The sequence below is a fragment of the Trichosurus vulpecula genome, chromosome 6 (genome assembly GCF_011100635.1).
Source record: "Trichosurus vulpecula isolate mTriVul1 chromosome 6, mTriVul1.pri, whole genome shotgun sequence".
Lineage (NCBI taxonomy): Eukaryota > Metazoa > Chordata > Mammalia > Diprotodontia > Phalangeridae > Trichosurus > Trichosurus vulpecula.
Window position 1 is genome coordinate 101,052,249 of NC_050578.1, and position 488,958 is coordinate 101,541,206.

Sequence of the window (488,958 nt, forward strand, 5' to 3'; positions counted from 1 at the left end):
TCCAGAGAGAGGGAGGTGAGTGCATGCTTTTAGAAAGAGATAGCATCAGCCCTGCTGATATGCCAGCATATTTTTTCAGGCCTGGTGATGCTACAACCTACAGAAAGAGAGAGCTTTAAAGTTTGCAAAGAAACATATGTGCATTCTCTTATTTTCTCCTCATGTTAGCCCTATAAGACAGGTTCTATGGGTATTAGACTCCCCATTTTACAGAAGAGAAATCAGAGGCTCATTGACAGTAGGTGACTGGCCTGGGATCACACAGCCCTATGTATTATCCCCACTTTATGTGTAAGGACAATGTAGCTCACACAGGTTAAATAACTAACTCAGAGTCATACAACTAGTCAGTGCCAGTGACTCTAAAGTCAGCCTTCTACCCATGACCACATGGATGCTGTTGAATTTTTTTTTCCCTAAGATGTGCCTTCTTAAAGGACTCAAGTGAAGAACAGGCTTCCCAACACCAACCAGGATGGAATATTTGTAATGGCTAGGGAAGGCACACGTCTTAAAAGGTGTTTTGCCTCACAGGCACAACTGTCCTATCCCCTAATTTTGAGAGCTCTCTCATGAGCCAGCTTCTGGTCCCAAGAAGTTTATTTTTAAAGCTGTGGCAGCAGCTGCCCTAGTTCTTTGGAGAAAAAGGATTGCTAAGCAGGGAGGGAATAATTACTTTAATTCGATCAAATGCACAAGTCGTTTTTTTCCTAATTTAGAGCAGCTTTCCTCTCCTGAAGCCCTGCTCTGGTACCTTGCTGGGATGCAGAGGTGACACTGGGTATGAGAAGCGATACCAGCAGAGAAGCTCTAACAGGTCCTACCAAAATGGAAAAATGGTACCCACTGCCAGAGTTTCAGCTTAGCCAGATTCAGAGAGGTTCATCATGAGAAGGCTGAATTTGTGATAAAAATATTTTATTGATACTTTTTTTACATCCCAATGACTCCCCTCCCCAATACGTGTGTGCTCACATGCACACACATGCACACACACACATTTATAGCCATGCACACACACCCACCATAAAATACATAAGCAAAACAAATGAATATACTGGCCGTATCTGGTACTGCATGCCTTATTCTGCACCTACCCCCACCTCTCTGACCAAAGGCAAGGGACATTGTACCATCAGTCCTCTGAAGCAACCATTAGACACTTTGTGGATCAAAATTTAGATGTCTTTCGGTGCTATTTTCATTTATGTTACTGTAAACTATTCTCCTGGTCTTTCATATTTTTCTTGGTCAGTTTATGCAAGTCTGCCGATGAATCCCTTGTATTCATGATTTCTTACGGCACAATAGTATGGATAATTTTTTAAAAAGCTACAGGGAAGAAAGAAGGCCACATATCAAGTCTGATCTACATCCTAGGAGGCCCTCTCCCAACCCCCATGAAACTGTGGACCCTTTAAGTATTGACCTAAGTGTAGTGTTGTGGGCTCCGAACTGGCATGCAGCAGCAACATGGGAGAGCAAACTAAGATAGCGTGAGCCTAGAGCTTGGGTCCACCTATTCTTCAGGTTGCTGACTGGAGCATTGTTGCAAAAAATGTGGCGGCATAAGGCCATGAGAAATGGCAAATATGAAGAATTCAGAGAAACACAGTAAGGACTATGCAGAGGGCGAAAGCAGACCCAACAGAACGCCGTGATCACAGCAATGGAAATAACACTAAGAAAGGCCAGACCCCAGCCAGGGATCCAATACCTACAGGGCTCCTTGATTTAGAGCCAGAAGGAACCGTAGATGGCATCTAGTCCAACTCCCCTGTTTTTCAGTTAAGGAAATTGAGCTTAGGGAAAGAGAGCAAGGGGCAGAAATGGAGTTTGCACCCAGGTTCTCAAACCCCAAAGTTTCCACCATGCCATGGTGCCTCATCTACTCTCGTTTTACAGATGTAGAAACGGAGGCAAAGAGGGGTTGGTTTGTTCAAGGTCACCTAGGTGACTAGAGACAGGATTCAAATCCACAGCCCCCAACCCCCAAACCAGTATTCTTTCCACAAATACCCTACTGTCATGTGACATACTCCTTTCTCAGACCGGAAGTGGAATTACAAGTGAGAAATGTGCTATAGATACTGTCAGATGGCGTCACTGTATTTATTGATTTTGCTATTTTTTTTAATAAGGAAGAATTCATGGGGGGCGTGTAGAAGGGGAAACAACTGTGATATAAAAACAAAAGGTGAAAATAAAATAAAATGAGGAGGCTGGAACAGACAATATCAGAGTCTCTTCCAACCTCTAGATTTTATGATCTCATGTGTCCAAAAGCAAATTGAAGTCTGGGCATTCTCAGTCTGTTTAAGCCAGGAAGAACTACCAAGGAGGGGGTCCAACAGAAAACCCCCAGCAGGAGACTGAGAAGCTGTCACCCACCCTTCCCTCCCTCTTCATTTAAAGGTGTATCTGAGAAGAGTAGGATTTGCTGGAATTGGTTTTTAACTCTCCTGGGAGATTCAGATGAATTTTCTGGCTAAACAGAGCAGAAGGTGATAAATACCTTTATGGGAGGCCTTGGCAGGGAAATGAGATGCCCATAAAGCTAATTGGTGAATGTGAGGGTGGAAAGAATTGAGCAAAAGGTGACTATGACTGCATGAACATGCCCTCCTCCTGCTGCTCTGATTTATGGTGATTAATTAATTAAGGATTCTGGAAGGCCATTGTTGGGTGGCGGATGGTCTTTCTTCATTGCCTAAACAGGGATGATGTCAGATGATAGGATGACAGAGTTGGAACTCTGCAGCCCTCAGGAGGATTCCAAAAGCCTTTTTAGCTGTCTGGAGGCTATGGGCCAATACTCTGAGAACTGAATCCCATTTGAATCATATGGATCCCAGGTTGACATCCTATGCCATCAATATTCTTTTCATTCACTATAAAAGTGCTCTTGCATAAAGGGGAATGTGGAGGAGAGTGGGGGGGCAGAGGACTACAAAATGACTTTTAAACATCTCTCTGTCTCTGTCTCTCTCTGTGTCTCTCTCTCTGCATCTTTCTGTCTGTCGTGGTCTGTCTTTGTCTGTCTCTGTCTGTCTCTATCTGTCTCTCTCTGTCTCTGTCTGTCTCTGTCTCTCTTTCTCTCTCTCTCTTTCCAGACATGTGGCCTGAGATCTTCCAGAAATTTGCTCCATTTCTCTCTTCTCTTGAGTATTTATAGAGAAAAATGTAACTGAGAATCAACTCCCTTCCCCTCCCTAGTTGACAGCTGGGATTTCTTTTGCCCCCCCTGTCTCTTCCCTCCCCCAGAAGGCAGGTGGTATCTCTAGCCCCTCTGTGCCTTTGTTTGCACTGGCTGTGCCTGGGATACCCTCCCTCCTCATTTCTGCCTCTTGAAATCCTTGGTTACTTCAAGGTTTAGCTCAAGCACCAACTTTTGCATGAGGCCCTTTCTGATCTGCCAGCTGGTAGTGCCTTTCCCACCCTCCCCAAATCTCATACCTGTTTGTGTATATGTATATCATTTGCATACATATGTATGCAAATTACACACACATATACATATATGCACAAATACACACAAAGTGTTTGTAAGCTCCGCCCTAGACTGTAAGCTCCTTGAAGGGCAGGAATTGTTCTCACTTTTGTCTTCCTATCCCCAGTGCCTGCAGATATAGTTCCTGGTACACAGTAGGTACCTAATAAATGCATATCGATTGATTAGTTGATTGATTGATTAAAGAGTTATTAGAAAACATGGGACCTGATCCCATTAGCCAGAAGTGGGGTACTGTCAGTCACTCACATTTGGAAGACATTCTGGGTACATTTTAAAGTTCAGAGGACACTTCTTAAAGTATAATAGCAAGTCGCCACTGTGGTATGATTGGCAGGGTCCTGTGAAACAATCAGTCAATTAACAAGCACTTATTAAATGCTTGCTACACACCGGGTACTGTGGCAAGCACTGGAGATACAAATACAATGAAGGAATCAATCCCTGGTCACAGAGACAAATTACTCTGGGCTATACAGACCCTAGGCTTCATCACACAGCCATCCTTTGGGATGAAGGCACTCTTCCTGTTATAATGAAAATGCCCTGGACGCTTCGGTCACTTGGGAGTCTCTTTCCCTGTATCACCCATCATGATGAAGGGTTTTCGTATCTCACTACAAGCTTGTGCTAGAGATCTATTAAAGTGACTAAACCTTTTCCCCCATCTGAATATTCCAAGTCTGGAAGGCCATTGTTGGGTGGCAGATGGTCTTTCTTCATTGCCTAAACAGGGATGATGTCCGTTGATAAGATGACAGAGTTGGAACTCTGCAGCCCTCAGGAGGATTCCAAGAGCCTTTTTAGCCCTCTGAAGGCTACCGGCTGTATTGGGGATCGGGTCGGGCTCTTAGCACTTGTTCGGCCAAGTGCCCTTGAAGAGTTTGGCCTTTGGTTCCTCTGATTAATTCAGTGTCTTTGATTGAGTCTTACTAGGTGCTAAGCCTATGTGGGTGTGAATTGGTAACTAAGGTGGGGCTCCAGGTGGGGCTAATGAAGGGAGGTGCTAACACCAGAACCAAAGGAGCCCAAGTTCTGGTTGCTCAGATGACATTTGATGCCATCTGAAACTGTATAAAAAGACAATGGAAGAGTGGCACGGGACTCTAGGCAAGCCGTTGTAACTGCCCCCCGACTCTGGCTTTACTAACCCAGATGTTGGTTTGTATTTGTATGTTTGTAATTTATTTGTATTTGTTCTGAAGTTCAGGGTGCTGGCTTTTCCTCCTGGACTAAGTGAGTTATATTTGTATATTTGATTAAAGTATTGTTAACCCCTTAACGTTGCTTTCCTTAGTAAAGCAGATCAAAAGCAATACTCTGGGACTCCTATTTGAATCATATGCATCCCAGGTTAATATCCCATGCTATAAATATTCTTTCTTATGTTAATATTTCAACAATCTTTGATTTCACACACAATCATATACATGCAATCTCCATCTTGTAGCCACACCCTCCAGTGATGAGCCTCTCTCAGCTGACCTAGGCTGGTCCTCAGGACATATATTCTATCACAAAACCAAGATAGCACATTGGGGGATGGAGAGCTAAGTACAAGGGGAGACTAGAGCTGTAACCAGGAAGGAGTTACTCCTCCAAGAAGAGCCAGACTGTGGAGGATGAGCTTCCCTTCCCTTGACAGGGTCTCCTCACCTTGGCTTTCTCTGCCAGACCTGGGCATGTTGTACGGCAATCTGCCCCTGCTCCCTCACCTGGCCCCTGCCCGCTACTCTCACATAGCCTCCTTACTTCAGCACCGCTTTCCTAGGGTCTCCTTTCTTCCAACCCTGTGGTGCAAGGTCACTTCTGTAGGAAGGAAAGAAGGAAACAAGTAGTTCTTAAGCTCCTACTATGTGCCTGGCACTGTGCCGAATGCTTTTTTTTTTTTTTTACAAATATTCTCTCATTTGATCCTCACAAAGACCCTGGGAGACAGATGCTATTATTATCCCCATCTTACAGCAGAGGAAACTAAAGCAGAGAAAGGTTAAGTGATTTTTCCAGGCTTACCTAGCCTATACATATTAGTACCAGGACACAAAGCCAGGTCTTCCTGACCCTGAGGCCAACTCTTTATCCACTATGTCACACTTATCTTAGGAATCTAATTGTACCACATGATAGAAAGAATTACAAAATACAAGGAAGTCATAGTAACTTGGGGTGAACTACATGAACTGATGCAAAGTGAAGAAAAGTGAACCATGAGAAAAATATACAAAATGACTGATTATTCTAGAGCAAATGAAAGCAATGCTAATAGTCATTGGGAGAGACAGCATCATGTAGTAGGTAGAGGGCCAGCTGTGCAGACAGGAAGACCTACATTTATGTGCTTTCACTAATACATGTTAGCTGTGAGAGTAATTTGGTTAACCCCTCAGTGCCTCAGGACAGCTCTCTAAAACTATACATCTTACACAAGTTGCTGATCTGTACCAATAGAGTGATTTTTCACACTGGAAGGTCCTGGTAAGGAATTTACTTTACCCATATAGAATGGCACTTTCTCTGCAACTTGCAGTCTTGTCAAGTTGGCTGGGGTGCTATTCATTACAACACATTGCCTCTTTCCATTTTTCATTGCATATCAATGTTTTTATAGCATTGTAATGAGTCAAAGGCACGTGTCCTGATAGAGGCTCAGAGACACCAGTAAACCATAATGTACATAGATCAAAATTTTCAATGGCAAAGGAATACAACTTTCTTGCCTTCCCATGGGATTTTCAATCCTTCCTGGCCCTCTTCTGTTTACTCATTTTGTGAGATCCAGTCACAAGATCATGCATGATCCTGCAATCAGGAAAGACTTCATTGTATTTATACCTTCTTACCCTGTCTGGATTTTGTCCATGTTCCTTCCATAAATTCTCAATACTGAGTCTGTCCAATATGTTAGGTGTTTTGATGGTCTATTGATATCAGTATGACACTCAGGCTATCCATCCCAGTGCTATTGAAGCAGGTCTAAGTAAGGACCAATTACGCATGTTATTCAGGCTTAGGAATATTCCCAGTACTTGACCCCAGGATGGAGAAAATACTCTGTGGGAGAGGCATAGATTGAGCTCCAGTCAAGTCCCCTTTGCATGTGATTCTTTGCTGAGAGACCCTATTTAACACAAAGCAAAACAACTCTGAGGCGCTATCACACCTATCAGACTGGCTAACACGACAAAACAGGAAAGTGATAAATGTTGGGGAACATGTGGGAAAATTGGAACACTAATGCATTGTTAGTGGAGTTGTGAACTGATCTAACCATTCTAGAGAGCTATTTGGAATCCAAAGGGCTATAAAATTGTGCATACCCTTTGGCCCAGCAAAGCACTTCTAGGCTTGTATCCCAAAGAGATCATAAAAATGGGCAAAGGACCCATGTGTATAAAAAATGTTTATAGCAGCTCTTTTTGTGGTGGCAAAGAATTGGAAATTGAGGGGATGTCCATCAATCGGGGAATGTAATGGAATACTATTGTGCTATAAGAAATGATGAGCAGGTGGACTTCAGAAAAACCTGCAAAGACTTATATGAACTGATGCTGCATGAGGGGAGCAGAACCAGGAGAACATTGTACACAGTTATAGCCACATTGTGCAATGGCTAACTTTGATAGACTTGGCTCTTCTCAGCAATTTAAGGTTCTAAGACAACTCCAAAAGACTCACGATGGAAAATACTATCCACATCCAGAGAAAGAATTGTGGAGTCTGAGTGCAGATGGAAGCATATTTTTTGCTCTCCTTTTCTTTTGTTGTTTTGTTTTGTTTCTTCTTTCTTATGGTTCCTCCCATTAGTTCTAATTCTTCTTTACATCATGACTAATGTGAAAATATGTTTGTTATGAACGTGTAAGTAGAGCCTACATTAGATTGCATGCCATCTTGGGGAGGGGGGGTAGGAGGGAAGGGGAGAAAATTTAAAACTCAAAATCTTATGGAAGTGAATGCTGAAAACTAAAAACAATAAATTAATTAGACAGATAGATAGAGAGAGAGAGAGAGAGAGAGAGAGAGAGAGAGAGAGAGAGAGAGAGAGACAGAGACTGACTCTATTTAAGTGAAAATCCTCCATTTAAGTGAAAATCCTCCACCCCAAAGGATGGGTCCTACAACTCTAATAGAAATCCCAATCTATCTGGAGCAGACTGCTACCACTGGTTATTGCGTTCCTGGTTTGGAGTGCTTCCAGGGCAGAGGACTGTATGGAGCAGTCATGACTGCTTGGGGGCATCAAGAAACTTTTAAGTTCTCTATATTTCTGTATATCATTTTAAAAAGCCTATGCAAACAAGTCTACTATGAATATTATCTTTATGTTGGACCATGGGAATTCTTTGAAGCCAGTAGCTCAGACCAGGGTACTCCTCCTTACTAAGTGACTCCTTTTTTCCAATATTACACCGATGATCTGTTTTACATCATTTCTAGTGGGAGAGTCATTGTTGATGATATGCTGCAAGTGACTTACTCTCATGATGCATCCCTATGGATCACATGCAATTTTAATTATTCAAAAACTGGGGTGCTCTATGATTTGCAGCCATATAGCATTACTAGAAGTATTTTGTCACTAAAAAGACATGCTTATGTGTCAACAGATGCATTGGAATCATTGCAATTGCTATACAAATGTGACCTTTGATGCCCCCGATCAATTATCTAACTACATACTGTTGAGTCAGAAATTATTCCCACATCACTGGCCCTGTGTTTCCTGTCTATTTGCACATAGTCAATACTGCTTTTTGTAATACTGATTGGTACCTTCTACATCCAAAACCAAACCACTTTCACCATATTGTATTGACATAGAATTTCTCTAAGACTTTGACACCTTTTATTTCTTAATCCTGGACTGTATTTTCTGTATGTTAAAACCATTATAACTTATTCCCCAACTTCTTAATTGATAGGCATCCCATCAATTTCTAATTCTTTGCCACTGCAAACAGAGCTGTTATAAATAATTTTATGCACATTGGTCTTTTTCCTTTTTCTTTTTAATTTGTTTGGGGATAGAGACCTAGCAATGTCCTCACTGGATCAAAATGCATTTATAGATTAATAACTCTTGCAGCATAGTTTCAAACCACTTTCCAGACTGGCTGGATCCTCCAGCATTTGCTATTTTCCATTTTTTGGTCAGTTTCGCTAATCTGATGGTTGACAAAAGGAATCAGTAAGATATATTTTCACAAATCCTATCGAAGTTTCTGCAAAAGACAGTAAAATTTTCTCCAGAATGACATTACAGTTTCTTAATAAATTTACTTAATGAACCATTCAGCACAGTGAGGTGGAAGGAGAACTGGATTATTAGTCAAAAGGCTTGGGTTGTAGTTCCGACCCTACTATTACAGGGATTTCTGGTAAGTTACTTAACCTTTCTCTGTTTCGGTTTCCTTATTTTAAAATGAAAGAGATGATAGCAGCTAACATTTATATAGAATTTTAAAATTTTCAAAATATTTTTCAAATATTATTTTATTTCATCCTCACAACTACTCTGAGAGATAAATGCTATTATATTATCTTGGTAACCTCGTTTCTACAAATGAGGAAACTGAGACAGCAAAGGTTAAATGACTTGTCCAGGATCACATAACTAGTGTCTGAGCACTTCTCACCTCTAGGTCTTGCACCCTATCCACTGCAAATTGAGAAATCTATTGAGAAACTATTCAGTCAGACTAGGCATTATCTCTGTCTCCTCCCCTTCAGAACCATAATATCTGTCCCCTGAGTCTCCCATATAGGATACATGAGCTTTTGCCTTATCTTTCTGGGGTCCAGGCCTCCACCACATTTCCTGATCATCTCTAACTAGAATAAAAGCTCTTTAAGGACAAAGACCAACACTTATCACAGTGCCTGGCACTTAGTAAGCACTTCATAGGTGCTGTATCTCTCTCTCTCTCTCTGACAAAAAAGAAAGGAACCCAGTTTTCTGTACCCAGCATGTGACTGATGTTCTTCTTTGGCCTAGACTTGTGATTTCAGCAGTGTAGGGAACTAAGACGCTCCATTGCCCTGAGCAGAACAGCCACTCATCTGTATGTAACATGGTTTTGTACAGAGCACGCTCCAGAATTCCCCCGGAAACTTCTGGGGTCTCCAAAGTCAAGGTGACTCATCACTTGGGTCTTTCGTGATGACAAACTTCCTGGCTGCTCCTGGCCATCTGGTGGCTCAATGCTAGAAAGGACTTGTCATTCTAGGATGACTTGAAGGTACCTGAGTGGTTCCTTTCTTGTTTCTACCCCACCTACCTCCTATGACAAGAGCAATTGGGAAGGGAGCCTTACTAACATAAAAAAAGAGAGAGAAAGATAGTTTCCACTTGGCTTTCTTTGGGCTGCAGTTTCCAAATGATAATATGTCATTCTAGCAAGGAGTGGAAAAGGAGGATCCTTCTATACCCCAATATAATGTTGACTCTACCACTATACCCCAGCTTGTACCAGGTGCCCCTGGCTGTGATCGCCTCTGTTTCCTATCATTTAGCACATAACCTCGAGAGTTTCAAAAGGTATTTAAGGGGTTGCAGCAGTGTCTACAGGACCAGTTGTGGTTGCAGTAGCTGAAGAAGCTGAGGAGGCATCTGCATCAGAAAGAGTGTTGGCCGCCAGCAAAGGGGCCAAGCTTGGCCCGTTTCACCAGCAGGCTTCTAGGGGAATTGATCAGTGTGAAATGTACAATGGTAAATTAGTAATCTTACAAAAACTTTTTATGTCCCTATGAAGCTTAACAACTAGCCTCCCAAAAGACTGTTATAGTAGTTATGTTAGTTACTGAATTCCACTCTAATCATTCTATTAAGGTGTACTACGAATCTCTTAGGCTTAGCATTGCTTTCTGTGCATGTGTTAATAATACAGCCCATACCTGATTCATAGTGTAACCTGAGTACTCTTTGTTCCTTCCCTCACTTTAGGGAAAACTTAGACCAGAACCAAAAAGCAGCATTGTACTTGGGTTGGCAGAGTTGGGGCAGGGTTGATGATCCAATAAGTTTGGGAATTGGAAAGCAGATTTCTCTCCTAATGAGGGGTCAGGCTTCTCAATGAAAGAACTTGGAGAAAACAGGAGTGCTTGGGTGTAGGACAGGGAGTGACAACCCTAGTGAGCCCCAGCCCAGCCCTTTGATGCAACATCTTTTTAAGACAGAAAATCAGTAACTGTTTTTTATGCTCCCCTCTATGTTCAATGCAATTTGTAGGTGCCTAAGGGCACCAAGGGTTAAATTGACTTGACCCAATATCATTTAGCCAGTATATGTCAGAGGCAGATAGTCTCCCTGACTCTCAGACCAATTTTTTATTTCTATTCATTTGCCTTTTGGGCAAATGAATATGAAAATTTGCAAAATATGTTCATGAACACTTCCCACAGTTTTATGACACTTCGTGCTTCTGAGGCTTCCCCTCAAATTTATGCAAAAGCTGGTAAAAATTTTTAGCGTAGGCATTCCCTTGAGTGTTCTTTTTCTAGACTCTCAATCCATATCTTTCTCCTCCTATTCCTTTGTTTGCCTTCCTCCTTTATATTTCTTTTACATGGCTTTTTACAAGACTGGTCCCTTTGTAGAATAATTCTCATTCATGTACTCCTAAGCTTCCCAACTTTCACTTAACGAACTCCCTTCCTGATGCCTTTATGTGTGGCTTTTTCAGCTTTCCCTCCCCTCCCGTACACTCCTTTAGCAAAAAAATACAAATAAAAATCTCCTGCAGCCTCTTGGGTTTTTGCTCTTAAAGATGACCAGTCCTGCTAAGAATTGAAGAATTGACCATAGTCACAACCAGCAAATTGACAATAACAAAAAAAACCCAATAGTCAATGTTGGAGGGCAAGTGTAGCATGTTAGACACACTAATGCTTTGTTGTTGCTGTGGATTGACGCAACCGTTGTAGAAAGTAATTTGGAATTATGCAAACAAAGTGGACAAGATGTCCATACTCTTTGACCCAGAGATTCCACTGCTAGGCATATATCTCAAGGAGGTCATTGATAAAGAGAAAAGCCTCATATACACCAAAATATTAACAGCAGCAAGGAACTGGAAACAAAGCGGACGCCTTTTGATCGAGGAATGGCAAAACGAATTGTGGTACATGAGTGTAATGAAATTTTACTGTGCCATAAGAAACTATGAATGTGGAAAAATATGTAAAGACTTACTTGAAAAGACACAAAATAAAATAAGTAAAGCCAAGAACACAAAATACATATAAAATGTGTGTTGTTCCTATAACATGTTTATATCCACATGGATTTTCAAAATGTGGTCAAGAGGCGGCAAGGATTATCTCTGGAATTTTACCTATCCCTCACCAAGAGAAACTGATTCTTGCCCTGAAAGGAGCAAGAGAAGAGTTCCCAATACTCTCTGCTCTGTTCTTTTTTGAGAGAGGGGTACTAGACTTGAAATAAATGTGCTCTCTCTCTCTCCATATATATGTATATATATGTAACATTATATGTGTATTATATATACATATGCATATAGATAATGTAAATAGGCATATATCTGCCCCCTTCAATATTGCTGGTCTAGAGGCATGATTATTTTCAGGTTGAAGTGCTTTCTCACTCTTTTTTTAAAGGGGAAAGGGTAATCCCAAGCTTATGCCTGCAGGCTTGATTCCATGCCAATGGCTAGTTACACAAAATATTGCAAATAGTAAATAGCTCATAAACACATTTATTCAAGCAGATGGAAAACAGGAACCAGAGAAATGATCCATGCAGAATATGTCAGATAATACACAGAGTGAATAAGCTGTCCCACTGGGAGTGATATATCTCAGCTCAACCCCCTGAGAAGCCCCATCTCCCCCAAAGAGAAAATTTCCAAAGGAAAACTGTGCATCTGGAGCATGTTGAGGTACCAGCTTCTTTCCATTTCTCCCACTTTCCAAAGGCTTTTCTTTTTTTAATATAAATTTATTTATTTTCAGTTTTCAACATTCACTTCCACAAGATTCTGAATTCCAAATTTTCTCCCCATCTCTCCCCTCCCCCGCCCCAGTACAGCCTGAATTTTGATTACCCCTTCCTCCAATCTGCCCTCCCTTCTATTACCCCCACCCCCTTTTCTTATCCCCTTCTCTTCTATTTTCCTGTAGGGCAAGTTAGATTTCTATACCCCATTGCCTGAATATCTTATTTCCCAGTTGCATGTAAAAACAATTTTCAACATTCATTTTTAAAGCCTTGAGTTCCACATTCTCTCCAAAGGCTTTTCTCTCTCTCTCCACAGCTATCTCCCTGAAGAGATTCTGAAGCTACACGTTTCCCTCTTGAAATAAGGAAAAAAATCTTTCTTCTCCAAAATTCTTATACCAACTGTGGTCCTTGTGCAGTCACAGAGGGTCGTCAGCATTCTCTGTGCCAATCCAGAATCGAGGGTCACAGGGAGCAAGCACAAAGCAGCCCAGGGCTGCCCGTCTCCGCCCAGCTTGGTGTATTGGGGATCTGGATGAGCTTTTAGCACTTGTGCGGCCAAGTGCCCTTGAAGAGTTTGGCCTTTGGTTCCTTTGATTAATTCAGTGTCTTCGATTGCGTCTTACTAGGTGCTAAGCCCTAGGCCTAAACCCCTGTCTATTAGGTGCTAAGCCTACGTGGGTGTGAATTGGTAACTAAGGTGGGGCCCCAGGTGGGGCCAATGAATGGAGGTGCTAACACCAAAGCCAGTCATAGAAGCCTAAATTCTGGTTGCTCAGATGACGTTTGATGACGTCTGAAACTGTATAAAAAGAGATCTCTTAGCTCTCCACGTGTCTGCCCGAAGGAAGAGAGGAGGAGGAGGTAGTAGCAGAAGCAGCAGCAGCAGAAGTTGGAGCAAGCGGGCCAGATCCCCGCCCTGACGACCCCGACCCAGCCCCGGCCCCGCCCCGAGCGCCCCCACCGCCGCCGCCATGGCGATGCAAGCGGCCAAACGCGCGAACATTCGGCTCCCTCCTGAGGTGAACCGCATCCTCTACATCCGCAACCTGCCCTACAAGATCACGGCCGAGGAGATGTATGACATCTTCGGTAAGTACGGGCCCATCCGTCAGATCCGCGTGGGGAACACCCCGGAAACCCGCGGCACGGCCTATGTGGTCTACGAGGACATCTTCGACGCCAAGAACGCCTGCGACCATCTGTCGGGCTTCAACGTGTGCAACCGCTACCTGGTGGTGCTCTACTACAACGCCAACCGGGCCTTCCTGAAGATGGACACGAAGAAGAAGGAGGAGCAGCTCAAGCTGCTCAAGGAGAAATACGGCATCAACACGGACCCGCCCAAGTGAGGGGCTCCTTCCCCCTTGAGGGGGGCCCCCCAGGCTGCCTCACCACGAACCCGAAGCCCGACCCTCCCCAGCCCACGGGGCCCATTGTCTCCCTTTGGACACAGTAGCCAGGCTGCAGCCGGCAGTGGGTCAGCGACTGGGCCCCAAGGCTGCAGAACCTTTGTCTGGGAGACTCTACTGGTCTTTCCCGAAGTTGCTCTTTGTGCCTAGGCTGAGGGCATCGAGCCCTCTGCAGAACGAGGGTTGGCAAATAAAGGTTCTAGCTCGGGTCTGTGACTTGGTCTCCGCTTGCTCCACCTGCGACGCCCCCACACACACACACCCTGCCCTGAGCCTCCTCCTCTCCCGATGGGCCAGACTGGAAGCCAGGAGGACCCAGCCTCAGACACACCTGCCCCAGGACGCTAGACCCTGAGTCAGTTTGCTCCTTTGTGAAATGGGGAGATGTTCCTGGGCACATTCCAGACGCAGAGTTTCTAATTCCACATACCCCCCCCCAGAGGTGTTTAGGGGGCAACAGAGGGCACCAAGCATTGGGCCTGGAGTCAGGAATACCTCAGTTCAAATCCAGCCTCAGACATTTCCTAGCAGTGGAACCATGGACAAGTTAATGAACCTCTGCCTCCATTTCCTCCTCTGTAAATGGGGACAGTAACAGTGCTTACCCCCCCCCCCCACAAGATCAGTCCCTTGTTTGAGTCCTGCATTGTCCTCCCAACCCCTCACCCTACCTAGCAAATAGTAAGTGGCTAATAAGCACTCTTTAATAAAGGTCTGTCCCACCCCCCCAAAAAAAGAAAATGAATGTTGCAGAATTATATGAACAAGCTTGGCCACAAAGAAGAGATAGGGGAAGGTAACTACCCCTCTGCTCCTTTGCAGAGGTGGAAGGTCCATGGCTGTGTAACATTGTATGTATTGTTAGATTATTATTATTATTATTTAATATCTTCATCTGTTTTGCTGATTTTTTTCTCTCTTTTTAAAAAAATTCTTTGTTATATTTGATGCTTCATTGTGAGGGAGAGGGGCACAGGAAATAATGTACAAACAAAACATAACAATAAAAAGTTTTTTAAGAAAGAAAATACTGTATTACTATATTTATATATGTATATACTGAACTTCCTTTCACTTCCTTTTCTCCTCCTTTAACACCCACCAACTCTTCCCCTCCCCCCACCTGCCCCGCTATCCCTGGGAAGTTGTTTTATAGGTCAATTGCTTCTGGTACTTAGAATAATATTTCCTCTGACTGAAGTCTGGCACCCTACTATGAAACTGGAATTCCCTCTGGACTGCAGTATTAGCAGTGGCTGAGTCTCTGAAGGTTTGGTAAAGATCAATGGAGGTTGTGTTCTCATAGATCCAGAGACGTTGACATCTGGAAAGGACCTTAGAGATCATCATATGCAGTGGATTTTTACAGATAAGGAAACTGAGGTACAGAAAGCTTAAAGTGATAGACCCAGTCATGCACAGTTATTAAGGGAAATATTGGATTTTTACTGTAAGATCATAAATTTGGAGCTCTATGCTATTTTTCTTGGTAATCCCATCAACTCCCATGGATTCAATTATCATCTTTATACAAATGATTTTTGGATCCATTTATCCATCTCTAACCTCTGTCCTGGGCAGGAGAGGCACTACCTAACTGGTGCAATAAATAGTGGGCCAAGTCCATGGGCAGGTAAGTGGTGCCAGAGATATAGGGCCAGGTCTGGAGTCAGGAAGACCCGACTTCAAATCTGGCCTCAGACACTAACTGACTGTGTGATCCTGGACAAGTCACTTAGCCCCATCGGTCTCAGTTTCTTCATCTGTAAAATGAGCGGGAGAAGGAAATGACAAACCATTCTAGTATCTTTGACAAGAAAATCCCTAATGGGGTCATAAAGAGTTGGATACAACTGAAATGACTGACCAACAACAAAAACCTCTCTACTGACATTCAGTCTCTTTAATTGCCTATTGGGCATCTCAACTGGACATGCCATGGATTCAGTGATGAACATATTATTCTTGCTCTTTTTTAAGCATAAAAATGAAATACCAGTTCAGAAGCCCTTGCTCTTTTTGTTTCTGCTTAAGTCAAAGATTCCTCAATTCCTAACACTCTTTAGTAGCAGTTTTTTAAACCAACTTTTTCTTAGTTGCCATGACACCCACAACATGTAGAAGATGGTATGCTAAGATCAGAAAACAGTGAAGGCACATTAGAGTTAGGACAAGTTGTCAAGTGTCCATTGCAACCAAAGGCTTTTTTCGAGGCTATGTTCTTGTCCAGAAATATCTTTAAGCACCCTGTTCAGTAGACCTCATCTCATCCCTTACAGAGCTGCTAGATTGAGACTACATGGCAAATGCTTATTCAGATCATTTCTTAAAGGTTTTCAATGTGTCTCTACACAAGACATTCTTCTGGCAATAAAAGAAAGTATAAAGGCAACCTTTTGGGCAGCAATAACAGATTTCTTAACACAAGAACACAGACTGTGATATCGGTGAGCTGTCCCAAATCACCCTAGGAGTGCCAACCCTGCCTGTATTCCGCTCTCAAGTGGTGTGATCTTGGAGACAATAGAGGCCTTCCCTTCTTAGGGCTGAGGTCAGCTGGGCGTGACTTTGAAGGACTGGGGATATCCCAGTCTTGTTGAACCCAACCTACTAGAAGGAATGAAATCAATTATATAAGAAAAGATTAATAATAACAATGTGTTGTTATTATTAATAATTAATATTTGTTTAATGCTCGCTATGTGCTTGCTAGGCAGTGTACTAAGCATGTTACAATTATGATCTCATTTGAGTATCACAACAGCCCTTGGAGGTAGTAGGTGTTATCTTTGTCCCCACTTTACAGATAAGGAAACTTAGACAAACAAAGGTTAAATGACTTGCCCAGAGTCATACTAGTAAGTGTCCTATGCCAAATTTGCACTCGGATCTTTCTGACTCCAGACTCAGCCCTCTATCCATTGTATCACCTAGCTTTTAGTGACAACGATAGTATTTGTTTAGTGTTTTATGGTTTGCAAAGTGCTACACATATTATTTCATTTGATCCCCACAACAACCCCGGGAGATAGCTGCTATTATTATCATCCCTCATTTTACAGATGCAGAAACTGAGCCACAAAAAAGTTAAGTGATTTGCCCAGGGTTGCACAACTAGTAGGTGTCTGAGGCAGAATTTGAACTCAGGCCTTTGGTAACCCAGGGGAATGAATCACAGTCAAGAAACTTATCTTTTATTCTGGGAGGAAACAAAGGAAATGAAAAACTCAGCATAATCAATAATGAAAACGTTTGCCAATGTCCAATTTCAATGTCTTTTCATGACTAATTCCAGAGATGGCCTTTGGATCCCTCTATCCCTCCTCAGATTAGCATGTATATATGTTGTACTGCCCCAGTTCAATGTCAGCTTCCCAAGGGTAAGTAAAGTTTTTAACTGAATCTTCGTACGTTTGTTGGATTGGAAGTGATGCTATTTTCAACGTGTGGGGTGCCGATGGCTGGATTTTGCAGAACAGATTGTAGAAAAGAGAGCATGGCTTATGAAAAGCTACACTAAAACCTACAATAAGTAAGTTGGAAAGAGGCAACATGGCAAAGTCGTTAGAGGAAGCCGGCCTTGCACTCAGGAAGAAATGGCTTCCTATCCTGTCTTTGACACAAGCCAGGTGACATTGGGCAAAACCCAGAATCTCTTGGCGCTCCAAGTGATTGTCTAAACTGAAAATTAATAAACACTTATGAAGGGCCTACTGTGTGCCACACATTGCGCCAGGCCCTGGAAATAAAAAGCTTACATTATACTGGGGGTCAAACCATTCCAGTATCTTTGTCAAGAAAACCCCAGCTGAAATGACTCAACAACAACATGGGCATAAATAAGCATTGCACGGCTGTTGGAGTTATTTTTCTAACTCACACTGGCATGCTGGGGCTCTAGCTGGCCACTACTGCAGCCCCCCAGAGCTCCAGCGCTACTCTGAGGGAGCTAGGGCATGTATTTCAAATGCTATAGCTCTCCAGCCCCCACCAGCGTACCATAATCATCAACTGAATATTCCTTTAGTCAGCCAGACACTACCAAAAGCTATTGCTATCATGAGACAGACTAGGAAGCTAATGGGAAGCTCAAAATCTACCAGCCTCTGAATTTCAAAAGATCCTGCTCTGGTCAGTACAAGGGGAGGGGGAGGTGCACTCTTCTCTCTCCCAAAGTGATTCCTCCTCAGGGGCTTGGCTGGGTCAGCTTCTACTATCAAGCAGTCATAAGCTCAAATGTGTATTCCAAATTAGCATGATGATTTTATACAATCTCTGCAATGCCAGACCAAGAGCCTCAATCAATCTGAACAGACTTCCTGTTGAATCCAGTTGAAATTCTTTAGATTGAATTGTCTTTTATTCATTGAAGATATCTAGGCCTTGGTCACACATCATTCACACCTCTGGTTGAGTTTAACTCAAGGTGTGTTCTCCCCTGATAAAGGTATGGGCCTAAGTGGGATAGGATAATTAATGGATTGACTCCATTGACCTAGTTAGATAATTATATACAAAATAAAGTCAAGGTTAACATATAGATGAGTTGCCTACTATGTTAGTGAAGCAATTTCTACAACCAGAATTACTTACGTTGATAAAATCACAGGTTCAAACAAAACAGAAGAAGAAGGAGGAAGAGGAGGAAAAAAATATTACCTAAACAGAAGGAAAGCACTGAAAATGAACCCAAATCAGGAAATGGATAGAATGCATTTGTGCATAGTACGTCAGAAATTTTAAAAAGTAGCAACCTGGCAGGACAACCTTTAAAGGAAAAAGGAAAAGGACTTATGTGGCTCCTGGTCTGAAGCAACTGCCCTGGCAGAAACAGAGGCAGGTAGGAGATGCCTGAGAAAAGACTGTCTCCTGTTCCTTGGAGGAAGAGAAAGGATTGGTCCTGGAACATGAGAAGGGAGGTATGGAAAGATAAGGAAGACAGTACATAAATCTCTGCAAAGGAGGCAGGATGTCTGCTCCCATGAAATTCCAAAGGCCCAGAAGAGACTCCATTGCCCCCAAGGAATAGAAATCAATTCATGATGCCCAAAGAATATTTCGGCTTTGGAGGAGAAAGGGACATAAAAGTATCATCCTCCAAAACTTCTGTCTTAGCTGTGGGACCTTGGAGAGGTCCAGGCAGTGCAGCAGAATGGAAAGAACACTAGATTTAGATGTAAGCTCGACACCCTGCTCAGCTATCCATGAGCTGTGTGTGACCTTCAGCCAGTCTCCAGCTCTTGCTGTAATCTGTAAAACAGGGATAATACTTCTCATATTTTGAGAGGACAGAGCAGCAACATTATATACCGGTGCATTCCACTTAGACTGCCTTTGCATTTTGTAGGGGGTGATCTTATCTTCAAATGTGAGTACATCATTCTATACCTAGTGCGAGACTAAGACTCTGAGTCAATCATTTGCATATGAAAAGGCCAGCTGAGACAATGAACTTGTCCCCAGGTCAGAGATTGTCTCTGTGCCTTTCCACAAAACAGTCATTTGTGAGAACCTTAAAGTTTAAAAATAAAAGCCAGAGAACTCTGAACCCTAGAACTTTTGGGTGATTATTGAGCAAATGGCCATTGCCTAGTTATGGCTTAGCCTACAAAGATGGAGACTGGGGAAAACATGTCTTACATGCTCACTACAAGGTAGGGTGATTCTCTCTCTCTCTGAGAGGACCTAGCCCTGAACCAGGAAGAACTTTTGAAAGTAAAGGCTTAACCGCCGTTCTTTTCCTGCCTCATAGTTGAGATACTGAGGGAGCAGAACTGAAGAGGCTTCTGCAAATCTTAAGCTAAGGGACTCTGTCCTTCCTAGAAATACACAGCAGTACCCCAGCTGAGGGGTACTGAAAAAAGCGAACAGAAAAAGCATTTATTAAGTACCAAGCACAAGTTAAATGATGTCGTTTGATCCTCACAACAATCATAGGAGGTAGATGCTATTATTATCTTCATTTAACAGTGGAGGAAACTGAGGCAGACAGAAGTTAAGTGATTTGCCCAGGGTCAATCCAGTTAGTATCTGAGGTTGGATTTGAACTTAGGTCTTTGTGACTTCAGGATTAGTGCACTATCTATTGTGCCACCTAGCTACCCCCACCTAGCTACCTTTAGCCACAAAAAAGTGATACCCATTATTGCACATGGAAAGATCCTAATGAAGATCTGGTAGTTTTTTTCAGTCACATCTGACTCTTCAGGACTCCATTTGGGGTTTTCTTGGTAAAGACATGTATTGGGGATCGGGATGGGCTCTTAGCACTTGTTCGGGCCAAGTACCCTTGAAGAGGCTGGCCTTTGTTTCCTTTGATTAACTCAGTGGCTTTGATTGAGTCTTACCAGGTGCTTAAACCCCAGGCCCAACCCCCTATCAATTAGGTGCTAAGCCTATGTGGATGTGAATTGGTAACTAAGGTGGGGCTCCAGGTGGGGCCAATGAAGGGAGGTGCTAACACCAGAGCCAATCAAAGGAGCCCAAGTTCTGGTCACTCAGATGAATTGTATTTGGTCTGTTGATGTTTGTAATTTGTTTGTATTTGCTCTGAAGTTCATGGTGCTGGCTTTTTCCCCTGAACTAAGTGAATGATATTTGTATGCTGGATTAAAGTAACCTTGTTAACCCCTTAAGGTTGCTTTCCTTAGTAAAGCAGATCAAAAGGACCATGCTTCGGCAGCATTATGTGACCTGGTTGTTGTTGGTTTTACACCCCCCCACAGCAGCTGCTAGCTGGATTGTTGAAACCAGACACCAGATTGCTTTGCCATTTCCTTCTCCAGCTCATTTTACAGATGAGGAACCAAGGTAAACAGGGTTAAGTGACTTGTCCAAGGTCACACAGCCGGTAAATGTCCGAGAGTGGATCTGAACCCAGAAAGATGAGTCTCCCTGACTTCAGGCCCACCACTCCACCCACTGCATCACCCAACTGTCTAAGAAAGCTCTAGGGAGGAAGAAAATTCTCCCTTCTCAGATAGAAGGGAGGGAGAGGAGTGAGATGTCCTCATTTGCTTGCCTGTGTAGCCAATGGGGAAAAGTCCACCCTGACTGTGATTGCTGCGTAATGTTGCTGTTCTGGTGCTGCTGCCCAGACTGCCGGTAGTGGACTTTGCACTCCCTTGAACAGTCTTTTTCCTGTCTTTCTCTCTGCCTGTCTCCTGGTGTACCTACCCCAAACTTCAGCACCTGGCTACAGATTTCATTCTCTCACCCCGAAATCTCCAATTCTATCCCCTCAGGGAAAGATCTGAAGCTTGCAGGAGCTACAATTTACTGAGGAAACTAATAATAGTTTACATTTATATAGCATTGACCACATGCTAGGCACTATACTATACTAAGTGCTTTACAATTATTCTCTCACAACCCTGGGAGACAGGTGCGAATACTATTCCCGTTTTACTGATTGGGAAACTGAAGTAAATGAGGTTTCTTTTTTAAGTGACCTACAAAGGGTCATATAGCAAGTAAGTGTCTAAGGCCAGATTTGAACTTGAGTCGTACTAACCCGGTGCTGGATCTAATGCACCAACTAGCTCCCTTAAGAATTCCTTATCGGCATTCTCTGGATGTCTGCTCCCCACTTCAACCCAACCTCTTCTTACCTAGCAGAAGATATGACAGTTAGGATATGTAAGTGCTTTGCTTGGAAGTATCCCTTTACCAGTTTTTGTTTGTGTGCCTGGACTTTAAAGCTATGTTTATTTATTGTTTTATTTAACCTTTATTTATTGTTTTCTCTTATCGTGCTTCTATGAACATAATTGCCACAAATCTAATTCTGCTATTTCATTGCTGCTTGAGTGTATCATCCAGTGAACTATGGATAAATTGCAGTGATGTCATTGCTTAAAATCTAAGGCAACTTTAAACTGGGTTAGCCAAGGAAAGAAATAGCCCAGCGTGACATGCTGTTTATTCTGGAGTTCTATGCACTAATCTTTCATTCTATTCACTAGGTCATGATAATATAATGGATTCATTTCAAGATAACAATCCTAATCTTTAGGATTCTCAATAGACTAGCATTTTAAAAGCCTTGAATTTCTATGGAAATGTACACTATTATTTGATTATTATTTATCCTTTTTAAGCCTTTGTTTTCTTACCCATAAAACAGGAAAAATGCTACTTGTGCAACCTAACAGTGTTATGAGTCAGAAAGGGACTGATGTTCTGTTCATTTCCAGTTGACCTCCCAAATTTGTATGGCAAGAACTTGAATTCTCCAAAAAGCATCTTTTTGGACAATTTCAAAAGCCGTAATGTGGGGACAGGTTATTTAAGGATATATTTAGTTTTTTTTCCTTTCCTTTTTAAAATTATTGCTTAACTTTTTTTTTTTACAATTATCAAGCATTTTTTTCCTTTCCACTTTACCTCCTCCACTCATCTTTACTGGCAAAAAGAAAAAAAAAGGAAACAGAAAACTCTTATGACGATATAGTTAAGCAAAACAAATGCCTACATTGGACACAGCCAAAACCATGTGTCTAATTCCGCATGAGCTAATAGTCCATCGCCTCTCTTTCTTGTGGTGGCAAGCACTGTTCATCATCTGTCCTCTGGAATCACGGTTGATTATTGTGTTTTTCAGAGTTCTTTAGTCTTTCAGAATGTTGATGTTACAATACAAATTACTCTTCTGGTTCTGCTCACTTCATTCAACATCAAATCTTCCCAGGTTTCTCTGAAATCATCTTCATTTCTTACAGCTCAATTGTATTCCATTACATTCATATGCATAACTTGTTCAACTATTTCCCAATTGATGGACACCATCTTAGTTTCCAGTTGTTGGTTTTTTTTACACTCTCTAGACGTTCAGAAGATTTCTAAACTTCTCCAGACTTTGAAACTTTTTCCTCTTCAACCCAAATGAGAGTAAGGTTCCGACATTACCAGCCCTACAGCTCCTAACTATGTCACTCTTCTTGGGACTCCATTCTCAAGTGTATTTTAAAAGTCAACACTCATCCAGGTACCTTGATGCAGCACAAAAACTCTTGAGTTTGGCCATCTTAGAATACCAGGATTAAACCAAGGACTTCATATTTAGAGTGGAAAGAGATCTTCTAGCCCGGGGGTTCTTAACCTTTTTGGTGTCATGTCCCCACCTCCAGGAGTCTGGGGAGGCTTGGTGACCCCTTATCAGGATGTTTTTGAATGCATAAAATAAAATACACAGGGTTATAAAGGAAACCAATCACATCGAATAAAGATGTAAATTTTCCCATCCAAGTTTACAGACCCCCTGAAATCTATCCATGGATCCCAGGTTAAGACCCTTGCTCCAGTACATCCACCTAATTTTATAGATGAGGATACTGAAGCCAATGACAGTGAAGTGACTCCCCCAAGGCAGCACAAGTAGCAGAAACTATCTATGCCCAGTCAGCGTCATTGCTTTTTAAGGCTCATGTACAAGTTTTTTCTGACTGAGGCTTTAGCAATTGTGTGAATTCACATAGTTGCTATTGCCTCATTAGCCCCAAATTGAAATTAGAGGTAACATGGCCCACTTTAGGATGCTTCTGGGCTGCTTATTCATTATGTGAATCATCTCAACCTTCCCCCCCACCCCCACTTCTGTTCTGTCTTGCCCACTTCATTGATCTTTGCCTTCTCCATCAGAAAATTAATGGGACGCAGGCAGAGAAAGGAGCGAAGACCTCTCTTTTCTAATTGGAACTCTGTTTATGGCTTTAGTAAGAGGTTTGGTGGGTTGCAGCATTGGGTTTGAGCTTAATTTTTGGACTGTCTGTATATTTCCTTTATAATTATTCTTCCTGTAAAGGCAGCTATAGACACAGTGGCTAGAGGGCTGGGCCTGGAGTCAGAAAGATCTGATGTCAAATATGATCTCAGACAGTTATCTGTGTGATCCTGGGCAAGTCATTTAACCTATGTCTACCTCAGTTTCCCCAATGGTAAAATGGGAATAATAATAATAGCACTTGTCTCTTAGAGTTGCTATGATGGTCAAATGAAATGATATTTGTGAGGGCAGCTAGGTGGCGCAGTGAGTAGAGCATCCAGCCCTGGAGTCAGGAGGACCTGAGTTCAAATCTGGTCTCAGACACTTGACACACTATCTGTGTGACCTTGGGCAAGTCACTTAACCTCCATTGCCCTGCCTTCCCCCCTCCAAAAAAAACCCGGAAATGATATTTGTAAAGCACTTATCACAGAGCCTGGCACAAAATAGGTGCCTGACAAATGCTTGTTTCCTTCCTTCCTTCCCTTTTCTTATTTTCTACTTTCTGAACCAACTTCCTGGCCTCCTCAGCCCAGTTACAATAGATAATTAATATTTGCTATTGTGAAAGCAGGGGAACTCCTTCCATTTACCTGAAATCTCACTACCATTTGAAATCTTGGTCTAGCTCAAATGCTACTTACTTCATTGGTACAACAGAAAAAGCCTTGGATCTGGAGTCATAGGAAGGACCTGGGTTCAAATTATAGCTCTATAACTTACTACCTGTGTGATTTTAAGCAAGTCACTTAATCTCTCTGGCTTCCTTTTCACCCCTATAAAATTGTTGGGGTGAGGGGGAATGGACTAGATGAGACCAAAAATACCTTTCAGGTCTAAATCTCTGATCCTACAGCTTTTCTTGATTTCCCAGCTAAAAGAGACCCCTTCCTACTGTGTGAATGAACAGTCAATGCTTTGTTTGTATGTTTTTTATGGAATTCACACTTCTGCTTTGCTATATAATTATCTGCTGAATGCTTTCTATCCCAGACTGTAAGCTTCTTGAGAGCAGAGCCTGTGTCTTACTCATCTTTGAATTTGTCCTTCCTAGAGGCTAGCCCAATGACTTGCATGTGATAGATACTTAATGCATGTTTGTTGAATTAAACTGAATTGGTTCAAATAAAAATGGGTTGCTTTTCCCCTTATTTGTCTTTTTTTAAGCACAATCCGATTAGCCAAATAAGTTCATTATTTGAAAAAGCTTTTGTTTTCCTCCTTGAATTATTACCTAACTGAGGTCTCTGTTCAGAAATATTAAGCCTCCTTCTGACCCTGAGCACCTTCTCTATGGAAGCCCTTGTGTTACTGGTTGGACCATGGTACCTTGTTGGAGGAGGTATTTCTATTCTTGAGAAATTGAACAATAAGCTACTGTATGCTTGAGCTGCAAAGTTCATTTCTTTATGTTTTCATTAGTTTTATTCATAAGATTCTATTAGAGTCAATTGTTAAGGTTCTGGAAAAGTCCCCAACAAGGGACAAAAAGGTCCTTCTATAAAACCAGAGCAGCCCATCCCCTGCCCAGACTTGAAAGGATTGTAAATTAGTGCAATAAATTGCAGAATTTAATGGGTAACCTTTCTGCTGTCTTAGGGGGTTGGTAGTGAGTGGTGAGTTCATGTCTGAAATCAGGTCAGCAGTATAAGCTCACAACTGTCTCCAGATCAGAATACATTGCTCTAAAAAGCTAGTCCCAAATCATTAGCTTCTAACATGTTTATAGAAGAAGAACCTTTTAAATCTCAAATGATGTCTTTAGCCTACAATAGTGTGTGTTTTAATAAATATTGGTTATAATATCTAAATTCATTTGAGGCACTTATCTTTACAAACTATGATACTTGTTCCTTTCTTTCTTTTCTTCCTTCCTTCCTTCCTTCCCTCCTTCCTTCCTTCTTTTCTTCCTTCCTTCCTTCCTTTGTTTCTTTCTTTCTTTCTTTCCTTCTTTCTTTTTCCTTCTTTCCTTCCTTCTTTCTTTCTTTCTTTCTTTCTTTCTTTCTTTCTTTCTTTCTTTCTTTCTTTCTCACACTCTCTCACCTTTTCTCTCTCTCTCCTCTCCCCTTTTCTCTCTTCTTCATCTTCTTCCTTCCTTTTTTTTTTTTCTAAAACCCACCTTCTCCCTCTTTAGTCAGTGCCAAATCTACCCTGGAGATTTCTTTTATTTAAAGCAAATCCAATACAGATGTACATTTTCCCTAAGACTTTAATGGTTTAAAAATAAAAGGCATTAGGTCCTTTTTATTTTCCCGCTGTATCTAAAAGGGTATATTTTCCTAAGAATGAACTGATTTTGGTTGATTAATCAAAAAATATAACAAAATTATATGAGATTTGTGATTCTGTTCCATTTTCTTCCTCCCCCTCTGTGCCCACCTCCCTTTTCTTTTCCATCCTCCTTTCATCTGTTTTCCTGTTAGATCGTTGTTTGCAGCAGCAGAAAATCATGTCAATTCCGTGAGTCCAAATTCACAATATATAGTTAGTGATGAGATTGATTTTGTATGCTGTGTACTCACAATGTTGTTCTTGTGTTTTTCCTTCGTTCTCAAAGAGGACCATGATATCAGGGAAATGATGACATGACATGCAGTTGACTCTGATTCAAATGAGTGAGGGATATGCAAGATCAACAGCCTCACTTTCTCCTCCAGAGCCATCTGGGTCCAGTGGCCTGATACTCACCAGGACAACTGGAGATGGCCCAGAATGCATGGGGAGACCCAGGCCCTTACAGGCTAAGGTCTTTTCAGGTTCTCACTCTGAGTGAGGTAACACCCATTCAGTGGACAGGTCTCTTTAAGAAGTTAATCAAGGGATGGCTCTTTTAATAAAAAAAAATTAAAAAAAATCAAACTGGGAGGGGAAGACTCTTAGGGTACCTGGCCAAAAGAGAAACAGTTACTATTTAGTATTTACATAAATAGTACATACTGACAATGTTAGTTGCCCTCCAGGGGCTTAGGATCCAAGAGACCTAGAGTTAGAAGGGACTTGAGAGATCATCTAATCCAGCCTGCTCATTTTATAGCTCCAGAAACTGTCAAGCCAAGAAAGATTAAGTGACTTGTCTAAGGTCAAACAAATATTAAGAGTCAAAGGTAGAATTTGAACCCAGGTCCTCTGACTCCAGAACTACTGTTCTGCCCATTATACTCTCAATATGAGAATTCTGTACCTTGCATCAGGTTAAACCATAAATTCTTATGAATTATAAAAATGTAAATAAAAACTAGTCATAATAGAGAACCCATGTGATATCAAGAGAATTAAAGAAATGCTTCCCTCTACTCACGAACCAAAACCGCACAGGATTAGAGGGTATGAGGATATTGTCATATGAAAGACTGGAGTTAATTCTCACATGAGTGAAATTAATGAAATTCCATAGAAGAAATAAAATAAAAATGAGAATGAAGGTAAAATTCTGAAATGGCAACACACTGACGCACAAAAATTCTTCCAACAATAATAAATAATAATATTCTCTATTTTAGCAAAATCTGAAAACAGTAAGGTAGAAATTAGAGAAACAAGTGTTGCTAAAATTTTTTTTCAAAGAATAGTGGAAGGATGTTTATAACTCGATGCCTTAAGGATCAGTGATTACATTGGAAACCCTTCCACTAATGCAGGCCATGCCCCTGTTTAGTAGATGGTCTTTGAGAGCTGCTCAGGCTGGAAGAATTCATCACTGTGCAGCCGAGCTGGTTGCGGCTATTTAGTGTATTTTAAATTGGATCGTCCTCAAGTTCCCACCCTTTTACCATGGTGCTACTGCCACCCATGACCTGGTACTGACACCTATCTCATTCTCAAACTCGAAAATCAAGGATTCCAAAGGTATTAATGAAGAAGGATCTACTTAAAATTGTTCATTGTCGAGTTTTACTAAAAAAAGTTTAACCATATATAATTTTCTATTATATTTTAAAGTTACTGTTTTTTCATTTCCCTATAGGGAGTCACAAATTGTATAATAACATAATAAATGTATTTAACTATTAACTATTTCTAAGAAATAGTTGTAAACATTGTGGCCTCCAAGCGCAGGTTTTTGTGAAGAGTTTCAAAGTTATGGAGTTGCAAAGTTTCAAAATAAGATGCCAATTAAAGCAATCTTAATGTACTACCTAACACCCATAAGGCTAGAAATAAGGGGAAGGCAACCCGTGTGGTCTCAGAATGAGAAGAGCCTAGAGGGGAGTTCGTGAGGAGGGGGAGGGGAAGGATTGAAAAGGGGGGAGGAGTCCCTGCTTTGGTGGTGGGTGGGGGTTCCACTGAGGAATGCTCCTGTGGAGAGATATGGGGACCTTGTACTGGGCATAGCCTGGGAGATTTGAGGCTTATAAAGTCTATTCATACTAGGTTGGTTGGGGGAGTTGGAACTCCTGGAGGCAGTTGACACCTGGAGGAGTGGGAGGGCATGGACCTAGGGAGGAGATCTGATGGGAAGTGGGGGGAGGGGTATAAGGTAAACAGGGGAGGGTATAGATCAGTGACAGGTTGCATAAATAGGCATATGGTGGGGGAGGGACCCTGACATGAGGGAGTGTTCTCTCTGATACCTACAATAATTGGTATTGCTCTGGGAGTGGGATACAATAAAGAGGTAATCCATGAGACAAGTTCTACAAAGAAGTGGCAGAAACTGCCTAAGGACAGAAGCCTGGAATGGATAAGTTGAAAACTTTGCACAAGGAATAGGGAGAAAAGAGAGAGGCCAGATAATTAAAAGAGTTATGAATCAGATAATAAAGGTCTGGAGTGGACAGAGAAAGAGGGTGGACAATGAAGAGAGTGAGAGATATCCTTTTTGGAAAGGGGTATAAAAATGAAAATTTGAAACTAATGAACAGAACTAGTTGAAGGAGAGGAGAGGAAAGGGGAATCTATTTGACTTACTGAGAGGAAAAAAAGGGGTGAAGAATTATATAATCAGATAAAATCAGGAGGAAAAAAGGAACTAATAAATAAAACTCCAAAGGAAAGGGAGTAACAAACCAGAGATGGGGGTCTGGGGCAAGGGAAGAGAGCCAGTGGGAACAGTCACTTCAAAAAGGATTAAGGTAAAGTAACCGAAGGAACATAGTGCTGTGTTTATAGCAGAAGAGGGGCAAAATCAAAATTTGAAAAAAAAATTTAATATTAGAAACAGATGGAGGGAAAGATAAACCTAACTCATTACAGTGAGTGTGAATGGCTTAAAGAAACTAATACAATGAAAAAAGAGCAACAGATTGGCTAAGAAAGCAAAATCCTACAATCTGTTGCTTACAAGAAACACATTTTAAAAAATAGGCATATACAAAATAAAACTGAAGCTGTGGAAAAAAAATTTACTCTGCATCAAGGGGATCCAAAAAAGTAAGAGCTTCAATCATGCTATCTGACAAAGCAAAAAACAAACATTTAAAAATAAAAAGTGACAAATAGGAGACCATATTATGTTGAGAGGAACTATAAATAATAACGTATTATCAGTAATAAATGCTCCAAATGCTTTGGCATCCAAATGTATAAAGTTCAGTAACATAAGAGGGATAGGAGACTTCAATATCCCTCTCCCAGTTTTGGATAAGTCTAATAAAAAAAAGGTGGGGGCAGCTAGGTGGTGCAGTGGATAGAGCACCAGGTCTGGAGTCAGGAAGACCTAGTTTCAAGTCTACCCTCAGACATTTACTAAGTGTGTGATCCTGGGCAAGTCATTTAACCCTGTTTGTCTCAGTTTTCTCATCTGTAAAATGAGCTGGAGCAGGAAGTGGTAAGCCACTCCAGTATCTTTTGCCAAGAAAACCCAAAATGGGGTCACAGAGCATTGGGCATGACTGAAAACAACTGAACAACAACAACAAAAAGATAAGGAAAAGGGAAAATATGGAACTGAACAAATTGCTGAAGAAATTAGAGTTAAAAGACTTATAGTGTCTTCTAAATAGGATAGCAAAAGAATATACATATTTCTCAGCACTACATGGAACTTTTGCAAAAATTGACCATGTATTGGCGCACAGAGACATTGCAAACAAATGTAAAAGGGTAGAAGTAGTTAATATATCTTCTACAGACCCCTTTCATGGAGGTCCACAAGTGTTACACATTGCACATATTTTCAGAGTTTTTCAATATAATGATCAATTGTGTTGATTTTTTTCTCTCTGAAAAAATACTATTTGTTATGTGGGATGGTTGTCTAGGAAGGGAGAGAAGGGGAGCAGGGATACTTGAGATAACTATAATGTTGTGAGAAACAGAAGATAACCCTAAAAAGTTATTTTAAAAAAAGAAATTGCATCCAGAATAACCAGGTAAGTTTTGCTCTCTTTTGCAGATAAAAGTTGATTAAGGATTCCAGAATGCTATTTTGGACAATATACACAATCTATTGTATTGTTTCCCCCACTTGTGTCATTTGTGGAAATCCATATAGCTTTCTGTTATTTAAAGTCTCCCTTTAACAGAACTAGTCCATGATTCATAACTTCTTGCCGTATTTGGTCAGGACAGTCAACCATGTTTGACATGGTCCATTCAGCCTCCTTCTGTATATGGGTTTAGGGGTAAATAAGCAAATTAGGAAAGATAGCAAGTCTTTTGGTTTTGCTCCTCATTTGGTTATTAATTGAGTTTATTTATCTGCCAGTAATGATATTTCTTATAACCCTTAAGGAAAGAGTCACTACTGGCAATGCATCAGATTTTTCACCCCTTGTAGGACAGCTCCATTTTTGACAACCACTTTGATGTGGTCATTTAAGCCACCCATGAGATAGGAAATGGTCAAAAAGGTATCTTCCAGAACATCTGGATCATCAGGATATGAGCTAAAGTAATATAGAAGGAATGTGCTTCATAGCTTCTACAGGGAAAACAGGATTTTTGATGTGACAAAGATTTGAAGTGTCCAGGAAATATTTCTAAAGTAATCATATGCTAATGATGATACATCAGGAAATGCAAGCAGAGCTGGAAGAAGGGCTATTATGGCATAATTGATTACCAAGTCTCTGTAGGCTGAACCATCACCTGCATACAACCTATTTGGGATGTGAATCTGGAGAGAGGTCAATAGAGCAGCAAATGCACACATAGCATCTCTGTCTACCACAGCCTTGGTAGATAAGACTGATGGTCTGATGTCCCAGGGGCAATGTTGTTAAGTGCCCAGATTCATATTTCTTTTGGGAAGGAAAAGTACCATCATCAGGAAAGGTGCTGACATTTCTTCTTTTAAGCAACTAGTCATCTTATTTAGTTTTCCTGTTCTAGATTCACCTCAAAACACCAGGAAACTCATTTTTGATTTTCTTTCCCTTTGTTCTTGAATCCATTCAACCAGGCAGCTGGTGAATTATCATTTTCATTTGTAAGTGAGATTATATTCAATACAGGGAGAAAAGCAAGGTGGGAAAATGCAAAAGGATGCCCAGTCCCAGAGGGGAATCAGGAGTTTGGGGCTGTGTCATGTACAGCCACTATAGCTCAGTCTTGAAATTAGTTTCCTACCCATGGTTTTTCATCCTGTGACTCCTATCCATATTCTCCTATAGATGCCCCAGAGAGAAGCTACCCAACACTTGGGAGGCCTTCCTTTTCCTTTGAATTTTCTGGGTACCAGGATAGCATTCAGGTTGTCTATTATCTCACAAGAAGACATCTAGATAGCTCAGTGAATAGAGCACTGGACCTGGAGTCAGGAAGAACTGAATTCAAATCTGAACTCAGACACTTACTAGCCATGTGACCGTGGGCAAGTCACTTAATCTCTATGCCTTAATCTAGTGGAGAAGGAAATGGCAAACCACTCCAGCATCTTTACCAAGAAAACCCTATGGACAAAGCTCATGGGGTCACATAGAGTTGGATATGACTGAATGACCAAATAATGATGTTTGAGAAAACTAGACTCTGGAAGAAACCAGTACCAACTTCTGGAAGCAGAAGGCAGTGACCACGACAAGAAGGTACTGTGATTCAAGCAGACTGGCAGTGGAGTAGTGGGCACCCTCCAGGATCAAAGAGCCAATCTTGGCATCTCCTCCCTTTCTAGAAACCTGCTCATGGTGGTTGTTGTTGTTGTTGTTGTTGATCCTTCATTTTCAAAGAGGTGCCACTATGAGCAGTGGTCTTTGGGATGGGGGAAAGGGAAAAAGAGCATTTTTTGAACTCTCTATGGCCATGGATATGAGCCCTTTCATTTTCTTTCACCATGTAAGTAAACATGTTCTATGTCTGACAGTTTGTGATTTTTAGTTATTATAAATAGAGGTTGTGCTGCCAACAAGGTAGTGACAGATATCAAGACTCCTAGGCTCTATCTTGGTGGAGGAAAATGAACCAGAAAAGAGAGAGGTCCCCAAAGTATGCTAAGGGAAGAGGGACTCTGGGGAAAAAATTATAGAAATGAAGGAGAAACTTCCCTTTTCTTCACTTGTGTTTCTACTGGAGTTTTTTCCCCATGACTGATTCTACTTTGGCACACACAGTGTTGAACTCTCTTTTCCAATATCATGTGTGAAAAAATTGGAACACTAATGCACTGTTGGTGGAGTTGTGGACTGATCCAACCATTCTGGAGAGCAATTTGGAACTGTGCCCAAAGAGCAATCAAACTGTGCATACCTATTGAACCAGCACTACCACTACTAGGTCTGTATCCCAAAGAGATCATAAAAAAGGGAAAGGAACCTACATGTACAAAAATGCATGTACAAAAATAGCAACTCTTTTTGTGGTGGCAAAGAATTGGAAATTGAGGGGATGCCCATCAATTGGGGAATGGTTGAACAAGGTATGGTATATGATTGTGATGGAATACTATTATGCTATAAGAAATGACACCAGGATGATTTCAGAAAAACCTGGAAAGACTGACATGTACTGATGCAAAGTGAAATAAGCAGAATGGGGAGAACATTGTACACAGCAACAGCAGCATTATGTGATGATCAACTTTGAATAACTTGGCTCTTCTCAGCAACAGAATGATCCAGGACAATTCCAAAGGAAAATACTATCCATATCCAGAGAAAGCACTGATGTAGTCTGAACACAGATCAAAGCATACTATTTTCACTTTATTTGTGTGTGTGTGTGTGTGTGTGTGTGTGTGTGTGTGTGTGTGTGTGTCCCTTTTGGTCTGTTTCTTCTCTCACAACATGACTAATAAGGAAATCTGTTTTACATGCTTGCACATATATAACAGATCAAACTGCTCACCGTTTTAGGGAAGGGGGAGAGAAGGGAGGGAGGGAGAAAATTTGGAACTCAAAATCTTTTAAAAATGAATGTGAAAAATTGTCTTTACACGTAATTGGAAAAAATACAATAGTACTCATTTTTAAAAAGCCAAGCTTACATTCTAATATTCTCAGTTACAAAAAGTATTCATTTTATCCACTCATCTAATAGTCCTCAGAACATTAAATATAAATGAGTAGTGCCAGGATGGTAACCTGTCCTCAGACTGCTTATATCTGAATCCCATAAAAAGTGATGCGATAGCAACAAAGATAATGTGCCCCAATACTTATTTCAAACATAAAAAGCAATTATTTTATCTATCTGTGCAATAATATGCAGAACACTAAATATAAAAATACCAACCAGATAACTGCTTATCTTAGGATAAATGATGTCTAAATTGCATTAAAAAGATGAGCAGAATGGGATGAACAATGAATAAGAAAGGTGAGACAGAAGGAGGAGGCGATCACATTAATGGAAATTACAAGTAGGACTATTTATACACATTTTAGAAAACTTCCCTCACCACAACCCATGAGAGAGTTCTCTATTCCCTTTTACACATAAAGGAACTGAAGCCGTGATTTACTCATACTCACAGAGTTACAAATATCAGAGCTGGAACTTTAATATAGATTTTCTGACTGCATAAATATTTGATATCTGATACTCAGATATGAAAGGGCTTCGGCTCATCCTGTACTCCTTTACTAGAAAGACTGAATGATGAAAAAATACCAATCATAGAACTTGCATCCTACACGCAGACAGAAGCCATATGTCAAATACTTCTAACAAAGCAACAAAAGAAACATGCAATGGAGTGAGTTATTCTCAGAGCCAGATTTCTGGCTAACTATTATATGTTTTACTTTAATATGATTTTATTTAGAGATTCATGAGACTCTATTTATTGTAAGTGGGAGACAAAGTACACTATGATATAAAGCCCAATTAAATCTCTGATTAACCCACTAGAACAATGATAATCCAAGGACATCCCACTTGTTGCTCAATACTTTTATTGTTATTAAGATTTTAATTAAAATGCTAAAGCTGCAAAACAGGTCTGCCAAAATCATTATTAAAGCACAAAACATTCAAATGCCTGGGAAGAGATAGTGCCTTTCATCCCCAATGGAGGATCCGGTCTTCAGTGCAATGGTAAGAATATAGGGAACTACCTACAGCTTGCTTCATTTTAGACCAATAATCCACAGCCATTTCTGATGGAATCCTCTTTTCTACTTTCAAGGTAGGGAAAAGAGGAGAGGATGAATTTAGTTATTGGGGTGGATGACCATTGATAGGAAAATGTCTTACAAAAGGGAGAACCATCTAAAACAATAGCTTTTTTGTTTCAGTGAGCCATAAAACAATAGTCATACCTCAGACTACTTTGTGGTCCATTTTTATGAATAGCAGATGACTGAAGTTCTGCTTTAGGGAGAGAAATCTCAAAAGCAATCTTTTTTTTTAAAGGAAAACCCAACCTAGGTTAATACAACATTATTGTTGTTGACATAACACTTGGAAATATTTTCCCCCTTAAAATTAGTTATGTATTTTTATAAGGATTTATTTTCTCTCCATCCTACTCTACCCTCTGTTGAATGATAAAAACAAAAAACAAAGTCCTCATAACAAACGCGCATAGTTCAGCAAAACAAATTCCCACATTGACCATGTCTAAAAAATGCATGCCTTTTTCTGCATTTTAATTCCATCACCTGTCTGGCAGGGGCTGCATAGTAAGATAGTATGAGTTATCTTCAGACCACTGGACTTGTGCTTTATCAGTGCATTGATCAGAGTTCTAAGGTCTCTTGAAGTTGTTTTTTTCTGGATTATGTCATTGTGTAAATTGTTCTCCCACTTCTGTTCTCTTCAATTTGCATTCATTTGTAAAGGCTTTCTGAGTTTCCTCTGAAAGCATATGACTCATCGTTTCTTATGGAACAATCTACTAATTCCTATACTATTTGTTTAGCCATTCTTCGGTAGGTGAGCAACCCCTTAGTTTAGAAACATAAATTAAGCATAAATCAACAAAAGCAAATTAACCCTAACTATGTGAACTGAGAGCTGAGTACCCCAGAACAAATGGTTGATTTTGATATGTGTGGCAAGGGTAGGCTTTGACTCAATAAGTGTGGATTGTCCTATAGAAACATGGTAGAACGCTGGGAAAAAAAGGGGCTTAGTGGCCACAAATCAGGACCCATGAAACAAGGATAAAGATAGGATGAGCCTGAATTTGGCACATACTTATATGTGCTAGGTGGTACTATGAAACTTATACAAAAATTTCTAAATTAAAAAAAATCCCCTAAAAAGTCAAATTCCCTCTATCTGCCAAGACAAATGATTTACTTAAAAAAATAGTTCTGCATGTTTCTCAAGTAATTAAACTCATTTTCTCATTTTTAAAATGAGGGGGTTAGAAGTCCCAGCCAACAGTTCTCAGAAACTCTTTATACTCTTAAATTATTGTGGACTCCTCAAAGAGCTTTCGTTTATGTGGGTTACAACCATTAATATTTACTACATTGGAAATTAAAACATCTTAGTATTATCATGAAAATAATTTTGATTTTACAGACTCCCTTGAAAGGGTCTTGGACCGCACTTTGAGAATCACTGCTATAAACCATAAAATGTGAAATGATAGTCATTTGGAGAACCTCATTTTTAGGCCCAAATCCTTATTAGTTCATACAATCTTACTGAAATGGTTTGTTCTAAAGCTCAGAATCTTGTATCATCAATGTGATTCCTGGGAGAAGGCTCCAGCTCCTGTAAACGAACTGGTATTTGCTTCCCCTTCTCATGCTGCAGTTGTGAGCTTTTCAGAGAAAAGGTAGTAGTAACTTAAACTGCTGTTCCTCCAGTAGCCAATACCTCTCTGATGGGGTGTGTAGCACTTTCTGTCATATGGCTTTCTGCCCGAGTGAAGGTTTCCATTGTCTATCCGATGGCCAATTCTTCAACTACCAACAAGGACAACCCTGGAAAACCCAATGGCTCCTTAACTCTTGTGGGTGAAGTTGGTGTTAGTGAGGGGAAGCTACCACTGAAGCCTTGGAGAGACTGATGCCCTGCACCACACTTGTGTGGTGTGGTGAGAGGTAGCTAGAGAGTCCAAGAAGGGAGGAAAGTGGTTTCCATGTCTCTATGTCTGGTATGCATGTACTCATTAAAGGGTCACTGCACCCACAGCTCTCCACCCTCTGGAGCCTTAGCCCTTGTAGTCCAGTTTTGCATCCTTCACTCTCAGAAGTATTAGGCACACAGAAGTAGAATTGGAAATTAAGTTTTAAAAACAAAATACCACACAGCATATGCTTAAAGATTTTATCTTTTGCTAAAAGTTTACCTTTCCTCTAATGCTTATAGAGATAAGAAGCTGCCACTTTCCAAACTCTAAATTGTCTAAGCATCTAACTTCCAAGATTTCTTCTGCAGGAAGGAACAAGGAGACTGGACAAGATAAGCTGCCAATTTCTCTTCCAGGTCTAATGCATACATGATCTTCATTTGGGGAATGAATTATGGGGAAGGGCAAAACTCCATTATCAATAGCTATGCTCCTTGTATGTGACACTCTGCTATGTGCTACATGAAGAAAATCACATACATTTAGTTCCATTCTTTCAGACACATGATGTAACAGACTCATTTGACTATATATTTTCTGGGCTAAGAGTGGGTCTGGCACAGAACATGTTGCCTATATTTTCTCTCATTCTCGTCTGTGTCCTTAGGCCAAAGGGACCAGATTGAGGAATAGGAAGAAGGCCATTCCTCATGTACACTTGACTATATATTTTAGGCCATTTAAAGTGCCTGACATAGCTCTAAAAGTGACCTAGACAGAGGGGAGCCAATAACTGAATGAATGAAGATAGATTTGAAAAATTAGATTCACATACAAGGAAGGTCATAAACTAGGGCTCGGAAATTATTGTAATGTTAGTTGTAACAGGATTTGACTAGTATATTCATAGCCTTTTGTGGGAATTTTTTTTCTTTTCTGATTTTTTTTAACTCTGGGAACTGTGTTCAATATCAGTAATAGAGACTAAATTCCATTGGAAGAAAAAACTCTAATTAACCTATTATTAAGTACTAAGATAAGAATGAGAAAATATACATTGCTTATGGAATGGTTAGCGAAATGAACTAAAGAATGTCTGGCAAGCTGGAGACAAATATTCAGAAAGGCCTGCTGCTGATCCGATGAGAGATAAAGCTCATTGATGTTGATCCAAGTTAGAATGACTGATGCACGTGACAAGTAACTTTGTATTTTCAATGTAATGATAGAAAATGGCAAGGACTTTTATTGATGTTGAATATGTTCTTAGAAGCACATAGATTTTGCAGCAAGAAATACAGCATAAAAAAGGGAGAGGATTTTACAAACCCTCTAAATGTGGATCGTGCAATTGCTTCTTTTATGACCCTTTTGGACTTCAAGGAAAATTTCACAGCCTAGAACTGGTAACATTTGAACATATGCTATATAATTGGTGTATCGCTATCAATTTGCTGCCAGATCTCTCTCTGTCTCTGTCTCTCTCTCTCTCTCTCTCTCTCTCCGTCTCTCCCCCCCTCTTTCCCACCCCCTATCTTTCCCTCTCTCTCTCTCTCTCTCTCTCTCTCTCTCTCTCTCTCTCTCTCTCTTCCCCCCTCTCTAAACAATACTGTCTTAGTCAAGTGCCTATTAAATTATAATTTTTGAATTTTACAGTGTTGTACTTTGGATACCCTATTACATCCAACATAAAAAGAACCTGTATTACTGAGCAAACATACACTAATCTATCTTAAAATAAATTATAATTCCATCATGGCCATTGCTTGCCATTAGTGGCATCCGTTACCTTTGCCCAAACTACTTATTTATTTTTCACTTTCATGCGCCTTTCTTTCTTCTGTTCCAATTTCATTTAATGTTTTTCTGAACTCTCCCAATTGTGCTTGACTGAATCAATTGATGGGCACATTTTTCATTGTGCGATTCATTTCGGTTTCTTCTTTTCTCTTCGCCCCTTCACATGTTTCTAGACATTTTGCAGTACTCCTTTTCACACACTCTATGTTCCAGAGGTGCCCTGAATTTGCCATTGCCCATGTAAGAAAAGATAGTATGGTATCTGGTTTTCCTCCCACAGAAGCTATCCATATAGCTGAGTTAAAGTTTACTTACCAAGACAATGGCCATCCTGGTGTCAGCGAGGCTAGAGAGGTTAAACTGGTTGAACCAGTTCAAGCTTATTATGTCAGTTCAAGGGTCAAGTCCTGGTCAAGTGTCCAGGTCTACTAATTTGCATAATTTACATGTTAAACAGGGAAGGTAGGGAAATAAAGAATATAGACTAATCCTAACTCAGACAAGAAAGACAGAACTAATTAACTTCACTTTTGCTTCTAAGTCCTTACTATCCTATGTATATAAACTATATAAGTTAAGAAAAGTATGGAGAAAAGTAAAGAATGTAACCTAACCCTGACTCAAACAACATTGGAGGAACTGGTTACCCTCACTCCTTCTTCTGTATCAGCATGAGTGTTCCTAGTGAGTATTGTACCCACTCTCTTGTGAGGAGTGTAATAAATGCCTTCCTCTGCCCACTTTGGTCCTGAGTTCTTTGGGTGAAAATGGGCAAATCACATAGATCTTCCTAAGGTTATGCAACCAGGATAGCAATGATCTATGGAAGCACATCTTGGGTTTACTTCCTGACTCTGCCTTGGGGAGTTCTGTGATGCCCACAGTGGTGTTAAGGGGACTACCACTTGGGTCTTCCTCAGGGAGTCCTGTGGTCTGCACAGCCTTCTTAAGGGGCCATCAGTTGGGTCTTGGGAGCTCTGTGATCTTTACCACCATCCTAAGGGTCCATCACTTGGGCCTTCCTCAGGGTCTAACCCTGCCTAGGAAGCCCTGTGATCCCCACAGATTTAGGAAGGGCTACTACTTGGTCTTCCTCAGGGAGTCCTGTGGTCTGCACAGCCTTCCTTAGGGTTATCACTTGGGTCTTTCTCAGGGTCCCAAACCTAGGGAGGCCTGTGATCCCTACAACCACATTAAAGGGCTATCACTTGGGCCTTCCTCAGGGTCTAACGCTGCCTAGGGAGTCTTGTGATCTCCACAACTGTGTTTCTCACACCTGTAATTATATGAACTGTCTGACTATCTAGTATACACTCCTGCCTACTCTCTGTCTCTCAGAATCCTTATTTTCCTTTAATTCAAATCATTGAAAGTATATTAAGAATCTACTGTTTGGTAGGTACTATGATCCAAAGACAAAAAAATAGAATTGTCCCTGCCCTCAATGAGCTTATGTTTTAAAGGTTCAGCTCAGGTGCCACCTGCGGTAAGAAAGCCTTCCCTGATCACTTTTCCCTTCCTAAGTCCCTAGGATGAGATCTCTCTTCCTCCGCAAATTACTTAGTCTTTCTTTGTCTGTATACATGTGACTTTTTCCAGTAAAATATAAGCTCCCTGAGTATAGGGGTCATTTTGCTTTTGTCTTTGTATTCCCAGTATCTGCAGCCGTGTTTTGAATGTAGAAGGTGATTAACAAATGTGTATTGAATTGAATGGCTTTTCTGTCACTGGGCCTCCTGTTCACAGATTTACTAAAAAACTGCAGCTGTTGTGATTATCAAGTCATGCTTTGTACTTAAATAAGGCCTATTTCTGAGAAACTCAGTGCTCTTAGAAAATCTAACCAAATTCATTCTTATAATCTCATTGTATGGGACAGAGCAGGTGTTGTGGCAATGAAGTTGTTGAGGAAGAGAGTATTTATAAGATGCATATAAGTTGCTTCCTCTTCTCAGTACTTCAGCAACTGACTGCTTGACACTTCTCCACACATCTTATCATTGTGTTTGTATGAGGAGCCGAATCATTGTTCATGACAGGTCTTTCTACAATGGCCTTGACTTTCTCCATACACCCGTAATGTAATGCCCTCCTTAAATGGCACTCTTGCTATTTTTCCATTTAAAGTTGCTCTTTTAAAATATTTATTTTCAATTTTAAAAGGAAATGAAAATGTGAGTATTGTTAGGCATAAATATTTAACAGGAAGAAAAAAGCATGTATCATAAGAAATAAATTATGAACAAAAGTGTGGTGTACAATTACAATTTAATTAGCTGAGAATCACAGAGCTGGAAGGGATCTTGGAGATTATCTACTCCAGCTCACACCTGAAAAAAATAATTTCTACAGCATATATGATATATAGTCATTGAGCTTTTTCTTGCAGTCTACCAATGGGGAAGGGAAATCCCAGCCTCTTCCAAGAAGTTCTTCTCTGGAATCTCCATTCAAGGAAGTACCCAAGCCCACTATACTCTGCTTCTGACTCCCTGGATTTCTTCATCTTGACCATGATTTGCTCATTTCTCCATTCTTCTCAGCTCTCTTAGTGCTTTAAGTTTTGTAAAGCACTTTATATATGTTGACTCATTTGATCTTTGAAACAACTCTGTGAGGTAGGTGCTATTATCATCCCTATTTTACAGATGATGAAACTGAGAGCCAGAGAAGTTAATGACTTGCCCAGGGTCATGTAGCTAATAAATTAGTCTCTAATGAGATTAGAACTCAATTCTTCCTGACTGCAATTCCTGTGCTCTATCTACCTAGCACCATGTAGCTGCCTCACTGCCTATCTATGCCTCTATTTATATATTTCTCTTCTTTCCTTCCTTCCTTCCTTTCTGTCTTTCTAGCTATGTCTATCTATCCATCTCTGCCTGTCAATCTCCCCTCTCCTCCCTCTTTGTCTCTCTTTGTGTGTTTCTCTCTGTCTCTCTGTCTCCCTCTCTCTCTCTTTCTGTCTTTCTCTGTCTCTCTGTCTATCTCCTATATACCTTAGCTCATTCTATGTTTGGAGAGTTTCAACTGTCCAGAAGATTTTTCTCTTATATAAAGCTTAAATTTACCTCTTAGCAACTTCCATGTATTGCTCCAAGTTCTGGTTTCTAGGGTCAAGCAGAAAAAGTCCAATTCCTCACTCAAATGACAACCTTTCAGATAACTTCAGCTCTCTATCACTTCTCCCTCTAGCCTTCTCTTCTTTAGTTTCAACACGTCCACTTCCTTCAACCAGTCCTCATAAGGCTCGATCTCAAGGCCTTTAAACCATCCTGGTTTCCCTTCCCTTAGATATACTCCCCAGATTATCATTGTCATTCATAAAATGGGGTATCCATAGTGGAACACAATAATCTATATTTGGTCTGAGTATAGCATGATACAGCAGGACTTGTGCCTCATTTGTCTTGGATTATGCTTCTCAATGTAGCTTAAGATCACATTAGCTTTCTTGGGTGCTGTATCATACTGGGTGGACTCCAGAGCATACATTCCACTAAAACTGTCAAATCTTTCCCTATGTGAACTTTTGTTTATTAGTGTATACCCCCATCTTATACTTGGGAAGCTGATTGTTCAAGACCCAGGTGTATGACTATTTTTCCCTAATTAATTTCATCATTTTATATTCAGTTCAATGTGCTTGCTAATCAAGCTTGTTGGCCTTGTCATCCTATCTATTAGCTAATTCTCCTACTTTTTGAGTCACCTAAAAGTTTGTTAAGCATGTCACCTATGCCTTATTAAAGTTATTAATGAAAATGTTAAACAGCATATGGCAGGCAATGATGAGGAGGATGTGTATTGCTGGCAAGGGTGACAGCTTATATAAATGCGTGAGGCCTGCCACTAGAAACCTCCTTACAAGCTAACATCCCCCCAAACTATAGTACAGCTTATAGAGGGAAAACATGTACTTCTTGCTTCTACTTTTTAATCCCTCGGTCAATTGAAACTGTCCTCTTCAAGGTCACCAATGACCTTTTATTGCTAAAGTCGGTGGTCTTTTCTCAGTTCTCATCCTTTATGACATTGCTGCAGCATTTGACACCTTTGGCCATTCCATCTCTTTGGATATTCTCTCCTCCCTGGGTTTTGGTGACAGCATACTCTCTTGGTTCTCTACCTATTTGTCTGACAAATGCTCAATCTTCTTTTCAGGACCACCATCCATACCCTGCCCCTTATGTGTGACTGTACCCTTGGTCTTAATCCTGGGTCACCTTCTTTTCTTTATCTATATTTTATCTCAGTGATCATATTGTTTCTCATGTGGTCAACTATCATCTCTGTACAGACGACTTCCATACCTATATGCCAATCTCTCTTCTAGGCTCCATTTCTAATTGGATATCCCACGGGTGCCTCTAACTCAACATGTCCAAAACTGAACTCATTATCTTCTCCCCAAACCTACCTTTTTAGCATCTTTATTTCTTTAGAGGTTACCACTTCTAAATTGTGCCAAGTTCACAATCTCTTCCCTCTCACTAATGGTCTAGATCCAATCCCTTGCCAAGTCACCTTCGGCAACAATGTAGGTGCCCACTGACTAAGAAATAGCTAAACAAATCATGGTGTATGAATGTAACAGAATATAACTGAACCATAAGATTGATAGATATGAGGGATCAGAGAAGTGTGGGAAGACTTGTATGAAATGATGCAAAATGTACTGAGGAGGATCAGGAAAGCACTATGCCCATTACAACAATATGAGCAAAGAGAACAATAAAATAAAACTAAATGATGTGTGAACCAAAGAGTGTGTTTAGGTCTAGGGAATAGAAGAAAAATATACCTCCCTTCTTTTGCTGGAGAGGTGGAAGACTATGGGTGTAGAATGTTGTACATGCTGTGAGAGATGGTCAATAGTTGGTTGGTTTTGCTTGACTATCTTTTTTCCTTTGTTACAAGGAAAAGCTTACTGGGTAGAGGATGATGGAAATATATATTTATAAATGCCTGAAACAGAAAAAGGCATTATCAAAGCCTTAAAAATGAATTTAATACAAAAACTATGATCTGACATTGAGATATCAAGGTTTACAAAGTACTTTATGTCAATGATCTCATGTGATTAGATCCCAGTAAGAAAGATATCATAGATATATCTATTTTATACCTCTTGCAGAGGTGATGTGTTTATTAATGTAGTAATACAATCAATACATGTTAGATGTATCAATGTATCAAACCCAGGTTTCTCCTGACTCTAAATCCAAGATTCTGTTCTGTGGAGCTTTTCAGAGAAAGGAACACCACCATCTGTCATGAAAGGCAGCCCAATACAATGGAAAGAACACTGGAGTTAGAGTGAAAGGAATCTGGGTTCAAATCTCAGCACTGGCATTTACTATCTTTTGTGACCTTGGGTAGGTTTTTCCTCCTTTCTCATCCTGTTTCCTCATCAGTAACATGAGAGAGTAGGACAAGAAGACAGGTGAAGTCCCTTCTAGCTTCAAATGAATGACATGCTTAATCTTCCTAGTATTCAGGGGGCATTTAAAAATATAAGAATACATTTTAGAGTGAGAGACACAACTTGGTGTGGTGGCTAGAAAGCTTGTCTCATTCCATCCTTTCTAACCTGAAGATAAGTCAGGGTCCCATCTTTGACATAGGTTGCATTACCCTAAACAATTTGCTTCTCTCAGTGTCCCAGGTACCTCTCTGAGACTACACTTGAAAACTAGGTGACAATCTTCATTATAGAAGGATAATCTCACTAGAAGTTCTCACACCAATGAAATGACAGAAATTCTAGCATAGGAAAACTTGACAGATGTTAGTTTACTACTATACCTCAACTTACACTAAAAGGCAATCCAGGGGCAATGTAGTACTTCAATCTATGTGACAGCATAATACTTGTCCTCTCTGTTAAGCCCAGTTTACTTTTATATATGACTGAGATTTTTGTCCTTGTGTGAAATGTTTACTCTTATGGACCCCGACAAAAATTCCAATCATCCATTCATTTAACACCAAAAATGACATCATCAGATTATAATGAGTTCTAGCCAGCATTGATCAGTCACATTTGCAAAGGTGAGCTAAGTGTGAAAGGCTCTGAGGGCAATGATAAATCTTCTAAACACCCAGTATCTATTTTTTATTTATCATCGATTTTGAAAGGTTATGGGGTTGCCTCCTCTTCTTTCTTTTTTCTTTTCCCACTTTCCCCATTTTTTGTTGTTTAAAGTAACCATGAACTCCTATTTAGGGGCATCAGTACTGTCAGCAAATTCTTACTGCTAGCCTTTCTTACTGCTTTCCTTTGTGTTGTAAAGAATAATTTAAAATCTCTATTTCTTTTTTCCTTATCTTAAATTACATCTAAAGCTGTCTTTTGTATAAAGGGCCCCAATAATTCTACTTTCCTTAAATATTATATTTTTTTACCCCATAGGTGAGTTTCATCAGATAAAATTGGCCCATGATTTCAAACTAAATGATCTACTACTGAAAAACACCTGTGATGAAATGTAAACTCCACCTTGTTCATTAAATACAATGAGGCTTTTGAGAAGGAAATTCAAACTTTGGATCAAAAACTGGAGATCTTAGAGATAATTTAGTTTAGTCCGTTGATTACATAGCTAAAGAAATTGAAGCCTCAGAGAAGTTAAGTGATTTGAACAAGGTGACTCAATATCAGGTTGGCTTTAGGATGAAGAAATTTTTCAGGCACAGCAAATCTCCAAGACTGTCTACTAGACTGCACAGGTACAGTGATCTGCATTGGTAAAGAGAGTGTCTATGTGGTGATAATGATGATGATAATGATGCTGAGGAAGATGATGATGATGATGCCAGTGAGTTAAAATGGGAAAGATAATTCTATTCTCTGTCCTTCTAGACTGCAATGATTTTTCAGTGCTAATAGATGACAGGACCTAAGGCCATCCAAATGCCATTCTGTGAATTTAGAACCTAAGGAATTTTTAATATAAATAAAGCACTGTTTCTTGAGACCATCTAGAAAGAGAAGAAAAAATGTCACAAAGAATTATTCTTTGAAATGGTGTATATTATACTCAAATTTTGCTAGTATTAATGTCTTAATATTCTGCTAAGATATTTTTAGGAAATGGTCGCATTATGTAGCTGATAGCTTGTAATAGCATGTTGTACGGTATGATGTAATGTATAGTATGATGTAATGTTAAAGAATAGCAAGTGAAGCCAAGTCAGCAAGCATTTATTTAGCACCTAGTATGTTCTAGGGCCTGTGTTAAGTTCTCAGGATACAAAGAAAGGCAAAACACACTGGAGGAGACAACATGAAAACAACTAAGTACGAAAAAGTCTCCCAAGAGGACTTTCCCAGTCACCTTTAAAAATGCTAAAGCCTTCTCTTTGAGATACTAGAGTTAATCGACTAGGAGTTGGGGCAACCTGGTCAGATTTGTGCTTTCAAATCACTCTGAGAGTTGAGTGGAGGAAGGACTGTAGTGGAGAAAGGCCAAAAGCAAGGAGATTAACCAGCAGACTATTGCAACAGTCCAAGCCTGAGGTGATAAGAGCCTGCACTAAGGTGGCGCAGTATTAGAAATGTGAAAGGGCCACATGAGAGAGATGTTGTAAAGGTAGAATTGACAGGACTTGGCAGCAGATTGGCTATGGGGGCGGGGTGAGAGAGAGGGAAGGGTCAAGGATGATACCTAGGTTTTGAGCCCAAGATACTTGGAAAACAGTGTTACCCTCAATAGTAATAGGGAAGTGAGGAAGAAGAAAGGTTTGGGGTGGTGGTGGAAGGTGACATTTGTTGATTTTATGATAGCTATAGCATGTCTAGTGGAGATGTCAAACAGACATCAGGAGATGCAAGACTGGAGGTCAGGGGAGAGGTTAGGGCTGGATGAATAGATCATAGAGTCATCTGCATAGAAATGATAATTGAATCCATGGGGACTGATGAGAGCACCAAGCTAAGCTAAGTAGCATAGAGGGAGAAGGGAAGTGGGCTCAGGACAGAGCTTTGGGGAATACCTACAAGTTAGTGGGCATGATCCAGAAAAAACAGCTAGCAAAAAATGCTGAGCAGTGGTTAGATAGCTAGACAGAGAACCAGGAGTACAAAAAACTAGAGAGAAGAAAACATGAAGGAGAAGAGGGTGATCAGCAGTGTCAAAGGATGCAGAAAAGTCAAGAAGGATGAGGACTGAAAAAAAAAGGACATTAGATTTGGCAATTAAGATATCATTAATAGCTTTGGAGAGAGAAGTTTCAGGTGAATGAGGTAAAAGTAGGTGTTATCCTATAATAATGGAATGTCTTATTTTGGTCAAGACCAATTATTTATACATTGCTTAGTATAGAATCTGATTTTAAGCATCTTTCTTCCCAGTGCATATGCTCCACTATTAGGAGGTACATTGTCTGGCTTGTTACAGAGCATTTGATTTGATTGAAAATAATTTTATGAAGCAGAACCCATCATTAGAGAATTTACATCAATAATATTAATACTTTATGTCTACATCTGAGTTTCAATAAATATATCTAGGAATGATCATAACCACCTTTCAAAATAAAGAACTATAATATTAATTTCTAAGACAATACAGAAATAATGATAACATTTTCAAATTTAGCATAGTGCGTGGATAAAATGAAACTGGCAAATGGCAAAGGTGCCTTATGTCATGATAGAGTTCAACTAAATTAAAAGGAAAAGTAAAGCTTAGTGGAATTTGCCAAAATTATTAGAACCCATAAATATGAATCAGGACCATAACATTTTAGGAAACAAATTAAAACAGAATACTAAAGTCCTTAGGGGAGGAAATAACGTCCAACATAGTTTTCCCCCAAATTCATGAAGTCCTTTGGAAAATGAAAAAAAAATCTGTTTTAGGATCTAACTCAGGAAAGAAATTGCCTGACATACATGTACACATGCATGCACGCACACACATACATACACACACAGAGCAGGAAAGAGAACTGACATATATTGCTATAGTTAAGTAAACTTAAGGGGGAAATATCTCCATATACTTGAGAAAAATACCCTGAAAATGTTTTTACAATGTACGCTGCTCATAATACTTAAAAAGATAATACTTAAAAATACTTTAAAAACCATAATAAAGACAGCAGTAATTCCATTTTATTCTTTGATGGCTCAATAATACATGGCAACAGGAGGTACAGAACATGAAACAGATATAGTCCAGCCTTTGAGTAGCTTTACATCTCAAGAGAGGTAAATACATATTCAAATGCTTATTGTGAAAATAATATCTTTCTATAAATATGATAATGTAATAATACTATATGCTATTCAAAATAGGGAACCCAGGCACTTCCCAAATGGAGACAAATTTGGGGACCTTTTGGAGAGTAGTGTAAAAAATAAAGATAAAAGAATTTATGAAATGTTCAGTCATGAAGATTCAATAATAGGTCAGTCCTTTCATTTGCAAAATAGGAGGGTTAGACTGTATTTGGACTCTAAGGTCCCTTCTGGCTTTGACATTCTGTGGTTATGGAAATAATGCAAGAAATGCTATTAACCCAGATAAATGTGATAATTTGGATTTTCAAGAAAAAAATTTTAAAACTACCATGGGCTTGAAAATAGTATTCTAAGGACCAATCCTTGGGGATATTTAAAATATTGCTGAGGCAGTTGGCTGTAATTTGTTGGACATATAGGAAATATAAGTGCCATGGTAGAGTAGATAGAAGGTCAGTCTTGGAGTCAACAGGCTCTGAGTTAAAGTCCCAGCTTTGATGAATTCTAGATTTAAGATGAGTATTCTCTCTTCTAACTCACTTCTGAACCCCTTGCAGTCTGGCTACCAACCTCATCACTTAACTAAAACTGCTGTCTAAAGTTAGCATGAGCTCTAAATTGCCAAATGTGATGGCCTTTTCTCAATTTTCATACTTCTTGATTTCTTGGCAGCATTTAACTCATCTTGGATCGTCTTTTTTCTCTGGGTTTTCAAACACTGATGTCTCTTGGTTCTGCTTTTTGTCTGATCAGTTCTTCTCAGTATATTTTGTTGAATTATAATCTAGATTATTCTCCCTAAATGTATGTGAACTCCTGAGGCTCTCTCCTGGACCCCCTTCTGTTCTCTCCGCACACTCTCTTGATGACCTCATCAGCTCCTATGAGCTCACAGGATTACTGAATTACAGAATTTTCTATCTGAAAGAGACCTCAGTGACTATCTAGTAAAACCCCCATACAAAAAGAATCTATATTATAGAACACCCAAGGTTTTAATTTTCATCTCTACACAGATGACTCCCAGATATTCTTTCTCCTGAATTCCAATTCCATGTTGCCAATTACCTATTGGGCATTTTGAACTGGATTTCCTCAGGCAATTCGAACTAAACATGTGTACAGCAGAACTCATCTCCCTCCCTAAACTCACCCTTCTTCCACACTTTCCTCTTTCTGTTGAGAATATCACCATCCTTCTAGTCGTTCAAGTTCATAATCTGGGGGTAATCTCAGACTCCTTGCTCCTCTTCACTCCACATGTCTAATCTGTTGTCAAAGCTTGTTGATTCTTTATCCATAATGTCTCTCTTGTCTGTCTCTTTCAATTCACACAGCTACCCTCCATGTCACATCTCATCTATGCTACTGAAGCAGCCTCCTAATTTGCCCCTCTGTCTCATTTATTTCTCTCCTTCAATACATTCTTCACACAGATGCTGAAGTGATTTTTCTAAAGAACATGACTATGTCACTCCATTACTTAATAAACTTCTGTGGCTCCCTATTACTTCCAGGATCAAATCTAAACTCATCTGCTCGGCAATTGAAGTTCTATAGGATCTGGCTCCAATCTATCCTTCTAGACTTGTTATCTATTACTTCCCTTCATGCACTCTCCAATCCAGCTTAACTGGCCTGCTTCCTCCTCCCACACACTGTTCTATCTCTTGTCTCCCTGACTTTACATAGTCTATCCCCTCTTGGAACCCCTTTTCTCATTTTGCAGATAATAAAACTAAGGACTAAAGAGGTCAGTTGACTTGTCCAAGGACAGATAGGTCCAACATTTGATCTCTCAATCCAGTCTACTCCCTCTAGCTACTCCTCCTTTCCTCTCCCTTGCACTTAAAATTACTTTTATTTTGTATATATATATATATATATATATATATATATATATATATATATATATATATATGTATATATATCTAGACATAGAAGCTGACTCCTCTGATAGAATAGAATAGAATAGGATGTTGCTTGAAGGCAGAGATGGTTTCATTTTGTCTCCCTAATGGTTATAGGTGATTAATAAATGATTGTTAGTTGATTGACAGACTTTGGGCCAGGCACTTCATTTTTCAGTTGCCCAGACAACTTTCTAAGACTAAAAGTTACCACAGAGTTGCAGATCTATATCATTGCAGGACTTTCACACTGGGAGTTCCCTAAGCTAATTAAATCTCAGGTCTAGACTAATATTACATTCCCAAATATAGACATATTGATATGTGTCACTATATATCTAGTTATAGATTTATCTGAATAGATAAATGAATCATATTCCAAATATGGAAGAATGCCCTTATAAATATTCCTTGCTATATTGAAATCTAATACAGTATGCAGAATTTCACCCACACGGAACTGATAGGTCAGGGAATAAACTCTATGTCACCTAAAAATATACACTTATGACATTTTGAATTATTAGTGTATCTGTATTATAGTTGAACAACCTCTTCTTTCTAGACTAGTTTTTCTTCTTCCTAACAAGCTGTCTCACCACATCTCCTACTACCCTTCTTCTTTTCTAGAATCCGTTATATCTGGATCTTCTTTCTTTTGAAACTTCTAGGCCAGAAACTTTCAGATTCCTAGTTTTTGGGTACCTCTATGCTTGTGTCCTCAGAGTTGCAAACCCAATCAAACACATCTAAGTGGGACCCCACTCTGCCTACAAACCTTATGAATTATACTGATTCTGGAGCTGTCTGAACCAAGCCTAATGCATAGAATGAAAATAGACTTGAGATTCCTAGAAAGAGATTGGTGTAGTGATTTTCCACTTCCTAGGAGCAGACCCTCTCTTGACCATCATGGTCTCCTCCTCTCTCTCCTCCTAAAGACCATTATGTCTGGGGCAAATTCTTTTGTAATATCCCTTTCTTATCCTCAGTCCCATAGTGGAGGTATCAATTTCAGTCCCATGGTAATGGTAGAGGGGGTGGGACTGAAGGTGGCATTGTTCTCTTTCCTACCTCCCTCTCTGAGCACCTTTGAGTATCCCCTGTTAAGCTTCTCTTAAATAAGCCAAATAAGTAAAAAGGCTTCTTGCTTTCGGCATTGATGACTTCATCTAATTCTTCTGCAGAGACTGAACTGCTGAAATCCTCCCTGGTTACCTCCTATCTGGGTTAGAAAAAGTAGGAAGTATTCATACCACATGCAGATAGACTTGAGAATATGTGATTCTTTTTCTCTGTCCCTTCCCCACACTTTTCCTGTCTTATGCCTAGAGGTGGTATGCCAAAGCTGGCACATTCTGCTTGGTGAGAACACTATAGCTGCTGGTGCTGCTGTCACAAGGGAGTGCAGGGCCATGCTATTGTGTTCATGCCATTGAGGGAGCTTTTAGCAACATCAAGGATACAGGAGGGGCCAGAAGAACTGAAAGAGGAAGAGGCCAGGCTGCATGAGAACCCTTAGGATTCACAGGTCTGGTGGATACTGATGATGAAGACAAAAGCTCTTACACCATTGCCTCTGTCAGTGCCTTCCCCTGAACCACCATTGCCCTGACAGACCTCCGAGGAGCCACGAGCTCTCACCCAGATCCTGTTCCCTCAGCTACTAAGTTTTAGCTTCCGAGGAATTCCAGTAGTCAACATTTTCAGGAATGCATTTATCTGAGACATTCCACTTTTGTTCTTTAGTAAAACAGCCAGATGATTGGTGAGGTTTGAGGGCAGGGGTGAAGGGGACTAGGAGAGAGAAGAAGGTGAGGAAGTTCATTTTAAGAAGTTCTCTCTACAAGCCAAGATTTCCAGTCCTTATTCTTTTGGACTTCACTGTACCATTTGACTCTCTCTCTGTCCAGTCAATCATATCCGATTCTTTGTGACCCTATTTGGGATTTTCTTGGTAAAGATGCTGATATAGTTTTCCATTTCCTTCTCCAGCTCATTTTACAGATGAGGAAACTGATACAAACAGGGTTAAGTGACTTGCTCAGGGTCACACAGCTAGTAAGTGTCTGAAGCTGAATTTGAATTCAGGAAGATGAGTATTCCTGACTCCAGGCCCGGTGTTTTATCCAGTGGACCATGAAGCTGCATTTGACCACTCTGTCCTGAAAAATAGTCTCCCTGGGTTTTTGTGATGTTACTTTTTCTTCTTATACATGTTCGGCAGAGTTTTCTCAGTTTCCTTTGCTGAATAATCATTTAGGTCTTGGATCAAAGTAGGTATACCCTAAGGTTCTGTTCTAGGCCCCCTTCTCTACACTCTGACCTCTTGGTGATCTCATCAGCTCTATACAGTTCAGTGATCATCTTTGTGTTTAGGGAAGGGGGAAGGGAGAGAGTGAGGGAGAAAAATTTGGAACTCAAAATTTTTAAAAAATGAGTGTTAAAAATTGTCCTTACATGTAGTTGGAAAAAATAAAATACTGTTTTTAAAAAAATTATCATCTCTGTGCAGATGACTCCCAGATCTAGGTATCTTTCTTTAGTTGCCTTCCTGAGTTCAAATCCCTCCTCATCAGCTGCCTATTGGACATTTTCCAAAATAATACATTTTATTGATGCTTTTTGTCTTTATATGACAGTCATTTCCCACTTCCCAGTCAGATAGCAGCCAGTAAGGTGACTGCATCTGAAAATATACACAATATTCTTTCCTGGTAGTCTCACATCACTCTGCCATAAGGGAGGAAGTATCTTTCAATTTCTCTTCGGGACATTCATTGATGTCTTTTCCCCCCATTACTCAGAGTTCAACTCCCTCTTAGTAATCCTTTCATTTACATTTACATTTACACAATAGTGTTTCCATTAGATGTCTTATAGATATCTTAAACTTATGTGCAAAACAGAACTCATCTTTCTCATCAAATCCATTCCTCCTATTAATTTATATCTTACTAGTTACTCAGCTTCACATTCTTGAATCTTTACCTTTCCTCATTGCCCACCCCAGTCAGTTGACAAATCTGATGCAAAGTGAATATTTATCAATATTATAAAAATAAAAAAATTGGGGATTTCTATAATTGATGAAGAATAAAATAAGCAGAGCCAGGAGAACAATGTATATACTGATAGCAATGCTATAGAAATAACCTTGAAAGCTGTGAGAACTATGATCAATATACTGACCATTCATGATTCCAAAGGAACAAAGATGAAACATCCCATATATTACAGAGAGGTGATGGATTCAGGGGGCTGAATAATGTGTGTGTGGGTGTGTGTGTGTGTGTACACATACATACGCACACTCTTTGTATTCAGCCCTTGGAGGAATTTGTTTTGTTTGACTACAGATATTTCTTATAAGAATTTTTTTTCTTTTTTCCCTTTCCCTTTCCTTTTCTTTTTTTCAATGGATTGTAGGGAGGGGGACATTTCTGTCAATCAAAAATATAAGGTGGGGAGAGTGTTAGAGATGTGAAATGTCACATGAACTTTGAGCTGGGTTCACTCTCTTATTAGTTTTACTTAACTGTTGTACTTTGTTACAAAAGACCTCTTGTGAAATGGAAGTAATGAGTAAATGTTGTTGTTTGTCCTTTGTTTTTGAAGAGGACCGACGATATCATAGGGTGATGTCTTGACTCTCCAGTGAATTGGATTTAAGTGAGGCCTTACTCTCTCTTCCAGAGTCATCCAAGTCCAGTGGCAGGACAAAAGTCAAGGTGACTGGTGATAGCCTAGTGGATAACCTTGTTGTCTTCTGTGTCTGACCAAGCTCTAAGTGCTCCACAGCGCCTGCTTCAGCCACCTTCACAGCCACTGGAAAATTGTTCTCATCCACCCATTCCACTAGAAGTCTTTATGTGCTTGGGGTAGACATCCTCAAACTCACTGACAGGTTTGAGGCCCACTGGTTACTCTCAACCTAGTTTAACCTGCCTGCTGAGAGGGTTTTACCAGGATGTGGCTGATGTGGATGCTACAACTTCTAGGAGCCACAGGTAAGAGATGGGTGGACAAAAGTGGATGAGCAGCCCTGAAAATGGCATGGCAAGCCCTCACACCAAAGGTGCTAGTCTTCCTCGAACACTCCACGCACCATCGTCAATGTATATGATATAAAAAGAAATGCATCGGTACAACGGAAAGTGATTCTAGTATCTGTCATCTGTCTACTCACACAATCACCCCTTCCCCAGTTCAGGCCCTCCTCACCCATCCCCTGGACTATGGTAATAGCTTACTAACTGGTCTTCCCAACTCAAGTCTCCTCCTGGGATACTCTATCCTCCAAACAACTGGCCAAGCGACATTTTTAAAGTGCAACCCTGAACAAGTCACTGTCCTATTCAAAAATTCCAATGGCTCTCAATTACCTCTAGGACGAAATAAAAGATCCTCTGTTTAGCATTTAAAGCCCTTCATAACGTGGTTCTAACTTACCTTTCAAATCAGTCAATCAACTAACAAGTATTTATTGTGTCTACTAATGTCAAGAACTATACTAAGCCCCAGGATACAAAAATGAAAGCAAAATAGTCCTTGCCCTTAAGAACTTACATTCTAATTGGAGGACAATATGAACATATTTAAGTTATTACAAAACCAACAAAAGCAGAAACAACATGACCTTGGAGAAGAAGACAGTCAGTCAGCCGGCATTTATTAAGTTTTTACTACGTGTTAGGCACTGTGCAAAGCATTGAGGATACAAAAACAAAAGTGAAGCAGTTTCTTACATTCCAAAGAGGGCAATAAATGTGACTAAACAAATATATACACAATGCAAGATTTCCCAAAAGTGCCGTTTTGAGCTATTGAAGCTTTAAAATGCACTAAGAATTTTGGAACACCCTGTAACTACAAAATTAATATCAGGTGGTTTTTAGGATGCAGTAAACTCTTAGCTAGGAGTACGCAATGGGATGGGGGTGTGGATCAGGACAGGCTTCATGTAAAAGGCGGCACTGGAGCTGAATTTTGAAGGAAACTAGGGATTTCAAGCAGTGGAAGAGAGGGTTGAATGCATTCCAGGCCTGGGAGGATAGAAAGCTAGTATAAGATACTGCAGAAAGGTCAATAAGAATGATAAATGAGACTAGGCCATGAGATTTGGCATCTAAGAGATCATTGATAATTTTAGAGAGAGGACAGTTTCAGGTGAATAATGAAGTCAGAAGTCAGATTGAAGAGAGTTTAGAAGAGTGTGGGGAGAACTATAGGATAATAGCTAATATGTATGGTAGGATCTAGGGAGAATAATTTTTCCCCTTCCCATCTACTTCTTCTTTCTCCTCTCCTCCCCTCCACCCAGGCCGGATCAGCCTGGGAAAAGAAAAAGAACAAAAAAAAAACCCAAACCCATTGTAAAAGAAAGATTTAAGCACAGTCAAACAAAACACACTCCCAGATTGGCCATATCCTCTATTTTCTTGGTAAAGTATGAAGTAAGACCCTCATCTGAAATGGTGAGTGGAGGTACTGTAAGAGACTTGGGGAAAGGTTTGGAACAGCTGCTGTGGTATCAAATGTGAATAGAAATGGATCCACTAAACTATACATAATATCCCCACAGGGGCATGTTGATTTAGAAAACCATCTATTAATATTATCTATGTTCTGTTGTATTTTTATATATTTTGCTAACCATTTCCCAATTAGATTTTAATCTGGTTAAGGCCACATTCAGGAGGGAGTGTCACTGGCCACAGTGGCATTAGGAGGCATAAAAAGGATTTCCTTATTCAATGAGCGCCCAGTTGAGAACAAAAATTTTCGATGGACCCAGTCAGCAGTTTCATAACTTCCTCCAGCTCCATTCAGCACAAGAGTAGAAGCAAAGGAGGTAGATGGTGGGAGCAATTTAGGGTTAGTATTTGGCAAGGTGTGGAATGCAAGAGGATGGGGGTAAGGAATTGGAGAGTAAAAGATAGTATAGAATTGACTGGTTTACTAAGGCGTAGAGATTGAGAAGGGAGGAGAGTGTAGCCTTAGTAGGAGTGAGGGCCAGGATTCAGGTCTCTGAGGCAAAAGAATGAGTGGAATAATGCATAAGGAGAGATGGAATGATAGGAGATTATGACTGAGTAAAGGAATTTTTTGAGTTCTTCATCCTTTAAGTGGTACTCTTGTGGGTTGTGATTGGATCAATATTGACTAGGCTTCCTCCCACCTCCCCTGTCCAATACAGGTTAGGAAAAGGTGACAAAGTCAGAGCTTGATTGTCCCAATGTGGGGCAAGGTTAGAGCTCCTGCAATGTGGGGTTAAGAAAGTAATCGATGAAAAAAGAAAAAGTAATTGATGGCCAGCCCATGGGGATACTAGTAAAACTGTACAGAGAAATTCAGCACTAGGGTAGTAGAGGCAGTGGAGTAAGCTCCGCTCAAGCCTAAGGCACTTTTAAAAGCCCCTATATCTCGTAGATCATCCAGAGAAGGCTACAGATGAAAGAGCATGGAAGGAAGGAGCCTCATGGACTCTTGAGATATTTGTAAAGTGCTTAGTACAGTGCATAGCATATAGTAGGTGCTTAATAAATGCTTGTTCCCTGCCTCTTCTTTGGGAATCAGTATCTGTGCAGGCTCTTTCAGCCTATGTAGGTTATTGTGAGTAGGACCAAATTAAAACCCTTGGAATTGCTTGAACCATCCTATGTAGTTAACACCAAACAATAACAGGGCCCTTGTGTGTGTGTGTGTGTGTGTGTGTGTGTGTGCGCGCGCGCGTGACAGAGAGAGAGAGAGAGAGAAATATTTCTTCTTCACTGGTGCAGATGAAGGAAGTTAGAGTACTTCATACACCAAGCCTGTGTTGCACATTAAAAAGCTATGGCACCTGGCAGCTTATGAAAGACTTCAGGGAGCTGAGTAAAATCATCGTGCCCATCATTACAGCTGTTACTGATCTGACTATGATCTCTTATAGAGCAAGGTAGCCCAGCTCCACAGTGAGTGGTATGGGGTTATTGACCCAATATTTCTTTCCCTCCCTCTATTCCTGTAGCTGAGCCTAGTTAGAAGTTGGCTTTCACCTGGGAAGGAATTTAGTGTACTTTCACTGTCTTTCCCCATGATTATCTGAACTTTCCCTCTTGTTGCCACATCATCATGGGCAGAGACCTGAAAGGTGTTTCTTCTTGGGGATGTTGGTGTACATCAGTACATTGATGACATAATATGGCCTGGGGCAGATGAAGCCATAATGGCAGAGACCTTAGATTGGTTGGGACATATGAAGGATAAGGTGTGGGAAATGAATCCTTAGAAAATCTAGAATCCAGCCTTCTCAGTCAAGTATTAGAGAATATATTGGGAGGGAAAACCTAGAGGTTTCTGGGTAAAGCCCAGAACTAACTACTAACACTTGCTCCCCCACAATCTAAGAAGGAAGCCCAAAGACTTGTTAGATTTCAAGTTTTGGAGAATCCCCATTCCCCATCTGGACATCCTGATGGGCTCCATTTACCAAGTCATCTATAAATTCATCTCTCTCAAATAGGAGCCAGAACAAAATAGCCCAGAACAGGCTGTTCAGTAGTCTCTTCTTTTAGGCCCTTATTTCTGGAGGTCTCTGCCCAGAAATAGCAGGCTGAGTGGAACCTTTGGCAGGTGCCAAAGGGGTGGCCAGGGCAGCTAGGTGGTACAGTGGCTAGAGCTCGGGACTTAGAGTCAGGAAGACCTGAATTCAAATTTGCCCTCAGACACTTACTGGCTGTGTGACCCTGCATAAGACACTTAACCCTGTTCGCCTCAGTTTCCTCATCTGTTAAATGGGCTAGAGAAGAAAATGACAAACCCCTTCAGTATCTTTGGTGTCAAGAAGAGTCGGACATAACTGAAACGATTCGACAACAAAGGTATGGCAAGAATAAGCAACTATTGGGCTTCTGAAGATGCCAGTTCTCCAAAGGGGTGACTCACTATACCTCTTTATAAAACCAGTTAAAACCAGCCCTACCTGCTACTGAACAGATGATGCAGGATGATACAATCACTCTCTATCCACAATTGCCTCTTTAGTTGGGTGATACAAAATGGTCTTTCCAATAAGATGGGAAGGGCTTAGAAGGCTTCTGTCACTAAATGGCAATGGTACATTAAAAGTCATGTTTTCTTGAGTGCTTACAATTAGTGCCATTCACAAATAGGTGGCAACTAAGCCAGAGACTGAAGCCTCCAGTCCAGGTCCCGGAACACAGCCTCTTCTAGGCTCAATGAGATCTCACTTATACAGATCTAAGGGTTCCTGAGGAATGCTATTTTTGCCTGGTTTACCAATAGCTCCATCTGCTATTTTTTTTAAAGGCACATGCAAGTGGACTTTAGCAGCTTCTAAGCCAGTAACAAGGGATACTCTAGGTTAATCATGGTCTTGGGAAGTCCTCCTCAGCAGGCTGAGCTGAAAGCTGCATGACTGGCATGCAAGAACCTTGAGGGATGGAGTAGATCTTTGTTTACACTACAGGGCTGGCCAAGCGGCCAGAAAAACAAAGGCTAGTCTCCTTGGGCTTAAGACCAACGGAGATATTTTGCCGATGCCTCCGATTGAATTCAGTTGTTTGTGAGACATGTCAGCACCCATCAAAGACATCATACTGAACAAGCAGGTTGACTTTATTACAAGAACTTTCACTAAACAAGCAGGTTGACTTTATTACAAGAGTTTGGGGAATGGGTCCATTGCCAATATGGACATTAGGGAGGTTACATCTTATGCTGGATATACAATCATGTGATTCTCATAGGGACAAAGCAGCTATTTTTGACCTACTGGTCTTTGTGCCTTGTGAAGCACTAACATAACCTATGTGTCCCTTAATTTGTTTTCACTTATCAAAATGGTACTTTCATCTCAGAACAAAGAGGTTTACTCCTGCTAATTAAGAGCTGCATCATTATGCATCTGACTGCCTGGGTCAGGTGCCTAACCTTCCAGAAGCCATATCTGTGACAAATCAATGCCACTCTAGGAAGGGAAAGGGCTCTCTGATCCTCTGGTTTTTAGGATGCAGTCTCCAGGAAGGCTTTCTGGATGACCCTCTCCAGCCCTTCTTTATTCCTTCCTCAAGTAGTCTAGGTCCTTGCCCTTTTAGAAGGCCCTGGAGAAATAGCTCAGGTTCACCTAAGTTGGCAGGCTTCGTTTATTCTGGGATGGTTTGGGTGACTCCTTTCCAGAGTTTTAAACAGTAAACTAGATAAAAACAGCATTCCTCAGGAATCCCCAGATCCTTGTATGTAAGATCTTGTTGAGCAGAAGAGGTGGGGTTCCAGAAGAGGCCTTAGTCTCTGGACTACTATTTGTGAAAGGCATTAATACTCTTAAGTCCAAAGGGATGAGAGTCTTCATTTAGTCCCTCTCCTTAGAGGTAGAAGTGTCTAGGGGATCAAAGACCTGTCATTCACCTAATGAGGCTCTCAGGTGAGCTGGGGAATTCTAAGTGGGTGGCAGTATTGGGAGAGCCTCAATATCACCTTAGATCCCATGACAGGTTTTATGCAGCTAAAATCTCTTGGCCAATTTAATAGATGACTGGTTCATGATGAATCTGTGACTGTGCTGGAGGTATTGTCATCTGTGCTGTGTTCCTGATGTTCCTGGTACTGTGCTGACTCATCATCACCAACCTGCATTAGTCTTTGTGAATTTCAAGGATTAAGAATCTCATACCATATGGACCAGATCATTGAGATCCAAGACTCAGTCCTTCCAGATGGAAAGGTTTAGGATTTCTGGCTTTTGATCTTCACATTTTCCCCCTTTATGGTGATTCTTCATGGGGCATTTTTTTTTTTTTTTGCCTCTTAGAAACTGTCACACCTGTGCCAAGAGGATTGTTGAACAGAAGCTCTAAAAGCACTTAAATAGCAGAAAATCATCTAGATCCTTGAGATCTTGTTACCATGGGGGTGGTACATGACAGGACTAATAATTACCAGTGTTCCACTGTCCCACCGTCCACCTAAATCCCAGGTTAGGGAAAGGCAACGAAACCAGGACTAGACTGGCCCAGGGCTGATACAAGTCTCAGACTGTGCTCCTCATTCAATTAACTGGTGACCTCTGTCTTGTGTTAACCCAAGGGCACAAAAGGTCCCAGATAGACAAAAGTAGATCAGTAGGCCATGGGAATTAGGAAAACTGATCAACCAGGAGTTAGTAGACTTGAGGGAACAATAGCAGCCTCACAATACCTTATGCTTCAAGCACTTTACCAAAGCAAACTAGTCCTCTTGCTGTTCCTCATACACAACACTTCTTTTCCCCTGTGCTTTGCCCATGCTTAGAATGTATCTGCCTCTTTAGAATCCCCACCTCCCTTGAAAGTTCAGCTTAAATGCCACCCCCTTTACAAATTCTTTCTCAATTCCCCCAGCTTCTAGTGCTTTCAAACTATATTTAAATGGTACTTTTCAGTGTACATGTTGTTTCAAGGATAACAGGATCACAGACTGAGAGCAAGAAGGGACCTCAGAGGTTGTCTAATCCAATCCCCTCACTTTACAGGACAAGTTCGGTGAGGGTGACTTGTCCAGGGTCCCAGGTCCCACCAAACCATGAAATCCCCACCCTGTGATTATAGGTGAAGAAACTGAGGCCTAGAGAAGGCAAAAGGACTAGTCCAAAGCACAGTTACTGATGACAGAATGTGTGTTGCCTGATCACAACACCACTTTCTTTTTAAAATCTTTATTGATGAATTTGTTGTTACATTGACTGATTTCTTCTAGTACCCCTCTCCTTTCACAGGGGTCCCTCCATATAAAAAAGACTATTTTTTAAAGCAAAAAAGAATGAAGAGGGAGAAAAAAAACTCTCAACAAACTGCTAAGCAACAGATTTTGGGGTTCTGCTTTCTTATTCAATTGGAACTCTTTTGTTTTATTGGATTATTTAATCCATTCACATGTAATGTTATGAGTTAGGTTTCTATTTTTATCCTTGTCTCTAATATGGCTTTCTTTTTCTGAACTGGCATCCTCTTTAAAGATATCATTGTTTAAGTTATTTTAAGGAAACCCTCTTTCTGTAAGTTTTCCTCTCTTCACTCTTAAATTCCTCCCTCCATTCCTGATTGATAGTCAAAGGATATGAACAGGCAATTTTCAGAAGAAATCAAAGCTATCAATCAGATGAAAACATGCTCTAAATCACTACTGATTAGAGAAATGCAAATTAAGACAATTCTAAAGTACCACCTCACTTATCAGATTGGCTGATGTGACAGAAAAGGAAAATTATAAATGCTGGAGAGGATGTGGAAATATAGGGGTATGAATACATTGCTGGTGGAGTTTTGAACTGGTTCAGCCATTTTGGAGAACAATTTAGAACTATGCCCAAAGGACATACTCATTGACCTCACAATACCACTGGTCTGTATCCCAGAGATCAAGGAAAAAAGAAAAGGACCCATATGTACAAAAATATTTATAGCAGCTCTTTTTGTGGTGGCAAAGATTTGGAAATTTAGGGGATGCCCATTAATTGTGGAATGGCTGAACAAGTTGTGGTACATGATTGTGATAGAATACTATCATGCTATAAGAAATGACGAACAGGATGGTTTCAGAAAAACCTGGGAAGACATAAGCAAACTCATAAAAAGTGAAGTGAGCAAAACTAGCAGAATATTATACATACAAACAGCAATACTGTAATGATGGTCAACTATGAAAGACTTAGCTGCTCTGATCAATACAATGATCCAAGGTAACTCCAAAGGACTCATGATGAAAAACGCTATTTACCTCTGGAGACAGATGATGAACTGAGTGCAGTTTTTCATTTTCATTATTTTTCACTCTCCCCTTCCCCACCCTGGCCCCCCCGCCCCCCCAGCTAATACAGAAATGTTTTGAGTGATTTCACAGGTGTAATGGGTTATCATATTGCTTGCCTTCTCAATAGGCGGGGGAGAGAATCTGGAACTCAAAATATAAAAAAAGTAATGCTACACATAAATAAACAAACAAACAAACAAACAAATAAATAAATATTCTTCCATTCTCCCCACCCCCTCTGTTTTTCATTTTTTCCCTTAGTTTTTAGTTTATTCATTCTTTTTTCATTCTTCCCTTTACATGATTTGATTCTTTTTTTTCTCCATTAGTTGGCTAAAATCCTCCCTTCCTCTTCTCTCTTTTAACTTATTAGTTTTTTAATATTTTGTCTTCTTGTAAAAAGGATTTCTTAACTTTGTTATCTTCATCAATTCTCTTTTCTATTTTAAACTTTTATTCTTTCATTCATGGTCTTTAGACATCTTTATTTCTTCTTTATTCTGTGTTCCTCAAAGAATTAAAGCTTTTTCTCTTTTGCTTCTTTGGAGAGATTTGCTAAGGCAGATTCAAGTTTTTCAATTCTGTCAATTATTTCTCCTGTATAGGCCATACATTCTGCTTTGAAGATTCTTATTTCTCTCTTGTACCACTCAGGAACATCCTGCTGTGATTCCATACTCTCTTGAGAATCAAAACTTTTTGCTGCCTCATCACGTGTTGCTTCATTTTTCCTTGTCTTGTTATATTTACTCAGAGATTTCTGGGTTTCTTTAGATGCCATCTTCCCTTCTATTATTAACAGCGAAGCTGTTGATATTCCTGTGCACACTCAACTTTATAAACAGAATTTTCTTCTAGGATCTTTTGTAACGTCAGTCTTTTTTCTTTTACTCCCTTCTCATTCAGTTTCTGATTCTTTTTCTTTTGATGGCAGATCCCCTGAAGGTTGGAACTCAGAGGTGTCTCTGCCTCTTCCCACACCACACTGGGGAATTCACTTTTCACTAGCCTCAGTCCCTACACCAAGTGACTTCAGTGAGTACAGAACTGGTCCCAGCTAGATTCTAGCGTCCTTTCCTTTATGCTTGGTGTAGCACTCCACACTGGCACTCTGCTCCACTTCTCTCTGTTCTTTAGTTCAATGGCTGAGGTGTCCTAGGCTGAGCAAACTTCTGATTTCCTATAGCTCCACTTCCTCTGTGGCCATTAAACACCAGTCTCCCACAAAGCTATACTGCCACAGGATATCTAATTTGGAAGCAGGTCTCAGTGCCACTTGGGAAAACCCAATTTCATCTGGAAAAAAAAGTAAGAAACTATAATGTCTTATTGTTAAGTGGGTAAGTCAGTTGCATTTTGCTTGTACATGTGTTATTTTGTATTATGGTTTGTATGGTATATTATGTTTCCTGTCTTATCTTATGCTACTCTCAACAGTGTAGCCAAATTGGACTACTATGTATCCTTAACACCATGCCTTTGTTCATTATACCATTTCCTATGCCTGGAATGTCATCCTTCCCCCTCTTCATCCGTTAAATTCCTATACCCCTTTCAAAGCCCAATTCACATACCATTTGTTCCAAGAAGATTATCCTGTTTATTATTATTTATTACCCTGATATCCTATTTATTAGTATTATCCCTGATAATAATAATTTCTCTACTTGGATCTCACATAGCACTCTTTTGCACCTCTCTAATGTGCTTATATGATCTCATGCATTATAGTTTCATGTTTGTGTCTTAAATTCACAGTGGACTCAAATCTCCTAAAGGCAAGCACAATAGCTTATGTAATTTTGTATCGTTCCAGCCTCCAGTTCCCTCTCCTCCCTCTCCCCTCCCACCAGCAGAATGCCTTAAAGACAATTGTGGCTAAAGGGCTGCATTAAAATCTTAAAAAGAAAAAGATACATTTTGGACACAAATGCATTTTCCGGGAATCCAAAGGAATCCCCTCCCCCGAAAAATTACATTCCCCTCAAACAGTTTACTTATGTTAACAGCAAGGAGCAATGTGTCTCTTAACATTACGGTTTGCTACTGACATTGTTGCAATCCGACTAGCTTCGCTGCCTCTCGACCTAGACTTCATTTACACTGCGGTGGTCACGCTTTCTTCCGTAGTGACCTTGGGCAAGTGGAACTCCCTAGATGTTTCCGTGGCCTTCTTTTCCTCATCTATTAAATGAAAAGCCTCCTAAACCCCTACCTTCACCCCACCCCTCGCCGAGACTTCCCTCCCTCCGGCCCGGTCTCAATCTACTATCCTCTGGAGACGCAGAGCCTAGGTTCCCGCAGAGCCAGTGGTGCGTGACCTTGGGCAAGTCACTGCTCTCTGGGCCGCATTTAGAAAAGGTGGGGGCTGGCCAGGGGCTGAGAGCCACCCGCGAAATCCCGGATTCCTTTACGCATACCGTGACGTACGTCCCCTTAATCCCCCAACTGGGCGGCTGTCACTCACCCCTCCGGGAGGGTGGCAGCGGCTGGGCCTAGTGCTCCTCTCCGGGCAGATGAGACGCGGGCGAATCCCCCCGGGGCTCGGAGCTCCGAAACCCAGCCGATCGCTCTCACCTCCGGCCGCCGAGGCATCTGCGTGCGCGCACTACACGTGCGCGCGCGCTCCCGCGGCGGAGCGGGGCGGGGGAAGAGGCTCCTGTCCTTACAGTCTGCACACCCGGCGTCTCCCCCTCCCCCTTTCCCTCCCCCAGGGTGGAGGAACCCCAACCATCAACATCCAGCCTCCGCCACCTCTTCGAGGCCGGGGGTGGGACAAGAGGCAGCAACTGCAGTCGCCCCAACTCCTCCCCTTCCTCTCCCTCCTCCCTTTACGCGGCGGCGGCGGCAGTGGCGGCGGCCTGAGGCGCACCCACCTCCCCCTAGTCTCCCTCAGCCGCGACTTCCTCTTCCACCTCAGCATCATCAGCGGGCGCCCAAGTTGCTTGGGGGTGGGTAGATGGAAGGAGGAAAAAGGGCGGGGGGAGGGGGGGTAGGGAACGGCGAGAGAGAGGAGAGGAGGGAAGAACTGTTGCTAGGTGACTTGCGTCATCCGTGTGCGCCGCTCCCCTGTCGCCCCCCTCCCCTCTCTCTCGCTCTCTCTTTGGAGTGAGGCGAGAGAGTCCCGCACTGAGAGGGAGGGAGAGCGAGCGGAGCTCCCGGCGCCACCGCCGACAGAGAGGGAGGGAGGGAGCGAGCGAGCGAGCCGGACCGAGACCTTGCCACCTGGCTGAGCCCCGCGCTGAGCCCCGGCCCGCGGGAGCCGAGGCCGTCCTTCTCCACAGCGCCCCCCGCCCCCGACCTCGCTTCGCCGCCGCCGCCGCACACGCCGGGGCAGCAGCCGGAGCCGGAGCCGGCCCGGGAGGCGGGGAGCTGGGCGGCCGCGGCCGGGGGCGTGCCGGGTAGCTGTCCCGTGGAGAGCAGGGACCGTCTCCGGGAAGGGGGCTCCCCCGGGGTGCGGAGGGGGACACATGCTGGAGCCCGGAGCGAGGGCGGCGCCGAGCGGAGCCGGCTGGTCCCCCAGCCTCCTCGCCGCTGCCCGCCCGGGGCCGTAGCATCCCGCCCCGGGAGGGAGCGCATGAGCCGGGTCCGCGGCCAGAGCAGCCTCCCCAAGGCCGGGGGGGCAGGGAGCTCGATGTGAAGCGGCAGCCGAGGCGGCGGGCAGAGCAGGAAGCCGGGGGCTCGCCCCCCGACCCCGGCTCCGGGACCGGCCCCCTCTCCCGGCGTCCTTGCCTGGGCCCGGGGGAGAAGATTCCCTCCGCGCCCCCTCCCCCGCCCCAACCCCGAGGGCGGCGGGGCCGGGGGCACCCACGGGGGGGAGCGCCCGCACCCGACTTCTGCTTCTCTTCCTCCGCCCCGAGGAAACTTTTTATAAAAGCAAAACCGGGAGGCTCCCCAACGTGACTGTGCCCGGGGGAGCGGCCCCGGGCGGGCGGGGGCCGCAGCCCGAGCCGAAGCGGGGTGAGGAGCTGAGGAGGGAGCCGGGCTTGCAGCCTCCTCCCCGGCACAGGAAGAGGCACCGGCCGTCGCCTGCAAGAGGAGCCTCAGCATTCACCGCTTCTTCCACGGCAACGTGTTCGTGTCCTTGCTCTGCCCTGCTGCCACCGACTGAGGAAGGAGGGCGAGCAGGGAGGCAGACAGGCTACGCTCTTTCTCTGCGCTCCTGCCGGCCCTCCTGGATCCGAACGCGTGAGTGATCTTAGGGAAAGCACATTGGGAGGGAAGGAAGAGGTGGAAAGGTGCTGGGCGGTGTTAGGGGGTGCTTCCTGTCTCTCCCCCTCCCCACCCCCGGTGTTTTACAGCGGCTGTTGCTGGTGGTGGATGGCGTGGTGGTGGTGGGGGCAGTGAGAAGCGTGTCTTACTTCTCACAGTACAGGGAGACGAGGTTCCTTAAGTTTAGAATTTCCTAACTTTTTTTCAGGCCATGAAATACCTGTTAAATTCCCATCACGCCAATTATTCTAACATTTCTTTCCACCAGTCCTCCTGTTCAAAAATTGACATGTGGGGTGGTGGTGGTGGTGGTGGTGGTGGTGGAATTGAGGAAATCAAGAATATTTGGACCCACCGGTGGCAACTTGGTATAGTGGAAGGAATGCTGGATTTGGAGTCTAGGGACCCAAGTTCAAATCCTTTGTTGTGTATGCATGTCACCTTGGGCAAGTCACTAAACTTTTCTGAGTCTTTCTTCATCGGTAAAATAAAGGGTTTGGGTGAAACTTCTAAGGCTAAGGCCCCTTTAATTCTATGATCCTATTAGATCTCGGCTAAAAACCAGAGTGTTTCCACATACTGATTGGGATACAGTGCTGTAGCTCTTGTTCCAGAAAAGCATGAATAGATGGTGTCCAAGAGTGTGGGAGGTGGACTGCCCTTTAACATTGTTGCTGGCGATCACCTGAAAGTGAAATCTTTTCTTTTCTCTGTGCCCTGCCTCCTAATTTGTGCTGTTGCTGGATGTTAGCTCCCACATGCATGGTGGAGTTGGGCTTGTGTACACTAGGTAAGAGGGAGATACATTTAAAGCCGTATTTTTTTAATGGCTTATAGTTTTTGGATTCTGTAGGGTCTTATTCCTTCCCTCTTATTGTTTGTGTTAGACAACGGTATCATTTGTTGCAGTGGAATTTGAGTAGTTCAGTTGAAAAACACTTAAATTCTGAATCCTTATGAAGTCCTCTCATTAATAGGGAAGGCATTGTAGTGACTGTAGCATTTCACGGGCAGTTGTTGCCATTCCTCCTTAATCTAAAAGACTTAATATGACAAGTCCTCTTCCAAAAACCACTACTTTTTATATTTGGCCTAATGGCTTGACTCCAGTCCCCTCCTCCCTCCCTTCCCCCCAGGGTTTTTAAACACTTTATTTTGTGTTACTAGATGCTGAACCTTGACAAATTTTGTTTAAGTCAAGAATGCCCAAGATTTTATTCCTTTTATGAGTGACAATTCTTTTCAGATTGTTTCTCTATTTTAAAATAGTGTTTATAACATGGAAAATTTTGTATTGTGGAGTTCTCACCAGATATCCATATTAATAAATGCATTTTAATGTTATATAATTACCCAGTCTGTAAGAATCAGATTTTTGTTGCATGAGCCTTTATCTAGGGAATGTAACAGATGCCATACTGAACATTCAGATTGAATACAGAATAGTGGTCCATCAAGTCCAGTATCCTGTCTCTAATTTGTTTGGGTATACCATTACCCTGCATGTCTTCAAAAAGTTAAGTATTTACCCTGAACCTCATGAGCTCCCATTCACGATCATTCATTACTTTATCTAAAACAACAAATTTGTTTCTCTTGGTGTAATGAATTTCATTGTGTGCTATCCAAAGTGTAAAGCCTGCTCCTTTTGTTTTTCTAGAATCATCTTCAGATTTCAAGAGAGATGCTCTATTTTGAGATATGCCAAGCACGTTATTCTTCCTGCATGCTCTGATTTTAGGCTTTCAGTGCCTTTATCTTCCCAGGCGGAACATTCTGGTTTTAGTTTGTGTCCATTTTGCCATCCCCACTTGTTTGATCATCTTCTTCTCTAGAACTTTTCCAGCTCTGCATTTGTGTCTTTTTTGAGGTTCAACTTAAATAAAAATTTCATGCAATATTCTAGTTTTATTTAGTTTTTTAAAAGGTTCTAAATAGTTCTTTCTACAGTAGATGTGCTTCATGCTTCAGCAAGATCCTATTTTCTGTGTAGCTATACGTGGCACATCCAGGCTTGCAGCTAGGATGATTTGAGCAGTTTGTAAATATTAAGCATCTATTATGTGCAAGGCCCTGAACTTAATGTTCGGAATACAGAAGTAAAAAGCAACACAATCCCAGTCTACAAGAGCTTTCTGGTTAGGATAAATAAACAGTAAGACTTAGGAGCTTTGTTTTCTACAGTTTGAAAAATGGTAGTTAGTTTTAGTCCACATACAACTGGAAATTTCACTCTTCCCCTCCCAAGCAGGTTTAAATCAAAGGTTAATGTATACCTTAAATTTTTTTTTCTAAAATCTCATTTAGGCATACATCTTATTTTGGAGGGTAGCCTGTATTTGGATAATATATACATTCTGTCTAGAAGGGCATAATGTGAGTTCATTGTAGTTCATATAGTGAATTCATTGTAGGTTAGAATGAATTGTTCGCAATTTTGTTTTCACTATCATTTAAATGGTATTTCAGATTAGATGTATATTATGTTAAATATGATTTTTCTCATTTTCAGTTATTGTCAATCTATTTGTCAAAACATTAAAACTTTTTAAGAGGATGTGGTCCTGCCTCTTGACAAACATACATTTATTGAAACAATGAAAGACTACACAACAGAAATGCTTATCAAGTATATACCTAATTCTTAGTTCTAGCATATACAGAAGTAATCAATTACTCTTCTTCTTAAGAAGGTTCAATGGCTCCCTATTGCTTCTAGGATAAAATATAAACTTCTTTGTCATTTAGGGTTCTTCATGATCTTGCTCTGTCCATTCTTTTCAGGCTGATTACATTACTGACACTCATGAACTCTAAGCTTTAGCTAGACTCACCTGCTTGTTTCTGATACACAACGGTCCATTTACACTCTGCTTTTGTACCTGCTGCCTTCCCCGCCTGGAGTGCTCTTTTTCATTATATCTATTTCTTGGACTATTTAAGCTGTCTTCAAGACTCAGCTGAAGTGCCATCTCTTTCAAGAGACCTTTACTGATTTCCACATTGAGCTCCTTCAACTCCAATCATGGTGTAATTATTTTCTGTCCATTTATATGTGTCCATGTTGTTTTCTTCAATACAATGTAAACTCCTTGAGGGTCAGGACCGCATCATCTGTCTTTGTATCATCATCAACTGGTATAGTAGATACTTAATAAAACTTGCTGGTTGATTAAAAAGTCTTCACATTAGAAAAAAAAACACAAGCCAACCACACCTAATATTTTGAAGGAAAAAGAATACAGTCCATATAAATCTCACTTTCTGCAAAGAGGCCATTTCAAGATTGCTCCCCAAGGTTAATGCCTACCCTCTGAGATTATCTCTAATTTAATGTATATATTATATGCACACATTTGCTTTTTATCTTCCTCTGGAATGTGATCTACTTGAGGTCTGGGACTTTTTTTTGCCTTTCTGTCTCCTGTGGTTTAGCACAGTACTTGGCACAGAGTAAACATATAATAAATATTTATTGACTGAATATTTTCAGTGAAAAGATAGAAGGTTGTTTAGAGAAGGCTGAAAGAAGGAAAAAAAAAAGGCAGAGGTGGATATAGCAAATTATGTTGACTCAAAGGATCAGGTTAAATTAGGGAAGCACCGTAGCATTTATATAGCATTTACTATATGCCAGGCACTGTGCTAAGCACTTTGCAATTATTATCTCATTTGATAGATAGAAGAATGTTCAACTTATCCCAGATCCCTGCTTGTCATGGGGTGGGGAGGGGGGTTTGTTACTTGGGTTTTTTTCAGAAAAATCATCACAAATTGTAGACGTATACTTTTTTCTTTTTGACTGGGTATTTTTAAAATGTCAGGATAACTTAAAAAGTTTATAGCACCAAAAATTGTCCCTCAGTGGACACTGTTAAAGTGTCAAGCTCCCAATGCTTTAGAATTGAGCGTTTGCTTTCTGTTTTTGCTTGGAGGAAAAGATAGATGTGACTGGGAGGAAACCAGGAAGTACCTAGGTCAGATGTGCTCAGCTACTTCGAGGTTTTCTAGAGCAGAAGTGTTAAAACATGTGGCCCACAGCACTCATGAGTACTTCAGAACCAGGTTAAAATGTAATTGGGAAATATTTAACAAAATAAATAAAAATATAATATAAAGTATATATATATATATAATAAAACATAGATAAGATCATTCTGTAGACTTTGGTTCAACAACCTAAATTTGGAACCAGGGCCCTCTACAATCATTCATGTGGTCTTTGAAAACTGAAAGCTTCATCTGGTTCTTAAAATTGTGGGTTGGCTGTTAGATCCACAGCAAATTTGTTGTACTCTGCCTTAAAACCAATTACATGTAATGCTAAGAGATGAAAGCCTTTAGAAAAATCTGTTAGACTTTTGTCATGTTTGCTTCAAGAGGATAATTCTTTATATTGTTTAAGGTGATTGGAAAGGGTACATCCTGGAAGTTATTTCATGTGGTCATTAAGGTGTTGGTGGTCTGCATTAAAGGCATATATGGTTTTGGAAAAAGTTTAGATTTGTCATGGAGGGTGAAAGAGAATAGAATGGAAGATAAGCCCATGGTTTTAATATGGGGAGGACCTTTTTTGACATTTAATTTTAGGCACAGGTTGAATAAGATATTTCTTAAAACAGGTGCTTCCAGTGGACAGAAGACCAGTGGGGCTGGAAATAGATTTATATAGGTAATAATTGAAATCATTTGAGTTCCTGAAAGTGTATATAGGTAGCAGAGGTGGGAAACCTGTGGCCACAGCTTCCTCACCCCTGGTAGAGAATAAGAGACAAAGGCTGGGCAATGAACTTTGGTAGTAACATCCAGAATTAAAGCTAGCAAAGATAGGGAGCAGTCAAATGGAAAAAGCATGAAATGGGGCTTAAAGTTAGAAGGGTAGGTATATATTAGTGACAGGAAAAGAAGTCCTTTAAGATGAAAATGAAGAAAGCCCTTATGCCTCGTCATTTTTCTTTACTCTTACAGCTTTAGTGCCAAATCAGAAGGGTCTCAACTGCATGTTTGGTACTACTCAAAATATACATATTACATACACATACGATATATACATATATTACAGTGAAGATAAAATCTGTGATTGAGATTTCAAAGGTATGGAATTTATAAATAGGGTAATAAATGTTATGTAATACAAAAAAGTTTCAAAAATTAAAATATTAGAAGACTTAGCTACAGGCTCTATATTTTTTCTAAAATGTTAACTGTGTGATACTTGGGAACCATAAAATATGCTGCTGCAATGGAAGCAAAATAGTGTCACCAGCCTTCCAGTTGATCTTAGCAGAACTAAGATAAGTGAAATTTCTTTAGTGTTATCTCCATCTCAACACATTTTGATACCATTATGCTTTCTAGTTTGTTTCTCTTTAGCATACTGTGCCACTTCTAGCTTCCTGAGGCTTATTAATATCCTGTGTCTTCCATCTTTTCAAATTTGTTTTACTTCAGGCAGAGATCTTTTTTTTTTTTTTTTTTTTTGCCTCCCAGGTGACTGTTAATTAACTTATTTGTTTTTATGTGGAGTAGGTTAGATACCCTTCCTTCTCCCAGAACTGTATGTACATCTCATTAATGACCTTTTAGCCTTACTGCCCTAGCCTTCCTTATCTAGAATGTTTGGGGGCATTAGACTATAACGTGGGAATTTCAGGCCAGGTTAAAAAAGAAGGGCAAGGTTGTGTATATTTTTAGCTTGGTAGAAAAATGAGTTCAGGGCTTGGGACATGTCACATTATAGGCTTCACTTAGTCTGTGTCAAAGCTTTTTTATCCTGGTGCTCAATGAATGTTTGAATGGAATTGAAGGCCAGCTTTATAGGATTAAAATGAATATCAAGTGCAACTGGAAGGGTGGGTGTGTAAAAATAGGGAGGGGTAGTTTGCCCTAACCACTCTGCCTTAGTAGTGGTGGTGGTAATAGCACTTTTTCCCTTTTGACCAGACCTGCGATTTCATTGCTGTAAGGAGCTCTCAGGAACTTTCCACCAGTGCACATCTGCACCTGTTCTCAACTTAAAGTCTCCAGTGACTTGCTGCATCCATAAATCCACTATGTGGAGAGAGGTCAAGCTTGAACTCAGGTCTTCCTGACTCCAAGTCCTGCTCTATACATTTTGCTGCTGCTTCTGTGTGGTCAGTTGTATGCAGTGAATCTGAGGTCATAAACTTCATTTCCCCCAACCTTCTGACTCCTAGCTCACCCCTATGAATCAAGTCAGGTAATATTAAGGAACACTTTGGAGGTCTGTCCAAGCTCTGGAGAGTTTCTTCTCCTGTGATAAAGAGAGGGATGGCCCTTTGGGGATGGTGCTTTGGGATTTAGCTGCAGAAGTCAACCACAGCATTTCAACAGTTTTTCTTAGAGTAATAGCTCAGATTCACCTTATCACCAATTACCACCTCTGAATAGAGCCTTAATGTGTCCCTCATAACATACGGTGTAGGTAAGTGCCTGCACAGTGTCCTGCTCTCCCTTCCTCATAGAGTAGGCTCCATTGTCATTACAGAGTTCAGGGACTGGGGGTTTTAGCTGCTAGTTTTGCTGTTCAGTTGTTTTTCAGTCTTGTCCAACTCCATGACCCCATTTGAGGTTTTCCTGGCAAAGGTTCTGGAGTGGTTTGCAGTTTCCTTCTCCAGCTCATTCTACAGATGAGGAATTGAGGCAAACAGGGGTAAGTGACTTGCCCAGGGTCACAGAGCTCATAAGTATGTGAGTCCAGATTTGAACTCATGAAAGAGAATCGTCCTGATTCCAAGCCGACTGCGCCACCTAGCTGCGCCATTGATGTTAGTACTTTCTGCTTTTAGATATGGTGTAGTCATAGATGCTTATGTCTTAAAGTAGATCTGCATATGTGATGCAAAATATTGACTTGTACAGGTATCATAATGAAAATTTGTACATGCTGTTGCTTTTAATTAGTCGTCGTTGTTAGGTAGCATGGAACGAACAAGAGAATGTCTCCTGAAGATTGGAGATTATTGATCTATACTATAATGGAAATCTCAGTAAAGCATGTGTTCTGGGGCCAAGTTCGTTTGAAAAGAAGCTTTTAAATAATAATAGAAAGGATAAAATCACATAACATTCCAAACACATTAAAACTAAAGCAATTACCTTATTTCTAAAATTAGAAGTGTTAAAAGTGGGTTTGAAGCAAGTTAGTCAGTCACATAAGAAGATTAGGGCTTGATACTACCATGTCTTATTACTCAAATAATGATTACGGTTTCTGGAAACTTTATTTTAATGTTTTCTATATTTGGAATATTATATACATATTTTTATAACAAGTTTCATTTGCAAATATGCTTTAAAGTATGTTGAATTCTTAAGTATAATTTCATCATTTTGGGTGAGTTTTTCAGAATGCATCTCTAGTTCACTAGTGTGAAAATAAGGTTCATTATGCAGCATTTCACTTTAGAGACTATTTAAAAGTGTCAAAATATGTCAAAGATTTTTCTGTACTGGAAGTATCTTTCATTCTAGGTGTTTATATGTATTTTTTCAGGGCTTTCCTTTTATAGTTTACATTTTAAAAAAGGTTTCCTAAGACCTAACTTATATTAAGACAAAGAGTTTCTATTTTGAGATTCTAACCTGTGAGGTATATTTTGTCAAAAATTTAGTTTTCCACTTAGGTATCTGAGCTTTTTTCCTTTATTTTTTTTTTTTAAATCAGTCATTTTCCAGTATTGTCCTAGAGAAATAGAAGCAAAGCTATTTTGTCAGACTAGGGGACAATTTAACATAAAATATTTTTTACGTCTGAAAATTATTCAAGTAGGAATGCTCTATGTTTGTGATATGCTGGCTTATCTGAGAAGAAAAACCTGGAATTAATTTTTTTCCAGTTAATAGTAAATTACTGCAAATAGAAGATATTTCTGTTGAACTATTTTGTATTTTGTGGGGGGTATTTTTTTCTTTAAGGAGGTGATTTTTTTCCTTCTAGTGTAGGATCGCTCTACTTTATACTGAATTACTTATACTGAACTGACTATCTTCTTTCCAATAATGTTGCTTGATTATGGTACCTTTTACAATATGCTTTAATATAACAATATTAATAATGTAATCTGTTAATATAATTAGCAGTAATGTTGCTTGATTATGGTACCTTCTATAATATGCTTTATATCTACAGTTTAGTTTTAAAATGTGCTGGGACTGTTTTAGCAATGCTTATGATTCTGGTTAGCTTCACATAACTATTTTCCTCTATAGGTAAAAAATATAAAATTTTATTTCTGCTTCCCAGTTCTGAAAAACTTTGGGAATTGTTTGCATTTGTCAGTGTCCTTGTGATGAGTTGTTAGAAAAGATGTTTATTTCTTCAGCTATAATTAAGATACATATTATACATTTTAGGAAAAAGAATAGTATGTAGCACAAATTTCTCCCCAAGATGTTTGCCTACACTGTGATTTAGTATAGATACCAAGTAGATATTCTGAGTGAATCTACTTGCAATTTAATCCTTTTAAAGTAAGAGCTTGAAAAGTAACAGCAACAAAGCCCAGCTTAATTGTCTGATTCTCTTGCCTTTGGCTCTATGAAAGAAAGAAACTGATAGTTCTGCTTTAAGATTTAGAAAGTGCTTTATGTACATTGTTACATTTGATCCTCACAACAGTTCTGTGAAGTATTACAGATATCATTATCCCAATTTTTCAGATGGGAGGCAGCATGGGATAGTGGATGGAGAACTGGCTTCTGAGCCAGGAAAATCTGAGTTTGAGGCTCATTTCTGACACATGCTGGGTGTCACTTAACTTCTCAGTGCCCTAGACTACTCTTTGAGAACCATAAGTTGCAGAGAACTATATCAGTAGGGGGAATTAACTCATTTGAGAATTTCAATGAAATCACAAGTCCAGATCCCTATGTTACAGATAAAGGAAATTGAGGTTCAGAGAGTTTAAGAAGTTAAGTATCTGAATTGTAGGACTTAGTGTTCTACGTACTGTACGTGGAATCATAACTAAAGGAAAACTAATAATACTCTTCAGACGTACCATCCTCCTTTATAGCTGAAAAATCACTTAGAAATCCAGATTATCATAGAAAGGGGAATAGCATTTATTCTAGATAAATTTGCTGCCCCCTGTGGGTGACTTATCTAAAGCTTAGAAAATGTTAATGAAAGATTCTAAAAAGGATTTACCTGTACCTTTTCTAAAAAGCTTTTAGAAGTAGTATTGACAATTTTAGAAAGTGTTATTTTTGTTCACTCAACTCAGCAAGTTGTAACAATGCATGCTTGTCCATCAGACCCTGTACCTCAGCCTTTCTTTACCTCTAGCCAAGAAGGTTTTTTCTTTATTTAGTCTACTACATCCTGGTAGAGCCTGCCAATAAAAGTGTCAGTGCCAAATTCGAAGAAGTTTACAGGCATGATCTTACTAATGAGGAGTAATGGCAAGCTGCATTTTCTTTTTAGGTGGGCCTGTAAAATTCAGGATATTACTTCAGTATTTCAAAAGCTATGTTATTTCACTATATGGATTTTCCCATCACTGACATAGATCAAAACTCTTCCATACCCTTATTAAGTAGTTTCATAAAATGCCATGGCCAAAAAAGCCCTTTACCAGTTGACCAACTCATTACTTAGCTAGGATAATCCTTGAAGAATAGGAACTCTCTGACTGGACCCATACTTGGGAAGACTTTTCAGGTTACTTAGGACCTATGAGAATCTGAATTCTCTTTTGATAGCATTTGAAAATTCAGGATCCTATCTGTTCCATGTTAGTGGATTTTCAGGACTTTAGAAAAGGTAACTTTTATATGTAGTCCTAGTGGTCTCAAGTAGTTACTTCAAAGTTAAAATGACCAAATTGATTTTTTTTCTGTGAATTGACAGGATATAGGTAATCCATTAATAATTATAACTCCTAGGGACTGACAATTGAATATTAACTGACTGCTCATCTATATAACAAATATATGAGAGGCAGTGAGTTGTAGTGATTGGGTATCATCACACAGAATTCTGGACTTGTACTTGGAAAAATAAGGTTTTTAATCCAGCCTTATCATGTAATATCTGTGTGACTGTGTGGTCAAGCCACTTAGCTTTTCTCTAAGCCTCAGTTTCCTCTTCTTAATGTTCTTTACCCACTAAAACAACAGGTAAAATACCATAGAAAGTAAAAATGGCTAAAAAAATTTACACATAAAAATAAGCCAAAGCATAGAAAATAAGCAAAGCGAAGAAAAGTTCACATTAATAAATACAGTTTGAGAAACTGCTATGGAGCTACTGAAAAAGGTCAAGTACTAGAAAAAAACTCAGATAAAAAATAAGTACAAGAAAACCTCAGGGATGTTCTCAAGTACATACAGCATATTTAAAGCAATTAATCACAAATTAATGCGGGTGAGAAAATGATGAAACAAAAGAGCTTGTTAAAATTTAAAAAATCATGAGAGTCACTCAAGAATTAAGATGCTTAAACATTGGGAGTCACTCAAGAATTAAGATGTTTAAACATTGGGAAGATGGTAAACAATATTGAAAATATAATTGAAAATTTGAAAAACAATCAATAGAACTGTTAACATTCTATAGTGTCTCAGAGCAGAACTATTCAGAGAGTTGAACATGGAGAATCAAGTGACAGACCTGGAATAAAAATCAGGACAAGGCAATCTCAGGTTTACTGATAGACCTCAAAATTTAGAAATAAAAAAATCTGAACATGATATTTTAGGAAATCAGAGAAAACCTCTCATCATTAGTGAAAACTAGTATCAGTATACATATAGAAGGTACATAACTCAGATAACTATTTTGAGGACAGCCTAAATTTATTTATATTTTTACACATACTGTGTGTAATACATAAATATATATACATATATATGAAATGCATTATTTATATATATACTTTTATAGTAGTCTGTCTTAAATACGACTGAAAGAGATTCCCAAGGACAGGAAAAACATTTGTACATGTTATACTTACATATATTTTATGTATTAGATACGTATATGTCTTTTCCTCAAACTTTAGAAAGCTTTTCTGTATAATCAACCTGTTTTTAGTATTTTTTTCTTAGAGAAATATGACACTTTCAAACTATTTTTAAAATCAAGAATGAAAAACCTTACTTGTAGTATAATATAGACGTACTCAAAATGTATTTCAGTTATATATTATGGCTAGTTCAGAGGTATATTAAAGAGGAGATGGGACTTGTTTAGTGAAGAGAGAAGAATTCATAATTAAGAGATGAGGTGAGAAGAGGGTGGCCGCATTAGAGAGGTTGAGGATCACAACCTTCAACTTTAAGAGCCCAGATGGAGAGCTGCAAGAGTTCTCATAGGCCAGTTAGGCCAGCCTTCTTACTTTACAAATAAGGAAGCAGAGGCCCAGACAGGCTAAGGAATCTGTCCAAAGTTACACAGTTTGTGTGTTCAAATTGTTGACAGATAATTGTTAGGATTCCAGAGAAAGTTAGCAAAGTTCCCAGGAATTCTTGGGAATTCCCAGGATTATTAGTTATTCCATGTTTTTATAACAGTTTATTTATGTGTTTTTAAAATGATGATTGACCAGTAATAATGAGTAGTGCATCATTTTTCTGTGGTAAGATTGTGCTAAAAGTTTTAGAGGCTTTCTAAAAAAAAAAATAAAGCTGACAAAAACTCAACCTGATAAAATAATAAATGCATGATCTTATCATTATGAACTAGTATTTTGTGATAGTGATTTAAAATATCTGGCAATGAACTGACATTTCTTAAAGTTACCTTTCTTGAAATACTTTCAATATGCTTTATAGTTTAAAAATTGTTCCACAGATAATAAGTGTTGAGTTTAGTAGCATTTATAAAGAGTTGTAGCAAATATTCAAACACTAGAACAGTGTTTGAAAACCAGCAAACCTTATTGGGTAGTATTTAAATAGTAATAGAACATAATAGATCATATAGGTTAATATTACTACATACATACATACATATATATATATATATATATATATAAATTGTGTTGAAATTGCTAATTTAAGGATTTATTTACTTTGGAATACCACTCACAGGACTATATGATGCATATACATTTATTAACATTAATTTTAAGAATGACTCTCCATTGGAAGCAGACAGGGCCATGAACATACATTTATAATATGGAAACAGTTACAAGAAGACTGACTGATTAGATTATGAATGCTTTTCTCTGACATGCTCCTGTGAGTTCTCAGAAAAGGCTACTTAAACTTTGACTCTTCATGTCAGCATTTTCTGCTCTTGCTTTTGACTAGATGCCAGTTTATCACTTTGAACCAGCAACATATCTCTTATGTTGATCGTTAAACTTTAATTCTCACAGGGAGAATCATAACATTTTCTCCCAATTTCTTGACTTATTTTTCTTGTGATTTAGAAGAATATAGTATATAGTATATACTACTCTCTCACTCTCTCACTCCCTCCTCCCCACTTGAGAAGGAAAACAAAAAAAAAAAAAACCAAAACCTTTGTGATAAATTTTTATAGTCGAGCAAAACAAATCCCCACATCAGTCATGTCTAAAAATGTATGTCTCATTCTGTATCTTGAGTTCATTATCTCTGTCAGCTGGTAGATAACGTTCTTCTTCAGTCCTTTGAAATTGTGGCTCATCCTTACATTGATCAGAGTGGGGTCTTTCAAAGTTGGTCCTTTTTACAATATTGAATAAATTTGTACTTCATCTATCAGTTGGACTGGAACCAATGATGATTTTTACATAATTATAACTTTGAATAGTGTGAATTTGGATACATGCAACTATTTCATGGGTTCATTATTTCCAATAATTGAGACCTATCTGTAAATTGTTTTTCTGGTTCATCTCATTTCACTCTGTAACAGTTCATCTAAGTCTTCCTAGATTTCTTTGAAACTTTTCCCATTTGTCATTTCTTGTAGAACAATATTACAATAATCTATGATTTTTAAATTTTAATTTAACTTAATTTTTAAAAATTCTAAATATCACTGTAAAAATTCAATTTTATTTTGAGTTCCAAATTCTCTTTCTTCCCCAGCCATCCTTTACCCATTAAGAAAGGAAGAAATATAAAACAAACATGAAGTCATGCAAAATAAATTTCATGTTAGCCAATACCAAAAAAAAAAAAAAAATCAAAACCCAAACCCAAAAAAATAGAGAAAAAACTATTCTTCATTGTTCACTCTGAGTCCATCAGTTCCCCCTCTAGAGGTGGATAACATTTTTTCATCTTGAATCCTTTGGAACAGTTACTAAGTTATAGTTGATCATCTTCACAATATTGCTATTACTATGTAATTTATTCTTCTGATTCTGTCTACTTTATTTTGTATCAGTCCATATAAGTCTTCCCAGGTTTTTCTGAAACTATCTCTTTCATCATTTCTTATAGCACGGTAGCATTCCATCACATTCATACTTGTTCAGCTATTCCCCTACTGTCTTCAGTTTCTGATTCTTTCCACCACAAAAAGAGCTACTTAAATATTTTTGTACATGTGGGTCCTTTTCCTTTTTGTTTGATCACTTTAGGAATAGAAGCCTAGTAGTAATATTACTTGCTCAAAAGTTATGCATAGTTTAGTAACTCTTGGGATCAGTTTCATATTCTTTTCTAGAATGGCTGGACCAAGTTACATTTCCACCAACAGAGTATTAATGTGCCTGTTTTCCCCATAGTCCCTCCAATGTTTGCCCTTTTTTGGGGGTAACTTTGCCTATTTGGTGTGAAGTAGAACCTCAGAGTTACTTTAGTGATATGGAGAATTTTTTTATATAAATATTCATAGCTTGGATTTTTTTCCCTTGAAAACTGCTTATTCATATCCTTTGACCATATATCAGTTTGGGAAAGAGCCATGGTCAAAGCTCTGAGCTAACAGTTCTTCAGCTGTTCTAAGAGTTGAACCTTTAAGGGCTTCATTCTGAGGGGGATCACCAGGACACCTAACAAAATGGAAACCTTCCCTTTGAGGACATGAACAATATTGTTGCAGTGGCAAAATGAAATCTATTCATCCATTAGGGTCTGGAAATTTTCAATCCCACAGTTTAAGTAGGGAAAAAAAGGCATTTTGGCAACTGTGAGAGTTTTTGTTGAAATTTCCCAATGCTTTTGTTAAGAGGAAGGAATGTTTCTATGTTGGTGACACATCTAAATGTGTGTTATAAATAGTTCCTACATTGCATTCTTTTATTTCTAATTTAAAAGACAGAATTATCTATAATTTCTGACCTGTAGACAAACTAGGATGCATCTTCAGAATCCCTTCTAATTATGTTGTTTGATATATTGGCTCTAACCTGCTTTATTACTTCTCTCTCTTAGATTACACCAACTATCCAGCTATGTACAATATGCCTAAGTCTATGCTTTGTACTATTGTTGGAAAAAATTTCATTTGTAGTCTCCAGCTATAACTTGGTCTTAAGATAATCTGACATTCTTGTTAATTTAATCAGATAATCAAGCTTTTATAGAGAGCACAACTCAGAGTCAGATAGAATTGGGTTCAGGTTAGGACCTCCTTGTCACATAGTGACTAGCTATGTGATCCTGTGCAAGTCGCTTAAACTCATAGTGCCCTAGGAAGCTCTCTGTAAGTTAAGGAGTAGGTGCTGATCTGCTTTGGTAGAGGAAACTCTTTTCAGGGGTCTCCCAAAACTGATGAAATCACAGGTGTTGTTAAAAAAATGTGCCAGGCATTGTTAAGTGCTGTATATACAAATACTAGTGAAAGATAGTTTCAGCCCTCAAGTAGGTCATCTTTTACTAGGGAGATACAACAGATTTACAAGACATACAGACAATTAATACACTGATTTGTCAGGACAATCACTAAGAACTGCAGAAATCAGGAAAGGCTTATTGAAAGATAAAGAACTTGAGTTGAGCTTTGAAGAAGAGCTAGGGGGTTCTAGGAAGTGCAGGTAGTCAAGGTGAGCATTTTAGATTTAGAAGCACCCTGACAGAAGTACAAAGACAAGGAGGGCAATTTAGTTGAATTGGAAAGGTAGGCTGGAGCCAGATTATGCCAAACAGAGGACTTTATTGTTTACCCTAAAGGCAATAGGGAGCCACTGAAGCTTCTTGAGCAGGAGAGAGTTATGTGGTCCAATAAAAGCTTTAGGAATATCAATTTGGCAGCTGTGTGGAGGATAGGTTAGAGAGAGAAAGGACTGGATACAGGAAGACCAATTCAGAGGCTGTGATAGGACCATTATCTACTAGCCCCCCTCCCCACCCACCCTTTTTAAGCTACTTCCCCTCCCCTGAAAGGTGACAAAACCTTCCTTGGACTTATTTGACCTAGAAGCTTAAGTTTGAACTGGGCTTTTTTTTAAAGGTGCTTCCTGGTGTATCTTGGCTTGGCTATATTGATGTGGTTTCATGGTTACCTAAAGACAGAAAAAAGCCCACCCAAGTGGATGTCCTGAGGCCTTGTAAGTCACTATACCTCCCTGTCTGCCCAACTGATCAGATCTGCTTCTGTATATTGGAGGCTGAGGAATGTAACTCTAGGTAAATGTTACAGTTTCCTTGCTGAATCTTTTTTATTCCATGGCTATTCTCCATTTGTTAACTGCTGTTATGACCAAGAGACTCATTTTGGCTCAACATCAAACTTAAACTACAGGCTACCAGCCTGAGTAAGGTCCACCAATCTCTGAACCTATTGTGTGAAGAGAGAGATGAGGGCTGGATATGTAGATTTGTTCATCATTTGCATAGAGAAGATAGTTATATCTATGGGTGCTAATGCCAGCACTGAGAGACTATATTGAGAGAAACTGAATATTGGGAAAGTATAAAGAACCAGCTTGGTCAAAGACGAAATATGAAAAATCACTTCTTTTACTCCTTTGCAGAGGTGGGGGTCCACAGGTATGGAACTTGGTATGTAATGTCAGATTTTTCAATGTGTTGATTGGCTTTAATGATTTCTTTTCATTGTTGTTAAATTCTTTGTTATAAGTAACGCCTCTTCGAGAGGGAGAAAGACAAGGAATGGGGGAAATCTGTTATGTAAAAACAAAATTAATTAAAATCTTTAAAAAAAGAATGAAAGCCATCTGGTTGGGCAGGTTTGTAGGTAGCAAGGAAAAGAGTAACTGGGTAAAGAGAAGTTGAAAATTGGGGGAAAAGGAGATGTGATCAAGGGGCAGATTGCTAGAGGAGGGCTTGGCCTTGGCAATGAGGTAAACCATCTTCTCTAATACAGGAACAAAGGATAAAAAGATATGGAATGATGGTGATATGGTTTGAGTATGGAATTGGGTAACTCATGATAGATGGATGGCCTTAGTTTTAGGGTTGAAATATTAGGTGGGGACATCTGGGGGGGGAGAGTTGTAGTTCACAGCCTGTAAAGATAGCTTAATGCATACACACATACATATATACATACATAAGTGTGTGTGTCTGTCTGTCTGTCTATCTATGTACCTATCTACCTAAATAAATAAGTAAATGTCTTAATGGACAGTTCTATACCTTCAAGGGAGGAAAGGGAGTAAGGTACATACTATGTGCCAGGCACCACGTGTGCTAAGTGGGTTTTTAAAAAAATTTTAAATTTTTTCCCCAATTACATGTAAAAACAGTTTTTAAGATTCTTTGTTAAATTTTGAGTTCCAAATTGTATCCCTTCCTCTTTTCCCTCCTGAGACAGAAAGCAATCTGATATAGATTATACATGTATAATCATGTAAAACATTTCTACATAAGTCATTTTGTGGAAAAAACCTTAAACAAAACAAAAAATGAAAGAAAGTGAAAAATAGTATGCTTCAGTCTATATTCAGACATCATCAATTCTTTCTCTGGAGGTAGATAGCATTTTTCATCATGAGTCTTTTGGTATTGTTTTATATCATTGTGTTTCTGAGAACAGCTAAGTCATTCGTAGTTGTTCATTGTATAATATTGCTGTTACTGTGTACAGTGTTCTTCTGGTTCTGCTCACTACATTCTGTATCAGTTCATATAAATTTTTCCAGGTTTTTCTGAAATCATCTTGCTTGTTATTTCTTATGGCATAATAATATTCCATTATGACTGTAAACTACAACTTGTTCAGCCATTCCCCAACTGATGGGCATCCCCTCAATTTCAAGTGGTTTTTTTTAAACAAATAATATTATATTTAATCCTTACAGCAACTGTGTGAGGTAGGTGCTATTATTGTCCTCATTTCACAGTTGAGTAAACTGAGGCAAGCAGATTAAGTGATTTGCCCAAGGTTGCATGGCTAGTAAAGTCTGAGACTGCATCTGATCTCAGGTCTTCCTGACTCCAACTATCAACTGCTCCAGCAGCTGACTTCATCACAGTGCCAGCACATAGTAGGCTCTTAATAAATTTATTTACTATGTATTCAATGTTTTATAGTTTTCATTGCATTTTTCTCACAGTCTTGTGAGGTAGGTAGTTGAAGCATTAACTCTTTTTATAATGGGTAAGGAAGCTGAGACAGTGAGAGATGAAGTTACTTGGTCATGGTGCATTGCTAGTAAGAATTAGAACTGAAGTTTTAACCCAGATTTTCTGACTCCAAGTCCTATGCTCTTGCCATTAATCTTACTTCATACTGCTCACCTTTTGTTTGGTAGTCCTCATTTCTTATGCACAGTTAGTACTTTGTTATCTATAATTTACTCATTATTTAGTTGTTACATTTATCTTGTCTCTCACTAATTCAATTTTAAGGCCTTTGAGCATATGTACTATGTTCTCTATTTCTTATTTCTTCATACCTTGTGCGTATACAGTAGGTTCTTAGCAAATACGTGATGAAGTATTGAACTGAAGTTTACAGTTTAATTGAATAGTGACATGTGGAGCATATTATCATTTGCACGATTCCTGATAGAATTAAAAGCATGGATTTTCAAGCTCTCAGTCCATATTTGGGTATTGTGTATACATGCACTAATGCCGTGCAAAGTTTAATTAGTCACATGTAACATGAACAAGAGACAAGAATGGGTAAGTCATACTTTTTTTTTTAAATAGATAAACTTATAGTTGTCACTGTCTTTTCCTTTCAGTAGTATGGCATAGCAAATCAATCAGAGAGATGCAGAGAACTTTCTTGTTTAGAATGAGAAAACAGTTAAAAGAGATGTCTACTGATTTTCTTTTTAGTAGTAAGTTTTAAATAATTGTCTAATGTTGAAGATAGTGGCTCAAGATTACCAGAGACCAAACACACATTAAAATTAAACTAATTTATTGATTATACGTGGTTGATAGAAACAGCAGAAGATGTTTACGTCATTATTGTGCATGGTAATGTGATGGGGGATTTTTGCATGAGTAGCATTCAGTCGACTAGAATTTATGGGACACTTGTGGCATAGAAAAATGGTCTCTGGCTTCAGAGGACCAATGATGAAGAATGTTACCTACCTCCTCACAGAGGTGATGGAATAAATACTGTATGCAGAATGAGATAAATTCTTTTGGATAAGGCCATTGAGGGAATTTATTTTGTCTGACTGTGCATATGTTATAAAAGTTTTGTTTTTCCTTTTTCCTTTCTCAGTGGGGAGAGGGAGAGGTAAAAGGAGAGAAAATAAATGCTAGTTAACAAAAAAAAAGGATAAAAGAAAAAATCTCTGGCTCTTAAGGGCTTGAAAATTTGAAGAGGAAGTATGGAAGACATTTTTTCTAACTATTTTAAAGAGCAGCTCCTGGTTTTTAAGTTAATTCATTGATTTCTTTTTTGCTTTTAATTTTGTTAATATTACTTGCTTTTCCGACAATGTATTGCTAAATAACATTCAAATTTATATATTCAGATATGTATCTACTGATATTTTACTTTGGACTGAATATTGCAATTTGGGCAATATTCATTTTCCATCCATTTTGGTTTTTCAGTCTGGATGATTAGACTAATTTTTTTTCCCCACTAATATGAAGGAGGAGGCTTTTGTGGTGTTCTGGGGCTTGAAGCAATCAGTATGCTATTATTTGCAGTTAAGGCCATTTGGAGAATTTCTGTGTTGGTAGGAAATCCTACATGAGCTTCTACATAGTAATTTGTGCATACATCATAAATATATTTATAAATATATACTGTAAAGTGTCTGCTTTCAACTATGGCCATGGGTCATACCATGATGAGATTTGGGTTCCTGGAGCATAGCGTTTCTAGGGCTGTTGGACCAAGGACTCTAGGCAACTCTTACTCAGTGCCCTGGAGAAGCTTTCTTTGGCAACATAAATGTCTACTGACTTTGGTGTTTTACATATGTATACTAAGGCATACTATTTATGGAGAGCAATGCAGCAAAAAAAAAAAATACCTTTTCATGTTAAAAGGTTAAAATTATTCACTGTTGCCTTTTTTGGATCTTTTTAAATTGTGTTGGGTTGTGAAAAGAAAGGATTATATCTTTACTTCTTTGTTTTTAACACGTGGCAATGGAATGGGTTAAAATGAGAAGAGCCAGAACCTATAGTTTGCTTGCCCTTTTAAGGCCAGGCTCTTGCAAAGGAAATTTCTGGAGCAGAGATTCTCTTTCTTAAATCTTGACTTTCACTTACCCCATTTTTACTGTTAACTCTCCTGAGATTTTTGTAAGGGTTTTCAGTAAGAAATCATCAAGAATTATTTGTTGGTATATTACAGGTACCTTTTTTCTTCTTCTGGTGATTGGCTTGTTGGGAGTAGTCAGTCTGCAGCATTGGAGTTTTTGTGGGTTTTGGTGACCCCAGTTGGTGTTTAAAGGGTGTGTGGATTTCCAGTGTTTGGGTCTTCTTATTTTGGCTGCTAGTCCAAAGCTGATATTGAATACTTAACTTAAAACACAATTGGTATTAAAATAGAATCTTATTTGGCATTTTTAATAATTACTTCCAGGTTGAAGCATATTCCTCTGTGAAGAAAGGGTTTGCTAAGAAAATTCATCTTACAGATAAACATACTTTTTTGAGGAGGGAAGGAGTATGTAGCTAGATAGCACACTGTGTGCCCACCTTGTGCTAAGCTCAGTTCAAGAACGTTATATATAACTCAGTGTGTTCTGTGCCAGGTAGTGTGAAATGTACTAGAATTAGAAAGATGAAAAACAAAGTAGTCCCTCAAGGAGCTTCCATTCTGGGAGTGGGATTGGTTTATGATAAAAATAATTTCATCACAATGGTGTTTAATTTTTTTTGTATATTAGCACTTTAAACCGTATGCAGAGGGATCTTCATTATAAATTAGTTTAACCATTAATCTGAGTTGTATCAATAGGATTTTTTCTTGGGGAATCTTGGGGTTTGTGATCTAGTTGTGATGACATTGTTTGATGTTGACAGTTCTTCCAGCAGTAGATAACTGGTATGAGCAGAACTGAGGATCTTTTATTCCTTTGTTATCTTTGTTATCTTGAGGGCGCTGTGCATCTCTCCAGTCATCATCAGATCTTCTCTCCGCTCCAACCCCCACAGCCAATCAGTCCCTAAGTCCTGTAGCTTCTACACAACGTTGTGAGCGTCTGTCTCCTTCCTACTCACACAGCTATCAGCCCAACTGTGTTTTATGCCCCTGCCATGTGTTTCCTGAGGAGTCTCCTAACTTCAGTCCCATCCTTTTTCAGTCCATTTTTTAAACAGTCGCCAGAATATTCTTTCTAGGCCACAGATAAGATCTTGTTACTTCCCTGTTTAAAAACCTTCAGTGGCTCCATATTGCCTCTAGGGTGAATGATAAACTCCTTAGTTTAGCACTTCAAGCTTTCTGCAGATTCTCTCTAACTCAGCTTTGCTAGACTTTTCACATTACTACCTTCCAGTATTCTTCATTCTGGTTAGTGCTTTGTTTTTCAGACTTGACATTATACCTCCTTTATCTGTGCCTTCACACAAGCTGCCTTTCCAATCCCTAGAAGAGTGGGAGTTAAACCCAAATGGTAAGGGATCTCTGTAGGCTGTATTTTGACTTAGAAAACCAAAAAATAACATTATGTTATGTTGTATTTTTATTTATCTTGTTAAACATTTCCCAACTACATTTTAACCTAGTTCTGGCCATACTTTGGAGTTTTGGACCCATGGACTGTGATTTTGACATTTCTGCTTTAGAATATATTTCTTACCTTTGCTTTTTAGAATCCTTTCTTCCAGGCTCAGGTAAGATGCCAGTACCTATGTGAATGAAGCTTTTTCTGATCCATCATTCTTTAGTGCTGTCTTCTTCCATATGTTGTATTATGTCTATTTGAATTGATTATTAATTATGAAATTATGAGATGGAGGCAGGCATGCCAGGTTTTCTAGGCACTCACTAGGAGAGACCATGATTGGCAGGGGTGGGGTGGGGCAGAAACCAGGTTATGAGACAAAAAGCCCAGAAAGGCAGAAACAAAGCTGCAAAAAGTGATAGAGACAGATGGCACTGTGGAGACAGGGAATGGGATGGGGAAGGAAGGTAGGTGGATAGTCTTGGGAAGAGGGTGGGGAGGGAAAGAGGCAGAATATCACTTACCTAACCATGGGTTAGAGTTGGGAGTACTAGGCAGCATGGGCCCAATGGAGATGGAAGAGTGCTGGGGTGAGGGAGAGGAGAGGAGTTTGAGGTCTCATTTTTGTAGGTTTTTTTGGGGAAGAGGATGTGCCACCTTGGGCTTAGTTCATTAGCCTATCCAGGTCATCTCAAAATTATCAGTAAAACTTCTAAGTCGACATCTCATAGTTATCAGCACCTTTTTGATGTTTTGCTACTCTGGAGCTTTGGAGGTCTGGCTTTTGTCTGAAACTTACCTATCAGAGGACCAGAACCTTGACTAGTGATCAAATCCTTGATTTGGCACATATAACTACGATGTGAATTTTAGTTAGTAAATAATACAGTTTTTAAATTATGCTCCTGATCTTTGGGATAGTTTGTATGTGACTTCCAGGTTCCCCTTTGCAATCTTTTATCCTGCTATTGCTCCTTTATGCTGGCTACTTATAAACTTACTATATTGACTAGAAGGGGTGGGGTGGTCACGGGGACCAGAACAAGATACAGTTTTTAACACACTGCTTCTCTGTAGTTTCATGTGGAAATGGAGGCTCCTTGCAGTAGGGACCATTTTTCATTTTGCCTTTGTATTCCCAGCATATCGCAAATCCTCTACCACTTAGAACTTGATGTGATCTTGGATAACTCATTTCACTTTTCTGTGTCATGTATCATTCATCTAGAAAATGGAAGAGTTGGATGATCCTTTTTGGTGTTAAAATTCTATGTGCAAGGTACTGTGCTGAGCCAGGGTTGTCCTCCAGTGGCATAGTTTTGAGAACCCAGTGTCACTTGTAAAAACTATCTTCAGTTGCTGTTGAAAATTCAATTTAAGAATTTATTTCATTTAAGAAGTGAAAAGCTGACTTACAAAATGAAGTAATTCCTCAGGTTTTTTAGTGCAGCACTTAGCTGTATAACTGTCGGCAAATCCCTTAACCTCTTTATGCCTGGGTTCCCTCATCTATAGAATGGGAATGATAATACCTAGAGAATTACCTCAGTGGATTGTTTCAGGCTCAGATGAGGTGATGTATGTGAAATGACTTGCCAACCTCAAAGTGCTATATTTTATTTTTTTATCTATAAGACAAGAAAAAATTATAGGTACTTTTGAAATGTCCCGAAGCAGATTATCCTAGAGGATGTTAGTCAACTAGCATTTACTAAGTACCTACTATATGCCAGGCACTCTGCCATCAAAAATATGGTAGTACTTGAAAATGAATATTTTGTCATTCTTGGTGAGCATAATAGAAAATTTCAAAATCTGTGGCTGGCAGTAATCTCAGTGTTAGTGTCTTATGCATACAAATTATTCCAAAGCAAAAGGATATTCTGATAGAAATTTTTTTCTCAAATATGTATATTTGTGTCTGACAACTTATTTGTTATTACTCTCTCCCGCTTTTTGGGTTTTTCCTTGGTGTATCCATACAATGGATGGTATTCTATATAATATGTATTCCAATACATATTAGAGGAAAATTTTTTATCCTGGACACCTTTTACTTGGAATAATTTATATATATGAGACTAGCATTGAGGTTATTGCCAGCTATAAATTCTGAAACTTTCTTCATATGTTCACCAAGAATGAGCAAATACTTATTTTTGAGTTTTACCTACCATCTTTATGATGGCATCGTACCTAAAGTAGATGCATAATAAATACTAATTTGACCAACTGACATGTCTTAGGATTATCTCCTCTGATAGGATGACTTCTCCAGAACCTCAGGATGGTGCCTAGGCCAGCTATTCTTAATTTCTCACCAGGCTGCAGTTCCAACTCCTCTGTTATACCCCATTGTTGGATACCCTCCCACCCCCTTTTCAGCTTCTTTTTATGTATTATCTTCCCCCATTAGAATATAAGATGCTTACGGGCAGGGATTGTCTTTCATTTTGCTCATATTTGTATTCCCAGTCCTTAATGCCAGTGTCTGGCACATACTTATTAAATGCTTGTTGACTGACTGACTTATTGCTATGTAAATACAGCAGCAATAAATCTATTTCTCACATTTGTAAGAGTATCAACATCTAAACATAATTTCCTTGTTTATTAATTGATTAGAAATATCCTATTTCTGACCAGCACTTTTATAAAGGCTTACTTTCAAACCTAAAACAAAATATAACAAAAAGAAAACCCCAGAAATCCAATGAAGAAGAAAAAAAGAGGCTGAGTATGTTGACAACACAGTTTTCTACTGGCTTTTGGAAAGTTTTGTTTCCTGAAAATATCTCTCATTGGATTTATGAATTTTGAGATCTATAATTATAGTATGTATATACCTAAACTTTGACGCTATTGTTAGGTGTTTTCCTTTTAGATTTTGTTAAATTGTATCAAAAGTTAGTTTGTAATACATTGGGGAATGGTTAAACAAATTGTGGTGCATTCATGTAATGGAATATTGCAGTGCCATAAGATATAGCAAATGTGAGAAGCTTGGAAAAACTTACATAAACTAATTCAAAGTAAGGTGAGCAGACCCAGGAAAACAGCATACCCACTGGATTTATCAATGTAGGTAGAAAAAATAACCACAAAACACTTAGATTAATGTTGTAAAGTTATTAAAAAAAAAGCCTACTTCTTTATCCTTTGTGGTATAGAGGTAGAGGGCCAGAGGAAAAGTAGGTGTGGAGCATTGCTTATAAAATCAGATTTTTTGAAGTTTTGATTAGTTTTGCTGACCTACCCCCTCCCTTTTTTTTTTTAATTGTTGGTTTTAAGGGATGGCTTTCTAGGAATGGGAGAGGAGGAGATCATGGGGAAATCTAGGTGATAGAACAAAAGATGATAAAACTATTAACTTAAAAAAATCTAAAATAAGATCTATACCCCAAAGATGATAAATTTTGTAAACTTTTTTTTAAGTTAGTGCAGAGTTAGAATTCTGTAATACCAAACTTGCCATATACATAATATATACATAATACATATTTGGTGGTTTTTCCACAGTGGAGATACGTCAGCAATTCTGAATTTTAGCTTTTTTTTCCCCTTTTGGACCCTGTGGTGTGGCTACTTTTTTTTTGGATTTGTTATGAAATTCTGAAAAACAGTTAGTGAAATTTATTCATTTTAACTTAAAATGTAAATAAGCACCTTATAGCACTTTGGTAGAAAGTAAGAACTTTTAGTTGTTTTTTTTTTTTTAATATCAACCAAGACGAGATTGTCAAAACTCAAAAAAAGCCCTGCTTTAATTTTTAAATTCTTTTTTTATTGCCAACTTAAGAATCATGAATAAGCATAAACATTTCAACATATAAGGAACAAAAAGTATTTTACATGAAACCCTGGACTTTCATTAAATATTTTGTTTTAGAAAAGTGTATGTTAAATTTAACAAAGTGGTAACAATTTCTTGCAGTTTTTTTCTTCTGTGTGGTTTTAATGCTTTACTGATAACCTGTTTTTTGGGGTGGCACATCTTTCATTAAATATTAATTCACTTCCTCAGACCTCCTAGTATTCACCTTCTCCCTTCCAACAAATAAATATAGCTAGGCAAAACAAACATGCTGGCTAAGAATGTATCCTACCTCTTACACCTCTAGTCTTATCGGCTGTCTGCCAAGAGCCTAAACTTTGTTCCTATGGCGTTTTTTAGAGCTGCCACTACTGGCTCTTCCTTAATGTTCGGTAATAGTACACATCTTATCCTACTCAAGATGATGGCGTTTTATCAGGTTAAAAGTAAGAATTCACGTTGCAGTGTTCAATTTGTTTTTATTTTTATTTGCTTTCATTAAATGTTGACCAATAACTTCTTCAAATCTTTGCTTTGGTTATCAATTGCTGAAGGTAATCAAGGCTAAAATGAAGTAGTGGAGGAATAGAAATTGGTGGTAGAATTAGGTAGGCAATATTTTCGCTGAGAAATTTTTTTAAAGCATAATTTATGTGGTAGAGTATTGAGGACTGAGAAGGTAATTAAAAAAAAACACATTCCTTCTTCTAACTCCTCACCTCTCCCCCATTGCCCTGCCCCCACAGCCATCTAGGTATAAAATTTGTTTTTCAGTATTTCACTTGCAAAGTTGAACAGTATTCACTTATAGCTATGAGTCTGAATTTATAATGCTAAGTAAATTGTAACAAAGAGTGTTATAGAAATGTTTGATTAATAAAGTAAAGCTCAGTTAATCTTTTTTAAAGTGGCTTACCAAAAGTGTTCACTTATTTACTGTTAGATTTTATATGCTAGTAATACTTTTTTTTAATGTAAAGGTATTGTAATCTATCTTAATTGTCGTCATGTGTAAATGAAATGAGATTTTAAAAAAATGTTCCAGGACTTTCAGCCTTAAAGTAAAATAAAATGGAGATCTTGCTTTTAGATTTTAGAATCTTGCTTTTTGGGGTCTGGCCTGGAGAGTGGATTCTACCAAGAGTGTTGGAGTTTTGGACTCCTGTAAAAACTGCTTTTAGGGCAAGTTCTAAACAGAATGTTCTGTGGCTGAATTCTTCAACTCTGTCCATATAGGACCCTGAAATTCTGGCTGGCAGCTGAATTCTTCTATATCAGTTGCCTCCCATAGTTAGAATATGTACTTTTTAAGAGTGGGGACTGTCTTGCAGTTAGCTATGTGCCACAGTGGATAGCTTTCTGGACTTGGACTTAGGAAAACCAGTATTTACATCCTGCCTCAGACACTTCTTAGCAGTGTATTCATTTAAACTAGGGAATTGAATTCCATGACCTCTAAAGTCCCTTCCAGCTCTGATTCTAAATGCTTTGATTCTATTTGTATTCCTGCTGAACAGTTCTTGGCAAAATGGTAAGCACCTAAATGCTTTTCATTCTAATCTGTTCTTGCTATTCCTTACATAAAACATGCTGTTTTCTGTTTCCATGCTTTTACACAGGCTGTTTCCCATGTCTGCAGTGGACTTCTTTTATACCTCTGCAGCTTAGAATCTCTCATTTCCCTCAAAGTTCATCTCATTTGCATAAGGCTGTTCATGATTCCTCCCTCCTTCCTCCATTACTATATATATATATATATATATATATATATATATATATATATATATATATATATATATATATATATATATATACACATATGTGTGTGTGTGTGTGTGTGTGTGTGTGTGTGTGTATTTTTTTTTTTTGGGTATATATTTGCACATATCTCACCTTACAGAATATAAGCTCCTTGAAGGCCAGGACTATTTTGTTTGTCTTTGTATCCTCATTCTCTAGTACAGTGCCTGGCAACCTGGTAGATTTTCATAAATGTTTGTCAATTGGTTTTTTTCATAGTTATACCTGGAGGTTCTCAATTCATAATGATTTTTTTGGGGGGTAGGGGAGAAGTTTGTAAAACTTTTCTAACCCATCCCCCTTCCCAGGGCCATCTTGATTTACTTTCTTTTGGTTTGAATAAAGTATTGCAACAATCACATTTCCTGGAGGCAGGAAGAAATGGAGTTACAAAGCAAATTTTAACAAAGCTTGTATAGTAAAAAAGCTTATTGGCTATAGGTGAAAGTACCTGTGGCTAATCCCACATTGAAAAAAGAGGCATGCAAGATAACTTCTTGAAGTAATTGATATAATTGCTACATTTCTTTTTGTACCATTAATTGGATTAACATTACAAATGCGATTCACTTTTTTGTATGGCAGCATTTGTATATATTCCGTGGTTTGGCAACACTTAGGGTAGTGTCCACTTTTATTAGGTATCCACTGTTGGCATTTCAAAAACTGTATTTTTGGGGTTATTTTTCTTTTCACTCTATTTGAGATTAAAGACAACGGTATTATACTTAGTATTTGCATATAATTTAAAATTCATTAGTGTTGATATATGAATATAGAGTAAAGGAAAAATTAAGTTTGGGAGATAACCATTCTTTCGAAAATTGATCCTAAACTTTTTGTCCTAATATCATGGATTAGCTTTATTTCACAGATTTCATGAGAAAAATTTCTTCGAAATTGCTGTGAAATTGTAATAGTTTCTTGCATTTGCTTCCCTGTTAACATGCTGTCAGGTATTTTTTGTTACTCTTAAGTGAGAGACAATACAGTATTAATGGCTTGGGAACCAGCCTGGGAGCCAGGAAGATGTTGGCTTAAGTTGCATTTCTCACTTATATTGGCTTTGATTGACTTAACCAACCTTATTAGTACTCTAGGTTACAGAGAAGGTGCTGACCTGAATTAGTAGAAAGAATTTCCTCATCTGAGAATTCTCTGTACCGGTGAAATCACAGGTCTAGTCCCCATCCTTAATTCTAGATATTTTCAGTACTTGTAGTATATTGCAGAGGTTTTAGGGACCTCTTTGGCAATCTGTTGAACCCTGTGGACCTCTACTCTATGTAATTAATGTTTTCAGATGCATAAAATAAAATACTTAATGTTACAAAGGGAATCAACTGAATAGGAGTGCAGTAATAGTAAATAGTAAATAGAACAAATAGTAAATAGTAAAATAGTAAATAGTACAGTAGTAAAATAGTAAAAAGAACAAATTTGCCGGCCCAAGTAGTCAACTCTTACTAATTTTTGTCGTTGTTGCAATGTCCCTTTTTATTTCCGTGGTATCTGACCTTCATTATTTCTTTTACATTAATTTAATCAGTGTCCTTTGCTCTCTATGCTTTCAGCCTTTCCTCTCATTCCAGTTTTTCTCATGTTTTGCTGTGTTTAATTAAAATAAAAGTTTGTTGATACCTTTTTTTTCATACTGTACTCATTTGTGATGATAATCACATGCTCCAAGCCTTCTCTTGTTAAAAAGAAAAAAGCACTTAAGTAAAACTCACTGAAAAAGTGAATGACAATGCCTGTAACATTTTATATATGTAGTCCCTTACTTCTCCAATGGAAGGAAAGAGGTAAGTTTCCTTCCTTAACTGTTATCTGACTGCCATATTAATCTTCCTAAAGCTTGAATGGCAATCATCTCCCCTCCTCTCCCTTCCTTCTCTCATCATCAAAAGCCTATCAGCACTTCAAATTCAGCATTTTATCAATGGACAAACTTAAAAAAAATTTTTTTACATTCATTTTTTTAAACTTGAGTTCCAAATGCTTTCTTTTACCCCAGCCCCACCTCCTCCCATTGAGAAGGCAAGCAATATGCTACCCATTATACGTGTGAAGTCATACAAAACTTATTTCCATATTAGCTATGTTGCCAAGAAAAATAAAGTGAAAAAAGTATGTCTGAATGACACTCAGAGTTCATTAGTTCTCTCTCTGGAGGTAAATTGCATTTTTCATCATGAGTCCTTTGGAATTATCTTGGATATTTGTATTGATCAGAGTAGCTAGGTACAGGTGATTATTCTTATTGCTGTTAACAGTGTACAGTGTTCTCCTTGTTTGGCTCACTTCACTTTCCATCGGTTTATACAAGTCTTCCTGAGTTTTTATGAAACTGTTCACTTCATCATTTCTTACAGCACAATAGTATTCCATCACAATCATATACCAGCACTTGTTCAATCCTCAATTGATATGTATCTTTTCGAGTTCCAATTCTTTGCTGCCATATAAAGGGCTCCTGTTAATATTTTTATACATATAGATACTTTTCCTTTTTCCTGTGATCACTTTGGTATACAGACCTAGTAATTGTATTGCTGGATCAGAATAATCACAGTTTTGTAGTCCTTTGGGCATAGTTCCAAATTGTTCTCCAGAATGATTGGACCAGTTCACAATCCCACCAACAGTGCATTAGTGTCCCCATTTTTCCACATCCCCTCCAGCATTTGTCATTTTCCTTTTCTGTCATATTAGCCAATCTGATGGATGTAAGGTGATACTTCAGAATTGTTTTAATTTGCATTTCTCTAATTATTAATGGTTTAGAGCATTTTTTATGTGACTGTTGATAGCTTTGATTTTTTTCTTTTGAAAATTGACTTTTTTGTCCTTTTGTTAATTGGGAGATGGCTCTTATTTTTTATAAATTCAGCTCAATTCCGTATATATTTGAGAAATGAGGCCTTTATCAGAGAAACTTGCTGTTAAATTGTTTTCCCAGTTTCCTGCTTTCCTTCTAATCTTGGCTACATTGCTTTTGTTTGTGCAAAAGCTTTTAAATTTCATATTATCAAAATTAAGCAGTTTGGCACCCCCCCCCCCAATTTTTTTTGATAATAAACTTTTCTCTTATCCATAACACAAAGTGAGTTTGTCTATTTGACTTTGTATTTCTGTCAGTGGCAAAACTATTCACTTAGTGGGGGTGCAGCCAAGATGGCGGCTGGAAAGCAGGGACTTGCATGAGCTCCTCCCCAGGTCCCTCCAAAAACCTATAAAAATGGCCCTGAACAAATTCTAGAGCTGCAGAACCCACGGAATAGCAAAGGGAAGCAGGGCTCCAGCCCAGGACAGCCTGGATGGTCGCTGGGTAAGGTCTATCGCACGGAGCTGGGAGTGGAGTGGAGCAGAGACCAGTGTGGGCTGCGCCTGGACCAACCAGACCAGGAGCCGGGTGGAACAGGCCCTAGTGCCCTGCATCAGTGAGCTATGGCAGTCACTAAACTTCTCAACCCACAAACACTAAAGACAACAGAGAAGGTTAGTGGGAAAAGCTGTGGGGACAGAGTGAAAGGCATTCGCGGTTTGGCCACTGCCCCGGGGGCAGCGGAGGTGGTGCAGCTCTGAGGACAGAACTACAGCTGCAGTTGCTTCTGGCCCCAGGCCCACCTGCTGGGAGGAATTAAGTGGCAGATCAGAGCAGGAGTGCAGAGCCTGCTCAAGATCTGAGTCAGGTCCTGGTTGGCGGTTCTTGGGGGAGGAGGAGTACTGGTGTGGCAGAGCTTCCTTTGTAGAAATAGCTCTGAAAACAACAGCACAACCCCTCAAGCTTGGGACAAAGTACTCTCTACTCTACAAGCAGTCATACCCCGCTGAAAAACTCAAGGGTCAAGTAGTTGGCTGGGAACATGGCCAGGCAGCAAAAACAGATTCAGATTCAGACTCAGAATTTGGAATCTTTCTTTGGTGACAAAGAAGACCAAAACATACAGCCAGAAGAAGTCAACAAGGTCAAAGAGCCTACATCAAAAGCTTCCAAGAAAAACATGAACTGATCCCAGGCCATGGAAGAGCTCAAAAAGCATTTAGAAAAGCAAGTTAGAGAGGTAGAGTAAAAATTGGGGAAGAGAAATGAGAGTGATGCGAGAAAATCATGAAAAACAAGTCAATGACTTGCTAAAGGAGACCCCAAAATATACTGAAGAAAACAACAACTTAAAAAATAGACTAACTCAAATGGTAAAAGAGCTCCAAAAAGCCAATGAGGAGAAGAATACCTTGAAAGGCAGAATTAGCCAAATGGAAAAGGAGGTCCAAAAGTACACTGAAGAAAATACTACCTTAAAAATTAGACTGGAGCAAGTGGAAGCTAGTGACTTTATGAGAAATCAAGATATTATAAAACAGAACCAAAGGAATGAAAAAATTGAAGCAATGTGAAATATCTCCTTGGAAAAACCACTGACCTGGAAAATAGATCCAGGAGAGATAATTTAAAAATTATTGAACTACCTGAAAGCCATGATCAAAAAAAGAGCCTAGATATCATCTTTCAAGAAATTATCAAGGAGAACTGTCCTGATATTCTAGAGCCAGAGGGTAAAGAAGAAATTGAAACAATCCACCAATCACTTCCTGAAAAAGTTCCCAAAAGGAAATCTCCTAGGAATATTGTTGCCAAATTCCAGATTTCCCAGATCAAGGAGAAAATACTGCAAGCAGCCAGAAAGGAACAATTTGAGTATTGTGGAAACACAATCAGAATAATATAAGATCTAGCAGCTTCTACATTAAGGGATCAAAGGGCTTGGAATACAATATTCTGGAGGTGAATGGAGCTAGGATTAAAACCAAGAATCACCTACCCAGCAAAACTGAGTATCATGCTCCAAGGCAAAATATGGATTTTCAATAAAATAGAGGACTTTCAAGCTGTCTCAGTGAAAAGACCAGAGCTGAATAGAAAATTTGACTTTCAAACACAAGAATCAAGAGAAGCATGAAAAAGTAACTAAGAAAGAGAAATCAGAAGGGACTTACTAAAGCTGAACTGTTTTGTTTGCATTCCTGCATGGAAAGATGATGTGTATAATTCATGCGACCTCAGTATTAGGGTAGCTGAAGGGTGTGTGTAGGTATATCTATATCTATATCTATATGTCTATATCTCTATATATCTATATATCTCTATATCTATAGAGAGAGAGAGAGAGAGAGGGCACAGGGTGAGTTGAATATGGAGGGATGATATCTAAAAAAAATAAAATCAAATTAAGGGATGAGAGGAATATGTTGAGAGAGGGAGAAAAGAAGAGATAGAATGGGGTAAATTATCTCACATAAAAGTGGCAAGAAAAAGCAGTTCTGTTGGGAGGGAAGAGGGGGCAAATGAGGGGGAATGAGTGAATCTTGCTCTCATTGGATTTGACCTGAGGAGGGAATAACATACACTCAATTGTGTATCTTACCCCACAGGAAAGAAGGAGGAAGGAAATAAAAAAGGGGGGATGATAGAAGGGAGGGCAGATAGGGGGAGGAGGTAATCAAAAGCAAACACTTTTGAAAAGGGACAGGGTCAAGGGAGAAAATTGGGTAAAGGGGGATAGGATAGGAAGGAGCAAAATATAGTTAGTCTTTCACAACATGAATATTGTGGAAGGGTTTTGCATAATGATACACATGTGGCCTGTGTTGAATTGCTTGCCTTCTTAGGGAGGGTGGGTGGGGAGGGAAGAGGGGAGAGAATTTGGAACTCAAAGTTTTAAAAGGAGATCTTCAAAAAAAAAAGTTTTTGAATGCGACTAGGAAATAAGATACACAGGCAATGGTGCATAAAAATCTATTTTGCCTTACAAGAAAGTAAGGGAAAAGGGGATGGGGGGGAGTGGGGTGACAGAATGGAGGTTCGACTAGGGAAAGGGGCAATCAGAATATATGCCATCCTGGAGTTGGGGGGGGAGGGTAGAAATGGGGAGATAATTTGTAATTCAAACTCTTGTGAAAATTAATGCTGAAAACTAAAAATATTAAATAAATAAATAAATAGTGGTTCTAAAAAATAAAAAGAAAAGAATGTGAGCTCCTTGTGAAGTCTTTCCTGTTTATATGTCCAGTGCTTAGTTCAGAAGATGCTCTTAATAAATGCTTCATTCAGTCAAAAAAAAAAAAACAAACTTCACCTATTCTCTAGTGATAGAAATCTTATTGTAATAAGTAAATCTTGGTAGTTTAGAGCTGGAAATCATCTTAGAGAACTTCTGATTCTTATTCCCCATTTAAAAAATATTTGTCTTTTATACTTATGTCTTCTTCACTTTGTGTATATTTAATCATTTACCAAGTACTCTAGCTCCTGCCTCCGTGTATCATTTGTCTCTTCTTTGTTCTTACTTTTACCCCTGGAGTATGTAATAGGCCTTCTTTGCCACGTTGCTTGAACTATTGAAATTGCCTACTGTCCCATCTTCCCACTTCCTACCTTCCATTTTCCAAATTTTCTTTCATTCTGTTGCTAAGTGTATCTTTTGTTTACATTGATCCGGTTATATCATTCCTGTTCTAAATTTTTTAGTAATCTTTTTGTACTGGTTGCTTAAGAAGAACCATACTCTTTTACCTGACATTCCTGGTCTTTGACAATCTGGTTTTTAATTGGATCTTTGGGCAACATTTTCATATGTATAATGGTTAAAAAATGCTCTATGGATGTGAAGTTATTCCAGTGAAGGAAAGTAATATATTTAATTTGGTTTGTTTATTTAAAAAATCTTAATGTTTGTTTAAATTTAAACCTAGTTAATTTAATTTAAATTTAAGTGTACTTAATACATTTACTAATTACGCTTTCAAATAATTTAAATTCTTAATGGAAATTAAGCTACAAGTTGCTTAGCTTTGAGAAATCGAATATATTTTTACGGATCTTACATCACTTTTATTCATTTGAGAAGGTAGTAAAAACTTGTACAGGAAACATAGTAAATAACGTGATATATAAAATATATGTACACAAGTGTATGCACACATGTATGTGTATATGTGTATATATAGATTTACTGTAGTAGTTTCAGACAGTTACAGAAAGCACTTTTAAAATTAGAGAACAAAGATATTGAATGTAACTTTTGCCTTATGGAACAAAGACAAATTGAATATAATGTTTGCCTTGTGGAGCTTGATTTCTTCTTTCTACTTCTTCTAGTGTTTCAGTTTTGTAAGTTTTGCATTTTTTTGAAAACCAAAAGGTTGCCCAGATTGATCCAAATTTCTGTTTTTTCTTGTGTAGATATGTGCACATATTTATGGCTTTCCCCTTCATTGGAACACTTTTAGTGATGAAACTCCCCTGCAAATGCAGGTTCTTTTCTGCAACTTTTCTTTCAGAGTTTCTTGAGGTTTAAGGATTTTGTCCAGTCACATTGCTGGGTCTTCCAGACTTTGAGGCCTACTATCCACTATTCCAAGAGGCCTCTTTTTTGTATATATGATGCTTGATTTGCTATATTTTCAAACAGATAGTACCTCACTTGTTTAGGAAGATAAAGAATCTGAGGCAGATGAGAGAAGCAGGAGGCATCAGACGTTGCTGTGCATAGGCCTTGTCCTCATATCATAGAAGGAATGATATTGGCAGAACTCCAGAACATATTCCTTTGCTAAACACTAGAATTCTGCAACATTGAAAAACACTTTAGTGTAATAAAATCCTAAGTTATTGCTTATTTTGTATTCTAATCAAATGCATTTCTAATTCAATCATTATTTATATTTCTGCCTTTGTATCTTTTATCTGAAACTTAAGGAAGCATGAATTTCCTGACAAATTTTTTATCTTAATTTTTTACAAGTGGAATTATTATTAAATTATAAAGACAAATGATTTTATCTGGCTTTTTGGGTAAGAAATATCAAATTTAAACAGATACAGTAATTAACAAAAGGGGTTTTTGTTCGTTTGTTTTTAGTTTAGGATGTCAGTTGAATTCAGACATTCCTAACAAGTGTAATATTTATTACTGTGGTCTAAGAAATGGTAAGATGAATATAAAGTATGGAAAAAACTTAGATGAACTGATTCAAAGTCAGATAAGCACAACCAGGAAAACTGTGTGCATTGATTAGAACAATGTAAATGGAAAAAAATAGTAAAAACAAACAAAAATTGAAGCTGATTGTTGCACAATTATAGTGATCAAGCTTGTCTCCAAAGAAGAGATATGAAATGTACCCCATCGCCTCCCAACTTCTTGGCAGAAGTTGGTTATCATGGGAATAATGACTGCATATAACATCAGATTTCTTTGACATATTATTTAGTTTTTTGGAACTTTTTTCCCATTTGTTTAAAAAAATTCTTTAGGAATTAATAAAAAATGTGGATGGCATATACACAAAAGAAAATAAATCAATAAAAATTTAGTTAAAAACATATTCCTTAGGCTTGATGGCTCTTTTAAAACTAGAAAGGCTAGAATTTAAGAATCCATGGAAGGACCAAGTTGAGTCAATTGACAGTGCATTTTTTTTAGTGATAAGGCAAAGAAAACAGGTGAAAATTTTTATTTCCAAATTAAATTATTATAATAACATTTTTATACCAATTGATGTTAAATATTTTAAACTATTCTTTGTGAAGTATTTTTTTTTAGTGAAATACCTGTTGCCCCCTAATCCTATCCAGGTCTGTTACATATTTGTGTATCCCTTTTATTTCTTGTATCTTTTTCTTCTTGCTCATTCTCTTGAGGACAGCTGCAATATGAATATAGAACTGCAAAATCAAATGGACTCTGAGAAAGGAAAGGGACTTCAGAAGTCATCTCTTCAACATCTTGGACAAGTGTGGACAAAGATTATACTAGTATGAATTCCATTTGTTTTTCTGCAAATCTTTTATATAGTGTCAAGAAGCAGGTTTAGACCATAAGTAATATATTCTAGTGCAGTGATACATACATATTTATCTGTTGTGGCCTCTGTGCTTGTTTTCATGTGCTCACATCATTCTGCAAAACAAATAATTTCCTCCCTTATTCTTTATAGAATTACGTATTTTACAGCTGATCTACGTTGTGAGGGAGGTCTTCTCCTGTCTCCAGACTTTTTTTTTTTTTTTTTTTTACAAAAATCATTGAGGTATTATCAAGTTAGTGTTTTTTTGGGGAACAATTGCTCATCTATTTGATGAAAGTATTGCAAAACATAATGTGTCATTGAATGCTCCTTACCACAGATTTAATTTCCCATTTATATTCAGACTTTAAAAAAAGACTTAGTCAAAGGATTTCTGCTGGGCAAATGGTTTATTGGCCTTACTAATTTAAAAAACTTCCTTCTTCCTATGCATTTTCAGTTATTGATAGTTGGATTTTTGAATATTCTGGTCATGTAAAACTTATTTCTCTACCTTGCTCTTCAGGAACGTTGTTTGCAAATTAAACCAGTGAGTTTTGGGCCTGCACTTGTTTGCAATAGTTTTTTCCTTGAGGATGCTAGTTGGTCATTCCTTTGTGGTATGACTATTATAGAAATAGCATTAGGAGGAAAACTTATGAATGGAGAATACTAGAGCCATTTGTACTTTCTTTATCCTTGCCTCATGAAAAATTTTCCAGTGTCTGCAAGATCCTTCTTTTATATGTGGATATTTAATGATTTTGATACCATTGAAGATACATGTTTCATTTGGTAGCACTTGTAAATTATATGTTTTTTCTTTTCTCACAGTAAAATGGAATATAGGAATGCTTCCATATTTGTCTCCATCTTTTGGTGGGGGAGAAAACAAATGCTGTATGTGATCCCTTTTCTGTATTTTGGCATACTGTATTCCCTCCCTTACTTGTATCTCCTAGAATCCTTAGTTTCCTGCAAGGTCCACTTTAGGTGTCACCTTTTTTAAGTAGCCATTCCTTATTCCCCTAATTGTATTTTCTTCTTCCTCAAATTATTTTGTATTTTATTTGTCTATAAATGTATCTTTAGAGTAGAATGTATCTTCCTGAGATCTGGGATCATCTTTCCTTTTGTCTTTGTACTAAATTCTCATTGAACTGAATTTAGTACCTACTCAGAAGCATGTGCAAGTTCAGTAAAGGCATTTGCTTTCTAGCCTTGGAAAGCACACCTTACTGTTAAATTTAGGCATCTCTTTTTACCTTTGGCACCTGCTACTACATCTGGGTAGTAGGAATTCACTTATGATTTTTCACTCTGACTTAGAACTGTGGTCTAACCCTAATCAAGGAGTGCTGCTAAAAATATTTCATCACTTGGTCATGGCCAGACTTCTGGTAATGAGCTTTTCAAATATAGGTTCACCCTTAGGTGTTGAGTTTAGAGTCTGTTGCTAAGCTTTTAATCGAAGTCTTTACAGCTTGGTAGGATCTGCTAGTGCTTGTTCTCTCCTGACATAACCTTCAAAAATACACAATACTTTATATTTTGAGGCCTTTAGTGAAGTTGGATTCATAGGCATGAAAAAACTCCGATGTCACTTAAATGTAATTTTATATTATGTGTTAACTTAATTTCACCAAGACATTAAGCATCAACTACTGATGACTGATGTAACAAGTTGATAGATGAGACAGCAAGGGTGTAGGATAAAGGGCAGAAGTGGTGGAGGAATTAACTTTTGTAAGGGAAAGATCCTTTTGTTTTCAATCTTAAAATAAGGAAAGAATGGAGAAGGGATGCAGTTGAGGGAGTTTAGGGTGTCAGTCTCCTCACTAAAGTAGGAGACTTTTTTGAGTTGTGGTTTCTTCCTTTCACTTGCATTGTGGCCTAACTTCAGTTTTTTATGATTCTTCTTTTAGTAATCTCTTTTATACAATGTTGAAGGAAGATTCATTTTTAAATAATTTTTTTACTGATGCTCTTAAAAATTACTGTAATTTCACAATGACTCCTCCCCGAATAATTCTTTCTTGTAACAAAGAAGCATGGTCAAGTAAAACCATCAATTCTTTAGTCAGGCAGCTAGTGACACAGTGTATATAGAATGCTGGACCTTGAGTCAGGAAGATCTCAAATCTGGCCTCAGACACTAGCTCTGAGACTTAGCAAGTCACTTACCTCTATCTGCTTCAGTTTTTTAAACTGTAAAATGGAAATGATGGTAGTACCTACCTCTCAGGGTAGATGTGAGGATCAGATGAGTTAATATTTGTAAAAAACAAAAGTGCTTAGCACAGTGCCTAACTCATTGGTAGGCACTGTAGCAATACTTACTTTCTTCTCTTGATGGTATCTGATAAGATATGGCCTCATTATGCAGCTATAGTCCACTACTTGCATTGTAGACAGTACAAAGGCATAGATATGTACAGTTTGGTGATTTTTCTGGTGTAATTCCAAATTGTTTTCTAGAATTATTAGACAATTTAATAGCTCTACCAATGGTACATTATAGTATCTATCTTCCTACAGTTTTTCCAATATATAGCATTTTTTTCACTTCTGTTATCTTTTGTCAATTTGATGGAGTGAAGTGAAACCTCAGTTTTTATTTGTATTTCTCTCATTGATGTGGAACATTCTTTCATATAGTAGTTGATTGCATTTCTTTTGAAAATTGCATTTATATTCTTTGACTCTCTTTCCCTCCTCTCCTCCTCCCCTTTCTGTATACAGGAGTGGCTTTTTTTTCTTAAATATGTGTTATTTCCCTATATATCAGAGCTGTTAGACATTTTCCAGAGTTATTTGCTGTGAGGACTTTTTTCAATTGAAAAATTCCCTTCTTTTCTTGGCTACATAAATTTTCTGTGCAAAAATGTCTTTTAATTTTATGATATTGAAATTGTATATTTCATCCTTTGTGATCACCTCTTTCCCTTTTGTTCTAAAAAGAAAAAAAATGAACTTGTTTCTTTAGTTCACTTATCTATTTGGGACTCATTGTAGTTTATGCTGTAAAATGTTAATCTAAATTTGATTTTGGCCAGACTGCTTTCTTAGTTATGTCAGAAGTTCTTTCGAATGGTGTATCTTTACCCCAGTAGTTTGCATAGCATATTACTTATTTTATATCAAATTATGAGGTGCTAGGAGAACCTTCATATAATGAAGCTTTAGAAGCAGAAAAGTATAAATAGTATAAAGTCTAGATAGCTTTTATGCTTATAGTTCTATAAAGTTTAAATAGAATTTGTATAATTATTATATAATCCATGAAAACCAATATTTCTCTCACACTTTGGGTATTTTAGATAAAGGGGAAGGAAGCAAGTTTTTATTAAATACCTGTTATGTGCCAGATACTGTGCTAAGCTCTTTACAAATATCTCATTTATCCTCACATTAACTCTGTGAGGTAAGAGGTAAGATTGGCATTAGTTGTATTAGGTATTAGTTGAAGATGTTTCTCTTTGGTTATTTTAGGAATTATTAAATTAAAATTGGTAATATGTAGAAGTTGATATTGTATGTATATATATATTTGTTTAGTGAGGTTTTATATTTGGAAATATGGCTATGAAGGTATTAGTTTGAGATATTTCAGATTTTTGGGGTACATATCTTGGGGAATGAAAAATCAAACGTATTTCTAAGAATAATTGTTTGCGAACCTTACAGAATTATATAAACATCAAGTGTGTATCACGTAATCTATCACTGAATCCTCACACTATCCCTGTGAGATGGGTGATATGAGTACTATTAACCTCATTTGATAGATGAAGAAACTGAGAGTCAGAGACATTAAGTATTTTGTTAGGGTCATGTAGTGAGTTAGTGGAGCCTTAACTGAACTCAGGTCTTCTGCCTGCAGACGGTGTGCTTGTTGCCCTTTAGGACAGCTGTCACTTGATAGAAGAATTGTATCAGAGTTGCTTTGTGCCATTTCTTGTGGGAAAATGCTTTGCCTTTCTCTTGGATCCTCTGTTTGTTCTTGAAATGTCTACTATCTTAACAGTATTAAAATTTAGAATGAAGATTCTAAAATGAATCATGAAATTATTCAACAGGTACAATTTTTCTTCAGGTATCTTAATTTATAAAATAAAGGGCTTGGACAAGTTTGTCTTTAACATCCCTTTCATTTCTGACATCCTGTATCCTGTGGTATGAGTCAGAGAACTGGGTAGAAACTATCCAGCACTAAATAATTTGAGGCTGCTGTTTCTGTTCTAAAGAGGATGCAAATAATAAAGCACCATTGAAACTGGAGTGGGCGGAAAAATATTTTAAAAAAAGATTCCAGAAGTGTTCTTGGGCTCATCAGGAAAGAGAATGTTGTATGTTAACTGTCAATGTGTATTTACTAAGTTACCTAGAGCCCTTTGTTGGGGATATTCTTTTGTGGAACCATCAAACTTTAACTATAAAAGCATAATGCTTGTAGATTTTTTTTTAGTTTGGCAAAAGCAGGAAAAAAATTGTAATGGTCAATACAGTTTGTGAGGCTTTTGATGTTTCATAGAGTAACAAAAGGTTGCTTTATTAGTAGTATTAATGAACAAATCGCTTTACTGGCTTAGGCATACTGGTAGCTTTGTCGGTTCAGAGAGCTAAGAGTTCTTGTTTCAATTCATGATTGTGTTAAAGTAGAGAAGTGATAGCCATTGACCTTCTCTGAAGCACAAAATAAAAAGTTTTTTTGTATAGAGTAAAACATGTAATGAACACAGTAGTGTGGTTCTTGGCTATCTGGTCATTTGCAGAAAATGAGTTTGTGTTTTTTTATTCTTACAGACTCACATGACTCAGTAGCATGCAAAATCTCTCAAACCTGTATTCTTTCTTTTCTTTTAAAAAAAGTTTTTCATAGTATATATTTGAAGGGCAATAAATACACACATGCTTGTTAAAGATTAGAGATCCACTGAAATGTTAAGTTAAACTATTGCTTCTTCAAAGAATGTTAGTGGTAGTATGAAACTTTCAGTGCATGATGCATTATTGTTCTTCTCACCTGAGGAAGAGAAACTATAGAACTTTAGAGCTTTTGATTTAGTAGAGAGGACAGTCTCGCAGACTACTCCCCCAGATTACTTGGCAGCAGATTTACTTTCTCAACCTTAAAAAATTCTTTTTGGATTAACATAGTGAATTCTCCTTATTGGAATCAATTTGGAAAACAATAATTTAATTTTTGTTAACCCAGTGATTTAGTGAAAAGGACCCACCTGAGAGAAATTCTGTTTCTGTCACACCTCTTCAAAACTATACTGTAACCTCAGTGTTTAGCAGCTCAATGATAACTTCCAGTAATTAGCTTTTAAAATAAAGATTAACGAAACCACAGACTCCTGAAATACCTCCTTCCCCATTTTTGACAATATGTAAGCTCTATGAAAGTAGATGTTGTTTAATTTTTGTCTTTATATTCCTGGGACATAGCACAGTACCTGACACATAATAGGTACCTAATAAAGGCTTGTTGATTAATTGAAAGGGGCCTTTGATCTTTCTCTTTTAGACTTGTATTCAGATATTCAATGTGAAGGTTTTATGAAGATTTTGAGTAGAGTAACTAATATAGGCTAGGAAATCAGAGGACCTTGTATTGTATAGCCATACTGGTTCTATTAACTTTCCCTTTTTTGAATGAACAGAACTAGTGGTTTGTCCCATATTGGAAATAGTATCCTAGGTTTCCAACTTAAAATTATTATTTGATTATGAGTTAGTTGTATAGACAATGATTTTTTTTTTTGCTTTACTTTTCCCCATAATGGATCAAATATAAGCCAGTGATTCCATACATTCAAGTCCACTGAAAATAGTTAACTCACATATATAATAATTATAGTCTTGGTTTTAGAGTAGGTAGTATGCCCTTATGGCTAAGATACTAGACTTATGTCAGAAGACTTGGGTGTGAATCCTGATTCAGTTGCTTACTATGTGATTATGGGCAAATCATTTCATCTTTGAGCTTTATTTTCTTCATTTGTAAAATAGAGACTATCTCACTACTGTTATGATATGATGATCATATAAAATAACAACAATTTTAATGATAGTATTTATATTGCCCCTTGCCCCCACTTAATAGCATTTTATTTTTTCCAATTACATTTAAAGATAGTTTTCAACATTCATTTTTATAAGATTTTGAGTTCCAAATTTTTCTCCCTCCTTCCTGTTCTCCCTCCCTAAGATAGCAAGCAATCTGATATGAGTTATGCATGTACAATTATGTTAAACACATTTCCACATTAGTCATGTTGTAAAAGAAGAATCAGAACAAAAGGGAAAAACCACAAGAAAGAAAAAAACAACAAAACAAAAACAGTAAAAATATTGTGCTTTGATCTGCATTCAGACTCCATAGTTCTTTCTCTGGATGTGGATGGCATTTTCCATCATGAATCTTTTGGAATTGTTTTTGATCATTGTATTTCTGTGAAGAGCTAAGTCTATCGTAGTTGATAACACAGTGTCGCTGTTACTGTGTACAGTGTTCTCCTGGTTCTGCTCACTTCACTTAGCGTTAATTCATTTAAGTCTTTCCTGGTTTTTCTGAAATCCATCATGAAATGTCATTTCTTATAGCACAGTAGTATTTCATTACATTCATACACTACAACTTGTTCAGCCATTCCCCAATTGATGAATCTTTGCCACCACAAAAACAGCTGCTATAAATATCTTCATACATGTGAATCCTTTTCCCTTTTTTTAAGACTTCCTTGGGATACAGATTTAGCAATGGTGTTGCTGGATCAGAGGGTAATGCATAGTTTTATATTTGGGCATAGTTTCAAATTGTGCTCCAGAATGGTTGAATCAGTTCGCAACTCCACCAGCAATGCACTTAGGGTTTGGGTTTCCCCATATCTTTTCCAGCATTTATCATTTTCCTGTTTTGTCATATTAGCCAGTCTGTTAATAGGTGTGATGTGGTACCTCAAAATTGTTTTGATTAGCATTTCTCTAATCAATAGTGATTTAGAGCATTTTTTCATATACTGTAGATAGCTTTGATTTCTTCTTCTGAAAACTGCCTGTTCATGTTATTTGACCATTTATCAATTGGGGAATGACTTGCATCCTTATAAGTTTGACTCATTTCTATATATTTGAGAAATGAGGCCTTTATTACAGAAACTTGATGTAAAACTTTCCTTCTAATTGTATTCTGTTTTCCTCAAACTAAATTTACTGCTGACTACCATATTTTAGGAAGAATATCAGTAAGTTAAGAGTGTGGCCAAGGGAGAGCAACTGGAATGGTAAATGGATTAGAGAACATGCTGCATTAGGATCTGTTGAAGTAATTGAAGAAGATAGGATTTACATGGGGAGAGAGTGATAACAGCTTTTCATGTAAAAGAGAAATTAAACTTGTTCTATTTGGTCATAGAGGGCAAAGCTAAGAACCACGTGTGGAATTTATGGAAAAGAAGAAAATAGCTTGAAGTAACGAAAAGCCATTTAATAGGGCTGTCCAAAGGTAGAACGGACTGACTGCCGGTGGAGAACGCTGGTCTTTTTTGGTCACTGAAGGTCTTCAAGCACAGAAGTTAGTTTACTATCTGTTGGTATTCTTGCTTAGGTTTGGGTTTAAAGGGATAACTTTTGTGATCTCTTGCACATAATATGAGATTTTCTGAAAGTATAATGGATTAGAAATTCAAAGATGTAGGTCCTATTCTGGGCTATTTTTTAGTAGGTGACTTTAAGCATCTTAAAACCTTTTTCGATCTCAATTTGTTTGTGTATAGTAAGAGGACATTAGACTAGATGATCTCTTAGGTGTCTTCTAGCATAAACTTTCAATCGGTTATATAAAGAGCACTCTTTTGCTGAAAAATTATTGTTTTAATAATTATTATTACATAAGTATTTTAGAGAATTAGGTTGAGAGTAGACTGGTTAGAATTTGTAAAGTGCTTTGTGGATTTGATAGAAATATTTTAACTTTTAAAGCTGACTTTGCAACATGTAGCAAATAGGAATGAGTTTTCACTTGTTTAGGCAGTAATCATACAAGCTTAAAGAAGGCTACAGGGAAATTAGTGGAGGACAGTGTGGGAGATAAGACTTGAAAGGTACTTTTTGAAATACTCCCTTCATATCAAAGTTTCTTTCTATCCAATGAAACTAGAAGTTTTGTGTTGCAAAGTGCTAGAAATAAATAACAGACTTTCAGAAGCCTTTTTTTCTAAAGGTTTATTTGTAGTAATGTATGCTAGGTGCTGTATACCTACCAAAAATAATTTTCCAGTTAAATACTGTGAGGGATACAGAAGCTAGATTTTTAGATATAGAAGTTGGTTTGCACAATATGACTTATTGAGGTTAGGCCTTGGAATAATTAGTAATTTACTAGTTTTTCTTCTGTATGCTTCAGTTTGTTTTTTTCTTTTGCAGCCCCAGTTTTCATTTGGCAGATTCTACCAGGTTGAAAATGAAGTTCTGAATTTTCCAGTTGCTTCTCACAAAAACCTAAGTAAGAGTTGAAGATGAGAGCAAATTCAGAATTATTAACTAAAATGTGCTTCTAGAAGTCTAGAAGAAGCACTTTTTTAGAACATGCTAGCACATATCTGTTACTTCACTTTTCTTGGGATTGGAGTAAAGAAATATCTTAGCCTTTTCAATTAAAAACTTTTTTTTATTCTAAATGCAATAAACATCTTCCCACCCCAAATGAGAGGGAACATGCCCATATGCAAAATAAAACAGATTACGTGTGAAACCATGACTCTATTATGTACAGCTTGCTATTTTTAAGAAAGTATGTAATAAATTCATCTTTTTACTTTTGAAGTTGTCTTGCTTGTCTGTTTCTCTCTCAACTTAAGATAGTACTTCAATGACTTTTTTCCCCCTCCCTTTGATATCCTTAGATATAACTTAGTATACTAAAGAAAGGTTCACTTATGCAGTTTAGTGGTTTTAACAGAAATAGGTGTTGTATTTTGTCAAAAACTTTTTAAATCTGTTGATATGATAATATTATTTTATGTTATTAATATGATCTATCATCTTTATAGTTTTCCTAATATTGAACCAATGTTGTATTCTTGATATAAATCCTACCTGGTTATAAGGTGTAGTCTTTTCAATAAGTTGCTGTAGCCTCTTTTGCTAATTTAAAATTTTTGTGTTGATAGTTATTAGGAATATTGGTCTATAGTTTTCTTCTTGGAGTTTTTTTTTCCTAGGTTAGGTATCAATACCATATTTCTGTCATAGAAGGATTTTGATAGGGTTTCTTCTCTTCCTGTTTATGCAAACAGTTTATTTAATATTGAAATTAATTTTGTATATAAAACATCCTTTGAATGTTTTATAGAATTCACTTGTAAATCTTGTCCTAGGGTTTTTTCTTTAGGAGTCTGTAACTTTTGCAGTTTCTTTGAGATTAGGTTATGTTTGTTACCTGGATATTTTATATTTTCATACATATTCATCTGTTTTATTTATATTCTTAGTTTTGTTAGCATATAATTGAGCAAATTAATTTCTTATTTCCTTTATTCCTCCACTTGCTGTGAATCTTCACTTCCCCTATCTATCATCCTGCATCTCCCTTCCCTTTTGTGGCTAAACTGTTCAAGAAGGCTATGTACAATAGATGTCTCCTCTTCCCTTCTTCTCACTCTCTTCTTAACTCTCTACAAACTGGCTTCTGACTTCATCATTCAACTGAAATTACTCTCTTCAAAGCTACTAATGACCTCTTAATACCCACATTTAATGGCCTTTTCTCAGTCCCCCTCCTTTTTGACCTCTCTGCAACTCTCTGCTACCTACTTGTCTACCGCCCTTTTCTCCTTGATACTCTGTTTCTAGGTTTTTGTAACAGTGCCTACTGATCTGACCAATCCATCTCAATCTCCTCTGGAGGATCTTCAAATCATTTCTGCTAACTCTGCATGTTCCACAGGGCTTTTGACCTGGACACTCTTCTCTCACTCAATACTGTTTTACTTGGTGATCCTGTGGATTCAGTTATCTCTATGTGGATGTTTCTTAAATTGGCCTATCTAGCCTTAATCACTCTGCTGCCTTCTATTTTTGCATTTCTGACTGAATGTCCCTTAAAAGTCTTAATCTCAACCTGTCCAATGGCCTTTGAATTCATTGTTTTTCCTCCTACACCATCCCTCTTCCTAACTTTACTATTATTATTGAGGGTACTACCATCCTCTCAGCTTCCCATGCTGGAAACTAAAGCTTCATCACTCTCTCACCTTTCCACCCCACCGCTAAATACAATATGTTTCTAAGCCATGCCAGTTGTATCTCCACTACATCTTTTGCTCCCTTCTTTTCTCTGACAATGCCATCAACTTGGTGTATCCCTTTATCACTTCGTATCTGGTCTATTGCAATAATAGCCTGCTAGTTTATCTCCCTCCCACAAATCTCTGCTACTCTAGTGCATCCTTCATTTGTTGTCAAAGTGATCTTCCTAAAGCAAACACTGTACTATGTCAGCTTTCCCTTCCTCCCTCCCCACCACCAGTAGCATCCTGTTACCTCCAGGGTCAAATATAAAATCTTCTGTTTGTCATTCAAAGTCCTGGATAACCTAGCCCTCCCTATAGTTCCATTCTTCTTATACTTCCCCATTTTTTCCCTGCCCCTACCTCCTACAGCACCACAGTACTGTAATAGTTTCATAAACTTCTTGCAATTCTGCAAAACTAAGTATTGCATGTTCTTTGCTTCCTTATAGACTATCTTTATTTTTCCATTTAATCATCTGTTTAAGAATATATAACTTTTGGGGCAGCTATGCGGTACAGTGAGTAGAGTACCGGCCCTGGAGTCAGGAGGACCTAGGTTCAAATCTGGCCTCAGACACTTGACACACTTACTGGCTGTGTGACCTTGGGCAAGTCACTAAACCCAAATTGCCCTGCCTTCCCTCCTCCAAAAAAAACAAAACCGAAAAACCAAAAGAATATATAACTTTTAAAATCAAGTACAATTTGTCAAAATACAGTTTATGGTATATGTTACTCAAATGCCAAAACCAATTTTCAAAAACTTTACCCAACTTAGAGAGGTATTCATCAGAACTTTTCAGTGTGTATGGGCTTCATAAGGTTATGAAGTTTATCCCTTTAAAAATAAGGTATAGCAGATTTTATAAACTTCAGCGAAGTGATTTGAATGTTTTCCAGATGAAAACAGTTAAGAATAAAACCAAGGAGAAAAGTAAGATTCTGTAGGGAGTCTAGTTCATTCTCCATCTTTCTTATCTTTCCTTTCTTATCTTTTACCTAAAGAGAGAATCCTCAGTCATGTATATGATTCCTTATTGGAACAGCCATCAATCTCTCTGCCTTTCTTAAAGGAGCAACAGCACAGCAAAGAGATAGGACTTTATGAGCAACCACTATAGCCTATAGTATTTCACTGATTCCTAGAGGGATATGAAATTATATTTAGTCTAACTTTTAATGCTATAACTTTTTGTTTTCCACAAAAAGTATCCCAAAGTTTCTATAGTAGGCATGTACTACAAATTTGTTGTTTTTCAGATAATTTTGTTTCTCAAAGCCGTTCCCCCAGTAACCATGGATACCAATAACCTGCTATTGTTCCCTACCACTGGTTCCATAACATGCACAGTCACACTCTAAATCATGGCACTAATGATAACCAGCATCTCCCTCTTTCACTTCAGTCATACTCCAGAAGTCCAGATGATAGGAATCTTGGTGAGTCCAGAGTTAATAGTGGAAAGAGTGCTGGACTTGAAGTCAGGAAGACTTGGGTTTGATTCTTGCTTGACAGTTGCTAGATATATATTCAGAGGCAAGTCAGCCTCTCTGAGCCTCTGTTTTCTTTAAAAAAAATTTTTTTGGAGGTGGGAAGGCAGAGCAATTGGGGTTAAATGACTTGCCAAGGTCACACAGCTAGTAAGTGTGTCAAGTGTCTGAGGTCGGATTTGAACTCAGGTCCTCCTGACTCCAGGGCTGGTGCTCTACTCACTGTACCACCTAGTGCCCCTTGAGCCTCTGTTTTCTAATCTGTAAAACAGGGATAATGATACTGTAGCATCTTCCCTCACAGGGTTACTATGATTTGGGTAAAATAAATGTAGGTAAAACATTTTGCTGATTTTAAACAACCATGGAAAATGTCAGTTATTATTGTTTGTCTAGAGCAAATTACCCTACTTCCAAGAAAATCTCATAGGAAAGACTTACCAGAAGGAAACCTCAGAATCCTAAAATTACATCTAAATATCCCCATGGGGGAAAAACATGTGTAAGCCAGTCAGAAACTTTTATGAGACAGGTATGTTGATGCAGTGTTGGTGGAGATGAAAATTTGTTCAAACGTTCTAGGAAGAAATTTGTGACTTAAGTCACAATATTATTTGGGGCTTTAAAAGCCAAACAATGGATTTTGTATTTGATCCTGGAGGTAATAGGGAACTACTGGAGTTTATTGAATAGTGGGTGACATGATTAGATTTGATATGATCAGAAGATCACCTTTACAGCTAAGTAAAGGATGGATTGGAATGGGAGAGATTTGTGGCAGACTGATTGACCCGAAGTCTACTGCACAAGCTGGTGGCAGATAGTTTCAGCCCTCAAGTAGGTCATCTTTTACTAGGGAGATACAACAGATTTACAAGACATACAGACAATTAATACACTGATTTGTCAGGACAATCACTAAGAACTGCAGAAATCAGGAAAGGCTTATTGAAAGATAAAATGGAGTAGAAGATGATACCCAGATCTCTAGCCTGGGGACTGGGAGGATGATGGTGCCCTCATCAGTAATGGTAAGTTAAGAAGAGGAGAAGGCTCAGGGGGAAAAATGAGTTCAGTTTTGGACATGCGGAGTTTAAGATGTCAAAGGGATACTCAGTTAAAATTGTATAATAGGCAGTTGGAGATACAAGATTGGGTTCTAGAGAATGCTGGCACGTGATAAGTAGATTTGAGAATCATTAGCATAGTGATGATAATTAGAATTGATGAAATTAAAGAATTGAGGGAAACATGAGAAGATTTATGTAGGCTGATAGAATGAAATCAGTAGAACCAGGAAAAAAAAATTCACAATGACTGCAATGAGTGGAAAGAACAAAAAGCTAGGCCCATGATTGCGTAATTATAATGACCAAGCTTGGCTCCAGAGAAGAGTTGGAAAAATACACTTCTGTCTTTTCATTGCAGAGTATGAGCCATAGGGGTGGATACTGTATATTCTGTCAGATACCATTGTTGGCTGGTTTTGCTGAACTGCTTTTCTTCTGTTTCTTTTTTGTTCTTCGTTGTATGCTTTGTATGGGAAGGAAAAAGATATGTTTAGAATAAAGGTAATATAAAAACAATATACCAGTAATTTTTTTAAAGGTTGAAAGACTGTCAAAGTTGCTTACTTAAAAAAAATTAAACTCTCAAACCCACCAAACCTTTTAGTAGTATTGAGGTAGTCAGTTTTATTTAGCATCTTTGTATTCAGATTTTCAGCATCCTTTACTAGTGGTTCATTAGTTTAATGCTTTGAAGCCAACTCAGATCCTTTAATATAGGGAGAGCAACAATCAAGCTTGATTTAATTAAAGTAGGATTCATGCACTAGAGCTTTTGACCTCAAATACTCCCTGGTTTTAAAATACTTTCCTGGTGTTTTATGATATTTGGGAAATATCGAATAAGTGCAGTATTTCATTTACTATCAATTCCTTGTTTCTCTTTTGAGTTTTGATGAATAAGTAATTTTAAAGAGAGCCTGACTTGTTTGTTTTCTATTTGTGAAATAGTTATAGGATATTAAGTTGTTACATTGATTATAAAAAATTTTAAATTGTGAAGCTTTCCAAAAAAATTCATTTATCACCATATGATATTTCTTTTAATGGACTTCCCCATTTACTTATTGAGCTGTAAATAGTGGGCTTTTTTTTTTATGTTAGAGGCTCTGCTCTGCCATTAGTTAACTGTATTAGAAAATGAGGGCATTGTACTGAGACTTCATTTGAGACAAAAGTAGCAACAAATGTTTATATCTATGAATTCTGAAATTCCTTGTTGTTGTTGAAACTCTTTCCCTATGCCTTGTAACTCCCTAACCTTGTTCTTAATGGTCACTGCAAGATCCCTTCTTCCCTCAGTTCTTTCACAGCTATCACCCTTACACTGACTGTATTTTTTCTTCCCTCCTCATCTTTACTTTGTGGTAAACTAGTTCATGCTACACTGTCGTCTTCTCTCAAATCCTTTTCCCCCTGACACTCTTGAAGGTCTTGCTGTGCCCTGCCTCAGTCTTGGATTACTCCCACCATCTGCTGCCTTTACTTTTACATACACTTTGCTGAATGAAACTGGAGAAAATTATGAAACCGTGCTGACTAGGTCCACAAATTTATGTTACATAATCTCAACTGGGCCCTCACTGCAGCAAGGCAGTCCTATTTTCCTAATTGATTCATTAGCTTGAATTCATTCTGTTTTCCTAATTGATTAATTCACTACAACAGCTTTTACAAACCTTTTCATTCCTTCTAAACCTCCCCCTTCCTCTTCCCTCTCAGCTAAGAACCTATCCACATAGTTCACTGAGTGAATTGAGAGTATTTGCCAAGAGCTCTCTCTTCTTCCTCTTTTTGCCTTGCTGAGATGCCTTTCCTTACTATATCAGTCTTTTGCCCCATCTCACATTAAGAGTAGGCCCTTTTTGTCAAGGAAGAGGTAAACCCCTTTAGATGGACCAGCAGTCAATCCAATTCCATCCTGTCTTCTCCAGTAGATCGCCTCCATCCCCCCATTATCCCTACTCTCATTTAATCTTGTACTGACTGTTTCCCTGTTGCCTTCAGATGCATGCGCATGTCTTCCCCCATCCTCAAAAAAACCTTCACTTTATTCATCAAATCCCACTAACTATTGTTCTATATTTCTCCTCCTTTTTATGGCTAAACTCCTTGAAGCCAGTCTATGATAGCTGCCTCCACTTCTTTTCCTCTCATTAACTTTTTACAGTATGGCTTCCTATTCCATCATTCAACTGAAACTGCTCTATCCAAAATAGCCAATGCTCTCTTAGTAGCCATCATCTAATTGCCTCATCTTTCTTGACCTTTATAGCCTTTGATACTTTCTTTCATTCTTTTCTCCTTAATATTGTCTTCTCTTTAGGTTTTTGTTGATGCTACCCTATTCTGGTTCTCATTCTACCTGTCTGACTGCTCTTTCTTAGTATTCTTGTCTCGATCTTTAGGTCTTTCATGCTCACAGTGCGTTGCATCCTGGGCGCTCTTCTTTTCCACTTCTATCCTGTTTTTCTTTGTGATCTCTACAGCTCCTATGAATTCAGTTATCATCTCTATGCTGATGATTCTCAAATCTGTTTATCCAGTCTTAATTTCTCTCTTGATTTCCAGTCTCAAATCTTTAGCTGTCTATCGAACAACTCAAACTAGATGTCTTATAGACATCTTAAACTCAGCATGTCTGAAACTGAACTCATTCTTCCTTCTGCACTCTTCCCCTTTTCTGAACTTCCCTGTTATTATTGAGAATGCCATCATCTTCTCATTCACCAAGGCTTGCAAATCTAGTTGTCATCCTTGACTCCTTACTCTCACTCTCCATATTCAATCTGTTGCCAAGGTTTGTCTTCTTTATAACATCTCTTGTAAATCCTCTTCTTTCCCAAATTTGACACTACTACCACCCTGGTGCAGGCCTTTATCATCTCACACATGGACTATTGTAATAACTTGCCAGTTGATCTCCCTGACACAAGTCTTAACCCACTTCAGTCTATTTTCTACTGAGCTGTCAAGCTGATTTTCCTAAAGGGCAGTTTACCTCCCTATGTCACTTTCCTTTTCAACAAACTCCAGTGGATCCCTTTCACCTTCAGGATCATGTATAAAATGCTGTTTGAATTTTAAAGCTATTCCTCACTTGATTGTTTTCCATCCTTTAGTCTTCTTACTCCTTATTCTCTGCTTCATAATCTGTGATGCAGTTACACTGGCCTTTTACTGCTCTTTTCACAAGACACTCTATCATCTGACTGTTAGCCATCCCTGGAATACTTTCCCTCCTCATCTCTACCTCCTGGCTTCCCTGGCTTTCTTTGAGTCCCAGCTAAAAATTTCCTGATTCCCCTCATTGTTGGTGCCTTCCTGCTGTTGATTATCTCCCATTTATCTTGCATATATCATTTGTATGTAGTTGTTTTCAAATTGTCTCCCCCATTAGATTGAGCCCTTTTTATCCCAGCACTTAGAGGAGCACATAGTAGGTGTATAATAAATGTTATTTGTCTTGACTTGAAAATGGTGATAAAGTGCATTAGATGGTAATTGTAAATAAATTGGAAAGTAATAATGTGACTATAATGTGAATAACCAATACTGAATAATTGGTAGTGGACATTTACAAAGTACAGGGTAAGACTACTACTTTATTTGATACTTTGAAAAATACTTAGATAAATCAGTCATTAAGCATTTATTATGTACCTACTATGTGTTAGGTCAGTGCCTGCTATAATTACTAGATATTCAGATACAAAAATGAAAGTTTCTGCCCTCAAGGGGCTTATATTGTGGGAGACAAGTGGTATACATATGAATGTATACAGAATATATACAAAATAAATATAAGGTAATTTTACTAGTGATGGCACTAGCAATTGGGGGATCAAGGAAAGCTGAGTGTAGGAAGTGGCACTTATGCTGAGTTTGGAAGGAACAAGAGATTCTGAAATGTAGAAGGGAGAGTTTAGAGTTATGAATCTGAGAGACTGGAAGCACCATGGTGCTTTTGGCAAAATTAGGGAAGTTTAGAGTGGGGGGAAGGTTTGGTGTAGGAAAGATAGTGAGTTTGAACTGTCTCTGGCACATTTATTTTGAAATATCCAATGAGCAATTGATATTATGGGATTGAAACTCAGAGGAAGAGAGACTTAGTCTTTATAGATTCTTTTTTTTTACTTGTATGAAGTATTTGAGTGGTTTTTTTTATTTTGCTTTTAAAAATATTTTGTTTTTTCCAATTAACGCATAAAAACAATTTATTCTTTATTCTATAGATCTTTAAGAGGGAATGTCCAGTGTAAAGATGGTAATTATATTTATGGGAGTTGATATGTCACCAAGAGAGTACAGAAAGAGAGAAGTAGGGAACCTGGATCAGATTCTTGGGCAACTAGCACTTAGGGGGCATTGAGTTAGAGTAAATGAGCTTGAAGAGTCTTAGATAGGAGGATTACCAGTAGAGAGAGTGCCACAAAAAGCAAGAGAAGAGAAGGTGACCAGGAAGAAAGGGTGGTCAACATTGTCAAATGCAACAGTTAGGTGGAGGATGTTGGCTGAGAAAAGACTATTAAATCTGGCAATTAAGAGAGCACTGAATAACTCTGGAAAGAGCAGTTTGAGCTGAGGGATGAGATGGGAAGTGAGAATTCAAAGGGTTGAGAAGTACTAGGAAAATGGGCTCAATATAAATGTATAGTTATTGAACATTGATTGTTTCTCTCATCTTTTGATTTAGACCTCAATAGTTACTTATTTATCTAATCTTGTTTTTCAAGCTTGTTCTTACCTAACTTAAAAAAATTATAGATTATCAGCACTCTCAGTGTCTTCTTTTACATCTATTTGTCATACTTATGTTGTGTGATTTGAATCCTCCTGAAATATACATTATTTATTATTAATATGTACTTTCAAAAATAATTGGCAAAGTGGGTAGCTTTTGACCTGCAGGCTAATTGTCAATTTTGAGAGAGAGACATTGATATAAGTGATAAAGACTTGAGTGACGACCTCTTTTGGATGAGATCAAACACTTGATTTTAATTTAAATTCCACTTAAATTTTTTCTCTTATATATATATTTCTAATAACTATCACATTCCAACTTAACATATATGTATATATGTTGTGTCATAAAATGACACAACTGTTTCTAACTTCAACTAAATGCTTGTACATATGTTCAAGGGACGTGGATATATTATTTTCTGGAGTTTTTAAGACCTTTTTTTATTGGTAAGGTTAATATATGCTTATCTATGACTTAGAAATTTGGACATTTCTTCAAGAATGGATTGTTATTATAGAAAGCCTATTACACTTAAACTGGATTCCATATTGTTAGATACTTTTTTTTTTTTGACAAGTTATAATTTGTTGGCACTTTGTAGTTTGTATAAATTGTAGTTTCTGACACTCTGTAAACTTGTCAATTTTATTTTTAATTGCTTATATTTTTGTATTTTGTCTATCTTTTATGTTTCTATTTTAAAACAAATTCCTATTTTGGGATTCCATATATAACAACTACATAATATTATCAAGGAGGAAGGGAAGGGAAAAAGAATAAGCATTTCTATAGAACCTACTGTGTGTCACTCAACTGTGGTGTGTGTGTTTTTTTAACAAATCTTATCTCATTTGATTCTCACACAACCTTGTGAGGTAAGTCTTATGATTGTCTCCATTTTTTTTTTTTGGTTGAGGAAATTAAGAAAAACAGAGGTTAAGTAACAGTCAGTGGGTGTCTGAGGCTGGATTTGAATTTAAGTCTCCTGATGCCAGGCCCAGCACCCTATCCACTGTGCCACCAGCTGCCACCATCAAGGCATAGAGTTTTGATATGGATTCTTTTGAAAAACATTTCTATGTGTTACAGGTTTTATTATTGTATCTATATTATCCTTCACCTAACCAAAATATTGGGTAGCCTCAGCAGTTCATGATCAACCTACGCACAGGTGCCATCTGGATTGAACAAGCAGAAGGGAGATAACAATTTGTTAGCTTATATTCAGAACTCATTCAGATGAAAGTAGGTTGCTATATGGAGGGGTTTTACAATGCTTTAAAAAATTTGTACCTATGGGTTATTCACAGCACCAAACACATCACGGCAGATGGAGTATATGTAAAAAAGATACTTGATTTCAAAGTGGCACTGCCTGAATAGGCATCCATATTTCATCGGTCAGCAAACATTCATTAGGCTCTTCCAGTGTGCTAGGTACTGGACATAACATTACAAAAAATGACACAATTCCTGCTCTTAAGGAGCTTACATTCCACCAGAGGAGAACAACTGTGTGAATATAAGTGTAAACAGAATAAGTAGACAAGGAAGTTATAGGGAGTTCTTCAGCTGGCATTTGGGAGATTAGGAGAAGCTTTGTATAGAACTCAGTCTTGAAGGAAGTGAGTGATCCTATGAGGTGGAATGAAGAGGGAGTGCATTACATGGGAATAGAGAGTGCAGAGGGGTTGGGAGTGGGGTCTAGGAGCTGAGCTAGAGCCCTGTGGGGGAGAACAGATAGGGGATGATGCCTAAGGAGACTGGAAAGACATGTTGGCTCCAGCTTTAAAAAGCTGTTTGTATTGACTCCTGAAGTCAGTAGGCAGCTACTGGAGTTTGCTAAGTTAGGGGAGTAATGGGGTTGGTTTTTAAGGAAAATCACTTTGGCATTTGTCTGGAAGATGACCGGAGCAGGGAGAGGCATGAGGGATGCCAATTAGGAAACCATGTCAATAGTAGGTGGTGGTGGTTGTTTGTCCTTCATTCTCAAAGAGGACCATGGTGTCAGGAAGGTGATGCCATGACTTGCAGGTGAATCGGATTTAAGTGAGAGAGGACTGTGCAAAGTTACCAGCCTTACTTTCTCCTCTGGAGCCATCTGGGTCCAGATATAGGTCAGGACAACTGGAAACGTCCCCCAATAGTCTAGGTAAGAGGTGATGAAGGCCTCTGATGTTAGCTGCTTAAGTAAAAAGAGGAGGGATTACAGGTGAGAGATGTGGACATGTCAGGATTTGGTAACTGATTAAACATACAGGGTAAAGGAGAACAAGGGATTGAAGATTAACACTTGATTACAGGTAACGGCTTAGTTAATGAACCTAAATTAGTGGTACCTTTGAGAGACATAGGGAAGTTTGGGACTTTGTGGAAAGAGAAGTCTCCAGGTTATCCTTTTTGAAATGTTTAATGGGCAGTTGGTGACGTGGGCCTGGGGAGCTCAGGAAAAGAGATGCTGGGCTGGATATGTAGGTCTGTGAGTCATCTGCATAGATGTAATCATTTAACAAATGAGGGAGAATACAAAGAGAAAAGAGAAGCACTTGGGCTTCACCGATAGTTAGAGCATCTGCTGTGCAAGATGAAATTAAGGAGTGGTCAGATAGTAGGAAAACCAAGAGAGATTAGTTTTGGGAAAACCCATAGAGGAGATGGTAGTTAACAGTGTCAGATACTACTATAGAGATGTCAAGAGTGGTAGGAAGCAGTGCAGTAACCTTTGTCTACAAGCCTCTTCCAAACAGATCCAGAAAATATACCATACCAAATCCTGATGGGGACATTCAGAAAAAAGTCACAGTGTCCAGCCTAATATGGCATTAAAAGACAAGGGAAGTCTGTGGACTCTGGGGATAGCATCTGGCCAGGAGTACACCATGGATGTTGTTCTCTAGCTCCCAAGGAGAGGCTGTGCACTAGGTCAAGAGGACAGGGCACTGCAATAGGCACAGGTACAAATACTGGTAGCTTTTATTGCACCACCTTCTGGTTCCAGGTCACAGATCCAGGGTAGATTGAGGAAGGGATCTATGCATGGGAGTGGTGTTCTTGGATAGGAAAGCACTGGACCATGTACTGAGAAATGAAGAAGTTCAAAAGCCAGCAGTAGCATTGGTGGGGCTCATAACCCAGAAGTGCACAGACAGCAGAGGAATAACCAAGGCAGGAATTCCAGAGCAAAGGGGAGCATAGAATTCTACCACTCTGAACAATATAGCTTTCCAGCTGCCTGATAGGAACAGAGTCTAGCAGTAGCCTACTCTTACACAGGCCTAAATCCAGGTCAGAACTCACAGAGTTCAGACCAAAGGGGCAGCAAACAGACTTTGCCCTGGATCAAAACACCTTGGGAGCTCTGAAAACTTACAGGTCTCCAACCTGTTCCTGAGCTCTTGTAATGACATAACAGTCAACACCTCAAGAAAACAGCAGCAGTGCCAACCTAGAACTTCTCTCCAGAAGCACTGCAGAGCCCAGCCCTAACATCAAATCTGAAGTCAGGAAATGGACAAACAAAAAAGGAAACCGCATCACAATGAGCTATTATGGTAGCAGTGATGCTTAAGACAAAATTTCAGAAGAAGAGAATGATTCGAAAACACCTGCAAGCAAAACCTCAGAGAAAAGCACATCACATATAACTAGAATTCCTGGAAGAAATGAAGCAAGAGTTAAAAAAAAAAGTTGAAATTGTTTTTTCTGAAACTCAATGAGGGGTACCTGAAGAAAAAAATGGAAAAGAAATGAGAGTTATGAAGAAAAAATTGAAAAGCCTGGCATCGGAGCCTGGCATAAGAGATACAAAACCTTGTCCAAGCAACAAATTCCCTTAAAAGTTAAATGAGCCAAATAGAAGCCAGTGACTCCATGAGGTAACAAGCAATATTTAAAGAAAGTCAAAAGTTTGAAGAAAAATAGAAGAAAATTAATAGCAAAATCAATTGACCTGGAAAACAGATCAAGGAGAAAAGAAGTAAGACTCATTGGACTCTCTGAATGGCATGACCAAAAAGAATCCTAGACATTAAAAGAAAACTGCTCCGATCTCTTAGAACAAGAGGGCAAAATGGAAATAAAAAGAATCCACTAGTTAAAAGAAATTCCATATAAAAACTTCCAGGAACATCATAGTCAAAATCCAGAGCTTCAGGTCAAATTAAAAATATTGCAAACAATTAGAAAGAAAAGAATTCAGGTACGGAGGAACCAGTCAGAAACGCACATAATTTAGCAGCCACTACTATAAAGGAGCAGAGAACTTGAAAATATGATATTCCAAAATGCAAAAGATATTTAGGCTTATAGCCAAGAATAACTTATCTAGCAAAAGTGAATATAATGGTACAGGGTCTTCAATGAAATAGGAGACTTCCAAACATTCCTGATGAAAAGACTAGAGCTGCAGACAAACTTTGAAGTTCAAACACAGGAGTAAAGAGAAACAAAAAAAGAATGAACAATAATAAAGGACCAAATGAGAAAAAACTAATAACATCCAAATTTAGGTAGGTATGTGTCCATTATGAACTTAGGGTTCATAGAGGGAATCCATTTAGACTGTCTGAGAGTGACTCTGTTATGTCTTGACAATTTTAAGAAAAGAATGGAAAGAGAGGGTGGGAGGAATACATTTGGGAATGGGGATAGGAAAAGGAAGGGAATGTTAAGGAAAATTATCTCAGGTGATCAGAATGAACAAGCAGACAAATATACGAACAATGTGGAGAGGGTTGGAGGAATGGCTGACACTGGAACCTCATTTGAACTGGTTAAAAGAAAGAAAAATACAAACACAGAGTTGGGTACAGAAATACCTTTTTCTCAGTAGGGAAATAGGAGGACAAGAGATGCAGGGGTGGGGTGGGGAGAATTCAAGAAAGGTTAGATTAAGGGAGAAATTAGTCCTAAGCAAAATAAACTCTTAAGGATATTTAAAAAAAATGACTCTGAGGTGGCAAAGAAGGTAGTGTAGTTTCAAGCTTTACTACCTTATAATGAGCAGTTCAAGCAGTTTAAGCTTTAATAGCATGGAGAATGAATGCCAGAACCAAGATTCAAACTAAGGTCACCTGATTCCAAATCCATTACTCTTGTATATTAGCCGAAGGTTATTGAGCCACTTTTTCAATTATTATGTATGGTCTGAGTTTCTTGAATGGCTAGGAACATCCTTTGGATCCAGTTTTCTTGGTACAATTTATTTACTGCTTCCATAAAAACCTGGAGAAGAGACATTTATATTCCCTATCCCTGTAGTTTCCCATTGCAAGATAACTGATCAGAACTATGTTCACTTAAGGAAAGATAAAGAGACAGTGGTATAGTATCAACTTTAACATTAAGCTCCTCATTCTATTCTCTGCCTTTACCATACCAGCTACCTGTTTTTCTGCCTCTATTTCCTCTAAGCAAAAAACTTAGAAATATAACTATTTATGTATTCATAGGCTACTTAATAATGGTGACTTAGAATTTGAGAATCTGATAGTTATCAGAATAATTAGTTTCATATCACATTCACTATGTTGAATCAAAGAGAACTAGTCTTGAATCTCAAAAATCTTAGTGCAGTTTTAGCTATTAAAGATTAAACTGCTTGAACTGCTCATTACAAGTAGTAAAACTTAAAACTACACTAAGACTTTTGGGACACTGTATGTAAAGTGTTTTGCAAATCTTATATAATAACTCAGTGCTGTATATGTTATTGTTAGGATGGAGAGACTATATATTTCCTGAAACTTCTCTCTTGGAAGGGATTTTGAATCCTCAGACTAATGTTATATTCTGGCTTCAGTTCCTTCCTCTGATTTTATGTGTGGCATTTGGAAAGTCATTTTCCTCTGTCTCTTAAGTGTAAAATGAACTAGATAAAATCTAACTAGATAGCCTCTGAAGTCTCCTAGTTTTAGATCTGTGATCCTCTGAACTGATGGGTTGAGTTCACTTAAGTATCTCAGTGATTTTATCTTGTGATTGATCATCTCTAGGAACTGGTAGCTGACAAGAGCCTTGAAAAATTAGGACTATTTAATTTTATGTAAGTGTGAAGAAAACCAGAAAAAAAAGATCATATCTAGGTAATATAGATATGCTATGAAATAGCCTCAGATATCTTTGAAAGAGTTTTGCCTTCGGGCAATGCTGTCCTGGACAGTGCACCTCTTTTCAGGTGGTCTAAAAGTATCCTGCTGCTGAGTTGTCCTTTCATTCTCCCTTAGTATTTTTTCACTGAGACTGACCTTCTTGCCCTCCAGCAGGTGACTTGGATTGTCATATGCATCTTTCCTCACAAAGTTGGCCCAAGTATCGGTTTGACTCTAGAGTGGAATATACTTGTTGAAGTTTTTGGGTACTATCAATGAGAGGGTTGTGGTCAATTTAGTCTCTGATAATCTCTGATGTGGCTTAGATTAACTTGTCAGCCATTACATGCACCTAAACTAAGTGCGTAATAGGTAATTCAGAAAGTAATTGATATTATTTTGGACAGTTTGCTATTGTAGAATCCAGTCTCTACAAAATTACTCATTGTACTCCTCTTTCTTTCCTGAGCTATTTAGAACTCTGTCTTTATGTAGCATTCACCAGACTGAATGCCAACAGCTCAGAACCACACTCTGCCCCAAGTATGTTTGTATATGTATGTACTACCATGTTGCTTCTGTGAAAGGATACAGCGTAATTCTTTTGAACATCAATCCCATATAATAGATTCATTCATGTATTGCTTGCTACAATAAGGCGTTTACAGCATTTCAGATAAATATTTCGCCATGGACATCAAAATGTGAATGAACCTTTTGAATACGATTTCTTGTTCAAAAATTATTTGTAGTCATCTCAACTAAATAGTGCTACCTTGAGCTGTCACCCCAAAATGTTTAATTATATGGAACTGGATGTTGTGATGCTATTTTACCCTCTCTACCCCCCCCCTCCAAAAAAAATTAAAAGTTTTTTTTCAAACTAGCAACTGAATTGTTGAATTTGAAATTGGATCATGTGCTTTGGTCATCGTGGGTTCTTTGGGCTTTTTTTGTTCTTTGTATGTTTCATAGTCTGCTATTATTCTAAGCCTCTATTAATAATACAGATCCCTTATGCCTATTAAGAAAATGCAAGTTGGACTGTGGCATATTTGATAGAGGGCTAGCTTTGGAATCAGGATGGCCTAAGATCCAGTCCTAATTCTGACACATTGGCTGTCTGATCATGGAAAAATAATTTAACCTCTCAATGACTGGACCAACTTTCTAAGACTTTTAGTTACAGATGATTTGCTGATCCACATCAGTGGAGAGGGTTTTCATAGAGAGAATTCCCTACACCAAGGTAATCACAAGTCTAATATAAATTAATTAAAAAAATATAAAAAGAAACCACCATTTACAAAATGGCCCTAGAATATGTTAAGGAAAGAAATGTTAAGAAATTAAAGCATTAGCCAGGAATGACACAAGTCTAATACTTGAAGAAAACCTCTATTTAATTTTTTGTTTTGTCCTTTTCACTTCTCAAAGAAAAAATACTTCATTTGTGCCTAATTCTGAAAACCAGAAGAAATGCAATTATTAGAATTATAAGCCTTTGCAGAAGAATTAGCAGATATTACTTGGCATTGGAAAAGACATTGACCTTTTAAATTTGTTATGCCATAGTTTTAAGTAAAGCTGGCAGTAAACCGTATCTTGGAGAATATGAAGTGAGATCATGTAGATGCAGGTTCAGTTTGACAGTATGTTTGACATCTGACTTCAAGAATCACCACATATGGCCTTGAAGGACTACAAAATTATAGACTTAGAACTGGAAGGGACCTTGAGATCATCTAGTTCAACCACCTTTCTCATTTTATAGATGAGGAAACTGGGGCTGAAAGATGAAATAACCTGTCTGTGATCATGCAGGTAATCAATGGCAGCACCTCTTTTTCTCATGGCTTCTGGCTTGACTACCGGTTGTATACACTGCAACCAGGACATTCTTTATATATTCCTCTAAGTAGAAAGTTGTGAAATAAACTTCTGGGTCTTCTCCATCATTTTAAAGTTAATTTGCAATAGCAGTCACTCATAAGTAGAATAGCTCCCATTGTGTAGTTGTCAGAGTGCTCAAATTTGTGTTAGCGTGACCGTGGGTAAATCATTTGACCTCTATTCTTGCATCTCCACTGCCTAGCAGATGTCTCAAACTACATGTAGACATCTTAAACTTAGCATATCCAAAATTGAACTCATTATCTTCCCCCTCCCCCTTCCTAACTTTCCTATTACTGTTGAGAGTACTACTGTCCTCCCATTCATCCAGGCTTGTGACCTTGTTGTCATCTTTGACGCATCAGTTTCTTTCACCCTTAATATTCAACCTGTTGCCAAGACCTTTGCATCTTTGCAACATCTCTTGTGTATGACTTCTTTCCTGACACTGCCACCACCCTGCTGCAGCCCCTCAATCAGTTCACTCCTGGACTACTGCAATAGCCTGCTAATTGGTCTCCCTGCCTCAAGCCTTTCCCTGCTTCAATCCTTTTTGCTCACAGCTGTCAAATTGGTCTTCTAAAGCCTGTATTGGACCATGTCACCTCCCTGTTAAATAAATTCCAGTAGCTCTCTTTCATCTCCATGGTCAAATAAGGGCTAGGCAGTACAGTGGATAGAGCTCTGGGCCTGGACTCAGGAAGACCTGAATTCTGTGTGACTCTGGGCAAGTCACGTAATCACTGTTTGTCTTAGTTTCCTTCTTGTTAAAATAGGGATAGTAATACTTCCTACTTTGCAGGATTTTTGTGAAAATAAAATGAAATAATAATTATAAAGTGCTTAGCACAGTGCTTGGCACATAATGGGCTCTGTATAAATGTTAGCTAAAAATAAAATCTCCCTTTAAAGTTCTTTATAACCTGTCCCTTTTCCAAGCTTCTTATGCTTTAATTTCCCCTTTCCTCTTAACTTCATGCCTTTCCGTTGATTGTCCTCCATACTTGGGATTCTTTTTTCCTCATTTTTGTCTCTGTGCTTCCCTGACTTCCTTCAAGCCCTAGCTAAAAACCTTCCTTTCCAAATTTCTCTTAATGCTAGTGCCTTTTCTCTGTCACTATTTTCAATGTAACCCATATATATCTTGTTTATACATAGTTATTTTCATTTTGTCTCCCCTCTTAGACTCTGAGCTCTTTGAATTCAGGGGCTGCTTTTTGCCTTTGCGTCTATTTCCAGCACTTAGCCCAGTGGCACATAGTAGGCATTAGTAAATGCTGCTTGGCTTCTTGCATCAGATTCCTCATCTACACTGACAGTGAAGATGTTCTTAAGTCACAAAAATATTAAGTTTAGACAGCATAAGTGAAATGATAGTTCTAACTCTAAAGTGATGGTATTTTTTTCAGTGAAAAAGCTACCTCCTTATGTAAAGTCTTTTGATAGTTTAGTGGTACAGAAATGATAGAATTAAGTTAAAATATTGATGTCCAGTCTGTGGGCAGAAGAAATGGGCCTGTATATTTTTAGGAGTTTTTGCCACATTTTCCAATTTAGGATCTTAGGATCATAGATCTAGATCTGAAAAGAGTCCTTCCACTTCAACCCCCTCATTTTACAGATGAGGACACTGAAGTCCTGGAAGAGTAAGTCAGTTGGTAATAAACCATTATAGGAAGAATTTTAACTCTTGTCATCTATTTCCAGAGTCAGAGCACCTTCTACTGTGCTGCTTACTCCTTTTTACTTAAAAATACATTTTTTTTTGTTTTTTGTTTTTCATCTGTAAAGTTATACAGATGAAAATAGATTTATATTTAAGTATCTGGGAAGTGAGATTGGAAGGTCTTTCTGGAAGTGGATTTCAATAAAAGGTAAGATTATGCCTGTAGAACAATTTTACCGAATTTTATTCTACCTCTTCCATGTTGTTCCGTAAATTTTCCATAGTGAAATTATGCATTGTACTAGGTGCTTTTCTCTGGTTCCTTTAATATTTTATGGATACCACTTTAGCATTTAATCCAGTTATTGTCTCTCTCAGTTATAAGGCTTGCCTGCCTTTTTTTCTAGTCATATACTTCTTCTGTAATATCTTTTGCAGTATGCTTTGACCTTTCTGTTGTCCTGAGTCACTTGTAAGTTCAGGCTTACTTAAGGAAACCTGGTGCGACTTGAAGGTATACTTGCATCACTGGAGGAATGGTAGTATTAAGAAGGTGGGCTTCTGTGATGGTGAGCAATTTAGGGTTGTTGAAAACACTACATTTTCTTTAATGTGATCCAGTTCAATCTCATCTTTCTCTGTAGTTCTGGAACTAGCTCATTATTCACCTGCATTGCTTGTCTACACATACATACAAACAAATGCATGCATAGGCGCATATATACATTCATGCATATGTTTATTAGAGACAGTCCATCCAGTTGCATGGCACAGCAATCTAAGTAATATATGCTTTTTATTAATTTTTTTTTCAGTAGGAATATTCAGGTCTGTAAATTTCATTGTAGAGGCAGTATAGTGTTCTAGTATTTGTTGCAAACAAGTTTTGAATAGAAGAATTTTGCTGTTACAATATTGGTAGTTATGCATATTTCTCCCTATTTTTCCCCTCACCCCTCACTTGATATTGATACTACATTGGATTAAGAAAAAAATCTTTGTGATCCTATTGGTCATAGTATTTTGTGATTTTAACTTGTGTTGGAGACACTTTGAGAGGAAGTATGATGTAGTAGCTATGGCACTGGACTTTCCATTGAGAGATATCTATTATTGATTTTGAGATTGAGAGGTTCAAACGTCACTTGATTATATGTATGTGTGTACATATAGACACATACACATATACATACACATATATACATACAAAATTTTGGGTAAGTCACTTAATCTCTCATGGGGATAAACCATATCTGTTCTTTTTACTTCACAGGGTCTTTGTAAGGATCAAATGAAATAATGAATTTAAAACCCTTTAAAATTTTTAATTGTCATATAAATGTCAGTTATTATTTGAAAAGAGTTTTTAAGGGGCTGAATTTTGTTTTGCTAAGTCAAGTGTTTTTTCTTCTTTTAATCAACAAATATAGGACACAATGAAATCTTATTTTCTTTATACCAAAATGTGGTTTCTTGTTGAACATTATCTGCAAAAGCCTACCTTTTCGGTTCTCATGTTAACCAAGGATACCTTCTTTGCATGTGTAGAACTTTTTCAAATATTTTCATAGCAATGGAAAAATAGACACGTCATTCAGTACTTGTTGATGTATTCTTGGTAGGCCTTTTTGGGTAAAAGAACCGTCAGTGATCTTTTTCATTCTTTTGACATTGCCAGAATGCCAGTTTTGAGAGGTTTGGAAATATCCATCCTTGAATGCCTTCAAAATTGTCACCTCAAATACAGATCTCTTTTGTAGGTATTTGTTTAGGTCTAGACACTCATCCTAACTACTGTTATTTGTTTTAAACAAGACAAACTTTTTTTTGTTATTTTGAATTTGACAAAAATCAACGAACATGAACATCTACATGCATAAAGAATAGAAAAAGGCAATTTTATATGAAACTAAGTCCTGTTATGTACATCTTGTTTCCCTTGTAACAAATAAGCCAGTCAAGAAAAACAAATCTATATGCTGTCCAAATCTGAATATGTATTTCTCATTCTGTACTACTAGTCTATCAACTCTTTGTCAAGAGATGGGAATCATGATTCATCATCAGCCTTCTAGAGTTTGGTTGGTCATTCTTACCATTCCTTATTATTGGTATACACAAATATACCATTTTTTTTAGCCATTCCCCAGTTGATGGTCATATGCTTAGTCTCCAGTTCTTTGTTGCAATTAAAAGTACTTACGAATATTTGTGTAATTATGGATCCTTACCCTCAGCAAAAGTTTGAGCACTTTCACCATGTCCAACAACGTATGGAATATTTCACACACATTGACCCTCATCTTTGTGATGCAGAATGAGTTCAATTCTTCTTGAGGTCCAATCGTGGTCATTTTATTTACTTAGCATTCATTTTGTTCTTTTCATTTATGATATTGTAGGGTTGCGCGCGCGCGCGTGTGTGTGTGTGAGTGAGATATTTCATAATATCTGTATACCACATTTTGTTTAGCCATTTTCCAACTTACAGGCACCTACTCCAGTACTCCATCAAGAGATCTTTAAGGGATTTGTATGTGTATATCTAGTCTAAGTCATTCTCAACCAAAAAAAATAATTGCTATAGTTGTATGATTTAAAAACAGTAGCTTTAGAAATCTGTGCGACACTGTAATGGGCTTCTTAAAAAAAAGTTGAAGGTAAATCATTGCAATTCCTCTGCCATTTATTTGTCCTTGTTCTCCCTAGCCTTTATACAGCATTTGAAAATTTTGACCACTTCCTTCTTGATTTTATTTCTTCTTGTCTTCAGTTTTTCTGATACTGCCCTCTTCTGGTTCCTTTATTTTTATTTGTTTGATTTTTAGAGGGGTTTTGTGTGTGTGTGTGTGTGTCCTAATTCATCTTCTTCACTTCCTAAGTTTTAGTAGGTAAATAATTCCCTAAGCCTTTGGTTTTGTTGATTTCTCTCTCACTAAATTCTCTCACAGATCTCTTTCACAGTCACAGTTGTTCACTTGTGTCTGATTCTTTGTGACCAGATTTGGGATTTTCTTGGCAGAGATACTGGAGCGGTTTGCCATTTCCATCTCCAGCTCATTTTACAGATGAAGAAACTGAGACAAACAAGGTTAACTGACTTTCCCAGAATCACAGAGCTAGTAGGTTTCTGGATTTGAACTCAGGTCTTCCTGACTCCAGGCCTGGTACTCAATCTACTGTGTCACCAGCTGTACAAAAATCAACAGAGCCAACCCTTTGTGTCTTTCCTGACTTAATAGCTTCATAATTTTTCCTTGATATCTTTTCAGCTTCTCAAACTGAAGTTGTCCAAAAGAAATAATTACGTTCTTCCTCTTGTTATTCCTGAAAACAAAAACAGTCCCCTTCCCAACATAAAGGTCTTGAATATTACTGTATTTATATAGAACTTTAAGGTTAGCAAAACACATATATTTTATCATATAACCATTATAACAATATCTATTATAGCTTCCTGACATCATACAACTGAAACTGCTGCCTTCAAAGTTACCTTGTCCCCTAATTGCCAAATCTGATAGTGACTCAATTTTGGTGTCATTCTTTCCACATATTTACTATCCATTTCCAAATCTTTGCATCTCTTTTATCTAATAGGATCCTCTTCTCTTCTCACATAGCCACCACTTTTTTTAGGCCTTCATCACATTTGCCTGGATCATTGCAATTGCCTCCTCTTGGATTTCTGTGCCTCCAGTCTTTCCCCACTCCAATGTATCTTCCATTCAGCCGCCAAAATGATTTTCCTAAAGTGCAGGTTTCAGCCTCTCACCATGCCGTCTCCCAAATTGGTGATCTCCAGTGGCTCCCTAGCCCCTCTAAGATCAAGCACAAACTTGTATGTTGGGTATTTACAGTGCCTCAGTGCTCTGGTTCCTTCCTGTCTCATTTCTTATATGTCACTCCCCTTCTCAGTCCAAAGCCTAGTCCTGCAGGCCTACTTGCTGCTTTTTATTCCCAAACCTCATCTTCCATTCCCATGGCTTTGTGCTGACTATCTCCTGAGGGTGCCTGGAATACTCTCCCCCTTTGCCTCCTGTTCTTAGAATCCTTGGCTTTCTTCGACTCAGTTCCAGCATTTCATCTTTTCTACCCACTCGCCTGAGGCCTTTCCTGGTTTACCCAGTTGCTAGTGATATCCTCTATAAGGCTACTTTGTACCTATTCTTTGTATTTGCAAGTAACTGTCTGATGTAGTCTCCCTCTCTAAGAGCGTGAACTCTGCTTTTTCTTTGTCTCTAGCCATTAGCACAGTGCCCTGCATATGATTGTTGATAATACTTTGTGAGACTTTTACTCCCTTTATTCTAATCATATACCGTTGTACCTGAGTTTTGTCTTCTCTCTCCCTCTTCAATTATAAGTTCCTTTAAATGTAGAGGCAGAGACTACTTATTTTTGTAATTTTAGTGTCTTGCACATTAAGCACTTAATAAATGCTTGACAAATAGAAATGCCCCTGAAAACATTCAAGTAGAGACTCAATGACTACCTGTCAGGAATGTTTTTAGAAGGGATTTTACATTGGAAGGGAAGGTGGACTTTGGTTTCTCTAAGGTTTCTTTACAGGTCTATTTTCATGGCAGACTTTTAAAAACCAGAAATGACTACAGAGATCATCTTGTTCAACTTCCTTATTTTACGGACCAGAGAGGTGAATTTTCTGGCCTAAAAGTCACACAGATAGCTAGTGGCAAAGCTGGAACAAGGAACCCAATTCTTCTAGATTATGGCTTAGTACCATGCTCACCATTTGTTCTGTAGGGGTAAGATAGTGGTGGGGAGGGAGGGAGGGAGAGAGAAAAAGAGAGAGAGAGAGTGAGCGAGCTAGTGCAAGCACCCTCTGGCACATTGCAAACTCAACTTAATTTGAACTTAATTCATCCTTGTGGAGATTATTTTTTTATAATATTAAAGACTGGCAGTTTATCCTTTGCTTCATTCTGTCTTCTCTTTTTCACTACCCCCCTTAAGATGCAGATACATTTCTTTATAACCTTAAAGTCTATCATTTTTACAAAAGTGGTCCTGATTTGTATATACTTGAACCTATTGGGCCATAGTCCCAATACTATTAGTAAATAGACTATTAGTTTATTTACTGGTAGACTATTAGTAAAGATTTAGTTTACACCAAACTGTGCGTATCTTTTGGGCCAGCTATATGTGCCACTACTGGGCCTATACCCCAAAGAAATCAAAGGGAGAGGAAAAGAATCTGCATGAACAAAAATATATATATATAGCAGCTCTTTCTGTGATGGACAAAAATTGGAAACTAAGAGGATGTTCTATTGGGAATGGCTAAAGAAACTAGGAAGAGCTCAATGAACAGATACAGAGTAAAGTGAGTAGAAATAGACCAATTTATTCAATGATAGCAACATTGTAGAGAATAACAATTATGAACTCTAATTTGCCATAAATCGAAAAGAATGAAGATAAAATATGACATTCACTTCCTGGCAGGGAGGTGATGAACTTAAAAAGAGATGTGTATTTTTGGACATGCCTTATGTGGGTATTTGTTTTGTTGGACTGTGCAACTCTATATTGAGGGCTTTATTTTTTGTGTTTGCTTTTTATTTGCTCAGTGAAAACGGGAATAGGGTGAGGGTGGGGATAATGGGAGGTATGGATTAATTTTTTAAAATACTTCTTAATTGAAAAATAAAAATATTTTTCAAAACAGAATTTATACATGACTTGTCCTTGATGCATCCATTTGTCTGTTACACAAAATGAAGCATAGGTATACAAATATTTCCTTAATAATTTATTTTCAGAATTGTATAAATATTTTTTGGAAGTCTGTTAAATCTCTTGTCAGCTTATTAAATTAAAAAAAAATCTTTAAAAAAATCACTGTCATTGTCCAATAGCTCTCAGTCTCTATAGAGTCCTCCCTTGTAATAAAGAATCATGGAACTGCAATCACAGAATTTAGGCACTGGCAGGTACTTCAGCATCACTCTATTTCAAACCATGCCTGAAAGAAATCCCTGCTATAATATATTTGACAGAAGAAACAGTCAGCAAAACTAACACACTGAACATTTCTGAAAGTGTATGCTGCTTTTCATAACTGTAATCTCCTGCTTTATTGAAAGAAGAAATGTTCTGTCATCAGTGTTTATGGGATTGATTGGTGACTTAATCTGAATTTTTATGTCTCAGGGCTGTTTTCCTTTACATTATTACATTAAATGTCTTATGTCTTATTTTACATTATCCCATTAAAACAGTTGTTATCACCATAGAGTCAGGAAGGTGAAGGTTCAAATTTCTCTCTGACACACAATAGCCATGTGACTCTGAAGAAGTTGTTTAGCCTCTTAATGCTCTAGGTAACTTTTTAATGCTGTAAGTTGTGGACCTATGTTAGCAGGAGTTGCCTGTCTAGGCCCTATCCCTATCATCATACCTTCCTTAGTTTTTCCAAATCCCTTTATTTGTTGTTTATTATGGCCCAATATTATTACATTCCAATCACAGGATGCAGTTTGTTCAGTCCATTTTTTTCCTTCTACAAAACATTCAGCATCTTAAAAGAATACAGCTATCATGAAAACTGCAGTTGAGACATTTCAAATAACTTCTTCAGTTTTTTGGCTTATGTTAGGTTAAACATTATTGAGTTTCTGTTTGATTCTAGAGGCAATAGGGAGCCACTGGAGTTTAAATAGGGTAGTCACATGGTTATAGCTGCACTTAGGAAAATTACTTTGGCAACTCTGTAGAAGTATGGATTGAGATGAGGAGAGATTTATGGCTGGAAGACCAATTAAGGGGCTAATCCAGTTGTCTAGAGAAGTGATAAAAGGGCTGAAGTAGTGGCTATGAGTGCAGTGAAGGAGTTGAAAGTCAAATGGTGTAGAGGTAGAAATGGCAAGATTGGAATGTATGGACAAGTATGTGTGAACAGTTAAGTGTACTGTGGAGGTTCTCCTGTAAATAAATGCTTGAACATACGATTACAATTTTTATGCCATTTCTATTGAACAATTCTTAGCTGATAAAATGTATTACAGTCTACTTACATCTGCTGTGTGTTCATCCATTGTCCTTGGATCACCCTCAATTTTGATTTTTTAAAAAGTTGCATACCATGACTTAAAAGCATACAACAGTCCTGGAAAAAGAACATTATTAGAGAGGCAGGCCACCCTTGTAAGACAAAGAAACATCAGTAAGTCATCCAGCATTTATTAAGTGCCCACTTGTGCTAGACACTGTGCTAATAAGCACATGTATTTAATATTCCCTTGAATAGAACATTTAAATTTGGGTGTGCTTTCCAAGGGCCAGGATTTTTGCTATTTAGTTCTTCCTTATGTTTATAAATCTTTTTTTTTTTTAAAATATATCCTCTCATTGTAGTGTTTCTTTAAACTTATTGGACTCCATAGTTTGAACTGCTAGGTGCTATTTAGGGAAGTGGAATTTAGACAGCCATACTGGAGAAAAATGCTCATGTACATCAGTTTCTAGCAGACTTCCTGATTTATGAAAGCTGCTCTAAGGGCACAGTCAGCTTGCTGGTGCCAGAGTCAATAATTTCCCCACCTGATTTGTGGTAGTTTGCTCTCCTGGCTGTAGTAAGCATTATCTACCCGCTCTCTGATGATGTGAGTTGCTCCACTAGATCTCTAGTAATAAGTCTCAATTATTCATAGGACGGGGAAGTTATCTAAATGTACTGTATTTATCATGTTTCCATGTTTCAGAATGTGCTTTGTGTTTTAAAGTGCAATGCAGAAGACATTTTGTTCTTATGAACTGTAAATGATATTTTGGATTGTTAAATTTGAGTCAACTTTAAGTTTTTAAAAGTAATTTTCTGGATTTTTTATTATTTAGGAAAGATCTTAGACCATCAAAAGAACTTTGAAAAGGCTATCCAAATATTTGGTAAGTATATCTTTTTCACTACAGCATAATAAATGAGTATGTTCAACAAGGCATTATTTTATAATGCATCAGTAATTTATTTTAGCCTTTTTTGCTCAAAGAGTTTGCTTTATTTCTGATTTTATAACAGAGATTTTTACCTCATGTTCAGATAGCCTATCTACTATTAGCTGCTGCTACGTTTGGTTTTGTATTATTTATGCAGTCACAGCAGCTAGGTATAATATTCAGTTTGTATTTTCATATCAGAGGCAGTAATAATATGTTGCAAGTTTTAAACTTCTGATTGTATTTTCATTGTTTATGAAAATGCAAATTCAAGTCACTGGTTTAAAGTATATTGTTGTTAGGTACATTTGACAGTTCTTAAAACTCAGTCATACAGTTCCATTTTGATTTTCAATGATCCTTGTTGTTTTTGCTCCAGAGTAGTCTGATGGTTCATAAAAATTATTCCTGTAGACTAGATCTATATTATCATGTTAATTCATGTTTAACTAATTAATGTATGAGTCTATTTCACAATAATAGAATTCTTTGATTATTACATGTAGACAATAAATTACTTTCTTGGATCCCTAAGTAAAATATTACAAAAGTTGGTGTTCCTTTTCTGGGAAAAAATACTCTTTGTTAAATGATGTGCATTCATAGAAATATAGTGATCCCCTACAGTGATAGATATTCCTAATTTTCAACAAAATAAAATATGTACCTTCTGAATAATGTTCTTTCAATTCTTATTCTTTTAAACCTTTTAAAGAAAAGGTTTCCATACTATTTTCAAAAACATTTGAAATAATGTCTCCACGAGTATACATTTTATATACACAACATATACTCTTGAAAAAATATTTTTTTTATAGTAGAATGTAGATATCTTCATATTTTTATATTATTAAACTAAAACAGTTTCTATCAGTCTTTTTTATCTTATAAAGTCACTTGAAATTTATTAAGTCATATGAAATGATTTCTTTCTGTAAGTCCTTTGGTATTAGCATCTGTATTACGTAGTAAGAATCATATCCCCATGAGAAATACGAAGTTTTAAAATTTATATCTATACTCATGTTTAATATACATATATTATGTGTGTGTATATATATATCCAGTACTATTTTTTGAATACAATAATAAAGTTGGAGTTGTGTTCCTTAGGAAACTTCTTTTTACTTGAGATATCATAATTTCTTTCTTTGCGTGGATACCATGACCCCAGACTGTTTTCATATGTATAAGTTAATTTAGTAAAATATAAAAAATTTGAGATTCTAAAAGTTGATATCAGTCAAATATTAGCTTTATTCTCACAGATTTCGGCTGATCTATGTTGGGATAAGAATAGATTTTTTTCCTCCAACACTTGTATTGGTGGAATTATCTTCAACTTAGGTGTCCCCTTTATGCTTCATATCCTATTAATCATGAAATCTCCTGATCAGGTCTATTTAGTTCATCTTTCCAGTAACATTTGCCCTACTTCTGATCTTTATTCCTTAGATCTTTTTTCTGTACATAGCATCCTCTTGCTGTAGACTATCATGAACACACCTACCAAAATAATCTTTCTTCAGCAATATTTATCCTGTGATTCAGGAACATATCGTAGTGCCCCCCCCGCCCCCCTGCTTCATTTTGTACTGCCTAATTTCCCTTTAACATAGCGTTCCTTTTCTATTCTGACCATCTTCATCTTTTTATGATTCTTTGCATATATTATACTTTACCATTTTATGACTCCATTGTCCCTGCACATGCTTTGCCACCATCTTCCAGACATGGCTCTTTTTCCCTCTGAGATATCTTTGTTGATGTATTCTAATTGTTTCCTTATTTCATATCCTCTAACATTGATATATACGCAGATGCTAGGATATGTTTCTTTGTTATTTGTGTTATCATTATGTATAATATAAATACTATATCTTGCCATCCTCACAAGTTAAAAGCCTTTCAGCAACAAGGCCTGTAGTTTGTTCTTTGGGAAAATGTCTAGGATTGTATTGTATACTTAGTAGCGTACTTAAAATCCTCCTTAAGAGTAAGTGTAGTTGAATGAAACATTCTGCCCTGTTGGACTGTGTTTCCTTCTGAATCTCTATTTTAAAAAAAAAAGCACAACTGTTTCAAAGACTTTTTTTTGAGGGCCAGTGTCATTATTGTTAATCTCTCTTCTCCTCAACCCCATTAAAAACCAAGAGCAAGGAAAAAAAATCCTTCCAATATATAAGCACAGTCAAGTGAAAGGAATCTGTACATTGGCCATATCCAAAAATTTATGTCTCTGTACCTTGAGTCCTGTCACTTCTGGCAGGAGGTGGATAATATCCTTCATCATAGATTCTCTGGAGACGTGGTTCATCATTGAATCCGTCAGAGTCCACAAGTGTTTTGAAGTTCTTTTTTTTTTTTTTAAAGTGTTTGAGTTGACCTGCTTCTGCTCACTTCACTTTGCATCAATTTATGCTACTCATGATTCTTTGAAATTGTTTATTTTGTTGTTTTTTTTTCGTTGTTGTTCAGTCATGTACTTTATGTACTCCTAATGATCATAGAGTTTGGAAGAGATGTGTATTATCTCCACATTTTAGAATGTAAGTAGTTTACTCTTGTTTAATCTCATTTGATTGTTTACCACTTTATGTTTCTCTTTGATTCCAATATTTATATTTCAGATTTTGATTCATTTCTGGACTTTTCATCATTAATGCTTTGAAAGTCCTCTATTTTATTAAGGGTCTTTTTTTTTCTCTTGTAAGATTATACTTCGTTTGCCTGGGAAAGTTATTCTTGGATGTAAACATATATATCCTTTGACTTCTGGAATGTCATATGCCATGCTCTTCACTTCTTTGTGGTAGTGGCTGCTAAGTCACATGAAATCTAGATTGTATCTCTTCAGTACTTGAATTATTTTTCTTTCTGGCTGTTTATAGTATTTTTTTTTTTTAACCTGGAAGTTCTGGATTTTGAGTGTGATGATCCTGGGAGCTTTCATTTGGGGTGGATTGTTTCTGTTTCTATTTTGCCTTTTGTCTCTTAGAGTTCTAGGTGGTTTTCTTTTATGATTTCTTGAAATAGTCATTCAAGTCATTCAGATAGTCTGATGATTCTTACTTTTCTTTTCTCCATGATCTGTTTTCCAGATCAGTTATTTTTGTTGACTGTTTAGAAAGATTAGCCCTTCCTGGAGCATTGATGTTCAAAGCAGTGGCTCTTCCTCATTGGTGTATTTGGACAGAGCACTAGGCACTTTGTAGCCCCTGCATACTTCTAAGCATCATAATTTCTCTGGTCACCTCAGATTCCTGAAGCTTCAAAGGTACTCAACCCAGGACTTTCTGACCTCCTTGGGGCTTTCTTGGAGGGCCCTCCTCTCTCTTGTCTTCCTGACATGGAGTCCTGAAGTCTATGTTTGTTTCTCTGGCCCATCTTGGAATGATGGGCTTCTTGCCTAGGGTCATGCTGGCTTTGCCTTCTTTCCCATTATGGGCTTTTGGTTGCCTTTTTGTTCACTTCTAGAATAGAAGAAATCATTTAGTTTAGTTTCTTATTGCAGTTCTTGATTATTATTCTGTCTGGTGAGAATTTCAGATTTTTGCTAAAGGAGAAGCTGTGCAGTCTGCTTTTACATTTCTTTATTTATGCCTGGATTAGATTTTAATTACTAGATTGCTTTGAGGAACCCATAGTTCCTTAAATGGTATAAACCCATTATATATTATGAACAACAAATAGATAGCTTTGGTGAATCTAGTCCCGGAATTCTCAAGCATTCCCTCCCCACATGCTGCTCACTAGAATTGTTTCATTTGAGTCTATTTTCCTTAGTCATTCTTTGCTTTAAGATTCCTTCCTTTCACTTTATTGCTGCCACCTGGATAACCCCTCTCCACCTCTCCCCTCCATTTATTATAGCTCTGTCCTGTGGAATCTTCAATCCTTCAAAGTTATATTCTCCTTGCCTTTCTAAGGAACTTCATTGTAGTTGTGAGGCAAAGGCCCTCCATTTCTCACAAGAAAATCAATGCTGAAAACTAAATATATTAAATAAAATTTAAAAAAAGGTTAACAAGGGAAAGAAGTAGTTTCTTGGGAAAGTCCTTAAGATGCCCATAAGATCAAGATGAAAGACCATAAGATGCAGAGCTAGAAGAGATATTACAGATTATCAAGTTTAACATCTTCATTTTACAGATAACGAAAGGAAGCCCCTGAAGTTAACAAAAGTGCACAAGGTCATACATGTAGTACCAATGCCATCATTCAAGCCTATGTCCTCTGACTCCAAATCTAAACAACCTCACTGCCTTGATTATGGATGGTAATTACCAATCATGATCTAACTGGGGAATGAAGGCAGACACTCAGGGCAGTCAGGGGGAGAGAAACAACTAGGTGGCCAAGTGGATAGAGTGCTGGTCCTGGAATCAGGAAGACTCATCTTCACAAGAGTTTGAATTACAAAATTTCTTCCCATTTCTACCTTCCCCCTCACTCCAAGATGGCGTTTATTCTGGTTGCCCCATTCCCCAGTCAGCCCTCCCTTCTGTCACCCCACTCCCCTCCCATCCCCTTTTCCCTTCCTTTCTTGTAGGGCAAGATGAATTTCTACACCCCATTGCCTGTGTATCTTATTTCCTAGTTGCATGCAAAAACTTTTTTTTTTGAACATCTGTTTTTAAAACTTTGAGTTCCAAATTCTCTCCCCTCTTCCCTCCCCACCCACCCTCCCTAAGAAGGCAAGCAATTCAGCATAGGCCACATGTGTATCATTATGTAAAACCCTTCCACAATACTCATGTTGGGAAAGACTAACTATATCTTGCGCCTTCCTAACCTATCCCCCTTTCTTGACTTTTGTCCCTTGACCCTGTCCCTTTTCAAAAGGGTTTGTTTTTGATTACACCCTCCCCCTATCTGCCCTCCCTTCTATCATCCCCCCTTTTTTTATCTTCTTCCTCCTTCTTTCCTGTGGGGTAAGATACCCAATTGAGTGTGTATGGTATGCCCTCCTCAGGTCAAATCCAGTGAGAGCAAGATTCACTCATTCCCCTTTATCTGCCCCCTCTTCCCTTCCTACAGAACTGCTTTTTTCTTGCCACTTTTATGAGAGATAATTTACCCCATTCGATCTCTCCCTTTCTTCCTCTCTCAGTATATTCCTCTGTCATCCCTCGATTTGATTTTATTTTTTTAGATATCATCCCTTCGTATTCAACTCACCATGTGCCCTCTGTGTGCGTATACACACACACACACACACACATGCATACACACACGTATATACACATACATACACACACATATATACATACACGCACACACACACACACACACACACATGTATGCATATTCCCTTCAGCTACCCCAATACTGAGGTCTCATGAATCATACACATCATCTTTCCAAGTAGGAATATAAACAAAACAGTTCAACTTTAGTAAGTCCCTTGGGATTTCTCTTTCTTGTTTACCTTTTCATGCTTCTCTTGATTTTTGTGTTTGAAAGTCAAATTTTCTATTTAGCTTTGGTCTTTTCACCGAGAAAGCTTGAAAGTCCTCTATTTTGTTGAAAGTCCATATTTTGCCTTGGAGCATGATAGTCAGTTTTGCTGGGTAGGCGATTCTTGGTTTTAATTTTAGCTCCATTGACCTCCGGAATATCGTATTCCAAGCCCTTCGGTCCCTTAAGGTAGAAGCTGCTAGATCCTGTGTTGTTCTGATTGTGTTTCCACAATACTCAAATTGTTTCTTTCTGGCTGCTTGCAGTATTTTCTCCTTGATCTGGGAGCTCTAGAATTTGGCAACAATATTCCTAGGAGTTTTTTTTTGGGGATCTTTTTGAGGAGGTGATCAGTGGATTCTTTCAATTTCTATTTTTCCCTGTGGCTCTAGAATATCAGGGCAGTTCTCCTTGATAATTTCTTGAAAGATAATATCTAGGCTCTTTTTTTGATAATGGCTTTCAGGCAGTTCAATAATTTTTAAATTATCTCTCCTCATCTATTTTCCAGGTCAGTGGTTTTTCCAATGAGATATTTCACATTGTGTTCCACTTTTTCATTCCTTTGGTTCTGTTTTATAATATCTTGATTTCTCATCAAGTCACTAGCTTCCACTTGCTCCAATCTAATTTTTAAGTTAGTATTTTCTTCAATGGTCTTTTGGACCTCCTTTTCCATTTGGCTAATTCTGCCTTTCAAGGCATTCTTCTCCTCATTGGCTTTTTTGGAGCTCTTTTGCCATTTGAGTTAGTCTATTTTTTAAGTTATTTTCTTCAGTATTTTTTCAGTATTTTTTTGGTTCTCCTTTAGCAAGTCATTTACTCGTTTTTCATGGTTTTCTAACATCGTTCTCATTTCTCTTCCTAATTTTTCCTCTACTTCTCTTACTTGCTTTTACAAGTCCTTTTTGAGCTCTTCCATGGCCTGAGACCAGTTCATGTTTTTCTTGGAGGCTTTTGATGTAGGCTCTTTGACCTTGTTGGCTTCTTCTGGCAGTATGTTTTGGTCTTCCTTGTCATCAAAGAAAAATTCCAAAGTCGGAGACTGAATCTGAGTCCATTTTTGCTGCCTGGCCATGTTCCCAGCCAACTTACTTAACCCGAGCTTTTTGTTAGGGTAAGACTGCTTGTAGAGTAGAGAGCAATTTATTCCAAGCTTGAGGGGATGTGCTGTTGTTTTCAGAGCTATTTCTATACAGCTAGTTCTGCCACACCAGCACTCCTTCCCCAAGAACCGCCAACCAGGACCTGACTCAGATCTTAAGCAGGCTCTGCACTCCTGCTCTGATCTGCCACTTAATTCCTTCCAGAAGGTGGGCCTGGGGCCGGAAGCAACTGCAGCTCTAGTTCTGTAGCTTCACCACCTCCGCTGCCCCCGGGGGCAGTGGCCAAACCTTGAACTCCTTCCACTTGTTCCCCGGCAGCTTTTCCCACTAACCTCTGTTGTCTTTGGTGTTTGTGGGTTGAGAAGTCTGGTAACTGCCACAGCTCACTGATTCAGGGCGTTAGGGCTTGTTCTGCCTGGCTCCTGGTCTGGTTGGTCCTGCCGACGCCCACGCTGTGCTCCGCTCCCCTTCCACTCCAAGCTCCGTGCACGATAGTCCTCACCCAGTGACCATCCAAGTTGTCCTGGGATGGAGCCCTGCCTCTCTCTGCTCTTTTGTGGTTTCTGCAGTTCTAGAATTTGTTCAGAGCCATTTTTTATAGGTTTTTGGAGGAACCTGGCGGGGAGCTCACGCAAGTCCCTGCTTTCTGGCTGCCATCTTGGCTCTGCCCCCGATTATCTCCAACTGTGTTTTTTGATTGAATAAATATTAATCGTGTCTATGATGTGCAAAAGTACAATGTGCTTAGTAGACAGTGAGAATGGGATGTTGTTGTTCAGTTGTTTCAGTCATGTCCAACTCTTCTTGACCCCATTTGGGGTTTTCTTGGCAAAGATACTGGGGTGGTTTGACATTTCCTTCTTTAGCTCATTTTACAGATGAGGAAACTGAGGAAAATAGGGTTAAATGACTTGCCCAGGGTCACACATCCAGTAAAGTGTCTGAGGCTGAATTTGAACTCAGGTCTTTCTGAGTGCAGGCCTGGCACTCTATCCACTGCACTACTTAGAAGCCCCTGCTCAGAAGGAATTAAAAGTAATTAGATATGTACACATATAATACAAGTAAATTGTGAAAGTAATCAGAAATAATAAAGTACTGTAGAAGATCTTGGGAGGGAGAGATCATTTTTGTTTAGAAAAGGACAGGATAATCTGTTTGACAAAGATAGGATTTGATTTTTATTAGATTAGAAAAAAGTATAACCCTTTCCTATTGCTTTCCCTTATCCCTTTGGCCATATGATACATTTTTCTATTTTTAAGTTTTATTTTCAGTCTTTTTGCAAATGTCTCAAGAGAGTCTTTTAGGATGATAGGTTTCACCTCCTCCTCTATCAACATCTTTTGTTGTTCAGTAGTTTTTCAGTCACGTCTGACTCTTTTTGACCCCATTTGAGTTTTTTTTAGGCAAAGATGTTGGAGTGGTTTGCCGTTTTCGCCTCCAGCTCATTTTATAGATTAGGAAACTGAGGCAAACAGGGTAGGTGACTTGCTCAGGGTTGCACACTAGTAAATGTCTGAGGTATGGTTTGAGCTCAGGAAGATGAGTCTTCCTGATTCTAGGACCAGTACTCTATCCGCTTGGCCACCTAGCTGTTTCTCTCTCCCTGATTACCCTGAGTGTCTGCCTTCATTCCCCAGTTAGATCATGATTGGTAATTACCATCCGTAATCAAGGCAGTGAGGTTGTTTAGATTTGGAGTCAGAGGACATAGGCTTGAATGATGGCATTGGTACTACATGTATGACCTTGTGCACTTTTGTTAACTTCAGGGGCTTCCTTTCATTATCTGTAAAATGAAGATGTTAAACTTGATAATCTGTAATATCTCTTCTAGCTCTGCATCTTATGGTCTTTCATCTTGATCTTATGGGCATCTTAAGAACTTTCCCAAGAAACTACTTCTTTCCCAAGAACTACTTTCATCTTACTACTTTAGAACTGAATTTGCTATGCTTCCTGGTTAATAAATTGCTACTCTTAGGATGGTTGCGTTTGGATTTTAGAATCAGATTTTAGGTGAGTTTGATTTTTGTCCTTGTCAATGGTGGCTTCAATGCTTTTAGTTGTGGAGATTCCAATAGAGTTTCTTATCAATTTATTTTAATTGAATCCTAGGTAGGGGTCAAAGTTGTTTCCCTTTCCTCCCATCTTCTGGCTAGATCTGTAATAATATTGTTTGCCCAGGCTGAAGAACAGACAGTCCAGTCCTCAACCCTAGATGATCACAGAGGAAAGATGGAAAAAGTTTGCTAATACTGAGGGGTCAACTAACCAGCAAAGAAAAGCTGTCTAACAGAGATAGAAAAAACTGGAATAGTTTTTCCTTCACTAGTAGTATTAAAAAGAATCCAGCATGAATACCCATTGGGCTTGTTGTAGAGCAGGCAGGGCTTGTATTAGTTGACCTTAGAAGTCTTCTAAATCTTTTGTGTTCTCTTAAAACCTCTTCTTAAGGACTTTAAGTATTTTTGTTTGCAAAATATTTTTCCTTCTATGAATTTCAAGACACAGTTAATTTGTTGGGTAGGAAGGATTGTGAATAATTCATTTAAAAATTTGGTAAAATGTTTTTCTTTACTTCCTTATATCTAGGTACTTACTACTCACCTAATTAATAATTGCTGAAATCACATTTTTCCTAGCTAGAAGTCTGCTTGATGTATGGTTTTTTTTTTTTAAACTTTTGGTTTTAAGGGAAGTTTATTGGAGCTGGCAATACACATCCATTTTGTGTGTTCTTGTTTATAAATTAATTTTGCTTAGAGGATATTTTATAGTGTTCGAATCATAGGTTTAGAGGTAGAAGGGACCTCAGAGGCCATCTAGTCCAACCCCCTCATTTTACAGAAGAAACTGAGGCCCAGAAAGATTTCAGCTTCCTCAAGAGTACACAGAGTTGGAATCAAATGTGTATGCTCTTCTAACTTACTGTATACTGTTGAACATTTAAAAATTGAATGCAATGCAGAACTAATTTTCTGTGAAACTGCACAAAATGGGAAAGATAAAATGAAGTTTTAAAGGCAGAAGTACCCCTTCTACTTTTGAAAAGAATCCTCAAGGTTGTTCTGGAGCAGGGTGCGTGGTAGTGACATGACTGTGAATGATCATTGCCTTCCTTTACCCTTCCTTATTCTCAACAGTGAGGCAGTGATGCTGTGCTTTCTCTAAGATCAATGTTGGGCGCTCCAGTGTCGTGAGTAGCTTCTTGGCCCCTCTGAGCCTAGAGTTCTGGAATAGCCTCCATCCAAGAATCACCAAGGCAGAGCCACATTTTCTTAAGTGTTGCTGTTTCTCCCAATCCTGGATGTTCTTTTCACTTATGACCTCATGCCCCCACCCACCCCTCCCCACCCCGCCAGTCCCCTAGAATTATGACAGTTTTACTTGTGGAAGATCTTAGCATTCAGAGCTATAGGGAACTAGAGAGATTATTTAGTCTACCCTCTCATTTTACAGGTGAGTAAACGGAAGCCCAGAGTGGGTAAGTGACTTACCCATAGTCACACAGCTAACAAGAGGTAGAGCCATATTCTAGCCTTGTTTTCCTGACTTTCAAATCCAGTGAAATGAAGTGAATTAGAATCCCTAATGCATATTCCCATTTAAAGGCAATTTATACAGTAATTTATACATAAAAGTAGTCCTCTAGTTAGACTGTTATAAAATTCTACATTGGTTTTGCTGTACTTAAAACATATTGATTATACCACAGTGAAGAAATGCATACCAAAACAAAATAAAATCTTAATTTTAATGGTTATAAATATTTAAGCTTCAATTTTTTCCTCTAATTCCTTAACTTGGAATTACTACTTTTCTTTTGGGGATATTCAATTATTGACCAGTCAAGCCCAATAAAATTTCCCTTAATTCTTGAAGTCTGCTAGGTAAAATTGCTTGTGACAAAAACAAAGTTAGATCATAGAGCATAAGGAATGTTAGTAAACTCATATGCCACCATACACTTGTTCCGGTCATCTATTTTTGAATTTTGCTTCCTAACTTTGACAAAATTCCATTATTAGGGTATTTTAATATCATAGGATAATTTTTACAAAATTAATTTCATTAATCCCATAGATAGCTTTGTTTGAACTGTATGTTTCAATAAAAAGGATAGAGTATAGGAAGCTTTTTTAAAATAAAGTATCACTACTAATTAATTAGTAGTAACTAAAAGGAAGAAAATACATTGAGGGCCACAAACAATTAATATGCAAGTAATTTCAATTTTCTTTTGTCTCCTTAATTAGAAGCAAGGAAATTTTATTTTAAACAGCATGATATGAATTTAAATTTTAAAAATTATATGTATTGGTATTTGTATATATTTTCTCCAGTTAAGGAAGAAGACAAAGAGGATATATATATAGATATTTTATATCCATATCTATATATCTATATCTACATCTATATCTATATATATAAATCATAATCAAGGTATACTGACAGTGGGATGGGTCAGATTTTGCAGGCCGGTATCTGCAAAGGACCTAGAGCTCCATGTGCAGGGTAAGCAGCAGGGTAAAGTTGCAACAGTAGATTACAATAGGAGGAAATGTAGAGGGTATGCCTTCTGAACCAGTGAGATGTCTTAGAAGGTAATATTGATGTATGGGCAGAGCTCAGATAATCAATGAGGTTTGACAGTAAGCATTAAATGGATGTTTTGGGTATGTCAGAGAATGAACATCACCACCCTGTGGCATGCAGAAGTAGTGAAGTAAAATTAGGATCACTGGATAGTTTAGGATGGACAAAAAAGCACTTGAATCTTGGAGGAAACAGGGTGTTAGTATGGCACTTCAGCAGAATCATAGACTATTAAGTCTAATCCAGAGATGTTCTAGTCTACCTTGTATAAGATTCCTTCTCTACATCCTCATATGTGTGTCTTTTGTTTTAGCATAGTCATTTGTAGGATTGAAGATGCCTTTTCCCTGCTCTACAAAAACCCCATCATCCTTGTATACTTTTTATGAACCCAATTGGGTGATAATGAATTACTTTCTGATTATATTACTGTTGTGGCTTTGTTAGGATTTTGTTAGTAATTTTTTCATTACTATTCATTAGTGAAATTGGTCTGTAATTCTGTTTTGTCTCTCTCTGGTTTGAATATCAAAATTATGTTTGTCCTGTAAAAGAAGTTGTTAATTTCTCTTTTTGAGTATAATTTTTCTACCATAGGAATTGCTTTTCAGATGTTTGCTAGAATTCATTTAAAAACCTATCTAGCCCAGTTTTACCCTACCCCACTTTGGGAATTCTTTTGGTTTCACTTTCTGGGATTGGATTGGGATCTTTGTTTCTTGTTTTGTTAATTTTTTATTTTTGTAGAGATTCTTCTGTTTCATCTGAAGTCTCAGTTTTACTTGTTTTTTTTTTAATTTATTTTCAGTTTTCAACATTCACTTCCACAAGATTCTGAATTCCAAATTTTCTCCCCATCTCTCCACTCCCCCCACCCCAGGACAGCATGCATTTTGATTACCCCTTCCTCCGATCTGCCCTCCCTTCTATTACCCCCCTGCTACCCCACCCCCTTTTCTTATCCCTTTCCCTCCTATTTTCCTGTAGGGCAAGATAGATTTCTATACCCCATTGCCTGTATATCTTATTTCCCAGTCTCATGTAAAAAACAATTTTTAACATTGATCTTTAAAGCCTTGATTTCCATGTTCTCTCCCTTCCTCCCTCCCCACCCACCCTCATTGAGAAACCAAGCAATTCGATATAGGTTATACATGTGTAGTCATGCAAAACACTTCCATAAACAGTCTTGTTGTGAAAGACTAACTATATTACCCTCTATCCTGTCCCACCCTCCATTTCTTCTGTTCTCTCATTTGACCTGTCCTTCCACCAAAGTGTTTGCTTCTGATTGCACCTTCCGCCTGTCTGCTGTCCCTTCTATTATCTCCCCTCTTATCCCCTTCCCCCCTGCTTTCCTGTAGGGTAAGATTTCCATACCCAATTGAGTGTGTATGTTATTGCCTCCTCAAACCAAATCTGATGAGAGTAAGGCTCACTTATTTCCTCTCACCTCCCCCTTCTTCCCCGCCATTGTAAAAGCTCTTTCTTACCTCTTTTATGTGAGATGATTTACTACATTCTACCTCTCCCTTTCTCTTTATCCCAATACATTCCTCTCAACACTTAATTTTGTTTTTTTAGGTATCATCCCTTCATATTCAGCTTACCCTGTGCCCTCTGGCTACACACACACACACACACACACGTGTGCACACATACACATATGTACACACATATATACATACATACACATATTGTAACAACAATGTTGCTGCTTGCAGCTACTGTGGCTGTGCCAGGCCAATAATACTAGCACACAAGAGGGCAGTTAGCACAGTTTCTTTGATCTGCTTTTCTAAGGAAAACAACTTTAAGGGGTTTGCACTCTCACTTTAATTAAACCTACATATATCATTCACTTAGTTCAGGGGAAAAAGTCAGCACCCTGAACTTCAGAGCAAATACAAACAGAAATTACAAACAGAGAAAATATAAACAGATCAACGGACAGGCTTCTATAGTCTTATTCTTTTCCCCCTGTTTGCTCATTTTCCCCAGCCAGTTATTTGACTTTTGAGCTCTTTGTTAAGCGGAGGATGTACTGCCCCAAGTTTCAGAGGTTTTGTGCAGTTGTTTTCAGAGATATCTCTAGGGACCTGTAAATTCTCAGTTCTTCCAAAATGGTATGATCAAAAGAAAGGTGTTTACTCCTCTCCTGGCCTGTGTTTTGGTCTGTGAGCAATCACAAGCACTCTCTTCTGCCCTGGAACTGTGAGGGGGATTCCCTCTCCACAGCCACCACGCCAGAGTCCTCCTCACCCTAGGACTGCCACCCAGGACTGTGACCCAGATCAGCTGCTTGGTTCTCCCACCATCTGTAGGCCAAGAGTGGCAGTGGCTGCTGCCACCCTGGGGCTGGGGCTGAGGCTGTTGCTGTTGCTGGACCATACTCCCCTCTCACCTGGGTGAGAGAGCTTTCCCACTGATCTTTGAAACCATGTTTGGTATTTGTGAGTTGAGAAGTCTGGAAACAACCACAGCTGTCAATGATTCAGTGCACTGAGGCCTGCTTCAGTCTGGTCTGTGCCTGTGGGCTGGGCTGCGCTCTGCTCCAAGCATGGTGCCATAAACCCTTCCTGTTGGCCTTCCAAATTGTCTTGGGCTGGAAATCTGCTTTACTCTTTCATTTTGTGGCTTCTGCTGCTCTAGAATTTGTTTAGAATAATTTTTCACAGGTATTTGGAGGGATTTGGGAGGAGAGCTCAATTGGGTCCCTACTTCTACTCCACCATCTTGGCTCCACCTCAGTTTTTCCTGTTCATAATTGTGTATGGTCATTTGTAATAATTACTTTTATCTTCTCTTCCATTAATTTTTAATGTTCATTTTTTTTGGCTTTGTTTTCTGCAGCTTTTCTTTTTAAAAAATTATTTTATTTTTTTCAATGCTCAAGCATTCTTTTTTTTTCCCCTCCACCTCCACCTGTGCACTGAAAATAAATAAATACAAAACTCCTGTATCATAAATTCACGATCAAGTAAAACATTTCCTTATTGGTCACACCCAAAAATGAGTATCTTATTCTGCTTATTTAGTTCATTATCACTGTTTTATGAGGTTGGTAGCTTCTACTGAGTTTTCTAAATTTGCTGACATCTATTCTTAACGACACAATATTACTCTATTACATTCATGTATTACATTTTATTCTTGCATTCTTCAGCTGATGAGTATCCCCTTAGTTTACAGTTTTTTACCACCACAAAAAGAGCTGTTCTGAAGCACCTTTTCTTCTTTTGATCTCATTTGGTTTTAGACCCAGCATTGTTGTAGTTGGGTCATTGGGCACCTACTATTCAATAACTTTTTGTGTATAATTCCAAATTGCTTTCTGAAATGGTTGTACCCTTCTGCAGGTCCACTAACCGTGCATCAATATGTCTTTTTTCCCACAGACCCTTCCAGCATTTATCATTTTCCTTTTTTATTTGTCAGATTTGCAACTCTAATAGGTGTGTAAAATAGAACCTCAGAATTGCTTTAATTTGCATTTCTCTAATTATTTGTGTTTTGGAGCATTTTTTCTTTCATATGGCAACAGATTAGTTTACATCCTAATCCTAAAGAAGGGCAATGCGAAGGAATGTTCAAATCATTGAACAGTTGTACTTATTTCACATGCCAGCAAGGTTATGCTTAATATGCTGGAAGTTAGGCTTCAGCAATATGTGAACTGAGGATTACCAGAAGAGTAGGCTGGTTTTTGGAGAGGCAGAGGAATAAGAAATCAAATTGCCAATATTCACTGGATTATGGAGAAAGCAGGGGAAGTCCAGAAGAACGTCTACTTCTGCTTCATTGAGTATATGCTAAAGCCTTTGGCAGGGTGGATCACAACAAAATGTAGCAGGTGCTTAAAGAGAGGGGAGTACCAGATCATCTTACTTGCTTCCTGAGAAACCTGTATGCAGGCCAAGAAGCAACATTTAAACCAGTAAGTTCCGTGTTTGGTATGCGGCCCACCTGAGGTGTGGAAATTGACATAGATGCTTTAACTAAAGCATTTGTGTTGATTTCTGTGCTTGTGGTGGACACAGGCGAGCCTCATGGGGGCATACAGCCCATGTTTTGGACAGCCCTGATCTAGATCATCAGTACAACTACTTTGTCTGTTACCCTACCAAATTCCAAATTCTTTGAATTTTATTTGTTATTTTGTCCCTTACATTTCCCATTATTTTTGGCTCCTCAGGCAACCTCACTGAACATATCCAATGAGATGTTAGGTCTTGCAATTTCTATCTCCCCAACATATCCATCTCTTCTTTCCGTTCAGAGAGCCATCAGTTTTGTTCAGGTCTTTATCACTTCTCTAGTAAACTATTGTAATACTCTTTTAATTGATCTCCATGCCTCAACTTTGCCTCCTCTCCATTCTCTAGTACATTCTTCATAAAGCTGCCACAGTATAAGTATGACTGTGTCCCTCCCCTATTAATTCTCCTTGGATCAAATAAAACATTTCTCTTGGGCTTCTACAACCCCCAAATATTATTCCAGCCTTATACATTATTCCCCTTCCGGAACTCTATGGTCCAACCAGCGTGCTTTTCTGTGATTCCTTACCCGTGAAATACCTCATGCCCAGAAGATACACCTGCCTCACCTCTGCTGCTTAGAATCCCTTGTTTTCTTTAAAACATTGATCAGTTGCTATCTTCTAAGAGGAGAGTAGTGCCCCCCTCATGTATCTTCTGTGTATTTTGTATTTATTTTATATATACTATGTGCCTGGTATCTCTTCCAATAGACTATAAGCTCCTGAAGGTCAGAGACTGTTTTACTTTTACTCTTTGTACCCAAGGGGTAACACAGTGCTTATACAACGTAAGCACGTAATAAACATATGTTAATTGATTGATTGATTGACAGAGTCAGCTAGATGGTGAAGTGGACAGGGCATTGAACATAGAGTCAGGATTACCTGAGTTCATATTTGGCCTCCAACCGTGATAAGCTTTGTGACCCTGGGCAAGTCACTTTAGCCTCCATTTGCCTTAATTTCCTTCTCATAATAATAACACCTATCTCCTGGGGTTGTTTTGAGCATTAAATGAGATGATTGTAAAGTGCTTCAGGAACATAAACTCACTATAGAAATGCTGACTATTATTAGAGGCAGTGAAAAGCACTCATACCTTAAACCCACTGGTCTGGTTCTTATTCTTTGCCTTTCTTGCCATTACGTGTTCCTGTTGATGGCACATCTTCTTCCCTTTAAACTTTTAGTCCTTCCCTTTGAACCTATGACCTACAAAAATATGGAAACAGATCTCAAAAATTATTGATACTGAAGAGAAAGATGACTAAGAGAACACCAACAACTGCTGAATGATGTTACTTCTTTCCCATCTCTGTAGAATCTTTGATAATTGTCTACACACACACACACACACACACACACACACACACACACGAGAGAGACACAAACTGCTTTCTCAGTGACCAACATAAGCTTATGCAAGAAAAGTCAACAATGGACCACATCTTATACCATGTTGCAATTGACTGCAGGATGTAAGGAATATAAAACCTTTATAATTTGATTATGAAAAAGCATTTTATTTTTTAGAGCAAAATTTTGTTTTAAAAGCTGTCTTCCAACAAGGTATTTTCCATTCATAGATTAAAAACATTAGATGAACTTTGTTCATCTGGTACGAGAGAACAGGACTCCAGAGTAGAAGACAGTATAGAATTGTATTGGTTAGTTATAGGATCTAGATTGTGAAGGAAGGAAAGGAAAGTCAACTCAGGAGAAATGACCTGTGAAACTACTTGGGGATGGAGTGGTTAGAGGTCAAACTGAAGGTAAAGACTAGGTTGAGGAGGAGTAAAGTAAAGGGAGAAAGAGAATTATAGGAGGTTATGATATAGAGACATGTCCTGACTTTTTGATTATGGAAATAGAACACTTGTGTATCATGTTGAAATCTGAGGTGTTACCATCCATTTAAGTAACATCAAAATATGGATTATTCTAGGCTGCTGCAGTTTTCAGTGGCCTTGATTGGAAGAAATGGGTCATATTCAGGGAAATTTAACTATTTAATTCAACATATTGATATAACTCCTTGAGATTTGGTATTGTTTTAAGTTTTGTTTCTTTAACCCCATTGCCTAGCACCCTGATATATTGTAGGTTTTTAATAAATGCTTGTTTAATTGATTTGCATTAGGTGCCTACTTTGTGGCAGGTACTCTTTCAGAGGTCAGCAGCATGATATTTATCCTCATAACTTATACTCTAATAGGATTGTTAAGACATATACACAAGTAAATATTTAGGGCAGAATATAAATAGAACAAATCATTGGGCATAATGGTGTAATATATATATGTATATATATGTATATATATAAAAATGTGTTTATATGTAACACCTATATGATATAGGAAAGTGGTGTAAAAATGAGGAATCAAGAGTCATTTTTAGCAGCTTGGGCTCAAGGAATTCCTGAGGGAAGGCTTTATGATGGAGATACTCATCTTTGAAGAAAGAGATTTAAGTGGCAAAAATGTGGAGATAGTATGTTTCAGCCTCTGCACAGGGGAAAGCCTGTTGTAATGCTTAGAGGGAGGAGAAGTTATCAAGAGATTGGGGAAGAGCAGCTAGTTGTCCTGTTTGGTTGGAACTTATACTTTGTATAAAGGAGTCGAGAGTACCAAGTTAAAAAAAAATAGGGTAGAAGACCTTAAATGCCATAAATTTTGAGTTTTTTCCAGTAGGCAATGAGGACCCACTAAACGTTCCTAAACGTAGACCTGTTCCTTAGTAACATTAGTTAGTATTAATTAAATTCCTAGTGGTTAGTATTAAAAACTTAACTTGAAATGCCATAGCAAGATCTTATCATCCTTAACCTTATAGCCATCTGTTCCTTTTTGTTTTTTATACCTTTTGATTTTTCCCCAGTAATTTTAGGAATGGATGAAAGGAACTTAGTTAAAAGATCTGCCTTCAGTGTGGTTAAGATGTGGAATTTCAGTCAGGAGAGAATGCTTTAATAGTCATTTATTTCTAAAATCAGATATCTGAGTTTATATATTATCAACAAACTTCTCTTACAAGGAGGGGATGATGTCTTTTGTGGTACGCAATACAAAATGAAAATTATTGATCTAAATTGTAGTAGAAGTGACCTCAGAATATGTCTTCTCTGTTTGCAACAGTTTGACCTTTTTGAGAGGCTGAGAAGAAATCAATCATTTACGTTTAGGCATTCTGATGTTTTAGATTGGGTGATTTCTTTAGAGCATGAAAGGTATTGGAGACAGCCTTGTAAGGTGGTACAAATGTCATACTTAAACCTTATTTGTCTTTACTTTAAACAGTGAAGATGGTTCATGGTATTGATTTAAATGGAAACTAAAAATTAAGAATTGGTGGGGTAGGTTTTCCATTTAACTCCTCAGAATGATTTACTAGGCCAACCTATTTTACTGCTTTTGATATTTTTAAGAGTTGCTATTTTCATTTTGGTTAGTGCTAATTTGTTTTTATGCACTGGTTGTATTTTCCTGCAGACTGAAGGCTGGCTTATCATTTTTTAAGATCTTGGGAGTAAATCTGATATAGACTAAACATGTACAATCATATTAAACATATTTCTACATTAGTTATGTTGTGAAAGAAGAGTCAGAACAAAAAGGAAAAACCACAAGAAAGAAAAAAAAAAGGGAAAACAGCATGCTTCAATCTGCATATAGACTCCATGGTTCTTTCTCTGGGTGTGGATAGCATTTTCCATCATGAGTCGTTTGGAATTTTCTTGGATCATTGTATTGCTGAGAAGAGCTAAGTCTAACAAAGTCGGTCATCACACAGTGTTAGTGTTATACAATGTTATACAATACAGGAGTACAATGTTCTCCTGGTTCTGCTCACTTCACTCAGCAACAGTTCATACAGATCTTTCCAAGTTTTTCTGAAATCTGCCTGCTCACCATTTCTTGTGGAACAGTAGTATTCCATTACATTCATATACTACAGCTTGTTCAGCCATTCCCCACTTGATGGGCATCCCTCAATTTCCAGTTCTTTCATCACAAAAAGAGCTGCTATAAATATTTTTGTGCATGTGGGTTCTTTTCTCTTTTTTATGATCTCTTTGGGAAATAGATCTAGTAGTGGTATTGCTGGATCAAAGGGTATGCATATTTTTATAGCCCTTTAGGCAGAGCTCCAAATCATTTTCCAGAATGGTTGGATCAGTTTATAACTCCACCAGCAATGCATTAGTGTTCCAATTTTCCCATATCTTCTCCAACATTTATCATTTGCCTGTTTTGTCATGGTAGCCAGTCTGATAGATATGATATACCTCAGAGTTGTCTTAATTCGCATTTCTCTAATCGGTAATGATTTAGAGCATTTTTTCATATGACTATAGGTAGCTTTAATTTTTTCATCTGAAAACTGCCTGTTCATATCCTTTGATCATTTGTCAGTTGGGGGATGACTTTTTTTTTTAACTCAGTTCTCAACAATTTTACTCAGTTCTCAACATATTTTAGAAGTGAGGCCTTTCTCAGAGATGCTGGCTGTAAAACCTGTCTTCTTTCTTTCAAGACTCATTTCAAGGATCAACTTATTCATCAGACCTTTCCTTGTCCACTCAGTGGCCACTCTCTTCCTCACTGAGGTTATTTCTTGTTTTTATGTGTTCTACATATGTGTGTGTGTGTGTATGAGTAAATATGTGCATGTTGTTTGCATTCTCCATGTTGTGACTTTCTCTTTTGTTTTTGTATTTCCAGTGTTTACCATGGTGCTTCCTATATGGTATGTGCTTAATAAATGTTTGTGGATCATTTGGTTTTACTTCTACCACATCTCTGGTGTCTCTCTTCTCTCTACCCATAGGACTGTAAAGTCTCTTCATCACTTCTTTCCTGGACTATTGTAATAACCTCCTCATTGGTATCCATAGCCTCGCTGTCACCTCCTTGCTCAAGAACTTCAGTGACTTCCCTTTGCCTCTAGGAAAACCTATAAACTTACCTGCTTGTCCTTTACTGCCATTGACAATCTGGCTCTAGCATACTTTTCTAGGCTTATTACACAATATTTTCCTTAACACACTCTTTAGCCAAACTAGCCTACTTGTTGCTCCCCACACACAATATTCCATTTTCTACCTCTGTGCTTTTACAACCTACTATGTGCTATTACTGGGCTGCACCTCCTTCTTGCCTCCAACTCATAGAATCCTAGCTTCCTTGAGCTCAAGTGGCATCTCCTACTGGAGATCTATTCTTTTCTCATTTTTCTGCCTCCCCCTTTAATTTGTATTATTTGGTACTTATTTTATTTTTACATTTTTTTGTGTTGTGTTCTCCCAAGTGGAAGATAATCTCCTTGAGGGTGGGCATAGTTTTAAGTTTAGTTTCTATATTCTTAATGCCAAGCAGAGGCAGGATTCCTTGCATATGTTGAATAAATGCCCAAAACAAATATACTTGATCTCATGTGCTGTACCTTTTTTCCAAACTAACATAGTAGCAACACATATTTCTATAACAGTATGATACATATTTTATCATTGGCTACAGTTGACTGTCTTTATGGGAAAGCCATGATCCATTTATCATCTGTTCTAGTTCTGAAGGTCAGTTTCCCATGCATCTCTGCTTTGGTCATGCATGTTATATGGATGAGTCTTGGATGGGCATATGAATACAAGGGGATCTCTTTACTTTGTCACATGTTTACATGGCTTAGGTCCCTACTGTTCATATGTAGGGAGAGTTTAAGGAAGTTGAAAACCCATTATCATATCAATATCATCTTCCACTTTTCTACTTTGACTGATCTAAAATAATAGTCTTCTTTTGCCTGTCCCTGCTCACATTTCAATAATATTTTTATGTTAACAATCTTAAAGGATAAATTAAATGCATTTATTTTTAAACACTTAATACATACCTAGTGCTATGCCTTATAAGCATTGGGGATAGAAATTTTAGTTGGGACTTGAAGGAAGTGGGGGAAGCCAGTAGGCAGAGATGAGGAGGAAAAGCATTCCAGGCATCAGCGACAGCCAGGGAAAATATTCTAGGAAAAGCAAGGGGAGCAGTGTCATTAGATCAAGGAGTATGTGATGGGGACTAAAGGTGTAAGAAGACTGGAAAGGGGGTTATAATGTCTTCCTTTTTACCATTTCTTTCTTTTCTTTAGCTCCTTTTCAATTTATATGCCTTGGCTAAGTAATCTCACTTCACTTTGATGAGAAAATAAGAAGTATTAGATCGATCACTTAAATATAGAATTTATATTCTATTTTTTTATATTCTTGAATAAGCCTTAAGTTTTCAGTAGGCATAAGATAATGACTTCAAAAGCAAAATACCAGAGCTACATTGTCATCTCAAAGATGCAACCATTGCTTGAAATCTTTTTGAAATTCTGGTTTTAAATCATATCCTCAGGTATATCCTCAAAGGCTTCTATATATATTTGCGAGGCAGTTTAGTACAGTGGATAGAGTGATGGACTGTGAATAGGAAGATCTGCCTCAAGGACTTAGCACAGTGCCTGCCACATAGTAGGAATTTAATAAATGTTTATTGCTTGCTTGATTGATTACTTCAAGCATTTACTGGCTGTATGATCTAGGACAGGGACGGGGAATCTGTGACCTTCTAGACACTTAAGTGTGGCCTTTTGACTAAATCTAAATTTTACAGAACATGCTGTAAAATTTGGATTCAGTCAAAAGGCCTCATTTAAGGATCTAGAAGGCCACATATGGCCTCAAGGCCGCAGGTTCCACATCCCTGATCTAGGACACATCATTTAATCTTTCTCAACCTCAGTTTCCTCATCTGTAAAATTGGAATAATATAATATTGGGAGATTCAAACAGGATATATATTTATATATAGGGGTGTGTGCATGCAGTTCTTTGAAATAATAGCTAGGATTTGTATAGCACTTTAAAGTTTGCAAAGTGTCTTACAAGTATTATTTCATATTTGTCATCATAACAACCCTGGGAGATAGGTGCTGTTATTTCCTCCATTTTATAGATGAAGAAACTGAGGTAGACATAAGTTATGTGACTTGCTCAGAACCACACAGATTATAAATGAGGCTGGATTGGAACTCAAGACTTCTTGATCCCAAGATTTAGGCTTTATCTTCTATGCCATTTAGTTGCCCCTAAAGCCCTTAAAATGCTAAATGTTAGCTAGTGTTTTCTCATTTTAAAGTTAGAAGAGACCTTGGAAATCTTGCCATCTGGTCCCCTCATTTTGCTGGTGAGAAAAATGAACCAAGAAAGATATCTACCTTCCCTGACCTATCCTTTCTTCTTCCCCTTCCCAGGTCTTAGAACCTTTCTTCTTTTTCCCTTTCCCCTACCCCTGGGCTCAGACCCACTTTCTTCTGGTTGAATGAAAAGACAAGATAGACTAGCTGGATTTGACCATATAGGATTAAGATGTTAATTGTTATTATAAAAGAAATGACTGATTTGCTTTTGTGGCTTGTGAACAAGACTAACTTCTATGGATAACCAAAGAATTCTTCTTTATTTGAAGTAATTTTAAATTGCAAATTCATTTGGGAAGTGAAACTGAAGCTGAGAAATAATTTTGAATGATCAGAAGTCTACTTTTCTTGGTTTCCTCTTGGCTTGAGATATCATCAAATTGAATACACCAGCTTTTTTTTGGTGGCACAATGAGGGCTGGGGCTCTGGACTTTGGAATTTATAGGGAGTGCCCTAGTCAGTCCACAAATGACATAGGATGTCTTCAGCTCTATGAACCGTATTTTAGGAAGGACATTTATAAACTTGAGTGTATCTATAGAATAGAACTAATGCGCTTAGGGAGAGTAATAGAGAAATACCATATGGATGCTGGATGGTTGAATCTGGGATGTTTACCCTGGAGAAGCAAAGTGTGTGTGATGGGGGAGGGACATAGAAGCAAACAAAAACAAATATTTATTAAGTGCTTACTATGTTCCAGATACCCTCTCAGGGGATAAAAAAAAAGACAAAAAACGTAGTCTGTGCTCTCAAGGAGCTCATAGTCTAATGGGAAGAAAACATGTAAAATGCTGTATGTGTAAGATACACACACATAACACTGTGCAAATGGTGGAAGGTAATCTCAGAGCAAAGGCACTAGCAGCAGGGGAGACAGGAACAGGTTTGCAAGTATTTAAAAGGTCATTTGTGAAAGAAGGAATAGACATTTCTGGGTTGACCGTGGAACAATCAAATAAACATTTATCAAGCACCTACTCCATAGACTGTGCTAAGAACTAGGAATACAAAGGCAAAAGACAGTCCCTGCTCTCAAGGAGTTCACAGTTTAATGGAAGAACAACATACAGACAACTATGTACAAACGATACATACATGCATACGTATGTGTGTGTGATAAATTGAAAATAATCAGCAGAGGGAAAGAACTAGATTTAAGGTGAATCAAGAATGGCTTCCTGTAGAAGGTGGATTTTTAGCTGGGACTTGAAGGAAGTCAGGGAAGCCAAGAGGCAGAGATGAGAAACGAGAGAATTCCAAGCATAGGGGATAAGTTAATAAAAATGCCAGGAGTTTGGAGATGGAGTGTCTTATGTAAGGAATGGCAAGGAAGCTAGTGTTACTATCAGTTTTCTACAAACATACCAAATTTTTCAATATAAATGAACACTGCCAAAAATGTGAAAAGTAAAAAAAGTTTTCCAATGCAGTCAGGTAAATTAGTGCAGGTTTGTAAATTGAAAATGAAATAGAAATGATGACTGTCTGAGATGGAAAAGACCAGGTGCTATCCAAGGTCTCACTCCTGAAAGACTCATCTTTTTCTTTTTTTTTTTTTACAAGCTTGGTTGCTCCCCTTCCTTCCTGTTTGAGGCAGATGGGACTGGGATGCTAAAAGTGGAATAAGGCAGTGTCCTAAACGTCAACAAACAGCATGGAGATCTAGTGCCATTCTGATGGGGCCCCAGTATCCACTGAGGGAGGCAGGCTTATCTTTTTCACAGGGAGAGGGAAGAAGAGAACAGCTGTCCTTCCAGGGCTGAACCTTCAGTACAATGTTGAGTAGGAATGGGTGAAGCCAGTATTTAGCTCCCTGGGGGACTTAGAGCTGATCTGCCCAATAGAGAACAGGGTGGAAAGATGATGTGGCTGTTTTAGCCAGTGATTATGTGTGTGTGGGTGTAAGATATAAGAAGATTAGAAAGGAGCCAGGTTCAGAAGGACTTTATATTGGTCCCTGGCCATTGATAGGTAGGCATTGGAGTTTATCGAATAGGGGCAGGAGTGACATGGTCAGACCTGGTTTTTAGAAAGATCGTTTTAAACAGCTGAGTGGAGAATAAACTGGAGTGGAGAGAGACTTAAAGCAAAGAGAGACCAACCAGCAAGATTATTGTAATAGTTCATGTGTAAGATGATTAGGTTCTATACCATGGTGGGATGGCAGAAGGGCGTATATTTGAGAGATGCTACAAAGATAAATTCAACAGGCTTTGGAAACAGATTGGATATGGGAGGTTAGAGATAGTGATAAGTTGAGCTTGACACCTAGGTTTTTGATCTGGGGAACTGGGAATGTGGCTGTGCCCTCAACAGAAATAGTGAAATTAGGAAGAGGGGAGGATTTAGGGAGAAAGATAATTCATTTTGAGGCACGTTGACCTTAAACTCATTGAGAACTGTCAACATAGAGAGATGATAAGTAAATCAATAGGAACTGATGAGAGCACCAAATGAAATAGCACAGAAGAGGAGAAGAGGACCCAGGTAAAACTAGAGCAAATGAGAACAATTTTCATAAGATGGAAAAACTTGCTCAACAATTCCAGGAGTCCATGAGTAGAATGATTTTGTCTCAGGAAGTAGTGGGTTTTCCATCAATAGTCTGCAGAGGATGGTATCCACTTATGGAAGAATTCTTGATGAGCACATTCTCATTGAGGGACCAGATGCATCAAATGACCTCTTAGTACCCTTCAACTTTGAAATTTTGTAATCTTTATGTGAATGGAAAGATATGTTTAAACATATATCCAGAAAATTTGTTCACAGGACTTTTCTATTCACAGAACTTAAACACCACCACCACCAACACATTTTCCTTTTGGATTGGTTCTGTAAACATAGGGAACTTTTACCAAGGATGCTCCCTTTACAATCTTAGATGAGTTGTTCTGATACACTGACAGATTGTGACTTGCCCAAGGTTACAAGCTAGTAGTATGTAAGGCAAGATTTGAATCCAGCTCTCCTTGATTTGGAAGCTACTGTAAGTTGCCTCCGGGCACAAGAAATTGATTTTTCAATGTAAAGCTATGTATGTATTTCCTTTTTGAAGAGATCTCAGATTTGGGGCATGATCTATTTGTGTTAACCAATAGTATTAAATTAATGGCTCCCATAATCAAATTAAGACCCTTTTTTATGTTTCTGTTTTTTCATAAAACATTTTAACTTAACCTTTTCCCTCTTTTTTCTCTGTTTTTTTTCATCTTCTCAGAAAATTGGTCAATGTTCTAAAAGTTAGGGCACCCCAAAAGTAAAATGAGCCATATCAGGAAGTAGTGGATTCTCTGTCACTGGAAAGTAATGCTGTTTTTGTTTACTTTCCTCTAAAAATAGGAATTTAATTTATTTGCCTATAACAGTAGTTGAATGAATATAACTCTGTGCAAATATGTAGCATGTGTAATTTTTATATTTTAAAGTTAGTATTATTTTTTGATGTCTCTGAAATTAAGTACTTTGAAGTATGCTTAAAATTACAAAAATAACTTCCCTTCCCAAAGTTTTTAATCTTTGCCAGGATGAGATTGAAACAAACTAAATTACACATGCTTTGAGATTTCTAAATAATACAGTTCCCTCTTCTGTCTATTGTGGCATACTGCAGCATATAAAATATTTGAAATTCAGTTCAAGAAATCGTTACGTAGAAATGCCATAAAGTGTGGCCAATAGAGTACTAAATTGCTTTGTGACTCCCTGGAGCTCTCAAGAAGAAATCCAAACTTTGCTACCTAAATCTTAGATTTTTCATTGTTATTGGGATCAATCTACCTTGTAGTAGCAAAGTTTGGCATATACTAATGACTGGCATGTACTTCTGACTGGCACTTCCTAAATTGAATGCGTAAAAATTCCTGACTTCATTTATGAATAATGTGCCTCATCCATGTAAATAAGAAAAAGAATTTTGCTACTTATGTAAACCCATCATTATATTTTCTTCCTTGCTTTTTTTTTTTTAAATTGCTTCTGAATCCAGTCCCAGAGTTTACCAGGAATGGGAAAGGAAGGTTTTTAAAACCACAGCACATGCCCTTATGGAAGGAGATAGAAACATCGTTAGCTTTAGATTAAAACTTAAGTTCAGTTTCAGAAGTGATTCATAAGGAACTTAGGGCACCTTGGAAGCTAGCTCTAGGATGGCCGGGGTTAAGTATTCATAATTTGGATTATTATGTTTGAAGTATCATGAGTTATTAGAACATTATATAGTTCTTGTTTAAATATTTAATTCTTTTCTTTTTTCTTCCCTCCCATTGATTGTCCTGACCTCTACTGCCAGCTCTATCATTCCAGATGAGCTAAATAGGTCTCTCAGTATCTGTTCTTCATGCTTCCTGGGTCTGTTACCAGAAAAAAGTTGAAGCACTTGGACCTCCATGATGTGACCTTAATGGGGCAAACCGGGGCTATTGTCTTCCAGATCTAATTCTAACACTGTCTTCAGCCTTGGAGCACATTTGCATCTTCTGTTGGCCAAGAGTTAGCCTGTGAACTTTCATCCAACTAGACATGTTTTCTCTTTCCTTGAGTCTCTCTCAGGGCGTTGTACTTAATCATTTTGTAACTCTTTTTTTGGGGGAGGGATGTGAAGCAGTTGGGGTCAAGTGATTTGCCCAAGGCCATATAGCTAGTAAGTATCAGGTGTCTGAGGCCACATTTGAACTCAGGTCCTTCTGACTCCAGGGCCGGTGCTCTACCCACTGTGCCACTTAGCTGGCCCTATAACTCTTTTAAAAAAATTTTATTTAATTTAAATTTTTTTTTGGGCGGGGGGAAGGCAGGGTAATTGGGGTTAAGTGCCTTGCACAAGGTCACAGCTAGTAAGTGTGCCAAGTGTCTGAGGCCTGATTTGAACTCAGGTCCTCCTGACTCCAGGGCCCAGTGCTCTACTCACTGCACCACCTAGCTGCCCCGGGCCCTATAACTCTTAATATAGTTGTGTGCATCTTTCCTTTCTCATATTACCAATTGTATGCTCCTTCAAGGAAGGCATGTTCTATTTATCTTTGTTTCTGTAGTAAATGTTTTTTTGAATTGAATTCAGATAAACCTAAATATGAATTATAAGTTTTACTTTTGTTATCACTCCAGCATTGATATGGATGAATCTGTCAGTCATAATGGTTTAGCCATCCTTTCAATCTTTTTTCCACTTTGTTTCCCATAATCAAAAAAGCAGTGTTATATTTGTTTTTGTCTTAAGTTTGTCACTTTATTTAATCTCCCTGTTTGTACTGTTTCCACCCTAATTCATATTCCCATCATTCTACTCTCTGGATTGTTACATTTGTTTCCTAATTGGTACCTTGTTTCACTGTCTCCCTTTTTATATTTACACTGATGCAAGATTAATTTTCCTAAAATATTTATATGACTCCCCAGCTCAAAAGCTTCTTTGGCTCCTCTTTGCCAATAAAATAGTCTAAAATCCTTAACTTTTCATTCCCAGCCCTCTACAGTTTGGCCTCTCCTAACCACTTCCATATATCAACCCACAGCTCCAGCTAGTCTAGTCTGCTCCCTGTTTCTTGAACATGCCATATGTATTCCTGTGATTATAGTGCCATCCCCTCATTATCCTATTGTCAACTTATGCTACCTTTTCTTCAAAGTCTAGCTCAAATACCATCTGCTTCACAGATTCATACAATGGCCTCTCTCCTGAAATTATAAAGCTCTCTCCATCGCTTGTTTGGGACTTAGTTCTGTACTATTTTTTGGCACCTTTAGTATTTTTGTCCTGTGTCATTATTGAGAGAGAGAGAGAGAATGTCATCTAGTGAAGAAAGCAATATACTCTGAGACAAGCAGACCTGGATTCGAGTTATGCTTTTGCCACTTACTTGTGTGATTGTTTTTGGGTAGCTTCTTCTCAGAACCTGTTTCATCAACTATAAAATATAAGGGATTATAGCAACCCTACCTACCTAATAGCGCTCTTGTGAAAATGAAATGGGAGAAGAGCTAAGAAAGCACAGTTAAAGTGTTAATTAACTACTTAACTTTGAATGTATTTTTGTCTTCCTCTTTCCTTCCTCCATTCTAAATTTTCTTGAGCATAGGGTCATGTGTCAGGTGTGACTATAAAGTACTTAAAAGTATTCTACAAGCCCTGCCTCAGAATCAGATATTACTTTATATTCCCACCTCTTAGTCTACTTCTTTGTAAGCCCCTTGGACCTAGCAAGATATCATATAAATAAAAGATGATTAATACCTATTTTCAAATGAATAATTAAACTTTGGCTGTGTATGGACTGTATCCCACAGATTTAATCTGAGAATTTATAGCAAAAAATTAAAATTTGCCGTGTTAATGTAAAATGTGCCAAGAAAGTAGGGAACCTGAGGGGGAAAGGAGGAAGGTAAGGGATCTTTGCAATTTGTGATAGGAAGTTCTTATTTCTTTTGAGACTTATTTAACATTTAAATGTATCAACATTTGTAAATATATAAAGTATTCTATTTTTCTTATGGGACATAATTTTGTATTTCTTCTGTGTTTTCCAAAAGAGCTTTTAATATCATATTAAATTTTTCTTTATTTCTCAGGCAATTTTTTTTTCAAAATTTTTGTATAGCCAGAATGATTTTTCATTTTAATTTTTGGAAGTCGGCATTGAATTTTTCAGAACATGTACGGTGCTTTTATTTATCTATACATACATACGTACACACACATTTAACATAGAAGAGAAAAACTACTGAAAAATATATTTAGTATTTGCAATGAATGAGAGAATTGCTAAATTTAAAGGCATAATAAAACATGCAATTTAATTTATGATAGAAACATGTTACCTTTAGATTAAAAAAAAGGTGACTGCAGTCTTTCTTTAAACAGTATAAATCAGATAAAACAGTGATGAGGATTTTTATCTTCGTCAGTTTGGCTGATTTTGTCATCTTTTGGCAACACAGCATAACTTTTATAAAGTTGCTCACAACTTAAATATCTGTTTGGAAAGTACAAGCACAGGAGGATTTTCCTCCCCTTTAATGGAAATGAAATTATAAATTATATTTTAAAACACAAGGGAGACTTAAATCTGGTCTGATCTAATAGATCAATTTAGGATTGACTATTATTTGCTTTGTTCCAGATGAGCCATTATCAGTCTGTTATTTGCACATTTCTCAATACTTCTCTCCACTCGTTAAAGTATTTTCATTTTTCTCTAAAGAAGGTAAAATCATTTTAGTATTATTCTCTTTAAATTTTCTTACTTTCTTGTTTTCCCCTAAAGCTTTAAAAAAAATAATGGCATAAGTTTAAGTATCCAGTAATTTTTATACTTTGTTGGCGAATAATTATGTAGTTTAATTATATGGTAATTGAAGCGTTGTCATTCATTTACTTTTGTTTCACAGAGGAAACTAAAATTTTAGCAATAGCTCTACTATTTTTCTAAATAATCTTACACTTATTTTTGTGATGGTCTTTTTCATTTGTATATATGATCTTGTTGGTTTGCCTCTTGCCCCATCTATATGCATCTTGAGAATCAATAGTACATTAAATTAGCTGACATAAAGAGAAAAATCATAAATAATGAATAATAGCCTTTACTGCTCACATTTAATTCCTATTATAGCATACTCTAGGGTTTGAAAATCTGGATAGTCCACAAGTACTTAATGCTTCTGATTTCCTAATTATGCTGTTGCTTTATGTTTTTATTCTGAAAGTGTTTAAATTGTGTGGCTAAAAATGTTAATAGTTTTGTTAATATTAGTATGCATGAGAAGTTTTATGTAGACATACCTGTAATATACCAGAAACAATTATCTTCTAACCAATCCTATTAGTAAAATAGGATTTACTTACTGATAAATCTAAAAACGAATTATTATAGCTATTGTACCTCTGGAAGAGAGTATTGCAACACATATTTTACCTAGTTTTACTAGTAATGCCTTTGCACATTAACAATATAATAATTTTTGGATTCTCTCTCCAAGTCTCCATCCTACATGTTTTTAAAAGCATATCATCAAGAAGACCTTTTCTAATGTCTGACAGGCATCTAAAATGTGACAGGACAATCTATACCTGGGTTTTAGAAGTCTTTCTCCCTGCCCCCCAAACCAGCCCCCGCCCCCGGTATGAAAAATTTCAACAGATAGTTCTTTAAATTTTCCACATAATATGCTCTTTTGACGAATATCCATGTAGAAACAGCACAGAAAAAGCAGAGTCCTTGGCAATACCAGCTCAATTGCATCTGCAGATCTGGATTTAAAATTCTGTGCAGCAGGCAGTACTCCAGCAGGCGAGTAAAAGGTTACTGCATTATTTTGCTTGTTTGTATCCCTAGTCTTTATGCAGAAAGAAATCTTTTTAAAAAAATTCAATTTGAAGTCCATACCTTTATTTAGGTATTACTGGAAATTGATTTAACAGAAACGTGCATATGAAAAGGGCAATACAAGGTGAAGGAAGAAGCAATACTAGCTCATTTTAGTTTTAAGCCAAGGAAAGGGAGAGAGTCACAAATAAGGAACATTTCTTTCAGTGCAGTAGAACATGAGAAGTTTTTTCTTTATATATCTTAAATTAAGTAGTTCTACTTAAAATTTAAAGAGAAGTTTGTTGACAAAGTAGGCAATCGGTACTCAGGAGATGTGCTAATAAGTGAAAATTATTTGAAATAAAATTACTTTATAAATGTGCAGAATATTTTGTTAGCCTTGGATCCTGGAAACTGTAATGTGTCCTAAGTAGATGGTGGAAATGATTTTTTTTTTCCCATTACTGGCAAGGTAATAACATGTTAAAGTTTTTTTAGTTATAAAAGGGTATATAGAACGTTCTTACTACTTCTGTTAAATAATCTAGAACTATTTTTTTTCACTTTTTTTATCTTGACTGTTTAGATGAAGTTAAGACAGAATATTTAGTTTTACTAGTAATGATATTTACTACCTAGAACACTTGGCTCTGTTTGATAGTTATAATTACTATATGCCCAGCTATAGTTATGCATATCTTTTTTTTTCCTTTAAATACTTTTCTAACTATTTTGCTTCCTTTTGCAGTTCATTTCACATATTATTTGCATTGATATTTTATAGATTTCTTTCACTGTTCTTCTGTAGTTTAAAATATATGTATATTCAAAACAATTGTTTGCCAATTCCCCCTTCCCCATGGATAATTTTATATTGGCCACATTTCTTAGATGTATATAATTTTGTTTTCATTCCTATGTTTTAAGTTGTGGTAGGGTTAAAAAGATGGAGTAAGTTAATGTTGAGCCTAGTAATAAAATTAGTTTATCACTCTGAACACAGTCAAGTATCTGGCAGGTCTCTTGAAATGTAGAGTCATAAAAGGTCAGCAGCTCTGATTGGTAAGTTAAAGAATCCATCCAATAATTCACTGCCTGTTATTTTTGTAAGCAATGCAGCAAGCAGTTCTTTTCCAGGTATTGAGCTGTTCTTGAACAGTGTGTATATGGCAAGGGAGGGGTGAGGCTCATTCCTGTTGGTCGTGGAATTGTGTGCATTTACAGAGGGAACAGGTTGGATAGGCTGAGCTGAAGGAGTCAGCAAACAGATTTAAAGTGATGGAGGACAGAAGCAGTGGTTAGTGAAATTTTAGGGCATCTTATCATAAGTTTACTCTTTTATTAAGTACTTCAATTCTACTACAAAACACTTAGGAATTTCTAAGCAACTTACCTTTAAAAGAGGACTCTGGGAGACTGCTTTTCTTGAGTTTTCTTGGTGATGAGGTCGTAGCTGGTATCTGGAAGATCCCTGTTGTTTTTTCTGTCTAGCAGTGTTTATTTCAGCTAGGGAACTGCAGAATGAGGCAGTCAGCCAATTTCGAGTATATATGGGGCAGTACCAGTTCTGATTTCTTAAGGAGAAAACTCATCTGATGAGCAAGTCAATGTGTGGCTGTGGCTGCAGCATTATTTCTTCTTTCATGAAGAGGCTGGGCCGTTCGACCTGCTGCTCCGATCTGCTCTCTTGCAGCCATACATCAGACCAGTTACAGAGACTGTCCATCGAATGCCCCAGTCAACCAAAGGTAACTGTGTAGATTTATTTTAAATCAAAATATGCAGTTAAATCAGATGCATTATAATTTGGAACTAATGATAAAAGATAAATTAAGGACGTTCTTAGCAGTTTTCTTGACCTTGCAGTAGCTATCCAATATCATTTTGTCATCATCGGGTTGTGTAGCAATGGGAATGCGCTGCAGTAATTGATTTTGTAATAGGATCAGGTGATTTACTGGCTGCACTGACAACCACTTGCTTGCTCTGAACTGTGCAACACACTAATGGATGTTGTGATTTCAGCCTAGAGTTGATTCGAAACTGCTGGACACTTAAAGCCATAGCACTTCTTTTGAATCAGGATAGGATTTGTGTTTGGCATAAACCTAGTAGTATTACAATAGATTTACAGGCTTCTGTGGAAGGTTATAAATTATGTATTTTTTCCCTTTTTTATTCATAAAGTGTTGGTAGGTACTGGGTGTTATTGCTTGCCTTTGATATGATTGAATATAGTTTTTCATTCTTTCATTTCCCGTTACTTAGTAAACATTTGTATGAATACACTATATATCTTGAAAAATGAAAACACATCTATTCTCCTGGTTTGATATAGTACAACTCTTCTTAATGTCCTACAAAGATTTCCTAAATGAAACATATTGTTCATACTGCTTGGCTAATACTTAAAACTCATCACAAAACCAAACTATAGGTCAAGTTACACGTGATAGAATTCTATTATTATTATCATGATTGTCTTTGATTTAGTGTTATAACTTCCTACTAGGTGTCATGACAGTATCCTTTTATCCCTGATGACTTGATGTTTTCATGTGTAGAACAACTTTTCCAATATATTAACTTGTTAAACTTTTCTCAAAACATCTCTGTGGAATGTGTATCTCTTGCAGAATCCCGGGCCAAAACAAACAAAAAGAAATGTGGTTCAGAAGAATTTTATAAAAATGTTATACTTTTGACAATGAAAAATTTCTTGAAAAATTCTCATATACAATTCTTAACCGGAACTCATTAGATTTGTATTATGTGCTTGCGGCTTTTACCAGATAACCTCTTTTATCAATGATGTAATAGATATTTTATATTTAATTATAAGTAATACAGTATAGATAGTGCTTATGGTAATTAAGAAAAGTGCAAAATTAAGTTAGTTTAAAAATTTTTTAATTTGAAAATGATGACAGAAAATGTAGTAACAGATGAACTCATTTATCATCACATCGGCATGCTGGCTGATAAAAGTGGAGGATTTAGATAGTATGAGAATCTTGTTTGTGATCTAGGAGGAATAGGGGAGAGATCTAGAAAAGATATAGAAAACATGGATAATATATTAAAGATGTAGAAAATATAGAAAGAAGTATAGAAAAAGGTGAGTATAACAAAGACAAGCTTAACTCATTTTGAAATTTTGCTTAGAGCCTACCCTGTACCTGAAAAGTGGGACAAAATTCTTGTTTTTCCTCAGTTTTGTACCACATGGCTGCTTCTTCCAGGAACCAGAACTCAGACTAGTTTTACTAGCACCATAGTTCAGTTGCATTGTGGTTTAAATAGTCTTTTGTTTGCTGGCTTAGGAGTCTTAGCTAGCATTTGGAAATTGCATTTGGGGTTCTAAGCAGCTTTCTTACCCATTAATTTTTGATTTATACCTCATTAATAAATAAGGGACTACCTCTATCCATTTCTGTGGACTAATTTTATAAAAACAAAATCTCTATTAACTGAAACACTTGGCAATATTTTCCATAGGTGATTAAATTGTGAAGGCAAATTTTGGTTCATTCATATGTACACACTGCATATTATACTATTCTAGGCACTGAGGGAGATATGATGATATATGATAAATTCCTTGCCCTTAAGGAATTTTAATTCTAGTAGTGGAAATAAGATATCTATACTATAATTTGTAGATGGTCTTCAACCCCTTCAATGATTCAAATCACGACCCATCCATGACTTCTCATCCTATGCAATTCTGTAAATCTTCCCCAGGGGTCTTCCTCTAACTCTCTTGAATATTGTTTGAGATCAGTATATTTTGCTCTCAATATATGACCAGTGTACCTATTTGAGTTATTTGAGTTATACCAACTCTTCATTGGTAATATATTGCAAGCTGCTTGTGCCTGCTGTGTAACTATTGATTGATTTAAATTCTTCACAGGTTAGTATCCCTTGCTCTATATCTACATATCATTACCAGAAAATTTTTGCTGTTCAATGATGGAACTTTATTTCAGGAAAGGTCATTAAAAACACTATATCATTTCCCAAATGATCCCTAGGCTATATAGACTGTACCCAAGCTTCTTAAGCTTTTTTCACTCATGACCCCTTCAGTACTTCTTAAACTTTGGGTTGTGACCCCATATGGTGACCCACACTTTATGAAGCACTGATCTATGCAATAGTGTACATAAGCAATTATAGTTCAAAGTTGAATGAAAGTGTTATAAAGTGCTCTGGTGGTTCTGAGGGGGGAAAGACAGTCTCTAAATATGAAATAACCAAAGAAAGCTTCATAGAGGAGAAAGCATTTGAAGTTGGGCCTTAAACAATGGGTGGGAATTGAGTTGGCTGTGCTAGGGACTAGGACATTCCAAGGAAAGTTGTATTGAGGGAGGGTGTAGGAATCCATATTCCAGGCAAAGTTAAGAAAGGCACAGAGGTGGAAATGTACTGTGTTTAAGAAAAGTAGTTTGTTTTGACTATAACATGAGGTCTATAAAAATAACAAGATATGTGTAAAGAACAAATACTAGACAGCATAATCATGGGGGATGAGATTCGTGTTGGACCCCTAAAGGACCCCAAAGTCTCTGAACCAAGTCTATGGCATTTGCCTGAGGCATCTAGCCCATGCCAGTATAATCCTTTTAACTACCCTTTCATTGTGGCCCCCATTGTCTGCACCTGGCCCCACCCCAGGCTATTTCACCACTCCTTAATTTCATTTAAACCCTTTCTCTGTTACTTCCCACTTACTCCAATCTATTGGCCACTTACTCCTTGACCATATCCAGATATTCCCACAGTCTTTCTGTATATGTGTCCATCTTGCCCCCATTAAATTGCTCAGATTCTTAAAATCGGGCCTGCTTGTCAATATAAACATGACAAATGTGCGGATTCTTAAAAGCTCACCCACTCCAACTGGTGTTTTAATAAACCTTGTCTCTCATTGAAAGAAGGCTTGAGTTGAATTCTTTCAAGGCAGAACCCACATCTTTTGCCTTTGTATTTCGGGGTCATAGAATCCCTAGACCACAGCATGCATTAGACTTTGGGAGCTCTTTTGAGGTTTTTTTTGAACAGTGTAATGACATGATCATATCTGTTTTTTAATAAGATTATTCTGATAGCATTTCGTAGGATAGATTGTGGATGGGAGAAACTTTTGTTAAGGAAAACAGCTAAGAAGCTATCAGTAGTCTAGGAAAGATGAGGGCTGTAACTGTGGTGGCAGCAGTAGGAATGGGGAAGATGAACTGGAAAAATATTTTGTAAGAGCACAACTTAGGCATTGATTTATCATCATGGGAGAGAGGAGTTAAATGTAACTGCGTTCTCAAATCTGACAGATGAGGAAGATAATAAATTTCATTTAAAAATTCTCAAACTTTTTGTGTTTTAGTGCTTGCTTATGATAACATTTATGTTGTTATTGTTATTCGTCCTTTGTTCTTGAAGAGGACCAATGACACATGAGGGTGATGTCCTGTGTGAGACAGACCTTGGAATTTGTCAGCCTCACTCTCTCCTCTAGAGTCATTAAAGTCCAGTGGCAAGACAAAAGTCAGGATGACTGGCTCTGGCCTGATACTAGTGAATTACCTTGGCCTTTCTAAATGAAGGTCTTTCCCAGGCCTCATTATGTCTGAGGCAGTGCCCATTCAATGACTAAGGCTAGGTAGCAATTGAGACAAAAGATGACCTAATTTACCATCACAAAAATACCCTTCTGAGAGAGGAAGACCCTCAAAGTTTCTGGCCAGAACAGAAAACAATTGTTATTTATGCTCCTTCTAAACCCTCAGAACCTAAAACAATGAGCCATAGTGGCTTGGGCTGGAGGCTATTATTGGCCATTCAATGAAAGCCAGAGTGATTTGAGTTTTAAGGCTAGTCAAGTAGCTCCATTTGAAACACAATGGGCTGATCCAGAGAATCACTGGACTCTTTTAACACCATTATTTTTGCTTTAAAAGCCTGTTTTTTCAGAGCTTTATTTCAAGAAATCATACATGAAAACTGCACAGGACAAAAAGTAAATCGTCCCAGCTTTTAGAAAAAATCTAACCCCCAAACTTCAAGATAACATAAGCAACCAAAAATTGTATTCCCACAGGCTCACATGTAAGAATACAGAGCCCCAAGTGGATAAAGGGATCCCATGTGGTGAGGGACTGTAGTTATATGTGGCTGCAAGGGAGGCAGAACAGACATTTCTAGCCTCATCTTCCCCCATCCTTCTCTCAGAGAGACTTACATTTCTGCCAGGTGCTTCTTTTCAGAGCTAGTTCTGGGGATCTGTAAGCCTTCAGTTCCTCTAAGGTGGCATGATCCAAGGATAGGTATGGTCACTACTCTCCTGGCCTGTGCTCCTGTCTGGGAGCAACCACGAGCACATATACCCCATCTGTACCCCACCTATGAAATGTGGATAATAATAGCACCTAAGTCCCCAGGTTGGGACTGACGTGGCTGGGGCAATTAATACACCCTCCCCCCCACCAAGTATGTATATATATATCTATATCTATATATCTGTATGTTTATATTTTGAAAGTTAGATGATGTCGAGCTTAATTGAATTTTTCCATCATAACTAAGAGTCTTGCCATAGTATTTTGGGGGTCATTCTGCATACCAGTTGTTTTGAAAGTCAGTTATATTATAGCAAAACCTTAATTAACTAGACTCTAAGTAATTGGATTCCATCGACAACCAATTTTAATATATTTTACTTTTAGAAAAAATGTCAAATGACAAGAAAATAAGACCATAACGAGGGTGTGTTTGCACAGAACAAAATTGCTCGGATTTCTGCTGGGGTTAGCATAAGTAGATTCAGATGTTTTGGATAAGGCAGCACAGTGTAATGGACAGAAAGCTAGCCTTAAAGGCTGAAAGGCCCGCCTCTGACACACACTGACTCAGTGACCATGGGCAAAGCACAACTTCCCAGTGCCCTCTAGGCAACTTCAAAGACACTTTTTAAAAAAAGTTATATATTACTTTTTTCAATCAGTAAAAATTACTTTTTATACACACACACACACACACACACACACACACGTCTCCTACTAAGTGTTGCTCTTTGTTGGGAGGGAGATGGGTAGCATATTTCCGATTAGTCCTTTCATGAATTGTGGTTGGTCATTATGCAGATCATATTTCCTATGTCTTTTAAAGTTGTTTGTCTTTCCATCATTGTTACTGTATGAATTGCTGCTCTGGTTCTGTTCACTTGCATCTGCATTGTTTCATACAAGCTTTCTTAGGTTTCTCTAAAACCATTCCTTCATCCTTCTTTATAGCACAATAGTATTTGGTCACATTTGTTTTGCTATCTGCAGTTTTATGGATACCTTCTCAGATTTCCCTTCTTTCCCATCTCTAAAAGAACTGCTATAAATATTTTTGTTCATTCATAGAGATTGTTTTGCTTAGAACTGACCCAATCCTTTAATCCATCCTCCTAATCCCTCTTTTTCTTTTCTCCCTTCTGTTGTATTTCCCTGTTGCATGAAATGTTATTTTGCACTGAGCTCTATGTGTCAGTCAGCAAACTTTTATGAAGTGACTACTATGTGCAGACACTGTGCTAAGTGCTGGGGATACAAAAAGAGACAAAAGATAGTCCCTGGCCTTAAAGAGTTCACAATTTTGTGTGTGTGTGTGTGCGCGTGCACGCGCGCGTGCATGCATGCATGTCTGTATGTATGGGTTTTCTTCTCTGACCAGTTTAGAGAAGCATGAAGTTCAAGTGTCACACTGCCTAAACTCCTTCTCTTTGTTTGTATAGAATTATACCTGTCCCTAACTCCAGTGTATTACTCTTCTTCTTTCTTTCCATTGTTCTCTTAAGATCATCAAGACCTAATAGAACCAATCCCAGGTCTTTTATCTAATTAGACTTCATGCACAGGCTTCTTTGATATTAGAAGGCAGGCGGCTTACCTTTGTTTAGTCCCTTATGATCGTTCATTTCTGTTTACCTTTTTATGTTTCCTTTAATTCCTGTCTTTGAATTTCAAAGTTTCTTTGCAACTCTGGTCTTTTCATTAGGAATGCCTGCAAACCCTCTCTTTGATTAAAGGTCCATTTTAATCACAGTGTGGACTAATAATAATAACCTATCTTATGGGTTACAGTTATGCATGACTTATAAGAAAATGGATTATAAACTTTAGAAGACAGTGTAAGATTTAGTTTTCATGGTTCAAATGGCATCCAGGGTGTTTCTTGGTAGTGTTTTAAATATACTCACGTTTTCTAGGAATAAACAATACTTGTTGGGAAGCCAGGAAGGTTTTAATTATATTTTACATTTATTTGATCTGAATAAATGTGGATACATCCCGTGAACAGAATTAGAGGGAGTACAAGGACTCAGACTGACGCCAGTCTTTTTGTTGACTCCCAGTTCAAATCTCCCACCAGGCTCTTCATTGGCCAGATGTAAACCCCTGACTGCCTACGTCATGGTCTCCTCAAATGGCTTGTCAAGCATGTGTACAAGCTTCTGAACTTTCACTGGACCACTGCTAGATAACAGCTTTGATCAGAACTGGATCTAATCAGTCACCTGACTTATAATCTGCTAAAGCTGGAGGTCTGGCTGGGGAGATACTTTCAACTCTGTAGAAACAAAACTGCTCACTCCATTTCTAACGGTTTCCCCCTCTTTTTGTTTATTCAGTTTTTTTTTTCCCACATCTTTAATACTCCCTTGCTCTCTTTCTCATCTGAATTTTTCCCCTTAAGCATCATCCCTTTAAGCAAATATGGGAAGGGTTGATTGATGCATTGACAAATCAAAGGGGGCAGTCTCCTTTATAAATACAGAGAGAAAACAATACAAATGAGTAAAATACAATACAAAAGAATACAAAAGAAAACCATAATGCCGTTGTCCCTTTAAGCTTCAAAAGCTTTTCTCATATAGCTATCTGGCAGGGAACATCATCAATGAAGTCCTCTGGTCCTTGGTATTTGTTCCAGCCATCTCCAGTACAGTGTCTCAGCATCATCTTCTTCTTGTAGGAACTACTTTTGTCCATGTTCCTACAAAAGTGACCTTAGCACAATTTTTAAGTTACCATTTCTAATCCTTTTATATCCTTATTATTCTTACAAATTCATAATTGGAGCCTTGGCCAATTGTCATGTTTAAGAAATTCATATCACAACCCAGTTTCTTATACTTTACATTAATCCATTATTAATTTCCTCATCAGGAAGATGAGATTTCACTAAGGAATGAATAACAGGCTCCAGTACATACATAAATATTAAATAATCAATCTTTAACACAGTACATATAAAATCATAAAACAATCCCAACTCCTAGTCATGCCATGTTTCTTTTAAGGCATTTACAAAATAAACCACAAGCCATTCTTCTTTTAACATAACCAATTGTAAAAAAACAAACAAACAAAAAAACCCAAAAACTTTAGACGAGTATTATATCAACCAAATAACAATATAATATTCTCACAAGCCCTTGGCTTAATTGTCCCCATATTATTACAAAGAATTAAATGACACTAAATTATACAGGAACACATACATATACATAGTTGTAACAGATGTCAAGTCTAATCAGTGAGTTGTTTGGGCTAAAATCCTAAACCTGGTAACTCAGTCTTATAGTAACCTAAGATGTTCCATAATCAGTTATTCTAATAGATTTGTTACTGTACTTATGAAACCTTCTGATTATAGAAATTTGCCACTGGGGCAGCTGGGTGGCGCAGTGAGTAGAGCGTTGGCCCTGGAGTCAGGAGGACCTGAGTTCAAATCCAGCCTCAGACACTTGACACATGTACTGGCTGTGTGACCTTGGGCAAGTCACTTAACCCCAATAGCCCTGCCAAAAAACCAAAAAAAAAATTAAGAAATTTGCCACTAAGAGATTAGGGATTTAACTTATAGTAAGGGAACAATATTTCCCTATCTTCATGTCAACTCCAGGCAGAAGTTATGTCAAACTGCAAACTGTATTGAGCCAGGTTTAAAGTCTGCTATGTTTCAGTTAAGGAATCAAGTCAAGAGAGTCCCACCTCAGCACATGCGGAACAATTGCCCTCTCAACCTCCAATTCATATCCGTAGTTCATACTTGGCCCTCACAAGGCTGCTGGCATCATGGATCAGTGGCTCAGACAGCTTTACTTGATAGATATCCACACCTGGAGTCAAACTCAGAAAAATAGTCAGTTAACTGTCCCATTAGGTCTCTGAATAGCAAGTTCTGATAATCAGTTTAAGATATGACTACAATTTCACATTGCTTAAAGAACATCTTTAAAGTGAGCCTTAACTAGCTTGCAGGCACTTTTACCTTTGTTCATAAAATCTTCCCATTAAGATCATAAGTTATTGCTCTAACACATTTGCATCTGTTTCCCAGGCTTTTCTATTCTCCTCTCACTATGCCTGACCTGAAAGAATGAGATATACTTCAAGAATTGAACCATATAAATATGATAGGTTCAAACACTAATTTCATCTTATGTTTTAGATCATGGAATGAATTCATATCCAAACAGCCACATTCAGCTTTTCCCATCAATGCAAAAGTATTCTACAACTTATCTCTCTAAGAACCTTGCACTGATCTCAGCCTTAGTCTGTGGGATAATGATTCAACATTATATTTGTATCTTTATTTCACAAACTTCTGTTTCCCTTTGTCTAATTATTCCCATTAATATTTAGAAAGAATGTTATCTTTATCACAAAATGCCAAATTATCACAAAACCCTTCTGTACATAATTAACAAAAATTACAAGAGGAGATCTCACAAAGTCTTAGTTAACAATCTCACAAATGCTATAAGTGATAGCAAAACAATTTCAACTGAAACTTCCTTTTAAATAAAGACAAAAACTTGGAAGTTTATAATTTCAGCAATAATTTAATAACAGTTTTTAACCCATTCATCATTTTTCTCTATAGTAAAATTCTCTTTTTTTGCTCTTAACAATTATTTTATTATTTAATATTTTAGTTTTCAACATTGATTTCCACGAGATTTTGAGTTACAATTTTTCTCCCCATTTCTACCCTCCACCCCCACTCCAAGGTGGCATATATTCTGATTGCCCTGTAACCCCACTCCCCTCCCCCCCCGCCCCATCCCCTTTCCCCTTACTTTCTTGTAGGGCAGGATAGATTTCTATGCCCCATTCCCTATATATCTTATTTCTCAGTTGCTTGCAAAAACAACTCTTTTTTTTTTTGAGCATCTGCTTTTAAAACTTTGAGTTCCAAATTCTCTCCCCTCTTCCCTTCCCACCCACCCTCCCTAAGAAGGCAAGCAATTCAATATAGGCCACACATGTATCATTATGTAAAACACTTCCACAATACTCATGTTGTGAAAGACTAACTATATTTCCCTCCATCCTATCCTGTCCCCCTTTATTCAGTTTTCTCACTTGACCCTGTCCCTTTTCTTTTGATTACCTCCTCCCCCTAGCTGTCCTCCCTTCTTTCATTCCCCCCTTTTAATTCCCTTCCCACTACTTTCCTGTGGAGTAAGATACCCAATTGAGTGTGTATGTTATTCCCTCCTCAAGTCAAATACTATGAGAGGAAGATTTCACTCATTGCCCCTCACCTGCCCCCTGTTCCCTTCCAACGGAACTGCTGTTTCTTGCCACTTTTATGTGAGATAATTTGCCCCATTCTATCTCTGCCTTTCTCAACATATACCTCTCTCATCCTTTAACTTGATTTTATTTTTTTAGATATCATCCCTTCATATGCAACTGATACATACATACATATATATATATATATATATATATATATATATATATATATACTATATATATATGTATATATCTGTCCCCTCTCTCTCTCTATATGTATATTCCCTTCAACTACCTTAATTCTGAGAAACGTCTCATGAATTACACACATCATCTTTCCATGTAGGAATGTAAACACAACAGTTCAATTTTAGTAAGTCCTTTATGATTTCTCTTTCATGTTTACTTTTTCATGCTTCTCTTGATTCTTTTGTTTGAAAGTCACATTTTCTACTCAGCTCTGGTCTTTTCACTGAGAAAGCTTGAAAGTCCTCTATGTTATTGAAAGTCCCTATTTTGCCTTGGAGCATTATATTCAGTTTTGCTGGGGTGATTTTTGGTTTTAATCCTATCTCCTTTCACCTCCAAAATATCATATTCCAAGCCCTTTGATCCCTTAATGTAGAAGCTGTTAGATCTTGTATCATCCTGATTGTGTTTCCACAATACTCAAATTGTTTCTTTCTGTCTGCTTGCAGTATTTTCTCCTTGACCTGGGAGCTCTGGAATTTGGTGACAATATTCCTAGGAGTTTTCTTTTTGGGATCTTTTTCAGAAGGTGATCAGTGGATGCTTTCAATTTCTATTTTGCCCTCTGGCTCTAGAATATCAGGGCAGTTTTCCTTGATAATTTCTTAAAAGATGATGTTTGGCCCTTTTTTTGATCATGGCTTTCAGGTAGTCTAGTAATTTTTAAATTATCTCTCCTGGATCTATTCTTCAGGTCAGTGGTTTTTTCAGTGAGATATTTCACATTGCTTCTATTTTTTCATTCCTTTGGTTCTGTTTTATAATATCTTGATTTCTCATAAAGTCACTAGATTCCATTTGCTCCAATCTAATTTTTAAGGTAGTATTTTCTTCTGTGGTCTTTTGGACCTCTTTTTCCATTTGACTAATTCTGCCTTTTAAGGCATTCTTCTCCTCATTGGCTTTTTGGAGCTCTTTTGCCATTTGAGTTAGTCTATTTTTTAAGGTTTTATTTTCTTCAGTGTTTTTTGCGGTCTCCTTTTAGCAAGGTTTTGACTTATTTCTCATGGTTTTCTTGCATCACCCTCATTTCTCTTCTCAGTTTTTCCTCCACTTCTGTTACTTGCTTTTCCAAATCCTTTTTGAGCTCTTCCATGGCTTGAGACCAATTCATATTTTTCTTGGAGGCTTTTGATGTTGACTTCTTCTGGCTGTATGTTTTGATCTTCTTTGTCACCAGAAAAAGATTCTAGAGTCTAAGGCTGAGTCTGCATCCTTTCTTGCTGCCTGGCCATGTTCCCAGCCAGCTACTTGACCTTTGAGCTTTTTGTCAGGATATGACTACTTTGTCCCAAGCTTTAGGGGCTGTGCTGCTTTTTTCAGAGCTACTTCTACTCTACTGTCACCTCAAGCTCTGCCACAGCAGCACTCCTCCTCCCCCAAGAACCACCAACCAGGACTGTGACCCAGATCCAAGCAGGGCACAGCAAGCCCTGCACTCCTGCTCTGGTCTGCAGCTTGATTCCTCCCACCGTGTGAGCCAGGGACCCTGAAGCAGCTGATGCTAGAGCTCCAGAGCCCCACCACCTCTGACATCCCCAGGGCTGGTGCCTGACCACTCTCCAGCCCGATCTAGCAGTTTACCCACTAACCTGCTCCATGGTCTTGGGTGTTTGTGGGTTGAGAAGTTTGGTAACTGCCACAGCTCAGGGATTCATGGCCCTAAGGCCTGCTCAGCCCAACTCCTGGTCTGGTTGGTCCTGATGCAGCCCACGCTGGGCTGTGCTCCATTCCCAGCACTGGGCAATAGACTCTTCCTAGCAACCATACAGGCTGTCCTGGGCTGGAGATCTGTTTCTCTCTGCTATTTTGTGGATTCTGCAGCTCTAGAATTTGTTCAGAGCCATTTTTTACAGGTTTTTGGAGGGATTTGGGGGGGGAGCTTAAGCAAGTCTCTGCTTTCCTGCCGTCATCTTGGCCCTGCCTCCAAGTCATTCCCCAATTGATAAATGGTCAAAGGATATCAATAGGCAGTTTTCAGAGGAAGAAATGGCTGATGGTTTTAGATTGATACTACTTATCCTTTTAAGGAAAGCTCCATTTAATCCTATGCTTTCTAGTGTTTTTAATAGAAAAAGATGTATTTTGTCACAAGTCTTTTCTGTATCTACTGAGATAATCATATGATTACTTTTGGTTTTGTTGTTGATATGGTCAGTTATTCTGATATTTTTCCTAATAATTGAGCCAGCCTTTCATCCTTGTAATAAATTCTCTCCCTTCTTCCCCTTCCCCCTTTCCCAGTCATAGTATATGATCCTGGTGATATATTGCTGAAATCTCCTTGCTAGTATTTTATTTCAAATTTTTGCATCAGTATAGGCTAAGGAAATTGTTCTATATTTTTCTTTCTTTGTTTTGGCTCTTCCTGACGTAGGTATCAGCACTATTTTTGTGTCATGAAAGCAATTTGTAGGTCCTCCTTCTTTGCCTGTTTTTCCAAATAGTTAATATGGTATTGGAATTAAAGTTTGGTAGAATTCACTTTGGAATCTCTGGGGGAGTTTTTTTCTTGGGGAACTCATTGATGTCTTCAATCTCTTTTTCCTAAGATAGCATCATTTAAGCCTTCTATTTCCTCTTCTGGTGATCTGGACAATTTAGGTTTTAAAATATTCTTCCATTTCATTTAGATTATCAGATTTATTGACACACAATTAGACAAAATAGCTCCTAATAATTATTTTAATTTTATTTTTATTAATGGTGAATTTACCCTTTTCGTTTTTGATACTAGTAATTTGGTCTTCTTAAATTTTTTAATTATATAATTGTTTATCATTTTTTTCATAAAATCAACTTATAGTTTTATCTATTAATCTAATGTTTTTCTTATTTTCATTTTTATTAATTTCTGTTTTAAATTTCAGGATTTCCAATTTGGTGTTTAACTAGGGGTTTTATTTTGTTCTTTCTAGTTTTTTTTTTTAGTTGCATGCCCAAATCATTGATCTCCTCTTTATTAATTTATTGATGCAAGTGTTTAGAAATATAAATTTTTTCCTAAGCACTGCTTTGCTTGCATCCCATAAATTTTGGTATATTGTCTCATTGGTGTCATTCTCTTTAAGGAAATTATTGTTTCTATGATTGGTTCTTTGATCCACTCATTCTTTAGCATTGGATTATTTAGTTTAAATTAGTTTTTAATCTATCTTTCCATGAACCTTAATTGAACGTAATTTTTATTGTATTATGATCTGAAAAGGATGCATTTAATATTTCTGCTTTTTTGCATTTGGTTTTGAGGTTTTAAAGCCCTAATGCAGAGGTTCCCAAAGTTGGTGATACTGCCCCCCGGTGATCTGGGGTGATACTGAAGGTAGTAGCCTTCAGTGCAACTGGGGGGTGTTGAATAAAAATAAGGAGTTGGTAGAAGCATAAAGAGAGAAGAGAATGAAATTTTGAAAAACCCTTTGTGCATGTTTTTTTGTACATGCACATCTATTGTGTAACAGAGTTAAAGTCGTAGTGGTTACATTATTTTCCAAATAAACACGCAAAATGCAAGGTATAACTGATCAATGGCCAAGTCTGCCCACAGGTGTTAACAAGCATGTATTGGCAAGTGAGTGTGTCATGCACTGTTGGGAAGTTCAGCATGCATGGGCAGGAATATGTGCATGTAATGACTTGTTTACAAATGATACTCTATGGTTACCTGAAGCAATAGTGCTTCATCAAAATTTCAATGCAAGAAAAAACTCCACAAATTTACAATAAGTTAATAGATTTAAAATACATCATTTAAAAAATTATAATTTTTTAAATGATGCAGATTTTTAAAAATGTTAAAGAGTTAATTCCATGGGGGTGCTGAGTAATATATTTTTTTTAAGGGATCAAAAAGTTTGGGAATTTATGCCTTAATGCATGGTCAGTTTCTTTGTTGGTGCCATATGTTACCGAGAAAAGGGTACAATCCTTTCTATTCCCATTCATTTTTCTCCAGACATCTCTATCGGACTTTCCCAAAATTCCATTCATTTCCTTAACTTCTTGTTTAATTTTTGATTAGGTTTATTTAGTTGAATTTGGATGCTATATCGTTTGGTGTGTATGTTTCATATTGACATTACTTCATTGTCTATGGCACCTTTTAGCAAAATATAGTTTCCCTGCTTATCTCTTTTAATTAGATCTAGTTTTGCTTTTACTTCACCTAAGCATAGTGGTCTCCTCCAGCCCTTTACATTTACTCTGTGTCTGTGTCTCTACTTCAAGTGTGTTTCTTTTTATATATATATATGTATATATATATATATATATATATATATATATATATATATACATATATATATATATATACACACACACACACACACATATATAATGTCTATATGTGTATATAATATAGTAGGATTCTGGTTTTTCAACTGCTCTGCTATCAGCTTTCATTTTATGGGTGAGTTCTTTGCATTCACATCCACAGTTATGATCACTAACTTTAGTTCTCTCCATCCTGCTTTTCTCACGTTTTTATCCTTCTCTCCCTCTCTCCTTTCACCTGTCCCTACTTATAATTGTTTTTCTTCTGACCACCACCTCTCCCAATTTTCCCTCCCTTCTATCAGCACTCCCTTCTGTTATTCCCCTCCCCTTCCTACTTCTCTGTACTTCTGTCTTCCTACTTCTTCTATATCCAGTGGAATGTGTATATTATTCCCTTTCTGTTGAGAGTAAGATTCAGGCGTTGGCCACTGCTCCCCTTTTTCCCTTCCCATGTTAAAAGTCTTTCATGCCTCTTTTATGTGAGATAATTTTTCCATTCTTCTCTTCCTTCCCCAAGTTGATCCCTTTTTCCTCTTTCCTTAATTTTGTTGTTTTGGATATCATCTTATTCTAGTCAAATCCCAACCGTACTCTCTGTCTTGTATACTTCTTCCAGTTACCCTAGTAATGAAAAAGTTCTTAGGAATTACAAGTATCTTCTTCTCATTTAGGAGGTAAACAGTTTTATTCAATCCCTTATAATTTCTCTTCCCTCTTTATCTTGTTATGCTTCTCTTGAGTCTTGTGTTTGAATGTCATATTTTCTATTTAGTTCTGATCTTTTTTTATCAGGAATGCCTAAAGTCTTCTATCTTAATTAATATCCATTTTTTTCCCTTGAAAGATTATGCTCAGTTTTCCTGGGTAGGTGATTCTTTGTTGTAATCCTAGTTCCCTTTCCCTCTGGAATATCCGTATTCCAAGCTTTCTGATCTTTTAATGTAGAAACTTCTAAATTTTGTGCTATCTTTACAGTGGCCCTATGGTATTTGAATTGTTTCTTTCTGATTGCTTACAGTATTTCTTCTTGACCTGGGAGTTCGGGCTGTGATATTCCTGAGAGTTTTCATTTTGGAATCTCTTTGAGGACGTGATTGGTGGATTCTTTCAATTTCTATTTTACCCTCTGGTTGTAGGATATCAGGGCAGATTTCTTGATTATTTCTTGAAAGGTGATTTGTAGGCTTTCTTTTGGATCATGGTTTTCAGGTAGTCCAATAATTCTTAAATTGTCTCTCCTTGAAGTATTTTCCAGGTCTGTTTTTCTGGTAAGATATTTCAGTTTCTCTTCTATTTTTTCATGTTTTTGATTTTATTTTATTTCTTGATGTCTCATGGAATAAATAGCATCCACTTGCCTAATTCCAATTTTAAGAAATTATTTTCTTCATTGGCCTTTTTTACCCCCTGTTCCATCGGTCAATTCTGTTTTATAAGGAATTATTTTTTTCCTTCAGTGATTTTTTTTTTTTACTTTCCTTTCGGTGTTTGCTTTTTAAAATTCTTCTCTTCAGTTGATTTTTGTATCTGTTTTATTATTTGACCTATTCTGTTTTTTAAAGGTGTTATTCAGTTCTTTTTTTTTGGTGCCTCTTTTACTAGGTTGTCAACTCTTTCTTACATCACTTTCATTATTTTCCCCCACTTTTTCCTCTGCCTCTTTTATTTGATTTAAGAAATCTTTTTTGAGCTTTTCCTGGACTGGGATCAATATTTGTTCATTTTTCCAGCTTTTTTTTTTTTTAACTTTTAACTTCATTGCTAAAGTTGGGCTCTTCTGAGATGGAGGAAGCGCTACCCTAAGCTTCATTTTTTTTTTTTTTTTTGGTACTGTTGTGTTCAGAGCTAGTTCTGGGGGTTTGTAAGTTTCATTTCTTTCAAGACAGTATGTTCTAAGGAGAGGTGTAGTCACTGTTCTGCAAGCCTGTGCTCTGGCCTGTGAGTGACCACAAGTACTCTTTTCTGCCTTTGAACTGTTCAGGGTCCCTGCACCTACTAGTGTTCTTCCTCTTCCTCCCCTGGGACTGTGACCCAGAACCACATATGGGCAGTGCAATAGAGCCCTCCACCCAGTGCCAGCAAAGAGTCTCCTGACTAGTTTTCTGCCCCCCTTACCCTCTGTGGGCTGAGAGCTCCCAAAGCTGTTGCTGCTAATTCAGTCATCCCCAAAGCCTGTTCCCGTTTACTGGGGTGTTGCCTGCATAACCTGCATGGGACTACCCTCCACTCTCACCTTGGTGAGACAAACCTTTTTTTTTTTTTTTTTTTGGAGGGGGCAAGACAGGGCAGTTGGGGTTAAGTGACTAGCCCAAGGTCATACAGCTAGTAAGTGTGTCAAGTGTCTGAGGCCAGATTTGAACTCAGGTCCTCCTGACTCTGGGACCAGTGTTCTACTCACTGTGCCACCTAGGTGCCCTGAGACAGACCTTTCTTGATGATCTTCTATGTTGTCTTGGGCTGGAAAATTGTCTTACCTCTCCTTTTTTGGTTTTGCTGCTCCAGAATTCATTTTGAGGAGTTATTTTAATGTTGTTTCGAGGGGAATTTGGGAGGACTCAGGTGAGTACCTGCCTTTATTCTGCCCTCTAACATCAAAATTGTTGAAGGAAAAATTAAAATGAATTACAGGAGGAAATAGACATGTAAAACTATTCTGGTGTAGGACATCAATTTACTTTTCTCAGACCTAGACACATCTAACCTTAAATAAGAAAGGAATTAAGGAGGTGAATAAAATTTTAGGAAAGTTAGATATGATAAACCTTTAGAAAATATTGAAAGAAACATACATTTTTTCCAGTTGCATGTGGCACCTTCATAAAAGTTAAACATTTCTAAAAAACCTCATATACATGTATAAAAACCTCACAGACAAATGCAGAAATATTAAATATGCCTTTTTGAGACCATAATTCAATAAAAATTTCATTTGATAAAAGGTTATGGAAACTAAATAATTTAATTCTAAAGAACGAGTTTTTCAAAGATCAAATCATAGTGCCAGTTAATAATTTCATTGAAGGTAACAACGAGACAGTATATCAAAACTTGTGGGAAGCAGCCAAAGCAGTGGTTAACAGAAAATTTCTATCTTTAAATGCTTATATCAGTAAAAGAGGGAAAGAGCTGGTCAATGAATTGGGCATGCAACTTACACCAGTGAAGCCTCAGATCCTAAAGCAAAATACCAGAGGCAGTTACCTGGAACCTGGGCTACCCTGGGATGATCTTCAGGTCACAACGGGAGGAGGAGGTTGTGGTGGTGATCACCATTTGTCAACTGGGCCTATGCAACCTTTGATATTTTTTTTTGGTCATTCTATCTTAGATACCCTTACAATGAGAGAGTTAGTTCTTGTCGAACATTTCATTGTTCCTGGTTTCCTTCTTTACTGTTATATGAGGTCCACTTGGCTTTCTCAGTGATGGGCAAGTGGACTTTATGGAATACTTTTTGGTGGGCTGGTCTTGTTTTTAAGTTAATTCATCACTCCTTCATTCTTATATGGGTAGATGATACATACAGCTTTTCCAAACTTTATTATCAATAGGGGTCTTAGAAGGAATCTACTTAGACAATAGACCTGAGTCTTATATGGGTAGATGATACATACAGCTTTTCCAAACTTTATTATCAATAGGGGTCTTAGAAGGAATCTACTTAGACAATAGACCTGAGTATCATTCCATCATGTTAGGATGATTTAAAAAAGCATGGGAAAATGAGAAATAGGGATTCATCAGGAGTGCAAAAAGGAGAGGAAGAAGTAGGTAGATTTTCTCCCACAAATGAGTCATATGGGGAATAGTTTATGTAGTGGCGGGAGGGGAGGGAAGAGGGCAACACTGGAGTCTCACTCTCATCTAAACTGCTTCAAGGAGGGAAGAATAGCCATGTGCGCGCGCACACACACACACTCTGAGGTACAGTCATTCAGCTTACCCAACAAGTCTTCTTAATCCCACACAGGTGAGGAAAGGAAGGCTCAAAGAGGGTCAAAAAGAACATTGGATGATGAGTCAGAGGATGTTGGTTGAATCTTAGCTCTATCGGTAGGTCATGCTCCACTGGGCTTGATTTTCATTGTGTGTACGTAAGGGTGATGGAAGTTAGAAATATACAGGGAGGGCCTTTTCACTGTCTATCTTCTGACCTGGCCTTTAGTCATGTGGAGCAGGAATTCAAAAGCCACATCTCCTTACACTTAAGTCCAGAGTTCTTTTGTGTTATCTCATGCTGCTTCTCGCCACTCTATAATGTTATTGAAGAGGGCACTGGACTCTCTGTGTTTCAGACTTAGTGACTGAAAGTTACCTAAGCTTCATGTACTTCAGTTACCTTATCTGTGAAGTGAAGGTAATGTCTCTAGTACTGCCTCCTAAGGCTATTGCAAGCATCAGATAAAATAGTGTATGTAAAGTACTTTGTAAGCTTCATATAAATGTTAGCAGTTATTATTATTCTTGAAAGGATACTTAGATAAAGCTTATAGTGTGTAAAATATAAATTGACTGTTGTATAATGACAGTGAGGGGATACCTTATATGTGGTAAAATTCTAGAAAAGTGGAACATCCCAGAGAATCCATCTCAAGTGCTGTGTATAAATGTTATGTAAGATATATTTCCTAATCATGGAACTGATGGCTTGCTATTCCAGGAAAGTATTAGACTGATATTAATATAGTGATTAACATATTACCTAAAAGACATATTTGTGTAATTGTAGTTGTCTCTTATGAAAAGCAACAAAAGACTTGAGTACATCTCCTCAAGATTTCAGAAAGCTAATACCCAGTTACTTCTGCCCATATGAATCACATGCATCCACCAAGGCCCATCTCTTCTGCAAATTCCACTCTCACTCTTTACAGGCCCCCAGAAACCTCTCTCTTCTTAAATACTATAAAACTTATTTTCTACTTTTTGGACTTTTATTTTATATTTCATTATATTGTTATTTATTTTTCTTTGTACATACATTGTCTTTCCAACCAGGTTGTAAATTCTTTGAATAAAGTTGCTGTGTTTTAAGCTTCTTTATATACGCAATAACACCTTCACAATGTTACATGCCTCAATAAATTTGCCTCTTTATTAAAGTCCCTGGCAGTTGTCTCACTTTATATAATAGCATTATTCCTTTAAAGTTTATATATGAACATTTAAAAAAGTCATTTCCCATTGCTTTTCATTATAATTTCAGATAATATCCTCTCTCACAGTCATCTTCTATTTGCCATTATTTAATTTGAGTAGCTTTTCCTTATCCCAACCTGATTGAAGATGAATTTAAATGTATTATTGCTAAAATTGGTGATCATGATCCTTCATAACCCAACAGGTTTTTATCTATTATTTCTAACATCCAATCCAGTACTCTGTGTCAGCCAGAGAGCAATATACTTTTCTCATGACTAATTTTCGCTTGCTCATGATGTTTTGTAGTGACCTTCCTCTCCCCATTTCCCAAATTGAAAGTTCTTTAAGGTCCAATTGGATACTTTCTACCTTTGTGACCTTGAGACACTTCAATTTGCTGAACCTTAGTCTCTTCATTTATTTAATGAGAGTTGAACTGTATCTCTAAGGCTTTCTCCAATTTAGACCCTCTGAGGACAGGAATTCCTGAGAGCTTTTGCATTTGCTCCCACTATACCTAGCATTGTTTCATGTACCAAGTAGGCTTTTAAATGCTTGTTGATTGAATTAGGAAACTAGTGACATACTTCTAGGTGGGGGTGGACTTAGAGGTAGACTTATGGGCTCGAAGAGAATGGAAAATTTGGGTTGGACTAGATGACTCCTGAAGTCCTGACACTTTGAGATTCTGAGAAAATTCATGGAACAGCTTATTGTGAGGCATTGTGTGGGGTGTCCAAGGAGGACTAGCACATCTGGTGTGAGTTTGCTGAGCTCTTTCCAGGGCTGCTCATCTACTTTTGATTTCTACCTAGCAATCAACTCTCACTTGTGGTTCTAAGAAGCATGTCCAGTGGCCACACCCCAGCAAATTGTCTTGGTAGGTGGACTAAACCAGGTTGAGGGTAACCAGTGGGTCTCATATCTGTTGTTTGTTAGGGGCTGTTTACTCCAAGCTTGTGAAGACTTCTCTCAACACTGTGAATGGATGAAAACAAATTTTTCCCATAGCCATGAAGGTGGCTGAAGCAGGCACTGTGGTGCACTTAGAACTTGGTCAGGCATGGAAGATGCCAGGGCCATTCACTTTGAGTACTCTGGGAGGGGGTTAGGCTGATGGCTTTGTGCAAGTCTGCCTCATTTAAATCCAGTTCACCCGTCAGTCAACCTCCTGATGTCATTGATCCCCTTCAAAAACAAAGGACAAACAACAGCAAAACAATGGTGAAACTTCGATTTGAAAAAAAGACCAATAAAAGGTTTCTGGAGAGTACTGGGGGTCTGGCAAGTTGAAGTTATCATGAGTTTGTCGTGTGTCCAGTTGATTTTTTTTTCTCTTTTATTTCTTAAATAATAACTTGGATTTTGTTGGTTGTGGAGGATGGGCAAAGGATTGAGGGATTCTAGGATTCTAAAAATGTCTTTGAAAAGACTGCTAAACAGTGGTCCAGGCCACATGAAGAGGCAAAAGAGGGAGGGGAACAAATGGACTTTGTGGTCAGTCAGAAAAGAGAAATTTTAGGGTTTCTGTCTTTGAGGCAGAATCATGATAGGTGTATTTGTATGACCGAAATGGAGTAGAGATTATAAAGATTGTGGTTGAGGTCAAAGGTGAGGGTGAACTGTTTAGGGATAGGTTTTAATGGTTATTTTTTTTTAAGTTTCATACTATTTAGAACAGGAAGGAACATGAGAGAGCATCTTGCCAACTCCTTCATATTTTGGATAAGGAAACTGAGGCTTATAGAGGTTAAATGACTTGCCCCAGGTCACAGAAGTCAGAAGGTATTTGAACCCAGGTGATCTGATGTCAAATTCAGCATTCTTTCCACTGTGGTCTCATGACATGTGGCAGTTCTAGCTAAACTAATCTCACTTTTGCAGTAATTCCTGATTAAGTTCAGTTTTGGTGTTTCCTTCACCAATACAATTAATAACCTATCCATGTTTCATCCTGGGTGATTCTTGTTCCTGTTCTTCCATAAGTCATCCAAACCATCCATAACAAATTGCTAGAGGCCTTTTGGGGCTTCTTACGTGGTATAGTGCAATACTTGGGCTGTCAACCTATTGTGCTTCACATTTACCATACAAGTGCTTACAAGTTTCCTAAATGACATGCTGTAAGCCACTTCTTGCTCATAAGCTGGCCACTAGAATTAAATGTAGGGTTTCTTAGCTTGGGCTCTTCAGATCCTTAAGGGATCATGAAGAGATTTCAGAGGGTCCATGACCTTGGATGGAGGAAAAATAACTTTTATATCAATAAAAATAATTTTCTTTGTTATTTTATTTTATTCATTTAAAAACATTGAGGAGGGTTAAAATGTTCAATGTTAAAATGTTAAAAATATTTGAGAAGGGTTATCAGACTACCAGCCAAGAGGTGCATGTCACAAAAAAGTTGAATACCTCTTGCTTAATGAGTCCCATTTTGACCATTTTGTCTGTTCAGATATTGGTGATGATGAGCTCTTGATTATTTAAAAGGTTGTTAGGCAAGCTTTTCACTTGATCTAAGTTTTTTTTCTGTAGCATTTCTACTGTTGAATGAAGAATACTATATTTAATGTTTTATCAGCACTTTCATTCACATGCTTTTCTAGTATACTATAAAAATGTTCTTGAACTGGACCTAACAGTAAAGTATAACTGCTAGAAATAAATGTATTGTAAAGTCTCATTTTTAAAAGAATTTAATTTCTAATATTTCAGCATGTTCTTGAATCTTCACTTAACTGTAATTTTAATATATAAACAAGTCAAATACCTTATTTCCTTTCTTGAGTCCCCCAATTTTTTTTCACTTTTAAAATTATGAATGTTTTCAAGGTAGTGTTTTTGTAATTAAAATATTTTTTATTTGCTTACTACCTTTCTATTTGTGAGGCTTAGTTGGAGAATAACATGTCATGTTTCAATTTTAATGGAGAAAAATTTACCCGGGATATTGGTTTAAATTGGTTTAATTGGTTTAAGAATGTTAAGAATCAAAGTTCACAGAAAAAGGTGAAATATTACAAGATGACTTCCTATTCCTTGGTTCTAAACTGATATTTAGCCTAATTAAGACTTAAATAATTGTAGTTGTCATTAGTGGAATAGAAAATTTTTAATGGATTAGATGGCTTCTTCGACTTATTGCTTTCCAAATCAGAACTAGCTGAATAGTTCAGATTCTTAGAATCTCTCATCCTCCTGTTATAATGAGAACTCCAACATAATGTAGGACAGATTCTATTTGGTTTGGAGAATGTTGCCCTAGGGTATACTGTCAGATTTTTCTGTACTAAAAATTATGTTATCCTCTTTAGTGGTGCTCAGAAGTAGGACATAATCATAAAGAAGTATAAACAGAACTAAAATATTAGTTATTTCTAATAGCAGTATAGGATGGGCAAAGACCAAAGGTGTTAAACACTGGAGAGGTACTGTGAAATTTCATTTATAAATTGCAGGAGGAATAATTAAATTTACTGAAATATCTAAAATAGTCCTGGAACTTCAACCAGAAGTTAAAAAACGTCTTCCTCATGTTTTTGAGGACAATATTTTGCAGTTTTCCTCATAACTGCATAACAGTTAAATCCATAGACTTCTTCTCTAGTGAAAAGACTTTGCTGAAAGGTAACTGATACTTTGGAGACTTTCCGTGTTATAAAACTAGAAGAGTAGAAGGAGAAAGAAGCAATTTTGGTTTTTCTAAGGAAGGTTAACTAGCTTTCCACCAGTCGCATAAATTTGCAAATAACCTGCTCTTTTTAATCTGCTTATATAGTCAGGCGGAATTGAATTATAATAGTGCTCAAGTTGCAGTTTTTTCTTCCTCAAATTCTCCTCATTCTTTTATAAAACTTGAGATGTGGCACCCTGACTTGGAGTTACATCAGATCTAAGTCTGAAGGTCAGATAAATTCTGCTGTGGTACAAAAAAAAAAAAGGTGTAAGGTGACAAATTCCCTGAGCCCTAGTTTTCAAGCAAAGGTAAGGAGCCGTTTCAAATTTTCTCCCTTATGCGATGAAATTAGATCTCATTGGCATCTGTGCCCAAGGAAAATTTGTTTGGGTCAAGTTGAAGGTTTTCTTTTCTTTTTACTAGTAACATTATAATTTTGGTTTGCTTTTAGAACTCAGAGTAGAGATAAAGCAGGTATAAATGTTACCTTATTTTCTCAATAGGATATTGTGCTTGTCTTGTACCACAATAAGTCACAAATAAAAATTTCTTTATCATAATGTGTTATTTAGATACCTTAATTGTTCCCTCATTAAAAGGACTCTAGATTTTAAAATAGTGTCTTTAGGTCTAAAGCATGTGTTCAAATAGTATTGTTTATTCTACTAACCTCTACTACATGTTTATGTACCATGCTTGGTGCTGGCAGTAAAAAAGACAAACATGAAATAGTTCCTACTTTCAGGGAGCTTTTATTCTTTTGTGAGGTAAAGGCACATGTAAGTATATTCAGAATAAGTACAAGAGTATATTCAGAATAAGCACAAAAAAGTACAAAGTAAGATGGTTTAGGGATGGCTAACACTTTTGAGAGTGGAGGGAATCAAGAAAAATTTCATGTGCAAAGTAGCACTTGAATTGAGGTTGGAAGGAAGGAAGTGATTCTAAGAGGGGAAGGTGAGGAGGGATCCCCAAATAGCCTGATTTTTAAAAAGACATAAGAACGTGGACTGAGCAAGAGTGAAGCTTAGAGGTCCTCTAGTCTGTCTCCCTTTTTTTGTAGGCTAGGAAATTGAGATCCAGAAAGCAAAAATGACTTCTTGTGGTTACACAGATACAAGTGGTAGAGCTGGAATTTTAACAGTTTTTCTGATTCCAAATCCAAAGTACTTTACATGGAATCACAGGAAGGAGGTCTCCCTGCCTCCCATGTTCAATTTTTTTTCCCCCTTGGAATAAGAATAGGTCCTCTTCTGTCCTGTATCTTCCTGTCTTTGCCCTGGAATAAGGATGATGAAACTTTTTGCATTCTCATATAACACTGATAGTTGAACATAAACTGCCCCACAAACATTTCTTTCTAGTTATGCAGAAATAATTTGAAATATATCCCCATCCTCCCCCACCCCAATTCTCCCCCATCTTCCTTTGTCAATTTTCTGGTTCATGGTTCTTCAAGAGAAACTGGGATTTGCAATGGCGGATATGTTTTTGGAGTCATGAACAGTTTTAGACTGAATGAGATTACTTCAGGTTTTTTTTTTAATGCTTATAGATCTGAATGAGATTCATTTTGGTGTTGCCTCATTTTAAATGAAATGTAATATATTGAAGTGTAAGTCTAATTTTGCCTGGCTTTCAAACTAGGTTTAGGAAGCACTGGGCTGGAGGTGAATGAGTGCTGGCTTGGAGAATGGAAGACATGCTATGGACCTGGCTTCCAATAAATAGTTTCTTGACTTAGGGTGAGTTACTTTATCTCTTTAGACACAGTTTCTTCATCTGTAAAATGAAAGGGATTAGACCAGATGATGGGCACAGGAGCCCTGATAGTAGCACCGCTCTACAGACCGCTGGTCTTGCTTCCAACTCAGCCCTTCACAGCCAAGCCGTCATCCAGGTAAATAACCCTGGTGGAGAAGGAGTCCTTGCAGTTGTCATTCAGAGGCCTGTCTTCTGTGGAGAATGGGTCAGGAATCCTAAAGCCGGTGTAGCTGAGAGATGGTAGAGAAAGGAAGTAGGAGCCTGCGTCCAAGAGCCTTGAGAATAACAGTGATTCCAGTGTAGTGCCCTCAGCCAGCGCCTTGGAAGCAGTCCCTGTGGAGATGCTCCTGAGGTTCTGCAGCTACAGCTAGTGACAGAAAAAGCCGGAAAAGAAGGTTTTTGCCACTGAAGTCCTCAACACTGTCAATGGTTCAACATAAAAAACTAATATTTTATCAGTGAAAATAATATTACTAAAGAGGCATTAACATCTGGTTTGCCAGTGCACCTGGAGGATCCAGGTAACACCTTTCATATGCGTTAGCGCGTGAGCTTCTTGAAAGCAGGGACTCTGGCCTTTCCGTTTTCGGAGCTCAGTGCGGTTGTTTTTACATAGTAATAAATGCGTCCTTCATCCCTCTGTCCGTTCATGCAGCATAATGCCGTGCGCAAAGGGATGCATTTGTAGCGCCGCAATGCTTGCAGACCTTGTTTGAGTTTCACAGACCACCTTGTGAGTGGAGTACTTGTAGTATTCATTTTACTGATGAAGAGACTGAGGCTCAGAGGTTAAGGGACTTGTTCATGATCACCCCAGGTCTCTCCTAACCACTCTCTAATGGAAGAATAAGGCTTGGAGACAGGAGACCTAGGTTTGAATACATGTGGGCGGGTCATTTAACCCATAATTTCATTATATGAAAGAGGGAATAATGCTTGCCAGGGTTGTTTTGAGGAAAATGTTTTATAATCCTTTAAATTCTATATTCATATCTCTGTTGTTATTATGGAAAGGTTTCTTTTGAGAAGAAATAGAAAATAGCTTATATATAGGAATCTTTAAAACTCAACCAAAAAGAAATGACATTGGAAATTATTTCATGAATATTTTATTTTGTGTGAGGGAAGTTGTGTTGGAAGTTTTTTGTTACAGGGATACTGAGTGGGGTGTCTTAGTAATTGAGGAGTTTGGTATCCAAGTCATCACCACCTAAAAGTGCCTTTGTACACAGCAGGTGTAGGAAGTAATCAATGTTCTATTTACCAAGTCATTTCCTAATTTTGGATTCTTCCTCCTGTATGTCTTCTTTCTTTGTTGAATAAGTATGATTGTCTTTAGACTTTACAACCCAGAATTTTGACACTGATAGCATGTTTGATAATTCAGTGAATAAGTCTTTTATAGTCTCTTCCTTAATTCTGTATATTCATTTCAACTGAAATCTCTTATTGCTCATTATTACTGCTTATTTATACCTCTGTGAGGAGGAAAATTGGGGAAGTAGAAAAAGTAAAACTAAAATCTTTTAAATATTATTTGTTTAGAAGTTTATCAATATCAACTACGTATTATGATGGGCAAGCCAGCAATAACTTGCCTGAAATACACAAGCCATTTTACCAAGTCTGTTTATTGCAAAGCAAAAAAACAAAAGAACTTGAAGAAGACTTTCTTTTGAAATAACTATTATTATTTGATAGAGTCGTGGCCTAGGGGAAAGAACTCTGAGCTTGCATTGGGTTGAGTCTTACTTCTACCATTTATTTTGCTTTGAGACTTCCAGTGGAGTATAGGGAGGGGAAGATTGGTTCATTACTACTTACCCAAGGTCTCACAGATAACATGTAGGAGCCAAAATTTGAACCTGGGTCCTCTGATCAAAAACTCAATGCTCTTTCCACTGTATTATGTTGTCTTGTCCCCCCCCCCCCCCTCTCTCTCTGTAGGGGGGAAGGCAGGACAATTGGGGTTAAGTGACTTGCCCAAGGTCACACAGCTAGTAAGTGTGTCAGGTGTCTGAGGCCAGATTTGAACTCAGGTCTTCCTGACTCCAGAGCCGGTGCTCTACTGACTGTGCCACCTAGCTGCCCTTCTCTCCTCTCTTTTAGGAACTGTTCCTTTATATCTAGACTGTCTCCTTGAAACTTCCACTTACTGCTCCTAGTTTTGGCCTGTGGGAAACAGAACAAGTCCTTTCCTTTTTCCATACGAAAGCCATCTGTATATTTCACATATTATCAGTCAGTGCCAATGTCCTCATTCCCCTCATCTAATCCTCATATGGCATTATTAATAACCTTGGCCATCCCAGATGCCCACCTGAATTCTTTTAAGCTTCTCAGTCTCCTTCCTAAAAAGTGGTATGTAAAACTGAACAAAATACAGAACACAATACAGTAGGACTATTGGCTCTCTGGCTCTGGACACTGTGCTTCTCAATTCTGCCTAAGATTTCATTACTGTTTTTTATTTTTTGGTTGACATATTAAAACTGTTGTTTTTTGTTGAGCTAGCAGTTCAGTTCTACCCCCTTTGCTCCGTATGACCATCCTCCTTTCCATTTGCCATGTAATCTCCTTTCTGAGTTCATGGTCTCCCGTCCTTCTGGGTTACCAATTCCCCATTGGAGCTCTGGTTTACTTCCTCTTGAGGCAGGTTAAGACACATCACCAATTTTCCCCAATTCAAATCCGTAAAAAGGTCCCTATCTTCTGTCATAAACAAGATATGGAAGTTCTTTAATCAGAGGACCCTCTCCTCATTGGGTTATGAGCTTCCCTTTCATCTCCCCAGTTTGTCTTTTTTTTTTTGCCATCTCTCCTGTTCACTTCCTTACCAAGAGACTTTTAGGAGTCATTTTTCCTTAGCTGTTCACTCATAAACTTGATAGGAGCATATCACACATATCACTCTATCTTCTATATTCCCTGTCCGTATTTATACAATCATGAAGTACATTGATTAACCTGTAAAGGGCTTATTAGTGTTAGTCCATGATATTTCAGGCTTGCTTTTCTACCATTACTTTTCCATTTCTTTAAATTGTGCTTTTATTTTTATCATCATGGTGCTTTAAAAGAAATTCTCCTGATAATCTTTTTTTTAAACACTTATGTAAATCTTTTTTTTTTTTTTTAAGATAATCTCTAGGGATGGAATTATTTCCTGGGTGGTTGTACTTAATAGTTTTTTTTGTTTGCAAGTTAAATAATTTTTTGCATGCCACTTTTTTTTTTCTAATGGATCATCTCATAGTACTCTTTTATCTAGCTTTCACCTTTTTTCATTGATTATTGGGCCCAAGTTTGAAGAATATGTAATTTTGAGTTGTATCTTGAACTCTTTTACTCTGTGGAATAATATATTCTACTTCCTTCTGTGGCTTCTAGTGGGTACAGAATAATCTTGTATTATTCAGATTTCTTTTGCATTATGTTTTGTTTGAAGGTCTTTTTCTTGACTACTTGCAGAATTTATTATTTGCCATCAAAATTGTTAAATTATCCACTACATATCTTGGGGTTTAATGTGTGTGGTTTTATTCTGGATATGAGCTATGTTTTATTTTGGTTTTGACTTATATTTTGTTTTCTGGTTTTGAAAGTTCTTGGCAATTTTCTTTTGTTATTTCATATCATTTCCTGCATTTTGGAGTTTAGGTTTTTTGACATGTTTTGTTCTTTTTGGAGACCTATAATCCTTAACTTATCTCTTTACATCCTCTCTTTGAGGTCGGTGTTTTTTGCTTATGTAGGATCATGTGTTCTTTTAATATTTTTGCCACTTTCTTCTATATTACCCTTTCACTGGAAATTTTTCTAATCTGTTGATATTTCTGCCTTGAAGGCATTAATTTCTGAATCTTTTTTCTCGTCTGACTTCTCTTTTGTTTTTCATTTCTCTTTTGATGTAATCTGGAATATCTTGTTCTGTGAGCTTTTGGAATGCCATAGGTTTTTGTTTTTCACTAGACTTTGGCTCAGTTTCTTTTGTACTGTAATATTTGAGAGAACTTTGCTGTTTCTTGGGGAGTGCAGTACTTTATACTGGGGGATGTCTACTCTGAGCATGTGAAAACATTCCCTGGCAAAATGGGCAGATGAGAATATTTTTTTCCAACTGCCATGAAGGTGGTTGAAGTGGGCTCTGTAGAGCACTTAGTGCTTGGTTAGACATTGAAGATGCCAAGATCATCCATTGCGTCCTGGGACATCACCAGTACTGACTTTTGTCTTGTCACTGGACTTCAGTGACTCTGGAAGAGAGGGCAAGGCTGACAACTTTGTGCAACTCTGCCTCACTTAAATCTAATAAACATGCAAGTCCTGTGATGTCATTGGTCCTCTTCAAAAACAAGGGATAAACAGCAACAACTTTATACTCATCTTTCTTCCTAATTTTAGTATCCTCTCTTGATTTGTCAGCTTGTACTCAAGGTTTTTAGTTTAATTTCCTTCTTTTCTCATCTTTAATATTTTAGCCTTTTTTCTTATTCCTTTGGGGATAAACTTTAAAGCTGGTCCAAACTCCCACATTGGAAGATCTCCTTTTCACTGGCCTTGGATCTCTAAAAGGATAGGGCTGGTCTCAGTGTTTGTCCTCTCGCAGGCCTATTGTAGCCACTCATACTAGCCCTCTGCCCTAGTTTCTTCACTGGTTCATGTGCTTTATGTAGCCTTTTTTCTCCGAGTATTGAGGGAATTTTTTCTTTGGATCCCAGTACTTAGCAGAAAGTCTTTCATGTAGTCCTTAATAAATTTTGGAATTGAATAAAATATTTGAAAGTTTGTAGCTGCAGAATGCTTGGAAAAAATCACAGACCTCATGGATATCCTCCCTGCCACTTGGGGGAAAAAAAGAAAGAAGAAGGAAAAAGGTGATCAAGAAAACATGCTTCATTGGAATAGCTTTCAGAAAGCCAGAGTTACTTACCTCTGTTCTAGGACGAGGCATCAGAATAGACTTTAGTGGAGACGCCATATCATTACGAGAGCATTTAAAAAAGATTCAGACTTTCTCTCAGAAAATTTCCAAGAGTGCCTTCACTACTTACAGTCTTCTTATTCTGACAAAGATCTTGATTCCTTGACATCTAATAAATTTAGTAGTAGAATTTAAACTGGGGGGCTAATCTATTTATGCAACTTGCTAGCCATTCCTTTTGCTTCTTATGAAATTAGAAAAAAAGAGAAACCACCCAGTTGATCTAATTATATCATATTCTGAGAACAAAGCACAGAGGTAACTGTCTAATCTTCTGTGACCAAAAAAATCCTGTTTGTTGGTCATACCCTTGATCTTGCCATCACCCACAAGTGTTCGACTTCCATGTGCATGAATTTTGAAATTCTTTTATCTGATCATAATCTGTTGTCATCTCACCTTTCCTTTCCACCCTTCCTGTTCTTCATCTTCATTATGACTTCTAGTCCCCTTGCCCGTAAGTTCTTTCCCAGTCAGTAAGTTCCAACACCCTTGCATTGGTTACACTGATGCAAACCCCATCTGGATCCTTTGGTGAATTAATTCTACTCTAAACTGCTCTCTAGGTTTTCGTGATACTCGCCGTCTCCTGTGTCCTGGCTCTCCTATCAGTTTAACTATTTCTTTCTAATATCCTTTGCTGGATTTTCATTTAGATCATGCCTACAATCATTTGTCTCCCAAACTTCTGTCCTGGACTCTTCTCTTTTCCCTCTGTACTATTTCATTTGCTGAAATCAGCTCCCAGGGGTTCAGTTATCGTCTCTATGCTAATGATTCTCAGATCTATTTGTTTATCCCTAATCTCTTTCCTGATGTACAGTCTCACAACTCCAGCTGTTTATTGGACATATTGAACTATGCATTTCAAACTGAATGTCTCACTGACGTGTCCAACTGAACTCATTATCTTTCTCCCTAAACCTTCCTTTCTTCCTAAATTTCCTATAATTCCACTGTCTTTCCAGTTACCAGGATCACAATCTTAGTTTCATCCTTGAATCCTCATTTTCTCAAGGTTAGTATCATGCTAGGCAACGTAGCAGTAGTTTACTTTGTCTGGAATGTAAAATATGTTAAGAAGAGAAACATTAAGCAAGACTCGATCCAGATAGTAGAGATCATTTAACATCAAGCCTAACATTTTTATACTTTGTCCTTAGAGCAATAGGTGGGCCATTGAAATGTTTAAAATGTTATCAGACATGCTTTAAAAAAAGGGTTCTCCTCCCAGCTGTGAGAGAAAGACAATGCTGAGAGATCAGTTTGGTGACTATTGTAATACTACTGAGGTAGTAAGGGAGAGTTGGGATTGAGGTGCACAAGATACAGTGGAGAATTACAGACCAATTTCATTTATGACTATCAATGCACTGATATTAAATAAAATCTTAGCAAAAGACTAGCAATATATTAAAAAAATTATTCACAGTGACCCATATGAAGTTCTATCATGGTTCCAAAAATGGATCAACTAACTAGTTTAGTTTCCTACTTGTTAGAAGTTTGCTTCAAATGATTGAAGGAACTTAAATACAGTGATGAAGAGGGAAATTAGCAGAGCCAAGAAAACAATATACAGACTGACTATGACAATGTTAAAGGAAAGAATAACAACCACAAAACAACTGAAAATGAATTTACAGAATTACTCAGAAGATGCCCCAAAGAAGAAATGTGAGAAGATACTTTCTCTTTCCTTCCTTTGCAGAAATAGGAATTCCATGGGGGTAGAACATTGCATATATTTTGAGATTTTTTTCAATGCATTATTTTTTTCTGAATTTTTTCCTTTTTTCTCTGTTAAAAAATTATTGTATGGATGATTATTTGGGAGGTGGAAGGAGAAAGATAGTGAAAGAAATTTGGGAAATGTAAAAACAAAAGATAAGATAGGGGAAAATTCTCTGACCTTCAGTTTCCTCATCCATTGTTTGGACCAGATGATCTCTAAGGCCCTGAAATTCTTTTTGTTTTTATATACAGACATTTCTAAAATCCCAGAAATGAGCAAAAAAGAGCCCAGTCTGCCAAAACAGGTCACAAAGTTCATACATAAAATAGAATATGTATTCTATTCATAAGAAAGTCCATCAGGTCTCTTACTTGCCTTGCTTTAGCAGTAGACTATAAACCTACCCAACTTGTCTATATTTCAGCACCACAGCAGATTAGAAGAGGAAGGTATACTGCTAGAGGTGTGCACTGATAACATAAAGTGACAGCTAACAAGGAGATAGAACTTGAATTATAAGGAAGTGGACAGAAGCCAAAAAGGAGGAGTCTCATGCCATTTGGGCCACAGCATATCATTTCTATATTGATCTGGTACCATCAATAAAATTATTTTGTTATATAACACATTAGGATTAAGATAGAAATGGATACATAATTTTAGCAAAATTTTCAACTAAATTTGTGGAAATTATGTAAAGTTCATTTAGGAGTCAGTCTTCCATTATACAGAAATTTCTTGGTGCATCTATTGAAAACTTAATGCATTCCATCAAATGAGAAATTATTATATGGCAGAACTTCAAAGATACTCTGTAGTGAACTCTTGGTGTATTCTACTGAATTACAAAATGTTTATGGCTACCTGTACCTCTGCTTGGTTAGTGAACATACCTACTAAAAGATAATTAACAATAGTGCTACTTGCCTTCCAGAGAAAGGAGAGAACAGTGGGTGATCTTAGATCTTAGCAGGGAGTCACCAAAAAGGTAAGATTTAAGCTAGAATTTGAAGGACACGTCATATTTAGATGGACCATACGATCATAGATTTAGAGCTAGAAGGGCTCAGAAGCCGTTTAGGCCAATCATCTGATTTTTGCCAGTGAGGAAGCTGAGATTGAAGTATGTCAAATAATAACACTGAATAACCCCGAACTTCTGACTCTAAAACCAATACCCTTTCTGCATAGATTACACACACCTAGCTTTTTACTGCAGGCTACTTTTACAGCTGAGGTCACTGAATCCCAAAGAGATGTAATGACTTGCCCAAGTTGCTAATTTTCTAATTATTTACCCTGTTAAAATAGCTTTTATATAACACTTTTAAGGTTGGCAAAGCACTTTGTAAATATTCTCTCTTTTTATTCTCGCAACAGCCCTGGAGGTAGGTACTATTGGTATCCTTGTTTTATAAATGAGGAAACTGAGGTGACAGAGGTAAAGTGTTTTGCCCAACTTTACACAACTAAAAAGTGTCTAAGGCTGAATTTGAACTTAGATCTTGCACCCTATCCACTGTACTGTCCAGCTATTACTTATTACCTATAGATATGTCAACTTCTTAAGCAAGGATTCTTATATCCATTCCTCACACTATACTATTTTAATACCTTGTACACAGTAGATAATAAATGTTAGTTGACTGATTTATACATACTTATGATCATTTCGGGTTTCAAGAGACTACACCAAGAGTTAATTAGTCATATGTAATCTTTTAATTCAAAGTTTGTGTCTTAGTGACCAAGCAGTCTAGTTTAACGTCCACAAAGGAATCCTTGAATCAGTTATTTAAGGAGTGAATATGAAAGATATTAATTTTAAAATGCCTAACAATAGATCATCTCCAAACATTTATCTGGAGTTGCACAGCAGTTAGAGAAAACTTAATTGAAATTTACCTCTCCCATTTTCTCTTTCTTTAGTTTGTTTTACTATTTAGAATAAGAGTCTTAAGACTTCTGTTTGTATGTGAGAGATCAGTACATAAAAAGATGATCCGCTTGTGATTGAAAAATATCACTTATACTAAAGAATTCCTTTCTTTTTAAGTTTCAGGTCTGAGAACAAAACATCTTTGCCCAAAGTGAAGGATGTTTAGGCGATTGGATCAGCTTAAGCCCAGTTCTTCTGACATAGTTGTAGATACATAGAATGGGGTATAGTGGGGAGACTCTGAAACACCAATTGATGTAGGACAGGTTCAGAGATAGTGGGGGGAGGTGAAAGGCATCTTTGTGTTATGTAGTGTGAAGCAAATGGTAATTAGCTCTTCTGTAGCCACTTGTGAGCCACTGTGTATACTAACACTTTCGATTTTGTGTTTTTTTTTTTCCTTTCTCAAAATGTATATGTTCATTTTGCATGGAGAGATGGGAGATAATACCAATGGGAAGTCTGAATCAATAATCACTTTGAAAGCTTGAGTGTTTCATTTTAGGAGGTGGGAGGATGCTTAAAATTAAACTTAACAATTGTAGCCCTTCCAGATTAATACTGAATATGCCAGAATAACTAGTTCCTTTTTTGGTTACAGTTAATATGATTTTTCAAGCTATTTATACCTCTTGGGGGACTCATTTTTGTGAACCTTTTTTCCTTATATAGAAGACCCTAAAATTTATGGTATTCTATTTTGTAGAGATAGTCATTGCTTAATAAATCTGTATTTGGTAATCATTTATTTAGCACTTTATGCACAGTCAGATATTACGAGGGAAGTGTCCGTATGTCTAGAAAAATGTCCTATGCTTGGCAGTGTTTCTGAAAAGGTTCTCATAATGAATACATTAATAATTTTTTGAAAATATACCCAGCTATTTCAAACAAATTTAATAGCACGTATGATACTTGCATTTCTATATTCTTTGAGGTTTGCAAAACACTTTGTATGTTAACCCAATTGATTCTTATGACAACCTTGTAGGGTAGGTGCTGTTATTATCCTCACTTCTCAGGTGAGGAAACTGAGGCAGACATAAGTTAAAGTAACTTGCCTTGAGTCACACGGCTAGTGTCTGGGACATCATTCGAATTTGGTTCTGTCTGTTCTCAAGTCCTATGCTATATTTATTGTGCCTCTGAGTTGCCTAAGTTGTCAAATATTTGTAGGCATTTTTGGAGTTAAGATCATTATTCGTTTGGGACCTGTTTAAAGTGTCATAGATTTAGAGCTAGAATGAACTGTGAAAGTCATGTAGCCTAACCCCTTCATTTTTACAGATAAGGAAACAGCCACAGAGAAATAACTTCCAAGACTACAAAGGTAACATTCAGAATATGAACCAAAGAAGGTTCAATCTCATTTCCAGTTTAGTGCTTTTTCCACTCTGCCATACATCTGCCTACTTACTGTTTATGTAGACATGAGTGTAGTGTGTTAAATATTAGCATGGATCCCAAGTGAGGAAAAGTTGTGCTGAGATTATATGAGAGGAACTATTTTCTTTAATCATATCTGCCCCCAGTGATTTTTCATATAATCACCTTTGCAAATGTATTCAGAAATATCCTTCAGATATTTCCAATACTAACAAATTTTTCTTTTGAACAAATAATATTAAGTACCTACTATCTACAGATTACTTTATTGGGTGGTTAGGCTCATCAGTACAGCTAGGTGGCGCAGTGGATAGATTGCTGGACCTGGAGTCAGAAAGACTCATCTTCCAGAGTTCTAGCATGGCCTCAGATGCTTACCAGCTATGTGACCCTGGGAAAGTCACTTAACCCTATTTGCCTCAGTTTCCTCATCTGTAAAATGACCTGGAGATGGAAGTGGCAAACCACTGCAGTATCTTTGCCAAGAAAACCCCAAGTGGGGTCACAAAGAGTTGGACACAACTGAAATGACTGTACAACGAAGACTCATAGGAAGTCAAATAACTTGCCTTGAAATAGTCATGGTTGAAATAATGTGCATATAGTAATATCTGGGGTGGGAGTGGGGGGACAGAAGAATTTGGAGATGAAATTTGGAATCTTTTCTTTAACAGCCCCTTCTTTAGTTTTCTTTTCCTTAATAACTTTGAATTCAAGCTCTGACAATAGCTTATTCTTTAGAGCAGTGAAGATAATCCCGTAGATTTTCTATCCTTTCCCTAAGCTTAAGGCTAGCTTTGACAGTGCTGACAGTGCTTATCATTTATGTGTGAGTTTGTATTCCTGGACCAAAAAGTTATAGCTACAAGTCAGACGAGCCGTGGATGTCATCCCTACTTCACAATGGGTAGAAGATACAGAGAAGTAGATTTTAGCATAATGTGAATTTCTGCCTCAAACATAATGAATTTATCACCAATGGGAGCCTTTAAACAGGGACTGGATGATTGTTTCGACAAGAGCCTGCTAGGTGGTGTAGTAGGTGTGTGCTGGACTTGGCAGAGTCAGGAAGACTCCAGATCTCGCCTCCCACACTTACTGTGTAACCTGTGGCAAGTTACTTAAGCTCTGTCTGTTTCCTTATCTGTAAAAGGATGATAACAGTAGTTCCTACCTCTCAGGGTTGTTGTGAGGATAAAATGAGAGAATATTTGTAAAGTCTTTTCAGACTTAAAGTGCCATGTAAATGCTAGCTGTTGTTATTATTGTCATAATTATTGTTATTACCATGGTATTATAAAATAGCCATTTATATTGAAGGGTTCTATATAATTTTAGAGTAGAGATTAGTAGAGCAGCCATTAGTAATCCTTTAAGATATGAAGATTCCAACCTCTGCTGTTTGTTATTAGGATGGGCCGTGGGCATTGTGTGTTGTGTTTTCCAGGTCATCTTTTCCAAGAAATTTTGCTTTTACTACAGTTGGAAGAGATCTTAGAGACTATCTAGTGGAAAAAGTACTTTATAAGTATAACACACACACACACACACACACACACACACGCGCGCGCGCGCGCGCACGCATGCACGCACACACGCGCTCACTAATATATACTATATAAGAAGCAGAAGAAGTTTTAGCTACCCCCCACTACCTCCCTCCACTCCCCTTCCATAATACCAGTAAAGCCTAGCTCTGTTACCTTGGACATGCTACTCAACCTTTGGGGAGGATCACTTGTCTCATTTGTAAAAATATCTTGTCTGCTTAAAGGTAGTGTGATGAACTAGGTTGAAGGAACTTGGAGGAAAAGAAAGACTGGCTGAAATAATGCCTGAAGTAGTTGAAAGGCTGCCACCTGCAAGGATTAGACTGATTCTGCTTTGCCCTAGAGGGCTGAACTAGGAACAAAATGTGAAAGATATATACTTCAGGTAAAGAAAGTGTTCTTCCCGAGTAGACTGTTCCAAAAGCGAGATACTGTAGTCTGTTTCTGGGGGTTGTAACTTTTCTGTCATTGGAATTCTTATGTTTGATTGCCATTTACTGAACTAAATGTCATCTGAGTTTCCTTTTAGCTTATGAGGCTGAGAGCAGATGATCATTTGAGGGACTTTTTAGCACTAGAATCTATTACATATATATGCATACATATGTTTGTGTGTTTTATGGTGGGGAAATCACCAATATTGTTTCCTTTTGGAAGTGACTATGGTGCTTTGAAAAGGATGGTAGCAACCTTCATTTTAAAAAATTGTAATATCCACAAGAACTCTATATTAACTTATACATAGTTGTGGTAAATTAAATTCAGGCCATACCAAGAGTTAAAAGAAAAGAATTCTCACTAAGAGGAATACTTTTGAGAGGACTTGGCTGCATAATTAAGGGGTGTATTGTGTGTGTGTGTGCTCGCACACCACTCTCTTTCCCTCACTATACACACTCCATTTATTTCATTGAAATTATGACTTGAGGAGAAAAGTACTATTTGTTAAATGTCTAATTTGTCTCCATGATAGCTTATCTTTTTCTCCTCATCATTTTCAGTATTACTAAACTTAAGTCCATCTTTTCTGCTCTGTAAACTACCTTGAAGTTTTCCTGTAAAGTTTACATATTCTTTAGATGAAGTCATTTTTCATATCCTAGTTTGCTAAAAAATTTGTTTTATAATTCTATAAGTAGCTATAATTATGCAAATGAAGGAAAATGATCATTTTTCCTTTTTAAGTTGGGGGATACTTGGCACAGATATATTTGCCAGTTCAAGACTACAGTATACCCATGGTAGAACTGACAACTAGATCATGCTACTTTCTGTAATAGTCTCCCTATGTCTCCTATTGGAGTTAGAGTTGATTTTCTAATAAATACAAAATGTCGAAAAGTACCCTGTTAGCCTTTTAGCCAATTGATAAGCACTTAAAAGGAAGTGTTGTGGACATATTGGATTTTCAAGACAGCTCATTTACTAGAGAACTGATAAAATTGTCTGTGTCAAGTTGGAAGGAATAAATTTATTTTTCTGTACTTTTAGTTCTGTCCCATTGGAAAGAGATTGAAATAATTTTTGTTTCCTAGCCATTGGGGGTTGTACAGCTTAGGTAAATGTGATTCAGGAAAAGTTCAGATTGTACTATTTTAATTGTTAGCTGTGGGTCATCATGAAAGCCCTAGAGATGTTAAAAAAAAAGTAATATTTTAAGGCCTTTATAAATTTTACAAAAATTTATCTTTTCACCTTACTTTAATTTTTGAGTAATTTTCCCCCTTCCTATCCCAGAGGTTCACAGTTGAAGTCATTCTTTTCTGCTCATTTTGGCATATTTAACATATTGTTTATGTTATATAAAATTTCTAGTTTAATATTCTGGTTTGTGTATATTTATAGCTTTGTGGGGAAATTGAAATATTTTCTAGATTCTGGAATTATGTACTAGAAACATCAGAGCTATGATCTTACACAACTTACCTAAATTAATGTTACTTAGTAAAATACCATAGGAATTTTGTGATCCTTAATTGGTGATGTAAAAGTACTAGAAATGTATTGCCTCAGGACAGATGAAAGTTTTGTAATAATGATGTGACTGTTTTTTACCTACATTTTGTGAATGTGGAAATGTATTGTCTGTCTGTACGCATTGTCACATGCATTTTAAATTTTAGGCTATCATTCTGCTTTTAGTGCAGTATGTCCTCTTCTACATCTGATCCGGCACATTCACCCACCACCCCTTTGATCCCCCACTTATTGGCCATAATGCCCCTAGCTGCATGTCAGATAACTGTGGTTTGTCTATAGTGTCAAAGAAAAAGGATATGGCATCTAGGATGTGGAATTAATGAGTTCAGTATGTCCACTGGCCAAATTCATGTTCTTGCCGCTGAGAGGAGATAATACATAAACACAAAATCTCCTGAATTTCTGGGGTAAGCAAAAGGTGAGGAAAAGAGGGCAGTCAAGTTGATTGAGATGGCCAGCATCTATTTCAGGTATAGTAGCATTGTATAGCATAGCATAGCATAGCATAGCATAGCATAGCATAGCATAGCATAGCATGGCACAATTTGTATTTTAGTATTGTGGTATAGCATAGTAAAGCACAGTTCATTCTTCCAATCTTGTTCTTTTATCTGTGCAGTGTGGCCTACTGGATAGGGCATTCGACCTGAAGTCAGGAGATCTGTTCCTAATTCTTCCACTGATTTGCAGTTTGACTTTGGGCAAGTAAGTTTCTTTGGCTTTCTGTACCTATTTGCTCATGGATAGAATGGGTCTAACAATACCAGTTCATCCATTCCCCACCAACAGAACTTACGAGATTACATCTTCAAAATATTTGGAATCTGGAAAAGTGAATAGTATGCAAAATAATATTTCAAAAATACTTAAAGCAAATTGTTATTGTCATAAGAGAAGTATAGAAAAAATAATATGTCATAACCTTTTTAGTAAATGTGCTATCTATGAAAAGTTGAGCTTAATTTAAATTATCTAGCTCAAATCTTTACAAGTTAATATAGTTGATATTTGTAGGATCAAAACTCACATTTACAACAATATGTGGTAATAAAACCTTTTGTATTTGTTAAATTTTTGGTTATTTACATTATTCACCTAACATCCCAAATACTGAAAATTTTTAAGCTTTATTTTCTACACTGGCTACGGCATATAGATCATATTGAATAAAAATCAAATGGCACAAAATTTGTACATAAAAATGAAATAGAACGTTTTATTTTTTGATCAAGGGAAGTAATCTTTAGTTAGCTTTTCTGTTGTCAAAGTTTTTATGTTACATAACATTTTCTTATGTTGAAAATAAAAGTGAAGTGGAAGAACTCTTGAACTGCTCCAACTCTTCTGGAAAGGAATTTGGAATTTAACCCTGTCATTCTCAAACTATGCATTGACTCAGTGATACCACTGCTAGTCATATACCCCAAAAACATCAGAGAAGAAAAGGACTCATATATTAAAAAATTAAGCAGCACCTTTTATTGTAGCAAGAAATGGAAAACAATGTCTGTGGCCATCACTTAGGGAATGACTGAACAAATTGTGGTATTTCAAGGTAATGTAATGTTTTTGCACTATACAAAGTGGCCAAAGGGATGGATTAAAAAAAAGGGAAAATAACCTGCGAAAATTTGTGTGAACTGATAACTGAATGAAGTGAGCATGAATATAGAATGAGACACTTTCAGATCCTGCCAATGTGTTAAAAATTATCATCATCATCATCATCATTATTATTATTATTTTGCTTTACTTATTTGTTACAAGGGAAGGCTTTTTTGGGGGGGGAAGTTGTGGAGAAAAGTTGGAGGGTAGAAATGGTAATGTCAAAAACAAAAAGAAAAAGAACTTTTAAAAGTACACAAGTGAGAAGAAAGTTCAGAAGCATAGCAGAGTTGGTAATGCCATGCTAAATTTTTTTTTAATTTATTTTTTATTTTTTTATTTTTTAATTTAAATTTATTTATTTAACATATTTGGTTTTCAGCATTGATTTTCACAACAGTTTGAATTACAAATTTTCTCCCCATTTCTACCCTCCCCCCCACTCCAAGATGGCATATATTCTGGTTGCCCTGTTCCCCAGTCAGCCCTCCCCTCTATCACCCCCCCTCCCCTCTCATCCCCTTTTCCCTTCCTTTCTTGTAGGGCAAGATAAATTTCTACGCCCCATTGCCTGTGTATCTTATTTTTTAGTTGCATGCCAAAAACTTTTTTTTTTTGAACATCTGATTTTAAAACTTTGAGTTCCAAATTCTCTCCCCTCTTCCTTTCCCACCCACCCTCCCTAAGAAGTCGAGCAATTCAACCTAGGCTACACATGTATCATCATGTTGTGAAAGGCTAACTACATTTTGCTCCTTCCGAACCCATCCCGCTTTATTGAATTTTCTCCCTTGACCCTGTCCCCTTTCCAAAGTGTTTGTTTTGATTACCTCCACCCTCATCTGCCCTCCCCTCCATCATCCCCCCCCCCTTTTTTTTTTATCTTCCTCCCTCTTCTTTCCTGTGGGGTAAGATACCCAACTGAGTATGTATGGTATTCCCTCCTCAGGCCAAATCTGATGAGAGCAAGGTTCACTCATTCCCCCTCACCTGCCCTCTCCCCTCCTCCCACAGAACTGCTTCCTCTTGCCACCTTTATGCGAGATAATCCATCCCATTCTATCTCTCCCTATCTCCCTCTCTCAGTATGTTGCTCTCTCATCTCTTAATTTCATTTTATTTCTTTTAAATATCTTCCCTTCATCTTCAACTCACCCTGTGTCTGCTCTCTCTTTTACATATATATATATATATATACATACATATATATACACACACATACATACATATACACATAGATATATACATACATACACATTCACTTATATATATATATATACATAAACATATATATATACATATATGCATATTCCCTTCAACTACCCTAATACTGAGGTCTCATGAATCATATACATCATCTTTCCATGTAGGAATGTCAACAAAACAGTTCAACTTTAGTAAGTCTCTTGCAATTTCTGTTTCTTGATTACCTTTTCATGCTTCTCTTGATTCTTGTGTTTGAAAGTCAAATTTTCTATTCAGTTCTGGTTTTTTCACTGAGAAAGCTTGAAAGTCCTCTATTTTATTGAAAGACCATATTTTGCCTTGGAACATGATGGGTAGGTGATTCTAGGTTTTAATCCTAGCTCCATTGATGTCCGGAATATCGCATTCCATGCCCTTTGATCTCTTAATGTAGAAGCTGCCAGATCTTGGGTCATTCTGATTGGGTTTCCACAGTACTCAAATTGTTTCTTTCTGGTTGCTTGCAGTATTTTCTCCTTGATCTGGGAGCTCTGGAATTTGGCAACAATATTCCTAGGAGATTTCTTTTTGGGATCTATTTGAGGAGGCGATCGATGGATTCTTTCAATTTCTATTTTGCCCTGTGGCTCTAGACTATCAGGGCAGTTCTCCTTGATAATTTCTTGAAAGATGATATCTAGGCTCTTTTTTTGATCATGGCTTTCAGGTAATCCAATCATTTTTTAAATTCTCTCTCCTGGATCTATTTTCCAGGTCAGTGGTTTTTCCAAGGAGATATTTGACATTGTCTTCCATTTTTTCATTCCTTTGGTTCTGTTTTATAATATCCTGATTTCTCATAAAGTCACCAGCTTCCACTTGCTCCAATCTAATTTTTAAAGTAGTATTTTCTTCAGTGGTCTTTAGGACCTCCTTTTCCATTTGGCTAATTCTGCCTTTCAAGGCATTCTTCTCCTCATTGACTTTTTGGAGCTCTTTTGCCATTTGAGTTAGTCTGTTTTTTAAGGTGTTGTTTTCTTCAGTGTATTTTTCAGTATTTTTTTGGGTCTCCTTTAGCAAGTCATTGGCGTGTTTTTCATGGTTTTCTCGCATCCTTCTCATTTCTCTTCCCAATTTTTCCTCTACTTCTCTAACTTGCTTTTCCAAATCCTTTTTGAGCTCTTCTGTGACCTGGGACCAGTTCATGTTTTTCTTGGAGGCTTTTGGTGTGGGCTCTTGCACTTTGTTGACTTCTTTAGGCTGTATGTTTTGGTCTTCTTTGTCACCAAAGAAAGAATGCAAAGTCTGAGACTGTATCTGGGTGAGTTTTCATTGCCTGGCCATATTCCCAACCAACTAACTTGACCCTTGAGTTTTTCAGTGGGGTATGACTGCTTGTAGACTAACGGGTTCTATGTTCCACGTTTGGGGGGGAGGTGCCAGCTCTGTCAGACCCGCACTACTCCTTCCCCAAGATCCCCCAGCCTGGGCTGGGCTTAGATCTTCAGCAGGTTGTTGCACTCCTGCTCTGATCCGCCACTTAATTCCTCCCACCAGGTGGGCCTGGGGCCAGAAGCAGCAGCAACTGTAGCTGCCCCACCTCTGCTGCCCCCGGGGCTGGAAGCCGAACCTCGAACTCCTTCCACTCCTGCAGCTTTTCCCACTAACCTTCTCCGCAGTCTTTGGTGTTTGTGGGTTGAGGGGTCTGGTAACTGCCGCAGCTCACATATTCAGGGCGCTAGGGGCCCCATCCGCCCGACTCCAAGTTTGGTTCTTCCACGCCGCTCAGGCTGGGCTCTGCTTCACTCCGTTCCCAGCTCCCAGCTCCGTGTGGAATAGACCTCACCCAGAGACCATCCAGGCTGTCCTGGGCTGGAGCCCTGCTTCCCTCTGCTATTCTGTGGGTTCTGCCCATGCCATGTTAAATTTAATGTATAAGTTGTACGTAATATAGATGCACAGTTTCATGAAAATAAAATTTTGACTGAGTTATTTATCAAGGGAACTAACTGAAAGTGTTATGCAGTATATCGGTTAAACAAATTAAAAATATTTAGTATATAATCCTGTTTTCAAATCGGTTTAAAGACTCACAAGTTAAGTAAAATGTAAAATTGAACAAGAAAAAAGTTGAGTTAAAGTAACTGTTACTGTGTAAATGGGGTTTAATTTTGAAAGGTTGATTATATTTCTTCAGCAAACATGACTTATCTCTATCTATTCCACCCCTCCTTTCATCTGTTGATATTTTGTTAACCTTGCCCTATAAAATGTATAAGCTCAGTTACATTCCCTGTACTAGCGTTCTCTATTGTAGCTACCTTTTATTAATTAGACTGTGGCAGTTACATTTTAATGAAGTTATTATTCTTGTTATGAAATGGTCTATATTAAATCTTGTGATTAGACAAGATTCTCTGTCTGATTAAGGAAAATCCTAGACCTCAGACAGAATCTTATCTTAAACTTCAGTGGTAGATATCAGTTGACTCTGTCTTGTTTGCCACCAATCCTTGAAATGACTGTATAACTCTTCTCTCCATCACTAACTATACAAATGATGTGAACATGGAATGATTTTGAATCTCTGATCATTATATTCAGGTATAACCCTGGATATATTAGCTGAATTATTTTTTCTTCTTTAACTTATGACTAGGAAATCAGTTTGTTTTCTGGACTTGTTCCTTGAATCTCTACTCTCTTGCCTTGCTGGGGTTTTTTAAGATTGTGTGAAAAATGTACATTTCTGTTCTAGTATGCCCACTTTAGTTAATTATAAACTTGTCAGACCTAGAAAACTTGGGGTTCTAAGACATGATCAGTTAGTCAGTAATTGGCAATAGTTAAGAGAAGCCTCACATTACTTCAGCATCTATTATCTTAATGCTATAATTTCTAATTTCTTCTAGTCCCAAGATACAATATTGTTTGTTTTTATGTTTAAAGAGCTTATTTGAAGTAGATCTAGTACTTCCTGATGTTTAGGTATTTCTGGTAAAACTGCAGTTTTAGATTCTTGGTTAACCTCTTTTTGTGGGTAGTAGAGGAAATTCAGAGTACTACCACTTACTGCTTGAGTGGCCATTGAAGAAGTCATTTCATGTCTGTGTACCTCCATATCCTCTTCTGTAACATGAGAAGGTTGGCCTTCTCATTTTTATTTATAAATGCTAGACACTGGTTTGGCCCTGGGAATACAAAGTAAAAAATTCCAATCTTTTCCCTCAAAGAAATTATATTCTGACTGGATTTGGGGATAGCCAATATTGACATGTACAAGTAAATAAAAAATAAATAGGAGAGCTTGGCAGACTTGATAGAGTTAACGTCAGGAAGGCTTAGGCCCTAGGTTCAAGTCTAATCATGACTTAATACTTGCTCGGTGTGACCCTGGGCCAGTGACTTATCCCCTCCCTAGGAACTCTCTTAAAATTTAGTTGTAGGGTAGATGTGAGTCTGTATTTATAAGGGAATTTCCTCTCTTACACTTCCTTACACCAGTGACAGCACAGATCTCACCTTTTCTATTGACCTCATATATATTTGTAGAAAGTGGTTCATGAGAGTAGTATTTTGTAGCTATTTTTTTTTCTTGTACCATTCAACAAGTCTTTGAGTTGTGTCAGTTGACTGAATATTGGGGAAAAAAATTCACCTGTGAGGGCTCTTTAGTTATAATTTTAGTACTGCAGATCCATAGAGTATTTTGACCTTGGGGTAGTAGTTCCCTGGGGGATCCAATCTCTGAGCTCAACTTATGGTGGGGCAAGAGTTCCCAAAGGAGACACTACAGAAATATTGAATTCATAGAATTTAGAATCAAAAGGACATTTGAAGGGATATAATCTAATTTATTCGTTTTGTTGATGAGGAAAAGAGACCCCTGTACAAAGTATTCTAACAACCTGTAAATTTATACATGTAATATTATCACTTAGAATAACTTGCAGGTGGAAATTATTGGCACTTCAAGATTGTAGTATCTCGAAAATTTGATAATAAGCAAGTGCTTCAGCAAGTGCAATATGATTTTGTAAAATTGTAATAAATGGGGTAAATGGCATTGCTATCAGTTGTGTTAAATTAGTTTTGTTAAATCTGGGTTTTGCTGTATACTATCTTAATTTGGGAGATAGAGAACACTACTGGGAATCTTGAAGCTTATGTTCTAGTGCCTTTAGTTAAATATATTTACCCCTATTTAGTTATAATTTATATTAAATATTTAGGCATGCTCATATAGATGGAGATAATAGTTTGCCTTTGTGGATAGGAATAGTTTGTGTCATTTTTAGAGACTGTTGATCAAAATGGCCCACTTTGCTATTTCTCACTGGTGAGATCATTCTGGACCTTTCAGCCTTAAGATCAGTAGGCTCTTCTATCCCCCCTGCTGTTGAACCTGAACCCTCTTCCAATGAGAGTATGAGCTCCTTGTGAGCTCATATTGCCTTTCTTTTCTCTTTGCATCCTCAACTCCTAGGCAAATAGTGCTCAATAAGTGCTTTTTCATACATCTTCCTTGTATTTATAATTTTAAAAGCCCATGATTTAAATATACATTGCAAATTATTTTTCTCCAAGAAAATAATTTTCCATTTCAAATGCCCCACTGTGTGTGCATGTATCAAAAAATACTGTTGATAAAACAATGCATGTGGATTATTTTTAAGCCAGCTTAGGCTGTCTGGTCCTGTTTGCAACTTTTTCCTATTTTAACCTAATTTATGGGCAATGGTTTCTTAATTCCTACAGAGATTAGATAGTTATCATTTGTAGATTGCTTTTGTTAGCAACTAAATTCTTAAAAATTCCTTTTCTGCTTACCATATAATTTATAAATAATAGAAAACTAGTCAATTTTCCCCCCTTTTTACCTTGGACCTCTAATTTCATTGGTATAGATAACTCTTGAGTGAAGAAACTCCCTCTACCAGTTCATGTAAGAACCAGAGTAGTGTCAGTAGATTTGGAGTCAGCAAGATCTGAATTTAATCCTGCCTCAGACACTTCAAGCAGTGTGATCCTGGACAAATCACTTAATTTCTTCATCTGTAAGAATAGGGATTGGTCTCAATTATCTCCAAGGTTCCTTAAAGCACTGATGCTTTGAACATCTTCTCTGCAACTTACAGTCTTAGAGATTTCAAGGCATTGAGAAGTTAATTGATTTGCTTAGAGACACAGCTAGTATGTATCACTGGAGGTAGGGCTTGTGCTCCTGGGGTCTTTCTGGTTTCAGAATAGGTGCTCTGTTATACATACTACCTCACATGTTCCCCGTATTTCCAGGATTACAATAGGTAATACATACACACACACACACATATACACATGAATATTTTACTTTGAAAGATTTTATCTAAGTTGTCCCATTATCTCAAATGGTTTGTTCGTTGTAAATGAAATGGTATTTTCAACCTCTTCAAATAATGTCTTAAATTTCTTTGAACAAACTTGGTACATATTCAAAATTGTAAAGTCCTGTGATATAATTGATAAGGATATTCCCTCTCCACTTTCTTAGTAGGCAGCCTTTTAGTTGCTGTGACCCTTAGCAAGCCAGCCTTTGGTTTGGTGATGACTCTTTCTAATCATGGAAAGTCTGTCATACTTAGTGGATTTTGCAGTAAGCATTTTTTGAGCCCCTATTACATGCATAGTAGCATACTAGACACTGGGGTTGGGGGAAAAAAAAACCAGATAACCTAGTACCATCACATTGTAAGTAAAACATTTGCCATGTTGGTTCAAATAAAAACTGGACCATTTTCCTCATCCCCCATTTGGCCTGAATAAAACCATAGTGCTTTCATCATAAACAGGTTGTGGGGGGTTGCTAATGCACACAAACACCCTTTTAAATCTTATATTTGATGTGTCAGTGTTTAGACAAATAGGGTAATTTATTTTTCATGTGGATTAGCTTTTTTTCCTCTGTTGTGGATATATGAGTTGTTACCATAAATGCCCAAATCTCTTCTGAGTTTAACGGGAGAAGTATGGAATAGAGTTGGTGGTTTTTTTAAATTAATAATCTGTTTTGTTTTTTAAGTGAGCCTTTAGGAAAGACCATCTTTTATTTTACCATCCTTGTAGCATCAAACTGCTTCCTTTCCCAAGATTTACAAAAAATGGATCCTGTGTTGTGGAGGCCCCTGGTGTAGCTGTCTGGACCAGACAGCTGGAAGCCAAATTGGTCTGGATAGGAAGTTAGGAAGAAGTATCATTTCCAGCTGATGCTAAACATATATTCACCACCTGCTGGACATGGACCGTGCTGCTTAACTAACTATTTTTCCCCACTCTAATCCTAACCCTTATTATCTACCTCCTGAAACTTCAGATTGCTTTTTTTTATGACAGTTTGAACACTCCCTTCCGACACCATCTTCTCTTCCTTCTCTGTGAGGCTTCTCTAGGTGTTGGTTTCACGTATGTGTAGGATGGTGATGATGTTGATGACATTTGTATAGTGCTTACTATGCGCCAGGCACTGTGCTGAGCACGTTAAATTGTAATAGCATTTGATTTTCTCAACAACCCTGGGAGGCAGGTGCTATTCTTATGCCCGTTTTATATATGAGGGAGCCAAGGAAAGCAGTGGTTTAGTGACTTTCTCAGTGCCAAACAGTATCTGAGGCTGGATTTGAGCTCAGATCTTCTTGACTTCAGGCCATATGCTCTATCTTCTGCGTCACTTAGCTGCCATGTATATGGCTTTGTATATAGCTGTACGTATACATATACATATACATATGTAAAGGGAAGGTTAATTACCAAGTCCTTTTACAGAGCTCTGTGAATGATCCCAGGTAATTGTATCATTGGGTCAGTTTCATCCGGTTGAGGAGAATCTCAGCCCCTTTGGAGAGAGCCAGACTGAAATGTCATGGTGGGGTCTTATGTATAGAATATCAATATGAGTTGAAAAGTTGATGGTAAATTAAATTTTATATCAGTGTTATTTAAGACATGCTCTGGTTTAATTTTGTAGTGAAGTCTCCAGATACCAGTATCTTCTCGGAAATATCTCTCAGAGGTATAAGCTCTGTAGACATATCTTTCAGAGTCCTTTCCCAATCACCATAATTTTATGGGAATGTGATTATTGTTTTATTTTTCTTTTGGCCAATCAGCTGAGGGCTTCCTGTCCTCCTGCCTTCTTCTTCTATTACTAGAGCCCTCCCTTTTCGCACTCTTAATCTCCAGGTTTGGCAAGCGTGCCCAGGCTCTCTTGCCGGTCACTCTTTTCTGTCATTTACAGTATTGCAGTTAGTAACATTAGCTGCACCTTATGTCTAGTAATTGCAGTTGCTGATTGGTATTATAATCATACATGACAATTATTTTGTATACACTAAAATTCTCCTGAATGCTTAGAAAGAGGGATTGTTTTATATATGTAGAGGGTATATGCTTAAGAATTAACTTTGAAAGTTCTTGTAGACTAACATCTCTGAAAATCATAATATCTGATGTTTTTGTTTTTCCCTAAACAAGACATTAACTTTTAGAATAGAGTACTCTATTTTTAAAAGATTATTAATTACAACTAAGCAGAAATACATTTTTTTATTTTAAATTTATTTATTTAACATATTTAGTTTTCAGCATTGATTTTCACAAGAGTTTGAATTACAAATTTTCTCCCCATTTCTACCCTCCCCCCACTCCAAGAGGGCATATATTCTGGTTGCCCTGTTCCCCAGTCAGCCCTCCCTTCTGTCATCCCACTCCCCTCCCATCCCCTTTTCCCTTCCTTTCTTGTAGGGCAAGATAAATTTCTATGCCTCATTGCCTGTGTATCTTATTTTCTAGTTGCATGCAAAAACTTTTTTTTTGTTTGTTTTTGAACATCTGTTTTTAAAACTTTGAGTTCCAAATTCTCTCCCCTCTTCCCTTCCCACCCACCCTCCCTAAGAAGTCAAGCAATTCAACATAGGCCACATGTGTATCATTATGTATAATCCTTCCACAATATGCATGTTGTGTAAGACTACCTATATTTTGCGCCTTCTCAACCCATCCCCCTTTATTCAATTTTCTCCCTTGACCCTGTCCCCTTTCCAAAGTGTTTGTTTTTGATTACCTCTGCCCCCATCTGCCCTGCCCTTCATCATCATCCCCCCCCTTTTTTTATCTTCTTCCCTCTTCTTTCCTGTGGGGTAAGATACCCAATTGAGTATGTATGATATTCCCTCCTCAGGCCAAATTGGATGAGAGCAAGATTCACTCATTCCCCCCTCACCTGCTCTCTCCCCTCCTCCCACAGAGCTGCTTCCTCTTGCCACCTTTATGTGAGATAATCCACCCGATTCTATCTCCCTCTCTCAATATATTCCTTTCTCATCCCTTAATTTGATTTTATTTCTTTTAGATATCTTCCCTTCATCTTCAACTCACCCTGTGTCCTCTCTCTCTCTCTCTCTCTCTCGCTCTCTCTCTCTTTATATATATATATACACACACATACATATATACATACATACACATTCGCATATACGTATATATATATACACACACACACATAAACATATATACTTTAGTAAGTCCCTTGAAGTTTCTTTTTCTTGTTCTTTTTCTTGATTACCTTTTCATGCTTCTCTTGATTCTTGTGTTTGAAAGTCAAATTTTCTATTCAGCTCTGGTCTTTTCACTGAGAAAGCTTGAAAGTCCTCTATTTTATTGAAAGTCCATATTTTGCCTTGGAGCATGATACTCAGTTTTGCTGGGTAGGTGATTCTAGGTTTTGATCCTATCTCCATTGACCTCCGGAATATCGTATTCCAAGCCCTTCGATCTCTTAATGTAGAAGCTGCCAGATCTTGGGTTATTCTGATTGGGTTTCCACAATACTCAAGTTGCTTCTTTCTGGCTGCTTGCAGTATTTTCTCCTTGATCTGGGAGCTCTGGAATTCAGCAACAATATTCCTAGGAGATTTCTTTTTGGGATCTATTTGAGGAGGCGATCGATGGATTCTTTCAATTTCTATTTTGCCCTGTGGCTCTAGACTATCAGGGCAGTTATCCTTGATAATTTCTTGAAAGGTGGTATCTAGGCTCTTTTTTTGATCATGGCTTTCAGGTAGTCCAATAATTTTTAAATTCTCTCTCCTGGATCTATTTTCCAGGTCAGTGGTTTTTCCAATGAGATATTTCACATTGTCTTCCATTTTTTCATTCCTTTGGTTCTGTTTTATAATATCTTGATTTCTCATAAAGTCACTAGCTTCCACTTGCTCCAATCTAATTTTTAAGGTAGTATTTTCTTCAGTGGTCTTTAGGACCTCCTTTTCCATTTGGCTAATTCTGCCTTTCAAGGCATTCTTCTCCTCATTGACTTTTTGGAGCTCTTTTGCCATTTGAGTTAGTCTATTTTTTAAGGTGTTGTTTTCTTCAGTGTATTTTTCAGTATTTTTTTGGGTCTCCTTTAGCAAGTCATTGGCGTGTTTTTCATGGTTTTCTCGCATCCTTCTCATTTCTCTTCCCAATTTTTCCTCTACTTCTCTAACTTGCTTTTCCAAATCCTTTTTGAGCTCTTCTGTGACCTGGGACCAGTTCACGTTTTTCTTGGAGGCTTTTGGTGTGGGCTCTTGCACTTTGTTGACTTCTTTAGGCTGTATGTTTTGGTCTTCTTTGTCACCAAAGAAAGAATGCAAAGTCTGAGACTGTATCTGGGTGAGTTTTCACTGCCTGGCCATATTCCCAACCAACTAACTTGACCCTTGAGGTTTTCAATGGGGTATGACTGCTTGTAGACTAACGGGTTCTATGTTCCACGTTTGGGGGGAATGTACCAGCTCTGCCACACCAGCACTCCTCCTTCCCCAAGAACCCCCACGCCAGACTGGGCTTAGATCTTCAGCAGGCTGTTGCACTCCTGCTCTGAACCACCACTTAATTCCTCCCACCAGGTGGGCCTGGGGCCAGAAGCAGCAGCAACTGTAGCTGCCCCACCTCTGCTGCCCCCGGGGCTGGAAGCCGAACCTCGAACTCCTTCCACTCCTGCAGCTTTTCCCAGTCGAGGGGTCTGGTAACTGCTGCAGCTCACTGATTCAGGGCGCTAGGGCACACTCCGCCCGGCTCCTGGTCTGGTTGGTCCGAGCCGCTCACGCTGGGCTCTGCTCTGCTCCCAGCTCCGTGTGGGGTAGACCTCACCCAGAGACCATCCAGGCTGTCCTGGGCTGGAGCCCTGCTTCCCTCTGCTGTTTTGTGGGTTCTGCTGTTCTAGAACTGGTTCAGAGCCATTTTTTATAGGTTTTGGAGGGACTCAGCAGGGAGCTCACTCTAGTCCCTGCTTTCTAGCCCAAGCAGCAATACATTTTTACCATGTATGCAGAACTCATTCAGAATTAGGAAAACTCATAACAAAATAATATGCACAATGGATGAGAAAAAAACCCCAACAAAGCATGATTTAGATGGACACAAAAAATAAAATTTAGCAAATGTTCAGAAATAAAATTTATAATCTCTCTAAAAAAATTTAGTAGATGTTGGCATGAGTTGTTGTGGAAAAAAGTATTTACCACTTGATGGCTAACACTGGATACACTCTTCCTAATGTAACAACCACAAAAAGAAGCACTGGCTCTCAAAGACAGGCAGTGTGCCTTAAATCATCATATTTCATGTACTCAGACTCTTTTCTAGTCCATTTTTTTTTACAGCCTTGTTCGTCATGTTACATTGTCAGTGTACTGGGGCAAAGGGATGGGAGTGTGATGAGAGATGCAGTATGCTGCATATAGCTGTAAGAAGAGAATATTTATATTGTTTTAGCCCATTGACTTAGAGGTGCCTGGCATAGGGAAGAAAGCACTAGGCTTAAAGTCAGAAATATCTGAGTTTAAGTAGTGCTTCTAATAATGATTTTGGATTCACTTAAGATTCTTTGAGCCTGAATAACTCCCTAAACTTTATTAAGTTATAGTTAGCATTAATAGGTTTTGCCTTATGCTGGGCAGCTAGACAACATAGCAGACAGAGTGCTGGGCTTAGAGTCTCTAAGATTTTGGTTCTGGTCTAGTCTCATGACACTAACAGTGTGGCCTTGAGACAGTTCCTAAACCTCATCTGTAAAATGGTAATAGCACTGCACCCACCTCCCAGGATTATTGTGAAGATCATATGAAATGATTTTTGTAAGGTGTTTAGCATAGTGCCTGACACATAGTAGGTGCCTACTATATTCTTCCTTCACTATTTTTCTATGTATTAGATTATTCTGGTAATAATGGTAACAGTCTTCAGCAATATAATTAGAACATGGGGTTGGAGAAATGCTTATGGCATATGTGACAGGTAAAAACTTGACTTAAAATTTATAAGGAACTTAAAAAAAATTAATGGTAGTACATCCCCACATATAATAGAGAAGTGGTTTAATACTATGAACAGTTTTCAGAACAAGAAATATAAATCATTGTTAATTTCTTGAAAAACACTCAGAAAATTGCAAAATAAAACAACGTTTCACACATGAAATTTGCAAAAAACATTTGCTAAGTATTGAAACTCAATGTTTACAGGGTTATAGAGAAACAAGAACTCTTATTCATTGCTGGTATACTTGTAAAACTCATAGAATCTTTCTGGATACCATTTGGTGGCATATAGTAAACTTAAAAGATTTTCAAAGTAGTATTTGTAATTGCAAAAAACCAGAAGCAAACTAAATGCCTACCCATGAGACCATTTAAATTGTGGTACACATTGATGAAATGTAATATAAAACAATTAAAATTGATGAGTGTGAGGAAGGAAAAGAAATCTGCAAAGACCTTTATGAAATATTTGTAAGTGGGGGGCATGAAGAGCAGAGCTGTAAGAACAGATTACATACTAAGTATCACCACATGAGGAAATGTGAATCATAATGGATGGACAAAGAGTCCTGCCAGACTTAAAGAGAGTGACTTAAAACTTCCTGCCATCTTCAGTCTAGTAGGTATTACGTATGTATTTGGTGGCATCTCTGGATGCTATTTCCTTCTCATTTGGAAAATATCAGAAAAGAATGTCTTTTGTAAAGAGCTTTGTAGGGTCAGTATTGGAGGGGCCATGGAACAATAGTGGAGTTAGGAATTGATCCAGTGTTTCTTCAGGTCAATTTATAATTGTCCTACAAAAGAAAGTTGTACCCATGTGTTTGACTCATCCTACTACTAGGCATATTTTCTAATATTCAACAGCAAAGAACCAGAAACAAAGTCAATGACCATTAATTAGGAAAAGACTAAATGAATTGTGATTATATTAGGAAACTACTCTTTTTTAAATGAATCTAAAGAAATCAGAGAAGCATGGAAGGACATGAATTGATGAAGACTGACTAGCAGAAGGAGAAAAGACTGTACAATGACTGGGACAATGTAAATGAAAACAACAACAATAAAACCCAAACAACCAAAAAAAGAAAAGATCAAACTGGGTGACAGAGAAGAATTGAAATAAAAAATGCGTTTTTCTCCTTTCTTTGCCAAAGTAGAACTTTATGGGTTTGGACTATTATCAATATTGATAGACTTGTTTAATTTTGTTAAGCAGCTTCTTAACCAGCACTAACAACAAAAACAAATAGTATTTATATAATGCTCTAAGATTTAGGAATTGTTCTGTAAATATCTTGTCTTATTCTCACAACACCCCTGGAGGTAGGTGCTATTATTAAGTTGAAGTGACCTGCCCACAGTCCAGGTCTTGTGTTCTATCCATTGTGCCACCTACTTGCTTTTTTTCTCCTTTTTTAAAGTATTTGTTATTGTGTATAGTTTGCTGGGGAGGAGAGGGGAGGAGAGAGAAATTCAGAAATTAAGATGATGGAGATGCAAGTATTAGTAAAAAAAAAAATTAGATGGAAAAACAAGGTCTTTAGTAGTCTCACATTTTTGAGGGAATGGAACACTGACACTGATAGAATGATAGATCATTGTAATAATAATAGGTTTTTTAAAGTCTAAAAATGTAGTTTTAAACTTTTGTTTTTCTACACCTCTATTTCCAAATACTTAAAACTGCACAGACTTTTGGAATACCTTGTATATCTCTTCCTTCCTTCTCTTTCCAGGGAACCATCTCTTGTAACAAAGAATAAAAAAGAATGTAAGTAAGGATGAGTCAACTTGATCTACAACTATTTGCAGATTACCACAACCATAGTACACCAATTCTGCTAAAGAGGGAAGAAGGTTTCTTTTCTTTTTCTGATGTTGAGCTTGATAATTGTAATTGTAGTGTTAACTTCAGGATGTTGTTTTTGTTGTTGTTTTGTTTTGGGTGAGGTAGTGGTATCATTTATTTGATGTTTATATTATTTTCCTTATTCTGCATATTTCACTTTTCATCAGTTCATATTTGTAGTCTTCCTATGGTTCTCTGCACTTTTCTTATTTACTTTTTTTTTATTATGAGCTTAATATTTTGTTATACAGAGAACAAAAGAGGATTTTACATGAAATTGAAATTATGAAAAAGTATGTGTGTATATTCTTTGTGTTCTTCACATTCATTATTTCTTATTGAACAGTAATATCTCATTGCATTTATTTTGTTTAGTTATTCCATTGTTGATGGGCATCTATGATTTCAGCTTTTTTTTCTGATTTAAAAAAGGACTCATCCAAGGTGTGGGTTTTTTTTTCATGTATATGGGACTTTTCTTTGTGGCATATACCTAGGAGTGAGATCATTTTAGTTACTTAGCATAATTCCAAATTGCTTTACAGGATGTTCGGACTAATTCATGGTTATACTAATAATATATTATTATTCTTACCTTTACATAATGCCTGCAACATTGCCTCTTCTCATCTTTCGCCTTCTTTCCCAATTCGATGAAGATGAAGTGAAATCTGTTTGATTGGCAAGCATTGTTTAATTGGTTGCTATTAGTCTTCAATAATTCTTTCAGAACTATTTTTTAAAATATCCTTTAATGGTTTATCCATTGGGAGATGGCTCTTGGTCCTAGAGAATTGTCTTAGTTCTCTGTATGCCTCTTAGATATCAATCCTCAGCAGAAATATTTGATACAAAGATTTTCCTATTTGAAAGCTATTATAGCTACATTGATTTTTCTTTAATATAAAAGCTTCACATTTGCATAATCAATTACCTGTTATATCTTTTGTGATTTCTATCTCTTGTTTGATTAAGAATTCACCCCTCAACCATGGCTGAAAAGGTACTTCATCAGATTTTCTTTAAATGAAAAAAAAAAATGACCTGCAATATTCAGGTCTCATAACCATTTTGTGCTAATCATGATAAGATGCTGGTCTAAACTTAATTTCTACTAGTGAAAGTTTGTATATGTTTTGTTGTCACTTAAATATTTGCATTCATTTGACCTGAATATTTCAGCAACATCATTTATCAAAAATGAAGATGATAAAGTAATGAAAGAACTGTAATGAGTAGAGAAAGTAATTATTGGAAGTCAAAAGACTGTTGCCTCGTATCCTTAAGCAAGTAATTTCATATAACTTCTTTGGTGCTCGGTTTCTTTCCCTGTAAAAATGAGATTAGACTAAATAGGCTCTACCTAAAATCTCTTCCAAGTCAAAAATTCTATAATATTCATGACTTGGTTGTGGTTCTAATCTAATACTTTATATCCTGATAATGTAGTGTTTCTATGGATGGGGAAATGGCAACATTAAAAAGAGATTTATAAAGAGTTAGTGATATAAGATACTTTCTTGTGTTACTTAATGTTCTTGATTTTTGGTATGCTTGTAACATCGAATTTGGCACTGTGGTGTCTCCAGTCCTTTCCTTTCTTCTCCCACATCACCCTATTTATTTTGCATATATCCCGTGCTTTTCTGTAAATGTGTTATATACCTTCAATATCATGTAAAATCTTTGAAATCAGAGACTATCTTAATTTTGTATTTGTGTTCTCTAGTATATTGCCTTATAAAAAGTTTGTGCCTACTAAATGTTTCTTATTTTTTTATTTGAAATTCAAAGAAATGAAATTTTTATACCATATATGGTTTCTTGCCTTCTTTTTTATAAAAAGCAAAAATATATATATATATATATTAGTTCTTTCTAGAGTAGAAATTAGAAAGCTTTGTTATTTTTAATCTCCTTAGCTATAAAAAAGTTTTGTGTGTAGTAAATCTTCTTCTTTTGCTTGAGTAGACACACATATTCTTATTGTTCTATAAGTTAACTAATTCTTAAATTTATTTTCCCTTCAAAATGTACATTATTTCTTTAACTATGTGGAATGTTAATGATAGAATAAAAAGACATGAACTTTTAATGGAAGGAGATCCTTCTAATAATTATCTATTCCAATTTGTAGATGAAATACTATGTTAAACTTCTCAAAATGTATATGATGTTATTGCTCTTTGCCTTCATGAGGATTATATTAAAAAAATTTTCCTTCTTTTATGGGCAGACATGTTTATTAAATCAATATTGTGGTTGGCCTTGGAGATAAAATCTTAGACTAAGAGTGGGAAACCTGTGGCCTTGAGGCCACATGTGGCCCTCTAGGTCCTCAAGTGTGGCCCTTTGACCAAATACAAACCCCCTGCTTTGGACAACTCAGAAAAAAATAAAACCTTTGATAAAGTGATTCTAAAGAATAGGATTTACTCAGTGGATTTTTGAAATAATAGAAATAATTCTCTAAATATTACAGAGAAATAGATCAATTGTCATTGATTATGTATATATAACATTCCTATGGGGCCTTTAATGAAAATGTTCTGATGCCATTTTAGGAAGAAGCAGCAGTTAAGACAGCTTGTGACCATTGCATGGTTTAAGATCATTTTAGTTTATATAAAATTCCCTTAAAAGATTGTACAGGAAACTGTAGACTGGATGGGATCACCATCTAGTGGTGACAGATGGCAAAACTGAGGATTTTTTTTCCTCCTGGAGATTTTTGTAACTTTAGGATAACAGAAAGTTAATGCTAGCTGATTGAGAATACAAAGACCAAAGCAAGCATTTATATGCCAATTTATGTACATCATTTTCTGCATTTTTCTTTTTGTTTTGGTTAAAGGTATAATTTTTAGTCTGATCAGTAGGAAAAGTTATTGAAACCAGATTACTTTGGATGTGATATACCCATATTTCATATTTTCAACTATGATGTTCTCATACATTAAATTTTAATTCTCTTTTTTGTGTTAGTGTTTGAAGAGTCCTATACTAATTATTTTTTCTTAAAGTTAAGCATTCTGGTTTATAATTATGGAAAGTATGTTTTATTGTTAAAATAACCCAGACAAAATTACATGTATAAGTGCCAACAATTATGAGAGGAGAATAGAAAAAAAGTTCTTACTATGCTGAATATTTAAAATAGTTGTGAAATGATAATCTTAAGCACTATTATTCAAATGCCCTGGTAGGTAGAGAACATGCTGCCTTGATGGCCGCAAACAAGTATTACCTTCATAGCCTTTAAAGATGCTTTTGAGATATGACCAAGAACTTTTTGATTTGAGAATGAAAGAAAAATATATATGTATAAAGATACGTGATATTCTCTATTTTTGTTTTCATTTCCCTAACAGAATGTGAAAACCTTTGCATCTTCAGATAGTCTAGCCAAGGTCCAAGAAGTAGCAAGCTGGCTTTTGGAAATGAATCAAGAACTGCTGTCTGTGGGCAGCAAGAGGAGACGAACTGGAGGCTCTCTAAGAGGTAATTCTTCCTCAAGCCAGGTAGATGAGGATCAGATGAATCGTGTTGTGGAGGAGGAACAGCATCAGCAACAACATTTACGACAAGAGGAGGAACACATTGCAAGGAATGGGGAGATTATTGGTGCAGAACCCAGACATGGAGACCAAAATGATTCCCAGCAGGAACAATTAGAAGAAAATAACAATCGGTTTATTTCAGTAGATGAAGAATCCACAGGCGTCCAAGAAGAACCAGAGGATGATGAGGAACATGCTGGTGAACAAGATGAAGAGGATGAGGAGGAGGAGGAAATGGACCAGGAGAGTGATGATTTTGATCAATCTGATGACAGTAGCAGAGAAGATGAACACACAAATAGTAACAGTGTCACAAATTCCAATAGTATCATGGACTTGCCCATTCACCAACTTTCCTCCCCTTTCTATACAAAGACATCAAAAGTAAGTACATTATTTTTTAATCTGTGCTTTGGGTAACTGAAGGGAAAACCCATATTGTGTTGTCACGGATTATAACACATATCATCTTAAATTTTATTAATTAGTTTCAACCAGAGGACTAAAACCCAAGGGTATATGTATATTTGTCCACCAAATTAATTGCCACTTGCTAAGTTATGAAATAAAGCATTAACATTCATACAAGATATGATAAATTTCAGAGCATAATAGTGGTAGTTCAGCAGTCATCTTACAGATGAATGCAATTTGACAGATTCCTTTGAAAACCAGGAATTTAGAGAATTCTTTCCTTTGCTGCTTAATATGCTATGAACTATTTTGTGGTTTGTGACTTCAAAAAGTGTCCCCTCACACACCTGTTACTACAAACCATTTTGTTTGACATGTATAGTGATATAACATTTGTATAAATCATTTAGAATTTCCTTTCCCTTTACAGTACCATGTACATAGCAGGTATTACACATAAAATTATATTCTTTGGTTTTGATTTATAAATTGCTACAAATAGTCCAAAATTTTCTTGCTTATTAAGGTGATTAGAGCATAATTCTCTGTTTGAAAATAGTCCTCAGTACATAAGTAAATAGGCTATAACTTCAAATAGAATGTGTCTGAAGTATCAGCATGAAATGAGAGTTTTTAGAAGTATTTCAAATGTCAGTTACTGATGTATTGTTTACTCTCTAAAGTATTGTTTCCTTTTTCTTTTCATATAATCTTTGGTACTTTTGTTTTAACTCTTTTACTTAAAGTTTTTAATAAAACAATTGAGTACTCCCATTCCCATTAATAGTATGGACATTGTCTTCAAAAAGCATCTGTTCCCATACCTGTTCCTACAAAGCTATTTTGCTTGATCTGTAGCAGTGGATGATCGGGTACATTTTCTAACTTATAGAAAGCTCCTGCCATCAGTTCATTCTCTAATGGTAGCCGTGCTGTGCCTGACTTTGGCTCTCCTACAATTTGTGGGGGGCAGTCAGGCATTTATTGGAGCAGCATATGCTTTATCCTACTTTACCTAGTGACCATGTTAACCCAGAACTTTAATGACTGCTCCACTAGTGGTTTGGGAAGAATGGTTTTGCTGGTCAGATAAATACCTCTTACTAACGACCATCACTTTTCCTGTTGTAGAGATGAAAAGAAAAGAGGACAAGGAGAGATTACATGGAAAGAGGAGGGAAAGGGGGAATTCGCAGTAAAAGTGTAATGGGCAATGTGTACTTATACCTTTGAGCTCTCTTGTTCCCCACCCCTGAAAAAGCCTGCATTCATAGTTTCCTGGATCTTGTATCACCTAGAACTCTTGTGTTAAGCAAGAGTGAGAAAGTGAAAGAAGACCGGGAAGTATATGCTTGGTTAATCCTCACAACACTTCCTACATACTATGTTAGCTTCAACTCACAGCCACAGAGTTAGGAACTTGGGGGCAGAATTCTGCTAGATCTTGGCTTTATTGACTGGGACCTGAGTCAAATCAGTGCTGACCCTCATTCTGTATAATTTAAATTATGATCTTTGTACAGGAAACAATTGATCCATTAGGGCACTAGTATTTTGGATATGACTTAGAATGTTATTCTCAGAATATTAGGAGAAAAAAGGTATCAATTCTTTGCGGAATAATAGGGATGTAGCTACCTTATTAGGTATCATAGAATTAGGAAGTGAAAGAAAATTGATGTTTTTAGATTGAATAGAGAAAAGAGATCTTATAGATTTGCCTTTACCTTGTTTTCTCCAAATTTCTTTTTTGAGCATGTATATGCATGCACGTGTGTGTCCTGTTGGATTTTTTTTTTTAGATGAGAATAATGGATGTTTGAGGTAGCTAAGAACAGCTGAATAATTCTTTGCTAAACTAAAATGGGCAACCAGAGTTTTGTTTTACTTTGTCCCACACACAAAAACTATTTAAATCAATCATGATGAATTGAACTGCAGACAGACACAATAATGCTGTTATTTCAGTATAATCTTGAATGAGATTTCCTCTGAAGTTGGGAGCTTGTCCTCTAGAAGGTAAATTCTTCAGTCAGGAACTGTTATTTTCATCTTTGTCTTCCTGGAACCTAGCACACACCTTGCCCGCAGCAGATGCTTAGAAAATTTGAACTCTTTTAGACTTCGCTAGATTTTATTAGTGTAGGATATAGTATAGGATAGTATAGGAAAATCACTTAATATAGATTGGCATCTCTTCTGCGATTTATAAGGCTTTCTTCTCTGATGTTTGAATTGAATTTAGCCCTTTATTCATTGAAACGTGTTAAAACAAAAATATTTCTAAAATTTATTATTAATTTCCTACCTCTGAAATATACAAATGTGTAATTTCAAATTTTTTAAGTGTCTTCAAGATCATGTGTAGACATAAATTGTGTTACCACTAATAACAACAACGAATAGCGTTTATATAATGCTTTAAGGTTTGTGAAGTGCTTTACAAATATTATTTTATCTGATCCTCACAACAACCCTGGGAAATAGGTGATATTTTTATCTCCTTTTTACATTTGAGGAAACTGAGGCACACAGAAATTAAGTGACTTCCTTTCAGTCATACAGCTTATAAATGTCTGAGACTGGATTTGTACTTAAAGTCTTCCTGATTTTAGGCCCAGTGATCCATCTTTTGTGCCACCTAGGTGCCTCCAAAGAAAATTAATAATAAAATGTTATGGAAGGTTTGGAGGGGGAAATCATGTTCCAGAGACATCAGGGAAATTTGGAGGAAATGGCAGATAGACTGAGTCTTGAAGGATGGGCAGGACTGGAAAGTGGTTACACTAGTGAGAGAGAATTTCAAGGGCAAAGGCATGAGAGTGGAGAATCAGAAGGCATTCTGAGATAGGGCAAGTAATACCATTTAGCTAAGGTTCTTGTTTTACTTGCCCATTTCCCCAGCCTACTTCTTGACTTTAGATTTGATTTGGCCTGGACTATGCTATACTTTTGGAGTGAAGTTCTAGGCTGATTCTGTTGCTGGTTTCTTGGTGTGTACTTCAGAATCGCAGGAACAGGCTGGGTACTTGCAAGCTTTCAGTGCTCACAAAGAGATCTGATCTAGGGCAAAGTCTGTTTGCTGTCCTACTCATCTGAGCTCTACAAGTACCTAAGCTAGATTTGGATCTGAACAAATTATCCACATTGGCCAGCTGGAAAGCTTTGTTGGTTTAGAGTCACAATTGTAGGCATCTCTTTATTCTGGATTTCCTGCCTTGGTTATTCCTCTGCAGACTGGGTTAGATGTTGAAATGGAGATCCTGTTGAGATCTTGGAAACTGAGCCTTACCATTGATGCTTCTGGCTTCTGAACTTCGTTTTTTCTTGGTGCATCACCCAGAACCTCCCTCCCTGGGAAAGGAAATATGTAGACCCCAGGAGCACTCTGCTCAGGATTTGTGAACTGGGACTAGATAAGGGGCACCAAAGCTGCAAGTTGGAATCTGTTTCTATTAACAGTGTCCCTGTGTGGGTCTGGGTATGCTCCAAAGGAGGTCTGGGACTCTCTTTTGTGAGGGTATGCAGCCTTTCCCAGGGCACCACATGCTCCTGCTCTAACTCTGTCTCCAGGCTGTGCAGACCTCTCCATCTCCCTATGCTGACCTGGGTTAGGCAAAGGACTCACAGACTTTTTCTAGATTTCTCCATCAGTATTCTGTTTTGTGCATTTTCTAGTTGGAAGAGGTGTTGCTAGGAGTTCAGCTGCTTTCTTTCTTTCTGCTGTGCTATCTACGCTTCAAGTCGCCCTCCCCTCCCCCCCCCCCATTCATAAAATGTCTTTGAAGGCAACTTCAAAAGATATGTTTTGGAAATATAGTGAGCAATCATGTCATCATGGCACAAGGCTGTGGCTTCACAAGGTTACTGCTTTGATTGACAGTGAAATCATTGGATGTGTAAATTTTTATGCTCATTGAAACACCTTTCTCATTACCTTTTAATCACATCACTTATTTTCAGTGGTTGGTTCCTATTTTATTCTGACAAGCAAGAGGCCAATTTGGAAGGAAAATTGGTAAATTGAAGTCTAAACCATTGTCAAGTCCTCTTTAACATTTAAGGACTGAACGGATAAACAAAGTCTAGGCTTAGCATAAAGTCAGTGTCTACCCTAAACTTGAATAACTTCTTACACTTAAAATACAAAGAAATGATTAGTGGCATTAAAGGCAGTTTGAATGTTCTTATGGCTGGGATGGACTTCACTTTGCTACTTCCAGAGCATACTTTCTTCTCCTACAATTGCTAGTTTTAATTTTTCATATAATGTTTAGTAAGAATACCTGTTTTCCTGTCATGATGTTTAGTAAGAATACCTGTTTTCCTGTCATTGTGCAATGTAGTTTTTAACTTAAATTTGTCACTAAATTTTCAAGCGTACAGGAACTTTAGCGTATTCTTGTAAGCAGTTTTCAGACTTTGTTCTTAGGACTGCTTTATACTTTTAAAAATTATTAAGGACCTTCCCCTGTCCAGAGTTTTTGTTTATGTCGGTTTTATTTATCAATATTTACTATATTAGAAGTAAAAGTCTTAGTATTATTATGAAAGTGGTTCTGACCTTTGAAAGAGTCTTGGGCTCCCCCAGACAACACTTGAAAACTTCACTACTGTAAAAGATACAACCCCTATTAGATTGTGAAGTTCCTTAGGACAGAAAGTATGTTTTTTTAATCTCTTTTTCTTTCTCTGAAGCCTAACACGGTCTTCTTCGTATAGTAGTCACTTAATAAATGTTGACCAAAACAGTGCAGTATAAATTGTAAATCAGGGACCTTTCTGACAGTTGCTTGACTTGAGAATGACATCTGGAGGAGGATGGGCCAGCCCAGAAAAAGAGTTGGGTAAATCTATCTTCATTCTTTCAGAATAAATCAACCAATTAAAAGTTATGGATATGTTTTAACTTGTTTTGTTATTTTATTTTTCCTTGAGGATGACTAAATATTTCTGTTTTTATTTAACAGCCCATAATGAAAAGATTTTTTATGATTATTTATGATTCCAAAGTAAAAGGAAATGGAGCAATTTAAAATGTTAATTTTAGAGATCTTTAGAATAATAATTACCAATGTGTGTACTTTTAAAGTTGGCAACACTAGTTGGAAGCATTTATTTCATTTTCTTATCAACTCCTTTATCATGGTAATAAACATCATAAATCAAATCTGTGTATTAACCTTTTTTTCTTCCAATTGTCTGTGTTGTAATGTAAATACATCATTTATTCCATTTAATTTCCACTGTCTGTCACAATGGAAAAGTTGATGATGAGAAGATAGGAACCAAGAAAGGACAGGTAAAATTTTTAAAAATCCAAAGATGCTGTCTTCCTGATAATATATGCATGTATACATACTTACATACATACATATATATATATATATATATATATATTTAATTACTTTTTTATCTTATCAAGGCTCAAACTACAAAGTAAAAGGGTGATGATATATATAAGTTATGAATATGAGAACAACATTGAGAAATAAAAGAATATGACAGAAGCAGTTTATTGTATTAAAGAGTTTACAAATAATTTTCAATAGAGGACCATAGTAGAACAGTCCAATCCCAAAATATCATCAAGGGTTCAAATCTGTTTTAGAAATGGGAGGGCCCATAGAAGTCTGATTAATTAACTAAGGCCATATGCCATGTATTATTTCTACTGCCAGAGAAGCTCTCAGACAAGCTCAAGGGCCAGTCATACAAGTGAAAAAACTCATGACAGCCATGTTATACTTCGGCCCACCATTTCATTCACTCAGTAAACATTGATCACTTAGTATGTGCAATGTTCTACTGCTAGTAAAGGTTAGATAGCCACTTGCCAGCTATATTGTGTTCAGGTACCATCCAGACTAGATTTTCTGAATTCCTTTCAACTCAGAAATTCTCTGAATTCACTAAAACACATTATCTACTTTTTGGTTTTGTTTTGCATTGTTTATATTTACTTTGTTTTACTTATACTGTATATATTAAGTATTTGTTAAATTGTTGTTTTAAAAAATTAATAATTCTCATGATAATGGATAAGGCATTATGCTGGGGTAATGCCAATAATTATTTAGTGACTTTATCTTTAGCATTTACAGCATATATTGTAAGTTAGAAAACTAAACTTTTAAAATTGTGCTTGTCAAAGCCAAACTCCAGGGCTTCAGTATGCTATTGGATAATCTTCAAAAAGTATATGAGTGAGAATGACTTGAACTAAAATTTGAAGTGTGTGTATTTGGGGTGGGGGGATGTTTAAAAGAAAACATGGCTCTTTGGGATAGGACTTGTCACTGTGACTCTCCTTTAATTACGGAATTGGCCTTTATACTTTTACTCCTGTCAAGGAAAACATACATAGCCTCTTATTTCCTGAAATTTCCTGCTATCATGGGTGCATGGGATGGCAGAAAGGAGTAGATTAAAAACAAACAAATCAGGAATAAATTATAATGTAGTAGAAAGAACATTTGACCAGGAATTGGGAATTGCATCCTGTCACTAACTTACTCTTTAACATTACATAATTAAGTTTTTACTTCTCTAGTTTCTGCATCTTTAGAATAACATCAAAAATCATTTTCTGCTATAATGTTTTATGGCTCATAGGTTCATAGATCTAGAGCTGGAAGCAGTTAGATCACTAATATCCTTTTCATTGTTAAACACTAGAGGGCATAAATCTACACCATATTATATTTAGTGTTCAAAGTTAATGCATTTGATAAGTGCTCCTTTCCTTTTCTCATCTTCTGGCGCTCTGATGTAACATTTTTGGAGTTTTAACATATTTCTAAAGCAGATGTTGGAATAGAAAATAATACTGCTTTTGGCCCTACGTTTTGATGAGGAACTTAAGAAACTCCTATACTTAGCTTTATTTTGCTTTGATAAAGCAGACACTGATTAAAAGAAAGTTTTTGGAACATGTGTATGTATTGGGTCTAACTATTTTTGGCCATGGGAATATGAAGTCCACTGAAAAAGTGCCATTCAAAGCAGGTTAAGAGTCTGTTACCATCTGTTATATTGGACAACCCATTGCTCTTTGGTGGCCTACGTCCTTCATTAGAAGGTGGTTTAAAAATGGTATCCTACGGGTAAGCTTGTCTTCCTTAACTAATTTTTTCTTCTCATATCCCTGATACATCTGGTTATTGATTCTTTTAGTTCTTTTTTGGGAAAGTCCATATTCCTGGGGTTTGATGAGGTGAAATATGGTAAGCTATAGTTTTATTTATTTGCAGTATATTCTGTTCTTTTATGGTACTATATAAAATAATTTTTTCATGAATTATTCAAGTACAAATTATTTTAAAAGTGTTTGCTTACTGTATTTTATCATTTGTGTACTTCTTGATTTTATAGAAGGCAGGCTAACTACTGAGTTTAAGGACTGTTTAAACAAATAACTGTATCCCTTGGAGATTTGCTTGGGTCTCTATTAATTTGTAGGTCCCTTTGTTTCTTTTGGCTATTCAAATTGAAGTGACATGGAAAACAGTACATTTGCCCCAGGCCTGAAAGATGTCTAGGATCTAGATCAGTGGTGCTTAACCTTATTTATGTTATAGACCCCTTTGAAAGTCAGATAAAGCCTGTGAACTCTCTGTGAATAGTGTTTTTAAATACATAAAATAAAATGTGTGGAATTACAAAGGAAACCAGTTACATTGAATTATAATCCTAAAATATGTTTTTAAAATTTCATAGTCCAAAGGTTTAAGAACCCCTGATGTAACTGAAACTTTAAATTTTACTTTTGTCTTTGAAAAAATATTTTAAAGAAAGTCATTTTTTTGATAAAATTTTCTTAATATAAATTCCTCAGTCTCTACAGAATTTTTTCTTGTTTCCATTTTTTTTTAACATAGTTTATATGAGGTCTGGAAAAATAAATTAAGTTCATGTTCTTAAAATTCCAAAGATATATTGTGAATGGAGGGATAGATATGTAGATAGATAAATTGATAGAGAGAGAACATTTAAGTGCTTATGTGTGTCAGGCACTACACACAATGAGTTAGGAATACAAATACGAGGAATTAACATTGTAATGGAGAAAGACAACACATAATCTCCAGTTGGAGATGGGGGTGGGAGTGGTGCAAGGTGGAATCCTGATAATCAAGGAGGGAACATGGATAGCCTACCAGGGGTAGGGAACCTGCAGCCTTGAGGCCACATGTAGACTCTCTAGGTCCTCAAGTATGGCCCTTTGACTGAATTTGCAGGTTCCCTAGCTCTGCCAGACTCTTCGTGAAAATAGTGGGCCAAGCAGGGAATCACAAATCAGAGGAGGTCTCTAAGGAGAGAATGATGTTTGTGCAGAGATTTGGAAAATCAAGAGTAGAGCTGGGAAAGAAGGAAAAAGGAGAGTTCACTTAAGAAAATAAGTTGAGGATTAGTACTTTTAGATAGGAGTTTATTATTCCCTTTGTATCATTGGCCAGACTTAATCCCTTGAAGTTATTTTCTTTGCGGTTTAATAATCACTTCATAGTAAAGTGGAATTCTAGTCTCTTTATGATAACGGGATAACAGTCATTGCTTGTGCAGCTAAATTGCTGGCTAAAATCTCCAAAGTCATCCAGGTAGTGAAACAAAAATGCCAAGGCTTCTGTTCTTACAGAGGCATGGGGCTATGCTCCTGGGTTGCCTCTCTTGGAGAAGCCAGGGGTGGGACCGGGGTGGGGGGGAGATAAGTGTCAAAAAGTCAGAATTAATTGGTCCTTTCTTTGAGAGCATTATGACTTAATCTTCCCTGCATTTATTTGGAATCAGTTTATGCAATAAAAATAATGCCCTCACATTGAAATACTCAAGTATTTGTTCAGCACCAAAAGAAGTTAAAGAACCATGTGTTTACCTGGCAAAAAGATGAATTCTCTCTTTTGAAGACATGGTCAGAGCAGTTATATTTTTAGATGACTGCTTAAACCCAGGGTTCCTATGTGGTGAAGCATACTGGATTAGTGAAAATCCAGAAGGAGGATGCAGCTAGGTGGTATAGTGAATAAAACACTGGGCCTGGAGTCAGGAAGACCTGAATTCAAATCCAGCCTGAAGACTCTTATTAGCTGTGTAACCTTGATTGAGCAAACCATTCAACCTCTGTTTGCCTCAGTTTCCTCAACTGTGATGTGGGAATAATTATAGCACCTACCTCCCAAGCTGCTTGTGAAGTGCTTAGCACAATGCCTGGCATACAGTGTATAGTAGACACTATATAAATGCTGTGATGTTGGTGATAGTGATGATGATGATGATGGATGCATTGCCCTGGTTCAGAGAAAGAATAAACTTTTTGACATTTGATGCAAGACCACATTTAGTACCTTCATCAGGTGTATGAGATATGCTGAGCTGTTAGAGGGAAAGTACATTTAGCACTCTGATACAATGAGTAATGTTTGGCATTTTTTTTCTCTTTGTGAAGTTAATAGACATTTTTTGAGAATTAAACCCAGACAAACTTTGCCTCATTAGGTTGATACTATAATCAGCTTAGCTAACTTGCCCAGATCATGCCTACAAAGCCAAATAAAATCTCAAGGAATCATGTAGAGGTAAATTAAAATAATTTTAAGTAGCCTGTTTCCATCTAGCATATGCTTTTGACTCTTAGGATGTCCATCTGTTTGAAAGGCTAAACCATTCCAGTGAGGTGTTAAACTTATCACTGGCTGATAAAGAGGAACAAAATTTCAGCTAATTCACAACCACCTACTATACTCATACTATGTGATCCTGGAGAAGACACTTGACCTCCTTGGGCCTAGGCTTCCTCTTCTATAAAATGAGAGAGTTGGACTAGTTCCTTTAATCTCTGTGATATAATCATTTATTGTAAGTCTTATTCCTGCTGAACATGAAATTCATCCTATCTCTACCAATTTTAATTTGATTTCTGGTTGGCTGGTTATGCTTCACCTGGGAAAAATCTGAAAGAGGACTTAAACCCAAGACTTCTTAATCTGGAGATTTTGAATTGTCACATGAAAACATTTTCTGTAGCATCATTTTGTCTTAACCAAGCAGAAAAAGTAGATTTCTTCAGTTTTGATTTAGGGTGGCTTGAAAAATAAAGAAAGAGAGAATTTTCTGTACATTTTTTTAATGGATTATTAGAATCATTACTGGGTAAACAAATTATCCAGACATTTTCGTGGTATCTAATAGAGATGATTATAAGTAATGAAATATAATTGTTAACAATGGATATATCATTTCACTCTGGTTAATAGCATCTCCACTTAGATGCTAGGATAGAAGCACATTTATTCTTCCAAATAATGGATGGCTTATAAGCCATTTATGAAGTATAATTTTAACTTCAGGCTTTTTTCTGGTAATAAGAATTATTTGCAAGATAACATTACAAATAAAAATTTTAAGAACATTTAATTATATGAACTATAATTCTGTAAAGTAAAAATGATCATCACTTTCAGGGATCAAAAGGGTTAAGAACTATATGTTTGATTACTGTAACTTTTTAGATATTTGACAAATTTGTCGTATTTAAATATGTCATTCATCCTTCCACCAATTGCTTGTGAATATCAGGCTAAGCTTCTTCAGCCTAGAAACAAAAAGTACTTTTTGTGAATGTTGTTATTTTCAGAACTAAGAAGAATTTAATTTTTTTCTGTTTTGCCTTAAATTGCATTTGATTATGAAATTTCACGTAAAATGGAATGGACAACAGGAGTGGGAAGGAAGTAAAACTGTTACTGATAAGTTTTAGGAATCTGAACAGTATTTTACTTGTTAAATTGGTTTTGTATCTGTACTGTAAGTGAAACTCCTGGAAATAAGTGCACGCACTTTGCTGAATATACTGCCTTTTGCCTTCCTATTTAATGAATGTAAGATTGTTTAAAGTGATGAATACATCTTTTTTCCTGTGGGTTTTTTTTTTAATTCAGCTTATGGGCTTTTACGCATACTCTGACAACTAATTGCACTATATTAACTGATTCTGTGATAACAGAAAGCTTTCAGATGGAATGATTATTACATCTGTATTTTATTTTTATACAAATGCTTAATATAATTGATTTAAAGCTTGACAGAGCTTTAGCAGTCTTCTAGTTCACCCTCTCATTTTACAGATGAACTTAAGTGACATTTACACAGTGCTGTATAAAATGGCAAACCACTTTACATACATTCTCATTTGAACCTTACAACCGCCTTGTAAAGTAGGTACTACAAATATTGTCCCCATTTTATAAATGAGGAAAGTGATCTGACAGGTTGGTTATGTTACTTTTTTGGTAAGTTTTAGAGGTGAGAATCAAACCCAGGTCCCTCCTTTCAAGTCTACAACCCTATCCTCTGTGATACACAGATTCCATGTAACATATAAGTTGTAAGGCTCAAAGTTTAAAAAAAAAAGTTCCAAAAATTATTTTTGATGTTTATCACCTTTAATGGGTAGCAAATATTAGTTGATTAACCTAATACAAATACTACTTTCCTCTTTCTATACCTGCTGCCCAGTTTAAAGTTTCTCTTTCTCTTCATGGAATACTTACTTCTGAATTTTAAATTGGCTTTAATACTTAGATTTTTTTTTCCCATTCCCTCAGCAGAGAGCTATCCATTACAGAACTGTGCGAGAAAACTTTGCTAAATGATATTTTCCTGCATTTAACCAGCATGACAAACAAAATCCTCACTATTTACTTTCAGTGGGAGAAATGTGCTACTATGTAGTTAAATGCATTTTTCAGGAAACACTGCAACTGTAGTATGAAAATTTTAAAAGACTACCTGATGTGAAAGAAATCATGGTAAAGTGACTTTGCTGCATTTAAATAATTTGAGTACTACAAGAATAGTTTTCCATCCTGCTTAAAGGTATCATTGTATGACTGTTTAGTGAATGAAGTTAATTTCTCTTTTTTCAAAGCTTCTAAATTAAGTCCTAAATTTGTAGATAATTCATGTCACAGGATACTTGTTTACTTAAGTATCTGTAAAGAACTGGTTTCAAATGGTTTCAAAGACCTACCCACATTTTTATACTTACCAAAAAGTTTTATAGTTAATTCATAATTTTGGCAAACTTACGGGAAGACATGTACAAGAGTTTCACGGAATGGCTAGCTTGAATGTGTTGTCCTGCATCAATGGTGGGAACTCTCAAAATGATGAGATCCAGTACCCATAATTTATCAGTATCACCCTCTCATTTTAGATATTGGCAGTCTTCTCTAATGATACATCCATTTCATTAGGCCATGAGAACAAAAGTATTCACATCTCACTCATTAAAAACTAATTGCCCAAACCAAAGGAAACTACTTTAGAATATTCCATTCATATGTGCTGATGTTCTAATTTATTTGAAGTTTTAGATGTACCGTAATTTAGATAGCTGATTTATGTCCATGTGGTGTGTCTAGCATTTGAACTCTTTGTTAATCTCATCCACATTAGACTGTTAGCATCTTGAATAACCTCGTATTAATTAAAGCACTTGTTGTGGTATAGTGTGTATTGTCAAGAATATTTGAATATAAATGTGTCTTAGAAAGTATCAGGTGTATTTGTGCTTCTTGTTACAAACCCTTTCTTGTTACAAACACAAATCCCTATAGTCTCGTGTGTTAGCTGTGGAGTGTACCAGCTTTGGTTGGCACGGAGACTTTGGCTCTGTTGAATGCATTCCTACTACTTATAACTTGCAAAACCAGAAGACTATCCCACTTGGATTTTCTCTAATCCCAGAATGTATTAATGAGGGAAAGAAGCTAGAATGGGACTCTACATTTAGTGGGCAATTGTAATTATTTTTGTCTAATGAAGTGATAATCATATTTTTCCCTTTTGGGGGGTAGGTTCCACTTTACTCCCTTGACAGGAAGCTAAGAGAATGCCTATTCCTGTTTTGTCTACCTCCCATTCATGAAACCTCCACTATAGGTTCCCAGAAATGCAGGACACATTCTATTCATTTCAGTAAGCATTTGTTAAGCACCAATATACGTGAAGCACTGAGAAAACAAAGTTAAAAATCAAACCATGATATCCCTCTCAGAGATTACTTTCTAAATAGCAATAGTCTAGGCCAAGGTAGCTTCCAGATATGTAACTGTTGAAATGGGACATCTAAACAATGAGAATTTGTCAGAAATGAAATCACATTTCAGATGAGATCTTCTTAAATCGAATAATTCTCGTGACACATAAAATGGAATAAACTGTTCTCATCACCTTTTAAAGTTTTATTTCATAAAACTTCTTCAGATTACTGTTAGAAAAATAAATTCATAACGTTAAGATAATTTGCATGGCTGTCTTAGTATAAACGGAAAAAATGTTTGCTCAGGATCACACAGCTAGGTACCTTGAGGCAAAATTCAAACAAAGCTCAGTCTTACTGGTTAGCCCCAGTACTCTCTCTGGTGTGTCAGTCTGGTACAGCCTCAGTTAATTGAAGGCATTGCTTGTTGAACTGTTCAGTCTTTTTCATAGATTAGATGATTTCTCAAAATCAGGACATTTAACTCAAATTTAGATTTTATGGATAAAGTTTTTTGAGCATGCCATTTTAGAATGATTGCTGTCACCAAAAAAAAAAAAACCCAAAACCTAGGTTTATTCATAAAATATTGAATGTATTATTTTCTTTGACTTAAATAGAAATAGACTTAGGACTGTGTGACCCTAGGCAAGTTACTTAACCTGTTTGCCTTAGTTTCCTCATGTGTAAAATGAGGCATGCGCCTCCCCAGGGTTAGGATAAAATGCTATAATACTTGTAAAGTACTTTGCAAATTTTAAAGCACTTTGCAAACATTAACATTCAATAACAGAGAAAATATGAAATGTGTTTACTTTTTTTAAAAAATTTTTTCAACTATGTCAAAATAAGAAACTTCAAATAGTAAATTCTGCAGATAATTCAGCCTTTACCATTTTGGTCTTAGACTGTATTATACAGATAAACTTTTCTCTCATTCTCAAATGGTTTCTCAATTTTAAATAAGTTACTTTAAAGGAGGAAAAAAATTCCTTTCTGTATTTGCAAACTGCTGTGAAAAGCAGCCTCATTGGTCCTTGAGTCTGAGGATTGAAGTGACTTTCATCTGTTAACTGGGATAGCTTTATTCAAAATATCTTTAGCAAGCATATATTTCTCATATGGCTTACTCTTAACCTTAGTTGGTATTTTAGGAGTTTGACTTCTAAATGTACAAATCATTGTCAGGTCTGTGACTTATGTTTATACTAAGAATTGAGAAATAGAAATAAAATACTGAGCGGTTTTCATTTAATTTATAATTTTCCCAAAAGGTTGCAGAAGTAGCTATTTTAAATAGGATAATACTTTTTAGCTTTAGTAATTCTTGAAAGTATTTGTAAAGAACTTTGTAAACCTTAAAATCCTTTATAATTGTTAGCTATCGTTGAGTGTTCTAGATTATAATCTCCTTGATGGAAAATCTTGTTTTATTTTTCTGAGAGATAATGTTCATAGTGGGAGAAATGTGCTAGACCTTGAGTTGAGAAAACTTAGGTACAAATGACCATAGACCTGACCCTGACCATAGTAACTCTGTGACCATTTGCATCCCATGCACTCTCTAAGTCTCAATCTCCCTATTTGTATCTCCAGTACGCACCTTACAAGGTTGATGAGAAACCCAAAGCAAGAACATTTTGTAATATAATTCTCAAACCTTAAAGGGCTACAAATATGTCAGTTGTTATTAGGAAAAGCAGCAAAATGTAGTGAAACAACCATGGGATTTTGACTAGGAAGGACCTTGGTTTAAATCCTGCTTCTGAAACTCACCATGAGCATATCACTTAACCTCTCTGATCCCCAATTTCTTCATATGTAAAGTGAGATTAATAATACCAGTTGTTTATTTACCTCACAGGGTTGTTTTGAGAATCAGGTGTGATAATGTATACAAGATGCCCTGAAGTGCTTTAAAAGGGTAATTTGTTATTATTTATATTGCCTGTCACAAAGAATGGCCATCCCTAGAGGTCACTTTTCCCTTTAGCCTGGTCATTGCAATGTTTTCTTAAGCTGAGGGTTTTGCCATGCTCATCCCATTTGCTCTATTCTTCTGAATTTCTCTTGTATACCAAGTGTTCGATAATGAGTTCTAGAGCTGATGTTGCTTACTTAGGTGTTTGGGGATTTATACTTTATGATGAAAAGGGTATTGGAATGGAGTTTTTGAAGATTATAACTAATGAGCTTAGGATGCATGAATTTGGTAGCAAAACTATTTCCTAGAGCCTCTCTCCTAGAGCCTGTCTTTGGAAGCATCTTGGCAGAGAAGATAGCTGGTTTAGGAGTTGGGAAAACTTGCCTGTTCCATACACTGCTGGTGGGGCCCTCGTCAAGCCACTAAAGGTCTCAAAAAGGCTGCATTCTACTATTATCGGTAATGAAAGTTCTTTCCTAGAGCTCCCTGTAACGATGATATTATAGCTCTAATTTTTTTTTAATCCTCTCACTTAAATTGCAACAATTAACCTACTACTGGAGGAGGAAATAAGTCAAAGTTGACAAAATAAACACTTTTAAAAAGTTGTATTTATTTTCCATATATACTAAGACACCTAGAGATAGCCTCTACGTTGCAAAGGATAGCTGGGGTACTGTGTAATTCATAGTTAATTGAAGGGCAGAGGAGATTTAAAAAGTAAAGCAAAACTTTTGTTGTCAATCCGGAATTTAAGTTTATGCCAGAAGGCTAATGTTATTATAATGGGGTCGTAGTAGAAATAACAATACTCTTTCCCCCAAACAAATTCAAGGTTCACCCTCAAGATAACTCTGGAATAACTCAGGATGAAATAGCTTTCAGTAGGCAGTACTGGACTACTTTGGGACTGTCTTCAGGGGAACTTGGTCATACCTTTAAAATAACTACAGCTTTTAGCCATCCAATCTATTGATGGTTTAAAGGTTTATTGAGTTTTACAGCAGTTGTTCAAAACTGGTATTTATAATTCCAGTCAGAGTAGTATTTTAATCCTTATTCTGAGTTTGTTTGTTTTTTTGAGGGGCTGGAGCAGAATTTATTATGCCTTAGGCAAATTTTAAAAATGGAGGAGCAGCAATCATGATCTTAGACAAAGCAACAGGAAAAATAGACATGGTTAAATGAGATAAGCAGGGAGACCACACTATGCTTAAAGGCACCATAGATATTAAAATACATCAATACCTAATATATATGTACCAAATAGTATAGCATCAAAATACTTAAAGGGAAAATTAATTAAATTACAGGGAGAAATAGATAGCACATAAGATAGTTGGAGACTTCAACGTACCCCTTTCAGACCAAAAATACCGAACAACAAAATCTTTTAAAAAACAGCAATAAATAAAAAGAAGTTAAGGACCCGAATGGTTAGATATGATAAACCTCTGGTGATTGCTGAATGGGAACATAAAGGAACATACATATTTCTCCACTACTTATTCTGAGTTTTAGTTCATTTATTCCCTCTTCTGAAAGCCTGCTCACCTGTCTCTACCTATTCACCTGATGTATTTGTGACCATTTGTGATCATTTCATTTAACTTAAATCTCCATCTAACCTAGTCTTATCTCATCTGTAAACTTGCAGGGGGGAAAAAACCCTCAATTTTGTCTGCATAGCCTTGTTACCCAGAGATTCTCATTCTTTCTCTCTCTCTCTCTCTCTCTCTCTCTCTCTCTCTCTCTCTCTCTCTCTCTCGCTCTCTCGCTCTCTCTCACACACACACACACACACACACACACACACACACACACACACACACGACTCCAGTAATTGTAAAGCTTCTAGTAGATGAAAATAAATGGCCAGAAATGGTTCAGTTTAGTTTTGATTTTTGTTTCATGGGGTTGCAATGCTTCATTCTATCCAGTTGAGGGCAGTTGTTAACTAGTAAGTCTGATTTAAATTTGGTATTTGCCAAGATTAAGTTAATCTTATTCACCTCCCTTATGTCTGCTGAAACTTAAAAGTTGTAAACCTTTGCCCCTTTATATAGCACAGTGTATATCACACACATGCCTTATTTTTCATCTGCTCTTTGTTCCTATTTTTCTATGTAGCAATTCTTTGCAAATATAAAAACTAATTTTAAATTTAAACTACCTTTTTAGTGTGACCTGGTCTCAGGAAAATAGGTGATAAAAAGGCTTTTATTCCCAATTCTGTTTTTGCCACTTTGAGAACTCAGTTTATGATATATTTTTTTAAAAATTATCTCACATTTACTTTAAAAATATACTTGTCAAAGTAAAAAAAAAAAGGAATTTTAATATGTTATTGAAAAGTAAAATAATTCTGAAGAGGTTGGAAAACCTTGATATAAATGATCATGTAGCCACATTGGTCACATCACTATGTCCCTCTATATCATTTCTTTTCTTACAAAGGAATCTGCCATAAAAGTATCAGTTAATAATAACAGCTAATATTTACTATCTCATTTGAGTTTCATAACAACAACCCTTTGAAAGTAGGAGCTATCATATCTCCATTTTATAGATGAAGAAAAACTGAGGCTGAGAGAAGTTAAGTGATTGACCTATGGTTAGAGAGCTCTTAAGCATCTGAACAGGACTGGGACTCAGGTCTCTATAATTGTCAGCTTGAACCAGATTTAAGCAAAAAAAAAAAAAAAAGGACAATCTCTCTAGCATTTAGAAAGTGTTCAGAAATGGAATGGAGTGTCTTAGCAAATGGTATACTTGTCTCTGGGCATCATCAAGTCATCACTGAGGATATTATGAGGATAATTTTTGTTTAGGTACAGGTAAGAATAGTGGATTATAGACTTAGAACTGAAAAGGATGGAAAAAGCCATTTTACTGAGGAGGGAACTGAGTCCCAACAAGGTGAAGAGACTTTCCCAAGGTCACACAGGTACAAGTAACAGACAGGGTATTTGAGACTCTAGCTTCTACCTCCAAATCTACTTCTCTTCCACCAACCCACACCTCCCTATGACAAACAGTCACATTGGTTGTATGCAATGTAAACACATGTGTCTTTCACAGTATTGTAGTTTCTAGAGATCGAGGGGAAAGCACTGGCCTTAGAACTATGGTTTGAGTCCCAGGTCTAACTAGATGGATGTCTTCAGGTCACATTTCACCCGGACCTCAGTTTCTTCATCTATAACATGAGGGGCTTAGATGAGGTCATCTCAAGTCCTTTCCATCTCTAACATTCTGCAGTTCTGATACCATAGATATGAACTTGTTCAGTCTCCTTATTTTATAGCTGAGTCACTTGAAAACTCAGCTTTAGTTGAAAAATTTTTTTCCTTTTTATAGACCAGTATCCTACTGCTCAGAATTAGCAATTACTTTTTCATTAACCTCTCACCAGATGTATTTGAATAGTAAGAGCTCAGAATTATGTCATTTGTCTAATCAAAGGGCATAGCAGGCCTATTTAGCCCTATCATTTTTAGTTTTAGTTTAGTTTATGGTTTTCTGTATTGAAGTACCAAAAGAATGAAGGAGGGAGGGAGGAAGGAAGGAAGGAACAGAGGAGTGGAGGGCGGAAGGAAATTACTTGTTCAGTCCCTATTATTATTTCTTAAACTTTATCCTAAAATCCATTCCCCACCCCCATGCAACATACTGTACATACCAATGGAATGTACCAATGGAATGGCCTCAAAGGCAAGGATTTTTTTTTAGTTTGTCTTTGTATTCCCAGTGCCTGGCATAGTTACTGCATACTCTAGTATTGACAGCTCTTTTAGGAGACCTTTCTTGATTTCCCAGTGGTTAATGCTTCCACCTTCTCCCCTCAAATTACTTTGTATTTACTCTATTTTGTTATGCTTTCCTTCATCTTTATTGTTTTCCCCTAACAGAACTTAAATTCCTTGACTTTAGAAACTAATTTTTATTTTGGCTCCTCCCTAGTACCTGGCCACATAGTAGTTGCTCAGGAAATGCTTATTGAACCCATTTGAAGGCTGGGGAGGCTGTTAGAAGGTTTGAAGTGGATCTGGTGGTACCTTTTCTTTAGACATTTCCTCCTTCCTCAGCACAGTGTCGTTTTAGGTAGAAACACTTGAGTACTTCTAGGCTCTATGACTGTACTTCTGTGATCCCTCATTGTCACAAGCCTCCTCTTTGGCCCTGGCTAGATTCCAAGAGAGTCTTTCCCAGTTGATGGCTCCTTCCAGTGCTTGCACTTCTGCTGGCACGAGCTTCGAGAACCCAGGGTTGCCACAGTGAGTCCTTTGAATGGAAATCAAGTACAGAGAAATAGTTGCTGCATATATTAAATTCAGATATTTAAGTTTAAAATGCATGCATATATTTTGTGCACTTTGGTGATGCAGTGGATAGATCAGGAAGATTCATCTTCATGAGTTCAAGTCTGGCCTCAGACACTTACTACCTGTGTAACCCTGGGCAAATCATTTCACCCTGTTTGCCTCAGTTTCCTCATCAGTAAAATGATCTGGAGGAGGAAATGGCAAACCCCTCTAGTATCTCTGAGAGGCCAAGAAACCCCAAATGAGGTCATGAAGAGTTGGACACAACTGAAACGACTGAACAACAACAACAAAAACCTACGTTTTAGCTGCATGGTAAGTGTGTTTGAAAGGAAATTTTTTTTTCCTAAATAACATGAATGGGATTATAGGCATTTAGGTAGTGCAGTGCTGGACCTTGCATCAGGAGGATCACTTATTAATGTGACCTTGGGTAAATTATTGAACCCCTCTAGCCTCAGTTTCTTCACCTTAAAAATGGTGATAACACTAGAGCCTACCTCACAGGTTTTTTGTGAGACCCAAATGAGATAATATTTAAAGTGCCTTGCAAACCTTAAGTACTTTATAAATGCTATCTAATATATAATCTAGAAAGAAATTGAAAATTGCTATGTATGGAGAGAGAGTATATAAATATCAAATTTTTATATTCATTGGAGTGGGTTCAGTATCATAGAAGAGTGAAATGAATGTATTAAAAAAGGAAGAAATCTTTCAGTCATGCTCTAAACTGTAGATAATGATATTGTGACCTTTCACCTAAATTAACCTCATAAATTCATACATATTTACATATATATGTGTGTACATATATTAATAATACTGTACATTATAATGCTTTAGATTTTATGAAGAGCTCCTTTCATAACAATCCCATGACGTATAGGTAAGATGAGAGGCTTAGACAGGTCAAATTACTTATCCACAATCTTGGAGAGACTAAGTGCTGGTGCTCGGAGTGGAACTCAGATCTTTTAACATTAAATCTATCATTCCTTCTACTGACCATGTTTATATATGGAATTGTATTCTGTGTGTTTATTCAAGTAGAATCATTGACTTAGAACTGGACATTGGAGGTCATTCCATTCAGTTTCTTCATTTTGCAGATGAAGAAACTCAAGGCCAAAGATGTGAAATGATTTGCTTCATGTTCCCCAGGTAGGAAGTGCCAGAGCCAGGATTCAAACCCAGGTCCTCTGACTTCTGTCAGACCCATTGTCCACTGCACTGTCTTGTTAGTACACCTCTGATTAGTTTTAAAAGCATTCTTTAAATGTTTATCAATTTCAGTATAATTAGGTAGGGAAGACAATGGGAGATTCAGTGATGAGATAAATGGGTCAGTTTCCAGATGTTGGCAAAGAAAGGTTTTTCATTTTCTAAGAAACACTCTGGTTCATGGTTGTCATGTTAGAATGTGGACATGCAATTTAGCACAACTTTCAGTAGCGTGTGCTTTACTGACTTCGCATGGGAGGTCTACCAGCTGTTTGACTGGCAGGAGCAGACTGCTTTCACTTCAGTCGTTTATAATTCCTGGCTATTCTAGGATAGTTTGCACTTTACCAAGCAGCAGACAGGTCAGGACATTAGTAGGAGAGGTTTGAAAGACATAAGCAGCAGGCTTTGGGTTCTTAGCTTTTATTTTCATTTTGAAGAAATATTTTTATTTGGTCACTAGTGGACCTAGCAATGTGCTGGAGTTATATATAAAGTGATCAACAACCGTGAGTTTTTTTTTTAAAATGTCAAAACCAGGAAAAACTACTATAAACCATGGCTTGGTTCCTGTTGATCTCAAAAATGCAAAAGAGCCTCTACCTCACCAAACTGTGATGAAGATATTTAGCATTAGCATCATCGCCCAGGGCCTCCCCTTCTGCCGGAGACGGGTAAGTCTGGAAAGGCTGTAAAATATGAACAGGTAATGGTTTTTTAAAGAGACGTACATGCAAAGAAGTGGTTTAGCACACTATTACAGAATTTTAAAAATCAAAGTACTCAAGCATTTGAAACCGTATCTGATCATTTCATAATGTTGGGATTGTTTTGTTGTTAGGGTAAGAGGGGGTATATACTAATCCATATTTTTTTGTCTGTCTGTTTTTATGTAGTAAGGATCATATGCCTATACTGACTGCTAAGTGTACATTTTGAAATCTTGTGAAGTAAATAAAAGGAAACAAAAGAAAATATAAAACAAAAAGAAAATAAGTTCTTCAGTTTTCTTTTTGTAGGTCAAAAAGGATTTTAAGTGTTATTTTTACACATGGAAGCTACAGTTTTGGTGCCTAAAAAAGGTTTTCCAGGAATCAAATATTTGAAACTGTGTGCATTATTTTTTATTCCATTTTAAAAATTCAAACTTCAGCATATATATGTGTGTGTGTATATATATATATGTGTGTGTATATATATATGTATATATGTATATGCTGTTGCAGAAAATAAAACTAGCATATTACTCTGTGGAAGTTGCGATATAGTTTATATATAGGCAATCCTGGACAAAGTAGCTGCAGAATTGGATTTATGCTGTTTTGCGACTAGCCCTCATATTAAAATTCTTATCTATTTCTCTCTAAGTGTGATTTTAAAAAGCAATATAACAGTTTAATAATTAGTTCTTTGGAATCATAACTGGTATGTTGATTTTATTTCTATCTTGTTTCTTATCATGAGTTTTCTTTAGTATATAGTAGCTTATTAGGCCAAAATGTACTTACTCAGTAAACTTTTCAACATGTAAATAGCTTGGCTGTTTGCATATAATAACTGTAAGTTGTGCCCCTTTTGTTTCTTTAGTATTGAGAGTATAAGCTTAAAAGTGAATGAAAGAAAAACTTAATTGCTCTTTTATGTATTTAGAAATAAAACAAACTCATAAGGATCCTTTTTCTATTCTAATAAATTATTTCTTCAGTTTACCTATTTCTCGTGTGTGTGTGTGTGTGTGTGTGTGTGTGTGTGTGTGTGTGTGTGTGTGTTTCCCCCATCTACCTTATCCCAACCTTGTTTTCCCTAGTGGGAGCCGTGTTAGAACAAAGTTAAAATATTATGTACATATAGTTTGAAACATTTTAAATGGATTCAGATATTACGACTTTCTCTCACCACATTCCCCATTCTTCTCTGAAGATTTTGCTACTATCACAGAAGTTATTGGTATACTCTGTCTAGTAAATGAGTACCACTGCTGTGTTAAGCATAAAAGCTTCTCATAGTTTTCAGATTGTAATAAATTTATCACTTTGGTAGGTAAAACTTACAAAATTATCATGTTGAGTTAAGGAAATAAAAGATTGTTTTCTAGAGTTGAAATTCTGGCAAATTTGTTTTTTCCCCCCTTGCTAAGGATATTTTTAAAAGGCTATTATAATATATTGCAATACACTTCATTATTAAATGTTTTCTGACTTACTTTCTAAATTTGGGTGTGTTTATTGCTTTTATTATTAAAATATTTTGAAAGTATTTGATGAGACAAGATTCTTGACTCTTTAAATATATAATCTTTGCTAGTGCTGCCTCTTTAAAAAGCACCACAAATTATTATCCTTCATGTTGTACCAATTTAAGTTTAAAAGATGAGCGTTAAACTTGTTTTTCGAACATAGAAATTGTTTTAGATAGAACTAATCTTGTAATCCTAAGTATTTATGTGAGGACATTGCTATTGAAGTATCCCATTTAACTTTTCCCAGTACTACATAGATGATAATCTTGTTTCAGCAATATTATTGAGCTAACTCTAAGTAATAAAGCTGACATTTGAATATATAGACTATACTTTTGGTCTGCTTCCAGATTGATTACTGACTACTATGTTATTTCAAATCTGTGAGTATATTAGCATTATGACTTTGCTTTTGGTTATATCAAATTTTACATGGTTGAATAACTTTTTCTCTTGTTCAAGTTTTTTTTCCCTGTAAATTCTTCAAAGGAAAAAATCTCAAATGCATTTTGTGATACTTTGTATATCAAGACTTGTTATGAGAGCTGGCTAATCTGATATATTCAGTTTCTCTCAAGCAGTTTGCTATAAATGGTCACAGTGCACAAAGCATATTACCACCTGAAATTTGGAGGTTGTTTTGATGGTGGCCTTGTGTGGGGTGCTGCTGCTAAATTAGTGTGGTAGACTTAAAAACTAAGACTTCTTAGTGAGATTCTGGATTGTCTTGAACTATAACATATTTTGTTAGCATATTCTTTTATGGGTTGAATCAAATAATATTCGAAATGACTAGTGTAAAGGTTAAAATAATGTGACATTTTTAAAAATGCGCACACCAGACTATGACAACAACTGCAGTCTCAATTTCACTTCTAGAAATATTTTGATGAAATTTATAATCTGTGTCACACATACATGAGAAATTGATAGTAAAATATATAGGTGTATGCTCAGCTTGTTCCTTATATTTATTGCCAATATCATTGCATAAACTAGTATGTATTTACCTTTTGAAAGTAAAATTAGATTTTTTTACTTCATATTTAAGTATTCTAAATACTGTCTTAAAGTGTGTTATGAATCATTACTATGTTGAATAAAAATTGGTAAACACTGATTATTCCATATTTTTTTAAGGTAAAGGAATAGCCTACTGCCATAATTTATAGATGAATATTGCCCTTTAGTGCCTCATATGCCCTTGGATATGAATCATGTACTAAATGCGTAGTGGAGGCATCAGCATTGATCCCTGCCAACATGAGGAGGATGGCCAAGGAAGGTGGGTGGGGCGTACTGATCCCTCAGCAGGGGTTGGGAGTTTATTGGACCCTTCATCGTGTTGTCTGAACAGAGGCAGTGCAGAGAAGAACAGTGGGGAACTTGGGGGAATGGCAAAGAACTAAGTATATAGCTTTGTAGAGATCTTTGAGACTCAGCCAACTACTAAAAGTCTGGCCAGGGGCTCTTGAGCCAAGCAGGATGGCGAATGGTGTTGCCTCAAAGTGTATTTTTTCCAAGTTACGTTACTTAGTTTGTTTAAAAAAAAAAATTAACATCAAGTTACATGGAGATTATAAAACGTTCAGTCAAAAAAAATATTTGAACATCATTTGGAAGAATTTTGGGGTATACACCTGTGCAATTGAGGTTTACAGTCTGATTGTCATGATATACTTGATATATCTGAATAATAATAATAAATAATAAATCAGATAATCTGAAACTTCACTTTATCTAATATTCCTATGTTCCTCCAGAGCTATTTTTCTGAAATAATGTCTTTTCCCCTTGTTTATTTTTGATGGAGGTTCTAATAATGATTTTAAAATGATCAACAGCTGAACAAAGTGGCCAAAAAGAAAATTATGTGAACTAGATGATAGTTGACAATTACTTTAAAGGCAGTTTTAAAGGCCTTATATTGTTTGAAATATACACTATTTGTCATAAGGCATTCCCTAAGTAATGAACAGTTAACTTCTCAGTAGCCCAGTAAATGCTGCATACCCACTAATATCTAGGGACACACATGTATGTGAAATTTCTCAAACATAATGATTCAATTAAACATACATTGATTAAGGATATACTATGTTTAAGACACTATGCTAGGCACAGGAGATACAGAAATGGTTATGAAACATTCTGTTCTTAAAGTGACTACAATGTGTAGGGAGGAAATAGCATCCAGTGAAATAAATGAGTGCAAAGGAGATGAGAGTGAGACCGTGAGTTGTCATTTCAGAGAGTGACAGGTAGTGAAGGAAGGCCTAATGAAAGAAAGAGCAATGAATCTGTGCTTGGACCCCAGTTCCAATCTCAGCCTGCCTAAGGCTTTGATAAAGGGAGATCCATGACCAGAAAGTGTGGGGATATGCCAGATGTGGCCTGAGGGTTGTACAGAATATTCCTCCCTAACCACCACGTCCTTGTGTGTTGTTCTCTCTTATTAGAATATAATCAGCCTGGCTTTGTGGACTGCCGTGTTTGGTTTTCTTTTGTATCCCCCAACTTTATCACAATGCCCTGGCACATATTAAGCATTTAGATGTTTTTTGATTCATTCATCCATTCATTCATTTATTCATTCATTCATTCTGGAGGGAATAGAATGGAGTAGGTGGTACCAGTTAGAAAGATATCATAATGGCTAGGACTAGGTAAAAGGTAATGAGAGAGTCCCTGAACAGAAATGGTTGTAGTAAAACTGGAAAGCAGTCTATGGTTGTGACATGTCATGCAGGTAGAATGCAACTGATTGCCAGCAATTTTTGATGGCCAATAGAGGGAGGAAGTGACTGCTCTATCCCATTCCATACAAATACAGACCTTCAGGCCAGTTACCAAGTTTGAGCTTGGGCTAATGGCACTGCTTAATGACTCACTTAGGGAACTCAACTAGGAGCTACCACCTCTCTGTCCTCTCAGGCTCATACACATGCTATGTGCTCTCCACTCCTCCATCTTCCTCCCTTCCTCCCAGTCTTTAATTTCTCATAAAGAGTTATTTATGTACACCTCCCAAATTCTTGTCTAGATATCTCAGGAAACTTTTTCCTCTCCCACTTACAAGTCCAAATAGAAAGATTATGATTGGTAAATGGAGGTAACAACATGCTGGTATCAAGGAAAAAGCAGACTTGTAAAAGCACCCCCCCCCTTTATTTTAAGCATTCTTGTTACATTTTGAGTTACAAATTTTCTCTGTCCCCTCTCCCACCAACTGAAATGGCAAGCAACATGATATCAGTTATATATGTGAAATCATACAAAGCATATTTCCATATTTTTTTAAAAGCAAGAAAAGTAAAGAAAGTGAGAAAATTATACTTCAATTTACACTAAGAGTTCATTATTTCTCTCTCTGGAGATGGATAGCATTTTTTCACCATGAGTCCTTTGGAGGTGTCTTGGATCATTGTGTTGATCAGAATAGCAAACAGATGTTTTAAGTTTTGAAGCAAAATTACATATAATGGAAAGAATCAGTGTCATCAATTCAGCGTTTATCTATTCAAACCGACAAACATATATGAAGTACTTACTATGTGAAATGCCCTGTGAATATAAAGATATAAATAAAACAGCTCCTGCCCTCAAGGAATCTATGTTGCACCTCAAATCTTCAAAAGTGTCTCACAGTTAATCTTCAGAACCTTTACGCAGGTCTAGTTTCCCTGTTCTCCGTTAATAAAGCACTTGCGTGCGGCCCCCCCCCCCCCCCCCCCCCAGCATCAGGGTTCAAGATTAATAAAAGGCATTGTTTACTGATTTTGCTTGATCATTTTTACAGGTTGTTTGCGATTATTTTCATTGCAAATATTTGGTGCCTCAGATGTTATGCAGTTAAATAGCTCAAGAACCTCATGGTTATGCTTAATATTTCTCTTGAAGAGTATGTTCTGACCTTCCAACAATTGACTTAGAAAAGATATTTGGGAACAAAACCTATACCCATACATGTGTATAAGTTAGAGATTTCCTGTAAACATTATGCACTTAGAAAATTTTCTCCTGTGAGGGGTGAAATTTCATGCTTATATAAACTGTAGTTGTTTTCAAACTTGTGCCTGTTTGGGAGACCTTGGTGTTCATAAAGGAGTGATTTTTCAAGGGTTGTGTTATCTTTACCAGCTTTATACTGTGATAGCCCATACTCATCACATTGCTGGACTAGACCTAGACCTGCAAAGGACACTGGAGCCAATCAGGTCCAACCCTTTTGTGAATGACTTACCCAAGGTCACATGGCTAGTAAGTGTCTGAGGCAGAATTTGAACTTCCTGACTCCTAATACAGCACCCTACCTACTCTGCTATGCAAGTAGGGGTAGAAAAGCACAGCTAGAACTTTAATATAGAAAATTGGAAACAAACTTTGATTACTCAAGGCTTTCTTTTATACTGGTGTTGCAGTGAAATATTGGCAGTGTGCTTTTCAGTGAAATATTTGTTCATTATTGAAAAGTGGTTTACTTTGATGATCTTGGAGGAACTTACACTTTAAAAAACCCCAATTATGGTTTATTTTGTTCTAATTCTGTGATATCTGAATCCATTGTGCTTCTTTTTGGTCTGAAAATTCGTGTGCACATACCTCAATTTGAGAATATCCTAAGTTATCTTAAGAATATCTCTAGGCCTTTGACTTATGTTCCTTTAGTATCTTCCCAATAATTCAGCCTTCAGCCAACCAGCCCTTTGAATCCCAGTTCAGCAAAAGAACTGAAAGGATTTGATCACATTTCAGAAAGGAATTCTTCAAGTTACAGTATTTGAAAGTTTAGCCAGTACTGTCAGTATGTCCAAGAATGCATGCACTGTGGTCTAGTGGATAGTCAAGGGTCAGGGCGACTTGGTTCAAATTCTCTCTGTGGCACAGAATAGCTCTATGACCACTGGCAAGTTATTTAACCTCTCAGTGTCCCAGAATGTTCTTGTAGACTTCAGAATTACAGAAAACCTGCCGATCTGCATTGGTGGAGGGTGTTTTCACCCTGGAAATTCCCTTTAACAGTTTTGCCTCTGCAAAGTTAGTATAGACAGGAAAAGTCAACCATCAGTATCTCTGGTGAAATAAATTGTATATAGGGCATTAATCCCTTGGAAGATAATGGATGAAGGGGTAAGATTTATAGCAAAAACAATCCCTTGATGATGTTCAGAAAAAGAAAGTTATTGCTGTTTTTTTAGGAATGACAAATTCCATCACAACATTTTGTGTACTGTGTTTTCTTTTCATTTCCCTATATATAATTTTCTATATGGTCATGTAAAGAGATGTACGTAATTTGGAATATTTTTAGTCAGAGTACCATTGTTAGTAAATTCCTTTTAAAGAATAACATTATCCCTTTAAAGCAAACCAACTAACCAGTGGATTGTATTCTCTTTCGAACTGATACTCTTCTATGCATGGCTTTGCTATTTATCCTGAAAGAACTAAAATGTTGGTGTTGATTGCGGCTTTCATTAGTTCTCTATTTTTTGTACTTTAATCTCTGTTTCCATTGTCTTACTGCTTACTGGACTTCTGCATTTGGGAATGTTTAGTGCATTGTATGTACAGTGCAAATGGTAGCCTTTCTCTAAGCATGTTGCTATTAATAAACAGCACCATAAGATTACTTCTCACATTAACTGCAGCAGCTGACCGGAATGCTGGCATATTTCTTAGAGCACCATTGCATTCTATCTTAACATTTCTGTCATAGCTATGTCATTTAAGAAGAGTCATGTTTTAACTTTTTTTTTTTTGGTTTTGTATACTACAGCTAATGTATCCTCAACTTTATTATTTATTCACAACAAATTTATAGCATTGCAAATTGTCATGTATTAAGTGTACATTTCTATATCTTTATACATTTTTCAAATTGAAGTTTCCTTTTTTTTTTTGGCCCAGACATTTTGTAATTTATTAAAATCGTCAACACTGATTCTTCCTTTGTGTTTTGTTTTGCCTTCCTTCAATAGAACTCAATGAATATAAAGTACCTACTATGTGCTAGGCTCTCCTTCTTCCCTTCTCTTCTTCTCCCTACTTACTATCCCCAGTAATCTTTTACTTTGGACCTGGATAGGCCACTACAGATCATCTTATACAGCTTCCTAATTTTACAGATAAAGAAACTGAGGCCCACTGAAGGGAATTATGCAAGTTTGCACAGCTGGTTAGTGATGGTCAAGACTTGTTTTTCTATATGTGTATCATTCCATTACTAAGAAGGAATGAGACAATTTAGTAGGTTAAGTGTCAGAATCAGCTGTTAGATGGAACTGCATCATAATGCCACAGACTATAGTTGTCATTTTTTGTGGGTGTGAAACACCCCAGAAACAAATTGTGTGCTCAAAGACAGGAACCACAAGGTTAGTTTTTTCTGTTTAACAGGGCAGATAATTTTAACCTTTTTTTTTTTTTTTTTTTTTTTGTTAAGGACTCCTTTGGCAATGAAGCCCCCTTCTCAGAATGGTTTTTAAATATATAAAATACTTATGAGTATAAAAGAAAATAATTATTGAAATAGTTACTAAATATTTTTTTAAATGAGTTCATGGACCCCAAGTTAAGAATCCCTCCCTTAGAGCACGCCTAAATTCCAGTGGAATTAGAATTTCAGGGTTCAGGCCAAGAATGTCTCTGTCCAAATCAACACCAGGTGGCAGCAACAGCTTCCACTTTAGCTGCTACCTATTAATCTAGACAGTACAGAAATTCCAGGAATGAGACAACGATTGTCATTGTCACATTCCATAACTTTATCTTGACCCTGATTAGAGGCCTACGTGAATGCCTGGTTCAGCTTCACACAGTGACCGCTCTACTGGGTAGATTAATATAGTTTAAGCATATAAACCTTCTTAATGTAGGAGAGAAATCACTGCATCTTAGAGTTGGAAAGCCCATTGAAGCCATCTAGTTGGACATCAACCTGGACAAGAAACAAAGGAACTTTAATATAAAAAAAAATAAGGCCTTTGTTAATAATTTAGTCTGTTAAAGTATTTTTACCTCAGAAACTGAATCTAGGACTGGTTAGTTTTGCAGAACTGCTCCCCTGCTCCCTTTTTAAAAAATTTCTTTGTTATAAGATTTATCTCTTTGGTTAGGAGAAGGCTGTATTTAGAAATGAAAGTGTTATAAAATCAAAAGAGATCATACAAGTTAAACTGAACACAGATATTACATTAGAGAAGCTCTAAGTCCACTCAAATAATGTTACTTACGTTGGATTCTAATCTAATCCGACTTCACAGCTGCATGAACCAAAGTGAGCCTCAGTTTGCTCATTTGTAATATAGGGTAATAGTAACATTCACCTCACAGGGTTGGGAGAATCAGTCGAGATCATAGATGTAAAGTTCTGTATATTTCAAGTTATTGTTGTCATGGGGATCTGAGAACTGATTGCCATCCTTGGATTTGAAATTTGGATTGACAAGCATTTCCCGTGAGCTTTGGGAGATTTGGGGTCTGTTTCCATTTTGAGAAAGAAGGTGCACAAGTCAGTCCTGAGAGTTCTTAAAAGTGCACACAGTCTTTGAGATACAGACTGAGGGAAAGGAATGGGGGCTTCAAGAATCGAGCTGCTTCAGAAGAGGCAAGGTAGCATCCCCAGACCTGCCTAGACCTTAATGAGGTGAACCAGAAAGAGTTAACCTAGAAGGGTATGGGGAAACTGAAGGGATGAGAGCAGATGGAGTTTTGAGCAGCAGTGGAGAAGGGAAAAATAGTCGAGAACTGTCAGGCTCATATGGGATTTTTCGAGCAGAAAACTTGAGCTGAAGCTCTTGGTTGTACCCACCTATTCAGGTACTGAGGGAAGTTCAAAAAAAAAGGCCTGTTTTTTCTCCAACATACTCTTCCCCATGCCTCTTGTGTAACAGATCCTATAATACAAATTGCTCACCACATTTACCTAAACATTTCCTATATCCCAGTTTTTGCCTCAAATGTAAAGAGGCCAGGAGGTGCAGGGGTGGGGAATCTGCAGCCTCGAGGCCACATGTGGCCCTCTAGGTCCTCAAGTGTAGCCCTTTGACTGAGTCCAAGTTTTACAGATAAAATCCTTTTATTAAGGGGATTTGTTCTGTGAAGTTTGGTTTCAGTTAAAGAGCTGCACATGAGGACCTAGAGGGTCACATGTGGCCTCAAGGCCAAAGTTTCTCCACCCCTGAGCCAAGAGTTAGTTTGAGAGAAACAAAAAATTAACTAAAGACAAAGAGCCAAACTCTGCCTGGGATAGTAGGAATTTTCCTAAACTGGGTGCTCTGAACTATTGCAATAATATTATTTTTTTTGTCTTGGCTACCAGCGTCAGATAATTATTAGGATAATTATGTTAAGACGGAAATCTTCATCTGTGTATCAGAGGAAGACAGCAAGCATTATATTTTTGTTAATAATTGAAGAATAGAAGTTTTTGAGGCCTTAAGATATTTCTGCATATGAAATAGTGACTGAACATGGTCTTCCTGGTAAGGTATGGCTTGTGAAAATTTAAACTGCTCCACAAAGGATTTTTGTTTGTTTGTTTAATTCATTTCAGGTTCATTTAGTAATGATGTGTATTGGCCTATAATTAAAGCATAGCCCACAACCATTCTTCATATGTGCAAACCAAGAATAATTCATGAGTTTGCCAATGTTCCCTGCTGTAACTTCAGCAGATACTTAGTCTTTAGACTCTGTGTGTTTACACACGCTGAAGATTTCTGAGTACGGGAATGACATGGTTAGATCTATGTCAGCTATTTGAAAAATAGATTGGAAAAGGAAGGCCCTAGAGACGGGGGGGTGGGTGGTGAGCAGGAGGCTACTGCAACAGTACAGAAAGAAGTCAAGAAGTTCTGAATAATATGGTTGGCAAGATTTCCTCCAGGTCACAGAAGTATTCAAGAATCTTTAGAAACCTAACAAGATATTTGAAGAGAAGGCATGTGTAGTACAAGCAGGAAACTTTGTACTGTGTGTTAAATCAGAAAATCAGCATCGTTATTGAAGATTGTTTGGCAATCTGTGGAATACTATATAATAACATTAATAATAATAATAGCTATTTAAATATATGCTATTATGGAAATAGAATATAATAATATTTATAATAAGGTAATATGAATATTATTATTATCAATAACAGCTAACATTTATATAGTGCTTACTCTATTCCAGGCACAGTGCTAAGTGCTTTATAATTGTTATCTCATTTGATCCTCGCAGTAATGCTGGGAGATAGGTGCTATTATCACTCCCACTTTACAGATGAGGAAACTGAGGCATACAGAGGTTGTGGCTCACTAGGAAGTGTCTTAGCCCGGATTTGAATTCAGGTTTCCTTGACTTCAAGCCATATGCTCCATATCACTTAGCTGTCATTTGTGTAGCTGTCCCATCTATACAAAATTATACAGAAGCTATACAAAATTTATGCAGTTTTGCCCACTATATGCTGACAGTGTAATTATTTTGAAAATTTTATCTGCTTATTGTTTTTTTTCCCCATCAATACAGCTTACTCCTTGACACATACTCTTTGATCCAGTGACACTGGCCTCCTTATTGTTCCAAGAAGACACTCCATCTATCTGCGTGTGTGTGTGTGTGTGTGTGTGCGCGCACACACACACATGCACATATACATCTATCAGCATGCAAAGGAAAAAGTTGGAAACTAAGGGGGTACCCATGAATTGGAATGGTTAAACAAATTGTGGTATATTAATGGAGTGGAACAGTATTGTGCCATTAAGAAATGATGAGAGGGACAGTTTCAGAGAAACTCAAACAATCAGTTAACAGTTATTAAGTACCTACTATGTGCCAGGTACTGTGCTAAATGCTGTGTATGTGAGAAGAGGCTAAAGATAGTCCCTGCACTCAGGAGTTTACAATCTATTGGGGGAGACAACATGCAAACAAATATATGCAAAGCAAGCTATATACATTATAAATAAGAAATTATTAACAGAGAAGGGACTAGAATTAAAAGGAGTTGGGCAAGGCTTCCTGCAGAAGGTGGGATTTTAGTTGGGACTTGAAGGAAGTTAGGAAGGTCAGTAATCTGAGTTGAGGAGGGAGAGTGTTCCAAGTGGGGGACAGCTGGGGGAATGCCAGGAACTGAGAGATGGAGTGTCTTGTTCATAGAACAGCCAGGAGTGTCACCGGATCAAAGAGTATTTGTATATGAACTGATACAGGGTGAGGTGAAGAGAAGCGGAACACTTTATATGATAACAATAACGTTGTAATGGCAACAACTTTGATGAAATTAAAAATGCTGACCAGTACAATGACCAGTCGTTATTCCAGAAGATTGATGATGAACTATGCTACCCACCTCCTGAGGGAGAAGTGGCAGACTGAGGATACAGAACATGGACACGGGCAGTGTGGGAATTCTGAAGTAAGTGAAGTCAGGGATTCTTAACCTCTTTTTTATTGTGGACACCACCACCCTCTTACCTATTGGCAGTCTGTTGAAGTCCCTGGACCCCTTCTCAGAATTATTCTCTGAAGAATGCTTTCATATTCATCAAACAAACAAAAACCACATAGTTTTACACAGGGAAGCTATTATATTGAAATAGTTAACCTTTTTTTTTTTAACTTCATGGACCCCATATTAAGAACACTCTCTTCTAGATCCTTAGTAAGTATAAAAGCTATTTAGATGTAAATAGCATTAAGTTACTAATCTCTTAAAACTCCTTATTTTTATCCTGTCATAGTCCCCATTAAAAATCCTGATGCCTACAGGATGAAATTTAAGCAACTTAACCTGACCTTCAGGACCTTTTCTTCTGTAATCTCTTTTTATTTGTATTGGCTTCCCTTATAAAAACTCTCCAGTCTAGCAAAATTAGTTTATTTGGTGTGCCAGAAACATGCTTTGTCCTTCCTACCTCTGTGTCTTTTTTTTTTTCCAGTTGCCCCAGCTTAGAATGCCCTCCCTCCCTCCTCCTCTTTACCTAGCCAAACCATGTCCATTCCTAAAGGCCCAATTCAGATCTTTCCCTCTTTGACCATTCCAGCCACCATTGATCTGCCTTCTCTCTAAATTACTGTGGTGCCTTTTTTTCTATTCCATTTATCTTGATGCTGGTCATATCCTATCTTGCGTTGTTACTTACATGCTTTGGCTATATTAAAAGCTCCTAGAGTGTTAGGATATCCATGTGATTTCCTTTAGATTAGAAATTCAATTAGTAGTATGGAACCTCTATTAAACTGCAAAAAAATTGTTTTGAGAAGTTTCAAAAAAAATTTCAGTAAGAATATGGATCTTTTTTGTTTGTTTTTGAATATTTTCAAACCATTCTTCAGGTGGGATTCTGATTTTTTTTAAATGTTTTCATCTTTTCATTCAGACTGTTTTTTTTATAAATTTATTTTTTTATTTTTAGTTTACAACATTCAGTCCCATAGGTTTTTGAGTTCCAAATTTTCTCTCCCTCCATCTCCTCCCCCAACTCCCTGCCCCCCCCCCGCCATGGCATATAATCTAATGTAGGTTCTACATTTACCTTCACATTGAACTTATTTACATAATAGTCCAGTTGTAAAGAAGAATTATAACCAATGGAATGAATCACGAGAAGGGAGAAACAAAACCAAAAAAGACGGAAAAGAAAAGAAAAGAAAAAATAGTTTGCCTCAATCTGCATTCAGACTCTATAATTCTTTCCCTGGATGTGGATAGATTTTTCCCATTATGAATCTTTTGGAACTATCTTTGAACCTTGTATTGATGAGAGGAGTCAAGGCTAACTTTTTAGTCCTTACAGATACTGTGTGCCTGTAATCATGTATCTCCTGGTTCTACTCCGCTTACTCAGCATCAGTTCATAGAAGTCTTTCCATGTTGTAATGAAGTCTGTCTGTTCTTCATTTCTTATTGCACAATAGTATTCCATTATATTCTATACCACAATTTATTGATGTTGAATTTTTAAGATTATTATTTTGTAATTTGTACTTAGAAGTATGGGTTACTTGACTCAAGAAAAGTAAATGTACAATAATTTATTGGTTTTACTTCTAGGAGTATCAGAAAATTATTCTGTATCTGTTTTGGTGGGAAGGACAATCAATTTTAGAAGTAACTAACATAAAAAGATTTAAAAGGTTTGAGGGAAAATCCAAAAATTAATGCTCACCAAAAAGAATATAGTGCAGGTGAATTTATTTCCAAGAATTTTAGTCAGTTGTTGAAAGATCTCTTGGAAAAAAATAATTGAGAACTACAAATTTACTTTTCAAATCATCCTCTGTCTAATTATACTCATCATTTATGAGAAAATATTAGTCACAGAAGTTGATTTGTGAGGTTACTTAAAATCAAGGTTTCAATACCAGTATTCTCTTGGCAACTTTTTTTGTGTATCCTTTCCAGATTATTTGGTGTCATTGTGGTCCGAATTTCAGTTTTTACCACGCATTTTATCAACTAAGGAAACCCTGCTAGAAATTAGTGAGTATCATAAATTAATGTAAATAAATAAATGTACCTTGACTTCAAAAGCCATCTATCTAGTCAAACCTATAAATGAGGAAACCCAGGCCTAGGGAAAAGGTTAAATATATGAGGCAGGATTTGAACCTTAGTCATCTCGATTCCAGAGTCAGTGCCTTTCCTTTTCTACCATGCTCCTGCAATGTGTGCATGGTTGCATGTGTTCATATTTTTGTTTTTCCTCTTGACCGTCTCATACATTGACATTCTAGTAGTTATTAACCAAAATTGTTTTGAAATCTGTATATAGGGAAAAAGAAGAAGTGAACATGAAAATTACTTTGCCTTATTTTACCAAGGATTTTTATTGATCATGTTTTGGGTGATATTATTTTAACATAAATAATAAAATTTAATATTGAATATTAATAATAATTTAACATAAGTTCATAAACTCATAGGCTCATAGATGTAAACCTAGAAAGGATGGCAATCCGACTCTTGTTTTACAGATGGAAGAAGGTGAAGTCTAGAAGAGTTTAATGACCTGATCAAGGTTATATCCACAGCCACAGAGCCAAGGTCAAGGTCAAGACCTCCTCAGCATTCTTTCTACCATATCACACTTCCGCTCTGCTTTTTCCTGGCTGTTATAGACACAGAATTGATTAACTAATCTTACAACCAAGAATACAAAAGACTCAGTGATTTCATCAGTTTTTAGAGTAGGGAACTCCTTCCACCAAGATAGATCCCAACCAGTAACTTAGTAGTTACATCTCAGGAAGCTGCTCATGAGTGTCAGAGGTGGGATTTGGGAATCAGCTGCTCCTGACTCTATCCACTAAGCCATTCTATATGTCTTAAGAATTTTAGAAATTATTTACTTGTATAAAGAAAATGTTTGACTACTTGTAGTTTTTCTAAAATTTTTGTAGTTTTAAAAGATAATTGTAATAAAACAGCTATTTAAGATCAGTACATTCATTAATATTAGTACCTTCCAGTTAACAATCTCAGTTTTCTCATGCTATAAGAACTCAGTAGCCTAAATGCTTTGTTAATACAATGGCATTTAAAACTCTCAGATCTTGGTTCTCCCCACCACCAATGTGAATTACCTTTGCTATTGACTACCCATTTAGATTTTACTTTCAAATTCTTTAGAATATAGTTAAGCAAAGTTGATAATATAGGCTTAATAGACTTTTAAAACACAACAGCTATCTTTTTCTATCCAAGAAATGTGTGAAATAGGCTAGTTCAGGTCTTAATTATTCTAAGAGGCAATACAATTTTGGCCTGGAAAAAGGGAGTTTCACAGCATAATGGTGTGTGAAGGCAGGCGGACTTCCATATTCTGTCATGTATTATGCTTTCATTACTTTGAAATGCTTCCTACTTCTAGATCATCTGACCTACCTATATTTAAAGGGAGGGATTCTGCAAATTCTGACCTGCTCATAAATGAAATGTTAATTTTGAAATGAATGAATTGCAAAATGAAACATTTTGAAATTATCTTTCATGTTAAATTTTCTATGCTAGTCATTAGATAGTGTGGGAGGGAGAGGGTGGTAAACCAACATAAAATGTAGAGATATGTCTCAAATGAAGAAAAGGTCAGTTAACGTTATGACAGGCATTTCTAAAAATGCCTTCAACGTAAGTGATGTTTGTTGCTACAGATGTATTTGCTTATGTTTCCTTTGAAGAGCTCCTGGTAGAGAGAGCACTGGAAACTCAGGGAATTTGCCTTTAAATCCTGGCTTTACCATATATTTCTTAGGTGACCTTGGGCAAGTCATTTAACCTCTTAGGCCCAGTTTCCTCATCTGAAAAATAAGGGGTTAGATGAAATGAGCCAAGAGACCTTGCAGGTCTAAAGTCCAATGCTTAATAAACTGTGGGTCACAACTCCATGGGCTGGACTCACAGCTTAAGAAGCCCTGAAAGGGTCTAAACATACGGTGCTTTGATCCCTTTTTTGTTTTCTAAGCTTGCTTTAACTTTCTCTTGCTTGATCTTTTTGCATTTGACTTTAGTCATTTGACTTAGGGCCACATAGTGTGATCTCACTCTTAAGAAATATGACTATTGGACGGTGGCTGGAAAGCAGGGACTTGCTTAAGCTCTTCCCCCCAAATTCCCGCAAACACCTGTAAAAAATGGCTCTGAACAAATTCTAGAGCTGCAGAACTCATGAAATAGCAGAGGGAAGCAGGGCTCCAGTCCAGGACCACCTGGTTGGTTGCTGAGAAGGGTCTGTCTCACGGTGCTGGGAGTGGAGTGCAGCCAAGCAGACTGGGAGTTGGGTGGAGCAAGCCTGAGGGCCATGAATCATTGAGCTGTGTCAGTTACCAGACTTCTCAACCCACAAACCCCAAAGACTATGGAGCAGGTTAGTGGGAAAACTGCTGGATCAGGATGAGAGGGGTCCAGCCCCGGCCCTGGGGGTGGCGGAGGTGGCGTGGTGGTGGTGGCGGCAGCAGGAACCTCCTGCAGCTGCTTCCAGAGCTCCAATGTCAGCTGCTTCCGGAGTCCCTGGCTTACACAGTGGGAGGAATCAAGTGGCAGATCAGAGCAGGAGTGCAAGGAGTGCTTTGCTGATGCAGAGGCAGGTTTTTTTTGCTTTGCCCTGCTTGGGCCTGAGTTGCAATCCTTGTTGGCGGTTCTTGGGGGAGGAGGAGCACTGGTGTGGTAGAGCTTGCAGTGACAGTGGAGTAGAAGTAGCTCTGAAAACAGCAGTGCAGCCCCTAAAGCTTGTGGCAAAGTGCTTTCTACTCTACAAGCAGTCATACCCCCGACAAAAAGCTCAAGGGTCAAGTAGTTGGCTGGGAACATGAACAGGCAGCGAAAATGAACTCAGACTCAGACTCAGACTATAGAATCTTTTTTTTTGGTGACAAAGAAGATCAAAACATACAGCCAGAAGAAGTCAACAAAGTCAAAGAGCCTACATCAAAATGCTCCAAGAAAAATATGAATTGGTCTCAGGCCATGGAAGAGCTCAAAAAGGATTTGGAAAATCAAGTAAGAGAAGTAGAGGAAAAATTGGGATGAGAAATGAGAGTGATGCAAGAAAACCATGAAAAATAAGTCAAAACCTTGCTAAAGGAGACCCAAAAAAATACTGAAGAAAATAACAACTTAAAAAATAGATTAACCCAAATGTCAAAAGAGCTCCAAAAAGCCAATGAGGAGAAGAATGCCTTGAAAGGCAGAATTAGCCAAATGGAAAAGGAGGTCCAAAAGACCACTGAAGAAAACACCACCTTAAAAATTAGATTGGAGCAAGTGGAAGCTAGTGACTTTATAAGAAATTGAGAAATTATAACCAAAGGAATGAAAAAAAATGGAAGACAATGTGAAATATCTCATTGGAAAAACCACTGACATGGAAAATAGATCCATGAGACATAATTTAAAAATTGTTGGACTACCTGAAAGCCATGATCAAAAAAAAAAGCCTAGACATCATCTTTCAAGAAATTATCAAGGAAAACTACCCTGATATTCTAGAACCAGAGGGTAAAATAGAAATTAAAAGAATCCACTGATTGCCTCCTCACATAGATCCCCCAAAAAAACTCCTAGGAATATTGTAGCCAAATTCCAGAGTTCCCAGGTCAAGGAGAAAATACTGCAAGCAGCCAGAAAGAAACAATTTGGGTATTGTGGAAATACAATCAGGTTAACACAAGATCTAGCAACTTCTACATTAAGGGATCAAAGGGCTTGGAATATGGTATTCTGGAGGCCAAAGGAGCTAGGATTAAAACCAAGAATCACCTACCCAGCAAAACTGAGTATCATGCTCCAAGGCAAAATATGGATTTTCAATAAAATAGAGGACTTTCAAGCTTTCTCAGTGAAAAGACCAAAGCTGAATAGAAAACTTGACTTTCAAATACAAGAATCAAGAGAAACATGAAAAGGTAAAAAAGAAAGAGAAATCACAAGGGACTTACTAAAGTCAAACTGTTTTGTTTACATTTCTACATGGAAAGATGATATATGTAATTCATGAGATCTTTCTCAGTATTAGGGTAGATAGAGGGCATGGAGTGAGTTGAATATGAAGGGATGATATCTAAAAAAATTAAATTAAGTGGTGAGAGAGGAATATATTGAGAGAGGGAGAAAGGGAGAGATAGAATGGGGTAAATTGTCTCACATTAAAGTGGCAAGAAAAAGCAGTTCTATTGGAAGGGAAGAGGGGGCAGGTGAGGGAGAATGAGTGAATCTTGCTCTCATCAGATTTGACTTGAGGAGGGAATAACATACACATTCAATTGGATACCTTACCTCAGAGGAAGGTAGGGGGAAGGGGATAAGAGGGGGGGATGATAGAAGAGAGGGCAGATAGGGGAAGGAGGTAATCAAAAGCAAACACTTTTGAAAAGAGACAGGGGCAAGGGAGAAAATTGAATAAAGGGGGCCAGGATAGGATGGAGGGACATACAGTTAGTCTTTCACAACCTGATTATTGTGGAAGTGTTTTACATAATGATACATGTAGGAAGGGAAGAGGGGAGAGAATTTGGAACTCAAAGTTTTAAAAGCAGAAGGTCAAAAAAAAAAAAAGCTGTTTTTGCATGCAACTGGGAAATAAGATATATAGGGAATGGGGCATAGAAATCTATCTTGCCCTACAAGAACGTAAGGGGAGAAGGGGATAAGAGGGGAGTGGAGTGACAGAAGGGAGGGCTGACTGGGGAATTGGGCAATCAGAATGTATGCCATCTTGTAGTCGGTGGGGGGAAGGGTAATGGGAAATGGGAAGAAAATTTGTAACTCAAAATCTTGTGGAAATCAATGTTGAAAACTAACATTAATTAAGAAAATTTGAGAAAAGAAAAATTATGACTATTATAAGAAGCATAAAAACTTAAGCTCTCAGTTTCACACTTTAGCTTAGTATAATTGTAATTTCAGGAGATAAAGTAAAAAGTAATGTTGACAAAATTTTTTACATTCATGAAGTTTAGAATAAATGTAACTTGGTAACTCCTGGTAATGCCTGAATAAATCTACCAAAGCAGCATAGTCAGTATAATATTAAATGCTATGGTTTTGAGGTAAATAGCTTACATATGAACTCACTCAAAATTAAACATGAAATAGCTAGGTCTTTCCCTGCTGGGAAAAATGAGGCAACTTTGTAGCACATTACATAGAGCACTGGGCTTAGAGTCAGGAAAACCTGGGTTCAAATTTGTCTCGATACACTAATAGCCTTGTGACCATAGTCAAATCACTTCACATCTTCTTGCCTCAGTTTCCTCATCTATAAAATGAGATAACAATAGCTCCTACTTGTCAAGATTGTTGTGAGGTTCAAATGAGGTAATAATATAAAGTGCTTTGCAAACTGTAAAGCGTGATATAAATCCTAACCCTTAAATGATACATCCTAACCCATGACTTCATATTAGAATATGTTTTAATTAAATGCCACGATTTTCCCTTTTGTTGCTTATTAGTAATTTTTTATTTTAAGGTATTAGCTGTTTCAAATTATCAAGCTTCTGTTAAGTGCCTACTGTATGCTATACTGTGACAGACACTAGGGCTACAAATACCATAAATGAAATGATTTGAACTTACAAAGAGCTTATGGACAAGGACATGTATCAGTATAAAGAAAATAAGCACAATGGATTTAGGAGAGTGAAAACCATCAGTTGGAGTGGTGGGGGAGGAGAATCAGAAAGGCTTCATGGGCAAGGTCGTGCTTGAATTGTACCTGGAAGGAAGAGAGGAATTCTTTGAGGCAGGGTGAAGAGGGGATGCCTTCCAGGTATTTGAGGATGACTAGTGCAAATGCTCTAAGACAGGAGATGAAGATAGAGTGTCTATTATGAAAGAGAGAAGGCCAGTTTGTTTTCATTTTGGAAATGTAATAATGTTCAGTGAGGCTTCAAAGATAGGTTGGGACCAAGCTGTAAAGAAGTTGAAAAGCTGAACAGAGTTGGTTATATTTCATCTAGAAAGAAATAGAAGAACCAAGTCAGTTGATTGAGTTAGGGGAGAAACATGGTCAGCTATGTGCTTAAGGAAAATTGCTTTGGCAGCAGTATATAGTATAGACCAGAGTGGAGAGATACTTGAGATTGGAAGACTGGTCAGGCTTTTTAGTAAGTGAGAAGATGAATGCAATAGCTAAGGCAATGAAGGCAGAATTGGCAAGATTTGGCAACTTATTGGAAACGTGAGGTGAAGAAGCATGAGGACTTGAAGGTTGCACAGTTGCACACCTGGAAGACTGTGAAGGATAGTGGTGTCTTCAACAGAAATAGTCAAGTTTAAAAGAAAGCGAGGGTTTGGAAGGAAATAAGGAGTTTAGTTTTGAATGTTTCTTTCACACTTGGCTACACTCCCTCATGCCTCAGAAAGCTCTTCATCCTGTAAATCCCCTCAGCCCTGTAATTTGCTAACTCATACTCATAAGTTCCCTCTGGCCCTGGGGCCCCTTCCCCGGTTTGGAGAGTGGAGAGCTCCCCAGAATCCATTTAAGGAGGGTGGCCAGACCAAGCATCTCATCATTTCCTACTAGGCTGTGTTCATTTGATCTTTCTACTTTCCCCAGTCTAATTCAAGCACTCTTTGCTACTCTACAAATGGATCTCTGATCTCCTCAGTTTTGGTGAGATCACAGTGATGGTAGCTTATACATCCCTTCCATGCTCTTCTTCTTGTATGTCTCTGCCTTCTGAGCAAGAGGTCCAACCATTATGTTTGGGTGGGGTTGGGGGATAGCAGTGGGCCTTGTTTTCTCCAGAAAATTCTGAGGATAGCGGGAAAGCACTTGGCACTATCTTTTTCTCTTCTTGGCACAACTCGTTATCCATTTGCTCCGTGTATTTTGGTGGGGAGTGTTACATGTTTGTGTGTTTAACCTGGACTAGCATCTCTGGTGTGAGCTTGCCGAGCCCTTTTTAGGACTGCTTATCCACCTTTGGTGTCCACCTGCCACCAAACTGTCATCTGTGGCTCTAAGAAGCTGTAGCATGGGCAGTGGCCACACCAATGGTAAAATCAGCAAATGGGCTAAACCACGTTGAGGATAATTAATTGGCCTCAAACCCATCAGTGAGGTAGGGGGATATCTCCCCAAGCATATAAAGACTTTCTTGGTGGAATGGGTGGATGAGAACACCTTGTTCCAACAGCCATGAAGATGGCTGAAGCAGGCTCCATGGAGTGCTTAGAACTTGGTCAGTCATTGAAGATGCCAAGGTCATCCACTGCATCCCAGGCCATTGCTGGTTGTCCTGACTTTTGTCTTGCCACTGAACTTTAGATGACTCTGGAAGAGAGAATGAGGCTGATGACTTTATTCAGCTTTGCCTTATTTAAATCCAATTCATGTCCAAGTTAAGACATTACCCTGTGATGTCATTGGTTCTCTTCGAAATGAAGGATGAACAATATATATTACTCATGGACAAGCTCTATAGGTTCTCCATTCAAGTGTATGTTATAATCTGAGCAACAGAAATTGTTTACCCATTTAGTTTTTCCTGTGTGGATGGTTAAGACAAATTCATTTGAGTGGGTTTTGAATCTCTTTCAGTCTGCTCTGCAGTGTTCTAGAACAAGAAGGAACTAGTCTGTAATCTGAAGACATGCACACTGGATGGCTTCACCATCCATCTTCAAGCTCACTATCTTATGCTGAATTAAAAATACCAGATTTCAAGAAGAATAGAGTAGTTTTTTTTCTTAAAACCATTTTTAAAATCTATCTTTAAGCATTTTTCTTGGGTTCTATCACCGACTTGCTGTGGAAACTTGAGCAAGTTATTCGACTATTTGCTGTACATGTCATATACAAAATAGAAATAATGCCAGTTGCCAGTTTTCTTCCACTGGCTACTTTTCTGAGAGAAAAATTGTCCGACAGTAGATAACAGGACAATTGTGATAGAAAAATGATGCATCTTTATTATTAAGAAGTTAGTTTAGAGGGAGATGTTTTTTCATTGAAACCAATGCACTAAATTCTCCAATATAACATTTTTTTAGGATAGAAGTTTAAAATTTTTAAATTTTAAAACATTGTTCTGAAAAGCGATTTGTAGGTGTCAACAGATTCCCAAAGAGATCTGTGACCAAAAAAAAAAAAAGAGCCTCTGGTTTAGAATCATGAGAGATGACCAAATCTGTATGTTTCCCATACAATTAATAATAATCCGTTTCACAGGCGAAAGTAATGAGAGTTTATGCAATTGAAAATTTGTATCAAATTGTATTCCAAAACTTCTTTAGTGGAATATAAGCTTCTTGAAGGAATGGACTTTCAGTTTTTTTTTTTTTTTACTTTTATTTCCCTACTACCTGTCAAAGTGCCTGACATATAGTAGATAGTAAATAAATAAATGTTTGTTGAATTTTTTTTTCCTTAATGTGAGTATTCTTTCTAAAGATGCAGAATACAACCCCTCCATATGTACCCGTTTTATAAGCCTCCCATCTATGTCCTCCTCGTATATTCACCATAAAGGATATACTCATCATTATTCTGGGGGCCTTCCTTATGTTCTCCATATCACAAGGATACCAGTGGAACACGTAGAGCATCTATCAGCTATCCTCTCGCTGTGTGACTCATCAGGCTTCTTTTTATCATAATTTTTTTATTAGCTCCTTTACGTCCCTTCTCCTGTGTAAGTCCTCATTGGCAATGCAATAGGAATAAAATTCAGGGAAAAACTGCTATACTGTTACAACAGTGTTGGTAAAGCGTAACAAAAATCTGTTCTCTGATTACCATAATTCTACCTATTTATCATGATTGCAGATAGCATCCACGGATATTAGTATGTGTATTCTGGAGAAGGAACATTTTATCAAAAGTAAAAATTGCTCTTTCCCCCCTTCCCCTTTCTTTCAATTATTTGCCATGGCTAGTGAGCTGCAAAATAGCCATCATTTCTCATCTAGGGAACTGTTGCTTCTAAAGTACAAACTCTAGACTATACAAGCATTCTTTTCCTTGTTTTTCTTTTGAAGAAAGAACTGTCAAATGTTGTTAATTGGGGAAAATATTTCTCAGTACATATATGTCTGGTAGCATAGGTTTAGTACACTATGCATAATTTCTCTAAGACTATAGCAAATTTATTTAGTATTTTATTTAGTTAACAATTTGATTGTAACTTACACTAAAGTTTTCTGGAAAAATTCTTCCATAGCAGACAACTGACTATCTCCATGGATCCACTAAAATAGACAATGATTTTGACTTTCAGAAGCCTGTCTTTTATTTATTGGTTTAATTCTGTTATGCATCTCTCTTTATTACTATTCATAGGTACAGCCAAGATTATTGGATTATAGCAATATTTGTTCATGTAAGATCATCTTTCTAAGTAACTTACTTTTTTTGTTCTAAGTTTATCTGAATTTTGTCTTCTCTTGGATCTCCAAAAAGTTTCCACTATATCCACTTATGCCAAAAGGAAACAGTCTTCTTTACAGCTTCTTGGTAAATCTAATTCTGACCTTTTTGTCAGTTTTCCTTTTGCTAGCTACAATGTTGTTATGTCAATAAGTCTTAGAAATGAAAGTTAGGCATTGAATAATAGACTATTAAATATTTTTTATTTTGTTGCTTGAAAGGTGATCTGACCGTGTGTGTGTGTGTGTGTGTGTGTGTGTGTGTGTGTGTGTGTATGTCTGTAGTGTGAATTATTTGTACCTCTATTTAAAGATACAATTTAGTCATAAGGAAGTGAAAATGATCAAATCAAGAGAAATACATATATTTAAACTTAGGTCTCTCCATCAAAAAATCTGTGATTTCATTGCTGTAGGCATTCCCTCCACTGAGTCCATCAAAGTCAATAAACACTTTTTACATACTTACTCTGTGCCAGGCACTGTGCGTAAGTACTGGGGATACAAAGAAACGTAAAAGATGATCCCACTCTCAAGAAACTCACAGTTCAATGGCAGAAACAATGTGCAAGCAGCTATACAAACTCTACCCAAAGATGTTTAAAATGATCAACAGAAGGAGCATACTAGTGGAATTTTAGCTCGGACTCAGAGGAAGCCTTTGGAGATGAGAGAAAATTCCAGGCAGGGAAGATAGCAATGAAATGCCCTAGAATATTGAGACGGAGTGCCTTATGGAAGCAAAAGCGAGGAGGCCAATTGTCACTGGATCACCGTAGGGTACGACTGGAAAGATGGGTAGAGGGGGAGGTTATGAAGGACTTTGCCAAAGAGAGGAATTTATATTTGGCCCTGAAACTAATAGAGAGGCACGAGTTACTATGAGTAGGGAGGTGACATGGTCAGACCTGTGCTTTAGGGAGGTTTCTTGGACAACTAAGTAGAGAATGGAGAAGAATGAGGAGAGACTTGAAGTAGGCAGACCCCCACATCGCTGTTTCAGTGGTCTAGACATGAGGTGATGTGGGCCCACACCAGGGCGGTGGCTGTGTCAGAGGAAGGAAGAGGGCATATGTATGAGATGTTACTAAAGTAATATCAACAGGCTTTGGCAACAGACTTTATATGGAGGGTAAGAGATAATAAGGAGTTAAGAATGACACTTAAGTTGCAAGCCCATGAGACTGGGAGGATGGTGCTGCCCTCATCAGTAATAAGGACATTTGGAAGAGGGGAGGCCTTGGGGGCAAAGATGAGTGCTGAGCCATGTGGCCGTGTCTAGTGGGAGTGACCTGAATGAAGATCCATCAAAGGAGATTGAGAAGGATCAAGGAACTTCTCCATTCCTAGATATATATGACTTCCCCATTCCTTAATATATGATCTTCATGAGTATTTTGGTCAAAAAGTCTGGTGGCCAACCTGGTGATGGTGAAGCTATCCAAATTTGGATTGATCCTCGGGTACAGTACATATGTTCTGCAACTAAGCTTATATGCTTGTAGTCTCTCTTGTTTGTACTCAGTGGAGGATTAACCTTCTAGATGAGTGTTTTAAGGTTTGCAAAGTGCTTCACAAACATTCTCTAATTTTATACTTACAAAAACCCTGTGAAATAAATGGTATTATTATCCTCATTTTACAGATAGAGGAAGGCAGACAGAGGTTAAGTGACTTAGCCAGGGTCATCCAGTGTTAACGTCTGAGCAAGATTTGTACTTAGGTCTTCCTGACTTTAGGTCTAATCTTCTGTCCAATGTGGCAGCTAGTTACCCCATTTCAGAGACCTTAAACCCATGTAATGACAATCTAATTCAAGGTCAAAAACTAGTTGTAAAAATTAAGAGCCATTTGGGGGAATAATGTGCTATAAAAGGTCCAAGCTCTCTCATTTGAGAGATAAGGAAGCTGAGACTCAAAAGAGGTAAAATGACACACATTTATATTGTGGCAGGATTTAGATCTCATGACTTCAATCAAGCTCTCTGGCTCCACCCATTAGTTTATGTTTCTCATGAGCACTAGAAGATGAGGAAGCTCATTGGCATCTTGTTATTTGTTGATGGGTATTTTCAAAGAGAACTGTGATGGGAAATCAGAGCCAGAAACTTGAAGATTTTGTAGAGAAGACTATTTGCACATTATACTTTTTTAAAAAATAAAACTTATGTAGTCTTTTTGAAAATTAACTTTTGTTATTCTTGATCATTCATTAGGAAAAAATCCTTTTTATCCCTTGCCTAATATTGTATTATTGTTCTATGAGGGCAAATTAATATCATTCATATGTGAATACTTTTAGTTAAATGTCTAAATTCTACCATAATGTATTTTTATTACTATTTCAGGTGTTTAAAATTGCATTGTTACTTACTGGCATGAACATGTAGGGGCAGTATTGTACTATGTTCATACTACTTTGCTGAATATACATATATTTATATATATACACATATATACACAAAAGCTAGAAGTATTACTGACAAAAAAATCAAAGAAAATATAGACTTTAATACTTTAAAACTGAGCTGGATAGCTATTTTAATAGCCAAAAATGGTTTCAAATTTCAGTTTTTATACAGAATTTATAGTTGCTACCAACTACTAGACATGTTTGTCACATCATAGAAACTTTTTTCTGTCGTTTCTGCTTTTGATCAAAGAACACGTTAGTTTAGTGAGGAGAAAAATGAATATACAACAGTATATAAAATCCAAATGAGCTTCATATTTTTAAAATTCCATTTATAATAGTTTAATCAAAATGTGTCCCTCTCTTCTCCGTCTCCTTTTGAAAATTAGCAGAATCTTGCCCTCATTCATTGTATACCAGCTATTCAAAGCAAGGCATATATGTATAGTTTTTTTTTTATTCATTTAGTATAGTACTTTTCTATTTCCTGCCACTTACTATGCATCTAGTTGAACACAGCATTTAATTGACATAGACTGCCTTCACTTCTTTATTTGTGGTTTAAACCAAAAAATATATTGTCTTAGTAAGTAATAGAGCTACATTTCTATAACTAGACATTAAAAATAAAATTAATACTTAATAATCTCAATTTCTGTATTTTTATCTTTATTTTTGTAATTATTTCCAATTGATCTTGTCTTAGAAGATACTTTATTTAATAGATTAAAAAAAATTCAACTCATTCCTTAGGATACCTAAAATTGATCCTTTAAAATACATTTTAGACTTTTTCCATATACTGTTAATATAATCACTCTATAGGCGCCACTAATGAATTTGCTTAGCAAAATGAGAAAATAGTGCTCTATCATATTGAAAAAACAGAGTTTAGCTTTGACTGTATTTGGTGACTCTCTGATTTCATTAAAAAAGAAAACACATAGAATTAAACTTATGATTAATTGGTAATTATTATCAACTCTGTGATCATTTTGAGATTCTAGACATTTCCCTAGAATTCCAGAAGTTTGAATTTTTTCCCCAAATGTAGCAAGCAAAAAAGCCTTTAAGTAATAATCATGTGGAGAGTTTAATTAACTATTAAAAAATAATCACTTTTGCGTATCTATTTTGTGGGTATATTGTAAAAACTAGGGAGAGGAGGAAATTTCATGAATCTTAAATTTAGCTCCCATATTTATTCCTAGATGAAAAAGACAGCATAACTCCCTGCTATGTTATTGGACGTTCCAAGGATGGGTATTTATTTCTCTATATTTGGTTTGTTTCAGCATAAAAATTCTTAAATGTCACAATTTGTTAGTACGTAAAGTAAATTACTTATGAATTAATGTATGTTACTCAAACAGTGATTTTAAATGCTGAAACCTTTTCCCTTTCTACAGTTTCACAAATGAGTTGTAAATTAAGGAATGCAAGTATTCATGAACAACCTGCCTTCTTTGAAAACTTTACTGATCAATGTAGTCCATGACATATCATGAAACATATGAAATAAGAACCTAGAAAATCTAAAGAATTGGTTCATACATTTTAACAAAAGTATTTACAGTTTAGGCTTTTGCGTGTGTGTGTGTGTGTGTGTGTGTGTGTGTGTGCGTGCGTGCGCGTGTTTGTGTGGTGGTGGGGTGTTTGTGTTCCCTTTAGTCCTTTTCATTCTCTAGTTATCTGAAGACCCCTTAATTTAAACACAAACCTCACCTCTCTAACCCCCACCCCCGCCTCAGTTAATCTGCTAAATTTGAGCTGCAACTGCTTTATTGAGTAGAAGCGTTGTTCTGCCCATTTTGCACCAGCTTTGTTACTGAGCAGGATTTTTCAGCTGTTTGTGTGCATTACCATACAGCTGGTATGTAGAGGGGAGAAGGAAATAGGCAGAAGCTGCTCTGTCTGCAAGTCTAAGAAGCTCTTTTGCAAACAGGGTGCTAGCAGATGGGGCATGTGTTTGAACGGGTTTTACTGATAACGGAGTGCATTAAAAATCATTCTAAGGAAGTCGAAGGTCGGCCCCATGAATTCAAATCTTGAGAGGTATTCAGCCTTTTGAAAACCTTTATAGAATATTAATTAACCATGGTACATGAAAGTGATAAATGGCCTACGGGGTGAGGAGATACCATCCATATTGTTTCCTCTTCATTTTAATATTCTCTTATAATTTCTTAATAAATTTTGAAGGTATTCATATCTTTGGAGCTTTGTCTTCATCTTACAGTGGATTTCATACTCCTAGTTAGTTACATTTACTTAATTTTTTTTTACCTAAGAACATAGAGGCAAACTGTTTCAGCATAGGCTCTATAAAAGTATTAAAATAGGCCTAGACTTTGTTGTGTTCTATCGTCAGAAGGATAGCACATTTTAAAGGTGATTCATCCTTTCTTTTTAAAGATATTTCTACTCTAATTTTTAGCTCCATTATATGTTTTGGTAATTTGATATGTCTGCTTTGAAAATTAGATGTCAGTGGTATGTTTACTTTATATATGTGGTATTAAAAATACTCCCTCTATCTCATTGTTAAATAGGTACGTTGTGAGCATGATGTAGTGAGAAAAGTACTGGATCTGAAGTCAGAGAACCCAACGCTTTGTCATGTGGCCTTAAGCAAGTCATTTAACTTCTCTTTACCTCAGGTTCATTTGTAAAATGTGGGAATTTTAATAGATATCTTGTGCTCTCCCAGGTCTAAATGTATATAGTAATGCTTATAATGATTTATAGAAGATCAGTCTGCCAAAATTATAAGAGTTTTTCTAAGGGCCCCTAGTCCTTCTGACCCTTCTGTTCTGTATAATGTATGTTCTTATACATCTACTGCCATTTAGTAGTAGTAATTTTTGAAACTTATGAAAAATTTAAACTAGCCATTTTCAAAGTAAAAAATAATGTATTCAATGTCAGCATAGCCTACTAGTCTATTTCCTAAAACTGAAAGTCATGAGCCTTTTGTTATATTGTTAGAACAGAGCTCTTATCAATTTTACTGCCCTTGGTAAGTGCGAAAATGTTAGTTTTATCCTAAAGACAGTGGGGGAATCACTGAAACACTCAGTTGTCATGATCAACCTAGTATACTGATTAAATAGGCATGGATTGGCTCATAAATAACTGTATTGCCTAATCCCATGAAAACGAGTCATAGCAGTGATGGCATCTGCTTATTTTACATGTACACAGAGTGAAAGGGGACCACAGGCCATCTGTGTGTCTGTCTATATCTGTGTCTGTCTTTCTAAAATCAGCAGTGTTTACTTAAACACCATGTCAGACTATGGCAGGGACAAAAACATGTAGAGAGCTTGTTCACTGACGTTGTGGAGCTTACTGTTTGCTCGAGAAATTAAAATGTGAATTAATGAGAAAACCAGAAAATTATATAAGACATTGCATAATCACATAGTCATTATTTGGTAGTCTTTAATACTGTAAGAATTCTAAGAATGGAAACAGACTATGTGGGCTGGATTGTGGCAGAGTGACACTCCTAGATTCAAGTGCTTTGTCACAAAGCAGATAAATTCTCCAACGTTGCCCTTCTAGCGTCCTCTTTCATTTTCTTGCCTTTACTCAGATATCTGGAAGTGATTTCTCCCTCTTTTTATCTGAGAACACCTTGTTCTTTTATGCACTCGTGTTCTAAGTTATAGTATGCTTTTCTACATATTTGGTCTTCCCTTAATAGATTATAAGCCTCTTGAAGGCAGGAAACTTCATTTTTTTTTAACCTTAGTATCTCTATGACAGAATACAATGTATTGTAAATAATGAGATGCTTAATAAATCTTTCAGTTAATAAATTAAGTAAAGTTTTCTAGAGCAGTTGATGTACATTCAAAATTGAGTGCTAGTCAAATCAGATTTAAATACTAGGTACCAGGGTCAGAGATCTTCCTCCCCCAAATCTTTTTGTTGTTGTTGTTGTTGTATTTTTAAACTATGTTTTATAGGATCATAGGATTTAGGGCTAGAAGGGACCTTAAAGAGTAGATCACCTCATTGTACATGTGAAAAGAATGAGCCCTAGAGAGTTTGAGTGACTTGACCAAGGTCAAGCAAATAGCAGAATCAGAAATCCATCCACGTCCTTTGACTTCAAATCTACTCTTCTTTCCATACATAAACTATTGAGAAGTGAGTTTCCTGAATTAGGTGTATGCATGAGGTTAGTTTGTTTTTTTTTTCTTCCTAGGTCTTTTAGTGTACATTTAGTACCATTTGAAATATATTTATGTTTAACATGGCTCTAAAGAAAGAAATTATTTAAAATTATTACCATTTTCGGCCTCCATTATTTGGAAATGAAGCTCAAATTTTTTCTCTTTTTTATCATCCACTAAATTTGTCTTTTTATATTATATAACTCAGTAGTTTTTTAGCTGTAAATGATATTGATAATATTGTAATGGAATTTTGGTGGAAAGCTTACCATACACTGATTCTGAATGTTTGAATTAATTCATCTCATTTGTTAATTCATAATTTCATCAGAAAAATAGTTCTTTGCAGTGTTATGCTATGCACATACAACAGAATTTTTGTTTATTTCACAAAAGCAGCTTTTTAAACTGTATCGTTCTTGTGCACTACATCTTACCCCAGTAAATTCAGTTTTCTGCAATGTTTAGAAAAGTCCAGCCAAATGAAAATTCTTTTTAAAGTACCTTAAATTATTCTGTTTATGTTATGTATATTATATTAATAATTATTAGCACTTCTTCCCTTAACAGCTCTTGGAAATTATTTCCCTTGTTTAATCTAACAGAGTTTTTTCTTAATTTGTAAAGTATAATGTCATTCCTACTGAAAGCAGAACTTTGCAACGAAGATTCGGGGGGAAGCTGAAAACTGGGAGAGAAGTTTTACAGCCATTGTCTCTGATAAAGGCCTCATTTCTAACAAATATAGAGAACTGAGTCAAAGTTGTAAGAATACAAGTCATTCCCCAGTTGATAAATGGTCAAAGGATATGAACAGGCAGTTTTCAGAGGAAGAAATTAAAGATATCTATAGTTATATGAAACAGTGCTCTAAATCACTATTGATTAGAGAAATGCAAATCAAAAGAACTCTGTGGCACCACATCACACCTGTCAGATTGGCTAACATGACAAAACAGGAAATTTATAAATTCTGGAGAAGATATGGGAAAATTGGAACACTAACGCATTGTTGGAGTTGTGAACTGATCCAACCATTTTGGAGAGCAGTTTGGAACTGTGCCCAAAGGGCTAGAAAAATGTGCATACCCTGTGACCCAGCAATACCACTTACAGGTCTGTCTCCCAAAAAGATCATACAAATGGGAAAAGGACCCACATGGACAATAATATTTATAGCAGCTCTCTTTGTGGTGGCAAAGAACTGGAAGCTGAGGGGATGCCCATCAATTGGGGAATAGCTGAACAAGTTGTGCTATATGAATGTGATGAAATACTATTGTGCTATAAGAAATGATGAGCAGGTGGACTTCAGAAAAACCTGGAAAGATTTTTATAAACTGATGCTGAGTGAGAGGAGCAGAACCAGGAGAACATTGTGCGCAGTAGCAGCCACATTGTGTGATGACTGACTTTGATAGACTTGGCTGTTCTCAGCAATACAAAGTTCAAAGACAGCTCCAAAAGGCTCATGATGGAAAATGCTATCCACATCTAAGAGGAAGAATTATGGAGTCTGAGTGTAGATTGAAGCATGCTATTTGATTTCTCTCTCTTTTTTGTTTTGTTTTATTTCTCCTTTCTTGTGCTTCATTCCATTGGTTATAATTCTTCTTTGCAACATGACTAATGTGAAAATATGTTTAATATGAGTGTTTATGTAGAGCCTGTATCAGATTGCATGCCATCTTGGGGAGTGGGGAGGGAAAAGAGGGGGAGAAAATTTAAAATTCAAAAGCTTGTGGAACTGAATGTTGTAAACTAAAAATAAATAAATTAAAAAAAATATTTTTAAAAAAGAAAGTAGAACCTTGATGATAAAATCAAAAGGGTGTGTTCCTGAGAGAGGTGCATAAGAATATATTGCAAGTTTTAACAAAATATTTACTGTTGACATCAGAATTCTAAGAGCATTAGAAAAGATCAGAATTTCTTTGTATTGTCTTTGACTTTATACTCTTTTGTATACTTGAGCTATTCCTCATAGAAATTTGTTTTTTCTTATTGCACACCTTTTGAACTGGAATAGACTCATTAAAAAAGCTTGAAGTCAGCTTTAAAAAGTATCCTTCAAGTGAATAGCCGATGTAAAAAATGTACCGTATATTCATTTCAAAATTTTCAAGGATTTTAATTAAAATGCTGTGTCCCATATAAATGTAAGAACTTACACATTTTTATGTTAAAGGACATATGGCATAGTGGATAGAGAAATAATCTTGGAGACAGAAAAACCTAAGTCCTTTGTCTACCATGTCCCAGCTGTGTGACCTTGAGCAGGACCCTTAACCTTTCCATGCCTCCAGGACATTCTCTTGAGACCATAGTTGCAGAATAATTGCTTATCTGCCTTGCTAGAGGGAGTTTCTTACACCATTCAAATCATAAGTTCAGACCAAAAAATACACTTGATATGCTTATGCTGTCATTCTATTCTTTTTCTTCTTTGGGCGGGTAGGTGATATAGTAGATAGAGCACTGGGTCTGTTTTCAGAAAGATCTGAATTCAAATTTAGCCTTAGATACTTGTTGTATGACCTGGGAAAGGCACTTAACCTTTGTCTTCCTCAGTTTCCTCACCTGTAAAATGGAAATAATAATGGCACCCACCTCCCAGGCTTGTTATGAGAATCACATGAGGTAATAGTTGTAAAGTGCCTGACACATAGTAACATAATAATATTTATCATCATTATTAATATGTTTATTATTAATAAATGTTCCCTTTATTCCCTGTGGTTAAGAAATACAATATCTCTGTGTCCAGCACAGATAGGACTTTAGGACTGTGTCCATATCTTTTGACCCAGTGACTACTCTGTTAAGCACCCCAAGGACTTCAGTGATAAAATGAAAGGCTCAATATTCACAAAAATATTTATAGCAGCACCTTTTTTGCATTAGCAAAGAATTATAAACAAAGTAGATAGCCACTGGGGCTAAAGCAACCCAGGTTTGTCAAGTTGTAGTACATTAATATAATGGAATATTACTCTGTTATAGAAGAAATGATATACTGAATGCAGAAAAGCAAGTGGAGACTTAACATGAACTGATGCAAAAGTGAACTAAGCAGAACCAGGGAACAGTATTTGCAGTGATTACAATGTAAATGGAAGGAACAACTACGGCAACAAAACAATTGAAACTGCTATTAAATCATAATTACTAAACTTGGTCCCAAATAAGAAAGATGAGAAGATACCTCTCTTCTTTACAAAAATGGGGGACTATTGGGGTCTAACATTATTAATGATTTTGGACTTTATTTTATGTCTTGGTTGGTTCTGCTGAACTTTTCCGTCATCACCCCTTTATTCATTCTTTGTTATGAGGGATGGCTCTCTGAGAGAGTGATTATAGATACATTGCAAGATATAGATGGTATAAAACCAAAGGATTTCAGTAAAATTTATATTAAAAAAGAACCATACGTCAAGTACATAAGGCATGACTATAAATTTTTGAACTTTTTCTCCATTCATTTATAAGTAGTCATTAAAAAAAAAAACTTCAGTTTGCCAAAATATTTACACATTATTGTCTTTTAAAGAAAACATGCTTGAAAATCAAACCTCTCACCTACACAAAATACTGTATGAATAATTGAAATCCTTTCAACATGTCATTCCATTTCACTACTAATCAAAAGGGACAAATACAGATCAAATCCCTTCACAATAAATATAGTTATAATAGAAACATCCTTGTGAGAAAATGTTTAATAAGCCCTAGCCCATGGTCTACTCGTCAGTTGATAAACATTTATTAAGGGCCTATTCTGTGTCAGGCACAAAGTGCTGAGGATACAAAGAAAAGCAGACAACAGTCTCTTCTGTCAGAGATGGCAGTGTCAGGAGAAGAGGAGGCCTTTGCAAGAGATGTTATAAAGGTGAACTCAGCATATCTTGGCAATGGCTTGGACATGAGAGGTGAGAGCGATTGAGGAATCAAGGATAATACTAAAGTTGCACACCTGGGAGGGTTGCCGTGCCTTTTACAGTAATAGAAATTTGCAAGAGGAACAATTTGTTGAATTTAAGATGTTTATGGAACAATCAGTTCAAGATGTTCAGTAGGCAGTTGATGATGTCAGATTGTAGGTCAGCAGAGATGTTAGGGCTGGATAAGTGGATTTTGAGAATCATTAGTGAGGGGTGGTGGACACCCCAAAATATTGACGCACCGGGTCCTGCCGAAAGAATTCGACTCAAGCCTTCTCAGCCAAGGGAAAAGAGAAAGTTTATTAGGGATTCACCATAATGGGCTGTCTTAAGAAATGCTCCCCCCTCTTGTGACACCTGTTTCCACAAGCGGGCCAGATTCAACCTACTGAATTAGATTGAATCTGAGCACTTTCATGGAGGCAAGATGGAGATTATATACACAAAGACTGTAGGAGGGATTGAGGGGTGGTCTGGGGTGACTAGAGGAGGGGTTTAGGGAGGGTCTTGAGGGGAAGTCCAAGGAGGGCAAGGTGAGGTAATGGGATTAAGGGTGGGAAGTAGCTGAAACAACAAAGGGCCAGGCTAGGTAGTGATTTGGGCCTAATGATAATGTGAGGCTTGTGGCCTTAGGGGAAGGCCAGATCCAGTTGGAAGATTCAAGGACAGTTCAAGGGGGCTCCCAGAGACTGTATTCCAGATTCAAGGGGGTTCCCAGAGACTGTGCCCTCATCATTCCCCCCTCAAACAAATAGGACCCAAATTCTTTTGGAGTCAGGGACGAAGATCTCAGCTTCTGAAACTGCTTCCTACTGGCAAGGGGTGTAGATCTGTTCCCGGCTCGATGGGTCCAGTTTAAGGGGTCTCGATGGGTCCAGTTCAAGGGGTACACAGTCATCTGGAAGTTGATGGCTTGGAGTCTGGAGGAGACAAACTTGGCAAAGAGGTTAAGCAAACAAGCAGCAAACAGGCAGTATAGGAGTATAGAGAGAGGACAATATCCCTGGAGGTTATTAAAGATGACTATTTCATACCTAGCTCCCCTAATCACTTGTTCTGTGTACCACACTGCTTCGGGGTTCACGAGTGTGTAGCACATCCAAATTAGGTCCGGGGTATCTAAGAGCAAGGTTTGATATGTGGTGAGCCTGTGGTTAGCCAGCCACTGGTGGCCATCTGCTTCCAGGGTGCTCTGGCAAGTCAGAGCTTCTAGGGGCTGGTCTGCTAGAGGTTTAGAAGCTTCCTCAATTAGAGTGGCAGTAGCAGCCAGAGAATCTAATTGTTTTGAAAAACAGGCAGCTGGCTTGGGGTCAGAGGACTGGGTTAGGACTCCCAAGGCCTGTCCTCTCCTTTCATCAACATAGAGTGTGAAAGGTTTTTCTAGATTAGGTAAAGCTAATGCTGGAGTGGTGGTCAGTTTAGTTTTCAAAGTCCCAAAAGCTTGTGCTGGGTAGGGGCCCCACTCTAGAGGGAGTGAGTTGGGGCCTTGAGTGCCAATTAATGGTTGCAGTCCCTCCCAAGCCTTGGGCTTAATTGGATATTGAAAGCTATGAAGGGGAACTATGGCTGGGGTGGCAGAAGTAGCTTGCCTAGGAATTCCCTGATCCCAAACAATTGGCTCAACCCTCTCCCACACCTCTGAGGGAACATGGGGAGGTCTGGTAAACAGAGGGAAAAGGGAGTTAAGAGGTTTAACTATAGAAAATTGGCTTTCCAATTTCACCATCAGGTCCCTTCCCAACAAGGGGACGGGGCCAGAGAAGGAGTGTTCAGACAACAGATCCTTGATGCCCATGACCTGATGGGTCGAGGGCCAGGTGGGGCCAGAGCCATTAGTTAAAACAAGAGAACATAGCTGTGATAAAGTGGGTAACCTTACCTTCTGCCTCGATTTTGCCCAGGGCTCCATGAGAGAGGTGGAGAAAGTGGGAGCACAGCCAAGCCCCAGGCTTTCCCCTCCTTCCGAGTCTTGAGAAGACTGGAGGACAGGGTACTGGGAGGAGGCTCTACCACTTTTCCAACCTCGGGGACCTGCTGGGCATGGTCCTGGAGGTGTGGATCCTGGAGGTTTCTTCCAGGGGGGCGCCCTAGAGGGGCACTCCTTAGACCAGTGACCCTCCTTGTGGCATCGAAAGCAGGTTTCCCCACTGCCCAAGCCAATGGGCTTCCAAGGGGGCTCCCTGGAGGGGCCCTCCTTGGGTCTCTTCCTGGCCATGGCAGCAGCCAAGAATTGAGCGTGTTCTCTGTCTCTAGCTCTTTCCCTGCGTTTTCTTTCCTCTACTGCAACTAGGTCTCTATTGTTATACACTCCAAAGGCCAAGCCCAGTAATTGGGCCTGAGGTGTTTGGGGTCCCATTGCCAATTTCTGCAGTTTCCTCCTAATATCTGGGGCAGACTGATTAATGAAATACATGTTAAGTATTGCCGCCCCTTCAACAGAATCAGGATCCAAATTTGTATACTTCTTAATAGCTTCTACTAGCCGGGCCTGGAAAAGAGCAGGGTTTTCCTTTTCTCCCTGAGTAACTTCCCTGATTTTTTTAAAATTTATTTGCTTTTGAAATGCAGTTCTTAGGCCTTCTAACAGGCAAATTACCATATGGTCTCTCTTTTCTCTATCCTCACTCCTTTGATAATTCCATCCTGGGTCACTGGTGGGAACAGCAGCTGTACCTGGGGGATATTTTATGGGGTTATTGCTAGCCAAACGATCCCCAAATTTTTGGGCTTGTTCCCAAATTCTCCTCTTCTCCTCAGTGGCACAACAGGTAGAGAAAAGGATATGCAAATCACACCAAGAAAGTTCAAATTGCAGGGACAGATCCCTAAAACCCTCAGTAAACTTAGTGGGATCTTCTGAGTATCTCCCCAGTTTTTCTTTAATTTGGATGAGATCTGAAATGGAGAATGGAACATGCACTCTCCTTGTCCCAGCAGGGGAGGCAGGCATTTCCCTCAGGGGAAAAAGCCTTGAAGGTGCTGTGGGACCTGGAGCTTGGGGCTGAGGTATATAATAGGAAGTCCCCCTTCTGGTGAGGGAGGGGCTGGGAGCTGCCGACTGAGGTAGATTAGACTGCAAGTCCAGGGCATCTGGCTGGCAAGGGAGAAGATCAGCTAGTACCTGAGGAGGGGTAGGGGTCAGAGAGGGAGATACCAAAGAGACCTGAGTGGGAGCCACCTCAGAGAGAGGGGCCAGAGGAGGAGGTACTGCCGTGGGGGCAGGGCCCCAGGCTGGAACCTGAGTAGGAGTTGCCTCGGGGGTAGGGCCCATGGTGGTAGATACTGCAGGGCCTGAAATAGGGGCAGGCCGTGAGGCCAGAACCTGAGTAGGGGTCCCTTCAGGGGAAGGGGCCACAGAGGGAGGCACCTCAACAAGACCCTTGGCTGGGACCTGAGCAGGGGTCACCAAGGGGGCAGGGGCCATGGGAGGAGACGCAGGGTAGGAGACTTGGACCGTGAAGGAGGCAGGATAAGAGGAGGGTTGCACTACAGGAAACCAAGAGAAAGGGGATGGCCACGGAAGGGGGAGCACAGGAAACAAGGGTGCTCCGAGGAGGTTGGGGAGCAGGAGAAGGGGCTGGGGCTGAAGCCCTGGGGACCATAAGGAAGGGGTTATCCAAAATGTCCTGTTGACCCCCATTGCCCCTTTGTGGGGGTGCTCTAGCTATGAGCATCTTACAATCTTTTCTGAGAACGGGGTTCCGAGAGAGCTCCACGAAGGTCATTATGTAAGGAATTTCTGTCCATTTTCTTTCTCACTGACAATATAATTCTAACTGTAAAAGAGTATTATATTGTAAAGTCCCAAAATAAGGCCACTCTTCATGGTCTTCTAGGCGATATTGTGGCCAAGCGGTATTGCAAAGGTATATCAGCTTTTTCTTTTTAAGTTCTTTAGAGAACTTAAACTTTTTCCAATTTTGTAAAAGACAACCTAAGGGTGAATTTTTGGGGATTGAGGAGGTTTGACCCATTGTGTGCCCAGGGGGCTGGAAGTCCCTTCCTCTGCAAAGAGGATCTGGGAGTAAGCCTCAAAAAGGAACAAAGCAAGACAGGAAAAAACAAACACAAAAAGGTACCTGAGATTTTCCCATTCCCTAGCGCTAAGAGAATTGGGAAAATTGGGGGCGCACTTCCGGATAGGGCGTCCGTCCTTGTCCTCTATGCTTCAGAAGGTGTGCCCAGGTCCATGGCCTTGAACATAAACCACTGGACTGAACTGAGAGTGTCAGGCTGAGTCCAAGACAGCAAGCAGCTGTCTGACCTACTGGGACCTGGGAAGTCAGGCCCGAAAAGCACTTCCAAAGTGCTTGGAGAGCGAGAAAGGGTTTGGGTTAGGGAGAGGCTTACCTTCCAGTCTTGGCTGGAGAAAAACTTGAGATTAGCAGTCGTTCCCGGCTAACGCACCATAAAATGAAGAGGTTTTAGGGTGCGATAGAGATTATAATTGAATCCATGGGAGCTAATGAGATCACCAGTGAAATAACATAGAAGGAGAAGAGAAGAAGGCCCAGGACAGAGTTCCATGGGGTGCTCAGGGTTAGCAGGAGTAACATGGGTGAAGATCCAGCAAAGAAGACTAAGGGGAGGTCAGATAGGTAGGAGGAGAACCAGAATTGAAGAGTGTCACAGAAACCTAGAGAGAAAAGAATATTAAGGAGAAGGCTGCAGAGAAGGTTGAAGCTTGAGAAAAGGCCATTAGATGTGAAGAGATTGTTAAGTCACTTTGTAGAGAGCAGTTTCAGTTGAATGGTGGGGTTAGAAGCCAGACTGTCGACATTTAAAGGAGTGAGAGGAAAGGATGTGGAGGCATTTATTGTAGATGACTTCCTCAAGGGTGATATTTCAAGTCACTGGTTTTTGAAGATGAGGGTAACATGGATGTATTTGTAGGCTGTAGAGAAATAGTCAATAGACAAGGAGAGATCGAATACAGGTGAGATAGTGGGGATGAGAGTGGGTAATCTGATGGAGAAGACAGAATGGAAGATCATTGTGCACATAGAGGAGTTAGCTTTGGCAAGAAAAATGGCCACATCATTACGTGAGAATGGGGGTGGTGTGAGGTAAAGGTGGAGACAATGGCAGAAGGCATCTCAGCAATGTGAGTTGAGGAGGGAAAAAGTGAAAACAAAATTTGAGCCACATACACACATCTATTGATCACATTAAAATGTGAATGGTTGTTTATCGAACCAATATTTATATTTCTCTTTTCTAAGTGGAATAAAGGGTTGATTAGCAAGTTCCTCCCAGCTTCTATACTCTATTGATTAGAACATCAAAAACTCAGATGCATTTAATGCATGAAGAATAGGAAATCAAACTATGGGGTATGGTTTCTGCTTCCATGTTTAAGAAAAGCCATCACTGAAAAAGAAGCTGCAGCTCTGTGTGTGTGTGTGTGTGTGTGTGTGTGTGTGTGTGTGTGTGTGTGTGTGTTTAGACAGAACAAGGAGTAATGGGAAAAACACATTAAAAAGAAATATCAAATGGATTAGAAGAAAAAGCTTGCTTCCTACAGTTACAACTCAAAAAAATGGAAAGAGATACTTCTTACTGAATTCTCCATCATTAGAGCTTTTTAAGCAGAGGTTTTTCCCTGGTTCTAAAATTTTATGACTTTTATACATCTCTAGACATTCACTTATGTTCAAATATGTTAGGATTTGCCTAAAGTCATCCCATCCCAGATTCACTTGATACCATTTTTGTACCCTTATAGTATATTAGTATGATGTTTGAGACTCTACTAGACAAAAAACTAAATGTGGTATCTATCTTCAGAAATGGTAAATTTATTGGCCTATCAGCCTAATACTTGGATCTAATTATCAAAAAATCAATGAACTGCCACTTTGAAGTGCATAAACGTTGAGAACAACATATACTATTAGATTGTTACCTCTATTGTTTCTAACAATGGAAACATTTTAACTAAGATTCCTCCAAGGCACCCTGTTTTGTTAAACGGATCAGTGAATTAACAAGAGAAAAAAAATTTGTAATTTGAGGTGAGAGTGGGGGGTTATGGGAAGCAAAGAACTCTTCTTACTTCCTCCAGACTCTTGGAACTTTTCTGTTTCCTTGAGTGGGATTGATGTGACATATTTCCTTTGATGATCAGTTTGGAAGTTTAGATGGAACTTTGGGATTTTTGAATTAGGAATATATGAGAAGAATGAAAATGCTCTTGTCAAAAGAAATGCAGAGAGTTCAAGTATACTCTTAGCTCCTTTCTTTGCTTCAACTTCACTTATAACTTTCAGGGTAAATGAGTGAGAGTTGTTTTTTATGCTGCCTGTATTCTTTCTTACTGTATAGGAATTGGAGAAAAGTTGTACTGAACTCATCATAATCATTATCATTACTCATAATCATTAGCACTTCAGCCCACTTGCTGGGGCATTCTTTGTTTTATAGAACCTTTTGTTTGTTATAAAGGAGCTTTCCTGCATAAGAAACCCTGTTATAGATTGTCAGTTATTCCAGGAGATCTCAGAATGGATTCTTCATAGCAAGCGATTTAGTACTATGAAAATAATTCTTCATGGCCTTAGAAGAGCTCTACTTTCATCCATTCTATCAAGAAACTTCCTTCCATTTCAGAGAACCCTACAGCTCCACCAGAAAAATAATACGCACTTAAACTGACCACTATGGGTAAGTGAGAGAAAAAGAATACTCATTAAGATTTAGGATTTGACAAAAGAAAGTATTTCTTGCCCTTTTTTTATCTCTTGGATTTGAAACCTTGCTTACCATTTTACTGGAATTGGTGGATAAATCAGTGAACGTTTATTAAGCTCCTGTTATGTGCCAGGTTCTCTGCTAAGCGCTAAGCAGTGCAGTGATATTAGGCATCAGTTCTACTTGAAAATTGAAAATATGACTAATATGTATAGAAAAGTTTATTAAAAGAGAAAATCAGGAAGCTTCCTTAGAGTTCATTTGATAAAAGTTTGCCTCAGCACTGCGTATATGGCTCATTAAAGTAGCTTCACGGCAGGCCGGCCAACATTATTCATGTGAACTGTTGGAGAAGTGCCATTGTGTACATTTATTACATATAGATTAGAACAAAGTTATAAAAATTATTCCTATTAATTTGCTATTTAGATAAGCAGGCTATTATTTCAATTCGGATATTCCTTAATTCCTCCAAAAAAGTCCTCTTCCAATGCTATATCCTGTGTCATGGGAGTGACCCAGTTTTTAAAGATTATGCCTGAAGAGAATGTCCCACCAGGTCCAAAGACTTTTGTAGTGATAACAGTAGTAATGATAGCAACAATAACAATAGTGAAGGGTGAAAACTATGCACCACGTCACCGTAGGCTTTACAAACTTAGCGACAGCTGAACGCCTCGTAGGGCATGACCTGGGGGCTGGTGTTATACACCAGAAACCCTGCGTTCTTCATAAGCTGTCAGATAACAAATCTTCATACATCCCGATAACCATCAACTGCCACCAAACTATACTGGAATCAAGCCGTTGTCACAGACCAAAGATGTTCACAATTCACAAGATGGACAACAGTTCATCCGTAAAATTTAAGAGCATCATTTTTAATAGATGTTGCCATACCAAATACGCATAACCTCCAAGTGACATGGAATGAAGAAGAGCTTCCAACATAGAGAGACCTAGAAGAGGAGATAAAAGTCACGACAGAACAAGATGAGGTGGATTTCGTCCCTGTTTTCCTGTCTGCTACATAAGTTATACCAAAGATCCTTTTGGGAAGCCTACAGTAGATGATGAATTTACATTCCTAATACTTTCTTCAGCTACAAAAAGTTGGTTTTATCCACCTGTACCATAGTGAGTAGACAACTGACTTTAAAAAAAAGTTCCCAAGTTCCTTCACATATATTATTTCTTTATTAATAAAGTATAATCATTTAAAGCAAGTGTGATTCTGGCAATGGACAGTATGTCTGTTGCCTGAGTCCTAAGCTGAGTTTAAGAAAGCTCTTTACCATATTGGCTGAGGGATCCAACATACCACAAAAGCATTCCCATAAAATTATAAGTAGCTGAAATACCCCTTTATTAATAAATTTAATCCTAATTTATGGATATAACTCTTTGAGAGATTTAGTTTCGAATTAAAACAGTTAAGGGCAAAATGTTCCTTAACTAGTAAGTCAATATAGCAATTTTTTCTTGTATTTAAAAAAAAATTCTCATTTTAACCCATTTACAAAATACAGAGCATACATATTTCATATGAGATATTGATTGAAAGCTGATTCTTTTAAAGCAATATTTTGTTCTTAATTTATTGTAATCATTTTCCTTAAAGAAAGTTAACACTATAAAAAATTACTAATGAAGCATAAATCCTGAGGATTTTAAGCTAATGATAAAATGACCTTTTAATACTTAAAAGTAATGTATTTATAGCATGTAAACCTAATATTTTTCATTTATAAGAGCTGATTTTTATTGTTAGAAAATAAAATGTTAATTTGCTACTCTTGATTAAATTTAGGCTTGAGATTAAAATGGGTCATGGATCTGAATTGTTGTTTCTACCTATTCTTTTGATTTTACATAATTTAAATTACTGAATATCTCTTTTCTCCTTCTTCTGTCTCAAAGATCATCCCTTATAACAAAGATTAACAAAAAATTAAAAAATGTGTGTTGGGGAGGGGAAGTAGCTTCACAAACTAACACATTTAAAAGTTAACGTGTTAGCTATTTCTGAACTCTGCCCCCCTGGCCCAAACACATGAAAAAAAGGCAAGAGAGATACAGTTTCTCAACTTTTCTCATGCACAGGGCTTCATTCTCTGTATTTTTGTGTAGACATACATATTATGCCATTTTATTGAGACTCAGTGTGATAGAATGAGAATCTTAAGAGTCAGAGGCCTAGGTTCCATCCTCTCATCTGACACCAGCTGTCCACCTTCCACCTGGGTAAATTATTTCATGTCGCAGAATCTTAGTTTCCTATTCTGTGAGATAGGAATAATTCTGCCCATAGTATTTAACTCATAGGATTGCTTTTTGGCTTATTTGAAATAACAAATACAAAATTCTTTATAAACTTTAAAATCTTGTATAAATTTCATTTGCTGAATAATTTTACCATTGCTTATGTACTTATGCCACCACAGTGTTTAATAGGAGAGTCCTGATAATAGTAGTAGGTCCTGGTATAAACACCAACCTCCTACAAAAAAAAAGTCAACAAATTATGAACACTCTACTCACTAGCTTATAAAAACCCCTGAGCTGTTATAGAGAAAAACTCTATGACTTAAATTTGCAAATCGATACTTGGATTTCAGATAGAACTATCAGGAGGAATAATAAGTCAAGGCCAGTTACTGATTTTCTGAGTATCTTTGGATGGCAGAACCTTTGCCTGCCTACTTGTAAGAAGCAAGATATCTATTGCACTGATGTTCTGATAAATAAGTACTTTTCAACTCTCTTTTATGTGTAAGATTTTGATGAGAACTTTTAATGAAAACCTTCTCTCAGAGTGTTATATTGATAATCTTTCTCTTTTAATGTCTTTAATGAAATGCAAAAATCCTTTTAATGATTTTATTTTTATTAGATGGGAAAACACCATAATCTTCACATTTTATCCTAAAACCTAGTAAGGTAGAATGGTGGAGAATAAGTGGGAATATAAGCTCTCTCAAGTCCAGAAGTTACAGTCACAAGTCTTTCATAGCAGAGAATAAATGTTCCCAGAAATTAGTTAACTAGACCAAACTGTTCCTGGAGGTATGATGTGATGGACAGCACACCTTGAAATTAAACAGTAAAGCATAGCATCAAGTATATTTAAAGACTCTTGAAAAGTGAGTGACCATATAACAATGTTATTATTAATCATTGTCCAAATCTGAGGTCCCTTTTAGTTCTAAACTTATGATCCTGTTAGGTACTGAATTTATTCCAATATGTTTGGGGGAAAAAAACCAACATATTAATGATCAAAAATATTTCTTTCAATGTTTTGCATGTCTACATGCAATTTTTCTTAGTTATAGTAATGGAAACGGGACCTACATGAATAATTTAAATGTACAGATAATGCTCTTAAGCCCCTGCTCATGCCCACTATCACACATTTCTGACTACTTCAGGCCATATTAATCCTCTCTGAATTCCCATAACACTAATATTCTTACTACACAATTTAGCATGTGGTTATATTCTGTCATACTATTATCCATCTTAGCTTCTTGTCTCCTCAGCTAACTTGTAAGCTTTTCTCAGGCAGCTGTCATGTCCAGCAATTCTCTTCTGTCCTCAGTTGCAGTGGTCTCCAAAGTGAGGGCCATGGATTAACTACAGGGTGTGTGAGATCAACCAGTTTGGGGGAAGGAAAATAGGTCATATCCTTCCCTCCTCAAAATTGCCAGTTGTGAGGGGTGGGGCACACAATCATAACTACTGTTGTTCCCCATTCTTCCCATTCTGTAAGCTGCCAACCTCGCCTTTCCTACATAGACACATGCATAGCAGCAACTGCACAGGTGCCATTGGAAACATTTATCTCACCCTTTGCTCCCCACATTACATCGTGAGCATCATTGGGCATCAGTGACCTGTAAATAAGAGTTCTCCCTCTCCCCTTTACATTTTGGCTGGGACAGAATAAGTCTCACAGAGTGAATGGGGTGGATGGGTTTGTGATCTTCAGCACAGATCATATTACATTATCTCTTCCATCTCTCCAATTTGCCCCTCTTGCTCCTCTTCCATACTTCCTAATACTATTGAGGGTACTGTCATCCTTGACAATGACTCCGATTCCCAAGCTCAGTATTATCTACTACTTCTCACTGTTCCTCACCCACGTGTCCAATCAGTTACCAAATCTTGTTATTTCTACCTTTACAGCATCTCCCTTCTCTGTCCCCTTCTTTCCTTTCTCATGGCCACTACACTAATTTTGACTTTTCCATATCTTGCCTGGACTTAGGCGGTACCCTTCTAATTGGTCTCTACTCTAATTCATCTTCCTCGCGGTTAGTGAGCTGGTTTTCCTAAGACAGAGGTCTGACTGTACTGCTCCCTTACTCAGTAAATGTCAGTGGCTCTCTGTTTATTCTAGGATCAGATATTATGTCATCTTTATCTCATCCTATAATTTCTATTTTGGGGTGGGGGAGGGAGACATTATAATGTACATAATTAATTATTAGTTCAGTAGTAGGGGTAGGGACTTTACTTGTTGGTATAGGAAACACAGCAGTCAACAAATTCCTTTAGCTTCCTAGGGTTGTACCTTCTTTGCTATTTATAGTCTTGGAGAGTTGCCTAGAGCACTGAAAGGTTAATTGACTTGCCCCAGGGTCACAGGGCCATTATATATCAGGAGTAGGGCTTCAATCCCAGGTCTTCTTGGCTCCAAGGCCGGTTTTCTGTTCACTATTCCACAATGCTTATATTAATACAGTAGTACATCTATATGTTTATAAAAGGGGAAATATACACATTGGAAATATGTTGTACCAGAAGCGAGTGAGACACACCACAGAGTATAAGTTTTAAGTGGAGAATTTATTAGCCGGCGGTCATTGGGGTACTGCACCACAAATCAATGGCCCTGTGTTGGGGTGACAGCTTGACTTATATAGGATATGTGGGGGTACAGGGTGGGGGGGAACAGGAATAAAGGTCCTGGCTGATCAAAAGATTCAGTCAGGTTATCAAACTAATGGGATAATCTCATTTACATTCCTTGGTGGAGTCACGGAGCCCCAGGGATATCTGTTAGAAAGGGTCTGCCAGGTTATCCTTCAGTGGGATGGTCCTATCTATTGACATTCCTTGGTGGAGTCATGGAGTCCCAGGGGGTTTGCTAAATGCCAAAGATACCTGAGTCCATTCTTTCTGGGGGTGCTTGTCAGTAGCTAGGAGTTTCTCAGGGGTTCCTAATTTTCCCTGTATTACAAATACATGTTATTTTTTTTAAACTAATAGGATCAATACAGTTTGGACACCCCTGCTAACATTTCTTAAACTGTGGGTCATGACCCCATATGGTGTTGTTTAGGAGGTGCTGAAGGTGTCTCAAGTGGAAAAAGTTTAAGAAATCCGGCGGAGAACCATTACTTTGTAGAAGGTTGGCAGAATCTTGGGTGGTGAATTAATTTGTTTTGTTTTGATCTGATTCTGTGGTTTCATTAGTTTAGGGAATTCCCTCTACCAATCAGATTGGCCACTCATCTGCCACTTTATGGTTCGGAGCATTGAGAAGTTTAGTGTACTTGACCAGGGTTACGTAGCTGGTATGTGTCAAAGGTTGAGTTTCAGCCTAGGTCTTCCTGATTCCATGCCTAACTTTGAATCCATTACACTGCACTGCATTCATACTCTACAAATTTCCTTTATCCATTGCTTTTCATTTCCTTTTTTGAACTGCCAACTAAATTAGCTAATTCAGGGTTCCATACCTTTCTATTCCTTCTTACCTTCTGACCAGGAGAAACATGGCATTTAAGAGAGAGAAGCAGTCGGCTTATCACCTTTAGACTTTACCCAGTCCTGGAAAAATCAAGACTTTTACCCATCATTCACGAGGGCCGCTTGTAAATTGTTGCTGCTATAGCCTTTTCTGCCGTGACTCATAGGCAGCCTTATGGAGACTCAGCTTAAGCCCTATCTTTGAGTTTTCCTGAATGGCAGAAAAAGCGCTGAACTGGCTTTCAGTAAACTAGGCTGCCTTGTGACCTCGGACAAGCTTAACAGTTAACCTGTGAGCACTTATTAAGCATTTGTACCAGGCACTGTGCTCCTGGAGATACAAAGAAAGGTAAAAACAAACAAATAACACTCCCCCACCCCCTCCACATGCACTTCTCCTTCCACAGAGTTCATTTTTTTTTCTTTTTTTTGGAGGGGGGAAGGCAAGATAGTTGGGGTTAAGTGACTTGCCCAAGGTCACACAGCTAGTAAGTGTCAAAGTGTCTGAGGCTGGATTTGAACTCAGGTCCTCCTGACTCTTCACTGTGCCATCTAGCTGCCCGCACAGAGTTTATTTTCAAATGAAGGAGAGAATATGTAAATAACTAATTTCATATAAGAAATGTACAAGTGGGCCTTAGTTTCCTCATTTCTAAGCTGAGAACAAATGTTCTCTGAGATTTCTTCTGGCTCTCAAAACTTTTTGTTAGCTTAAGTCAAACTGGAGTCCAGGAAGTACCATCAGGAACAATGTACAGTGGGTATTTATTTATTTATTCTTTGTTAAAACAAAACTTTAATGTCCCCCACATATTTAGACTTTTTCATTCTCTTGATTCTTCATATTTGTTTGAATTTTCTTTGCTTTAGTTAAGAGACTTGAATCTTTGAGATTCTTCCTGAAATGTTATATTCATTTATCATTGTAGAAGAAAAATTCTTTATTCTGTGTTTTGGGAAAGAGCCTGCCAGGGACAAATTTATTAATTGAATTATTCTAATTCTAAGCATCTCTGCTTAGAGATAAATCCAAAAAGGGCAAAGTTTCTCTGTTTTTATAAATATCTGACCCAAGCCATTTCTACCTACAATGTATACTATTCCCAAACGGGGACAAAGTCCCACAACAAAGCAAAACCTGGTTACCGAGCTCAAGTGAAACTTTGATTCATCAAGCACAATAGTCACTTAACTTTTGGCACATCTTAGAGAAAAATTTTCCTAGAACCTTTCAATCTCTCTTAAGTAACTTGATCTAAGGATTCTCTTTTCCACATGGTGAAAGATGAGGTCAAGAGGTACTTTTCTTAACTAAATTAATTACATATTTTTCTTAGTTTGAACACTGCATAGAGGGGGAGTGACATGAGAGGCTTAGTGTCTCAGTATCCTTCTACATCAACCTGAAACTTTTAAGAATTTTTAGATTTTCTTGACAAGTGGAGGTATTCTCTATTGACTTACTGGGGCTTATCATCAGATAGTTTCATCAGCATTATGAGAATGAAAGGGTGCACAGTGTTATTTGAATTAAGAGGATCATTGGCAAGCATTTAACACTCAAAACCTGTTCTTTATAATTTTTTTCCCCTGGAGGTGGTGGCCATGAATAGAGAAGACCTAGAATCAAGTACTGACTCCTTGTAACTAGATTTTCATGAGTGGCTTAGACACTAGAGAAAAAGTATAGTTTTTTTTAAATGAAAGTTCTAATGTATAGTGAAACGCCATGATTTTCATTTCGTTGATTTAGAGCTCAAAAGGAATCTTAAAGTTTATCTAGTCTAACATCCTCACCTTGTTTTACAGCAGAAGAAGCTGAGTCATTGAAATGTTTTAAGATACGATCCAACAGATGAGAGCCAAGGTTCTAACCAAGACCGTCGTTCTTTGATTTGTTCATTTCTCTAAGTCTGTACCTACATATTTTTTCAGGGTGAGAGTACAGGGTATGAAGAAGAGAATGATTTACATTATCCTTTGTTTCCCCCAAAATGTTTCCTTTATTTTTGTATATATTATTTATCTTACTTCTTTTTCCTTGTTCTGCTGGTCTCAGACTTCTCCCAGAAACAAAAACCAATTTTTTCCCCAGTTTTTTATGATTATCATGGAACACTCAGGTGTCTGAGGAATTTAAAATGATTATTACACAGAGGGAAGTGAAGAGGCACATGGTGCATGTGAGCAGGCTGCAACACATACAACTAAGGAACTTCAGAGAAAAACTGGGGTAAAGCATGTCATAAGGGAATACATGAGTGAAAATGTTGAAGGCAGGGGTTCACAATGGGGCAGACCGAGTGTTCTACTGGTGTCCTAGAGAAATCTTAGCAGAAAGTGAACCCAGCTCTCTCTGCCCCCGCACCCCCCCTATCCCCCCCCCCCCCCCCCCCACATACATGTGGGTGGAGTCTTTCTTCAGTCAGTCCAACAAGCTGGTAGTATCTTGATGAGGATTTGTGTTGCACAGGCTGGACAGGCCTTGATTTACACCATTGGAAGGAATATCCTAGTCAATGAAATTAGAGTCCCACTTGACTAATAGTCCTTTTCCCTTTAAAATAATCCTTGGAACTTAGATCTTTATTTAACAACAAAATGGTTTCCGTGTTTCATCCATACTCCCTCAATTTTCTTATATTTGATTCTATATGATATCTTGGGCTTAGTGATTTTACAAGGTTTATATTATTCTGTATTTTGATCTACAATAAAGCAATGCCCCTGACACCCCCCCCTCCAAAAAAATGTTCCCTAACTGATAAGTAGTCTAGCTGACCTGGAGAGTATTCTGATACGGTATATAGCTGCCTCCTGGACATACGTATTGTTTTAACTAATGATTACTGTTATTGAACAAAATCATTAGCTTGCCAAATCCAGTTGTAACTGTCAGTATGAAATTGCATACCAGAAGGTTAATGATAGTGAGTTAGTGAAGCTTCACAGAGTTGGGTATGACCTCTACATGCCCGACATTCCTTTCTTCCTGGGTTAAAGTTTTAAATGGCCTCTCCTGGATCCAGAGGGGATGTCCAGGGCCACAAACCTAATTGCAGCAGGTGGTTTTCCCACTGTAACGGTGGAGTAAAGGTTATCATGACAATAAAACCAAAAGAATTGTTGACACTTAAGAGTTTGGACTTTTTTTCTCCTACTGGTTTAAAAATGAGATATAAAAGTATTTCGGGATTAGCCTTGTAGTTAAAAGATGCAGGTATCTGCATTATTATCTTACTCTTTTATAGCAAAGGTGAATGAGCTCTTGGCTTTTACAGATAACCACCGCTTAAAGTAATTTTCTATTTGAACTGTGAAAGACCATTGGCTAATCTAACACTACTTCTTAATCCTGTGATCCTAGGAAGGTTGTTCATTGGGTTTGCATTCATTGTGTAATTTTGTTTGCTATTGTATCCAACTTGAAACCAACTCAAACCCAGTCTCCAAAAAGAGTTACTTTTCTTCTACTTAGATAAATAGCAGCCTGGCCAGGTAATTTACTACCATTGTTTCCCAGAAGTTCATTGCCATGTCGTGATGTTGCTGGGCCTCCAGTTATCTTTAGAACCTTTCTACTGTCCCTCCTGTTTATGGCTATTTTCCTCACTTCAGTTCATCAAGAAACAGCTAGTTGGAAAGTCCTGCTTAACAGCTGTCCACCATATATCCTAGTCCAGTGGAGTTGTGTTGCAATAAGCTTTGTGCGCACTTTATGGCCTCTTTGTTGATGGCTACTTAATTTTTCAAAAAGGTTTATAAGCTGTGAAACTGCTGAATAAATATAGACAGGATAGAAAACTTTTGTGACTTTAGCCTAACATAAAAAAATAACCTTTTATGGCTAAATTTTAAGATAAGCTAAATTCGTATTTAGATGAGTTAAATAGGCTATTTTAAGCATATTAGAAGAGATTATAATTCCTGATGCTTTATTTATAAATATTTGTACAAAATAGAAATGAATCCTTTTTTTTCCTTGTAGCTATTTACTTTTTCCCCCTTTGGTAAACTTATTTACATTCTAGTAATTCTATATACAGAATGTTAACAACAGAGTTTTATATAATTAACTTTTTTAAATCATAAAAGGTACTAATTTGCAATGATAAAATGCTTTTACACTGAAAACTTCTGCATCTACTTGATAGGTATGGTACAGGTTTTCCCATATTGATCCAATAATATGTTTTTCATATTGATATCATTTAAGATAACTTAGCGATTGCAGATAGTCTGGATTTATGCATTGAACAATCACCTGGAAACAGGCCACTGGCTACAGGAACTCAAACTACTCTCTTGTGACTTGCCTACTTAAGATTTGACTTCTCTAGCCAATGAGCTTCTACTTCACCTTGTGATTGACCATCACAAGGTGGGGTGGGTGGTAAACCCTGGGAGTGATTCACCTTTTTACCACTGTTTTGGCTCATTTCTTTGATAGGATCTAAAGCTTTCTTCCACAGAATCTCTGGAGTCTGCATAGAAATATGTTTTATTTATACATACATCCTCAGGTTTTGTTTTTTGAAGTTTCATGGGCTAATGAGGACCCTAACTACTATCTATAACATTGTCTCTGTGTAGAAATGTTCTACAGGTTCCAAACATCTGGCTTAGAAAGACCTGGCCCAGCAATGGGGTGTAGAAATTTTTCATGCCCTACAAGAGAAGAAGGGAAAGGGGGATGGGAGGGGAGTGGGGTGACAGATGGGAGGGCTGACTAGGGAACGGGGCAACCAGAATATACGCCATCTTGGAGTGGGCAGGAGGGTAGAAATGGGGAGAAAATTCATAATTCAAACTCTTGTGAAAACCAATACTGAAAACTAAATATATTAAATAAATTAAAAAAAAAAGAAAGGCCTGGCCTTAAGTATAACCCATTTACAAATTGGGAACTACCTGTATTTATTTTTAAGTATTAATATTTTAAATGAGACTTTCATAACCAAAAGTGATGTGGTTCAGATTTAGATTATGACTTAGTACTGTCATTGAAAAGCTATCTGATGCCATGGCACTAAAAGTTTCATTGATTTGGATTCTACTTAGCTGAAATTCGTGTAGGTGCTAGGTAAGAAAACTTTATTCTTCAACCCCTTCATGGTAAAGATAAATACTACATACAGTTGGAGGAAATGTTTAAAATATTTTAAATGAATGGTTTTAAAGTTCTCTTAATGATGAGGGTGGGAGTAGGCTTTCTTTAATTTGTATCATCATAGTTATAAGATCCTAGTAATATTTCTACCTAATTAATAACCTATGAGCTTTTGGGACACCTACTCCTTGATCAGCTATTTAAGACTAGTTTCTGCAGCAACTTATGTAAAGATGGTAAGAAAAAATCACACCAGACATAAATGATGAATTTAGTATACTCCCTTCTACCATGTTTCCTGATGACCATCCTGCCCAAGGGTTGACTACCTTTATCAAAGAGAAAATGTTGGGCCATCACCTTAAATTGCATGTATGTATCAATGAAATCTATCATAAAAATTCCTTTTTCATGTAAAATGTTTTAAGCATATAACTAAATAAATGAATAGTCCATAGTAAAAAAAAGTTCTAAGAATTGTAGATAATGAGACTCTTAATAGGACTTTATGGATATTCTTTAACAGTTTAATTTCTGCCGAAAGCAGAGACATTTCATTTTTAAAGTAAAGTCTTTATTTAGAAGATTTTCTTCTGCTGGATTTATACATATATGTACATACGTACACACATACATACATTGAATTCTCCCTCAAGATCAATAATTTTTGAGTTTTCTGTTGTACAGTGTTGTGTCATGTATCATATAATATCATGTTGTATCATATATTGCCAACCAATGGGATTTTTAAATGGCAGTCTCAAAATGATCTAATGTTCTTTGATTCTGTTCATATAACTTTGAAGTGACAATCATATGAGCGGCAATGTGGTATAGTAGAAAGAACATGGGACTTGTGATTTAAAGCCGGCCTTGAAGTTCTGCCTTAACCACTGACTTAAGTTATGTGGCTTTGGGCAAATTGTTTAACCTTTGAACTGCAGTTTCCTCAACTCTATTATGGGGATAATAATAACCATTTACCTTATGGGGCTGTTCTGAAGAAAGCCCTTCTGGCACTATATAAATGGGAACTACCATTTATTATTCAATGAACTTATATTTGTAATCTCTTTATGTTTCTAATCACTCAACTAGGGTTTTGTGTCTCTTTCATCTAATGTTGCAGTTAGAAGAAATACTGTTAATTGGCAAAGCAAATGACAAATTATTAAAAATGTTAGCAACACAGAAAATATTAGGTGACACATACATGTATATGCATGTGTACACACACACACACACACACACACACATATATATATATATACACACACACATACACAAATATATACACGTTTTTAAAATTCGAGTTACAGCAATTGGTAGTACCAATTCTATACCAACAGTCATTTCAAACCAGGATTGACTGTCTTGAAATCTTAAAATTTGTGAGTAAAAGCATTTTCTTGTTATCCTGAACAAAGATTTAGTATGGTCTTTAAAATAGTTTTTTTTTTCTTTTGTAAAGGAAGTCAATTAGTACTACAGTCAAGAATAAGAGTAATAAACCCAAATAATATGAGGAAACTTTCTAAGTACAATATTCTGCTTATAATGTAGTACATTAATGAGGAGAGTAGGAATTAATTAACTAGGCTATATAATAATGGACCTTTCTACTCTAAGGAATCTTCTAATTGCCTCCAAAACCAATTGTTTTCAACATTTTACAAGATGAAAATTGGTACAATGTCCAGATTTGTACTTACACATACAATATAAACCATCAAGGAGAAGTTTACCTTTTAGGCAACTTTCACTGTATTACTTATTTAAAATGTGTTCATGAGAAAATCAAAATAAATTTTGAAAAATAATTTGGAAAATAGACCCGTTCCTCTGTATGTGAACTGGTGAGAATGAAGTCATAAAATGAACACAGTTTGTGTGTCAAAGTAAAGGAATGGGGGGGGGGGACACCTTTCAATAAAACTTTTCTATGTTACTCTTCACTAATGCATCAGCATTCTCATGATAACTTAGGTTAGGTTCATGTAAATGTGAGAAAGAGGTGAGTTTTCCTGCCTTCTCTTCTTGGAGGGTAGGGAACAGAATGGAAAAGTATGGAGAGTTGCTATTTTCATTAAATTTTTAATTGACTTCAGTACTACAGACTACAAAATTCATAAGCAGAGGTCTAATCTGTATTACATAATTGTCACAAATGTTGTGCCCTCCAGACCTGTTCATTCTGTTGCAAACCCAGCAAATAATGTTTTATTTCTCTCCTTGGGATTGATGACTCTGCATACCCAGGCTCCCCAGTCTTTTCCAGGACTACAGCATGATCATAGTAAAAATAGCTGTTTTACTGTTAGACTATCCCAAAATACATGCTACTTTAGTTGTGTAAAAAGAATGAATTGGTAAAAATGTCAGCTGCCTGTTAATGCTTCCCTAAGATCCTGTGCTCTCTTAATATGAAGATGAGAGACAGAAAGTTTGGGGAGGGGACAGCAGCACAGGGGTTGTCTCATTTCCTGCCCACATCCTCCCTCTGCTCGGTGCCTTGTGTGCTTACGGGCTCCCTGGAGCGGATCACCGTATAATTGATGTGCAGTCTGCATTGCTGAATCCTGGACTGCACCATTCTGTGTTCGAGGGAAGATGTAATCTGATCCCTCTGCTGCTGAGGGAGGAATCTGTTCAGTCAAGGCTTTGACAGGGCAGAGTCTCCTCCAATAATCTCCTCCGCTCCCTCTCATCATTCCCTCGAGTTCTCTTCAGTCGGGCTGCATGTATGGATGTGTGTCCTGAGGAGCGGTTTGGTACTGAGCTGCATTTGCCTTCACAGTGGAGTTTTGTTGCTGGTTCTGCTGCCTAATCTTCCTTTTCTGACGTGCCTGAGCATGTCCACATTAGAGTCTGTGACATACCTACCTGAAAAAGGTTTATATTGTCAGAGACTGCCGAGCAGCCGGACACACGGGGGCACAGAGGCACTGAAGGGGAAAAATACAGAAAACATGGGGTTCTACGGCACGTTAAAAATGATTTTTTACAAAGTAAGTAATCTGTTTCCTTCCTGTGTTGTGCGTGTGTGTGTGCTTGGCTAAGGAGGAAAATCTGTATCATCAGAGATGGCTGCAGTATCCTCTCATTTTGGTGGGTGGCTAGATGCCTGGTATTCTGTTTTATGCTGTGATTGAAAGCAAATAAGGAAGAGAACATGAGCTGTAAAAAGCTTGAATTTCGGAATCTGAATAAGTAGTACCATTTTAAAACTGAGTATTTATCGCCCAAAATCTGTTATGACTTTGAAATGTAGCTCTCTAAATGCTGACCTGGAAATTCTCCAACCTTAGTTGGTTTTTAATGAATCTTACACCTATGATTTTTCCATCTTATATATGGTTTTTCCCCCTTACTTGGTTGTGGTGAAGTATAGGATTGCTACAGCACTTGGGAATTAGATTTGCATGTCTTTTAAAATTCATTTAGTATCCTTCTATGCCAAAATATGCAAAAATTGCCTGTATTTGTAAGTCAGTGTTTCAATAAACCGTATGTCATCTAAAAGGCTTCTGAATTCCTGGGCAAAAATTTTATTTATTTATTTATTTTCTGGCAGTCCTTTACAAGGATTTCCTTAAGGCATTACATTGAGCAATTTGTTCATTGGAGGATCACTAAGATGGGAATAAAGTTTGTTTTTAGTGTGTCAAATGGCAATTGCACCCATATTATTTATGAGTGATCCTGAGAAGTTCTGAAAGCCAATACCACCAACTTGATTAGATCAGATACCCATTTTTAAAAAAAAAAAAAATAGTAAATGTGAAAATAAGCACCAGTGAGATAGTTACCCAAAGACCATAACATTTTTAAGGCATTCTATACTGGCTCTTTGGTGCATGGATGCGTGTGTGTATACATCTGTATTTAGACATTTATCAAGTAATATTTTTGCCCCAGCTTTTATTTTGTTTTACTTCTTTAAAAAGCAAGTCTGCTTCAAGAAGGAGAAACAATGATTTCTTTAAGAAGAATTACTTTAAAACAAATTTAATGAACAAGGAAACTTCTCCAAGATAGCAGAGAAGACCAGTTAGTAGTCTTTTCCAGTTAGCTGTTGTGAACCAAGGAATAAACTCTCTGTGTTTGTGCTGGCTTTTCCTACATGATGTTAAAAAGATGCTACTCATTATCCCCAGCATTGCTCTGCAGGTCTGTTTTGGGATCTTAGAGTTCTTTTTAGTTTTAATGTCATATAGCATGTTGTTCTATGATGTTCCTATGTGAGGCAATAGGCAGGAAAACAAGGTTCCTGCAATGTAAGCTGCTGCTTCTTTTCTTTTTTTTTATCATAGAGGCTATCCATCACTTTGGGGGCTGTTGGGTTTTCTCATATACCTTGAAAACAATAATAAATCAGGGAACATACATAGGGGAGGAAACATTTAAGGCTGGAAAAAAAGTTGAATTTTTACCATCAGATTTTATTCCTTTCAGTTTTCAAATACATGTAGTTTGGGTAAACTCAACTGACTAATGTTGAAGTATCTTCTAAAACTTGATATTCTACCATTCTGTCCCCCCAAAAAGATATGAAATTGAACACATAATATCACTATAATAAAAACAGCTTTTCTGAAAATATTTTTTGTGCAGTGCTGTGTAATGAAGCAAGATGTAACACTTAAATCCCGGATACCGTATTTGGCTCATAGGGTTGCACAACTCTTTATGTAGATGTTAATTTTATCCCTTGCTTTGAAGATTTGGGGCATTTCAAATTAGTACAAGATTATTTTAGTTTTAAATGTATATATGTGCATATGGAAACTTAATGATGCATCAATTAGGAATGCTTATTTCTAGGAATATTATTCCTTTTTCTGATGGCTAGCCCTTTGATTTTATGGAGTTTTTTTCTTTCAGTATTCTCTCTGCTTATTATTAATTATTTGAATAACAGTTGATATTTATGATAAGATTCTGTAACTTCTGTTGTCTTTTCCTCATAGTAAATGTCAGTGTGCTTCAAAAGTTCACTTGCTTTTGCTAAAAAGTCTGATAAATGAGCCGAAAATGTTTTAATGTTCACATGCAGTTCAAGAGGAGAGGAGTACTTCTTAAATTTGTCCCTTATCTGTATAAGCTATCATGAAGCATACCTTTCTTAGAATAAATAGATGACAGGGAAATACACAGTAACATGTCATACCACAGCAACAAAAAATAAATGTTCAAATGAAAAGGACCATTCCACATTTCTTAATAATCTTGATACCTGGGCATCTTGTGATTAAATGGACATGCACTATAAAGCTTTCATTTCCCCCTGCCCATTTATTTAATTAATGGTATACTGCTACCATTCTTTGTAAGTGTGTTTTTTATTATTCTATTTATGCTAGATAACCTCTGAGATTCCTTTCAGCTCTAAGAGTTTATGATTTAGATGGAAATTTTAAAATTTTCAGTGTTACTAGCTAAAAATGTATATTTGGAAAAATTTTAAAACATTTTTTTTTATCTTGTAGATGAAAAGAAAGTTGGACCATGGTTCTGAGGTCCGGTCATTTTCTTTGGGAAAGAAACCATGCAAAGTCTCAGAATATACAAGGTAATTAAATGAAATAGCTAATTCTCTCTCATAATTTTTATATAATCCTCTTTTTCCAGTTGCTAGGATGAAAGACAGCATTCCACTTATTTTAAATTGTTAAAATTATTATATTCCCAAATTTCAATGGTATTAAAAGATTTTTTTAATAAAGGAGGGACGGTGTTTCTTATTTGAGAATTTGTGTTGTTCCAACAATTATCTATGAAGCAAGGCAGTTCATGGATAGAAGCTTTCACTTGAGACTAAAATATGAACTGACTACAATTTTAAAAGCACAGTTCTTAAGAAATTCTGAAAAGGAAATCCCAAAATGTGAGTATCAGGTTGCTATAGCAACTGTGATCCTAAGGTAGAAATTTATACATGCAAAACTGAAGACTCAATTTTAAGCTAATAATACAAACCTCATAATTACTAACTAAAGTTTATTTCCTGAAATTATTGTTAGAAATTACATTTTACTTGCTTAGTAGTTCTTACATGTTTTCAGTACATACATTTTCATACCAGTCCAATAGTTACCATAACAACTAGCTACAATTGTTCTCTTGTGTCTTACTGAAGCATTCCATCATTTGAGGATTTATACGTCACTACAAAACTTTTCTCACTATCATGCTAATTAGCCCAACTTAAGCATAGTATCTGTTAAGCTGCCAATTAAAAGTAACTTTTGGTGGTTTGTATGTATCCTTTAAAAATTAAAGAAAGGTATCAATCCTTTCAGAATTTAAATTTACATTTTCCAAATGTCTTCAGATTTCTCAGAATACCAGGCTGGAAGTTGGTCCATGAATTCTTATTGGTACACACCTCCCCAACCCCAACCCCCTCTCATAAATATTTAAGAGAAATTATTTTTATGCTGTATGTTGCGGCTTACAGAAAACCAGACACTCCTCCCCATGCACACCCCTTCCTCTCTTATTTAGTATAGTTTACTTCCATTACCACTATTCTACTTACAATAAAATTTTCTCTACTTTAGATAAGTTCTAGAAGACATCATTCTTACAGATTATTCTGTTCAAAGTATGGTAGCTCTGTATAATTATTACTGTTTACAACACAAGACAATTGAAGGGCAGGCAGTGTAGTATGAAAAAAAACAAACCTTTATTTTATAACCAAATCTTATTTCTTCTAGTACTACCTAACTCTGATTTGTAGATTTTCTGTGTCTCCTGTTCTTTTCTTCTTCTTGCTCGCCTGCCCTTAGACAGTTTCACTGCTTTTGGGCACCAGAGGGTGTGAAGTGATAAAGTGAATGAAACTCTCAGTCTGTTTTCTTATTTTTATTAACTGCATTGGTAAAGAATTTGGTGGCTGGAAGAGTTTGAATCGGTGGTCAAAATGAGAATTGAGGTGTCTCTGTGGATTTCAATGTTATTCCTGTTCTCTGTTGGCGATGATAATTGATATATGAGCTGGGATGTATAAAAATATCTCAAATTAATTCTCCAAGCATCGTAAAAATTTTATTTTAGCACAGATATTTCACTTGCCTTATTAGTAAGGTCAGTGAAATGAAAGAAATTAGCTTTTTTTCCTCTTTTAGTCTAATAATACTGTAATGCTTTATAGTTTGGTAGCTAGGTGGCGCAGTGGATAGAGTGCCTCCCCCTCCCCACCCCAACCCCCAGAGTCAGAAAGACTCATCTTCCTGAGTTCAAATAAAGCCTCAGATGCTTACTAGCTGTGTGACCCTGGGCAAGTCACTTTACCCTGTTTGCCTCAGTTTCCTCATCGGTCAGATGAACTAAAGAAGGACCACTCCAGTGTCTCTGCCAAGAAAATCCCAAATGGGGCCATAAAGAGTCAGACACGACTGAAGCAACTGAACAGCAACAACAAAAAGCATGTTATTTCATTTGATCCTTATAACACTGTGCTGCACGTGTGCACGCGCACACACACACACACACACACACATGCGCGCGCGCGCGCACGCACTTATTATAGTCCATTTCACAGGTCAGTAAAAAAGCGACTCAGGTTAAATGACTTGCCCAAGGTCATACAGCAAATAAATAGCAAAAATGAGGCTAGAACCCAGAAGTCATACCTGGTTAGAGCTGAAAAGGATCTTAGAGGTCATTAGCGTCACCATAATATTTCTCGTAGATAATTAACTGTTTCAAAGAAAGGTCTACTTCCACTTCTTGAATTTTATTTGTATTCATTTGTCCATGCTTTTTCTTAGGAATATAGCCTTTTAGGGTTTAGTTTCATGTCAGTTTTTCATAATATATTCTAGAAACAAGAATAAAAAAAAGACTTATGATTTTCTTATCACCATAAAAGCAACTGGTAAGGTTTTACTTCATTATGGATCATATTTTCGAGCAAGAAAATGTGTAAGTAGGCATTGGGTTAGCTTTTTCACAAATAATCTTAGTCAAAAAATTAGATTAAACGTAGAACAGTTGCAATTTTTGGATGATCTTATAGTTATCAAGAGGCATATTTGTCATTTTGAACATGTGAGGATGGGTAAAGAGATCTTTTCCACATAGTGTTGTGCATACAAGACTTATAAGTATAGATCGTTCTTATTTTAGAAAATGAAATTAAATACTTCTTGAAGAAATAGAAAAATAGGATCTTAACTTTGGAAGTAGGAAATTAGTAGAAATAAGCCAAAGCAGTTTAATGCTACAAGCTGGTCTTCATTTTGGAATCTTAAAGTATCTAAATTATAGAACAAGAGATTTTGTAAAGTATATTGAAAGAATGAGACATTTTGTGAAATGGTGAGAATTGGTAAAGTAGTAGAATTATTTCTTGAGTTGGCATTTTCAGCAGTTATCAGAACATTGATAATTACCTATAGCAATGAGATTCTATTTCTTCCATTGATTAGATTTGAAAACCTTCACAAGTAGCACAATATATTGAATTTATCATCTGTTACATGTAGTAGTTGCTAAAAAAAAAAAGTTAATGAATAAATGTAATTTATTTTGCTATTGTGATTTGCTTGCCCTTGCAAAAGAAGGCCTCCATAGTAAGAAAGGAGTAAAATGATCACATCTATTCTTGATTTTTATGACTTCAAACAAGTTTTACATGCTTTAATTAGAAAAATAAAATAGTATTATAATTAAGATTAAGACAGTGTACTATTAGTAGGCATTTCTATATAGGAGAATATGATTTTTAGAGCTAGTCCCTTTTGAGATCATCTAGTTTGGTGGCCTAGTCTCACAAATGAGGAAACTGAATTAATTTTTTTCTAAAAAATAATCTTTACACTTAAATTTATTGAAGAAAAATATTTAGGTGTTCTTTATTGTATTTTAGATTTGCATTTCTTCAGTCTCTCCTACTCAGATACCTTCTGCATAAAAATGATACAAAATTTCCAACCAGGGAATATCTCTGTCAGTTATTATATATAATTAGAGAAGACTATACCATAATAGTGAGGGAAGATTGTGAAGACATTTAGGGCAAAATTCAGAAATAATTTGGTTAGCAAAATTCAGAACTATTGGATACATTACTTCATTTTTTTAGGTTCTCACACACTATTCACCTTTTTAAATATAAACATTTGGATTATTTCTGCTGGATAATTGAAACTCTATCCCAGTTCTCTTCTGAAGAGGTAACTTAAACTTTAGCTTTCAATATAAGGTGATGCTGAGTGCATCAGCAGCCTCAGGTAGTAGGATATTTGAGTTCTAAGTACAGTTAAATATTTTGATGTCATTTATATGCTCATCCCCTACTGGTGATTTATGGTATCGGCTTCAGCATGGAGATTTTTTTGATTCTCTGGAGAGGTTCTGCACTGTAGTGATACTAACAGGTGGTTATGTGGGAAGGAGGAAACTAACTCTAAGAATAGAAAAATAGGTTTTACTTATCCCCATCCTCTTTGGGGAATTTTCAAATGAATGGTTAATGTATGTAATATGTGCCAAATCATCATTGCCTTTTGGAATTAAGGAACTCTCATTCTTATCTTGGGGGGCGGGGGGCAGAGAGCAGCTGTCTGTGTATTACCTCCTCTCTTGTTTGTTTTGCAGCACTACTGGCCTGGTGCCATGTTCAGCAACACCTACCACATTTGGGGACCTCAGAGCGGCCAATGGCCAAGGTCAGCAAAGGCGCCGAATTACATCTGTCCAGCCACCTACGGGCCTTCAGGAATGGCTGAAAATGTTCCAGGTGACAAAGCTAAATAGTCTTTGGATTGTTTTGTTTAATCATTAGTTATTAAAGGCTAATTTTAATTTTTGAATAACAGTTTTTAAAAGATTATCCAGTGCTGTTTATATATGACACATCATTAAAACCTTTCGTTTTTAGATTGGCAAAACTTCTTTTTACCCCTTATGCCTTCATTATACATGCTTTCTGGTGTTGCCTTCCTGTTTTTAAAACCATATTTTTCCATACCCAGTCATTATTTTGGAGTGCCTCATCAATGCTCTACTGTATTATTGCTCTTTGGTAGGCATTTACTAGCTCCCCTAGTGGCCCAAAGGAGTTAATGCACCTTGCAAAGGTGCAAAACCCACAGCCAAGAACTAGTTTTCTAAACATTTAAATTATATAAGGTCTTTCTGACTACCTCACAAGTCTTAAATACTGAAAATTTTGTAGGGAGAAAATAATGCTGGTAAATTGATTTAAAGTAAGATATTCTGAAAGTGCTTCTTGGATCTACAGCCAGGCATACTACCAAACAAGCTAGGCAGATGCTGCTTGTTGCCTGTAACTATTTACTTTCCCAGAGGTTGTAGGAAAGCAGAAGGGAAGGTGGTTAACAAGAATATACTTTAATTATTTGAAGAGATTACTTTAGATTTCAAAAACTGCCTTCATTTATTTTGTTACTGGGTTCTTAAATCTAAGCAGAAAAACAGAAGTGCCCTATTCTTCTTAATTGCTTTCTAGGCACACAGACAGCAATGTAGATTTTGAAATCATGTATGTGTACTTAAACACACCCTTTTGCATCCACCAAAGTGATTTTAGTTGAACTAGAAGTGATCATATACTGTTTTAGATAACAAACTAAAGACTAAAGGGATTGAAAATAAGCATTTCAGTAGTAGTATTCATCAAACCCTACTAAACTAAATAATAAGGATTCATTTTCATGGAAGTTGATTCTTTTTATTTTGGTTCTGAAAATTTACTAATGTTCATTACTGTTTTTCTGTACAGTCCCCCTTGTACTGGGCCTTAACATTAATATGAACTTATATGCTAAACAAATAAAGATATAGATTATGTGTTATATAATTATATTTATCTATTAAATATATTGTTTAGAAATCCATCATTTTCGTGTTTCTCTGAGGACAGTGTTCCTTATTTTTAACTTAAAATTGTATTTATTTCTGATTTGTTTTTATCATTAAACATCCCAATATTGTTCTTATTTCCTTATAGACATATTTCTTCATAGTGACAGGTGAAAACTGAATACATTTACAGATTTTCAAAATGTACTTTGAAAAACAATTCATATTCAAATTTTAAGTATAGCTCTGATGACTGCAACAAGGGTGTAAGTGTTTATATATGTATGTGTTTTTAAGCTTTTCTTTCTTTGAGTTACACTGTTTTCAGAGAAGAGCATTAGCTGTTTTCCTCATACCCTATTCCCAATGTGGTGGAAAATTAGTAGTGCTAGTGATGACTGGAATTGTCACTACACCCAGCCTCAAAAGAAAATGCTTAATTTGAGCAAATTATCTCAAGTTTCCATAATGTTAGAAGGCAGCCCAGGGCAAAGTTTTACTCTTCGTTTTAATGACCTAACCAATTTTATTTCTGTTTTGTGGATAGAGAACCAAAGTCATATTTGGTTATTTGGTGTTACCCCATTTTTCCTCATTGATCAGTCTACAGTGTTTGGCAATTGTGCAGTACTTTTACAAGAATGTGTTTTATTGATGATATCTTTTACAGTGTTTACTTGTTTTGATGGTGTCTCATCTTATTAATTATTAAGAATCCCATGAGTGAGCAATTACTACTAGCTTTCTAAAAACAGAGTACATAAAAGGGAGAAAAATGTAAAACTTAAGACTTAGATCAATTGAATTGCCTGCAAGAAGGATAGATATTACCCAACAAAATCTACCATGGTAGGCTACGATTCATCCATATGCAGGTTTATTTGATCATTGTTTCAAATGGGGAAGGGTTTCAGCGAGCAAAACTTATTTGTGGTTAGCAACAGTGACATTTCACATTATCCCTAAAGGCATACTACTTTCTAATTCTTTTTTTTTTCACATAAATATTCTATAACAAAGAAATCTACTAGCAATAAAAGGTTAGCTAAGTAGGTAGTTGAATGCTTTAATCGTTTTAAGCATCATGTCTCTAACATACCCATCAAATCTTCGTGTTTTGCCATACTCTTTATCTTTGTTGTTGGTGCCAAAGCTGCTAGAAATGAATCACTCTACTAAAGGCTTATCTCTTAAAGGTTTTTTTAAATGCCCAACTAGTAGATTTAATTTTATAATAAAAAAGAGGTATATTCATTGTGTTAAATTTTGACCTGTGTGATATAGCTAAAGGATAATTAAAATGGCATGATTTCCATGAACACACAATTGGGACATACTTAATGTTGAATTTTCTGTAACATAACTAGCAAAATGGGATATCTTGTCCCCTTACTGTTTTGCTATTGCTCCTAAGCCAGTGCTACAGCTCTGGTTTGGTCCAACTCTATCTGCACTGACGGTATTTTTTCACTCATTGTAAATCAATAAGCCTAAATGATATACCATTTTAGGTCAAAGGAAACTTTAAAAAGAGGTCATTTTACAAGAAGAGTACATATTAAAGACAAAAACAAGACAAATTTTATATAGTTCAAATTTTTGTTTTCTCAAATTCTACTTATTTTTTGGCAACCAGACTAGTGAGTGTTTCATCTAGTTTTAGATTCTTTTGAGTACCATGTGCTTTTTTCCCCCCTTAAAAATATTTAGAGTAGTTTAACATATAAATAACATTAATTTCCTTAATTTATCTTCTTATTACGATTGACTTGGGGTTGCTCATGGATGTATTTGTACTATAGTCTATGAACATATTATCTATGTTTGTTCATAAATGCGTGAACTCCATAATCCGGCAGGTGCAAATTACAACCTGTCCATATCTTCCTGTCCTATATAGTTTTTGCCTGTGTCTTCCCATAAATTCTCCCCAAATTTCTCAACAAATTAGAAACCTTCTCAAGGTCTTTTAGTGTTTCCTGAGTACCAGTGCATCACTTGAGTTACCCCTATATTATCACTCTTCCTGGATTCCTGAACATTCCTGAACAGTTCAGAGCACGTATTTTTTAATAGTATATTGAACATGGGAGAGGTAAGGAGTTGTCCTTGAGTTCAAAGCATGTTTTCAAGAATAATTAATTGAAAATGTTCCCTTATTTTTAGAAATTAAAAGTAGAGACAGGAGGGACTACAATACAGAGGGTCTAAAGTACTAAAGCATCTTTTTTTCCATTTTCATGTTGACCCTAGAAACAATGACAATACATGCTCCCTAGCATTCCTCTCTACTCTTTACCATCTGATTTAGATGCTCTTATTTTATGTGTTAGTTACCTTTCTTCACAGTGCTTAAAGACTTTGAGGGTAATAGAGAAAGAGGATTGTAAGCATTTTCTTAATTATTAGTTCTTGACAGTATTACTAAGAAATCAAATTGCAAAGAGTATTTGAATGACTAAATATTATCAGAAAAAGAAAGAGATGGGAGATATGGTATATGGTGACTGTCTTGTCTGTCTTTAGATTTCTGGAGGGGAAATGGGCATTTGAATAGTATGGTATTCAAATGCATGCCGAATGACTTGAAAAGTTAAAGTAAATGATCTCTAAGGTCCCTTCCAACTCAAAAGTTCATGATTATATGAAATAAAATACAAATTCCATAGAAAATTTTTTAACTTGCAATTGACATTTGTTGCCCATTATTTCTCCACAAATTGTAGCTTTGTTTTGCTTCCTGACCCTTAAGTTATATCTGTTTCTCCCCCATAATATCTTTAAATAGAAGACCAAAGAGAAGTACTCCCTTATTTGAGAAAAACCAAAGGATAATTATCTCCATTTAGAAAAAAAAGCACACAACAAATAAAATTCTGGAATTTTTGAGGTGGAAGAGACCTTAGAAGTCCAGCTAATCCCTTTACAGATAAAGAAAGCAATGCTGAGAGAGGTTAAATTTCCTTCGTGAAGTCACACAGCTAAAATGGTAGTGGAATTCATGGTTTATAGCTTTGCCCAGTATCCTTCCAATAACTCCCTCTCTTATGCTCATTTTTCCTTCTCAGTACAATAATTCTCTCCATTACTGCTAAATCATAATTGAATGTAAAATTTGGAGTTAGGCTTATCCCTTGAAGTAAATCCATACATGCAGGGAATTTACATTGTTGTTTTCCAGAAAGGTAGTTCATTGTAGTTTTTTTGGTGCCAGAGTGGTCACCCTTTCCAGGTCAGTCCTTCCTCAGTATGACTCAAGAAGTGTGACAAGTGATAGGGAGAGCCTTGAACTGTATCATTACTCCAAACCAAATATTATACTTCAAATGACTGATTATATCCTAACTGGACATAATTTGTCTAGAATTGACAATTGTCAATCCCTACTGAAACAAACTTAAAGATTGCTTGGCTTTTGCTTTATCCAATATTCTTTGAAACAGAATGTTAAGTTACATCTGTGAAGATCTCTTAGAGGTTGCCTAAGCTAACTTCTTATTTTACAGATAAGGAAGCTGAGATCCGGAGTTAAAGTGACTTGTCCAAGGTTTACATAGCACATCAGTGACCCAAGTGGGACTAAAATCCAGGTCTCCAGAGTCTCGAGCTGGTGCTATTTAAACTACATGTACCTTCCCATGAGTTTTTGTGAGGATAGAATGAGACAGTATTTGGAAAGTACTTTGTATAACTTAAAGCACTATATAATTGCTAGCTGTTATTACTGTTCTTATAAATATTTCCAAAAAATGGGATAATTTAACTCACTTCTCTTTCCAAACTAGGATGAGAAGAAATAGTGTATTATACCAAGGCATAGAGACAGAGATAATCTCCCTTTGTCTCATTGTGTGGCATAGTGGCTTAGCCCAAAGGACAACTGCTGTCAAATGATAATGGTGGTGGAGATAGATACACTGTGTGAATATATACATATACAAATTGTGCAAATGTATATGTACATATATAGTATATGTGTATTATGTAAATTGGTAAAAATAAGTAGAGATTCTTCAAAGATTTGCCTTAATACTACTGTCGGTATTTGAGTCAGCTACAGTGTAACTTCAGTTTGCTTTATCTCCAGTACAATCACTTAGTTATGAGATCAAGTCCGAACGCCCTGTCTGGGCCGGAAACTGAGTATAGAATTAATTTCTGTATCTAACTTTAACCCTGACTTGTCTGACATTAGTTTGTTGACTTTATTAATTCTCAAAAATGGGAATATTACTTTAATTGAGCTGAAGTTTTAAAACTTTGCTTCAGCAGAAGACAGGATATGCATGCAAAGCAGTACCACTTTATACTGATGAGATAAACGAAGGACCTCATGAGTGTGGTAATCATTTTAAAGAAACTATTTGAAAAAACAAGTTTGATCTTTTAACAACCCCTCCAGTGCCTTTTCATATGTTGTTGTACACATGCATACCATTATAAAGGCACTTATACGTTTAACATGTGATTATGTGTTGGTTTCCAGTATTGTGGCATCTCATTTCATGTCAGTTTTTTTTTTTGTTCTTTTATTCATGCTCTAATTTTACAACTAAATCAGCCACCATTTTCTATTGTTGTGGGACTTTCGTAGAAGTTGTCTTGGAATAACAAATCAAAAGCCTTTGAGTTGGTGGAAGATACACTTGTCAGATGTGCAGTATGTTCAGTTATTAATTTTTCTGCAAATGATGTTGTTAATCTGCTATACTCTCAGATGAGTACCTTATTAAAAACATCCAATGTTATGATGCCCATTAGAAAGAATGTAGAGAAAGGAAAATTACCAATCAAAATTCCCTATTTACTCAGTAATGTAAATTGATGTTTACAGAATAAAAATTTTGGTTTACAGCCAGGATCCTGGTTACAGATGAACATGCAACCACAATAACATAATAAATAACTTTCAGTCATACACAAAACATTTTATGAAATAAGCTTTGGTGAGATGAAATTGCCATTCCAAATGAAATTTCTGGTTTACTTTGTGAAACTTAAAGATTAAATGTGTGAGAGAAAAGATAATCCTATAAAAGCTTCTTTTTTCACAACCCATAAAGTTTGCAAATATTTTTAAGCTTCTCTAACTTTGTTATGGTTTTGTTTTACTTGTGTTCGACTACAATATAATCATTTGTCATGTTTAAAAATTAATTTAGTCAAGGAGAGTTGTGTAATAATTTGAATCTTTTTAAAGGGCAGCTCACCATTTAAAAGCTAAGTTTCAAAGAATTTCATGATTTTAATTTTAATTTCTATATTCCCGGTATAGAAATCTACCTCAGGTTTTATATTCAAATTACCTTTTAGGCCAGCTGTTGAAATAACACTAATGCTAAGACTGTTTTCTGTTTGACAGAGCTGGAGCGGACCAGAGAAACTACTTGCTTTAGATGAACTTATAGATAGTTGTGAACCCACACAAGTGAAACATATGATGCAAGTAATAGAGCCTCAGTTTCAGCGGGACTTCATTTCGTTGCTCCCCAAAGAGGTGAGGACTATCAATTAACTTCGGGCCCTGGGTGTTGTTTAACTACATAAAGTATCTTCTGCTACCTTCAAACACTCCTGTGCTAATTATGGTATTCGGTATCGTCAGTTTAACACAGTTAATTGGTGTTCAAGAGGGCTGTAAGTTAACAAAACTGCCTTGACTTAATAATGTAATTCTCAGATTAATGTATTCTTATGAGCTGAGAGACTTCTGTCCACTACTGGGATATGTCCCATGTGAAAGGGAAAATTCTAGTGAGTTGTTACTTTGAATGTCTCATCAAGACCTTTGTTTCCCCAGATTATTGACACACTATCTTCAGGTATTACATAGGTAGTCTGAATCTTTAGCATCATGTTTTGAATTTCGTAGGAATGGAAAGACTAGTGGCTCCTGTATGTACATGTGGACTTTTTACAATTCTGAATTTATTGATTTATGATCCTTTAAAAAAATTTTAGCTGCCTGGTACTTGTTTACCATAATTCATATTTTCTCTGGGGAATTTTATTTTAAAATATATGGAATTAATGGAATTTAGGTTAATATTAGCATATTCATATGTGTGTGAGGGATACATAATATACAAAATGACTTTCAAGAAGAAAAAACAGTATTTGAAAAGTTACACCATCTTGTCAAGGGGTTATTCATTTGCTTTGGCACGGGGTGGGAGTGGGAATAGAACTGATATCTAGGATATTTTCTGAACATCATTGTGATTGGTATTTACACAGCCCATTCAGTTTTATGTGCCTATCGCTAGCTGTATGTAGGTTAGGAGAAAGAGACTGTGAAAGAAATGCAGTACACTGTTTTATTTCAAATGATGCTATAAGCAATTTGGGTTTGAAAGAGAGGAATTCTTTTCATATGACTATTCCAAATGTCTTAACAATCTTAAAGGTGCTCCCTCCTTGTACCATAATCATCATTTCAGATATGAACATAATTAACCCGATGACATAATTAACGTATACTGATATTAAGTATAATTCAAGAGTAAGGCAGTCTGGGAAAATACCTTTCCTGGAGTATATCTTCTTTCATATAAAAGAAAAGATAATTTGGTCCCCTTGTAGCAAGTTGTTTTTTATTTTTTAAGTAATTCTTACAATAAAGCAGTGAGTCTTTTGAGTGAAGTAGGCTTCAGAAAGTGACATGGGTTCTCTCTTTGCCTTCAGAGAGAGGTTAGTAATGAGAAGCCCTTTCACAGCTGTTGGACCCAATGAATCTCTTCACTTTTAATTATTTGTCACAGTTTCTCTTGATACCCTTTTTCAGGTGGCTTGTATTTTCATTAAAGTAATGTTGCTCTTCCTCGTAGCTGTTTTCTCCCCCTCCTTCACTAAGAGCAATCCATTTGACTTCAGATTTTCATAGTGACTTCATTTTGCAAAAAAAAAAAAAAAAATCATTTTAAAGTCAGAACCAAACATAATAGGAAAATATCATAAGAAGTTAAAATTCAAATACCAATCTCCAGCAACAAAGGACTTATAGTTTTATTGGCATGGCTTAAGTGTTCTTTTACAGTTTAAGTGACAAGGCATTTTAAAGGGGAAATATGGCAAAAGTTGGTATAGAAATGGAGAAAAGTCTATAGACAACTTTATAGATGGGCATTGTTTATGTTGTACTTTTCAAATACCGATAAAAATTCCTTGTAGTCTAGTTTAGCAAAATGGTTCATTTCATACATGTAAAAATGAGTAAAACATAATTTCTTGAGGAAATGAAACTGAGACCAATATTTAATAATCTAAGAACCGTTACCAGTTAGTGTAGTATGACCTATATGCCAGGAAAATGGACTTTGTAATTATTTAGTAAGTAGTACATAATACTTTTTTGCTCTCCAGTGTTTTTCTAGGATTTCCAGGTTCCTTAACCAATAAAAATCATTAATCTTTTAAACACTCATAAAAACTCAAAAAAGAGGCTTAAGTTGTTCTTCTAAAAAAAATGTGATTATAATTGTTTTTGGTAAGCAAAAGAATGTCGCTGGGGATGTTAAGTTCTATGGGACATGTAGGGTAAGTGGACATTTGTCCAGATGGTGCAGGTCAGGGCAAACTTTTGCTGGGTGTACCTATGCTGAAACAAATGTAGCAAGTAAGTAGAAAAGTTGACTGTAACATGCAGAATTCTCAACTCACTTTCATTCTGTAGGTCCACATGATGTGTTTTAAAGAAACATTGTTCCTTTACCCCTGAAATAGAGCCAATGAGGTTACTTGTAGAAGCTATTAAACTGCTCTCAGTAATTAGTGGAAGCAAAAATACACCAAAGCAATTCCATCAGACAGAAATTACTTGCCCAAATTGGAATTGAAATCATAAGGGTTGTAGGAAATGTCTTTATCATCTCTCTCTCTCAAAAATCATGAAAACTTTGATTTTGTGGTTCCAAGGGTGTTTTGGTAGCTTCTGTAAGTAGGGCCCTTGCTGCTGAATGGAATCAGACCTGTTCAGTTAAGCAAACTAATTTTGTTTCATCTAATTAAGAGGCCCTTCAGTTAGAAATCTCTTACATTAAAAAGACAAAAACAAAACCAAAAGCTGTAAACTTCTCCTATTCTGACTTGACCATATTGAGTTTGCCCTCGTACTTTTATTCGTTTTGGTGCCGTATAATTAAATTGTCTGTCTTTGATCTGGAAAAACAACATGATATTTTAGAAAGAGGCCCATGTCTGATATGTTCTTGGTCCTGGGCAAATACTTTTACTTCTAAGCCTCAATTTCTCCTTTTGTAAACTGGGGACAATGGCGAGTCATCATAGGGATTAAAGGAGGTGTTATATGTGAAGTATCTTGCAGACCTTAAAAAACTGATTTGCCGTCTCTATGCCATAGTCAGGTATTATTCCTTCCCATGTTAGGTGGAGAACTTGAATAGAAATTCTTCTAAAACAAACTGGCAGATGGGAGGCCTTACCTCTTTTATTTTTTTAACCTTTTCTCATTATTTAATAAAAGAATTATCTATTCTAATGGGGCGGGATTAGAACTTTAAAAAGAAAATACTTAACTGTTTAGTAACAGTCAAATAGTATTTTTTTTTTTTTTAGTAACCACCGTGGATGAATTAGTTTTAACTTTTTAGATATCTTTGAAATCTGAGACCTTCTGACCTTGCTCTTTGCACACTGTTTAATGTTAGAGGGTGTGTTTTGTAAGAAAACATTCCATTTATTTTGTAGATTCTACAAATTTTCATAGACAGAACCATAGGAGGAATGCCTCCAGCATAAAATCACATTTAGTATAGTGATTTAGGACCATGTTTTTGGCAATTTAGGATGAAATTATGGATTTAGAGCCTAATGTGACCTTGGAATCTAAGCAAAACTCTTCTGTTAGAGAGGAAGCTGCAGCCCAGCAGAAGCCAAATGACTTCTGAGGTCACAGAGCGCATGGCCAAACTGGAATTGGAGCCGGGCCCTTGACTCCCAAGCCCAACCCTCTTTCCCCTCTGCCATTTAGTAGATCATCAGATCATTTTCTTCACTCTTTATTTTTTTCAGAATAGTTTCAGTGCTTATTTGTGGAAACTGATTGTACATGCTGTCATGTCTTGATTATCTCCAATGAAAAGAGCAACAACGTCTATAATTATCCTAATTCATTTGTATTTGGCTTTAAAAAGTATTTTATATTTATATTTGAGTGAATGTTTAGTTTTTGGGAATTTTCTCTAAGCAGAATATAATAACCTAAACTGGGGGAAAGCATGATTTAAGAAAATATCAAATTGTTTAGCTTTTTTCCTCCATTCTCTTGTTCAGAACTCATTCCCTGTTCTGTAAGGATGCTGCATTGTATTTGTGTTTCACCCTTTCTCTAGGTTAAGGAAAGTATTTTGGTTTAGAAAGACTTTTACTAGGTAAGAAAAGCGAATAAAGTCAGTGAATTGTATCACTCTTAGTCATTTCCCCGTTGCATTCCCCAGTATTATTTAAATCCTAATTTTTCTCTCCTAATTATTTACTTCCCTCTTCTACCTTTCCCTCTTAATGGAGGATCTCACTTCTGCTTTATCAAAAAGATTAAGACCATCCCTATTCTCTGCAATTGTATATCTGATATCCCCTCAACACCCACCTCCATTCTCTCCTCCTTTCAGCTAGTCTTGGAGGAAAAAGTTGACCTTCTCACCAAGGTCAGCCCCTCTACTTTTGCCCTGGAATTCATCTCTTATCTCCTCTGGGAACTTACTTTTTCACACATCCTCTTTCTCCTAATCTTTATTCTTATTTTATTCACTGGTTTCTTCTTTGCTTTCTTATATCACACAACAAATAAATTCCATTGTATTCGCATATCACAAATCATTTAGCTATCTTCAAATAATGGGCATCTTCTCTCTTTTTAATTCTTTACTACTACAAAAAATCCTGCTATGAATAGTTTTGTTTATATATGACCTTTCCTTTTTTTTTTTTGTTGGATTCCTTGGATAAAAGGGTATGCAGGTTAGTGAATTATAGCATAATGCCAAAACAAATTCCAGATTAGTTGGGCCAATTTATAGTTTTACCAGCAGTGCATTAGTGTACCTGTCTCCCCATTGTCCCTCCAGCATTTGCCATTTTCATTTTAAAAAATTATTTCAAATTTAAGGTAGATACTTCCCTCTCACACCCAATAGATGCAGACCACAAATCCTTATATACAGTTTTTAAGATTTGACTTTACTTCTGACTTCCCTGTTACCCTCAGCAACGCTTCTTAAAATACGGTGTTGTGTTAACCCCATGGGGTCATGACCCACAGTTTCAGAAGCGCTGATGGTGTTGTGAGTAGAAAAAGTTTAAGCTTTGCCTAGGGTACCAGCATCCTCCTGGTTACCCAGGTTTGCAACCTATCATCCTCAAATCCTTACTCTCTCACTCCGCTGTGTCTAACAAGTTACCAGTATGTTGATTCTACCTTCACAACACCCCTCATGTATGCCCCATCTCTTCTCTGGGGTCCCCACCACCCTAGTATAGACCACTTCTCTTCTGGACTATACAATAATCTGATGGTTGGTCTCCCTGCCAAGAGTTTCTTCCTACACCAGAATATCTTCCACTCAGCTGTCAAATTGATATTGCTAAAGCACAAGTCTGACTATGCCACCCCCTTGTTCAGTGAATTCCAGTGCCTCCCTATTATCTCCATGGCCAAATATAAGTTTCTCTATTTGGCATTCAAAGCCCTTCATAAGCTGCTCTCCTCCACTCCCCTTTCCAGTCTTCTTATGCTTTACTCCACCCCCACGTATTCTTTGATCCAGTGGTGGCCTCCTAGCCGTTCCTTGTGGAAGACACTCTAACTTCTGAGTCTTGACATTTTCACTGACAATCCCTCATACCTGGAATTCCCTCCTTCCCCATCTTCCCCTCTTGGATTTCTTCCCATTCCAGCTAAAATTTCCCCTTTTACAGGAAGATTTTCCCAATTTCCCCTGAACGCTAGTGCCTTCCCTTTGCTGATTATTTCCAATTTAACTTATATGCATCTTCCAAATGTAGTTTTTTGCATGTTGTCTCTCCAGCATTAGATTCCTTAAGAGCAGGGACTGTTTATTGTTTGATTTTTGCCTTTCTTTGTATCCTCAGTGTTTGTAACAGTGCTTAGCACATGGCAGGTGCTTGATAAATGTTTAACTTTCCTTTGTGGCAGGTAAAGGCCTTTACAGTCTGGCTCCAACCTATATTTCTTGATTTATTTTACATTACTTCCACTCGTGCACTCTGTGGTCCAGCCCGACTGGCCCGTTGGCTGCCTCTCTCCTGGTATAGGATATGCTGTCTCCTCCGTGCCTTTGAATAGAGGGTCTTACATGCCTGCAAGGCTCTCCACCTCTGCTTCTGAGGGAATCCTTAGCTCCATCTATTCTCAGCTCAAGCACCCCTTACATAAGGCCTTTCCTCATCCTTTTTGGTCATTAGTGTTCACCCCCTTAGAATTACTTTCTGTATGTTTTGTATTTACTTATCTGTGTGTTGCCCCCATCCTTCCCAAGCTTCTTTAGAGCAGAGTATGGACAATTTAATTTTCGCCTTTGTATCTCTGGAAACTGTTACACAGCCTAATAGTAGGTATTTAATAAGTGCTTCTTGAATTGGAAGGCCAAGTGTAAATAACTGGTTTACAAAGTATAAAGGCTATTGGTTTCTTAACACTCTGAAAATCCCAAACAACTTGTTGCTTATCTCAGTCATCACTCAGTTAAGCAACAATTAACTTTCTCATGAAAGAAAGGGTAACTAGGGCAGCCAATGATTTTTTTATTACAGTAAGTTTCACAATTTTCATTAAGCCTGTACACATTATATTTCATATTGTTATTAAACATGATTACTTTATTACTTTGTTTGGAACTCTATTGAAGTCAGTGGAAAAGTAATATAAATTAACTAGGAGTAAAAATTCTTTATAGATTTTTTAATAGATATTGATGAAATACAGTTTGGTTTTCTTAGGGGATGAACTGGGGCCCCTTCTTGCCGAAGCCTATTGCTGCAAACATGTTTAAATCTCCCCTGTCTTCAAAAAGTAAAAATCAAAAACCTCTAACTTAACATTGCCATTCCCTTAATCCAGCACTTCTTAAATTGTGGTCTAGAGATCCCTGGAGATCCCCAAGACCCTCTTAGGGCATCCATGAGGTCAAAACTATTTTCACAATAATACTAAGATGTTGTAATTTATAATATGATAAATTTTGATAGATAAAACCCACATAAGCAAGAGCTATTGTGGGGCAGGTCTTCAATAATTTTTAAGAGTTTCTAAAAGGAGTCCTGAGCCCAAAAAGTTTGAGAACCACCACCTTAAGCTATCATCTGATTATCTCTTCCATGTTTTGTTGCTAAACGTTAGAAATGGTAGTATATAATCGCTGCCTTTGTTCATTACTCATCCTTCTTGCAATACGGCTTCCATCCCTACCGTCCTACTGAAAATTTTCTCCCAGGTAGCCTCTTATGAAATCTAATTAGCTTTCCTAAGTTCTTATCGTCCTTGACCTTTCTGTATCATTTTGGACCATTGACCACCTGATTCTTCTTAAAACTGAGTCCTTCCTCAACTATACTACAGTACTGACATCTCCTTTTCTTACTACTACCTCCCTGAGGGTTTGTTCTGCATCTTCTTTACTGGTTCATCATCTTCCTCTTGTCCCTGAAGGCCTTCTCCGTCCTCAACCCTCCTCTCTCTCTAACCTGTCTCCCTTGGTAGTCTCACCTGCTGCCATGGATCTTATTATCATTAATTAGGCCACTGTAAAATTAACTCCCAAATCTATATCTCCAACCCTGATCTCTAGCCCCAAATTTTCAACTGCCTGATGGACATCTCTTCCTGAATGTACCACCAAGCTCTTAAACTGGTATGTTCACAGTTAAATTTGTCCTCCCTCCAAAACCTGCCTCTCTTCCTAACTTCCCTATCTCTGCTGATGGCATCACCACCTTCCTAGTAACCTAAGGTTGATGATGCCTCAAAGCCATATTTGTCTCTTTACATTTTTCTTATCTTGCTTCCAAGCAGTTGCCAAATTCTATTAAATTTTCCTGTGTACTTTCTTTACAATCTATATGTCCCTTCCTAGGTATTCACACTGTCACCATCCTAATAACTCACTCTCTTCTGGATTATTCTAAAAAGAATTCCTCATGGGTCTCCATGACTGTTGTCTCCCCTCTCTAACTGACCTTCACACAACTGCAAAAATTGTCTTCTTAAAGCCTAGATAGGATCATGCAGCTTACCTCTTTAAAAAAACCTGAGGTACTTGCCTATTGCTTCAGGATAAAATACACAATCTTGAGTTTTTCATTTAAAGACCCTCCACTATCTGGCACTTACTTTCCTTTTCAGCTTTATTTTAATACTGTTCCCTTTCATGTACTCTGTGTTCTTGCCATACTGGCTTGTAGCTGTTCCCTGATCTCTTCTGTCCTCTCTCACCTTCATGTATTTACTCAGGCCCATGCCCCAAATACAGTTTTCATGTCTCTGCCATTGAAATCATTTTCCGTTTTAAGACCCACTTCAAGAATCATCCCCACAAAATCTTTACTGATTCTCCACAAGCTGCGAGTGATCATTTTCTCAAAATTTCTTAGGGCTCTTCCTTTAACCTTTCGCATTCTTCCTCCTTGAAGGCAAGAAGTATACCAAATACATGGTGTGTGCGTGTGTGTGTGCATGTGCGTGTGTGTGAATATGTATATGTATACACACATAAATATATATGAATCAAAATGACTCACTTTTTCAACTTCTATCCCCAGTACATTGCAGAGAGTAAATATTAATAAGTATTTATTGATTTGAATTAACATATACCACTGCATTGAAATGTTTGGAAACTTTATTTCTTAGATAATAACTACAATTCATCATTCTCTTTTGAATTATTATTGTTCCAAGAGACCATAAGAAACAGACTTGAGGCTCTTCTTCTTTTTATTTCTACTCAAAGCTTCCCAACCATAAGTTTATGTGACCATGCCAAGCAGGAAAGCTGCTAACTTAGTAATTAATTAGCTTTTCAAAACCAAAATTAATTTAACCCTTTCCCCAATATTTCTGGTTGTTACTCATCATGTTTCAAAAAGGTGATGTCTCATTAGAAGCTAGCTACCTCAAGGCTTCAGATTTACCATATAGTAAATACTCATCACCCAAACAGAGGCAGAATAGTACAATGGAGAGTACACTGTCCTCAGAGTCAGAAGACCTTCGTTCAAATCCCACTTCTTGATGCTTAATATCTGCTTGGTCTCTGGCAAATCACTTCACGTTCCTGGCCTTCTGTTTCCTCATCTGTAAAATGAAGAGATTGGACTAGATGGTGTTTGTGGTCTCAAAAAAGTAACTTAAACTATTCTTTTAATCAATGGCAAACTTTGTCCTTAGCCTTTATACCTATGACAGCTCCTTTTATAAAAAAAAATCACATATGAAACATTTTATTTGAAAATAATAGAAGTTTTGTGGCTTCCTTTTAAAAGCTACAAAAATCTCCAATTTCATTACTTTCTTTGGCCATATTTTTTGTTTTACTCAGTCATCTTAAATTTGATCATTTTCAAATTATGTGTGGTTAATCTTATAATTGTGTCCATTGTACGTCCTTTGTCTCCCCCTCCAACTCCCCACCCCCCAGTATATTTTGAGGCAATCTGAGTAAACAAAATATCATCTTGAAAAGAGCTGTTGACTTGAATTCAGAAGATCTGGGTTCAAATATTGCACATGAAATTTACTAGCTATGTGGCATTGGGCAAATAACTTAGCCTTTCTGAGCTGGTTTTCCCACCTATGAAAGGGTACACAGTTCTACATACCTCACAGGGGTGTCATAGGGACTAAGTGAGATAGTGTGTGTAAAGCACTTTGTTAACCCTTCTGAACTTTTCCATTAAATGCTGCAAATACATTGATGTTCGTCATTCACGTACACATGTTATGTTGAGGACAAAAACATTTAATTCAGTAAATAAATATTTCTGTTTACTCCCTCCAAAGAATTCCCGAGAGCAATTTGGAGAAATTATAGCAAAGTTACTTTGATGTGGTCTAGGAAACGTAACTCTCCAGCCAAAATAATTACTTCTTTTCATCTTTCATTGCCAAGGTTATAGATGTTGAGGAAATTCAACAATTTGACAATAAATAACGGGCTCTAAATTGTAGTCTAAGAATTTCCATCTTCCTTTAAATGTCCTCTCATTCACAGGGCCTTCCTTGGTTTTCCCTCTCATCCTCAATTACCTCAACTCAGTAATTATCTTCTCCCTTAGACCTGACATAGCACTTTGGCGCCTCCCTCATGTATTTGTCACGTAGAAATACATATTATGTGCTATTTCTTGTCTGTGTTTTGTGATGGATAATAGCGTGAGAGCACGGACTCTGTCTTATGTAAGTTTTCACCTTGGCCTAACGTAGCACTGTGCACACTAGTGTTTAATCAGTGTTTAGAGAAATAAATGGTAGCCTCTACAGCTCTCTCATGTCTCTTTAGACAGCCTGTCCAACAGGAAGATTACATTGTTGTTGTAGAAGGAGAGTTCGTTTCAATACATGAAAAGTATTAACAAACAACAGTTAAGTAGGTGCAGAACAATGTGCTATTGATGGTATATAAGTCCTGCTGATCACAGAATAAAGTCAAGAAAAGGGAATTAATCAGCAAAGACTTCTTGGAAAGAAGTAAGTTTGATCTGGGTTCATTGAACAGTAAGATATAAGGAAGGAAAGGATGGTGCTTTTTTTTTTAAGAATAATTAGAACTGATTTTTATTTTTAGAATTAAAAGCAGGAAAATACTATAATCATTTATAATTAAAAAATAAAGATGCTAGGGAACAACTACCTATTTAGATTAGTAATAATATCTTGCCTTTTCAGATCCTTTTGATATTTCCAACAGTTCCACTGCATATCTGATATACATTTGAGTATACCAATCTTCATCTTCTGGAAGTTTGAGATTGTGTGTACAGTGGTTGTAAGGTTTTGGTGATGATGCTTTAATTCAGCACCATTTTCTTCTCAGCTGGCACTTTATGTGCTTTCATTCCTGGAACCCAAGGACCTGCTGCAAGCAGCTCAGACGTGCCGATACTGGAGAATTCTAGCTGAAGACAACCTTCTCTGGAGAGAGAAATGCAAGGAAGAGGGTAAGAGCCAGAATTTTGAACATACCTTTTTAGAAAGAAGTGATTCTCAAAATGGAACACTTTTTAAAAAGGTAAAAGTAGTTTTGTTTAAAGAAGAGAAACTGGGAAAAGGTAAATTATATAGTTAGATGAACAAAGACAAATATGAACTTAATTTAATATCTCTTGTAAGCAAAACAAAAGTATCTTTTAAGTGAGTATGGAAGAGCAGAGCCGTGTTAGTGGCCCAAATGCTATACACTGAATTAAGGTTGTGACACTGAACTTTCAATGGTAAATTAAATGAGAAGGCTTAATCTTGGCTAAATGATACAAATCATAATTAAATCTCCCCTTAAATTCACCCAAGTATCTCTACTTTAAGACTCAGATTATTCATCACATGTTAGCTATTTAAAACTAGACAATCCTTAGGGACTTGTACCTATGAAGCTATTTACCAGCACGGCTAACAGATATCAGAATTGGCCGATTTGTTGCTCACCCCTTATTAATGGAGTTATTGGTGAAAGGTGGAAAAGCCCAAGGCAGAAGTTGATCAGAGAAGCAGAGGGGCAGGAAGAAACTGGAATAGCATTTTCTGAATAATTCAAAACTTTCTATCTGCAGTGTCTTTTCCAAGGGAAATTCAGTTGCTTTAAAAGGCAGCATGGTAGAAAGGACAGACCTATGGACTAAGGAATCAAAAGACTAGTCTCAACCCTGCCCTTTACTCAGAAGTGTCATCTAAACAAATTATTTAATCTGTCTGAGTCTCACTGTCTTCCTTACAAGACTAATGATAATGATAGTCGTACCACCTTCATTATAAAATTGTTAAGGATGAAATGAAAACCTTTAAGGAAGGAAAAGGAACATCCATTCACTGAGTGCCTACTATGTGTCAGTACTGTGCTAGGCACTCTGCATACACGTATGCATAGATGGATAAGTAGATTAGTTATATATGTATAGTTTTGAGCAGCCAGTCAAATATCTTGTTTTCCTTTGGGAACTGATTTTTAAGAGAAAACAAAAGAACATGAGAAAAAGACTTTAGATGGAACTAACCAAGTAAGAAGAGGTTTATTAACTGGGCTATCAAAGGTAGTTTACTGCTCTTGGTTATTAAAAGAGGCCCTGGAACTGTAGTGCTAAATCATATTGATAACTATTATTTATTGGTTAAGGTTTCTGAAATGTTGACTTGAGGCAGGGATTAAGAAGATCTTTATTCAGGTCCCACGTCTGTCAGTCTGTCATGTAATGACCAGGTAGCCTGGGGTAAGCCACAAAAACTCTGTCTCATCATCTAGAAAGTGGGTACAGATAAGCTAGGTCCCAATTAGGGAAAGGAATGAATTTTCGTGAAGTGGTTGCATTATTCTAATTAGCATATTTCCATTGGGCTGGCACCAATTACCATATTTCACACAATTACAGCTTTGAATAGGACAAATTCAGATACTTGGGACCTCTTCATGAGATTCATTATTTGAACTAATCAGGACCTGGCTGTGTAGTAGTATCTGCCCTACTTCGTGGAGTTGTTGTGAAGCTCAAAGGAAAGAGTGGCCACGAAAATGATTCGAAAGGTTAGAAGTGCTGTATAAATGCAAAGTATTGTGACTATGATAATTTAGTTATTAAAATAATGGAGAACATAAAGGAAATGGTAACGGTGGCTTTATGTATAAATTTTGTGCTCTTAATTATGGAACATTAAAAAAACCTTTCCAAACAGGGATTGACGAACCGCTGCACATCAAAAGAAGGAAGATCATCAAGCCGGGCTTCATACATAGTCCGTGGAAAAGTGCGTACATCAGGCAGCACAGGATCGATACAAACTGGCGGCGAGGAGAGCTGAAGTCTCCAAAGGTAAGAAAGATTCCTGAAGGATGAGTATTTATGATGGGAACCATTAAGCATTGAGCAGCCGGCCGTCGCTGTTCGGGATGAGCGGTGTAACTTGAGACCTCCTCTCTTCCAAGAAAGAACCACAATCTTTTAAAGTAGTTGAAATGGGTAACTGACAGATCAAGTGAATTGTGCAAAACTGCTTTATACAGTGATAATAACATTATGAAGACAAACATCTTTAAAAGGCTTAGGAACTCTTTTGTTAACGTCGTTGTTTAGTTGTTTTCAATCACATCCGACTCTTCATAACCCCTTATTTTGGGGGGTTTTCTTGGCACAGGTACTAGGATGAGTTGCCATTTCCTTCTCAAGCACATTTCACAGATGAGGAAACAAGGCAAACAAGATTCTTAATCTTACCCAAGTTAAGGTTAGATTTGAACTCAGGTCTTCCTGACTTCAGGCCCAGTACTGAATTCACTGTGCCATCTAATTGTCATGTTCTAACCAACCACAATTCCAGAAAACTCATGATGAAACATGCTACCTCCCTTCTAAGAGACACATGATGGACCCAGAGTGCGGATTAAGACCTTTTTTTGGTGGGTGGAGTAGGGTGGAGCAGGGCATGACTGATGTGGGGATTTATTTTGCTTTACTTTGTAAGTTTATTAACAGGGGTTTTGTTTTTCTTGTTCTCTTAGTGTGGAGGAGGGAAAGGAGAGGAGGAGGTTCTTCATGAAAATAAAATAACATTTAATTTTTTAAAAAGTAAAGAATAATTGTTTGAGTTCTTCTGTAGCGATTTTCTTCCTCTAACCTGAAAAATAATTAAATCTGACAGGGAAGGGTATGTAAATTGAGCATGACATAATGTTTATGTTTCTGCTGCTTCTGTTTTCAAATAGGTGAAAAATTTTGAGCATCCCATTGGATTTTATAATATAATATATCATTATTTACAGATATACACATTTAGTATGTATTTTACTGCTGAATTTGTTGGCTACTTCCTCTAATTTTGTAGCAGCTTCTTTTTCTACTGTGGGACTTCTATGAATTCAGACCCTAGTTCATATTTTCTCCACATCTGTATACTTTTCATGTATTGGAAAAATGAGAAAATACTTGAAATCTTCTGAGATATATATATACATATATTTTTATTTGAAAGCAAGTGTGGCTTTTGTCAAAGTAGTTTTAATTTAATATAGCATCTCAGCAAACAATTCAAACTTTTCATCTAAAAATAGTATTTCATTTTCTTCTTGTGGCTAAATACTCTCATATGTCTGTAAATTTTAAATATAGTTTAAAAATCATTGTCTAAAAAATAATTAGAACTAGTCACATCAGAATATAACCTCTTGAACGCTATCAAGTTCCTCTTAACTTCTCAATCATTTAAAAAGGATTGGCTCAGTAAAATTTCTGTATTTGAAATTTCCAAACATGTAATGGGCAATAGGATACATAAGAAATTAGTTTTCTAAAACTTAGTTCATTAGCTGTAAGAATGAGATTTGGTATCTTTTATAGGCATTTTCATTCTAGATAATATATTTAAAGGTAATATTTCTTCTTATTCATGTGTACTTTTTTCCTTGTGTAATATGTAAAAAAAAACATTTAGTTACAGCTCTCTGTTTCTTGTTTGTCTTATCAGGTGCTCAAAGGACATGATGATCATGTGATCACATGCTTACAGTTTTGTGGAAACAGGATAGTTAGTGGTTCTGATGACAACACCTTGAAAGTTTGGTCAGCAATCACAGGCAAAGTGAGTTTGTTTTAAAGATCATGAAATTTTGTATTTTTTACTGTGTACTGACAAATGAAGAGAAAGCGTAACTAATTATTGGTACCTACTTATTTTTAGCAAGAATTTTTAAACTGCTTTATATAATAAGCCCCACATTTGCAAAAGTAATCTTGATGTAACATGATCTGGTCATAGATAAACTGAGAATTTGAGCAGATGTGCTTTATATTTATTTCAGTTGCACTCGTCTTAATTTTAACAATCTGAATGGCATGTTATTACCTTTATCTTTTTTTTAAAGTTGTGATTGTGAGAGATTTGTTTTCCCTGTGAAATGGTTCCATTTATAGGCTGCATTTAATTTAAAAATTAAATGTTCCATGTTAGATTAGACTAATCTCAAGCCACATGAGATAATACTGAAGTAGACGAGGCATTGAAATTAAAGTTTGATGGAAAAAAGCAGCCCAAGCAGTCACCTTGAAAGCACAGGACAGTATCCCTTGCAACAGTACCAGAGTGAAGTCCAGCACGTATCTGTCCAGTGCAGTGGTATTCCACAGAATTGAGTAATTGACTACTTTTCTTTAAAAAAAAAAAGTTATGGTAAAAGGAAAGGAGTATATAGAAAAACTCCCAGTTTTGTTTTGTTTTTACACTTTTTCCACCCAATACTTCAATCAGAAATCATTAATCTTCTAAATATCTTGAGTCAGATTTAAAGATAAAAAGGGAACTTCACATTTCCGTGGTGTAATACTAGTTTGGGATTTATCTTCAAGGTTTTAATGTCTGTCTTTACATGTCTGGAAGTAGCTTGGCTGGATCATAACTACTGCCTTCAGGCAAGCTCAGATGCAATGTGGTATGCAACCACACCCAGTACCATTGGCATTCTTTCACTAAAACCATTCCCATGGAAGAAACCAAGTTACAATTTAGTGTTCTTTCATCAAAAAAACAAAAACAAGCCATCCTGGAACTGTCACACCTTAGTAAGATACATTGGCTTTCTATCTACTTAGCTTTTTGTGACGTGCTGCTGAATATGTGAGTTGAATTGTCACATGATTCTTATGCCAAAATTAAAAATTATTTCCTGATATTTATGGCAACCAAATTTTGAATGTTTTTCAACACAAATTTTAATGAATGATGAAAATAGTATTTAAATGTTGCCTTTTATCCACAAATAAGGATCTTGAGTATTTTTTTCCAGTGTTTGAGAACATTAGTAGGACACACCGGTGGAGTATGGTCATCACAAATGAGAGACAATATCATCATCAGTGGATCCACTGATCGTACTCTTAAAGTCTGGAATGCAGAGACTGGAGAATGTATACACACTTTATATGGACATACCTCCACTGTTCGTTGTATGCACCTCCATGAAAAGCGGTAAGAGCAAAACCCTGACCAATAGAAACTGATTTGTCCTGCACTGCTTGAGTCACTTTATGTATGGGTTATACAGTCATTTTCAGATTTCAACTTTAAATACATATTTCACGTATTACTGCCTTTAAATTTTATTTTGTTGATGATGATGACAACTAAGCAGAAATTTACACTAACATTTAGTGTCAGTTAAATTATTGAGGTCACGTAGTCTTCTTTGAGTGTGTATTTTCTTAGCTATCCTTTCATAATGATCAATATTGAGTTGTTTGCAGAGAGTTGGTTCATAGTCAATTGTCCTGGACATCTTCAGTTCTCCTGTGTGAAATAAGTTTGGAAGTTGGTCTGGGAAAAGGAGAAGGTTAGGCTGGACCCTTCCAGCACTAGATTCACTCCCGGGCTTTATCACTAAGGTGGTGTAAACTCTTCCCTTCTCTAGGCCTTAGGTTTTTATCTATAAAATGAGAATTAGGATTAAGTCATCCCTAAAACTCCCTGATTCCAAGTTACTTAGCTGTCCCATGCTCTGGGTTGCTATCTGTGCAGTTAGGCAGCAATGCTTCCCTTTACCTCTCACAAAGGAAAATTGTGAGAGAGAATAAACAAATAAACAAATCCCTATAAATACCTTTTCAGAGAAAAGTAGCATAATATACAAAGTGGTGAGTTAGTGCAGGAATAGTAATTTTTCAAAAGAAAAAATTAGAAACAAGTTTCAAAAGGGGCATACTTAGACTTATCAAAAATATTTATAACAGAGGACCATGGATGCGAGAATATCTAGTTAGAGTCACATGTAGAAATATACAGTGAAGGAAACAGTCTTTAAAATGGCCTGGACTGGTAATTTGACCTTATATAAACATGAGTTTTCACCCTGTTACCCATGTGCCACTGTATTCCAGTTCAACCCCTTACAATGTGTCCTAATTTTTAGATGAAATCCAAAATAATTTAAAATTTTTTTTTTCCTCATTAGCTTAGGGACTAGTTCTTCAAAGATTCTTTCCTGTAAAAGTTTGTGTGAATGTAATTGTAACATAAACATAATAATTATTATATGACTATCTTAGCTTGAGCTAACACAACATGGATCATCAAGATATGCTTGCTCTATTTAATTGTGTTGATTATTAGGGTATTCATCTGAGTTGAATGTATGTTCCTTAAAAGAAAAAAAGTGATACCTTTAGTTTCTATGTCACTTTCATTTCCACACATACACACACACAATCTCTTGTTCCATTTCAGTTTTTTTTGTCCTCTCACATTTTTTCCATTCTTGATCTTTTGTTCCCTGTTCTTATTTCACTGTTGGTTCACGTCCATTGGCACATACAACCTGACAATATTACATTTGTGATAAGCATTTAGATAGATATATTATCTCATTTGGCCCTCACAACAATCCCAGGAGATAGATGCTGTTATCATCCCCATCTAACAATTGAGGAAACCAAGACAGACAGTTAAGTGACTTGTCCAGAGTAACCTTGTTAGTGACTGAGGCTGAACTTAGGTCTTCCTGACTCCAGGCCCAGTGTTCTATCCACTGCAACACCTAACTACCTAATTTGTTTAGCATTCCCACAGTTGATGGAGACCAATGTATTTTCAGGGATTAAAAAAAAGAAATATATGAATCTATTATATTTTCAAAGCAGGTTCTGTCTTGTGTACCTTATTGTAAAACCATTCCAGTCTTCTTCTGTCATATTAACAGTAACATTGTTCTCAGTAAGAACCATTCAGCTTATTCTATATTGGAATGTTGATGTGTAGAGATAATGAAGACCATAGAATGTTAATGCAATGTTTTCATACAGTTGTTGTGAATGAATGCAATTAAAATTCATTTTCGTTTCTAATTTGAATTGAATTGGAAGCTATTTAAGCAATGCAAGGGCACTACAATCTGGTAGGTAAGAATATTAGATTGGGTGCCCAGTGATCTGAATTCTACTTCCGATTAGGCTATGCCTTAATCGCTGTATGCCAGCTTCCCAAATGTGGGTATTATCTGTCCATCCCTAGCTCTTACAAACATCATAAGACCAGATGGGAAAATGTGAGAGTTTTGAGCTCTTTTGAAACAAGTTACTATATAAATCCAAGGTATATGTTTAATTATTACATTGTTTTGCCCTTCAAGAATCACTGCAGCAGGTATGGCACTAAATAAATCTTCCCTAATAGTCATGTGGTTTTGAATGCACACGTTTCCTTTGCCATCTCCATATGTTTCTTCTCCTCATTATTGGTTGAAGTGTATTTTAACTTCTGCATCCGGCTCATTATACCTCTGATTAGTGATACACATGGTTCAAAGCCTGCAATCAGGCATCTGATTTCAAGTTGTACTTTTATTATTTTTGTTCTCTAGGGTTGTCAGTGGTTCTCGAGATGCTACGCTTAGAGTTTGGGACATTGAGACAGGCCAATGTTTACATGTCCTGATGGGTCATGTAGCTGCAGTCCGATGTGTTCAGTATGACGGCAGGAGGGTTGTTAGTGGAGCATATGATTTCATGGTGAAGGTGTGGGATCCAGAGACTGAGACCTGTCTACACACATTGCAAGGGCATACCAACAGAGTCTATTCATTGCAGGTAAGAGATCCTGTGTGCCATATCCCAGGAATGTTCTACTTAACTAAGCATAGGTTTGTAGAAACTGCACTAATTAGCTATCTGGTAATTGTTGGTCCATTAGAGTACTAGAAAAATAGGAAAAAGAAAGTTTTCCTGTAACTCGTGAATATGCCACTTACGTAATGAGCATGAAGAAAACGTGAGATTTTGGAATTATTTAATTGCTTACCATTTTCTACTTTATTATATAATTTCCTTCAAAAACAGAAATACCTGTGTTTTAACAGTTGGAACCTGCCACTTTGGGTCCTTTAGTTGGGCTACAATAGATACTGTTACCAGAGTAAACCTGGTTTTAATTCCCTCCTTAGCGAAGGATTAATTTGGCCAAAAAGTTCCCCTTGACCTTGGTAGCTTGAGTTTGATGGACCATGTAATTGGGATTCCATCCTTACTCATAACAGATCTGCAGCCTGCTGTAAGAGGCTTCCCTAGACCAATTCCTAGGAGGAGACTTCCTCTAACCAAAGGTTCTTAACCGGGTGATAGTGGGCTAGTTTAAAAAACAATTTTGATAACTATATTTTAATTGGTTTTCTTTGTAATCCTGCATATTTTATGCATTTGACATACGTTAATCTGACAAGGGGTCCTTAAGGGTTTACCAGATTGCCCAAGGGATCCATGACACAAAGAAGGTTCAGAAACCCTCTTTTCAACTGGACTTTCAACATTTGATTTTGATATCCTTGAATAAATTCACCACTGTTTTCAAAATTAAATAGCTATAATTTTGTACTCTTTAGAAAAAAGTAGATGTTACTATGTATTCTGTTCCCCCTAAATAGCCTCATTTTCAGTTTTAAAAGTTTTCATATACATTTCCATTCACTAGCTAATGTCCATTCACACCTACACATAATAGACTACTTGTATGGACAGTTTCATTCTCGACTTAATGATATGTTTAGTTGATGTACAGTATTGATTTTGTGGCCATTGCCACATTAAAATGATTTTTGACACTGGATAAGTGATTTGTTGTTGGTGGTGGGGGTTGTGTTTGCTCTTTTGATCTCAAAGCTAGTTGTTTAAGAGGATGAGGAGGAGAGTATGTTTTGTGAGAAAGTCAGGTTAGAAAGGGGTTTTTTTAATATATATTTTGTGAGCATTAATAACACTAAAATCTTCATTTAAGTGAATCATTGGGCCAAGAACTGAAAATGACAATGTTGGCATCATCTTAATTTTGTTTGGGTTGATGGTCACTTACTTGGTGGAAATAAAAGTAGCAAGGAGTGATATGGATCTTGCAGTAGGTCTGTCATCAAACTGACACCATTTCTAATTGCTAACATGATTCATTATTTGTTAGCATATTTCCTAATTAGTTTTAGGTTCTTGTAAATACTGTAATACTTTTCCATGCAGTTTCTAAATGAGATTTGAGAACTGTGAAAAGTGTCTCCAGCCCTTTTCTATATTTAGATGTTGATAAGCATTGCCATTATCTCAAGCTGTGTCAGCAGGTTCAACTTCCTGCTGGAGGTAATAATCAATGGCGTTCTCATTGATGCCAAAGCCATCCCAAGATATGTAGATGCCAAGGAGGATGAATGAGTATTTCTAAAAAGAAGGCTTAAAAATGAGGTGTTGAATTATGTTCCACATCCACTTGGCATTTGTGAAGTATTAGAATTAGTGTTTTACAGTGGGGTTTTTTTGAGTTTAAGAATTCTCAAATATTTCTGCAGCCAAGTGATATAATACAACACATTGGCATCACAAGTTTTTGAAAACCTGTTCAGCGCAGCTGTGCTTTATTTCATTGGACTGAGTGACTTTGCATGAGAACTGAATTAGTGTCCCCTGCAACGTTGCTTTTCACTGTGGTTAAGATCCACAAATGTCTTATTCAAGTTCATGGCTAATAGAATCTCTTTCTTCTAGTTTGATGGCATCCATGTGGTGAGTGGATCTCTTGATACTTCAATCCGTGTCTGGGATGTGGAAACAGGGAACTGCATTCACACATTAACAGGACATCAGTCATTAACCAGTGGCATGGAACTCAAGGACAATATTCTTGTCTCTGGAAATGCAGATTCCACAGTTAAAATCTGGGATATAAAAACAGGACAGTGTTTACAGACGTTGCAAGGTGAGCTTTGAATAACAAAACTTAGTAGTAGTTCCCTAAGACAATGCTGAGCTATCTCTTAAAACAGAAGCATGGTTGCTTTTACATGAATCTGTGAGCATTTCTCCTTTGAACTAGACCTAGAAGGACCAGATTCACCTTGGGGAAACTATTTGAAGATAGATTTTTAAGAGGAAAATGGTGTTAATGACTTACTTCATATATATGAAGAACCCACATAGAGTCAGACTGTGGATTCTTTCTAAGAACAACATTGTACATAAGAAAAACTTATGTTGCTTTCAGAATGTACCAGTTATGGCAATTTGCTTTAGAAGATTTGTGTAAGGAAGAATTGAGATTACGTTATTTAACTTGAATTTAACATTTGATTCGTGAGGAGAAAAAAGTTGTATTGGCATGAAAACTACCTTTTAATTTCCTATATAATTCCTTAAAATAGGTTTAATATTTTTTTCTTCAAGGAAATCATTAACACTTGAACCTTTACCAACCAATTAGGATAGAAAGTAGTATGTAGTATGAGAATGACGCATCTCTGTTTGGAAATCACTCACTCAAGAGTTTCATTTTATATTTTACTGTCATTTCATGCCCTCAAAATCAGTTTTAATCTCAAAGTAAGATTCTTTTTTTTTATTCTCATATTTATTTATTCTGTTCTTCCTGAGCTTCAAACAGTATTCTTTCCTACAATGTTTGCAAGCCTGCTCTCTTGTTAGGCTTCCATAATATCATTCTCTCAATACTGTGGGAGTTTGAAGTCATTTGTGATTAATCATACATCTAAGCACTTATAGAGCCCAGAAGTTATTTCTTCAGCTAGACATTAGGGTGAGAGCAATAACAGCATCTTGTTCTCGAGTTTTATCCTTAGTCATGTTCATTCAGTTGTGCAGTACCTTTGAATAAGCAACTCAGAGGCACATGGTAGTGGGTCACGGTCCTCAAAGCAATGTGTGAAGCTGTACTAGGAATACCATAATTCAGAAAAACTTTTATTGAGGCATTTTGGGAATGAAATACATCTCAAATCCCTTACCAAGGTTCCTGAATAAATAGTAGATTATAATAGTTCAATCACAAATGCCTACCAGATTTTCCCATATCCATACTAGTCTTTTTTTGAAATTTAAAAAAAAAAACCTTAGAACAAGGTTTCTAAATATGTAAAGCCTTAAATATTTCATTTACTGTATGTTCTAATGTAGCAGTCTACAAATTACTATATATGTAACCCATACCCATAATTTCTAACCAATAACTAAATTCTTTTGGTTTTCCTAGGTCCCAACAAACATCAGAGTGCTGTGACCTGTTTACAGTTCAACAAGAACTTTGTAATTACCAGCTCAGATGATGGGACTGTAAAACTGTGGGACTTGAAAACGGGTGAATTTATCCGAAACCTAGTCACATTGGAGAGTGGGGGGAGCGGGGGAGTCGTGTGGCGGATCAGAGCCTCTAACACAAAGCTGGTGTGTGCAGTTGGAAGCCGCAATGGGACTGAGGAAACAAAGCTGCTGGTGCTGGACTTCGATGTGGACATGAAGTGAAGAGCAGAAAAGATGTATTTGTCCAAACATGTAGAAGATGTACTCCCTGCCCTTCCCCCCTGCAAAAAAAAAAAAAAAATCCCTTGTTCTCCGTGGTGCAGGATGTTGGCTTGGGGCAACAGATTGTAGAGACCTACAGACGAAGGGGAAGACGACGAGATGACAAACCATACCTGACAAGCGAGGCATCTGCTGTCTCATCACATACAAGGCTTCACTTTGGACTGGGGGCAGCTTTGCAAAATATGACTTTCTAAATCAAACCAGGTGCAATTATTTCTTTATTTTCCTCTCAAGTGGTCATTGGGCAGTGCGATGCTGAAACCTTGTTCCAAATCCTGCTAACCTGTTCTTTTACCACCGAGGTCTAGAAAGGAGCTGCAATAACATCAAAATGTGGGCTGGTTGCCTTTTCAAATTAGAGAGAGCATCTGCAACAAAAAAAGTCATTTCTGGAGTGGAAAAGCTAAAAGTTTTTACTGTGAATTGTTTTTGTACAGTTATCATAAAAAAGCTTTTTTCTTTTTTCTTTTTTTTTTTTTGCCAACCATTGCCAATGTCAATCAATCACAGTATTAGCCTCTGTTAAACTATTTACTGTTGCTTCCATTTACACTCTTCAACGCATATGTTGCTCTGAGGTGGCGAGTTGTCCTGGGTTCTGTGAGTCCTGAGATGGATTGAATTCTCGATGCTGGTGCTAGAAGTAGGTCTTCAAACATGGGATTGTTGTCCCACCCCTGTACTGTATTCCCAGTGGCCAAACTTATTTATGCTGCTAAATGAAAGAGAAAAAAAGCAAATTATTTTTTTTTATTTTTTTTCTGCTGTGACGTTTTAGTCCCAGACTGAATTCCAAATTTGCTCTAGTTTGGTTACGGAAAAAAAAAAGACTTTTTGCCACTGAAACTTGAGCCATCTGTGCCTCTAAGAGGCTGAGAGTGGGAGAGTTTCAGACAATAAAGAGTGAAGTTTGCCTGCAAGTAAAGAATTGAGAGTGTGTGCAAAGCTTATTTTCTTTTTTTTCTGGGCAAAAATGAAAAACACATTCCTTAGAACAAAGCTATTCCAGCCTGTTCTGTTGGGAAACTTTTCTTTTTGAGGGCTGTGGTGAATGGAATGAACATACATAATAAAACTGACAAAATATTTTTTAAAACTATAAAACACAAAATGAAAATAAAGTCGCTGGTCAGTCTTAGTGTTCTACAGTATTTGGGAAAAAAACAGCTGTTACAGTTTTATTGCTGTGAGTAACTGACAAAGCAGAAACGATTCCGTTTTTGTAGTAAAGGCGTCACATGCAAACAAACAAAATGAATGAATAAGTGGAATGGTTTTGCCTCATTCTCCAAGAGCCACAACTCAAGCTGAACTGTGAAAGTGGTTTAACACTGTATCCTAGGAGATCTTGTTTTTTTATTCCTCCTCCTGTTTTTTGTTTTATTTATAGTCTGATTCGAAACAATCAGATTCCAGTTGGTTAATTTAGTTATGTAACAACCTGACATGAGGGAGGAAAACAAAACCTTTAAAGGGATTGTGTCTATGGTTTGATTCACTTAGAAATTTTATTTTCTTATAACTTAAGTGCAATAAAATGTGTTTTTTCATGTTAGCATGGCTGTTTCTTCCTTGAGGTCGTACTGCTTCATTGCAAATCATTCCTCTTTTTTTTTCTCTGAAATTTAAACCAAAAAAAAATCTTCTTTCGTTCACATTCTCTTTGGTTTGAAATCGGAATCAGTACCTTCCAGGTCCATTTCACGCAGCTGAAATTCCGTAAAACGAAACTGTTTATCACCTCTGTTGTCTAATAACAATATAGAGAGGACACCAATTCATCATCTTTTATGTTACATTGGTGTGTATTACTAGTTATTTCTCAGTGAGTCGCTGTACCTGTCCATGCCTTATTTTTCCTCATTTGCAAAAAGAGAGAGAGAGAGAGAGAGAGAGAGAGAGAGAGAGAGAGAGAGAGATTTAATTCGATAATCTCTTTTAGCTCTAAGGCCTATAGCATGTATAATACACAAACATAAATATAGATATATTTCATTTTCAAAGAATCATTACACCATTGGCCTTCAAAAATGAAATTTCTAGAATTCCTAGTAATCAGTAGTTCCTTGCTTACTTTTTGACTCATTTAAAAGTTCATTTAACAAACTAAATTAAAGCAGGATGAAAAGCAGTATTTAAGGCTCTTGTGTCTCTGGGGACCATTCTGCTAACTAAGTAAGCTTTCATTCAGATATCTTGTACTGAAATCCACAATTGTTGATTATTGATTAAAATTGGGTGATTTCAGTCAATATCCAGCAACTTAAACTATCCAGATCTAAACCCAAAATTAGGAATCAAGGACAAAGTAAAAAGAACTCATTTAAAATGCTTTGCAAACCTGAAAACCCTATGTAAATGGTTTTTATTATAATTACTTATAGGAGAACCCCTCAGGCCCTCACTCAGAACCTATTTACCTTGACTTTTGATACAGACATAACAAATTTGGTTATCTGGATTCCCAGCCCACTGCAGTTTGAAAGCAGCAAACTAGAATCAAAATAAGCTATTCTGGGCAGACATATTGAAAACAACCTGAAATGACAACTGATAGAAAGGGAGAAAATTGAATCTAGAAAAAAATTAATTATAAGAACTCAAAAAACACAGTAGCCTAGGACCGATTAAATTAAAATGAGAATTTCACCTTAGAAGAACACAATAATTAATTTTCCAATTAATAGAAAGGATCCATTTTGTTTAGAGTCCTCTTTACGAAGATAGGGAAGACACTTCAAATAGATGGCCATGGAAAAGGGGGTTCCAATTTGAATAAAGCATATAAATACGAACATTTCACTTATCTGGAAAATTCACTTTTATAAAAGAAATGCCATTTCTTGTGCCTTGCACATAGTAGGCACTTAATGATTGCTTAATAGATTGAATTAGATTGATACTAGATGAAACTGTCTTTATAATGTCAAAAGAAAAAGAGTCATGGTCAATGAGACATTTTTTAAAACATTAACTTCAAATTGTAAGATTTGAAGATATGACATGAGAGTCTATTGCAAATGTATTTGAGATAATACAGATTCTAAAATCAAAATAATTTGTAAAGTTTTTAGGGAATGTTAGATAATGCTCATGCCATATATAATTTTTTGGACCAATATCATAAAAGGCATATTAATAGTCTCTGTCAGTGAGATCATTTTTAATACTTTAGGGCTCATTATGTACCTTGTGATACATATTTTTTAATGGAGATAATCCTCAATTTATTTGTAAGTTGTGAGTTTTTTGAAAAAAAATTTTTTTTGAAAAATATTTTGAGATTCTGTTATAAAGACTTTATGTTGTGAAAGACCAAATATAGATTGTTTATGAGCTAATATTCAGATGTTAGGGGAAGTTGTCAACTGAATGAGTAATGATTGACAAGAACTAGAGCCTCGGAGCCCTATACCATAGAGAACAGGATGCTCCTTTACCCAGATATTTGTGGTTCCAAGTGTATTAGTATATTAGCCTCAAAAATTGAAGTTGATTGTCAAAAAGTGTATACTAAGTAGTCTTAGACTAACTCCATACCAGGGCAGTGATATTACAAAGTTTCAGGATTTATTAGTGGAAATACTGGCTCCTTGCTAGTAAGATAAGAGCTGATGACCATGAAGTTAAAACGCGGCTAAATCTTTTGGCCTATCATATTTTTAGAAGATGAGACAGCAAAGCCAGTCAATTGTTACTACCCTTTATCATACTTAGGATTAGCATGATCATGTTGGGAGAGGAGAATACTTTGTTCTAAGGACTTAAGTATAGCACAACATATTCCTTTGAACAAATCCCAAGGGGAAAAATCTCACAGTAATTCGATTATTTTTTGTGCAAATCCTGTCCTACATTAATATAATGGTTAAAGCTCAGAATGGTTTTGACCTTTCATCTAAAATTCTTTAAATTAGTGTTCTTGAGATGGCAGATTCTCTATTCCAAAGTTAAAATTATAATACAAATCAATGGTCCACAGAGACACATTGCAAAATAGTATAAAAGAGTAAGCAATGTACTAGAATTCGAGAGAGATCTTTGTTCAAATCCCAACTCAGATATACCTATCTACCCCTTAGCAAGTCATTTCACAGGCTTAATTTGCTCACCTGTAAAATGGGAGTAATCACCCTTACCCTACTTTCTCTCAAAGGTGAATGTGAGGAAAGAAGCCTTGTAAACCTTAAAGCTCTTCATAAACATAAACTATTTTTTATTAGTGGACAGAGTACTAAATTGCAAGTCAGGAAGACCTACTTGGGTCCACCACAAAGTAGCTGTGTGACCTTGGGTAAGTCATTAAATGTCTCTGGGCTTCAGATGCCAATAAAATGAAAGGGCTGGCTACATAATTTCTAATGTCCCTAACAGCCTGCGATTCTATGTAGTCACCAAATGTTACTTGCTGAATTAAGTGAAGGTGTTAGACCAGCTCATTGTGCTACATGTGAATTGTTTAAGATGCTGACATTTTTTAAACCTCTCTCCCTTAACTTGGTATCACTTACAACTGCTTCTTACTCTGCAGGAACAGCAATTTTCCCCAGTGGTCAGCACTAGCCAAATGGGTCCCTTTGAACTATTTGTTTGATTTTTCCCCCCCAAAAAACTGAGTCACTGGTGTCTTATTCGGTACCTCTTAGAATAGTAATGATGATGATAGCATTTGTATGGTACCTGCAGTGCGCCAGGCACTGTCCTAAATGCTTTGCAAATATTTACAAACATCTCAATCTCACAACAACTCTGGGAAGTAGGTTCTTATTTTTACTGGAGACAAATAAGTTACTTGCTCAAGGTAACACAGTGTCTGAAGCAGGATTTGTATAACATAGAATATGGTTGGCCCTTTAGCCCTAAATTGAGAAAGTCCTAGAATGAATCCAAAGACAGTATGTGTATGTGTCTGTACATACATGATCCCTTTCCCTGCTGTTCCAGAGAGGAAGGTGGGTGGGGATGATGAGAGGTTAGGGAAAGGCTAAGCCCCAAGGAGATGAGAGGGACAGGAAGTTTAAAATGCCATGCCTTCTCATTACACTGTGAGATGAGTGGTACACATATTCATGACCTCAAATCTGTGCTTCTTGGCTATCACATTAGGGAGATTTTTAGAGTCAAAAGGGAGATTTAGGGCCAACCCTCCCTCATTTTGCAGATGAGTAAATAGAGACCCTGAGAGAAGATAAGCAATGTATCCTAGGTCATACAGCTGGCTCATGTCATAGCCCAAGATTAGAACCTACACCTTCCAGCTAACTCCCAGCCTTTCCCCTACCTCACCCTGCCTCCCTTAGAGAGAAGGTTCTGAAAACCTTCCTGCTCATGCTCCTTCCTTTGTTTTCCCTTCCCATTCAACAGGAGTCAAGGAATAATTTTTTTCTTAGCAGTTATTAGATTATTCAGTAGATGCTGGGCCAAAGTGCTTAGAGATTCTTGTAGGTGACATGATGAAACCTGATCACCTCCAAGATACCTTCATGCTCTTTCCAATACTATGGACCTGTGATTGATAAGACCCTCAGGAATTCCTGTATTGGGGAAGCAGGGATGAGGATCTCATGTTGATTTGGTGGTATAAAACAAATGCTCGACCAGTTGGTCTTTAAAATTTCTTTGCTTTACTTCATTTCAAATCCATATTTTCTTTAAAACATTGAATCCCAGAAGCAAAGGGACAAAATGGTCTTTTTACTGAGTCACCATAATAGCTGCTTCCTTCTACTTTTTCTCTCTTCCCCTCCTCCCTTTCTCAGAAACAAAATGTTGGCCAACAGAGAAGTAATTTGACACTTGAACTTCAAGATGATGCTTTACTTAAAGGTTTGTTTGGTTTTGATGCAGTGTGTGAACATATATGTGTGTTTATGTATAGTATGTCTATAAAATGTGTCTATACATTGTGATCATAGGTTTGTAGTGCTAGTCCTAGAAGGCCATCTGATCCAACCCCCTCGTATGGAAGGGAAAATTGAGGCCCAGAGAGAGGAAGTTGTTCAAGAGTATAGCAGAGCTAGAATTCTGTACTTATTGTTGGAATGTTATATTCTGCATCTGGATAGTGAATTTTCAGAGTGAATCAATAGCTTTTTGTTTCAGTATCTTCCTGCATCCCTGAGGAGATGGTTTTAAATTTGCTCTAAAGTGGCTGAGCCCAGTAACACTTCATATCAAGAGAGGCGGCTTAGTCATTGATTTGAGCTGAAAACAAACTCAGCAAATGTTCTAGTATTGGTGAGTCACCCACATCTCCCACTGCTCATTCTGTTCAAGGCCAGTGATTGCCAACTTCATCCCTATGCCACTTTCTCTATTTTTATAGGGTGCCAGAGGAGAATATTCATGAGATAATGCCCTTCAGAGGAAAGGCAAGATTCCTGAGCACTGAAAAGGCTGAGGAGGAGGAGGAGGAAGACCCTTCCAAACTTGCCTATCTCATTCAGAAACCCTGAGTGGAAGAAGCAATGATATCTGGCCTTATAGTCAGGAAGGCCTGGATTAAGTCCTCCCTTGGACCCATCAAGACTGTGTGACTTTAAGCAAGTTATTTAATCTTTCAGTGCCCACCATGGCCCACCAGACATACTTCCAAGGCTTTAAGTTGCAGAGAAGGCACTGACATATATTGGTGGAAGGAATTCCTCGCCAGGAACCTATACACCAATGAAATCACATTTCTGGTTCCTTGTTGCCTCACCTCAACCCACCCCCCCCAAAAAAGAAATATTCGGCAAGGTTTTTCTTGCAGGTGTTCTAAGAAAAAAACCATTAAATGGGCCTTTTGAGTCTTCACAGTTTCCTTTAGAAAGTTTGGCTACAGAAACTGTGAACAATGGAATGATAAAATTTTCGAATTGGAAGGGATCTCAGTGGCTTTCTTAACCTGAGTTCTGTGAACTTTAAATACATCCATGCATATGTATATGTGTACACACACATAATTATATATTTTGTATTGTGTTACATTTTTATCAGTGACTTGGATAAAATCATAAATTCTGTGTTTATCAAATTTGCAGATGACACAAAGCTGGGAGTGATAACAGCCAAATGAGACTTAAAAAAAAAATCTTAACAGGCTAGATCATTAGGCCAAAAAGAATAAGATGATATTTCATAGGGATCTTACATTTGGGTTCAAGAATCAACTTTGAAAGGGCAGGCTGGGTAAGATGTGCCTAGAGAACAGCTCCGCTGAGATTTTGGTGGATTTTAATGTGTGTCAGCAGTCCCATATGGCAACCCAAAAGATATGATCTTAGGCTACATTAAGTGCTTAATAAATACTTGTTGATTTAAAAAAAAGCTAATATTCAAAACTAGGGAGATGATACTCTCACTGTAGACCATTTCTATTTTCTTCATTTCTGGGCATATTTTAAGGAAGGACATTGATAAGCTAGAGTGTGTCCAGTGAGTGATCGGCTCAGAAACAAGACTAGAATTCATACCATATGAAGACTGGCCATGTAAAGACCAGACCAGGGATATTTAGCCAGAAGAAGAGACAACTTGGGGCAAGAGATGGGAAAGGAATGAACAGTTTTTTAAGAATTGGAAGGGGAAATAAACTTACTCTGCTTGGTCCCAGATTAGGAGTCTAATTGTGTGTGTGTGTGTGTGTGTGTGTATGTCAAATACAGATAAATAACTGTTTCAATATAATTGGTTTGCTTTGTAATCCCTTATGTTGTATTTCTTTTAAAAATATTATTCTGGAAAGGGAGTCATAGGCATCACCATATTGCTATAAGGGATCTATGATACAAAAATGGGTAAGAACCCAGTGTAATCTGTGCCTGGGAAAGAATCCCTCTCCCTTATACCTAACAAGTTGTGATCCATCCTTCCCAAGGCAAGTCATTCCACCTGGGACAAAGAAAGTTTCTGACATCACAATGAAATTAGTCCCTTTTTCTGCTTCTGCCTATGACTTCTAGTTCTCTTCTCTGAGACCATATAAAGTGGTCTAATCCTTCTTCCACAAGAGAACCCTTGAATTAGCCAAACAAAGTTGTCATCTTTCACCATCTTAACACTGGCTAAGCTTCCCAAGTTTCTTGAACTGATCTTCATAGAATATAAACTCCAGACCTTTACCTCCTGGGTGCTGTCCTCTGGGTGCTCTTCCTGTTATCAATGTCTTTCCTAAACTGTGATGCCAAGGACTGAACATAATTTTTTCTGACCAGGAATGAGTAAAACAGGTCTGTCATCTCCCTATTCCAGAAGATGATACATCTTACTTTTTAAAAAAAAATAATATTTTATTTTCTCCCAATTACATTTAAAAATAATTTTTAACATTTTTTTCAAAGTTTGAGTTCCAAATTCCTTCCTTCGCTCTCTTTCTTCCTCCTTAAAATGGTGAGCAATCTGATATAGATTATACATATTCAATAATAGGAAATATATTTCCATATTAGTCATTTTGTGGAAGAAAGCTTGAACAAAAAAAGGAAAGAAGTGGAAAATAGTATGCTTTGGCCTTCATTCAGACTCCATCAGTTCTCTCTCTGGAGGTGAATAGCATTTTTCATCATGAGTCCATTGGAATTGTCTTGGATCATTATATTGCTGAGAGTAGCCAAGTCATTCATAGTTGATCATTGTACAATATTGCTGTTACCATGTACAATGTTCTCCTGATCCTGTTCACCTCACTCCATATCAGTTCATATGTGTTTTCAGTTTTTTTCTGAAATCATCCTGCTCATCATTTCCTGTAGCACAGTAGTACTCCATCACAATCATATTCCACAACTTGTTCAGCTACTCCCCAATTGATGGGCATCCCCTCAATTTCCAATTCTTTGCCACCAGAAAAAGAGCTGCTGTCAATATTTTTGTACAAATGGGTCCTTTTCTCTTCCTTCTCTCTTCCTACATTCCTTCCTTCCTCTCTCCCTTCCTTCCTGCCTCTCTTCCTTCCTTCCTGTCTCCCTTCCTTCCTTCCTCTCTCCCTTCCTTCCTGTCTCCCTTCCTTCCTTCCTTCCCTCCTTCCTTCCTCTCTTCCTTCCTCTCTTTCTTCCTTCCTTCCTTCCTTTCTTTTGTCTTTGGGTTACAGACTGAGTAACAGTATTGCTGGATCAAAGGGTATGCACAGTTTCATTGCCTTTTGGATATAGTTCCAAATTGCTTTCCAGAATGGTTGGAAGTGATGCATCTCTTAATGTAGTGTAAGGTTGTAGTAGACCAGTTTGGTTTGGTTTGGTTTTTACTGCCCTATCACAGTTGATTGACACTGAGCTTATTTAATAATGTAATCTGTGGATAGAAGAGACCTTAGAGATCATTGAATACAAACCCTTCATTTTAGAGATGAGGAAATTGAATGGCTTACCTTGGACACTTACCAGCTGTGTGACCCTAATCAAGTCACTTAACCTCTGCCTGGCTCAGTTTCCTTGAATGTAAAATGAGAATAATAGCACCTATCTCCTAGGACTGTTGTGAAGACTAAGTAAGAAAATAATAGTAAGTGCTTAGCACAGTGCTTGGGGAGAGGGGGAATGGGACCCAGAACCAAGATGGCAGAGAAAAGACAGGGACTCATCTGAGCTCTCCCAAATTTCCCTCCGAATAACTTTGACTCCTCAAAACAAATTCTGGAGGAGCAGAACCCACAAAAGGATGGGGTGAAATAATTTTCCAGCCCAAGACAGCTTAGAAGGTTGGCAGGAAAGTTCTATCACACTGGTATGAGATTGGAACACAATCCAGTGCAGGCTGTGCCAGTATAGGCGGCACCACAGTAAACCAGCAGCAGGTCTTTGGGGTGACTGAATTAGCATGGAAGTGGCTATTTCCAGACTTCTCAGACTACAGACAGTTAGGGGGTCAGACAACTGGTCAGAAGGATATTATAGGGGTCCCTCTGTAGGCACTAGGGTCAGGATTCTGTTGCATTTCCATACTTGGATCTTGTTGCAGTCCTGGGTTTCAGTCCCAGGGTGAGGAAGAGCACTAGCACACCACAGCTTGTGGCTGCAGAAGAGTGGGACACTGGTCATAGTTCCAAGAAGGAAAAGAGTTCTTGTGGTTACTCACAGACCAGTGCACAGTATGGGAGAGTAGTAAACACACATGTCCCTAGATCGTACCACCTTGGAAGAAGCAAAAACTTACAGGTCCTCAGAACTAGCTCTGAAAACAGCTGCACCAAAAAACCTGAAGCTTGGGACAGTGCCCCCTTTATCCTGGGAGCACAGTCCAACTTTAATATAAAGCTAAAAGTCAAGATATAGGTGGGAAAAATAAACAACAACAAAAAAAAGATCCTGACAATAGAAAGTTACTATGGTGACAGGGAAGATCAAAACACAAACTCAGAAGAAGACAATGAAGTCAAAACTGCTCCATCCAAAACCTCAAAGAAAAAAGTGAATTGGTCTCAGACCCTAGAAGAGCTCAAAAATGATATTAAAAATCAAATAAGAGAGGCAGAGGAAAAATTGGGAAAAGAAATGACAGTGATGCAAGAAAATCATGAAAAAAGAGTCAACAGCTTGGTAAAGGAAGCACAAAAAACTGCTGAAGAAAATAGCACCTTAAAAATACAAAATAGGCCAAATGGTAAAAGAGGCAAAAAAGAATCCAATGATGAAAAGAATGCCTTAAAAAGCAGAATTGGCCAAATGGAAAAACGAGGTACAAAAGCTCAATGAAGAAAACAATTCTTCAAAAATTAGAATTGGGCCAGTGGAAGCTAATGACTTAAGACATAAGACATCAAGAAGTAATAAGACAAACTCAAAAATTGAAAAGAAGAAGAAAATGTGACATATCTCACAATTGATCTGGAAAATAGATCCAGGAGAGAAGATTTAAGAATTATTAACTACCTGAAAGCCATGATCAAAAAAAGAATCCTAATATCATCTTTCAAGAAATAATCAAGGAAAATTGTCCTATTCTATAACCAGAGGGTAAAGCAGAAATTGAAAAAAAATTTACTGATCGCCCTGCAAAAGAGAACCCAAAATGAAAACTCCCAGGAATATTATAGCCAAATTCCAGAGCTCCCAGGTCAAGAGAAAATATTACAAGCAGCTAGGAAGAAATAATTCAAAACTGTGGAGCCACAATCAGGATAGCATAAGATTTAGCAGCTTCTGTATTAAAGGTTCAGAGGGCTTGGAATATGATACTCCACAGGGCAAAAGAGCTAGGATTACACAAAACTGAGTATAATCCTTTAGGAGGAAAAAAATGGATATTCAATAAAACAGAAGACTTTACAGCTTTCCTGATGAAAAGACCAGAGCTGAATAGAAAATTTGATTTTCAAATACAAGACTCAAGAGAAGCACAAAAAGATAAACAGGAAAGAGAAATCATAAGGGATTTAATAAGGTTAAACTATTTACATTTCTACATGGGAAGATGATATTTGTAATTCCTAAGAACTTTCTCATTATTAAGGTAGTTAGAAAAAGTACACATAGACAAAGGGTATGGGTATGAGTTGAATATGATGCAATGATATCCAAAAAAGTAAAATTAAGAGATGAGAAAGAGGAATTCATTGGGAAAAAGGGAAAGGGAGAAGTAGAATGGGGTAAACCAGGGATGGGGAACCTGCAGCCTCAAGGCCACATGTGGCCCTCTAGGTCCTTAAGCAGCCCTTTGACTGAATCCTAACTTCACGGAACAAATCCCCTTAATAAAAGGATTTGTTCTATAAAATTTGGACTCAGTAGGCAACACCTGAGGACCTAGAGGGCCACATGTGGCCTCAAGGTCACAGGTTCCCCAACCCTGAGGCAAACTATCTCACATAAAAGAGTCACAAAAGAGCTTTTATAGTGGAGGGGAAGATGGGGAAGGTAGGTTGGGAGTGCTTGGACCTTACTCTCATTGGAATTGGCTCCAAGAGGGAATAACATACACATTCAGTTGGGTATAGAAATCTATCTTACCTTACAGGAAAGTAGTAGGGGAAAGGGATAAGAGAAGAGAGGTGAGGCTAATAGAAGGGAGTGTAGATTTGGGGAGATGGTAGTCAGAAGCATAGTGCCTGGCACATGGTAGACACTATAGAAATGTTTGTTCCCCTTCCATTTTCCCTTCCCTAAGGTTATATACTTAATGAGTTAATAGGGCAGGACTCCAACTCAGTGCTCTTTCTGCTATACCCCTTTACCTCTGAACTGTATTACCATGGGTTTAAGGTGCCTTTTAACATTAAAAAGCATTCTTTGTTCCTCTTTTATTTAAGAGTTTATCCGGTTCTACCTTTCCCTTCCCCTTCCTCCCAGCACATTCCTCCTTCTCATCCCTTAATTTTATTTTTTTTTGTATTGTTCCATCATATCAGAATATACCTGCCAACAGAAACAATATCGCCAATCCATTCTTTTCCCAATCCAGTGGGTGTCGGGAAAAAGAGAAGACAGCATTGTTTACTGTTCAACCATCCAGAGCTACCACTCACTCTAAGGATCAGATTTAGAACTAGAATGGACCTCCAAGTTCATATGCTCCAGCCCTTTCATTTTACAGATGACAGAACTTAGACTGGGAAGGTTTAAGTAACTTGTCCTAGGTTATACAGATATTAAGTGTCAGAGCTGAGGTCTGAACTCCAGTGCTCTCACTCCAAATTCGCTGTTTTTCCCCACTGTTTCCATTGTTACAAGGCTGTTTTCAAGTCATCTCAGGAGTTAAAGAAACCTCAGAGGCATCTAGTTCAACTCAGACCAAACCAGAACCCTCCCTACAGCGTTCCCCATGGTCAACTGGCTTTTGCTAATAGATCTTCACTAAGAGGGGAACTTGATAAGTCCCACAGCAACCCAAAACAATTTTGGATAGCTCTAATTGTCTGCAAATTTTTCCTTACCTCAAGCTAAAATTTCCCCCTTTGCAATTTCCACCAGTTGCTACTATTTCTATCTTCTAGGACTGAGCAGAACAAGTCTATTTCTTCTTTAAATTCTTTAAGACAACTTATCTCCTTCCCATCCATTTCTCCCAGTCTTCTCTTCCTCAGGTTTATCCCTAGTCCCTTTAGCTAATCTTTATATGGCATGAATTCAAGGCTCTTCTTCAGCTTGATCTCCCTTAGGACACACTCTAGCTTAAAAAAGTCCTTTCTACTGTGTGCCCAGCAAGGAACACAATATATCAGAGGGGGTCCACAGGGGGACTACCACTTCCCCAGTTTTGAATATTATGTTTCTTTTGATAAATAAATATTTATTAAGCAGTTAATGTAGCCTAAGATCACATCTTTTTGGTTGCCATATGACACTTTTGACACACATTGAACTTTAAAAAAATACACTAAAATCTCTAGAGCTTTCTCAGATGAGCTATTTTCTAGGCACATCTTACCTATGATACCCTTGTGAACTTGATGTTTTGAACCCCAGTGTAAGACTTTACATTTCTCCCTTATTCTTATCCCTTTATCATCTTGTTCTTTTTAGCCTAATGATCTAGCCCAGGGGTGGCCTTGAGGTCGCATGTGGCCTTCTAGGTCCCTGGATTCAGCCTTTTGACTTAGCCCAAGTTCTACAGAACAGATCTTTTTATTAAGGGGATTTGTTCTGTGAAGTTTGGGTTCAATCAAAGAGCTGCCCTTGAGGACCTAAAGGGCCACATGTGGCCTCAAGGCCACAGGTTGCCCACCCCTGATCTAGCCTATTGAGATTTTTTTTAAGTCCAGATTGTCTTTATTATCTAACCCTCCTGGCTTTGTGTCTTCCACAAATTTGTTCAGCATAGAACTTATGCCTTTATCTAAATCATTGATAAAAATATAAAACAATATAAAGCCAAGCACAGATCCCTGGGACAGTCCTCTGAAGATGTCTGAATTGACATTGAATGATTAATGATGACATTTTGGATCAGGCCATTCAACCAGTTTCAAATCCACCTAACTGTATGATTATCTAGTCCAAATTACACTATAATTTCTAGAAGAATAGCACAAAGGACTTTATCAAATGCTTTGTTAAAATCCATGTAAATTATACCTATAACATTGTTTTATCAGTCTAGCAGCCCTGCTTTAAAAAAAAAGGAGGAGGGAGAGAAATAAACATGTATAATCTATTTTTGATGAAGTCATGCTGGCTCTTTGGGATCACCACTTATCTTTTTAGATGTTCACTAACCATCCCCTTGATAGTATGCTCTAGAATTCGTCAGAAATCAAAATCAATCTCACAGTCCTATAAATTACATACTCTGTTCTTTTTCCTTCTGTGAATATCGGGATATTTGCCATTTGTTAAGAGTGTAATATAATCTCCCATTGTCTACAATCTTGAGAGATCCCTGAAAGAGATTCAACAATCATATCTGATGGTTGTGATGCTGTTCCCCTGAGCCAGGTATGCTGTGTTCATTAAAGGCATCTAGAGGCTCTTATGTTTACTACTTCCCTACTTGGGCATCAACTCCTTATTGGTCATTGTTGTTTTGTCCTACAAGAAGAGTTCTGATGTCTACCTTCTTTCCATCATGAGTTAGTATTGTCCAATCCATCCCAACCATCAATCCTATCCCTTCTATGATCCTCCTTTGCTCCAAAATAGAGCTAATACACACATATCATACGTGCATGTATGTACACACACGCACACAAATACATGTGCACTAACCATAGTTTTCCTTGAAAGTCTCATTTTTATCATTCTTGTGAATATTTTGATCCATGACATTCTATCCTGTTTGTCCTCCATTAACTGACCCTTGCTTCTTTCTTCTGTGAGTGTCTTTTTAAAATATAATTTGGAAAAATATAAAAGAATTTCAGTAATTTGTTGAGTTTTCAATGCATCCAAATCAGTCTTTTTTGACAACTTCTATTATTCCTTTTCCTGGGTTTGTTTCTCATTGCATCTTTACCCCTTCATTCTTGAGAGCTTTATATTCTAACAGAACTGACTTCATGTAAAATTTTAGTCTATTATATTTTACAGAACCTTTTAAAATCTACTTTCCCAAAACCTAGGACACATGCCAAACTATGCCTGGTTTTCCTCTCCCTCAAGATATAGCAGTCACTTCTCCACAAGGTTCCCATCATATTCAAGTAGCTCCTTGTTACTGAGAATCAGATCCAAGTAGATTTTGTCCTTGTTGGTTCATCCAACTTTTGAAGAATGAAATTATCTTTGAGGCAAATCCAAAAATTATTAACTTCTCTGTCCTTGGCAGAACAAGAATTCCAGCAGATATCCAGGTAGTTGAAATCCTCCATCACTATGATATTATACTTCTCAGTGCTTTCTGTTTTTTCAAACTCCTCCCCTATTTCTTCTTTCTGCCATGGTGGTCTGTAATATACTCTAATGATAGTATCACTCCCGTCTCTGCCTCTCTTGATCTTTATTCTAATGCTGTCCACAATGCTCCCTCTTTTAGTTGCTGGACTTTCTCATATTTTCAGTATCTTCTCTTAATATAAAAAGCTACTCAGCCTCCCTTCCCTCTACACACAACTCTTACCTATCCTATTTCTTTTGAATAAGGTATACCTTTCAAAAATCATATTCTAGGGCCGCCCGAATGGAAGTAGGCACCCCAGCTCCCACAAACTAGTTCAGCAAAAACCCAGACATCACACCAGACCTAATGATGATCAATAAATGCCATGAGAACCTACAGTGCCCGTTTCCACCTCAGAATGGCACAAAAAGTTAGCCATATGCATGAGCAATAGGAATGGAGGCTACAAGAAAAACTGATGCAAGTAAATGAAATGGCAGCCTCCCAGACTGATCAGAGGCTGGCCAGAGATGTATGTAGCATTCAATGCTCTGTATTCCAAAGCAATAAGAGCAGAAATCCCTCCCCCCCCCCCAAAAAAAAAGTCCTTGGGTGATCAGAAACTAATAACAAGGTCCTTGGAAGTGGCCAGGAACAGCCTGTCTCAGTACGACAATGTTCAGGCTAGGATTCTCTAAGTCTCCAAAGGTCCAAGCACTCTATTTTGAGACACCATAGAGGGTCCCAAAGATCCATTACTTGGAACCTGAAAGATCCAAGGGGTGGGTGGGAGTGGGGGGGGGACAGAAAAAGAGGAGGGGTTGACTTAACTTCAGGGAGTAGAGGTCAGCACAGGAAGCCAAGTGAACCAGGTGTAGACCAAGCAGAACCCCATCCAATAGAGGGTGAAGCATTGCCCTGGTACAAAACCCAAATTCAGGAGCTACAGCTAGAATGATGAGTAAATATAAAAAACCTACAGACCACTATAAAAAAGCATAATAGATCCAGACATACTCTAAAATCCACCTACGAGGACAAAGCAAATCTAGGGTAACAATAAGCAAAGCCTCAAAGGCAAAAAAAAATATGGATTTTCCACCAGAGGTAGATGAATGCCTAGAAGAAATAAAGTAAGAGATTTTTAAAAATTCACATAAAAGCTGAAGAGGAAATAATTGGAAGGAGAATAAATAGCTTAGAAGAGAAAGTAGGAAACTTTATTCAAGAAATGGCCTCCCTGAAAATTGAAGTGGAAATCAGCAAGAAATATTAGAAAAAATAAACAAAATATGATTTAAAAAAGATGAAAGTATCTGCCATCAGAAACAACTGACCTGGAAAACAGGTCAAGAAGAGATCACTTAAGAATCACTGGACTTTCTGAAAACTGGGATTTAAAGATAAAAAGCCTGGCTACTATATTTCAAAAAATCATAAAAGAGAACTGCTCAGATCTATCAGGGCCAGAGGGCAAATTAAAAATAGAAAGAATCCTACTGAAAGAAACCCCCTAAAGAAAAAGTCCCAGGAATATCATAGCCAAACTCCAGAATTTCTATGTCACAGAAAAAATAGTGCCAGCAGCCAGAAAGGGAGGGGTCAAGTACCAAGGAACTCTAGTTAGGAATGCAGAAAACCTTGCAATTTCTAATAAAAATGAACACAATATTCCAATAAGAAAAAGAAAAACTTACAACCAAGAATAAATTACCCTACAAAGGTGAGAGTAATCCTATAGAGGGTGGGGGAAAGTGGCATTTGATGGAATGAGGGACTTTTAAGTATTCCTGTTGAAAAGATCAGAATTGAGTAGGAAATTTAAAATGCAAACACAAGTTAAAAAAACTTGCAGAAATAAATTGATTTGAGCAAGTAGAAGGGGCTTATATTCTAACAGGGTCAGAAGAAACGTGGTTCATTAAGAGAAACAGAGAACCGAAGGGTGAATTGGGGTCTGTTCCTAAGGTGTAAAGAGGGGAACAAGAAGGGAAAGCATAGAAAGGAGGAAGAAGGGAGTAGCATTTCTCATTTTTCATAATTGGGGAGTGAGAAGAGTATATAGATATGGAGGGAAGTTTGGGGAGAGCGAACATCAGGTGGACTTCATTCATCTGAATTGGACAAAGGAGAGTCAGCCACACATATACACTTAGAAGCAAAGGGTGTTGTATCCAACTCAACAGAGAAACAAACCCAACAGGTAGGAACAGGGAAAGAAGGGAATGGGGAAAGGTAGTGGGAGAGAGGAAAGAATGAATGGAAAGCAAAACAAACCTCCTAATTCTGAAAGGGTTATTAAAAGGGGAAAACTAGTGAAAAGAAAAAACTGAACTCTAAGAGGTTTCTCATTAAATGGGAAATGGCTGGGGGAAAAATGGTGGTACATGAATGTAATGAAATACTGTGGTGCCATAGGAAGTGATGCAAGGGATGAAACAGGAGAAGAGTGAACTGAACAGAATCAGGGAAATAACTTCTATAGTGACAACACTGTAAAGAAAAACTAAGATCTTGGATCAAAGAAACGACCAATCCTGTCTCTAGAGGCCCTGTGATGAAACATGCTACCCACTTCCTGATAGAGAGGTAATGGATTGAAGGCAGGGAAAGAGACGTCCATTTGTGGATATGACTGTTATATAGATTTAGTGTACTTGACTGCTTTTTTTAGTACAAGGACTTTTTCTTTTTCTGTTTTTTAATTAATGGAAGGAGGAAGATAGTAATGATGATACAAGAAGGAGAGGGGGGGAGAGAAAGAGAGAGAGAGAGAGAGAGAGAGAGAGAAAGCGAGAGAGAGAGAAGCAAGAAGGAAGGAAGGAAGGAAGGAAGGAAGGAAGGAAGGAAGGAAGGAAGGAAGGAAGGAAGGTAGGGAGGAAATGAGGAGTGCCATGGAAACATTTTTGAAGTGCACAGAAAAATACAGAAGGAAGTTCAGAAGAAAGTGCCAACAAGCAAGATCATTTTAAAACCAGTGGGTTGAATTTATTACATACTTTTAAAAAATCAAGGTTGAATAGAGATCTGTGCCTCAATATGTCATCTTCTTTTTGTGTTCTACTTTGTATATGGAAGGGTTTTGGGGGGGGGGTTGTTTAAATTCAGAATTTTTTAAAAATATATTTAATTTTTAATTTATGGAATAAATCATTTCTATAACATAGTATAATAAAAAGATGATTATATATGAAATTGTAAATCTATTGTGTACAACTTGCTATTCCTTTTAAATATGTAATGAAGTTTTCATGTAAATTTCTCTTTTTCCTCCTCTTCTTCCCTCCCTCTTCACCCTAGAGATGGCTGCCTTTAGACACAAATAGGCATATATATGTATATATAATATAAAATTATTCTATAATTAAAACAACATTAAAAAAAGAATCATATTCCACTCATGGGCTTTATCCTATCAAATCTCAATGTAGAAAGACCAGCTAACTTTATTTAACTTTACCAAACCTAAAATTGTGTAGCTGCAGAGTGGAAGTCCTTCTTAAAATTTGGATTCATAAAACTCATACAATATACTGTCCAATAGCATAGCACGTGCATGCCTGTTCCATATCTCTGTACTAGGACACATGGAGCAGCATTGTCTAGCAGACTGAGCAATGGATGTGGAAGCTGGACAATATGGATCTGAATTCTCCTTCAGACACTGAATTGCTGTATGACCAAGGACAAGTCACTTAGCCTTTCTCAGACTCAGTTTCCTTATCTGTAAAACCTGAAACACTTCCCTTCCAAGTCTGTTGTTGGGATCAAGTGAACGAATGTCCTTCTTCACTGCTCAGCTCCTGGATTCTCTCTGCTCCCTAGATTTCTTTCTGGATCTCCTCCTATATGACTCACCATTCCTCCATCATCTGGGTCACATGCACTACCCACGGCTGGCCCCCAGGGCTCCACCTTTGCTTCCTTCCCTTTCTCTTCTCTGCTATTTGGCTCATGAAGTCATCACCTCCTATGAGTTCTATCATCCTCTCCATGAAGATGACTCCTAAATCTCGACATCCAGCCCTAATCTCTCTCCTGAGCCCAGTCCCACATGACAAACAGCCTTGTGGATATCTTGCATTGGTATCGGGCAAACATCTCAAACTCATTCATAACAAAATTTATTATCTTCCTCCCCCTCCCCAACTCTCCCCTCTTCCTTATTTCCCTATTAGTGTCAAGGATACCTTCATTCTCCCAGTCACCCGGACACACAACCTCAGGGTTACCCTCTCCATGGTCATTCTGCTGTCAAATATTATAACACAATTTCTCTTTACTCACCCAGCTATCAACCTGGGGCAGGTGCTTGTTACTTCACACCTGGATTTTTTTTTACAATAGACTCCTCATTGATTTTCCTGACTCAAGTCTCTCCTCGTTCTGATCTAACCTCCACTCAGCTTCCAAAATGATTTTTCCTAAAGCTCAGGCCTGACCATGTCACTCCCCTACTCTATAACTCTAGTGGCTCCCCATTATCTCCAGGATCAAATGTACACTATTCTGTTTTGTCTTTTAAAGCCCTTCACAACTTGCTCCTTTCCTATCCTCCTAGTCTTATTAAAGTTTATTCTTCTCTGTATACTCTACTATCTGGAAACATTGGCCCATGTGCAGTTTCTTACACACCATACTCCATTAAACGCTTGATAAAAGCACATTGACTGACCACCTAAGTATGGAAAGCCCTTTGCCACCCTTTAAACACTATATGCATATTGCTGTTAAAATGCCTGATATGCCTCACTAAACATGACTCATTATTAGAGGCAGTTTTTCATAATGCATAGAGTACTGGATTTAGGGCTATTAAGACCTGTGTTTGAATTCCACTTTAGTCACTAACTGTGTGACTTGGGCAAGTCAATTAACCCCCTTCAGCCTCAGTTTTCTCATCTGTAAAATGGGGGTGACAATAGCACCTTCCTCCAGGATTGTTAAAAGAGACAACAAAAACTTTTATCTTAAAATGTGAACCTTAAACATATAAACATGTGAGCTATGATGATGTACCATGCTCCTTTAAACCCGTTAAGGGGGCTTGTTTCAGGAATAACACTCAAACCTTGTGAGAGACAAGTGCTGTCTCTCAGATTATGATATCATAGATCTGAAGCTTGAATGGACATCAGAGAGAATCTATTTCAACCAGTTCATTCCACAGAGACTCAAGGACGTGGTGACTTTCCCAAGCATTAGAGGCAGAAACTAAAATTAATGGACAAGACCAGCTCACTGCTAAAGTACCTTCTGAAAGGAAGTGAGTTCCCAGATACCAACAGTGCGGTGGCATCTAGATGTGCTTCCTTCAGAAATCCCATTACTCCAAAAGAGATTCTCTGCCCACAGTCATCTGTCTCCTACCATATTTGCAATGGCCTCTGCCTCAAGCCACAATACGATGATGTACTCTAGGGAATCTCATGGATTTTAATGAGAAAACTGTAGTCTTTCCATCACTCCTCTGGAATCCTTCTCAAGGAAGGGTTTATATTTCATACGTAGCAGAGCTCATTGTGCATTTATTCTGGCTTTGGTAAGTGAATGCTTGCATGGCCAAGCTAAAGTCTTTGGTGATGTATTAGTAATATATTTTCACTTGTGACTTTTTTCTTTTGAAGAGCTACTTAGATCTGGGATCTAGACTAGAGCTGAGAGGGTCTTCAGGGGCCATCTTGTTTAACCCAATAGTTATATAAGGAACTGGGGCCTAGAGAGGTCAAATGACATGACCAAGGTACATAAGCATTAAACATGGGATTTGAATCCAGGTCCTCTGACTGCAGAGCTCATTCTCTTTCCAGTACCAGACTATCATGAGTAATTTAAATATTACAGAAAAAATTTCAGGGATCAGATCATTTAACCTTTTAGCCTACTCAGGATAGAAATAAATTTGATTATTAATACTTAGTGGTCAGGGAGATGGCTTTTCCCCTTCATTCTTCATTCTAGAAATCAATTTGGAACTATGTCCCCAAGGTTACTAAACTTTGATCCAGTAATACCAATGCTGGGCCTATTTCCCAAAGAAATAGAAGAAAGAGAAAAGTGATCCATATCTGTAACAGTTCTTTTTTAGGGGCTGGGAGGAGAAAAAAACTGAAAACTAAGGGGAAGGTGTCCATCAATTGAAGAATGGCTAAACAATACTATTATGCCATGTTGTTGTTAGGTTGATTCAGTTGTGTCTAACTCTTTGTGATCCCATTTGGGAGTTTCTTGGTAAAGATACTAGAATGGTTTACCATTTCCTTCTCCAGCTCATTTCACAGATGAGGAAACAGAGTTAAGTGACTTGCCCAAGGTCACATGGCTAATATTTGAGGCCAGATTTTTACTCAGGAAGATGAGTCTTTCTGACTCTAGGCCAGGCATTCTATCCATTTTGCCCCCTGACTGCCAAGAGATGACAACAGACAGAGTTTCAGAGAAACCTGGGAAGATTTGTGGCAACTAATACAGAATAAAGGGAGCAGAACCAGGAGAACAACATGTGCAGTAACAACAGCAACATTGTAAAGACAACTTTGAAAGACTTAATAACCAATCAAAATGATGACCAACCATGACTCCAAAAGACACACGAGGAAGCATGCTACCCACCTCCTAGTGGAGAGAAGTAACAAATTCAAGGCACAGAACGAGACATAGATTTTTGGACATAGCCAAAGTGAAAATTTGTTTTGCTTGAATGTGCATATGTGTTACAAGTGTTTTGTTTTTCTTATCCAATAAAGAGAGGGAAGTAGGAGGAAAAGAAAATACATTCTTGTTCATTGAAAACAACAAAAATACAAATGTAGTAGTAAAGCTATTCCTTCTCACAGTACAAGTTAAAGGAGAAAAAGAACTGAGTTGTTAATATTGTCATTGAGAGACATTTAGGGACCGGGGGGAGTCAAAAGGGAGAAATACGCCACTCTCCACCACTGCTACTGCCAAGCCAGCTATCGTGCCTCTAAAAAGTAATACTGTCTCACGTAACAGAGAAGAAATGCCAACAGAGGAGACTCGAGTCTTAAAGAAAATGTACATATCTAGCTCTCAGTTATGCACATTGGACACAACTGATCAAAAGTCTCTTTGGACAAGCCACAAATTCTCTAAGCTTTCATTCTTATCTAAAGAGAAGTTCTGATGGCTAGATTGCTAAAAGGATTGGATGGCTTCTAATGGATTATTCCCCTCATTCTGCACTCTGAGTCCATTACCCCTCTGTCAGCAGGTGAGTAACAGGATTCACCAACAATCCTTGGGATTCCTAGTTGGTCATTGTTAAGGCTTCCAGAGTTCTCTTGGCAGTGTTGTCCTTTTAGTATCAATTGGTCTTCTGGCTCTGCTCACGTCACTCTGGATCAATTCACACGTCTTCCCAGAGTCCTCTAAAGCCATCCCTTTTGTCATTTCTTATGGCACAAGAGCATCTATTACATTTATATCCCATAATGTGTTCAGCTATTCCCCAAATGATGGGCAAATCCTTTTAAGTAAAAGTTTGTGATGAAAAACAAAATGGCAACCTCAGAGATAAAGGGAGGGGAGGGGAAAAGCCCTCTTTCAGTTTGTATTCTTCATTTCTGCCTAGAGCCAGGAACTTAACCTCATTAACTCCTCGATTACAACAGTTTTTTCCCCCTGAATTCTCTCAACATTTGTTCCATGATATGAAAAGGAGGCCTTGAATAATGGATTAAGTCCTGGAATTGTAATCAGAAAACCTGGGTTCAAATTTCACCTCTGGCATTTATTAGGATATACGTATAGGTAAGTCCTTTAACCCCTCAACGATCTGCTTTGCCCTACTATAAAATGTGGAGAATAAGACTTGGGCAACTTCATTCAAATGGTGATAGTTCTGAGGAAAATGCTTTGTCAATCCTAACACACTCTAGAAAGTGAGCTACATATTATATATGATAAGTATAACATATATAACATATTGAGCATATTATATATGGTATATAATATATAGGCATATTATATAACACATATAAATGTTAAATTTATTAAAATATTTATTTTACATTTCATTTAAAAAATAAAAGTATATATACATATACACATATACATGTGTCTATATATACCAACATATATACATATATTATATCTGCCCAAGTCCATACTGACACCCATCCAGGCTGAAGTGGGGTAAGCTGTCAGTGTGCATTAGAAGTCATATACCCAATCTGTCTCAAATGGCACAAACATGTTGTTTGCTAATTCTTAATCTGCATTAACAGTGCTCTGTAATGTTGCTGGGACCTAGGTAGGCTACCGATTTATGTGTCTCCTGCTGTCATCCTAGCTATGATTTGGAAACCTTGAAGCATTGAAGAAATGTGACTTGTTCAGATTACTCTACAGGGTAATATCTAAGGTCTAAATGACAGAGCAAAAGTAGATATTTCTAGAAAATTTTTGGCCAGATTCACATTACAGAAGGCTCTCTCTCTTTGTCGGTCTCTCTGTCTCTCTCTCTGTCTCTCTCATTCTCTCTCTCTCCCTCTCTCTCTGTCGCTCTGTCTCTGTCTCTGTCTCTCTGTCTCTGTCTCTCACTCTCTGTATCTCTTTGTCTCTCTCTCTCTCTTTGTCTCTCTCTCTCTCTCTCTCTCTCTCGTCAGGTAACAAATAAATACTGTGCAGTGGAAAACACTTTGTAGACTGAGGACCTACCTCATTACCTTGGACAGGTCCCTTGGTCTCTGTACCTCAGTTCTACCTCTGTAAAATGAGAGGGCTAGCCTCAATATCCTCTAAGGTCTCTGTCCAGCTCTAAATCTATCTTTTTATGAAATCTTAAGCAAGGAGACGTCAATGAAACCACGCCTAAGTTAAGATGCTTAGCTCTGCTCGTTTAGCGAGACTTTCTCGGCCTACCTCTGCCTTTCTTTATGCTTTGGAATGGGTTTCCTGATTGTAACCAAGACTCTTTTCATGCAAGGCATGAGATAGACAGCTGCACGTTCTGTTAGGGTTCTGTTCACCCTGAGGTGATTAATCTAGAACAGCACCTGGAACTTTTGTGGGGGAGGGGATGGGGAGGCAGTGTGTGTTTGGAACTTTGATTTCCTGCATGTAGGCAATCCCTGGTGAGGCATCTCTCTCCCTCTAATAAAGCAGATCAGCAACTATTTTGCAACTTACGGTCTTAGACAAATGCCCGGGGGGACTGAGAGGCTAAGTGATTTGACCAGAGTCCTCCAGCCAGTATGTGTCAGAGATAAGATTAGAACATCCTAACTCCAACGCCACACTGCTTCTCATAATTAATAAATGATTATTGAATAGAATTGAACTAATTCAATTTTAAATATTTATTAAGTATTCACTGTGAGCAGAGAGCTATGGAAGGCTTCAGGGAGATACAAAATTTAGATAAGACACAGACCCTGTCCTCATGGAATTTAGAGGTTAGTGAGGAGGATGAGAAATATACAAACAATACATAGAAGGTGCTAGCAAAGTGCTATGGGAAATTTGGGAGAGGAGAGTGAAGGTTTCACGGAGGCACAAATATTTGAGGATAAATGTTGAACACATTCCAAGCATGGGGAACAAAATATATTCAATCAGTTGCCAATTCTTGTTGGTTCTCTCTTCACGATATTTCTTACAATCATCCCATTCAAATTTGGTTGAAGTGTGGAATACAGACAGGATGGTGTTAGACAAATCTGGATGTTTAAGATTATGTAATCACAGATCATGAAAAATCTTGAATGCCAACTCAGCAATTGAACGTTACCTGGTAGGCCACAGGGAATCATTGAAGGTGTTTGAGCGGAGGAGCAAAGAGATCCATGAACTAAATTTATTTGTTTGTTAAATGGAAGCCTCCCGAAATGATTACTGTCGTTGCCTGGGTTAGAGAAAACAGACAAGGATTTCACAGGTATATGTGAATATACCAGGCCTTCTATCTAGCTCCATATACTACCTTCAATCTGTTTTTTCTAAAAGATGTATTTCTGAAGGTCTCCGTTTTTAAAGTTGATAAATGATAAAACCACTAATGAATTAGCTAATATTGTTTCCCTGTTTCTGAGCCCCAGCATTATCAGAAAATAAATACTAAGAAGAGACAAAGTTTATTCCATCTTTTCAGGGAGCTCTCCCTTGGTGTTCTAGAGAGGATTACAGATAGTCTTGTATTTTTCGCTCATGAGAAACTTGAACCTAGAAACACATCAGTGTTGCTGTTTATCTTTGCTTGGTTAAAAGACTCATTGCATTGGGGAAAATAAATTAAAACTCAATTAGATTAAGATGCAGAGTCCAAGAAGCATGACTACAGATAAGCATTATTGGGTGTTTTATATCTCTACTGCCTGAGGGTGGGCAGGGTACACATGTGTGTGTGTGTGTGTGTGTGTGTGCACGCGTGCGCACCCATATCAGTAAGAGGAGATCTGGCTAATAAAACCCAGGAAATGAAATTCTAGACAAAGGTCAGGATCTGGTGGGTTGAATAATGACTTGACCAAAGGTAGATCTTTTCCAAGAAAAAAAATCCATTTACAAAATTTCATTTCCAAATTGTTAAAATATCTGTTTTGTTCATTTTCTTCACTTCCCCAAGAGAAATCCAAATGAGAAAACTCTCTTCAAAATGATCAGCAGAGGAGAACAACTTGGCCTATTATCAGTAGCAGAGAAGACCAATTAACAAATTCATGATTCCTGAGGTTAATTATATTCCAATAATAGCTTCTGTCTTAATTACTGGGCTCTTAGTAAATGAAAATGTGTTTGCATTTCACAAATATGTTTAAATTTCAATATCTTGCATTTTATAACTGGGATCTAGGCTCAGCCAATACTTTCCAGGAGACCTTGCTTTAAATAATGGCCCTCAAGAACAGAAGCTTAATGAAGGAGTTTCCTATCACATAAGATCCCATCTTTTCTCTTCTTGGCAGGGGGGAGAATGGCTTTTACTCTCTCTGTTTCTTTCTAAGCACCTAATCCTCACTCGTGCAGGAATATTTTCAATTGTATGACTAGCTGCATATTGTTGTCTATTCCTCTGGGCATTATCCCAGCCTATGGCCATTGTCCAGCTCCCATGCCACTTCGGAAGTCTCCTGGCCCCTCTTCTTCATTCAACCCTCCCCCTCTTCCCTGTTTCCCACAATCCCTTAATGCACTGTCCTCCCTTCTTAGGATGTAATCTCCTTGAGGGAGGATGATCTTGCTTCCTTGTTTTTTGCATCCCTAGTCTTTAGCTCAGTGCCTGGCACATAGTAAACACTTCATAAATGCTCTATATTAACTTATTTTTCTCTCTCTCATCCATGTATATCTATCATCCCTTTATATCTATCATGCATCTATCAACAATCATAGCAAAGTAGCTTCAAACATTTTTGCGACTTACAGAGAAAATGTATAACCCATGATTAGAGGCATGATTAGGGGCAAGATGCAACTTCCTGTTAGGGATGGATGATGGTGGACAGATAGGACATGGGTAGGTAATAGAAAAGGACAGGAAAACCAGTGCAGCTTAATTCTTGCAAAATGTGGAGCAAGATCGCCTTGTTTTAGTGTGTATCAAACACATCCATTGATATAGCCCAGAACCTCCTCTGTGACGACAGAACGCTGGCTCTTACAGGGGTGAATGAATCAGGTATCCAGTTGGCACTGGGATTTTCCATTGATCAGCAGAGGCTCTTACGCACTGTTGCCCACCTCCGAGTCTAATTCTATGTTTTTTTTACTGTGTAGGAATGTATAAGGAGTTCTTGGGGAGAAAACACTCAGTGCTGGACAGAAACTTCTGCAATTCATTGACTTAGAGAACTGACCGCAGTACTGAGAAATTAAATGAATTAATTGCCCAGGGTAACTCAGCCAGTCTGTGTCAGAAGGGAGAGGTCTTCTCAACTTTAAAGTGGACTTTCTATCTACTATGTCACACACTTCTCCTAGCTAGATTTAAGTGTACACATGAGAGCTGGGGAAGAACACCTGGGGTGTCATTGGAAAGAGTCATTGGAAAGCCAATGGTTTTGTCTGAGCTGCCCAAAGGGATTTGTAGTTTCTATCAGAGGGCTTTCCCATTATCTCCATCTTTTCCCTTGACATAATCGGCACTTAGCTCAGGGCTAGATATATAGAAGGTGCTAAAAAAAAGTACCTATGGAAGTTATCTAACAGATAAGCAGGAACACAGCTATACCTAAATAATCTCAGGATCAGAAAATCTAGATTATATTATAGAACAGCACCGGGGAATTTTAAAATTGAAAGATACAACAGTAGTGCTTTGGTCTAACTCTTACCTGAAAAAGAATTCCCATAATAATATTGTTTAGTCGTATCTGACTCTGGTTTGCCATTTCCTTCTCCAGCTCATTTTACAGATGAGGAGACTGAGGCAAACAGGGTTAAATGACTTCCTCAGGGTCACATAGCTAGTAAGTGTCTGAGGCCAGATTTGAACTCAGGAAGATGAGTCTCCCTGGCATCAGCCCTGGCCCTATATCCATTCAGCCACCTAGCTGCTACAATAATATACTGGACAAATGGTCACCCAGTTTTTGTTTTTATGATTTCCTATGGGAGGGGGGCTATCCACTGTTCTTAAGGTGCTCCATTTTGTTTCATTTTGTAATAGCTCTATGCAAAAAAGTCATTCTTGATAATATTCTTTTAAGTAGCAAACTCTCTAGGATATATTTGATGAGAAAGATGGAGATGATGTATTTCACAAGCATTTATTAGCTACCTGCTATATGCAAGATACTGTGTTAGGCTTGAAGATTTTTTTAAATATAGACCCAAGAATTCATTTATAGAAGGAGCTCCCAATGAAGAAATTCCCACTACCAATCTAGTTAGCAACTACTCTCAGATTTATGGTGCTAAGAAAGCGGCCTGGTGAATTGAGAACTTGTGACTTGCCCAGGGTCACATAGTATGTGTCAAAGGCAGCTCTTGAACCTAGGTCTTCCTGATTCCTAGGCCTATTCTATATGCATTACTAAATGTAATAACAGGCACTGAAACTACGAAAATGATACAGTCCCAACCCTCAAGGTACTTGCAATGATTAAGGTTCAGATTTTTACACTTTGATTTAATTTTTAAAACGAAATTAAATATATTAATTTTCAAAAACACATTACATCAAGTGAGATTCAACCATAACCAATGCAAACTGAATTCAGTCATCTAGAGTGGGGGTGGGGGGAATCTCTGAAACATCAGACATTGAAAATGGATGGGAATACTGACCATAGCTTCCAGTCCTCCCTTCTGCTTTTCTCCCTGCTTTTCATTTTACTGTCTCCTTTTAGGGAAGCATCCGAGTCATCAGATGAGAGTAATCCAGCCTCATCGGGGATAGATTGTTGGATAGACCCGAAGGCCAGAAAATAACCGGCCATAAAGTTTATGGCTCTACATCAGATGAAGATAGAAACTGGCAGTTCATCCCTCATCTCTAAACAAGGAAAGCCTTTTTTTAGCGCCGCCTGAAGTCTCTTGCCAGATCATGGCTTTTAATTTAAGCGTATGGTTACTGCTGCCCGAAAGTGGTTGGCATGCCTTGTAGAGCTTCTCCACTCCAAAAGTCAAGTTGGTTGGGGAATGTGCTCTTTTCAGATGATCATTGGGCAATGGGAGCTTTGGACTGGTTTCGTCTTCCGTCTCCAGGGTACTTAGCTCTTCTACAGCACCAAAGTGATGTTCATTAAACTGTGAACAAAGCAGAGCTCAATTTGATGATAGAAAAGAAGATCTGATTAGTCTATGGGAGCCCATGCACTGTGCTTAGACTTCCCTTAGGTGGGGGCAGAAGCCTGATACCTCTGCATTCATTCTGAGTACGAAAGGAAATGACAGAGGAGCTTTTTGTGGGCTGCCTTTGCAGGGCTTTATCCCACTCAATTGGCAATGAAATTAAGCAAAAGTCTGCCTGTACCCCTGCATTAAGGATGTAATTTTCCTTTGAGACTTTGCCTCCTTTTTATCTCTGGAGGAACCAGGAGCAATTTGAAGAAATGGAATGCTCGGCTAGTTGATAAATACAAGACTATTTTAAAAAAAATATGCTCAAGCAGAATTGTTGGTCAAGGCAAGAGAACCTTCCATGAGCTCTGGAGTGTTCTGTGGTCCAATGGAAAAGAGCTGGGTTTGGAGTCATAGGACCTGAGTTCAAGTTTCATCTCTGCCACTTATTACCTGTGGGCCCTTCGGTAGCTCACTTAATGAAAGTAAAACTGAGACTCAGTTTCCTTTCCTGTAAGATGCAGGGGTTGGACTAGAAGACCTTTGAGGTCCCTTCCCACATGAAATCTATCAAACCATGAAATGGTACAGCCTCATGATATTATTCCTCATCAAAATGGTTGGGGTAGAGGGGAAGCAGAGAGACCAACTTTGCACCCTGTCCTAAAAACTCAGCCTTCCAAATGAATGTGGCTTCCAAGAGCTGCTGGTATAGTCTGGTGATTGCTTTCCAGCCTGTCCCGTGTTCTGAGCCCTAATGGAGGGGATACAAAGGATGAAAAGAAATGAAATCCCCAATGGAAACTAAATCAGATCAGACATATCGCAGCACTGAACTTCAGTCTCAGGAGGATGTTTGTAAATAATGAAATGCCCACTGTTGAGTCCTCTATAGAATTCTATTTTCAGGGAGGCTGAACTCAAATCCTTTGGGGACTGTGTTTGAGTCGGCAGAGCTGACACATGCCTGACTTCCTTTCCCATCCACCTGCCTCCTTCCCACTGCCCTTCTCCTGTTGGTCTGCACTGGACAGTGTGAAAAATTGAAAATTAAGGCCAAGAAGAAATAACACCTAGGCTCTGTTTGGGAGAAGATATGGCACCTGCCTGATGCCCAGGCTCAGTGTGGTCATCTTACTGGTCATCTCCAAACCATGCTGGCTGCTCTCAGGTCATCATCTTCACTCCCTCCCTGCTAGCAACTTGGACTCCACCCCCCGGACCACCCTGGGCTCTGATAGGAGAGTTTTCACCTTTTCTCGGCAGGATCCAGGCCTCTACATTGCTTCCTGGCCACCTCTGATATCTTTATCCACCCCACATTTTCCATCACCCCTTTACCTTCATATTTTCTTCCCTTATTATATAAAGTCTTTGAAGACAGAGATTAAATTTTGCTTGTATTTGTATTCTTAACACTTAGAACACAGTGCGTGGCACATGGTGAGTGCTTAAAATGGGTTCTCTTTCTCTTGGCCTCTTGTCTATGACCCTTTCTCTCTCATCTGTCATACCATGTCAGGAGATCAGTTTTTCATGAAAAAAAAAACCTTCTTAAATAGCCCCCTCTGAGCACTTCTTATATGATCTAACAAATATTTAGTAAGAGCCTACGAGGTACCAGACACTCTGTTAGGCCCTACGATGTATATGCATGCATGCATGCATACATATGTGTGTATGCATGTATATATGTATGTGAACATATGTGTGTTTACAGACATATATACACATATATATGTATGTACGTGTGTATATACACAGTCCCTCTTCTTATGAAGCTTAAATTCTAGGGTCTGTGTGTGTTTATGGGCAATAGGTAAACAGATAAAAAATGTACGTGATAACTTGAGGAAGGTGAGAGAGTGAGAGGACTGCTTGCTACTACTAGCTAAGGAATCAGGAAAGGTGGATGGTAGAGCCTGGCAGCTAAGTCTTGAAGGAAGTTGAGGACGTTAAGAGGCAGGGTTGAGAAAAGAAGATATTCCAGAAGATAGCCTGTAAAAAAGCACAAAGTCAAAAACTAGAATATCGTGTACAAAAACAATAAATAATCCAGTTCGATTGGAACGGTGAAGAGTTCCCTCCAGGAGCTTACATTCTGCCAAAGCAGATGTGACCGTAGGAAGTCAAATTGGGAAGCATTTCAAACTCCAATCTGAGAAGCATGTGCTTTATCCTAGAAGCAAAAGGGTGCTATGAAATCTCTTGAGAAGGAAGGTGATGTTGTTAAATTTGTGCATTAGGAAGACTCTTTTGGAAGCTTGGTAAAGGATGGGCTGGGGAGGGCAAGAACCAGAAGCATGGCATAAATTGGAAAGGAATTTCCTCCTGAGGGCATGTTCTGGAGGTCCTTTCACCAGGCACCAAAAACTCCGGGAGATAATGATGACTCCAGTGGGCTTCAGTGGGCAGCAAAGTCAACCTTTTGGAACTCCTGCTACTGCTCTTAGTAAGCGTCCTGAACCTTGGACATTCTTGAGAGTGGGTACTTTACGCTTTGGCTACAACTCCATTGAGAGGTTGTATCAGAAGCATGAGTTTGAACCAAGTGGAAGAGTGAAGCGTCACTCTCATAGGAGTCTCATACTCGAGCGTTAGTTTCTAGCCCAAAGGAAAAGGACAGATTCAAGTGTTTTCCCCAGTTGAAAGTATTCTCTCTCTTCTCACTCAGCCTGGAGCGCTTCATCTGGATCTCCAGGTTGCCCCCAACATTCATTACCTTGTATTATACTTTTATGTAAGTGTCACATCTGCTGGGGCCAAATGGAAGTCCCTTGAGGGCAAGAACATGTAATTTTAATCTGTGTCTCCCAGCATCTAGTTCCTATTGTACATAGTAAATGCATAATAGAATTATAGAATTCTGTTACAGATAGATATAGAACTGGACAGAGATATAGACATAGAACTGAAAGGACCACCAAAGGCAAATTGTATAGACAATTTTACTAATGATATTTACTACAAATAATTTCCTAATTTTGCAGATGGACAAACCAAGACCTGGGAAATTCAAATGACTTGCCCAAGGTCATATAAGTAGTAAGCAGCTTAGCCCTCAGTAAAATTCAAATCCAGATGGTTTTACTCCAGATACAGTGATCTTCTTTGTATCTGCATCCCCCTTGCTAATTAGGGTAGGACGTTTTTTGTTTTCTCTTTTAGAATGCTAAATCAAGTACCTTTGATGAGTCTTGCCTTTCAAATGTAATGGAAAGCAAAGTGTACTTTTTGTTGTCTTTTGTTTCTTTGAATCAAGAGCCTGTTTAAGAAACAAGAAAGCCTAGTTCATAAAAGTTTGAGTTTGGTTGTGATGCCTGAAGAAGTGTCACATGGTTTTGAGTGGCATGGTTGTGATGCCCTCTGACCTTGAGAAGGGTATATAAGATCTGAGGTTGGTGTTTTGTTTTGGGGCTCACTCACTGGAAGAGTGTCATGTGATTTGTCCACACGAGACACTGGGTAGCTGCTGGAGCCCTGGCTTTGAAAACCCAGGTGTTGGTGCCTCTCTCTCTGGTAACCATGTAATTCTTTGGTCAGACAAATAGAGGTCTATCTCTTGATCGCTGTGTATTATTTTCTCTGCTTATATAATGTATGTTTGTAGTTTCTGTTCGTATTTGCTCTGAAGTTCAAGGTGCTAGCTTTTTCCCCTGAACTAACTGAATGGTATACGTATATTCGATTAAAGTAAGACTGTTAACCCCTTAAATTTGCTTTCCTTAGAAAAGCAGATCAAAGAACCCATGCTAGCAGCCCTCCTGTGTCCTTTTGTTGTTGGTCTTATGCCCCCATAGCAGCTGCTAGCAGCATTGTTGTTACCCTAGGATACAGCAGGTACTTAATAAATGATTTATTGGTTGATTAGATTAGAATATGGTTTACGGTGAAGGTACTTCTGCTGTTGAACATATAGCCAGAGGTGGAATGGAGACGTTTTGAATGCTGTGGATAAGCTCACTTACCTTGGTAGTGTACTTTCCTGGGATGTACACATTGATAATGAGGTTGACGCACGCATTGCCAGAGGAAGCTCAGTGTTTGTGAGGAAAGTATGGGAGTGAAGAGGTATTAGACTGACTCCCATACCGAAGGTCTACAGAGCCATTGTGCTGGCTTCATTGTTGTATGCCTCTGAAACCTGGACAGTCTACCAGCGCCATGCCAAGGAACAGAATCGCTTCCATCCGAATTGTCTTAGGAAGATTCTGAAGATCACTTGGCTGGATAAGATACCAGACACTGAGGTCCTTTCTCAAACTAAACTGCCAAGCATTCAAACTCTGCTTCAGAGAGCACAACTCTGATGGGCTGGACACGTTATTCAAATGCCCAATGTAAGAAAGCCAATTTTTGGAGAACTCACACAGGGCAAGCACTCACATGGTGGTCAGAAGAAGTGATACAAGGACATTCTCAAGGTCTGTCTTAAGAACTTTGGAATTGCTTTTGTGACGTGGAAGGCACAGGTACAGGACTGGTCAGCATGGCGTGCCCTCATCAGAGAAGGTGCTGTGCTCTGTGAGCAAAGCAGAATTGAAGTAGGTCAAAAGAAATGCAAGCTGAGCAAATTTAGAGGAAGCATCCCAAATATTCACACAGATTATTTGTGCCTGACCTGTGGTAGAGCATTCTGAGCTCATGTTGGTCTGATCAGCCACAGTTGGACACACTGTAACTTGACTGTAACAGTGAAGTCATTTTGATCCTCTTCGAGAGCAAAGGATATAACAACCAACCAGCCAGAGGTGGACACACACTCATACTGGTAGGACAAACTCTCCCAAGCCATGAACAGCTGGACCATCCAACCGAGGTGTTTACCATATGAGTGTGTCTACTCTGAGACACTGCCCCCATGCCACCATTTTCCAGAACGGCTGGTTAAAGAGGCTGATGTTCTCAGAGACAGGATAACAATGTGCAATCTAAGAACTGAGCCAGAGGTCCAGACTGCAGCTAACTCTTGTAGAGGGTCTGCTGGGTGACCCTATGACCTCTCTGTGCCTTATTTTTTCTACTAATACATGAGGGAATCAAAGCACTTACTCCTATCACAGGCAAGAACCATAAGAAGGATAGCCAAGCATTTTGCAAGCTGTAAAGTATAATGCATATTTTAAATATTTATAAGGTGAGAGTGAATTGACTTTTTTGCCAGTACTTGGTATTACATTTTCATATTAACTCTACTGCTATAGGGACGATGATATATCCTGTTTCCTGCTGGCCCTTTCCCAGCTCATGCGCCATATTGAGCATGTACAAGGTTGTACCTCAGGGAAGAGTAAAAGCCCAAGATCAGAGGATGGCTTCCAAAAATTGCCAGCAGGCCAGAGGGGTCTCCACTTCCTTTCATGTCTTTGCCTACAATTGTCATCTAGCCTACCAATTGCTTCTTCTTTTCTGGGCCAAACTGCAGAAAATTGTCATATATGGCTGCTCTAGCCTGAGAAGCAGTGTGCCAGCAGCAGACAGAGAGATTCCTCAGAGCTAGAATGCCCTGGGTTCAAGTCCCACCTTGAACAAATACTAGCTGTGTGACCCTGGGTGGGGCAGCCTGGAAGGTGCTGACCTGCATTATTGGAGGAAGTCCCTTACTGAAAGCTCCTTAGGTCAATGACACACAAGTCTGGTCCTCAGTCCTTGATGAGGAATTCTCCTGACCCCGCTTCTTTTTTTTTTCTTTAAAGGAAGTACTTGGTGTTGTAGATAGAGATGAGAGGTTTCAAGTAGAAGGATTGGAGCCAGCTCTAAGCAGCAAGAGAGCTGATCGTTAAATTTTCAGCTTGAGCATTTACACCTCAAAAATGGTCAAACTTTACAAACCATGTATACCCCATTATACCACGAATACATTTATAAGCAATGAAGGGACAGTAACCAATTGGGGAGCAGTTTATTTGTAATGCCAGCTGTCTGCCTGGAGAGCAATATGGAACAGAATAGTCTTCTCTCCCTTCATTTCTTATCTCTACGGGAGAGAGAGGAACCAGTAAGTAAATATTTGGACGATCTTTGAATGGAAGCTTGGTTGCCAGGGGTTGTGAAGGAGGAAAGTGTCACAGATTCCACATGTTTACAGCCCACCAGCCCACTGGTATTTTTTAACAGATCTAAATTGCCATCATCCACAATAGCATTCTACAAGAATCCTGAGGGTTAGGGCAGGTCACTTGGAGACAAGATATATCCCTATGTCCCTCTTCTCCTCAGTCTCCCCTTGATCCTTCACAAGGTTCAGTCAAAATGGTATCCTCCATGACCTTCTCAGCATCTTCAGTGCCAAGGTCAATATTAGCAGTCCCATAAATTCTGGGCAAAAACTGCTTAGTTGTCAATATTATTTCCAGTATCCTGATTTTCCCTGGCAAAGCTTGCCAAACTGACAAGCTATGAGGATCTCTACTTCCTACAGCGTTTCTTCTACTATAGCCTCCTGCAGTGATTCCTTCTGCTTCTGAGGTCCCGTAGCAATGACTGTCTATATCCCTGCAGATCAACACTAGAGGAGGCTATACAAGTTGTAGTCTTGGTGGTTAGCATGGAGCTCCTTGCCCATGAGTCCTTTTTCCAGCAACCAATCTTTCCTCTTCTCTTGGGTTCTTAGATCCCAGCATTCTGCAGACACCCTGGACCCAACCTGGCCTGACTCTTCCAATGATGCTTGATATCTGCCCATCTCAGAACTAGACTCCTTGGCCCCAGGCAACAATTGCCTAATGGCTGGCAGCTTCAATTCAGCCCCTAGGGATGTGATAGACAAAGGTCAGTGGACTCTGCCACACAGATGTACTGGCCCACATCACCACTTCTAACTTTTATTTCAGCATTTAGCTATTGAGCCAAGGTGATATTTGATAAATGGTTTAATTTAAGTATGAAATTGTAAGCCATTTGAGGGCAGTAATCACACCTGATGCTGTGGATCCCTCACAGAAAGCATACAAGTTGAATTGGACCAAGATAGAAGAAAATACGCTACAAGAACAGGGACCTACAAAGTTCAGATCTTAACTGTTTCTCACTCACTATTCTGTCCTTCCTTCCTTCCCCATGGACAACCCAGTGTTGAAGAGACCATTCCAAATGGGTTTCTGGTCATCTGTGACCTGAGTTCAAATTCTAGTTCTTCACTTGTGTGACCTAGGGTAACTCAATCTAAACCAAAATTTCCTCATCTGTCACATGAGGGACTAGATGGCTTCTCTGTTCCATTCTGGCTATAGATCTATGAGGCTGTGATCCCAAAGGCATGACTTTAGTAGGGCTGTTAGCAACCGTTTTGGTTGCCCTGACATGGTCAAATGATGAATTGCTTAATAGTCTGCACCCAACTCACCTGTAGCGCTGAATTTCCCAGGTGGTGACAGAAGTGGGGACCCAAAGACCAAAAGATCAGAGGAAATAAAAAAAATGTCAGATCCTTGGGATGCCCATTCCATAGCCACGATATCGCTCATAGTCTGGGTCCTAAACTGGGACAGTTGGCAATGAAAGAATTAACAAAATGCAATTGGGCAAACAAGATGATTCTATAAAAAGGAGGCTCTTCAATATTCTGAGGCTTGAAACAATCAGCACAATGTCATCTCTAAAAAAGAACACCTAGTGAACCTCACTGTAGGGAATCCATCTAGACTTTGTTTGGGCATCCTCAATGGCAGGAACAAACACTTCTGGGTAGCTTTTAACTCCATTTTAGGTCCATTTTTGGTAGTGATGACTAGACAAAGTCATCCTGGTGATTGCATCTATCATAGAAAAAACTATGCTCTTAACATTGGAACATTAACACCTTATTGGAAGAATCCTTCAAGGCCATCACTTTGTGCTTATCAAATCAAACTTTGTTTTTTCAATCAACAGCCAATAAACACAATAATATCTTACATTCTTCCTAGCTTTTAATGAACTGTGTGGATAACTTTAATGTTGCAGGCTGCCATAGAAAAATATGATTGAAAGTCTGAACATTCCCTTCTTATATTTTCATCAAGGATACCCTTAATCTGTATATTGATTAGAGTTGAAAAAATTTTCTTAAAGAAATTTTCGTTAGTGTGTTTTCTTTGTACATAGTCAAAAATTTGTCATGAAGACTTAGAAAAATGAGAGAGTAGGTATCTGAGGAGGTAGGTATTTCCTGATCCACCCCCCGCCCAGTTGCTAGTACCTTTCTTCCCCAAATTATATTGTATCTATTTTGTGTGTATATGTATATATGTACACACACACACACACACACACACACACACACACTTCTGTAAGTGTTGTGTCCCTCAGGTATATTATAAGCTCCTTGAGGGCAGCGACTGTTTCACAACCAATACAATGGAGCCAGGAACACAGTAGGTGTTTAATGTGTGGTTATTGTCTACTTAATTGAAAAGATGCCCATGTCAGTCAACCACTCAACAAGCCTACATTAAACAACCATTATGTGCCAGGTATTGTAAGTAACTGTTTCTTTCCTTTCCATGAAGATATAGGCAATTCCATTTGGCAGGGGGGTGATACTATTGATAGCTATGCCCAGCAATTTCCAATTCTCTTCTGGAAGAAACTTCTCATGCTGTTACATTTCTTTTCTTAAACTTTATCCTAAGTTTTGTTATCATTAGTGTTATAATGGAAAATCTTTACACTATGGAACAAAGACCAATTACTACATAAGCCTACAAAATAAAAAAGAGATTTACATAAAACCGTGATAGCAAAAGCAAACAACTTAATAGGAAATAAATAAACAAGAAATGCATTTGCTTTCTGTTTCTTTATAAATTCATCAAGGTTCCACATTGCCTCTATCTTTGTTCACTTTTTCATGTTTGGTACCCTCTTACGAATGGGTAATGACGGGGTCTCCCACATATACTTCAGAGCTGGCATAGTTTCCTTTGACTGACTCCTGTCTGACATGAAGACACTTAATTGGCTAATTGTCTACTGAGCTGTGGTTTTACTAAAGGAGAACATTCCTGCCCTGAGGTCTCTCCTTGCTGGCCTCAAGATGTGAGGAGGACTCTTTGAGCTTTCAAGGACCAGTGGGGAAATGCCAGCCAGTGAGCACATGGCCTCTTGAGCAATCCTTTCTCTGGATGTGGTTTGCTCCTGTTTGGGTCTTGTGAGATCTTAAAAAATAACTGGTATCTCCTCTCTCCCATTCCCTGCTTCCTGAGCACCTACGTAGTGGGGTATTAGTTACCGGAGCAGTCATCGTGGCAGAAATAGTGACAGCTGCCATCCAGACGGGATAAGTGAGACAAAGGCACCCACAGAGAGAGAAACCACCTGGAAAAGAAGAGTCCCCTTGGCATTCATTAGGCTGTATTCAGTGGAGGTGAAATGTAGCCCCTAAGCAATGAACTCAGGGCAAACTGCAAGGTCAGGTGAAGGACAAGAATTAGTGAAGGTTGGCAGATCCCTATCGGTGCCTAGCTATGTATAGTTGGAGCAGGGTCTACAGTTTTGCTCCTGCTATTTATATGGGACTTGCTATATCTCTTCCTTCTTTCCTTCTTTTCTTCCTTTCTTCCTTCCTTCCTTTCTTTCTTCCTTCCTTCCTTTCTTCCTTCCTTCCTTCTCTTTCTTTCTTTCTTTTCTTTCTTTTTCTTCCTTCCTTCCTTTATTTCTTCCTTTCTTTCTCTTTCTTTCTTTCTTCCTTTCTTTCTTCCTTCCTTCCTTCCTTCCTTCCTTCCTTCCTTCCTTCCTTCCTTTCCTTTCCTTTCCTTTCCTTTCCTTTCCTTTCCTTTCCTTTCCTTTCCTTTCCTTTCCTTCCTAACTTCCTTCTTCCTTCCTTTTTTCTTTCTTAATCAGATATGTTATTTAATTTGGGGTAGGAAACCTCCCAATGAGAAAACTTCCTCTACTAATTCTAGCAACACAAATCAGCATTTCCCCTACAATTTATTGTCTTAGATATTTCCCTGGGCAAACTGAGAGATTAAGTGCCTAGGGTCATATAGTCCCTATACACAAAGAAGAGAATTTCAACCTACATCTTCCTTGGCTCCTACCATCTGTTCCTACCCTTACATTTTGTAAATTCTCATCAAATGATAGTTATATTCATATATTCTAATTCATTCAACCACTCTCAAATCATTGGCCATACAGGTTGGAGTTTCTTCCTAGTATAAGCCCATTTTTGCCATTATAATATGAATATTTTTGGATTAAAGTGTATGTTTTCATTTTTGTGGAACTTTAGAAACACAGTTTTTGTTGATATCTCTTGTTTTTCGCATCACCAGAATTTCTCCCATTATCCTTCCCTTGCCTTCCCAGGGAGCTGTAATATATAAAATATTTAATTTTAAGGATTAAAAAAAGAAGAGGAAAAATCAGTAAAACCAATCAACACATAGAAAAAGTCTGAAAATCCAGTAGATACAATATACCATATCTCTGAACCTCTCACCTCTCAGAGGAATGTCTTCTCATATCTCTTCTTTGGGACCCAGTTTCCTCTTTGCAATTTCCTCTTTGTTCTGTGATTGTCCTTTCCATTTACATTGTTGTAGACATTGTGTACATTGTGTTCTTGGTTCTGCTTATTTTCTCTCTGCATCAGAGCAGTAAATCTTTCCACGCTTCTCTGGAGTCATCAGATTCACTGTTTCTTATAGACATTAATATTGCATTACATTCATGTACCAAAATTTGCTTAGCCATTCCCCAGTCAAAGAATATTGACTTTGTTTTCAATTCTTTGCTAGATTTTTGTGGAAGTTTTAAGGTAAAATCCTAGTAAAGGAATTGTTGGGTCAAAAGGTACTTTGTTCTACAAAATGATTACATAAGTCTACAATTCAACCAACATTAAATTTGCTTCATTTGGCATTTAAAGCTTTTTATAGCATGGTATCACCCTGCCTTTCAAGTATTATGACATATTCTCTGTTACACATTCCTCAGTCCAGCCAAACTACCCTTCTTACAATTCCTCACCCATGATACTCTGTCTCCTGCCTCCATGTATTTGCATAGGCTGTGCTCATTGCCTGAAATGCATCTTCTTGGATCATTCTCTTAGAATTTCTAGATTCCTTCAAAACTTAGCTCAAGGACCTCCTTCAACAGGAGGTCTTTACTGATCTCTTAAGTTGCTGGTGCTTCCTCTCACAAATTATCCATTTATTTTGTATATACTTAGAACAGTGCCTGGCAAATAGTAAGCACTATAAAAATGTTGGCCATCCTACAAGGGAACTAGGTGGCACAGTGGCTAGAGTGCTGTGGTTGGACTCAGGAAGACCTAATTTTAAATCTGTCCTCAGATTCTAGCTGTGCGATCCTGGGCAAGTCATTCAAACTGTGTCTGCCTCAGTGTCCTGATCTGGAAAATGGAGATAATAAGAGAATCTACCTCCCAGAGCTGTTGTGAATAGCTAATGAGAAAATAATTGTAAAGTGCCTAGATAGTGCCTGACACATAGTCAGTGCTTAATAAATATTTAGTCACTTCATTTATTTTTGTCCATATTTCCATCTCCAGTAAGATGGAAGGAAGGAAGGAAGGAGGGAAGGAAGGAAGGAAAGAAGGAAGGAAGAGAGGGAGGAAGTAAGAAATAGATACAGCAAGTCCCATTTTGTCATTTTGTCATTTTTTTTGGCATCTGCAGCACCCGATCAGTGCCTGGCACATAACAAGGGGTTAAAAATGTGTGTTGATTAATTGTCTTGATTTTCATTTCTCACCATAGCATTGGAATTTAAATATAATGTACCCAGTAGTGTTGAATCTTGGGTTTTTTCTTGTCTGAGTCTTGTCCATTTCTTCAGTTTGTAAGTCACAGCTTGTATTTGCCAAGTCAGAGCACATTTGTTTGATGATCTCTAATGGTGACTCATTCAAATTATTTTGTTTTTCTATATGTTCTACAATAACCACAATTGAAAGATGCCTGTATAGTGACCCATCCTCCTGGGCTGTCAAGTCATTCTGTATGTTTTCCAGTTATGTGGATGCTTCAGTGACTTTCTTTGTATGAATTTCTTCCAATTGATATATGTGGGAATTCTATTTTCAGGTTTTCACATTATTTTCTCCATATTAGTCATTTTTGCTTTAAAATTATTTATAAACAATAGGAATTGACCAATAATTACTTAAGTACCTACTATATTCTAGGCACTGGGGATATAAGTACAAAGAATGCAACAGTCCTTACTCACAAAGAGCTTCCATCCTAAGGAAATCAACAAAAATAGATAAAAACACAAAAGTGTCTATATATGTAAATATGTGTGCATGTATATACACATATATAGCTATGTATGTATATATGTGTATTATATGTGTGTGGACACACACACACACATGCAAAGTAGCTAAGTGTAAGGTACTAGAAAGGGAAGGTACTAGCAGTTGGGAGGACAGCAGGAAAGCATTAAGTAATTAAGCATCAATACAACCAATTAAATTTTTTTTTAAATGCAATTTATTTATTTAACATATTTGGTTTTCAACATTGATTTTCACAACAGTTTTAATTACAAATTTTCTCCCCATTTCTGCCCTCCCCCCCCACTCCAAGATGGCTTATATTCTGGTTGCCCTGTTCCCCAGTCAGCCCTCCCCTCTATCACCCCCCTCCCCTCTCATCCCCTTTTCCCTTCCTTTCTTGTAGGGCAAGATAAATTTCTACGCCCCATTGCCTGTGTATCTTATTTTTTAGTTGCATACAAAAACTTTTTTTGTTTTTGAACATCTGATTTTAAAACTTTGAGTTCCAAATTCCCTTCCCTCTTCCCTTCCCACCCACCCTCCCTAAGAAGTTGAGCAATTCAACCTAGGCCACACATGTATTATTATGTATAACCCTTCCACAATACTCATGTTGTGAAAGGCTAACTACATTTTGCTCCTTCCCAACCCATCCCGCTTTATTGAATTTTCTCCCTTGACCCTGTCCCCTTTCCAAAGTGTTTGTTTGATTACCTCCACCCCCACCTGCCCTCCACTCCATCATCCCCCCCGCCTTTTATTTTTTTTTTATCTTCCTCCCTCTTCTTTCCTGTGGGGTAAGATACCCAACTGAGTATGTATGGTATTCCCCCTCAGGCCAAATCTGATGAGAGCAAGGTTCACTCATTCCCCCCTCACCTGCCCTCTCCCCTCCTCCCATAGAACTGCTTCCTCTTGCCACCTTTATGCGAGATAATCCACCCCATTCTATCTCTCCCTATCTCCCTCTCTCAGTATGTTACTCTCTCATCCCTTAATTTCATTTTATTTCTTTTAGATATCTTCCCTTCATCCTCAACTCACCCTGTGTCTGCTCTCTCTCTTTTACATATATATATATGCACATACATACACATACATACATATACACATATATACATACATACACATTCACATATATATACATAAACATATATATATATATATATGCATATATATATGCATATTCCCTTCAACTACCCTAATACTGAGGTCTCATGAATCATACTCATCATCTTTCCATGTAGGAATGTAAACAAAACAGTTCAACTTTAGTAAGTCCCTTGCAATTTCCGTTTCTTGATTACCTTTTCATGCTTCTCTTGATTCCTGTGTTTGAAAGTCAAATTTTCTATTCAGTTCTGGTCTTTTCACTGAGAAAGCTTGAAAGTCCTCTATTTTATTGAAACTCCATATTTTGCCTTGGAACATGATACTCAGTTTTGCTGGGTAGGTGATTCTAGGTTTTAATCCTAGCTCCATTGACCTCCGGAATATCCCATTCCAAGCCCTTCGATCTCTTAATGTAGAAGCTGCCAGATCTTGGATTATTCTGATTGGGTTTCCACAATACTCAAATTGTTTCTTTCTGGCTGCTTTCAGTATTTTCTCCTTGATCTGGGAGCTCTGGAATTTGGCAACAATATTCCTAGGAGATTTCTTTTTGGGATCTATTTGAGGAGGCGATCGATGGATTCTTTCAATTTCTATTTTGCCCTGTGGCTCTAGAATATCAGGGCAGTTCTCCTTGATAATTTCCTGAAAGATGGTATCTAGGCTCTTTTTTTGATCATGGCTTTCAGGTAGTCCAATAATTTTTAAATTATCTCTCCTGGATCTATTTTCCAGGTCAGTGGTTTTTCCAAGGAGATATTTCACATTGTCTTCCATTTTTTCATTCCTCTGGTTCTGTTTTATAATATCCTGATTTCTCATAAAGTCACTAGCTTCCACTTGCTCCAATCTAATTTTTAAAGTAGTATTTTCTTCAGTGGTCTTTTGGACCTCCTTTTCCATTTGGCTAATTCTGCCTTTCAAGGCATTCTTCTCCTCATTGGCTTTTTGGAGCTCTTTTGCCATTTGAGTTAGTCTGTTTTTTAAGGTGTTGTTTTCTTCAGTGTATTTTTCAGTATTTTTTTGGGTCTCCTTTAGCAAGTCATTGACTTGTTTTTCATGGTTTTCTCGCATCCTTCTCATTTCTCTTCCCAATTTTCCTCTACTTCTCTAACTTGCTTTTCCAAATCCTTTTTGAGTTCTTCCATGGCCTGGGGCCAGTTCATGTTTTTCTTGGAGGCTTTGGTTGTAGGCTCTATGACTTTGTTGTCTTCTTTAGGCTGTATGTTTTGGTCTTCTTTGTCACCAAAGAAAGAATCCAAAGTCTGAGACTGAATCTGGGCGCGTTTTCGCTGCCTGGCCATATTCCCAACCAACTAACTTGACTCTTGAGTTTTTCAGTGGGGTATGACTGCTTGTAGATTACAGAGTTCTATGTTCTACGTTTGGGGGGGAGGTGCCAGCTCTGTCAGAGCCGCACTCCTCCTTCCCCAAGGACCCCCAGTCCAGGCTGGGCTTAGATCTTCGGCAGGCTGTGCACCCCTGCTGTGATCCGCCACTTAATTCCTCCCACCAGGTGGGCCTGGAGCCGGAAGTAACAACAGCTGTAGCTGCCCCACCTCCGCTGCCCCCGGGGCTGGAAGCCGAACCGCGAACTCCTTCCACTCCCGCAGCTTTTCCCACTAACCTTCTCTGCAGTCTTTGGTGTTTGTGGGTCGAGGGATCTGGTAACTGCCGCAGCTCACATATTCAGGGCGCTAGGGCCCCTCCGCCCGGCTTCTGGTCTGGATCGTCCACGCTGCTCAGGCTGGGCTCTGCGCCACTCCGTTCCCAGCTCCCAGCTCCGTGTGGAATAGAGCTCACCCAGAGACCATCCGGGCTGTCCTGGGCTGGAGCCCTGCTTCCCTCTGCTGTTCTGGGGGTTCTGCCGTTCTAGAATTGGTTTAGAGCCATTTTTATAGGTTTTTGGAGGGACTCGGGTACGGAGCTCACTGTAGTCCGTGCTTACCAGCCGCCATCTTGGCTCCGCCCCACAACCAATTAAATTTGCCTTACAACTATGTATGTTTAAATAAACATATTTAAATGCACAAGTTTGATAGCTTTTCAGTGATTCCCTTGGAATTTCCACCAGAATTCATTGTCCACTCATTTCCTATAATTTTTCCTCTTGTGTGGTAGTGATTAATGCATGTTCTCTTTTTCTTATGTTATTAATATTAATATAAGACTATTGATGTATATTCTTTTTGTCTATTTTACATTATTCCGTGAAGGTTTTTTCATTTTTATTTTTTTCATGTCTGTCCATTTTAATGTCATTATAATATTCAAATATTTTAATGTATTGCAGTTTATTGAACCATTCCTCTATTTTTAGAAATTTAGATTGCTTTTAGCTTTTTGCAGTTAGCTATAATGCTGTGATGAAAATCTTTGAACACACAGCTCTTTTTGCTGTTGTTTTTGATAACACTTTCAGGGTACATTCCTAGGAATGGAATTTTGGGGTCCAAGGGAATTATTTTTTAACTACTACTGTATACCACCAGATTGTTCTCCAGACATTGGTATAGGTTTTCAGGCCTGCCTGCAATGAATGACTACCACAATCATGTTAGCAGGGTTTCCTTGCTTTTATTTTGGCCACTTTGATGGCAGTAAGGGCCTGTCTTAAAATGGGTTTAATTCAAATCTCTTTTACTATTAGTGAGGTTGAACTTTTTATTCAAGTTTTCTTTTGAAAGTTGCCTGATCATATTCTTCTGACTAATTATTCTTTATGAACTGGAGTTACCTTTGTAAAATTTTAAGTGCTTATATATTTTAGAAGTAAAATTTTTATCTGTCTTCATTATTTAGGAATAAAGGCTGATATTATAAGCAATTTGGGAGAGTAAAGAATAGTTTACCTGTCAGATTTATGGGAAAAGGAAGAATTCATGACGCACCAAGAGATAGAGAGTGTTACAAAATGCAAAATGGATAATTATGATTATATTAAATTGAAAAATTTTTGCATAAACAAAGCCAATGCAACAAAGATTAGGAGGGAAACAGAAAATTGGAAAAAACTTCTTTACAACTAGTGTCTCTGATAAAGGCCTCATCTCTAAAATATACAGGGAAGTGGACCAAATTTATAGGAATACAAGTCATTCCCCAATTGAGAAATGGTCAAAGGATATGAACAGGCAGTTTTCAGAGAAAGAAATTACAGATATCTATAGTCATATGAAAAAATGCTCTAAATCACTATTGATTAGAGAAATGCAAATCAAAACAACTCTTAGGTACCACATCTCTCCTGTCAGATTGGCTAACATGACAAAACAGGAGAATGATAAATGTTGGAGAGGATGTGGGAAAATTGGAACATTGCTACATTGTTGGTGGAGTTGTGAACTGATCCAGCCATTCTGGAGAGCAATTTGGAACTATGCCCAAAGAGCTATAAAAATGTTCATACCCTTTGACCCAGCAATACCACTTCTAGGGCTGTATCCCAAAGAGATCATACAAGTGGGAAAGGGACCTGTATGTACAAAAACATTTATAGCAGCTCTTTCTGTGGTAGCAAAGAATTGGAAATCAAGGGGATGCCTATCAATTGGGAAATGGCTAAACAAATTGTGGTATATGAATGTAATGGAATACTATTGTGCTATAAGAAATAAGGAGCATGCAGAATTTATTACAACTTGGAATGACCTATATGAACTGATGCTGAGTGAGGGGAGCAGAGCCAGGAGATCAATATACACGATTACAGACACATGGTATCTGTAAGGACTAACTTTGATAGACTTGACTCCTCTCATCAATGCAAGGTTCAAACACAGCCCCAAAAGACTTATGATGGAAAAAGCTATGCACATCCAGAGAAAGAATTATGGAGTCTGAATGCACATGGAGCAAGCTATTTGCTCTTTCTATTGGTTATAATTCTTCTTTACAACTGGACTATTGTGTAAATAAGTTCAATGTGAAGGGAAATATAGAACCTGCATTGTATTACATGTTGTCTTGTGGAGGGAGGGAGGAGAAGAGGGAGGAAGAGAAATTTTGGAACTCAAAATCTTGTGGAACCTAATGTTGTAAACAAAAAACAAAAATATATAAAAAATTTATCTGTCATTTTTATGATTCTTTTACCAATTTAAAGAAAATAATTTTTAAAATTATATTATTTTTATCAAAACCTTTCATTTTAATGCAAATACTTCTATTTTCCCTTAATAGTTCCTTCTATTTGTTCAACAAAAATACAACCTTCTCCTACCTATATTATTCTGGTTTTGTCCATATTTTAATAGTTTTTTGATGTTAAAAAATTTATCTTTTTGTCTCCTGTCTTGCTGTGTACCCTTTCTACTAGAAAGCATGCCCTGGGGACTTAAACCTTTCAGCTTTAGAACTACCACTTTGGGATCTAGCGATGTCCTGATTGGTGAGTGACTCCAATGGCCCTATAGCTAGCTGGCCCCAAGCATGCTTCACTTTGTATTCTCACTATTTTGTCACCACCTTCCAGCTTTGAGTCCATAATCAATGGTTCCAGTAGCTATTGGAGGGGTATCAATCTATTTGTATATGGCCCACTCATCATACCTAGCATTTGCCAAACTCAAAAGCCTTCGATGGTCATGACTGTTCTATATGTACCAACTCTCACTTTGAGATTATAAGATTCTGACGGGTAAGGAGAGTCTCTTTTTGCTATTTGTATCCTCATTGTGTAGCATAGTGCCTGGCACATGGTAGTCATTTGTTAAGTACTTTTTCATTTTTTCATTAAGTCTACCACCCAACTAAAAGCCACTGTGGAATATGCTATGAGTCATAAGTCTGAATCCATTGCTCAAGAAATTGCTAAAGAATTTCCCCAAGGACACTTCTTAAATAATAAGTCCTTTCCCTAGTCTTTATCTTCCATAAGTTTATCAAACACTAAACTTCTTGTACACAGTTGTTTGGGTGTATGGTATCTGTTCTAATGACTTAACTAATGAGTGGCAAATAGAGCTTTGTCCCAGGACCCCAACATTGAAGGAGAGTAGAGTGGAGGAAGAAGATGAGCTTTCTTTCCATAGTAACCAATGGCTGTCCTTGTGCCTTGCTTTGAGCCAACAGTACGACTGTCCATCTGTGTCTCTGTACATTTCCAGCTGTTTTTGCCCCCAGATAAAATGATTCCTTGTCATGGCCACTGTGGTCTACTTTGTTGATCTCTTTCTCTATTTCTTTTTACATTTTTGGTAGTTTTGGTAACTGGCTTGTAATATCTTTTAAAACAAGATCACCTTCATTAGCTCTTTCTTTTCATTGAACCCTGTTAATATTCTTGCCCATTTGTTTTTCCATGTATACATCATGATCCAGTTCTATTAAGAAATTTCTTGATATTTTTAGTGATATTAAGGTAATTTTCATTACTTCTTCCCAATCATTTTTAAAACATTTTTGTTCTACCTTGATTTCCTCAAATGATTTTTTAAATTTCTTCGAACTCTTTTGCAGAAATTGGTCTTGTCTTGTAATTTCTTACCAGTGTTCATTCTTGCTTATATTCTTTGAATGTGTATTTAGCCATTTGAAAGAAGCTCTGGTGATATCTCTGTGTGGTTTCTTTTTCCATCTGTGGCATGGTGGAAAAGGGATAGATTTGGACTCAGGAAACCTGAGTATACATCTTCCACCTAACATTTCCTTGCTAGATGGTGATGGGCAACTCATTTAATCTCCCAGGAACTCAGTTCCTTATATGTAAAATGGGGAGAATCAAACTCAATACTACCTACCTTACAGTGTTATAAGAAAGGCACTTAAAAATCTTAAAGCATTATTTAAATGTGATTTGTTATATTTAATTTTTATCTGTGTTACTTCTAGAACTTTGGTTGGTTCAGATGCTTTTAGTATTATCAACTCTTTGCTTCTTTTTAATCTTCATTGATTTTTATGGCTTTCTAAAAGCAATTTTTGTTCTCTTTGGTATTTCTCTTTTTAATTTTTTTTGAAGAATAAATGAGTAACATGCCTTCTTTCAAATCTCTCTGTTATTTTCATTAGAAATCCCTCTTTCATTTCTTAATCCCCAAATACATTTATCATATTTTTCACTGTTCTCCTTTTTGCTCTCCAATAATTTACTGAAGCTACCAGGGGTCGTGGAATATGTTGAATTGGTTTTGAGGAGGTGGTCAAGTTCTTCATAGAATTCTTCTACTTTTTCCTATTCTGCAACAGATGTTGGCACATCTGCAATTATCTTCATGGTTTTCTTGGTTATGCACAACATCAACAGTCCAAGGCAAGATGATGACACAACCCATGATATGATGGCCCATAAATATTTTGGGTATATGATAAAAAACCATCTTCCACTCCTTTATTCCCCTCTCCAAGGAGAACTTATGTGCCATCCTTCTGGTTTCACTTAAGGGAAGGATAGGAAAGGTGGTATTTTGTAGTTGATGATGTAGTGACAATGTGGACCTTGAGTCAGAAAGGCCAGGGTTCAAATCCTGTCTCCCACTTCCTAGTTGTGTGACTAGGGCAAGTCACTTAAGTTCTATGGCCTTAATGTTCTATTAACATTTATAGTAGCCATCTTGGAAAATTTTATGAAGATCAAATGTGTGAAATAGTGTGAACGTCAGCTTATTAATATTGTTGTTATTGTTAAATTGTTAAATACTTCATGCCCATCTCTGTGTCTGAGGTGCACTGGGCATATCCTATGCCTAGAATGCACTCTTTCCTTAGCTCTACCAAATAGAGTCCCTCTCTTCCTTTAAGACTGTGCTGCTTGAGCACATCTTCTGCATGAAGTCTTTTCTGATTCTCCAATCCCCGGTGACGCCCTGACAGAGTACCTAACATGTGACTACTTTGTACTTTGTATTGATTTCATTTCTATTCATGCTATATGCTTACATATGTACTTTTTTCTCCTCATTAGATTGTATGCTCTTTGCAAGTAGGGATGATTTCACTCTTCGTACTTGTGTTCAGAGTGCCTGGCACATAGTGGGAACTTAATAATACTTGTTGATTAGTCCCTTCAGTACTATAATCAACTTGTCAGTTGTTGGACAATAATCTAACGTTTATAATGCCCATGGTCAAATAAAAGTTTTTAAAAGAGTCACTATCTGTCTGTTTCCTATCTCCTTTTGCCTACTTTTATTCTACTTCACAAATGTCACTGTGGATGCAGAAGGAGGCTAATTAGGACAGCTTGCATTTTTCTTTGTTTCATGGATGGCCATGGCCAAAGAATTTATCACCTACCCTCCAGCCTACTTGCAATGAGTCCCTCCCTACTTATCTATTATCTAGGCTGACTCTTGGGCAGCACTTTTGTGGCCAAGTTTATCTTCAAAGTCCTTGAAACAGACCTCAGAAGATTGGAGCAACTTCTGTCCTAGATCAATCATAATTCAGTAACCATTTTAAGACCTACATGTATAATTCCTTCAACTGATTTTCATAAGGCAGGTTTTCTAGTCCTCTTATCCATCCTTTTTTCCTTCCTTCCTTCCTTCCTTCCTTCCTTCCTTCCTTCCTTCCTTCCTTCCTTCCTTCCTTCCTTCCTTCCTTCCTTCCTTCCTTTCTTCCTTCCTTCCTTTCTTTTTCAGCCTGTCTCCCTCTGTCTCTCTCTATTTTTCTGTCTCCATGTTTGTCTGTCTCCCCATCTCTCTCCCCCACCCCTACCCCTAACTCTCAGTATTCTGAAGGGAAAGAGGGGGAATCAGATAAGTTAAAAATTGCCATAAATAGTACTGGCATGGAGGGGTTACAATCTATGCCTGCACTGGTGGAATGAATAACAACCCTAAATCACAGATCCAACTTGGACTCAGTCAAAAGGCCGCACCCAAGGGCCTAGAAGGCCACATGTGGCCTTGAGGCTACAGCTTTCTCACCCCTGGTAAACCCTGCTTTCTGATGATCACATGTCAGCCATTCATTTGTGTCCTTCCTCTTTCAACACCTGCCTCTTATGAAGGAAAATATAAAGTTGTCCCAGAGCCTCATCAAAGGCCAATGAGGGGCCCAAGAACCTGTGTATGACAAACTGCAGCAGACCTTTGAATAGCTAGGCTTGATTTGCTGACCCTTCCTTTGTTCCTGTGCCTTGGTCAGAGGAGAAGAATGTTGAAATGGAGGCTTACCTACACTTAGTGTTGGTGTACCCCTGTCAAATCAGCTTATTTTTATGAAGTTCTCAGTTCACTATGAAGAGTGTTGAGAACACATCACAGTGAAGATTCAGGTAAGATTCTGGGAAGCTTGCAGGGGTTCATTTGTAGCGGCCTGGGATTTCCTTCCCATTTTCCTCTCTTTTTATTTTGTATGACCCTAGTTATCGATATAGCGGGGATGGCAGTAAAGAATTAATGTGATTCCCCAGTTGTCTATAGTTGGCCTATACTTGAATTCTCTGCTGCTTCTAAGTGAGAACATAAAATGTATCAAAGAGGAAATCTGAACAAGGACAACATATTCTGAAGATTTAGCCCAAGACCACATAGCTGATCTTTGGCAACTGGGGTCAGTCTCCTGTCACTTGGAAAGCATGTCCTGTTGTAGACATCAGACATGGCGTAGCCCCAAAACTGGCAGACTGATTGATTGGAGAATATGTAGGCTCCTTTCTTTCATTTGTTTTTTGGTTTTTCCTTGAAGTTTTCCCTTCATTCCCTCTTCCCCTCCTTTCATTAGTTTATTCCTTTATTCATTTGTTTATTTCTTTCTTGCAGTGAATGCTACCGTATTCACACGACATGGCCCAGCCATGGGTGATTGTACTTAAGTTCTTCACAGGTGTGGAAGCTAAAAATAGCACAACTAAGCATGGAGATGATAAAGTGGTGGTCTGAGTACAAGGTCAAGCTTCAAAATGGAGGGCTGCTGAACGGTAGTCACTATGCCAAAGGAAATCAGTAGCTGAATAGAAAGCCCTAAAATATAGACAGGGCTGGAGCCAGGGCAAAGCATCATCAGATTGAGCTAGAATGGCTAATGGCTAGGGAAACCAGCTGAAGGAAAGAGATTGGAACCATCACTAACCAACTGTTCGTTGTCCTAAGGGTGAGCCTTAGCCTAGCATCATTGCATCCTGTGCCAGTGCTGACCCCTGCTGCCAATCAGTCAAAAGACAGGGTACCTTCCCTCAAGGAGCTCATATTCTCATATGTAAAAGTGTTGTAGGTACAGGATGCGTACTATGTGAGTGGAAGGAAGTCTTAGAGAGAAGGTATTAGTGAAGAAAGGCAAATAGGAAAGGCCTCCTCCAGAAGGATTTGAACTTGAAGAAATCCAGCAAAGCCGAGAGGCCTAGATAAGGAGGGGGAGCATTCCAGGAGGACAGTCAGTGTGACAGCTTGTCCTGTACAACCAAGAGATGGCACGTCATGTGCAAGGAATATTGAGAAGGTAGGTTTTACTGGAGTGCTGCGTACATGAAAAGGAATCATGAGCAAGAAGCCTGGAAAGGTAGGGAAGGGCCAGGTTGTGAAGGCCTTTAAAAGCCAGAGGATTTTATATTTGATCCTGGAGGTAATAGAGAGCCCCTGGGATTTATTGAGTGTGTTGGGGATGTGAAAGGGGACACGGTCAGACCAGCGCTTGAGGAAAATGACTGGAACCTGCGTGGAAGATGGATTAGAGTAGAGAGAAGCTTGAGATGGGGAGACCAAGCAGGCTATGGCAGCAGTCCAGGTGTGATGGCGGTGATGGGGGCTGCGGCCAGGGTACAGGCCTTGCAAGCAGACAGAGCATGAGAGACATGGTAAAGGCAGAAATGATGAGACTTGGGAGCACACTGGTCATGTGCAATTGGGGAGTTCATGATGACAGTGAGGTCATGGACCTGGGTGAATAGGAAGTTAGTGGTGCTCTCAACATAGTGGTAGGAAAGTTGGAAAAGGGGAGTTGGGGGGAAAAGATGATGAGTTGTGTCATGGACGTATTGAGTTTGGGCTCTCCATCTCCTAGAGACTTGTCATCATATTTCCCTAAATGCCTTAATCCTTCCTTGGAAATTGGCATTAAGACCCTTCATTTTCAGCAGACTGGGGGACCTACCTTGGTATGCTGACAGTGAATCACTCCCATGTTCTGTAAATGAAGGTTTCCCAAGGACACAAGGTAAACTGTACAGGGCCATAATCCAAAGTCCTGAAATGGATCCTTAAACCGCCCGAGCATTTGCCCTTGAACAGCAAACTCCCACTGGCGTATGCCTTGTCTCATGTCCAATTGACATGGGCATGACTAATTCGGACTATCTCGGCTTTCACCAAGTCCCTTGAACAAACCACTCAGTCTTCATCCTCATATTCTGCTCTGTCCTTCATGAGTCAGAGCATGACTTCCACTTACCCACTGTACCAGTGACCAGCATCAAGGAAATGTCCTGACACCTCTCGGAGCCTGCTTAGTGTTGGTGCTGATCCATCATCGGTAGAGGCAGCAAGAGTTTCTGTGCCTTGTCATGGAGCCAGATAATAGACTGACAGACCTAGAAATTATCTGAGTGATCATGGAATCCAAACTCCCTCTTCATATGGAGAGGAAGACAGAGACAGCTGGAAGAACTTAGGTAAATACTGTGCTAATTTAAATATCAGGAATAAGGGAAGGAGAAGAGGAAGAGGAGAGAAGGAGGGGGAAGGGGGAGGGGAGTGGGAAGGAAGAGGAGGAGGAAGAGGGGGAGGGGAAGAGAGAAACAGAGAGAGAGAGGGAGAGAGAGAGAGCAAGAGGAGAGGGAGAAGGAAAAAAGAAGGAGAGGGGAAGAGGGGGAGACAGACAAACAGGGACAGAAAGATGATTTCTAGGTGGCACAGTGGCTAGAGAGCTGGGCCTGCAAGCAAAAGACCTGAGTTGAAATCCTGCCTCAGATACTTACTAGTGTAATCCTGGACAAGTTAATTAACCTTTCTATCTTGCCATCCTCATCTGTAAAATGGAGATAATGATCGCCCTTACCTCCCTTACTTCATACAGTGCCAGGCACATAGTAAGCGCTATGCCAATGTTAGCTACTATTGTCTTTCTGGCATTGATACCTAGCATGCAGTAGGTGGTTAACAAATGCTTGTTGATTGATTATCAGCATGTATCCTCTTTGGGGGTGGGTAGGATGGGAGTGGGGTGGGGGGAGGTGAACTACATTCTGCAGGAACCTGTTAAAAAAAAGTCCTTTATTCCAGGTCTATCATCTTGCTTTTCTCATTTTAACCAATTGTTCTGCTTCTTCCGTTTTATTCCATCCTCTTCTCCATCAAGAAAGGAAGCCCCAAAGCACATATTTAAAAGTGTTTTATTATCAAAGCTGCACAACTTTACTCCCTGACCCTCCCTCCCAAGGGACCTGTTCCCTCCCCCCATCCCCTATTTGCTCAGCCCCAAACCTGGGCTCTGAGGATCTAACTGCAGGCAGAGAGCAACATTGCAGGATTTCAAATGCTCTGTGATAAACATGAAGGAGAGTTCTACCCTAACAAACATTTCAAAGGTTTCCTTTTACGCAAATATGACCCGTCAAAGGGCCCCAGCACCCTTAAATTAGAGCTAGTTATTGTGAAATAGATTCTCTCCTCTTTTTTCTTCTTCTTGTGATCATGTGTAAAACAAAACTGGTGCCATGTTGTCCCAGAGGCTGAATGATTGATAGCATAATGAAATGCAAGCAGGAACAGAAGCTCTGTAGCTAGAGGGGAAAGGAGGGCTTTACTGTCTCTTTATAATGAGCAGCAAATGGAAGGGGTTTGAAAGAGTCACCCATGCCTGGGCTATTAGCTGCTCTCTCTTTATGAGCCCTTCCCAGGTACCCTCCGTTGATTCAAAGGGAAGTAGCAGCCACTCCCAGAGAGTCAGCAGTTTTTTTGCCAGTAGCCCTGGCCCTCTTGGGCCTCCTGATGCTGTCATTTCCCCTTGTAATGTCTGTACTTACAATGTGCCCTTAATCATTCTCTGTTTAGGGCTCCTGGGATATGGGATGGCATATATGTGCACATTATTCATGATCCTATTAGGATTTGTTTTCTTCCAGGGACACCGATTTAAAATGGACCTATTAAAAGACATGTTGCGTTCTGAGAGGGCCTGATTAAACAGGGCACCCTCTGTGTAATCATCTCTGGTTCCTAAGGACTTAACGGACAGCAACGCACTCATACTTAAAAGAGGAATCTCGCCTTAACTCTTAGCAAATCTGAGTTCTCTGCTGCTTGATTCAGTCCTTTGAAACCAAAGATTTGGTTTTTCAGAAATTCCATTCTGTGGCACTCTTCCTAGTGATCTAAACTCTTTGTGGTCAGACTCATTTTCAGAAGCCAAAGCTGAGTAGCTTAAAGTATTTTCTTTTTCATTAGATGATTTTGCTTACCATTGAGAGCTCAAATTCTTTGAGAGATGGGCAACTTTGGGTAAGTCACTAATCTCTATGGACTTCAGTGTCTTCTCTGACCTGGAGTGTTCCAGTAAAGATTTAACTCCTGGTTGCATGACCCAGTTTTAAGTTGAATCTGCCATATTAACATTTTCTCCATCAACAGCACAATAAATCAAGCCTCAATTTCTAAGGTGCAAACACACTGAAAATTTAACCAGAGCCAGTTTGAGCTGGCTCCAGCACACCTCTGCTCCCCAATCTTCTGTCTTTTGAATTCGCTGATACACATCCTTCAAAACCCAGGAAGTAACTGATTCCCTTTCTCCTCAACACAAGTAATCTCTCTCTCTGCTTTTCAAGGGACTTTGTATCTTTCCTCTGGACTTATGATGGTCTACCCTGGAATTACCATTATTCGTGTAGGAGTCCTACTCTTATGCTTCAGGATGGCCTGGAGGTGAGCCTGGGCTTCTAAGTGGCCAAATCAGGGGAGCACGGGTGCAAGCAGGGTCGACCCAACTGGAAAGGCTTCACACATGGACCTGGTCGTGAACTGTACATCTGTCACCTTCGGGCTCAGTTAGCTAAATTTAGTCTCTTACTCCATTTCATCCACTCTACATTCAGCCAAACTGGCCTCTTTGCTATATTTCATACATCATATTCGGTTTCCTACTTTTAACCCTTTGTGTAGGCTGTCCCCTGTGCTTACAGAGAATGTTCTCCTTCCTCACCTCCACCTTCTTTGAAGTTTAGCTTATGTGCCATTCCCCAATGACCTTTATTGTTCATGTTTTCTCCTTCCTCCTCCTCAAATTATCATGTTTATATGTACCTATTTATGTGAAGTATCCCCTCCCCATCCATTAAATTACAAGCTGCTTAAGAGAAGGGACAGTTCATTTGGTCTTTACCTAGTGCCTGGGACTGACTTCTAGAAGTCAATTAACTAGCGTTTATGACTAAATGCCAGGCACTGTGCTAAGCGCTAGGAACACAAAGAAAGGCAACAACCACAATAACAGTAACAAATTCCAAACTCAGGCCCTAACCTCAAGGAGAATACATTTTAGTGGTAGAAACATATAAATAGCTAAGTACCTATGAGGTATAGGCAGAGAATTTATGAACTACTTTAGATTGGATTGGATTGGATTGGATAAGCCGGTAGACAGGATAATGAATTTGTTTGCTGCTGTTCCATTGTGTCCGACTCTTTGTGGTCTCATTTTTGGGGGTTTTCTTGGAAAAGATACTGGAGTGGTTTACCATTTCCTTCTCCTAGATGCCCGTAATGAATTTGTTTAGCCAAGACAATTTCTGGAGACTTTCTACTAAATCATAGAATGTCTGTGATTTGAATGGATGGAGGAAGAACCCACACCAACAAAATCATTTAAAATGGTTTATTTCCTCTGGTGGAGATTGTTATGTTCCCTAAGGCAGGGAATATGCTATTTTTCTTCTTTGTAGCTTTCCCAGCACCTAGCATAGAACCTTGCCCACAGTGGGTACTTGATAAAATGTTCATTCATTCACTGACTAGGACTATTCACTATTTTGCAACCCAAACGGAGCTTTCTCCACAAATCCCTGGATGCAACTAAATGGCCTGAGACATGGAGAGCTGTCCCGAAGGCAGGAAGACCTGAGTTCAAATGTTGCCTCTGTTACTCGCTGTGTGACCCTAGGCAGGTTTCTTGATCTCTCTGTCTGTCTCCTTATTTGTAAAATGAGGAAGTTGTATTTAATTTCCTCTAAAATCTCTTTCAGATTTTGTCTATGATCGTTTTCCAAAATGCCTCGTTGATAGTGGCCTTACCTCTTGAGCTACAACATAGCACTTTGGTGGGGGGTGGCACATTTCAAATCCACTTATCATATATTGCACCCTATCATTATGTGTATTTGTATTATCAGCTCGCTAGACTGTAAGAGGCGTGATGACAAGAAAGGTGGCTCATTGAAACTGACCACCCCAGGACCTTACAGAGTGCTCTGTCATCAATCCACAAGTTCTCATGAGGGTCTGCTATGTAACTAGATTGTGATGCATGCTGGGAATACAAAGACAGAAGCAAAACAGTAATTTTTAAGGAAACAATACAATGCATAGAAATGAACATAGCATATGTAAATGCAAAGTAATTCATGGTGATGGCTGCTGAGTTGAAAAGCATCAGTGGTTAGCTGTGAAAGAAACTGAGTCTAAGAGGGAGAAGTGAGGAAGGAGTGAATTCCAGGCATGGAGGATGACCTGTGCAAAGGCACCAACATGGAAGTGGAACGGGGTCTTCTAGAGACAGCAACATAGAATTCATTAAGGAGAGTAGTGTGTAATAAGACTAAAAGGGAAAGCTTGAACTCAGAGGTTGCCAACATAGGGAGGTTACGAAGAGGGATGGATGTTGGTCCAAAAGGTTTGGACAAGTTGACTTTGAGATGCCTATAGGACATTTAGTAGGAAATGTTTATTAGGCAGTTAGTTATGTAGGGGTGTGCATGTATGCATTCACCTCTCTCTCTCTCTCTCTCTCCCTCCCTCCCTCCCTCCCTCTCTCTCTCTCCCTCCCTGCCTCTTCTCTCTCTCTCTCTCTCTCTCTGTTTCTCTCTCTCTCTCTCCCTCTCCCCACCTTCCCTCCCTCCCTCTCTCTGTCTCTGTTTCTATCTCTCTGTCTCTCTCTCTCCCCCCCCCCCTTCCCTCCCTCTGTCTCTTTTTCTGTCTCTCTCTGTTTCTGTCTCTGTCCCTGTCTCTCTGATTCTCTGTCTCTGTCTCTCTGTTTTTTATCTCTGTCTCTTTGTCTTTCTGCCTCTGTCTCTGTCTTTTTCTGTCTCTCTGACTCTCTCTGTCTCTGTCTCTCTCTGTCTCTGTCTCTCTCTGTCTCTCTCTCTCTCTCTCTCTCTCTCTCTCTCTCTCTCTCTCTCTCTCTGTGCATGTGTGTGTGTGTGTCTCTCTCTCATTGATTTAAATGGATTTACCTACAATGTCAACAGCCTCTGGAGTTAGCTACCTCCTTATATTTCTGGAATTCCCTGTTCAGCTTTCTCTTTTATCCTTATTCTTGAACTGACTTCCCTATTCCTCTCCTCTCACCCCTCCCTCTCACTCCACCCCACTGCTACTCCTATCCTTAAGGGATTTCTTGAATTTTGGGTTTTTTAGATGCTCAGCACCTTGCTCAGTGCCTTGTGAGCATTAGACACTTAATAAATGTTTATTAAATGAATGAATGGCTATTTAGAGAGAGAGAGAGAGCGGGACAATGGAGATGACAGAATTTTCAAATGGGGAAAATTAGCAATAGGAGGATGACTAGGGGCAGAGGGAAGAAAAATGAGGAGAAAGAAAAAGCAGTTCGAGTTTTGATGGTGAAATGAGAGGCCAAGATAAATTGGTCCCAATTTCCACCTTAAAGATTGATTATCCCATTAATCTTAAATTTTATTCAGATGAGCCCATGGCTTCATGGTGCATTCAATAAAATATCCTTGTGGTCCTGGATACTAAAGAGAACAAAGGCAGGATACAGATGCAACCAGCCAAATGCACAATAAACTATGCTCATAGAAATGCCAGCCAATCTTTAAGCTTTATTTCCCTCCTCTCAAAAAGATTCTTCCCTGTTTCCTTTTTGCTACCAGTCCAAAACTACCCCTTGTATGCAAGATTACAATGGGGCTTTTAATTTTCTCCCACTTGGTCACTCACACATTAAAGAGGTTCACCCTCATTTCCCCTTCTCTGAAGTTTCCCTCTCTTCATTTGGGGGATTTTCATTGCTAAATTTTTTTAAGTAACAACATCTTGAATATCTTCATCCTTTCTCATTTTGTCTGCTATGCATACATCTGCTGTTCTGGTTTCTACCTCAAAATATCATGCTTATCTATTTTTTGAAAGTTACATTACTCAGTAGCTGCATTGCTTTTCTTCCCCAAAGCTTACTTTTCAAAAGAATCAAAGGATCTTGTTTGGGCAGCACTTGGCCTTAGATATCAATCAATTAATGGTGGGTGGGCTTACTTCTCCATACAAGGTAGAAAAGAGTGCATCAGATGTGTGGTCTTTAACAAGCAGTAATAAGCCAGTCTAAACCCACTGGCTACTTTCACCACCATTATGACCAAATGTTGAAGATCTCTATCTCCCTGCAGATAATGGTGGTGACGGTGGTGGTGATGGTAGTAGTAGTAGCAGCAATAGAGTAACAAATTAAAACTTAAAGAACCCTAACCAATGGTAGTAGTGGTGGTAGCAGTGGTGGTAGTAGTAGTAGTATTAACAGGGATAATATTAACAAATTAAAACTTATATGGCCCTGACCAGTGGTAGTAGTAGTAGAATTGTGGTAGCAGTAGTAGTGGTGGTGGTAGTAGTAGTAATAGCAGTGATAGTAGTAACAAATTAAAACTTATATAGCCCTGACCGGTGGTAGTAGTAATAGACTTGTAGTAGTAGTGGTAGGAGTGGTAGTAGTAGCAGCAACAGTAGTGACAAATTAAAACTTATATTGCACCTAAATTTACAAAGCTCAGTGTGTGTGTGTGTGTGTGTGTGTGTGTGTATTAACCTATTTACACATCAGTTTTTTAGATGAGGAATTGAGGTTGAAAAAAGTGAAGTGATTTGCCCGAGGTCACAGAGCTAATGCGTGTGACTCCAGACCACCATTTTTGACCCAACCCCTGCATTCTCTGGTGAAACATCAAGGTGAGAATTCTTGGACTCCTGACCCAAATGGACGATTTATAAAGGACAGAAACCTTCATGAATAAACAGAAGAGAAGGATTCCCAACATCACGGGTATAACCGCCTGTGATCCCATATGATTCCTCATTCTCTTCGCCTCTCCTAACTGTTTGGACTTTCTCCTCCATGCCACAGCAACCTCTTCTCACTGGAAATTCACTCTGTCCCTGGCCTTCTTACTCTGGAAGCCTATTCCCTTCTTGTGGCCCTTCCCTCTGATTGGTTGATTTCCACTACAATCTTTATTTTCAGAAAAGTGTCCAGGCCAGAGACGCATTCATTCTTCTCCAAACTCCATTTTTGGCTCTGTGCTTTTTCCACTGTGCCATAGTAGCTCTCTGATTGGTCAGTTCCTACCATTTTAAGGAAAGTGCCCAGGCTGGCCATGTCTGCATTCTAATTTCTCTCTCTCCAAGTTTTCTGCTTCCTCTTAGTGTTATCTTCTCTCATTAGACTGTAAACTTCTTGATGTCAAGAACTGTCTATCTTTCTGCTTTGTATTTATATTCTTAGACTTGGCATAGTGGTGACTTGATGTTGACTTATCCTGTAAAGGCTTCTCTTCAGGATTTCCACCACTTAAATTCAATTGAATAAACACTTTTTAAGGGCCTACTGTGAGCAAGGCATTGTGCTAGATATTGAGAATATACAAATAAAAATGTGATAGTCTCTGCCCTCAAGATATTTCTATTCTACTAAAGGATACAACTTTCTAGGTCATTTGAATAGGGGAAAAAGCATTAAAAACCACATTTCTCCAAAAATAACTTGCTCTCAGTGATCAGAGACAAATGATAGAGTCATCTCCCAGACTCAGCCACAATTGCCTTTTAGGGGATGGAGGAAGATGGGATTTCCATCCAATTTGTCTTTGTTGCAGTATGTGATCATTAAAACTTCTCTCCTCTAAGCATGCTCAGCCATTTATACTGACTTCTGGTTTGACATTTCTCAGCCAGTCTGTTTCTCTACGTGAGCTTTTCCAGCCTTGGCAACCTATGCTACTGGGCACAAAGGGTCTGGTCTTCCCTGAGTGGCTTCTCTCTTCCTCTCTCAAAAAGGTGTAGTGGGGTGTGTGGCCACTAACACCAGCCAGCGATGAGGTACCATGGGAAGAGCTCTGAGTTAGAAGTCATATGACCTGGGAGACAGGAAAGTACTGGGTGAAAAAAAAGGTAAAGTTCCTTTATGAAAATTACATTTTAAAGAAACAGTTTCTCTCTCTTAATTGGGGTTAAGTGACTTGCCCAAGGTCACACAGCTAGTAAGTGTGTCAAGTGTCTGAGGCCTGATTTGAGCTCAGGTCCTCCTGATGCCAGGGCCAGTGCTCTATTCACTGTGCCACCTAGCTGCTCCACCCCGCTCTTTTCTTTTTTGCTAGCATATGGCACATTTAACATTTATGCTCATGTTCTTCTAAGAGGCTGTGTAGAGAATAAAGAGCAACCTTCAGAGCCAAGAAGATCTGGATTCAAGTCCTATCTCTGATCTCTGTTGGCTATATGACCCTGGTCAAATCTCAATTCCTTGGGACTCCAAGCAGCTGTCTGAAGCTGCTAAGTTGCAGAAAAGGTGACCATTTGCATTGGTGGATGAATTTTCCTTATTGGGAGTTCCCTATACGAATGAAATCACAGGTCTGGTTAAAAACCAAACCAAACCACATGGAACATGAGGAAACAGGGTCCTTGAACAAGCCCATGGCATGGATGGATGGCTTCGAGTTAAATTTGTCTAATACACAGCCTTCTAATTACTTATCCATACTGATAAACATAAGCCGTAACACCCCAGAAGCTTCTGAATGTCCTTTTCAGTATGTTGAAGTACTCAGACCCTCTTGCCTCTCTTAAGAGCATCTGCAAAGACATTGGTATTTCTTCTTTAAAATTTTCCATCCAGTGACAATGGTCTCCTGGCTTTTCCACAAACAGGATACTCCATTTCTCAGCTCCAGGTATTTTGTCTGGCTGGCCACCATGCCTGGGACGCTCTTCCTCCTCATCTCTGCCTCCTGGCCTCCCTGGCTTCCTCTAAGTCTCAACTAGAATCTAGTCTTGTACAGGAAGCCTTTCCTAACCCCTTTGTATTGTAGTGCTTTCTCTCTGTTAATGATTTCCTATTTATCCTGATTCCAGGACCAGCACTCTAACCACTGCACCACCTATAAAGGACACAACTTTTCTCATATTTGACTGGTCTCATGATGTGAGTTTTGAATGCATGGCTCCAAGTCGGAAGACCTCGAGGATTTTGAATGGTCCAGGAGTCTTCCCTTTAGGACAACATCTAAAACAAAGCACAAATGCTCAAATGTAATTCCCTGCAAAACATTCAGCCTTAAAAACAGGCCTCCATTAGCTATCCCCTGGCATAAGTGTTTCTTATAGTGGGTTACAGCAACGCGCTAGCAGCTAAATTGACAGCTCTTTAGAGTAGGTAGAGAAGAACAAAGTGGAATCGCACTATTTATACCTCACTTTGAACATTTTCCCCAAGTAGAGTTTCCCAAGGGAATCAGTACTTTTGGGGGTGGCTGGTTCGAACATTTTCTGCTATTTTTCTGCTATTTTCCTGCCTCTTCAAGCTCTGCAGAAAGGTAATTCATGGGCTGGCAGACAATTCCTCCTCCTCTCTCGCTAATTGCCTGATAACTTCCTAGTATTGGAAAATGGCAGGGGATGAGTTTCTCCAGCAACTTCTAATGGCTGTATTTGCTGCTTTTGTCCAGTTTCAGGAAAAGTAGAATGGCCATACTCAGGGGGCTGCTAGGTTAAATTGCATAAGGGTATAATTTGCCTATTTTATTGATCTCACCCTGCTAACGTACAGTTTTCTCTGGAAGGGAGCACATCAACCTATTAGTTCTTTACTATATAACCATGTCAACCATTCAAAATGGTCAAGGAATCCCTTGGAAGCATACAAGGTGGGGTGCAGAGCAAACATCACACATCAAGGTCTGGAAGTTATGTTTATTTACAGCTTCCTTCACTGATTCACTTCCCCCCACCCCCTTTGCATCCCTAAAGGCTGGCACAGAGCCTGGAACACAGTAGGTGCTTAATAAATGCTTGTTGATTAATTGTCTTTGAAATTGCCAAATAACCCCAAACTCACCTGGAAAAATCAATCTCATATTCATGAGCATTCAGAGACAAAGCATCCCATTACACAAATCATTTCAAAATCAAGCCAGTTCTGAGTCCTTGCAGGAGTCCATGAAAACTGAGCAGAAGGGAACAGACAGGAGGGGTGGAGTGCATTTCAATTTCCTTTTGGCCCACTGCCCGATTTCCTTCAGACGTGCTGTCTGAGAGCAGGTAGGTACTAATTAGAATCACTGACCTGAACTGTCCTGGCCAGGTGGCTATTTATTCTATTATTAAAACTATTTGGGAAAGGTACTCCCTGAATGACCCATGGCCCTCATCAGCTACCTTGCTGCTGCGGCCCTCTTCATAAATCCCTCTGGTGATGATTTATGTACATTTCTGTTTTGTCTGTTTTACTCTCAGTGGAGGTGAAAACGAGCCAGCCCTCCAGTGTTCTCTATAAAATAACCTTTCGTGTATTGAATTCATTTATGAGGCTGTCTTCTCATCTTTTCTCCCCCCTTCCCTAAAACAATCTTAGATACTTGACCTTCCCTCCTGTGATTTCTTTTTCCTTCTTCCTTCCTTCCTTCTTTTCTTCCTTCCTTCTTTTCTTCCTTCTTTCTTTCTTTTTTCTTTTTTCTTCCTTCCTTCCTTCCTTCCTTCCTTCCTTCCTTCCTTCCTTCCTTCCTTCCTTCCTTCCTTCCTTCCTTCCGTCTTTCTTGCATTTACTATAACTGCTGATGATTAGATCACAGAGCTAGAGCTGGGAGGGTCTTTAGAGGTCATTGAGTCCAATCCCTTTATTTTATAGATAAGGAACTGAGGCATCCCCTACCTCCCCTTCCTCTGCCTCCAGATTAAGTGACTTGCCAAAGTTCACACAGGTATTAAGTAGTAGGGTTGAGATTTGAACCACAGGGTTTTTCACATTGTGTCCAGTCGTTCTAACATGTCTGACTCTTCATGATCCCGAGGACCAGAGCACGACAGGGCTTTGTTCATGGGGATTTTTTGGCAAAGATACTAGAGTGTTTTGCCATTTCCTTCTCCAGGCTTTTCACATAGTAGGCACATAATGCTTGTCGATTAATTATATCAAAGAAATAAAATTCATCCTATTAAAATATCTTTAAAAAATAAAACTTATGATTTCAGTACTGGTGGGGAACTCCCTCTACCAACATAGTTTGCCACCTTCTCTATCACACACACACACACACACACACACACACACACACACACACACACATATGTATATATATACACACACATGTCATTCAGACTAAATAGAACCTAGGGCCAATGAGTCGAACATAAGTCAGCAACATTATTACAATGATCACAAAACTAAGATCCTACCCAGAAGAGATAATTTTTCCATTCTGTTGAGTCCTCAGTTAGACACACCCCTACAAGAGCACTGGCTGTGACTCCCACCGGGCTTTATGGTGGGAGAAATGTGGACAGGTTGGAGAGAGCAAAGACTCTTACTGACTCCGACTCCAACCACAACGTGCCATCCACTCCACTGCATTAATGTAATGGAATACTAAATGTAAGTATGAGTGGTAAGGAAGAAGTCTATAAGGAAACATTGAAAAAAAACTATATGAAACAACAGTGAAAAAAGGTAAAATTAAAAGAAAAGGGTGCATGCTTAGAAACGATTGGGAGAAATGATTGGGAGTGAATAGATGAGAAACCCTGACAGACACTTAGAAGAAGAGAAATTTCAGTTGTTATGCCAGGAAGGCAGTATGGTGTAGTGGGTAGAGAATTGGCCTCAGAGTCAAGGCTTGGGTTCAAGTCTTGTTTGATACATATTAGCTCTGTGATCCTGGCGATACGACTTCTAGGTGCCCAGGCAACCTGCTAAGACTACATAAATATATATGTGTGTATGTGTGTGTATACATGCATATATACAGTATCTATGCATATGTGAGTATATTATATGTGTATCCATACATACACAGCAGGAGTCACAGCCCATGCTCTTGTAGGGGTGTGTCTAACTGACTTCTCAACAGAACGGAGAAATTCTCTCTTCTGGGTATGATCTTAGTTTCATGACCATTGTAGTAACATTGCTGACTCATGTCCAACTCATTGGCCCTAGGTTCTATTCAGTCTGAATGACCCAGAAACAATTATTTCCTCTCTCTACTCAAAATCCAATCAATCCTTCAAGACCCAACTCAAGTGCCTCCTACATCTAAAGCCTTTCTTGATACCAGAATTGTAGGGAACCATCTTGGTGTCTAGGAAAGGCAACATGAAATGTACCCTCTAATCAGGGGTATGATGAGAAACATTTAACAATCCTCCCTCCCAGAAGAAAAAATGTACACATTTTAAAGTTTAATTTGAGCTATTAACACTTACTTTAGTCTAGGCAAACAAAACAATAAATCAAGCTCTAATTTGTGCCTTTTGTTGATTTCTGAGGTGTCAATACTCACACCGGAAAATTTAACAATTGACTCTCCAGTTGGTTCCAGCTGGCTTCAGCATGCTCCTGCCTCTAATCAACTTTGCAATTCATGACATTAAAGAAGTAATTCAGACAAATTCGATTGAAAGGGGGGGACCAATCCACAAAACAGGAGAGACACCTGGATATTGGCTGCTTCAACGTAGATACCTGAGGACATGTTAATCAATTAACAAGCATTCCTTAGGCTGCTACCATATACCAAGGACTGTGCTATTCACTGCGGATACAAAGGAATGTTAGAATATTCCCTGACTTACATTTTAATGTGGTTGTACAGAGAATGGACCTCTGGGCTAAAGACAGAGGTTTTACTGGGGCGTCGGGGACCCTGCCTGGGGTATAATCATGGGAGAGGCATGCCAACTGGTAGTTTCTTATTTTAACTTTCTTGCTAAGTAGGTGCTAAAGTTAGTAATTTCTACATTGTAAAAATGGTATAAGTGCTATCAAAATGTAAATATAATAAGTGTTTTAAATACTCAACCTCTTAAAACCATTAAGCATTTTTTTCAACATCACCAAAATTTGGTACTCTGGGACAAAGCTCTAGTCACCCCATTGTGGTATAGCTTTTCCTGATACCTACTAATAGACATCATATCTACCTACTTTGTACCCACACAACACATCTTTTTCTCATTTTCTTTTGCTTAGTAATTATTACATTGTCTTATATCATAGTATTTGTATTTTGTTTTATGCGCCTTCCTAGATTATAAATTTTGGGATAACTCTGACCCTACTTTATTAATTTCCTATAATGCTTTGTTACGCAGCAGTCATTTAATGTGGTGAATTGAATTCAATTTTACATAAGTTTTCAGTCAGCATCTCCTCTTTAAGTATTTCACTTTTGTGCATCTCACTCCTGGTTTGCATTTGTTTCATTTCCAATGCCCTCCCCATATCGTTTATCAATCATAGAATAGGTCTTTTAGCTAAGGGGACTGCCTAGAGATGTTTCTTGATTGTGGCTTTCCCCTTAGCAAATCACTCAGGCTGGCCATTATCTGGACCACCTCCTTTCCGCTCTGGGGGCTTGTTCAGTCACATTCTGACATTATCACCAGTGTCCGAAGGTTCACCAAAGCAATGGAGTTTGCTGTGCTCTAGGAACTTGTCATGAGAGACATGACTGCCTTTGAAGTGAGGCACATTGTGCGGACATCACAAATGAAATTTGTCCATCAGGTAGATTCCGAACTCTCTCAAAGACAGTGTCTTATGAAATGCCAATTAAAAAGGGAACAGGAAGTACAGGAAGCATTTATTCAATTTCCAAAGTTTATTTAAGATGAGAGGATGAGATAATCCTCATAAAAGGAAAGACCGAAAAAAAATTATGACTCTTCACTCTAACAAAACAGAGGTGAACAGAAGGGTTATGATTTAAGTCTATAAAAGTGAGAAGAGTTTATACGGAGTGGGGAAGATCTCTTTGCCTAAGTCCTATAATGCCAGACATTGGTGGTAGCCCTTGAAGTTTAAAATAGAGAGCTGAGTTCTTTTAACAAGCACATATATTGCACCAACTATGTGCAAGGCACTATGCTAGATGCTAGAGATGCCCCTACCCTTAGAGGGATAAGGGAGGTTTGGGGCATGCGCTAGAGCCAGCTTGAGTGGCTCACCAGAGCCAGGCAGTAAATTTAATGTGAACATTGACCCCTCAGATTTGGCAAATGTTCCAAATAACGGCTTGATTTATTGTTTTCTTGACTGTCTAGACTTAAGGAAAGGATGGGGAAAATGTGGATAATGCTAATTAAACTTAAAAGTGTGTTATGTGTACATTTTTTTTTCTTCAGAGAGCTTGTTGTTAATCATTTATGAAAATACCCCTGTGGCTTATTAAAACTTCCAAAGAGTTTTGCAATAATGCAAATAAATATTATATAAGGCAGAATGTGAAATGGGCAAAGGTCGTATGCCATGTTAGAAGAATTGCTGGGTTTGAATTCAGGGTACCTGGATTTACTAATACTGATGCTTCTGCAGTTTATATAACACATCAAGGTTTGCAAAGTGCTTTGCATGTAACAGCTCTGTAATGAAGTGGTTGTTATTATCCCCATTTTACAGACGAGGAAACTCAAGTGGAGATGTCAAGTGCTTTGCTCAAAGTCGCATATCAAGAAAGAGTCTGAGGCAGGATTTGAATTCACCTCTAGGTCTCCATTTCCTCATCTGTAAAATGAGGCGGCTGGACTAAGTGAACTTTGTAAGATTCCACTCCAGCGTGCAATCCCATGGGCTTCTAGGTTTGGGGAGGTCCAGATAAAGTGATAGGAGAAACATGAGGAGGACTGAGGCACTAAGGATAGCTTCATAGAGGAGGCGGTACCCAAGGCCTTGAAGGACCGTGAAAGAGGAGAAGGATTCCAACAAATGGATGCGTTGGAGGGATTATGCTCAGGCACGGGGCACAGGATAGAACAGGTACAGGGAAAATCTAGTAGTTGTCTAATTTGATAGGAACTTAGAGCGTATGAAATAAAATTAGAAAGGTTAGGTTGGACTCAGATTAAGAGGAGCCTTAAATTTCAAATTAAGGTGTTTGTCCTTTAATGTACAAGCAATGGAGAGCCCTAAAATATAGGAACAACAGAGATCTGTGCCTTAGGAAGATTATTTGGGGAGATTTTTTTAAAATGGCAGTCTTTTATTTTTATACCACTTTCATTTCCAAAGATCTCCTTTCCCCCATCCATCAATTGGGAAATGGCTGAACAAGTTGTGGTATATGATTGCAGTGGAATACTATGGTGCTATAAGAAATGGGCACAATATTATATTGAATTGTGTATCCACATCTATTGGCTACACATCATGTCATATTGTGTCATTGTTATATTCTGTTTGTTCTATTACGCTTCAAGGAATATAAGATTTTTAAAAAGCAGGATGATTTCAGAAAAACCTTGAAATGCTCAAATGAACGAATGCAAAGTGAAGTGAGCAGAACCAGGACAGGAACAGCAATGTCATAGAATGATCAATTGTAAATGACTTGTCTATTCTCAGCAATACAATGATCCAAGACAACTCCAAAGCACTCATGATGAAAAATGCTTTCCGCATTCAGAGAAAGAACTGATGGGGTCTGAATGCAGATCAAAGCATACCTTCTTAAACTTTATTTTTCTTGTTTTTTTGTCTATTTCCTTTTGCAACATGGCTAATATGGAAATATGTTTTGCATGATTCTAAATGTATAATCTATAGCAAATTACTTTCCTTCTCAAGGAGAGGCAGGGGAAGGAGAGAGGGAGAAAATTTAGAACTCAAAATTAAAAAAACCAAATGTTAAAAATTGTTTTTACATGTAGTTGAAAAAAAATAAAACAAATATGTTCCCTCCTCCCATGCCCCCACAGCCATTCCTTGTAACAAAGAACAGAATCAAAAACACTTCAGCTAAATCAACCAATACAACAACTGAGTCTCACAGTATCTATAATATTCCATACTTCAAGTTTTCTACCTCTGCAATGCAAGAAGGGAGATGAATTTTCTCAACTCTTTTCTTGGATCAAGATTATTATAATTATAATTGCACAACACTCAGAGAGATTGATTGGTAGTGTTGTTCATTCCATCTGCATTATTGTAATTATTTTATATATATATATACATACATACATATATATATATATTGCTCTGGAAGCATAATTTTTGGCACAGGATTAGAACTGGGAAAGACTTGAGATAGAAACAAACTAGAAGATTATACTCTAGACCAGAAGTGATGAAGACATGAATTAGGGTGGTGGCTTATAGGAGCATGAGAGTTGGATGTAAAAATTATTAGAGAGGTAAAGTCAACAAGGCTTGGCAACTGATTGGATGTGACATGGTGAGAAAAGTCCACAATTGTAGGACTAACAATTTAAAGCTAGAAGGAACTATGGAGTCTGTCATGTTTGATTGAGGTTCAGCCAGGTTAAGTTGCCCAGGGTCATATCACCAGTATCATAGACAAGATTTGAACCCTGATTTTTCATCATTCTGACTTTATTCTTTTATACTGTGATTCTGAGGTCACAAGCCTAGATGTCTGGAAAAATGGAAGTACCACTAACAGGAGAATGAAAGTTGGGAGGAGGGGCAGACTATGATGATTTCACTTTGGGACATGTTGAATTTGAGATGGAGACTTTCAGCAGGCAGCTAGTAATTCCAAACTGGAGTTCAGGGAAGAGATCAGGACTGGAGATTAGAGTAAGGAGTCAGCTGCTTGGAGGTAATCATGGAAACCATTGTAGTCATCAATCTGAAAAGAAGTCTTGCTTTATATAGAGGCAAGTAATCTTATGCAAATTCTTATAACCCTAGGAGTGATATAGACTCAGAATATAAATGACAAGAATAGCGTCTATCTATAGAGTATTTAAAGTCTGCAAAGACTTTACAATACAAGATCTTAGTGGAGTCTTGTAACAGCCCTGTAAAGTTGGTACTATTTTCTCTGTTTTACAGATGAGGAAAACTAAGAGCAAGTAAGTGACTTGCCCAGGGTCACAGAATTAGCAAGTGTCAGAGGCAAGATGCTGGGCCTTTCTGGCTTTAAGTCAGGTGCTCTTTTCATCACACCACATTACTGTTATGTGGAAGAAGGGTTCAGATCTGCTTACATGATATTTTCCCTCTCTCATAAGCCATTTACACACAGAAACAAATCCATTTCATGCCCCACAAAAGCAAAAAGCAATAATCGGTAGCCACAAAGAAGATTCAAAAATTAGTCCCGGTTGCCATGCCAATGCAAACATTAACCAACTGCCTCCTCCACCATCCACACATTTGAATAGGGAGTGATGTTAATAGCATGCACTCACAATGCCATTAGAACTTTCAATGTGCTTGTGTCAGAAGTCAGCGTTTTAGAAATAATTGCTAGAGGCCAGATAAAAATAAGCATAGATCTCCCACAATCAGCTTAGCTAGATTCAGGGATGAGAGATGCAAAACAGGTGACTAAGAGAAGCTAGGGATGTTTAGGGAATATTTTTGGTTGATATTAGTGCCTGCCTAGCAAATGGCCTTGGATCTCTCTGTCAGAGGCATAATTCCAGGCTGGCTGGGACATGAGTAATGTGAGATAGTGAAGGGAACACTAGGTCTGGAAGTCAAGAGACCTGAGTTCAAATCCTGGCTGGGACATACACCACCGTAAGCAGGGACCTTTTCCAAGATTTAGGCCGCTACTCTTTCTGTAAAGTGAGGACAGTAAGTGTCCTCCCTAAATGAGAATAGTGATACTTCTACTCCATACTTCACAGGGTTGTTGTGAGAGAAGTAATTTCTAGGAGAAGACTTGTTCCATAGGGCCACAGGAAACAGCACTAGAAGTAATGGGTAGAAACTGCAGAGAGGCTGATAGTATTTTAATATTAAAAAAAAACCAAAGAAACAAACAAACAAACAAACAACCCTTCCTAACAATTAAAGCTCTCTAACAGCAAAAAGGGGTTGCCCTTGGAGATTTGAACCTGGCTCCTTCTTGGAAATCTGCAGACAGAAGCAGGACAGCTACTTGTTGGGAATACTGTAGAAGGAATTCCTAGAGAGATAGGGGCTGGACTAGATGGGTTTTGAGGTCCCTTTTAAGTAATAACTGAAAGATTTGTGAAGCACTTAGCATGGTGCATGGCACATTGTAGGCACTTTAATAAATCCTTCCTCCCAACCTCCCTCCCTCCCTTCCTTCCTTCCTTCCTTCCTTCCTTCCTTCCTTCCTTCGTTCCTTCCTTCCTTCTTTCCTTCCCTCTTTCCCTCCCTATTCTCCTTCCTTCTGTCCTCACTTCCTCCCTGCTCCTTTTCTCCCTTCCTCCCTCCCTTCCTCCCATCTTTCTTCACTTCCTTCCTCCTTTCCTCCCTCCCTCCTTTTCTTCTTTCCTTCCTTCTTTTCTGTAAACTTTCAAGTCCAATATAAATGGGTGATCATTGTGGTGATTCTCATCAATACCTTTTAAGCATGACATTGGTAAGGAGCTCTATTCATTCACACATTCATTAATTCAATGCCCAAGGCCTCCTGTGTACCAGGTACATACAATGGTGGTGGACTGCAGACCTTGCTTTTTTCAGGTCATTTGCAGGCCAGCCCTGTAATAACCTGGTACTGAGCATGCAATTTGCATCTTTCTAGAGACTCAACAAAGAGGACTGAATTAGGGTTTCAATGACTCTGTTTTGTCTGTGGCTTCCAAAGGGCATTTGAATTTCCTAAGAAGTCCCCGAGCCTCATGGTTTTGCTGGGGGAGGTGACTGCCAAACAGCTCACAGCCCTCACTGTTTTTCTAAAGAAACATTTTGGGGAAGTCTCTTAGCTGGACTAGGGAAAAACTGGTATCAGCTTTTATGATAGTGCCCTGGGGCACATCACCAGAGGAAAGCAGAGTCTGGCTTTTATCTGTCTAGGTGCCTACCATTTGTAATGCTGTCTGTCTCCTCATTTTAGGTAGGAAGAGACAATGTAGGACTATTTCCTAAAGGTCAGAATAGGATGAGGGGAGTCCAGAGGGACAATGGAAAAGTCAGACAGGGAGGGCAAAGGGAGGCAGAGTAGAGGGGTCAGAAGGAAAGGGAGGAGGCAAGTGAAGAAGCACCAAGTGGTAGGGCAAAAGTACTGTGGAGGCCAGTTGTTAGGCAGTCATGTCTGACTCTTTGCAACCCTGTGGACCATAGCACACCAATACTGTCTATGGGGTTTTCTTGGCAAAGCTCCCGGAGTGGTTTGCCATTTTCTTCTCCAGTGGATTAAGGCAAATAGGGGTTAAATGACTTGCCCAGGGTCACACAGCTAGTGCGTGTCTAAAGCCAGATTTGAACTCAGGTCTTCTTGACTCTAAGCCCAGCGCTCCATCCACTGCCCCACCTCCTGCCTCACTGTGAAGTTCAGGAGCCAGGTTCAAATTCCAGCTCCATCACTTGCTAGTTGTTTGGCTTTGTTCAAGTTACAGAGCTTCAGTTTCCCTCACCTGAAAATTAGGAATAGTAACAATTGTGTGCTACTTACTGCCTACTTGACCTTGGGCAAGTCACAACCCATCTGAACCTCATTTTCTTCATCCACAAAATGAATAAGGTATTCTCTAAATTTTCCCAAACAACTGGGAAGCTGGATGTTTCTAATTTCTAACTAATTGTAGGCCTAGAAGATTCTAGATATGGGCCTGAGGTGGGTAGAGGAGATACCAGCTAGTAGGAGGAAGAATAGCTTAGAACATTGGCCACAGACAGACCAGGCCCTAAAAACTCATCCTTCATTCTCATAAAGGGCCAACGACATCAGGAGGGCCGTGTCTTGACTTGCATTGGATTTAAACATTCCCTGTTGCAAAGCTGGTCTACACTGAAAGTCACCTCAGCAAGACAACTGCAGAGTCCTTTCCTTAAGATCTCCAGAGGGAGAAAAAACTCCCCTTAATTTCTCTTGGTAATTCTAGAGACTCAATATTTATAGTAATTGGGAAACCCTGGAAAGCACATGAGCTTAGTTAAACTGACTTGGGTTCTGTACCCAAAGGAATGAGCTCCAAAGATGGGCAGGGGCTTCCATTTCCATCACATAACTGACTATGTGACTGAGGCATGACTCCTTGGGGTCTCACTCTCATCTGTGAGATGGGGCTAATAAGGCTCCCACCAGCTCCCTCTCCCAGCTGTGATGTTTGGAAGCCTTCCAGTATGCTGGGAGCCTTAAAGCACTATGAAAATGTGCATCTTCCATGTAGTCAGAAAGTTGTTTTGAGTGGATAGAGTGGATAAGCTAACTCTCTCGCTGCCATGTAAATGGCTCCTCTTTCCCCAAACTCTGGAAACCAACGCTTGTTTATTGTCACTCATGCTTGAAATACAGACAAGAACGTTGCTGTTAGTCCCTCGTTTTCTTCTCTTCTAAGTGTTTTTTGTCTTTTTCTTCTTTCACAAAACCTATTTCCCAAAGATCCTCCACCTACAATACAATACAATAAATGTTTATCTCCAGTTATGATAAGTGTTACTTTGAGCCAGTCATTTTAAACCCGTGTTTGACTTCCTGCCTCCTGCCTGTCTCAAATATATTTGCAGAGAGACCAATTTGACAGACTGACTATCGAACCACATATCATAGTCTGAGCAAAAATCTATGATCTGCAATTTTCATCCATTTAGATTTTCCTTTGTGGAATGTACAGGGAAGGGAAGGAAAAGGAAAAGATTATTAATTGTCTACTAAATGTTATCTCATTTGATCCTTACAATAACCCCGAAAGGTAGGTACCATTATTGTTCTCACTTTTTACATGAGGAAACTAAGATTAAGTGACTTACCTAAGGTCACACAGCTAGTCAGTGTTGGAGGACTGATTGGAACTCAGGTCTTCCTGCTTCCTGGACTCACACACACACACACACACACACACACACACACACAAAGAGAGAGAGAGACAGAGGGACAGAGACAGAGAAAGAGGCAGAGAGAGAGAGACAGAGACAGAGAGAGACACAGAGAGAGATAGAGAGAGACACACACAGAAACAGAGACAGAGAGACACAGAGACAGAGATAGAGAAGACTGGATCTGCAATTTTATTAGATGAGAAAACTTTTCCTAGTAGTAAAGTTCAGTCACACAGCTCTTATGTGTCAAAGGAGAGCCTAGAAGCCAGGTGTTTCTGGCTCTGAGGCCAGCTCTTTCTCTCTGCTGCTAGACATACATGCATATACACACATACATTTATACACACACACGTGCATATGTATGTATGCATGTAGGCATCACCCAGACCTACAATCATCAGATTCACTCAGATGCTAAGGAGCTGGTTTTGTGGTTCCCCTTGAGGCCATAACAACACTCAATCAATCCTTTCAAATACTGGGCTTGACCCATCTGTTGACAAGGTTCTTTCCATTTATCAACTCTCTTTATTAGGGCATTACCTGAGCAAATGCCTAGGGCTAGGCTCTAGCTAATCAATTTCTGGTGATGAAGGAAGAATTCCTGGGTGGATTTTTTCCCATTAGATATTTGAATGTTACAAATACTTCTAGCAATCAAATGTAAGCACCGAGCATGCTGCAAAGCTTTGCCTTTCCAAAACAGAAGCTTTGCCTGGAAAAAGAAAGTCCGCAGTGAGCGATGAGAGCTCTCATCAAGTATTTGCTGTATGGAAGAGGAATTCATTTCTTCATCTATATTTTCTATTGGTGATCTTATCAGCTCCCAGGGGTTCATCTATTAGCTTTACACAGACCGCTATCAGATCTCTACAGGATGTGCCAAAGTCTTAGTTCAGTATAATGTGACAAATGCTTAAAACTGCATTCTGTCTCCTCCTGAGCTCCAGGCCTGCTTTACCAACTGTCTATTAGAAATCTATAACTGGATGTCATCAAAGAATCTTAAACTGAACATGTTTAAAACAGAACTCATTATGTTTTGCCTAAAAATGAACCCTCTTCCAAACTTGACTATTTCTATTCCATTCTTCCAGTACAGGTTCATAATTACACACTTGGAGTCATCTTGGACTTATTGATTTCATTCACTGCTCACATGGAATCAGTTGCCAAGTCTTGCTGATTCAGCTTCTGCAACATTTCTTCCATCTGTCCTCACATGGCCATTGCTCTAGTCCAGGCATCCCTTCTCTAGGCTATCAGAATAGCCTCTTTACATGGTCTTCCTGCCTCCAGCCTCTCCTTTTTCTAACCCATCCACTACATAGTTGCCAAATTGATTCCCCTAAAGCATAAGTCTAACCATACTACTCTTCTCAAGACTCTCCAGTAACCCCTTTACCTCCATGATAAAATGCAAACTCCTTTGTCTCTTAAAGTTATTCATAACCCAGCTTACCTTTCTAGATTTCCCAACACATTGCTTTCCTTCATCCATTCTAAGTTCCATCAGACCTGCCCAGTTAACACACAATGTTACATCTCTTGTCTTTATGCCTTTACACAGGCCATCTTCAATGACTGGAACGTAATCCTACCTCATAGACTCTCCATCCATCACAGCTCAGCTCAAGTATGACCCCCTAAGGGAAGACTATGCTGATACTTCTAGGTGCTAGGGCCCTTTCCTCTCCTCAGAAGAGATATTTGGGCTACCAGCCCACAGACTAAATATTTGAAAATGATCTATTTAAACTTCCAGGAGCCAAGAGGGTAAAGTAAGCAGTAAGTCACTCTCATCCTCCCTTACAGACTTTGAAAAACCCAGAGAACATTGCCCCAGGAAAAATCCTGGAATAGTGGAGCCAGCAGAAAGATGGGGTACAGCAGTCTTTTAGCTGGGGAGGCTAGGGGGATTAATGGAAAAGGCCCCTCTTGCTGTGGCTGAAGGGGACCAATACAGGATGGGAGGCATCCCAGCAAGCCAGCAGCAAGTCTCACCTCAGCAAATTAGCAGGAGATCCTGAGCCCCAGGGTGGTGGAGCAGGCAAGTGCCAGCACCAGGAACACACTAGCCACCATTACCTGCTCCATCTCAGCACCAGGTAAACTATCAGACCACTACAACACCCAGAGGCCCCAGCACAGAAAACCAGTAACCAGAGCCCTAGCCCCCAGCACAAGAAGTCTGGCACAGTGCCCCCGGGTCTCCAGAAGTAGAGATCAAATTTAAAAGTCAGAAAAAAGGCAAACATGAGCAAGAAGAATCAAATAAAAACAATGACTGCAGAGAAATATCTTGGTGACAGGAGAGGATCAAAACACAAAAACTACAAGAGGACAGCATGGTCAACATACCCACATCTGAAACCTCAAAGGGGAATATGAACTGGTCTCAAGCCCAAAAAGCCTTCTTGGAAGAGCTAAAGAAGGATTTTAAAAACCAAATAAGAGAGGTAGAAGAAAAGTTGAGCAATTCCTTTAAAACTACAATGGACAAAATGGAAAAAAAAGTACACCGAAGAAAACAACTCCTTAAAAAGTAGAATTGGCCAAATGGAAAATGAGGTACAAAAACTAACTGAAGAAAACAATTTGTTAAAAATTAGAACTGGGCAAGTGGAAGCTAATGACTCTAGGAGACATCAAGAATCAATCAAACAAAATAGGAAGAATGAAAAAATAGAAGAAAAGACAAAATACCTCATTGGAAAAACAACTGACCTGGAAAACAGATCCAAGAGAGATAATTTAATAATTATTGGTTTACCTGAGAACCATGATGAAATAAAGAGCCTGAGGTCCTAGATAGCCCTAAACAGTCATCAAAAGAATCCACCAATGACCTCCTGAAAGAGATCCCAAATTGAAACTGGCAAGGGATATTGTAGTCAAATCCCAGAATTATCAGATCAAGGAGAAAATACTGCAAGCAGCCAGAAAGAAACAATTCAAATATCGTGGAACCACAGTCAGGATTATGTAGGACCTTGCAGCTTCTACATTAAAAGACTGGAGGGTTTGGAATATGATATTCTGTAAGGCAAAGGAACTTGGATTACAACCAAGGATCAACTACCCAGTGAAATTGAGCATAATCTTTCAGGGAAGGAAATGGATATTCAATGATATAAGGGATTTCTAGACTTTCCTGATGAAAAGACCAGAGCTCAACAGAAAATTTGATCTTCAAATACAAGACTCAAGAGAGGCATAAAAAGGTAAACAGGAAAGAGAAAAAAACCACCATGTTATTCAATAAGGACAAACTGTTCTCTTTGTTACATCATATAGAAGGGAAATACATAGACAGAAGGGGTGGGTTTAAGTTGATTTTGATGTGACAATAAAAAACCTAAGTGCTGGAAAAAGATTATAATGGGAGAAGAGAAAAGGAGGAGGCAGAAAAGGGTAAATTATATCACACAAAGAGGCACAAAGACATATTACAGTAGAGGGAAAGAAGAGTGGGTGATGAGCATTGTTTGAACTTTACTCTCATTGGATTTGGCTCAAGGAGGGAAAAACATACTCAGTTAGGTATAGAAATCTAACTTTCCCTATAGGCAGTTGGAGGGGAAAGGGAGGGAGGGATAGAAGGGAGGAAAGAAACAGTAAAGGAAAAAGGAAAGAAAAGGGAGGGGGGCTGATAGAAGGGAGAGCAGATTGAAGGTGGTGGTCAAAACCAAAACTCTAGTGAGGAGGGAAAGGGAGAATGGAGAAAGAAAAGTATAAACAGGCAGGGGGATAGGATCGAGAGAAAGACACAGATAATAATCATAACTGTGAAGGTGAATGGGATGAACTCTTCTATAAAATGAAAGCAGATAGCAGAATGGATTAAAAATCATAATTCTACAATATGTTGCTTACAACAAACACATTTGATACTGCTAAAAGGCACCATAAACATGAAGCAGTATCATTACTAAACAAAATGCACCAAGTGGTATAGCATCCAGATTCTTAGAGCAGAAGTTAAGGGAGTTACAGGAAGAAATTAACAGCAAAACTATACTAGTAAGGGACCTCAACCCCCCTGCCCCTGAACTTGATAACTCTGACCACAAAATAAACAAGAAAGAAATTAAAGAGGTGAATAGAATATTTGAAAAGTTATATATGGTAGACCTCTGGAGATAACTGAATGGGGAAGGAATACACCTTTTTCTCAGCAGTACATGGTGCCTACACAAAAATTGACCATGTACTAGGGCATAAAAACCTCACAATCCAATGCAAAAAGGCAGAAATATTAAATGCATCCTTTTCAGATATAATAAAGGGCCATGGAAAGATAGACTAAAAAACAATTGGAAACTAAATAATCTAATCCTAAAGAATGAGTGGGTCAAACAACAAATCACAGAAACAATCAATAATTTCTTCCAAGAGAATAACAATAAGGAGACAACATACCAAAACTTATAGGATGTAGCAAAAGCAGTTCTTAGGGGAAGTTTTATATCTTTAAATGCTTATATGAATAAAATAGAGAAAGAGGAAAGCAATGAATTGGGCATGCAACTAAAAAAGCTAGAAAAAGAACAAATTAAAAATATCCAATTAAATACTAAATTAGAAATACTGAAAATCAAAAGAGAGATTAATAAAATTGAAATTAAGAAAACTATTAAACAAATAAATAAAACTAAGAGCTGGTTTTATGAAAAAACCAATAAAATAGATAAACCTTTGGTTAATTTGATTTAAAAAAAGAAAGAAGAGAACCAAATTACCAGTATTAAAAATGAAAAAGGTAAATTTACCAATGAAGAGGAAATTAAAACAATAATTAGAAACTATTTTGCTCAACTGTATGCCCATAAATTTGACAATCTTTGTGAAATGGATAAATATTTACAAAAATATAAACTGCCAAGAGTAACAGAAGAAGAAGTAAGATACTTAAATAACTGCATCTCAGAAAAAGCAATTGAACAAGCTATCAATGAACTCCCTAGGAAAAAATCTCCAGGGCCAGATGGATTTACAAGTGAATTCTATCAAACATTTAAAGAATATTTAATTCCAATATTATATAGACTATTTGGGAAAATAGGCAAAGGAGTCCTACCAAATTCCTTTTATGATACAAATATGGTACTTGCAACTAAATTGAGAAGAGTCAAAATGGAGAAAGAAAATTATAGTCTAAATTTCCCTAATGAATAGAGGTGCAAAAATTTTAAATAAAATATTCACAAAAAATTACATTATGACCACGTAGCATTTATTCCAGGAATGCAGGGCTGGTTCAATATTAGGAAAACGAACAGCATAATTGATCATATCAACAACAAAACTAACAGAAACACTATGATTATCTCAATAGATATAGAAAAAACTTTTCACAAAATACAACACCCATTCCTACTAAAAACACTAGAGAGCATAGGAATAAATGGTCTTCCTTAAAATGATAAGTAGCATCTACCCAAAACCATTAGCAAGTATTATATGTAATGGAGATAAGCTAGATGCATTTCCAATAAGCTCAAGGGTGAAACAAGGATACCCATTATCACTGGTACTATTCAATATGGTACTAGAAACATTAGCAATAAGAGAAGAAAAAGAAATCGAAGGAATTAGAATAGGCAAAGAAGAAACAAAGCTATCACTCTTTGCAGATGATATGATGATATATATACTTAGACAATCCTAGAGAATCAAGTAAAAAACTGCTTGAAATAATAAATAGCTATCAAAGTTGCAGGATATAAAATAAACTCACATAAATCCTCGGCATTTCCATATATTACTAACAAAGCCCAAAGGCAAGAGATAGAAAGAGAAATTCCACTACTATAGCCATTATAAAATATTTGGGAGTCTACCTGCCAAAACAAATCCAGGACCAAATGAACACAATTACAAAACGCTTTTCACACAAATAAAGTCATATCTAAAAAACTGGAAAAAGTCAGTTGCTCATAGTTAGGCCAAGCAAATATAATAAAAATGACAATTCTATCTACTTATTCAGTGCCATAATGATCAAACTACCAAAAAAATTACTTTATAGAGCTAGAAAAAATAATAACAAATTTAATCTGAAAGAAAAAAAGGTCCAGAATATCAAGAGAATTAATGAAAAGAAATGCTGGGGAAGGTGGCCTTGCTATACCAGATCTTAAGTTCTATTATAAAGCAGCAATCATCAAAACTACTTGGTACTGGCTAAGAAATAGAGTGCTGGATCAGTGGAATAGGTTACGGACACAAGACGCAGTAATCAATGACTAGAGTAATCTACTGTTTGATAAACCCAAAGACACCAACTTCTGGGGTAAGAACACACTATTTGACAAAAACTGCTGGGAAAACTGGAAAATAGTATGGCAGAAACTGCCCATAGAACAATATCTTACACTGTATACCAAAATAAAGTCAAAATGGGTGCACAATTTAGATATAAAGGCTGACACTATAAGCAAACTAGCAGAGCAAGGTATAGTTTACCTGTCAGATTTATGGAGAATGGAAGAATTTTTGAGCAAACAAGAGATAGAGAACATTATGAAATGCAAAATGGATAATTTTTATTACATTAAATTGAAAAGTTTTTGTACAAACAAAGTCAATGCAACCAAGATTAGGAGGGAAGCAGAAAACTAGGAAGGAATTTTTACAACCAGTGTCTCTGATAAAGTCCTCATTTCTAAAATATACAGAAAATTGAGTCAAATTTATAAGAATACAAGTCATTCCCCAGTTGAGAAATGGTCAAAGGATATGAATGGGCAGTTTTCAGAGGAAGAAAATAAAGATGTCTATACGCATGTGAAAAAAATGCTCTAAATCACTATGGATTAGAGAAATGCAACTTTTAGATACCACATCACACCTGTCAGATTGCCTAATGTGACAAAAAAGGAAAATTATAAATGCTGGAGAAGATGTGGGAAAATTGGAACACTAATGCATTGTTGGAGTTGTGAACTGATCTAAACATTTTGGAGAGCAATTTGGAACTATGCCCAAAGGGCTATAAAAATGTGCATACCCTTTGACCCAGCAATACAACTTCTAGGGCTGTATCCAAAAGAGGTCACATAAGTGGGAAATGGACTCACATGTACAAAAATATTTATAGCAGCTCTATTTGTGGTGGCAAAGAATTGGAAATCGAGGGGATGCCCATCAACTGGGGAATGGCTGAACAAGTTGTAGTATATGAATGTAATGGAATATTATTGTACTATAAGAAACTTGGAAAGACTTATATGAACTAATGCTGAGTGAGGGGAGCAGAACCAGAAGAACATTGTACACAGTTACAGCCACATTGTGTGATGACTAACTTTGATAGACTTGGCTCTTTTCAGCAGTGCAAGGCTCAAAGACAACTCCAAAAGCCTCATGGTGGAAAAAGTCATCCACATCCAGAGAAAGAATTATGGAGTCTGAATGCAGATTGAAGCATAGTGTTTGCTCTCTCTTTTTTGTTTTGTTTTGTTTCTTCTTTCTCATGGTGCATTCCATTGGTTATAATTCTTCTTTGCAACATGACTAATGTGAAAATATATTTAATATGAATGTACATGTAGAGCCTATATCAGATTACATGCCATCTTGGGGAAGGGGGTGGGGAGGGACTGGAAGAAAATTTAAAACTCAAAAGCTTGTGGAACTGAATGTCATAAACTAAAAATAAATAAATAAATTTTTAAATTTTTAAAAAAGAAGAAAAAAAAGAAGAGATAATTGGTATCTACTTTCTATTTTATATTGACTTTTCTGTGTACACATTATCCCCACCATGCAATGGAATGCAAGATCCTTATTGGTAGATGGTAATTGTTTGTTTGTTTGTTTTTTTCCCTTGGTATCCCTATCACTGAGCAACTGGTAGGTGCTTGATAAATGTGTATTAAATGAATGAATGAATGACTCATTCTACTTGGCCTCAGAGGATAGAACAAGGAGCAATGAGTAGAAATTATAAAGATTTCAGAATGATATAATGAAAAATGTCCCAATAATTAGAGCCATCCAAAAGAGAAATGGTCTGTCTTGCAAGGTAGTTAATTCCATCACTGGAAGCTTTCAAGTGAAGGTCAGATGACCATCAATTAGAGATGTTGTAGAGGAGATTGTAACTAGCAATGATCATGGAAGTGACCTCTGCAATCCCTTCCAACTCTGAGATTCCATGATTTTATAATAATAATATGGTACTCCTTTGAATGGATTTCCCTCTGCTCCCCCCCCCCCCCCACTGTAGGGTTAATGGAATATAAGATCTTCCCCATCCATTACCAGGTCTATGTGACCATGTGTCCCCTTTTCCCCATGGAACAGGGGCCATGTTCCCAGGTCTAAAGGTACACAGGTATTTCAGTCATGGATGTCTTGCTGCTGTGAGCTCTGGCTCAGTTTACAGTTTTAATACATCCTGAGTCACATAGAGCCCATTGAGGGAGGAGCTTGCTTAAAGGGAAGCTTGCTTATGGGGAGGCTTTCTTGTAGGAAAGCTTTCACGCCTTTTGGTACTAAGCTAAACAGGCACTGATTCACAAGGGTTGTAATGCCTTCTGGCTCTGAGCCTATTAGCCAAAAGTGTATATATATATTCTGAGGTAAGATTTTGCTTTGGGGGCTCACTCAAGGGAAGAATGTTTGCCTGAGGTCTTTGTGATTTGGCCAGATGAGACTCTGGGTAGCCATCATTAAGGAACTTTCCCCCTCAGCTTTGTGAACCCAGATGTTGGTGCTCCCTGGTCTGGTGACTATGTATGTATTACTTTATTTAGATAATTGGAGCCTTGCCTATTGGATTCTTTCTCGGATATGCACTTCTTTCTAATTAAAGTAAGATTGTTGACCCCTTTGAAGCTGTCTTTCCTTTAGAAAAGCAGATCAAAGAACCTGTGCTAGCTGGCCATCCTGGGTGTGCCAGGGTGCTTTCTGTTACACCCACCAAAAATGTTCTTCTACCATCTTTCCTCTTGCCTTTCATTTCACATTAGACTTGAGATTGTGTGCTCTCCTCCAAGTCATCATTAATTGAAAGGTGAGATTCCCAAGGTCGAATTTTACAAAAAGAACTCATATGGTCCACAGGAGGATGCTCTTCATCAAGTTATGCAGTTGGGGTCTGGGGCAGACCTAAAAGGGTAGAGGCCCAGGTCAACAACTTAACTGGCTTTGGAGCCAATAGATTATATCAGCTAGTCAGTCAATAACCATGTATAAAGCACTTACTATGCATGCCAGACATGCGCTGGGGGTACAAATACAAACAAAAAGAAAGATTTGCCCTCAAGAAGCTTACATTTTAATGGGGGGAAATAATACAAAAAGGAAGCTAAAAGGAGTGAGAGGAGAGAGAGTCATACAAATACATGTTGTCTAAGTCCAGAGAATGAAGACTGGATGGTCTGGGACTTTTCACCTAAATGGAAGTTCTGGGAAGAACCAATGAGAGAAAGGGCAGAATCAGGAGGCAGCTGCGGCATTGTGGTATAGTCAAGAGAATGAGGAATGGCTGTGTTTTTCCCATAAAACCCATACCCCTTCCAAACTTCACTATTTCTGTTGAGGATGCATCAATATTTCCAGTCACGCATAGTCACACGCTTGGAGCCATCTTTGACTTGTTGCCTTCATCTACCACTCATATGGAAGCAGTTGTCAAGTCTCATTGATTCTACCTTTACAGCATCTCTTGTATCTATCTATCTGAGCACCTTTCCTTCCTGACAAAATGCACCTGACAAGATTTAAGGGTGTTCTTGTAAATATGTAGTAGAAGTCATGAAAACTTTCCATGCTCTGAATGCAATTGCCACTTTCTGCTGGGCTGGGCACATTCCTATGATGCCAGGACAATGAATGGAATTTGAGGAGCAGAGCTTCCAGGGGTCAGTAGAGTCCTGTGTGATATCACAAGGGAGCGGAGAGGCAGTTTGGTGTGATGGATAGACCTAGGTTTGAATCTTTAATCAAATCACTTCATTTCTTTGGACCTCAGTTTCCTCATCTGTAAAATGAAATATTCAAACTAGATGACCTCTGAGATCTCCTCCAGTCCTAAAGGTATCATCTTATCCACATGAGAACAGCTGCAGAGTGATGGCAAACAGAACACCTAACTGCTTTCTTTTCTCAGCATCTGCTAGAGAACTGTGAGTTATCCATGTTGTTGTTGTTCACCCTTCTGTCTGGAGGAAGACCAATGACATCAGAAGGTGATGTCTTGGTTTGCAAGTGAATTGTATTTAAGTGAGGCAGGGCTGAGCGAAGTCCTCAGCCTCACTCTCTCCTCCAGAGTCATCAGAGTCCAGTGGCAAGACTTATGTCCGGATGACTGCAGATGCCCCAGATGTAGTGGGGGACCTTGGCATTTTGAAGTTAAGGTCTTTCCCTGGTCTCAGTTTGTCTGAGGTAGTACCCATCCAGTGATTTAAGACTGGGTAAGAAATGAGACAAAACATGGCCTAGTTTGCCTACTCAAAAAAAAAAATCAATCTGAGAGGGGAAGACCCTCAGAGTTTTGGGCCAGAACACAATCAATTATTATTTACACTCAGTCTGAGGCATCAAAACCCAAACAAGAACCAAGTGAGGCTTGGCCAGGACTTATCATTGGTTAATATGGGAGAGCCAGAGTGATTTGGCTTTAAGGCATAGTCAAGTAGCTCCATTTGAATCCCAATGTGCTTTATCAAAGCCTAGTTTTCTAGTGCCTAGTTCTAATGTCTAACAGTAGTATAACAAGAAATCATAAATGAAACTACATGGGACAGAAGAGTTAATTGTGTCAGTTTTTTTAAAAAAAATGATAGAATAAATAAGTAGGGAAGAGAAAAGAAAAAAAAATCTAGTCCCCAAGCTCCAAGATATCTTGGGAGGCTTAAGCAATCAAAATTTATATTTGTTTGGGCAGAGTGCCCACATGTAAAGGTACAATTTCCTGTGTAGACAGAAGGGAAGAAGGAAGGAAGGAAGGAAAGAAGGAAGGAGCAGTATTGCCCAACTGGAAATGGACAGTTGGGTCCCCAGGGAGGCAGTTATCCAGAAGGTGACCAAAGGACTTATCTAGTTACACTTAGGGCAGCTAGGTGGTACATTGCAACCCCATGTGGGGTCTCAACCCACAGTTTAAGAAATGCTGAAGGGGTCACGATTGGACAAAGTTTAAGAAGCCTTGAATAGAGCACTAGGCTTAGAGTCAGGAAGACTCATCTTCCTGAGTTCAAATATGGCCTCAGACACTTACTAGCTCTGTGACCCTGGACAAGTCACCTAACCCCATTTGCCTCAGTTTCCTCATCTATAAAATAAGCTGGAGAAGGAAATGCCAAACCTCTCCAGTGTTTTTGCCAAGAAAACCCCATATGTGATTACGAAGAGTCAGACACAACTGAAATGAATGAGCAACAAGCTATACTTAGTGCCTGGGTCTCCATTAGGCTTTGGCCACAGGTCATGTCATGCACATAAGATCATTAGGAGGGTCTTTGCATATATTAAAATATAATTTGCATGTGATTTGCACATGAATAGCTGGCACAAGTTGTTCTCTGGGATTTTCAAGTTAAATTTTTATCATTACTGCCCTTAAGGTTCTTATTTTTCAAATCTCTCTCTCTTTATTCCTGCTCACCCACTCCCTGTCAGTGACTCAGATTTTTGTACAACAGAGGAGGTGGAGGGGGAAGCAGGAGGGAAAGACAGAGAGCCTGGAAAAGAAGGAGCTGGGATGCTGATGGCCAATCATTCATTCCCCAAACAAGCATTTGTTTCTCTCAAGTGCAAACACTGTACTCTGTACCAGGAGGGAAATAATCAAAAAGCAGAGCCCAGGGGTAGGGGATAAAGAGTTTAAATCCAGTTAGGGAGACTCGGAGTGTGTACAAGAAAGATTGGAGGTGCATATACAAACACATATGAGTAGCACATTAGTGGGGAATACTTAAAGGCATCCCTAAACTGGCTTCAGCACATCTTTCTCTTCTGATTTTACATTATCTACTTCGTACATTCTCTGCCTTGGTCAAATCTGGTCTATTAAGGCTTAATTTAAAATGCTATCCCTTCAACTTACTATTTGTGTGACCTAGGCAAGTCACAACCTCCCAGGGAGTTTTCTCATTTGAAAAATAAGAAGGTTGAGCCAGATGGCCTTTAGACCTAGATCTTTGAGTCTATGAGATGACTAGATGATTCCTTAACTTTGCATTTGACCCCTTGTCCAAGACCTCTGTCTCTTAGAATCAAGGTTTGGGTTAATCAGCAATAGGCAGGCAGCCCACGGCACTGTGTCTTCTGAGGGAGGGATGACAGCATTTCAGAAGAGCCACCATCTCATCAGTGTGGGCCCTCCCTCTACATTCATGTCTGGAAATCTCTCCACATTAGTAGATGTGCTTCACAAGTGATCACAATCAAAACAACTCATTACCTGGTGGCCAATCTTCCAGGAAAGAGGATCCATGAACTCCTCAAGACTCATTCTTGAATAAGACACACTCATTCTCCTTTGTGTGACCTGTACTTGAAGCTTTTCCAATTTGCTAGCTTGTACTTCACTGACATAACTACCAAGAATACAGGGTAACCTCTACACCAAGGTCAAGACATACCCCAGGACCACACTGTGGAGGCAGAGGGGTAGATGAGATAAATTTTTGGTTGGAGATTTGCATCACATATAAGTTCAAATCTTGGTTCTAGTGTCTACAAGACCTTGAGGAAACAACTTAAGCTCTTTAGGATTCAGATTCCTCAAATATAAAAGGAATGGGGTGGATGAGGTGATCTGTAAAGGGCCCTTCCCACTGTAAGTTCTATGATCTAGGGACAGTATGGGGTCCTCTTTTCTTTCCTCCTCTTATTCTCCTCTGGATTGACCATTGCTATTCTTAGCTTTCTCTTTTTCTTCCTTCTCCCCCACCATGCCTCATGTCTGCTGGTGGCACCCAGTGACAGTACCCAAGCTAAAGAGATTGCTGACTCATAAGCTAGATAAATCTAGGTCAATTCATTGGACTTTCTCCAAAAATATTTCCAGTCAATGGCCCACATTACATTGGAGATGGCTGATTGGGCTTCCTTCATGAATGAGTAGGGTGGGGCTGGTCAGAAGGATCATTATTTCTTGAATTTATTGTCTCTTTTACATGAGATGCAGTGTCATTACTGCTGAGAGAAATGCCTCTTAATGTCCTAGATCATTAAAACCCAATAATCCCTTTGAAATGGCTTTACTGCTTTTTGCAAAGAGATAAAGTAAATAAAGCTGTCCTCTCTAGGTTCTCTGTCTCTGTATTGATACAGAATGTATTTGTTTTTTGTTTGTATTAACCTCAACTGCTCAATTTCAGGACAATGCATTTATACCATGCTTGTGGCACATAAATTTGGTAATTAAATCCTGCTATCTCAATATTTTGGACACAATAAGAGCTTGGTTTTGAAGAACTATAGAGTTTGGGACACTTTTGAGAGGACAGACACTGTAATAGAGGGATCAGGACTTACGGGAGTTATTTGTGTTTGTGTGTTTGTTTTGAGGCCAGTTGAGTCTATTATCAGTCCCCATCGGTTGACTGATTGACTCCAGAGGCATTTTTGTCTGGGGATTTCAACTTCGACTAAATGGATATGTAATTTCACTGATGTGTAGTATTCCCTTTGTGGGAACAGGAGGTTAGAGATTGAGAGCTGGAAGGGACCTTGGAAGTCATCTAGTCCAACTCCCTTGATACAGATGAGGAAATTGTGGTCAAAGGGAGTGCAGCAGGTTACCCAAGGACAGGCAACTAGTAAGTGTGAGAGGTGAACCCAGGACAGCTAGGTGGTCCAGTTGATAGAGCATCAATCCTGGAGGCAAGAAGACATGAGTTCCAAATTGGCTTCAGACACTTACCATCTGTGTGACCCTGGGCAAATTACTCTGCCTACCTCAGTTTCCTCATCTGTAAAATGGGGATAATAGCACTTACTTCCCTGGGTTTTTGTGAGGATCAATTAAGATAATCATTGTAAAGCTCTTAGAACAGTGCCCGGCATATAGTAGATGCTCTGTAAGTGCTAGTTATCATCATCATCATCATCATCATCATCATCGTCCTGACTCCTCCAAAGCCAGTGCTCTTTTTACCATACCAAGATGCAGATCACCCCTTATCTGTGCTTGCCCATCACAGGAGAATCTTGTCCTTTTCTTCCCATCGCCAGACACAGGATGTCTTCTAAACATGGTGGAATTTTACCTTGCTTACTCTTGACATTGCAAAGAAATCAGTGAAGCCATGAGAGCTGGTGATGAGCTCTACTTCCTTCCGGCCACATCACCGGACCATCCTCCTTCTCACTCATGCATTTCTTTGATGATATCCTTTACTCTGGCTTGCTTTCTGGGAAAAAGTCCCCATGAAAGCTGTCAAATCAGTCTGTCCCTATGCTATGATGCTAATTGCTTTTGTTAGCTTTTTGGCAGGAAAAAAGCCTACCTTCTACCAAAGTCTGATGCTGTATCACTGTGTGAAGGTGGCCCTGAAAGGTATGCCACTGGAATCCAAATTCTGGTTGGTCCCACCAAGCTGGAAAGGCTTCAAGTGTGGGTCAGAGATAGTCTATCATCTGAGGAAGAACCTAAGTTCAGAGAGGTTCATTACCAGAAGGCTGGCCACCAGATATTGGATTCTTTGGACCCAAGTAACTCATGAAGCCTGTCAACTAGGTTATAAAGGGGTTGAATTCCTCACCAGTAAAATAAATCACAGATACTCTGAAGTATCACAGTGAATACAGTGACCATGGAAAGGTTACCACCACCAGAAAGGGATTATTTCAAAGCATCTAATTTTACTTAGCTGCCCAAGACGTTCAACATCCCTTGGATAATTAATAACAAAACAGCAAGCTTTGTGTTTGCTGCTGTAGTGGACCAGCATCGAATCCATGTGAAACAGTTGTTCCCTGGAGATGGTGAGGTTCTCTAGATGTTTGTAGATGACTTCAGGCTAATTATATCAAGCCCTGGGATATTACAGAGCCTCCTAGAAAGAGCTGTAACTGACAAAATATGCATAGTTTCAAAACCCTTCTGGATATTTTTGTGAGTGAGGGATGTTTAATGAGTTATTAAAAGATGCTGGGGATGTTTGAGGACATCCTTAGCCCTGGAGGTTGATGGCAGAGATGACAACCATGACTTCATACAACACGTGCCTTAGTGGCATTGTTGTGGGTTGGATGTTAGGTTTGATAGAATAAAGATAGTTTGGATTGGTCTCTCATATCCATCTAGGGTGGTTGGGGTGTGATTAGGGAAAAGGATATAGATATGAGAGGTTATAAGGAATTTAAATAGACAAGGATCAGCAGCTGATTGGATATGGGAGATAACTGAGTGGGAAGGGGCAAGGACAAATCCTTGTTTGTAGATATAGACTAGACCCCTGGGGCACATCCATACATAGGGAGTGGAATTTGTATTACAATCCTGCAGAGGAAGCTGAGAATTGGAAAAAAAAAACAAAAAAACCCCCCAAAAAACCACACACACACACAAAACAAAACCTGTAGGAAGGGCAATGATAGGGAAAATCTCATGAATATGAGAGTAACCAAAAGCGGTGGTCAAAAGTGTTCCATACTCCTGAGAGGTCGAGAAACATGAGGACTAAGGAAGATGAATGGCTTTAGCAATGAAATCATTGATGACCTTGGAGAGAGCAGTTTCAGTAAAGTGTTGGGGACAGGAGCCAGATGGCAAGGGGTTGAGAAGCGAGTGGGAGGAGAAAAAGTGGTGGCAAGGAGTGTATAGACAGCTTTTCCTAGGACTTTTGCTGTGACTGGTATAATTTGAGGGAGCAGCAGAGTCAAACGAAGGATTTTTTTTAAGGATGGGGGAGATCTGGGCATAATTTATAGCCAACAGAAAAGGAACCAGGAGACAGGAAAAGACTGAAGCTTAGAGGTGTGTGTGGGGTGGAGGTGGGGGAGTAACTGAAGAGGATATATGCTGCGGTATATGGGAGGGAGTGATGTCAAGTTAATAAGAAGGGTTGACCTTGGCAAGAAGGACTCCATCTTCTGACACTGGAACAAAGTAGGAGAGAATGGAAATTGACATTGAAATAATCTAATATGTTTAGTATTATGTGGATTGAACATCCATTCAATCAATCATTCATTCATTCAAACCATTGTTTTTTGAGTTTTTTCATCTTTGTTTTCAGTAGTGCCTAGCACAGTGTCTTCCACCTAGAGGTGGATAGATGGTGTAGTGGTTAGAGAACCGGAGCTGTAGTCAGGAAGACCTGAGTTCACATCAGCCTCAGACTCTTACTAGCTGTGTGTCCGTGGACAAACCACTTAAACTCTAGCTTAGTTTCTCCAACTGTAAAATGCGAATAATAAAAACCCTTGCCTCAAAGAGTTGTTGTGAGAATCAAATGAGATAATATTTGGAAAGCACTAAGCACAGTGCCTGTCACATAGTAGGTGCTTTTAAAAATACTTATTCCCTTCCTTATAAGGGGCTTTTTTGTTGTTCAGTCACTTCAGTTGTGTCTGACTCTCCACGACCCCATTCGGGGTTTTCTTGGCAAAGACACTATAGGGGTTTGCCATTTCCTTCAACTCATTTTTCAGATGAGGAAACTGAGGCAGACTTAAGTGGCTTGCCCAGGGTCACACAGCTAGTAAGTGGGGGAGGCCACATTTGAACTCAGGTCCTCCTGACTCTAGGGCCAGCGCTCTATCTCCAAGCCACCTAGTTGCCCTGTAATGGGCTTAATAAATACTCATTGGATTGAGCTGACATGCTGTGCAATAAATGATATTTACACTTTGAAGTTTGCAAAGCTCATTCATGGTCTTCTCTGAGCTTCGTAGCAACCTGTGAGGTAGGTACAAAGGTACAGTTAGCAGAGTGCCAGGCGTTACATAAATACTAGCTATTATCATTTATTTTTATTATCACCATTTGGTTTTTGAAGAGACTATAGTTGAGAGACCGAGGGACTTGTTCACATTCACGTAGTTGGTACGTGTCAGAGACAGGATTCAAACACAGGTCTCAGATGACTTCCAGTCCAATGGTCCTTCACCTACTAGACCATGCAGGACAACCAGGATGTGTACCTGACTATGCCACTCTCCCTTTTGGGGGTTTCTGGTGTTCCATGCCTCCTGACTTTGTTCTAAATATAGTCTCAGTTGTGATAATTGCTCTCTGCAGTTCCCAAGGGCTCCAACTCTGTCCTTAGGGTTCCAGTCTGGTTTACTGACATCTTTAAAACCAGAGCAGTTGTGTCTTTTGTTTCATTTGTCAGTGAGCACAGATTTATTTCCCCTCTCCCCCGTGCCCTTTCCTCCCAAATTTAAAAGAAAGACAAAATTCTCGTTAGAGATAGGAACAGTCCAACAAAGTAAATACCTACATTAGCTGTGGGAATCCAAACATGTCTATTTCCTTCTGTTTCGTGGGTCAGGCACCCTCTGCCGGGAGGTGGGGAACCTTCTTCATCCCTGGCCCTCTGGAACCGTGGGTGGTCATTGCACCGATCAATGTTCTAAAGCCTTGTAGAGCCATTCCTATATACAACATTGTTATGGTAGGAGCTATTTTCCAGTTCTGCTCATTTTCCCGCTGATTCCGAATCAGAGCATTTTACAGCTGCAAAGACCCCGTGATCATAGGATCATAGGTTTAGAGCCAGCAGGGGCCTCAGAGACCCTCTTATTTCCAGATGAGGTAACTGAGACCCAGAAAAGTTCACTGGCTTGCTTAGGGTCACACAGGTGGTAAGTGGTAGAGCTGGGAATTGAACCTGGGTCTTTGACCTCTGAATCCAGCCTCCTATCAACTACGCCTCACTAGCAACCCCTCCATTTTACAAATGAGGAAACCGACACTCAGATAGACGAAGTTACATGCCCAAGGCCACACAGTGACAGACAGACCCACAGGGTTCCTGTCTCCTAGTTAAAAGAACAGCAGATCTCAGACTTTTGGGGTGTCAAGGACCCCTTGACACTCTTTGAAATTGTTGAGGACCCCCTAATAGCCTTTGTTTATGTGGGTTATAAACTATCAATACTTACTGTGTTAGAAATGAAAATATCTTTGTATTATTATAAAAACAGTTTTGACCTCACAGACCCTCTGATAAGGTTTCTGGGAACCTCAGGGTTCCCTGGATTGCACTTGGAGAACCACTGCATTAGATTTTCCCAAGTTTCTCTAATTACTTGTTCCCCACTTTGTGAGTGAATTTCTTTCCCTTTTGGAAGGGAACTTTGAGCGGCTCTGGAATGATTTCTTTGCATGTTAAGCTAAAATACAAATTTGAAAATTTCAGATAATCTCCAAAGGGGGATACCAGCTCATGTCAGTACTAGGACAGCACATGAAATCAATGAGGTTTAAAACTCACTTACAAGACTGCCTGCAGAGCTCTGGGCACTCATGCAAAATCCAAAGCTTTGCTCTTGCTCCTACTCCGCCTGGCAACCCAAAGGACAGTTGCGTACAAACACGGGCTCTCTCCTTCAAATTCCCTTATTTCAGAAGCTGGGTAGGAGGTAATATCCCTTTAGTCCTTGAGAATTTAGTTCAATTTCCTCCAGGAAACCTCTCCTCATTAACACTAAGTTATGAGAGTGTGCTACCCGCACTCCCCCAAGCCTCTTCTCATCTGTAGATGCCTATAGCACAGGGGCCCAAAGCATACCAGCTAGTAGTTCTTGTATATTTTTGCTCCTGGCATATCATTCTTTGCCAAGAGGAATCAAGGCACATTGGACTTTTAAGTTGGGAACATTTACAGGAGGGTTGGACGCAAGGGTATCCTGGCCACTTCTAACTGGCTCAAGAGAGCCTACTGTCATACTTTCATTATTAATATTTACACTTTGAAAATCAGTAAATGCTACAAATCAGGGATTGATTTATTGTTGAGGCAACTTCCTCTACCAATGGAGGTTGGTACTTTTTACTAAACTTTTGGTCTTTAGAGAAGAACTTCAGGCATTGAGTTAAGTTAATAACTTAATAACAATAATTAATAAATAATAATAATAAGGTTAAGGTGCTTTGCCCAGGGCCACATAGCTAATATATTGCAGAGACTGGACTTGAACCTGGGTCTTCTTGGCTCCAGGGTCAACTTTCTCTCCATTATGCCTTGCTGGCTACTGCATAATAGCATACTACCTAAACATTTGCAACATGCTCTAGTGTGCTGTGGCATACTCTTTGAGACCACTGGTATCAATCCTACACTACCCAGTACAGTGTCCTATAGGGTCTCACATATTATTTGTTTATCAGGTCATAGAATATTTTCAGTTTTTCCTTGTCTACTGGCTACTCCCTATTGCCTACAAAAAATGCGCATCTCTCTATCCTAAAGAAAAAAAAAATCATCCCTTGATTCATCAGTCCCTGCTAGCTATTGCCCCATATCTCACCTCCTTTTGTGGCTAAACTTTTTGAGAAGGTCATCTACATTGGCTGCCTCTGATTCCTTTTCTCTCCCTCTTTCCCAAAATTCTCCATAGTCCAGCTTCCAATCTCATCAATTCAATCAAAATTACTCTCTGGAAAGTTTCCAATAATGCCTTAATTGTCTTAATTTTTTAGTCCTCATCTTTCTTGACCTCTGTACGGCCTTTGACAATGTCGATCATTTTCTCCTCCTTAACTCTCTCTTGGCACTCCTCCATTTTGGTTCTCCTCCTGTTTACATAACGCCGCTCCTCCTCAGTCTCTCTTGCTGTATCTTCATCTAGGTCAACATCTAGGTATCCCATAGGGCTCTGTTCTGGGTCTTCTTCTCCTTTTGTACTATTTCACTTGGTGATCTCATCAGTTCCCATGGTTTCAATGATTCTCTCCATGCTGATGATTCTTAAATCTACTTACAGGGACCCAACTTCTCTGCTGACCTCTAGTCTTGCCTGTTGGACCTCTCAAATTGGATGTCTTGTAGATTTCTTACCTGTTTAAAAACTGAGCTCATTGTCTTATTTGCCAAACTCTCTGCCCTTCCAAACTTCCCCATTACTGTCAAGGGTATACCATTCTCCCTTTCACCCAGGCTCACAGTCAAGTCATCCAAGAGTCCTCACTCTTCCTCACCCCTCCCCCATAGCTAATCTGTTGCCAAGACCTCTCTGTAACATCTCTTGATTGGTCCCTTCTCTTCTCTAACACCAGCACCATCTTGGTGCAGGCCCTCATCTTACACCTAGACTATTGCAATACTCTGCTGGTTGGTCTCCCTTCCACAGGTTTCTCCCCAATCTAGTCTTTTCACTCAGTTGTGAGAGTAATCTTGAAGCCCATGTCTGACCATATAGGTTCCACCACTCAATAAATTCCAGTGGCTCTCTATCACTTCCATGGTCAAATAGAATCTTCTGGCTTTTAAACTCACTCACTATCTAGCACACCCCCCCCCCCCCATTTTGAACCCTCCACTGGCTTCCTTACTCTTCCTCAATCAAGATACTCCATTTACCAACTCTGGGCATTTTTACTGGCTATCTCCAATACCTGGAACACTCTCCTTCCTCATCTCTGCTTCCCTGACTTCCTTCATGTCTCAGCTAAACCCCACCTTCTCCAGGAAGCCCTTCCTAATCCCCCTTAATGCTAGTACCTTCCCTTTTCTGATTACCTTGTGTTTATCCTGTCTGTAGCTTGCTTGTACAGAGTTGTTTGCATGGTGTCTTCCCCGCCACAGATATTGAACTCCATGAGAGCAAGGTCAGTCTTTTTGCATTTCTCTGTATCCCCAGAGCCTAGTCCGGTGCCTGGCATATAACAGACAATTAATGTTTATTGATTGACCGACCTTGCCAGTCATCTAGTTTTATGTTCTTCATTCAAGAATCATCTTTGAATATGAAGAATAAATATGACCCATGACGATAGTTCACATTTCCCTGATGCCTTGCAGTCCACCCAGCATTTCTTTCACAATGATCCTATGTGATAGGCAGTGCAAGGATTATTGGTGATTTTAGTAATTAGTAAATTAGTAATAATTAGTTATTCTCATTTTACAGAAAAGGAAATGGAGGCTCTCACACGGGTGATAGTGGCAAGCATCAGAACTCGAACCCAGCTCAAGTTCTGTTCTCCTAAATTGTCTCCATAGCTGCAAGCATTTTAAATATGGATCAGTAATTAACTGCCAAGGAGTGGAATAAGTCATTTGACCAATTAGGATGTATTTAAATTTGACAGCAAATCTCAATATTTGTTGAGCTTGAGTTGGTCTGAGTCTGACATCATAGCTATCACACCTGGGCAGAGTTCATCCTCCAAACCCCCTTCAGGGCTCCTTGCTCAGCTGTGTTACCATTTTGACAGTTGAGGGGAGTCAGCCACCAGAAAGTCTTATTAATTTCTGAGGTGAAATAGCAAGATTGACACTTGTGGTGATTTTGCCCAATAAGGCCATTGAAATGGCACCACTGAAAGGACTGAACAGAAATGGGTTCTGACGTCTTCAGGGCCTGCTGACGGGGTGGCATGTTTAATAAGCATTTTTTGTCTAGCTCTCTGGGCTTGTTTAGGGAATTGTTCATCTTAAGAGAAGGCACCTCTGATTAATATCAGGAGGAAGAATGGATGCAGAGAAGGACATCAGGCCTCTGCCTCCCTGGGTCTGGGGTGGCCCTATGATCGGGTTTTAGGGAGGGCCCTGGGGATGGAATCACAAAATCATGGCATGACACACCAATTCTCTGTGTTCTAGGTTTTTTCCCTTGCCTCCAGTCTTTAGAACTCATTTCTTGCTAGCATTCCCCTAGTTTCTAATACTTCTCCCAGTTACATTCTATTTACTTTGTCCAAATTGCATATTCACTCCTCTGTGCAATTTATTCAGAGAGTTTCTGGGTCTCTGAGACACAAAGGGACTTCCCCTTGGTCACACAGCTACTCTGTGTCAAAAGCAGGACTTGGCTCCAACTCTTCTTATCTCCAAGACTCTAGCCCTTACCTTAAAACAACACCATTATCTTTTAGTGAAATTGTCTAGTGTCTGGATAATTGAATGACTCACCTTCTTCCAAGGAAAGACTAAAAAAAAATCAACTCACACCATGGTCTAGCAGAGAGAGCACTGGGACAGAGGAACTATGTGTGTGTGTGAACTTGGTCAAGTCACTAAAATGAGAGGGTGGAACTAGATCAATCAATAAACAATCAATCAATATGCATTAAGCACCTACTATGTGCTAAGTACTGTGCTAAGAGCTGCAGATACAAAAAGGGGCACAATAGGTCTGTCCTCAAAGAACTTACAATCAAAGAGAGATCTTATGTAAGGGCTCTTTCGGCTCTAAATTTTGTGATCATCTCTTCTTTTCTCCCACTAAGGAAGTGAGGGAGGGGTATCACTTTGTTTTTAAACCTGTAAAATCCTTCTGTTGTCGTTGGAAAATGTTCGTTCCCCAATCCGTCCTTCCCTGCACCTCCTCCCACACAACCAATCTCTGTCCTTTTTGGATCACTTGAAGCTTTCTGCTGTAATCAGTCTTACTTTTCATCTTTCATCCATTCCTTGCCAGTGACATATGGTGTTCCCTGCCAGGTTCCACTTCCTCTGTCATCTATCTCTACCTGCCTATCTGTATATATCTCATCCTTTGCGATCAGAGATGACAAATGGTGGTGGGGCACATCAAAAAGAGTTCCCCAGAGTTTAATGCACAATGGCTATGTCCTAAAGCATGCCTAACTTGGCACATGTTTCCTCTTGGGAATCATTTTATTTGATTTTACGGCAAGGAGATTGGGGTCAGACGCTCACCTGTCTCTGGAAATTGTCTAGGAAGATGGTGATACTGGTGATACTCTTCTCTTGAAGGACAGATGGCTTTTTTTAAACCCCAAAGGAGTCTGGTTTGTAGCCAACCAAGCCTAGAGACTTTAAAAGGTGACTGACTACCTCAGTCTAGAAGAAATTGTCAATGTAGTAGCCACTGGAAATTTGGGTCACTTGCTTGGGGGTCCCAAAGTCAGAGTTGGCTAGATGGCCTTCACATATATGTTGGTATTGGCACTTCTCTCTCTCTCTCTCTCTCTCTCTCTCTTCCTCCTCCTCCTCCTCTTCTTTCTCTTCCTCTTCCTCCCTTCCTCCTCCTTCTCCTCCTCCTCCTTTCCTCTTTCTACTCCTCTTCCTCCTCCCCTCCTCTCCTCTCTTCTTCTCTCTTCTCTCTCTTTTTCCTCCTCTTCCTCTCTTCTATCTATCTATATATCTATCTATCTATCTATCTATCTATCTATCTTATCTATCAATCACAAGTGTTTCTTAAATACTTACTCTGTGTCTAGCACTATGCTACAGGAATACAAAGACAAAAGTTAAACAGCTCCTACCTTCAAGGAGCTTCCATTCTATTAGTAGGGGAGAATGGCATTGAAAGACTCTTAGACTTGACCCCAAGAGAGATCTAGGTTCTTGGAGCCTCAGTTTCCCTGTTTGCAAAATCCAAATAATGACAGCACCTACCTCACAGGGTTGTTGTGAGGTTTAAATGGGTTGAAGCATGCGAAGCAATGAGCAAGACTCAAAATACAATATTAACGTGAACTATTATCATTATTATTCCTCCACATCTCATGCAAATAAATGCCAGTAAGTTATTTATAGCAGGTATTTGTACAAAATAATGGAACAGTTGCTCTAATTCTAATGCCAATTGAATCACTTGGGCATTGCATGCTCTAGACCTTTAGCCCACATAGTTTTAGAGAACCTGGTGGTCCAAGGCTTCTCTCATGTGCTCAGCTGTAGTCACAATTGTGACTTCCTCCCAGCATGGACACATGAAAGCCCTTGACCAGTCCAATCTGCTGTTTAATGTGCCTCATGGTATTTTTGCACACATAGTCCATTTCCCCCAAAATAATCCGTTCAGGTTTTTCTAGGTTAATGGTTTGTGTCTGAAGGTTACCCCTAAGGCTCACACAGATTACTTGGCATTCAGTTCAGCCAAGGGGAAGCGCTGAACCACTACACCAATGATATTTAAACCCATCCTTTAAAGGGAAACTTTGAATTTATTTGAAAAAGAAGATATAGGTGATGTCTTCATTGCCAAGATTTATTAACATGGTTTTGCCCATTATCTAAGCATCTCTCTTGCCCTAAAGTGTGTCTGTAAAGAGAAGGCAGTGAGAGAGAGCAGGCATTTTCAATATCTATAAATTGTGGGTGTTGTTCAGGGCTATTCATCTATCAAGGCAATTTCCCATATGGACTTAGACCAACCTGTGGCATCTAAGCTTCAAATGAACTTCAGAGTTTGGAGGAAAATAGCTGCTTTGGGAACAATATTGGGAGGGGTTGCCCATGTATAGGGGAAGGTATTTGTTTATAACCCGTTGCTCTTCGGTAGCTTCAAATAGAAGCAGAGACAGGAAATCAATAAGACCCTGATAAAGACCCTGCATCAATCACTGCAGCCTTTGCTCTAGTTATCAGCATTATCCACACTCTAGACTAAAACTGTCCTTGCTAGTGATTTGCCAGTGTAAGATAGAGCAGGAGGCAGAGATGGAACTGGAACTTTTGCTTCCGTGGTAAGGACCAAAAATCCCTTGCTGGGCAAGAGGACAATGGGAAAGTGCCACATGGCAGGGAGAGAGAGCTATTGGGATACCGGCATGAGGCTACTGTGATGGCAGTGAGGTAGATGGGCAGAGAGAGAGAGGAGTTTGCTGGAGGCTAGCTTCCTATTTTAACTAATTCTACTCACCGACCAGGTGCTGAGTTCTCTTTCTATGCTACTGAATCATCATTTATCATCCGAAGGTTGCATGTTGCCATAGATAGTAGACTTGGAAAGATCTGGTTAAAATTCTGCCTCTGACGCTGTGTGACTCTGGATAAGCCATGTAACCTCACTCTGCCTCAGTTTCTTCATCTCTCTTGCAGGGTTGTTCTGAGGATCAAATGAAATGATATGTCAAATGCTTTGGAAACCTTAGAGCTTTATATAAGTCCTTTGATGACTCTGATGTCTCTCAATGTCCAACTCATTGGTGAGGAAGATGGTAAAGTAGGGGAATGCCATCTAGGTGGGTACTATGGAGACTTAGTAATGTATCCTCTGGGACTTATAGTAGCTATCAGAGCCTAGAAGGAACTCTGAAATGCTGGAAAATTGGGCATGACAATACCACTGGTTGGATTAGCACCCCAGCACTACTCCAGAGGCGAAGAAATGCATGGTTCAGTAGAGAGCTGCAGTCTGGTCCTACTTGAAACTGTTATGATGATGGCTCTCCCTTCCCTCCCCTCTCAGCTGAAAACCTGACCTCATATTTTACTGAAAAAATTGAGGCCATTAGCTGAGAACTCCATCTTCTCCACTCCTCCCCCCCCCCATCTCACACCACTCAGAGACCTTCTGCTATCATCTCCTTTTTCACTTCTGTTTCATATGAAGAAGCAATGCTTCTTATCAAGGCAAACTCCTCTACATGCACAAATGATGCCATTACATGCTGTTGTCTTCAGTAGATGGCAGTCTCTATCATCCACTCTCTCTCTCACTTATCTTCAATGAATCTCTCCTTGTCTACTAGATGCTTCCCTACTGCCTATAAACATGCCCTAGTTCCCCACCTACCATCTCCCCAAAATTTGATTCACTCATTCCTGCTGGCAAAAAGACTATCTTCAATGATTTTGAAAAGGAGATGGGCATACTTACACTGGGAATTCAAAAACCCCTTTTTGAATCTGATGGTCAGAATACAACCAGCAGACCAATTATACTCAAACTAGCTCATTTTAAAGAGTTAACCTTTACTATACCCTTAAGAATGAGTGCAGTCTCCTGCAATAAATAACAGAATGTCAGAAAACATTTCTGGACTTAAAAATTATAGGAGGAAAAAGTTAAACTATCAAGGTGTTAAAGTGAAGTGATTTCTACCCCTCCCCAGTTAGCTTTGAAATATTTATTAGGTGTGATTGTGATCAAATAAATCAAAACAGAGGTGTGAAGAAGTCCTAAGGACTTCTAGTCAATTAAACCATCAAAGACTTTGTTTAGATCAAGTCCAAAAAGTCCTTGGATGAAGTGGAGTGCCATTGAATATCTATCTATCTATCTATCTATCTATCTATCTATCTATCTATCATCTTTGTGGCTCCAGAGTCTAGCCTTCTCTCTACTGTGCCTAATTGCTAATCCATACCTATTTGTTTTATTTTTAGGGGCAATGGGGTAGGGTGGGAGGATATTTTAAAATAAGTTTTTATTGCTGTCTTCTGTTCTTATATCATTTTAGTCATCCCCATTATTCTTCCTCCTCCTCCCTGAGAGCCATCCCATATAATAAGAAGTATTTTTTAAGAGAACCCCCCCGCAACTGATCGCTATATTGAAAAAGTCTGAAAATGTGTAATAGATAATACCTAAGGACCTTCCACTTCCATGAAGGGGTGGGTTGGGGATGTTCTCCCTTATCTCTTCATTTGAGTCATGCTTGATCTTTATAATTTTGTTATATTCACTTTTGATTTTTTTGGGTAGGTGGGTTGTTTTTCCATTTACACTTTTGTAGTTATCCAATGTATTGTTTTCTTGACTCTGCTTACTTCACTATGTATCAGTTCATGTAAATCTTTTGTGCTTCTCTGTATTTGTGACATAAATAACTTCTTACAATGCAATCATATTTCATATTCATGAACCACAATTTATTTAGCCATTCTTCAATTGATGGGCATCTACTTTGACTCTAATTCTTTGGTTTCACAAAAAAATGCTGCTATAAATATTTAATGTACATAGGAACTTTCTTATGCTTGGCTTCTTTGGAGTATAAACCCAGTAATGGAGTCTCTGGTTCAAAGGATATGGACATTTTAGTCACTTTATTTTCATAATTCTAAATTGTTTTCTAAAATGGTTTTTACTATTTCACAGCTCCGTCAACAATGTTTTAATGTGCTTATCATTCCATCACCTATCCGATGCATAGTCATGACTATTGTCATTTTTTGTCATCTTTTCCAATTTTCTGGGTATGAGGTAAAACCTCAGGGTTGCTTTGATTTCCATTTTTTATTATTAGTGACTTGAACCATTCCTTCACATACTTATAAATACTTTGCAGTTCTTCTTTTAAGAATTGTTTTTTTCAGAGGATAAGGGAGGGATCTTTGGGGGGAGGTAGATTACATAATAGGAGGGCAAAGTAGTAGGTAGAAGTAAAGTAGAGGAGTCGTGGGACTGGGAAATAAAAGATACACACAAACATAAAATAAAGATCAGGAGTAGAATTTATTAGGAAAGAAAATCAGGGGCAGTAAGCATGATCTCAGACAAAGTTAAAGCTAAAATAGATTTAATCAAAAGAGAAAAATAGGGAAACTACACTATATGCTAGCCATATTAATCAATATCATTTTAATTAGACTATTAAAATAACTAGACACTATAAGGTTAGAATATTGCTGTGGTTTAGGAAATGATGAGTTAGTGGACTTAGAAAAATATGGAAAGACTTGGACTTATGTAGGAAGATGTTATTCACTCTCAGAGAAACAGAGAAAAAACAAGTATAGTATGATCTTACATAGATGCATATGAAGTTATATGTCTGCGTATGAATATGATTATAGCTATCTAAGAATATGTATCTGTATGTAAGTGTATGTATGTGCATATATGTATGTGTGTATATACATATAATTCACACATATATATTTATACACATGTTAGATATAGATATATAGATATATATGTCTGCACTTAATCGTAGCTTTCTTGGGGGGACAAGGGGGAAAAAAGAATAAGGTAAAAAGTGCTCAGCTGAAAAAAAAGAAAACTTACAAGGAAGCAAAGAAAAGATGAACAGCTCTGAATACAATGTGTAGCATTTATTATATAGGCTTTTTTGAAATGGAAATTTATTGCTGTATATTTTGAATCTTCTCTTACATTCTGCTGTGCACATGGAAATGCTTTTTTTCTTTTCTTGTTTTGTATTTAAGTATATGTTTCTTTTTCTTGTTGTGTATTTAAGGTTTAGTTTTTAAGTTTAAAATAAATTAATAAAAAAGAAAAAAAGTACAAAAATAAGTACAAAAAATTGTTCGTATTCTTTGACATCAATAGTAAGTAGGGTTAGTTTTATATCCTTTTTCCTTTATTTATGCTTTTAATTTCTTTCTCTCATCTTATTGCTGTTGCTAGCATTCCCAGCATGTTATCAAATAATAGTGGGAAGAGTGGACACTCTTGCTTTACTCCTGTATTTATTGTATATTTATTAGATAAGTATCTATGGAGGAATGGCTATTAGTCATTCATATTTGTACATATGTATAATATCTATAAACATTATCTATCTATCTATTTATCTATCATCTATCTATCTATCTATATCTATATCTCTATCCTGGATACAAAACCCTTGTCAGAGAAATTTCATACAAACATTTTTTGCTGTCATTTGACTATCTCCCTTCTCATTCCAAGTGTTTTCATTTTGCCTATGAAGAAGGTTTTGTTTCATGTAGCTAAAGTTTATCGATTTTATCTTTTGTAATTGTCTCTAGCTCTTGTTTGATTAGGGATATATCTGCTACCAATAGCTGTGAGGTTTATGATCTGTTTTTCTTCTATAGTATGACCTTTGATATTAAGGCTGTGTAGTCATTTAGAATGTTTTGTAGAGTATGGTGTAATGTGTTGGCCTAAGCCTAATTTCTGCCAGACTGCTTTCCAATTTTCTCAGCAGTTTTTATCTAATCAGGAGTTTTTTCCTCCTAGGTAATTTCTATTTTCACTTTATCAAACACTAGGTTATTGAGTTCCATTGTTTCTAATTCTCCCTTGTGTAGTCTGTTTCATTGATCTATCTAGCTCTCTATTTTTAACCAGATAGTTATCTGTCATCAGTCATCAGACTGCTGCTCTATAACAGTTTGAGGTTTAGAAGTTTTACTCCCCATTCATCTATTTCTTTTCATCATTTTCATTGATATTCTAGATCTTTTGTTTTTCCAAATGAATCCTCTTATTACTTTATCAAGTTCTATAAAGAATACTCTTGGCAACTTGATTGATATAGCATTAAAAGCATAAATTAACTTTGACAAAATTATAATTTTTATTATATTGGCATGCCCTATCCATGAGCAACAAATATTCTTCCAGATATTTAAGCTGTTTTTAAGAATTTATTTAGGGAACGCTTTGTAATTTAGTCTATACAAGTCTTTTGTGTGCTTTGGTAGGTTGATCCTCAGATATTTTATGCATTTTGTATTTGGAAAGGGATTTCCCTTTCTATTTTTGCTTCATGGATTTTGTTCTTATTATATAGAAATGCTGTTGATATTTGAGGACTTACTTTGTAGCCTGCAACTTTGCTGAAGCTATTAATTATCTCAATTAGTATCTTTGCTAATTCCCTGGTCAGCCATAATATCAATAGTAAGTAGAGATAGTTTTATATCCTTTTTCCTATCTTTATGCCTTTAATTTCTTTCTCTTGTCTTATTGCTGTTGCTAGCATTTCCAGCATTTTATCACATAACAGTGGAGAGAGTGGACAGCCTTGCTTCACTCCTGTATTTGTTGTATATAGCTTCTAGCATATACCCATTGGATACAATGCTTGCTTTTGGTTTTAGATAGATGCTTTTTATAATATTTTTAAAGGTTCCTCTTTGCCTATACTTTAACATTTTAGCGTAACAAAGTGTTGTACTTTGTCAAAATGTTTTTTCTGCATTTATTGACATGATCATGTGGTTTTAGACATTTTGAGTTTTAATAAGATTAATTGTGTTGATTGTTTTTCTAATTTTGAACCATCCTTGCATCTCTGGTATAAATCTCACTTGGTCATAATAACTGATTTCTTGGATAAATTATTGTAGTCTGTTTGACGGGATTTTATTGAAAATTTTTGAGTCAATGTTCATTACTGATATTGGCCTGTGGTTTTCTTTCTGTGTTTTCTTTTCTTTCTCTGGTTTAGGTATTAGGACCATATTTGTCTTATAAAAGGCTTCTGGTCGAGTGCTTCCTTTCTCAACTTTTGGGAATAATTTGTGAAGTAGGAGTATTAATGTTTCTTTACAAGTTTGGTAGAATTCTTCGGTGAATCCATCAGGACCAGGGTTTTTTTTCCTTTTTGGTAGTTCCTTTACAACTAGATCTACTTCCTTTTCTGAGTTTAGGCTATTTGAGATCTCCATCTGGTCTTCGGACTATTTGGGTAGTTTATATTTTTGAAGGTATTCCTCTATTTCTTTTGTGTTCTCGCTTTTGTTAGCACATAACTGTTCACAATATGTTCTGGTTACTCTTTTTATGTCTCCTGGTTTTGTTGGGATTTCAGCCATGTTTTGTTCATGGAACTAAAGTGATTTATGATGGCACTTCAGGACCAAGGCATAGCCACCGGAAATTAGAGAAGCGTGATCCTTGGGGATCCTGGACTTAGTGATCAATGTAGATTATTGGATTGGGCAGCACATTATAGCAGACTATAAAAAATGAGTACTTAGAAAATACCTTGAGAACGAAAGATGAACAGCAAAAGCAACAACAGCTACATGTGACTTGGCGACTAGAATTGGACAGACTACAAATTCCCACATTGAAAACGTGACCCCCAAATATTTTTGAGATGTCAACCAATAATGGGTACAGACTATTATCACAGACCAAACTGTTGCCCACAATTAGCCTGACATAGCAGTGATCCATAAAATCTTAAATAGTGTGTGTGTGTGTGTGTGTTTTAAATAGATGTCAACATTCCAAATATTCACAATCTTCAAGCAGCACGGAACAAAAAGCTTTGAAAGCATAGCTATCCAGAAGAGCAGATCAAAATCACAGTTGAGACATGTACTATCCCTTATACTTATATATCCCATTTGTCGAGAGTTAGTGTAATACAATAGATGGAGAGCTAGACTTGAAGCCATAAAAACCTAGGTTTAAGTCTCACCTCTGACACACACTGCCTATGTGACCCTGGGCAAGTCACTAAACCTCTCAATGATACAGCCAACTGTCTAAGATTATGGGTTGCAGAGAAAATACCAACATGCAATGGTAGAGCCATCTCACCCAGGAGTCCCCTATATCAACATAAAGTCTAATCTCCATTCTTATTCTATCTGCTATTGGAGTTGTACTAAAAAATGCTTTCGATGAGTCTACAGAAGACATACTGTAATGTTTTTAATCATGGCTACTTCCTGGCCATCTTCACCATATAAGCCAATCTTTCCCCCTGACCCAGACCTCAAACTCCAACCATGGGATCCTGGACTTCTCATTGGTGAGTGTCCTCCTTAACCTACCAGACTCAGACACACCACACTACTTCTTAGTCATCTTCTCTGTTCCACACTCCCACCCTTCTCAATAAATTATCCCATAACTCCAATGACCATTCCTCTGAATTCTCTATTGAAACACTCTACCCTGGCCACTTCCACCTTACTGTGGTATTCCAGCTCTTAGAATGTAAACTATCTGAGGACAGGAACTATCATACTTGCTTATATTTGTAACCCAGTACTTAATACACAAAGGCTTTTTCACTAATTCATCTATTTAACTTCAAAAAGCAGTTATTTCATCCACCTGTGCAATGGTCCACAGAACACAAATACAGGAGAACAATGGTAGGATAATGACTCATTCCAGGCCTATTCTTATGTGAGCCCCATGGAAAGAAGGAAGAAGCACATTACCACAACAGCAACAATAGACATTTATATAGTGATTCTGATCTTGCAGAGCCCTTCATACATATTATCTCATTTGAGCCGTAGCAACCTTGTGGGCTGGGTACTAAGGAATTATCTCCACTTTTAAGATGAGGAAATTAAGGCCAAATGACTATTTTTAATGTTCACATAGCTAATTTGAGAGGTATGATTTGAACCCAGGACTTTCTCACTGCAAATCTAGCTCTCCATGTACAATATCATGCTACCTCAATCAAGGACTGAAAGTGCTGCCAGTGCCCCCTATGTTCAGTGCTCTGGAGCAAAGCCCTGACTGCCTCACCCTAGTTGTGATTCTGGCAATGGGGTGGGGGGAGGGATTTGTCTGACTCATTTCCACCCTGTCTTAACTTGTAAAGTCAGACTATTATAGCCGTATCACATGCTCTTGCTATTAGTGGCAGCATTATTTATCTCTCATAGTTTGCATTTACAGCAACATTCAGCCTACCCTGCCCAGATACAGCTTCTGTACAGTCAGCTCTATCACATACACTCCCTATTTTTAACCATCATGAGGAGAGACCATAATATCTAATGTAATCTATGATTGCACTATAATTAAGGTGTCCCAAATAGAGAGGACATTTGGATATAAATAAAGCCCAGAAAAATCCTAACTTTCAAAGGCAAACACATGTTAGAATTTATGTTGTCTTCAAGCCTTAGCCACTGTGTCTTGGGGAAGATGTACTTTTATATTTCCAAAGGCAATTGAGAAATGAGTAACATCCACTGAAACCATGGAAAATGTGATTAGGGACAGCCACTCATGCATAGGACTTTCACAGGCGCTGGAAAATATAGAACATGATTTAGTTAAAAGGAATCTGGGACTTTGGTGCAATCAGGAAAGATAAAAGGAAGAGAGATGGAAGACTGACCTCCCCACACCGATTCCAAGCCCAGCAAATTCAGGGCCTCAGTGTGTCCCCATTGTAAATGTGATGAAACGGGCGTGGGCAGAGAAAAGTATTTCCCTTTCTTCACTTCTTTCTCACTTCCCACTTTAAATTTACACCTGGAAAGCAGATAAAGGCTTTGGTTTCCTCTAGCATCTCCTACACAATCCCCTGGATAAAAGAAAAAAGACAGCTTCTCAGATCCCTGGATTATTCTTTATTTGTTTTATGAAAAAAATCCAGGGACCACTTTGGTTAGAACAAGGCCAACAGATATTGCTATGAAGTACAATTCAACAGGGTGAGACCCTAGAACTGTCAGAGGGAGAAAAAGGAGTGTAACCCTGGGGACTAAGGAGATTTGGAAGTTTCAATGGATCCTCTATATTCTACTGGGGTTCTTGAAGAGACACTGTTTCTATGCTTCTTCAGAACATCAAAGTCTCACACATAGCCACCCCAATGCTCAACAATAGGGAAGTTTGTATAAAATAGGTCCTTACAGACCAGGGATTGGGCCTCCTCAGGCCTTCCTCAGACTTCTTGATCATCTCTGTTCCTCGATAGTAGCATCTGGTTAACTTGCAAGTGGGTCCCCAAGCAGAACTACTGCAGGAAAGAGGATTTCATTCTTTGTATTTGCATCCACAGTTCCTAACTCACAGTCAGTTCAGTTGTTTCTCAGTCATGTCTGACTCTTCATGATCCCATTTGGGGGTTTTTCTTGGCAAACATATTGGAATGGTTTGCCATTTCTGTCTCCAGCTCATTGTACAGATGAGGAAACTGAGGCAAACAAGGTTGAGTGACTTGCCCAGGGTCACATAGTTCATAAGAGGGCAGATTTGAACTCAGGAAAATGAGTCTCCTTGTCTCCAGGTCCAGCACTCTGTCCACTGCGCCACGTAGCTGATCAGCTCATAGTTGGTGCTCATTAAATACTTGTTGGTTGATTAAGATTCTCTGAAAACCATAGCTCCTGAGTCCCCACCACTGTGCATACTTGGACCATCCAACCAAAAGACATCCTATTTCAAACAGTGTCATTTAATATGTTGGCAAAGGGAGAAGGGTAACAATAGAATACTTCCCCCATGAACATGTGACACATTCTTTCATAAACACACATCATCAGCACAGCAAATAAAGTGGCAAGAGAAGATTTGGCATATTCATGCATAGATTACCATGTTGGGATGGCATACATTCAAAGAATATACATGATGAGGGACCACACGTGGAAGATGCACATGAAGAAAATGTGTATGGCAAGAGAACATGTATGAAAAGGAAGATACCACCCATGTGGCTGGGAAACATGTTTAGAAGACATTCATGTATGGAGCTCATGTGGCCTAGGCAACTCAACCCTTGGAAACCACCAAGCTGCTTAGAGGAGCTCAGGTCCCAATTCAATTCCATTCAATATCATTCATCAAACATTTAATAAACACGTATTCTGTGAAGAGCATTATGGCTCTGGGAATACCGCTGATGAGATTAGCCCCCCAACTAGAGCAATGGAGCCCCTAAAGAAAGGTATCAATCACTGCCATGACAAAAGTACCTGAAGGAGCTGTTGAAGATCTGCAGAAAGGTGATAGAAGATTCCATTCAATAAACATTTAATAAACACCTACTCTGTGAAGAGCATTATAGCTCTGGGAGTACGGCTGATGAGATTAGCACCCCAACTAGAGTGATGGAGCCCCCAAAGAAAGGTATCAATCCCTGCCATGACAAAAGTACCTGAAGGAGCTGTTGAAGATCTGCAGAAAGGTGATAGAAGATTCCATTCCATTGATGCTATCGTGCTCAGCAGAAAACATGAATAAAATGTGGAAAACAAACCTATCAGAAATTCTGGATTTCATTAATAAACAATTGGAAGCCATGGTGATTCAAAGGGTCAGAGTGGTACAAATAAAAAAATAACCATTTAACAAAAGTCAAAAGCTTTTACTGCAGAGGCTTGAGAAGTAAAGAAATCAGAGGAGACAGAGAATCTGAAGACAGAGGATGTGGACAATTTCTGATCCTCTACATGCTCACAAGAAATCCAGCACAACAAACTTACAAGATGGATTAAAAGGTGAAACAGAAGGCTTGTTGAATACATGATGAATGACAGAACAGAATGTCAAAGGAAGTGACCAAAATTCTAGCTTCTTTGCAAAACTGGAAAGTGGCAGGGCATATGATCCATAATTATTGACTTAAAGGCTTCACAGTGGTCCAGGAATTATCAGCGAGACATTATAATAGCTTCTTCCCAGATGAAAGACTGATCTTACTGTTCTTAAGAGAAGGCATTACCTACCTGTTACCAAAGAGAATGCCAGTGATTCATACAAATATAGGAAAGGGAAGAGAAAACAGACTTATCTACTATGTGCCAGGTGCAGTGCTAAGAGTTTTATAAATGTTATCTCATTTGATCCTCACAACTACCCTGTGATGTAGGTGCTGTTATGATAGTCATTTTATAGACGAAGAGACTGAGGCAAAGAAAGGTTTAGTAACTTCACACAGCTAGTAAGTATCTGAGGACAGATTTGAATTCAGGTCATCCTAACTCCAGGACTAGCTCTCTATTCACCATGCCAACTAGCTGCCTCCAACATAGGCTAATTATGCAATTATGTACTTTATACAAAGCATTCATAGCATGTGTCACCAAAAAATAAATTCTATACATGCCTATAATAAAACAATATAATGTATCAGGAACAAAAAGCAGATACCCCAAAGTCCCAGAGAATGTAAAGAGTAATGCAGTATTGATTCAGCAATCTTTGTTTTGGAGGGGGGAAGGCAAGGCAATTGGAGTTAAGTGACTTTGCCTAAAATCACACAGCTAGTAAGTGTGTCAAATGTCTGAGGTCAAATTTGAACTCAGGTCCTCCTGACTCCAGGGCCGGTGCTCTACTAACTGCACCACCTAGCTGCCCCTGATTCAGTAATCTTTGGACCAGCCTCCTGAAAGCGTTGCAATGATCCTCAACTTTCACAGAGTGGCGTTCTTAGAAAACATGGGGAGGAGAGCGGAACCAAGATGGCGGCTGGAAAGCAAGTAGAAAACATTGTGAAAGTCAAAAATGAACATGTTGATGTATTGAACGTATGAGAAATAGAAGGTTAGGTTCTTGTGACCAACAAAAATGCAATCTTTCACTAGGGATTGCTCAAAACATACTTTTCTGCATACAATTCTTTATAGCAAAACATTAATTCTGATAATATGAACTATTCCTAACACAGTAACTGTAAAATAGTCCATAAAATGTAGTACAGCAGTACACAAAATAAAATTGGTAACATAAAAAACATTTTTCTTGCTATTAATTCTCTAGAATTCTATGACCTTTTGGGTTAACATCTCAATGAAAAAAATTAATTTCATAAAATATTCAATTATTATAATACATGAAATCTACTATCCTATAAAAAATTGCCTCCTTTTTGTGGATATAACAAATCATCAATTCACGAACATCAAACTTACAGCCAACAGTGGCTACAGACATTCCAGCACAAAGTTCATCTAACACCTTTATTTTTTTAGTAAACCACATCACTGACTTTGCATGCTTGGACTTAGAGCCCAAAGGACTTGCACTACACTCTGAAGGCATAATTATAACAGAAAACATGAGTTTTAAAGACAAACAATGAAAACATGGGAGCTCTTTACTCCATAACAGTAGGGTGACAAGACCAGTGAAGTGCCTAGTTGGATACCAGCTCTACAAACTCGCCTGCATCGTGCCTCTCATTTTTTTCTCTACTGAGAATTGTATGGTTGCCAGCATGAAAGTGAGAATGAGGCTACTAATCAAATCACAAGAATGCTTGAAGTCTCGAAAGTTAAGCACAAATGTCAGGGATTGAATGTATATGCTGTCTTTGTCTGCACTTACGTTGATTCATGAATTGCAAATAGAGAAAATAAACCCAAGTATATTGAGAACCCTATAGTGTCTGATGTCCTGAAAATAGACCCAAGTATAGTGAGAACACTACAGCATCTGATGTTCACATGGAAAACAATTCTCAATTTAAAACATGCAATTAACACAATAATGTCAAGAACAATTCACATAGAATGTAGGATTTCTCAGGGACGCTGTTTAAGATCATTATATTTCTACCTGGCCTTAAACTAAGTAAAATCACAAGTGTTTGTTAAGCAGTATGTATCTACCAGGCCCTTTATCACAAATACAATACAAATACAAATACACGAATACAATAAAAAAGATAATTCTTGCCCTCAAGGAGCTTACCTTCTGATGGAGGAAGAAAACACATGAAAGGAAGCCAACCTGCTGGGAGGTGGGAAATGATATGAAAAGTCAGTTTTCCTCTCTCACTCATTCTCTCTCTCTCAATCTCTCTCTCTCTCTCTCTCTCTCTCTCTCTCTCTCTTCTCTCTCGCCTTACAACATTTCTTGTATCAGAAGCAGGCACTCAGTTCATCTCTCTTGAATGAAACTAAATATTACTTCCAAATTAAAGAAAGTACTAAACAAATCATCTCATTAACCACTTGATGCATATGGATGACATCAGGTTATGCGTCTCTACACCTACTCACCCACTGCCAAATTAACCAGCTTTTTCAATCTTAAGGAATCTTTCCCCAAAGCTATAAAAATTCTATATGGACTTTTTTTATAAAATTCTTCATGTTTGGCAAGGAAAGAAAGGGCTAGAACAGAGGGGTTTATGATGTCAATTCAGGACTAGGTCATAGCTATCAGAATTTACAGAGACATCATTAGGAAGCCTCCCATTAGTGATCATTGTAGAATATTCAAGAAAATGGTGGAGACTGCAATGCATCCATGCAGGCTGTAAAAATTTAGTACCTTCCAAATGTCTAGCAGGACTAACTGGTAACTAAATTTATACACTAGAAGCTCACCATCTTTCAGAAACTGGCAGATGACACAGCCCCAATCCTACAAATACAGACCTTAAAGTGTCTTGGGAAACTCAATCAACAAACTATACTGGAATGAGGCCATCATCTCAGACCTAACTGTTGTCTACAATCACCAAGCGATACCACCGATGCAAAGAAACTTTCGAACAATGATTTTACTACATGCTCCCATACCATATGCTCATATAATCTCCAACCTACATGAATGGAAAAACTTCAAGCTTTAGGAGATCAAAATTATGTGGGAAGAGGATGAGGTGGGTACCATTCTTGTTATCCTGCCTTCTACTGGGATTTTACTCTGAATTCTATGTTGAAAGTCCTTGGTGAACCTTGAGAATAGAGCTTTGTAAACTGATATCTACAGTCTGTGTACTTCGGGGGGAAATGACATTTTTTCCCACCAACTTCAAACTGAAATTTAACATTTCCTTCAATGATATATATAAGTAACACACTAGTGTGAAGAGGGGTCCGTTGGCTCCACCAGACTGGCTAAAGGGTCCATGACACAAAAACCCTTAAGATCCCTGACTGTTGTAAGATGAGCTTATATACTAATAATTTTATTCAACTACAAAAAGTTATTTTATCCATATATTCAACAATCCATAGAATATTAAATAGAAAAGAATAATACCAGGACAGTGACTTGGATTATTCCTATCTGAACAACCTTGAAAAAGAATTGAGAAGAACAAGACACCAGTGACAACAGTAATGGTAACTAGCATTTATATAGGACTTTAAGGTTTGCAAGGCATTATCTTACATTATATTATGCTATATTACATTACATTATAATATAAGGGTAGATGGGTGGCACAGTGGATAGAGTGCTGGGCCTGGAGTTATTAGCTAAGTCATTTAACCCTGTTTGCCTCAGTTTCCTTGTCTGTAAAATGAGCTGGAAATGGAAATAGCAAACCACTCCAGTATGTTTGCCAAGAAAACCCCAAATAGGGTCACGAAGAGTCAGACACAACTGAAAAATGACTAAACGATAACATATTTTAATATGGTAGATTATATTATATTTCATCATGATATATTGTATTTATTCTATTAGACAATATAAATGTATTATAGCAATATATGTGTAATGGTAATATTGTTTTATATTTATTATGATATAATAATTATATTTATTGCATTACATAACATTATCTCATTTGCACTTTGTAACAACTCTATGAGGTTGGTGCTGTCATTAACTCTGTTTCATAGATGAGGGAACTGAGGCTGAGATCAGGCAAGTGTTACAGGGTTACAGAGTTTCAGGGTTACAGAACTAAGTAAGTATGTGAGGCCAGATTTGTGCTCAGGTCTTCCCGACTCCAAGTCAAGCACTTTATTCACTGTGCCACCCAGTTCACTTTTCTGTAACACTTAAATATGTACAATGCACTTGCCTCTCAACAATCCTGCGAGGGAGGCAGACGGCGCTCGCTGATTGAAGTGTCTGACCCATTTGTCAGTTCTATTTCTCATCCTAAATGGCATTCTGGCTTATCAGTCCTTCCTGTGAGTTTCTTTAGTGTGATTCAGTTCACCAGAGCCTGATAAAATTGAGTTTCTGAGCCCATAGCTCTGAGGATCAGGACCTTTGGTCTGAACTGATCTGATCAGGGGCCTGTTGTAAGACCTGGCTTCGCCTGAGCAGCCACCAGGCTGGCCTTCTCCCTTCACTGTCTTTTAGCTTTGACCCGGTGCTCAGGGCACACATCAGTCACACAATCTGTACTGAATTAAAGGTTTCTTCAGAAGGAAGCTTACAGCAGTATATTATATTATGGCTCATACATTTAGAATTTGAAAGGACTTTAGTGATTATAGAACCCAATTCCTCTAAGATAACTGAGGCCCAAAGAGGTAGGGAGGAAGGGAATACGCATTTATTAAGTGCCTACTGTGTGTCAGGCACTTTGCTAAACCCTTTATAAATATTGTCTCATTTAGCCCTTACAACAACCCTCAGAGGCAAATGCAATGATTATCCCCATTAACCTTTGAGCTTAAGTGACTTACCCAGAGTCATTCAGTTTGTAAGTGCTCAAAGTGGGGTTTGAACCCCGCTGTCCCTAACTCCAAATCCAGTGCTCTATCCAACAGCATGCATCTGTAGTAGATGAGTTGTTAACCTTAGTGTTAGGAAGACTTGGGTTCAAATCCTGCCTTTGAGCCAGTTGAATGAGCAAGTCACTCTTCATGACTCAGTTTACTCAATGAGGGTATTAGACTCAATGAATTCTGAGGTCCCTCCTACAGGAGTCTAGGATTCTGGGGAATTTACTGAAGGGCCCATTTAACGGTCTTCCCAATGCCAGGCACTTGAAAGGAGCACACTCTTGCCCCACACTGTTCTCCAAACCCCATCCAGCGGAGAAACACAGAAAAACGGCCCACATATTGAAGCTCGTCAGGAACAACAGGAGATCAGCATGCTGGCTGAGGCCAAAATGCACTGCTGTTATTTGCAAAAGCTGGAGGCTGTGGAGATCTGAGGGAGCTATTGGGGACAGTAAATAACAAAGCAAGAGAAGAGAAAAATGGCCAAACACTTCCAAAGAATGTTACATCAAGTGCTAAAAATATAATCTCAATGTCGCAGTCTTGGTCTAGTTCTTTCTAAGCTCATCATTTGGAGAGTGCACAGAAATACATTCTACTATAGCAAGTATTTATTAAGTGCCTACTGTGTGAAGAGAGAGTGCCGTACCAGGGACTTGGGGAGACACCAGATTTAGATAAAACAGGGCTCCTGCCTTCATGGAGCTTAAAGCTTATTAATGGGATGAGACACCAATATTCCCAATTGTAATACATGATTGTAGCTGCTGTGGGAGTACGATGATATGTCAGGACACTCACATTAGAGAATTATGAAAGAAAGTAGCAGGATCCTCATACCAGCATTCCACCCCCATCTCCATCTCTATATCTCTTTGCTAACTGTCATCTATGTGTGAGACACTCCCCTTCCTCTCTTGTGTTTCATAGGATCCTTCTCTTCCTTCAAACCATGGCCCAAGAACCACTTTCTACCCAAAGGCCTTCCCATTCCCCCAAAAGCGCTAGTGCCCCCCAATCTAATTTCATTTTTATTTAATTACTTTTTCATTATATTTATCCTTTATGCCCTCGTGTATGTCCTCGTCACCTCCATTAGAACATAAGCACCATTGGTAGTAGGAATTGTTTGCTTCATGGAACCTTCAATTCCTAGCTCGGTACCTGGCACACGGTTGGTGCTTAATACAATCTTACTCGAGCGAAAGAGAAAGGTCTTTACTGTGGGTGGTTGTAGATGGGTGAGAAGAGAAAGAAGATCCCCAGGTGATGGTAGTATTCGAGTTGGAGTCAGTCAGGTTTAGGGTTAAGGTTAGAGTTGGAGCCAGAGTCAGAACCCAAGTTGGAGGCATTTAGGACTCGGACTCTAGCTCTAACTTTCCGACTCCAACTCTACTGTGCCTCTGACTTCAATATAATATTAAAAATTCGGCAAGAGGAGGGCAGCAGACAAGGAGTTGGGCCACAAAGTTCTCTGGACAAGTAGTATTCTCTCTCTGAAGGTGACCTTCAGAGGATTATTATTGTTGTTTGTTCTTCCTTCTGGAAGAGGACCAATGACATCAGGAGGGTAATGTCTTGACTTGCAAATGAATTGGATTTAAGTGAGGCAGGGCTCTGCAAAGTCATTGGCCTTACTCTCTCCTCCTGAATCATTGGACTCCAGTAGTAAGACTTAGACAGGTTAAGATGATTGGCCATGGCCCCAGATGCAGTGGGAGACCTTGGTCTTTTTAAGGTAAGGTCTTTTGTGGGCCTCAGTTAAGATTTTAAAGGGCTCCTGGGTTTTTGGAATTCACCCAGGGCACATGGAGCAGGGGTAGTTAAAAACCATTATGGGAGCATATCAATCCATCCCTTGTACCAGAGGGTTTCCTTCTCTGGTTCTTTTAGGGTAGGATAGCTGTGGCATCATTCAGTGGAAAGAGCACTGGATTGGGAAGCAATGACCTGGCTTAGAATTTGGGTCCTGTAATCTATTACCTGTGTGGCCTTGGGGAAGTCACTTCACCCCTCTGTGTACCTCAAATGTCTTTATCTGTAAAGTAAAAAGGTTGAATCGGATGATCTCTAAATCCCTTGCTCTTCATCCAATGACCTTGGCTCAGGTAGAGATGAGAAATTGAATTAAGGAATTGTCAAGCCAAGTCAAGCCAGCCAAGGAAGTTGAGGATAAACCAAGCAGGCAGGGAGCAAACAGTGGCCTGACAGTCCAGCAGCATGGGGTGTCCTGAGGGGAGAGGGGGCAAGATCTGTGTGCTGGACTTCCAAGGAAAAAGCTGTCAGATGCTGGCCAGGTTGAATACTTAAAATGCCATCTCTTTATAAGGGCTTGTTTAGAAAGGGCTGAAATGTGCAGTTTATTCTTAGATTTACCTCAAAGTACATAGAGCTTATTTTTTGAGGGACTAGACCTGTTATTTCATTGTAAGGAAAGCCCACAGTGAAAAAACTCCCTTTCCCAGTGCAGATAGGCAACTAACTACTGTGCAAGGAATAATCTTAGCTGACTGGCTGGGGCCCTGGGAGGTCAAGCCCTGGGACCTGGGAGGTCACATAACTGCTCTGTGAGAGGTAGCCCTTGAACTGAGTTTTTCCTGCCTCCAAAACCAGCTTTCTATCCTCTGGGTCACACTGCCTCTGACATCAATATAAATAATTTGCAATATGTTTGTTGGGCTTTGTTGGTGCATATACTTGGAGAGACACCAACGACCCCACCAAATGCCCTGTGATACTGGCCCTGTGTCACTGTTGACAGTCAAGTAGCATTTGTAGGCAACATGAGAAAATCTGCATGCTGAATGTGTACACTTAGAGGTACCAGTTCCACTCAGGCAGCCCCTGAAATCCAGGAGGATCTAGGAACTGGGGGAAGGAGGAGGAAGTAAGGGGGGGGACATATTGAACTGAAGGTCTATTTATTTAGTAATTATGAAAAAGCAAGGGGACTTCATTTATTTTTGCTTCATACTCCAGAATAGAGATTGCTTATATTTGACATTTCAGTAGTTTCTTGTTTTTTTCTGGTCGCATCTGACTCTACTAAGTCCCTGGGTAGGTACCTCCCAACTGTACCTGGCCCTCCCCGACCATTTTAAATTTTCTTTTATGTGTTGAATGTAAGGCCCTGTAATGTAAGAGGGCAAGAACTGGTTTTTTTTTTGTTTTGTGTTTTCTCTTTGTTTGTTTTTTTTCCTTATATTTGTATCCCCAGCACTTAGCATTGTGCTTGGAACGTAGTAAGCATTTTAACAAGGGCAGCTGCGTGGTGCAGTGGATAGAGCTCTAGACCTGGAGTCAGGAAGGCTCATCTTCCTAAGTTCAAATCTGGCCTCAGACACTCCACTAGCTGTGTGACTTCACCCTGTTTGCCTCAGTTTCCTCATCTGTCAAATGAGCTGGAGAAGGAAATGGCAAACCACTCCACTCTGGTATCTTTGCCAAGAAAAGCCCAAATGGCATCAAAAAGAGTCAGGCACAACTGAACAACATCCAGAGGGAGATGTCTATCAGGCAGTTGGTCATTTAGGCTGGGAAAGAGAAGAACCTAGAGAGAACAATTTGGTAGCCATCTGCATGGAGGTGATAACTGAATCCAAAGCGGCAGATGAGATCTTTAAAGGAGCATAGAAGATGTGATCAAGATGTGATCACTCAGAACAGAGCCTGAGAGCACTTTCATACATAGTTGTCAGGGCATGGATACCGATACTGAAGGAGAGACTGAGGAGTGGTCTATTGCGAGTTTAGCTTATTAGACTGAATTGAATACAGTCTTGGTGAAGCATGGCGAATTTGCTTCTTTAATAGGCTCATACTTAGAAAAGTAAGGGGTTAGTTTTCAGCAAGACTTGCAGACTGGCTCTGTTCCTGGGAAGGCTCAGTCTATGTTAGGATTCAGGTGAAACAAAAATACAACATATCTGTTCCTTTGCCCCCTTCTCTCAAGCTACAGCTCATTCTTTTTCCGTGGAAAGAATTTCCTGCTCTCTGTGGAGCAACGTGGAAACAATGGAATGGGACAGAACATAGTAACTGAGTCTGAGATAGAACATGGGGCATGGTGGCTGAATATTAACTGGTTGTCAGTCCTAGTATAGGGTTGTATTGGGTATTCAGATGGGATGAGTACTTCTGGTGGGAGGGCTTCCTGAGCCATTTTCAGGGCTGCTCATCTACCTTTGGTATATACCTGATTCACCCCAACTCTTACCTGTGGCTTCAAGAACCTGTAGCATGGGCAGTGGCAACACCCTGGTAAAACTGTATGGCAAATGGGCTAAACCAGATTGAGGGTAACCAACAGGCTACAAAACTCATTGGTGAGTTAGGGGATGTCTGGCCCAAGCATGTGAAGACTTCCCCCAGTGGAATGAGTGGATGAGAATGATTTGTTCCAATGACCATAATGGTGGCTGAAGCAGGTGCTGGGGAGCGCTTAGAGCTTGGTCAGAGATCAAAGATGCCAAGGTCATCCACCTCATCCTTGGCCATAGCTAGCCATCTTGACTTTTGCTCTGCCACTGGAGACTCTGGAGAAGATAGTGAGGCTGATGACTTTGTGCCTCTCTGCCTCACTTAAATCTAATTCACCCACGAGTCAAGACATCACCCATGACTTCATTGGACGTCTTTGAAACAGGACAAACAACAATGGTTGTCAGTCCTAGTACAGGATGTTTTGGTTCTGTCTTATGTAACCATGACCTCTGGTCACTGAATCCTCATACTTGGCATGGGAGGAAAGCTGTAGCATCTATACCAATCAATGCTGCCCACTCATTTTCACCATGCATATATGAATGCTTATGTCCTCCTAGCTATTATAGTCAGAAAGAATTCTTTGGTTAGAGTCCAGACTGTGACCCAAGCTGTGGGACCATGGAAAAAGTCACTCAACCTTTCCGATGCCAGGCATGTAGCACATGCCTGCAATCTTTGCTCCTGGGGAGGCTGAGACTGGGAGATCTCTGGAGCTAAGGACTTCTGAGCTGCAGCAAGGCTAAAACTGATCTCCTGTCTATACTAAGACCGGCTTAAAAGCACTAACAACAATGATAGCTAACATTCATATAATGCTGACTGTGCAGGTACTATGATAAGCACTTACAGGTATTATCCCATTTAACTCTAACCACAGCCCTGGGAGGGAGGTGCTATTCTTATTCCCATTTTCCAGATGGGGAAACTGAGGCAAACAGAGGTTAAGTGACTTAGCTAGTAAGTGTCTAAAGCTGGGTTTGAACTCAGGTCTTCTTGTCTCTAGGCCCAAAGCTCTTAACAGTATTCTACCTCGATGCTCCAATTTTCAATAGCATCGATGTAGTGAGCCCCTACTAAGATCAGCATCAATAGTGTAAACACTTGATAGTGCAGCAGGGTGTTCACATTATCGCCTAAGGCAGGCAAACCAGCTCAGATCTGAAGCCAAGCAGGTCCAAGCTCCCATAATCATCAGAGAGGTCGTGGGTAGTCTCTGCACTTCTATCCTGGGGGAGATCGAGAAGCCGATTCTCAAAAAAACAAACAACAACAAAGCCCCAGAAAGAACTCTTCCCAAGCCACCTTGAGTTTCTCTCCCTTTCCTGATCTACCTTGAGGGTGATGTTGAGGAAAGCACTTGGAACCTGCAAGGTGAGATATAAATGTGAGTTATTACTGCTCTCCTTGCAATATGCATATGGAGTTGAATATGTATTTAAATAAATTAATGCTTGTGCATGGATTTATGTTTTCCTCTCTTTTTGTTCACTTTCTCTTATCTCCCTGGTGAGAGGGCAGGCCCCTCCATAGTCTCCCACTCTCCATAATCCCTTAATCTTCATGGTTCTGCACATCCTGAGTACCCTCAGTTCAGACAGTCATCCTTCAGACAGGATGCTGTCACTCAAAGAAATGTGTCCACAGACCGTATGATGCACGTCCTGCCAACCTCCCAAGGTCACTTCTGTTTCTTATCCTCAGTTTCTTCATCAGTAAAACAGAGGGGAGGTGTTACCATAGGTGGTTTCTAACATCCCTTCAAGCTCTACAATCCGGTGACCTTGTGAGGAAATGCTTTGTAAACACTCTATAAATATGAGCTCCACGGTTCCAGAATTCTGCAGACTCTTCCTAATGCTGGAGGATTCATAAAGATTCATACTCATCTATAGCCAGAACAGACTGAACAGACCATCTAGTCAAGTAATTCTTAGCCATTTTTGTTTGTGTCCTGAACTCCTTTAGCATCTGCTAAAGCCTGTGGACCCTTTTTCAGAATGTATAAAAATAAATTTAAAAAATTCATAGAATTACAAAAGAAACCAACTATATAAAAATATAGCTACCAAAGGTTTTTTTTTAGACAAGTGCATCAACCCAAGGATATAAACTCCTGATAATCCCCTCTTTTTACAGAAGGAGAAAGTGAGGACCATAGAAGTTAGGTGACTTGCCCAAGGTAACATCTGTAATATGCATCAGAAATGAGAATTGAACCCAGTTCTTCTGACTCCAGTCAGTATTCTTTTTTGTGCTGTACCAAAATACCTCCTGAATCCTCTATGGTCAGAAGGAAAGTGCAGAGCAGCTTTCTAGTCCAAAGGACACCAATTTTAGATTACTGATACTGATCTTTCCTATAAGGGGAGGCTTGTTTACAGATCCCGGGCCACTGGTAGCTGGAGAGAAGTACACATTCTCTTTGTGGAGAGGCTCAGGCTCAGGGTAGATAGTGGAGGGAAGAGAAGTGGCCTCCAGGAGGCATTTGTGCTGGCATCTCTGCCAGCTGATTCTCAGGGTAGAGTGGCCCATGGGAGGGGCCACTTTTTGCTGTGTGTTCTGAGCAGGAGAGACTGTGCCATTGTTGGTTGGTCAGGAAGGTAGGATGAGGAAGGACTGCTGGCCCACCTAGGGAACCCTCTTCCTTGTGGCATCTTAGAATGACAAGATAAAAATCCTTCTGCTTTCCTCTCCCAGCAAAGATTCGGTGGCATTGGGAAGAAGTAGTGCCTGATATAGGTACTGGCCGAGGATCCTGAACCCACTTCTCTCTCTGTCCTGTTTTGTAGGAGCATTGCTAGTGGGCTAGTATACAACTGCCCTCAGCCTGGAAACAGGTACCTCTTTTATAGAAGGTGTTTTTAGGGAGGAGACTTTCTTGTTTTGAAAGATCCAATTGGAATCATCTGTGCCCAACAAACCAGAGGGCACAGGAGGGAAGAGGAGACTCCCTGATGAAAAAATGCATTGTGACTACATTTTAGACATGTTAATACCAGCTCCATCACCCACTTATTGAACCCTGGGCTTTTCACAATGATAACTCTATTAATTAATAACATATATTAAGTGAGTACTATGTCCCAGGCACTTTGAAAAGTACTGGAGATACAAAAAGAGGCAAAAGACAGTCCCTGACCACAAGTAGCTTATAATCTAATGGAGGAAAAAACAAGCAAAAAAATTACATAGAATTCAAGCTAGATACAGAGTAAATGGGAAATAATTAACAGAGAGAAGGCACCAGAATTCAGAGAGATTGGGGAAGCCTTTAAGTAAAAGATGAGATTTTAGTTGGGATTTAAAGGAAGCCAGGGATGTCAGGAGGAGAGAATCCTAGGCATGGGGGACAGCCAGAGAAAATGCCCCAAGCCCCAAGGGATGGAACAACCAAGAGTCTAACGTCTGTTGATTGAAGTGTTTGTTGGTTGAGAGTAAAGCACAAGAAAACCAGAAAGGTAGGAGACAGCTAGGTTATAAAGGGCTTTGATGGTCTAACAGAGCATTTTGTATTTGCTGTTAGAAGCAATAGGAAGCCACTGGAGTTTATTGAAAGGGGGATGCAGAGAGGGGCATGGTTGGATCTGTGTTTTAGGAAAATCATTTTAGTACCTGAATGGAAAATGGATTGGATTAGGGAGAGAGTAGAAGCAGGCAGACCCACCAGCAGGCTATTTCAGTAGTCCAAGAGTGAGGTGATGAGGGTTTGCACTAGAGTGGCTGGTGGTCATATCAGAGGAGAGAAGGGGGCGTATTTGAGAGATGGTGCCAAGGTGAAATTGACAGGCCTTGGCAACAGTTTGGCTATGGGAGGTGAGAGACAGGTGGAATCCAGGATGACTATGGGGTTGGGGGCCTGAAGGCCTGGGAGGATGGTGTTGTACTCTTCAGTAACAGAGAAATTAGGAAGGGGCAGGGTTTAGGGGGAAAAATAATGAGTTCCATTTTAGACATGGTTTGTTTAAGATACCTATTGGAGGTAGGTGGCGCAGTGAGTAGAGCACTGGCCCTGGAGTCAGGAGGACCTGAGTTCAAATCTGGTCTCAGACACTTGACACACTTACTAGCTGTGTGACACTTACTAGCTGTGTGACCTTGGGCAAGTCACTTAACCCCAATTGCCCTGCTTTCCCCCCTCCAAAAATTTTTTTTTAAAAAGATGTCTCTTGGACATCCAGTTTGAGATGCCTGAAAGGCAGGGGAAGATGTGGACTTGGAGGTCAGCAGAGAGGTTAGGGTTTAGGAATCAACACAGAAATGGTAATTAAATCAATGGGAGCTGATGATATAACCTAGTGAAGTAATATGGAGGGAGAAGAGGGTCGGTCCAAGACAAAACCCTGAGGAACACCTATGGTTCCTATCCTTCCATAGGGACACCTATGGTTAGAGGGCATGATCTGGATAAGGATCCTGCAAAGGAAACTGAGAAGGAATGGTTAGATAGGTAGGTAGGAGAAGCTGACTCTAGTACTTGAAGGTTGGGAAAGCACTTGACATGCATGATCTCATTGGATCCTTGTAACAACCTTAACAGACAGGGTACTATCAAAACTAAAACTAGCAGTGGGCAAATGGGGCTTCGCCTCAAGCTACCGACATGGGGGCAGGACACACTCTCCTCCCTCATTGATATCCATCATATACAGTCTTTAGAAGGCCTGTGCGGCCACGTAGCAGGCCACCAACCATAAAGCTGATCTATGGCAACGTCCCCCCCACCAACGCTAGGTGGGAGAGTTTGATTGCCCCTTCTCCTTGCAGAGTGGTACCTGTGATTGGACTGTCCTCTGAGCTGATTCCGCTGCTGCCTCAAAGCCTAAACCTCCCATCTCGCTCAGGCTCAATATTTTCTAGTTATAACTCTTGATATTATCATTACTCCAATGGATGCTTGGAAACGTAAGGTGATTTCTGTGATTACATGGTAACTAACTGTCAGCTCACTTTGCTCCTCATCAGTTCATATAAATCTTCCTAAACTTCTCAGATTTTTTTTTCATAGAGGCTGTTTCTTATGGTACAATAAAATTCCATTGCAGTCCTATGTCAGAACTTGTTCAGTCATTCCCTTAATTCATGCAGAGCTATTTTGCTTCCAGTGTTTTTCTATTGTACAGGACTGCTATACCTATTTTTGCTATTGTTGTATATTCGTGCTCATTTTTTAAAAAATGATTTATTGGTGCCTTTTTTTAATACCACAATCATTTCCCTTGATAATATTCTTTGATTCCATAGAACCTTCTCTTATAACAAATGAAACAGATGTGCAAAATTAATGGATTACATTTGCAAAAATAATGCAAATACACGCAAAAGTAACAATTATATTTGACAGTGTATGCACCATTCTAAACCTGTAGTCTCCACTCTGCATCTCCTCACTTCACTCTGCATCTGCTACTCTGCCTGGTTTCAATGCCATGGCACAACAAGCCCCTCCCAGGGTAAGTTCATTACCTATGATCTTACCACTCCAGTATCTTTGTCAAGAAAACCTCAAATGGAGTCATGAAGAGTTGGGCGCAATTGAAAACAACACAACAACAACAACATTTAGGACAGTGCCTGGCACAGAGGAGGTATTTAATAAATGTTTGTTCTTTTGGAATGCTTGATTAGATTGGGACTTCTCTTTTTCTGAGAGGAATGAAATGTGTCTCATTTGTTCTCTAAAGAAAATTGTGTCTTTACTCAACTGTTGAGAGGTATAAAGAATCCAAGATTCCACAATTTTTATCATTTGCTGATTACAAAAGTCTTCTAGAACAAAGCAAAGTCTTAACTACAAGCCTACTATTCATATGTTAAGATGTTGGTTGTATAAGGTAATGCTTCAGTGTTCCTCTGAGGCTTTCGGTTGAAGCTATGCAGAAAAAAGTGCCAGGAATGAGACTGAACTAGAAGAAATGATAATCACCTTGTTTCTCTGACTTAGCTTATCTCTGTGGCTTTTCTTTCTCATGGGAAAACAGACAAGACTTAGCATTAGACCCTGAAGACTGGGGAACTCCAGAGATGTTTATTGGGCAAATAGCTCTTACATAGTTGATTGTGAAGTCTTCAGAACTAGAGAGAAGTTGTCCACAGAGATTTCAAACACAGTGACAAGGAAGTTGAGTTTCAAGAAGTGATTCAGCCCATGGCCATTGGCTAGTCAGTAAGACCACATTCTTTGCTTTGAGGAGTTTGCCTTCCTGGTGGAGAATCTCCTTCCGAAAGGCTTCCAAACCAAACTTCTGGTGGGAATGAGACAGGAGAATGTAGAGGGAAGCTTTTTGTTCATTGGAACAGGTAGGCCTGACCCCAAAGTCCAGATTGGCAATGGACCCACTTTCAAACCTTTATCATTCTTGTAATGATGCCAAACTGGTTGTTTAGTTTAGTGGAGAGAATATGATATCTCCAATTGGCACTGACATGTCCCATAAACCACCATGGTAGGTATTAACAATATTCCTCCATTGGTCTTAACTCTAAAAGGTAGAGCCTTGTCAGTACTATACCCTCCAGGCCCTGTATCACTTAGTTAAACCCATGGCCACTGCCTCAGAATCAGTAAAGATAATTGTAAATTCCTTGAAGGCAGCAACTGTCTTTTGCCTCTTTGTGTATCCCCAGTGTTTATCACAGTGCTTGGCACATAGTAGGCTATTAATAAATGTTTATTGACTGGTTGCTTATACAATCCTTCCAGGCTCTCTCAAATGCCAGCCCTACAGCTTTTACCTCAGCCTACTATGAGTTCTTTCCAGGACCCCCATTTACCAGGCTATCCCCTATTTCTAGATTAATGAAGTCCAGATTGCCTTTCTTCTGGGTGGAGCCATCAGTAAACCAGGTCAAACAGTGTTGCTCCAGTCATTATAAATGGGGGTCCATTGGCCTAGTGAACAACTCAGGACTTGGACCGGATGCCTTAGTCTCTGACATAGTGGAAATTTGTTTGTGAAGGGCACCAACATTAGAGTAACTTGGGGGAGAATAATTTCAAATAGACCATTTCCATTTAATGATGGAAGCTGCTTATGCCCTACCCATCTGTTGTATCATCCAACTCATAATACATGATTGGATGACCCACCATCATCTGGTCAGTAGCAGTTAGTACCCAGGAATAGGTGGATGACCCCCTTTCAGCAGTGCTTGATAAATGCTTGTTTTGGTCCCCTTGACCATATCTCCCTCCTCCTCTTAGTATAGTTACTAAGTCTTTAAGTAGCTAGTGAAACAATAATAGGAAGTAAGCTTGCAAAAGGAGAACTGTCCCACAAATTAAGGGAGCATAACAGTTACTTGTAAACTGTCTCATAAATTAGGGGATAGGAGCCATTGGCAACTACCTCATAAATTAACTGAAGCTCCATCCTGAGATTATGTGCTAAATTAGGGGAAGCCGGCTAGGCCTAATGCAATGGCTCCTCTGTCAGTTAACTGTCCTCAGTCTATATAAGATGGAGATAAGTTCTAGTAAAACCAGCAACACATTATGCAAATGAACCAACCTTAAGGTGTCCATAACTTTGAGATGATGTTGTTATGGTGATGCACTAAGCCAAAGGTGGCTTGGATAAGAGTTAACCTGTCTCCCCCCTACTCCCCCTAACCACCAAAACCTTATAAAAAGAGACCCCCCACAGTCCTGTTCATGGAGCACTCCTCCACCTGCTACCTCTCCATGATGCCTTAATGCTCTCAACAACCATACCTGGTTATGTAAGTAACTCTCTGTGCCCTGCTTCTTTCACCATTCTCTTCCCCATGCTGGCTCTCTCTCTCCACCACCCTATCCTCCATGCTTACATTGTCTGCCTCTATCTTCTCTGTGCCTTATTAAACTGTAATGGAACCTTTACTCTCTACTTGCTGTGACTGTGGTCTTTCCTGGTGAATATCCAAAGAACCAGGCAAGCTTGCCCTGACCCGACTTTCAGTCCCTTTCCTTAGCTCATAAACCAGAAGAACCAGGGCTGAGACTTATTCTGTCCCACAGTTGCCCTTAGCTTGGATGAGCATGGAGTCAAGGTAAAAAGCAAGGGTGGAGGGATGAATCTCTGACCCCCTTTCAGGAGGAACTTTTTTATTGTTGGGTCATAATAAATTGATTAACAATTCATTATAGATGTTTAACAAATGTTTATTGAAAAAACTGGGGTAGCTAAGTGGTACAGTGGATAGAGCTCTGGGCCTGGAGTCTGGAAGACCTGAGTTCAAATTTGGCCTCAGACACTAATTGTGTAACCTTGGGCAAGTCACTCAACCCTGCTTGTCTCAGTTTCCTCATCTGTAAAATGAGCTGGAGAAGGAAATGACAAATCACTCCAGTTTCTCTGCCAAGAAAACCCCAAGTGGGGTCATAAGGAATCAGACATGACTGAAAAAACTGCACAACACTGAAGAGACGTTGGCTTGAGCTCTTTTTGTGACAACTAAAAATTGGAAATTGAGGGGCTGCCCGTCAATTGAGGAATGGCTGAACAAGTTGTGGTATACAATTGTAATGAAATTTTATTGTGCCATAAGAAATGAGGAATAGGATGATTTCGGAAAAACGTGGAAAGACTTACATGAACCTGATACAAAATGAAGTGAGAAGAACCAAGAGAACATTGTGCACAATAACAGTAACATTGTATGGTATAGAATTGTGAAGAACTTTGCTATTCTCACAATACAGTGATCCAAGACAATCCCATAGGACTCATGATGAAAAATGCTACCTGCCTCTGCAGAAAGAAATAATGTCTGAATACAGACTGAAGCATACTATTTCCTTCCTTCCTTCCTTCCTTCCTTCCTTCCTTCCTTCCTTCCTTCCTTCCTTCCTTCCTTCCTTCCTTCCTTCTTTCCTTCCTTCCTTCCTTCTTTCCTTCCTTCCTCCCGCCTTCTCTCTTTCTTTCTCTCTCTCTCTTTCTGTCTTCCTTCCTTCCTTCCTTCCTTCCTCCCTTCTTTCCTTTTGTTCTTTCATTCTTCTTTTTTCTGAGTCTTCTTGCAGGGAATGACTAATATGGAAAGGTTTTACATGATTGCACATGTATAACCTATATCAAATTGCTTACTGTCTCAGAGAGGGGAAAGGGGAAGAAGGGATAGAATTTGGAAGTCAAAACTTTTTTTAAAAAAAAGAATGTTTAAGTTGTTTTTACATGTAATTGAGGGGGAATAAATATTATGACAGAGAGACAGACCGACCTTGACTTGAATACTTCTTCTGATGCTAGCTATGAATACCACAGTATTTTTATCTAAAAAATGAGGCTGATAATATCCCCACAGTGCCCACTTCACAAGATTTCTTGTGAATTTCAAATGGGATGACACATGTGAAGTGCTATATCAAAACTTCCAGGATTGACTATATATTGAAGTATTATTATTGCTGCTATAATGATAACTATTATTTTCATCACAGAGATTGCCTTTGTGAGGTTTCTGAGATCGCCGTTCCATCATGGCATGGAAGAGCACACTTAGTGGCTTCTGAATGTCCCCGTCAGCCTTAAGTTTCTACTTTGTTTAAAGCAAGAGTTTCTTGTTATGTTCTTGGGCTTGACAAGAGACAAGACAGCTTCTCACAGGCCCCACCACTCCCATCCCGAGGGCAGAGAGTGAAAGGAAGAAGCTTCCGGTGCCACCCTGGGAAAATCATATTAATAAGTCACACTGGTATGGTGCTTTAAGAGAGCAAATTGCTTTTCCTGCATGCAGAAAAAAAGAAACACAAAAAGCTCCCCCCAACCCCCCCAACCCTTAGTTCCTGTGGGAAACGGGTAGCTAATTCTTCCCTCTTTAATCCCTCTTCTTTCCTCCAAATCCCTCCTCCTCCAATCTGCATGAGAAGGGCAAACTGTAAACCAGTGAAGTGAATCAGCCCAGCCCACCTGCTCAAAGCCACAGGGGTGAATTTTCCGACTTTTAGATTAAAATGGAAAGCACCAACCTCTTAGCGGGTCCTTCGATGCCTCGGGGCATCAGTGTTCACAGGACATCTGACACCTGCCTAGTCTCCTGGACTGTGGGAAGTGTTAGCAGAAAAGGAGCTGGAGGAATGGAGAGCTTGAAGGCTGCAGCCGCTTTGGCTTTCATTTTTAAGGTGTCTGTCCTGTTCAGGTTTAAGTGACTATAGTGATCACTGTCAAGTTCAGCAGTCAGGTCATTAACAAGGTCAATCGGCCTTGCTAATAACCTGCTGTTATAGTGGAGGTGGGGATGACAATCACGAGTAGTGACCACTGTGGATTTTCTTTGTATAATCATTGGATTTAGAGCTAGAAGAGCTGTTAGAGATCGTCTAAATCATTGTTTAGGTTTGATGTTTGTCAACTTCACAATAATAAAAGTTGAGAGAGAATGATAGAGGAAGGGAGAGGGAGCAGAGAGAGGGGAGAGGGAGGGAAAAGAGAGAGACAGAGAGGGGAAGGAGGGAGAGGCGAGGAGAGGAGAGGAGGGAGGGGAGGGGGGAGAGAGAGAGAGAGAGAGAGAGAGAGAGAGAGAGAGAGAGAGAGAGAGAGAGAGAGAAAGAGAGAGAGAGAGCAAGTCTAATCTCATTTTATAAATGAGGAAATGGATACTCAAAGAGTGTCATCCCAGGCCAGCCATGTAGATTCCTTCATTCCTCTCTGGGATCCTCTCCAGACACTCCTAACTTCTTTCTCCATCAAGGCCCTAGGAGTACATTCTTCCCTCACCCCCTTCTTCCTCACTCCTAGTTTTTTAGCTCCCTTTTGTGTCCCGTCACCCATCAGAACGTAAGTCTCTTGAGGACAGGGACAGTCTTTGTTTTTTGTTTCTATCTATATTCTCAGCACAGCACGGAGTCTGGAACCTAGTAAGTGCTTAATAAATACTTATTGACTTGACTGGGCACAACCAGTAGGAAATTAGCAGAGCCAACCCTTCTGAGGGTCTTCTGAGGTCCCCAAATCCACCTGCTCACCTATAAAGGAGACCTACAGTATAGCACCCAAATGCTCTTTCCAGTAATTTTCATCTATGTGACTTCTAGGGATTGGAGAGTCTGAAAAGCTAAAACAAGCAAAAAAAAAAAACAACCAAAAACTCAACCCCTTGGCTGGTAGAGGTTTTATACAATGGCACAATGGCAAAGGGGGTCAATTTGATTTCTTCCTCTGGCTCCTCTGTGATCCATGGAAATTCTAACACTGTCTCTGGACTCCAGCAGAGGTGAAAATATTAGAATGTTATCGGTACCTCTGATACTGTCATAAAAAAATGTAGATGGCGCCTCAGACCTTGCGTTACAGTAGATAATAAGAACATAGATTTAGAGCTGAAAGGTCATCTAGTCCAACCCTTTCATTTTACAGGTGAGGAAATGTAGGTGAAGTGACTTGCCCAAGGTCACCCCCTCCCCATGCTCTCACTCCAGGGATCGGTTCCAGTATATTTGTTTGTAAGACTGTGCTCAATGATTGCTGGGAATTAGGCAGGAGACAGGGTGAGAGGGCTGGAAGTCCCGAGTGTGAGCGCTGAGCTGATCCGACATTATTACCTCAGACATCTGCTTCAGAAAGTAATTATCTCTACCTTCCCCACATTTCTGTTTTCAACACATAAACAAGGCCTGGGAAAGTTTTACCAGACAAAAAGCATTTAAGCTCCGTTTGCTGTATCGATGTTTTTGGGAATGCTTTCTGTTTTACAACTGGAGGCCTGCATCTTCTAGAAAAGGTCACCTGCATTTGGGGAAAGTTGGAGTTCACTTTTCCCAATTTCTCCTGAGTAATGTAATGGGAGGTGGTTGTGATTTGAAATACCAGCTGACCTTGCCTGGAGGACACACAAAGGATTTCCTCCGGGAGTTTGCCTTTGATCAAAATAAACTCAAAGAAAAAACCAAGAATTCCTTCCCTCTCTCTCTCCTTTCCTTCCTTCCTCCCTTCCTTCCTTCCTCCCTTCCTTCCTTCCTTCCTTTCTCTCTTCCTTCCTTTCTTTTTTCCTTCCTCCCTTCCTTCCTTCCTCCCTTCCTTCCTTCCTCCCTTCCTTCCTTCCTTCCTCCCTTCCTTCCTTCCTTCCTTCCTCCCTTCCTTCCTTCTTTGACACACAGGTAAATAACTACATGAATGAGATAGACAGTGTATTCTAAAATTTCAGAGCAGACAAAGATCATGTTTAGCTGTGATGATCATGGAAGAGGTCGCCTTCGGCTCAGACTTAGGGTGGCCAGCTTGGGAAGGACATTGAGTGGGAATCTAAGGAGTTTGCTTTTCATTCTCTTGGTAGTGGGGAGCCAATGATTTTTGTGAGCGAGAGGGCGGCATGATGAAAGTGCCGTTTTAGGACATTTGTTTTTCTCAGAATGGATTAGTGTGTTTGTGTATGTGTGTATGTGGTGGGGAGAAAAGAGTAGGGACTGTAGACTAGGAGAGTAGTTGGACAGATCAGATGAGAAGATTACAAATTCCTGAACTCAGGTCCATAGAATCTCATTGGTTTTAGGCTCAAAGGGGCTATAGAGGTCACCTACTGCCTTAATTTTAAATGAGAATACGATGAGCTCTGGAGCCCAAGATAACACAGATGTTAAGGAGCAAAGTGAAAATGCATGGGATCTCAGACTCAAAGCTCTAGAGCTCAGGCCCAGAGGCCAGGATGCCCTTATCCTCTTCCTTGGCAGTAGGAACTGGAAAGAACTCCACATGCAGGGGAACAAAAGAAAAATAAAATGAAACCGTATCTTGAACAAGTTCATTAGAGGTCAGCTGAAAACATCCTATGTGCCTAAGGATAGATAGGTGAGGAGATAACTTGGAGTCTAAAATACTTGAATGATTCTGTGAAGGCTTAATTCAATCTGGTGGCCTGACATTGTTTAGAAAAACAATCCTTGGACAGAATGAGTTTCTCATTTTTTAGCTGGAAAGCTTGGGGGTCATGTGTCAGAGCTTGCAATAGGGCAAGGAAGTGGCTTGCTCTGGCTCCTCTGTGGGTGGCTTTAAATTTATTCCTTCCTTTCCTCTCCTTCATCCCCTCTTCCCTTTTCTCCCTCCTACTCTTCCTTTGCCAATTGCTCTTAGCACATGGAGGCCGTCAGCTGGCGAGTTTCCTGGTTGTGGGGGAGTCTGAGGAGGTAGGTCGGATATCAGCTGGGACCTTGCAGGCAGGGCTCAGGGGTGGGCTACCAGGCCTGGCCTATGGCCAGGACTAAATCTTGAGCTGGGGCTGGAGTCACAGCTGTGGGATAGGAAATAGAAGATGCATCAAACAATCTGTAATGAGCCGCAGGCTTAGGGGAAGGTAACACTTTGCAGTTGAAGTATGGAGGCCCTGCAAGAAAGAGCTCTGGCTCTTCCGTTGACTCAGCTGTGTTTTTATGAAGCCAGATCTGTAGAATGAGGGTGGTGAGCATGGATGAGAAAGGAGTAGTTAATGTGTGAGTGTGTGTGTGTATGTGTGTGTGTACATGTATGTGTGCATGCATGTGCATGTGTGTGCTCGTGTGTGTATGTGTGTGCATGTACGTGTGCGTGTGCGTGTGTGTGTGTGTGTGTGTGTGTGTGCATGCGCGCAAATGGAGGAATCAATCTAATTCATCTCTGCCCTGCCCTCTCCCACCCCTCCCCAAGGTTCTTGGTAGATTCAACCTAAACCAGCCAAAATTAATTGCCTACTAGCCTGTCATCTACTCTGAAATCACCGAACAAACATAAATGTTGAAGAGATAAGTGATTTCTACTTTCCGTCGACATATGAATGACACGATGCACCAGTTAAGATGTAGGAGGGTATTCTCTCTGGGGAAAGATTGATGCATTTTTCCTTTTCAGCAACTTGAAAAAGACTGGAGAAATAAAGCTTTATTTGGGAAAATTACAATATCTTCTGAAGAGCATTTATGAAACACAGTGTGACAATTCTACTAGTGACCTTACATCTTGTCCTCCCCACGAGTAGTGGTGTTGAGAGAAAACCTGCAGCAGCCTTGCAGATAAGCCACATGCCTGAGGTCAATGTCATCTTACCATAGAACAATGGTAAAGAGTATTGTTATGGTTCCATCCTCTGACTCCTACAAGCTGTGTTCTGAAACCTATGGCTCTCTCCTCAGAATAATGTTATTAAATGCATAAGATAAAATATGTGAGATGTTATATTGAAATATAATTTTCAAAATATTTCTTTTAGAAAAGTTCTAGGACCCTGGGTCTTTAAGAACTCCTCCCTTAAAGTGAGTTGGTCTTATGGGCTGATCATCTTTTGTGGGGGGATCTATGTAGTTACTCTCTGTAGGGGTTCTTAACCTGGGGTCCATGAACTTTTTCTTTTTTGGTGAGGCAATTGGGGTTAAGTGACTTGCCCAGGGTCATACAGCAGTGAGTTTCAAGTATCTGAGGCTGGATTTGAACACAGGTCCTCCTGACTCCAGGTCTGGTGTTCTAGCCGCTGTGCCACCTAGTCACCCTGCTCCATGAACTTTAAAAAAAAATTTGATGACTATTTCAAAATAATTGTCTTCCTTTGTATGCCTTTAAAATTTTTAAAATTAATTTCAAAACATCATTCTGAGAAGGGGTCCATAGGCTTTACCAGAATGCCTAAGGGGGACCATGATACTAAAAAAGGTCAAGAATCCTCTACTCTAGGAAGGGTATTTTGCAGTTTATCAGGAAAAGAGTCTGGGGAGAGAAGTAGATTGCATAATGCTGACTAGCTACCCAAACCTGGGATTGAGCACCTCACCATTCTGTGCCTCAGTTTCTTTATCTGTAATGGGCACAATGATGCTCATCTTATCCCTCCTACACTGCTGTTGTGAGGAAAGCACTTCATAAACTTAAAGAATCACCTCAGTATGAGTAATTGCTGTTATTAGTATAATAATTATCATTACTATAAGAAATGCAAATACCAGCATCAAGAAACAAGGATTTGTTTTGGCCTTCGTCTGAAACACACTTAGTGGAATTCCTTCTTCCCCCTTGCTTTCTTAAACCTGCTGGTGGGGGTAACAGTAAGTTTTCTAGATCCCAGGCAAATTCACCACAGTGGGCAGCCTAGGTCTGTGCAATCACATGACTCCTTATAACTAATTCCTGGGGGCGGCTCAATAAAAATGGAAAGAACCGATAAAATGACGCACGCTTCCCTACTTTAGGTGATCTCAGTCCAGACTCGGGAAAACCATGACTCAGTCTGAGGGGATGGGGAGATGGGGAACAGCCCACGCGGATGATTTCACCAACAAGAGGAAACTCCAGAGTCGGTTGGTCGTGGGCATATTCATCAATCTATTTAGATCGGATGGTGCGGTGCTGCTCTCCGTGACTCCCTTTCCTTTAGGGAATTTGAATGTACAAGGGCTTTAAAGTGGAGATAAAACAGCTTATGATTCATGTCCCTGTCTTTCTGAAGAGTTTCCCTGTATAGGCTCTGACAACCTCTGGAGTCACATGAAGGTTAAAACTATTCTTCCCCCAAAAGGAGAAGACGATTTCATTTTTCTATTCATTGTGTTTCTCCTTCAAACACACATGAATAGAGAGGTGATTTTTTTCCTTTTTTTCCCATTCTTAATAACAGTATATCTGTCCTATTTTCATTTGCTCAGGTCTGCTCTGCTGTTTCAGAAAATCAGTGATGAGATTCCCCAGGTAACCCTCAGCAGATGGCTCGGGTTCTGGTGGTCTTTGGGGTTTTCCTTGACTATAAGAACTCCCTAGATTGAGGGGGGAAGGGGCAGGTTGAGCAGCTCTGGAATTCGATGATACATTAAGTACATTCATTGAAATGGAATGCTTCCTCCTCCAGCCCACAGATTTTTTCACAGGTTCACAGATTTTCTTCCTCTGCTTAATCTTGGTTTTTTGTTCACTCCTGTTCTAAGACTCTGTGATATGGTTCTGAAGTCTCACATTGGCCTGTGCTGGAATTGATTGGGAATCATTAATTCTTTAGGTGATTAAAAGGGAGAGATGTGGGAGAGGGTATCTGTTAGTTGAATTACCCATACATGAATACACGTACACACATAGAGAAGCAAGTTCATTAAGTACAATTTCAGATTCAGATTCATTAAATAAAGGCCAGTGTCAGACTGGTCCATCCTAAGGAGCACTACTGTCATCTACGTTGGGATTATAGGAGTTAGAAGCAGAAAGGACCTTAGAAATCATCTGGTAACTTTACATTTTACCTGTGGTCCAGGAAGGAAGCCCTTCCCGTGAGGCTCAGTGACCTCCTGACCCCAAAGACAAGGTATTAGAATCCCACTCCCCATTCTCTGGCTCATTGCCCCCATGAGCATTGGGGAAAATCTCAAAGTTGAGGCATGTTTCATGTCTAGGGTTTCTCCTAAGAGGAATTAGCAGGGTCCTTTCTAGAAAAGGTACTAACTGAACAAAGTAGATATCAGGTATGGGACAGCTATTTATTTCCTCTACCATAATAACCATTTGTTTCTTATACTCTCCCAGAAGGTAAAGACATTTTAAACTGTTTTATGGATATTTCACATTTACCTCACATCCTCACTAAGTAACTGCTAAATCCAACTCTCCTGGAAAGTTATGGTATAGTTTAAACTTTTAAAATCTTTTTAGCTGCAACTTTCTTCAGATTGGGGGGGAGGGGGCATTTTCTCTTCCAAAAAGTTATACAAATTACATCTTGCTAGGCACCTGCTCCTTAACTCTCAAATTTTTGAGGTTACCAAACAGAGCTAGATGGGGACAGCTGGGTGGCACAGTGGAGGGAATGCTGGACCTGGGGTCAGGAAGACTCATCTTCCTGAGTTCAAATCTGACCTCAGACTCTTACTAGCTGTATGTCCTTGGGCAAGTCACTGCACCCTGTTTGCCTCAGTTTCCTCATTTGTAAAATGAGCTAGAGAAGAAAATGGCAAACCACTCCAGTATCTTTGTCAAGAAAACCTCATTGGGGTCACAAAGAGTCAGACACGACTGAACAATAACAACCACTTCTTTTTCTAAAACTAGTACCTTTCAAACTATCTTGCCATGGAGGATTAAAGAATTACTGTTAGAATAAACTTTAGAGATTATTTAGTGAAAATCTTCCATTTTATACATAAACAATCCTGAGGCCCAGACAGGAAGAAATGATTTGTCCAAGGTCACTAGTTAGTAAGTGGGAAAGGGGGTAGGAAGGAGGTTAGGATGGAGGTGGAGAGCAGAACCAAAGTCTATTTGCTCTAGTGACGACCAAGACTTCCCGAGCCAACTTCTTGGCCAAGTTATGTAAATGTTTTTAAACCGTTTCTCTGTTCTGTGAGCAGAACACATGGGCCGGGAATGTCAGATCCCATGGGAGGCAGAGAGGGAAGATACAAAGAGATGTCAGTGTGCATCCTACAGGGAAAAGCTGGAAGTTTGACCTAACTCTCTAAAGAAACTAATTTCTCCTCTTTCCCGGGAAGGGATCATCTACTTTTCACAGCAGTTATCCTCCAAAGTGTAGGTGGCTTGCTAAAGGGATTTCCAAGAATTCTGGTCTATCCAAGGGGATCAAAGCATTCTCTGTAATAGCTCATCAGTCCTTTAAACATCCCTAAGGGTTAGGGAGGCAGCCCGGGAGAGACAGGATAAGCCAGATGTTATTGTAGTCTTCTCCCCTCCTCCTTCCCCCCATCTCATTCCAATCATAGTGTTTTAGACCTAGGAGGCCCATTAGTGATCATCTAATCCAAAGGTTCTTAACCTGGGGTCCATGAACTTGTTTAAAAATGTTTATAACTCTATTTCAATATAATTGGTTCCTTTGTAATCCTATATATTTTATTATATGCATTTAAAAACATTATTCTGAGTATAGGTCCATAAGCTTGACTAGACTGCTAAAGGGGTCCAAGAACCCTTAATCTTGTCCCATCCCCTCTTTCTACTGATGGGGATACTGAGTCACTTGCCCAGAATTACATGGGCTATTAATAGTAGAGTCTGACCCAAGGCCTAGGTCTATTGTTTCCCCTTCATCTACTTTTTCTACTAGGGCAATATTTCTGTGGCTTCTTTATCTGAGTTGATGCTTTAGTACCTGGGACTGAGCTTGGATGACTTTGGAAGCTGAAGAAATATCACAAGACCCATTTCCATTTTTGTCTTGAAGATTTTGCTCCCTGCGTTCAGTAGTTTTTTTTTTAATTTTTGTGGCCTCCTCAAGTCTCCGTTCTTCTTCCTTTCCTTCAATTCCTTCCTTTTTCTTCCAACTTTCCAACCTTCCACTTCTTCCTGTCCCAAATGCTACCTCTAGTAGCTTTCTCTCTATTTCTTTCATGCCATTCTTGGATTGGTGGTAAGGGGAGAAGGACCAAAAGGAGAGAGGGAAAAGAGAAGGAGGGAGGAAGGAAAGAAGGAAGGGAGAGAAGAAAAAGAAAGATGGGAGGAAGGAAGGAAAGAAGGAAGGGAGAGGGGAAGAGAGGAAAGAAAGGAAGGAGGAAAGAAGGGAGAGAGGAAAAAGAGAAAGGGAGGAAGGAGAGAAAGGAGAGAGGAAGAGAGGAGAGAAGGGAGAGATGAAAGAAGGAAGGGAAAGAGGAAAAAGAAAGGAAGGAGGAAGGAGAGAAAGAGGGAGAAAAGAAGAGAGTAAAGAAGGGAAGGAGGAAGGCAGGGAGGAGAAGGCATCTGCCTTTAGAAAGGCACTGACTGACCTCCTTTAAGTTCCTTGAACAAAACCCTCCATCTCCCAAGTCTGGACATACTCACTGGCTGTCCTCCATACATGGAATGCTCTTCCTCCACATCTTCTTCCCCTAGCTTCCCTGTCTTCCTTCAAGTCCCAAATGTAATTCCCCCTTCTAAAGGAAGCCTTTCTTAAACCCTCTTAACTCAGCACCTTCCCTCTGTTGATTATTTCCTGATTATTTATCCCGTAGATAGTTCGTTTGTATATAATTACTTGCACATTGTCCCCCTCATCAGATTGTGACCTCTTCCAGGGCAGGGGCTGTCTTTTGCCTTTCTCTGAATCCCCAGCTCTTAGCACTGTGTGTGGCACCTAGCAGGCACTTAAATGTTTATTGACTAACAAAAATCTAAGGCAACTACTGATGACCCCTGGATGGAACAAAAATGTGAATGGAATTACCAGGGCATAGAGAAATGCTGTTGGGTAGCCCCTCAGTAGCAGCAGAAGCTGAAAGTTTTGCTTTCTCAAAACTGATAGCTGGTTTTCTTGTCTGGAGGATTTAAATGAGTATTCATCTCTCTGCCCCTTAGACTTCTATCTGCTTTCCCTCACTTTATGGAGTCTAGAGCTGACTCTAGAGATCATCTAGTCCTTTTACAGAGGTGGAAGCAGGCCTACAGAGGGAAAGTGACTTGCCCAGGATGATACATGATATAGTTTAATAGCAGACCTGGGATTAGGGCCCAGGTGCTTTCACCCCAAATCTGTCCATGTCACCTCCTTCCTCTTACTTTTCCTTCTTCTTCTTGTTCTTCAGCTCTTTCAATTCCATTTCAAATAGAAACAATGATTAAAAACAGTGAGTGTGTCTGGTGCAAGTAGACGTGCCCAGACTCTTAACTCTTCATTAAGTATTTGGCACAGGCTACCACATTGTGGGGTTGTGACGCGGAAAGAAAGCCACATTGCTGGCTCCCAGGATGTTCTGGGCCTGCCCTGCCCTCAGGTACTAATTCAGCCTGGCCGATTAGAAGAGGGGGAGGCCCAGGTGATGACAGGACTCCCCTGTGCTTCCTTGGCTAGTGCTTGTCCCCCATAAGCCCACCTTTCCAAATTGTAGAGAAATTAACTAAACTTCAGCTAATGCAGTAATGATTTGTAGTGAACAGCGAGATTCCCCCTGTAATTATGCATGAATTGATGTGTGATTTCCTAATGAGCTTAAGTGAAGAAATCATGGTTTTGTGATAAATGCTTTATATCTTAAAATGCCAGCAACACATATCTAATAAATTCAATCAGCTACTCTCATTCATAGAACATTTGCAATTACTATTTAACAGGCTGGCTTTCTCTCCTGCTTCTCTGCTTTGGATGATTGCAGAGTCTAAAAGTTCCCTTTTCATAAATAGGGCCATGAAAACTCATTATGTTGGAGTTTTTTTCTTAATGCTCTCATGAATGAGTTCATTTTGAAAGGCATTTGCACTTGGAGAGGCCAAGGACCTTCTTGTCTGAAAAATGTTGTGTACAAGCAGGGTGTTTGCCAGTTCAGGGACATTTGGACACGCAGTGAGCCAGGTTTCTCTCCGTGAGAACCGTAACATCCGTAACATCCCTAATGAACGATGCTCAAGCCTGTGGTATCAGCATATTGGAGAGAATGTTACAAGAAGTAAAATATGCTGTACTTTCTTGAGAAAATTACGAGGACCAATGAAATCAAGTGATGCTGGCCAGGGGTATCTAGTAGGTGGTGAAAGAAGACAGGTTTAAGTGAGGAGGGTGGTGGATGGTTACTCTACAGTTGTTTCCACTGGCAGAATTGTAACTAAGGTCTAGACCAGGTCTTGAGGCCTCATGTGGCCCTCTAGGTCCTCAAGCGCAGCCCTTTGATTGAATCCAAGTGGCTGCACTTGAGGACCTAGAGCCTCGAGGCTGCAGGTTTCCCACCCCTGGTCTAGAACAAAGATACTGAAATATGGAACGTACTGACAATACTTTTGTCCCTTGATAGGGGTGTCCCTCCCTGGCTTATTGGGATCCTGTCAGTGGTCTCCCCAATATAGGCCCAGTGGTATTCTACTGTCTCCATTTCTCTTTCTGGGTCAATCTTTCCTGCCACAGGGTTTTGTGCCCCCAGTCTAAGGATCCTCTCCTTTAATTGAATTTGCCTGAAGTTTCTTTGAGGTGCCTTTAGTTTCTTACTGGCCTAGGAGTGGAATATAATAGAATAAAAAGTCATAGACTTAGTCAAAAGGTCTAAGATCATATCCTGGCTGCCACACTTATTGAATCCTCCTTTAGGCAGGTAGGTGGGGGAGTGGCTAGAGCCCCGGGCCTGGAGTCAGGAAGACCTGACTTCAAATCTGGTCTCACACACTTCCTAGCTATGTGACCCTAGGGAAGTCACTCAACCACTGCCTACCTCAGTTTCCCCAACTGTAAAAGGGGGTTAATTATAACACCTGCCTCGGAGGGTTGTGGTAAGGATCAAAAGAGATAATATTTGTAGAGCACTTGGGGTAGTGCATGGCACACAATAAATACGTTATGAAATGCCTGTTCCCTCCCTCCTTCACTCCCCTTCCCATATCGCAGTGTTGTTAGGAAGATCAGATCTGATAATGCATGTTTGAAAATGTATGCAAAGCACTCTGGAAACTTAAAAGCATTATATAAACGTATATGACCGTCCTCTTCCTTCTCCTCTCAATGGTCCTGGAAAACTTGTTTTTCTGCTAGTATTCTTTGCTATTTAATGCCCCGGGAACTGTCATACAGGTAGACAAAATAACGACCTTTTGTAATAGAATAAAGGTGGTGGAACGTATAATCATCTTCCATAGAATCACCCAAAAGAAGCTGGGTGGCCTAGTAGGTAGGGTGCTGGGTTTGGAATCATAAGGATCTGCATTCAGATCTTGCTTCAGACGCTTAGGAGCTGTGTGACTCTGGGCAGGTTTTGCAACCCCTCTGTGCCTCAGTTTTTCTCATTTGTAAAGTGAGGGGGTTGAACTTGATGGCCTCAAAGGCTCCTTCCAGCTCTAAGTCTATGACCCTATGGAAGCATCCTCAAGAGAACTCCAGTAGCAGACGGGATGATGGCGACCAGAGGCACCTTATTCGTTGTGGTTTTGTTTCTGCTTGGGTCTTTACTTTTATGCGACATGTCGCTTAGTGATTATGAGTATTTATGACGATGACACATGTTAAAATGTTGTTCTTTGATTTTTATGGATCGGTGTTGGGTTGATGCGATGGTGGGCAGCGGGTTTGTTGCGATAAGGCTCTGGTTGTAATGTGATTTATGGGTTGAATTTTCCAAGATATTTCACCTTCAATATTTGTAGTATGAGAACCCGTCATTGGTAAATTTATGACAGGTAGTGAGCTCCCCATGCATTCTTATTGTTGCTGTGATTATTTGCATTATTATTACTGTGGTTATTAGCTTCATAACTTTGGGCAAGCCACCCAACCTCTCTTACGTTTCCTCATCAATAAAATACGGCTAATAACATTTATACTGCCTGCCTCACAGGACTCTTATGGGGCTTTGGAAGCCTTCAAATGGTATATAAATGTGGGTTAAACCTAAGCCTGAGTCGTGTGTGTGGGTCCAAAGTTGGGTGTTGTTTGTTCGACCTTTGTTTTTGAAGAGGACCAACGACATCATGGGTGATGTCTGGACTTGTGTGTGAACTGGAATTTAAGTGAGGCAGAGCTGTACAAAGTGGTCAGCCTCACCATCTCCTCCAGAGTCATTGAAGTCCAGTGGTAAGAAGCAAGACGAGACAACTGGAGATGGCCCAGGATACAACAGATGCCCTGGGCATCTTCAATGTCTGACCAAGCTCTAAGCCTCCACGGTACCTGCAACAGCCACCTTCATGGTCATTGGAACAAACTGTTGTCATCTGCTCATTCTGCCTGGGAAAGGCTTCACGGGCTTCGGGGTAGAGCCCCTCCTAACTTGCTGACTGGCCTGTTGGTTACCCTTACTAGATTAGCCCATCTGCTGAGAGGGTTTAATCTGCTGTGCTTGCTACAGCTTCTTGGAGCCATAGGTGAGAGTTGAGGGCCAGATGGACACCAAAGGTGGAAGAGCAGCCCCGAAAAGGGCTGGGTAAGCCCTCCCACCAGAGGGGCTAGTCCTTCTGAACACTCCACACACCCTAGTGGGGCAAGGTAAATGCCACAGAACCCCTGACTGCAGCAGTGGTCACCATGAATCTCATGGATGTAATAGGATTTGGGGCCCCTCAGTTTGGCAATTAAAGCCTCCTGCTGCACATAGGCTGTCACCTGCATTCCCAGACTAATTTCGTATTACTTCCCATCATGCACTTCATGTTCTAGCCGAACTGTTCCATTTGCTGTTTCCTGAATTTGACATTTCATCTCTTTCTTAAATCTTTATACAAGTTCTCCCCCACCCACCCCATCCTTAAAACACATTCCTTTCTCCTGTTAACTCCTTTGAATCCTTCCCTTCCTTCAAAGTCAACTCCTACTGGAAACCTTTCTGGAGCCCCCAAATCCTTCCTTCTTGCTCAAATTATCTCATACACACACACACACACACACACACACACACACGTGCACACACATACACACACACGTGTGCACACACACGCACATGCACACACGTGCACACACACATGCGTGCACACACACATACACACACGTGCACGCACACACACGCATATACACACATACGTATATACGTGCACCTGCCCTTCCTCAAGAAGTTAAGCTCCAGGAGGGTAGGTAGCATTTTCTGTTTTGTCTTCATATCTCCAGCACTCAGCACAGTGTCTCGCCCATAGTGCACAGTGCTCAGGGCAGTCTCCTTGCCATGGCTGTTATTTGAAGGAGCTTTCAAGATTCTTTAGCCCAACCTCTCAATTTTATGTTAAAGACGAGGAGACTGAAGAGTGATTTGCCCTGGGTTACACCGGTAGAAGATCTAGTCTAGAAGATGACAGTCTTTACAGTCAGCCCTTGAGCTTTCTCCTAAAGCAGCATAGCATATTTATACCATATTCTATATATATACATAGAATATATATACACACAAATATATTACATATTATAGATCTTATATATACTATATAAAATATATTATACACACAAATATATACATACATATATAATATGGACATATATAGTATATTTTATATAGTATATTACATTCAATTAAATATATGATATAAAATATACTATATATGTACATGTTATATGTGTGTATACGTATGTATGTGTATACATATATGCATATATACATGTGTATATACACATATATACATATATAAATAATATATAAAATATAAAATCAATCAGAAGCCCTGTGTTCAAGTTCCTGCTCCACCCCTTCCCTCCCTACCTTAGTTTCTCTATACCTATTTCCTCCTCGAGTTTCCTTCTCTATGTGGTTGAGTCAGAGCTGTAACTAAGAATTTTGAACCTGGAGCAAATAACATTGATGATGATAAAAATGAAGGTTTATATAGTGCTTCAAGCTTTTCAAGGTGCTTGATATATATTACCTCATTCAAGGCTCAAAAACCTTTGTGAGGTAGGTGCTGTTATCTGCTGAACCACAAACTGCCTCAGGTAAGCAGTGTCCATTGAGTAAGAGGCTGCCAGGAAGCCACTCCTGGGAAGCAGGGATTAGAAAATGGCAGAAAAGCAACTCACCAGACCTACTCATCTGGTAGCTTCCTAGTTTAACTAATGAAAACAATGCCCTCGAAATTTCTTATCTTTTACATGTGATTCCCTGAGGCAAACTCCAAGTTTCCTCACCCTAGTTAATAGCTCTGATTGAAGATCCCTTGCAGCTCTAACTCCTCCAACTTCCTAACTTCTTAACTTTTTTAGTAGCAGTTGGGTTGGAGAAGTAAATACTCTAATGTTGTTTGCCCCAAGCAAAATTGTGGAATGAGGGTGAAGTTTCCTTTGATGCCCCAACATTTCTTTAATTACTTCTTGCCCTTATTCTGTCTCATTAATTCTTTTTTTTTTTTAGTTTTCTTTTTAATTATTGCTTTCTCTCTTCATGGTTAATACTGCACCTCATCTGTTCAGGGCTTCCCACTATAGTAGCTTTACCTTGGCTTGTCCTCTAGGGTAGAATCACTGGGGAAAACTGCCAGAACTTTCTCTATTATCTCCCTTATATTCTCTCCCAGTCACTCCCTAACCCACACATACCACACATCAAAAGCATTACACTAGAAATGACAAATGCTAGAGGGGATATGGAAAAATAAGTACACTAATGAATTGTTGGTAGAGTTGTGACCTTGTCCAACCATTCTGGAGAACAATTTGGAACTGCCCAAAGGGATAGAAAACTGTGCATATCTTCTGACATAGTAATACCACTTCTTGGTCTGTATTTCAAAGAGATCAAAGAAAAGGGGAAAGGACCAACATGTATTAAAATATTCATAGCAGGTCTTTCTGTGGTGTGAAGAATTGGAAATTGAATGAATAGTCATCCAATGGGGAATGGCTGAACAAATGGTGGTATATGATTGTGATGGAACTATTGTGGCATAAGAAATTACAAAGGGGATGGTTTCAGAAAAACCTGGGAGGATTTATATGAACTGATGCAAAGTGAAACGAGCAGAACCAGGTTCATTGTACACAGTAACAGCAATATGATAATGATGATCAACTGTGAAAGACTTGGCTATTCTGATCAATACAATGATCCAATGTAATTCTGAAGGATTCATCATGAAAATTGCTATCCACTTCTAGAGAGAGAGCTGATGAATGTCGCATGCAAATTGAAGTATAATTTTCTCACTTTATTTTTCTTCCTTTTTGTGACATGGCCAATATGGAAATATGTTTTGCATGATATCACACGTATAGTGGATATCATATTACTTACCTTCTCAGTGGGTGGAGGGGAACTAGAGGGAGGGAGGGAATTTGGAACTCAAAATTTTTTAAGATGCTAAAAAACGAAACTAAAAAATAATAAAAGCATTAGGCTAAGACCTGTTTTTTGTCAGGATCCATTCTACAACTGCTTCTCAAGGTGTTCACCAGCTAATCTGATTAACTAAATTCTGCTCTGCTATTAATGGGCCCTTCTTTCCCTTCCAGATAACACCCTTGCTTTTAAGGAGAGTGCTGAAGATAATATCATGGTCCTAACTTTAGAGGTGAGAGTTTCAGGCTCCCTATGACGAGGGGGTAGAGAAAATGAGGTGGAGAGGCAATGTGTATTGGATAGAAGGACGGAAATAATTATTTACTAAGTGTCCCCAATGTGCTGGGCACTGTGCTGAGTTTTATGAATATTGTCTCATTTGATCCTGACAATAACCCTGGGAGGTAGGTGCTATTATTACCCACATCTTACAATTGAAGAAGCTCAGGTAGACCAAGGTTAAGTGACTTATCCAAGGTCACATAGCTAATAACTCTCTGAGGCTAAATTTGAACTCATGTCAGCCTAACTCCAGGCCCAGTTCTCTGTCTACTATTCAACCTAGTTACTTCTCTGCTGATTATTGGAGTCAAAAGATCTGGGTTCTAGCCTTGATTGTGCCACCACCCTTGGGTGTGTGACATGGGTACATAGAGCTAGAAAGGACCTTAGAAATCAAGTCCAACTCCCTCATTTTACAGATAGATTTACAGATACTTAACAGACAACCATAGAGAGCAAATGACTTTTCCAAGGTCATACAGGTAATATAATCCCCTTCCTTTACAAATAAGGAAACTGAGTCCCAGAGAAGGTTAAGCAATTTTCCTAATTCTGGTCAAAAGGGTGACAGTGTCAGGATGTGATCCCAGGTTTCTGACTCCAGACCTAGCACCCCTTCTATTGAAACATGCTCAAGATTTAGTTTCCTCAAATGTAAAATGGTGGAAGTTGGGGGTGGGTTTTAGATTAGTTGACCTCTAAAGTTACTTCTGGCACTAATAGTCAATGAATCCCTATGTGGGGGCATGAGATTAGCCCTTAAATAACACTGTATAGGTATTGGTTTAAAAAACATTGAATGAAAGTTCCTCAATTTCTCTGAGCCCTGGCAGCTAGCCTGGCACACAAGGCCTCTCTCAAATCACCTATTGTGATGGGTGGCTGTGGGAACCATAGCCGTCTTCTGTTAAGTTTAGATCTACTGAGGGTTGGTTTCCAGCCTGCCACTCACACCAGCACTGTTTGCAAGTGACAAGGAGCTGTTCCAGAGAAAGAAACCACTGAAGCCTTATTATTTCTTTTTCTGTGAGGTTTCCAAACCCCCTCAAAGCCTCTGGTTTCTTTCCTTCCATCTGAGCCTTTGTTTTCACCTATGCAAATGTAATTCATCCTGTAGGGGCTGCCACTATCAGGCCTTCAGTGAGATGGTTGGTTTTGAGCCAGAAGAGATCTTTGAGGTCCCTCTCATTTTACAGATGAGGGAAGTGGGGCCCAGGGACACTCAAGTATTAAGTAACAGAGATGGATTTTGAACCTGGACCCTCTGACTCCAAATCCAGCACCTTCCCCCCTGCTCCAGACTATAGAGTCACAGAATATTACTACTGAAAGGGATTCAAAGGCCATGTACTCCCCTCATTTTATGGAAGAGAAAACTAAATAACTTGACCAATTCAGGCAAGAGTTGTAGAGCTGAGCTTGAACCCAGATCCCTTGTCTCCAAATCGAATTCTCTTCCCCTGGCACCAAGATGGCCCGTGTCTATTTCCTCTGCCATCCATTTCATGAATGACAATCTTCTCCTTAACCAAGCTTGGGGAAGAATCTAGAACTCTCATTGAGGCCCCAAACCATGATCACACTTCTATTCATAGCCTGTTTATTATTCTTTGAAGAAGGTAGTATTTTAGAAAGCCACTTTATTTGGATAGGCAATTCACAATTGCACAAACTATGCAAATATCTGTAACCTCAGAGACTTTTGAAGAAAATCACTCCAATCTTTGTCCTGTGCAAACACATCTAAACATCCACTTTATTCTCTGTCCATTTTGCTTCCACTCCACTGTTCTGAACCCGGAGTCTGGCTAGGTTCCAAAGGACATCTGTGCGGGTGGCTGCATGCACTCGGCAGTTTGTAAGAACTGGCCCCGAAATAACCTTCTGCTTGAAGACTTTACCTGTCTAAATGAAACTCAAGAAAGGCTGGGAGCCCATTTTGAAATGACTAACATGGAAACAATTCCAAGGGGTATAATTTGGGATGCATCAAAGGGGGTGGTTAGAGAATACATTTGCTTCACTGGAAGTTTAAAGGAAATCAGAGATCAAAACAGGTTCATGCTCAGGAAGAAAATTAAGGAATGAAAAGCACATCATAGCGGCAGCAAATCCCAAATGGTTTTTTCAGAAAATTAATACATGGTAAAGTAAATCTCCTTCTTAATGGAAACGAATGTAGAATATTCCCGACTTTGTAAAGCAGACTTGAGTGTGAAAAGAGAAAATTGAAAAGTAGCTCCTTAGCTTTACATTTAAAAAAAGGTACAAGGGAGCAAGGATTCTTTCCCAAAATAAGCACCCATCTGGGTAAGTGATAACACTATCCCACAGACGGAGGGTTTTCTTTCAAACACAGATGCCAAGGGCTGAGAGAAAGGAAAGGAATCTCTGTTGCCTTCCTCCGCCTGGCCTCATCACAAGTTTTGAAAAAGTCAAGTATATTCAGTGCAGAAGTATCCACAATAAGACAGCATTTCAGGAATGATTGGGATGAAGAGAATTATGGGAAATGTCAGATAAAGATAAGTTTTTGTTGCCGTCTTCACCCCTAATGAAATCTTTATGCAAATGTGGGAGGGAATTCCTTAAGGAGAAATTTCATAATGGACTCCTCAGACAAGGAAAGAAACCTTTTCTAATTGATGGGACATGAACCAGAAAAAGAAATACTCGGTGTGTCATTTTTTGGTTTTTAATCTTTGGTCATAAAAACATGGTGGTCCTGGTGCTCCAGGGAACATTAGGTGGGTGGTGCTATGGGGCAATTGCCTCTGAGCTATGATGAGAATCCCTTACAATGCAGGAAATGGCATCCTTTTTACTATAGCTCAGATGTTTCTGGCGCTACTCCTACTTAAGGTTACCCCTTTACTACATGAGCTGCCAAGATTTGTCATCGCCCACCCCATGAAGGTAAACATTTAGGTCCAAATCTTTGTTCTTCCTGGATTCTCCCATATTCAGCTCTCTTTCAGGGAGCTGTTACATTGTTTTGTTTTTACTGTTTCTGTTTCAATTTTTCTTTTCTTTCTTTGTTAAGTTGTTTTTCAGTTGTGTCCTATTCTTTGTGACACGCTTTGGGGTTTTCTTGGCAAAGGTACTGGAGTGGTTTGCCATTTCCTTCTCCAGCTCATTTCACAGATGAGGAAACCAAGGCAAACAGGGTTAAATGACTTGCCCAGGGTCACACAGCTAGTGTCTGAAGTCACATCTGAACTCAGGAACTCAGAGCCGGTGCTCTGTGCCCTATGGAGCCATCTAGCGCTCCTTTTCCTTCTTTAGTGTTGCCTCTATCAGGTTGCTTGAATGCAGGAGATCTAGGGTGAGTAGCAACAGTCTTAAAGACACTTCAATGGTAGAACGTCCTCTGTAAGACCTTAAAGTCTTTAATATCAGGGAGTGGAGAATTGTAGGAGCAATAAACTAACCCCAATCCTCATGCAAGACAGGTTAGTTTTTCCTCACTTTCCTGCCTCCCCTCCTGGCAGGAATGAAAGTTTCCCTTGGAGAAGCATGCAGGAAGAAGAGGCTAGAGATGTCTATTCAGTCTGCTTTTGAGACACACCATGACAGCCCTCACCTTTCTATACTGGTCTCTTTTGTTACATGTGCATGTATACATACATACATGCATACATACATACATACCTAATGTAATGGGTGGGTGGGGATTAGCATCCACAAGCAAGGAAAAAAAGGCTTCATTTAGAGGTGACAATTCATTTCAACTTTGAATGAAACTAGGAATTCTAAGAAGTGGAGAAGAGGAGGAAGTTCAGTCCAGGCATGAGGAACAGCGTATGCAAAGGTGTGGAGGTAGGAATCCAAGAACTCTCCAACTCATGAAATAGCTACCAGTTCTGAAAGCACCTTCTTCTTAGGATCACTCTTTAGTGATATTGACTAAGAGAAAGATACACAAGAAAGAAAAAGTGGCGAGAGACAGGAGGTCCAATTGCAGGCTCACCTAGGCAAACACCTCTTGCAAGCTATAGCTAATGTTGCTGCTAGGGGTGGGAGTGGGAAGAAAGTATTTCTCTCCCTTTTGCCCTTGCCATTTGCAGAAAATCCAAGGGAGAACTGACCCTGGACCTATCCCATGAGCAAGCAGCCTGAATGATAGAGATGTCTTTCTATAGCTTTTCTAGCCTACTGAAGGTACGTCCTTCGTAACATTCAGTGATCAATCCTCTTTGACCCAACCCTGAATCATAAGGATGCATGAGGATCAATCAGGAGCTGCTACATTATCTCAGCAATGCCAAATATCTGTCCCTCAGCAAGAAGCCAGTGGGCATGCCCACCCCACGGATCCAGAGTGGGTGCTCCATAGGATTGTACCTGTCAAAGAGGCGGCATGTGAAACATCTGGAAAAGTTGTATAGATAATTAGTGCAGCAGGAGTTCAGAGAAGGGGGAGGTCCATAAGGGAATGGGAGGTGAGCTAGACCTTGAAAGATGACTAGATTTTGGACAGGCAGAAAGGAAGGGGAAGATATTTCAAAGAAAGAGAAAAGTATGAGGAAAAAAAGGCTTAGCACGTGTTAATGTGTGTGTGTGTGTGTGTGTGTGTGTGTGTGTGTGTGTGTTGGAAGGTAGCCAGATTGCTGTTAGTTTCTTTTCAGTAAAGGGCAGATTCCCACAAATAAGGGAGAAACACTAGAAGAATCGATACTATTGACGGATGTAAAATCTCCACTTTTAAGCCAGTTGCCATTCTGCTCATACTCTTGTCTATTTTCTCTGAGCTTCACAATCATGTTAGCATGGCTAAGACAGTCCTCTTGATCTGAAGTCACTTGTACGGTTCTGGACAGAACAACCAAGGCGTGGTGAATAATGCCTGCCTGTACCATGGGACTCAGCTGTGGCCAGTGAGTGTTCTCTAGATTCAACACTTCAGGAATCTGACTTGATCATCGGTGCATCAGAATAGGTATTCCCTCTACTGTCCCATATAGTAAACTCTCTGTAACTTATGGATGGCTTTGTGAGTGGCTGGGGTTGCATCTCACCTAGTAGAGAGCAGGGCACCGGGTGAATTGGGACCTGGACCAGTAGGTACCTTTGTACCTGCCTCAGACCTAGCACTGTACTTTGTATGTACCAGGTTGTTATTAGATGAAAAAGCAGAGTCATATTTATTTAGGCAGCTAGGCGGTTACTGGGGATAGCAAGCTGGACTTGTTGAGATTTAGCGGGGCTGGGACCCTGAAATAGCAACACGCAAGTCCTCCCCAAATGAATTCCACCCAAGCCTTTTTTCAGCCAAAGAAAAACAAAGTTCATTAAAGATCTGCCATATTGGCAAGACTCTTAAGGAATCTGAGCATTTGTATCACTAATGCTGGTTGGGCCAGATTGAATCTAAGCCCTTTCATGGAGACAAGATGGATCTTATACAAAGAAAGACTGTGGGAGGGATCTAGGGTTCACGAAGTAGTCTAGGATGATTGGAGAAGGGGTCTAGGGAGGATCGTGATGGGAATAGCCAGTAGTCTGGGGTGACTAGAGGTCAGAGGTTAAGGGTAACAGAAAATTGGGCATAGTGATAATGAAAAGCCAAGATTCAAGGAGAGTTCAAGAGAGTTTCCAGAACCTGTACTCCATCAGACTTAGAGTCAGGAAGACCCGAATGCAAATCCTGACTCAGGCTGGGTGACCCTGGGCAAGTTAAGCTTTCTTTGCCTCAGTTTCCCCATCAGTAAATGAAGGTAATAACGGCACTTTCCTCACCAGGTTGTGTGAGATAAGACGTGTAAAGTGCTTTATAAACCTTGTCTAGCCACTATTATTTTCTTAATTTCTATGTTTGGGCAGGGCAGCTTCTATTCTGTGGCCTTGCAGCATCTAACACAGGGTAATACGCCTGCTCTTTGCTCAATGGATAGGGGTTAATTGGTACAGATCCCTCCCTGTGCAGCCACATCTCAGCTGTCTAGAAGTTTCTTCTGCAGACGAGTGTCTTCCTGGTAATACGGACACGCTTTGTATTGGTCTCAAATCAGGATTTCTTTGGGGCAGGCAATTCCAGCTTCTAGTGCTGATTAGCGATTATTCTCTACTTCATATCCCTACAAATTGGAAAACTGAGAGATTAATAGCCCCTTGCCCAGCATTACACAGCTAACTTGTGTTAGAGGGCAGAACTTGAACCCAGGTCTTTCTTTTCTTTTATCCACAATCCGCCCTGCCCCTCAGTACCTACACATATGGTACTCAATGAAACACCTATTAAGAGCACTGCACAGGGACAGACAGTCAGTCAACCATGCAAGCCATGTGGGAAAAAAGGTAGAAAGGTAGGGGTTAGGGGCAGCTAGGTGGCATTGTAGATAGAGTACCAGCCCTGGAGTTAGGAGGATCTGAGTTCTAATCCAGCCTCAGATACTTGCTAGCTGTGTGACCCTGGACAAGTCACTTAACCACATCACCTCCAAAAAAAAGGGGTAGGGGTTAGTCAGATTGTGGAGGGCTTTGAATGCCACACTAAGGTATCTGTCTTTTATTTTAAAGCAGGGGTTCTTAGCTTTTTGTGTGTTTGTTGTGAACTCCTTTGAGAGTCTTGTCAAGATTATGGAACTCTTCTCAGAATGTTTTAAAATATTTTAAAAAAAACCAAGTTCTTGGATCCCAGGTTCAAAATTCCTGCTTGACAAAAGATCTTTGGATAGAAGATTGACATAATTATACTTGTGCCTTAGGAATATTGTTTCTTCAGTTTGTCCTTGGCCTAGGAAATATGGGGACTTGAAAACTGAATAACTCAAATAGATAAGGTGATATTATACTTATTATTGACCCAGAATAGGGGGGAGGGAAATGGTCCAAAAGAACTAAACTGGGTTCCCTCTCTTTTTTTAAAAAATTATATGATTCTTTAATATTCTTACTTCCAAACTGAGACAAATGCAATTATCATAGATTTTTGAGATTCTCATCCCAATTTACTACGTTATAGTGACTCATTTGGAGTTACACAGCAATCAGTGGCAAAGTTAATAAAGCTTTCCTAACATTACTTTAGCAATTACTTGATGCTTCAAGCAAAAAACTGTTTTAATCAAAGTCTCTTTTTAGTTGGGGGAGGTGACAAGGAGATGGAAGGGAAGTAATTTGCAAGCGATTTAAGGGGAGCGCTCACAGTTAGAATGGTTTTTTATGGGTAACATAGGGGCCTTTGGTTCTAGAGATCAAGAGCAAGGTAAAAGTTGTAGTTACTTTCACTGCTTTCATAACTCCTATAGTTTAAGGTACTTTAGAAGGCTAATAATACTTAACACCAAGCTGGGGTGAGGCAGGAGGAAGAGTGAGAGAGACCCAGATAAGGAAGGAGGAGGAGCTAGCCTGGGGTGGTAGAGGAGTGACTGGTTCTTTCCTCTCCACACCTTAGCCAGTGGCAAATAACTCCAATTAAAGCCAAGATCTCTAGACTTAATTATTCAGGTCCAATTAATAAAGTCAGAAGTAATCTAAAAACATGGATGCTCTCCAGCAAACTTGGATTTTACCTGGAATTTCTTCCCCTTTACTCTGCCTGGAAAAGGCCCATAAAATAAATACTGTTAGTAGTTTGAGCAACGGACTGGAAAAACAGAATGTCTAAGTCGAGTTGCCACTAGCAGTCTGGGAAAAATCGTGAGGATTGTGTTAGTAATTTCAAGTAAATGCAATGGGGCTTGGGGGTCGGGAATGGAGGGTGGGTGTTGAGAGAGAAGAAGGTGGGGGGAAGGAAAGAGAAAGAGAAAGAGGAAGAGGGAAGGAGGGAGAGAGACATACAGAGAGGGAGGGAGAGGGAAAGGGAGAGGGAAAAGAGAGAGAGAGAGACAGAGAGAGAGAGAGAGAGAGAGAGAGAGACAGAGAGAGAGAGAGAGAGAGAAGAGAGAGAGACAGAGAGAGAGACAGAGAGAGAGAGAGAGAGACAGAGAGAGACAGAGAGAGAGAGAGGGAGAGAGAGAGAGAGACAGAGAGAGAGAGAGAGAGAGAGAGAGAGACAGAGGAAGAGAGAGAGAGAGACAGAGAGAGAGAGAGAGACAGAGAGAGAGAGACAGAGAGAGAGA

At 38.3% G+C, this 488,958-nt stretch overlaps 2 protein-coding genes, 1 long non-coding RNA gene and 1 pseudogene across 7 annotated transcripts; 2 read left to right on the top strand and 2 right to left on the bottom strand.

The window, feature by feature from the left end:
* Positions 1 to 13,429: 13,429 nt before the first annotated feature.
* LOC118855564 (splicing factor 3B subunit 6-like) lies at positions 13,430 to 13,819 on the top strand. Its single transcript, XM_036765696.1, has one exon. It carries the CDS (start codon positions 13,442 to 13,444, stop codon positions 13,817 to 13,819), a length of 378 nt encoding a protein of 125 aa, XP_036621591.1. The 5' UTR covers positions 13,430 to 13,441.
* A 16,089-nt stretch (positions 13,820 to 29,908) lies between these two features.
* LOC118854704 lies at positions 29,909 to 31,302 on the bottom strand (annotated as a pseudogene).
* A 28,281-nt stretch (positions 31,303 to 59,583) lies between these two features.
* On the bottom strand, positions 59,584 to 63,645 carry LOC118852799. Its single transcript, XR_005010626.1, has 2 exons — positions 63,206 to 63,645; positions 59,584 to 62,034 (listed from the first exon to the last, which is right to left on the bottom strand). It is a non-coding gene; the product is annotated as an uncharacterized LOC118852799 (long non-coding RNA).
* A 1,090-nt stretch (positions 63,646 to 64,735) lies between these two features.
* FBXW7 (F-box and WD repeat domain containing 7) lies at positions 64,736 to 339,247 on the top strand. 5 transcript variants are annotated; one of them, XM_036763823.1, is made up of 12 exons: positions 64,736 to 64,926; positions 225,967 to 226,539; positions 304,779 to 304,861; positions 308,899 to 309,040; positions 315,488 to 315,622; positions 326,193 to 326,316; positions 328,040 to 328,176; positions 329,825 to 329,938; positions 331,140 to 331,321; positions 333,705 to 333,930; positions 335,863 to 336,073; positions 337,361 to 339,247. In XM_036763823.1, exons 2-12 carry the CDS (start codon positions 226,036 to 226,038, stop codon positions 337,627 to 337,629), a joined length of 2,127 nt encoding a protein of 708 aa, XP_036619718.1. In that variant the 5' UTR covers positions 64,736 to 64,926; positions 225,967 to 226,035; the 3' UTR covers positions 337,630 to 339,247. The 5 variants fall into 5 exon arrangements, with proteins under 5 accessions (XP_036619718.1, XP_036619716.1, XP_036619717.1 ...); XM_036763821.1 differs by lacking the exon at positions 64,736 to 64,926 and adding an exon at positions 207,243 to 207,322; XM_036763822.1 differs by lacking the exon at positions 64,736 to 64,926 and adding an exon at positions 222,502 to 222,517.
* Positions 339,248 to 488,958: the final 149,711 nt, after the last annotated feature.

Coding starts and splice junctions, on each gene's coding strand:
- LOC118855564 (XM_036765696.1), top strand. CDS start 13,442: ATGGCGATGCAAGCGGCCAAACGCGCGAACATTCGGCTCCCTCCTGAG.
- FBXW7 (XM_036763823.1), top strand. CDS start 226,036: ATGAATCAAGAACTGCTGTCTGTGGGCAGCAAGAGGAGACGAACTGGA. Junction 226,540..304,778: donor TCTATACAAAGACATCAAAA/GTAAGTACATTA, acceptor TTTATCTTGTAG/ATGAAAAGAAAGTTGGACCA. Junction 329,939..331,139: donor GGTCAGCAATCACAGGCAAA/GTGAGTTTGTTT, acceptor ATTTTTTTCCAG/TGTTTGAGAACATTAGTAGG.